At 40.7% G+C, this 479,727-nt stretch overlaps 62 protein-coding genes, 4 long non-coding RNA genes, 5 other non-coding genes and 3 pseudogenes across 107 annotated transcripts; 42 read left to right on the top strand and 32 right to left on the bottom strand.

Annotated features, from left to right (window-relative positions):
- The first annotated feature begins 20,484 nt into the window (after window positions 1-20,484).
- LOC135648893 (patatin-like protein 3) lies at window positions 20,485-25,909 on the top strand. The gene is made up of 3 exons (XM_065166898.1): window positions 20,485-21,476; window positions 21,682-21,744; window positions 22,393-25,909. The coding sequence occupies exons 1-3, from the start codon at window positions 20,568-20,570 to the stop codon at window positions 22,708-22,710; spliced, it is 1,290 nt and encodes a 429-aa protein (XP_065022970.1). The 5' UTR covers window positions 20,485-20,567; the 3' UTR covers window positions 22,711-25,909.
- A 3,440-nt stretch (window positions 25,910-29,349) lies between these two features.
- On the top strand, window positions 29,350-31,193 carry LOC103974540 (cocosin 1-like). The gene is made up of 4 exons (XM_065167254.1): window positions 29,350-29,698; window positions 29,799-30,067; window positions 30,152-30,616; window positions 30,706-31,193. The coding sequence occupies exons 1-4, from the start codon at window positions 29,359-29,361 to the stop codon at window positions 31,102-31,104; spliced, it is 1,473 nt and encodes a 490-aa protein (XP_065023326.1). The 5' UTR covers window positions 29,350-29,358; the 3' UTR covers window positions 31,105-31,193.
- A 1,524-nt stretch (window positions 31,194-32,717) lies between these two features.
- On the bottom strand, window positions 32,718-35,563 carry LOC135648374 (NAC domain-containing protein 21/22-like; annotated as a pseudogene).
- Window positions 35,564-37,145: 1,582 nt separating this feature from the next.
- On the bottom strand, window positions 37,146-38,712 carry LOC135648375 (uncharacterized). Its single transcript, XR_010500942.1, has 3 exons — window positions 38,196-38,712; window positions 38,054-38,124; window positions 37,146-37,523 (listed from the first exon to the last, which is right to left on the bottom strand). It is a non-coding gene; the product is annotated as an uncharacterized LOC135648375 (long non-coding RNA).
- A 116-nt stretch (window positions 38,713-38,828) lies between these two features.
- Window positions 38,829-57,749, top strand: LOC108952064 (histidinol dehydrogenase, chloroplastic-like; annotated as a pseudogene).
- Window positions 57,750-68,626: 10,877 nt separating this feature from the next.
- Window positions 68,627-70,560, top strand: LOC135650223 (patatin-like protein 3). 2 transcript variants are annotated; one of them, XM_065169465.1, is made up of 2 exons: window positions 68,627-69,624; window positions 69,789-70,560. In XM_065169465.1, exons 1-2 carry the CDS (start codon window positions 68,716-68,718, stop codon window positions 69,894-69,896), a joined length of 1,017 nt encoding a protein of 338 aa, XP_065025537.1. In that variant the 5' UTR covers window positions 68,627-68,715; the 3' UTR covers window positions 69,897-70,560. The 2 variants fall into 2 exon arrangements, with proteins under 2 accessions (XP_065025537.1, XP_065025538.1); XM_065169466.1 differs by having other exon boundaries at window positions 68,629-69,624; window positions 69,830-70,560.
- Window positions 70,561-72,477: 1,917 nt separating this feature from the next.
- LOC135650222 (patatin-like protein 3) lies at window positions 72,478-74,818 on the bottom strand. Of its 5 annotated transcripts, none has more exons than XM_065169460.1 (3): window positions 73,760-74,818; window positions 73,492-73,595; window positions 72,478-72,816 (listed from the first exon to the last, which is right to left on the bottom strand). In XM_065169460.1, the coding sequence occupies exons 1-3, from the start codon at window positions 74,666-74,668 to the stop codon at window positions 72,627-72,629; spliced, it is 1,203 nt and encodes a 400-aa protein (XP_065025532.1). In that variant the 5' UTR covers window positions 74,669-74,818; the 3' UTR covers window positions 72,478-72,626. The 5 variants fall into 5 exon arrangements, with proteins under 5 accessions (XP_065025532.1, XP_065025534.1, XP_065025531.1 ...); XM_065169462.1 differs by having other exon boundaries at window positions 72,478-72,807; XM_065169459.1 differs by having other exon boundaries at window positions 73,492-73,554.
- Window positions 74,819-85,292: 10,474 nt separating this feature from the next.
- Window positions 85,293-96,559, bottom strand: LOC135649671 (histidinol dehydrogenase, chloroplastic-like). Of its 2 annotated transcripts, none has more exons than XM_065168295.1 (16): window positions 96,403-96,559; window positions 91,566-91,703; window positions 91,191-91,312; window positions 91,060-91,112; window positions 90,873-90,945; window positions 90,193-90,294; window positions 90,002-90,103; window positions 89,817-89,888; window positions 89,689-89,751; window positions 89,564-89,605; window positions 88,909-88,968; window positions 87,578-87,688; window positions 86,874-87,044; window positions 86,357-86,447; window positions 85,864-86,152; window positions 85,293-85,748 (listed from the first exon to the last, which is right to left on the bottom strand). In XM_065168295.1, the coding sequence occupies exons 2-15, from the start codon at window positions 91,687-91,689 to the stop codon at window positions 85,878-85,880; spliced, it is 1,461 nt and encodes a 486-aa protein (XP_065024367.1). In that variant the 5' UTR covers window positions 91,690-91,703; window positions 96,403-96,559; the 3' UTR covers window positions 85,293-85,748; window positions 85,864-85,877. The 2 variants fall into 2 exon arrangements, with proteins under 2 accessions (XP_065024367.1, XP_065024368.1); XM_065168296.1 differs by having other exon boundaries at window positions 91,566-91,651; window positions 96,403-96,524.
- A 3,408-nt stretch (window positions 96,560-99,967) lies between these two features.
- On the bottom strand, window positions 99,968-100,748 carry LOC135648312 (cocosin 1-like). Its single transcript, XM_065165860.1, has 2 exons — window positions 100,615-100,748; window positions 99,968-100,528 (listed from the first exon to the last, which is right to left on the bottom strand). The coding sequence occupies exons 1-2, from the start codon at window positions 100,738-100,740 to the stop codon at window positions 100,130-100,132; spliced, it is 525 nt and encodes a 174-aa protein (XP_065021932.1). The 5' UTR covers window positions 100,741-100,748; the 3' UTR covers window positions 99,968-100,129.
- On the bottom strand, window positions 100,619-103,382 carry LOC135648310 (NAC domain-containing protein 21/22-like). 3 transcript variants are annotated; one of them, XM_065165857.1, is made up of 3 exons: window positions 102,796-103,382; window positions 101,734-102,005; window positions 100,619-101,012 (listed from the first exon to the last, which is right to left on the bottom strand). In XM_065165857.1, exons 1-3 carry the CDS (start codon window positions 103,142-103,144, stop codon window positions 100,776-100,778), a joined length of 858 nt encoding a protein of 285 aa, XP_065021929.1. In that variant the 5' UTR covers window positions 103,145-103,382; the 3' UTR covers window positions 100,619-100,775. The 3 variants fall into 3 exon arrangements, with proteins under 3 accessions (XP_065021929.1, XP_065021930.1, XP_065021931.1); XM_065165858.1 differs by having other exon boundaries at window positions 100,769-101,008; window positions 102,796-103,370; XM_065165859.1 differs by lacking the exon at window positions 100,619-101,012 and adding an exon at window positions 101,503-101,613 and having other exon boundaries at window positions 102,796-103,365.
- A 6,947-nt stretch (window positions 103,383-110,329) lies between these two features.
- Window positions 110,330-111,673, bottom strand: LOC135648825 (uncharacterized). The gene is made up of 2 exons (XR_010501103.1): window positions 111,365-111,673; window positions 110,330-110,794 (listed from the first exon to the last, which is right to left on the bottom strand). It is a non-coding gene; the product is annotated as an uncharacterized LOC135648825 (long non-coding RNA).
- Window positions 111,674-112,134: 461 nt separating this feature from the next.
- Window positions 112,135-123,672, top strand: LOC135649772 (histidinol dehydrogenase, chloroplastic-like). 2 transcript variants are annotated; one of them, XM_065168553.1, is made up of 16 exons: window positions 112,135-112,290; window positions 117,015-117,152; window positions 117,406-117,527; window positions 117,606-117,658; window positions 117,772-117,844; window positions 118,423-118,524; window positions 118,614-118,715; window positions 118,829-118,900; window positions 118,966-119,028; window positions 119,112-119,153; window positions 119,774-119,833; window positions 121,260-121,370; window positions 121,904-122,074; window positions 122,501-122,591; window positions 122,796-123,084; window positions 123,201-123,672. In XM_065168553.1, exons 2-15 carry the CDS (start codon window positions 117,029-117,031, stop codon window positions 123,068-123,070), a joined length of 1,461 nt encoding a protein of 486 aa, XP_065024625.1. In that variant the 5' UTR covers window positions 112,135-112,290; window positions 117,015-117,028; the 3' UTR covers window positions 123,071-123,084; window positions 123,201-123,672. The 2 variants fall into 2 exon arrangements, with proteins under 2 accessions (XP_065024625.1, XP_065024626.1); XM_065168554.1 differs by having other exon boundaries at window positions 112,157-112,290; window positions 117,067-117,152.
- Window positions 123,673-129,917: 6,245 nt separating this feature from the next.
- Window positions 129,918-131,802, top strand: LOC135649270 (patatin-like protein 3). 4 transcript variants are annotated; one of them, XM_065167478.1, is made up of 3 exons: window positions 129,918-130,927; window positions 131,092-131,195; window positions 131,274-131,802. In XM_065167478.1, the coding sequence occupies exons 1-3, from the start codon at window positions 130,019-130,021 to the stop codon at window positions 131,452-131,454; spliced, it is 1,194 nt and encodes a 397-aa protein (XP_065023550.1). In that variant the 5' UTR covers window positions 129,918-130,018; the 3' UTR covers window positions 131,455-131,802. The 4 variants fall into 4 exon arrangements, with proteins under 4 accessions (XP_065023550.1, XP_065023549.1, XP_065023548.1 ...); XM_065167477.1 differs by having other exon boundaries at window positions 131,265-131,802; XM_065167476.1 differs by having other exon boundaries at window positions 129,919-130,927; window positions 131,133-131,195.
- Window positions 131,803-135,538: 3,736 nt separating this feature from the next.
- On the bottom strand, window positions 135,539-140,314 carry LOC103974827 (actin-related protein 7). The gene is made up of 7 exons (XM_065166958.1): window positions 140,089-140,314; window positions 139,746-139,961; window positions 138,307-138,448; window positions 137,107-137,351; window positions 136,711-136,894; window positions 135,980-136,047; window positions 135,539-135,878 (listed from the first exon to the last, which is right to left on the bottom strand). The coding sequence occupies exons 1-7, from the start codon at window positions 140,164-140,166 to the stop codon at window positions 135,726-135,728; spliced, it is 1,086 nt and encodes a 361-aa protein (XP_065023030.1). The 5' UTR covers window positions 140,167-140,314; the 3' UTR covers window positions 135,539-135,725.
- Window positions 140,315-141,156: 842 nt separating this feature from the next.
- Window positions 141,157-144,877, top strand: LOC135648457 (protein LOL2-like). Of its 4 annotated transcripts, none has more exons than XM_065166171.1 (7): window positions 141,157-141,312; window positions 141,836-141,954; window positions 143,382-143,495; window positions 144,087-144,205; window positions 144,283-144,357; window positions 144,451-144,522; window positions 144,593-144,877. In XM_065166171.1, the coding sequence occupies exons 2-7, from the start codon at window positions 141,843-141,845 to the stop codon at window positions 144,632-144,634; spliced, it is 534 nt and encodes a 177-aa protein (XP_065022243.1). In that variant the 5' UTR covers window positions 141,157-141,312; window positions 141,836-141,842; the 3' UTR covers window positions 144,635-144,877. The 4 variants fall into 4 exon arrangements, with proteins under 4 accessions (XP_065022243.1, XP_065022241.1, XP_065022242.1 ...); XM_065166169.1 differs by having other exon boundaries at window positions 144,283-144,360; XM_065166170.1 differs by having other exon boundaries at window positions 141,830-141,954.
- Window positions 144,878-145,141: 264 nt separating this feature from the next.
- On the top strand, window positions 145,142-147,365 carry LOC135648995 (cocosin 1-like). The gene is made up of 4 exons (XM_065167066.1): window positions 145,142-145,858; window positions 145,972-146,240; window positions 146,325-146,789; window positions 146,879-147,365. Exons 1-4 carry the CDS (start codon window positions 145,525-145,527, stop codon window positions 147,275-147,277), a joined length of 1,467 nt encoding a protein of 488 aa, XP_065023138.1. The 5' UTR covers window positions 145,142-145,524; the 3' UTR covers window positions 147,278-147,365.
- A 2,661-nt stretch (window positions 147,366-150,026) lies between these two features.
- LOC135650308 (small nucleolar RNA snoR114) lies at window positions 150,027-150,119 on the bottom strand. The gene has a single exon (XR_010501506.1). It is a non-coding gene; the product is annotated as a small nucleolar RNA snoR114 (small nucleolar RNA).
- A 1,175-nt stretch (window positions 150,120-151,294) lies between these two features.
- On the top strand, window positions 151,295-153,109 carry LOC135650016 (cocosin 1-like). Its single transcript, XM_065169068.1, has 4 exons — window positions 151,295-151,634; window positions 151,735-152,003; window positions 152,088-152,552; window positions 152,639-153,109. Exons 1-4 carry the CDS (start codon window positions 151,295-151,297, stop codon window positions 153,035-153,037), a joined length of 1,473 nt encoding a protein of 490 aa, XP_065025140.1. The 3' UTR covers window positions 153,038-153,109.
- Window positions 153,110-157,106: 3,997 nt separating this feature from the next.
- Window positions 157,107-158,933, top strand: LOC135648934 (cocosin 1-like). Its single transcript, XM_065166960.1, has 4 exons — window positions 157,107-157,442; window positions 157,543-157,811; window positions 157,896-158,360; window positions 158,450-158,933. Exons 1-4 carry the CDS (start codon window positions 157,214-157,216, stop codon window positions 158,846-158,848), a joined length of 1,362 nt encoding a protein of 453 aa, XP_065023032.1. The 5' UTR covers window positions 157,107-157,213; the 3' UTR covers window positions 158,849-158,933.
- Window positions 158,934-160,402: 1,469 nt separating this feature from the next.
- Window positions 160,403-163,225, bottom strand: LOC135648731 (NAC domain-containing protein 21/22-like). 2 transcript variants are annotated; one of them, XM_065166643.1, is made up of 3 exons: window positions 162,784-163,225; window positions 161,721-161,992; window positions 160,403-161,011 (listed from the first exon to the last, which is right to left on the bottom strand). In XM_065166643.1, exons 1-3 carry the CDS (start codon window positions 162,971-162,973, stop codon window positions 160,577-160,579), a joined length of 897 nt encoding a protein of 298 aa, XP_065022715.1. In that variant the 5' UTR covers window positions 162,974-163,225; the 3' UTR covers window positions 160,403-160,576. The 2 variants fall into 2 exon arrangements, with proteins under 2 accessions (XP_065022715.1, XP_065022716.1); XM_065166644.1 differs by having other exon boundaries at window positions 160,403-161,002; window positions 162,784-163,201.
- A 1,573-nt stretch (window positions 163,226-164,798) lies between these two features.
- On the bottom strand, window positions 164,799-168,877 carry LOC135648443 (reticulon-like protein B8). Of its 5 annotated transcripts, none has more exons than XM_065166143.1 (7): window positions 168,611-168,872; window positions 167,589-167,669; window positions 166,866-167,054; window positions 166,592-166,772; window positions 166,378-166,519; window positions 165,748-165,817; window positions 164,799-165,176 (listed from the first exon to the last, which is right to left on the bottom strand). In XM_065166143.1, the coding sequence occupies exons 3-7, from the start codon at window positions 167,029-167,031 to the stop codon at window positions 165,007-165,009; spliced, it is 729 nt and encodes a 242-aa protein (XP_065022215.1). In that variant the 5' UTR covers window positions 167,032-167,054; window positions 167,589-167,669; window positions 168,611-168,872; the 3' UTR covers window positions 164,799-165,006. The 5 variants fall into 5 exon arrangements, with proteins under 5 accessions (XP_065022215.1, XP_065022216.1, XP_065022217.1 ...); XM_065166144.1 differs by having other exon boundaries at window positions 168,645-168,872; XM_065166145.1 differs by lacking the exon at window positions 167,589-167,669 and having other exon boundaries at window positions 168,645-168,872.
- A 786-nt stretch (window positions 168,878-169,663) lies between these two features.
- LOC135648729 (uncharacterized) lies at window positions 169,664-173,077 on the top strand. The gene is made up of 4 exons (XM_065166642.1): window positions 169,664-170,800; window positions 171,690-171,769; window positions 171,953-172,217; window positions 172,298-173,077. Exons 1-4 carry the CDS (start codon window positions 170,035-170,037, stop codon window positions 172,558-172,560), a joined length of 1,374 nt encoding a protein of 457 aa, XP_065022714.1. The 5' UTR covers window positions 169,664-170,034; the 3' UTR covers window positions 172,561-173,077.
- A 543-nt stretch (window positions 173,078-173,620) lies between these two features.
- LOC135648730 (uncharacterized) lies at window positions 173,621-176,052 on the top strand. The gene is made up of 2 exons (XR_010501050.1): window positions 173,621-173,759; window positions 175,844-176,052. It is a non-coding gene; the product is annotated as an uncharacterized LOC135648730 (long non-coding RNA).
- Window positions 176,053-178,178: 2,126 nt separating this feature from the next.
- On the top strand, window positions 178,179-194,034 carry LOC135586699 (uncharacterized). Its single transcript, XM_065167844.1, has 14 exons — window positions 178,179-178,619; window positions 181,497-181,939; window positions 184,904-185,103; window positions 185,302-185,463; window positions 188,156-188,470; window positions 191,539-191,697; window positions 191,781-191,930; window positions 192,058-192,255; window positions 192,433-192,615; window positions 192,731-192,919; window positions 193,013-193,111; window positions 193,301-193,438; window positions 193,534-193,569; window positions 193,660-194,034. Exons 1-14 carry the CDS (start codon window positions 178,286-178,288, stop codon window positions 193,961-193,963), a joined length of 2,910 nt encoding a protein of 969 aa, XP_065023916.1. The 5' UTR covers window positions 178,179-178,285; the 3' UTR covers window positions 193,964-194,034.
- Window positions 194,035-197,018: 2,984 nt separating this feature from the next.
- LOC103997312 (probable ribose-5-phosphate isomerase 4, chloroplastic) lies at window positions 197,019-200,783 on the top strand. 3 transcript variants are annotated; one of them, XM_009418483.3, is made up of 10 exons: window positions 197,019-197,271; window positions 197,347-197,474; window positions 198,262-198,331; window positions 198,519-198,623; window positions 198,784-198,879; window positions 198,966-199,022; window positions 199,244-199,361; window positions 199,967-200,033; window positions 200,359-200,441; window positions 200,523-200,783. In XM_009418483.3, the coding sequence occupies exons 1-9, from the start codon at window positions 197,065-197,067 to the stop codon at window positions 200,438-200,440; spliced, it is 930 nt and encodes a 309-aa protein (XP_009416758.1). In that variant the 5' UTR covers window positions 197,019-197,064; the 3' UTR covers window position 200,441; window positions 200,523-200,783. The 3 variants fall into 3 exon arrangements, 2 of the variants coding, with proteins under 2 accessions (XP_009416758.1, XP_065023194.1); XR_672647.3 differs by having other exon boundaries at window positions 197,025-197,271; window positions 199,244-199,374; XM_065167122.1 differs by having other exon boundaries at window positions 197,025-197,271; window positions 199,244-199,374; window positions 200,359-200,783.
- A 1,077-nt stretch (window positions 200,784-201,860) lies between these two features.
- Window positions 201,861-212,356, bottom strand: LOC135648794 (uncharacterized). Its single transcript, XM_065166748.1, has 10 exons — window positions 211,981-212,356; window positions 211,749-211,854; window positions 209,646-209,719; window positions 209,016-209,102; window positions 208,140-208,194; window positions 206,374-206,435; window positions 206,145-206,237; window positions 204,207-204,268; window positions 202,848-203,262; window positions 201,861-202,370 (listed from the first exon to the last, which is right to left on the bottom strand). Exons 1-10 carry the CDS (start codon window positions 212,143-212,145, stop codon window positions 202,221-202,223), a joined length of 1,269 nt encoding a protein of 422 aa, XP_065022820.1. The 5' UTR covers window positions 212,146-212,356; the 3' UTR covers window positions 201,861-202,220.
- A 263-nt stretch (window positions 212,357-212,619) lies between these two features.
- LOC135650015 (pentatricopeptide repeat-containing protein At4g13650-like) lies at window positions 212,620-214,656 on the top strand. Its single transcript, XM_065169066.1, has one exon. It carries the CDS (start codon window positions 212,620-212,622, stop codon window positions 214,654-214,656), a length of 2,037 nt encoding a protein of 678 aa, XP_065025138.1.
- A 1,848-nt stretch (window positions 214,657-216,504) lies between these two features.
- On the bottom strand, window positions 216,505-229,039 carry LOC135582739 (protein PAT1 homolog 1-like). 3 transcript variants are annotated; one of them, XM_009418485.3, is made up of 5 exons: window positions 227,832-229,039; window positions 227,498-227,655; window positions 225,821-225,877; window positions 224,612-224,681; window positions 216,505-218,858 (listed from the first exon to the last, which is right to left on the bottom strand). In XM_009418485.3, exons 1-5 carry the CDS (start codon window positions 227,986-227,988, stop codon window positions 216,790-216,792), a joined length of 2,511 nt encoding a protein of 836 aa, XP_009416760.1. In that variant the 5' UTR covers window positions 227,989-229,039; the 3' UTR covers window positions 216,505-216,789. The 3 variants fall into 3 exon arrangements, with proteins under 3 accessions (XP_009416760.1, XP_065024979.1, XP_065024980.1); XM_065168907.1 differs by having other exon boundaries at window positions 228,725-229,039; XM_065168908.1 differs by lacking the exon at window positions 227,498-227,655 and having other exon boundaries at window positions 228,725-229,039.
- Window positions 229,040-234,655: 5,616 nt separating this feature from the next.
- On the top strand, window positions 234,656-234,728 carry TRNAR-CCG (transfer RNA arginine (anticodon CCG)). Its single transcript has one exon. It is a non-coding gene; the product is annotated as a tRNA-Arg (tRNA).
- Window positions 234,729-234,876: 148 nt separating this feature from the next.
- TRNAA-AGC (transfer RNA alanine (anticodon AGC)) lies at window positions 234,877-234,949 on the top strand. The gene has a single exon. It is a non-coding gene; the product is annotated as a tRNA-Ala (tRNA).
- A 3,708-nt stretch (window positions 234,950-238,657) lies between these two features.
- On the top strand, window positions 238,658-240,036 carry LOC103997315 (photosystem I reaction center subunit III, chloroplastic-like). Its single transcript, XM_009418488.3, has 2 exons — window positions 238,658-239,466; window positions 239,859-240,036. Exon 1 carries the CDS (start codon window positions 238,755-238,757, stop codon window positions 239,451-239,453), a length of 699 nt encoding a protein of 232 aa, XP_009416763.2. The 5' UTR covers window positions 238,658-238,754; the 3' UTR covers window positions 239,454-239,466; window positions 239,859-240,036.
- Window positions 240,037-241,793: 1,757 nt separating this feature from the next.
- LOC135650014 (protein FAR1-RELATED SEQUENCE 5-like) lies at window positions 241,794-245,000 on the top strand. Its single transcript, XM_065169065.1, has 3 exons — window positions 241,794-242,075; window positions 242,303-242,313; window positions 243,713-245,000. Exons 1-3 carry the CDS (start codon window positions 241,794-241,796, stop codon window positions 244,998-245,000), a joined length of 1,581 nt encoding a protein of 526 aa, XP_065025137.1.
- LOC135648583 (protein FAR-RED IMPAIRED RESPONSE 1-like) lies at window positions 244,980-247,971 on the top strand. 2 transcript variants are annotated; one of them, XR_010501007.1, is made up of 6 exons: window positions 244,980-245,758; window positions 245,909-246,024; window positions 246,125-246,199; window positions 246,281-246,337; window positions 246,816-247,589; window positions 247,836-247,971. XR_010501007.1 is itself a non-coding variant. In XM_065166395.1 (5 exons), the coding sequence occupies exons 1-5, from the start codon at window positions 245,242-245,244 to the stop codon at window positions 246,888-246,890; spliced, it is 840 nt and encodes a 279-aa protein (XP_065022467.1). In that variant the 5' UTR covers window positions 244,980-245,241; the 3' UTR covers window positions 246,891-247,813. The 2 variants fall into 2 exon arrangements, 1 of the variants encoding a protein (XP_065022467.1); XM_065166395.1 differs by lacking the exon at window positions 247,836-247,971 and having other exon boundaries at window positions 246,816-247,813.
- LOC103997319 (phytoene synthase 2, chloroplastic) lies at window positions 247,860-250,332 on the bottom strand. Of its 2 annotated transcripts, none has more exons than XM_009418491.3 (6): window positions 249,695-250,332; window positions 249,315-249,365; window positions 248,822-248,994; window positions 248,507-248,742; window positions 248,223-248,415; window positions 247,860-248,125 (listed from the first exon to the last, which is right to left on the bottom strand). In XM_009418491.3, exons 1-6 carry the CDS (start codon window positions 250,059-250,061, stop codon window positions 247,952-247,954), a joined length of 1,194 nt encoding a protein of 397 aa, XP_009416766.3. In that variant the 5' UTR covers window positions 250,062-250,332; the 3' UTR covers window positions 247,860-247,951. The 2 variants fall into 2 exon arrangements, with proteins under 2 accessions (XP_009416766.3, XP_065022465.1); XM_065166393.1 differs by having other exon boundaries at window positions 249,729-250,240.
- Window positions 250,333-253,820: 3,488 nt separating this feature from the next.
- LOC135648667 (transcription factor JUNGBRUNNEN 1-like) lies at window positions 253,821-255,135 on the bottom strand. Its single transcript, XM_065166548.1, has 3 exons — window positions 254,813-255,135; window positions 254,428-254,720; window positions 253,821-254,350 (listed from the first exon to the last, which is right to left on the bottom strand). Exons 1-3 carry the CDS (start codon window positions 255,033-255,035, stop codon window positions 253,955-253,957), a joined length of 912 nt encoding a protein of 303 aa, XP_065022620.1. The 5' UTR covers window positions 255,036-255,135; the 3' UTR covers window positions 253,821-253,954.
- A 7,598-nt stretch (window positions 255,136-262,733) lies between these two features.
- TRNAE-UUC (transfer RNA glutamic acid (anticodon UUC)) lies at window positions 262,734-262,807 on the top strand. Its single transcript has one exon. It is a non-coding gene; the product is annotated as a tRNA-Glu (tRNA).
- A 1,409-nt stretch (window positions 262,808-264,216) lies between these two features.
- LOC135648709 (uncharacterized) lies at window positions 264,217-269,857 on the bottom strand. 3 transcript variants are annotated; one of them, XM_065166609.1, is made up of 10 exons: window positions 269,754-269,857; window positions 269,518-269,648; window positions 268,843-268,917; window positions 268,666-268,749; window positions 268,538-268,569; window positions 268,316-268,397; window positions 267,753-267,981; window positions 266,751-266,978; window positions 265,470-265,762; window positions 264,217-264,732 (listed from the first exon to the last, which is right to left on the bottom strand). In XM_065166609.1, the coding sequence occupies exons 1-10, from the start codon at window positions 269,775-269,777 to the stop codon at window positions 264,384-264,386; spliced, it is 1,527 nt and encodes a 508-aa protein (XP_065022681.1). In that variant the 5' UTR covers window positions 269,778-269,857; the 3' UTR covers window positions 264,217-264,383. The 3 variants fall into 3 exon arrangements, with proteins under 3 accessions (XP_065022681.1, XP_065022682.1, XP_065022684.1); XM_065166610.1 differs by having other exon boundaries at window positions 268,843-268,904; window positions 269,544-269,648; XM_065166612.1 differs by lacking the exon at window positions 269,754-269,857 and having other exon boundaries at window positions 269,544-269,648.
- Window positions 269,858-271,981: 2,124 nt separating this feature from the next.
- LOC103997324 (ras-related protein Rab5A) lies at window positions 271,982-276,881 on the top strand. The gene is made up of 7 exons (XM_009418500.3): window positions 271,982-272,131; window positions 272,710-272,787; window positions 272,895-273,062; window positions 274,173-274,221; window positions 275,063-275,136; window positions 276,057-276,150; window positions 276,564-276,881. Exons 1-7 carry the CDS (start codon window positions 272,090-272,092, stop codon window positions 276,665-276,667), a joined length of 609 nt encoding a protein of 202 aa, XP_009416775.2. The 5' UTR covers window positions 271,982-272,089; the 3' UTR covers window positions 276,668-276,881.
- A 33-nt stretch (window positions 276,882-276,914) lies between these two features.
- Window positions 276,915-285,462, bottom strand: LOC108951208 (L-type lectin-domain containing receptor kinase SIT2). The gene is made up of 2 exons (XM_018818050.2): window positions 283,357-285,462; window positions 276,915-278,749 (listed from the first exon to the last, which is right to left on the bottom strand). The coding sequence occupies exons 1-2, from the start codon at window positions 285,293-285,295 to the stop codon at window positions 277,062-277,064; spliced, it is 3,627 nt and encodes a 1,208-aa protein (XP_018673595.2). The 5' UTR covers window positions 285,296-285,462; the 3' UTR covers window positions 276,915-277,061.
- Window positions 285,463-285,958: 496 nt separating this feature from the next.
- LOC103997498 (L-type lectin-domain containing receptor kinase SIT2-like) lies at window positions 285,959-288,162 on the bottom strand. The gene has a single exon (XM_018818051.2). It carries the CDS (start codon window positions 288,077-288,079, stop codon window positions 286,058-286,060), a length of 2,022 nt encoding a protein of 673 aa, XP_018673596.2. The 5' UTR covers window positions 288,080-288,162; the 3' UTR covers window positions 285,959-286,057.
- Window positions 288,163-288,899: 737 nt separating this feature from the next.
- On the top strand, window positions 288,900-296,647 carry LOC103997325 (uncharacterized). Its single transcript, XM_065167438.1, has 3 exons — window positions 288,900-289,060; window positions 289,149-292,706; window positions 294,488-296,647. The coding sequence occupies exons 2-3, from the start codon at window positions 290,728-290,730 to the stop codon at window positions 296,496-296,498; spliced, it is 3,990 nt and encodes a 1,329-aa protein (XP_065023510.1). The 5' UTR covers window positions 288,900-289,060; window positions 289,149-290,727; the 3' UTR covers window positions 296,499-296,647.
- Window positions 289,212-290,008, bottom strand: LOC108951210 (L-type lectin-domain containing receptor kinase SIT2-like). Its single transcript, XM_065169064.1, has 2 exons — window positions 289,880-290,008; window positions 289,212-289,793 (listed from the first exon to the last, which is right to left on the bottom strand). The coding sequence occupies exons 1-2, from the start codon at window positions 290,006-290,008 to the stop codon at window positions 289,212-289,214; spliced, it is 711 nt and encodes a 236-aa protein (XP_065025136.1).
- Window positions 296,648-298,836: 2,189 nt separating the features above from the next.
- LOC135649238 (L-type lectin-domain containing receptor kinase SIT2-like) lies at window positions 298,837-300,803 on the bottom strand. The gene has a single exon (XM_065167437.1). The coding sequence runs from the start codon at window positions 300,717-300,719 to the stop codon at window positions 298,875-298,877; it is 1,845 nt and encodes a 614-aa protein (XP_065023509.1). The 5' UTR covers window positions 300,720-300,803; the 3' UTR covers window positions 298,837-298,874.
- An 886-nt stretch (window positions 300,804-301,689) lies between these two features.
- On the top strand, window positions 301,690-313,578 carry LOC103997500 (uncharacterized). Its single transcript, XM_065167436.1, has 2 exons — window positions 301,690-304,126; window positions 311,522-313,578. Exons 1-2 carry the CDS (start codon window positions 302,139-302,141, stop codon window positions 313,512-313,514), a joined length of 3,981 nt encoding a protein of 1,326 aa, XP_065023508.1. The 5' UTR covers window positions 301,690-302,138; the 3' UTR covers window positions 313,515-313,578.
- On the top strand, window positions 306,786-307,749 carry LOC135649236 (L-type lectin-domain containing receptor kinase SIT2-like; annotated as a pseudogene).
- Window positions 313,579-314,979: 1,401 nt separating the features above from the next.
- On the top strand, window positions 314,980-317,142 carry LOC108951209 (L-type lectin-domain containing receptor kinase SIT2). The gene has a single exon (XM_018818053.2). It carries the CDS (start codon window positions 315,031-315,033, stop codon window positions 317,029-317,031), a length of 2,001 nt encoding a protein of 666 aa, XP_018673598.2. The 5' UTR covers window positions 314,980-315,030; the 3' UTR covers window positions 317,032-317,142.
- Window positions 317,143-317,974: 832 nt separating this feature from the next.
- LOC135582706 (L-type lectin-domain containing receptor kinase SIT2-like) lies at window positions 317,975-320,389 on the top strand. Its single transcript, XM_065167433.1, has one exon. It carries the CDS (start codon window positions 318,117-318,119, stop codon window positions 320,121-320,123), a length of 2,007 nt encoding a protein of 668 aa, XP_065023505.1. The 5' UTR covers window positions 317,975-318,116; the 3' UTR covers window positions 320,124-320,389.
- A 7,724-nt stretch (window positions 320,390-328,113) lies between these two features.
- LOC135649235 (L-type lectin-domain containing receptor kinase SIT2-like) lies at window positions 328,114-333,262 on the top strand. The gene is made up of 2 exons (XM_065167434.1): window positions 328,114-330,223; window positions 331,376-333,262. The coding sequence occupies exons 1-2, from the start codon at window positions 328,247-328,249 to the stop codon at window positions 333,035-333,037; spliced, it is 3,639 nt and encodes a 1,212-aa protein (XP_065023506.1). The 5' UTR covers window positions 328,114-328,246; the 3' UTR covers window positions 333,038-333,262.
- A 4,563-nt stretch (window positions 333,263-337,825) lies between these two features.
- Window positions 337,826-343,775, top strand: LOC103997503 (L-type lectin-domain containing receptor kinase SIT2-like). Its single transcript, XM_065167435.1, has 2 exons — window positions 337,826-339,793; window positions 341,998-343,775. Exons 1-2 carry the CDS (start codon window positions 337,838-337,840, stop codon window positions 343,645-343,647), a joined length of 3,606 nt encoding a protein of 1,201 aa, XP_065023507.1. The 5' UTR covers window positions 337,826-337,837; the 3' UTR covers window positions 343,648-343,775.
- A 419-nt stretch (window positions 343,776-344,194) lies between these two features.
- On the bottom strand, window positions 344,195-347,856 carry LOC135649837 (receptor-like protein kinase 7). The gene is made up of 2 exons (XM_065168715.1): window positions 345,125-347,856; window positions 344,195-344,962 (listed from the first exon to the last, which is right to left on the bottom strand). Exons 1-2 carry the CDS (start codon window positions 347,781-347,783, stop codon window positions 344,541-344,543), a joined length of 3,081 nt encoding a protein of 1,026 aa, XP_065024787.1. The 5' UTR covers window positions 347,784-347,856; the 3' UTR covers window positions 344,195-344,540.
- A 2,288-nt stretch (window positions 347,857-350,144) lies between these two features.
- LOC135648535 (uncharacterized) lies at window positions 350,145-351,220 on the top strand. Its single transcript, XM_065166294.1, has one exon. The coding sequence runs from the start codon at window positions 350,251-350,253 to the stop codon at window positions 351,049-351,051; it is 801 nt and encodes a 266-aa protein (XP_065022366.1). The 5' UTR covers window positions 350,145-350,250; the 3' UTR covers window positions 351,052-351,220.
- Window positions 351,221-351,589: 369 nt separating this feature from the next.
- Window positions 351,590-352,362, bottom strand: LOC135649147 (uncharacterized). Its single transcript, XR_010501168.1, has 2 exons — window positions 352,168-352,362; window positions 351,590-352,058 (listed from the first exon to the last, which is right to left on the bottom strand). It is a non-coding gene; the product is annotated as an uncharacterized LOC135649147 (long non-coding RNA).
- A 4,765-nt stretch (window positions 352,363-357,127) lies between these two features.
- LOC103997331 (uncharacterized protein At1g01500) lies at window positions 357,128-360,894 on the top strand. Of its 4 annotated transcripts, none has more exons than XM_009418508.3 (3): window positions 357,128-357,266; window positions 357,760-358,532; window positions 360,429-360,894. In XM_009418508.3, exons 2-3 carry the CDS (start codon window positions 357,825-357,827, stop codon window positions 360,660-360,662), a joined length of 942 nt encoding a protein of 313 aa, XP_009416783.2. In that variant the 5' UTR covers window positions 357,128-357,266; window positions 357,760-357,824; the 3' UTR covers window positions 360,663-360,894. The 4 variants fall into 4 exon arrangements, with proteins under 4 accessions (XP_009416783.2, XP_065025581.1, XP_009416782.2 ...); XM_065169509.1 differs by having other exon boundaries at window positions 357,187-357,320; XM_009418507.3 differs by having other exon boundaries at window positions 357,190-357,391.
- A 233-nt stretch (window positions 360,895-361,127) lies between these two features.
- LOC135650246 (guanine nucleotide-binding protein subunit beta-like) lies at window positions 361,128-365,051 on the top strand. 2 transcript variants are annotated; one of them, XM_065169510.1, is made up of 6 exons: window positions 361,128-361,546; window positions 361,644-361,738; window positions 362,020-362,462; window positions 363,283-363,646; window positions 363,886-363,999; window positions 364,717-365,051. In XM_065169510.1, exons 1-6 carry the CDS (start codon window positions 361,441-361,443, stop codon window positions 364,750-364,752), a joined length of 1,158 nt encoding a protein of 385 aa, XP_065025582.1. In that variant the 5' UTR covers window positions 361,128-361,440; the 3' UTR covers window positions 364,753-365,051. The 2 variants fall into 2 exon arrangements, with proteins under 2 accessions (XP_065025582.1, XP_065025583.1); XM_065169511.1 differs by having other exon boundaries at window positions 361,129-361,546; window positions 362,038-362,462.
- Window positions 365,052-365,192: 141 nt separating this feature from the next.
- On the top strand, window positions 365,193-369,954 carry LOC135650249 (deoxyuridine 5'-triphosphate nucleotidohydrolase-like). Of its 3 annotated transcripts, none has more exons than XM_065169515.1 (4): window positions 365,193-366,060; window positions 366,142-366,233; window positions 366,332-366,568; window positions 369,920-369,954. In XM_065169515.1, the coding sequence occupies exons 1-4, from the start codon at window positions 365,732-365,734 to the stop codon at window positions 369,937-369,939; spliced, it is 678 nt and encodes a 225-aa protein (XP_065025587.1). In that variant the 5' UTR covers window positions 365,193-365,731; the 3' UTR covers window positions 369,940-369,954. The 3 variants fall into 3 exon arrangements, with proteins under 3 accessions (XP_065025587.1, XP_065025586.1, XP_065025588.1); XM_065169514.1 differs by lacking the exon at window positions 369,920-369,954 and adding an exon at window positions 368,473-368,519; XM_065169516.1 differs by lacking the exon at window positions 369,920-369,954 and having other exon boundaries at window positions 366,332-366,720.
- Window positions 369,955-370,609: 655 nt separating this feature from the next.
- On the bottom strand, window positions 370,610-371,827 carry LOC135650248 (probable BOI-related E3 ubiquitin-protein ligase 3). The gene is made up of 3 exons (XM_065169513.1): window positions 371,654-371,827; window positions 371,287-371,575; window positions 370,610-371,202 (listed from the first exon to the last, which is right to left on the bottom strand). Exons 1-3 carry the CDS (start codon window positions 371,707-371,709, stop codon window positions 370,660-370,662), a joined length of 888 nt encoding a protein of 295 aa, XP_065025585.1. The 5' UTR covers window positions 371,710-371,827; the 3' UTR covers window positions 370,610-370,659.
- A 4,577-nt stretch (window positions 371,828-376,404) lies between these two features.
- Window positions 376,405-377,894, top strand: LOC135648828 (aspartic proteinase nepenthesin-1-like). Its single transcript, XM_065166796.1, has one exon. It carries the CDS (start codon window positions 376,447-376,449, stop codon window positions 377,722-377,724), a length of 1,278 nt encoding a protein of 425 aa, XP_065022868.1. The 5' UTR covers window positions 376,405-376,446; the 3' UTR covers window positions 377,725-377,894.
- Window positions 377,895-380,168: 2,274 nt separating this feature from the next.
- On the top strand, window positions 380,169-382,942 carry LOC135648454 (endo-1,4-beta-xylanase 1-like). The gene is made up of 5 exons (XM_065166166.1): window positions 380,169-380,276; window positions 380,362-380,717; window positions 380,800-380,977; window positions 381,047-381,595; window positions 381,693-382,942. The coding sequence occupies exons 1-5, from the start codon at window positions 380,241-380,243 to the stop codon at window positions 382,809-382,811; spliced, it is 2,238 nt and encodes a 745-aa protein (XP_065022238.1). The 5' UTR covers window positions 380,169-380,240; the 3' UTR covers window positions 382,812-382,942.
- A 2,426-nt stretch (window positions 382,943-385,368) lies between these two features.
- LOC103997337 (homeobox-leucine zipper protein HOX19) lies at window positions 385,369-386,842 on the bottom strand. Its single transcript, XM_065166174.1, has 3 exons — window positions 386,313-386,842; window positions 386,147-386,226; window positions 385,369-386,073 (listed from the first exon to the last, which is right to left on the bottom strand). Exons 1-3 carry the CDS (start codon window positions 386,685-386,687, stop codon window positions 385,803-385,805), a joined length of 726 nt encoding a protein of 241 aa, XP_065022246.1. The 5' UTR covers window positions 386,688-386,842; the 3' UTR covers window positions 385,369-385,802.
- A 5,602-nt stretch (window positions 386,843-392,444) lies between these two features.
- Window positions 392,445-393,706, top strand: LOC103997338 (transcription repressor MYB6). The gene is made up of 3 exons (XM_009418518.3): window positions 392,445-392,616; window positions 392,704-392,833; window positions 392,914-393,706. The coding sequence occupies exons 1-3, from the start codon at window positions 392,481-392,483 to the stop codon at window positions 393,437-393,439; spliced, it is 792 nt and encodes a 263-aa protein (XP_009416793.2). The 5' UTR covers window positions 392,445-392,480; the 3' UTR covers window positions 393,440-393,706.
- A 2,536-nt stretch (window positions 393,707-396,242) lies between these two features.
- On the top strand, window positions 396,243-399,155 carry LOC135648412 (uncharacterized). Of its 2 annotated transcripts, none has more exons than XM_065166088.1 (9): window positions 396,243-396,474; window positions 396,615-396,676; window positions 396,762-396,823; window positions 396,905-397,795; window positions 397,913-397,964; window positions 398,041-398,127; window positions 398,210-398,302; window positions 398,562-398,650; window positions 398,727-399,155. In XM_065166088.1, exons 1-9 carry the CDS (start codon window positions 396,318-396,320, stop codon window positions 398,908-398,910), a joined length of 1,677 nt encoding a protein of 558 aa, XP_065022160.1. In that variant the 5' UTR covers window positions 396,243-396,317; the 3' UTR covers window positions 398,911-399,155. The 2 variants fall into 2 exon arrangements, with proteins under 2 accessions (XP_065022160.1, XP_065022159.1); XM_065166087.1 differs by having other exon boundaries at window positions 397,889-397,964.
- A 2,366-nt stretch (window positions 399,156-401,521) lies between these two features.
- On the bottom strand, window positions 401,522-404,444 carry LOC103997506 (transcription factor bHLH74-like). Its single transcript, XM_065166510.1, has 7 exons — window positions 403,097-404,444; window positions 402,775-403,008; window positions 402,631-402,696; window positions 402,472-402,540; window positions 402,280-402,351; window positions 401,955-402,098; window positions 401,522-401,877 (listed from the first exon to the last, which is right to left on the bottom strand). The coding sequence occupies exons 1-7, from the start codon at window positions 403,451-403,453 to the stop codon at window positions 401,797-401,799; spliced, it is 1,023 nt and encodes a 340-aa protein (XP_065022582.1). The 5' UTR covers window positions 403,454-404,444; the 3' UTR covers window positions 401,522-401,796.
- Window positions 404,445-407,815: 3,371 nt separating this feature from the next.
- Window positions 407,816-407,889, top strand: TRNAE-UUC (transfer RNA glutamic acid (anticodon UUC)). Its single transcript has one exon. It is a non-coding gene; the product is annotated as a tRNA-Glu (tRNA).
- Window positions 407,890-411,689: 3,800 nt separating this feature from the next.
- LOC135648792 (RING-H2 finger protein ATL65-like) lies at window positions 411,690-414,254 on the top strand. Its single transcript, XM_065166741.1, has one exon. It carries the CDS (start codon window positions 412,419-412,421, stop codon window positions 413,682-413,684), a length of 1,266 nt encoding a protein of 421 aa, XP_065022813.1. The 5' UTR covers window positions 411,690-412,418; the 3' UTR covers window positions 413,685-414,254.
- A 663-nt stretch (window positions 414,255-414,917) lies between these two features.
- On the bottom strand, window positions 414,918-418,820 carry LOC135648666 (cold-regulated 413 plasma membrane protein 2-like). Its single transcript, XM_065166547.1, has 4 exons — window positions 418,567-418,820; window positions 417,179-417,286; window positions 416,646-416,716; window positions 414,918-415,334 (listed from the first exon to the last, which is right to left on the bottom strand). Exons 1-4 carry the CDS (start codon window positions 418,749-418,751, stop codon window positions 415,081-415,083), a joined length of 618 nt encoding a protein of 205 aa, XP_065022619.1. The 5' UTR covers window positions 418,752-418,820; the 3' UTR covers window positions 414,918-415,080.
- Window positions 418,821-421,733: 2,913 nt separating this feature from the next.
- LOC103997342 (thioredoxin-like protein HCF164, chloroplastic) lies at window positions 421,734-425,590 on the top strand. Its single transcript, XM_009418523.3, has 5 exons — window positions 421,734-422,108; window positions 423,040-423,255; window positions 424,237-424,340; window positions 424,782-425,109; window positions 425,261-425,590. Exons 1-4 carry the CDS (start codon window positions 421,908-421,910, stop codon window positions 425,062-425,064), a joined length of 804 nt encoding a protein of 267 aa, XP_009416798.2. The 5' UTR covers window positions 421,734-421,907; the 3' UTR covers window positions 425,065-425,109; window positions 425,261-425,590.
- A 673-nt stretch (window positions 425,591-426,263) lies between these two features.
- Window positions 426,264-430,063, bottom strand: LOC135650203 (uncharacterized). The gene is made up of 8 exons (XM_065169428.1): window positions 429,903-430,063; window positions 429,625-429,790; window positions 428,998-429,056; window positions 427,617-427,735; window positions 427,276-427,513; window positions 427,067-427,190; window positions 426,737-426,835; window positions 426,264-426,545 (listed from the first exon to the last, which is right to left on the bottom strand). The coding sequence occupies exons 1-7, from the start codon at window positions 429,960-429,962 to the stop codon at window positions 426,756-426,758; spliced, it is 846 nt and encodes a 281-aa protein (XP_065025500.1). The 5' UTR covers window positions 429,963-430,063; the 3' UTR covers window positions 426,264-426,545; window positions 426,737-426,755.
- A 1,503-nt stretch (window positions 430,064-431,566) lies between these two features.
- LOC135650183 (protein JINGUBANG-like) lies at window positions 431,567-433,629 on the bottom strand. The gene has a single exon (XM_065169384.1). It carries the CDS (start codon window positions 433,194-433,196, stop codon window positions 431,694-431,696), a length of 1,503 nt encoding a protein of 500 aa, XP_065025456.1. The 5' UTR covers window positions 433,197-433,629; the 3' UTR covers window positions 431,567-431,693.
- Window positions 433,630-438,715: 5,086 nt separating this feature from the next.
- Window positions 438,716-440,113, top strand: LOC135650184 (dof zinc finger protein DOF3.7-like). Its single transcript, XM_065169385.1, has one exon. The coding sequence runs from the start codon at window positions 438,876-438,878 to the stop codon at window positions 439,956-439,958; it is 1,083 nt and encodes a 360-aa protein (XP_065025457.1). The 5' UTR covers window positions 438,716-438,875; the 3' UTR covers window positions 439,959-440,113.
- A 9,319-nt stretch (window positions 440,114-449,432) lies between these two features.
- LOC103997346 (myb family transcription factor EFM) lies at window positions 449,433-451,693 on the top strand. Of its 2 annotated transcripts, XM_065167708.1 has the most exons (6): window positions 449,433-449,822; window positions 449,923-450,143; window positions 450,236-450,364; window positions 450,524-450,620; window positions 450,925-451,001; window positions 451,115-451,693. In XM_065167708.1, exons 1-6 carry the CDS (start codon window positions 449,621-449,623, stop codon window positions 451,355-451,357), a joined length of 969 nt encoding a protein of 322 aa, XP_065023780.1. In that variant the 5' UTR covers window positions 449,433-449,620; the 3' UTR covers window positions 451,358-451,693. The 2 variants fall into 2 exon arrangements, with proteins under 2 accessions (XP_065023780.1, XP_009416801.2); XM_009418526.3 differs by having other exon boundaries at window positions 450,236-450,620.
- A 1,451-nt stretch (window positions 451,694-453,144) lies between these two features.
- On the bottom strand, window positions 453,145-459,995 carry LOC135649551 (uncharacterized). Its single transcript, XM_065168026.1, has 5 exons — window positions 458,801-459,995; window positions 457,437-457,901; window positions 456,209-457,288; window positions 454,634-454,802; window positions 453,145-454,388 (listed from the first exon to the last, which is right to left on the bottom strand). The coding sequence occupies exons 1-5, from the start codon at window positions 459,887-459,889 to the stop codon at window positions 453,427-453,429; spliced, it is 3,765 nt and encodes a 1,254-aa protein (XP_065024098.1). The 5' UTR covers window positions 459,890-459,995; the 3' UTR covers window positions 453,145-453,426.
- Window positions 459,996-460,324: 329 nt separating this feature from the next.
- LOC135649296 (transcription factor bHLH84-like) lies at window positions 460,325-461,769 on the bottom strand. The gene is made up of 5 exons (XM_065167509.1): window positions 461,177-461,769; window positions 460,882-461,097; window positions 460,738-460,803; window positions 460,560-460,625; window positions 460,325-460,474 (listed from the first exon to the last, which is right to left on the bottom strand). The coding sequence occupies exons 1-5, from the start codon at window positions 461,624-461,626 to the stop codon at window positions 460,358-460,360; spliced, it is 915 nt and encodes a 304-aa protein (XP_065023581.1). The 5' UTR covers window positions 461,627-461,769; the 3' UTR covers window positions 460,325-460,357.
- A 2,343-nt stretch (window positions 461,770-464,112) lies between these two features.
- On the bottom strand, window positions 464,113-472,168 carry LOC103997348 (casein kinase II subunit alpha-2). The gene is made up of 10 exons (XM_009418530.3): window positions 471,817-472,168; window positions 471,568-471,697; window positions 470,318-470,512; window positions 466,762-466,919; window positions 465,714-465,804; window positions 465,557-465,622; window positions 464,699-464,781; window positions 464,553-464,616; window positions 464,408-464,476; window positions 464,113-464,328 (listed from the first exon to the last, which is right to left on the bottom strand). Exons 1-10 carry the CDS (start codon window positions 472,149-472,151, stop codon window positions 464,269-464,271), a joined length of 1,251 nt encoding a protein of 416 aa, XP_009416805.2. The 5' UTR covers window positions 472,152-472,168; the 3' UTR covers window positions 464,113-464,268.
- Window positions 472,169-473,619: 1,451 nt separating this feature from the next.
- LOC135648294 (protein SNOWY COTYLEDON 3-like) lies at window positions 473,620-479,478 on the bottom strand. The gene is made up of 6 exons (XM_065165816.1): window positions 477,736-479,478; window positions 476,657-476,776; window positions 474,807-474,923; window positions 474,628-474,717; window positions 474,170-474,277; window positions 473,620-474,072 (listed from the first exon to the last, which is right to left on the bottom strand). Exons 1-6 carry the CDS (start codon window positions 479,185-479,187, stop codon window positions 474,007-474,009), a joined length of 1,953 nt encoding a protein of 650 aa, XP_065021888.1. The 5' UTR covers window positions 479,188-479,478; the 3' UTR covers window positions 473,620-474,006.
- Window positions 479,479-479,727: the final 249 nt, after the last annotated feature.

The following is a 479,727-nucleotide window of genomic DNA, read 5'->3' as shown; positions in this document are numbered from 1 at the left end:
TACTGGGGGTCGGACGCGATCGCATGGATCCCAGGACGGTGTCGGGGACGGACGAGACAGTGACAGCGGCGAATCAGGTTGCGCCACGCTTCACTTTTTTTTTTTATGGCCCGCGGGGATCAGAAAAAGGAAGAAAAATATAGAGGTAATACTGTCCATATCTTTTAATTACATGGCTTTAATAGTTACGTACAAAAGGGGATCAATTTATTAACTTGATAGGTCACATAAAGGTTTCACCTTTTTAACATAAAGGTTTCACCTTTTTACACTTTGTCCTTCATAAATTATTTTCGTGAATCGTATCCTTATTAACTAGATTACAAAGATGTTATGACACAAACACCATCCTGTTTATAAGAATCAGGTTTTTTAAAGACTAATTAACATTAATCAAATCAAAATATTAAAAAGAATTAAGAATTTGACGATTAAAAGAGTTATCCAATACTCTCATCTTTTGCAAGCCTGGATAAGTTTGATAATTTATTGGGTTAAAAATCAAATAAAATAGCACATGATTAATTGGTTAGATTAGTATATATGATCTAATTAATTCAGTTCCAAACCATAGCTAGTTTTGCTTTAAGTTATGCCTGTATATTTGTTTAGATGATCATTAGAAAATTTTACATAAATTACACTCTATTTACTTGTGGTCCGAATGTGTGCTTAAAGGGAATTTTGCAGCATGATGTATGTATCTGTCTGTAAAAACACGTACCTTGTTGGTATACGTTGTATCAAATTTTCCAATCTTGATCCCAATGTTTGGCATTAATCACGTAAGTTGGTGTTAGGTTTATTCTAATTAGATTGGAAGTTTCTGGGTGCTGGGTAAGTTTCACTTGTTGAGGGATTGACGAGGAGCAAGACAAGAATACGAGATCAATGATATATCTAATTTATCAAATCTTAACGTGGTATGCGTAGTCAAATGATGATTCCATATCATGACAAATCATCTGATTTTATCAACGAATAGTTTTTTCCTGTCTTCTTACCATGCATAAATACTAGGGATAGTTTGATATCAAATATCATGATTCGAGCTTGATGGACTAATTGATTTATCAATTTTGTTTCATCGAAATTGTTGATCAAAATATCTAAGCTTCATTTTTAAAAAGACTTCTTGTTTTATATTGCTTTGATATTGTCAATCAACTTTTTTCATGTGATTCGAGTGTTAGGTTTATGCTGATCAACTAAAGTATCGGAAGGCTCCTCTTGGAGTCCTTGTTTGATGAATGAAGGGTTGGTGCAAAGCATGGTGTAATACAAAAATGGGTACCAACCACTTTATTCCTCCTGGTTTGAAGGACTACTTGTCTTGGCAGCACACGGGGGCATGGACTTGTTATTTAATTCCACAAGATAATGCAGGTATGTTTGTCCTCATTACACGTTGGCCTCTTTATGTTATTGGCTTTTTCTTCCATTGGCTATTCAACCTCTCTTTCTTTGTTTCATAAAAAAGTGGTTTCGTTGTGTACATGTTGACATGAAACCGTGCTTCCTCTTTTGTTCATATATATCATGGTGAAGGGCAGATGTCATTTAAGGTTCTTCCCCGCATTCAATAAAAGCTTAGCTACTCTTTCACGCAAAGGTCGGTGTTGAGCATTACTAGTGTACTTCGATAAGGAAGGAAGTCTTACGACTTGCACTGATAGCAGCTGAGCCAGTAAAGTGATAGAAAGTAATGTTTAGTATTGAGTTGAGTGTATAATTAAATAAACTCATAATTATGAGGGGTTTATTTTGCAGCACTAAGTTAGGTTCTTTTTGAGGGGTAAGTATAAGCATTACTATATTGCTCAAGAGTGAGTGAGAAGAAAAAACAGAACTTTTCGTATGGTAAACTTTATAGGAACATAGATTGACAGTTGATAGTACAGATTAAGAGAGCGTAGGTTGATCCTCCTATATTCTGCACTGATCGGGATCTTATCTACTGGATTCCTCATAAGTTTTTAGTTGGTTTAAAATTTTATTATTATCGACTTATCAATTATCCAATTAGATGAAAATTAAGGAGGTTTGGGGCATGAGGGTTATATGTGGAGGTAAGCTGATATAAATTGTGTATAATTCTTGAGAAAAAAAGGGAAGCAAGTTCTAGTAATTAAGAATGCTTTATTACACTTATACTTTATCTCCACTTTCAACAACTCGTGCAATCTTGTTGAGATGCCATCTTTTCTTTCTTGACATGAAAGATTCAAGTATATAGTCCACAGAAACGACAAAAGGTACAAGAACAATTCGATTACTTTGTGCAACATAGTGATGAAAAAAATTACTTTCCAGTTGATCCCAGGTGTACCTTAATAGATGCCGATATTATTCTAAATTTTGTTACATCTTGTATTCTTAAAAGAGATAATTTTAATCATATTTTTTCTTATTAATGTATCTAATAATATTTTTTGTATGGATTGTGAAGTTTTTGATATATGAGGTAAATAAATACATGGATTTTTGTGTTTTTCTTTTCAATAAATAAAGTACAGTTTTCAGGCCTAGTATTTCTACACAGCTCCGTCGTGAGCGGGTCTTTGCTGGAAGGACTCCGGGATTGTTATCATATCCCGGAGGGCTATATCCTCTGTGCCCCCGAGTCGGGGCAACGGGCGTACGATCCCGTCCCGAAGGGCTTCGCCCTATCCCTTGACGCCCTGGAAGCGGGCTTGCGCTTTCCTCTCCATCCACTCATCGTATCTTGCCTGTCCTTTTGGCGGATCTCGCCATCTCAGGTGACGCCGAACTCTTGGCGTTACCTAGTGGCATTCCTAGGGGAATGTCATTATGCCGGCATCGCCCCTACCCTCGATCTCTTTCTCTCTTGTTACCGTCTTTGCAAGAGCTTGGGGGGCTACTTCCTGTCGGCTCGAACGGGCTTTCGCGTCGGGGGTGCCCCTTCCAACAACAAGGGATGGAAGGGGAGGTTTTTCTATATTAGCCGTGAGCAGGACTGGGGCTTCGGAGTCCGATGGTCCGCGCGAGCGATTGATAACACCACCCCCTGTTTGGGCGATGCGGAGCGCCAAGCTCTGGGGAGGCTGAGAGAGATCCTCCCTAAGTCGCAGGCCATTCGGACCATGACCGAACAGTGGCTGGTCGAGGCGGGCCTTAGCCCGGTGCCTCTGGGTACGTTTAATGGCGCTTGGATTGGGGTTTTGGCGTGGCTGATTCTTGGTACTAACCCGTTCCATCTTTTGCAGAAATGGTGAAGCTCCGATCGTTCCTGGAGGTTCAGGCGCCGCAACCTCCTTTCCCTACTCCGTCTGGCGACCCGGCACCTTCTCTCCCGACTCAGCCAGACGACCCGCAGCCCGGTACAGAGGCCGCCCCACTGGAGGTCGAGGCTGAGCGTCCTTCGAAGAGGGCGAAGACAACCCCGTCGAGGGGTCCTGAGGCGGGCCCCCGCCGCAGCGGGGTCGGATCTAGCCGACGGCCATCTGGGAAAGGCCCGCGCCCCGTCTCCGTGCGCGACCTGTGCCGACTCTCAACCGGAGACGGGGAGCCGTTCCTGACACGGCTGGCAAGCGAGATCCCGCTTGCTAGTCATAGGTGCCCAGCAAGCCAATCACGTGAGTGATGGCACGTGTGATTTGATACAGAATCTTTTTGCTTATTATATTTTGGCGTATATCACTTTATAACTATTGCATAAATGCATATATATATTGTGATGTCCTTGGATTTGTGCAATGGGAATCGGATCGTGATGAGATCACGATAATGAGATCGATTCACCTTTAAACACATATCCTAAATAATCCCGGTCATAGGTTACTCGAGAGGGACATCGTGATAACCGGATAGACTGGTGTGCTGTATACCCGTCCATATGATGGATGCAGCTGGTCTCATAGCTGCTCGTGTAGGGACACTAGGGATACAGTACATGTGCTCATTGGAGAATGAGTTCACTGATTGATCCGCTTACGGAATGCTGGATGGTTGATGATGCCTTATTGTCAGACAGCGATTCCGTAGTCCTAGTGGTGTATCTGGTTCTTAGACTTGAGACACCAAGGATGTCCTGTATGAGTGCTCCACTCTTTGATACCAGACTTATAGGTTTGGCTGTTCCCAGATCTAGTACAGCTGGTCATTGGGAGTGGTAGTCGACCTTACGAGGGCTATTGAGTGTCAATAGAGGATCATCCACTCTCGGCGTCATGAGAGGAATATCCTATGTGTTCTTGCTCAGACAAATCCCTGGCCAGGGTCATTCGGGTTGAGAGAGAAAGAGTTCTCCGGGAGAATCCGATTAGAGCGAGACTCGAGTAGAAACCGTATGGGTCTGACAGCACCATGCTCGATATACGGTCTCTGGGATATTAGATGGATGAGGGACTATAGGTACACGGTAACTGAGGACAGACAGGTCCAATGGATTGGATTCCCCTGTATCGTCTGGGGACTACGGCGTAGTGGCCTAGTACGTCCGTAGTCGATGAGTCGAGTGAATTATTACAGAGATAATAATTCACTGAGTTAGAAGGAGTTCTGACAGGTATGACTCACGGCCAGCTCGATATTGGGCCTAGAGGGTCACACACATATGGTAGGCATTGCGATGAGTAGAGGTTCAGATATGAGATATCTGATGGAGCCCTTGTCTTATTGGATGCAGATCCAATACCCATTAGGGGAGGACCCATTAGGGTTTGACACGGGACCTCTATAAATAGGAGGGATTCACAGCCTCATAGGCTAGAGTCTTTGCTTGCCTTTCCTATTCTCCTCTCCCTCTCCACCTCAGAGTAGGCCTGGAGTTTTGAGGAGCGTCGTCGCAACCCTGCTGTGTGGATCACCGCTAGAGAGGAGGACGCTTGACCTCCTTCACCCTCTCCTAAGGATCTGCAAGGAAACAGGGATATACGATCTCCCTAGGTAACACAATCTCTATACGCAGTTTTGTGTTTTGCGGATTTTTGTGCACCAATCTTCGCACGACGACGAACATCTTTTTGGGAATCGGGGATTTTTGTTTTCTTGTTCTTCCGCTGCGCATATGATGTCGCCCCCTATGATTTCCCAACAGTGGTATCAGAGCCAGGTTGTTCGTGCGAATGATTGGTTTTGAACTGCGTGTGTTGTGTTTAGCGAGAAAGGGCAGCAACAGTTGCTGCCCTCGATCTGCGTGCGTGCAGCGCAGCCGAAGGCAGGCAGCACAGCGCCGGCGCATGCGCAAGCGCTGTGCCTGCAGCAGCCGGCCAGCGGTCTGCTTGCAGCAGGCTTGCTGCCGGCGGGGCTGGCAGCCCACGGGCAGCGACGCCTGCCGCCGCAGGGCAGCGACGCCTGCCGCCGCTGCTCCCGTGGGCGAAACCCCCCCCACAGGGGCGGCCGCCCGGCGGGATAGCACCGCCTGCGGAGGCAACGGCGCCCGAAGGGGGCGCCCACCCGCAGCGACAGCGCCGCCAGCGGGCGTGCCGCCTGCAGGCGAGGGCAGTGCCCTCGCCCCGCCACACAGGCCGCCGCCGGCAGGGTGGCGGCGGCAGCAGCAGCGAAAAGAGGAAAGGGATTAGGGTTTTCTGGGAAAAAGACAGTTTTGCCCCTCGAAATTTGAGAAATTTCAGTTTCTGTCTTTTGTCTAAATTACGAAAATATCCTTAGGAATTGAGAAATTCCCTACATGTCCCTGATTTCAGAAAATATTAATTAATTAAAAGGTTTAGTTGATTATTATTTTTTTTATTATCTAGTAGTCCTACATGATGATGATTATTTATACATGTGATGTATGATGTGTGGACGGATGATCATGGACCGTGTGATGTGTGTACTTGTGATTATTATTATTGAGGTCTGCGAACCTCCATTATATTTCTCGTTTATTGTCGGGCCTGCGTGCCTATGATTAAGTTGTAATCACATGAAGAGGCGCAGCGGGAGCGTGGATGCGATAGCGGGACCCACGAGACGGACGATCGTGATGCATGGAGATGCATCAAGATGTCGACGAAACCGACGAGGACGAGATGGACGATCACAGGGCATGGAGATGCACCGTTGCACACATAGATCTTGATGTGAGTGATTAGGCCTACTGGCTCGGGCCTAATCATATTAGGTTGTGGTCCATGATCATCTGGTGTGATTGCTTATACACATACTAGATATGTATATATATTTGCATGCGATGTAGATATATATTAAATATGTATATGTGTGACATGTCATATTAGGAGACCAAATTAAAGAAACATCTCTCGATAATATTAAGTCGGTAAACGTGAGGCAATTAGATTGACCCACGTGGCCTTCCATCGTTATGAGTAGGAACCGAATCCCGGTGTAGGTTGAGTTGGTCGAGTCCCTCGAGACTCACCTATATCGCGATTCGTTATCTTGCTTACGACATAGAGATGTCACCGGTGACCTGAGGACATGGTATGCTTGGTCGAGTCCCTCGAGGGTATATCATCAAATCAGACTCATCTTGTAACGAAGGTGTTGACTTAACTGAGCATCATGGTTGGTCGAGTCCCTCGAGGCCATGGTGATTCGGAGGCCGAACAGGACGGGAATCACAAGGAGTTGTGATCGGCAAGAGTTGCCTACCTTTTAGGCTTAGTGTGATTGGTCAAGTCCCTCGAGGTTACACAAAGACGCTGATTGGATCCTGATCCCCACTAGAAGTCTGCCGGAGACTTCCGTTTCACGTGCTGAGGGTGTCGCGTGACTCGTTAGTAAAATAGTGGGAGCATATTAAGATAGAAGTCCATATCTTGATAGTTTATTTCTTGCAAAATCTGCATGTTATTCATTTCTGCTACATCTTTATTTTCAGAAAATGTCGCTTTCAAATCCCTTACGTGGCATACTTGATGTCAACCGCCTCACTGGTCCAAATTATACGGATTGGCTCCGTAACTTGAGAATTGTTCTCACAGCGGAGAAAATCGTGTACATCCTTGATACAGTGATGCCTACGCCCGAAGAAGGGGCAAGCGAGGATGAGATCGCTCGCTACGTGAAGTACATTGATGACTCCACTCTTGCTCAGTGCTATATGTTGGGCTCTATGACTCCAGAGTTACAGAGACAACATGAAAAGATGGATGCTAGATCCATTCTCCTACATGTCCGCAAATTGTTTGAGGAACAGGGAAGGACTCAACGATATGAGATATCCAAGAGCCTTTTCCACGCTAGGATGATTGAGGGGACACCGGTTCAGAACCATGTCCTAAAGATGATTGAGTGGATAGAGAAACTCACAAGTCTAGGAATGGTCCTAGAGGATAACTTGTGTGTGGACATTGTGCTTCAGTCCCTACCAGATTCCTTTTCACAGTTCATAATGAATTTTAATATGAACAAGCTTGAGGTGACTCTCCCAGAGCTCCTCAATATGTTGAGGGAGGCAGAGAGTACTATTAAGAAAGAGAAGCCAGTTCTCTACACTGGTGAGACCAGAAAGAAAAGGAAAGCAGAAAGGTCCCTTAAGAAGGGCAAGGGCAAACAAGGTAAAGCAAAGGTTGCTAAGAAAAACCCAGCAAAGGACAAAGGCCAGTGCTTCCACTATGGTAAAGATGGGCACTGGAAGAGAAACTACAAAGAGTACCTTGCAGAAAGGGCGAAACAAAAGCTTGATGAAGCTTCAGGTACATTCATGATCAGTCTCTATTTGTCAGACTCTTATGATAACATATGGGTATTGGATACCGGTAGTGCTTATCATATATGCAATTCGTTGCAGGTTCTGGCAAGGCTTAGGAGACTAGAGAGAGGCGAGATGGACCTCAAGATGGGTAATGGAGCAAAAGTTGCTGTATTAGCTGTTGGCGAGGTCGCCCTACATCTGCCTAGTGGAGCTTTTATTGCATTAGATGCATGTTATTTTGTTCCTTCTATTATCAAAAACATTATCTCCATTTCATGTTTAACAGTTAGTAGATATAAATTTGTTTTTGAGAACAATGGTTGTTCGATATTATTAGATGATAAGATCATCACGAAAGGAACATTGCATAATGGTTTATTTATGTTAGACACCACTCCACATATCATGAATGTAAATGTGTCCAAAAGGAAACGAGATGAGTTGAACAGTGCATACCTGTGGCATTGTAGGCTAAGTCACATCTATGAAAGAAGGATTCAAAAGTTGCTAAATGATGGATATCTAGATCCATTCGACTATATGTCTTATGCAACTTGTGAGCCTTGCATTCGTGGAAAATTGACCAACTCTCCATTTAGTGGAATTGGAGAGAGAGCCACTGAGTTGTTGGAACTCATACATAGTGATGTATGTGGACCCATGTCAACTCATGCCATTGGAGGTTACTCCTACTTCATTACATTTACTGATGATTTCTCAAGGTATGGATATATGTACTTAATGAAGTACAAGTCCGAGGCCTTTGAGAAATTCAGAAAGTATAAGAATGAGGTGGAGAACCAGACTGGAAAGAGTATCAAAACTCTTCGATCAGATCGAGGAGGTGAGTACTTAAGTACAAAGTTTACTCAGTTCCTCAAGGACCATGGGATATTATCCCAATGGACACCTCCTTACACACCTCAGCTCAATGGTGTCTCTGAAAAGAGAAATCGTACGTTATTAGATATGGTACGGTCCATGATGAGTTTCGCTGACCTACCCATCTCATTCTAGGGATATGCCCTAGAGACCGCAGCTTACCTTCTGAACAGAGTTCCAACTAAGTCGGTAGTGTCTACACCATATAAGATATGGAAAGGGAAGAAGCATGATCTTAAGGTTGTTAAGATTTGGGGCTGCCCAGCCCACGTTAAAAGACACAACCCTGATAAGTTAGAATCAAGGACAGAGCGATGCATATTTGTGGGATACCCCAAGGAAACTTGTGGGTATTACTTCTATCATCCCGAGGACAAAAAGGTCTTTGTAGCTAAGAGAGCAGTGTTCCTTGAGAAGGAACACATTCTTGACGGAGATAGTGGGAGAATGATAGAATTGAGCGAGGTTGGAGAACCAAGCTCAAGCACCACTCTACAGCCCGAGTCTGTTCAGGTACCTAATACACAAGTTTCAACTTTATGTAGGTCTGATAGAGTATCCCATCCTCCTGAGAGATATGTGGGACATATTAGAGCAGAGGATGTAGAGGATATTGATCCTCAGACCTACGAGGAGGCTATTATGAGTATAGACTCCGGGAAGTGGCAAGAAGCCATGAATTCTGAGATGGATTCTATGTACTCCAATAAGGTTTGGAACCTAGTTGATGCGCCCGAAGGTATTGTACCCATCGGTTGCAAGTGGATCTTTAAGAAAAAGATCGGAGTAGATGGAAAGGTAGAGACCTATAAAGCAAGGCTAATGGCTAAGGGGTATCGTCAAAGGCAAGGTGTTGACTACGACGAAACTTTCTCACCCGTAGCAATGCTAAAATCCATCAGAATTCTATTGGCTATTACAGCACACTATGATTATGAGATCTGGCAGATGGATGTGAAAACCGCATTCCTCAATGGGAACCTCAAGGAGGAGGTGTATATGATGCAACCTGAGGGATTCGTGTCCAAGAACTGCCCAGATAGGGTGTGTAGGTTGCTTAGATCCATTTATGGACTAAAGCAAGCTTCCCGAAGTTAGAACATAAGATTTGATGAGGCAATCAAATCTTATGACTTCGTTAAGAACGAAGATGAGCCTTGTGTGTACAGGAAGGTAAGTGGGAGCGCTATCACCTTTTTGGTGTTATATGTGGATGACATCCTCATCATTGGGAATGACGTAGGAATGCTATACACAGTAAAGGCTTGGTTATCTAGACATTTCTCCATGAAGGACTTAGGGGAAGCATCCTATATCTTGGGGATTAGAATCTATAGAGATAGATCCAAGAGGATGCTTGGCTTGTCCCAGTCCAAGTACATAGAAACCATTATCAAAATGTTTGACATTGAAAATTCTAAGAAAGGGCGAACATGAATATGATACCTTATGCCTCAGCAATATGGTATATCATGTATGCCATGCTATGTACTAGGCCTGATATAGCGCATGCTCTGAGTGTCACGAGCAAGTATCAGGCGCATCCAGGCTTGGAGCACTGGAAAGCAGTAAAATGTATCCTTAAGTACTTGAGAAGGACTAAGGATCTTTTACTAGTATATGGAGGTAATAGCCTTAAGGTTGAAGGCTTCACTGACTCAAGTTTTCAGTCTGATGTCGATGATAGCAAGTCGAATTCAGGGTATGTGTATACCTTGAATGGAGGAGCAGTGTGCTGGAAGAGTTCCAAGCAAGATACCACTGCTGACTCGACCACAGAGGCGGAGTACATTGCTGCATTAGATGCAGCAAAGGAGGGAGTCTGGGTGAAGAAGTTCATCACAGATTTGGGAGTCGATATAGATAGCGACAAGTCGACTTCCCTTAATGCGACAACTATGGGGTGATTACTCAAATAAGGGAACCCGGGTCTCATCAGAAGTGTTTTGATGAGGTTCCAGCTTATAAGAGAGATCGTAACCCGAGGAGATGTAGCAGTGGAAAGAGTTCCATCCGAACATAACATTGCAGATCCACTGACAAAGCCGTTGTCTCAGATTGTCTTTGAGCGTCACAGGGGTCTGATGGGGATCAAACACATAGGTGATTGGCTTTAGGTCAAGTAGGAGATTGCTAGTCATAGGTGCCCAGCAAGCCAATCACGTGAGTGATTGCACGTGTGACTTGATACAGAATCTTTTTTGCTTATTATATTTTGGCGTATATCACTTTATAACTATTGCATAAATGCATATATATATTGTGATGTCCTTGGATTTGTGCAATGGGAATCGGATCGTGATGAGATCACGATAATGAGATCGATTCACCTTTAAACACATATCCTAAATAATCCCGGTCATAGGTTACTCGAGAGGGACATCGTGATAACCGGATAGACTGGTGTGCTGTATACCCGTCCATATGATGGATGCAGCTGGTCTCATAGCTGCTCGTGTAGGGACACTAGGGATACAGTACAGGTGCTCATTGGAGAATGAGTTCACTGATTGATCCGCTTACGGAATGCTGGATGGTTGATGATGCCTTATTGTCAGACAGCGATTCCGTAGTCCTAGTGGTGTATCTGGTCCTTAGACTTGAGACACCAAGGATGTCCTGTATGAGTGCTCCACTCTTTGATACCAGACTTATAGGTTTGGCTGTTCCCAGATCTAGTACAGCTGGTCATTGGGAGTGGTAGTCGACCTTACGAGGGCTATTGAGTGTCAATAGAGGATCATCCACTCTCGGCGTCATGAGAGGAATATCCTATGTGTTCTTGCTCAGACAAATCCCTGGCCAGGGTCATTCGGGTTGAGAGAGAAAGAGTTCTCCGGGAGAATCCGATTAGAGCGAGACTCGAGTAGAAACCGTATGGGTCTGACAGCACCATGCTCGATATACGGTCTCTGGGATATTAGATGGATGAGGGATTATAGGTACACGGTAACTGAGGACAGACAGGTCCAATGGATTGGATTCCCCTGTATCATCTGGGGACTACGGCGTAGTGGCCTAGTACGTCCGTAGTCGATGAGTCGAGTGAATTATTACAGAGATAATAATTCACTGAGTTAGAAGGAGTTCTGACAGGTATGACTCACGGCCAGCTCGATATTGGGCCTAGAGGGTCACACGCATATGGTAGGCATTGCGATGAGTAGAGGTTCAGATATGAGATATCTGATGGAGCCCTTGTCTTATTGGATGCAGATCCAATACCCATTAGGGGAGGACCCATTAGGGTTTGACACGGGACCTCTATAAATAGGAGGGATTCACAGCCTCATAGGCTAGAGTCTTTGCTTGCCTTTCCTATTCTCCTCTCCCTCTCCACCTCAGAGTAGGCCTGGAGTTTTGAGGAGCGTCGTCGCAACCCTGCTGTGTGGATCACCGCTAGAGAGGAGGACGCTTGACCTCCTTCACCCTCTCCTAAGGATCTGCAAGGAAACAGGGATATACGATCTCCCTAGGTAACACAATCTCTATACGCAGTTTTGTGTTTTGCGGATTTTTGCGCACCAATCTTCGCACGACGACGAACATCTTTTTGGGAATCGGGGATTTTTGTTTTCTTGTTCTTCCGCTGCGCATATGATGTCGCCCCCAATGATTTCCCAACACCGCTTGCTGGGGCCGACGAACCCTTGGTGGCTCGTTGGGAAGGCCTGTCCCGAGGAGACAGGGTGTGGGCCGGGGGAGATCCCTCCGCAGCATTTCTCCGAGGGGCGCTTCATCCCGACATGGCTCGGGACCTGTACACCCTTTCTTCGGATGTGCTGCTCAATAAGTCCGCCCAGTCTTTGGTCTGGGTACGTTTCCGTTTTCAGGGCTTGTCTGTCCGACGCCGGCTTTCTTGACCCGATCTTCCTCGTGCAGGGGATCCATTATTCGACGGCCCTGATGGACAGGGTGCGCGACGCCGGCCGGGTCATTGGGAGCCTCGCCAACCGCAACGCCAAGCTCGTCCGCCAGGTCGAGGAGGTTCGATCCGGCTCTGGTCCGGAGGCTGTGGCGGCTGTCGAGCAGCGGGCGGCGGATCTGGAAGCGGAGGCGGCACGCCTCCGATCGGAGCTCGAGGCCTCCAAGAAGGCGAACGAGGGGCTCCAAAAGACAATAAGGGTGGAACGGACAGAGCTCCGCCTGGTGAAAACGGAGGCGAGTTCCCTCAGTAAGAAGCTGGAGGAGGCGAAGGCCGAAGCGAGGTCGGCCTCGGAGGCGCTGGAGGAGGCGAAGGCCGAAGCGAAGTCGGCCTCGGAGGCGCTGGAGGAGGAGGCCCGGCTTCGTCCTACGAAAGACAAGGAGCTCTTCGAGGCCTACAAGAAGTCGGAGGGGTTCGAGCTCGGGCTCATGCGGATGGGGCGGGTGTCCTTTGAGTACGGTTACCGTATCGCCACGTCCCGCTTCCGCGCTCGCCATCTCGGTATTGAGGTGGAGGAGAACCCCTTCGCCCCTCACCCCGAGGACCAGGGGGTGGATATGCCCGAGGAGGTTCCCTTCGATGATCGCCTGGAGGAGCCTGGGCAGTGAAGAAAAAGCGTCCTGTATTTTATTTTGTCAGTTGGTCGGTTTTTTGTAAGTTGGGTCCTGTATCTTGTCTTGGTTTAAAAAAAAGGCTTTTTCCCTTCCATTTTATCAACTCCCTTTTCCTTTCCTAGGCGAAAGCTTCCGTTTTTGGAAAAAACTTTTAAACGAAAAAGCTCTTCCTCTTTAAACGAAAAGGTTTCTTCGCCTTAGACGAAAAACTTCTTGAGGTTCCCGACGTTCCAGGTTCTTGGTACAGGAGAACCGTCCATCGATGTGAGTCGGTAAGTACCCGGCCGGACCACCTCTACGACCCGATAAGGTCCTTCCCATTTGGGAGCTAGTTTCCCCCTGGCTCGGGTTGGGTTGCTGACCTCGGTCCTTCGGAGGACCTGGTCGTCCAACTTTATCGGTCGAGGTCGTACCTTCCTGTTGTAGACCCTTGCGACGGCTCTCTGGTAAGAGAGGGCCTTCAGGTGTGCGTCCGCGCGTCGTTCCTCGAGCATGTCGAGGCTGGTGCGAAGTCCTTCGTTCGAAACTTCCTCGACGAAGTTCCTCGTCCGGAGGGTGGAGATGGTTACCTCGAGCGGAAGGACAGCCTCGGTCCCGAACGTCAGGCTGTACGGGGATTCCCCAGTTGCGATCTTGGGCGTGGTGCGTAGTGACCATAGGACGCTAGGGAGTTCATCGGTTCAGGTCGACCGGGCCGCGGACACCCTTCTTTTGAGTCCGTCCAGGATTGATCGATTGGTCACCTCTGCCAGTCCGTTTGTCTGAGGGTGTGCTACCGAGCTGAACCTTAGTTGGATGCCATGACTTGCGCAGAACTCCCTGAACCTTCTGCCCACGAACTGCGGTCCGTTATCCGTAATAATGGCCCTGGGCAGCCCGAACCGAGTCACTAAGTTTCTCCATACGAACTTCTCCATTTGGTGCTCCGTGATTGTCGCCAATGGCTCGGCCTCGACCCACTTTGTGAAGTAATCTACTCCCACGATTATATATTTCCACTGCCCCGAAGCCGGCGAGAAAGGGCCGAAGAGGTCTAACCCCCACTACGCGAACGGCCACGCGCACGTGACGGGGTTGAGAGGGACCGCGGGTTGTCGGGGTGCGCGGGCGTATTCTTGACATGCGCCGCAACGCTGCGCGTGAGCTTTTGCGTCCCGGCACATGCTCGGCCAGTAGTACCCCTGGCGAAGCAATTTGTGCGTCAAGGTTCGCCCTCCGCTGTGCTCTCCGCAGACCCCCTCGTGGACTTCGGCCAGGACCGTCTGGGCCTCATCCGACTCTAGGCATCGTAAAAGGGGATAGGTGAAGGTCCGCCTATAGAGTCGGCCACCTTCTTCGGCGTACCACGCGTGTGTACGGCGTAGTCGCCGAGCCGCTACCTCGTCGCGAGGAAGGGTCCCGTCCCGCTTGAAACGCAGCAGCTCCTGTACCCACGTGATCGGGGCGTTGCCGGGGGCCGTAATTGCTACTTCGATGGCGTGGGCAGGAAGTTCCTCGATCTCTGGGCGTGTTTTGCAGGCCGATTTCGATGCCAGCTTGGCTAATGCGCCGGCCCACTCGTTCTCCTCCCTTGGGACATTGGATAATGTGAAATAAGGGAACTTAGCAGTCAGGTCCCTTACCTGCGCCAGGTATTTCGCCATGGTTGGGTCCCGAGCCTCATACGCGCCGCTGAGCTGTTCGGCCACCAGCTGTGAGTCAGTGAGGACGTGTACAGCGGTCACCTGCATCTCGAGGGCCAGCCTGAGTCCTGCTAGGAGCGCTTCGTATTCCGCCTCGTTGTTGGTGGCCTTGAACCCGAAGCGGAGGGAGCGCTCGAACGAGCGGCCGTCGGGGGCGAGGAGGACCAGTCCCGCGCCGGCGCCCTTTGAGCTGGATGAACCGTCCACGTGTAGGGTCCAAGCTTCGGGAGGCTGGTCTAGATCCTCGCTTGTCACCTGGGTTAGCTCCGCGATGAAGTCGGCCACCGCCTGGGCTTTGATGGCGGTCCTGGGCGCGTATCTTATATCATGCTCGCCTAGCTCTACCGCCCACTTGAGGAGCCGACCTGCAACATCGAATTTAGATAAAACCTGCCGAAGGGGTTGGTCGGTGATGACCTCAACTGGGTGTGCCTGGAAGTAGGGGCGCAACTTCCGAGCCGATAGCACTAGGGCGAGCGCGAGTTTCTCTATTGGCGGGTAGCACCCCTCAGGTCCGCTTAGGATGTGGCTAACGTAGTAGATCGGAAGCTGTTCGCCCGAGCTTTCTTTAATCAGGACGGAACTGACTGCATGGGACGAGGCCGCCAGATAGAGGCCCAGCTTTTCACCGGGAGAAACAGAGGCGAGCCGGGGGAGGTTCGCCAGGCGTTGCTTTACCTGTTTGAAGGCTTCTTCACACTCCGTTGTCCACTGGAAGTTTTTCGGGTCCTTGAGCGCCCTGAAGAAAGGGAGGCAGTGATCCCCCAACCGGGCAAGGAAACGGGATATGGCAACAATCCTTCCGTTCAGTCGCTGCAGGTCTTTGATCGTCCGGGGTGACTGCATGTTGATGATCGCTTGGACTTTCTCCGGGTTGGCGTCAATTCCCCTTTCATGTATAATGAACCCGAGGAATTTCCCGGAGGTGACACCGAAGGCGCATTTTGTGGGGTTGAGCCGCATGCCGAACTTACGTAGTGTGTCGAACGCCTCGGCCAGGTCGGCGATATGTGCTTCGGTCTTTTGGCTTTTCACTATCATGTCGTCCACGTATACTTTCATGTTCCTTCCGATCTGATGGGCGAACATTTTGTTCACCGTCCTCTGGTACGTGGCCCCGGCGTTCTTCAACCCGAACGACATGACTTTATAGAAGTACACCCCCTGGTCGGTGAGGAAGGCCGTGTGTTCGCTATCCTCGGGTGTCATCCTGATCTGGTTGTATCCTGAATAGGCGTCCATGAAAGAGAGGCGCGCGTGTCCAGCTGTTGCGTCGACCAACTGATCGATTCTTGGGAGGGGGTAGCAATCTTTCGGGCATGCATTGTTGAGACTGGTGTAGTCAACGCACATCCTCCAGCTTCCATTGTGTTTTTTCACAAGGACTACATTGGACAGCCATTGAGGATATTTGGCTTCCTCTATGAAGCCTGCTGCTAAGAGACGGGTCACCTCCTCTCGTATAGCCTGTTGCCGATCAGGGGCCTGTCGTCTAGGTCTTTGCTTTACCGGGCGAGCGTCAGGTGGGATGTTAAGGTGGTGCTGTGCCACCCTTGGGTCGACGCCCGTCATATCAGACGGGGACCAGGCGAAGATGTCGGCGTTTTCCCGTAGGAGTCCGACGAGCTGCTCTCGTTCCTGTTCGGGTAGCTCCGAACCCACCCTGACCGTTTGGTCGGGTCGGGCTTCTTGTAATGGTACATCAATGGTGGGCCCCTTCGGCTCGGGATGAGGGGCCGGCCTTTTTGTCTCCCGTGGGTCCTCCAGCGGTGGCTCGACCCTGGTCCTCTTGTGTAGTGAAACGGCGGTTAGGTAGCACCGCCTGGACTCTCGGGGGCTTCCGATGACTTCTCCGACCCCTGCGTGAGTCGGGAACTTAATGGTTTGGTAGTAGGTCGAGACAACGGCTCTGATTTTATTGAGGGTCGGTCGTCCCAGTATGGCATTGTAGGTCGTAGGAAGGTCGACCACCAAAAAGGTGGTCATCACCGTTTTTGACCTTGGCGGGACGCCTAGGGTCAAGGGCAAAGTGATAGCCCCCAAAGGTGATATTGAATCTCCCATGAACCCGGTGAGCGCTGAACCGATCGGGCGCATGCTTTCCCTGGCTAAGCCGAGCTTCTGGAAGGCGTCAAAGTAAAGTATATCGGTCGAGCTTCCCGTGTCGACCATGATCTTTCTCACCTGCGCGTTGGCCATCCTGGCCGATATCACCAGGGCGTCGTCGTGGTCAGGTCGCTCGGCAGCTCCGGTTGGGAAGGTAATCTCGGGCTCGGGCTCGTGTCCCGAGGCTTCGTCGGGAGCGGCCCGGGCATACGCCTTTCTGCCCGACGCGGAGCCCCCCCTACTGCGGGGCCCCCGGCTATCACGTCGATATGTCGTTCGACGGGGCCTTCCGGGCGAGGTGACGGCTCCTTAACCGGCGGAAGGTAGTGGCTGAGATGCCCTCGGCGGATGAGCTCCTCGATCTGCCTTTTTAGCTCACGGCACTGCTCAGTGTCGTGCCCATGCTGCCGATGGAAACGGCAGTATTTCAAGCGGTCCGCGAGCTCTCGCGGGCTCCTCATCGGGTGGGGCTCCTTAAGTAATCCCTTCCCCTTCTCATGGAGAAGTATTTCCGTCTGCGAAGAACTCAAGACGGGGAGAGGAGACCTTGGGTTGGATCTATCCAACCTGCGACGGGAGGCGGAGGGCTGCTGCTGTCGGGGCGGCTCCGTCTTGACCTTCTTGTGTTCTTCCCGCTTCCCAGCCCTCCACGTCTCCGCGGCGATGAACTGGCCAGCACGCTGAATCATTTCGGGAACCGCGGCAGGGGGTCGCTCCACGAGGGACCAGAAGAACCGGGAAGGCCGCAGGCCTATCATGAATGCCTGCATCAGTAGAGAGGGGTGAGCATCCGATAGTCCGCGAATTTGTGTCGTGAAGCGGTTCACAAAATGGGAGAGGGGCTCGTCCTCCCTCTGGTTGAGTCCGAGGAGTAATGCTACGGACGGTTTCGGTCGAGCGTAAGCCAGGAAACTGAGCTCGAAGTCTCTAGCGAGTTGGTCGAAGGAGGCGATGGTCCCGGCCTTCAGACTGTTGTACCACGCGCGGGCCGGACCCCGTAGGGTTGTCGGGAACGCCCTGCACATCAAAGCGTCGGAAGTTCCGTATAGCGCCATCTGGGCGCGAAAGGTGGCCACGTGGTCCGCTGGGTCAGCGGCGCCGTCATATGCGTCCAACGAGGGGAGGCGGAAGTGTGACGGGATCGCCTGATCTTGAATCTCGGGGGTGAACGGGGATCCTTGCTGTCTGTCCACTCCGAGGTCTCCTTTGGACTTACGGACCTCCTGTTGTACCTCGTCGAGTCTTTGACTGACGAGGCGCAGCTGGGCTCGTAGGGCATTTGTAGAATCAGCGGACGGAACCTCGCGCTCGGGGCGACTCGCCGTATCTTCCGCCTCACGGCTCCCGGGGCAAGCCATCGGGTTCTGGGGTGAGCCAGGGAGCCCGAAGAGGGGCATGTGAGCTCGGACGAGGGTTTCCTGTTGCTGTGAAGGGTGAGCCGCGTGCGGAGGGGTTCGCTGCGAGATAATCGGGATGATGGTCTGCACCATGCTCGTCAGGGCTCGGACTTGGTGAGTGAGGTCGTGAAAGGCCTCTGGAGATACTGGCGACGGGTCGGTGGGGGCGCCGTCGGGAGGTGACAAACCTGGGTCATTGAACAATCGCCAGTAACGCTCTGACGCCGCTGCGGGGCGTTCATCGCGGGCTTCATCGAGCGGGGGGTGTACCCCCGAGGCGGGGAGCCCAACGGCTGGGTGCTCGCCAAAGTGGATTCGCTGATCGTTTGACATTCGGAGGCCCTCCTTCTAGCGCCAATCTGTTACGGTAAGTAACTTTTTTAGCCGTGACCTGGGGGTCGACGCGGCTGGTTCAAGGGTCCGAACGACTAGGATCAGGCGAGGCTGCAAGACTCAGGATCTCGGGGCGACCGATTACGGGGAATAAGGCTGGGATGCTCCGCGTCGTCGAGTTGGGTCGGCCTCAACCGAGTACCTGCACAAAGGTCGGGTCGGCGATTCGGCCCGACCCCTCCAACGGTCAAGTTAGTGGTGCGGAGGGGAGTTTTTGGGGAAAATCATGTGCTTGTCTGCCTACCTTGCCCGCTTGAAGCCCGAGGGTACTTATAGGTGAGTTCGATGTTACCTGACGCGCCATCCTGCCGGGGCAGGGCCGTGCACCTGACCCCGTCCGTTGTCATAGTGGGCGTTGCGTGGATGGCCGAGTCGCCACAGGGTATGGCGAGCCTTGGTCGACGCCTTCCCCTGGCTCGTCCGGACGTGCGTGGTCAGATGACGAGGTCGTCTGGGTACGGCGAGCGGGGGTGCACGTCACGCTGGCATTAATGTTCGTCTGTTGGGGCAGCGTGTCGTCCGGTCGTGGCTGACAGCGGGCGGTGTTATGTCAAATCCGGTATGTTGTGCCCTATTTGTTTTTACCCCTATCAATATGGAATCATCATTTGACTACGCGTACCACGTTAAGATTTGATATATTAGATATATCATTGATCTCGTATTCTTGTCTTGCTCCTCGTCAATCCCTCGACAAGTGAAACTTACCCAGCACCCAGAAACTTCCAATCTAATTAGAATAAACCTAACACCAACTTACGTGATTAATGCCAAACATTGGGATCAAGATTGGAAAATTTGATACAAAGTATACCAACAAGGTACGTGTTTTTACAGACAGATACATACATCATGCTGCAAAATTCCCTTTAAGCACACATTCGGACCACAAGTAAATAGAGTGTAATTTATGTAAAATTTTCTAATGATCATCTAAACAAATATACAGGCATAACTTAAAGCAAAACTAGCTATGGTTTGGAACTGAATTAATTAGATCATATATACTAATCTAACCAATTAATCATGTGCTATTTTATTTGATTTTTAACCCAATAAATTATCAAACTTATCCAGGCTTGCAAAAGATGAGAGTATTGGATAACTCTTTTAATCGTCAAATTCTTAATTCTTTTTAATATTTTGATTTGATTAATGTTAATTAGTCTTTAAAAAACCTGATTCTTATAAACAGGATGGTGTTTGTGTCATAACATCTTTGTAATCTAGTTAATAAGGATACGATTCACGAAAATAATTTATGAAGGACAAAGTGTAAAAAGGTGAAACCTTTATGTTAAAAAGGTGAAACCTTTATGTGACCTATCAAGTTAATAAATTGATCCCCTTTTGTAAGTAACTATTAAAGCCATGTAATTAAAAGATATGGACAGTATTACCTCTATATTTTTCTTCCTTTTTCTGATCCCCGCAGGCCATAAAAGAAAATTTGAAGCGTGGCGCAACCTGATTCGCCGCTGTCACTGTCTCGTCCGTCCCCGACACCGTCCTGGGATCCATGCGATCGTGTCCGATCCCCCAGTACCGAAGCCGTCGGTGACCGCACGCACCGAGGTCCTCTCACACGTGCAAGCCCATCTGAACTCCCCGCCGAGTACTCGCCGAATCACCCTCCACCGACCCGACGCGACCGACGCCCCATCACCCTTCGTCCCACTTTCCGCAGCGCATCTCCCCGCCTCCGATCTCGACCGTTTGCGGCTCATCCGACGGTTGCTGCGGCTCACGTACGGGTCAAGCCCACGTTCCGCTAACGTGCTCCGTGGTCGTGACCGTGACCTGCGCGCCTTTCCCCTTGGCTATTTAAGCTGGAAGAGCAGTTCGCCGCCTTCGAAGCTCGAGTCCTCCGTTCCGTTCCAGATAAATCCGGTTCGGTTCTTTTTCTCCGTGGGGCTCGACCGCTTCCATCACGCTCTCGGAAGGATGGCGTTCGTCGACGCCGACAAGCTCAGTTACGAGATCTTCTCCGTCCTCGAGAGCAAGTTCCTCTTCGGCCTCGACGACCCCAACAAGCTCTTCTTCCCCACTTCCTCCTACTCCTCAGCTGGCGCCTCCCCCCGGACCGCCGCAGGTGCCCGAGGAAGGATCCGGATCCTGTCCATCGACGGCGGCGGCAGCCCCTCCGATGCCCTCCTCGCCGCGGTCGCCCTCGCCCGGCTCGAGTCCTCCCTCCGTCACCGTTCCGGCGACCCATCCGCCCGCGTTGCCTACATGTTCGACGTCGCGGCCGGCTCCGGCGCCGGCGGCGTCCTCGTCGCGATGCTCTTTACCAGGGACCACGACGGTCGGCCCTTGTTCTCCGCAACCGACGCCCTGCACCTCCTCGTCTCCGAGAGCCGCCGCCGCGGGCGCGGCTTCTCCTCCGGGAGGGGCCTATTCCGTGGGATGTTCCGTCGACCCGGGAGTTTCTTCCGTCGGATCTTCGGCGACGCGACGCTGAGGGACACCGTCAAGCCGGTGCTCATCCCGTGCTACGACTTCGCCACGGGGGCGCCGTTCCTCTTCTCGCGGGCTGACGCGGTAGAGGCAGACGGGTACGACTTCCGGATGTGGGAAGTGTGCGCGGCCACGTGCGCCGACGCATCCACCGCGGCGGTCGATCTGCGGTCGGTGGACGGGCGGACGCGCGTCACCGCGGTGGGCGCCGGGGTGGCGATGGCCAACCCTGTGGCCGCGGCCATCACGCACGTCCTCCACAACAAGCCGGAGTTCCCGTTCGCGGCCGGGGTGGAAGACCTCATGGTGGTGTCTCTCGGCGCTTCCGCCCCCGCGCCAGCCGCACCGGGTGACGCTGAGCTCGTCAGGATCGCTGGCGAGGGCTTCGCCGACATGGTACGGATTCCGGACTCCCCCATCTCCTTTCTCCCGCCCGCTGCTTTCAGTTTCTTTTCCTCTTTCTTCGAGACATTTTCTAGCCCTAACCAATTGTCTGTAGAAACCGTATCCTGACCGTACATTCTCACAATCATCTATGATCAAATATTTTGACGGTTCAGATTAACTCATCAAAAGCAGTGGCTTTTGTGATCATCGTCAGGTGGATCAAGCGGTGGCGACGGCATTCGGACACCGTAGAGCAAGCAATTACCTGCGCATACAGGTAAACCTTCGACTTCCGTGAGCAAACTATACCTACTGTTGGGGTAAACAACTTTATGCCGTGGCCTCGGGACCAACGCGGCTTGTTCTGGGTCCGAATGGCGGGAATCCCCCGGGAGATTCCTCATAACAGTAGAGGTCGCCGACCCGCTGGTCAATTTGGCCGGGGAGAGGGGTCGTCATTTTCTCCGGAAAAGGACTCCCCGCCTGTACGTCCGGCGAGACACGACTCGTCTTCGTTCCTGCACACAGGTCGGGTCGGAAGCTCGGCCCGACCCCTCCGACGATCAAGTTAGTGATGTGGAGGAGAGTGCTCTCTCATTTTTTCCTTTTCTCCCGTATCTTAGAACGCGAGGGTATTTATAAGGGGTTTGAGTGTTACCGGATGCACCTGCCCACTGGGAGCAGGGTCGTACCCCTTGATGACGTCTGACATTGCTGTTGGCGTGTCGTGAGGAGGCGAGTCTAAGCGGTCGTTGATGGGCCTCGGTTGCTGTTCCAACCCATGCTGGTCAGGCGTTGTCAGCCCGTCAGAGGCGCTGGGCGTCAGCTGATGTCACGGGGGTCTTGTCATAATTATTGCCCTTATCACCTATGATAACGTGGTTATAGCCACAGTCAATGGATTGTTCATGGATAGCCTCTGCAGGACACCGCATTCATGTCGGGAAATTGCACGTCAAAGACGACGAGCTCGAAGAGCTCGGTGGAGGCAACAGAACGCGTTCTGTCACAGCGACACGTGGAGTCGCTGCTCTTCAGAGGGCGAGGAAAGATCTCGGAGCGGACCAACGGCGACGAGCTCGATCGATTCGCGGAGGAGCTCGTAAAGGAGGAGTGGAGGAAGAAGGGCCTGATCCCGACGGTGGTGCTAAAGCAAGTGATGACGCCGCGAACGTCGTCGACGACGACCGCGACTACGGTCACCGTTACCATGACTATTTCTACGAGCACGACATCGACATGATGGAGACGGTGGAGTCGAGATAGCTGCTTGTGCATAGACTGTTGTGGGCTCTAAAATGTGTGTTTTCCTTAGCGGAGGGTATGACATGGGAAATCAATTCAAGCTTGGAAATTGTTGGCTAAATTATTAATGCGGTAGAAATGTGAATTTGGATCTCTCATATTAATTGTGCTTGGAATTCAAGATGGACACTATTTTACCTTCGAACTTATGATTCCCAATTATATGTGATCATCTAAATGATTTTTGGAACATAATGGCTTTCTTTGGAAAAAATCAACATATGATAGCATTAAGAAGCAATCTAAAACCCAAGTATAATCGAGCGTTGGAGTCAAAATAGCACTCGTTTGACCAATGTGATGTAGTTGCATTATTGAAGGGTTTAACCTCTGAACTACAATGAGGCTGACTTCTCACTCGAGTTGATGATGAACACATCACTGAGAGTGAAGTGACAAGACTGGTGCAACTCTAGGTTTGGCAAGACGAGCCACGGCCCACTGCATGAGCGCCAAGGAGTTGCTGGCATCTGGAAAGTAGTAGTAACCTTATGCTAAAATAAAGATTCAGTCAGACAATGCTATTACTGTGGGTTAACCTCTTAAAAGAGGTGAAGACAGTGCTATTACTCCCATTGTTAACACAGCTCATGATATGTAATAAAGAATGATGCACATATAACAATGGGAGTTTGCTCAAGAACATTCTTGGTAATTACTTTCTTAACTATATATATATAATGATGTGCAGATGACAATGGGAGGTTGCTGAAGAACTTTCTTGGTAACTTACCTTGAGTCAACTCTGGTCTCTAAGATTCCACAGCTGATACCCACAAGAGTAAGACAAATCTATTTGTGTGATCCAATGCACAAGAAAGGATCTGTACCTCTACTTGTTGGTTTTGTTTCTTCCTATGCTGTGGTAGCATCTCTGGGGATTTGCACTATTGTCCTTAGATGTGTAGTTTAACAGCTTAAGATTTAGTGCCAAAGGCAGGGATAGGGATGAATGCAACCCTTGTCAGTCCCTTCCATAGTGGCTAATCAGAACACTAGTCATTGTTAGATTTTTGATGTTTTTTACATAATAAGTGTCATATTTTAGCAGTGTCTTGTACAATTGTCTTCTTTGTCTTCATATACAGACACATTTATTTATGACAAAAAAAATACTTTTAGTCTGTCCCTAGTCAATCTGGTGTCAAGATAGGGGTTAGAAGTTCAAGTCCTACCGTAAGAATCTAGCATGCATATTATATAATGTTTGAACGGAAGGAATAAATAAAAAAAAAATTATCAAGTTCATTTCTAATTTTCTTTAAGAACTTGTACATGGCAATGAGAATTCATAATACCCCAACTATTTGGAGGTCAAAAGCTTTATACAAAACAATACACCACTGATTTCTGCTTTAAAAAATAAGAGCATCAATGCATCATCCAAGAGTACAATAACGACAACAAAAATCATAAAGATCCATGTTCCATTGATTAACAGTAACCTAACACAACCCTTCATTTTTATATTTTTCAATACGATCTTGGGAATTAAATCAACAAGAATAAACAAGCCAACAAAAATGCATCATCCAACAGTATGCAGATTAAATCAACAAAAATCAATGTGCAAACATAATACCTAGTCCATGCTAAATATTTGAGCATGTAACCCATTCCGGGTGATTAGTAGAATGTTGTACACTCGTTCAGTCTCATAAGAGCAAGTCAAATCTTGAATGAGCTTTACCTTTTGGCACACACTCATTTCCCATAAGATATTTTACCTGAAAGGAGGAAATCTGCTAAGAGAATCAGATGCTTGTCTTTTACATCTTTGGATTCTACTAATTATCGTCAAATGTTGATTGTTGTGAATTTCTGTCTTAAATGAGGCCTGATTGTTTTTGGAGTATAGTCATGTTACTTTTTTGGATATATATTGGCAGTAAATATCTTAGGTGGTTTTCTGAGAAATTGGTGTCTATTACTTTCTGTACATTCAGAAAGTGTTCCTGGTATCATGTGTATCTTTATCTATGAGCACCAGTACTTTATCAATATGAATTACCTGAGAGACTCTTTTGAATAACTTAGTCTATAACTTGTCATGACAATCTTTGATTGTTAAAAATTCAAATGGCTTAAAAATGAGAAACAGAATAATTGTAAGTTTCACTTGGATGTTGTTGTTGCATTATTGGTGGTCACATGGGTTGTTTAAGTCGCCAGTGGAATTGAATTACTGATAGAGAATCCTTGTGCTTAGTCGGTGAACTAAGTCATTTTGAACATCACCTAGGTAACCAATAACGAAATGGATGCTTATCAAATATGGAGATTCAAGGATATTTCTTATTTTATTTGTATGGTAATTTTTTTTTCCTTTTTCTTTTTTGAAGTATTGAGATGGTTAGGCGGAAAACTCAGATTTTTGTCTTTCAATTTGAATATTTGCCTCTCATTTAAGATATGTAGGTTATTTGCGGGTTCTTGAAGTCAAGCGTGTGGTTACTTATACCACTTATTACCCACCTTTAACATGTGCATGTTAACCAAACTGCGTAGCTATTGCTGAGTTGGGACACCATGGACATGTTAACCAAACTACACAGGTAATGCTTGGTTGGGACATCATTGTTATTATTGACTACTGAGAACGGTCATTAATGTAGTTTCAACAAGTTTCAACTTGCTTAACTGGAAGAAGAAGCTTGCCAAATGGTCATTAATGTTAGTGTTAACAAGTTTCAACTTGCTTAACTGGAAGAAGAAGCTTGCCAAATCTAGACGATTGTCCACGACTTCCTAGGAAATGCAGACTCTGTGCATTGTTCTAGCATTAGAATGGAACTCTTTCTGGTTTGAATTTTGTCCGGCTAATGTGGTCCCAAGCTAAGAGGATTTCAATCTGTAACGGGGAAAATTGAAGTCATGTAAATTTTCTTCTCTGGATAGGGCTCAATTATATCTGCTTCTGTTGTTAGTCAGACAGGAACCTTTGGCCCTTTTCCTGTCTGATCAATTCCGAAGAGTTTCTTTGATGTGATGAAATATATTCCGATCTTTTAAGTCCATATATATGTACCTGTGATATGTTTTCCCTGGCTGCAATACAACCTACACAATCTTCTCTGGAACAAACATTTTTTCTCTAGAGGAATTGTTATTCCCTCCGACCTGGCCTTATTACATATTGTTGATTGCAACTATTAAGACATCACTGCATTCCATCAGAATATATATATATATATATATATATATATATATATATATATATATATATATATATATATATATATATATATATATATATATAAAGATTCACTAGAAAAGGATGGCAACAGAAGGCCGGGTTGGATCGTACGACGACGCACAGCCACACCCGCACACTGGAGCTGCTCATTGAACTGGTCAAAGTACTCTGTGAAGCCAGCTTCAGAGGGCACACGCCGGGTGGCCTCAAGGGCGCTAAGAGAGAAAGAGAGGACAATGGAGGTGGCCATGGCTTAGTGTTCTCCAGAAGGAACGGTGAGAGAGTCGTGAAGGGGAGTGCAGAAGTGGGAGGGCATTTATAATGGGTTCATTTAGAGGGTTGTGAGGAGTTTGGTTCTCGTGTCGCCGCATGCATACGACTGGTTTGAACGGGAAGCACAGATGCATGGGTTTGGTAGGAAGGGGACGATTTCGGTTGAGAGGCCAACTGCATGCTGCGAAGAAAATGTGCAGCAGAGATATCTTACTTGGTTTCCAAAATGTGGAAATGATTAGTGGAACCTTTCATTTAATCTATTTCTCATTAGTTTATCGCTTAGCTATTCAATATTAATGTTTGATCTGAGATCATAAATGCTGTCATTAAAGCCAGCAGCTCTGCCACAGCTCTCGAGCCCAGCTTGGCTTGGGCCAGCAAGGAATAGGGGAACCCGGCGTGTGAGCCAATGCCGAATGGAGAGTCTTAGCGCCCTTGAGGCCACCCGGCGTGTGCCCTCTGAAGCTTCACAGAATACTTTGACCAGTTCAATGAGCAGCTCCAGTGTGCGGGTGTGGCTGTGCGTCGTCGTACGATCCAACCCGGCCTTCTGTTGCCATCCTTTTCTAGTGAATCTTTATATATATATATATATATATATATATATATATATATATATATATATATATATATATATATATATATATATATATATATATATATTCTGATGGATATATATATATATATCCGTAACGTAACGGATGAAGTCCTGTAGCAGAATGCACATCAAGAAAACTTTAGGTCATTGTTCAACAAATTGTTAACAGTAAAAGACAGGCACATCTTTATTACAAATTACAAAACATATTTCTTGTTTTTCCTTCAACAACAAAATCCTGTTTATATTAAGTGGGTAAAAGAGCAGCATAAGCAAAGTGAACTCATAAATGAATTCACACATTGGAATAACATATATTCATAAGAAAGTTTGTACATGGCTATTCATCATCCAATTAGATCCCATCTATATTGTTCTGTTTTCTAGCTTTGCACTTACTGTCATGATTTAAAAACATAGTTCGTGTATTGATTTAAATGTTCCGACATACTTGGTCTAAAAACTGTTCCATACTGCAACAATAACAAACAACGCTGTACTGGTAACTCTAACCCGACCCAATCTAAAAAATTCATCAATGCAAACACAGTTCACAGGTTTGTTTCAGCTTTAGGAAATTTCCAACAGAACAGAACTAGTTCAATTATTATAATTTAAAACCGAACTGTACAAACCATATAAAAGAAACTGAAGCCAAAATAAGGTTGTTCAGTTTAGTTGGGTTTATTTTAGTCAGTCTACAATGTACCTTATATCTTTTAGATAATATGCTATATAAAACCATGATAGAAATGAATTATGTTGCACTCATTATTATAGAATATATATTCAGTACATCACACAATATACCTATTACATTTATGAAATTGGAATATACCACTTTTACCTATTTTATTCAATGTTATTTGTGCAGTTTGGTTCGGTTGAACCATTTTCTAAACCAAAAAAGAGAATCAAACCAACAACTTGTCAGTCTCGGCTAAGCAAAACAGATCAAGCCCATCACCAAAGAGCTACATAACAGAACCTTATCCGTGCATGGCCGCCGTTCACGGGGCCATGCACGGATCTTGATGCCACTCACTAACTTGCCCAAAACATGATGACGCCCAAGAAGCGCCGCCGACTGCTATTTATTGGTCGATGATGATGGCCAGAGAATGGGTCTCAAAGACAATGTATGATCAAACTTCTCTTACCCCATTCATGAAAATAAAACAACAAAGATATATCCGTGCCAAATATAATACATTTGAGTTTATCACAACCGTTTGATATCGATCAAATGACACGGATGCATCAGTGCCTTACTTTTTTGCCTAATGGTTCTTTCTACTCATAAATACTAGATGAGCTCAAATCTATCACACTTGGTGTATTATTTATCTTCATTGCTTTATTTTATTGAATGGGGTGACAAAAGCTCGAAATCTCAGGACCAAACATCAATTATGAGACCTATACGTTATGTAACTAAGCCACCATCCCATTATCGTACAATTAATATATTATTTTGCAATTAATTTTAATAACTAACTTAAGAAAATAATTAATTTAAAAATAAAAATAAAAGACAATTGGGTAGAAAAAATAATTCGTTAAAAACAAAAAAAAACAATTAATATATTAATATATTATTTTGTAGTTAAAGGATCACACATCAACTGTGAGACTTATGAGTAGAAAGAACCATTAGGCAAAAAAGTAAGGCACTGATGCATCCGTGTGATTTGATCGATATCAAACGGTTGTGATAAACTCAAATGTATTATTGTATTTGGCACGGATGTATCTTTGTGGTTTTATTTTCATGAATGGGGTAAGAGAAGTTTGATCATACATTGTCTTTGAGATCCATTCTCTGGACATCATCATCGACCAATAGCAGTCGGCGGCGCTTCTTGGGCGGCATCATGTTTTGGGCAAGTTAGTGAGTGGCATCAAGATCCGTGCATGGCCCCGTGAACGGCGGGATTTCCCTCCCTTTGCGCTGTGTTGAACACCCATTGTTCCGGAGAAAAAGCTAAGTTGGTTCTTTGTTGTTGCTGCTGAATGATGCAATTAGCAGCTCTGTTGATTGGAAATTCTATAGACTCTGTACGCATGTCCTCCTCATACACACACAGTATGTTAGTAGGTGTGGTAGCCTGTCTCACAGATGAGAAGCGACCTTATCATCATTTTGATTCATGGGAAAGCTGTGGAATTTCCTTCAATGATTGGTATCTTCTGCTATAAACTATTTCATGGTCAATCTTCTGGAAGAGATTTAGATGTTCGTTGTGGTGTTAGTAAGATATCTCTGCTGCACATTTTCTTCGCAGCATGCAGTTGGCCTCTCAACCGAAATCGTCCCCTTCCTACCAAACCCATGCATCTGTGCTTCCCTTTCAAACCAGTCGTATGCATGCGGCGACACGAGAACCCATGCGAAGCCTCGTGACCTCCCAACCAAACTCCACACAACCCTCTAAATGAACCCATTATAAATGCCCTCCCACTTCTGCACTCCCCTTCACGACTCTCTCACCGTTCCTTCTGGAGAACACTAAGCCATGGCCACCTCCACCTCCATTCTCCTCTCTTTCTCTCTTTGCTTGTTCCTCTTCTGCCACATCTCTCGAGCCCAGCTTGGCCTCGGCCAGCAGGGAGCCGGTGAACCATGGATGAATGTGCATCGCTACAGCCGCGTGAGCCAATGCAAAATCGAGAAGCTAAGCACCCTTGAGCTCACCCGACGTGTGCCCTCGGAAGCTGGCTACACAGAGTATTTTTACCAGTACAATGAGCAGCTCCAGTGTGTGGGCGTGGCTGCATGTCGTCATACCATCCAACCGAGAGGCCTTCTCCTGCCATCCTTTTCCAGTGCACCACGCCTCGTCTATATTGCGCAAGGCTCGTTCATGCATATACATCGTGCTCTTTGAATATGGCGATTTAATTCCATGTCATATATATTGTATTAAAGCTCGACGATGGTCCATGGTGGATGCAGGAAGGGGAATCCTTGGAACAGTGTTCCCTGGATGCCCAGAGACGTTCCAATCCTTCCAGCAAACCGAACAACAATGGGAGCAGACGGCAGGCGGATGTCAGAGGTTCCGAGACGAGCACCAGAGGATCCACTACTTCCGTGAGGGAGACATCATCGCGTTGCCCGCTGGAGTTTCTCATCGGTGCTACAACACTGGCGAAGTAGCTGTCGTCGCGATTACCACCTTCGACACAAGCAGCAGCGCCAATCAACTGGATCGCCAGCATAGGGTGAGCCTTAATGAATCCATCCATCTAATTATCTCACGCATCACAGTTTCCAAGGTAATTTAATTGAGAAACATACCATGATAGGAATTTCTACTTGCTGGGAGGGAGAGACTAGTCGAGCAAGGTTCCCAAATAGAAGTGAGATTACAGCAGATAAAGGGGAACAACCTGCTCAGCGGTTTTGAGCTCGATCCACTGGCAGAGGCACTCGGTGTCGATAGGGAATTGGTGAGAAAAATCCAGAATCCCGACGACAGGAGGGGTGAGATAGTCCTTGTCACGAGTGGGCTTCAGGTGCTACAAGCATCACGGAAGAGTGAGCAGCTGGTACGAGAAAGAGAGGTGAGACAAGAATGCCAAGAGGGAAGGGGATGTCAATCTAATATATTAGAGGCTTTCTGCACCATGAAGATAAGGCAGAACATTGGAGACCCCTTGCGTGCTGACTACTTCAATCCGCGCGCTGGAAGGATCACCACCCTCAACAGCCAGAAGCTCCCAATTCTGAGATTCGTTCAAATGAGTGCCGTGAGGGCACTTCTCCGCCCGGTATGATAAAACAGATATCTATGAGCATCGACCTTCCATCTATGATCTCGAAAATTTTGATTACATATGATGATTATGTGTGCTTGCAGAATGCCATAGTGTCGCCACATTGGAATGTCAATGCTCACAGCATAATGTACGCCTTGAGGGGATGCAGCCGGGTGCAGGTGGTGGGACACCGAGGCCAAACCGTATTCAATGGCGAGCTGCGTCAGGGTCAACTACTGGTAGTTCCGCAGTACTATGCGGTGACGATTCAGGCACAACGCGAGAGCTTCGAATGGGTCTCCATCAAGACCAACGACAATGCCATAGTCAACCATTTCGTGGGGAAGACATCGGCTTTCCGTGGCATGCCGGTGGAGGTGTTGATGAACTCATACCGCATCTCTAGAGAAGAGGCCATGCAGCTAAAGTTTAACCGTGGAAATGAACTGGCCCTCTTCGCTTCCAAGATCGAGAGGGAAGCGATCAGAACTTCGGTGTAACGTAATGAAGAGTGTGGCTAGAGGCGAATAACGTAATGACTAGTTTGAAGTGAATAAAAGTTGTGGGCAACAAGATGATGCATTAGATATGTGTCGTATCAGCTCACAACACAAATAAACAACGTTTCATGTTTGGAGCTTTCTTCTTTGCGTGTTTCTTTTTTCCACTATGAGACCAATGCGTTCGTTAGTCAATTACTCCATCACCCCATTATCGTATGATTATTATACTGCTATGGGTGTAATTAACTTTATTAAGTAGATATAATTGGGTGGAAAATTATTATTAGGAAAAAAATAAAACTCGAATGTGACTACGTCATATGATAGATTTCCCACCACCCATTATTACATGATTAGTATACTATTTCATAGTTAACTTTCATAGCTATGAGAAAATAATTATTTTAGAAATAAATATAAAGATAAAGGGACATTATGAAGTTGCCTTTCTCGATACAACAGAATGGCATAACAGGATTGGTCAGTTAAAGGGACCCATTCTCTGGCCATCATCATCGACCAATAGCAGTCGGCGCTTCTTTGGCGGCATCATGATTTGGACAGTTAGTGGCATTAAGATCCGTGCATGGCCCCGTGAACGGCGGGATTTTCCCTCCCTTTGCGCTGCGCTGAACACCCATCGTTCCGTAGAAAAAGCTAAGTTGGTTCTTCGTTGTTGCCGCTGAATGATACAATTAGCAGATCTGTTGCATCACAGTATGCCTTGTTTTGGTTGTAGCTGCTGACATGGAAACTCTGATGTCATCATACGCACAGAGTATATTAGTAGGCATGGTGGCGTGTCCCACGGAAGAGAAGCAACCTTATTATCATTTTGATTCAAGGGAGGGAAAGCTGTGGAATTTTCTTCAATGATTGGTACCTTCTTCATCATTGCTATAAACTATTTTATGGTCAATCTTCAGAAAAAAAGAGATTTAGATGTTAGTTGTGGTGTTTTTTATTGCCTACAGAAGAAGTTGGCCTGCAGCTGCTTTGAGTGATCTCAGTCCATTTAAAATGAGACAAGTAGGATGTGGGTGTCACCTGTTCAACATATCAACCTACAACATCTGAGCTTGTAGTTGATGGTTTAACTGTAAACAAATGGATTGATGAAGGAGGACCAGCTTATCTGTGGCTTTAATGTCAGCATTTCTGATCTCAGATCAAACATTAATATTGAATAGCTAAGCTATAAACTAATGAGAAATAGATTAAATGAAAGGTTCCACCAATCACTTCCACAATATACTTGATATGACTGGTACTATGAACTAGTCTGAAGATTAGAATCTACTAACTTGGCAATACTTGACACTGCCAATGGCACAAGCAATGACCAGATCCAGTTGTGTTTTCTGCAATAGCGAGGGGAATATTTAAGATGCACAGTTCTTGATGTGCAGTTTGAATTCTGCAATCAAGCATAATTGATCACACTAAATTTTACACGAGAAGACAACTTAAACAGATCTACAGAGCATGTGATGTAGAATCAAGAACAAGACAGCATCTGATCTTGGGTGCAGTTTCCATTACCCTCCAGATATTATCCTTCAACATTAGTCTTTTTCTGAAATGCCCATTAAACTTGTCCACCCAAAAAATAATAATAAAATCCCATAATAGGAGATAGAAGATTATGCAGTGCCTATGAATACAGTCAGTCACCAAACTATACATGTAGACAACTTTACTGAGTGACTACAAGTAGGTGGTATCTTCTGTTCTAGTTGCCCACCGACCTCACTAAGCCTCAAGGATTCCAAGTTGATGGCAGACGATTGTGTGTTAAGTAATCCTCAAAACCCCATTGTGACACCACCTTTCCCTTTGGATCACCCTCAAACTTGATGAGGTGGTTCAGAACTGTTCTCGAGTCCCTTCTGTCACCAGTGAGCTGGTTCAATCCAGAGTTCAACTCAGGCAAACCACCAGTTTGAGCTAAGCATTTTGTTAGGACAAAGTCTTGGCACTGGGATACATAGCTTGGAGATAGGCTGGAGAAGCAGGGCACCTGCTCAAAACCCTCTGAGTAGAAAGGGGTTTGGTCAAAGGTGATGCAGTTGTCCATTAGAGCTGAGAGGGACTGTGAACCTGAGTTTTCATGGCTTGACTCCATGCTTGGCATGGTGGAGATCCTTCTGTTGTTTCAGAAGACTCTACATAGGGCCCAGTCTGGCTGCATGCACAAAGAAATAAGTGTCACTGTCCTTGTGATGAGAGGATTAGCAGAAACATCAGGACAAGTACTTTGAATTAATTATTATTATGACAGTTGAGTGATTGAGATGACTACTTAGCATTCACACATTAGGTTAAAGATCACTGTATAGGAGTTGAGATATTTTTTATACATACAAAACCAATCAAATATATAGTCAAATAAGGATACAGCAATTGCTTGAAGAAGTTTTCTAGAGTCTATCTCATGGAAGGAAAATGACATATACATAAAAAAGAACTTTATCCAGGATATAGCCTGCTATAAATTGTCACGTATAAGCACTAGCTGTTCTTTAACTCCACTAATCTATCAAGATATCTTCTGTCTGCAGTTGAAGTGTTATCACTGTTCCTTTTCTGAATCATCCCACTTTTATCAGACCTCACTGTGTCCACAGTTAAACAAGTTTCATAAATAGTTCTATCTCTGGATAGAGATTTATGATTTAATCTAAATTAACAACTTTTACCATGTTGTCTTTAAATTTATGTACTTATGCATCTGGATTTATGTGGTCAAGAATTTAAGTTCCTTGCAGATCTTCCAACAAAGCTCTAATGTAAGCCTTAAACCTGCTCGTGGCTCTGTGATCCAATATAAGAAAAAAGGTAAGAAAAGATAGTGATAATAGAACAGAGTATGCAGCAAAAAAGATGATCTTCTTCTCAGTCTGTGATCTATGAGAATTGAGATCACAAGGCTACCTTGAAAGGCAACTTTGGAGCACCATCAGATCCTTCCATGCGGAATTCATGCATGACCCACTTTGTCTTCTTCCCCTTGGGAGCTCTTCCTTGATAGAACACCAAAGTCTTCCTCATCCCAACCAGCAATCCTTTTCGGGTCACTGGTTTATCCTTCCCTGTGGCCTTCCAGTAGCCTGACATGGTCGCCCGGTTGGTCCGCTGCCCGGTCGCGTACTTCAGATCTCGAAGGCTGAAGAGGTACCACTCGTTGCCCCCAACACATGCAGCAGCTGATCCACGGAAACAATCTACTTCAGTGGAAACTGAACGGTTCACTGGTTTCATAAGTTTATCATCAAATCTATCAGAATCTTGGTATTGTTTGGCAGAGAAAAATGATCTGACGGACTTTGATGCAAGATGAAGTTGTCTCAAGTTTGATGGAGATAGAGAGAGACAAGGCAAGCACTCCATGGCTTCTTTGGCATCGGAAATGAACCTAACTCCATGATAGAGATTGCTTAAAACCAGAGTGATGAACTCTTCAGCAACATGACATTAGAGAAGATGACAAGCAATAATCTTTGGCTTGAGGAGGCTAAAAAGTCCTCCTTCTGGATTTTGGTTCATTTCAGATAGACATGGGCAGCAGGAATACAATCCACGGAATTCTGGCAGTCAATCATGCAGGAACAGAACACATGAAGAGGTTAGAAAGTGGCCAAGTTTGGCAGAAGCATATTTTCCACTGTTGGGAAAGCCAGAAAGGGGAAGCATGGAGATTGAGCTGAAGAGATAAGAAAGACATAAACAAGAAATGTACCTTCTTCTGGGATTAGTAGAAGTAAAAACGAAAGGAAGCACACAAAAATTTCTGTATGTTCTCAGAAATCATACGAATTAAAGGATATGGCAGCCATGGCAGGGTGCAGCAAACTCAATATTGTCTACAGAATGCTTTTTGATGGATCAAACTGTGCGCTTTCAAGAACAAACACCAGCTGGTTCATGTGAAATCAAGCGGAAACAACACTATGCTACACCAGCAAATGATGTTATACGGGGGAAAGAAATCATACCAGGAAGATCCCATGGGTCACACTTGTTGAGATCAACATCCACCATCATCATGGAACTGCTCTCGGTGCTGCCTCCGGCGGCCTTCGCGGCGAGGTAGTCGCAGACGAGCTCGTCGTCCCTCGGGTGGAACCTGAAACCTGGAGGCAGCTTCGCCTCCACCATGCTCAACATGCTCATGGTGGCGTTCATGAGAGCCGCCAAGCCACAGATTGGAAGCAAGGATGGGATGGGATGTATTAAGGCTAGGGGGGGGCTTAGGTGTTGTATGAATAGGTTCGCCAAGTCAACTTTAAAGGGGAGCAATAGCATGGCATAGATTGGAGGTTGCAGGGAGAGGGGATGAATCATGCCACATTCTTTTTCCCGCTCCTATCATCCTTCCCACGTTGCTTGTTGACGTTGATGGCGACATGCAGATTTGTTCTCGAGTCATTCTTCTTGCTAAGTCGAGTAAGAAAGATTTATCTGCAAGGAAGTATGGCATCATGGTCACATCTCATCCACCAATCGAAGCAGATGAAGATGAACCTAAACAGTTTGCAGTCTTTGATGCTCAGTGTCGAGTTTCAGATCACTGCATTTATAACCAGTATCAATCTGGAAGACAGCAAGAACAGTGTCTACCTCATCAGGATCCACATACCGAGGGATAAGGTTTGAGGTGAAGAGGGTTCTCGTAGACAGTGTGAGTAATGTCTACAGCCACAGCCACAGCCACAGCCACAGCCGCCTGTCCTTTCTGCCATCAGTCTGAAAGCTCCGTTGTTGTCATGCACGAAGTCGAGATGGTAGTGTTGCCAATCCCACTCGGCCAAGAACGCCATGGAAACAGCGAAAGATAAGTCTGATGCATCTCGTCAGGCGAGCAACTCATGCCACACACAACTCAACATACGTCGAGAAAGGAGACGACAAGCCATCCGCCATTAGATGTCACGTCCCGTTGCGTAATGTACGGTGGTCGGTTACTTTCCTTTCGATTATTATTTTCGTCTCTATTGAGACATCCAAATTGATTAGTATAAATTATTTTTCAGACTAAAAGATGATTTAGGAATAGCCACACATTGCAAAAAATTGAAATGCACAGATGACAGATATAATTTAAATTTAAATAAGGGTTCAACTTCAAATTTTCACAAAGAAAACATAGTAGATGTGTTGAACATGGTACACAAGTCAAAGTTCAAAAGTACTTCAATGGATTAGATAGAATCTGGTCTTCAATATCATCCATTAGCTGTGAAGAAAAGTGATCGGTAACTGGACATAAGAGTCACTCTCATCAAACCCAAGTTGTGACTTTAAATAAGAACTCTATTGGGATCACAGTTTCCATTTAAAGAGAGACAAAGGCCTAGTCAATTGCTATGGATTTTTCATGGTGATGAACATTGACATCTACAGGTGCATTGAACTAATCATATTCACTCAGTTTATACTTTACTGACTTGATCCAGTCATTTATCTAATGCTGCAACAACAATCAAACAACCAGTTTCAAGTTTGAATGGAGGGTTGGAGCAGGTGGCCTGCCAAGTCTAGCAAGCAGATCTTTCAGAATTGCTACATCAAGAACTCTTTCACTTGAATGCAGCTCTGAAAATGGAGCAGAAAGCAATAATGACCGTAACATAGAAGATCTCCTTCCATGTTTCTTGCTATTTGCTTGTGTATAGAAAATTTGCTACTATCATCTGCATGTGTTCAAATCTTGGACTTGTGGGCTCTGGAGAATGCATGAACAGAGGAAACAGTCCATGCTAACTTTCACTATGCAGATTACCTGTGAAATTGGTTATATTCATTTGCCTGGCTGTGCCACTAAAATGCTTCAGCATGCTGAGAAGTTTTGGGAGAATCAATGCAGTGCAGCATTGTGTTTGTTAAGGCTTTTGTCAGATCACAGGCAAGCAGAGGGCAGTGCTGGTTTTTATGATAAAAAAGAGTATTAATTTAGAAACCAAAAACCTCCAAACTTTGATCATTGAGATTAAGCATCAACAAAGAATGCTCAAAGAAACATTTAGAATGCATCGGAATTGACCTAAAGAACATCATGCTCTGTTTGCATAATTGCTTGACAACCAGTTGGGATATCAGAAAACTGCATTCAGTGGCAAAAAGACTATGCACAGAATTGCTGCTGTTGTGTTCACAATAGTGGCGGAGGTTTTCATCTTTATTTGACAGCAATACAGCATGTCGATCACACAATAAAAGACAAGATGAACCAAAGAAGGATGGACTCTAGTCATTCTTCTTTGATCTGGGATTTCCCTTGGATAGTTTACTCAGCACACTCACATCCAGCTTGCTATAGTGATTCTGGAACTGCCCGAGGAGGTTATATAGAAAGTCATCAATTTGATCTTCATATTTCTCATACAGTATTGGCAGCGTCTGAGAGCAAACAAATCCTGCACCAATTAGACACTATATAGCATTAAGGATATAACAAGCTTTCTTCATTTAGTTAAATTGTTTCTGTTTAATCTGCTTCGGCAATTCTTGTGAACAATTTTGCTCATAGAATTACTCATTGTAGAACATCAATGGTTGTATATTTTCACTGTATTCCAATTTGTTTAGATAAATGATTTATTTATCATAGAAGACTGGTATAGTATCGGAACACAGGGATTATATCGACATCATATACTAGAAAGTTAGAAATCAATGGACATTTCTTCAAACCGGTAAACACCGATTGATACATACGGCTCAATCAGTATTTTAAGTCAATGATTTATTTTATATATTAAAAAACTGAAAATGAGTATCCTCACATATTATATGCAGTAGAAAACCAAAATTCATATGTTTCTTATTTTCCTTATTACTGAATAAGCATTTCCCTACATCATCATACATGAAATACAAAACCAGACAAAACAAATGAGACAAAATTAATGTCTTGAAGCAGTTAAAGAAAGGAATAGTTTCTCACCGACATAAACGACAGTGAGGAGATTGCACCACGTCCCTATAATAGCAGCAGCCCACAAGCTTAGCTACAACCTGACATGAAGGACTTGAGTTTCACATTATTTTGAAGTATTACTAGAAAGCAAACATAGAAAAAATCTTACAATATTCTGATCTTGGCAGAGAGCTACGACGGTTGGCATACTTGACTACTAAATCGTAATGAGAACAGAAATAGTATCACAAACACATTTCATGGCATAAAATTAATGAGGCGCTATGAGTTATGACCCATTCTTCATCATCTAGCTTGCCATCTACTCCTGTGTTGTCGACGGAACTGCACCTGTAATTATGTTATATGGCCAGTCTCAGCGTCCAATGCCACCATGCAAATTTATTTGTATTTCTGGTTGCAAGCTTGTGGTAATATATAATTACATATGTCCTTTAAAAGGACCATCATGTATGGCAAGAAAAGGAGCACGTTCTCAACAGAACCACCAAATCGACGACCATAGCAACTCAAAAAATTCACACGAAGGCCATGGTGTTATGTTATTCTAGCAATTCAAACATACATGGAATGCAAGTGGCAGACATAATATGGTATGACATACATACCAAAAATTTCCTCAGGAGGAAGAAAATACATCAACATCTTGAATGAATCCTAAGAACTGATTGATTTGGGCACCAAGAGAAACAGCAACATTAGCAAATAGGTCATCGGGTATAACAAGTCGAGGCACGTAGATGGGTCGGGCCCAATTCGAGCCATGACCCAATTGTTATCCTCGATTAGGGTTTCTGAAGCCGTGAGCTCCATAAATACCCGACGAAAGCCTCCCTCCTATTGTTCCGGAAAGCGCAGCGGCTCGAAGCGCGAAAGAGAGGGTTCGGAGATCGGAGAAGGTTCGAGAGCGTCACCTCGACAATGAGAGCGAAGGTGCAAATTTTCGTTCTGCACTTCAACCTTTCCTTTCTGCGTCAGTTCTTCCGCCTGATTCCTTTTTTCGCGTACAGTTTCCTGCTACCAACCTGCCGAATAACTGTAACAAAAGAGCGGCAGCCTTTTGGTGAAATCAAATTTTTGGATACTAGTTTTGTCACTAAATTTTACCTTTGTACTTCAATGCCGATCTTAACTGTCACAATAGCTCGAGTACAGAAATAATTAGATGCTCGCAATGTACCAATACCATACTGCAAACACGTAACTCGTCACACCAGTCTTTAGATGTATCAAAAAGTGCTAGCGAAAGTGAACAGGATTGCAATTCTCGATTGATCACGAGGAGAACAATTCATCACTTCTATTTTGTAGGTTAAAATGCAGATCAACACTAAATGTAACAATAGTATGTTAAAAGCAAACACATTCTGCAGTGATACTGAATGCCAACACTGATCAAACTGTGTAACAGGGAATACATAGGCTACTGTGATTCATAATTTAAGCTGAATCTTCATAAACATGCTTCAGTTACCTTCCGCACAAGCCATGATTCTGAATACATTGCAGCTAATTCATTTTATTGTGGCATGATCATCCACTGCTGATCTCCACAAGCATATCTCCAGCCTGTATAATTCAGATAGAAGATCAGTAAAAACCAGAATCATTACACTAACCAGATCATGCTGGTGTGTCCAATCAATTTATGGCTGGTAGATACGGAAAAACATATACAATCAAGGAGACCAATGTGTTTTTTAGAACATCTACATTAAACAGCCTAACATAGACATACTTAAAAGATCAGAGTTGGTGATCAAAGTTGTACCACCTGAAAACCCAATACTCCAAATATACTTTAAAGATTTCTAAAGGTTAAAATCCCCCACGTTTATATGCCAAATATTTTTAAGTGTGCTTGTCCTGCTCTAATACCACTGTCACAGACTTAGCTGGTTTTGCCTACGTCGTGCGACACCCTTGCGTGTTCGTCCGCCAATGGTCAACCTCCCCAAAACCTCCTATGGTCACTTAAGGGCCTATAAAAGAGAAGATGAGTTAGAGAAAATATTTTATTTAATATCCACAAGCAACCATTTCAACAAACACATGATAGCAAATACAAATTACGAATATAGGCTTCGCAAGCTCTGAACGGTCGCGCAACAAAAAGTCCAAGATGGTCCACTACAGACCAAACAAAATAAGGCTATCAAGCCTACTACAAGCCCTCTATATGCTGTGCAAAGCATGAACAAAAATCGAAAGACACGGACATATATGAGTATTACATCAAACACCTCATTTACAACTTTGTCCATGACACTCCAGTACTCATCCTCACACTCCTTCCTTTTTATTTTTTACTTTTTTGTTCTTCTCCTCCTCCTCACACCCTCACCCATCACACGTATGCCTGATCGGCTTTAAATTCTGTAGACTTTTGTTAGCCTGGAAATCGGCTTAACCCAACCTAAACTGCATGAATTGCCATCCTCACCAACTTATCATCAAGAAACTAATTGAAATGCTCTCCTAGTCCGATCATTACGTTTGGTGAACATTTCTTGATGTAATTTTGCTCATTTCCTCTTCGGAAATGATCAAATACTCAACAACAACCTTCTTGTTTCCCTAGTTGACGAAATTTAAACCAAGGTATGCAGTACCGAATGGTACCGCCCGGTACGGGCGGTATGTACCGGTCCGATGGCATACCGGTACGCGGACCGCCTCGTACCGCTACAGTGCTACAGTGCTATATTGTAGTAGTGCCACAGTAATGAAAATAAAATAAAATTGTTCGGTACACCAGGGTGTACCGCTCGGTACGTCCTGGTGTACCGATCGGTACACCGGTACCATACCGTACCGAGCTCGGGTCGAAACGTCGGTATGGTACGGTACGGCGAACCTTGATTTAAACCTCTTCTTCTTGACTTTTCTTATCAAGATTGCATATTTAGAAGATTAAGAGTTGTTTCAGTTTTATAATTGCATTAAGGAGTTGCTCTTGATCATCCTCGCAATATTATATCGTCACTTGTGTTTACCGATCAGATACTCTCTCTTAAAGATCATGTCACAAAATGCTCTCTTATTTGAAAGAATTTATATGGTGCCCTTTTATCACAAACATAGGAAATTTGTTTAACTCTCTACAATATTGATGCACTCCACAGGATTTGTATCAAGTGGATGTAAAAAAGTTGTAGTTTTCCTGCATTGGATTTGGATGTTTCAAGAGTATATAGTATGGAGTTAAACTTGTGCATCCACCCGAAGTACACTAATTATTTATATTCAAGTCTGACTGTCTACTTTCTAAAGAGTTCTAGTATGTCAATAATGGCAATTGCTCTATGATATACTGCTTTGGGTAAGAGAATGGCTATCATGACCGACATGTCCTCAAAGTTATGTCAGGGAAACCACTATCATAGATTTGTTTTTATATCATCAGAGTAGCTGGACCAACTCGAGTTAATTATTCTAGAAAGTCAATACGATGAGGCTTAAATGGATTTGATGCTGTATTTAATGGGTTCAACTATAAAGAATGAGTTTGTGTTCACAATGCACTTAACCTGTGAGCTATCCTCTTCCCTCCATTGTCCCAGATGCTTATCTACCCAAAATCCTAGCCCATATTCACATCTTCATGACCTCGAAGCATCATTGCTACCTTGGTTGTTAGATATGCCATCTTTTGCCACCTGCATGCTGTTTAGCACATGTTGGCGATTTCTGGTGAATGGCTGTTTCTGATCCGTCCATGGCAATTTCTCATCACAGCTAGGCCAAAGGCAAAAGGATGAGTCTTATAGAACTATCATAAACACTGCAAGTTTGTTGGCTGCTTTGTGGGCTCGATGGATACAATTTTTCATCGGTCATTTACGAACTACCAATCGCTCACTAAAAAGCATTTATCCCTTTTGATCTTTTTTTGTTTGCCACATTATCCCTCTCAAACTAGTCTACCAACTATTGTCACTTGCTAGATTTGTGGAAAACTGATAGTTTGTAGCTTGCAAATGATTAATGATAGAGCTAGTGACTTAAAAAGTGCTAGGTGCTAAAAGGCGTCAAGGTCTAAAAATGCTTGAGGCGCTAGGCGCTCTCCTAAACCCAAGCAAAGCAAGGGGCTCTAAAACATTAAAATATAAAAAAATAAATAATATAATTGACAAATATGATTATATAAATATAATTATGACATTAAATTGAAAGGATCCTTTAGATAATTATATTTCTAAGCAGGATCCTTTCTTGAATTTTTGATGAATATTTTGAATTGCTTTGTACACTTGTCATTAATCCTAAAACCCTAATAACAGTTCTAAATAAATAGAGATTAGTAGTGCTAAAATCTAAATAAGGACTATTATATGATAACAGTGCTTAACAATCTACTGTTAACAATATTTAATAAACTGTTAACAGTAGTTAAAGGAGAGAAAAGATACCGACGATGAAAAGTGGGAAAGGAGAGGATGGAGGTGATGGAGGAACTTTTGAATGACGGTGATGGCAGTGACGAAGGAAGCTATGGACGATGGCAGTGGATGTTGCAGACGGTGACGTCGTGGGCAGAGGAAGCTACGGTCCTCTCCCTCGACGATGGAAGGAGCTGCACATGAAAGCAGGGGCTGCGGAGGGAATTGCACATGAAAGCTAGGCCTTCGGATTTGTCCTTCGGCGATAGAGGAAGCATCGGTCCTGTGCAGCGGCGGAGGAGGTGGCGACTACGCACGAAGTAGGGTTTATGGCTCAAGGTTATGTGGGGGAGTGGGACAGGGGGGCGACGGATGGGGGTTTGCGTGCGTAAGTTTAGTAACATTATGTAGCTTAGTTTAATCGAACCAAGTAATTTACTGTTCAACTGAACCAGACATAATATTCTAATTCGGTTACTTTGTTTCAACCAGGCGCTTGCTTGAGGTGTCTGGTGCCTGGGTTCAAGCGAGTGCCTAGGCGGCGCTTCATTGAAGCGTGCTGCATGATCGAGGCTTGAGGCGCTCGGGCCTCACCTCACCCGAGTGCTCGGGCGCCTATTTAAACCCTTGGATAGAGCTGCAACAACATTTCTAATGACAATGAATTAGGACCTTTAATTGATGGTGAATTTCTAAGACCAAAGGCTCGAGTGACGTAAACTTTCCTTCTGCTCACTAGGGTAAGATGATCTTCTTGAGAACCTAAATTGGCAGGAGCTCTGTGCACTGAACCACACTATTAGAAGATGAACCTTAGTATCATGATAAGGTTGTTTCTTTGCAATTTAGATTTATATTGATCCTCCACAGTCCCTGTATTAGCCGGAGCCTTACGTATTGGGTTGCACATTTCATTTTTTTTATGCACTTAAGCTTCATCTGACATAGTTATGGATCCTTCGTGATTGCCCATGACGGACAGTGATCATAAGGGACTACCTTTAATTTGCTGATTCCATATTATCAGGTTCTAGATATGAAGGTGTGCTTAATATGCAGATATATTTAGTTAGTGTTCCCTTTTAGATTATTTGCAGATGGGCTCATCTTCTTGGTAGAGTAATTGCAATATGAGATTAATTTGAATATGACAGTTATGCTGTGTGCTTTTCTTTTATACTCTAGTTAAAGTAATTTTTTTTACCTGTTCTGTAAAACTAGGGCTATGGTTTTTGTAATTTGTTTTTCTATATTGTCATTTTACCATCATTTGCAGGATAAAGGTGTCTAATGGACAGTACAATTTTAACTTTTCCAAGGACTAACAGATTTGTTGGCACTCGTACCATTGACCATTCCCTGGGACTTTGTGCTCTTAATTTATCAAGATATAACATATGCTATTTGCCTAAAGGTACTTGTACCTCCTGTTTTTATGAATTCTCAGTTTCTATCAGTAGGAAAGTTTTTTGCTCGTGGTTACTGACATATTTCTTTGATTTGTTAAAACCTTTAAGAATAACTTGGATTTTTTAATATTTAAACAATTTCTGCATTTTAGTGAAATGAGGCTGTGAAGCAAGAATTTAAGTAAAATGATCACATTATGTACTTGTCCTTTATAAGTTATGCAGTGCCTCTGACATTGACAATTGGTGATCATACAGGATTGAAAGGTCGAATTGTTAGGAGTGCAATGAAATCTTATAAGCTTTCTGAGCTTACTCATACTGAGGTTGATTCTCTCAAGGCTCGCCCTCGTATTGATTTCTCATCCATTTTTAGTGTGGTAAGTTTGATAATGAATTTGTTGGACCTTTAAGTGGTAAAGCTACTATGACAATTATATTGCACTTTTTATGGGTAGGTAAACCCAATCGTGGATGATGTACGGTGCAGAGGAGATGCTGCAGCAATAGAGTCAGTGATTCCTACATATGCTTCTAAATATTGTATAGAATTTTTCATTTGAACAACTAATGAAGTTATCAGTTGTTCAGAAGTCCAAAATCTCTTTTTCTTTTCTTGACCCAGTTATACGGCAAAATTTGACAAAGTTGTACTTGACAAAGTAGTTGAGCTTGTTTCTGATCTTCCGGTTCCAGAGGTAGGCTGGTTTTAACAGTAATCCAATGAGACTTATAACATGCTGTGAATTCTTCTTTTTGAGCTGACTGTAGAATGATAAATTTTGTCTTCAAATTTAGTTGCTGTATTACTATTTTTGAACAAGTATGCATTTGACATTTTTGGTTGTGTCTATCACTTATCAACTTTAGGACAGGCGATCATTGCTACCAGGGTTTTTCTTTCAGGCTATTTCGAAATTGTTAAAAGTCTTTTCAATTCAAATATGTTTCATAACTGTTATGTTGCATTTTCTCAGTCACCTTTTATGATACATTCGGTCTAGACGTTATCAGTTCAAGGGCTTTAGCATAATCATTGTGGTTAGTTATCTGTTATTGTGCCATTAAGTTTCTTAAGAGATTTCAGGATCTTTTTTATTAGAGACCATGTCAATATCAGACTTTGTAAAAAGTTGTGGGAAATTGCTCTCATTAGCAATGTGGTTGTATTAGTCATATCTTTAGTTAAAGAAAACTTGTATTTTTGTTGTCATCTATTTGTACTTGCTTCAACCAATACATGTTAATGTTTGTGTATTGTTGTGTGATTGTTAAGCTTGATCCAGCTGTAAGGAAAGCATTTGATGTGGCATATGCCAATATTTATGCATTTCATGATGCTCAAAGGGTTCCTGAGAAGGATATTGAGAATATGACAGTAAGCAAATGACTTATAGTATTCTTTATTTTGTCACCAAGTTTTTCTTGCTCTCATTAACTGGTTTTGGATGTAATGATTATGCATAGGGAGTTCGGTGCAAAAGGATAGCAAGGTGCATCGGCGCTGTAGGGCTTTATGTTCCAGGGGGTACTGCAGTCTTACCCTCAACTGCTCTCATGCTTTCAGTGGTATGCTCATCTATTCCTAGGGATGGCTGTGGCGGTTCAGTCTGTTAGGATCGGAGCGGCACTAAGAGGGGGGGGGTGAATTAGTGCAGCGGATTAAAACTTCGATTTTAACAAGATCTTTCGTACGTTAAGAACGAAACTTGAGAAATTTAACTTGAAGGTGTATTCTTAAAATTGTGCAGCAAGAGTAATAAGGAACTAAAGCAGTAAGAAGATTTGCAGTAATGTAAATGACAATAATAAAAAGCAAACCAGAGATTACGCCGATTTTTAGAGTGGTTTGGTCAAATGACCTACTCCACTTGCGAGGCCCCTCTTCGATGAGGCTCCCACCTTCCACTAGCAAGTCTCTTGAAATGGAAGGGTAAACACCCCTCTTACAACCTTTTACAAGCAGCTCAACCTCTTACAAATTTTCAATAAGAAAGGAGGAGGAGAACTCTCTAGCAAATTAAAAACAAGACTTGCTAAGACTTTCTAAGACTTTTCTCTCAATCAAAATGCTTCTCAAAAGTTGTAACCTCAGCTGAGATTAGAGGGGTATTTATAGGCCTCAAGAGGATTCAAATTTTGGGCTCCAAAATTTGAATTTTCTTAGGGTTTCCGGTGCTGGAGGTGCCACCGCCCAACCAGGCGGTGCCACCGCCCAGCGCTCGGGTGCTGGGCGGTGCCACCGCCCAGCCAGGAGGTGTCACCGCCCAGCACTCGGGTGCTGGGCGGTGCCACCGCCCAGCTAGGCGGTGCCACCGCCTACAGTGTTTTCAGCCCAACTACAGTGTTTTCAGCCACTAGTTGGGCTTCAATCTTGGCTCTCTAGTTCGCTGGTTTAGCTTAATTTTTAGCCTAAACCAACTCTGACTTTGGGCCCAGTTGGCCCCTAACCAGGATATAGGATTATCTCTTAATCCTAATCCTAATTACAAGTGGACTACATAACCAAAACACATCCTAAGCAAATTTTCAACCGCGAACGTCGAGTCTTGTTCCGGCGAGCTTTCCGACGAACTTCTTTCGACGGACTCCCTGCAAGCTCCCAATCTTTGTGATGACTTTTAACGAGTAGCCGAGCCTTCTCGGTGATCTCCGCGAGCCTCCGACGATTTCTTCGGCGAACTTCCGACACGTTCCCGATTTTTTCTCGGATGGTTCCGGCAGCATCTCCGATGATTCTTCGGTCTCTTAAACGTCCATCGAGCTCGACTCCGGTATCCTTGCTTTATGTTTTCTGGTTATCGTAGTTAATCCTGCACACACAAGCAAACACTCTACTCCGATCTAGACAATTATTATAACGCAAATTGACATTCTGTTGCCCGGCACGTCATTGGTTGGCGCTTCGTCCGATTCTTCGGTGCATCGTCCTCACTTGCGGCTTGTTGCCCAATCGGCGGTTGACCTCCGCAACCCCGATATCCTTGGCGCAATTTCGCTCTCCTTGGCCCGATGCCCGACGCCCGAAGCCTTCTGCCATCCAATATCCTGACGTGATCTCCTCCGACGCAACGTCAATTCCTCCTGCGTTAATTGTCTAATCCTGATCGAGTAGACCTGCATCACTCAAAATACAGTTAAACATCTAAACACAATCAATTAGTTTCATCATCAAAATCTGAGATTCAACAATCTCCCCCTTTTTGATGATGACAACTAATTGATGACTAACGGAGTTAACCTTAACTCCCGGAGTTTAAACAAACTCCCCCTATCAATATGCCATATTGATAGAACCTTGAATTCAAATAGAATTCAAGTCATTGCAATATTCATCATGAATACGTGCAACACATCATCACGAACATATGCATAAAGCTTATGCATCATATGTCATGTCATCAACATACTTCTCCCCCTTTGTCATCAACAAAAAGGAGAAGTACCACAATCAAGTGTTTGTTATATGGGTTCAACTTATTGCATGAAAAACATAATATCAAGTTTTATCATCATGCAATCTAACGATTAAAGATGTGTAAGTTTAACATGCTTGGTCTTCTTGAGATAGCTATTGATTGCTTCTCTTTACACTACTAGCTAGCAGTTTTCACGATATGCAAGTTGCAAGCTAGCAAAATTTTTTTTTTTTTTTTTTTTTTTTTTGCAATGTGTAAGTTTTCAAATTTTACATCTTGAGCGAGCAATATTTCTCCCCCTTTGTCATTGTCAAAAAGAAAAGAAGAATACAGTTTTGTTGTTCTTTTTCCTTTTACAACGATTTCAAAATCATGACAAAGGATGAATAATCAAGTTATGAATGTCAAGACAATTTTTCATCATGAATATTTTATCATTGCATACATCATTATCATAAGTTGAAGTATTACATGCATATTTTCGAAAACCTTATATTTCATTCATGCACGATATTGAATAAATCGATCGACATTATGAGGATGTCATACATGATACTAAAATTTTTAACTATTTATCAATATTTTGATCATGGTACCAAACAATCATCATTTAGAGCATTCATGATACAAAACATCAACATTTATCATTTTAGCAACAACTCATAGCATTTTAAATCATGATTTACATCATATGCAATACATCATATGCAATACATAACATCAAAATTAGAAAGCACAAGAATTGCATGCATCATTGTAAATCATAAATGTTTCATGATGGTATAAATTGTCAAATTATATCCTACCATGCATGATCAAAACTTCTCCCCGTTTTATCATTGAAAACAAGAAAGAAGTAGGGAAGAGCATAACATTTGTGTAAAATATTTCAATCATTTCAAGGCATTTATATCATAGATATAAAGAAATCATATCATCAAAGATTAGACCATTTGAATACTAAAAGACATGATTCATTTTATCAAATCTCTTCCTTTTATAAATAACAAAAATTGTAGGTGTACAAAGAAGAGATTGTGATTAAAAAAGAATCTCAAGTAGTAAATCCAAGAAATCAAGATCATAATTTAAATACAACCTCATTCAAATTCAAATCATCAAATTCATCAAAATCTCAACATTACTTTCAAGAGATTCAAAATGGTATACATAGATTTATCATAATGATCATCAAGATCAATAAGATAGAGAAAATTAAATTTTCAAGGAAAAAATATTTTTCTCTTTTTAGTTGTTTCAATTCATATGATTTTATTTCATTTATGCCAAATAAAAACATGTATCATGTTTAAAACCGAAAGTGTAAGATTTATTACAACAAAGATCAATAAGGCACTTCCATTATAGTAAAAATCAATAATCCATAAATCGCAAGATTCATCATGTATAATTTTAAAATTTATTAAGCATGATCATTATGCATGACACTAAAACATGGTTTCAAAATGTTTAATATTTTCATTGCACAATTTAATCATTATGCATCATCATATTTTCAAATTCGAACATGCACAATTTCAAAACTATATCTTTTATTTTTCATGCATGAAACAAATAACTCAATCATCAATATCGGCATATCATACATGATATTCAAGCATTCATGATAAATCATTTTGGCAACATGATCATAGCTATTCAAATGATAGTATCTAAATGTCAAAATTCTTTACATCCTATCATGCATGATCATTAACTTCTTATTTGAATTTCATGCATTATTTTGTTTCATCACATAAGGAATATCAAGAAGAGTTATTGGGTGATGAGATAAATATTTCATGAGTACAAGGAATTGCATGAAAATCATATCATGAAAAGATAATAATAGAAGACACATTTTGTTTTGAAAAATCTCCTCTTAAATAATCAAGAAAAAATCTTAGGAGATCATGATATAGATAAAATTCATTCAATCTTAGAATAAGATATTAATTCAAGCATATAAAATTTCTCAATTCATTATGAATCATAAAAAGAATTGTGGTTCCGAAATATCACGATTCATTTAGAAAAATTTTCTCTTTAGTGCACGATAAAAAGAAATATAGCAATGATACCAATCATAATTCATTTGGATAATAGATGCTAAAAAGGAACATTGAGGATACAAGATCTTGATTTTTATAGAGTAAATCTCAAGTTATAAATCTCAAAAAATCAAGATAAAGCTCATTCAAATTAAAATCATCAAATCAAAATCATTTTCAAGATATTCATAAAAAGATGATAAAATAGATTCATCAAACCAAGAATTTTCAAGAAAAATACTTTTATCTATTTAGTTGTTTCATATAAGTATGCCTTTGTCCTTTTTATCTCCGAAGGTGACGTACCCTTCTTCTTTGCTAGTGAGCATAGAGAAATGAGATGGATCTCCAGTCATATGTCTTGAGCATCCACTATCGAGATACCATCTCTTGCTCCTAGCTTGTGGGTTTGTCTACAAAAGAGGATGATTTTTAGGTACCCATTTGATTTTGGGTGCCTCAAAAATTGACCCACTAACCTTGTTATTTATTTTTGAATCCTTTATAGTTCCTTTAGGAACCCATATTAATTTTTGTGAACTAATTTTCCTAAATGGACATTTGTAGGCAATATGTCCGGATTTGCAACAGAAGTTGCATTTCATATAAGAGGAAACATGTAATGTAGGTCCTTTTATGAAAGTGGTAGGATTTTGATGTAATCCTTTTACAAATCCAATTCCATTTCTATTTGCGATGTGACCCTTGTGTGCAAGGATCATATCTAATCCTTTGCTACCAACCTTAAACTTGTTTAAGGTTTCCTTAAGAAGCAAATTTTCATTTTTTATAGCTTCTAAATGCTCACACTTAGAGCATGGAGGAGTTTGAAGACTATCAAACTTATCTTGTAGCAAAGCATGCTCTTTCTTTAAGATACTTAACTTCTTGCTAATAGTTCTACATTCATCAAATAATTCATGAAAAGCGATAGAGAGTTCTTCAAGAGATAAATCTTCATTAAATAAATCACATACCTCTTCTCCTAAAGCCATTAGCGCGTAATGAGCAACTTGCTCGGTGTTGGACTCCTCTTTTTCGGAGGCGCTTGAATCATCCCACGTTGCCTTGAGCGTCTTCTTCTTTGATGTTCTCTTTTTGGCTTGAGGACAATCGTTCTTGTAGTGTCCCGATTTTTTGCATTCATAGCAGATCACTTGGTCCTTCTTTTGTTCAAATTTGTTTTTAAATTTGTTCTCTCTTAAGTATTTCTTAAATTTTTGAGTCAAAAGTGCAATGTCATTGTCACTGTCCTCATCACTTGATGTTCCTTTCAAGTGGTCTTCTTGTGATTTGAGTGCCATATCCTTCCTGTTCTTTGGAAGGGGGTTCTCGAGCTCGTCATGAGCTTGACATGTCATTTCGTAGGTCATTAGAGACCCAATGAGTTCTTCAAGAGGGAATGCTTTAAGGTCTTTGGCCTCTTGAATGGCCGTAACTTTTGGATCCCAACTTTTAGGGAGGGATCTTAAGATTTTAGTTACTAGTTCAAAGTTAGTAAAATCTTTACCAAGAGCTTTGAGTCCATTGATGACATCCGTAAACCGGGTGTACATGTCTCCGATGGACTCACTTGGTTTCATTCGGAAAAGTTCGTAAGAGTGCACAAGGATGTTGATTTTGGACTCTTTCACTCGGCTAGTGCCTTCATGAGTGACCTCAAGAGTTCTCCAAATATCAAAAGCCGAATCACACATTGAAACACGATTAAATTCGTTTTTGTCTAGTGCACAAAACAAGGCATTCATAGCCTTTGCATTTAAAGCAAAAACCTTCTTCTCCGATTCATCCCATTCGCTCATCGGAAGAGAAGATTTTTGAAATCCATTCTCGACAATAGACCAAAGCTCAAAGTCCATAGAAATGAGGAAGATTCTCATGCGAGTCTTCCAATATGTGTAATCCGACCCATTAAACAAAGGTGGTCGTGCAATAGAATGGCCCTCTTGCATGCCGGAGTAAGCCATCTCTCTTGGGTATTAAACCAAATATGAGAGATACCCTCGCTCTGATACCACTTGTTAGGATCGGAGCGGCACTAAGAGGGGGGGGGTGAATTAGTGCAGCGGATTAAAACTTCGATTTTAACAAGATCTTTCGTACGTTAAGAACGAAACTTGAGAAATTTAACTTGAAGGTGTATTCTTAAAATTGTGCAGCAAGAGTAATAAGGAACTAAAGCAGTAAGAAGATTTGCAGTAATGTAAATGACAATAATAAAAAGCAAACCAGAGATTACGCCGATTTTTAGAGTGGTTCGGTCAAATGACCTACTCCACTTGCGAGGCCCCTCTTCGATGAGGCTCCCACCTTCCACTAGCAAGTCTCTTGAAATGGAAGGGTAAACACCCCTCTTACAACCTTTTACAAGCAGCTCAACCTCTTACAAATTTTCAATAAGAAAGGAGGAGGAGAACTCTCTAGCAAATTAAAAACAAGACTTGCTAAGACTTTCTAAGACTTTTCTCTCAATCAAAATGCTTCTCAAAAGTTGTAACCTCAGCTGAGATTAGAGGGGTATTTATAGGCCTCAAGAGGATTCAAATTTTGGGCTCCAAAATTTGAATTTTCTTAGGGTTTCCGGTGCTGGAGGTGCCACCGCCCAACCAGGCGGTGCCACCGCCCAGCGCTCGGGTGCTGGGCGGTGCCACCGCCCAGCCAGGAGGTGTCACCGCCCAGCACTCGGGTGCTGGGCGGTGCCACCGCCTACAGTGTTTTCAGCCCAACTACAGTGTTTTCAGCCACTAGTTGGGCTTCAATCTTGGCTCTCTAGTTCGCTGGTTTAGCTTAATTTTTAGCCTAAACCAACTCTGACTTTGGGCCCAGTTGGCCCCTAACCAGGATATAGGATTATCTCTTAATCCTAATCCTAATTACAAGTGGACTACATAACCAAAACACATCCTAAGCAAATTTTCAACCGCGAACGTCGAGTCTTGTTCCGGCGAGCTTTCCGACGAACTTCTTTCGACGGACTCCCTGCAAGCTCCCAATCTTTGTGATGACTTTTAACGAGTAGCCGAGCCTTCTCGGTGATCTCCGCGAGCCTCCGACGATTTCTTCGGCGAACTTCCGACACGTTCCCGATTTTTTCTCGGATGGTTCCGGCAGCATCTCCGATGATTCTTCGGTCTCTTAAACGTCCATCGAGCTCGACTCCGGTATCCTTGCTTTATGTTTTCTGGTTATCGTAGTTAATCCTGCACACACAAGCAAACACTCTACTCCGATCTAGACAATTATTATAACGCAAATTGACATTCTGTTGCCCGGCACGTCATTGGTTGGCGCTTCGTCCGATTCTTCGGTGCATCGTCCTCACTTGCGGCTTGTTGCCCAATCGGCGGTTGACCTCCGCAACCCCGATATCCTTGGCGCAATTTCGCTCTCCTTGGCCCGATGCCCGACGCCCGAAGCCTTCTGCCATCCAATATCCTGACGTGATCTCCTCCGACGCAACGTCAATTCCTCCTGCGTTAATTGTCTAATCCTGATCGAGTAGACCTGCATCACTCAAAATACAGTTAAACATCTAAACACAATCAATTAGTTTCATCATCAAAATCTGAGATTCAACACAGTCATGGTTATGTTGAGTTTTGATGCATGATGGTGAACAGATATGGTTGACTTTTGATTTCTTCCGTGCACCAGCCCGCACATATTGCCGGGTGCAAAACTATTGTTCTTGCAACTCCGCCAAGTCGTGATGGTAGCATTTGCAAGGTAGCCTTCTACAAGAACCTTGGCCCCACATTGAGATGAAGTTGAATTCATTATTTTTGCTGCAGGAAGTACTTTATTGTGCCAAGAAAGCCGGTGTAACTCACATTCTAAAAGCTGGGGGAGCTCAGGTTCAAGGATTTTGAGCACCCTTTTATGCTCTGCAAATGGCTTTTCTTGTGCTTTGACTAATTTCTATCTGTTATATCTTCAGGCAGTCTCAGCAATGGCTTGGGGAACTCCATCTTGCCCAAAGGTACAAAATTCCAGTATGTAGTGGGGGTTACTTTATGAATTATTTTCTTTTATATGTTTGAGGAAAATATACCAAAAGCAGCTGGTTGTCTTGTAAAATTAGTGACTGTAAATTCTAGGATTACTGGGTTTATGTTATTGCAGCTTATCTTCTATTATTCTGAAATCTTCCATGTGAGTACTTTTTTGCATCAAAGAGCAAACACTTCTTGTTGCATTCTTTGTATTTGTTAGGTGCACAATGCATAAATATTTCTTAATGAGCTCATTTTCCAGTATCTCTTTCGGTCATTGTGAGCTTCTTTTCATTTTGAATAAAAACTTTGTTGTGGGACCTTCCATTATCTAACCATCATCTGCAATTACTCCAAATCCAAATGTCTGGTTTTGAATGAAACCAAAGACAGCCGTCAGTACTTATTCTACCATGCATAAATGATATCAAATGTGCTTAAATGTACGTCATCTTCTTTTGATGGTTTATAATCTCCCTGTTGATGGTGCCATAACTATCCATCAAAATCTCCTTATTTGACGTTGATCATCTGCTTCAACTCAATTTCAGTGTTGGTTACAATTGACTGGCCATATACTTAATATCTGAACCTTTAATGGTTTCTTGCAGGTTGAAAAAATTTTTGGCCCAGGAAATCAATGTTACTGCTGCGAAAATGATTCTCCAGGTATGATTATGATTCCTTAGCTTCCCTTATGCTTTAATTCTTTACTCTCTGTCCTTGGTTCCACATATTTTTCCTCTTTTAATTTTACAATCTTTAGGTTGTATTTGCTTGCACTATGATGACTCTGTCCAGAGATACACCACGGAGATCAGGGCCCAATTAGAATAAGTAGAGAACTAGTCTTGGTCAAATGGGAAGAAAAGCCTGCTATATGTTTAATTGTATCAGCAGAAAAAGTACCTTTTAGTAAAAAGCCGAGATAGAACAAGATTTAACTATGGAAAGAGAACCGAATATAGATGAGAAAGATGCGTAGGAACTAGGAACAACCATCATCTTTAGTATCATATGTACATGTCAAATGGAAAGAAAAGCCTGCTATATGGTTGCTCTCATTAGCAGAAAAAATAAATTTTAGGTAACAAGTCAAGATAGAATATATATATATATATATATATATATATATATATATATATATATATATATATATATATATACATATGTGTGTGTGTGTGTGTGTGTGTGTGTGTGTGTATGTGTGTGTGTGTGTGTGTGTACATATATATACACACACACTTATACATAGTTGCAGAAGTTAAGAAATAAAATGTGTGTGTGTGTGTGTGTGTGTGTACATATATATACACACACACTTATACATAGTTGCAGAAGTTAAGAAATAAAATGTGTGTGTGTGTGTGTGTGTGTGTGTATACATATATATACACACACACTTATACATAGTTGTAGACGTTAAGAAATAAAATCACCACTAGAAATCTTCATTGTTTTCTTCAGCTAGATCCTTTTTTTCAATATTTTGAATCCTTAAGGACTCTTTCTAACTGAGGGCTGACATTTTGTGGACAAAGAACCACTAGAACCATATTGTAACTTTTTGTCAACTGTAACAGAATTCTTATTACTACCCAACTTTTTCTCATTTTAGAAGTCCTATTGTAACACTAATGCTTGTCATCTACTTTTTATAGATTTGACATCATTTTGACTCCTGGATACAAGCAAAATATCGTCTATTAGTTGTATTTAACATGGATTTTAAATAAAACTATTTTTTTCTTAATCTAAATTGCTAAAACTAGCCCTGACTAAGAACCTGGCAGCATCATACTATCACTGCTAATGAAAGGATTTGATTATGGAACACGTAAGAATTGTTGTGTAATAGTCTTCGACTCCTGATTCTATCTTCAATCTATTTAGATAAACTTTTTTAAAATGTTGTAGCTTCTATTTTGATTTCCCAAGATATCGTGTTGTTTCTTCTCTTAAAATGGTTCTTTAGATTTGTGGTTGGACATATCCTCCTAATCATAAGAGCAGAGATTTGGTGCTACAATATTTCAGTTTCCGGTCGATCCGCAGAGCCTTCCAATTTGTTGGTCCGAGATTAACCTGCTTTTTGGTGTACTTCTCTTTTCCTGCAGAACAGTGAAGCAATGGTTTCCATTGATATGCCTGCTGGCCCTTCAGAGGTTCTGGTCATATTGCTGACAAGCATGCCAATCCTGTTCATGTAGCTGCAGATCTCCTCTCTCAGGTCTTTATTCTGTTTGCACTTGTATTGTTCAATTGATTAGCATGTGTTTGATGGAGAATATTCTTTTTATTTCTTGTTTTGTTGCTTTCTTATGCGAGCTATTTAGGTAGTGGGCATCTATTATCTGGAATAAGGCTCCAGAAAATCCCAAGTCAAAGACGTTGACATATGTAGTAAATTCTAAGACCAGCAAACCAAAAATATATTAAATTTATATGAATTCACTTTTCAAATTGATGCTCTGTAGGTCTTTAGTTGCAAGGTTTTAAGCATCAGTCAGATTAGCATATGCCGTCTAGTATTTTCCAATCTGACCAACTGCCGGTATCAAAACGCTTAGCTTGATACTAGGACATATGTTATTCATTTATCTATTATTTTATTTAATGATTCTGGGTTGTATAGGTCCGTAAATAGCCTGGTTTACTGGTACTGTATGGTCTAATATGTTTCCAAAATAGGTATCAAACTGGCATTTAAAACTTTCTTGGTTTGATGTTCTTATTTCTTTTTGTACTCTACTAAATTTACAGGCAGAACATGGTCCAGATAGTCAGGTGGTTCTTGTCGTTGCCGGAGATGGAGTGGATATTGATGCTATCCAGGCTGAAGTTAGCAACCAATGTGCTAGCCTTCCCAGAGGAGAGTATGCTTCAAAAGCACTGAGTCATAGCTTTGTTGTGTTTGCCAGAGACATGGTTGAGGTTGGTTCTGAATACCTGTCTTGTGCATGCCACATGGTTTCAACCAGACTAAAGGTTCTAAATCCATTACTTATGCGACGACATATATATACTAAATTAAGTTAACTAGTCTACTTCATAGTGCCTATGGGCTTATTTCTAGGTGCAGTTGAAGTTTCAAGGACATTGCTGAAGCTTTTGGTATTATATTGAAGCTAGTAGTATTGACCTTATCATCTGAAGTGATTGGAAATATGGGCCTGAGCATATTTAGCTCAATACCAAAGTCCTGGCTATCCGCTGGATCTGTATACAATATTGTGCTCTATGCTCTGGGCTGTGGTTTATTTACAGCAGAAGCATCAGTTTACACTGGATTGCTAAATCGTGTAGTTCTAGCTCCTTTTGTTTGCTTGTGAACGAACCAAAAAACATTGTATTTTGCAGGCAATTTCCTTCTCGAACTTGTATGCACCTGAGCATTTGATCATCAACGTCAAGGTCGCGGAAAGGTGGGAGGGTCTCATTGAGAATGCTGGTAATTTGCTATGGTTATAACCATTGTTTTCAACGTGTTAGAGAAAGAAGTTCTGTATTACTCTCTTTGGAGCATATTGGTATTATAACAGTCCTCCAATCAATTGAAACTCATCTGTTGGAAAGCATCATTTACAGTTAAAATTTGTTGAGGACAATAAATTCTTTGCTAAAATTGTCTAGTAACTTCTGTGGATCACTGCAGGCTCAGTATTTTTAGGACAATGGACGCCGGAGAGCGTTGGTGATTATGCTAGCGGCACCAACCATGTCCTTCACTAAACTCATTTCTCAAATACATAACTGTGCAGTCCTTAACCGAGGAAGGTCTCAAAAACATTGGACCGCATGTGGCAAAGATGGCAGAAGTTGAAGGGCTGGAGGCTCACAAGAGAGCTGTTACCCTTCGGCTGCAGGAAATCGAAGCTGCCCTACCTGCTTAGCTGACATAATGCAGGTCCAAAATGCTCTGGGAACTTATAATATCATAGGCTCCTCCATTTGAGTTTTTTGAGTTGGTACGTTGAAGCACCAACTTATCTCAGTCAATGTTTGGGTTTCTGAACTGAGCAGGTTGTTTCTTGAAGACCTTTGCCATTTTGCATCATTCATAATCTGCTAAAAGGTCAAGCTGTTGGGGGTCGTCTTTCTTCAGTGCCCACAAGCAGCTCAAAGTGGGGTGTGCATAAAACAGTCAGCTCATTTTTACGTGCAAAAACTACATCCTCAGATACATTCATCATCAGGTTTATGCTTGCAGAACCTAATTAAGTTGTGTTCTCACTGTTGTGCAACATTTTGAAGTTCACAATCGTTCTTCCCAACGAATAAATGGAAAGACTAGCCAATAACCAAATGGATAGGGTATTGCTGTTCGTATTCATATCATCTTATGTGGCAGTAGACATGCTGTTGAACTTGTCGCCACTGGTATTTGCTACGTAAGCCATCCTTTCATTTTACTGTTCTAATATGCAAGAAACTTTTTTCTGGTTGATATGCAACATTGTTGATTGTTTTGGTCTAAAGCAACATTTTAGTCTAAAGATTCGAGTCTATGGTTTGTTTATGGAGAAACATCATCGACCAAGAACTCATGTAGGAAAACCACAAAATTCTTGCTCTGGATATTGGATTTAATTGAGAAACATCATCGACCAAGAACTCATTTTAGTCTAAGCCATCCTTTCATTTTACTGTTCTAATATGCAAGAAACTCTTTTCTGGTTGATATGCAACATTGTTGATTGTTTTAGTCTAAAGTAATATTTGAACTTGTGCAGACCTCGAGTTTCTCATGAATTCATTGTTGTCCTGTACATCTTATTATATGTGTGATTTGTCACATGCTTAAGATTCGAGTCTATGGTTTGTTTATGGAGAAACATCGTCGACAAAGAACTCATGTAGGAAAACCACAAAATTCTTGCTCTGGATATTGGATTTAATTGAAATAGACATAACTAGTCAAATTTGGTTAGAGGGTTGTGCCCACAGCTAGTAGTTTTTAATTTGAGACGTTGGATAGCCAGATCCTCCACTTCTGAAGGCTGCCATGAATCTTTCAACAAGATCAAGAAAATTATTGGATGGGAAGAAAAAAAAAAAGATAAGAAAAAGTGGGACACAGCCAAAAAAGACAGCTGTTCATGGATTGGGAGCAGACATCGAGATCTCTTGGGGATATGATGATGACTAACAAGAAAACACAAAAAGTCTTGAATGAAAAAGGGTATCAGATTGAAGGTCAAACAACCCAATCAAAAAGAGTTACCACAGCAGCTTACTGTTCTCCATATTAGCTCGTGGCTCTGTGTAAAGTCATAGTAACACCACAAAGCTTTGTTTTATGGGATCATGTTGAGCTCTCCAGAGCAAGTCATTCTAATGTATTGTGTTGCCACGGATTGGAAGATGTATGATCAATTTAAAATACAAAAGCATATATATATATATATATATATATATATATATATATATATCACAAGATGTGCTAACCTTAGGAAAGCAGAGCAGTGGTAAGTGAAAGAAGTTTAATGTACCAGCACAAGTGCCAAAGGTCAGAGAGAAACTCTTCTGATGCTTTGAACTGGTGTTTACTGCAGGCATGGTGTACCTGAAATAATAACAGGTTACTTGTAAACCTTACACAAACATTCATAGAACACAGGGATGTAGAAAACATCAACGATAAGTATCCTCGCTGGAGGTTTATGAGGTACTTTTGGAAAACTTCAAATGCTAAACATCATGCAGGAAAGGACTACTCTTAATTTTTGGTTTTGTCTATTTCTATCAAACCCAACTAGGGATATGTAAAAGGAAATATGGCCAACTCAAAATTTATGGTCATTCATTATATATGGGGCATGTGTCATCTCTACAGCAATTCAGTATTCGAACAACCAGACGCATGGTGCTTCTGGATCTGTCCATACTAGATTCATAAGAGTATGCAATAAACACTGTCAAATGACTAGATTTGTTTATGCTTGTTATTAGTAGAGTGTCTAAATGGGAAGTTCCTCTCGATCAAAACAGAAAAATCTAGATCCTAGTCCTACACAATTAACATGCTCAAAGTGATAGATAACTCTATAGGTTCTGACCTTCATGCAACCCCCATAAAAATTTATAAGAAAACTTTGTCAAAGCAAGAGACAAGACATGTGAGATGGATTGCAAAGTAAGGGCGAAGGGCTAATCATGAATGATCTCACAGTAGTGTAGTTGTGGAATAGCAAGAAAGAGGAAACTGGAGTAGTAACTCCTGCTGCTATAAACAATCAAGCATGGTGTACTCAAGCTTGCAGTAACCTCACCTTTGCTTCTCGATCATATTGAATTGCTTGGCTGGACAGTGAAGTGACGCAATAACCGTACTGCTGCATGATCCTTGTCGTCTGATGCGGCATGATATGATCCACGCTGAACGTACTTTCTGCGAGAACTGTCGGTAGGAATTGACTAATCTTAGACTGATGTCATATAAATGCAACTTTCAATTTCCATGGCATTTGCATATATTCCTTCTCATAATATTTTCATCACATAATACAGTTATTATTGGTGACAAATAGAAATAGGATAGACATGTGATGGAACTTCCACTAGCAAAGTAAATGATGAAATTTTGGCAACAGATTAGAACAAGTTAGAGAGATAGGTCCAGGGGAAAAAGAAGCACTTTTATATTGCACTTGGAGCAGAAGACATAGGAAGAACAATAACTAGAGTTGGTGGTCCAGGATAAAGTGGTGTAGATATGATATCCTGAACACCCAACAATGACGTTAGGGGCAGAAAAGCCAGTTTCTGCACACACTAATGCTACAGATGATGATAACCATGATAATAACCCACCCACACTGATGCTTGCTCATGCAACAATTGTCATCAATTAGAAGAGATGTCACTTTTACTTCTTAATCAACTTAGAGTTGGGCATTCTCTACTTACTTTATGCAGAACAACAGAGCACTCTTCTTTGTATGCAAGCTAACATAGATCACTTTCAAAGAACATTTCTTCGGTATAAATAAATCACCAGAGGATGTCATGTTCATTGCATGCTTATGGTTGAAATCGAGTCAATAAAGTTCTCAAAGGCATTAATTTGAAGTATTTTTGATGAGGATAAGGTTAGACCATGCTGCACATGCATGCAACTTTCTATACTCTCTTTTGAATTAGCTAACATTTGCATGTTTTTATATATATATATATATAAGAGAAAGTTGGGTTGCTGCAATTGTCATTCAACTATGTTCAAGTATATTTCAAGCCAACCCACTAAAGTTGATATCAGCCAGAGCTACCTACTTGATCTGATCAAGCTTGAAGCTTTTGGTACAGTTCACATCATAGAGAATAATAAAAGAGTAATCAAGTCACCGGTGCAAGCTGGTAATTAAGCTGATAACATTTATAAATGATGCTGTAACATAGCCAGGAAAATGCCAACTAAAGAATGCTGTCATGCTCATGCCAACAATTATCATATTTGTGAAAGAAAAAAATTATCATATTTTTCCTAGAAATCCCATGCATTCACCTTAATATTTTCATCCCAACCACAATGTTTTTTTTTATGCATGTCATTTTAAACCACCTAACTCTTTGACCATATCTAGCCTAACAAATATCTTCCAAAATTTTACTTTTATTCTCAGGAGCACATGATGATCACATAAAAGCCTGGTGTCTCCCTCTATTTTAACTATCTACCTTTCATTTTATGAACAATATCTTCGTCAATGTCTCCTTATAAAAATAATATACCTAACATAGATAAAAAAAAATTATTTTATAGGAATTTATTTTTCATTCATCTTAATTATACTCAATTCATTTTTATCATACTATTACCTAAATTATATTTTATTTACTTTGGCCAACAAAAAATATCTATGTATGAAATGTGTAGAATTTTTCAAAAATTTGAAAATCTAACTAATTAGTAAATGAATCCAAGTCAAAGATTTACTTCCTTGGAGCTGTGTAGAAATACTAGGCCTGAAAACTGTACTTTATTTATTGAAAAGAAAAACACAAAAATCCATGTATTTATTTACCTCATATATCAAAAACTTCACAATCCATATAAAAAATATTATTAGATACATTAATAAGAAAAAATATGATTAAAATTATCTCTTTTAAGAATACAAGATGCAACAAAATTTAGAATAATATCGGCATCTATTAAGGTACACCTGGGATCAACTGGAAAGTAATTTTTTTCATCACTATGTTGCACAAAGTAATCGAATTGTTCTTGTACCTTTTGTCGTTTCTGTGGACTATATACTTGAATCTTTCATGTCAAGAAAGAAAAGATGGCATCTCAACGAGATTGCACGAGTTGTTGAAAGTGGAGATAAAGTATAAGTGTAATAAAGCATTCTTAATTACTAGAACTTGCTTCCCTTTTTTTCTCAAGAATTATACACAATTTATATCAGCTTACCTCCACATATAACCCTCATGCCCCAAACCTCCTTAATTTTCATCTAATCGGATAATTGATAAGTCGATAATAATAAAATTTTAAACCAACTAAAAACTTATGAGGAATCCAGTAGATAAGATCCCGATCAGTGCAGAATATAGGAGGATCAACCTACGCTCTCTTAATCTGTACTATCAACTGTCAATCTATGTTCCTATAAAGTTTACCATACGAAAAGTTCTGTTTTTTCTTCTCACTCACTCTTGAGCAATATAGTAATGCTTATACTTACCCCTCAAATAGAACCTAACTTAGTGCTGCAAAATAAACCCCTCATAATTATGAGTTTATTTAATTATACACTCAACTCAATACTAAACATTGCTTTCTATCACTTTACTGGCTCAGCTGCCATCAGTGCAAGTCGTAAGACTTCCTTCCTTATCGAAGTACACTAGTAATGCTCAACACCGACCTTTGCGTGAAAGAGTAGCTAAGCTTTTATTGAATGCGGGGAAGAACCTTAAATGACATCTGCCCTTCACCATGATATATATGAACAAAAGAGGAAGCAACATGTACACAACGAAAGCATTTTTTTATGAAACAAAGAAAGAGAGGTTGAATAGCCCATGGAAGAAAAAGCCAATAACATAAAGAGGCCAACGTGTAATGAAGACAAACACACCTGCATTATCTTGTGGAATTAAATAACAAGTCCATGCCCCCGTGTTGTCACGGACAAACTTCGAAACAGGATGTTGGATGCAATGCTCATGTATGTCCGTGTCTTTTGGTTTGTTCATGCTCTGCACAGCATGTAGAGGGACTGCCGAAGGCTAAGAGTCCCATTGTAGGCTTGTAAATAAAGGTTGTGTCATGTGAACACGCGTGAGAGATTCTCGGTCTGTAATGGACCATCTTTAACCTTTGTTGTGCAACTGTTCTGAGCTTGTAAAGTCTCTTTGTAATTTGCATTGTCCATGAAGTGTTTCCTGGATTGTTTGCTTGTGGATCCCGAGTGAGGCGTTTTTCTAACTCGTTTTCTCTTTTGTAGGTCCTAAAGGACCGTGAGAGGTTTCGGGGAGGCTGACCTTTGCAGACGGACACGCAAGGGTGCCGCATGACTTAGGCAAAACCAGCTAAGTCCGTGACAGATGGTATCAGAGCGGGACAAGCACTCATAGAAACACTTGACATGCAAACGTGGGGGACCTAGTGGGGCTGCGTTGAGGGCAGCTAGCACGCGCGACCGTTTTGGGGAAAACGGACATTGAGATGTAGGGAAAAGGAGTCGCTCAGAGGAGCGGGCATCTGAGATTGGCATTCAGAGGAATGGCCAACCCTTCGTGCCAAAGGCACCACGAGGACAAGCAAGCTGGGAAGAATGTGGAGCGCACAAATGTTGGGATGGCTGAGTTTGAGTTACGGCTCAACGTTGACAACAACACTTGATGGTGCTCAAAGCAAGCGAGGCGCTTGGCAAAAGTCGAGACCATGTAAGGTGGAATGGGTTGTTCGGCGACCGAAAGAGTTATTCAAAGCTCACAGAGGTGAGGGGAATTGCTAACTCAAAGAATTCGGTACTCATGCAAGGGCTTATATACGGACGACGGACTGTTCGTGGCCATCCCAAAGCGACCGGAGCTCGGCACCATGGAGCATTGGAACATTCTCTTCGGCATGCAAAGGATACGTCCGTAGGAGGCTGAAGTGTACAGCGAGTTCAGCATGTTGCTAGGCCTTGAGTGGTGCAGCGGTGGCTGTATTGACGTGGAGTCGCAATCTAGCAAATGCGTTTGCAGGAGGCAGAACAATGCACAGTTTGTTCGGCAAATCGGAGTAGTCCAAGGGGATGGTGGTCTCCGAATTGAAGAGAGATGTTGCTCCAACGGGATAGATATCCAGGAGGGATAAGTCCCGGCTCTCCAGAGGGAGAATCATGTGCAACGGACCGCACATGTTGAGGAGGAGTCCTTCAACAACTTCATGAAGCTCAACAGACTGAGCGAGCGGCGAGGAGTCGTCGCATGATCTCGCTTGAGAGAATGCATTGGTGGATGCATTGCGAGATCAAGTGGGGGAGCGACCAAAAGCAACACAAATGAAGGCACACTTGGAGTCGATATGGAGATCGGACTCAAGGGAGGGCTGACCCGTGGAATGGTGGGCGCGAGGGCCACCATCAACGCAATACAAAAACGAGGAGCGAAGCAACTTGGGTGTGACTTGGCGAAGTACCCAAGCCGTATGAAGTGAGTCGGCATAGAAGATGGAACATGGAGCGGAGGCACAGAGCTTTCCCTGGACAGAGGTCAAGGACATGAACTCTTGCAGAGGCAAGAGCAGAATCATGTTGTTCCATGGGTCCTTCTTTCTGTTGGAGTGGACTCACCTTGCATGGTGCCAAAGATGAAGGGAGCTTCTGGGCACATGCACCTTATCTCAGAGAAGCATTTGGCGAAGGAACTAAGGCGACTCAACTCGCAGAGGCGAACTTGGGTTCAGAAGGCCTTGGCACGGGGCAAGAGGACGCGAAGGCGGGTACTCTTGAAGAATATGCCACAGTGTTTCTATTCAAGTTGCTTGAAGGAAGCGGTGCGCAGCGGAGATTGTGTTGGTAGGGGCAGAGACCCAGGATCCAGACAATGGTGCACCATTTTCAGCGAAGTCGGTGGACTTCGGGAGCTACTAGGCGATGGACTGTCCTAGAGCGGTGCTTCATCTAAGTGTGACCCAAGAGTGGGTGGATGAAGGTCGATTGCCAAAGGAGCGAACAAAGTCGAAAGTGGAGGAGACCCTGCGATGTATTGGCAGAGGCCACACATGGAGGGTTCACAATTCGAGTTCACCCCACAAGGATCAGAATGCAATGGAGATGTCACTAGGAGGCAACATGGTGCAGTGGATCGTGGTGGAATAGTTCGCGGCAATACGATACACACAGCACCCCGTGAGGGACTTGATCATATGGAGGTATGATCGGGAGCTACTGGAAGCTCCACTTCGGTGAACAACACGACGGCAAGAAGGGCTATGGATTCAAGGAGTGAAGGCCATGGTACCGCAGAGGCGGGTCTTCCGTGCGTGCATCGAATTTTGCATCGGGTGAAAGCCTTGGTCATCAGCATATGGGGGCTGTGTTCCACCAAGGGAGAAGTTCGAATGTAAGGACCAGTGAGTCCCATGGGAGGGACTTGATCATGCAGAGTTATGATCGAAGCAGCTGGAGAGTTGGACTGCTCCAGAACTATATTCGCTTAAGGGAGCCCGACAAGTCAGAGGACAAGGTCGAGTAAGCGAACGTTGCTACCAAGGAAGCTAAGGAGAACAGAATCGGTGCAAATCCTACAACGTGATGGCAGAGGCCATGCATGGGGGTTGCAGTCTGTCTTTCCGTCGACCAAAGAGATCTGCTTGGAGAACCCAGAGGTGTTGAAGCAGGGGGTCGAAAAAGGGCGAGGAAGCGACGACGAGTCCAGAGGGACTTAGCTACCCAAAATCAAGCATCAGTTAGAATGGAGGTGGACTCGGAGGAGTGCCACAGAGACATATCTACTGATTGTGAAGAAAAAGGATGCAGATGCGAGGCGATGGATAGTAGGGCCATGGGCATGGCAGCGCCATGGTACCGCAGAGGCGGGACTTTCGTGAAAGTCATTGATCCCTTGCTCTCATGGAGGGAGAGCGCTTGGTCGTGAAAGGGGCCGAGGAGATGGAGTACGCAGAGGCAAACTCCATGTACTGAGACAAGGCTGAAGGGCGAGGCCAAGGAACTTCGTAAGACCGGTGTCAACAAGCTTCTCATCAAGATAGCCGAAAGAGAAGGACTTCGGGTCATGCAAGAGTGCACGACCAAGGAACGAAGCAGACAGTACGCGGTGCTGTACCTTTGCTACTCAGTGGAGTAGGCGGCAGGGTTGATGGAGAAGACGGTACATTCCCAGGGGCGACCAAATCTATCAGTGAACTACTCCAAGTTGGGGTGAAAACTTCCGGCATTCCAGAAGTTCAATGGCATTGAGAAGGTGAATCACAGTAACTAACTCAATGCAAGGAGTGCAAACACTTCAAGTGCTTCAGAAGTGTGAGCAAAGAGCAGGCGAAGGCTAGTAACCAGCTCGATGCATGGAGTACAACCTCGAGGAGGCGGGCGAAGTCAAGTAACCTTTGCCTTCTCAACTATTAAGAGAATGGGCAAAACCGAGTACCCCAATTCTCTTATCTATCCAGCAGAGGAGCTCTACACAAGTTCAAAGACCCTTCGAAGATAATGGAAGACAATAGTTGTCAAATCCTCACCAACGGTGATCAGTGCTACTGAGAGTAGATTGTCCGCTTCATTTCCCAACGAAATGCCAATCGAAAGCGGAAGTGTTGCGAACCTACTTGGAGGTGACAACTAAGCGAAAGAAGAGTCAATGGACAAATTTTGTGGAGGAAGGACCCAAAACTTCAGAAGTTTGCGAAAGGATGCTCGTTAAAGCTCCAACAAGCATCCACCCAATTCAAGCAGCATGTGGAATTTTGAGAGACTGGCGCAGTAAGGATGGTCTTTTCCTTCATTTGGAGGATCCGCAGGAACCAACAAGGATCAACACAACTCAACCAACCCCACACCAGAGTCAGAGTCATTGGTGAGTTGAAGCAGCATGGCGGATCAAAGGTTCGACTACTCAAAAACAACAGCGGAGAGCAGCTGGGAGCCAGGAGGTGCATTGCAGCTGGAGCAGGAGATTGAAGACTCAGCAAAGGCAAGGAGTTGCAGTGTCGGCAAAGGCTTCGACGAGGACGTCGAAGGAATAAGTGGGGGAGAATGTCACGGACAAACTTCGAAACAGGATGTTGGATGCAATGCTCATGTATGTCTGTGTCTTTTGGTTTGTTCATGCTCTGCACAGCATATAGAGGGACTGCCGAAGGCTAAGAGTCCCCTTGTAGGCTTGTAAATAAAGGTTGTGTTATGTGGACACACGTGAGAGATTCTCGGTCTGTAATGGATCATTTTTAACATTTGTTGTGCAACTGTTCTGAGCTTGTAAAGTCTCTTTGTAATTTGCATTGTCCATAAAGTGTTTCCTGGATTGTTTGCTTGTGGATCCCGAGTGAGGCGTTTTTCTAACCCGTTTTCTCTTTTGTAGGTCCTAAGGGACCGTGGGAGGTTTCGGGGAGGCTGACCTTTGCGGACGGACACGCAAGGGTGCCGCACGACTTTGGCAAAACCAGCTAAGTCCGTGACAGTGTGCTGCCAAGACAAGTAGTCCTTCAAACCAGGAGGAATAAAGTGGTTGGTACCCATTTTTGCATTACACCATGCTTTGCACCAACCCTTCATTCATCAAACAAGGACTCCAAGAGGAGCCTTCCGATACTTTAGTTGATCAGCATAAACCTAACACTCGAATCACATGAAAAAAGTTGATTGACAATATCAAAGCAAATATAAAACAAGAAGTCTTTTTGAATGTCTATGTCTGGTTACTCTCTCGTTAAAAATGAAGCTTAGATATTTTGATCAACAATTTCGATGAAACAAAATTGATAAATCAATTAGTCCATCAAGCTCGAATCATGATATTTGATATCAAACTATCCCTAGTATTTATGCATGGTAAGAAGATAGGAAAAAACTATTCGTTGATAAAATCAGATGATTTGTCATGATATGGAATCATCATTTGACTACGCGTACCACGTTAAGATTTGATATATTAGATATATCATTGATCTCGTATTCTTGTCTTGCTCCTCGTCAATCCCTCAACAAGTGAAACTTACCCCGCACCCAGAAACTTCCAATCTAATTAGAATAAACCTAACACCAACTTACGTGATTAATGCCAAACATTGGGATCAAGATTGGAAAATTTGATACAAAGTATACCAACAAGGTAAGTGTTTTTACAGACATACATACATCATGCTGCAAAATTCCCTTTAAGCACACATTCGGACCACAAGTAAATAGAGTGTAATTTATGTAAAATTTTCAAATGATCATCTAAACAAATATACAGGCATAACTTAAAGCAAAACTAGCTATGGTTTGGAACTGAATTAATTAGATCATATATACTAATCTAACCAATTAATCATTTGCTATTTTATTTGATTTTTAACCCAATAAATTATCAAACTTATCCAGGCTTGCAAAAGATGAGAGTATTGGATAACTCTTTTAATCGTCAAATTCTTAATTCTTTTTAATATTTTGATTTGATTAATGTTAATTAGTTTTTAAAAAACCTGATTCTTATAAACAGGATGGTGTTTGTGTCATAACATCTTTGTAATCTAGTTAATAAGGATACGATTCACGAAAATAATTTATGAAAGACAAAGTGTAAAAAGGTGAAACCTTTATGTTAAAAAGGTGAAACCTTTATGTGACCTATCAAGTTAATAAATTGATCCCCTTTTGTAAGTAACTATTAAAGCCATGTAATTAAAAGATATGGACAGTATTACCTCTATATTTTTCTTCCTTTTTCTGATCCCCGCGGGCCATAAAAAAAAAAAAGTGAAGCGTGGCGCAACCTGATTCGCCGCTGTCACTGTCTCGTCCGTCCCCGACAACGTCCTGGGATCCATGCGATCGCGTCCGATCCCCACTACCGAAGCCGTCGGTGACTGCACGCACCGAGGTCCTCCCACACGTGCAAGCCCATCTGAACTCCCCGCCGAGTCGTCGCCGAATCCCCCTCCACCGACCCGACGCAACCCACGCGTCACCCAGCCTTCGTCCCACTTTCCGCAGCGCGTCTCCCCGCCTCCGATCTCGACCGTTTGCGGCTCATCCGACGGTTGCTGCGGCTGACGTACGGGTCAGGCCCACGTTCCGCTAACGTGCTCCGTGGTCGTGACCCTGACCTGCGCGCCTTTCCCCTTGGCTATTTAAGCTGGAAGAGCAGTTCGCCGCCTTCCAAGCTCGAGTCCTCCGTTCCGTTCCAGATAAATCCGGTTCGGTTCTTTTTCTCCGTGCGGCTCGACCGCTTCCATCACGCTCTCGGAAGGATGGCGTTCGTCGACGCCGACAAGCTCAGTTACGAGATCTTCTCCGTCCTCGAGAGCAAGTTCCTCTTCGGCCTCGACGACCCCAACAAGCTCTTCTTCCCCACTTCCTCCTACTCCTCAGCTGGCGCCTCCCCCCGGACCGCCGCAGGTGCCCGAGGAAGGATCCGGATCCTGTCCATCGACGGCGGCGGCAGCCCCTCCGATGCCCTCCTCGCCGCGGTCGCCCTCGCCCGGCTCGGGTCCTCCCTCCGTCACCGTTCCGGCGACCCATCCGCCCGCGTTGCCTACATGTTCGACGTCGCGGCCGGCTCCGGCGCCGGCGGCGTCCTCGTCGCGATGCTCTTTACCAGGGACCACGACGGTCGGCCCTTGTTCTCCGCAACCGACGCCCTGCACCTCCTCCTCTCCGAGAGCCGCCGCCGCGGGCGCGGCTTCTCCTCCGGGAGGGGCCTATTCCGTGGGATGTTCCGTCGACCCGGGAGTTTCTTCCGTCGGATCTTCGGCGACGCGACGCTGAGGGACACCGTCAAGCCGGTGCTCATCCCGTGCTACGATCTCGCCACGGGGGCGCCGTTCCTCTTCTCGCGGGCTGACGCGGTAGAGGCAGACGGGTACGACTTCCGGATGTGGGAAGTGTGCGCGGCCACGTGCGCCGACGCATCCACCGCGGCGGTCGATCTGCGGTCGGTGGACGGGCGGACGCGCGTCACCGCGGTGGGCGCCGGGGTGGCGATGGCCAACCCTGTGGCCGCGGCCATCACGCACGTCCTCCACAACAAGCCGGAGTTCCCGTTCGCGGCCGGGGTGGAAGACCTCATGGTGGTGTCTCTCGGCGCTTCCGCCCCCGCGCCAGCCGCACCGGGTGCCGCTGAGCTCGTCAGGATCGCTGGCGAGGGCTTCGCCGACATGGTACGGATTCCGGACTCCCCCATCTCCTTTCTCCCGCCCGCTGCTTTCAGTTTCTTTTCCTCTTTCTTCGAGACATTTTCTAGCCCTAACCAATTGTCGGTAAAAAACGTATCCTGACCGTACATTCTCACAATCATCTATGATCAAATATTTTGACGGTTCAGATTAACTCATCAAAAGCCGTGGCTTTTGTGATCATCGTCAGGTGGATCAAGCGGTGGCGACGGCATTCGGACACCGTAGAGCAAGCAATTACCTGCGCATACAGATAAACCTTCGACTTCCGTGAGCAAACTATACCTACTGTTGGGGTAAACAACTTTATGCTATGGTCTCGGGACCGACGCGGCTTGTTCTGGGTCCGAATGACGGGAATCCCCCGGGAGATTCCTCGGAACAGTAGAGGTCGTCGACCCGCTGGTCAATTTGGCCGGGGAGAGGGGTCGTCGTTTTCTCCGGAAAAGGACTCCCCGCCTGTACGTCCGGCGAGACACGCCTCGTCTTCGTTCCTACACACAGGTCGGGTCGGAAGCTCGGCCCGACCCCGCCGACGATCAAGTTAATGATGTCCGACCCGACCCCTCTGACGATCAAGTTAGTGATGTGGAGAAGAGTGCTCTATCTTTTTTTCCTTTTCTCTCGTATCTTAGAACGCGACGGTATTTATAAGGGGTTTGAGTGTTACCGGATGCACCTGCCCACTGGGAGCAGGGTCGTATCCCCTGATGACGTCTGACATTGCTGTTGGCGTGTCGTGATGAGGCGAGTCTGAGCGATCGTTGATGGGCCTCGGTTGGCGTTCCAGCCCATGCTGGTCAGGCGTTGTCAACCCGTCAAAGGTGCGGGGCATCAGCTGATATCACGAGGGTCTTGTCATAATTATTGCCCTTATCACCTATAATAACGTGGTTATAGCCACAGCCGATGGATTGTTCATGGATAGCCTTGCAGGACACCGCATTCATGTCGGTAGAAAAATCATTCAACAAAGCAAAAAAAAAAGAATAAACCTTGAATGAACCAGTGTCCATTATTGTGTGATTAATATATTGTTTCGTAGTTAACTTTGATAACTTACTTGAGAAAATAATTACTTTAAAAATAAATATAAAACACAATTAGGTAAAAAAAACCAGTAGACAAAAAAAAGAAACTTGGATGCGTCGGAGTAATCTGATAGATATCAAACTACTATAATTGACCTAAATCTATCACATTTGGCACAAATATATTTTTATTACTTTACTTTATTAAATGGGGTGAGAGAGGGATCACTTATGTGCTGACCAACTGTGGCACCACCCCATTAGTATACAGTTAGTATCCTAATTCGTAGTAAACTTTCACACTGGACTTTGAGAAAAAATAATAATAAATTTAAAAATAAATATAACACACAATTGGGTAGAAAAAATCATTAGCAAATATAATCTGATAGATATCAAAGAGTTGATATACCTTTGTTGTTTTATTTTATTGAATGGGCTTTGAGAAGTTGGAACTCTCAATCTTAGCCAACTGCTTCATCACCTCATTATTATTATTATTATTATGTGATTAGTATCCTGTTTCAAAATTAACTTTAATAACGACCTTAAGAAAATAATTACTTTTAAAATAAATAATAGATATAATTAGATAGAAAAAATCAATAGGCAAATATAGAATAAAGTTTGGTTTGGATGCGTCGGAGTAATCTGATAGATATCAAACTACTATAATTGACCTAAATCTATCACATTTGGCACAAATATATTTTTATTACTTTACTTTATTAAATGGGGTGAGAGAGGGATCACTTATGTGCTGACCAACTGTGGCACCACCCCATTAGTATACAGTTAGTATCCTAATTCGTAGTAAACTTTCACACTGGACTTTGAGAAAAAATAATAATAAATTTAAAAATAAATATAACACACAATTGGGTAGAAAAAATCATTAGCAAATATAATCTGATACATATCAAAGTGTTGATATACCTTTGTTGTTTTATTTTATTGAATGGGCTTTGAGAAGTTGGAACTCTCAATCTTAGCCAACTGCTTCATCACCTCATTATTATTATTATTATGTGATTAGTATCCTGTTTCAAAATTAACTTTAATAACGACCTTAAGAAAATAATTACTTTTAAAATAAATAATAGATATAATTAGATAGAAAAAATCAATAGGCAAATATAGAATAAAGTTTGGTTTGGATGCGTCGGAGTAATCTGATAGATATCATACTACTATAATTGACCTAAATCTATCACATTTGGCACAAATACATTTTTATTACTTTACTTTATTAAATGGAGTGAGAGAGGGATCACTTATGTGCTGACCAACTGTGGCACCACCCCATTAGTATACAGTTAGTATCCTAATTCGTAGTAAACTTTCACACTGGACTTTGAGAAAAAATAATAATAAATTTAAAAATAAATATAACACACAATTGGGTAGAAAAAATCATTAGCAAATATAATCTGATAGATATCAAAGAGTTGATATACCTTTGTTGTTTTATTTTATTGAATGGGCTTTGAGAAGTTGGAACTCTCAATCTTAGCCAACTGCTTCATCACCTCATTATTATTATTATTATGTGATTAGTATCCTGTTTCAAAATTAACTTTAATAACGACCTTAAGAAAATAATTACTTTTAAAATAAATAATAGATATAATTAGATAGAAAAAATCAATAGGCAAATATAGAATAAAGTTTGGTTTGGATGCGTCGGAGTAATCTGATAGATATCATACTACTATAATTGACCTAAATCTATCACATTTGGCACAAATATATTTTTATTACTTTACTTTATTAAATGGGGTGAGAGAGGGATCATGCATAGACACCGTGCTCTTTCAATTATTATAATTTAAAATCGAACTGTACAAACCATATAAAAGAAACTGAAGCCAAAATAAGGTTGTTCAGTTTAGTTGGGTTTATTTTAGTCAGTCTACAATGTTGGGATCGAGCCCTTCTTCCTCCACTCCTCCTCCTTTACGAGCTCCTCCGCGAACCGGTCGAGCTCGTCGTCGTTGGTCCGCTCCGAGATCTTTCCTCGCCCTCTGAAGAGCAGCGACTCCACGTGTCGCTGTGACAGAACGCGTTCTGCTGCCTCCACCGAGCTCTTCGAGCTCGTCGTCTTTGGCGTGCAATTTCCCGACATGAATGCGGTGTCCTGCAGAGGCTATCCATGAACAATCCATCGGCTGTGGCTATAACCACGTTATTATAGGTGATAAGGGCAATAATTATGACAAGACCCTCGTGATATCAACTGACGCCCCGTGCCTCTGACGGGTTGACAACGCCTGACCAGCATGGGCTGGAACGCCAACCGAGGCCCATCAACGATCGCTCAGACTCGCCTCATCACGACACGCCAACAGCAATGTCAGACGTCATCAGGGGATACGACCCTGCTCCCAGTGGGCAGGTGCATCCGGTAACACTCAAACCCCTTATAAATAACGTCGCGTTCTAAGATACGAGAGAAAAGGAAAAAAAGATAGAGCACTCTTCTCCACATCACTAACTTGATCGTCAGAGGGGTCGGGTCGGACATCATTAACTTGATCGTCGGAGGGGTCGGGCCAAGCTTCCGACCCGACCTGTGTGTAGGAACGAAGACGAGGCGTGTCTCGCCGGACGTACAGGCGGGGAGTCCTTTTCCGGAGAAAACGACGACCCCTCTCCCCGGCCAAATTGACCAGCGGGTCGACGACCTCTACTGTTCCGAGGAATCTCCCGGGGGATTCCCGTCATTCGGACCCAGAACAAGCCGCGTCGGTCCCGAGACCATGGCATAAAGTTGTTTACCCCAACAGTAGGTATAGTTTGCTCACAGAAGTCGAAGGTTTACCTGTATGCGCAGGTAATTGCTTGCTCTACGGTGTCCGAATGCCGTCGCCACCGCTTGATCCACCTGACGATGATCACAAAAGCCACGGCTTTTGATGAGTTAATCTGAACCGTCAAAATATTTGATCATAGATGATTGTGAGAATGTACGGTCAGGATACGTTTTCTACCGACAATTGGTTAGGGCTAGAAAATGTCTCGAAGAAAGAGGAAAAGAAACTGAAAGCAGCGGGCGGGAGAAAGGAGATGGGGGAGTCCGGAATCCGTACCATGTCGGCGAAGCCCTCGCCAGCGATCCTGACGAGCTCAGCGGCACCCGGTGCGGCTGGCGCGGGGGCGGAAGCGCCGAGAGACACCACCATGAGGTCTTCCACCCCGGCCGCGAACGGGAACTCCGGCTTGTTGTGGAGGACGTGCGTGATGGCCGCGGCCACAGGGTTGGCCATCGCCACCCCGGCGCCCACCGCGGTGACGCGCGTCCGCCCGTCCACCGACCGCAGATCGACCGCCGCGGTGGATGCGTCGGCGCACGTGGCCGCGCACACTTCCCACATCCGGAAGTCGTACCCGTCTGCCTCTACCGCGTCAGCCCGCGAGAAGAGGAACGGCGCCCCCGTGGCGAGATCGTAGCACGGGATGAGCACCGGCTTGACGGTGTCCCTCAGCGTCGCGTCGCCGAAGATCCGACGGAAGAAACTCCCGGGTCGACGGAACATCCCACGGAATAGGCCCCTCCCGGAGGAGAAGCCGCGCCCGCGGCGGCGGCTCTCGGAGAGGAGGAGGTGCAGGGCGTCGGTTGCGGAGAACAAGGGCCGACCGTCGTGGTCCCTGGTAAAGAGCATCGCGACGAGGACGCCGCCGGCGCCGGAGCCGGCCGCGACGTCGAACATGTAGGCAACGCGGGCGGATGGGTCGCCGGAACGGTGACGGAGGGAGGACCCGAGCCGGGCGAGGGCGACCGCGGCGAGGAGGGCATCGGAGGGGCTGCCGCCGCCGTCGATGGACAGGATCCGGATCCTTCCTCGGGCACCTGCGGCGGTCCGGGGGGAGGCGCCAGCTGAGGAGTAGGAGGAAGTGGGGAAGAAGAGCTTGTTGGGGTCGTCGAGGCCGAAGAGGAACTTGCTCTCGAGGACGGAGAAGATCTCGTAACTGAGCTTGTCGGCGTCGACGAACGCCATCCTTCCGAGAGCGTGATGGAAGCGGTCGAGCCCCACGGAGAAAAAGAACCGAACCGGATTTATCTGGAACGGAACGGAGGACTCGAGCTTGGAAGGCGGCGAACTGCTCTTCCAGCTTAAATAGCCAAGGGGAAAGGCGCGCAGGTCAGGGTCACGACCACGGAGCACGTTAGCGGAACGTGGGCCTGACCCGTACGTCAGCCGCAGCAACCGTCGGATGAGCCGCAAACGGTCGAGATCGGAGGCGGGGAGATGCGCTGCGGAAAGTGGGACGAAGGCTGGGTGACGCGTGGGTTGCGTCGGATCGGTGGAGGGGGATTCGGCGACGACTCGGCGGGGAGTTCAGATGGGCTTGCACGTGTGGGAGGACCTCGGTGCGTGCGGTCACCGACGGCTTCGGTACTGGGGATCGGACGCGATCGCATGGATCCCAGGACGGTGTCGGGGACGGACGAGACAGTGACAGCGGCGAATCAGGTTGCGCCACGCTTCACTTTTTTTTTTTTTATGGCCCGCGGGGATCAGAAAAAGGAAGAAAAATATAGAGGTAATACTGTCCATATCTTTTAATTACATGGCTTTAATAGTTACTTACAAAAGGGGATCAATTTATTAACTTGATAGGTCACATAAAGGTTTCACCTTTTTAACATAAAGGTTTCACCTTTTTACACTTTGTCCTTCATAAATTATTTTCGTGAATCGTATCCTTATTAACTAGATTACAAAGATGTTATGACACAAACACCATCCTGTTTATAAGAATCAGGTTTTTTAAAAACTAATTAACATTAATCAAATCAAAATATTAAAAAGAATTAAGAATTTGACGATTAAAAGAGTTATCCAATACTCTCATCTTTTGCAAGCCTGGATAAGTTTGATAATTTATTGGGTTAAAAATCAAATAAAATAGCAAATGATTAATTGGTTAGATTAGTATATATGATCTAATTAATTCAGTTCCAAACCATAGCTAGTTTTGCTTTAAATTATGCCTGTATATTTGTTTAGATGATCATTAGAAAATTTTACATAAATTACACTCTATTTACTTGTGGTCCGAATGTGTGCTTAAATGGAATTTTGCAGCATGATGTATGTATCTGTCTGTAAAAACACTTACCTTGTTGGTATACTTTGTATCAAATTTTCCAATCTTGATCCCAATGTTTGGCATTAATCACGTAAGTTGGTGTTAGGTTTATTCTAATTAGATTGGAAGTTTCTGGGTGCGGGGTAAGTTTCACTTGTTGAGGGATTGACGAGGAGCAAGACAAGAATACGAGATCAATGATATATCTAATATATCAAATCTTAACGTGGTACGCGTAGTCAAATGATGATTCCATATCATGACAAATCATCTGATTTTATCAACGAATAGTTTTTTCCTGTCTTCTTACCATGCATAAATACTAGGGATAGTTTGATATCAAATATCATGATTCGAGCTTGATGGACTAATTGATTTTTCAATTTTGTTTCATCGAAATTGTTGATCAAAATATCTAAGCTTCATTTTTAACGAGAGAGTAACCAGACATAGACATTCAAAAAGACTTCTTGTTTTATATTTGCTTAGATATTGTCAATCAACTTTTTTCATGTGATTCGAGTGTTAGGTTTATGCTGATCAACTAAAGTATCGGAAGGCTCCTCTTGGAGTCCTTGTTTGATGAATGAAGGGTTGGTGCAAAGCATGGTGTAATACAAAAATGGGTACCAACCACTTTATTCCTCCTGGTTTGAAGGACTACTTGTCTTGGCAGCACACTGTCACGGACTTAGCTGGTTTTGCCAAAGTCGTGCGGCACCCTTGCGTGTCCGTCCGCAAAGGTCAGCCTCCCCGAAACCTCCCACGGTCCCTGAGGACCTACAAAAGAGAAAACGGGTTAAAAAAACGCCTCACTCGGGATCCACAAGCAAACAATCCAGGAAACACTTTATGGACAATGCAAATTACAAAGAGACTTTACAAGCTCAGAACAGTTGCACAACAAAGGTTAAAAATGATCCATTACAGACCGAGAATCTCTCACGTGTGTCCACATAACACAATCTTTATTTACAAGCCTACAAGGGGACTCTTAGCCTTCGGCAGTCCCTCTATATGCTGTGCAGAGCATGAACAAACCAAAAGACACGGACATACATGAGCATTGCATCCAACATCCTGTTTCGAAGTTTGTTCGTGACATTCTCCCCCACTTATTCCTTCGACGTCCTCGTCGAAGCCTTTGCCGACACTGCAACTCCTTGCCTTTGCTGAGCCTTCAATCTCCTGCTCCAGCTGCAATGCGCCTCCTGGCTCCCAGCTGCTCTCCGTTGTTGTTTTTGAGTAGTCGAACCTTTGATCCGCCATGCTGCTTCAACTCACCAATGACTCTGACTCTGGTGTGGGGTTGGTTGAGTTGTGTTGATCCTTGTTGGTTCCTACGGATCCTCCAAATGAAGGAAAAGACCATCCTTACTGCGCCAGTCTCTCAAAATTCCACATGCTGCTTGAACTGGGTGGATGCTTGTTGGAGCTTTAACGAGTATCCTTTCGCAAACTTCTGAAGTTTTGGGTCCTTCCTCTACAAAATTTGTCCATTGACTCTTCTTTCGCTTAGTTGTCACCTCCAAGTAGGTTCGCAACACTTCCGCTTTCGATTGGCATTTCGTTGGGAAATGAAGCGGACAATCTACTCTCAGTAGCACTGATCACCGTTGGTGAGGATTTGACAACTATTGTCTTCCATTATCTTCGAAGGGTCTTTGAACTTGTGCAGAGCTCCTCTGCTGGATAGATAAGAGAATTGGGGTACTCGGTTTTGCCCATTCTCTTAATAGTTGAGAAGGTAAAGGTTACTTGACTTCGCCCGCCTCCTCGAGGTTGTACTCCATGCATCGAGCTGGTTACTAGCCTTTGCCTGCTCTTTGCTCACACTTCTAAAGCACTTGAAGTGTTTGCACTCCTTGCATTGAGTTAGTTACTGTGATTCACCTTCTCAATGCCATTGAACTTCTGGAATGCCGGAAGTTTTCACCCCAACTTGGAGTAGTTCACTGATAGATTTGGTCGCCCCTGGGAATGTACCGTCTTCTCCATCAACCCTGCCGCCTACTCCACTGAGTAGCAAAGGTACAGCACCGCGTACTGTCTGCTTCGTTCCTTGGTCGTGCACTCTTGCATGACCCGAAGTCCTTCTCTTTCGGCTATCTTGATGAGAAGCTTGTTGACACCGGTCTTACGAAGTTCCTTGGCCTCGCCCTTCAGCCTTGTCTCAGTACATGGAGTTTGCCTCTGCGTACTCCACCTTCTCGGCCCCTTTCACGACCAAGCGCTCTCCCTCCATGAGAGCAAGGGATCAATGACTTTCACGGAAGTCCCGCCTCTGCGGTACCATGGCGCTGCCATGCCCATGGCCCTACTATCCGTCGCCTCGCATCTGCATCCCTTTTCTTCACAATCAGTAGATATGTCTCTGTGGCACTCCTCTGAGTCCACCTCCATTCTAACTGATGCTTGATTTTGGGTAGCTAAGTCCCTCTGGACTCGTCGTCGCTTCCTCGCCCTTTTTCGACCCCCTGCTTCAACACCTCTGGGTTCTCCAAGCAGATCTCTTTGGTCGACGGAAAGACAGACTGCAACCCCCATGCATGGCCTCTGCCATCACGTTGTAGGATTTGCATCGATTCTGTTCTCCTTAGCTTCCTTGGTAGCAACGTTCGCTTACTCGACCTTGTCCTCTGACTTGTCGGGCTCCCTTAAGCGAATATAGTTCTGGAGCAGTCCAACTCTCCAGCTGCTTCGATCATAACTCTGCATGATCAAGTCCCTCCCATGGGACTCACTGGTCCTTACATTCGAACTTCTCCCTTGGTGGAACACAGCCCCCATATGCTGATGACCAAAGCTTTCACCCGATGCAAAATTCGATGCACGCACGGAAGACCCGCCTCTGCGGTACCATGGCCTTCACTCCTTGAATCCATAGCCCTTCTTGCCGTCGTGTTGTTCACCGAAGTGGAGCTTCCAATAGCTCCCGATCATACCTCCATATGATCAAGTCCCTCACGGGGTGCTGTGTGTATCGCATTACCGCGAACTATTCCACCACGATCCGCTGCACCATGTCGCCTCCTGGTGACATCTCCATTGCATTCTGATCCTTGTGGGGTGAACTCGAATTGTGAACCCTCCATGTGTGGCCTCTGCCAATACATCGCAGGGTCTCCTCCACTTTCGACTTTGTTCGCTCCTTTGGCAATCGACCTTCATCCACCCACTCTTGGGTCACACTTAGATGAAGCACCGCTCTAGGACAGTCCATCGCCTAGTAGCTCCCGAAGTCCACCGACTTCGCTGAAAATGGTGCACCATTGTCTGGATCTTGGGTCTCTGCCCCTACCAACACAATCTCCGCTGCTCACCGCTTCCTTCAAGCAACTTGAATAGAAACACTGTGGCATATTCTTCAAGAGTACCCGCCTTTGCGTCCTCTTGCCCCGTGCCAAGGCCTTCTGAACCCAAGTTCGCCTCTGCGAGTTGAGTCGCCTTAGTTCCTTCGCCAAATGCTTCTCTGAGATAAGGTGCATGTGCCCAGAAGCTCCCTTCATCTTTGGCACCATGCAAGGTGAGTCCGCTCCAACAGAAAGAAGGACCCATGGAACAACATGATTTTGCTCTTGCCTCTGCAAGAGTTCATGTCCTTGACCTCTGTCCAGGGAAAGCTCTGTGCCTCCGCTCCATGTTCCATCTTCTATGCCGACTCACTTCATACGGCTTGGGTACTTCGCCAAGTCACACCCAAGTTGCTTCGCTCCTCGTTTTTGTATTGCGTTGATGGTGGCCCTCGCGCCCACCATTCCACGGGTCAGCCCTCCCTTGAGTCCGATCTCCATATCGACTCCAAGTGTGCCTTCATTTGTGTTGCTTTTGGTCGCTCCCCCACTTGATCTTGCAATGCATCCACCAATGCATTCTCTCAAGCGAGATCATGCGACGACTCCTCGCCGCTCGCTCAGTCTGTTGAGCTTCATGAAGTTGTTGAAGGACTCCTCCTCAACATGTGCGGTCCGTTGCACATGATTCTCCCTCTGGAGAGCCGGGACTTATCCCTCCTGGATATCTATCCCGTTGGAGCAACATCTCTCTTCAATTCGGAGACCACCATCCCCTTGGACTACTCCGATTTGCCGAACAAACTGTGCATTGTTCTGCCTCCTGCAAACGCATTTGCTAGATTGCGACTCCACGTCAATACAGCCACCGCTGCACCACTCAAGGCCTAGCAACATGCTGAACTCGCTGTACACTTCAGCCTCCTACGGACGTATCCTTTGCATGCCGAAGAGAATGTTCCAATGCTCCATGGTGCCGAGCTCCGGTCGCTTTGGGATGGCCACGAACAGTCCGTCGTCCGTATACAAGCCCTTGCATGAGTACCGAATTCTTTGAGTTAGCAATTCCCCTCACCTCTGTGAGCTTTGCATAACTCTTTCGGTCGCCGAACAACCCATTCCACCTTACATGGTCTCGACTTTTGCCAAGCGCCTCGCTTGCTTTGAGCACCATCAAGTGTTGTTGTCAACGTTGAGCCGTAACTCAAACTCAGCCATCCCAACATTTGTGCGCTCCACATTCTTCCCAGCTTGCTTGTCCTCGTGGTGCCTTTGGCACGAAGGGTTGGCCATTCCTCTGAATGCCAATCTCAGATGCCCGCTCCTCTGAGCGACTCCTTTTCCCTACATCTCAATGTCCGTTTTCCCCAAAACGGTCGCGCGTGCTAGCTGCCCTCAACGCAGCCCCACTAGGTCCCCCACGTTTGCATGTCAAGTGTTTCTATGAGTGCTTGTCCCGCTCTGATACCATCTGTCACGGACTTAGCTGGTTTTGCCTAAGTCATGCGGCACCCTTGCGTGTCCGTCTGCAAAGGTCAGCCTCCCCGAAACCTCTCACGGTCCCTTAGGACCTACAAAAGAGAAAACGAGTTAGAAAAACGCCTCACTCGGGATCCACAAGCAAACAATCCAGGAAACACTTCATGGACAATGCAAATTACAAAGAGACTTTACAAGCTCAGAACAGTTGCACAACAAAGGTTAAAGATGGTCCATTACAGACCGAGAATCTCTCACGCGTGTTCACATGACACAACCTTTATTTACAAGCCTACAATGGGACTCTTAGCCTTCGGCAGTCCCTCTACATGCTGTGCAGAGCATGAACAAACCAAAAGACACGGACATACATGAGCATTGCATCCAACATCCTGTTTCGAAGTTTGTCCGTGACAACACGGGGGCATGGACTTGTTATTTAATTCCACAAGATAATGCAGGTGTGTTTGTCTTCATTACACGTTGGCCTCTTTATGTTATTGGCTTTTTCTTCCATGGGCTATTCAACCTCTCTTTCTTTGTTTCATAAAAAAATGCTTTCGTTGTGTACATGTTGCTTCCTCTTTTGTTCATATATATCATGGTGAAGGGCAGATGTCATTTAAGGTTCTTCCCCGCATTCAATAAAAGCTTAGCTACTCTTTCACGCAAAGGTCGGTGTTGAGCATTACTAGTGTACTTCGATAAGGAAGGAAGTCTTACGACTTGCACTGATGGCAGCTGAGCCAGTAAAGTGATAGAAAGCAATGTTTAGTATTGAGTTGAGTGTATAATTAAATAAACTCATAATTATGAGGGGTTTATTTTGCAGCACTAAGTTAGGTTCTATTTGAGGGGTAAGTATAAGCATTACTATATTGCTCAAGAGTGAGTGAGAAGAAAAAACAGAACTTTTCGTATGGTAAACTTTATAGGAACATAGATTGACAGTTGATAGTACAGATTAAGAGAGCGTAGGTTGATCCTCCTATATTCTGCACTGATCGGGATCTTATCTACTGGATTCCTCATAAGTTTTTAGTTGGTTTAAAATTTTATTATTATCGACTTATCAATTATCCGATTAGATGAAAATTAAGGAGGTTTGGGGCATGAGGGTTATATGTGGAGGTAAGCTGATATAAATTGTGTATAATTCTTGAGAAAAAAAGGGAAGCAAGTTCTAGTAATTAAGAATGCTTTATTACACTTATACTTTATCTCCACTTTCAACAACTCGTGCAATCTCGTTGAGATGCCATCTTTTCTTTCTTGACATGAAAGATTCAAGTATATAGTCCACAGAAACGACAAAAGGTACAAGAACAATTCGATTACTTTGTGCAACATAGTGATGAAAAAAATTACTTTCCAGTTGATCCCAGGTGTACCTTAATAGATGCCGATATTATTCTAAATTTTGTTGCATCTTGTATTCTTAAAAGAGATAATTTTAATCATATTTTTTCTTATTAATGTATCTAATAATATTTTTTATATGGATTGTGAAGTTTTTGATATATGAGGTAAATAAATACATGGATTTTTGTGTTTTTCTTTTCAATAAATAAAGTACAGTTTTCAGGCCTAGTATTTCTACACAGCTCCAAGGAAGTAAATCTTTGACTTGGATTCATTTACTAATTAGTTAGATTTTCAAATTTTTGAAAAATTCTACACATTTCATACATAGATATTTTTTGTTGGCCAAAGTAAATAAAATATAATTTAGGTAATAGTATGATAAAAATGAATTGAGTATAATTAAGATGAATGAAAAATAAATTCCTATAAAATAATTTTTTTTTATCTATGTTAGGTATATTATTTTTATAAGGAGACATTGACGAAGATATTGTTCATAAAATGAAAGGTAGATAGTTAAAATAGAGGGAGACACCAGGCTTTTATGTGATCATCATGTGCTCCTGAGAATAAAAGTAAAATTTTGGAAGATATTTGTTAGGCTAGATATGGTCAAAGAGTTAGGTGGTTTAAAATGACATGCATAAAAAAAAACATTGTGGTTGGGATGAAAATATTAAGGTGAATGCATGGGATTTCTAGGAAAAATATGATAATTTTTTTCTTTCACAAATATGATAATTGTTGGCATGAGCATGACAGCATTCTTTAGTTGGCATTTTCCTGGCTATGTTACAGCATCATTTATAAATGTTATCAGCTTAATTACCAGCTTGCACCGGTGACTTGATTACTCTTTTATTATTCTCTATGATGTGAACTGTACCAAAAGCTTCAAGCTTGATCAGATCAAGTAGGTAGCTCTGGCTGATATCAACTTTAGTGGGTTGGCTTGAAATATACTTGAACATAGTTGAATGACAATTGCAGCAACCCAACTTTCTCTTATATATATATATATATAAAAACATGCAAATGTTAGCTAATTCAAAAGAGAGTATAGAAAGTTGCATGCATGTGCAGCATGGTCTAACCTTATCCTCATCAAAAATACTTCAAATTAATGCCATTGAGAACTTTATTGACTCGATTTCAACCATAAGCATGCAATGAACATGACATCCTCTGGTGATTTATTTATACCGAAGAAATGTTCTTTGAAAGTGATCTATGTTAGCTTGCATACAAAGAAGAGTGCTCTGTTGTTCTGCATAAAGTAAGTAGAGAATGCCCAACTCTAAGTTGATTAAGAAGTAAAAGTGACATCTCTTCTAATTGATGACAATTGTTGCATGAGCAAGCATCAGTGTGGGTGGGTTATTATCATGGTTATCATCATCTGTAGCATTAGTGTGTGCAGAAACTGGCTTTTCTGCCCCTAACGTCATTGTTGGGTGTTCAGGATATCATATCTACACCACTTTATCCTGGACCACCAACTCTAGTTTTTGTTCTTCCTATGTCTTCTGCTCCAAGTGCAATATAAAAGTGCTTCTTTTTCCCCTGGACCTATCTCTCTAACTTGTTCTAATCTGTTGCCAAAATTTCATCATTTACTTTGCTAGTGGAAGTTCCATCACATGTCTATCCTATTTCTATTTGTCACCAATAAGAACTGTATTTTGTGATGAAAATATTATGAGAAGGAATATATGCAAATGCCATGGGAATTGAAAGTTGCATTATATGACATCAGTCTAAGATTAGTCAATTCCTACCGACAGTTCTCGCAGAAAGTACGTTCAGCGTGGATTATATCATGTCGCATCAGACGACAAGGATCATGCAGCAGTACGGTTATTGCGTCACTTCACTGTCCAGCCAAGCAATTCAATATGATCGAGAAGCAAAGGTGAAGTTACTGCAAGCTCGAGTACACCATGCTTGATTGTTTATAGCAGCAGGAGTTACTACTCCAGTTTCCTCTTTCTTGCTATTCCACAACTATACGACTGTGAGATCATTCATGATTAGCCCTTCGCCCTTACTTTGCAATCCATCTCACATGTCTTGTCTCTTGCTTTGACAAAGTTTTCTTATAAATTTTTATGGGGGTTGCATGAAGGTCAGAACCTATAAAGTTATCTATCACTTTGAGCATGTTAATTGTGTAGGACTAGGATCTAGATTTTTCTGTTTTGATCGAGAGGAACTTCCCATTTAGACACTCTACTAACAAGCATAAACAGATCTAGTAATTTGACAATGTTTATTGCATACTCTCATGAATCTAGTATGGACAGATCCAGAAGCACCCATGCCTCTGGTTGTTTGAATACTGAATTGCTGTAGAGATGACACATGCCCCATATATAATGAATGACCATATAAAAATTGAGTTGGCCATATTTCCTTTTACATATCCCTAGTTGGGTTTGATAGAAATAGACAAAACCAAAAATTAAGAGTAGCCCTTTCCTGCATGATGTTTAGCATTTGAAGTTTTCCAAAAGTACCTCATAAACCTCCAGCGAGGATACTTATCGATGTTTTCTGCATCCCTCTGTTCTATGAATGTTTGTGTAAGGTTTACAAGTAACCTGTTATTATTTCAGGTACACCATGCATTTGTGCTGGTACATTAAACTTCTTTCACCTACCACTGCTCTACTTTCCTGAAAGTTAGCACATCTTGTGATATATATATATGCCTCAGCTCTTTTGTAGGCTTCTCCACTTTTGTATTTTAACTTGATCATACATCTTCCAATCCGTGGCAACACAATACATTAGAATGACTTGCTCTGAGAGCTCAACATGGTCTCATAAAACAAAGCTTTGTGGTGTTACCATGACCTTACACAGAGCCACGAGCTAAGATGGAGGACAGTAGGCTACTGTGGTAACTCTTTTAGATTGGGTTGTTTGACCTTCAATCTGATACCCTTTTTCATTCAAGACTTTTTGTGTTTTCTTGTTAGTCATCATCAAATCTCCAAGAGATCTCGATGTCTGCTCCCAATCCATGAACAGCTGTCTTATTTGGCTGTGTCCCACTTTTTCTTATCTTTTTTTTTCTTCTTCCCATCCAATAATTTTCTTGATCTTGTTGAAAGATTCATGGCAGCCTTCAGGAGTGGAGGATCTGGCTATCCAACATCTCAAATTAAAAACTACTAGCTGTGGGCACAACCCTCTAACCAAATTTGACTAATTATGTCTGTCACAATTAAATCCAATATCCAGAGCAAGAATTGTGGTTTTCCTACATGAGTTCTTGGTCGATGATGTTTCTCCATAAACAAACCATAGACTCGAATCTTAAGCATGTGACAAATCACACATATAAGATATACAGGACAACAAATGAATTCATGAGAAACTCGAGGTCTGCACAAGTTCAAATATTACTTTAGACTAAAACAATCAACAATGTTGCATATCAAACAGAAAAAAGTTTCTTGCATATTAGAACAGTAACGTGAAAGGATGGCTTACGTAGCAAATACCGGTGGCGACAAGTTCTACAGCATGTCTGCTGCCACAATACGAACAGCAATACCCTATCCATTCTGGTTATTGGCTTGTCTTTTCCATTTGTTCGTTGATTGTGAACTTCAAAATGTTGCACAACAGTGAGAACACAACTTAATTAGGTTCTGCAAGCATAAACCGGATGATGAATTGTATCTGAGGATGTAGTTATTGCACGTAAAAATGAGCTGACTGTTTTATGCACTCCCCACTTTGAGCTGCTTGTGGGCACTGAAGAAAGACCACCCCCAACAGCTTGGCCTTTTAGCAGATTATGAATGATGCAAAATGGCAAAGGTCTTCAAGAAACAACCTGCTCAGTTCAGAAACCCAAACATTGACCGAGATAAGTTGTGATTCAACGTACCAACTCAAAAAACTCAAATGGAGAAGCCTATGATATTATAAGTTCCCAGAGCATTTTGGACCTGCATTATGTCAGCTAAGCAGGTAGGCCAGCTTCGATTTCCTGCAGCCGAAGGGTAACAGCTCTCTTGTGAGCCTCCAGCCCTTCGACTTCTGCCATCTTTGCTACATGCGGTCCAATGTTTTTGAGACCTTCCTCGGTTAAGGACTGTACAGTTATGTATTTGAGAAATGAGTTTAGTGACACCCCACTGTACATTCTTGCATATCCGTATGTGGGAAGGACATGGTTGGTGCCGCTAGCATAATCACCAACGCTCTCCGGCGTCCATTGTCCTAAAAAGACTGAGCCTGCAGTGATCCACAGAAGTTACTAGACAATTTTAGCAAAGAATTTATTGTCCTCAACAAATTTTAACTGTAAATGATGCTTTCCAACAGATGAGTTTCAATTGATTGGAGACTGTGTGATAATAACGATACGCTCCAAAGAGAGTAAAACAGAACTTCTTTCTCTAACATGTTGAAACAATGGTTATAACCATAGCAAATTACCAGCATTCTCAATGAGACCCTCCCACCTTTCCGCATCCTTGACGTTGATGATCAAATGCTCAGGAGCATACAAGTTCGAGAAGGAAATTGCCTGCAAAATACAATGTTTTTTGGTTCTTTCACAAGCAAACAAAAGGAGCTAGAACTACACAATTTAGCAATCCAGTGTAAACTGATGCTTCTGCTGTAAATAAACCACAGCCCAGAGCATAGAGCACAATATTGTATACAGATCCAGCGGATTGCCAGGACTTTGGTATTAAGCTAAATATGCTCAGGCCCATATTTCCAATCACTTCAGATGATAAGGTCAATACTAATAGCTTCAATATAATACCAAAAACTTCAGCAATGTCCTTGAAACTTCAACTGCACCTAGAAATAAGCCCATAGGCACTTTGAAGTAGACTAGTTAACTTAATTTAGTATATATATGTCAGTTGCATTAGTAATGGATTTAGAACCTCTAGTCTGGTTGAAACCATGTGGCATGCACAAGCAGGTATTCAGAACCAACCTCAACCATGTCTCTGGCAAACACAACATAGCTATGACTCAGTGCTTTTGAAGCATATTCTCCTCTGGGAAGGCTAGCACATTGGTTGCTAACTTCAGCCTGGATAGCATCAATATCCACTCCATCTCCGGCAACGACAAGAACCACCTGACTATCTGGACCATGTTCTGCCTGTAAATTTAGTAGAGTACAAAAAGAAATAAGAACATCAAACCAAGAAAATTTTAAATGCCAGTTTGATACCTATTTTGGAAACATATTGGACCATACAGTACCAGTAAACCAGGCTATTTACGGACCTATACAACCCAGAATCATTAAATAAAATAATAGATAAATGAATAACATATGTACTAGTATCAAGCTAAGCGTTTTGATACCGGCAGTTGGTCAGGTTGGAAAATACTAGACAGCATATGCTAATCTGACTGATGCTTAAAACCTTGCAACTAAAGACCTACAGAGCATCAATTTGAAAAGTGAATTCATATAAATTTAATATATTTTTGGTTTGCTGGTCTTAGAATTGACTACATACGTCAACATCTTTGACTTGGGATTTTCTGGAGCCTTATTCCAGATAATAGATGCCCACTACCTAAATAGCTCGCATAAGAAAGTAACAACACAAGAAATAAAAAGAATATTCTCCATCAAACACATGCTAATCAATTGAACAATACAAGTGCAAACAGAATAAAGACCTGAGAGAGGAGATCTGCAGCTACATGAACAGGATTGGCATGCTTGTCAGCAATGACCAGAACCTCTGAAGGGCCAGCAGGCATGTCAATGGAAACCATTGCTTCACTGTTCTGCAGGAAAAGAGAAGTACACCAAAAAGCAGGTTAATCTCAGACCAACAAATTGGAAGGCTCTGCGGATCGACCGGAAATTGAAATATTGTAGCACCAAATCTCTGCTCTTATGATTAGGAGGATATGTCCAACCACAAATCTCAAGAACCATTTTAAGAGAAGAAACAACACGATATCTTGGGAAATCAAAATAGAAGCTACAACATTTTAAAAAAGTTGATCTAAATAGATTGAAGATAGAATCAGGAGTAGAAGACTATTACACAACAATTCTTACGTGTTCCATAATCAAATCCTTTCATTAACAGTGATAGTATGATGCTGCCAGGTTCTTAGTCAGGGCTAGTTTTAGCAATTTAGATTAAGAAAAAAATAGTTTTATTTAAAATCCATGTTAAATACAACTAATAGATGATATTTTGATTGTATCCAGGAGTCAAAATGATGTCAAATCTATAAAAAGTAGATGACAAGCATTAGTGTTACAATAGGGCTTCTAAAATGAGAAAAAGTTGGGTAGTAATAAGAATTCTGTTACAGTTGACAAAAAGTTACAATATGGTTCTAGTGGTTCTTTGTCCACAAAATGTCAGCCCTCAGTTAGAAAGAGTCCTTAAGGATTCAAAATATTGAAAAAAAGGATCTAGCTGAAGAAAACAATGAAGATTTCTAGTGGTGATTTTATTTCTTAACTTCTACAACTATGTATAAGTGTGTGTGTGTATATATATGTATACACACACACACACACACACACACACACATATATATATATATATATGTTCTATCTTGACTTGTTACCTAAAATTTATTTTTTCTGCTGATGAGATCAACCATATAGCAGGCTTTTCTTTCCATTTGACATGTACATATGATGCTTAAGATGATGGTTGTTCCTAGTTCCTACGCATCTTTCTCATCTATATTCTGTTCTCTTTCCATAGTTAAATCTTGTTCTATCTCGGCTTGTTACTAAAAGGTACTTTTTCTGCTGATACAATTAAACATATAGCAGGCTTTTCTTCCCATTTGACCAAGACTAGTTCTCTACTTATTCTAATTGGGCCCTGATCTCCGTGGTGTATCTCTGGACAGAGTCTTCATAGTGCAAGCAAATACAACCTAAAGATTGTAAAATTAAAAGAGGAAAAATGTGGAACCAAGGACAGAGAGTAAAGAATTAAAGCATAAGGGAAGCTAAGGAATCAGAACCATACCTGGAGAATCATTTTTGCAGCAGTAACATATTGATTTCCTGGGCCAAAAATTTTTTCGACCTGCAAGAAACCATTAAAGGTTCAGATATTAAGTATATGGCCAGTCAATTGTAACCAACACTGAAATTGAGTTGAAGCGATGGATAGTTATGGCACCATCAACAGGGAGATTATAAACCATCAAAAGAAGATGACGTACATTTAAGCACATTTGATATCATTTATGCATGGTAGAATAAGTACTGACGGCTGTCTTTGGTTTCATTCAAAACCAGACATTTGGATTTGGAGTAATTGCAGATGATGGTTAGATAATGGAAGGCCCCACAACAAAGTTTTTATTCAAAATGAAAAGAAGCTCACAATGACCGAAAGAGATACTGGAAAATGAGCTCATTAAGAAATATTTATGCATTGTGCACCTAACAAATACAAAGAATGCAACAAGAAGTGTTTGCTCTTTGATGCAAAAAAGTACTCACATGGAAGATTACAGAATAATAGAAGATAAGCTGCAATAACATAAGCCCAGTAATCCTAGAATTTACAGTCACTAATTTTACAAGACAACCAGCTGCTTTTAGTATATTTTCCTCAAACATATAAAAGAAAATAATTCATAAAGTAACCCCCACTACATACTGGAATTTTGTACCTTTGGGCAAGATGGAGTTCCCCAAGCCATTGCTGAGACTGCCTGAAGATATAACAGATAGAAATTAGTCAAAGCACAAGAAAAGCCATTTGCAGAACAAAAAAGGGTGCTCAAAATCCTTGAACCTGAGCTCCCCCAGCTTTTAGAATGTGAGTTACACTGGCTTTCTTGGCACAATAAAGTACTTCCTGCAGCAAAAATAACGAATTCAACTTCATCTCAATGTGGGGCCAAGGTTCTTGTAGAAGGCTACCTTGCAAATGCTACCATCACGACTTGGCGGAGTTGCAAGAACAATAGTTTTGCACCCGGCAATATGTGTGGGCTGGTGCACGGAAGAAATCAAAAGTCAACCATATCTGTTCACCATCATGCATCAAAACTCAACAATACCATGACTGAACCGCCACAGCCATCCCTAGGAATAGATTAGCATACCACTGAAAGCATGAGAGCAGTTGAGGGTAAAACTGCAGTACCCCCTGGAACATAAAGCCCTACAGCGCCGATGCACCTTGCTATCCTTTTGCACCGAACTCCCTATGCATAATCATTACATCCAAAACCAGTTAATGAGAGCAAGAAAAACTTGGTGACAAAATAAAGAATACTACAAGTCATTTGCTTACTGTCATATTCTCAATATCCTTCTCAGGAACCCTTTGAGCATCATGAAATGCATAAATATTGGCATATGCCACATCAAATGCTTTCCTTACAGCTGGATCAAGCTTAACAATCACACAACAATACACAAACATTAACATGTATTGGTTGAAGCAAGTACAAATAGATGACAACAAAAATACAAGTTTTCTTTAACTAAAGATATGACTAATACAACCACATTGCTAATGAGAGCAATTTCCCACAACGTTTTACAAAGTCTGATATTGGCATGGTCTCTAATAAAAAAGATCCTGAAATCTCTTAAGAAACTTAATGGCACAATAACAGATAACTAACCACAATGATTATGCTAAAGCCCTTGAACTGATAACATCTAGACCAAATGTATCATAAAAGGTAACTGAGAAAATGCAACATAACAGTTATGAAACATATTTGAATTGAAAAGACTTTTAACAATTTGGAAATAACCTGAAAGAAAAAGCCTGGTAGCAATGATCACCTGCCCTAAAGTTGATAAGTGATAGACACAACCAAAAATGTCAAATGCATACTTGTTCAAAAATAGCAATACAGCAACTAAATTTGAAGACAAAATTTATCATTCTACAGTCAGCTCAAAAAGAAGAATTCACAGCATGTTATAATTCTCATTGGATTACTGTTAAAACCAGCCTACCTCTGGAACCGGAAGATCAGAAACAAGCTCAACTACTTTGTCAAGTACAACTTTGTCAAATTTTGCCGTATAACTGGGTCAAGAAAAGAAAAAGAGATTTTGGACTTCTGAACAACTGATAACTTCATTAGTTGTTCAAATGAAAAATTCTATACAATATTTAGAAGCATATGTAGGAATCACTGACTCTATTACTGCAGCATCTCCTCTGCACTGTACATCATCCACGATTGGGTTTACCTACCCATAAAAAGTGCAATATAATTGTCATAGTAGATTTACCACTTAAAGGTCCAACAATTTCATTATCAAACTTACCACACTAAAAATGGATGAGAAATCAATACGAGGGCGAGCCTTGAGAGAATCAACCTCAGTATGAGTAAGCTCAGAAAGCTTATAAGATTTCATTGCACTCCTAACAATTCGACCTTTCAATCCTGTATGATCACCAATTGTCAATGTCAGAGGCACTGCATAACTTATAAAAGACAAGTACATAATGTGATCATTTTACTTAAATTCTTGCTTCACAGCCTCATTTCACTAAAATGCAGAAATTATTTAAATATTAAAAAATCCAAGTTATTCTTAAAGGTTTTAACAAATCAAAGAAATATGTCAGTAACCACGAGCAAAAAACTTTCCTACTGATAGAAAATGAGAATTCATAAAAACAGGAGGTACAAGTACCTTTAGGCAAATAGCATATGTTATATCTTGATAAATTAAGAGCACAAAGTCCCAGGGAATGGTCAATGGTACGAGTGCCAACAAATCTGTTAGTCCTTGGAAAAGATAAAATTGTACTGTCCATTAGACACCTTTATCCTGCAAATGATGGTAAAATGACAATATAGAAAAACAAATTACAAAAACCATAGCCCTAGTTTTACAGAACAGGTAAAAAAAATTACTTTAACTAGAGTATAAAAGAAAAGCACACAGCATAACTGTCATATTCAAATTAATCTCATATTGCAATTACTCTACCAAGAAGATGAGCCCATCTGCAAATAATCTAAAAGGGAACACTAACTAAATATATCTGCATATTAAGCCCACCTTCATATCTAGAACATGATAATATGGAATCAGCAAATTAAAGGTAGTCCCTTATGATCACTGTCCATCATAGGTAATCACGAAGGATCCATAACTATGTCAGATGAAGCTTAAGTGCATAAAAAAAATGAAATGTGCAACCCAATACGTAAGGCTCCGGCTAATACAGGGACTGTGGAGGATCAATATAAATCTAAATTGCAAAGAAACAACCTTATCATGATACTAAGGTTCATCTTCTAATAGTGTGGTTCAGTGCACAGAGCTCCTGCCAATTTAGGTTCTCAAGAAGATCATCTTACCCTAGTGAGCAGAAAGAAAGTTTACGTCACTCGAGCCTTTGGTCTTAGAAATTCACCATCAATTGAAGGTCCTAATTCATTGTCATTAGAAATGTTGTTGCAGCTCTATCCAAGGGTTTAAATAGGCGCCCGAGCGCTCGGGTGAGGTGAGGCCCGAGCGCCTCAAGCCTCGATCATGCAGCACGCTTCAATGAAGCGCCGCCTAGGCACTCGCTTGAACCCAGGCACCAAACACCTCAAGCAAGCGCCTGGTTGAAACAAAGTTACCGAATTAGAATATTATGTCTGGTTCAGTTGAACAGTAAATTACTTGGTTCGATTAAACTAAGCTACATAATGTTACTAAACTTATGCACGCAAACCCCCATCCGTTGCCCCCCTGTCCCACTCCCCCACATAACCTTGAGCCATAAACTAAGCTGCACAGGACCGATGCTTCCGTTATCGCCGAAGGACAAATCCGAAGGCCTAGCTTTCATGTGCAATTCCCTCCGCAGCCACTACTTTCATGTGCAGCTCCTTCCATCGTCGAGGGAGAGGACCGTAGCTTCCTCTGCCACCGCGAACACATCTGAAGCTTCCTCTGCCCACGACGTCACCGTCTGCAACATCCACTGCCATCGTCCATAGCTTCCTTCGTCACTGCCATCACCGTCATTCAAAAGTTCCTCCATCACCTCCATCCTCTCCTTTCCCACTTTTCATCGTCGGTATCTTTTCTCTCCTTTAACTACTGTTAACAGTTTATTAAATATTGTTAACAATAGATTGTTAAGCATTGTTATCATATAATAGTCCTTATTTAGATTTTAGCACTACTAATCTCTATTTATTTAGAACTGTTATTAGGGTTTTAGGATTAATGACAAGTGTACAAAGCAATTCAAAAGATTCATCAAAAATTCAAGAAAGGATCCTGCTTAGAAATATAATTATCTAAAGGATCCTTTCAATTTAATGTCATATTTATATTTATATAATCATATTTGTCAATAATATTATATATTTTTTATATTTTAATGTTTTAGTGCCCCTTGCTTTGCTTGGGTTTAGGAGAGCGCCTAGCGCCTCAAGCATTTTTAGACCCTGACGCCTTTTAGCACCTAGCACTTTTTAAGTCACTAGCTCTATCATTAATCATTTGCAAGCTACAAACTAACAGTTTTCCACAAATATAGCAAGTGACAATAGTTGGTAGACTAGTTTGAGAGGGATAATGTGGCAAACAAAAAAAGATCAAAAGGGATAAATGCTTTTTAGTGAGCGATTGGTAGTTCGTAAATGACCGATGAAAAATTGTATCCATCGAGCCCACAAAGCAGCCAACAAACTTGCAGTGTTTATGATAGTTCTATGAGACTCATCCTTTTGCCTTTAGCCTAGCTGTGATGAGAAATTGCCATGGACGGATCAGAAACAGCCATTCACCAGAAATCGCCAACATGTGCTAAACAGCATGCAGGTGGCAAAAGATGGCATATCTGACAACCAAGGTAGCAATGATGCTTCGAGGTCATGAAGATGTGAATATGGGCTAGGATTTTGGGTAGATAAGCATATGGGACAATGGAGGGAAGAGGATAGCTCACAGGTTAAGTGCATTGTGAACACAAACTCATTCTTTATAGTTGAACCCATTAAATACAGCATCAAATCCATTTAAGCCTCATCGGATTGACTTTCTAGAATAATTAACTCGAGTTGGTCCAGCTACTCTGATGATATAAAAACAAATCTATGATAGTGGTTTCCCTGACATAACTTTGAGGACATGTCAGTCATGATAGCCATTCTCTTACCCAAAGCAGTATATCATAGAGCAATTGCCATTATTGACATACTAGAACTCTTTAGAAAGTGGACAGTCAGACTTGAATATAAATAATTAGTGTACTTAGGGTGGATGCACAAGTTTAACTCCATACTATATACTCTTGAAACATCCAAATCCAATGCAGGAAAACTACAACTTTTTTACATCCACTTGATACAAATCCTGTGGAGTGCATCAATATTGTAGAGAGTTAAACAAATTTCCTATGTTTGTGATAAAAGGGCACCACATAAATTCTTTCAAATAAGAGAGCATTTTGTGACATGATCTTTAAGAGAGAGTATCTGATCGGTAAACACAAGTGACGATATAATATTGCGAGGATGATCAAGAGCAACTCCCTAATGCAATTATAAAACTGAAACAACTCTTAATCGTCTAAATATGCAATCTTGATAAGAAAAGTCAAGAAGAAGAGGTTTAAATCAAGGTTTGTCGTACCGTACCATACCGATGTTTCGATCCGAGCTTGGTACGGTATGGTACCGGTGTACCGAGCGGTACATCCTGATGTACCGAACAATTTTATTTTTTCATTACTGTAGCACTACTACAATATAGTACTGTAGCACTGTAGCGGTACGAGACAATCCATGTACCGGTATGTCATCGGACCGGTACGTACCGCCCATACCGGGCGGTACCATTCGGTACTGCATACCTTGGTTTAAATTTCGTCAACTAGGGAAACAAGAAGGCTGTTGTTGAGTATTTGATCATTTCCGAAGAGGAAATGAGCAAAATTACATCAAGAAATGTTCACCAAACGTAATGATCGGACTAGGAGAGCATTTCAATTAGTTTCTTGATGATAAGTTGGTGAGGATGGCAATTCATGCAGTTTAGGTTGGGTTAAGCCGGTTTCCAAGCTAACAAAAGTCTACAGAATTTAAAGTCGATCAGGCATACGTGTGATGGGTGAGGGTGTGAGGAGGAGGAGAAGAACAAAAAAGTAAAAAATAAAATGGAAGGAGTGTGAGGATGAGTACTGGACTGTCATGGACAAAGTTGTAAATGAGGTGTTTGATGTAATACTCATATATGTCCGTGTCTTTCGATTTTTGTTCATGCTTTGCACAGCATATAGAGGGCTTGTAGTAGGCTTGATAGCCTTATTTTGTTTGGTCTGTAGTGGACCATCTTGGACTTTTTGTTGCGCGACCGTTCAGAGCTTGCGAAGCCTATATTCGTAATTTGTATTTGCTATCATGTGTTTGTTGAAATGGTTGCTTGTGGATATTGAATAAAATATTTTCTCTAACTCATCTTCTCTTTTATAGGCCCTTAAGTGACCATAGGAGGTTTTGGGGAGGTTGACCATTGGCGGACGAACACGCAAGGGTGTCGAACGACGTAGGCAAAACCAGCTAAGTCTGTGACAGTGGTATTAGAGCAGGACAAGCACACTTAAAAATATTTGGCATATAAACGTGGGGGATTTTAACCTTTAGAAATCTTTAAAGTATATTTGGAGTATTGGGTTTTCAGGTGGTACAACTTTGATCACCAACTCTGATCTTTTAAGTGTGTCTATGTTAGGCTGTTTAATGTAGATGTTCTAAAAAACACATTGGTCTCCTTGATTGCATATGTTTTTCCGTATCTACCAGCCATAAATTGATTGGACACACCAGCATGATCTGGTTAGTGTAATGATTCTGGTTTTTACTGATCTTCTATCTGAATTATACAGGCTGGAGATATGCTTGTGGAGATCAGCAGGGGATGATCATGCCACAATAAAATGAATTAGCTGCAATGTATTCAGAATCATGGCTTGTGCGGAAGGTAACTGAAGCATGTTTATGAAGATTCAGCTTAAATTATGAATTACAGTAGCCTATGTATGCCCTGTTACACAGTTTGATCAGTGTTGGCATTTAGTATCACTGCAGAATGTGTTTGCTTTTAACATACTATTGTTACATTTAGTGTTGATTTGCATTTTAACCTACAAAATAGAAGTGATGAATTGTTCTCCTCGTGATCAATCGAGAATTGCAATCCTGTTCACTTTAACTAGCACTTTTTGATACATCTAAAGACTGGTGTGACGAGTTACGTGTTTGCAGTATGGTATTGGTACATTGTGAGCATCTAATTATTTCTGTACTCGAGCTATTGTGACAGTTAAGATCGGCATTGAAGTACAAAGGTAAAATTTAGTGACAAAACTAGTATCCAAAAATTTGATTTCACCAAAAGGCTACCGCTCTTTTGTTACAGTTATTCGGCGGGTTGGTAGCAGGAAACTGTACGCGAAAAAAGGAATCAGGCGGAAGAACTGACGCAGAAAGGAAAGGTTGAAGTGCAGAACGAAAATTCGCACCTTCGCTCTCATTGTCGAGGTGACGCTCTCGAACCTTCTCCGATCTCCGAACCCTCTCTCTCGCGCTTCGAGCCGCTGCGCTTTCCGGAACAATAGGAGCGAGGCTTTCGTCGGGTATTTATGGAGCTCACGGCTTCAGAAACCCTAATCGAGGATAACAATTGGGTCATGGCTCGAATTGGGCCCGATCCATCTACGTGCCTCGACTTGTTATACCCGATGACCTATTTGCTAATGTTGCTGTTTCTCTTGGTGCCCAAATCAATCAATTCTTAGGATTCATTCAAGATGTTGATGTATTTTCTTCCTCCTGAGGAAATTTTTGGTATGTATGTCATATCATATTATGTCTGCCACTTGCATTTCATGTATGTTTGAATTGCTAGAATAACATAACACCATGGCCTTCGTGTGAATTTTTTGAGTTGCTATGGTCGTCGATTTGGTGGTTCTGTTGAGAACGTGCTCCTTTTCTAGCCATACATGATGGTCCTTTTAAAGGACATATATAATAAATTATATATTACCACAAGCTTGCACCCAGAAATACAAATAAATTGCATGGTGGCATTGGACACTGAGACTGGCCATATAACATAATTACAAGTGCAGTTCCGTCGACGACACAGGAGTAGATGGCAAGCTAGATGATGAAGAATGGGTCATAACTCATAGCGCCTCATTAATTTTATGCTATGAAATGTGTTTGTGATACTATTTCTGTTCTCATTACAATTTTGTAGTCAAGTATGCCAACCGTAGCTCTCAGCCAAGATCAGAATATTGTAAGATTTTTTCTATGTTTGCTTTCAAGTAATACTTTAAAATAAAGTGAAACTCAAGTCCTTCATGTCAGGTTGTAGCAAGCTTGTGGGCTGCTGCTATTATAGGGACGTGGTGCAATCTCCTCACTGTCGTTTATGTCGGTGAGAAACTATTCCTTTCTTTAACTGCTTCAAGACATTAATTTTGTCTCATTTGTTTTGTCTGGTTATTTCATGTATGATGATGTAGGTAAATGCTTATTCAGTAACAAGGAAAATAAGAAACATATGAATTTTGGTTTTCTACTGCATATAATATGTGAGGATACTCATTTTCAATTTTTTAATATATAAAATAAATCATTGACTTAAAATACTGATTGAGCCGTATATATCAATCGGTGTTTACCGGTTTGACGAAATGTCCATACTGAATCATATCGTTCAATACCGAGACAATAACATTGATTTCTAATTTTCTAGTATATCATTCAATGATGTCGATATAATCCCTGTGTTCCGATATTATACCAGTCTTCTATGATAAGTAAATCATTTATCTAAACAAGTTGGAATACAGTGAAAATATACAACCATTGATGTTCTACAGTGAGTAATTCTATGAGCAAAATTGTTCACAAGAATTGCCGAAGCAGATTAAACAGAAACAATTTAACTAAATGAAGAAAGCTTGTTATATCCTTAATGCTATATATTGTCTAATTGGTGCAGGATTTGTTTGCTCTCAGACGCTGCCAATACTGTATGAGAAATATGAAGATCAAATTGATGACTTTCTGTATAACCTCCTCGGGCAGTTCCAGAATCACTATAGCAAGCTGGATGTGAGTGTGCTGAGTAAACTATCCAAAGGAAATCTCAGATCAAAGAAGAATGACTAGAGTCCATCCTTCTTTGGTTCATCTTGTCTTCTATTGTGCAATCGACATTCTGTATTGCTGTCAAATAAAGATGAAAGCCTCCACCACTATTGTGAACACAACAGCAGCAATTCTGTGCATAGTCTTTTTGCCACCGAATGCAGGTTTCTGATACCCCAACTGGTTGTCAAGCAATTATGCAAACAGAGCATGATGTTCTTTAGGTCAATTCCGATGCATTCTAAATGTTTCTTTGAGCATTCTTTGTTGATGCTTAATCTCAATGATCAAAGTTTGGAGGTTTTTGGTTTCTAAATTAATACTCTTTTTTATCATAAAAACCAGCACTGCTCTCTGCTTGCCTGTGATCTGACAAAAGCCTTAACAAACACAATGCTGCACTGCATTGATTCTCCCAAAACTTCTCAGCATGCTGAAGCATTTTAGTGGCACAGCCAGGCAAATGAATATAACCAATTTCACAGGTAATCTGCATAGTGAAAGTTAGCATGGACTGTTTCCTCTGTTCATGCATTCTCCAGAGCCCAGAAGTCCAAGATTTGAACACATGCAGATGATAGTAGCAAATTTTCTATACACAAGCAAATAGCCAGAAACATGGAAGGAGATCTTCTATGTTACGGTCATTATTGCTTTCTGCTCCATTTTCACAGCTGCATTCAAGTGAAAGAGTTCTTGATGTAGCAATTCTGAAAGATCTGCTTGCTAGACTTGGCAGGCCACCTGCTCCAACCCTCCATTCAAACTCGAAACTGGTTGTTTGATTGTTGTTGCAGCATTAGATAAATGACTGGATCAAGTCAGTAAAGTATAAACTGAGTGAATATGATTAGTTCAATGCACCTGTAGATGTCAATGTTCATCACCATGAAAAATCCATAGCAATTGACTAGGCCTTTGTCTCTCTTTAAATGGAAACTGTGATCCCAATAGAGTTCTTATTTAAAGTCACAACTTGGGTTTGATGAGAGTGACTCTTATGTCCAGTTACCGATCACTTTTCTTCACAGCTAATGGATGATATTGAAGACCAGATTCTATCTAATCCATTGAAGTACTTTTGAACTTTGACTTGTGTACCATGTTCAACACATCTACTATGTTTTCTTTGTGAAAATTTGAAGTTGAACCCTTATTTAAATTTAAATTATATCTGTCATCTGTGCATTTCAATTTTTTGCAATGTGTGGCTATTCCTAAATCATCTTTTAGTCTGAAAAATAATTTATACTAATCAATTTGGATGTCTCAATAGAGACGAAAATAATAATCGAAAGGAAAGTAACCGACCACCGTACATTACGCAACGGGACGTGACATCTAATGGCGGATGGCTTGTCGTCTCCTTTCTCGACGTATGTTGAGTTGTGTGTGGCATGAGTTGCTCGCCTGACGAGATGCATCAGACTTATCTTTCGCTGTTTCCATGGCGTTCTTGGCCGAGTGGGATTGGCAACACTACCATCTCGACTTCGTGCATGACAACAACGGAGCTTTCAGACTGATGGCAGAAAGGACAGGCGGCTGTGGCTGTGGCTGTGGCTGTGGCTGTGGACATTACTCACACTGTCTACGAGAACCCTCTTCACCTCAAACCTTATCCCTCGGTATGTGGATCCTGATGAGGTAGACACTGTTCTTGCTGTCTTCCAGATTGATACTGGTTATAAATGCAGTGATCTGAAACTCGACACTGAGCATCAAAGACTACATCGTAATATCTTTGGGATTATCATAATCGTTTGGTATCTATCGAATGATACAGGTGCATCCAAGTTTTTTTTTTTACATAATGAGTTTTTAATCTAATTATGCTTTATATTTATTTTAAAATTAATTATGTATTACCCTTTTGAGAAGGGCATTTATTTGAGTCAGTGGATTAAAGAAACAAAGAGGGAAGAAAGCTCCAAACATGGAACCTAATTTATTTGAGTTGAGAGCTGATGCTACAAACATCTTGTTGCCCACAACTTTTATTCACTTCAAACCAGTCATGCTCCAAGGTTTCTATCCATAAAACCCCAGCTTTATTCGCCTCTAGCCACACTCTCCATTACGTTACGCCGAAGTTCTGATCGCTTCCCTCTCGATCTTAGAAGTGAAGAGGGCCAATTCATTTCCACGGTTAAACTTTAGCCGCATGGCCTCCTCTCTAGAGATGCAATACGAGTTCATCAGCACCTCCACCGGCATGCCACGGAAAGCCGATGTCTTCCCCACCAAATGGTTGACCATGGCATTGTCGTTGGTCTTGATGGAGACCCATTCGAAGCTCTCGCGTTGCGCTTGGAACATCATAGCAAAGTACTGTGGAACGACTAGTAGTTGACCCTGACGGAGCTCTCCAACGAATACGGTCTGACCACGATGTCCCACCACTTGCACCCGACTGCATCCCCTCAAGGCGTACACGATGCTGTGAGCGTTGACATTCCAGTGCGGTGATCTGATGGCATTCTGCACGGAGACATCATCGCCATATTCAATTAAAATTTTCGAGATCATAAATGGAAAGTAGATCAGAGATAATGTTGTTGTCGTACCGGGCGGAGGAGTCCCCTTACAGCACTCATTTGGACGAATCTTAGAATGGGGAGCTTCTGGCTGTTGAGGGTGGTGATCCTTCCAGCGCGCGGATTGAAGTAGTCAGCACGCAAGTGGTGATCCATCCAGAGTTCAACTCAGGCAAACCACCAGTTTGAGCTCAACATTTTGTTAGGACAAAGTCTTGGCACTGGGATACATAGCTTGGAGATAGGCTGGAGAAGCAGGGCACCTGCTCAAACCCCTCTGAGTAGAAAGGGGTTTGGCCAAAGGTGATGCAGTTGTCCATTAGAGCTGAGAGGGACTGTGAACCCGAGTTTTCATGGCTTGCCTCCATGCTTGGCATGGTGGAGATCCTTCTGTTGTTGCAGAAGACTCTACATAGGGCCCAGTCTGGCTGCATGCACAAAGAAATAAGTGTCACTGTCCTTGTGATGAGAGGATTAGCAGAAACATCAGGACAAGTACTTTGAATTAATTATTATTATGACAGTTGAGTGATTGAGATGACTACTTAGCATTCACACATTAGGTTAAAGATCACTGTATAGGAGTTGAGATAATTTTTTTATACATAATACAGCAATTGCTTGAAGAAGTTTTCAAGAGTCTATCTCATGGAAGGAAAATGACATATACTTAAAAAAGAACTTTATCCAGGATATAATCTGCTATAAATTGTCATGTATAAGCACTACCTGTTCTTTAACTCCACTAATCTATCAAGATATCTTCTGTCTGCAGTTTTAAGTGTTATCACTGTTCCTTTTCTGAATCATCCCACTTTTATCAGACCTCACTGTGTCCACAGTTAAACAAGTTTCATAAATAGTTCTATCTCTGGATAGAGATTTATGATTTAATCTAAATCAACAACTTTTACCATGTTGTCTTTAAATTTATGTACTTATGCATCTGGATTTATGTGGTCAAGAATTTAAGTTCCTTGCAGATCTTCCAACAAAGCTCTAATGTAAGCCTTAAACCTGCTCGTGGCTCTGTGATCCAATATAAGAAAAAAGGTAAGAAAAGATAGTGATAATAGAACAGAGTATGCAGCAAAAAAGATGATCTTCTTCTCAGTCTGTGATCTATGAGAATTGAGATCACAAGGCTACCTTGAAAGGCAACTTTGGAGCACCATCAGATCCTTCCATGCGGAATTCATGCATGACCCACTTTGTCTTCTTCCCCTTGGGAGCTCTTCCTTGATAGAACACCAAAGTCTTCCTCATCCCAACCAGCAATCCTTTTCGGGTCACTGGTTTATCCTTCCCTGTGGCCTTCCAGTAGCCTGACATGGTCGCCCGGTTGGTCCGCTGCCCGGTCGCGTACTTCAGATCTCGAAGGCTGAAGAGGTACCACTCGTTGCTCCCAACACATGCGGCAGCTGATCCACGGAAACAATCTACTTCAGTGGAAACTGAACGGTTTACTGGTTTCATAAGTTTATCATCAAATCTATCAGAATCTTGGTATTGTTTGGCAGAGAAAAATAATCCGATGGACTTTGATGTAAGATGAATTTGTCTCAAGTTTGATGGAGATAGTGAGAGACAAGGCAAGCACTCCATGGCTTCTTTGGCATCAGCAATGAGCCTAACTCCATGATAGAGATTGCTTAAAACCAGAGTGATGAACTCTTCAGCAACATGACTACAGAGAAGATGACAGGCAATAATCTTTGGCTTGAGGAGGCTAAGAAGTTCTCCTTCTGGATTTTGGTTCATTTCAGATAGACATGGGCAGCAGGAATACAATCCACGGAATTCTGGCAGTCAATCATGCAGGAACAGAACACATGAAGAGGTTAGAAAGTGGCCAAGTTTGGCAGAAGCATATTTTCCTCTGTTGGGAAAGACAGAAAGGGGAAGCATGGAGTTTGAGCTGAAGAGATAAGATAGACATGAAAGAAGAAATGTACCTTCTTCCGGGATTAGTAGAAGGAAAAATGAAAGGAAGCACACAAAAATTTCTGTATGTTCTCAGAAATCATACGAATTAAAGAATATGGCAGCCATGGCAGGGCGCAGCAAACTCAATATTGTCTAAAGAATGCTTTTTGATGGATCAAACTGTTCGCTTTCAAGAACAAACACCAGCTGGTTCATGTGAAATTAAGCGGAAACAACACTCTGCTACACCAGCAAATAATGTTATACGGGGGAAAGAAATCATACCAGGGAGATCCCATGGCTCACACTTGTTGAGATCAACATCCACCATCATCATGGAACCGCTCTCGGTGCTGCCTCCGGCGGCCTTCGCGGCGAGGTAGTCGCAGACGAGCTCGTCGTCCCTCGGGTGGAACCTGAAACCTGGAGGCAGCTTCGCCTCCACCATGCTCAACATGCTCATGGTGGCGTTCATGAGAGCCGCCAAGCCACAGAATGGAAGCAATGATGGGATGGGATGTATTAAGGCTAGGGGGGGGCTTAGGTGTTGTATGAATAGGTTCGCCAAGTCAACTTTAAAGGGGAGCAATAGCATGGCATAGATTGGAGGTTGCAGGGAGAGGGGATGAATCATGCCACATTCTTTTTCCCGCTCCTATCATCCTTCCCACGTTGCTTGTTGACGTTGATGGCGACATGCAGATTTGTTCTCGAGTCATTCTTCTTGCTAAGTCGAGTAAGAAGGATTTATCTGCAAGGAAGTATGGCATCATGGTCACATCTCATCCACGAATCGAAGCAGATGAAGATGAACCTAAACAGTTTGCTGTCTTTGATGCTCAGTGTCGAGTTTCAGATCACTGCATTTATAACCAGTATCAATCTGGAAGACAGCAAGAACAGTGTCTACCTCATCAGGATCCACATACCGAGGGATAAGGTTTGAGGTGAAGAGGGTTCTCGTAGACTGTGTGAGTAATGTCCACAGCCACAGCCACAGCCACAGCCGCCTGTCCTTTCTGCCATCCGTCTGAAAGCTCCGTTGTGTTAAAATAAAGAGATAAATAAATTGTAGAAGAAGATGATGATTGTTATTGACATATCCACCGTCTTTATATACAGGTTAGAAGGAAGAAGTTTCCTCAACGGGTTAGAGGATTTTCCTCAACAGAGTAGAGAGATTTCCTCAAACAGTTAGGGAAATCTCATCTACTTATCATGCCCCCGCAAGATGGTGCTCCTATCAAGGAGGCCAATCTTGGACTGATGTAATGCAAACAGTTTACGAGCTAGAGGCTTCGTAAGTGAGTCGGCCAATTGATCAGCCGTATGAACATGAGAAACATGGAGTTGACGGCGGACAACTTGATCACATACAAAGTGAAAGTCGATGGCAATATGCTTCATACGGGAGTGGAATACCGGATTAGCGCACAGATAGGTAGCTCCAATATTATCACAATATATTGTAGGGGTGGAATCGATGTTGAGTTCCTGGAGAAGATTCGTGATCCAATTGAGTTCTGCAGTGGTAGTGGCAATGGCACGGTATTCAGCTTCAGTTGTAGACCGGGCGACTGTCTTTTGCTTCTTAGAACTCCAACTGATTGGATGAGCACCAAGGAAGATAATATACCCCGATGTGGATGTTCTATCATCAAGGTTACCCGCCCAATCAGCATCGGCAAAGGCATGAAGACGAAGTGGAGAGTGTTTACAAAAAAAGAGTCCATGATTTAGAGTCCCTTTAAGATATCGTAGAAGTCTCTTGACCGCAGACCAGTGTAGAGTAGATGGTTGCTGCATAAACTGTGATAATTTATTCACAGCAAATGAGATGTCTGGACGCGTGAGAGCTAAGTATTGTAAAGAGCCAACAACTTGGCGGTATTGAGTGGGGTCCGTAGCAGGACTTCCATCTGATAATTTGAGAGTACCACTAGTAGAGATGGGGGTTGTAACTGCATTTGCATCCTGCATGTTTGTCTTTAATAACAAATCTTGAATGTACTTGCGTTGTGATAAAAGGAGACCAGAAGATGTGAAGGTAGCTTCGACGCCCAGAAAGTAGCTCAAGGGTCCGAGATCCTTAAGCGAGAATCGAGCTGCCAGCTGTTTGATGAACGCTTGGATGCTGGTGGGATTATTGCCTGTGACAATAATATCATCCACATATACCAGAATATATATTGTGTTTCCATGATGATGTCGTAGAAACAACGAAGTGTCAGATTTGGAGTTAAGAAAGCCGACAGAAGTAAAAAATGAGCTAAGTTGAGTGTACCAAGCTCTCGGAGCCTGACAAAGTCCATAAATGGCTTTCCGAAGTTTGCAAACATGCTGTGGATACTGAGGATGAGTAAAACCGGGGGGTTGTTGCATAAAAACATCTTCGGATAGAGATCCCTATAGAAAGGCATTATTAACATCCAATTGTCGTAAATGCCAGCCTTTAGTGGTAGCCAGACTCAAGATAAGACGAATTGTAGTGGGTTTGACAACAGGACTAAACGTCTCAGTGAAATCAACTCCAGGTCGTTGATGGAACCCTTTGGCGACCAGGCGTGCCTTATATCGGGCAACAGAGCCATCTGGGTTCCGCTTAATTCTAAAGACCCACTTACACCCGATGATGTTTTGTGAAGGATGGAAAGGAATTAGATCCCATGTTGAATTATGGAGGAGGGCATTATATTCCTCACTCATGGCAGTGCGCCAATGCGGAGATTTTTGGGCTTGAGTGAAGGTGGTGGGTTCAATGTTGGGGGATGAGGAATTCATGACAGCTTGTAGGTTAAGTACTTGACGAGGTTTAAAAATACCATGCTTAGAGCGAGTGGTCATAGGATGATTGGAGATGACAGGATTGGGAGGTAATGTTGGGTGACGATCAGTGGCACAAGCCGGGTCAAGTGGAGACACGTCAGGGGCACTTGGGCGAGAAGGAGGTAAAGAGGATGGTTGTGTTTCGGAACATATTGCCCCATCAATTGGGGAAGAGTGAAGTGGAGTAGGAACAGAGGAAACGGGCAAGTGTTGAACTAGAGTGATATAGTGCGGATCAGGAGGGGAGGAAGTAGACGAAGACATGGGAGGCTCGTCCGATTGGTCCGAAGGTATACTCCAGTGAGATAGGGAAGTGGTCCGTATGGCAGGATATTGAAGGGTTTGGAAAGGAAAGTTAGACTCAATAAAGATAACGTGACGTGAGATGAAGATTTTGTGAGTGTGGAGATTATAGCAGCGGAAAGCATTATGTTCAAGTGAGTAACCAATAAAGACGCAAGGAGAAGATCGGGATGTTAACTTATGAGAGGCATAGGGACGTAACCAAGGATAATATAAACAACCGAACACGCGGAGTTTACGAAGGTTAGGGGGTTTGTGAAACAGTGTGTCAAAGGGGGACTGGTGTTGTAGAACTGGTGTAGGCATCCGATTAATTAGGTAGACAGCAGTTTGAAAGGCTGCTGTCCAGAAAGTTGAAGGCATGGAAGCCTGATGTAGAAGTGTGAGTCCAGTTTCTACTATATGCCGATGTTTGCGTTCGGCAGAACTAACTAGTTGAGGAGTATGTGGGGGAGACTTGAGGTGTTGAATGCCACAAGCTGAGAGATGAGATGCCAGGGCTTGATATTCACCGCCACCATCAGAGTAGACTGTTTTAATGGTAGACTGAAAATAATTTTCGACCAACTTCTGGAAAGTAGAAAAAATGCGAGAAACGTCAGATTTATGGGAAAGAGGATATATCCATGTGTACTTGGAGAAGTGATCTACAAAAATAACATAAAATCGGAACTTATCAAAAGATAAGATTGGAGCAGGACCCCAAACATCAGTATATATAATTTCAAAAGGTTTAGAGGAGGAAATTGAAGATGAACCAAAAGGCTGCCGATGACTCTTATTACTAAGACAAGCATCACAATGCAGCATAGAATTAGGAGACTTAGAAAGAGGAAGAGAGTGACGAGATAATAATTTCTACTGAATAAAGGATGAGGGATGACCAAGCCGACGATGCCACACATCAACTGGAGCCGCAACAGAAGAATGAACAGTGGGCTGGGTCATTTGAGAGGCTGACGGCCATTCATAAATGTTGTCTTTATTCGGGCCTTGGACCAATGATGCCCCCGTGCTCAAGTCCTTAACAAGAAATGAATCAGGAAAGAATTCAATGGAAGTATTGTTATGTTTGCAAAATTGAGAAACAGAAATGAGGTTGCGTTTAATATGAGGGGCGCATAAAACATCATCGAGAGTAAATGTATTGGAGTCAGAATTAAGCGTTGTGGAACCAGTATGAGTTATAGGAAGTCCTTTACCATCACCGATGATGATATCTTCATCGCCGCCATAGGGATTGTGAAGAGACAAATTCTGAAGATCAGCGGTGATGTGATGAGAGGCACCAGAGTCGACAATCCAGTTGGACTGGCTAGATGTCGGAGTAGTTAGGAGATTTGCTTGTGGCCAGTGTGACGGAGCAGGGAGGCGGGGACGAGACCGGCAAACTTTAGCGGAGTGGCCGACTTTGTCACACAGTTGGCAAACGACCCGTCTCTGATGGCTTGGTAGGGCAGGACGCCAAGACGGATGATGGATGGAGTCACCACTTTGCGAGAAGGGATGACTAGGAGGATAGGAGGGATGTTGCATGGAACTCACAGAATTAAGAGGCGCAGTAGCCAAACCTTGGGTGATGTTCGGTGAGTACCGAGTGCTTTTCCGTTTAGACTTGTGACTGACTTGAGCTGTGACAGTTGATCCAGGCAGTTTGTCTGCACGCTTTAAGTACATCTCGTAGTCAGTCAGCTTATCATAGAGATCTTCAAAAGAGATTGGCGAGTCGCGTGCCCGAATTGCAGCAGCCAATTCTTTGTAGTCGGTGTCGAGACCATTGAGGGTATGAATGACAACCTCTTCGTCACATAGGGAATGACCTATCAAGGCCAAGTCATCGATGATAACCTTGATAAGTTGTAAGTAATCAGAGATAGTACTTCCCTCTTGTTTTGTCACCATAAGCTTGGAGAGAAGACTGAGCTTGCGAGTACGCGAATGATTTGCCAGAGTGGTTTGCAGTTTAGACCATGCATCGGCAGCTGTCACACATGAAGATATCAAGGGAGCAACGGATCCAGCAACTGAAGCTTGAATGGCTTGGAGAATGAGACGATCTTGACGTAGCCACAGTTTGTGAGCTGGATTGGGTACTGGACTAGGATCGCCGGGGATGTTGAGCATGGCCGAAGGACAACTGAAAGAACCATCAACGTAACCTAGCAAATCATATCCAAATAAAAGATTAGAGAATTGAGCTCGCCAGGACGCATAGTTGCCACCCTTTGATAACTTAAAGGGGATCAGCGTGGCAGCATTGATGGAGATAAGCCCTGTAGAAGAACAAGAAGTAGGAGTCCCTACAGGAACTGAAACATCAGAGGAAGTGAACGAAGACATTTTTCTTCCCTCACTTTTTTTTTTTTTTTTTTTTTGTAGAAAGGCTTTTTTTTTTTTTTTTTGTTAGAAAGGCAGCGAACCTTGTGTGATACTCAGGTCACACAAGGTGGAGAATGAGGGAGGGGGCTGCTGCTATAGATTGCTTGCTTGCTGTAGCAGATTGGGCAATCTACAACAGTGCCAAAAGCTACCGACAGCTGCTGTGGATTGCTGCTTGCTGCTGCAGTTGTAGGGACTGCAGTTCGCCGGGAGATGGCCGCGAAAACTGCAGCGGTACTCAAGACTGCGGTTCGCTGCTGTGGATTGCTGCTTGTTGCAGCAGATTGTAGAGGCTGCAGTTCGCCGGAAGATGGCCGCGAAAACTGCAGCGGTACTCAAGACTGCGGTTCGTCGGAAATGGCCGCGAAAATCTGCAGCAGTACTCAAGGAAACTGCAGTGAGAGAAATCTGTAGCAATTAGGTGTATAGAGGAAAGCGGCAACGAAGTGGCTGCGGTAGAGGAAGGAAGATGCAGCGGTTGCGACTGCTGCTGGCCGGGAAGTGGCTGCGACAGCGAAGGAGGAAGACGCGGCAGCCGTGGTTAAGCAAGGAAGACTGAGCGAGAAAGACATCGCCGTTCGCCGTTCGTCGCTATTGAGGAGGAAGACACCGCCATTGAGGAGGCGCCGTTGTGTAGAGGGAAGCGGCAGCGAAAGCTGCTGTGGTAGAGGAAGATGCAGCAGTTGCGACTGCTACTGGTCGGGAAGCGAGGAAGACACCGCTGTTCGCCGTTCACTGCTATTGAGGAGGCAGTGAGAAAATGTTTTCCTCCTTGCGTGACGACGACGGAGAGTGTCTGCTGTAAGCAGCAAATAGGAGAGGGAGCAAGGCCGGCGAAGAATCCGTGTCTTGGTGCTTCTTCAGTGACTCCGCTTGAGGCAGCGTGCTACTGTGGCCGCTTGGCTAACACATGGCGACGCTGCTGTTGCCAAGAGGAGATGGCTCTGATACCATGTTAAAATAAAGAGATAAATAAATTGTAGAAGAAGATGATGATTGTTATTGACATATCCTCCGTCTTTATATACAGGTTAGAAGGAAGAAGTTTCCTCAACGGGTTAGAGGATTTCCCTCAACAGAGTAGAGAGATTTCCTCGAAATCTCATCTACTTATCACGTTGTTGTCATGCACGAAGTCGAGAAGGTAGTGTTGCCAATCCCACTCGGCCAAGAACGCCATGGAAACAACGAAAGATAAGTCTGATGCATCTCGTCAGGCGAGCAACTCATGCCACACACAACTCAACATACGTCGAGAAAGGAGACGACAAGCCATCCGCCATTAGATGTCACGTCCCATTGCGTAATGTACGGTGGTCGGTTACTTTCCTTTCGATTATTATTTTCGTCTCTATTGAGACATCCAAATTGATTAGTATAAATTATTTTTCAGACTAAAAGATGATTTAGGAATAGCCACACATTGCAAAAAATTGAAATGCACAGATGACAGATATAATTTAAATTTAAATAAGGGTTCAACTTCAAATTTTCACAAAGAAAACATAGTAGATGTGTTGAACATGGTACACAAGTCAAAGTTCAAAAGTACTTCAATGGATTAGATAGAATCTGGTCTTCAATATCATCCATTAGCTGTGAAGAAAAGTGATCGGTAACTGGACATAAGAGTCACTCTCATCAAACCCAAGTTGTGACTTTAAATAAGAACTCTATTGGGATCACAGTTTCCATTTAAAGAGAGACAAAGGCCTAGTCAATTGCTATGGATTTTTCATGGTGATGAACATTGACATCTACAGGTGCATTGAACTAATCATATTCACTCAGTTTATACTTTACTGACTTGATCCAGTCATTTATCTAATGCTGCAACAACAATCAAACAACCAGTTTCGAGTTTGAATGGAGGGTTGGAGCAGGTGGCCTGCCAAGTCTAGCAAGCAGATCTTTCAGAATTGCTACATCAAGAACTCTTTCACTTGAATGCAGCTGTGAAAATGGAGCAGAAAGCAATAATGACCGTAACATAGAAGATCTCCTTCCATGTTTCTGGCTATTTGCTTGTGTATAGAAAATTTGCTACTATCATCTGCATGTGTTCAAATCTTGGACTTCTGGGCTCTGGAGAATGCATGAACAGAGGAAACAGTCCATGCTAACTTTCACTATGCAGATTACCTGTGAAATTGGTTATATTCATTTGCCTGGCTGTGCCACTAAAATGCTTCAGCATGCTGAGAAGTTTTGGGAGAATCAATGCAGTGCAGCATTGTGTTTGTTAAGGCTTTTGTCAGATCACAGGCAAGCAGAGAGCAGTGCTGGTTTTTATGATAAAAAAGAGTATTAATTTAGAAACCAAAAACCTCCAAACTTTGATCATTGAGATTAAGCATCAACAAAGAATGCTCAAAGAAACATTTAGAATGCATCGGAATTGACCTAAAGAACATCATGCTCTGTTTGCATAATTGCTTGACAACCAGTTGGGGTATCAGAAACCTGCATTCGGTGGCAAAAAGACTATGCACAGAATTGCTGCTGTTGTGTTCACAATAGTGGTGGAGGCTTTCATCTTTATTTGACAGCAATACAGAATGTCGATTGCACAATAGAAGACAAGATGAACCAAAGAAGGATGGACTCTAGTCATTCTTCTTTGATCTGAGATTTCCTTTGGATAGTTTACTCAGCACACTCACATCCAGCTTGCTATAGTGATTCTGGAACTGCCCGAGGAGGTTATACAGAAAGTCATCAATTTGATCTTCATATTTCTCATACAGTATTGGCAGCGTCTGAGAGCAAACAAATCCTGCACCAATTAGACAATATATAGCATTAAGGATATAACAAGCTTTCTTCATTTAGTTAAATTGTTTCTGTTTAATCTGCTTCGGCAATTCTTGTGAACAATTTTGCTCATAGAATTACTCACTGTAGAACATCAATGGTTGTATATTTTCACTGTATTCCAACTTGTTTAGATAAATGATTTACTTATCATAGAAGACTGGTATAATATCGGAACACAGGGATTATATCGACATCATTGAATGATATACTAGAAAATTAGAAATCAATGTTATTGTCTCGGTATTGAACGATATGATTCAGTATGGACATTTCGTCAAACCGGTAAACACCGATTGATATATACGGCTCAATCAGTATTTTAAGTCAATGATTTATTTTATATATTAAAAAATTGAAAATGAGTATCCTCACATATTATATGCAGTAGAAAACCAAAATTCATATGTTTCTTATTTTCCTTGTTACTGAATAAGCATTTACCTACATCATCATACATGAAATAACCAGACAAAACAAATGAGACAAAATTAATGTCTTGAAGCAGTTAAAGAAAGGAATAGTTTCTCACCGACATAAACGACAGTGAGGAGATTGCACCACGTCCCTATAATAGCAGCAGCCCACAAGCTTGCTACAACCTGACATGAAGGACTTGAGTTTCACTTTATTTTAAAGTATTACTTGAAAGCAAACATAGAAAAAATCTTACAATATTCTGATCTTGGCTGAGAGCTACGGTTGGCATACTTGACTACAAAATTGTAATGAGAACAGAAATAGTATCACAAACACATTTCATAGCATAAAATTAATGAGGCGCTATGAGTTATGACCCATTCTTCATCATCTAGCTTGCCATCTACTCCTGTGTCGTCGACGGAACTGCACTTGTAATTATGTTATATGGCCAGTCTCAGTGTCCAATGCCACCATGCAATTTATTTGTATTTCTGGGTGCAAGCTTGTGGTAATATATAATTTATTATATATGTCCTTTAAAAGGACCATCATGTATGGCTAGAAAAGGAGCACGTTCTCAACAGAACCACCAAATCGACGACCATAGCAACTCAAAAAATTCACACGAAGGCCATGGTGTTATGTTATTCTAGCAATTCAAACATACATGAAATGCAAGTGGCAGACATAATATGATATGACATACATACCAAAAATTTCCTCAGGAGGAAGAAAATACATCAACATCTTGAATGAATCCTAAGAATTGATTGATTTGGGCACCAAGAGAAACAGCAACATTAGCAAATAGGTCATCGGGTATAACAAGTCGAGGCACGTAGATGGATCGGGCCCAATTCGAGCCATGACCCAATTGTTATCCTCGATTAGGGTTTCTGAAGCCGTGAGCTCCATAAATACCCGACGAAAGCCTCGCTCCTATTGTTCCGGAAAGCGCAGCGGCTCGAAGCGCGAGAGAGAGGGTTCGGAGATCGGAGAAGGTTCGAGAGCGTCACCTCGACAATGAGAGCGAAGGTGCGAATTTTCGTTCTGCACTTCAACCTTTCCTTTCTGCGTCAGTTCTTCCGCCTGATTCCTTTTTTCGCGTACAGTTTCCTGCTACCAACCCGCCGAATAACTGTAACAAAAGAGCGGTAGCCTTTTGGTGAAATCAAATTTTTGGATACTAGTTTTGTCACTAAATTTTACCTTTGTACTTCAATGCCGATCTTAACTGTCACAATAGCTCGAGTACAGAAATAATTAGATGCTCACAATGTACCAATACCATACTGCAAACACGTAACTCGTCACACCAGTCTTTAGATGTATCAAAAAGTGCTAGTTAAAGTGAACAGGATTGCAATTCTCGATTGATCACGAGGAGAACAATTCATCACTTCTATTTTGTAGGTTAAAATGCAAATCAACACTAAATGTAACAATAGTATGTTAAAAGCAAACACATTCTGCAGTGATACTAAATGCCAACACTGATCAAACTGTGTAACAGGGCATACATAGGCTACTGTAATTCATAATTTAAGCTGAATCTTCATAAACATGCTTCAGTTACCTTCCGCACAAGCCATGATTCTGAATACATTGCAGCTAATTCATTTTATTGTGGCATGATCATCCCCTGCTGATCTCCACAAGCATATCTCCAGCCTGTATAATTCAGATAGAAGATCAGTAAAAACCAGAATCATTACACTAACCAGATCATGCTGGTGTGTCCAATCAATTTATGGCTGGTAGATACGGAAAAACATATGCAATCAAGGAGACCAATGTGTTTTTTAGAACATCTACATTAAACAGCCTAACATAGACACACTTAAAAGATCAGAGTTGGTGATCAAAGTTGTACCACCTGAAAACCCAATACTCCAAATATACTTTAAAGATTTCTAAAGGTTAAAATCCCCCACGTTTATATGCCAAATATTTTTAAGTGTGCTTGTCCTGCTCTAATACCACTGTCACAGACTTAGCTGGTTTTGCCTACGTCGTTCGACACCCTTGCGTGTTCGTCCGCCAATGGTCAACCTCCCCAAAACCTCCTATGGTCACTTAAGGGCCTATAAAAGAGAAGATGAGTTAGAGAAAATATTTTATTCAATATCCACAAGCAACCATTTCAACAAACACATGATAGCAAATACAAATTACGAATATAGGCTTCGCAAGCTCTGAACGGTCGCGCAACAAAAAGTCCAAGATGGTCCACTACAGACCAAACAAAATAAGGCTATCAAGCCTACTACAAGCCCTCTATATGCTGTGCAAAGCATGAACAAAAATCGAAAGACACGGACATATATGAGTATTACATCAAACACCTCATTTACAACTTTGTCCATGACAGTCCAGTACTCATCCTCACACTCCTTCCATTTTATTTTTTACTTTTTTGTTCTTCTCCTCCTCCTCACACCCTCACCCATCACACGTATGCCTGATCGACTTTAAATTCTGTAGACTTTTGTTAGCTTGGAAACCGGCTTAACCCAACCTAAACTGCATGAATTGCCATCCTCACCAACTTATCATCAAGAAACTAATTGAAATGCTCTCCTAGTCCGATCATTACGTTTGGTGAACATTTCTTGATGTAATTTTGCTCATTTCCTCTTCGGAAATGATCAAATACTCAACAACAGCCTTCTTGTTTCCCTAGTTGACGAAATTTAAACCAAGGTATGCAGTACCGAATGGTACCGCCCGGTACGGGCGGTATGTACCGGTCCGATGGCATACCGATAAGCGGACCGCCTCGTACCGCTACAGTGCTACAGTGCTATATTGTAGTAGTGCCACAGTAATGAAAATAAAATAAAATTGTTCGGTACACCAGGGTGTACCGCTCGGTATGTCCTGGTGTACCGGTCGATACACCGGTACCATACCGTACCGAGCTCGGGTCGAAACGTCGGTACGGTACGGTACGGCGAACCTTGATTTAAACCTCTTCTTCTTGACTTTTCTTATCAAGATTGCATGTTTAGAAGATTAAGAGTTGTTTCAGTTTTATAATTGCATTAGGGAGTTGCTCTTGATCATCCTCGTAATATTATATCGTCACTTGTGTTTACCGATCAGATACTCTCTCTTAAAGATCATGTCACAAAATGCTCTCTTATTTGAAAGAATTTATGTGGTGCCCTTTTATCACAAACATAGGAAATTTGTTTAACTCTCTACAATATTGATGCACTCCACAGGATTTGTATCAAGTGGATGTAAAAAAGTTGTAGGTTTCCTGCATTGGATTTGGATGTTTCAAGAGTATATAGTATGGAGTTAAACTTGTGCATCCACCCTAAGTACACTAATTATTTATATTCAAGTCTGACTGTCTACTTTCTAAAGAGTTCTAGTATGTCAATAATGGCAATTGCTCTATGATATACTGCTTTGGGTAAGAGAATGGCTATCATGATCGACATGTCCTCAAAGTTATGTCAGGGAAACCACTATCATAGATTTGTTTTTATATCATCAGAGTAGCTGGACCAACTCGAGTTAATTATTCTAGAAAGTCAATACGATGAGGCTTAAATGGATTTGATGCTGTATTTAATGGGTTCAACTATAAAGAATGAGTTTGTGTTCACAATGCACTTAACCTGTGAGCTATCCTCTTCCCTCCATTGTCCCAGATGCTTATCTACCCAAAATCCTAGCCCATATTCACATCTTCATGACCTCGAAGCATCATTGCTACCTTGGTTGTTAGATATGCCATCTTTTGCCACCTGCATGCTGTTTAGCACATGTTGGCGATTTCTGGTGAATGGCTGTTTCTGATCCGTCCATGGCAATTTCTCATCACAGCTAGGCCAAAGGCAAAAGGATGAGTCTCATAGAACTATCATAAACACTGCAAGTTTGTTGGCTACTTTGTGGGCTCGATGGATACAATTTTTCATCGGTCATTTACGAACTACCAATCGCTCACTAAAAAGCATTTATCCCTTTTGATCTTTTTTTGTTTGCCACATTATCCCTCTCAAACTAGTCTACCAACTATTGTCACTTGCTAGATTTGTGGAAAACTGATAGTTTGTAGCTTGCAAATGATTAATGATAGAGTTAGTGACTTAAAAAGTGCTAGGTGCTAAAAGGCGTCAAGGTCTAAAAATGCTTGAGGCGCTAGGCGCTCTCCTAAACCCAAGCAAAGCAAGGGGCTCTAAAACATTAAAATATAAAAAAATAATAATATAATTGACAAATATGATTATATAAATATAAATATGACATTAAATTGAAAGGATCCTTTAGATAATTATATTTCTAAGCAGGATCCTTTCTTGAATTTTTGATGAATCTTTTGAATTGCTTTGTACACTTGTCATTAATCCTAAAACCCTAATAACAGTTCTAAATAAATAGAGATTAGTAGTGCTAAAATCTAAATAAGGACTATTATATGATAACAGTGCTTAACAATCTACTGTTAACAATATTTAATAAACTGTTAACAGTAGTTAAAGGAGAGAAAAGATACCGACGATGAAAAGTGGGAAAGGAGAGGATGGAGGTGATGGAGGAACTTTTGAATGACGGTGATGGCAGTGACGAAGGAAGCTATGGACGATGGCAGTGGATGTTGCAGACGGTGACGTCGTGGGCAGAGGAAGCTACGGTCCTCTCCCTCAACGATGGAAGGAGCTGCACATGAAAGCAGGGGCTGCGGAGGGAATTGCACATGAAAGCTAGGCCTTCGGATTTGTCCTTCGGCGATAGAGGAAGCATCGGTCCTGTGCAGCGGCGGAGGAGGTGGCGACTACGCACGAAGTAGGGTTTATGGCTCAAGGTTATGTGGGGGAGTGGGACAGGGGGGCGACGGATGGGGGTTTGCGTGCGTAAGTTTAGTAACATTATGTAGCTTAGTTTAATCGAACCAAGTAATTTACTGTTCAACTGAACCAGACATAATATTCTAATTCGGTTACTTTGTTTCAACCAGGCGCTTGCTTGAGGTGTCTGGTGCCTGGGTTCAAGCGAGTGCCTAGGCGGCGCTTCATTGAAGCGTGCTGCATGATCAAGGCTTGAGGCGCTCGGGCCTCACCTCACCCGAGTGCTCGGGCGCCTATTTAAACCCTTGGATAGAGCTGCAACAACATTTCTAATGACAATGAATTAGGACCTTTAATTGATGGTGAATTTCTAAGACCAAAGGCTCGAGTGACGTAAACTTTCTTTCTGCTCACTAGGGTATTATGATCTTCTTGAGAACCTAAATTGGCAGGAGCTCTGTGCACTGAACCACACTATTAGAAGATGAACCTTAGTATCATGATAAGGTTGTTTCTTTACAATTTAGATTTATATTGATCCTCCACAGTCCCTGTATTAGCCGGAGCCTTACGTATTGGATTGCACATTTCATTTTTTTTATGCACTTAAGCTTCATCTGACATAGTTATGGATCCTTCGTGATTGCCCATGACGGACAGTGATCATAAGGGACTACCTTTAATTTGCTGATTCCATATTATCAGGTTCTAGATATGAAGGTGTGCTTAATATGCAGATATATTTAGTTAGTGTTCCCTTTTAGATTATTTGCAGATGGGCTCATCTTCTTGGTAGAGTAATTGCAATATGAGATTAATTTGAATATGACAGTTATGCTGTGTACTTTTCTTTTATACTCTAGTTAAAGTAATTTTTTTTACCTGTTCTGTAAAACTAGGGCTATGGTTTTTGTAATTTGTTTTTCTATATTGTCATTTTACCATCATTTGCAGGATAAAGGTGTCTAATGGACAGTACAATTTTAACTTTTCCAAGGACTAACAGATTTGTTGGCACTCGTACCATTGACCATTCCCTGGGACTTTGTGCTCTTAATTTATCAAGATATAACATATGCTATTTGCCTAAAGGTACTTGTACCTCCTGTTTTTATGAATTCTCAGTTTCTATCAGTAGGAAAGTTTTTTGCTCGTGGTTACTGACATATTTCTTTGATTTGTTAAAACCTTTAAGAATAACTTGGATTTTTTAATATTTAAACAATTTCTGCATTTTAGTGAAATGAGGCTGTGAAGCAAGAATTTAAGTAAAATGATCACATTATGTACTTGTCTTTTATAAGTTATGCAGTGCCTCTGACATTGACAATTGGTGATCATACAGGATTGAAAGGTCGAATTGTTAGGAGTGCAATGAAATCTTATAAGCTTTCTGAGCTTACTCATACTGAGGTTGATTCTCTCAAGGCTCGCCCTCGTATTGATTTCTCATCCATTTTTAGTGTGGTAAGTTTGATAATGAATTTGTTGGACCTTTAAGTGGTAAAGCTACTATGACAATTATATTGCACTTTTTATGGGTAGGTAAACCCAATCGTGGATGATGTACGGTGCAGAGGAGATGTTGCAGTAATAGAGTCAGTGATTCCTACATATGCTTCTAAATATTGTATAGAATTTTTCATTTGAACAACTAACGAAGTTATCAGTTGTTCAGAAGTCCAAAATCTCTTTTTCTTTCTTGACCCAGTTATACGGCAAAATTTGACAAAGTTGTACTTGACAAAGTAGTTGAGCTTGTTTCTGATCTTCCGGTTCCAGAGGTAGGCTGGTTTTAACAGTAATCCAATGAGAATTATAACATGCTGTGAATTCTTCTTTTTGAGCTGACTGTAGAATGATAAATTTTGTCTTCAAATTTAGTTGCTGTATTACTATTTTTGAACAAGTATGCATTTGACATTTTTGGTTGTGTCTATCACTTATCAACTTTAGGGCAGGTGATCATTGATACCAGGGTTTTTCTTTTAGGTTATTTCCAAATTGTTAAAAGTCTTTTCAATTCAAATATGTTTCATAACTGTTATGTTGCATTTTCTCAGTTACCTTTTATGATACATTTGGTCTAGATGTTATCAGTTCAAGGGCTTTAACATAATCATTGTGGTTAGTTATCTGTTATTGTGCCATTAAGTTTCTTAAGAGATTTCAGGATCTTTTTTATTAGAGACCATGTCAATATCAGACTTTGTAAAACGTTGTGGGAAATTGCTCTCATTAGCAATGTGGTTGTATTAGTCATATCTTTAGTTAAAGAAAACTTGTATTTTTGTTGTCATCTATTTGTACTTGCTTCAACCAATACATGTTAATGTTTGTGTATTGTTGTGTGATTGTTAAGCTTGATCCAGCTGTAAGGAAAGCATTTGATGTGGCATATGCCAATATTTATGCATTTCATGATGCTCAAAGGGTTCCTGAGAAGGATATTGAGAATATGACAGTAAGCAAATGACTTGTAGTATTCTTTATTTTGTCACCAAGTTTTTCTTGCTCTCATTAACTGGTTTTGGATGTAATGATTATGCATAGGGAGTTCGGTGCAAAAGGATAGCAAGGTGCATCGGCGCTGTAGGGCTTTATGTTCCAGGGGGTACTGCAGTTTTACCCTCAACTGCTCTCATGCTTTCAGTGGTATGCTCATCTATTCCTAGGAATGGCTGTGGCGGTTCAGTCATGGTATTGTTGAGTTTTGATGCATGATGGTGAACAGATATGGTTGATTTTTTATTTCTTCCGTGCACCAGCCCGCACATATTGCCGGGTGCAAAACTATTGTTCTTGCAACTCCGCCAAGTCGTGATGGTAGCATTTGCAAGGTAGCCTTCTACAAGAACCTTGGCCCCACATTGAGATGAAGTTGAATTCGTTATTTTTGCTGCAGGAAGTACTTTATTGTGCCAAGAAAGCCGGTGTAACTCACATTCTAAAAGCTGGGGGAGCTCAGGTTCAAGGATTTTGAGCACCCTTTTTTGCTCTGCAAATGGCTTTTCTTGTGCGTTGACTAATTTCTATCTGTTATATCTTCAGGCAGTCTCAGCAATGGCTTGGGGAACTCCATCTTGCCCAAAGGTACAAAATTCCAGTATGTAGTGGGGGTTACTTTATGAATTATTTTCTTTTATATGTTTGAGGAAAATATACCAAAAGCAGCTGGTTGTCTTGTAAAATTAGTGACTGTAAATTCTAGGATTACTGGGCTTATGTTATTACAGCTTATCTTCTATTATTCTGTAATCTTCCATGTGAGTACTTTTTTGCATCAAAGAGCAAACACTTCTTGTTGCATTCTTTGTATTTGTTAGGTGCACAATGCATAAATATTTCTTAATGAGCTCAATTTCCAGTATCTCTTTCATTGTGAGCTTCTTTTCATTTTGAATAAAAACTTTGTTGTGGGGCCTTCCATTATCTAACCATCATCTGCAATTACTCCAAATCCAAATGTCTGGTTTTGAATGAAACCAAAGACAGCCATCAGTACTTATTCTACCATGCATAAATGATATCAAATGTGCTTAAATGTACGTCATCTTCTTTTGATGGTTTATAATCTCCCTGTTGATGGTGCCATAACTATCCATCAAAATCTCCTTATTTGACGTTGATCATCTGCTTCAACTCAATTTCAGTTTTGGTTACAATTGACTGGCCATATACTTAATATCTGAACCTTTAATGGTTTCTTGCAGGTTGAAAAAATTTTTGGCCCAGGAAATCAATATGTTACTGCTGCAAAAATGATTCTCCAGGTATGATTATGATTCCTTAGCTTCCCTTATGCTTTAATTCTTTACTCTCTGTCCTTGGTTCCACATATTTTTCCTCTTTTAATTTTACAATCTTTAGGTTGTATTTGCTTGCACTATGATGACTCTGTCCAGAGATACACCACGGAGATCAGGGCCCAATTAGAATAAGTAGAGAACTAGTCTTGGTCAAATGGGAAGAAAAGCCTGCTATATGTTTAATTGTATCAGCAGAAAAAGTACCTTTTAGTAAAAAGCCGAGATAGAACAAGATTTAACTATGGAAAGAGAACAGAATATAGATGAGAAAGATGCGTAGGAACTAGGAACAACCATCATCTTTAGTATCATATGTACATGTCAAATGGAAAGAAAAGCCTGCTATATGGTTGCTCTCATTAGCAGAAAAAATAAATTTTAGGTAACAAGTCAAGATAGAATATATATATATATATATATATATATATATATATATATATATATATATATATATATATATATATATATATATATATGTGTGTGTGTGTGTGTGTGTGTGTGTGTGTGTGTGTACATATATATACACACACACTTATACATAGTTGCAGAAGTTAAGAAATAAAATGTGTGTGTGTGTGTACATATATATACACACACACTTATACATAGTTGCAGAAGTTAAGAAATAAAATGTGTGTGTGTGTGTGTGTGTGTATACATATATATACACACACACTTATACATAGTTGTAGACGTTAAGAAATAAAATCACCACTAGAAATCTTCATTGTTTTCTTCAGCTAGATCCTTTTTTTCAATATTTTGAATCCTTAAGGACTCTTTCTAACTGAGGGCTGACATTTTGTGGACAAAGAACCACTAGAACCATTTTGTAACTTTTTGTCAACTGTAACAGAATTCTTATTACTACCCAACTTTTTCTCATTTTAGAAGTCCTATTGTAACACTAATGCTTGTCATCTACTTTTTATAGATTTGACATCATTTTGACTCCTGGATACAATCAAAATATCATCTATTAGTTGTATTTAACATGGATTTTAAATAAAACTATTTTTTTCTTAATCTAAATTTCTAAAACTAGCCCTGACTAAGAACCTGGCAGCATCATGCTATCACTGTTAATGAAAGGATTTGATTATGGAACACGTAAGAATTGTTGTGTAATAGTCTTCTTCTCCTGATTCTATTTTCAATCTATTTAGATAAACTTTTTTATAATGTTGTAGCTTCTATTTTGATTTCCCAAGATATCGTGTTGTTTCTTCTCTTAAAATGGTTCTTTAGATTTGTGGTTGGACATATCCTCCTAATCATAAGAGCAGAGATTTGGTGCTACAATATTTCAGTTTCCGGTCGATCCGCAGAGCCTTCCAATTTGTTGGTCCGAGATTAACCTGCTTTTTGGTGTACTTCTCTTTTCCTGCAGAACAGTGAAGCAATGGTTTCCATTGACATGCCTGCTGGCCCTTCAGAGGTTCTGGTCATTGCTGACAAGCATGCCAATCCTGTTCATGTAGCTGCAGATCTCCTATCTCAGGTCTTTATTCTGTTTGCACTTGTATTGTTCAATTGATTAGCATGTGTTTGATGGAGAATATTCTTTTTATTTCTTGTGTTGTTACTTTCTTATGCGAGCTAATTAGGTAGTGGGCATCTATTATCTGGAATAAGGCTCCAGAAAATCCCAAGTCAAAGACGTTGACGAATGTAGTCAATTCTAAGACCAGCAAACCAAAAATATATTAAATTTATATGAATTCACTTTTCAAATTGATGCTCTGTAGGTCTTTAGTTGCAAGGTTTTAAGCATCAGTCAGATTAGCATATGCCGTCTAGTATTTTCCAACCTGACCAACTGCCGGTATCAAAACGCTTAGGTTGATACTAGTACATATGTTATTCATTTATCTATTATTTTATTTAATGATTCTGGGTTGTATAGGTCCATAAATAGCCTGGTTTACTGGTACTGTATGGTCCAATATGTTTCCAAAATAGGTATCAAACTGGCATTTAAAACTTTCTTGGTTTGATGTTCTTATTTCTTTTTGTACTCTACTAAATTTACAGGCAGAACATGGTCCAGATAGTCAGGTGGTTCTTGTCGTTGCCGGAGATGGAGTGGATATTGATGCTATCCAGGCTGAAGTTAGCAACCAATGTGCTAGCCTTCCCAGAGGAGAGTATGCTTCAAAAGCACTGAGTCATAGCTTTGTTGTGTTTGCCAGAGACATGGTTGAGGTTGGTTCTGAATACCTGTCTTGTGCATGCCACATGGTTTCAACCAGACTAAAGATTCTAAATCCATTACTTATGCGACGACATATATATACTAAATCAAGTTAACTAGTCTACTTCATAGTGCCTATGGGCTTATTTCTAGGTGCAGTTGAAGTTTCAAGGGCATTGCTGAAGCTTTTGGTATTATATTGAAGCTAGTAGTATTGACCTTATCATCTGAAGTGATTGGAAATATGGGCCTGAGCATATTTAGCTTAATACCAAAGTCCTGGCTATCCGCTGGATCTGTATACAATATTGTGCTCTATGCTCTGGGCTGTGGTTTATTTACAGCAGAAGCATCAGTTTACACTGGATTGCTAAATCGTGTAGTTCTAGCTCCTTTTGTTTGCTTGTGAACGAACCAAAAAACATTGTATTTTGCAGGCAATTTCCTTCTCGAACTTGTATGCACCTGAGCATTTGATCATCAACGTCAAGGACGCGGAAAGGTGGGAGGGTCTCATTGAGAATGCTGGTAATTTGCTATGGTTATAACCATTGTTTTCAACATGTTAGAGAAAGAAGTTCTGTATTACTATCTTTGGAGCATATTGGTATTATAACAGTCCTCCAATCAATTGAAACTCATCTGTTGGAAAGCATCATTTACAGTTAAAATTTGTTGAGGACAATAAATTCTTTGCTAAAATTGTCTAGTAACTTCTGTGGATCACTGCAGGCTCAGTCTTTTTAGGACAATGGACGCCGGAGAGCGTTGGTGATTATGCTAGCGGCACCAACCATGTCCTTCCCACATACGGATATGCAAGAATGTACAGTGGGGTGTCACTAAACTCATTTCTCAAATACATAACTGTGCAGTCCTTAACCGAGGAAGGTCTCAAAAACATTGGACCGCATGTGGCAAAGATGGCAGAAGTCGAAGGGCTGGAGGCTCACAAGAGAGCTGTTACCCTTCGGCTGCAGGAAATCAAAGCTGCCCTACCTGCTTAGCTGACATAATGCAGGTCCAAAATGCTCTGGGAACTTATAATATCATAGGCTCCTCCATTTGAGTTTTTTGAGTTGGTACGTTGAAGCACCAACTTATCTCAGTCAATGTTTGGGTTTCTGAACTGAGCAGGTTGTTTCTTGAAGACCTTTGCCATTTTGCATCATTCATAATCTGCTAAAAGGTCAAGCTGTTGGGGGTCGTCTTTCTTCAGTGCCCACAAGCAGCTCAAAGTGGGGGGAGTGCATAAAACAGTCAGCTCATTTTTACGTGCAATAACTACATCCTCAGATACATTCATCATCAGGTTTATGCTTGCAGAACCTAATTAAGTTGTGTTCTCACTGTTGGTGCAACATTTTGAAGTTCACAATCGTTTATCCCAACGAACAAATGGAAAAGACTAGCCAATAACCAAATGGATAGGGTATTGCTGTTCGTATTCACATCATCTTATGTGGCAGTAGACATGCTGTTGAACTTGTGGTATTTGCTACGTAAGCCATCCTTTCATTTTACTGTTCTAATATGCAAGAAACTTTTTTCTGTTTGATATGCAACATTGTTGATTGTTTTAGTCTAAAGTAATATTTGAACTTGTGCAGACCTCGAGTTTCTCATGAAATCATTGTTGTCCTGTATATCTTATTATATGTGTGATTTGTCACATGCTTAAGATTCGAGTCTATGGTTTGTTTATGGAGAAACATCATCGACCAAGAACTCATGTAGGAAAACCACAAAATTCTTGCCCTGGATATTGGATTTAATTGAGAGATAGACATAATTAGTCAAATTTGGTTAGAGGGTTGTGCCCACAGCTAGTAGTTTTTAATTTGAGATGTTGGATAGCCAGATCCTCCACTCCTGAAGGCTGCCATGAATCTTTCAACAAGATCAAGAAAATTATTGGATGGGAAGAAGAAAAAAAAAGATAAGAAAAAGTGGGACACAGCCAAATAAGACAGCTGTTCATGGATTGGGAGCAGACATCGAGATCTCTTGGAGATTTGATGATGACTAACAAGAAAACACAAAAAGTCTTGAATGAAAAAGGGTCTCAGATTGAAGGTCAAACAACCCAATCTAAAAGAGTTATCACAGCAGCTTGCTGTTCTCCATATTAGCTCGTGGCTCTGTGTAAAGTCATAGTAACACCACAAAGCTTTGTTTTATGGGATCATGTTGAGCTCTCCAGAGCAAGTCATTCTAATGTATTGTGTAGCCACGGATTGGAAGATGTATGATCAATTTAAAATACAAAAGCATATATATATATATATATATATATATATATATATATATATATATATATATATATCACAAGATGTGCTAACCTTAGGAAAGCAGAGCAGTGGTAGGTGAAAGAAGTTTAATGTACCAGCACAAGTGCCAAAGGTCAGAGAGAAACTCTTCTGATGCTTTGAACTGGTGTTTACTGCAGGCATGGTGTACCTGAAATAATAACAGGTTACTTGTAAACCTTAAACATTCATAGAACACAGGGATGTAGAAAACATCAACGATAAGTATCCTCGCTGGAGGTTTATGAGGTACTTTTGGAAAACTTCAAATGCTAAACATCATGCAGGAAAGGACTACTCTTAATTTTTGGTTTTGTCTATTTCTATCAAACCCAACTAGGGATATGTAAAAGGAAATATGGCCAACTCAAAATTTATGGTCATTCATTATATATGGGGCATGTGTCATCTCTACAGCAATTCAGTATTCAAACAACCAGAGGCATGGGTGCTTCTGGATCTGTCCATACTAGATTCATGAGAGTATGCAATAAACATTGTCAAATGACTAGATCTGTTTATGCTTGTTAGTAGAGTGTCTAAATGGGAAGTTCCTCTCGATCAAAACAGAAAAATTTAGATCCTAGTCCTACACAATTAACATGCTCAAAGTGATAGATAACTTTATAGGTTCTGACCTTCATGCAACCCCCATAAAAAATTATAAGAAAACTTTGTCAAAGCAAGAGACAAGACATGTGAGATGGATTGCAAACTAAGGGCGAAGGGCTAATCATGAATGATCTCACAGTAGTGTAGTTGTGGAATAGCAAGAAAGAGGAAACTGGAGTAGTAACTCCTGCTGCTATAAACAATCAAGCATGGTGTACTCGAGCTTGCAGTAACTTCACCTTTGCTTCTCGATCATATTGAATTGCTTGGCTGGACAGTGAAGTGACGCAATAACCGTACTGCTGCATGATCCTTGTCGTCTGATGCGGCATGATATAATCCACGCTGAACGTACTTTCTGCGAGAACTGTCGGTAGGAATTGACTAATCTTAGACTGATGTCATATAATGCAACTTTCAATTTCCATGGCATTTGCATATATTCCTGCTCATAATATTTTCATCACATAATACAGTTATTATTGGTGACAAATAGAAATAGGATAGACATGTGATGGAACTTCCACTAGCAAAGTAAATGATGAAATTTTGGCAACAGATTAGAACAAGTTAGAGAGATAGGTCCAGGGGAAAAAGAAGCACTTTTATATTGCACTTGGAGCAGAAGACATAGGAAGAACAATAACTAGAGTTGGTGGTCCAGGATAAAGTGGTGTAGATATGATATCCTGAACACCCAACAACGACGTTAGGGGCACAAAAGCCAGTTTCTGCACACACTAATGCTACAGATGATGATAACCTTGATAATAACCCACCCACACTGATGCTTGCTCATGCAACAATTGTCATCAATTAGAAGAGATGTCACTTTTACTTCTTAATCAACTTAGAGTTGGGCATTCTCTACTTACTTTATGCAGAACAACAGAGCACTCTTCTTTGTATGCAAGCTAACATAGATCACTTTCAAAGAACATTTCTTCGGTATAAATAAATCACTAGAGGATGTCATGTTCATTGCATGCTTATGGTTGAAATTGAGTCAATAAAGTTCTCAATGGCATTAATTTGAAGTATTTTTGATGAGGATAAGGTTAGACCATGCTGCACATGCATGCAACTTTCTATACTCTCTTTTGAATTAGCTAACATTTGCATGTTTTTTTTATATATATAAAAGAGAAAGTTGGGTTGCTGCAATTGTTATTCAACTATGTTCAAGTATATTTCAAGCCAACCCACTAAAGTATATCAGCCAGAGCTACCTACTTGACCTGATCAAGCTTGAAGCTTTTGGTACAGTTCACATCATAGAGAATAATAAAAGAGTAATCAAGTCACCGGCACAAGCTGGTAATTAAGCTGATAACATTTATAAATGATGCTGTAACATAGCCAGGAAAATGCCAACTAAAGAATGCTGTCATGCTCATGCCAACAATTATCATATTTGTGTGAAAGAAAAAAATTATCATATTTTTCCTAGAAATCCCATGCATTCACCTTAATATTTTCATCCCAACCACAATGTTTTATTTTTTTATGCATGTCATTTTAAACCACCTAACTCTTTGACCATATCTAGCCTAACAAATATCTTCCAAAATTTTACTTTTATTCTCAGCGGCACATGATGATCAAATAAAAGTCTAGTGTCTCCCTCTATTTTAACTATCTAGCTTTCATTTTATGAACAATATCTTCGTCAATGTCTCCTTATAAAAAAATATGCCTAACATAGATAAAAAAATTTACTTTATAGGAATTTATTGTTCATTCATCTTAATTATACTCATTCATTTTTATCATACTATTACCTAAATTATATTTTATTTACTTTGGCCAACAAAAAAATATCTATGTATGAAATGTGTAGAATTTTTCAAAATTTTGAAAATCTAACTAATTAGTAAATGAATACAAGTCAAAGATTTACTTCTTTGGAGCTGTGTAGAAATACTAGGCCTGGAAACTGTACTTTATTTATTGAAAAGAAAAACACAAAAATCCATGTCTTTATTTACCTCATATATCAAAAACTTCACAATCCATACAAACAATATTATCAGATACATTAATAAGAAAAAATATGGTTAAAATTATCTCTTTTAAGATGTAACAATATATGATGAAAAGTAATTTTTTTCATCACAATGTTGCACAAAGTAATCAAATTGTTCTTGTACCTTTTGTCGTTTCTGTGGACTATATAGTTGAATCTTTCGTGTTAAGAAAGAAAAGATGACATCTCAACGAGATTGCACGAGTTGTTGAAAGTAGAGATACAGTAAAGTGTAATAAAGCATTCTTAATTACTACAACTTGCTTCCCTTTTTTTCTCAAGAATTATACACAATTTATATCTGCTTACCTCCACATATAATCCTCATGCCCCAAACTCCTTAATTTTCATCTAATCGGATCATTGATACGCGGAATAATAATAAAAACTTATGAGGAATCCAGTAGATAAGATCCCGATCAGTGCAGAATATGAGGATCAACCTACGCTCTCTTAATCTGTACTATCAATTGTCAATCTATGTTCCTATAAAGTTTACCACACGAAAAGTTCTGTTTTTTCTTCTCACTTACTCTTGAGCAATATAGTAATGCTTATACTTACACCTAAAAAAGAACCCAACTTTGTGCTGCAAAATAAGCCCCTCATAATTATGAGTTTATTTAATTCTACACTCAACTCAATACTAAACATTACTTTCTATCACTTTACTAGCTCAGCTGCCATCAGTGCAAGTCATCAGACTGACTTCCTTATCGAAGAACACTAGTAATGCTCAACACCGACCTTTGCGTGAAAGAGTAGCTAAGCTTTTATTGAATGCGGGGAAGAACCTTAAATGACATCTGCCCTTCACCATGATATATATGAACAAAAGAGGAAGCACAGTTTCATGTCAACATGTACACAACGAAAGCACTTTTTTATGAAAGAAAGAAAGAGAGGTTGAATAGCCCATGGAAGAAAAAGCCAATAACATAAAGAGGCCAACGTGTAATGAAGACAAACATACCTGCATTATCTTGTGGAATTAAATAACAAGTCCATGCCTCCGTGTGCTGCCAAGACAAGTAGTCCTTCAAACCAGGAGGAATAAAGTGGTTGGTACCCATTTTTGTATTACACCATGCTTTGCACCAACCCTTCATTCATCAAACAAGGACTCCACAAGAGTAGCCTTCCGAGACTTTAGTTGATCAGCATAAACCTAACACTCAGATGAAAAAAGTTGATTGACGGCATATAAAACAAGAAGTCTTTTTGAATAACTATGTCGGGTTAGTCTAACGTTAAAAATGAAGTTCAAATATTTTGATCAACGATTTCGATCAAACGAAATTAATAAATTAATTAGCACATTCGGATCATGATATTTGGTATCAAAATCATCCTGGTATTTAGGCATGGTGAAATTAAGGCTCGAGTAAGAAAGAACTATCCCGGATGAAATGAGATGATTTGTACCAAGTTACATGATTTGACTAAGTATACCAATATGTGTTTATATGCATATATCATACTGTAAAATTCTCTTTTAGTACACATTCGAACCACAAGTAAATAGAACCACAAATAAATAGAGTCTAAAAATTTCCTAATAGTCATCTGAATAAATATGATTTGGGACTGAATTAATTAATCTAACCAATTAATTATTTGTTATTTTATTTGATTTTTAATCCAATAAATTAACAAAGTTATCCAGGCTTGCAAAAGATGAGAGTATTAGTGCATTGTGATAAGGTATATTTTGGGTCCACGCCGCGTCACGAGCGACGCGAGACCGTATCAAGGCGTGGCTCGATACGTCCCATCCCGGAAAGCTCGGGACGGCGCCGCATGGCATCGTCCCGTGCATCCCGGAGCGATGGCCGCACAAAGGTATCACCTCATCTCCCGAGAATCGGTCGTTACGCCCGCGTACGATCGACCCTCATACAATAGTATAAAAGCACCTGATCGGTATCCGGCCAGTGGGGAAGAAAAAGAAACTCCAACCCGCCACTGACTTGATCGTCGGAGGGACCAAAGTCGGGAAACACTCGACGACGATCTTTTTTCCAGGAAAGTTGTCATCGCAGGCAAGAAGGCACTCGTCAAATCTCCGCTGCCGACACTGAAAGTGGTGTTCGATCGATCTTCAGCTCATCCGACTAGAGACTCCAGACATTGCCCAGTGGACAGGCCGTGCTGACTCTACCAACCACGGCATATCGATCCATCAACACATCAACACATTGGATAACTCTTTTAATCGTCAAATTTTTAATTCTTTTTAATATTTTGATTTTATTAATGTTAATTAGTCTTCAAAAAAGCTGATTCTTATAAACAGGATGGTGTTTGTAATCTAGTTAATAAGGATACGATTCACGAAAATAATTTATGAAGGACAAAGTGTAAAAAGGTAAAACCTTTATGTGACCTATCAAGTTAATAAATTGATCACCTTTTGTAAGTAACTATTAAAGCCATGTAATTAAAAGATATGGACAGTATTACCTCTATATTTTTTCTTCCTTTTTCTGATCCCCGCAGGCCATAAAAGAAAATTTGAAGCGTGGCGCAACCTGATTCGCCGCTGTCACTGTCTCGTCCGTCCCCGACACCGTCCTGGGATCCATGCGATCGTGTCCGATCCCCCAGTACCGAAGCCGTCGGTGACCGCACGCACCGAGGTCCTCTCACACGTGCAAGCCCATCTGAACTCCCCGCCGAGTACTCGCCGAATCACCCTCCACCGACCCGACGCGACCGACGCCCCATCAGCCTTCGTCCCACTTTCCGCAGCGCATCTCCCCGCCTCCGATCTCGACCGTTTGCGGCTCATCCGACGGTTGCTGCGGCTCACGTACGGGTTAGGCCCACGTTCTGCTAACGTGCTACGCGGTCGTGACCCTGACCTGCGCGCCTTTCCCCTTGGCTATTTAAGCTGGAAGAGCAGTTCGCCGCCTTCCAAGCTCGAGTCCTCCGTTCCGTTCCAGATAAATCCGTTTCGGTTCTTTTTCTCCGTGGGGTTCGACCGCTTCCACCACGCTCTCGGAAGGATGGCGTTCGTCGACGCCGACAAGCTCAGTTACGAGATCTTCTCCGTCCTCGAGAGCAAGTTCCTCTTCGGCCTCGACGACCCCAACAAGCTCTTCTTCCCCACTTCCTCCTACTCCTCAGCTGGCGCCTCCCCCCGGACCGCCGCAGGTGCCCGAGGAAGGATCCGGATCCTGTCCATCGACGGCGGCGGCAGCCCCTCCGATGCCCTCCTCGCCGCGGTCGCCCTCGCCCGGCTCGAGTCCTCCCTCCGTCACCTTTCCGGCGACCCATCCGCCCGCGTTGCCGACATGTTCGACGTCGCGGCCGGCTCCGGCGCCGGCGGCGTCCTCGTCGCGATGCTCTTTACCAGGGACCACGACGGTCGGCCCCTGTTCTCCGCAACCGACGCCCTGCACCTCCTCCTCTCCGAGAGCCGCCGCCGCGGGCGCGGCTTCTCCTCCGGGAGGGGCCTATTCCGTGGGATGTTCCGTCGACCCGGGAGTTTCTTCCGTCGGATCTTCGGCGACGCGACGCTGAGGGACACCGTCAAGCCGGTGCTCATCCCGTGCTACGACCTCGCCACGGGGGCGCCGTTCCTGTTCTCGCGGGCTGACGCGGTAGAGGCAGACGGGTACGACTTCCGGATGTGGGAAGTGTGCGCGGCCACGTGCGCCGACGCATCCAACGCGGCGGTCGACCTGCGGTCGGTCGACGGGCGGACGCGCGTCACCGCGGTGGGCGCCGCGGTGGCGATGGCCAACCCTGTGGCCGCGGCCATCACGCACGTCCTCCACAACAAGCCAGAGTTCCCCTTCGCGGCCGGGGTGCAAGACCTCATGGTGGTGTCTCTCGGCGCTTCCGCCCCCGCGCCAGCCGCACCGGGTGCCGCCGAGCTCGTCAGGATTGCTGGTGAGGGCTTCGCCGACATGGTACGGATTCCGGACTGCCCCGTCTCCTTTCTCCCGCCCGCTGCTTTCAGTTTCTTTGCCTCTTTCTTCGAGACATTTTCTAGCCCTAACTAATTGTCGGTAGAAAACGTATCCTGACCGTACATTCTCACAATCATCTATGATCAAATATTTTGACGGTTCAGATTAACTCATCAAAAGCCGTGGCTTTTGTGATCATCGTCAGGTGGATCAAGCGGTGGCGACGGCATTCGGACACCGCAGAGCAAGCAATTACCTACGCATACAGGTAAACCTCCAACTTCCGTGAGCAAACTGTACCTACAATGACGTAGTTATAGCCACGGCCGATGGATAGCCTCTGCAGGACACCGCACTCATGTCGGGGAATTGCACGCCAAAGACGACGAGCTCGAAGAGCACGGTGGAGGCAGCAGAACGCGTGCTGTCACAGCGACACGTGGAGTCGCTGCTCTTCAGAGGGCGAGGAAATATCTCGGAGCGGACCAACGGCGACGAGCTCGACCGGTTCGCGGAGGAGCTTGTGAAGGAGGAGGAGTGGAGGAAGAAGGGCCCGATCCCGACGGTGGTGCTAAAGCAAGTGATGATGCCGCGAACGTCGTCGGCGACGACCGCGACCACGGTCACCGTTACCACGACTATTTCTACGAGCACGACATCAACATGATGGAGACGATGGAGTCGAGATAGCGGCTTGTGCATAGACTGTTGTGGGGTTCTAAAATGTGCGTTTTCCCAAGTGGAGGATATGACGTGGGAAATCAATTCAAGCTTGGAAATTGTTCGATAAATTATTAACGCGGTAGAAATGTGAATTTGGATCTCTCATACTAATTGTGTTTCGAATTCAAGATGGACACTATTTTACCTTCGAACTTATGATTCCCAATTATATGTGATCATCTAAATGATTTTTGGAAGATAATGTCTTTCTTTCGAAAAAATCAAAGTCGTAAAATAAAAACATATGATAGCATTAAGAAGCAATCTAAAACCCAAGTATAATCGAGCGTTGGAGTCAAAATAGCACTCGTTTGACCAAAGTGATGTAGTTGCATTATTGAAGGGTTTAACCTCTGAACTATAATGAGGCTGGCTTGTCACTCGAGTTGATGATGAACACATCACGGAGAGTGAAGTGACAACACTGGTGCAACTCTAGGTTTGGACAGACAAGACACGGCCCACTGCATGAGCGCCAAGGAAACTTCTTCCAAGTTGCCTTTGCCTTTCGTCAACCCTGTGGTCGTCTCAGATCCCACAGCGAATACACCACAGGTGCAAATCCAACATGTAGAGAGGGGCATGAAACAAACAGTCCCAAGGAGAATCTGCATCTCTGTTGATACTCTAATTAACCTCCCACTGGATACGGAGCAACAGCTTATCGTGTGTTGGCTCAACTAAGAAGAGCCCAGTGTCCATGTTTAGTATGTCACCCACTTGGATGATACAGTCTCCGTGATTTACGGTTATGAAGATTACAGGTAATCAGTGCTCTAACAATGTCTTCTTTGACAAAATCTGCACGGGAGTTCATCATGCAGACAGATACTGTGAGCTCGTGCTGCATGCATGCAACGATAAATCAAAATGGTGTAGCATACTAATACTAGTTACTTATACATTTCCCAGTGGAGTTATTCTGAACATATGATGATTGCATTCATTTATCAGTGCTCATCAACTATATTTAAGCAAAAGAATAATAGTTCTTTTGCATATGGTCTCTTCTTGCACCGTTATGGCTGAATGATATGGCTGGTCATCAGGTCATGACCTTCTCCAAGAACAACACCCCATCTAAACTTCTAAACCATAAATCTGACTGTTTTTTTTTTTTTCCCCTTTTTTGAGATCAAATCAAGAAATCAGCTGAAACATGACAATTGAGTAGGTTATTGTTATCACCCATCAATAAAGAATGGGGGGAATAAGATGTGTGTGATACAAGGGTCCACTAAGACATGAAGCAAGAGACATGCAGCAATGAAATGTGTGTGATACAAGGGTCCACTAGCACATCTGACCTAAACAGGAGTCTTAGTTAAAATATGAAACAGATACCATGCACCATGAAAGTTTGGTGAATAGGACAAGGATGCATGGCTGCTCATCACATGGATAAATGTGTGTGAAACCTCTCAATCGTAATCAATGAACTTGTTGGTGGCACCAGGGAAATAGTAAATTTGAGCTAATACAAAAGATTTAGTCAAAAATATTGTATTACTTTAAGTCCACCTCCAAAAGGAGATTAACTGAATCTCTAAATATATACATATGAATGTGATTAATCCGAAATATGCTGTGTTAACAGCTCATGATGTGTTCTAAACAATGATGTGCAGATAGCAATGACAGGTTGCAGAATCTGGGAAGTAGTAACCATCTATCTACATATACTTACAAACAAACACACACAAATGTTATTAATCTGAAGTATGTTGTGTTAATAGCTCATGGTGTGTTCTCAAGAGTGATGCACAGACAAAAATGAGAGGTTGTTGAAGAACTTTCTTGGTAACTTACTTTAATTTCTTAACAGGTATTTGTTGCTGGCATCTGGAAAGTAGTAGTAACCTTAAGCTAAAATAAAGATTCAGTCAGACAATGCTATTACTGTGGGTTCACCTCTTAAAGGAGGTGAAGACAGTGCTATTACTCCCATTGTTAACACAGCTCATGATGTGTTCTAAAGAATGATGCACATATAACAATGGGAGTTTGCTCAAGAACTTTCTTGGTAATTACTTTCTTAACTGGTGGAAGTAGTAATCTTCAGCTAATATAAAGATTCAGTCACTATATATATATATATATATATATATATATATATATATATATATATATATATATATATATATATATATATATATATATATATATATATATAATGATGTGCAGATAGCAATGGGAGGTTGCTGAAGAACTTTCTTGGTAATTTACCTTGAGTCAACTCTGGTCTCTAAGATTCCACAGCTGATACCCACAAGAGTAAGACAAATCTATTTGTGTGATCCAATGCACAAGAAAGGATCTGTACCTCCACTTGTTGGTTTTGTTTCTTCCTATGCTTTGAGCCTGGTTGATGCTGTGGTAGCATCTCTGGGGATTTGCACTGTAGTCCTTGGAGCTTAAGATTTAGTGCCAAAGAAGGGTTAGGGATGAATGCAACCCTTGTCAGTCCCTTTCATAGTGGCTAATCAGAACACTAGTCATTGTTAGATTTTTGATGTTTTTTACATCATAAGTGATAAGGGTAAAAAACTGACTTGACATAACGCCCCGGATTTGACGTAATACACCCCCCACGTCGGACACCCGGTGCGGCACACTGCCCCAGAACGAGCATTAACGACGACACGACACGCACCCATACCCACTGTACCCGAACAACCCCCTCGGCTGACCCCTCGTGGCCGGCCGAGGCAGGCGAAGGCGCCGACTGACACCCCCCATACCCTGCGACAACTCGGCCTTCCACGCAACGCCCGCGACGACGACAGACGCCATTAGAGGTACGACCCTGCTCCGACAGGATAGCACATCAGGTAACATCAAACCCACTTATAAATACCCCCCGACTCCCAACGGACAAAGGGGGAAAAAAACACACACTCAAAACAAACTCCTCTCCGCATCACTAACTTGATCGTCGGAGGGGTCGGGCCGAGCAACCGACCCGACCTGAGTGCAGGTACTCGGCCGCTGCTGGACCCACTTGGTACCACGGAAGTTTCCAGCCAGATCCCTTGCATCAGCCACCACCACGTCCCGAGGGGATCCACGTCTGATCCGATCATTTGGAGCCCCGAACCAGCCGCGTCGACCCCGAGGTCACGGCTAAAAAGGTTACTTACCGTAACAATAAGTGTCATATTTTAGCATTGTCCTGTACAATTATGTCTTCTTTGTCTTCATATACATACACATTTATTTATGACAAAAAATACTTTTAGTCTGTCCCTAGTCAATCTGGGTGTCAAGATAAGGGTTAGAAGTTCAAGTCCTACTGTAAGAATCTAGCATGCATATTATATAATGTTTGAAAGGAAGGAAAAATTTAAAAAAAATAATCAAGTTCATTTCTAGTTTTCTTTAAGAACTTGTACATGCAGACCATTGAAATTATTCCCATATGATCAACGCACACAAAAACATAGAACTGGCCATCAATTTCTCCTAAAAGCAATGATAATTCATAATATCCCAACTATTTGGAGGTCAAAAGCTTTATACAATACAATACAACCACTTATTTCTGTTTTAAAAAATAAGAGAATCAATGCATCATCGAAAAGTACAACGACAACAAAAATCAAAAACATCCATGCTCATTAAATTTGACTGACATAATTTTCCATTGATTAACAGTAACCGAACACAACCCTTCATCTTTATCTTTTTCAATACGATCTTGGGAATTAAATCAACAAGAATAAACAAGCCAACAAAAATGCATCATCCAACAGTATGCAGATTAAATCAACAAAAACCAATGTGCAAACATAATACCTAGTCCATGATAAATATTTGAGCATGTAACCCATTCCGGGTGATTAGTAGAATGTCGTACACTCATTCAGTATTATAAGAGCAAGCCAAATCTTGAATGAGCTTTACCTTTTGGCACACAGTCATTTCCCATAAGATATTAAATGAATCAGATGCTTGTCTCTACTTTCTAGAATTGCCAAAGTAATTGCGAAAACATAAGTGCTACAAATAGAATAATCATGATTAGCACATATGCGGATTAGTAGATAGCAGCCTATACTATGCTGGCAATTTACAACTAGAAGCACTTCTTGTGAACAATTGCCGGTCCCGTCTCATCATAATCTCCCTTGGTGACATGCTGGTTTTGAGGGAAAACAACTTTAGCCAATATAGCACCACCCATCCAGGCTGAATTCTTGGATAAGTTCTCTGGCATGTATTCTGGTGGCTGAAAGAACAACAAAGGATTAGAAGAAGGTAGTCTGTCATGGAATTTTGAAATTTTGCCTCATTAAAGGTGGAAACAGAGAACAAAGGTGTAGCAGATACCTTAATAAGTGATGGTCGAATGGATGAAGAGCATAGATTAGCTTCCTTTTGGAACCGCTCTTCAAAACCTGAGGAAGTAAACATGTTAGCCTTTGTTCATTCTGAGGCAACTGGGCTTCATGATCACATGATAATTGGAGTATAAGTACCCTGACTCCAAGATAACACTCATAGGGCACTGCATGTTGCATTGGTAATGTTAGAGCTACAACTTCAGAATCAGTTCTCAAGTATAAAGAAAGGATGATGTAGAACATTTTAATTTATTTCTCACTTGAATAGATTACACTAGTTTAAGGGTTACTTTTTTTTATTTTTCTTTTCTTCTTATAATTGAGGAGTCTATAAAAAGAGGGAAAGAGATGGTAACGAAAATCATAGATAGATTGAATGAATTGAAGTTCTTTTCCCATATTATACATGTTGAGTCAAGCCACATTACTTTCACTGATGATATGATTAGGGTCACCCATGGACAAATAATTATTCTATTTGTAGTGCTTCTTGTGTCAAGACTAGAAGCACCGAAATTGTAAGAACAAAAAAGAAGGTTAAAAATGTTCTTCTAATTTTCATTCTTCAATTATGTAGAATCAAGCATTTTGCAAGAATGAACAAAGAGAAATTTTGCAAGAATGGACAAGTTATCTGAAGAGCTACTATTACACCAATACTAATATCATGAGAAAAAAATTCCGAAAATAGAACATCCATAGAGTACAAATTCATACCAGACATTGATGCTGTACCACCACAAAGCATTGTATTTTCAAGTAGTTGACGAAGGTTCTCAGAAGAAACGCTTGAGATGCTGCGAACCAGCTGCTCAACTATCCCATACTCCTCTAAGCCCAAAATTGATGGTTGAAATAGAGCTTCCCCAACAATATAGCCCTCCCGTCCAATAGTTATAGTCTGCAAATACCTTTGTGAAAAACAACTTTAATGGAGAGAGACATTTATAGACAGGAGTATATGTAACCGTGCACACCATGCAACACATGACAAACACTACATGTGAAAACATAATCCTAAGGTGGGACGGAGAGAAGGGGGAGATAGTGAAGAAGATGAAACTTAAGGTGCAGATTCATGACAGTAAGATTGGAGATCAGCTAACAACAAACCTGACCATCAGGAAGGGTGTGCGTCTCTTTAGGCCATGTTCTTTGCGTCTCTTCAAAGGCAACTTGATCTTCTGCACACCGTGCATATTGCTCCTTCAACTTCTCAACCTCAGAAATGTCGATGTTCATTAAGGGATTGGATTTGCGAAGTTCTTGTGTTAGTAAGTTAGTCAAATCAATTCCCCCAATTTGAAACCTTTTTGAGGCTATGTGCTGAACAGCACCTTCACAAACTGGTGCAATATCTGTCAAAATCAGATGGAACATGTCAAAATAACTTTTGACATATGTACAGTTCTGTATAAAGAATTAATCAACTCCAGTAGATAGGCAGTACTATAAGATCTTATGAGCACAAACCACCCACCAAGTCTAGCAAGAAGACTTAAGACCTTTAATATGTAAAAAAAACATATAAAGAGTTGCTGCATCAGCTTAAAAGTGAGGAATCTATAACAAGACCTCCAAACTCTACCCAGCCATTTAAGATGGCCTCACTACAAAAATACCTAATGTGTTTCAAGATTGAAAAGAAATAAAGAGAGAAAAACATTTCAGTCTTCTCCAGTTATCATTTCATGTGTATAGCGAAGTTAGTCCAAGATTGAAAAGACCACACCAATGCTGGATATGGGATGGGCAATATGCAGATTTATCCATGCAAAGCGAGAAGTTAGTTCCATGATCTAAATCATAACACGCATGTTGGAATGGAGTAGGCACAGCATTGAACAAATGTCCACTCTAACAGCCTCTAAAGTGTTATAAAGAAGGAAACATATCTTTCTATAAATTGTTACTTCAGATCAAGTTATCCCAGCAGAAAAGCCATGTCCAGTAATAGTTTGAGATCAACCTATATGATGATAAATTTTGGAACACTGGGTATTGAAACTTCTCCGCTAAGACAATTTAGTAAATACAAACATCAATTAGCTAGAATCATTTTTCAAGTAGATAAATTATAACTACATTAATAAATTCATTAGAAGGTTAATTTAAACCAGAAAAATCTCCTAAGAATGGCCAATGCATGGAAGGCTCACATGTTCCTATATCTGAAACACGTTGGAATGATTATCAAAAGAATGGTTTGAAGTAGAGCAATGGCTAAAAAATTATTTCCTCATTTCATTGTTCTGGCATCAGTTTTCTACACAATGAAGGTTAGTTATAATCTTATTGGCTAAAAAGGCATACCTATTTTCCCATGTCCAATGTCAACAGTGCATCCTGAGATACGTCCTACCGCATAGAGTGATAAAACTGCTTGTTCAGAGGCATAAAAGCCTGAAACATTGAACGTTTCAAACATTAGTTGCACTAGTTGTTCTCTTATAGCCTGCAAAATAGTAATACCAATAGGTACATGAGCAACAAACGTAGTGAAACCAAATAACCAGCCACTATATTTCGTAAGCCACATGTACATAACAGATGAAGTCCTGTAGCAGAATGCACATCAAGAAAACTTTAGATCATTGTTCAACAAATTGTGAACAGTAAAAGGCAGGCACATCTTTATTACAAATTACAAAACATATTTCTTGTTTTTCCTTCGACAACAAAATCCTGTTTATATTAAGTGGGTAAAAGAGCAGCATAAGCAAAGTGAACACATAAATGAATTCACATATTGGAATAACATATATTCATAAGAAAGTTTGTATATGGCTATTCATCATCCAATTAGATTCCATCTATATTGTTCTGTTTTCTAGCTTTGCACTTACTATCCTGATTTTAAAACATAGTTCGTGTATTGATTTAAATATTCCGACATACTTTGTCTAAAAACCGTTCCATACTGTAACAATAACAAACAACGCTGTACTGGTGACTCTAACCCGACCCAATCTAAAAAATTCATCAATGCAAACACAGTTCACAGGTTTGTTTCAGCTTTAGGAAATTTCCAACAGACCAGAACTAGTTCAATTATTATAATTTAAAATCGAACTGTACAAACCATATAAAAGAAACTGAAGCCAAAATAAGGTTGTTCAGTTTAGTTGGGTTTATTTTAGTCAGTCTCCAATGTACCTTATATCTTTTAGATAATATGCTATATAAAACCATGATAGAAATGAATTATGTTGCACTCATTATTATAGAATATATATTCAACACATCACACAATATACCTACCACATTGATGAAATTGGAATATACCACTTTTACCTATTTTATTCAATATTATTTGTGCAGTTTGGTTCAGTTTAACCATTTTCTAAACCAAAAAAGAGAATCAAACCAACAACTTGTCAGTCTCGGCTAAGCAAAACAGATCAAGCCCATCACCAAAGAGCTACCTAACAGAACCTTATGGGTCGATTCATTCGGGGTTTTTGGTTTGACTATTTCGTTTGCACTTCCTTTATTAGTTTTCTAATTGCATATATATACACCAAGAAAGATTGTTTTGGCAAAGCTGTCTCTTTTTTTTTTTAATTTGAAAGAGAGAAAATCTAAAATATTTGAATACAAAAATGAAAATGCATTATATGCAGAAGGGTTCAAACCAGTCAATTAAATCACCATGGCATTTGCCATTAGCTGCTCTATAATCAGCGAACAAGGATAGTGAAAAGCATCAGTTTTTCTTTCAAGGACGGCGCAGAATGATCGCACTCACGGACCTTCGGAGTGAAGAGTGGCTCGGCAAACAGAATCTGCCCTTCGTCGCCGACCTCCCATCCAAGGTCGGTGTAAAGAACATGGCGAAGCAAGTCTTCCATCGCATCCCAGTCTCTGATGAATCCCCTCACCACCGGATCCACTGTCACCTCCTCAATCATAGACGCGTCACCCCCGTCTCCATCCTCCACCACGCGCTTCATCTTGGTCGGCATTATCTGTTAAAATTCGCGAAGCAGAGGGTAAAACAAGCAACGATCCTCAAGAAAGACCTACTGAAAGCCGCTAACAAGAACGAATCAGAGTTCACGATAAAGAGGGTTTTCTCGTTCATTTTTCTGTTACCAAGGCGGGATCTTGATCGGGTGAAGCGAAGCCAGCTTTAAGGAGCTTCGATCCGGCGTCGACCACCACTGCCTCCATGGCTGGAGAAGAGGCGGAGCGCGGGAAATCCCAAACTCTGAGCCTGTTCGAAGCGTATCGATATCAGCAGCGAAACCCTAAAAGTCCTTAGCAGGGCTCCGACGTCTGTGAAACGCGCCCTCCCGGTGGCCGTGCGAGTGCGTTTCCCCTTGACGCTATATTACTTGGACGAACCATTTTATATATATATCCTTGACAAGTTAGCAAATGGCATCTTTACCCTGTCAAAGCATCTGATGCTATGATCATTAAGTGACTTGTGTTAACGCTAGGATCATCAATTGTTCGTCAGACAGCAAATTGTTCTTGCCAACGATGAGTTGATATCTTATCATCGTAGGTCAAAAGGTTCAGCTAAGAAATTGGTAAGACATGTCATTTGATTGCCTGCATGTCAAAAATCTCAATAAATTAACTTATGAAAATTTGTTATAATGCTAGGAATATCAAAGATAAAAAATTTATATATTTACATAGTTTTGTTTAATGATCAAATTCGAATAACAATAGGATAAGATTATATATATATATATATATATTTTATTTATTTATTTATTTTCTTGTAGTAATGAAAACGGAGCGTCAAATTTATTTATTTTTTATGTTTTCCAAATGTTACATTGTTGATGAATACGAATGTAATTGATATATTGAGAATAAATATAATATATACCACTATTAATGATACTTGCTAATAAATTTAAAAAATATATTAAAGTCTAATGCATCTAAAATATTATTTAATGCTTTCACAAAAAAATAAAAGATCAATAATAATTTATAAAATACATAAATATTTTTTTTAGAATTATAGTGTCATTTGAATTTTTGAGAGTTTCTTTTTGGTTTAGCATATATATATATATATATATATATATATATATATATATATAAGATGGGCTCTACTATATGGGCCGGATTGGCCCGGCCCAATGAATACCAAAACTGTCCGCTGTCGTCGGCTTTCCGTCTCCATCAACGCGTACGAAAACAGAGGAGAGATAAATCTGCGTCGACTCCGTCTCTCCCACGAAATCCTCCCCATTCCACGCGCGGAAGAATTCCTGGTGCGTTCTAAACCGATCAAAGAAGGCGACGCATTGATTTGCTGATTTTCCGGCGATCGCTTCTCTCCGTTGGGGCCAGGTGCTTCGATGATTCTTCTTCTTTGTTTTGGTTCGTGTTTTGTCATCCTGTCCTGCAAAGGATTTAGGGTTTTTCTTACGTTTAGTTACTCTGCGCTGCTTAAGCACGCGGAATCCGGTCGGATTTGATATTAATCCGCGAAATTCGGCAGATAATCTCAGCTTTATTCGTTTGGTTGTTTCAGGAAAAGGAAAAACAGATGTTTTTGCTTGTTTTTAGCTCGGAGGAAGATTTTCGCGTCTTTTTCTATTATGTTCTTCTAAAATTTGTGTTTTTTTTTGTTGCTACGAAACCTTTATTTTACGTATCATGTGGGAGAAAAGAAAAACCCTCTCTAGTCCAGATTTTATCCGCCAATGTATGTGATAAGATATTTGATGCTATGAAAAGTTTCTAATTTAGCATATTCTTATGATGATTTGTATTGGTAGAATTCTGTTAGCAAATTATTGTTTTTGGATGAATGACTTCCTTTTGCAATTGTATAATGTAACTGTATGTGATACTGTTGGATTAGATACAGTTCAGCTATGCAGAGTCAACTTGTTTGCAGCGGTTGCAGGAGCATTCTTCTTTACCCGAGGGGAGCCACCGACGTGCGTTGTGCAATATGCAGCACAATAACTGCAGCTGCCTCTCCAGGTACCTCTTTTACATCTTTTGATTCTACTAATTATCGTCAAATGTTGATTGGTGTGAATTTCTGTCTTAAATGAGGCCTGATTGTTTCTGGAGTATAGTCATGTTACTTTTTGGATATATATTGGCATTAAATATCTTAGGTGGTTTTCTGTGAAATTGGGTGTCTATTACTTTCTGTACATTCAGAAAGTGTTCCTGTTATCATGTGTATCTTTATCTATGAGCACCAGTACTTTATCAATATGAATTACCTGAGAGACTCTTTTGAATAACTTAGTCTATAACTTGTCATAACAATCTTTGATTGTTAAAAATTCAAATGGCTTATAAATGAGAAACGGAATAATTGTAAGTTTCACTTGGATGTTGTTGTTGCATTATTGGTGGTCACATGGGTTGTTTAAGTCACCAGTGGAATTGAATTACTGATAGAGAATCCTTGTGCTTAGTCGGTGAACCAAGTCATTTTGAACATCATCTAGGTAACCAATAACAAAATGGATGCTTATCAAATATGGAGATTCAAGGATATTTCTTATTTTATTTGTATGGTAATTTTTTTCCTTTTTCTTTTTTGAAGTATTGAGATGGTTACGCGGAAAACTCAGATTTTTGTCTTTCAATTTGCATATTTGCCTCTCATTTAAGATATGTAGGTTCTTTGCGGGTTATTGAAGTCAAACGTGTGGTTACTTATACCACTTATTACCCACCTTTAACATGTACATGTTAACCAAACTGCATAGCTATTGCTGAGTTGGGACACCATGGACATGTTAACCAAACTACACAGGTAATGCTTGGTTGGGACATCATTGTTATTATTGACTACTGAGAATGGTCATTAATGTAGTTTCAACAAGTTTCAACTTGCTTAACTGGAAGAAGAAGCTTGCTAAATCTAGATGATTGTCCACAACTTCCTAGGAAATGCAGACTCTGTGCATTGTTCTAGCATTAAAATGGAACTCTTTCTGGTTTGAATTTTGTCCAGCTAATGTGGTCCCAAGCTAAGAGGATTTTAATCTGTAAGGGGGGAAATTGAAGTCATGTAAATTTTCTTCTCTGGATAAGGCTCAATTATATCTGCTTCTGTTGTTAGTCAGACAGGAACCTTTGGCCCTTTTCCTGTCTGATCAATTCCAGAGAGTTTCTTTGACGTGATGAAATATATTCCGATCTTTTAAGTCCATATATATGTACCTGTGATATGTTTTCTCTGGCTGCAATACAACCTACACAATCTTCTCTGGAACCAACATTTTTTCTCTAGTGGAATTGTTATTCCCTCCAACCTGGCCTTATTACATATTGTTGATTGCAACAATTAAGACATCTGAGAACAATTATCATTCTTTTCTGACTTAAACAGATGTATTTTTTTAATTTCATTTGGCTATGGAAAGTTTGGATAATGAAATTTGCAGGAATGGAGATGGCTCAGCTTGTGTGTGGAGGTTGTCGAACATTGTTGATGTACTCTCGTGGTGCTACAAGCGTAAGGTGCTCCTGTTGTAACACAATCAATATCACAGGAGCAGGTATCCATTATTATTTTCTATAATTAATTGTTGCGAAAGTTCACTATGCAATTTGATACAGCTTAAAATAGTCACACAGTAGTTCTTTAGTGCTTGTGTTGTTTAACATGAGATGCAATGTGCTTCTAGTACATTTATTGCTTCATGCTGTTCATATCATCCATTCTTGCATCATAAGCTGAGAACAATTGACCGTCCATGTCAGTTGTTCTGCATCTTACATGGTGCAGGATAAACTGAGAAAAATGAGACTAAAATAGGGAGAAAATTTGATCAAAGAAAGGAACATGAAGGCGATAAGCTCATTGTCCCAAGTAAAACCAATATGTCATACATTGTATATATCACAGCTGTGTATTCTTCATTGATATACAAAAACATGGATTAAGTCTGATTGTATAATCCATGATATTTGTGCATTATCAGATGTGTTCTTATATTTCGTAGGTAAATGGACTATATTCTTACTGACAAAATTCTAGGATCATTCTAATACAAACCACAAATACGAAACTGTCAGTGTTAACATATAAAAAGAGACATTGCTGCTTTTTGATCTTGAATTAGTTCTTTTATTCTGATGGAATGCAGCGATGCCAGCGAATCAGGTTGCTCATGTGAACTGTGGCCAATGTCATACAAGGCTGATGTACCCTTATGGAGCACCATCTGTCAAATGTGCAATTTGCCAGTATATTACAAACATTGGGGTATAATACCGTTTTGTTTTTCTTTTGCTTTTAATTCACCTTCTTCTTGTAATGATTTACTTTACCTATTATCGAAGATGCTTAATACGAGAGTTCCAGGCCCTGCTGCACACAGGCCTAATGAGACTGCTCCTGTCCTGCCATCAACTTCGGTTGTATGCTCAAATTCCAAAGTCTTTTTTCGGTTGACCAAGTTTATTCATGTTGACATTTATGCCTTTTCTGTTCTCTTTTGGGTTATGTAGCACTCTTCTCAACCATCAAACATGACTGTAGTTGTTGAGAATCCGATGTCAGTGAATGAGAGCGGCAAACTGGTAAGCGTTGATGTTCCATTTTGTCTCTGAGTTCAGCTGTACTGAAATTTTTATAATGTTTATGATGTAGGTGAGCAATGTTGTGGTTGGAGTTAACAAAGGAAAGAAATGACATCAGGCCAGTTGCAGAGGTCACCTTGGTTGGTATGCAAGTCAAATGAGGATCAAGTCTCTCCTTCCTGGGGATCAGAGTTTTACTGGTGATCACACTATGCCAGGGAACTGCATTCTTTTTGTTTTGTGCATGTGCTGCGTCAAACTGCAAATTTGTGGCACTCTATACATATGCCAACCATGTACCTGGTGGCACCATAATTATTGCCCTATTACAATAATATATCTTGCTTATTTGTTATGCTGCTTGACATGCATGATAATGGAATTTTTTGTAGTTCCATTTTTCTTGGAATACCTACTATTTAATGTACATTTCTCATTGCAAGTTCATGTTAATGAAGCTTTAAAATGGATCTGGAAATGTGCTGGCCAGGTCAAAATTTAGGAATAAGTATCTTTTTACATTGATCTGGGAACCTTGTGATTTAACTGTAAACGAATGGATTGTTGAGGCTTCAATGACAGTATTTCTGATCTCAGATCAAACATTAATATTGAATAGCTAAGCAATAAACTAATGAGAAATAGATTAAACGAAAGGTTCCACTAATCATTTCCACATTTTAGTAGCTTAGAAAGGGCATAGCGTCATCAACAACACATTTCAGCATAGAAACCAAGTTACATATCTCTGCTGCACATTTTCTTCGCAGCATGCAGTTGCCTCTCAACCGAAATCGTCCCCTTCCTACCAAACCCATGCATCTGTGCTTCCCTTTACAAACCAGTCGTTTGCATGCGGCGACACGAGAACCCATGCGAAGCCTCGTGACCTCCCAACCAAACTACACACAACCCTCTATATGAACCCATTATAAATGCCCTCCCACATCTGCACTCCCCCTTCACCACTCTCTCCCCGTTCCTACTGCAGAACACTGAGGCATGGCCACCTCCACCTCCATTATCCTCTCTTTCTCTCTTTGCTTGCTCCTCCTCTGCCACAACTCTCGAGCGCAGCTTGGCTTGGGCCAGCAAGGAATAGGGGAATCGTGCGAACGCCCCCTCGGCTTTGTGAGCCAATGCCGAATCGAGAGGCTTAGCGCCCTTGAGGCCACCCGGCGTGTGTCCTCTGAAGCTGGCTTCACGGAGTACTTTGACCAGTACAATGAGCAGCTCCAGTGTGCGGGTGTGGCTGTGCATCGTCGTACCATCCAACCGAGAGGCCTTCTGTTGCCATCCTTTTCTAGTGCACCACGCCTCGTCTACATCATGCAAGGTTCGTTCATGCACGTTCATCGTGCTCTTGGAAGATATTGATTCCATTCCATGGCATTAGTTATAAGGATATATTTTGTGTAAAAGCTCCACGATGATCCATGGTGAATGCAGGAAGGGGTATCATTGGAACCGTGATCCCTGGCTGCCCAGAGACGTTCCAATCGTTCCAGCAAACCGAACAGCAGTGGGAGCAGGCGACAGGTGAATGCCAGAGGTTCCGTGATGAGCACCAGAGGATCCACTACTTCCGTGAGGGGGACATCATCGCGTTGCCCGCTGGCGTTTCTTATTGGGGCTACAACAATGGCGAAGTAGCTGTCGTCGCGATTACCACCTTCGACACAAGCAGCAGCGCCAATCAATTGGATCGCCAGCACAGGGTGAGCCTTAACGAATCCATCCATCTAATTTTCTGACGCAACACAGCTTTCAAGGTAATTTAATTGAGAAATATATGATGCTAGGAATTTCTACTTGCTGGGAGGGAGAGACTAGTCGAGCAAGGTTCCCAAATAGAAGTGAGATTACAGCAGATAAAGGGAAACAACCTGCTCAGCGGTTTTGAGCTCGATCCACTGGCAGAGGCACTCGGTGTCGACAGGGAATTAGCGAGAAAAATCCAGAATCCCGACGACAGGAGGGGTGAGATAGTCCTTGTCACGAGTGGGCTTCAGGTGCTACAAGCATCACGGCAGAGTGAGCAGCTGGTACGAGAAAGAGAGGTGAGACAAGAATGCCAAGAGGGAAGGGGATGTCAATCGAATGTATTAGAGGCTTTCTGCACCATGAAGATAAGGCAGAACATTGGAGACCCCTTGCGTGCTGACTACTTCAATCCGCGCGCTGGAAGGATCACCACCCTCAACAGCCAGAAGCTCCCAATTCTAAGATTCGTTCAGATGAGTGCCGTGAGGGCACTTCTCCGCCCGGTATGATAAAAGCATTATCTATGATCATCAACCGTCCATCTATGGTCTCAAAAATTTTGATCAAATATGATGATCATGTGTGCTTGCAGAATGCCATAGTGTCGCCACATTGGAATGTCAATGCTCACAGCATAATGTACGCCTTGAGAGGATGCAGCCGAGTGCAGGTGGTGGGACATCGAGGCCGAACCGTATTCAATGGCGAGCTCCGTCAGGGTCAACTACTGGTAGTTCCGCAGTACTACGCGGTGACGATTCAGGCACAACGTGAGAGCTTCGAATGGGTCTCTATCAAGACCAACGACAATGCTATAGTCAACCATTTCGCGGGGAAGACATCGGCTCTCCGTGGCACGCCGGTGGAGGTGTTGATGAACTCATACCGCATCTCCAGAGAAGAGGCCATGCAGCTAAAGTTTAACCGTGGAAATGAATTGGCCCTCTTCGCTTCCAAGATCGAGAGGGAAGCGATCAGAACTTCGGTGTAATGTAATGAAGAGTGTGGCTAGAGGCGAATAAGGCTGGGGTTCGATGGATAGAAACCTTGGAACATGACTGGTTTGAAGGGAATAAACGTTGTGGGCAACAAAGATGATGCATTAGATGTGTGTCGTATCAGCTCTCAACTCAAATAAATAACGTTCCATGTTTGGAGCTTTCTTCTTTGCGTGTTTCTTTGTTCCTTCTCAGTAGGGTAATTTGATTATATAGTTTTCCAAAAAATATATATATTTACGGTTAAAAAACTGTAAAATAAAATGGACCCTCTTACAACTCTAAACATCTTTTCCAAAAATGGATACTTTATATATATATATATATATATATATATATATATATATATATATATAGTAACAGGTAAAATGAGCTAAATACCCTCTAAAGAACTGCACTTCCCTGTTTGGCTGATGATTTTTGAGAAATTTTTACCATCATATTCTTTTTATTTTTATTTTTTTATATTCGCTCTCTACCGTTGTGGTGTTTTTTGAGAAATGTCTATATACACCTTTTATTATTTATTGTATAATATCTAGTTTCATGTCAAATAGAAGAGAGAAAGATCGAGGAAAAAAGTTTTTACATTTACCTACCGACAAACTTGTTGCTAAATCGATAAGCTTATCCAAGTGGAGAAGAAATAGAAAGCTAAACATTGATCGACTAGAGGATGACATGAACCGAAAGACGAAGACTTGTGAGTCATCCCAAGTCAAACATTGATCCACGAGTCATCCCAAGTCATATGGGTAAAGGCTTTGACATCGTGTTAGCAATTTAAGATGAATGAGTCTTATTGATTTAATAGCATCATGCGATCTCATTATATATGTAGATTTAATGGAATATGATAAGTTGATGGCTAGTTTATAGGACTATATAATCTGTGACTTTCTAGCTAACTATGCCCCATTATTTTATTATTAATATATTATTTCATAATTAACTTTATTAATTAACTTGACAAAAATGATTAATTTTAAAATAAATAATAGACACAATGGGATAGAAAAAATCATTAGACAAATAAAGCTTAGAGGGGCCCATATCAGATATATATCATCATTTGGTAATGATGGATATAAATCTGTCACTTTACTTTGGGCACAGATATATCTTCGTTACTTTACTTTGTTTTATTGAATGAGGTGGGAGAGGCTCAAACTCTTGACCTTAGGATCTTACCTCAGCTATAAACTAGCATTGACCTTAGGATCGTACAGTAATAGCAAACTATGCCATCACATCTGTTAGTGAATAAATGTACATATACCGTGGTGGCCGATGAGTTAGCACGGTTTGGTTCATGGGTCGATATAAGGAGCCTCTTGTTGAATGAGCAGGATGACGAGATGATCGTGCCCTCAGGAAGGGGTGCTTATCGTCGTCATTTGTCGACCTCCGGGTCGGTTGGTAGCTTGCCCTTGCACGCCGGACGAAAATCCTCGGGTTGGGACGCTCATAGCTCAGGTGGTCGTTCGCCTGCAAAAACGGCCCTCGTCGGGTGATCCCCGACTTTGGCCTCTCCGACGAGCAAGTCAGTAGTGGATTAAATTACTTTCTTTTTCTCTCCCCCTCTGGTCGGATGTCAACTAGGGACTTTTATACTATTGTGCAAGGGTCGGTTGTGCGTCGATTCGGTCGCTGACCCTCGAGGGATGGGACGACGCTTCTGACCAACCGTCGTCTCGGGGCATGCGAAGTGGCATCAGACGACATCGCCCTGAGCTCTCAGGACGGGACGTGTCGCACAACGTCTCGGTACGAATTCTAACTTGGTGTGTGATCTCGGATTCTGACTTGGTGTGTGACATTGGCTGTGACTTAGCGTGTGACATCGACTGTAACGCGTCTGGGGCCCAAAATACGCCTTATCAACACCAATATCATTTGATTGGTATGATGTTTCATAATTAACTATAATAACCAACTTAAAAAAATAATTAATTCAAAAAATAAATATAAACACATAATTGGATAGAGAAAACCATTATACCAAAAAAAAAAAAAAAGCTTGAACGTGCTCATGTCATCTGATAGGATAGTATATGCTAGCCAATTGTGTCACATCCCCATTATTATACTATTTTTATCATTAACATTAATAGTTAATTTGATAAAATAATTAATTTAAAATAAATAATAAACACAATTGGGTAGAAAAAAATCATTAGGCAAAAAAAAAAAAATTCAACTATACCCATGTCATGTGATAGACATGAAACGATTGTGATGATCTCAAATCTATCACATTTGGTACATATTTATCTTTTTATTTTATTTTTTTGAACGATAGATATCAAACGATTGTTATATTTTATTTATCTCATTTTATTTAGAATCACCAATCAACTATGAGACCTATGCATTAACCAACTACACCACCACCCCATTATTATATGATTTGTATAATATTTCATAATTAATTTTATTAACTAACTTGAAAAAATGATTAATATAAAAATAAATATACCACATAATTGGTTAACTATTATGCAAAAAAAAAAAAAAACTTGGATATACCCATTTCATGGGATGACAAGAGGCTCAAACTCTCGATCTCATGATCACCGATCAACTAAGAGACCTATGCGTTAACCAACTATGCCACCACCCCATTCTTATATGATTTATATACTGTTTTCTAATTAACTTTAATAACTTACTTGAAAAATAATTAATATAAAATAAATATAACACACAATTGGATTAAAAAAACTATTATGTAAAAAGAAAAAGCTCAAATGCATTCAAATCATCTTATAGATATCGTACGATTATGATGGACCCAAATACATCACATTTGGTGCATATTTATCTTCATTACCTTATTTTATTGGATAGACCCAAATCTATCGCATTTGGTGTATATTTATCTTCATTTCTTTATTTTATTGAATGGGATGACAAAAGGCTTAAACCCTCGATCTCATGCTCACCAATCAATTATGAGACCTACGCATTAACCAACTACACCACCACCCCATATACGATTTGTACACTGTTTCCTAATTAACTTTAATAACTTACTTGAGAAAATAATTAATATAAAAATAAATATAATACATAATTAGATAAAAATTATTATGTAAAAAAAAAAAAATCTCAGATGCTCCCATTGTTCCGTAGAAAAAGCTAAGTTGGTTCTTTGTTGTTGCTGCTGAATGGTACAATTAGCAGCTCTGTTGCATGGAAATTCTATAGACTCTGTACGCATGTCCTCCTCATACACACACAGTATGTTAGTAGGTGTGGTGGCCTGTCTCACATAAGAGAAGCAACCTTATCATCATTTTGATTCATGGGAAAGCTGTGGAATTTCCTTCAATGATTGGTATCTTCTGCTATAAACTATTTCATGGTCAATCTTCTGGAAGAGATTTAGATGTTCGTTGTGGTACTTTTCATTGCCTGCAGAAGGAGTCCACAGCTTATAAGTTGGCCTTCAGCTGCTTTGAGTGATCTCAGTGATGTGGGTGTCACCTGTTCGACATATCAACCTACATCTGAGCTTGTAGTAGATGGTTTAACTGTAAACGAATGGATTGTTGAAGGAGGACCAGCTTATGTGTGGCTTTAATGACAGCATTTCTGATCTCAGATCAAACATTAATATTGAATAGCTAAGCGATAAACTAATGAGAAATAGATTAAATGAAAGGTTCCACTAATCATTTCCACATTTTGGTAGCTTAGAGAGGGCGTAGCGTCATCAACAACACATTTCAGCATAGAAACCAAGTAAGATATCTCTGCTGCACATTTTCTTCGCAGCATGCAGTTGCCTCTCAACCGAAATCGTCTCCTTCCTACCAAACCCAAGCATCTGTGCTTCCCTTTCAAACCAGTCGTCTGCATGCGGCGACACGAGAACCCATGCGAAGCCTCGTGACCTCCCAACCAAACTCCACATAACCCTCTATATGAACCCATTATAAATGCCCTCCCACCTCTGCACTCCACTTCACCACTCTCTCACCGTTCCTTCTGCAGAACACTAAGCCATGGCCGCCTCCACCTCCATTCTCCTCTCTTTCTCTCTTTGCTTGCTCCTCTTCTGCCACATCTCTCGAGCCCAGCTTGGACTCGGCCAGCAGGGAGCAGGTGAACCATGGGTGAGTGCGCGTCGCTACAGCCGCGTGAGCCAATGCAGAATCGAGAAGCTAAGCACCCTTGAGCTCACCCGACGTGTGCCCTCGGAAGCTGGCTACACAGAGTACTTCGACCAGTACAATGAGCAGCTCCAGTGTGTGGGCGTGGCTGCATGTCGTCGTACCATCCAACCGAGAGGCCTTCTCCTGCCATCCTTTTCCAGTGCACCACGCCTCGTCTATATTGTGCAAGGCTCGTTCATGCATAGACACCGTGCTCTTTGAATATGGTGACTTAATTCCATGTCATATATATTGTATTAAAGCTCGACGATGGTCCATGGTGGATGCAGGAAGGGGAATCATCGGAACAGTGTTCCCTGGATGCCCAGAGACGTTCCAATCCTTCCAGCAAACCGAACAACAATGGGAGCAGACGGCAGGAGGATGTCAGAGGTTCCGAGACGAGCACCAGAGGATCCACTACGTCCGTGAGGGAGACATCATCGCGTTGCCCGCTGGAGTTTCTTATTGGGGTTACAACAATGGCGAAGTAGCTGTCGTCGCGATTACCACCTTCGACACAAGCAGCAGTGCCAATCAATTGGATCGCCAGCATAGGGTGAGCCTTAATGAATCCATCCATTTAATTTTCTAACGCAACACAGTTTTCAAGGTAATTTAATTGAGAAATATATGATGCTAGGAATTTCTACTTGCTGGGAGGGAGAGACTAGTCGAGCAAGGTTCCCAAATAGAAGTGAGATTACAGCAGATAAAGGGGAACAGCCTGCTCAGCGGTTTTGAGCTCGATCCACTGGCAGAGGCACTCGGTGTCGATAGGGAATTGGTGAGAAAAATCCAGAATCCCGACGACAGGAGGGGTGAGATAGTCCTTGTCACGAGTGGGCTTCAGGTGCTACGAGCATCACGGCAGAGTGAGCAGCTGGTACGAGAAAGAGAGGTGAGACAAGAATGCCAAGAGGGAAGGGGATGTCAATCTAATGTATTAGAGGCTTTCTGCACCATGAAGATAAGGCAGAACATTGGAGACCCCTTGCGTGCTGACTACTTCAATCCACGCGCCGGAAGGATCAGCACCCTCAACAGTCAGAAGCTCCCCATTCTAAGATTCGTCCAAATGAGTGCTGTAAGGGGACTCCTCCGCCCGGTACGACAACAACATTATCTCTGATCTACCTTCCATTTACGATCTCGAAAGTTTAAATTAAATATGATGATTATGTCTCCGTGCAGAATGCCATCAGATCACCGCACTGGAATGTCAATGCTCACAGCATCGTGTACGCCTTGAGGGGATACAGTCGGGTGCAAGTGGTGGGACATCGAGGTCAGACCGTATTCGTTGGAGAGTTCCGTCAGGGTCAACTACTAGTCGTTCCACAGTACTATGCTATGATGTTCCAAGCGCAACGCGAGAGCTTCGAATGGGTCTCCATCAAGACCAACGACAATGCCATGGTCAACCATTTCGTGGGGAAGACGTCGGCTCTCCGTGGCATGCCGGTGGAGGTGCTGATGAACTCGTACTGCATCTCTAGAGAGGAGGCCATGCAGCTGAAGTTTAACCGTGGAAATGAATTGGCCCTCTTCACTTCTAAGATCGAGAGGGAAGCGATCAGAACTTCGGCGTAATGTAATGGAGAGTGTGGCTCGAGGCGAATAAGGCTCGGGTTTCATGGATAGAAACCTTGGAGCATGACTAGTTTGAAGTGAACAAAGGTTGTGGGCAACAAGATGTGTGTAGCATCAGCTCTCAACTCAAATAAATGGAGCTTTCTTCCTTCTTTGTTTCTTTCTTTGATCCACTGACTCAAATAAATGCCCTTCTCAAAAGGGTAATACGTAATTAATTTTAAAATAAATATAAAACATAATTAGATAGAAAAGATCATTATGTATCATTTGATAGATACCAAACGACTGTGATGATCCCAAATATATTCAATTTGAAGTAGATGTATTTTTATTGTAATATTTTATTGAATGGGGTGAGGGAGACTCAAACTCTCGACCTGATGATCACACATCAATTGTGAGATATACGAGCCAATTAATTGCGCCACAACTCGATTAATTTTACTATTATTATACTATTTGGTAATTAACATTAATAATGAACTTAAGAAAAAAAATTAATTTAAAAATAGATAATAGACTCAATTAGGTAGAAAAAACTATTAGGCAAAAAAAAACTTGGATGCACCCCATTATTGTATGAGTAGTATACTTTTTCATCATTAATTTTAATAACTAATTTAAGAAAATAATTAATATAAAAATAAATATAACACTCACTTGGGTAGAAAAAATTATTATGCAAAAAAGAATAAATATAATATTAGACAATCGTGATGGACTCAAATCTATAATATTTGGTATAAATATAATATTAGACAATTATGATGGACTTAAATTTATAACATTTGGTATATATATATATATATATATATATATATATATATTAAATGGGGTGATATATATATATATATGTATATATATACATATGTATATATATATATATATATATATATATATATATATGTATATATATATATATATGTATATATATATACATATATTTATATTTATATTTATATATGGTTATGATGGATACTAATCTATTACATTTGGCTCAGATGTATCTTCATTGCTTTATTTTATTGTGAAAGAGACTCAAACTCTTGCCTTAGCAAACTGCATCACCTCATAATTATATGATTAGTATGATGTTTTATAATTAACTTTAACAACTAGCTTGATAAAATAGTTAATTCAAAAACTAAATATGACACATAATTGGGTAAAAAAAATCATTATGCAAAAAAAAACATAAAGCTGGCTCATGTCATCTAATAGATATCAGAAAATCTATTACATATATTGTGGTATTTCGTAATTAACTTTAATAACTAATTTGATAAAAAAAATAATTAAATTTAAAAATAAATAATAAACACAATTAGCAAAAAAAGAATAAAGATCAAATACACCCATATTATTTAATAGATATGGGATGATTGTGACGGACCAAATCTAACACATTTGAGGCAGATATATCTTCATTGCTTTTTTTTTATATATTAAATGACCTACCATCACTCTATTATTGTACGATTTGTATACTGGTTCATAATTAACTTTAATAACTAACTTGAGAAAATAATTAATATAAAAATAAATATAATACACAATTGGATAAAAAAACTATTATGCAAAAAACAATAAAGCTCGAATGCATCTATGTCATCTGATAGATATCAGACGGTTCTAATGAACCCAAATCTATCACATTTGATGCAAATATATCTTCATTATTTTATTTTATTGAATGGGGTGATAGAAGCTCAAACTCTCGATCTCAGGATCAGACATAACTTACGAGATCCATGCGCTCGCTAACATACTATTTTGTAATTAACTTTAATAACTAACTTGAGAAAATAATTAATTTAAAGATAAATAAAAGACATAATTAGGTAGAAAAAATAATTGGACAAAGAAAAAAAATAATTAATTTAAATATAAATAATAGACAAAATTAGATAGAATAAACCATTAGGCAAAAAAGAATGAACCCTTGAATCGGTGTCTATTATTGTGTGATTCAAGGTCTGTCATACCGAAACGTACCGCTCGGTACGGGCGGTACATACCGGTTCGACAGGTTATCGATACGCGGACCGTCCGGTATCACTACAGTGCTGCAATACTATACTGTAGCATCGTTACAATATGAAAAAAATAAAAAATTATTCGGTACACGATGGTGTATCGCTCAATACACCCTAATGTACCGCCCGGTACACCGATACCGTACCATACCGAGCTCAGGTCGAAACGTCGGTACGATACGGTACAACGAACCTTGGTGTGATTAATATATTATTTCGTAGTTAACTTTGATAAAAATAAATATAACACACAATTAGATAAAAAAAACCAGTAGACAGAAAAAAGAAGCTCGGATGCGTCGGAGTAATCTGATAGATATCAAACTACTATAATTGACCTAAATCTATCACATTTGGCACAAATATATTTTTATTACTTTACTTTATTAAATGGGGTGAGAGAGGGATCACTTATGTGCTGACCAACTATGGCACCACCCCATTAGTATATAGTTAGTATCCTAATTCGTAGTAAACTTTGACACTGGACTTTGAGAAAAAATTAATTAATTTAAAAATAAATATAACACACAATTGGGTAGAAAAAATCATTAGTAAAAAAAAGTAAGGCTCGGTAATCTGATAGATATCAAAGAGTTGTGATAAACCCAAATCTATTATATTTGGCATAGATTTACCTTTGTTGTTTTATTTTATTGAATGGGCTTTGAGGAGTTGGAACTCTCAATCTTAGCCAACTGTTTCATCACCTCATTATTATTATGTGATTAGTATCTCTGTTTCAAAATTAACTTTAATAACGACCTTAAGAAAATAATTACTTTTAAAATAAATAATAGATATAATTAGATAGAAAAAGCCAAAAAGGCAAAATATAATATAGTTTGGTTTGGATGCAATCAGAACAAATCCATCACATTTGAAATCGATACGCCGATCTCTCGACCACAGCATCACACATCAGACGGTACAAACCAACTGCGCCACAACCCCTTCTTTGATGGTTTCGCTTAAAGATAAATAGATATTATGAGGTTGCCTGTCTCAATAGAACAGAATGGCATAACAGGATTGGTCAGCTAAAGGGACCCATTCTCTGGTCATCATCATCGACCAATAGCAGTCGGCGTTTCTTGGGCGTCATCATGTTCCGTAGAAAAAGCTAAGTTGGTTCTTTGTTGTTGCTGCTGAATGATACAATTAGCAGCTCTGTTGCATCACAGTATGCCTTGTTTCGGATGTAGCTGCTGACATGGAAATTCTATAGACTCTGTACCCATGTCCTCATACACACACAGACAGTATACTAGTAGGTGTGGTGGCTTGTCTCACGGAAGAGAAGCAACCATATCATCATTTTGATTCAAGGGAAAGATGTGGAATTTCCTTCAATGATTCGTACTTTCTTCATCATTGCTATAAAATATTCTATGGTCAATCTTCTGAAAGAGATTTAGATGTTAGTTGTGGTGTTTTTTTATTGCCTACAGAAGAAGTTGGCCTTCAGCTGCTTTGAGTGATCTCAGTGATGTGGGTGTCACCCGTTCATCATATCAACCTACATCTGAGCTTCTGATGTGGATGGTTTAACTGTAAGCAAATGGATTGTTGAAGGAGGACCAGCTTATGTGCGGCTTTAATGACAGCATTTCTGATCTCGGATCAAACATTAATATTGAATAGCTAAGCGATAAACTAATGAGAAATAGATTAAATGAAAGGTTCCACTAATCATTTCCACATTTTGGTAGCTTAGTAAGGGCGTAGCGTCATCAACAACACATTTCAGCATAGAAACCAAGTAAGATATCTCTGCTGCACATTTTCTTCGCAGCATGCAGTTGGCCTCTCAACTGAAATCGTCCCCTTCCTACCAAACCTAAGCATCTGTGCTTCCCTTTCAAACCAGTCGTTTGCATGCGGCGACACGAGAACCCATGCGAAGCCTCGTGACCTCCCAACCAAACTCCATACAACCCTCTAAAGGAACCCATTATAAATGCCCTCCCACTTCTGCACTCCCCTTCACCACTCTCTCCCCGTTCCTTCTGCAGAACACTAAGCCATGGCCACCTCCACCTCCATTCTCCTCTCTTTCTCTCTTTGCTTGTTCCTCTTCTGCCACATCTCTCGAGCCCAGCTTGGCCTCGGCCAGCAGGGAGCCGGTGAACCATGGATGAATGTGCATCGCTACAGCCGCGTGAGCCAATGCAAAATCGAGAAGCTAAGCACCCTTGAGCTCACCCGACGTGTGCCCTCGGAAGCTGGCTACACAGAGTACTTTGACCAGTACAATGAGCAGCTCCAGTGTGTGGGCGTGTCTGCATGTCGTCATACCATCCAACCGAGAGGCCTTCTCCTGCCATCCTTTTCCAGTGCACCACGCCTCGTCTATATTGTGCAAGGCTCGTTCATGCATAGACACCGTGCTCTTTGAATATGGTGACTTAATTCCATGTCGTATATATTGTATTAAAGCTCGACGATGGTCCATGGTGGATGCAGGAAGGGGAATCATTGGAACAGTGTTCCCTGGTTGCCCAGAGACGTTCCAATCCTTCCAGCAAACCGAACAACAATGGGAGCAGGTGGCAGGCGGATGTCAGAGGTTCCGAGACGAGCACCAGAGGATCCACTACTTCCGTGAGGGAGACATCATCGCGTTGCCCGCTGGAGTTTCTTATTGGGGCTACAACAATGGCGAAGTAGCTGTCGTCGCGATTACCACCTTCGACACAATCAGCAGCGCCAATCAATTGGATCGCCAGCATAGGGTGAGCCTTAATGAATCCATCCATCTAATTTTCTGACGCAACACAGTTTTCAAGGTAATTTAATTGAGAAATATATGATGCTAGGAATTTCTACTTGCTGGGAGGGAGAGACTAGTCGAGCAAGGTTCCCAAATAGAAGTGAGATTACAGCAGATAAAGGGGAACAACCTGCTCAGCGGTTTCGAGCTTGATCCACTAGCAGAGGCACTCGGTGTCGATAGGGAATTGGTGAGAAAAATCCAGAATCCCGACGACAGGAGGGGTGAGATAGTCCTTGTCACGAGTGGGCTTCAGGTGCTACAAGCATCACGGCAGAGTGAGCAGCTGGTACGAGAAAGAGAGGTGAGACAAGAATGCCAAGAGGGAAGGGGATGTCAATCTAATGTATTAGAGGCTTTCTGCACCATGAAGGTAAGGCAGAACATTGGAGACCCCTTGCGTGCTGACTACTTCAATCCGCGCGCTGGAAGGATCACCACCCTCAACAGCCAGAAGCTCCCAATTCTAAGATTCGTTCAGATGAGTGCCGTGAGGGCACTTCTCCGCCCGGTATGATAAAAGCATTATCTATGATCATCAACCGTCCATCTATGGTCTCAAAAATTTTGATCAAATATGATGATCATGTGCGCTTGCAGAATGCCATAGTGTCGCCACATTGGAATGTCAATGCTCACAGCATCGTGTACGCCTTGAGGGGATGTAGCCGGGTGCAGGTGGTGGGTCACCGAGGCCAAACAGTATTCATCGGCGAACTCCGTCAGGGTCAACTACTGGTAGTTCCGCAGTACTACGCGGTGACGATTCAGGCACAACGTGAGAGCTTCGAATGGGTCTCCATCAAGACCAACGACAACGCCATAGTCAACCATTTCGTGGGGAAGACATCGGCTTTCCGTGGCATGCCGGTGGAGGTGTTGATGAACTCATACCGCATCTCTAGAGAAGAGGCCATGCAGCTAAAGTTTAACCGTGGAAATGAATTGGCCCTCTTCGCTTCCAAGATCGAGAGGGAAGCGATCAGGACTTCGGTGTAACGTAATGAAGAGTGTGGCTAGAGGCGAATAAGGTAATGACTAGTTTGAAGTGAATAAAAGTTGTGGGCAACGAGATGATGCATTAGATGTGTGTCGTATCAGCTCACAACACAAATAAACAACGTTCCATGTTTGGAGCTTTCTTCCTTGCGTGTTTCTTTTCTCCACTATGAAACCAATGCGTTAGTCATATGATTATTATGCTGCTATGTGTGAAATTAACTTTAGTAACTAGTTTGAGAAAATAAATTATTTAAAAATAAATAATAGACATAATTGGGTGGAAAAATATTATTAGGAAAAAAAAAAAACTCGAATGTGACGACGTCATATGATAGATTTCCCACCACCCATTATTACATGATTAGTATACTATTTCATAGTTAACTTTCATAGCTATGAGAAAATAATTATTTTAGAAATAAATATAAAGATAAAGGGACATTATGAAGTTGCCCTTCTCATTACAACCGAATGGCATAACAGGATTGGTCAGTTAAAGGGACCCATTCTTTGGCGGCATCATGTTTTGGACAGTTAGTGGCATTAAGATCCGTGCACGACCCCGTGAACGGCGGGATTCCCCTCCCTTTGCGCTGCGCTGAACACCCTAAGTTGGTTCTTTGTTGTTGCCGCTGAATGATACAATTAGCAGATCTGTTGCATCACAGTATGCCTTGTTTTGGTTGTAGCTGCTGACATGGAAACTCTATGTCCTCATGCACACACAGTATATTAGTAGGCATGGTGGCTTGTCCCACGGAAGAGAAGCAACCTTATCATCATTTTGATTCGAGGGAGGGAAAGCTGTGGAATTTTCTTCAATGATTGGTACCTTCTTCATCATTGCTATAAACTATTTTATGGTCAATCTTCAGAAAAAAGAGATTTAGATGTTAGTTGTGGTGTTTTTTATTGCCTACAGAAGAAGTTGGTCTGCAGCTGCTTTGAGTGATCTCAGACCATTTAAAATGAGACAAGTAGGATATGGGTGTCACCTGTTCAACATATCAACCTACAACATCTGAGCTTGTAGTTGATGGTTTAACTGTAAACAAATGGATTGTTGAAGGAGGACCAGCTTATCTGTGGCTTTAACGACTGCATTTCTGATCTCAGATCAAACATTAATATTGAATAGCTAAGCTATAAACTAATGAGAAATAGATTAAATGAAAGGTTCCACTGATCATTTCCACAATATACTTGATATGTGCTGGCAGCTATGTTCTTTGTTAGAAAGTATTTGTGCTGTAGAAGGTTGACTGGTACTATGAACTAGTCTGCAGATTAGAATCTAAAAACATAGCAATACTTGACACTGCCAATGGCACAAGCAATGACCAGATCCAGTAGTGTTTTCTGCAATAGTGAGGGGAATATTTAAGATGCACAGTTCTTGATGTGCAGTTTGAATTCTGCAATCAAGCATAATTGATCACACTAAATTTTACATGAGAAGACAAATTAAACAGATCTACAGAGCATGTGATATAGACCAGAGATTATCCTTCAACCTTAATCTTTTTCTGAAATGCCCATTAAACTTGTCCAGACAAAAAATAATAATAATAATAATAATAATAAAATCCCATAATAGGAGATAGAAGATTATGCAGTGCTTATGAATACAGTCAAGTCATCAAACTATACATGTCGACAACTTTAATGAGTGACTACAAGTAGGTGATATCTTCTGTTCTAGTTGCCCACCAACCTCACCAAGCCTCAAGGATTCCAAGTTGATGGCAGACGACTCTGTGTCAAGTAATCCTCAAAACCCCCTTGTGGCACCACCTTTCCCTTTGGATCACCCTCGAACTTGGTGAGGTGGTTCAGAACTGTTCTCGAGTCCCTTCTGTCACCAGTGAGCTGATTCAATCCAGAGTTCAGCTCAGGCAAACCACCAGTTTGAGCTAAGCATTTTGTTAGGACAAAGTCTTGGCACTGAGATACATAGTTTGGAGATAAGCTGGAGAAGCAGGGCACCTGCTCAAACCCCTCTGAGAAGAAAGGGGTTTGGCCAAAGGTGATGCAGTTGTCCATTAGAGCTGAGAGGGACTGTGAACCTGAGCTTTCATGGCTCGCCTCCATGCTTGGCATGGTGGAGATCCTTCTGTTGTTGCAGAAGACTCTACATAGGGCCCAGTCTGGCTGCATGCACTAAGAAATAAGTGTCACTGTCCTTGTGATGAGAGGATTAGCAGAAACATCAGGACAAGTACTTTGAATTAATTATTATTATGACAGTTGAGTGATTGAGATGACTACTTAGCATTCACACATTAGCTTAAAGATCACTGTATAGGAGTTGAGATATTTTTTTATACATACAATACCAATCAAATATATAGTCAAATAAGGATACAGCAATTGCTTGAAGAAGTTTTCAAGAGTCTATCTCGTGGAAGGAAAATGACATATACTTAACAAAGAACTTTATCCTGGATATAATCTGCTATAAATTGTCATGTATAAGCACTAGCTGTTCTTTAACTCTGCTAATCTATCAAGATATCTTCTGTCTGCAGTTATAAGTGTTATCAGACCTCACTGTGTCCACAGTTAAACATGTTTCATAAATAGTTCTATCTCTGCATAGAGATTTATGATTTAATCTAAATTAACAACTTTTACCATGTTGTCTTTAAATTTATGTACTTATGCATCTGGATTTATGTGGTCAAGAATTTAAGTTCCTTGCAGAACTTCCGACAAAGATCTAATATAAGCCTTAAATCTGCTCGTAGATCTGTGATCTAATATAAGAAAAAAGGTAAGAAAAGACAGTGATAATAGAACAGAGTATGCAGCAAAAAAGATGATCTTCTTCTCAGTCTGTGATCTATAAGAATTGAGATCACAAGGATACCTTGAAAGGCAACTTTGGAGCACCATCGGATCCTTCCATGCGGAATTCATGCATGACCCACTTTGTCTTCTTCCCCTTGGGAGCTCTTCCTTGATAGAACACCAAAGTCTTCCTCATCCCAACCAGCAATCCTTTTCGAGTCACTGGTTTATCCTTCCCTGTGGCCTTCCAGTAGCCTGACATGGTCGCCCGGTTGGTCCGCTGCCCGGTCGCGTACTTCAGATCTCGAAGGCTGAAGAGGTACCACTCGTTGCCCCCAACACATGCAGCAGCTGATCCACGGAAACAATATACTTCAGCGAAAACTGAACAGTTTTCATAAGTTTATCATCATTACCATCAGGTCTATCAGAATCTTGGTACTGTTTAGCAGAGAAAATGATCTGATGGACTTTGATGCGAGATGAATTTGTCTCGAGTTTGATGGAGATTGTGCGAGACAAGGCAAGCACTCCACGGCTTCTTTGGCATCAGCAATGAACCTAACTCCATGATAGAGATTGCTTAAAACCAGAGTGATGAACTCTTCAGCAACATGACTTTAGAGAAGATGACAAGCAATAATCTTTGGCTTGAGGAGGCTAAAAAGTTTTCCTTCTGGATTTTGGTTCATTTCAGATAGACATGGGCAGCAGGAATACAATCCACGGAATTCTGGCAGTCAATCGTGCAGGAACAGAACACATGAAGAGGTTAGAAAGTGGCCAAGTTTGGCAGAAGCATATTTTCCTCTGTTGGGAAAGCCAGAAAGGGGAAGCATGGAGATTGAGCTGAAGAGATAAGATAGACATAAAAGAAGAAATGTACCTTCTTCTGGGATTAGTAGAAGGAAAAATGAAAGGAAGCACACAAAAATTTCTGTATGTTCTCAGAAATCATACGAATTAAAGGATATGGCAGCCATGGCAGGGTGCAGCAAACTCAATATTGTCTACAGAATGCTTTTTGATGGATCAAACCGTGCGCTTTCAAGAAGAAACACCAGCTGGTTCATGTGAAATCAAGCGGAAACAACACTATGCTACACCAGCAAATGATGTTATACGGGGGAAAGAAATCATACCAGGGAGATCCCATGGCTCACACTTGTTGAGATCAACATCCACCATCATCATGGAACTGCTCTCGGTGCTGCCTCCGGCGGCCTTCGCGGCGAGGTAGTCGCAGACGAGCTCGTCGTCCCTCGGGTGGAACCTGAAACCTGGAGGCAGCTTCGCCTCCACCATGCTCAACATGCTCATGGTGGCGTTCATGAGAGCCGCCAAGCCACAGAATGGAAGCAAGGATGTGATGGGATGTATTAAGACTAGGGGGGGATTAGGTGTTGTATGAATAGGTTCGCCAAGTCAACTTTAAAGGGGAGCAAAAGCATGGGATAGATTGGAGGTTGAAGGGAGAGGGGATGAATCATGCCACATTCTTTTTCCCGCTCCTATCATCCTTCCCACGTTGCTTGTTGACGCTGATGGCGACATGCAGATTTGTTCTCGAGTCATTCTTCTTGCTAAGTCGAGTAAGAAGGATTTATCTGCAAGGAAGTATGGCATGGTCACATCTCATCCACCAATCGAAGCAGATGAAGATGAACCTAAACAGTTTGCAGTCTTTGATGCTCAGTGTCGAGTTTCAGATCACTGCATTTATAACCAGTATCAATCTGGAAGACAGCAAGAACAGTGTCTACCTCATCAGGATCCACATACCGAGGGATAAGGTTTGAGGTGAAGAGGGTTCTCGTAGACAGTGTGAGTAATGTCCACAGACACAGCCACAGCCATAGCCGCCTGTCCTTTCTGCCATCAGTCTGAAAGCTCCGTTGTTGTCATGCACGAAGTCGAGAAGGTAGTGTTGCCAATCCCACTCGGCCAAGAACGCCATGGAAACAGCGAAAGATCAAGTCTGATGCATCTCGTCAGGCGAGCAACTCATGCCACACACAACTCAACATTCGGCGAGAAAGGAGACGACAAGCCATCCGCCATTAGATGTCACGTCCCGTTGCATAGTGTACGATGGTCATTTACCTTCCTTTCGATTATTATTTTCGTCTCTACTGAGACATCCAAATCATCTTTTCAGACTAAAAGATGATTTAGGAATAGCCACACATTGCAAAAAATTGAAATGCACAGATGACAGATATTATTTGAATTTAAATAAGGGATCAACTTCAATTTTTCACAAAGAAAACATAGTAGATGCGTTGAATATGGTGTCAAAGTTCAAAAGTTCTTCAATGGATTAGATAGAATCTGGTCTTCAATGTCATCCATTAGCTGTGAAGAAAAGTGATCGGTAACTGGACATAGGAGTCACTCTCATCATACCCAAGTTGTGACTTTAAATAAGAGCTCTATTGGGATCACAGTTTCCATTTAAAGAGAGACAAAGGCCTAGTCAATTGCTGTGGATTGTTCATGGTGATGAACATTGAAATCTACAGGTGCATTGAACTAATCATATTCACTCAGTTTATACTTTACTGACTTAATCCAGTCATTTATCTAATGCTGCAACAACAATCAAACAACCAGTTTCAAGTTTGAATGGAGGGTTGGAGCAGGTGGCCTGCCAAGTCAAGCAAGCAGATCTTTCAGAATTGCTACTTCAAGAACTCTTTCACTTGAATGCAGTTGCCAAAATACAGCAGAAAGCAATACTGACCGTAACATAGAAGATCTCCTTCCATGTTTCTGGCTATTTGCTTGTGTGTAGAAAATTTGCTACTGTCATCTGCATGTGTTCAAATCTTGGACTTCTGGGCTCTGGAGAATGCATGAACAGAGGAAACAGTCCATGCTAACTTTCACTATGCAGATTACCTGTGAAATTGGTTGTATTCATTTGCCTGGCTGTGCCACTAAAATGCTTCAGCATGCTGAGAAGTTTTGGGAGAATCAATGCAGTGCAGCATTGTGTTTGTTAAGGCTTTTGTCAGATCACAGGTAAGCAGAGAGCAGTGCTGGTTTTTATGATAAAAAAGGGCATTAATTTAGAAACCAAAAACCTCCAAACTTTGATCATTGAGATTAAGCATCGACAAAGAATGCTCAATGAGACATTTAGAATGCATCGGAATTGACCTAAAGAACATCATGATTTGTTTGCATAATTGCTTGACAACCAGTTGGGATATCAGAAACCAGCATTCAGTGGCAAAAAGACTATGCACAGAATTGCTGCTGTTGTGTTCACAATAGTGGTGGAGGTTTTCATCTTTATTTGACAGCAATACAGCAAGTCGATCACACAATAAAAGACAAGATGAACCAAAGAAGGATGGACTCTAGTCATTCTTCTTTGATCTGAGATTTCCTTTGGATAGTTTACTCAGCACACTCACATCCAGCTTGCTATAGTGATTCTGGAACTGCCCGAGGAGGTTATATAGAAAGTCATCGATTTGATCTTCATATTTCTCATACACTATTGGCAGCGTATGAGCGCAAACAAATCCTGCACCAATTAAACAATATATAGCATTAAGGATATAACAAGCTTTCTTCATTTAGTTAAATTGTTTCTGTTTAATCTGCTTCGGCAATTATTGTGAACAATTTTGCTCATAAAATTACTCATTGTAGAACATCAATGGTTGTATATTTTTACTGTATTCCAACTTGTTTAGATAAATGATTTATTTATCACAGACTGGTATAGTATCGGTGCACAGGGATTATATCGACATAATTGAATAATATACTAGAAAGTTAGAAATCAATGTTATTGCCTCGGTGTTGAGCCATATGATTCAGTATGGACATTTCGTCAAACTGGTAAACACTAGTTGATACATATGGACCAATCAGTATTTTAAGTCAATGGTTTATTTTATATATTAAAAAATTGAAAATGAGTATCCTCACATATTATACGCAGTAGAAAATCAAAATTCATATGTTTCTTATTTTCCTTATTAATGAATAAGCATTTCCCTACATCGTCATATATGAAATGCAAAACCAGACAAAACAAATGAGACAAACTTAATGTCTTGAAGCAGTTAAAGAAAGGAATAGTTTCTCACCGACATAAACAACAGTGAGGAGATTGCACCACGTCCCTATAATAGCAGCAGCCCACAAGCTTGCTACAACCTGACATGAAGGACTTGAGTTTCACTTTATTTTGAAGTATTACTTGAAAACAAACATAGAAAAAATCTTATAATATTATGATTTTGTCAGAGAGTGAGGGTTGGCAAACTTGACTACTAAATTGTAATGAGAACAGAAATAGTATCACAAACACATTTCTTGGCATAAAATTAATGAAGCGCTATGAGTTATGACCCATTCTTCATCATCTAGCTTGCCATCTACTCTTGTGTTGTTGACGGAACTGCACCTGTAATTATGTTATATGACCAGTCTCAGCATCCAATGCCACCATGCAATTTATTTGTAATTCTGGTTGCAAGCTTGTGGTAATATATAATTATATATGTCCTTTGAAAGGACCATCATGTATGGCAAGAAAAGGAGCCCGTTCACAACAGAACCACCAAATCGACGACTACAGCAACTCAAAAAATTCACACGAAGGCCATGGTGTTATGTTATTCTAGCAATTCAAACATTCATGGAATGCAAGTGGCAGACATAATATGATATGACATACATACCAAAAATTTCCTCAGGAGGAAGAAAATACATACCACAAGAAATTGCTTCAAGTTTCTTTCACATGCAACATCTTGAATGAATCCCAAGAATTGATTGATTTGGGCACCAAGAGAAACAGCAACATTAGCAAATAGGTCATCGGGTATAACAAGTCGAGGCACTTGAGATGTCGATCTGTCAGAATCGATAGGTCAGCAATCAACTTTTAACATACATTTGGATAGAACATTTGAGCAGAACCGATACCTGTTTAGTACAACAGAGGCAGAAGACCAAGCAAACTGAATAAGCATTCCGAGAAAAAGTGCAAAGGCTAACAGAGTCAAGAAATGGTAATTAAGCCATTCAAAGAGAACCCAGATAACTGTTGCACATGTCAAGACACTAGAAGAGATTTTCTTGTTCCTCCATAGCAGCACATCAGCAGCTAAAAGGTCAAACAAAAAAAAATTATGCTTCATTTGTGCCAACAAAATATTCAAAAACAAGAAATATGAAAATGGATTAAAAAGAGGCATACATTGTCCACCACCCAAGATCTTATGAATGGTTTTCTGGCGTCCAAATAGTTTTCTCACCCGGGCAGAGGCTGTATTTTGTTCTTCAATCTCAGGATTATGCTGTTGGACACCATCAGCTATTGTTTCCATTATATTGTTGAGAATATTTCCAGCTGCATGCTCCATCTTTTCAGGCGTTTCTTTTTGTCCTGCGTCGATATGTTCATCAAAACTAACATAGGCAATTTATCACAAGCAATTTGCCCTTGAAAGCCAATTAGATTTTCAGGAAAAGCATCATATTACATAGTAAATAATGTTTCAGAACCAAATAATCACCTGATGTGATCTAACAAAGACCATTAACATTTGGCCATTCAAATCTTGTTTTGCCTATTACATTTAGCTCATAGCATTGTTGGTAGACAAGTCAGAAGTTATATGAGAGAACAAAATAATGGGGCAGACAGGAAACAAGCTAAAGGGAAATAACAATCTTACAACAATCATATTTTTCTGAGTGCATATGCATCATATGACATTTAAAGTGTACTTTTCTTTCAAGACAGGGTATATGGCTCGGTAGCATAGGCCATAAGACCTTGCAAGGTTATCCTACATCATGAGTAGATATGACTCGTGAAGTCTGTTCAAGCCCACAACATCATGGTGGAGAAAATGGACAGTTTGCATTAGATATGGATCAAACTCAAACCATTTGCTAAGGCAGATAGATGTTCTACCTTACAGAAAATGAGGGACGGTGGCTTGAAGTGTCTAAGTGAATCAGATGTTCTGAAAATAGAAGCTTCTCAGTAGCAAATCTGCATGCACTTTTCCAAGTAAGACTCCAGTGCAGGTACATGGATTTGGAAGTCATAGGGAAATCAAACAACAAATTGAGAAAAGAACCAATAATAACTATTTGAGTCGATATATCTTCGTCTATTGACTTGTGGAAGCTTAGAAAGTAGTAGTTCATAGAGCAAACTTAGAACTGAAAGTTCCAAGTGATTAGGATCATTCTTCTTTTGTCAACATTGCTCTTATGGTGATCTCATGAAGACACACCAAAATGAAGGTGACAAAAAAAGAGGCATCATGAGAACATCTATCATTATAGTCTCACAAGACCACAAACCAAACAAACAAGGTAAAAAAGTTCCAAGCAAGAAGGAAGCCATCAAAGAGTGATACTGAAGGCCAAAACAAACAAACAGAAATAATCAGTTCCAAGACAGTCTAAATCAAGAAGCTTCAAGTCTGACTCAGTGAAAAGATCATATTCAGTATAATGTTCTCGTTAAATCACTCCTGAAACAAAGAACCAAAAACAGAGACCAATAGAGAACTTAGATGTATAATCCACCATTCCCATATATGTTCCAAGCGATCAGAACCACTCCTATTCTCTCAACTTTGTTCTTATGTTGGTCCCAAAAAGAGACACCAAAATGAAGGGGAAAAAAGAGGCATCTTCAGAACAACCACTACTCGTAGCCTCACAAAATCACACACCAACCGAAGAAGAAACAAAGTCCCAAGCAAAAGAGAAAACCTTCACAAGAGTGATGCTACAGGCCAAAACAACTAAACAGAAACACATCCTCAGTTCCAAGACGGACTTAATCAAGAAATTCTATCTTATATAGTCTAAAATCCCACTGAAATCACTCCTGAAATAAGTGAACCAAGAAAAGAGAGACCAATCATATTGACAACAACAGTAAAGAAAGCCCAGAAGATGAAAGGAAGGAAGACTCACCAGAAGAAGAAGAAGAAGAAGGTGAGGAGCGAACCAGTGGAATATGGATTCAATGGTGTTGTTGAAGATGACGAAGCCTCAGCAGAGCACTGGTGGGTTGCTGCCCATCATCAATCATTAATGGGAAACGTGTGGTGGCATTTGGCCCTCCTTTCCAAAGATTTTTTTTCTCTTCATTCTTTACCCTTTTCTTCCTATTAAGCTCACAGGATGAAAAGGTGAGCACATGCTGCATTTAATAGTCTGCAACTTACCAAGATCTGCTGCAGTTGGGACTGCAATCTCCATGGATTCTCTCCTCATTTCAATCTGAAAACACACAACTGTTATGGATAACATGAAGACACTGACCCAACTTTTGTTCTTGTCCATGAGGTTCTCCATCAAAATCAATATAATACAGTGGCTGAATTCACCATCATGTCTTGAAGATAGTGACCCAAACTTGTTCTCTTTTACAAATGATAAATGATAATAAAACTAATATGTAAAATTAGATACAAGTCCTATCAAAAACAATATGTGACTGCATAGAATTAACTAAAAATATTCAATAAATGATGGTAATCAAATATTTAAATTGATAAATGTGGAATTAAAGTAAGAATAGTCACATCCAACTAAGGGATATAAAGAGTCAAATTATATTTTTGTTGGAATATTCAGACTGATTAATATATTTTTTATACAGATTTAACACTTGATAATATATGTTATTTAATTATATATATATATATATATATATAGTGTCAAATTATAAAATTTAAGATTGAATCACTTAATGAGATGATTAATTGGACTTGGACTCGAATATAATATATGCTATTTGATCAACATATATTATATTCACATACACCTTAATTGCGTATTATGTCATTTTAAAAATAAAAATAAAATATTATTTAAGCTTATTTGTCGGCACTTATTTTTTATTTTGTTAGAATTCATTTTTCCGTAAATTATAAAATTTATGTTGGTATTCATAGCATTTCTTTTTTTACTTGCTATTTAGATTGTATTTTTGGGGTTCGAGTGTCGAATGTGAAGCGGCGAGGAAGGTGCCGACTGTGTCGAGCGTTCGTACCTTCGTCTATTCTCTCCCTCTGCCACCCGTTTCTGCGCTTTGAACCCGTCTTGATCCGTGCAAAGACTAGGTCCTTCCGCCGTCTCTTACCACCGAACTCTTCATCCCACCTCGATTCCTTGGTTCTGGGTATTTGCCCATCCGGGGACCCTTCGAGGCTTGATACTTCCCGATCTGTCGTCTTTTGATGGAAAGCTGCAAACTTTTCTTCTAGAATTCGACTTGAATTTTGGTTTTCTTTTGAATCTTTTTGGGAAAGTTGGGATCTTTCAGTCGAACGTTGGATTCTTGCTCGAAGCCGAGAGCTTTTGGGGTGCTTGATTTGTTGGTCTTTCCTGTTATGGAACTGCTCTCTGATGATACGGCAGCAGAGGGAGAAGAGGAGGGGAGGGAACCCTCGGGCGAGCCGCTCGTCAGAGAGCCTCGACACTGTCGGGTCCATTTTCCCGGTGCCGTGCGGCAGAAAGCCTATCTTTTCGATGGATTGGGCAACTACTTCAACAAAGAATGGGATCTGAAGGAAGGCAGTGGAAAAGAATTCTGCTGGTATCATGCGGAGCTCCCAAAGGGAAACCAGAAGCTGGCATTGTCTGCTCAGTATCTCATCGATGTCCTGTGTCCCCCGCTTAAGCTTCAGGACATTCTCACTCTCGTCAGCAACGGCCCCTTTTGCGGGCATGTGGACGGCGCCCTCGTGTTCCGCGTGAACTCTCCGGGTCCTGCGGCAAGTAGTTTCACCCTGAGGCTGGCCGCGAGGGTGACTGAGAACTCGGTCATCACGGTGAGCCTCGGACGGATCCCAAGATTGGATTTTTCGCCCACAGGGCAGTCGCTTCTGTCGGAAATCCCAAGCATTGAGAGCACAGGTTTGGTGAGGGATGCAGAGGAGGAAGAAGAGGAGGGGGGACGTAGCGGCATTATCATTCGGGAACATGTTCTTGAATTTTTGCTTACGATGAACCACTCAGAGGAGGCAGATAATCCCGTGCCAGTAAAAGTTTCGAACCTTGTTGTGCACATTATCGACACGCATGTTGATCATGTTCAAGATATAGTGACTAAGCTTGAGATGGAATTGGATGCAGTAGAGCTGGAACTAGACAAAGGTAATCACATCTTACATCTTTGGCTTTGATAATCTATGATCACCAAACTGGGTGGATTATATAATCTTTTTGGTGTATGCGATTATCTTTCTTCGGAATGCACATAATTCTGCTATTAATCAATGAAGGTTTTGGTTGTGTGCTTATGTAATAAAGAGCATATCAGTATATTTATTGCCTATGAATCACTTATTCTGCGAGAAATGGTTGTGAGGTTTGAGATGGGATCAGGGAAAAATGAAGCTCTAGATGCATTCGTTTGTGTATCAACCTGTTGGATGGGGACATCTATACAGGACTGACTCCTACTCGAACCCCTCTTGCTCCAATTGAATGCCCTGCCTCAACACAGGTTGGGAATTGAATTCTTCCACTCCTATTTATGTAGTGGCAGAGGTTTGTTAACTGATTAGGACAAGCATGATATATGTTAGTTTAGATAGATGTGGAAGAGTCTCAGCCATTAGCCTTCTTTTCATTTGGGAACAGTCAGGAACTATTTTCAGGCAACGGGAAACACTAAACTACCTATTTCGTCAAAAAATGTGAAAGCCCACGAATCTTTTTAACCTCTTTTTGGTTATATTGCAAGTTACTCTTAGTTTAATAAGCATTGGCATCAGGTTTTTACCCTTCCATAATCTTTGAAGTGTTCTATATCATTCATGTGTTTCTTTTAATACAATCTCTCCTTGCCACAACATATTCCCATTGGTGTAGCAAACATGTTCTTTTTGGCAAAACTTTATGCAGCTAGTGTGGATGTCACGGTGTGGCACTTTTATTTTTATGGACAATTTACACTGATCTAACTGCAATTTTTTGCAAGGATGCTTGTGGATTAACTTATTATGTTATATTATATGCCACCTCCTTCTAATGATTGCAGGTGGTTCCACATTAAAGAAACAAATGCTGGATGACAGAAGATTTCCCAAACTGCATTTGAATTTGCAACGCCTGCTTCAAGTGAGTTCCTCATATATATTAGTTTGAGTTACACAAGGTTGGATGATTGATTTTTGTTTACAAGTGGCATCTTTTCTGCTCTGCCTATATGTAATCAATCAATTGTAGAAATGTTTGCAGTTATTGTAGAAGTTAAGCTCTTGTGTTGCTAGTTTATAGTTTTTTTCTTCCTGATCATGCCAGGTTGTTGCTCATGGCGAGCAAGTATTCCCACGTGTAAAGGAGAAATGTTCAGCCAAAAGTTGGTTTGCAAATGAAGATATCATTGCTCTTGAAGAACTAATAGGTCGCCTCAGGAGGCTAAAAGATAATTTGGGATTTATAGTAAACCGGGTTACTGCAATTCAAGCTGGTCTTCACAGCTGGCAGTCAGAGCAAATAAATAAGAAGCTTTATTATCTTTCTTTTCTCTCTTTGACATTCCTTCCTCTATCCATTGTTACAGGAAGTAAGTTCTCTTTTTAATTTTTTAAGGTCTGCTTTTCTGGAATTCTTGACAATAATTCTTCTTTTCGGTTCATTTAACAGTATTCGGAATGAATGTTGGTGGTGTGCCATGGACAGCACAAAAGGATCCTGCTCTGCAAGATGGTTTTCGCAATGTTATGGTTCTGTGTGCTATGATATTGTTTCTGCTTCTAGTTTCCTTCTCATTTCCTTCTCTCTATGCTCGGCTAACTTCTTGGCGTAGACGTTATGCTATGAGAAGGAGTTGGTCAATTAATAGAAAGTCTTTCTTGAGTAGAACCTTTCAGCGAGGTGGATTTCAGGGAGGTTACATGCGCATCTGAAAGTTTGTGGTGCATATCTCTTGGAACTAAATTTCACCATCATATGTTCTATGACTTCTGTTGGCACAAGATTCTCCTGAGAAATGCCTTCTCTTTTCTATCTTCCCCTGTATAGATTCTATTGTTACTGCCCTAATCATTTTAGGTCCTTTGCACCCCTTTTTGTGTCAGAGAACACAGATTTCTTTAGAAGGCTATTATTGGCATGGAGTATATTCTCTGTACCAACCATTTCATTCAACCTCTCTCACATTATAAGTTTGAAATCTGCTGACCTTCAATGTAGCAGTTGGAACTTGATGAATGTTTATTGGTATACCTTCAGTTTTGTCATTTCTTTCCACACACAGTCCTCTCTGCAATTTTGGTTACTAACAGTTGAAAGCATAGAGCTGGCCACAGATATGATTCAGCCTGTAATAACTCTTTGATGTATCTGTTGGGAAGAAAGAACTTTTCTATTGTGGGATTTCAATGTGTGATGAAGAATGAGATATATATTCTTGTTTTCCTGTAACATCTATAATGTCTCATTGTAGAATAAAATCAGTACAATGTGGCAGGCATTTTACATTTGTTTATGGCCTATCATTCACATAATTCCAGATTCATGCTATGAAAAGTAGCTAATTGGTTTATATGATTACTTGCTTATAGGTTGACTTGTTTCATCTTATAATTGTTTCTCTTGCCAAATTACCTTCTGCTAATGGGCTGCACTCACCAAAGTTGCATTTGTGGTGTCATCAATAAACATTTTTTTGGTCAAGAGAAGTTTCTGGCCATTTAAGTTTAGTTCTTATATTTGGGCATTTAAACTATAGTTACCATATAATATTTTTAGTAGAAGTCAATAGTTTGCAATCACACATCATTTATTTGAGTTAAAAATATATAAAAATATGAAATGCTTAAAATATTCTAATAATTATTGCATAATGACTTTGGACCCATCTGGTCCTAAATTTGGGCAAAGCCCAACTCACCGGCCCGCCCAATCACGTAGATGGGTCGGGCCCAATTCGAGCCATGACCCAATTGTTATCCTCGATTAGGGTTTCTGAAGCCATGAGCTCCGTAAATACCCGACGAAAGCGTCCCTCCTATTGTTCCGGAAAGCGCAGCGGCTCGAAGCGCGAGAGAGAGGGTTCGGAGATCGGAGAAGGCTCGAGAGCGTCACCTCGACAATGAGAGCGAAGGTGCGAATTTTCGTTCTGCACTTCAACCTTTCCTTTCTGCGTCAGTTCTTCCGCCTGATTCCTTTTTTCGCGTACCGTTGCTGGATCCGAATCGTTCCCCAAAACGGCCTCTTTTTGTTTTCTCATACGGAGTCATAGCATCAGAAATGGGTTATTGATGGTTATAGTTGATTCTGGCTTTTGAGATTCGGGTTGCTTAGGTCGATTTGAAATCTTTGGATATCTTCTTGACTAAACTGTTGAAATGTGTCTCCGTCTGGGTTATCTTACCTTGGGATCGAGGGGTTTCCGCGTTATTTGATTCCTTGTGTGTATATGATTTTTGCTTGTAGAAGTGGTTATCTTTCTGAATTCTTCATATTCCAAGTGTTATTTTGTGACAGTTGAAGGTTACGTCTTTTTTTGTGCGATGAATAGCACGTTAACAAATCATGATTGTATGATTACAGTGACAAATAAATGATGTTCTTGTGGTTTGACATGGGAATTTGTCGTGGTAATTGGCACTTTATCATGTTTGAATCATAAGTTGATATAACAGAAGAATGAAGAGCACTTCAGAATGAATCATTGGAGGATAGATATAGTGGACTAACAATAAACTGTTTCTGTAATTTCTGACAATGAGCTGGTGACTTCATACATATATACCTAGACATCTAACCCGAATATATATGAAGTATTAGTATATGGAACTTTAGAGCCAAATGCTGATGGAGAATAATATGCTGTTGGAAACAGAACAGTTAGGGTACCTGTGCTGAAGCAAGCAATTCTTCTTACATGTTAAAATAGCCAACCCAGTGCATGACATTTTCCAACTTCTGTGTATGTAGCCTCACCTCGATAAGTAGAGAGTGTTTTTAAGACTCAAACCTTGGTCACCCATGTTGTAGAGTAACCTTACTGGAGCACCTAAGCCTTTCCCTAATATTTCTAAAATATCAAACATATGAGTTAGCAACCAGACCTCTACTGGGTGCAAGAGGTGCACATAGATGTATTTTTTATGCTATTATTTTGGGAAAGATAGGGCTAGAGATAACGTATGACAATGACACCATGGATGGAGATGATTGAACCCTCAGGACTCGTATCAATACTCCAGTTCTCAGATTGACTCTTGTGACCTCTCGGACATCAAACTTCACCTTTCTTTTATTTGTGTCATGGCAATAAGGGGTTATTTCATGTGATTTTCCATCATTTCTTACCTCATTCTATGAGCTAGGATTATAGCTTTGCAGTTAGCAACATATTCATCGAGGCATATTACATTGGCGTCGGGTAGTGCAAAGTAGTCTGGAGTTTTCATATTGTTTTGGATTTCATGTGATTTTCCATCAGTGCTTACCTCATTCTATGAGCTAGGATTACAGCTTAGCAGTTAGCGACATATTAGTCAAGGCATATCACATCGGTGCTTGGGCAGTGCAAAGTAGGCAAGAGTTTTCATATTATTTTGGATCTATTCGAGCAAAGAAATTAAAAAATGATGGAAAGATTCAGTTGGTTTCTTGGATGATAGAAACACTTCCATGAAAGAGGTTAGAATTGGGAGATGTAATAAGTAGAAGAAGAATTAACGTTATTTGTTTATTGGAAACTAAGTGGTTAAGGGCGAAATTTAGAGAGATTGATAATACTGATTAAAATTTGGGACACTGGAAAATCTAGCCAAAAGCAAAAGGTTGCTTTGGTTTGGTTGATGTCTTGGTGAAGTTGACTTTCGGGTTTGTTTGGAAAATCTAGCCAAAAGCAAAATCTAGCCATAGTGAGGGTTTGTTTGGAAATTGCCTGCATTCTCCCCAAGTACTATATGGCGTGGTGACTGCTGTATCGTTTACAAGTTCATCTTTGTCTTGCTATTCGCAGCATTTTTTCTCTACTTAATAAGTCGTTTATTACTTCTGCCTTAAAACCATTGGAATGAAATTTAATCAAAAAGCTCACGCTGACTGAATTTGACATCATATTCAACTGTTACAACTTAAACTCAACCAGGTGACTCTTTTTGCTTGTCTAGAGCAATGGCTCTCTTGCTCAAATTATGGTTTTAACTATCATATGTCTACTTTGTCCAGTGGAAGAAGAAGCGAATGAGGCGACTCAAGAGGAAGCGCAGAAAGATGAGGCAGAGATCCAAGTAGCTGGACCAAAGCAAGTACCACCACCTCTGGAGTAGTAGTCGTAGTAATTTGAGTCTGCCATTAGTTCCTTTTAGTTTATCAGGATAATTGAGTTTGATAAAGACATTTTTGTCTTGCAATGCGAACCTTACATTTGGAACTTACACTGGTGTCTTTTATTTTGCCGAGCTATGTTTTGTTATTGCTAATACTCAGAGCTATGTTTTGTCAAACTCCTCAACAAGACGTACTGACGACATTAGCGCTGCCTTCACCGTTGTTGTCTGCTGGTTCTAGCAATAATAAGTGAATACTTGTGGAACAATGCCCCCTACAATGAAACCCTTTGTGGGGAGAGGGAGAGGGAGAGGGAGAGGGAGAGAAAGAGAGGAGAGCCTTTCAATTAAATATTTCTTATTTTTGTGACCAGAAGAAGAAGAAGATAAAATGTTAGTAGTCATATTTCTCTAATTGCTGAGGTTATCAGTCGTATTATTATAGATAATAAGGTTATATATGATTGCAGTTTTCCTGATTTCTATAGATCCCTTTGGATAGGGATGATCAAACTAAGAGAGTGATCACCTCTGGCTTATGGTTTACTTATCCAAGATCAATCCTATTCATAAAGATAATTTTATTAGACCCTTCACTATTAAGAAAATTAAAAAAATTAAAATTTACAAATAAGGTTAAAAGTCTGGTGTTGATGATTTTGAGTTTTGTAGAACTCACTGGCACATAATTGAATTGTTGACTCCTTCCTATTTGTTATGAAGAATTTTCATAATTTAATGTGTGAAAACAAATCTTTATTGTTTTTATCCTCAAATGTAAACTTTCTATAGAGAATAAGGTTTTTTTGGAGGATTTTGTTATGCAGTATTTGTTATAGAATTGAAGGTAAAGTCTTCGGTTGAACCTTTGCTTCAATCGATCATAACTTAAGAGAAATCAGCTTTTATTCTCAATAGAAACATTCATGAAAATTCTTTAGTGGTTCATGAAATTACCAATTTGATCTATAACTTCAAAAGTAAAATATCTTATATTATATTTAAGTTTTATAATTTTTCTTGCAAGTTCATTAATTTTTCCTGCTCTTTTGCATGTCTTATCATTCAAATTCTCTCCACTAAATTCAAATATTTTTTTTATTTTTATTTATAAGATGTTAGTTTAAAATCGGTCATATAATATATAGTGATAATACTATCTTTCGTTTGAAAGCTTCTCCTTGATCTTGTGCTAATGTGTTGAGAATCCTTCACAAACCTTACAAGTATTATCAATTTGAAAATTAACATTCATAAATTTGATATTTTCTTTTCTAAATTTACTAGTATAAATGTTAAAAAATATATATATAAATATTTAACTAGTCTTAATATTAAACTTCACAAATCTACTCATAAACCAATGCAAATCAAATTGAAAGTAAATTAGCCAATTGGAAAAGCTCTCTGCTTTGAATGCTTAATACATTTTAAACAAAATATCTTATTTTATTAAGAAATTGTTAGGGGACAAAGGCGATATTCATAAGTTGTTGCACCTACTTGTCAAAGACTTACATATTACCTAAAAATGCCTTGTCTTGCAAAATTAAAGCATTAAGAGCTTTTTGAACTATGAATATACTATTTAGAACAAGTCTGCTGGTGAGTTCAGTTCTCTTTGGAACATTCAATTTTCTAAAAGGGACAATTAGAGTTTGAATTTTTTCTTGAATGTTGTTGGACAACTTGGAAGGGCCTATCTATCTATATATGATGTTCATTGGGGATGGAAACTCTACTCATATATGGGAGGACAGTTGGTTTTTGACATCCCATTATTGTAAAAACAAACTTTCATCTATTATCTTGTCGATGGCATTTTCCTGGGGAGGGAAAAGATGGCATTTTTGGGGAGAATGACGATGCTTGTGGAGGAGGGATGCCACGAGGTTTCGAGACGGAACAAGTAGCATCGCTTGCCTGTGGTGGTGTTCCAGGGCTGAGATGTCGGGACGAAGCGACGATGACGCACACTGCCTCGCGGGTTCCTGTAGCTTTTTGTGGAAAACCGTCATGGGAGGGCTTCCGCGACAGGTGGCAGCGCTGGTGTGTTGCGTCAAGTCATGAGAGCGGGAATTAACGGCCCAATAGGGTCGGGTTCGATGAATCTGAACCCGGTTGGACCACGACAAGTCATATTCTTCTTATAAGCAATGCTCGATTCCCCCTCGTCGTTTCCCGTGGAATTCTTTTTAAGCGCCTCTCCTCCCTCGTAAATCGGCGCCTCGCCTTGCGCTCGTCGGCCGTACCATCGCTGCTCCTCCCCCGCGCACTCGTCCTCTTGAACCCTAACTTAAATTCCCCTCCCTTCGATCGCCTGCGAGCGGCCTCCTTACCGATGGCGTCCTCTTCCTCCTCTGGGAGCGACCGGGACGACGCCTTTGACGCGGACATGGAGGCACTGCGCAGGGCCTGCATGCTCACCGGCGCTGACCCCTCCAACGTAGGCGGTGCTGGATCCGATTCCGAATCAGAATCCGGACCGGAGAGCGGCGGGACCGACGATGCCGGCCTCCTCCGCCGCATGCGGGAGCGGTTCTCTTCGCCCTCCCCGGCTCTGAATTCCTTGCCTTTTAACAAGCCCTCGAGTACTCTCCCGCAGGAGTCTGATCGTGAGGATGATTTCGAAACCCTTCGTGCAGTCCAGAAGAGGTTTAAGCAGTTCGAGAGCGGTACGCTTCCTGCCCTTCTGATCGTTTGTGGCTGGATTGCTTGTGTTCTATCTTTGAAGTCTTGAATATTTGATACTTGAATGAATGCGTTGGTGCATAGCTGAGCTTTTTTTTAATCTGATTATTATAGTAGGGTTTTTTTAAAACAAATTTTACATGCGTTTGCCCGATGGCTCAATATAATATGTAGATTTTCTACGAGTAAGGACAAGTATTAAGGAGAACGGGGATTGGAATCCACCCCATCAAATGAATACTTTTAGTATGAGAACCAAATGAACTAATGACAATTATTCTTTTGTTAATTTCAGTACAACTCTGACCAATTAGACTAAACAAATGTATTATGATGAATTTTAAGATAGATGTATCTTTCAACTTTTTACACGATAGAATTATTCAAAGGAATGCTTACTTCCTGTTAGGGGTGTAAAATGATATGAAATGGGCCAAATTCAGCATTGATCTTTCTGATTGGTAATTGGATTTGCTGGATTGAAAATACAATTCCTAATTTTTTTTCTTGAGTCTTCATTTTGCTAGCTAATTGGTGCTATTCTCAGTTTTCATCCTCTCTTTAGAAGCCCAAATGTCTATTGTTGATCCTTAATAATTCTATTGCAATCATTGCTTCTTTATTGAAGTAGCTGCAATTTTTGTTCAATTTGAGCCAACATGGATGGGTCTTTTTATAATTCTGGAGTAACTAGATTCAAGAAGATCCATCTTCTTTCATCTATCGACCCTTTGTGACACCCTAAGGTTTAGTCCCACATCGGAAGCAAGTGCTTAATCGGTCTACTATCGTTAATTTGGGTTTAGGTATTTTGGACCAGTAATTCGGTCTCAACAGGTTAATGGGTCAGAACCTATCTGATCAGGACTTAACAAATGGTATTAGAGGTGACTTAGCATTTAGTATAGTGAGGGCCCCAAGTAGGAAAGTCCTATCCATAGACAAGGTTAGAGGATATTTTATAATGCGGAGCCACCAAATTTAGTTCCACATCTTAAGTTGATGAAGAATTGGATAGACTTATTGTGGGTTTCATTTGATTATGGACAGCTGGTCCTCGAGAATAGATTGGAATGCCCCCAATTTAATCCCACATCTTAAGTTGATGAATTGAATGGATTAATAAGGGTTTGATTCTGGGCTTGTAATGCGCTAATTTAGTCCCACATCTTAAGTTGATGAAGAATTGAATGGACTTATATGGGTTTTATTTGATTACTAACAGCTGGTCCTCGATGAGGATGGATTGTAATGCCCCAATTTAATCCCATATTAAGTTGATGAAGAATTGAATGGATTTATAAGGGTTTGATTCTGAACTTGTAATGCCCTAATTTAGTCCCACATCTTAAGTGGGTGAAGAATTGAATGGATCTATAAGGGTTTAATAAATGTACTGACACCCTTGATCATATACCTTCCAGGGTACTAGATAGGTAGGCCTTATTGTTTTCTACTCTCTTCTAGGTGTTTATGATTTATTTAGATTTGTTAATGCCTGGCTCATTAAAATGAAAAAAAGAGCTTGATGAAAAATAAACCTTGTTTTGAATGAAATGATTCTCTTGAGCTGTTTGGACACTGACCTAGCAGACACTTGGCTATAAACTCTGCAACTTAGACCATCAATTAAAAAAAAAAACTTCAATCTGATTCAACATAATTCAGGAGGATATCAGTTAGTGCAAACTCTGATAAATTAGAAGCATCTGACACTGGACATGTTCCGCATCTGACACTCGATGAGGATGGATTGTAATGCCCCAATTTAATCCCATATTAAGTTGATGAAGAATTGAATGGATTTATAAGGGTTTGATTCTGAACTTGTAATGCCCTAATTTAGTCCCACATCTTAAGTGGGTGAAGAATTGAATGGATCTATAAGGGTTTAATAAATGTACTGACACCCTTGATCATATACCTTCCAGGGTACTAGATAGGTAGGCCTTATTGTTTTCTACTCTCTTCTAGGTGTTTATGATTTATTTAGATTTGTTAATGCCTGGTTCATTAAAATGAAAAAAAGAGCTTGATGAAAAATAAACCTTGTTTTGAATGAAATGATTCTCTTGAGCTGTTTGGACACTGACCTAGCAGACACTTGGCTGTAAACTCTGCAACTTAGACCATCAATTAAAAAAAAAAAAACTTCAATCTGATTCAACATAATTCAGGAGGATATCAGTTAGTGCAAACTCTGATAAATTAGAAGCATCTGACACTGGACATGTTCCGCATATGACACTACATGATGCGGCACATATGTTTGGCATCATATTGTCAAAACTTTAATCCCTCTGGTAACAAACTGTTTCTCATTATCAAGAAAATAACTCATTGCCAACTGTCTTGAGGACAAGAGATGCCAACTGTCTTGAGGACAAGAGATGGGAAATTAACTATTTGGTTATTAGCTTATGATTGTGGTCTCTTTGAAAATTCCTGGTGTCACCAATCAGTTCCGCTCGTACTTATATAAGATTTAGTTACATCGAACAAATAAAATAATGTTGGTTATGAGGCAGTCATTTCCGAGCTACTATTAAAGAACAAGTTTTGTTAGATTGATTACAAAACAGGTGGCTCGAACTCCACCTGAAGTGGAAAACTTTCTTATTGATCCTTCTTATTGTTTTTTTTTCTAATTTTCTTCTGTTATGTTCTTCTTTTCTTGTCTCTCTTGGCTTGATAATCAATTTTCCACTTTATGGTTGTTAGCGTTGATAGTTTTTTTTTTCGTTCTTGTTAGACATGTCATTAATTCTTCGTTTAGATCTTTCCAGGCTTCCATACAATATGTTAAGAGATCTTTACATGTTTTATACTGGAGTCACTGTTATTTTTATTTGTTCTTGCAGATTCTCTGAGGAAGAAGCCTGGAAAACTTCTAGAAGAACCTGAGATAGCTGTTGGTATTGATGTGTGTGGGCCTGAAACTCCTAATAGATCCACAGAATTGAGCAAAGAGCTTGGCTACAGTTATAATGAATCACACACCCTAGAGCACGAAGAATGCAATTCAATTGTTAGGGATTTGATGCATCCTAAGTTCCCAAAGTCTGCTCAGAATTTTGTTGATGCTCTCAAGAAGAACAGGTCATGTCAGAAACTTATTAGGAGGAAGCTGATAGAAATTGAAGCAAAGATTGAAAAAAATAAAGAACTGAAAGAACGTATCAAATGTCTTATGAACTTTCAGGTTGCCTGCAAAAGGAAAGTGATGAATGTTTTATGTCAAAGGAAGGACCCTCGTGTTAAGTTAATATCTGTGAAGAAACCTACATCTGAAAATTCTTCAAAGGTATAGAGATTCTTATATTTGATACTTCAACTCTCTGTTTTGACACAAATTGAAAATTACTTAGACTTGTGTACATATATGTACATGTTTGGTTTATATATTCCTCGTGTATTATATCTATAACATGTGCCTATGTACACTCTTAGATTTTATATGGGACCTTACAGTGCACATCTGCATATACAGAGTTATGCCTATCTGTTTAGGGTCATTCAAAAAGCTCTGTTTTCATGAAGAGTTTGTATTCAAGCTCAGGCCCAGCTCAGGCCCAGCTCAGGCCCAGCTCAGGCTAGGCCCATTGAAAAGATTAAAGAGGCAAATTTGAACGAGAATTATATATTTGTATGGTTAACGAGCCAATTTACACAAGCCCATGATTACTCGGTCTCACTCAAGTTGGCCTTGATCCAACAATATTTGTATCTCATGTATATGGGATCTAACTATGGCTGCTTCTTAGGGCTCATGACTTAGTTCTACTTCAATTTTGCTTGATGAGTTTGATTCAATGATTAGAATTTCCCCTCAGACCAGTATAAAATGAACTTTAAGACATTTGCTGTCTTCTATTTCTGAGGAGTGCTTGTGGTGGCTCTAATGCCTCTCTTCTTCCAATGTGGGAGAGTAAGTTGGCTTATTGTGCACTCCACCAGTAAGACCTCTTGACCATCATCTTCAAGCCCCCTTCCTTGGACACTGGTATAATTGTAGCTCTAACCTCGATTGCAATGTCATTCTGACCTTAAAACAACATTGTCACCATGGATGATTGGTCCTTCCTTCCCTCCTTTTGCTATCCTGATCCTTGCTTTCTTGATCTAAGTTTTGGTCCTCTTTAAATGAAAGCTGCTCTGTTCCTTTGCAACGGTGCTTGCCAATGAAAGGAAAGCTGTTTAATATACTTTCTCTATTTTTCTTTCATCATGCTAAGAAGGATATGTGTGTTTCTGCATGAAGGATTACTGTTGAGTACATCTTGAACTTGAGTTGTGAATCTTTGATGATTTTGGTTGATCATAATTATCTGTGATATATATTTGGATTATGCTTTACTTTGCTCATTGTTTGGCTCGTTTACACCCTATTTGTTCATGTACAAGCACATGGAAACACACTTTTATTTTTCAGATTTATCTCTCCTTTTTAAGCATTACATAACATGCACACTAGACTCTTACAATGGGACTTGAACCCCTGATCTATTGAACTGTGCAAACGCTTTGAACACTTGGATGTCTCCTCACTGACAGTGAAACATTTATAGGCCCGAATTCCAATGTATGCACATTAAAACCAAAGTAATCATGCAAAGCAGAGATCTAATCTACTATTGGCTGTTTTAGTGTGATAGGAATGAACAAGCACACTTCATGTTCATTTGCAATATTTATGGTTATTTGCTTAATGCTTCACAAAGAAGTTATATGGTGGTTATAACCGATGTACATGCAAGGCAGAGATCTAATCTACTATTGGCTGTTTTAATGAGATAGGAGTGAACAAGCATACTTCATGTTCATTTGCAATATTTATGGTTATTTGCTTCACAAAGAAGTTATATGGTGGGTATAACTGATGTACATATCCGTAAAAAACCTCAATATATATAATTCAGTTGAGTGAAAGACATGATCATCAGTGTGAAATTCTAATATGTATGAGTTGGTAAATGTTAGAGTTAAATATAGAGTCTTTTGTTATAGAGCTTCATAAATATTTTGGCATAATTGCATGTATCTTCTTCTTTTGTACCAGTTCAAGTTCTGGTGCGTGCATGTTCACGAGGTTGTGTTAACTAGCTGACAGCATAAGCTTTGCCATATCTTTTATGAAAATGGATCTCTTCTGATTTTGGCTAAATCATCATTCAGAATGTGAGGTATCTTCATCCATATTTCTGAAAATCAATGTAATTTATGCTTAGAAGGTCAACAACAAAAGCTTATATATATTTTATTTCACAGAAAGGGAATATATTGAGATATAGAGAGGAGGACCTGCACATGTTTTTCTGACTAACACATGAAATCTTCAAAATGTTTGTTACATAGTTCAAGGAGATTTGCGTTTTTTAGTACCCAAAGCCATTTGTTGGTTTACAGTTTTATATGTGGGCTGCCATTGGCATTGTTGGTTATGTAGATTGTTAAAAAGTTGACCAGTGCATTATAAGTTTGTGATTTCAATTTTAGATGACTGTTTCTTACTTCCTTATGCTGTCTGTTTAAATCTGCGTAGGTGCAGAATTTGCATAATAGGAGAAGTATGATAAAAACATTGCTTAGAATAGTTACTGGTAGGTATTTAAGTACCAGCTGGACTGGTATGCCTTGAATGGTAGTCACCAGTCCAACTAAGTATCTATATTGAAATATATATCAATCTGAAATCTATGTTTAAATTCTTGGTTACTGGTAACTTATATATATGAGTGCATTTCTATGATTATTTTTGGGACCTCTTCCATTAAGATTAAAATGATGTATCCTTTTTTTTTTTTTATGAAATGAAAAGTGTCCTTTCAGAAATTAATAAGCATTTTCTTTTTGTAAATAAAAAAATTTCTGGGGAACACTATGGTTATGATTATTGCTTTTTGTGTGCTGTCACAAATGAATGAAAAAAAAATGCTTGAAACCTTAAGCAGAGATTAGACAGAACTGGACTGTATTGTCATTAATTATCCTGCATATATCTTGTTTTATCTTATATTGATTTCTTATTTATAAAACATAAATTACCACAACTTCCATGAAGTTGTGGTATAGGTGCTACCGTAATAAATTTCTGATGTACTGGTTTATGCACCATTGTGTTTTATCCATGTGAATGTTTATTTGGTCAATCTTCATGCAGTCAGTTCTTTCTCTGGTTACTAGTCTTTTCTTTTACATCATTATTGGTTTTGTAGAATTTAATAGAACCCAATGCCCATTAGCTAAGAGAGCATTTGGCTATTTGCAGACTACTTTGAAGAAGCTTCCCGCCTTACATTTTGGTCCAGGTGAAAACTCTCATATTTTAAGATGTAGAATGGTACTTGAAAGATTCCCTGTCTCACTATGTAAGCAACCATGGTCAAAGACTGAGAAAGAAAATCTTGCAAAGGGAATAAAGCAACAGTACCAAGAGATGTTGATTTTGAACTCGATGAATATGGAAAGGTATGTATTTGCTTTGTGGAAGTCTTTCTTCCTATTTTCGTTATATGCTTTATGCTTTGGTGATTTCCAAGCTACAAGAAGGCTTTTAACCAAAGTATTATGCTGGTTAAAAGTTTACTGATAAATTTTCATCTGAATAACTTTATTTTTTAAGGCTTATTTTACCTGATTTTTTTTTTATTCTTATGCCACATGCAGTGATGAAGAGGGTATTACAGACTCAAGCATAATGTCTGCAACAACATTAAGTGATCTTGAGTTCACGCCTGAAAAAATTCGATCTTTCATGCCTTTGGTAAATTGGAATCGGCTGGCTTCCATGTATGTCATGGGCCGTTCTGGTACAGAATGTGAGGCAAGGTAAAGTTTTATTTAAATGTGTTTTATAATATCACTTATACATATTAATTTTTATCCTTTTGTTATGCCAATCATAATTTACCTTTCTGTTGATTAGTGTTTCTGCGTCCTTCTAGGTTATTTGTTTGTTACTTGTACAATTTGCTAATCTTATTTAGACAACTTAATAGCTTCAAACTATGGAATCAAATTTTGATTGTATCAGTTGGTGCAGACCAATATTTTCTGGTTCACTTAAGAACAGGACCAGACCGGACATGAATAGCACAGCTTAGGATACCATCCATTATATTGGTATCATATCAGCCAGTTCTTGATAAAGGTTGCACTCCTTGCTTTGAACATTGTTTTTCTTCACACTGCATAGGGCAGTCTGACTTGAAAATATTTACCATAGTTGATTTTTCCATTCTATTTCATTCCCTTGCCTCAACACATTCCACTATCAAACTCAAGTAGAAATATGACTGACAACTACCTGCATTAATTTACTTAAAGTTGTAATTCCTTTACATCTACTTATTGATGGTATTTAACCACCAAGACTGTATCGATAAGCTTCTTGTATTAATTTATTTGGTAGCTGACATGATTTTTTCGGAAACAGGTAAAGAAAACTAAGGTCAATATTTAAAAATTGAACATATATATAAGAATTGTTGTACCATCCAAAATGGTGTGAAATGGGCAGTACGTAGCGGTCCGGGCTTGGGCTGGTATACAGACCACCCCCATTTTTGACAATATTGTCCAATTCAACAAAAATAAAAAATTGAAAATAGCAGTGGGGCTCGTCCAACTCGATATTAAGAAAAGGAAAAACCTAAAATAGGAATCACAAGCTCTCTTCTCACGGTTAAGCTGCTGTCACCATTGCTATCACTATTTCATGGCGTCGTTGCTGCCGCTGCTATTTCTCAATGCTGTTGCTTCATGATGCCGATGCCGATGCCACCGCCATTGCTTCGCGATGCCGTGATCACAGTGTTCCTCCTTCCTAGGTACACTCCCACCTCTGCTGCTCCTCTTCTATCTTTTTCTTCCTTTGCCTCCTCCACTGCTTCTTCCTTCTTCTTCCTCCTCCACCGCTTCCTCCTCTTCCTCGACTCACCCTTCCTCCTCTCCTTTTTCTTCCTCTTCAAAATGTCAATACATACTGGTGTACTAACTACTAACACACGATATGCCGATACTAATCAGTATACTAGTCGACATATCACCGAAACGAGTCCGATACATGAAACGGTGATCCTTGTATATATATATATATAATGTGGCATTCACAATTATGGTTTTATGATTAAGGTGCCAAAGAGAAGTATGAGTATGAAAATGGAAATATCATAGTTCAAAAAATGGAAATGAAATGAATATGTGGAAATATTTTTATTATAAGTTGCATGATCATGTTCATTTAAGTTTTAACGAAAGAAATTAATAACTAAAATGTATAATTATGTGCACTTGTATGTATACAATCACTAATATGTATACCTTAAAGATCGCAAGCTTTAGCTTGTATATGTAGCCCGAGGCGAGGGGAAGGTGGCATGGACAACAAATGCTGGTATGATCACAGTGCAAATGAGCAACAACCTCGTAGCTCCCCTTCCTCCTTCAATCTTTCCACCTCATTTTATTCTCCTTCTCTGAATTGGCTCATGGCTACAATTCCATCAATATTGATGGATAAAATTAGATTTCAGAATTGGATGGAATCAACTTTGAATCATCAGAATGGGCTGATTTTTTCCTCAAAAATTGGCTAATGCCTGCAAATTCTGATTAACTCCAACCATTTTTCAGTGATTTGGTATTATACTGAGAATTAGGATTCTTTGACTTGGTGTAGCTTATCCCAGTCCAATTGGCTTAGTCTGGATTGAAATTGATTTGCTTTGTAATTTATTGGAAAGCTTGAACATCTAAGTTGGCGGAGAAGGTTAATCGCCATCCTTGAGTTCATTTCCTATTTGTGCTCTTTCTTCCGTATGCATGTCTAACTTAAGACAGTCTTAAGTGTTATGCAATGAAGTACAACACTGGCCTGAACTTGAAATTAGATGAAGGTCTGATACATGAATAATTATTTTCCCCGTGTAACATTGTTCAATGGATTGTTATGACAGTAGATTAGTCTTTCTTTTTTCAAAGAATTTTACTTGCAGCAATCCTTATTACTTGTTACAAAAATTTATCCACTAAATGGTATTGACATTTTGTTGAATATTGATTTATGTGATGTTGGTTTTGGATCATGACGACATTGTTCACTAGTATATCAAGTTAGTTTAATTACAATTAGTGAAGGGCCAATCTTTGTAAAAGTCAGATGCATGTGTATCAATTTGGCCCTCATGACATTGTAAATAAGGTGGACTTGGGTTCCATAGCCGGGAATTGACACTATAAATTTTGAGACAGATTCATTATTGCTATGATTTTGGATTAGTGGATTGTAATGGTTGCTAAATGAAGCTAAGTAGAGCCAAGAATTCTTTTACCGGACTTCATTGTACATCATGTTTGAATCTGAAACTCTTTGATCTGTAGCTGATCGACCATTCCAATTCATAGTTTTTTATGGTGACGTCTTTATTTTTGGGTGCCTGTTTTATTTCTCAGAATTGCCTTGTCATTCTCAAGAGTGAAGGCACTTTAATCTTTCTCATTCATTTTATCTTTTCCTTAGGTGGTTAAACTGTGAAGATCCGATGATTAATCACAGTCCTTGGACAGTAATGGAGGATAAGAAGCTTTTGTTTATTGTTCAACAAAGGGGCATTTACAATTGGATAGATATTTCAATTCTATTGGGCACACACAGAACACCATTTCAATGTTTATTACGTTATCAACGGAGTCTAAATCCTCATATTCTGAAAAAGGAGTGGACAGAAGAAGATGATGTGAAGCTTTCTGCGGCTGTCGAGAACTATGGTGATAATAAGTGGCAGTTCATAGCTTCTTGTCTAGAAGGCCGTACAGGTCCTCAGTGTTCTAATAGGTAAAGTCAAAATTTTCATTTAAAATTTTTCTAAATCTCTTATTCTTTTTTAGTTTTGCTTATAGGAGAACCATAAACTACTATTTGATCATTCTTAAACTTGTTTTTTTATGTATTATTTATTATGCACCAGATTTTTTTAGCAATTTGTCCTAAGTTTTTGGGTTTAATTGATGCTCTTTTGTTGATTATTTGGATAGCTAGTTAACTTGTTAGAGAAACAATGTCTTGTAGACCGTTAACAAATGACATTTACAAACTTGTTGATCCAAAAACATTAGCCTAGGAGCCTAAGACGATAAATGAAATATTATATTCTCAAAGTATTTTAATATATGCATATAGAGGAAACATTAAGAAATATTAATGGCATAGGTATGCTGTATTTGATCAGTAATATAAAGCTATCAAAGCAGGTGAACTTTTTGTATATTAATCTAATATCATCTGTTTCAAGTTTCACCCATTTAATGACTAGTGAAGTCGTTTAGTTTGTACTTTCATGTATCAATGCTTTTTATACTGTTATTTTGTGTTAATTTGGTGGACACACAAAATATATCTGAATATTTTTTATTTAACATAGTAGATCATATATTATTGAGTTGATCACTAGTTTGGAGCCTCTGTGAATGATTTTTATATGGTAGGATTGAGACCTCAATTCTCCCGATAGTACTCCAGATTAATTCTATAATATAACATAAGTTGAATAAATTCTGATAATCTGATGTTAAATATGATCTACTATGTATTAGTTGAGCGGAAGATCTTTAAGATAAGTATACACAATATCAGCATAAACAAGGTAATAGTATCTGTCAGTCCGGCAATTCCATCTTATGATTCATACCTTGCATATGCAATGACAAAGTTGTTTTTTTTCTTTTTTTTTTCTTGCAGTTGCTGATACTTGATAGCATACTAACAGCTTGTATTATAAGAATGCTGCTTCCTGTAAGAGGATGGTATATGCATTAAATACTTATTTACTGGATTGCTGCAACAGCTCCTATATCCACTAGGAGGGTTACTAGCATGGTTCACCTTATCAGTCTGTATCGGTGTACCAATCAGCTGTCAGTACGGTACGTACCGAGCTATACCAAGCCATATTGAGTGTACCAACATATAGTACATGAGGGTGTACTGATGTACTACCCATACCAGTCTCCTGTTGGATTAGTGTATACCACCTGTACCAAGTGGTATGTCGCAGTACGGTGAACCTTGGTTACTAGTGCTTTGAGCATACTCTTGGTAGTTACAATAATAACAACAACAAAGTCATAAGTCCCAACTATTTGGGGTTGACTATATGGATATTTTGCCTTGGTAGTTATGAAAATTGTTGTTGATCTAGATGGTTGACGTGGTTAGGTTAGGCACACTAAGTGCTTTTTTCTGTGCTGTTTGGCACTAATGCTTTTATTGGGGGCTGGTGATGATACAACTGGAATATGATTTTCCAGCAAGTGCAGTAGTGACAGAGTGGGTACCAAGAGTTTATAAGGATGCAACTATTGATAGAACAGTATGATATATGATTTAATTACCTGAATTTAACTTCTGTTTTGAATAGCATTAAAAGGAAAATGAATCAAATTGCAAATTTTACTGGAGTCTGCTGAAAGAACCTCATATAAATGTATTGTTGTTTAAATAAAAACTGTGATAAAAAATCAAAATTTTTATTCATCATTCTGGAAATGTATGTTGTTTGGTTTTGGTAGAGTTCTTGTTATTAGTCTATTACTCAATCACTTTTACATGATAATTTTCTTTCATGATGCCTCATAACATATGGGCTTGATTTTTTTAGAAAGAATAACCAGGTCAATCAAGCCTCCTTACTAAATCCTAGTGGTAATAGGTGTAGATTTTTTTTTATTTCTTTATTTCTATTTTTGGATTGATCATAATTAGACAGTCCCATTAATCTGAACTTCAAAGAATTGACAAAACCACATACCAGCAGTTGGTTAATCCTGTACATTCTCTCCCTTTATTTGTTCCTCTTTTTAGATAGCAACATTTGATAACTCAGTTTTTGGAGCACGAGCAAATGAGGCTGTTGTGCCCACCACATCAACATTTTTGTCTTTGGTGTTTGAAGATAAACATGGAAAGCTGTGCATGACAGCTTTCTACTCTTCTTGAGGTTCAAGATTGATTTCATGGGGGCCAATGTGTTTGTTGTTGACAAGTTATGAATGATGAATCCTATCATGATGATTTATTTTCCTACAATGACATCAGCATCTTTCCCCAAAATGTTCAAAAGGAAAGGTGTAGCAAAGTTAAAGAACATGAGTGAGGCAACATGGTCTGTGGCCACCTTGGAGACAACTTGGACTAGAGGGGTGTAAAAATGGAGCAACTGGAGCTTGCTTAACCCAGTCCTAATCAAGTTCAAAAGGAAGAGGGCAAATCAAGCTTCTTTACTTTAAATGGTCACTATTTTTGGTTGATCATTTGGGAAGTCTTGGGAGTCCAGTTTTGTCTATGTATTTCCTAATATGATTGTGATATAGGTTAGAAAAGATTTTTAAGAAGTCATATTAGGAGAGTCATAGAGGTCTCTTTTATTGATGGGATTTTGGAAGACACAAGTTTATCGTAAAAGGCAAGTTCCCCACAAGTTATCTAGCAGTTGTAAGCTCTTGAAGCATGCTTGAGAACTTAATCAATATGCAATTAAAATAAGATCCATTTGAAGTATTTAACCTTTTCTTTATTATTTAACTTAATCTATTATTGATTTGGGAGATCTTTTCTCCTTGTATTATAGAGTAAACTACATGCATTATTTTTAGTCACTGAAAGAGAGATTTTTTACTAGATCTTATTAAGAGGATTTCACTATTTGACTCAAGGGTTGGTGTTGTTTTCCTTTTCTTTATGATAACACCACTTTTCCATCTCAGCCACATTAACTTTTTGTAAAGGTTATAATTGTTGTATACTTGTATACTCATCTGCAGTCTTCAAATGGTTGAACACTACAGATTGTAGTTGGTGTCTTATTTTCATCTGTTTAAACAAAATTTATGATCACACTGTTGCAGGTGGAAAAAAACCCTTAACCCTGAGAGGAAGAAAGTAGGTAGGTGGTCTGTGGACGAGGATAAACAGCTAAAAGTAGCAGTTATGCTCTTTGGGGCCAAGAACTGGAACAAGATAGCTTGGTTTGCACCTGGTCGGACACAAGTCCAATGTCGAGAAAGGTAGCAGTGTTGTTGTTTTTACCTGCAGATAAGTATAATTTATTATGTCAAGGTGATTCCAAGTAGCTTTATTCTGGTGGCAGGTGGCTTAACTGTTTAGATCCAGCTTTAAATTTAAATCCATGGACTGCAGAAGAGGATGCCAAGTTGTTGGATGCAATAGCAGTTCATGGAAATTGTTGGTCTAAAATTGCTGCTTGCATACCTCCACGCACTGATAACCAATGCAGGAGGTATTGTCACCATCATTTATTGCTTAAAAGAGTTTTTATGTTTGGGCAGCCCATGGCTGTGATGTGTATCTTTAGTAATTAATTTACTTCTGAGTTTAAGATAATACTTCAAACTGTGGGTGTACAGGAGATGGAAGATTCTGCTTCCAGAAGAAGTGAAATTGCTTCAAGCTGCGGCACAGATAAAGAAGACTGCACTTATATCCAACTTTGTAGACCGAGAAAGTGAGCGACCAGCAATTGGTCCAAATGACTTTACATCAATCGTTAATTCTACTATATCTGAAAAAACTGATTATGTGGAAGCTAGGAAGAAAAAGCTAAGGTACTATTCTTTAGATATACATAAGTATTCTTTGAATTTTGTCGCCATTCCTTTGTGCTTAGTTCTTGATCATATATTATTAAGCCTTGATGATTTTGGGTAAATTCACCTTGAAGATCTTATTATCTGACTGAGTTCTCATTTTTAACCTTTTTTTTCTAATGCCCACCTTGACAGTGATCATCAGCCAAAGAAGTCCAAAGCTAAGTCCAGAAGAGTCATTAAAGAAAATTCAATGGAGGATCAGGATATAAATAATTTTACTGATACTGTTCCTGCTGACTTGGCTCATCTACCAAGCACAGAATCTAATTCCACTGAGCATCTTGGTATCTGCAGATCAGGGAATAAAAGATCAAGGTATTATCAATTAAGACACTGGACTCTATGGTCACAATTTGTATATGATTCCGTTTGTACTTATATATTATTCTAGATCCTCATCCTGTATTTATCTTTTGTTTATTTTATCAAGGTCTAGTGATAAAAGACCAAGAAAATCAAGAGTTAAATCCGGAAGTCATCTTAAAGAAAATTCAACAAAGGATTGCATGATAAATACTTCATCCGATATAGCTCCAGCCGGCATGTCACTTACAACTGCTGTAAACTCGGCTTCTACAGAAGGTGTGTGCATTGGCAGGACAACGGATATAACATTGAGGTTTGTGGATCAAAATACTGAACATCAGGTGGTGGAGTCAAATTATCATCCTTTAAGTTGTGGAATTTATATGTTACATTGTCCTTTTTACAGTGAAAATCAACAAAGTACTGACAGACATTTAGTACCGGATACAAGTGCTGACAATTCTGCTACAGAGAGCATCAGTTGCTGGAGTAAAAGAGCCAAAAGGTGACGAGGATAAAATATTTAGCAATAATTTCTGATGTAGCATCTTGTATAGTTTTAACTACATTAATTTTCCAAAAAAGGTCTCTGGCATAACTGAGTATTGCTCAACATCTTGAATGCTCTAGTATTAATGAAAAAGGGGTTCATTTCTGATTTTGAGTCATTTTGTTTTCAATGACTTGCAAAAAGGAAGCACGAACAATTAAAAAGTGGGGCATTAGAAACTACTGCTGGTGGAACTGTTGGTGACAGTCTACTGGTTTCTGAGACAGATTATTCTGCCATCATTACTAATCACAGTCAGAGGGCAAGAAATACCAAATCAAGGTAGTTTTCTCTAAGCATTCCTAGCTTTCTGTTTTTCATTGATAAATATTAAATTTAGCTTATCATCTTCTCGGCTATAACCTCCTAAAATGCAGAGGACCTGGAGCAAATGATCAAAGGGGGAATTCTTGGTAAGTAATCCTCAAATATCATTTTCTTCTCGGAAGATTGTTGTTAGATTGCCACTCAAATCTTTTTGGTGCATCAATTGTCTTGTCCAGTGAAAACGTAAGCAGAAAAAATAAGATGCAGTGCAAAGGAACTCCCAGAACTATGTATGTTGGTGATGTTGATGATTCATCTCTTCTCATGGCATTTAATAAGAAAGAAAAAAGAAAAGGAGAAAATATGGTGTTTGAAGAGAACACACAAGCTGCTGAGGATCCATTTAAGACGATAGCTATATGTTGTGGTGGTGGTGATGATGATGATGATGATTCATCTCTTCTTGCCACATTTTATAAGAAAGCAAAAAGAAAACAGAAATGTATAGTTACCAAAGAGAACACACAGGCTGCCAAATAAATTGCAGCAACCAAGTGAAAACACAGAGATGTTAGGACATTTTGAAAGAGATGAATGCAAGTATTCATTCAGCTGTGCATCCATTAATTGCTTAATAATATTTTATGGTCAGCTGAGGCAGCTTTGGTGAAGCCTGCTAGTCTTTGATAAGAGGAGTGTTTCTGTTTATAAATGAAATGGATAAGATGGCATTGGATGAAGTGCTAACTTTTTGCTGATGAGAATTGGTCCTAGATTATCTGCAATTTTGTACTGACATGATACCAGGATTAAATGATCTCGGCTACTTGACGATCATGCCCACCGTAGCAGAATCTTATTCAGTATCATCACAGAAATGACCAAGATTATTCTTTTCTGTGCCCTCTCAGGTATGGCAAACCTTAAGCCTTCTCTTTTGGCCCTTTGCATATAAATGATGCAAAGCTTCAGCCTAATCCATGTCATTGCAGGTCTACTGATATTAGTTGTGCTGTCTTAAACAAATGGGAAACCAGGTGGGAATTTCCCACTTGCCAGTTGACATTGTCTAATCGGCTTTGGGCTTTGGATAGAAGATGATGCTTCCGTGAGTTTTATCTTCATTGGCTTCACGTTTATGAAGTGTATGCACCTCAAACAGGTAATTGTCGTGAGTTTCATGCAGCCAGGAACGTGACCCGCTGTGCATTGTCCTCAATTTGCTATTGTAGAATACATTGGCGCAATGGAGATCAACTCAGAGAACGTTTGATCTCAAATTTTTTGTTCTACTAAGGATTTTTGTTTTCTGACTTTCTTTAACCAATATTTATGTATGAAAAGCAAAACGAAGTTGTTTGCATTAATTTTTTTCTGATTCTTTGTTGTACATTCGGTCATAATTGTCACTTCACAGTTAAGTTTTTAACTTTTTATTTGGTCTTTTGCGAAAGTTGTTCCTTTTACCCATTTTTTTTTTATTACAGTGGTGTTTGTATGGGCATCTCAAGATTTTTTTCACATATTAGATTTACAGCTTATGGTTGCAAGTAGGAATTGAGTGGGATCAAAAGCTAAGAATTGGTCCAGTTACAAGTATAAAATACTGTTTGATTATTTTTAAATAATGTGTTACAAAAAGTAAGACTGATTCTAAGAATTGGTCCAGTTACAAGCATTTACTTGGAAACCGATTGAAACTATAATAAAATGAAATGGTTACTCTATTATAACTCTTAAAACAACTCTAGCTATATATATATATATATATATATACACTTACCGTGGGACAATTTTATACATCAAGTAATTTTATGCGGCTGCTTCGTTAGTGCTCTAAGCTTTACACGTGCAGGATTCGGCATAGCGAATCACTCTCGCTTCGCGTTAAGACTTGTGACGGGGAATCAGGGGCTAATTTTATGCTTGTAGTTAGATTATCTTAATTTTTAGATTTTAAAAAAATTATATTAAGATCCTAGATATTTATCTTTATTTATTCAAATATCGTCGACTTTATCGACGAAAGAAATAGCACATCCATAAATAACACAAAAATTATATGTAAAAAATAATTTTAATATTAGTGACAAAAGTAAAAAAGTAATTTTAATGTTGGTGACAAACGGTGATGATGTGGGTAGCTATTGTAGTGATGGTCAGTGATAACAATATGATGGTCAATCTTACCAATGTCCATTCGAACAACAACAATGAGGAGAAAGATGAGGTAGTGGTGAGACATCTGCGTCGATGCTAGAAGAGGAAGAGGGGGGAGGCGAGGCATCTACGTCGATGTCGTATCGCTCTGCCTCCTCTTCCTCTTCCAGTGTCGCTCTGCATTTACGTTGGTGCCAGAGGAGGAAGAGAAAGTAGGTGAGGTCACCACCACGGTATCACGCTCAAATCCTCGGATGGTCACTTCGTCCAATTGCGTGGTGAATTTGAGGAAGAGGCGATGGGCGACAAGGAGTGAGAGGTTGCGAGCGAGCTCGACGAAGAGGTGCACTTGCTTCGAGCTCTTGAGCTTTAGTTGGTACGCAAACAATGCATATACCCCAACCACAATGGCATGGTCCCCATCCTGCTTCGAGATCAGTTCCATATGCAATCGAAGGGGATTCAATCAAATGGAAAGGATTGATCACCACACAAAACGGAGGCCCAAAGAATACAACAAGCGGGAAGGAGGATGAGGGTTTTTTTTTTCTCTCTTATTGTCGGATCTATACACTTCGAGTGTCCATTTTGTGTGGTGATTAGTTCTCGTCGTCCGATCAGATCCCCTCTGGTTGTGAGCGGAGTTGATTTATAAGTAGGTCAACCACCACGTTGTTATGGCCAGGGCATACGCATCATTCATGCATCGACTAATACTCAAAAGCTCAAAACAAGTGTGCCTCTTCACCGAGCTCCTTGCAACCTCTCCCTCATTCTTGTCACCCATCATCCTTCCCTCGAATCCATCGCATGTCTGAACGAAGCAACCATCTAAGGATTTGAGCATGTCATCATGGTGATAGCCTCACCTACCTCCTCTTCCTCTTCTAGTATCGACGTAGATATAGAACGATATCGAAGGAGGAAGAGGAGACAGAATGATGCAGCACTGACACAGATGCCTCACCTCCCTCTTCCTCCTCCGGAACCAACATAGATGTCTTATCACTCTATCTTTTTTTTCTCATTGTCATCAATGCTCGAATCGATATTGATAAGATTGACCACTGCATTGTTATTATCGACCACCATCACAATAATCACATATGGCGTCACCGTTTGTTAGTACCATTAAAATTATCTTTTTATTCATCATTTTCATATTATTTATGCATATGCTATTATGTACTGTAAAATCGATAACGTTATGACAAATAGTATTAAATATTCATTTTCGATAAGGATTTAAATGTAAAATTTTTAAGTCTGATATGAAAAGAGATCTAACTAGCAATAATATGTAATTTTTAAGTCCTAACATTGAGTTGCGAACGGGTTGGTGGATCACCGAGTCCGCTTTCGAGCCCGAATCCAAAGAAGACGGCCCCACCTTTTTCTCCACCCGACCCGCCCAATGGGCCGAGGGAGGGAAAGAGGGGAAGGGGATAAGAAAAGATAATACCATTGCGACGGCAACGCAAATGGCTCGCGCCATCACAAGCGCTTCCTTCTCCGCCTCGCCTCCCGGCGCTCCACACCTCGCCCTCCGCCACCCCTGGATCACCCGGTCGGTTTCCGCCAGCCTCCATTCGTCTCCGATCGGGCTCGCGCGAAGCCCCAGACTGCTCGCGCGTGCGACGGCTCCCGTGGCCTGCGCCCCCGACCTCCTCCAGGCTGCAAAAGTTACGGTGAGGCGGCAAAAGTTGTAGAAATGCCCTTGCTTGTTTTGATCGACCACGGGGGCTGATGCGATCGATGGGCAGGTGGATGAGTATGTGAGAAACGGCATGGTGGTTGGGTTGGGTTCGGGACGCGCCTCCGGCTTGGCTATAAAGTATCTGGGCCAGCGGCTGCGCGAGGGAGCTCTCAAGGGCATTGTAGGAGTCCCCACGTGAGACATTCTGCTCCTCCTTTCTTCACCTTCATTTAATGGCGTGTTAGGTTTCATGCGATTCAAGTTGCTACAACACCACGGTCAAGGGAATTAGGTAGGGATATCCAAGATGCTATTACGGCTTTCTAATGTTTCACGACTTAATCTTAATTCCATAAAGAATAAACCTTTGGAATACATAATATGAGATGTTGCTTGATGGATGGTCGGAATGTTCCAAAAAGTAGATGTCATACACAACGTATGTGGGATACAAACTGGGTCTCTGATCCTTCATGCATAAGGATGGGTGATGGGGTCTTGCTCACCAACAACAGAAAAGAAATGAAGAAATTGTGGAAAAAAGCAAGACAACAAGAAAAAGATCAAATGCCTTTCTAGATGAAAGATACTGTAAAATAGTGAGTCCTGTTGACATTTATTTTTAAACCTTAGGCTATACAAAAGATAGGGTCACAATGCATTATAACCCAATTTATTCATAATACAGGAAAAATTATTATATAAAGGATAACATGTTTGTTTCTTGTCCAGCTTAGAACTTTTTAATATCTAATAAATATAAAAACCTGAGAAACATTATGGTTCCACACAAATAATTTCTGATGGCCTTGATGACTCTTATATATTCAGTGATACTCACATAGTTTCATCAGTAATGATCTGATATTAGTCTGTACCTTATCATTACTCAATTTTATCTATAAATATAATCATAATTCCTTTGTCCCATCTGTTTGAATTGCTGCTGCTCATCTTGTATTATGGTGCCTTCATTCTGCAGTTCTGTTTCCAGTGCAAGCGAAGCAGCAAAAGCAGGAATTCCACTGAACAACTACCAGGAGAATCTTCAAGTGTGCATACATTCTTATTGTCAAATATGTTGGTTGCTTTTGTGTTGGTTGTAGTGAGTATTTTCATGTTTTAGATTATTCTCTAATGGACCATTAGAACTTCCTCTCATATTTCTTTACTATGGTCTAAAATTCCATACTAGTGAAGTAGATTGAAAAAGCTGATAATCTTCTAGCTTTTATGCAGATTGATTTTGCATTTGATGATGCTGATTTGATTGAAGAGAGAACACTAATCGCTATAATTGGACGGAGAAAATTTGAGGGTGGGGAGTCCATAATTGAAGAAAAGGTACGTTGTCTCTTTGCATTTCAAGGCACCTTCCACCATGATAATGAATCATGTGGCCTCAGCTGGTAATTCATACATCTGCAAGCATTTTATAGGAGTCTTTAAACTTGTGTTCATGATATTGATATTTGTGGTGATGTTGTTGTGCTTCATTATGCAGTCAATTGTGAAAACAGCTAGTGGACTTGCTTTCATTGTTGCTGAGAATCAATACACAAGTGATCTTGATGGATCTATTCCAGTCTTGGTTAATAGTGTATGTTATCCTTCAGTTCATTGGCAAAGATGCACTATATCTGTGCACTATCAGTTTTACCAACAAGATTTAGTGTTTGTTGTCAGGGTAATTGGCTGGAGACTGCTGAAGAAATAGATGATTTGTTTCTTGGAGATGCTGAGGTTTGCTTCCGTGCACTTCTTTAAAAAACTAAAAGAAATGGAAAGAACAATAGGGGTTATCTTATGATGACTGCCTTAAAATACAAAAATGGCATAACCTGCTTGCTATTTCCTATCCATCAACCTTCTTGATGTTTTTTTCTGCATTGGTAGTCAAAATATCTTTTGAACATGTACTCTTGATGTAAGATTTGTTCTTATCTTCTGGGGTTATTGTAAAGGTATGGAGAAGACCATCATCTGGCGATGCAGGTCCACTGGGGGGTGACTTCCCATTGGTTACTAGAGAAGGACACCATGTTCTTGATGTCATTTTCACATCTCCTATACTTGATCTAGGTAAAGAATCAACGTAAGCAAGCCTCACTTTTTTTCTTAATTAATTTTCTTATAATCAGTGTTGTTAAGTTTGTGTACATCTAAAAATTTATTATGGTTTTGAATTTTATATTTCAATAGTGGGAACTGTTAACTAACATGAAATTGCAATCATTGGGATCATATAACTATATACTACTGCTGGGAGTAAGGAAAGTATGATATATTTGTTATAGTCCTCTATAGGTGGATAGTATGGTAAAAAAAATAAAGTTGCAACAGCTATAACATCTTTATTTTATATGTAAAGTACATGAGAAACAATTAATCAAGGTCCGGTTGTGGAATTTCATAGGTGAGCTTAGAGAAATAACTAAGAATCAGATAATAGAAGTACATGCATCGAAGCACCGAGCTTGCTACATTTGCCATTCCATAAAACTAAATGGATAGGTTTCGGAAACTGATTGCTGTGTTTGTTTAGAAAAATATAAATAATCTGATTTGTTGATGGTAACTTTATCATCTATGTTTCCCCATGTCATGATTGTTATCGTAACTAATTAGAATATGCAGAGAATTTTATGATGTCTGCCCATCTTGACTTTTAGTTCCATTGTTTACAGGACAAGTAGCAGAAAGCCTGGACCAAATTGACGGTGTTGTGGACCATGGAATAATATGTGGCATTCCGTTAGTTCTCTTTGATCCTTATGAATTATAAGATTTATGGTCTTGATAGTTCTCTTTTTCCCAACTCAAATACAAGTTGATACATATATATTGTTATTAGACACTAGAAGATTAACTTCCTGCAGAATATAAACTAAGATTGACAAACAAAGTATTAGCGCATTAAGTTCAGTATAAGTTACAAATTACAATTATTAAACTTAGGCAAGTCAATGATTCAGTAATGAATTCTAATGCTTCTTTTCTAATACCTTCAAGATTATTAATCAGTATCTGTCTATATTATCTGGAGAGGCAAGGATAATACCTTTTGTCTACTCTGCAGATGCACTGTGATAATTGCCTCAAATGACGGAGTAGAAGTTGTCGATAACTTGTCGAAGGACCGAGTAATTGACAGCTTATGAAGTACTCTGCTAAGAAACTGGAAATTTTATTTTATGCACATCAATAGTTCAATAAGCTGAAATCACTTTGGATGTATTGCAGGTCCAAAGATTAATCTAGGATGCACGTACCATGGAAGAGGCATCATTTAATTCATCTGATTGTGCTGTCCAGGCCTAAATTGTTTTGACTTCATCATTGAGATGATAAATACCAAATGTTTTTTTTGTTTTTGGAGGTGGTTTGCATACCCACAGTCACTTCTGATGGGGAGTGATGTAAATGGCTATAGAAAACCATCAACCCATATGTCTCTGTGCACATAACAAGCTACGTATGAATGCATTAGTCGTAATTGCTGGAGTCTCCAGGTTTTATGCATCGCGGCAATATCATATGAATGGCATTACCACAGAGTCAAATATTGAGATGAAAAGAGAACAGAACAGGACAACTTGCTTAAGCATGATAAGTATACCTAGAATGGGTTAATTATAAATTATCTCATATAATTAGTTATCTTTAACATCGGGATCTTTATAATTAAAAAAATTATATTAATATTTTTATAGTTACGAAAGTAAAATATTTAGGTTGATTTATCTTAACATCATTAAATTTACTAACAAAAATATAAAAATAAAAGATAAAAGGATAATTTTAATATTCTAGTTGGTAGTGTCGGTGGTGGCGGATGACGACGTCGTTGGAGGTTGTGAGAGACTATTGTGGATGAAGAGAGATACGAGCTAAGCAACGAAAAAATCACTCTACATTTATATCAACATTGATGCAAATGTAGAGCGACTTCTCTCTGCATTTACATTAACGCCGATGCAAGTATCAAGCAATTGGCATCGAACATCGACGTAGTTGCTAAGCAACGAAAGAACCACTTGACATTTATATCAACATTGATGTAGATGTACAGCGACGTCACTCTACATTTACATTAACGTCGATACAATTATCGAACAATTGGCGTCGATATAAATGCAAAACTACTATCATCTATCTATTCTCATCTACAATAACCACCCACAACCTCTAACAATATCGTCATCCGCCATCACCAATGTCCATTATCATCAATTAAAATATTAAAATTATCTTTTTATTTTTTTTATTTTTATGTAATAAAACCAATAAAATTAGGATAAATAAACCTAGATATTTCATAGTAAAGATAACTAACTATAATTAGCCCACCAAACATTAGAAATAAGCACTTAATTAGAAGTTGGAGGTGATGTGTTACAAATTCCAATACTGAGTGCTAATTCAACTCAACAGAATCAACCACAAAGCTAACATTTCAACCCTTGTTGCCTGCAACCTATCAAGAAGAGTCTCATTAACCAAATCTGTGCAAATGCATGCTCGTTTGTTAAATTTGATTCACAGAAAAATGTGCCCTGGTAGTAACATTTGAATTGCAGCTGCATCAAAATAAACTCGTTACCGAATGCAAACAAAGAGTTGATATACAATCTGAATTTTCTGCATATCTCTGTAACTTCTCTCTGTAGCTCTGTTTCGTATAGAACTGTTTACAAACAAGATCGTGTGAAAGAATCGTACAAAGACAAATTAACCGAAGGGTAAAAAAAATTATAGTGATCATATAACATGCTCGAACACTTGGATACTCCAAGCAGTCAAACAAATGCGTAGCACAATGACTTCCAAATTCTGTTCACCACTCTACCCCAAGTCAACAACACTATCAGAGGGAAGTTTAGCTAGTTTCAACTCCCCCAAATTGTATCACCCAGCTTGTGGGACACAATCACTCAGAATTTACTCGGGTTCAGGTTCTGATATCAAATACATATTTGATGTATCTCTTCCATTGTCAATGTATGAAAAGCAAATAAAAATAGCTGTTGCAACAAAGAACAATCCAGAAAAGGCAATAAACTGCGAGAATATTGAAAGACCAGATAGTTCCTGCATTAGAACAATTTTCAAGTCATCTATAAATGAAAAGTAATCAATGTATTAATACACCAACTTAGTTCTCATATATTTATTGAATCAACAAAAAAATGTTGAACAATCACGAGCTTTTTGCTCGGCTGCTTTTCCGGACAATTCTTCAAAAATAATGTAATGTGAAATTGATCAAGATCTACATTATTCATGACTATTTAAAGAACAGATTATAAGCTACAAGCTAGTGATGCTGTGTGTTTTTTATATAGAGGACATATTTGTAGTATTTATTCAAATTTCCACTTCCACTCAATACAAAGACATCTACATAGAATGTAAGATTGTATACGAAACATCATACACTTGTGCCACTATATATTCATCTGTGTAACTCGTCTTTCTGATACTTCTGAAACTCTCACCAATTTTAAGTGTTCAAACAAAGCAGGTCAACATTTCATTAGAAAGAAAAGATAAACTGTCTATACTTACAACTGCCGCTTGAAGTAATGTCTCGATTAAAAGCCCCGCAAAATTATTAATTGAGAATAGGAGGATAAATTGTCCATTTTGTAGGAGACGTCCACATTGCACACTCACAAGGCAAGCAAAAGTTCGGTAGATTGCACAAATTGTCACATAAAAAACATATGCTCCCCAAATATTGGCATAAACTCCCATGCTAATGCAAAGAATACCCATAAATGCTGATCCGAGTAGATAAATTAATTGGCGTGATCTATCTGCAAACTTATCAATATAAATGGCATAATAAGAACCAAGACTTCCTGCTGCTTCAGATACTGCAAGAATATGGCCATTAAATTTGGATTGTGGATCAATAGCATCAAAGAGATTTGTTCCATAATTTTGTACCAACGATATCCCAGCAAATGCAACTGCCCACCTGGAAAGCAAAAAAGGAGCCATGTGAAACAAGAATGATCAGTGCATATAACAAACATCTAGCTGTTTCATTAAAGAGTATTTCGGGCATGGACAAGTTATTCTGACGATTTTGTCACACATTTCCATCAACAACCTATAAACTCTGAAGTTAGACAAATGAATTTATTAGATCAAGTCATTATTATGCATTACCACCTAATGAATTTTGTTTTCCATTGTAGAAAACTAAACACTGAAACCTCTCAGCAAGCACAATATTATTGTTCTTCTCTATGTTTTTCACTATCGAATTGTTTCATCTTCCTTCAAATCAGCTTCACTAGTCTTGAACTCCATTCATGTATGATAGACATCAGCCAATCAACAAAAAACTATCAACATATTGGGAATGCTTACTTATAAAAGGTTTTTCAAATTTCCGAATCTTTGTATAAAGAAAAAACAAAAGCCAATTTCCCTAAGCTTTTCATTGAGCCTACAATCACCACTTTTGTTGCCACCACCACCACCAACACCAACACCAACATCATGATGACACCATTGACAATGCTGCTACCACTATGGTTGCCATCATTCCTAACATCAGTGAAGAGTAGTTGAGGGACAGAAAGAAAGAGAGGTATGAAAATGACTTCATATATTTTTCTGTGAAGAAATCAGCTGAAAAACAAATTTTAAAAATGGAAAGAAATTAGAAATTAGTTTTCTGATAGTAATCATGGCCTTCACGGCCTATGGTTCCTTATGTGCAAAATCTTGTCATGGTTTCGGCTAGGAATCAATTAAGTGTGAAATAAATACTTGCATAATTTTGTCTCTTTAACATCTTTCAGGGATGCAAACTGGTTTGCTTATTGCCTCATGGTCAAGTCAAGTTGTTTTCCTTTAAAATTCGTTTAGACCTATAAGTATCTATTAGGCTGCAAATACAGAAGTACTGACCACAGAGACAGAATCTTCAAACTCTGACCATTCCATGTTTCCTTCAGTTTAGCATTCCATCCCTGTTTACGAATTCCAAAAAGGTCATCCATGTCAGCGAAAAAAAATTGTTTGGTAAAAAAGGATTTAATAGGAAGTCCAATACAGAATCACCGATTTAGACTATTCTGCAATACAACTGATCCTGAAGACACTTCCGTTACAATTAAGCTTTTTTTTAATAGAATGACTCAGTTAAGAGTTGATTATAAGGCAGTATTAAACTCAAAAGGACAGATAAAGGGAATATTATGTAATACAAGTATACAACTATGTACAGATATCTCAATCAAGAGCTGATCATATGCCATGATATCTTTTATCACCTTTACAAGAGTAATGTTGAACTCATAAACAGAGAAAATAGTTGTACTTAATGCAACACCACTGAGACATCATTTTTGGCACCCAACTAACATAAATGCTTTCTAAATGAATATCTTGCAAGTGACTAAAATCTGATATATTAATCCCTATTTTGCTTATTGTTCAACATTTGAGTTCTCCTGGAAAAAGATATTGCAAATAGAATTTTCACAAAAGATATTTAAAAGGAGGCCAAGTGCATGAGACTCCAGCCAATCTATATCCTATGGAGAAACATATCTGCATAATCTTATCACTACATGCAAAGAGATTACTTTTGGGATTCCTTGGAACCTAAGTCATGATGGGGCAACATTGCCATAGCAAGCAAGCAATGTTCTTTCAAGCTTAAACAGAAATTATTGCCTTTAACAATTATGTAATCCTCAGAATAAATTGTTTAACATGCAAACATTATGTAATGAAATGAATGATCAACTAAAAGGAATGGGTGAATGGATGTCCCACTTAGCATAGAAAAACACCTCCTAGTACCCTTCATGATTTACCGATAAACAGTAGACCTGAATGATGCAGTATTACTTCGCAAAGCAAGTTGTAGAAATTGGATAACGGCATCTTTCACTTTTTTCTTGTTTTGAGCATGTAAAGCTCTCCCACCAGTTTAGGGAGGCTAATACATGCACAAATTGGATCGTTAGATTTGTGAGACTGTCAAGGTCTAATTTTGTTTGGAGAGGAAAGTTTCCTCCTCTTCATCATTTTTTGAGTGCTGATCTTCAAAGCACAGGCTGTACTCGTTCCCAATTAGCATAGAAAACACCTCCTAGTACCCTTCAGGATGTACCAATAAATGGCTACCTGTAGAGACCTAAATGATGCAGTATATCTTGGCAAAGCAAGTTGGAGAAATAATGATAGTGTACACGTCATAAAAAAATTTGTAATCATATTATCATGTGTAAAAACTAGGGTAGGTACCCTAACTCTTAAAGGGCCATGCTTTTCACAGTAATGCTTAACAGAAGAAATTTTAAAACCCAGTAAATTGAAATAGGCTTTAGTTCAACACATTACTTTTCGGTTAGCAGAAGTTTCAGAAAATATTACTTAAGACCATGGTTTGCAATACCGTACCATACTGCTCGGTATGGGCGGTATGTACCGGTCCGATAAAGGACCGGTATGGATAGTACATCGGTATACCTTAGTGTATCATATGTTGGTACGTTCGGTATAGTCGATACGTATCGTACCGATAGTTGATTGGTACACCGGTACGGTATGGTATTCAGAACCTTGCTTAAGACCATATTTATTCATGTTTCCTAATTCCTACGACCTACAACTTGAACAAATATGTGTAACAAGTCTAGGCTCATGGGCACGCTCAATGTATGTAGCCTTCTTTCTAAATAGACTTTTTCAAGTAATACAAACACTAGTTTCATAGGTCACAGAGGTGCAACCTAGAGAATTCGCATCATCAAAATAATTAAAATTTTTTATTGCACTAGAAATCATATATTAAAAGGATAAAGACAAAATGATGAAAAAATCCACAACATTTACCTCACTTGGATGCCAAAGTATAGCCAGAGAAGGCAAAGAGCTCAAAGAATGATCCTTGGGCAAAAGGAATGTTGAGGTGCAACAAACACCTAGCTACAGCCATAGAAAGAAAAGTTACTGATGGTGGGAATAAAGGAAATATGCAAAGAATAAGGAGAAAATAAGCAGAGTTACATGATTCATAATTACTTCTATAGCCTAAATGGTCAGAACAACCATGCATACATACCGCAGTGAGCGAGATAATAAAGAATATCTCGTACGCAGCTTCTTTAAGGGCAAGAAACTGACCTATCATAATAAACGAAAAAAAAAAGAAACTTTCAGTACATCAGCTTCCAACCTCGATTGAGCAAACACTGCTCAAATTTTCTGACATTAGAAACTTAAATAGATACAGTAACAATATTTACATATGAAAACAACAGAACAGTTTTGTCCAATCAATCTCAGGCTCAGACACTCAGCTAAACAATATATGTAATAAATCCTAATTTAATAATGCTTGAAAAGCCACCCAGTTCCTGCATAAGACTGTGTATAGAACAGATGGTAGACATGCTTTTATATGCAAAATATAGTATGGAACTGAAACTGGTAGAGATGAGCTGGGAAAAATCATCCAGAATAAGGAGAATAAGAATGAACAGAAGAAAATAGAAGAGAAAATGAAAGATAAAAAATAACAAAATTCTTAGGTCAATAACCCATTATTAAAATAAAAAAATTTATAGAGACAATCCTACAAATCCAGAGTTAGATACCTAATTTCCTTTTTTTCTCTTTAAATATGCTTGCAAGGACCCTAACCATGTGATGGTAGGAAAGCTGTATGTTTTTTATATTTTAAAAATAAAGAAGGATCCACTTTTACTGGCTAATAGCCTGTCTAATATGTAAATTATTTGCCGACTAATTGAACAACTTAAAAAGAAAAGAAAGGTCTTTGACTACAACAATCCTTCAACTATATCAAGCTAAATTGAAGGCACCGGAATCTTGAGAACTTCAAATAAGCTCCCTAATCAAGAGAATTACTGAATTAAGATTGACAACAAATCAAAATCCACTACTTGATATTATACCATATCCAAGTTTGTACCAGGAAGTGCAATTTCCTTGATTATCAATGTAAGGATGTTGTAAAATCTTGCTATCATCCTCAAGAGCCTAAAATAATATAGGTTCCTTTTTTTTCAACACTTGTTAGTAATTCAATGGCTTTTTTGGCATGAAAGGTTCCATTTATCTTGGCACGATAAAAGAAAATTTAAGAACCATATTTTGCCTCTCAGCAGCTGCACATATCAAATTTTGATTAAACCACATGCCAGCTCTTTGAGACAGATCAGTGTGCTACAGACCAATAGCTTTCTCGCATGGGCCATGCCAGAAGTCTTAATCGGCATGGCTGACATCAAATGTAAGTTATGGAGGGAAATAATCCCAAATTTCTATAATAGGTGTAATTCAAGATAATTAAGCTATCTCCTGGTAGAATATACGAGATATACACTAACTGATGTATATCAAACCAAGGTTCGCAATACCGTACCGTACCGGTGTTTCGACTTGGGCTCAGTACCGGTACGATCCGGTATACCGAGCGGTATACTTAGGTGTGCCGAGTACTGTAGCACTGCTACAGTGCTACAGTGCACTCGGACCGATAACAGACGGTCCGCATACCGGCAACCTGTCGGATCGGTACGTACCGCCCATACCGGGCGGTACAGTTCGGTACTGCAGACCCTGTATCGAATAGATATATAAGGTTTTCAAGGATGCTGATATAATCAATGCAAGGTTTATTATTTTCGAGAGAACTGCAACGACATGCACAATGTGCAACCATTATCAACTAAAACTTTTAAAAAATGAACAAAATAAAGTTGATTCCCAAACACATGATGACTATGAGTTATAAGAAAATTAATACTAGATATCCAATATTTTCTGGAGTACATTATCCAATATATAGCCACACTAGCATACCCAATTCAGAAGCCAAAACGAAGGACAAAAGTGAAACTGTTTGAGTTAAACTGGTCTGCAACATAAAAAAAAGAAAATAAGTGCAATTAGCCGCCAATAAACAAGATCCATAATTCACAATGAACCACAATTAATAAGATAAGATAAACAACATATGCAATAACAAAGAACAAATTAAGAGCCATAATTTCATATAAGTAAGAAAACAAAGTTAAGCAAAGAGCCACAGCAAACCTACTAGACTATTGGGTAAATGTTACTTAAGCATAAAAGCCACTAGTGATACATATAACTGCCATTTATACAATTAATTGTAAACTACTATTGATTTTTTATTATTTTTCCTTCGCATTAATGGACTTCTCTCAGGTGCTTGTCACATGATCTCAAGTTGGCTTCAGTTGTAAAAGCCTATTACTAATGTCCTCATCCAAGACATGACCCATTTGGGTTTATAGTCAATATTGAAATAACTTCAGAACAAAACCAACTGTTACCTATTGTAAAACCTTTTTTATCAGCTTGAGGATCAAAAACAGATCTTAATCTGATTAAATATATACAGATAGAAGAAAAAAATATCCTAAGTTTTGTGGTTTTTTTAACCAGATTTGAGGACAAAAGGCCAAATAGGAAAGGAGAGTTACCCTATAAAGATAGTCAAGTGGTACCAACCTTTAGGTGGTGAGATCTAAATACTACAATTATGTAGCTAGCAAAAGAAAATTGTACATATAGCATCAATGTAGCAATTTCAAGATATATAGCAATAATAAAGCAATTTTAAGACTGTTGTATGGAGTAATCTTTTTCCTTGTTTACAAACTGGAAAAGCTGGCAGGGAATAGCAAATGCACAATAAGCAGACAACTCTACCATTGTTTGATATTCTTCTTCTGCTACAAGAAGAAAAATATATGAGGAGAAGACCAAACGTGCTGATGTCCCAAATCCATATATGACCTAGCAGCAAGGAGATTAAAAAATCAGTGAAATGCAAAGTCTATCAGGTAAACGAATGCATTTGTGATCACAAACTTTGCTGGGCCCATTTACATGAAGCTATGACATGGTAAAATTATTACAACATTTCAACAAACTATAATTCTACCAAAATCATCAGTAGAATTTTTGACATCAGTAGAACATGTTCATGTCAAACACCCCCTGGCACAGGATGTGCAGTGTGACTAGAATTATTGTTTGACTTTTATAAGGACAAAAAGGATTTTAAACATGCAACCTTCTCATCAGAATAGATTCCTAGAAAAGAGAGAGTACGTCATATAGGCACTAGTTGAAGTCACCAACATGTCAAACCCTGCTGATAGGATCAAGATCAATCAAAAAACCATAAACAGATAAATTTTGGTTTCCAGATTTGTGAGTTGCGTAACAGATTGTTTAGCCAATTACGAGCAAACTTCTTATATGTACCTGACTTGGAAGAATGTTACAATTTACATCGAATGTTAATGTCATGCTGAACTAGTTAAATGGATTTACCTGCATAATTTGCATTGCTATAAGTGACTGCCCATACCATGCCATCAAATACGTTAAAAATAGTCCAAAAGCCCCTAAAATTGTAGCATCTCGATCAGCAGGGTTTAGACAGAGATAAAAAAGAAAAAAAGTGACATGTTTTTGACATTAAGAGAGTAAAATAGTCACTGAGATATTTGATTTCATTGACTTAATTAATGTTGACAGGATAAGGTATTAATTTGTCAACTGTCATTTACATAACTTCAAGAAACAAAAAAGGATACAAAGAACAAATGAACAAAGAGGATAGTTGACAAAAATGTCTGAAAATGATATTTGGTTTTATTGACTTGGATAATATTGATAAATTATCCCAATAAAAAGAATGTCATCATCATAGAGAATTTAGGAAATTCAAAGAGACAATCGGTTACATGACTTAATACTGACATGATAAAAATGTTAATATGTTACTCAGAATTTATATGAGCTCAAGAAAGCATAAGTAAACTATGAGCACAATTAACAGATTGTTCAATAAATGGTCACATTGTCTGTCCTCATAATAAGCATGAAATTTTGAAAATAAAGCTGATTGCTACAAGGTATGATTAAAACCAGAGTTCGTCATTTCAGATACCAAACTCATCTCAGAGATTTGTCAGATCGGTACATACTGATCTATACCAGTGTACCAACACATGGTACACATCGGTCTATACACGTGTACTGACACACGGTATGTTGGGGCATGCCAACAGGGACTCGGGCAATCCGCATCTCAGTCCCCCATACCGTACCAACTTGGGTAGTACAGCAACCATGGACTAAAACAATTGAACATGTCTGTGTCACTACTCAATTTGACTACTTTGTATCTTGTAAATGTAAATTTTAGTGTAACAAAAAAATCAAGAAGTAATACATCCAATTTCTCACATTAATCGAATACTCAAGTAATTCCCCTTGTTTAGGATACACAAATCAAGTTATTGGCATGCACACATGCATGTACACACTGACACACGCATACACGCACACTGATGACCACAAATGCAAAAAGGTAAAAGCAAGACGAAGTGATAGAAGGGAAAAAAGATAATGCATCATATTGCAAGGACTAAGTGTAGTATCTCAATCTCAAATGTGGGCTTTGGCTTTCATTATTATATAAGTTGTTACCCACCACCAAAAAACATTTTTGAGTATTCCTTTATGGGAGCTTGAGCCATGTGACAATTGAGCTTGTGTCATGGTAAATATGATATTAAAACAACAATCATTTGTGGTGCTGGACCAAGAATTTAAATCACAATCCAGTTCTGATTTTGGTAACCTATTGAACCGGTGTGGAACTAATATACTAGGACATACCAACTTGGACCACCATGTATCATTGAATAAAATAATAAAAAATGATATTGTTCCAATATCAAGTTATATGTTTTGATATCTATACTTAGTCGCTAATATCAACCCGTACCAATTGGTACAATTGAGATTCGAAACCTAGGTGTGAACCATACTGGGACCCATTGTGCATCCTGATGAAGAGTAGATCCAGCAAAAAACAAGCACCAAAGTGAAGACAACATAGTCCGACAAAGCACATTAAAACCCACATCACCTGGAAGAGATCCATTGTGTTTGACATTTGATGTGTGTGACTTGACAAGGATGTTAAGGATTTAAATGGAGAAGATTGTACACTCCAATCCAATTAGTTCCACAATCGTTTTGGGATCTAACTTTGACTAGTATATGAGTTGGCACCCGCCCTCAAAAAGCATTTTGTAAGCACTTTTTGGGAGCCTGGCCCTCTTGGCCATCAGATTTTTCACTGACAGTTTTCCTCACAAATGGCATGTATCACTAACATTCTCTTTTTCTCAGTTAACTAAAATACAGACAAGCCTAGAACAGATCTGATGTCGCTGAGCATGCATAGTTCTTATGACATAATTTGTTATAATGTTTAGAAAATTCTTATCTTAAAACATACTTACTCTATTGTTCATAATATTATCTTACAAAGTAAATATGACAGTTATTCAATTGACAAAATCCAAAACTTCTTCGTTTAAATAAAGCATACTAAAATGATACACTGTCTAATCTTACCTAAAGTTATCACAAGTTTGTGAGAAAGGTAATAGCACGCTGGCGCCATGATCAATGTAAATATAAGTTGAGCATAGACACTTACAGGAAATATGCTATTTGCGACCTGCAAATACAAAAGAAAAACCACATCACACAGATAGAATCTTGCCAAAACTCAACCGACGCAACAAACAACCCTAATCCCAAGCGAAATAAGACGATATTATGAGAGCAACGGATGCAGCAATACCTGGTAATTGGTGAAATTCTTGACGGAGGTGAGGTAGGGGACGAGGTAGGGCTCGATCGGGAGGAACTGCGACGTGAAGGAGTACAAGAGGAGAACCACGAGCAAGGTCCTGGGGATCGAATTGCTCTGGGGAACGAGGGATATCAACCACCCATACCGATCCATTCGTCACGGAAGAGGGCGGAACAAGAAGCCCACCCACCCGGCCGTCCTCCGGTGGAAGAGGACGGGGGTTTCTGGTCGTACGATCGGCCCTTTTCGCCTTCCTTCTGCCACGAACAGCTTATTGTTGGGCTCGACCACGCAGGGTTGAGATCGACAAGCAGGCTTTTCTAAGAGTTTATCTCAGCGTGGCAAGTTCAGTTCGATACATAGATTAAATATATCAGGCGACGAATACTTTCTTACGATGAATGTCGATAGAGATGTCATCTCAATATCCAAAATAACGATGTCTCTTTTAAGAAAAAATAATTTTTAAATTTTATCAGAAAAATTATGATATGATAATTAATAAATTGATATATATATATATATATTATTTTTAATTAAAAAAATTCCTTCTTGTAGGACTGTTCTCAGCAGTGGCCATGGCATCCGTTCCACAGAGGCGGTAAGCTAATGGAATCCATAGCACCGATGAGCCTGCCAGATAAGCTGTTTTGGTATCTCAGGTGCCGGGCAAGTATAGACCCAAGAGCAGTTCATGGCCTCTCTTGCAAGCTTGGTTGCCTGTGCTCCACCTTCTTCTGCAACGGCCTTCTCCATGCCTACACTTGGCTATCAAGTTCAGTGCCTGCTGATGCTCGCAAGTTGCTCGACGAAATCCCTCAACCAAATGTCGCCACTTGGTCGACCGTGATCTCTTGCTACGCCCGAGCCGGCGATCTAAGACATGCTGTGTCTTTGCTTAGAGAACTCCTGCAGGGAAGCATTGGTGGATGCGAGGGTGACAACTTTCTTCTTCCTCACGCAAGCAATCTTGGTAACGTAATTGCAGGCTGTGCTCGTGCCAAGGACCTAAAAGTCGGGCTGCAAATGCATTGCACTGCGATCAAACTTGGAGTTGAAAACGATACGTTTGTAGCAGGCACATTGATCGACATGTATGGCAAGTGTGGGAAGGTTGATGAATCATTGAGAATCTTCAATCAGATGTCTGATGGGGATGCAGTTACTTGGACCTCCATCGTCACTTGTTTGGCTAATAGCGGTGAGCTCAGGTTGTGGGAAACTGCACTTGGGATCTTCAAGGACATGATATGCAAGGGAATATGGCCTGTCAACATGACATTTGTTAGCCTGGTCAAGATTCTTGACGAACCCAAAAGGCTTTGCCAAGCTAAGCAGGTGCATGGCTGCATGGTAAAGCTTGGGATCAAGATCGATGATCTGTTGGGAAGTGCTCTGATTGCAATGTATGGAAGGTGTGGTGGTTTGGATGAAGTGGTCAGACTTTCCGATAGGGTGAACATGGATGTGGTGTCATGGACTTCATTGCTCGTTGCCTACATGCAAAATGGATGTAACTTGGATGCTGTCAATGTCTTCCGCAAAATGATAGAGGAAAAGGTAGCGGTTGACTCCTTTACGATTGCAAGCGTAATTGGAGCTTGTTCAGCCATGGAAGAACTGGAAGCAGGAGAAGAGATACATTGTTATGCTCTAAGACATGATTTTTTGTCTGATGTATCACTTTGCAATGCTCTGATTACACTCTATGGAAGATGCAATCAGATCACAGAGGCAGAGATAGTGTTTCAGCTGATGAGAGACAAAGATATCATATCTTGGACTGCACTGTTGACTTGCTATGGCCAGAACGGTTGTGGAGGACCAGCCATACTCCTATTCCGAGAAATGCTTCAAGATGGAATTAAACCCCCTATATACTGTGTATCCGGTGCCATTCGGGCATGTTCTGTAATTGCAAGTCTTTCCATGGGTGAGCAGATACATTGCAGGACTGTAAAGACCGGGATTGATGATGACCTCTCTGTTGAGAACTCTCTTATAACAATGTATGCAAAGTGTGGTCATATAGAACTTGCGTTGAGATTCTTTGATTCTATGACTAATAGAAATGTTGTCTCTTGGAACGCCTTGATCACAGGATTTTCACAGCACGGTCATGAGAGAGCAGCTTTAGAACTATTTGGTCAGATGCAGAAAGAAGGCATCCAACCGGATGACTACACTTTCAGTGGTGTCCTAGTTTCTTGCAGCCGATTGGGTCTAGTCGAACAGGGCTGCCAATATTTCAGAGTCATGAGCGCAGAATATGGCCTCAAGCCAAAGTTGGAGCATTATGCTTGCATGGTTGATTTATTTGGTCGTGCCGGTAAGCTTTACGAAGCCATGGAATTCATAAACATAATGCCATTTGAGCCAGACCAGTTAATTTGGGAAGCATTGCTTGCATCATGCAAGATCCATGGAAATATAGAGTTAGTGAAATTTGTGGCAAAGAAAATAATGCAGATGAGACCAGGGGACCCTTCCCCTTATATTACCTTATCGACTATGTATGCTTCCATGAGTATGTGGGACAGAAAGGCCTCTGTTCAAGCGATAATGAAGGATGGAGGAATGCAGAAGGAACCTGGAAGAAGTTGGATTGAAGGCCAGGACTTACCTAAAGATACAATTTATACATTGCAAGTGGGAGGAGCTTGAGAAGACATGAATATAACTTCTGAGTTTGTCACAAAGAATGTTCAAGAAAAAAGCCATACAGTTTTGGAGATCGACGGTGAAGCAAGGCTGTGCATACTGTTCATCCCCAACAACAGTTTGGATATTGTGACAATTCATTATCCACAATGGATAGGATTTGAAGACACTCAGAATCTGTGTCTATATATGAGAAACATGCTAATACCAGGTGATGGTAAACCATTGAAGTGACGAAAAAGGCCACAGGATTTGCCTCAGATAACATGGTATTTCTAAGTTGTGTAAGAACTAGAGAAGCCGACCAAGATTTGTCAGTGAATGAGTTCTTTGCAGAATCATTGGGGCTTACTCGATCAATTCATCCCAAGTTTATGCATCCATTCCATTTTCTCATCAGCTTATCATGCAGCTCATCAAAGGAACAAGTGCCGGCAAACATGGAGCCTCTTGGCATTCGGAGAAAGTCCTTATATTGTCCAATGCAATGACTTGGGAAGTTACCATTATAACACAATTAACCATACTGAGTCATATCTTCCCAATTTCTTTTGGTTCTGAAGTCAAAGAAATATATTCAAGTAATGCAGAAAGTGTTCATCCTGAATAATCTGAGTCTCAGGTATGCATCCAACCAACTTTTTTGTATATGAATCTCTCAGTAAAATCCATTATGCTCCTGGTCACCATTTGAATGCATTGTTCAAATATATGATACATGTAACGCACAAGCCACGGATCTGACTTCCATAACTTAGGTCGCTGTAAGAGTTATTGTCATGCTCGATTAGGATGTAACTAATGAAGAAGCGTAAGACATGTACCTAATGTCATGCTAGATTAATTGGAAGCATCGGACATGTTAACTTCATTATGATGCACGTAAAGCAGTAATGGAAAGCTTTTGGTAGTGTTCACTTACCGTTGAGGAGCTTTAGTTAAGTGCAGGAGTTGGTGATCTCTGTTCATTGTTTGTGCAGGAGTTTGGAGGAGTGTACACCTGCCATTGTGGTCTATCTTGCTACTTATTAATGGGGTAATATTGCCCACCTTTACATCAACAAATTTAAACTTCATTGTGACATCAACCATAAGCTTCTTTTTCTCCAAAGAAAAGGAAAAAAAACTAATTATCATGTAATCAAGAGAGTACAGTAAGAACTTCTGACATCAGTGGACAAAACTAATTATCTTGCCAAAAAGATAATTGGTAGAGATCAATCATAATTAGATATGGTTGATGTTTTGGTAGACATCAACCATAAGCCACCAATCATACTGCAACTGCATAAAGCAACCATCACAAGAAGCAGAAACTGCATCAGCTAAAAGAACAAATTGGACTTGGACATCATCAGCGAAGAATTGTTGTTCAATTGGCCACTATTATCCTTGATTCCACCAGCACAGAAAAGAATCAGCCACAGAGGGACAGTTTACCAATGTACCAGAGAGATATAAAACAGTTCTGCATTCAACATTATGAACAAAGACTAATTGTTCAATGCTAAGAGGGGCCATTGCAAGTATATATAAGTAGACACTGTTGCTCCTGTACGAATATGAAGTTGTGAATCCGCAAGGCATCTAGAGGCCATATTCACAACAAGATGAACTGTCGAAAAAACTAGAAAGGAAAAGATGAACAGGCAAAAGATTAGAGAACCTTGCAGCTTCTTGTGTGCCAGGAAGCCGAAGAACACTAGGGCAATTATATAGTAGGCACCTCCCAGATCCTTTGAGCTGAAGAAAAACGATGCCCGTAATGGAACCTGCACAACTGTTATCTCCGCAGCATTTTATGGAGAACTAAAACAGAGCATCAAAAATTAGCTCCCTCGAAGAAAACAGTGAGTCCAACGAATGTTGTATTCCAATTGCAATTTGATCAACCTTTCATGTATATGCTGAAATTATTCTGCTTCCTAAACAGAAGATAAAATGACAACATAAAAAGAGACACAGAGAGACAGAGATTATCAGAAATCTACATTTGTCATGATCGACCGGTTACCACATGCCACCAACATGTTTCAGGTAAGCAAGGAGCGCGTATATGTTTTCACACAGAAAAATAATGTACAGAAACAAAATCACTAAGTGCTACTTGAAGACACTTAATTTAACTTAGGTGCATCAACCAGGAACTGATTCGGAACTTTCGGCCCTGCTAAGAACTCCATGAGTACTAAAATGAACAACAGGCATGGATCTCTGAGTAAAATCAAGTAACACCTTACGCTGGTTCTCATTTGTGTGAGGAAGACTCGCATGTAACAATTCAATGGGCATCTCCCTGCTTATAGCTCTTGTGGCCTCGGATCCAGTAATTGCAGTACTTGGTGCTTGCATTAGCAACGTCTGCATTGTACTGTCATATTTACTCAGACAGTACTTAGTAAGAAGCCCAAAGAAAGCATCAAATGATGCCTGCCATAGAGTTCGGCTGGACACACTGTAGTTGCTTGCAGCATAAGGGTCTGTTAGAAGATCTGTTGCTCGATCAAGCACAGACTTCACAATTATGCTGGCTCCATCGCCAGCTGAACTTCCAACAGGGCGAAGGGGTGGTTGCTCAGATGAACATACCACTGCAGCCAGGCAAGCACTGAGTGCGCTTAATTCCATATTGCATACGCATAAAGACACAGACTTGGCCAGATTGATGGTTGTTTCTGCTGCAATGGAATCTGAAGGTAGTCCGCCGAATAAAAACCTAAGGTGGCGGAAAACAGCCATGCAGATTACTCGAGTAACATGATTTCCAGGGATCAGAAGGTGAAGATAGCGATGTACGAGCTTACGGCCCTTGGGAAGAGAAATAATGCGTAGGAAAACAAGGTCATCATTTGGGGCAAAACCTACTGAATGATCAGCTGTACCAGGGCCAAGGGGATCGACAAGCTGCAGTAATGCAGCAATCACTTCAACAAGAACTTGTCTTCTCCGCTTCAGATGCAACCCACGGTCTTGTGGTTGGTTAACCTGTAACACCCGATCAATATCATCTATATCTAGAAGAAGACTATTACAATCTTCAATTGTGATTCTAGCAGCCAACATAGGCTCTTGTTCAAGAGGCTTCATAGAATGATCATCACCTGATGCGGATGGCATATTAACCTCAAGGAGAGGATGAAGCCTAGGTATTGAAGATAATTGAACCCTCCCAAGTGCATCAACCTGACAATTTGCATGTGATTCATTATTAGCACGTGATCGTGATGGAGGATCCTTTATCACTGTCGGACAAAAGTTATGATTCAGTCTTGAACTAGCTGACTTTTTTGCAAGACAAGCTTGATGATAGTAGTCATCTATGTAAGGATCAGTGATATGAGTTGCCGCATGCTGCATCCGCAAAATGCTTTCTATCTCTTCAGCTGACATGTACTTTGATCTAAGTTGAAAGCCACTGTTGCTCTTCAGGATGCCAGTTTCAGAAGCCCGTTGAGATAGCCGCATATTATGTCTTCCCCTATGAGATGTTTTAGATCGATGGTCTCTTGAACTAGACATACCAGTAGCTGCCTCAAACTTGTTTATTTTTCGTAGGGGCTGGTTATGAAGGTTCAAATTATTAGGCTGCAAGTGTGAGAAATGGGTGAGAGACTGCTGGACCAGCTGTAATCTCTGCTGTTGCTGCTGTGACAATAGGTGTGAAGGAAGTGAACCATTTGGTAGTAGTAGCTGTTTCTGCAACAAGTTAGGCAACATGCTGGAATGTTCCCGTGAAAACAGGCTTGTCTGATTCAGCCAATAGTTCACTGGAATGCAGGTTGATGAAATACCATGAGGTGTAAACTGTGCATTTGCACCGTAGTGAAGCCCATGTGGTAATCCTTCCAACTGATGCTGAGAACTAGAGTATGGAAAAGGAATAGGTATTTGCAATGCAGCAGTGACAGATGGCAAACTCAAATGACGTGTGAGGTTTAATGAAGGATGGCATTGTCCACCAGGTGGAGGGTAGGAGGTAAAAGATGACTTGGGCCCATGGATCAGTTCACTGGAGTGTTGTTGCTGCTGTTGTTCAGGATATGAGGATGTTCTGTATAATGGATTTAGTTCATTGAGCTGAGACCAAGTGGCATCTGGTTGTGACCACCACCTTTTGCCTTCCTCGGCATCTTCAGCATCAAATATTTCTTGATCAATCCAGCTTGGAAAGTCAGCCTCCTGTGTCCATTCTGCAGCAGAAGAACCTGAGAACATGATATAATAAAATTTTCATATTAGTTTAAGTTGAAAAAAAAAATAAAAAGTTTTTTTGTCAACATAAGATGTTAATGGTCAACAAGGAATGAATAAAATGTCCGTTTTCAGCAAATAAGGCCCTACCTCACATAAATATCAGATCACATTCAGGAAGTCATAAGGTCCCAATATTAGAAGATAATATATTAAAATGTAAAATTTAAATATGAATTGATGGCAAGGCCAAGAATCAGTTCCCACTATAATCTTGTGATCAGTTTTAAGAACTAGAACAATCTACTCATAGAGGAATCTTTAAAGCAATAACAGGAAGAAGGCCTTACGATGATTGCTGCTAACTAGCTCACACAATGGCAGTCCAAGAACATCAACATATCAAATTACTGATTCAGGCAAATGGATGGAACTAATTTAGAATGCATGAAAAAGTAAGATAACTAGTGGATCACATAAAGAAGACTAAAGATATTCATTAAAATCCACATATGTATCTCAACAAGGCAGCCAAAACATACATGTATGCACAAATACATGTAAACTTAATTGCAAGAAAAAAAGAACAGAAACCGTCTTGGTGTTGATGCATAATTAATATGTTACTCTTAACAATTGTACAGCAGCAGTAATTACATAACTCAAGTTTGCTGCAGCAATAACCAATGCTGCTCTACGATAGGCCAAGGTGTAAACTAAAGCTAGTCCACAAAGTAAAGATCAAGCTCTAGGCAGAGTACTCCAGCTAAGTAACAGATTGATTGTCGGATGTGGCCAACTTTTAGATTCTCACAAACGAAAACAAGACAAGCATTTTAAGTCAGCTTCCTTTAATTAATATGTTACTCTTAACAATTGTACAGCAGCAGTAATTACATAACTCAAGTTTGCTGCAGCAATAACCAATGCTGCTCTACGATAGGCCAAGGTGTAAACTAAAGCTAGTCCACAAAGTAAAGATCAAGCTCTAGGCAGAGTACTCCAGCTAAGTAACAGATTGATTGTAGGATGTGGCCAACTTTTAGATTCTCACAAACGAAAACAAGACAAGCATTTTAAGTCAGCTTCCTTTGCTTGTTTACTTTAAGTTGTCTCTGTGCTAGAAAGAACTCTCTCATGACATGGGTTGACCACAGACATGTGCTAGAGAGAGTAAAGGAATTCTCATATATAAGGTACATAATAGTCCAAGAAAGTCTAGTTTGGGATTTCATCTCTTTACTCCTATGTGAGTCCCAACATTGCCAATGCTGGTCCCAAACCCAAATGAAAAAGATGGAGGGTTACGTTAGATAACTGACAATTAGCGTAAGACTATGTCAGATCTCATGAACATGGATCTTAATTGATTTCAATATAGAGCTAGGTCATTACCCGGAAGTGACGCGAGGCACCTTCACCACCTAGGTGTCCCGAATTACAAACGGTGGGTTAGGAGATCGCCCGTAAGTGGCCCATTACATCAATTCCTGGATGCGGTGCCAGGTAGGCAAGAGTTCTCTCATTGTTTTTTATCAATGGGAGTAAAGAAGTTAATTCAAGAACAAAGAGTTATGTTAGAAACTTAGAATATAGAAACACTTTAAGGAAAAGGACTAGATTTGGTAGACACTATGATCAGAAAAAAATAAACATTATGTGTTTACAAGAGAGTAGGGGGGTTAGAGAAAAAATCTAAAGATATTAACAATACTGGATTTAAAATTTAGTATACTGAAAAAAAATTAAACACAAAAATGGTGTAGGAGTTGTTGTTGATAAGGATCTTAAGAACAATGTTTTAGAGTAAAAAGATTTAAAATTTGTGAAAGAAAAAGATATTTTGAATGTCATTAGTGCTTATGCCCTTCAAGTTGGATTGGATGATCAAACCAAAAGAGGATTTTGAGAAAGCTTAGATGATATTATTCAAGGAATGCCTATAACCAAAAAACTTATAATTGAAGGAGATTTAAATAGTCATGCAAAGAAAACAAATGGTGAATATAAAGAGGTGCATGGGGGCTTTGGTTCTAGGTAGAGAAATAAAGATGGTAGTATGATTTTAGATTTTGCAACTTTGTATGATCTTATAATTGTAGATGCTCACTTTACGAAGAGAGATGAACATTTAATTACTTATAAGAATGATTACAACTATAGTCAAATAGATTTCTTTCTCACTAGAAAGATAGATAAAGTTATTTGTAAGAATTATAAAGTTATACTTGACGAAAGTTTAACGAATCAACATAGGTTGATGGTATTAGATATTTAATTACTTATAAGAGTGATTACAATTGTGGTCAAATAGACTTTTTTCTCACTAGAAAGGTAAATAAAATTGTTTATAAGAATTGTAAAGTTATATTTGATGAAAGTTTAACGAATCAACATAGGTTGATGGTATTAGATATTTACTATAGTAAATGGAATAAGAAAAAGATAGAAGAAAAAATTACTAGGACTAGATGGTGAAATTTTAAAGATGATAATGCAAGCACTTTTAAAAATAAGATGGAAAGGAATGTGACTTTGAACATAGATTAGGATAATATTAATATTATTTAAACTAGGATTAGAAACTCAACAAAGGAGATTCTTGGTGAAACTAAAGGTAAAGGTGTTAACCTTAAGAGGAAGTTGGTGGTGGTGCAAAGAAGTTCAAAAAATAATTTTTACTAAAAGATCATATTTTAAAGAATAATAAAATTATAAAAATGAGAAAAAAAATAAAAGATATTAAGAACTAAAAAAAACGATCAATATGATAAGATATAAAGCTTATAATAATTTTTATAATAAATTAGGTATTAAAGATGGTAAAAAAGATTATATATCGAATTTCTAAAGTTAAGGAAAGAAAGTGTAAGAATTTAGGTAATATTAGATGCATTAAAGATGAAGATCAAAAAATACTTGTTGATGATAATGAGATTAAGAAAAATGATAATATTATTTTATAAATTATTTAATGAATATTCCACAGAGGACTCAGATTTAACGATAAATAATAGTTATAGATTTAATAATCATAGATTTATCCGTAAAATTAGAGCTAATGAAGTAAAAGACGCATTAAAGAAGATGAAAAAAGCTAATAGTATGGGGTCTAGTAGTATCCCTGTTGAGGTCTAAAAAAGTTTAAGGGACAAGAAAGTAGTTTGATTAACTAGCTTATTTAATAAAATCATGAGATTCAGAAGGATGCCTAATGAACGGAGAAAGAGTTTTTTAGTGTCAATTTTTTTTACAAAAAGGGTGACATATAAAATTGTTCAAATTAGAGGAATCAAAATCATGAGTCATGCTATGAAACTTTGGGAAAGAATTGCCGAAAGTAGGATAAGACTTGAAACAAATATATCTAAAAATTAATTTGGTTTTATGCTTAGAAGACCAACCATAAAAGCTATTTATTTATTAAGACAATTAATAAAAAAGTATAGAGAAAAAAAGAAAGATTTGCATATAATTTTTTATTAACTTAGAGAAAGCCTACGATAGGGTTCTTAGAGATTTATGATGGGTTTTAAAAAAGAAAGGTGTATCCACTAATTATATTAATGTTATTAAAGATATGTATGATAATATAGCTACTAGTGTTAGAATATAGGAAGTGTGTTTGGTGAGTTTCCTATTAGCATAAGATTACACCAAAAATCCATATTAAGTCCCTATCAGTTCACATTGATAGAGATTTAATATTGAGATAAATGTGTGAAGTTACTAAGAAACATTGAAAAAGAAATATTTTTAATCATGAACAACTAGGTTTCACCTTAATAAAGGACAAAATGAGAGAAGATCATTTAAGATGGTATAGGTATATGCTGAAGAGGCCTCCAAATGCGGTAGTCAAAAAAGATGAAATAATTAATGTTAATGGTACGAGAAAGGATAGAGGAAGACCTAAAAAGACCTTAATAGAAACTATAAATAAATATTTAAGTACTCTGAATGTAACTAAACATATGATTTTTTATACATCTTAATGGTGACAAAAGATCCATGTAGCCGACCCAAAATAGTTCGCTTACGGCTTTGTTGTTGTTGTTGTTGTTGTTACTCTTATGGAGTCCCCATCCGTCACTAGGTATGTCCAATGACAATCTCTTTCTTTCTTCACCAAACTCCGTTAGCTTTTGTTGTTAACATGTCACCAAATTTACATGACACTAGAGTCAAATTATGAGAACTTACTATGACATCATTGTTTTGCAGAAGCTACGTTTCAGTGTGGCAAATACCAGGTTAGACAATTGGCACACTAAAATAGTTAATTGACCACATTCTTTGGTGAAAAGGAATAGATTAAATGTACATTATGGGTAGTTAATAAGCTGCTCAAACGAATCTAACATACTTGAGTAAGAGAAGGCCAAGAGGACTCGAGCACTCTAAATATTGCCTTCTCTTGGCTCTTCCTTTGACTATAATACCACAACAAGTCCCATAGCTTAGATCAAGCTAACTTCCAATTTGAATCCACAGCTTAGTTAGATCAAGCTAAGTTCCAACTGAATCAATGAGGAATTTAGCTTTACTTATTAGATCTAAGTCATACAGTTTGGTAGGATGTTTGCAATAATCCTACGGGGTGCAATCAGCTCGAACTCAAATTCAAGCCTAATTTTTTTATAACTCTATTCTCTTTTCACAAGATCACCTAACTATTGATGAGTCTGAAATAATGATAATGATTCCACATCTCACTGGTCAAATTGATGATCAACAATAAGCCAACACAGCTCCATATGATTGCATCTAATTAGGATTGAGCTACTGATTAAGACATGCTTGTTCTTATAAGCAGCAACAATATGCAAGTTCATAATAGAGCAACAAAAGTACTTTTAAAATTTTATTTGCACAAGCACTATGGTGTTGTACATTAGATCATGAGGAATGACAAAATGACCAATTGATAACCTAAAAATATTTAAGGACAAGATTGCTACAATGGCACTTACTACTTTATGCCCTTTTGCTCTCCCCATTGTTCTACTTGATTCCATGACATAAAGGATGCTGTGTCTTTGATCTTAAAGATGCAGTAGCACTGAACCCTTGAGATCATGTTTATATCTCTGAAATTAGCCACCCACTTTCGCTAGGGCTTTAAAATGTGGTGGCTCCACCAATTCTAATTTTTCTCAGGTTCCTCGCCTATTTATCTTATATTGATAATTATGAAACCTAAAAGTTGTCCTTACCATAGTTTAACACTTCAAATTACACCTTGTCTCGCTCTATTACCATTGCTTGTTACCAGGAAAGCATTTTTCAAATTTACACAACAAATAAAATGCCCATATTTCAGTGTGATTATTTGTCCATTGAACACTGTAATTCCTTTGTCTCTAGGCTGTTCTAGTGAATGCCCATGTCTAAAATGTTAAGGTGTCACTGTAGGCATAAGAGGAAAAAATTTCGCAATGTAGATAGTAAAAATCTCACAACCAATGGAACTTAGAAAGCAAGATTTTTCATTGGACATAGGCGTAACATCTCTCTTTCTTCTCATTAAAGGGTCAGTGGCTATTGTAATATTTTTCTTCTAAATGACTCATTTCATCTTTTTTAGAAAAAAAACAATTAACAAAGACAAGTCATCATAAAATGTAAGGTTCCTCTAAAAGTCAATCCATAAGAAGGATACATAAAAGAACAAATAACTAAAGGATGTCATCAGCAAGATTTTGAAAACTGTGCTGAGATAGCATTGACATCTAAAGACTATATGAGTGCAACGAGTATCACTCACTTTCTCTAGAAAAAGATCCTCTATCACCAATAATACCCACGCTCCTTGGTTCACTGACAACTCTGTTCAGCTGAGAATATAAAAAGAGCTAGTCAAGCCAGACCAATAGCATGGATGAAGTCCATAAAAACGAACAATAATGATTTGTCATGGTAATATGGAAACCTAAAATCAGCAGATGTGACATTTATTAAAAAGAAATAATAACAAAAGCTTTTCATTGCCAGGATCATAATGAGTTAGTTTTTGATAGGAATAAACTGTCTGTTGAAGTCTGCATAATCCATTAGTCTCGCATCCACTCTCTTATCTGGTTTTCAACAAGTATCAATCCTTAGGAAATGCTAGACAAGTTTCATTTCCAAAGACAACTCTATCATTTTGGCAGATTCAAGTTCTCCACCCTCACCGAGACTCCTTACCAAACTTTTGCCTCTGTATCATTACAAGGTTCCAGCTGATTTCTAGCAGTATGACAGAAATCACCAGTTCAGGTTCTGCCAATCCAATGCACTACACTTTGTGTGTGTCGTTCCTTGAGTTTTCTTTGTTCCCAAATAGAATGAGAGAAACTACATCCTTGTTTATCATAATAAGTTGCAAACAGAAGTAGCTTGCTCCCGTCTTCACCATTACCAGAACAACATTAAAAAATTGTCTCCAATGATAACAGGCATGAAGGCTAATTCATATTATAACCATTTCCTCTGAATCAAACCTAGACCATTTATGATCAAGAACTAAGGACTGTGCGGTGACTTTCATGCAAAAAGAAACTTTAGCGGACTTTATCGTATAAATTCAATATCTGATACTAGATCTAGAACCGGATAAATAAGAATAAACAACAAGACATAATGTTCCAACCAATCAGGGTCAGCTACATGGAACTTTTTAGGCCATTGAGCTCTTGTAAGGAATATCTTTAGTTAAAACAAGAGTATTTAATCTTTTTATTGTTTCTGGTAAAGTTTTATGCAATTATTTTGTACTTTATTCAACAATAACTTTAGTGCTTATTGCAAAGAAAATAAGCAATACATTTAACCCAATTGTTTGAAACCTTTGCCCTTACAATATTTTTTGCACTTAATATGTGCATCGTATGTAATTGGTAAATATAAACAAGGATATTCATTTCAATCATGAGATGACAAAAGCAATTGCATCAGAGAGTAAATACTAAAATAGAAATAGCTGGAGATATACCTTCCTAAAGGTGCTCTCAAGGTCATCAATCTCAGATAAGGATGCAAAACCTTCAAACTGCAAATATGACAAAAACAATCCCAATTTTAGCTATCAGAGTTTCTAGGCTATTGTCATGATGTAAAGGTAAATCAATTATATTTTACGACAAAAAAATCAGCAGAAAACAAATTTAAAAGACAGTTGGAAAAGAATTTACACCAAAGTTATATTTAGGCAACAAGCAAAATGATAGAGCAAGCAGATACAAGGTCCTTACTTCAAGTACTAGTACACGAGTACATAATTAAAAGAAATCAATATCTCTATAATAAAAATAAGAGAAGACGAAACTAAAAGAGTGAAGATGATAGTACAACAAAAAGTTTAACTGAGAAGATTTTATATATCAGATGAACATGATTTTTTTTTTTAAAAAGGCATGGTATCTTCTTTACCCTGTATTTGGTGAACAGTGAAGCATCTAATATTTTAGATTCAGTCCACTGACAATTTCCAAACTAAATCCATATTAAAGAACTCCCTTTAACCATTAGAACATGTTCACACAGTAAGTGAATTCTCATTAATTTGCTAACCACCTCACTTAAAATATAAAAAAGACAATTATAACAATTGATACTTGTCCAGAAAGTGTAAAGATACTAACAAGAAAAACAGAAAGTTAACTACTTATTCAATAACCACTTCTGCTCCTCTTATAGAAAGTTTCAAAAAATTATGAGAACAAACTATAGCCTCTATACAATGAGTCAATGACAACAACAACAAGCCTTAATGTCCCAAGTATTTGGGGTTATATACATGTATCTTCTCCCGCTATTAAGTTGTGCAGCGCAATGTCTTTTATTGTTTTTCATAAAGTCTTCATGTGTCTCTTTCTACCCCACATGCACCATGAATCTAATTAAATCACCTCATTTATACCAGAAAATCCATAGATCAAAGGCCAATCCAGAAGATTAAACTATTAAAGATTGGCCATATCGGTGGTTGACTACGTGAGAGGTCTATGGCATCACAAGTCTACCTATAAGATGGCAGCCCATTGGATGTTGGCCTATTCATAATCAACCATGTGAGCAACCAGACCATGAGAACTCAACAACATCAAAGATTAGTATAACATTCTAGCTTGCATACCATGATGTCATTAAAAAGGGCCATTTCAATATTCAAAAGTGGTAAAGCATGAAGCAAGTTGGCTCCTATCACCCAATTCAAGGATGACAAAAATGACATCATTAATTTCTTGTAATTTTATTATGTTATTTCTTCTCCTAATCATCAGCTCTTATCTAAGTTGGTAATCCAATCTTATAGTCTTGAAATAATTTCTTTACTCGCATTAATCTTGAATAATACAATAACTCCTAAATTTGCATCACCTTTGGTTGTCGATGTGATATGTCGCTTCTAGGTGACCTCCTAATCCACCCTTTGCATTTAGGAGCACCCAGATAATATAGATGCTTTGCATCACTTCAAGAAGAAGACCTAGAACTAAAATGAAATTGTGTATGATCCATGAACATGAAATTTAATAAAGTTTTATGCAAGTTGTCACCAACAACCTTCCTTCTTTATCCAGACTTGGAATTTGCGTGGAAAAAATATATTGAACTAGTCTCAATCAAGGTATGTCTGACTATTATTTGGGTAAAAAAGAAAAGTCACCTCTTTATCACCAATAGAAGAAAACGTGTGTTTCTCATCATTAAGATCAACAAAACCATCAGTATCACCATCCTTATCTTCCAGACCCCCTAACTCAACTTCCTCCATGACATCCTTACCAAAGAATGCATATCGTGAGGCATCAAACAGAGCATTATCTGCAGAGAGCAGAAGGCCAAGTAACAAGTCTTAAGTGGCATTAATCAAATTAGATTCTTGCAAATGCATGGAAAAGACAACTAATGATAGTGACATAAACCTTCAGAAGATTAGGTAACAAGAAATGAGCAAAACAAAATGCACTGAGTTTAGTGATCAGGGACGAATTAGTTACCAGGGTCAATTTTGCAAATGGGAAGAATCGTTGACAAACCTCTGGTGTAAACTGAACTCAGGCAACAACTGATAAAGTGCATGACCAAGAATATACATATGCATGTAAAAATAAATCGACACAGGAACTTAAGCACAACGAAAGATTCATGTATCATGAAGCAGCATTCAGAATGATCCGCATAAACTAGAACAGAAGTTCAAGCACGGAATGTCACGCACACCAGCAATAAAAACGCTCTAGGAGGAGGAATTAAACAAGCTCATCGTTAATGTACACATCCGTAAGTAAGACTATTCTCACCCATGAAACATCTAAATTTCCGGTCACATGTGAAACCATTCCAAACCCTCAAGAAACAACTAAAAGAGTGTATCTTTTCCTAAACCCAGACAACAAAGCACCACCATAACAGATCGACGTCCACATAACCACAGCATACATGTGAAGGCATTCCAAACCGTCAAGAAACAGGTAAAAGATCGAACCTTTTTCAACACCCAGAGCAAATAGAAACAGCTGCCAAGTTTACCAAAAAACTGTAGCACCATCACTGATCAAGTTCAACCATAACCACAGCAGTTACACGTGAAGCGATTCCAAACCCTCAAAGAAAACAACTAGAAGATCGACTCTTCGCCTAAAACGCAACTAAACGAAACAGCTGCCAAGTTCACCAAAATTGTAGCACCATCACAGATCGAGGTTCGCCATAACCACAGCAGATACATGTGAAGCCCTTCCAAACCCTCAACAAACAACTAAAAGATCGAATCCTTTCCAAAGCCCAACCAAAAAGAAAGAGCAACCACGTTCACCAAAATCGTAGCACCATAGCAGATCGAGGACCTCCACCACACCCACACCAAAAATGAAGAAACAAAAGAACTAACCTGCGCTACCATCTCCCAATTCCCTAACACCATCGTTGGGGTAGGGGTTTCTCTCCGTGTCGATTCTGCTCATGGCGTCCTGCAGACAGAAGCTAACGCCCAAAAGACTGATCTAAGGCGGAACCGATCGAGAGAAGCATACTCGCAGCCCCCTCCTTCGAATCCGATTCCAGGTTTAGCATTCCCGGGAGCCGAGATCTGGGAGCAAAACTTGGTCGGCCGAGGGAGGAGTGGCACTTCGCCTCATAAATAAAAGCAGCGACGAATAAGAGAGCGAAGAAATAAGCATCGAAGTGTGCGTAGGAAGAGAACGCAATTAAATGGAAGAGAATAGTCGGTTCTGAAGTGGGTTGGCTTCTTTAATACTCTCTTAAATTTGCCTCTTTCTTACGTAGTAGTAGGGGCATTATGAGAATAGGAAGCAGTTCTTTCGATTTTGACTTTTATTTTGACTTTAATTCTCTTAAATGTTCTCTATCTAGATTTTGCCTAAAGCATTTTTTTTCTAATCTTAATTTTATCCTTGTATTTCAATTAATTTTTTTCTAAATTTTTAAATCAATTCATATCAAGAAACTGATTCAAGTCATTTTAAAGTGATTAAGTATATAATATATATATATATAATTCAAAGACTAACAATTAAAAACATACTAAGACTTAATATGATTATATAATGCTCGTAATAATAAAAGAATTAATTTTTTTATTATGTGAGTTATCTTAACTTACACAATCTCTCTTTATACTGAACTTCTAAAAATTTATATATTTTATTCTCTCTGTGTAAATCATATAAAGCATATTCTTTAGACTTTATAAAGAGAAACCTAAAAAATACTTAAAAGCATTCATCACTTTTTTTTTTCTTTATCAAAACCTAAAAATACACATGATATTTACAAAACAGTTAAGACTTCTTTCTTTTACAACTCATTCTGGTACTATAATTCCTATATACTCAAATTTATAGTGATAATACAAAATCATTTTGGAAGAAATATATGTGCAATTTTGTCTTCTTTTTCTTAGACTTTTTATTTTTGGCTTTTAGTTTTTTTTCCCCCTAAAGTGAACAAAGCAACTCTGTAGTGATCTAACAATATAATTGGAGGGGTATAATTATTTATATTCATCATATTTTTCTACAAGAGCAATGCTATTGACATGACTAATGGAGTCATGATAAACTAATGGATCAGTTATAGGTCTAATGTAGGAGTTCTTTCAAGGTTGGATATATGAGTGAGATTAATAGGTAATTGATTCATTATATTACTCTTTTCTATATATGTTGGATTAGGTGAGGTAGAAGATGAAACTTTTTCTTTGAATAAGAATATCATTTTGGGTTCAATGGCAATAAAGAAGTGAAGCTCTTTTTTTTACTGAAGATTAAAAAACATTCTTTATGTAGCGTTTGAGGATAGGAATGATCACTTTTGGTATGGTTGTAGCTGATGAGACATATTTTATGTAGCATTTGGTGATAGGGCTGCTAAATTGGGTTTTGTCATATTCAATCAATCTTTCAGCAAATAGATTGGTTGTGACTAAGAATTCAGAACTTGGAAAAGAAAAAAACAAAAAACAAAAGATGTTTTTTGAACTTCACAAAAAAAAGGTCAATAATTTTGGATAAATGTGTAAATGATAATTATTTATAAAGCCAAAAGGCTGATCCATTGTCAGTCTTGTCAAAACTAAAAGCAGTTAGGTATCACATTGATTGGAGAGTCCTTTTTGTCTCTAGTACTGTTTGAAACTATTAAGCAAAGTGGGGGGTGGGGGGGGGGGAATAAAAGCCAGTTCTTCACTTGTACTTTGGACATGCCACCCTTCTCATCTCCATCACACCAAAGAGGGTAATCTATTTGCTAATTCAGAAGATCTTCTATTTTCCTTTTTATCTGTACAAAATATTTTGAATGATGCATCTTTTAGGTGGTGATATATCATTAAAAATTATAGCATTGAAGCTCACAAGTAGGATCATCAACACCTTTTTTTTTTTTGTTGAATAAATGATTGTGGTTGAAGATATAAAATAAAAAGATCACTGGCTGAACCAGCATGATCAATTATTAGATAGGAGATTTAACAATTTATTTTAGAAAATTAAATATGTTGTGTAAAATATATAGTATATGATATTTAAGGTATTTTCATAATAAAATGAGTAAGAGAAAATTAGTGAACAAGTAACTAATAATTAGTTTTTTTATGTTTTATAAATAAAAATACTTAAATGTAATTGAAAAAATAACTTTAGTAGTAAATAAAGTATCAATAAATATTCAAACTTTCTAATTAGTAAACCAAAATGGTTGAAGATTTATAGCAATGATTGATGCATTGGATGTGGTAATAATGTGGGCAAATATTATATAGTAATCATATGGTCACCAATCTTGAGATAAAGTATAATATCAATCAAATAATAAAACCACAAAACTATTGAGATTATAAATGCCTAAACTTGGTCATTCTATAAAAAAAAATATACATTTTAAGTTCATTTTAACCAACTTAGTGTACAATAGATTAAAAGAAAATGCATAACAAGAATCAAGAAGTTAATGATCATCTTCCAACTTGCATTTAAATATTTGCATTTTGAGACTAACACAGGCTCACAAGTAGGGCACAAGATAGATTAGACCTGTCCAAACTCATAGAACAGGTGCAAGAACAGTCCAACACAGCTCATGTTTCATGTAGCTAGTGATCTTTAAATCAAAGTGGAGTGAGTGCTTTGTCTAGTGATCAGATCATCCTTGATATGACATGACATGTTGTGAGTATATTAAGAGAAGGCAGAGGAACCCAATTCACCAAACCATGGCTTGCAAAATCCTGTACACAGACTCTATTCATTGGATCATTAAATTCTCCTTCACCTAACATGTTGAACTAATAGTTCCATCTTCAATAAACACAGCCAAATCTCCCTTATTTTTACCTACATAATAAATAATTGGCAAATTTGCATATACATATTCATATATATATTTTATATTTTATCCCTGTAAAACATAATGACTTATTGTCATTGTAGTTAAGTCTCCATCAAATGACCAACTTCACTATGTTGATACTCAAATTGACATTAACAAATACTCATTAGAAACATTGAGAAATAGGAGGAGCCAATTAATTGATGGAAATAAATAGAAGTCAATTTGACTCTTTTTGGACAAATGTTAAATCATAATTATAGATTTAGAGGGATGTATATGTCAAATCCTAAAATTTGGAGGTATATATATATACCTCCAAATAATTGCATAATCATAGGGATGTTAGTTGTTTGCAAATGGCACATTCTAATTATTATTTTTTTGTAAATTATACATACACAGAACAAGTTATTTCCCTTTGTATGGGAAGTCCTATATGAACAAACTTTTCTGGCTTTTTCTTGTGTTTTATGTTTGGAAAAATCTATAGATTAGTGCATAATCATTGGAGGGGGAGGAGAAGCAGAATACAAAGTACAAAAAAATCAGTGAGTATCATTGCGAAATATAGGAGAAGTTACTATCGTTGCATTTGTCATTTGTGGGAAGCCATCACATTTATCATCTGCCACCACTGTCATGATGTTTGCCATCACTACTGAAAAAGAGAGGAATGAATGGAGGAAAAGGATAGGGGGTGATAGAGAGTTGCCCTTAACCTTTGAGGACACAAGAATGCATTATGGAGAAAAGATATTTCATGATATTTAAATTAATTGCAAAAGATCATTTTCTTGCCATTGCATTAACCAACATTTGTGTGGAGACCAGAGAAGTCCTAAAGCTACAGAGAGGTCATCACTATTGTCAAAGCTGCAAGAGAATTAAGTTTTGTATCTTTTATATGACATATATGCAATATGTATTTACCATAATGATTTCTTTATAAAACATGTGACTATTTGGAGTCAGCTTGTCTTTTTTCTCCGCTTTTGTATGATAAAAAAATTTATTATGCGATGTGATTAAATATCTATTGTAAATAATTATCTTTTCTCTAGACCTTATTAAATATAGCCTAGGAGAGTTTTTGTAAGCCCTTATGATTAGGTATTTGTTTAGGGCATACTTCACATAGTTGAACAAATATTGCCTAATCTCAATTGTGAAAGGGCAGGATGTCATATCTTAAAATATTTTTGCAACACTCAAAGTGGCCCGTATGTTTTAATTGCAATAGTAATGTTAGGATGATGGTAGTTTTATGCAAGTGTTGGTGCATTTTATTGGTGATAAAATCATTTAGTCCCAAGTTAGTTAATTTAGGAGTATGAGATCTAAGAGCTTATAAGTTCGTCGGGTTTTCTTTACTCTCAAATGCGTGTTTTTGAAGCTTGCATGTTCCGAATGGATAAAATCGTGCGAGTACGCTCATCGTCAAAAACGAACAATTTCGCACAAGCTTACGGGCCGCACCAATGGTCGACCGACCAAATTGTCCCTTATTAGATTGACACTAGAAGGAGGGCCCGAGCCATGCACCTTGGTTATGAGCCCTTAGTTGTCTTACGAGAGGGAGCACTGATAAGACCATTTAGTATCACATTAGTTGAGAAGTATGGGAACCAACGACTCATAAGTCTATCTGGTCTCTCTTACCCTTAAAAAGGCTCTATTTAGAATTCACATTTTTGAAGGGATAAAATTGTGTGGATAGGTTCAAAAATAATAATTTTGAGAAAAGATCCGCCACATATTCACTTTATTGATTTATGGATCCTAACCATTTTGATAGTTTGGTTTAATATGCTTTAAACTTCATTTTATAAACGATGACATGCGTCTAATTAACCATATTTCAATAAACAATACCCAAAAAATGGACATGACAATTTAATAGTGAAGTTAAATTGGTCATAATTTAACTTTTGCGGATGTTGGATAGTTCATAATTTAACTTTTTGTTCACAATTTAATAAGGGATAATTTGGTCGATCGCTCGTTGGTGTGGCATGTAGATTCACGAGGAATTATTCGCTTTGGGTGATGGGTGTACCAGTACAGTTTTATCCTTTTCGAAACATGTGAACTCCAAAATGTACCTCTAAAGATAAGAAAGACCTGACGAACTTATGAGCCTTTGGTTCCCATACTCTTCAATCAATGTTGGACTAAAAGACCTGATTAGTGTAGCATAATTATCACAATGTCTCTTATTGCTTCAATGATGATTTAGGAGGAAAAAAAAAAAAAAACCTATGCTGAATTACGATTACATATTATTGCACTGAAAAGTTACCTAAGTCTCATCAGTTAATGAAAACCATCTCTTTGCAGGTACTGGCGTGACTGCTTGCGTACTTGCGTTGGTAAATTGCTCCACTTGAATTCTAAATTGGCGTTTAGCGGAATATATATGATCTTGGCATAGTGAACAGAGATGGCCATTGCATGATTTTAAGGTCCGCATCGGATCGGAAAAACTGATGTAGCAGTTTACGATCGGGTCTTGGACGGAGTGGGGATTGAAACCCGATGCTACTGTCACCACTGCATAATTCTTAGATCTTGGTGGAGAGCTCAGAAGTTTGGAGGGAGGTTGCGGTATACTACACCAGCAGTTGTGAAACTTGGGAACTCACTTAACCGGAACTGAAGAGCTCGAAAGGATAATTCCATAGAGTGCTTGTGATTGACAAATGACAGATGAACTAATAAATTATTTGTCTCTCTCAGCCAAAGCTTCGCAAAGCTAAACTGGAGATGTGAAAGGGCAAAACAGATGTCACTATTTCTTCTAATTAATCTGTGCTATTGGTTCATATTTTTTGTATTTGGAAGCCCGCATTTCTATTGTCTGCTTCTAACGTGCTGATGTTTAATTGTTGGGACGTGTTAATCTTTTGGTTTCGTTGTGCTACTATTTATTTTATAAACGTTATATACGATAATTACGGAAAACTTACAACATGATCGCGTGGCCTAATGGATAAGGCGCTCGCCTCCGGAGCGGGAGATTGTGGGTTCGAGTCCCATCGCGATCGTTTTTGTTGCCCATCTCTAATATATTATAAATTGATATGGAGAACTTCGAGTAATCGATTATGGCCAACGGATGATCATAATCAACTCTCCTCATCATTTCTTGTGTATAACTATAAATATTTCTGAGGTGAATTCTTCATTCAAATCGGAGATGTAGCTCAGATGGTAGAACGCTCGCTTAGCATGCGAGAGGTACGGGGTTCGATACCCCGCATCTCCAATATTATTTTATCTTTTTTTTATGAAAAAGATATATTTGTCTTAAAATTACTTAATTATGAGCCTAAATGTGCAAGCAATAATCTTAATTGAATTCATGAGTGAATAGATATGTTATATAATACGAGCTGAGAGATCCACACATATAAATAATCGAAATTTTTTGGGAGAATAATGTAAGAGACCTTTTTATATTTTGTGACACATTCATTTCATGAAGGATGATCTGTTATCGTGGTCCTCTACTTATGATGGTTACAGGAGGCAGATGTTTTCCATGTTTCGTCCTTGTCACCGACCATTCCATTTCTTTCCTGTGAAACAAGGCATCAAAGAAGCCCCACACTTCCTCTTGGTATGTAACGTTGACTAATCGCTAAGCTTTCGAGGAAAGCTGTGAACTTTGATCACTTGGCCACAATGTTTACAAGTAGTTTATTAACATATGAGTCGATCAAACTTCGTAATTTGGGTCTAACGCTTTTAAGTGGATTGATAGAGGTTACCAATTAAGGCATCAACGTGAAAAATCATCCTGTGACATTAATGGCTTTCATGGACGGTTTCCACATTAAGAGCTCTCTTTGCAGTCCCACAATAAAGAAGACCTCGTCATCACAGAGAGAGAGAGAGAGAGAGAGAGAGATAAGCATGTAGGAGATGGGAAGAAATCATGGGAAGAAATCAAGCAACCCTTCATTGCATTCTAATTTCTGCAATCACCTCAAGCACACGACGAAACTGTTGGGCGTCACAGGGTATCCGAAGAACGCCCTTCTGCTTGTACCCAAACTCCTGAGATGCCATCTCCAGCAAACCAGAAAAAGATGGGTGCTTGAAGGCCTTGACAGGCACCAAAAACCTCTCCGACCCGGAGTTCCCACTTCCGACCAGCACCGGCACGTATCCCTTGGGCGCTCGGAGTTCTCCGCTTCCGGCGCTGTTCGAGCTGCTGCACATCATCGCCACCTCGACCTTCACGCAGTCCTGCGAGCTCAAGAAAGCATGCGGCTCCTTCTCTCTATGAATCAACTCCTTGGAAATTGAAGGGAATCAGCATGCATGCATGTCTTCTTCTACTCCTCCAAGGAACGCGTGCAGCACGAGAGAAATGTGGGGAACTTTGTGGCCATGTCTCACGTGTTCTTATCTGTTGGAGAACATGTGGCTACTTGTTGGTCAGAAGTCTGTGTCTTCATTTTCTTCCTTGCGTTGGAAGTTCTCCACTTTATACTATTCCCTTCGAATCATCAGTTGGATTACCTGTGCTCCATAAGCAACACTTCACTTTAATCAGTTCATATGAGGATAACATGAAAGTGTTTCACATGAGGATCGTCCTTTCTGTCCTTTTCTTTTTCTTTTCTTCTTTGAAGGATCAGATCACCTTCCTCATTGATTACTTGTTTGCTAGGGGAAGCTTGGAATCATATTCTTTTGCTCGATGGGACCAGAGATCGATGCCTCAAGTCTTGCCTGATAAGAAATATTTAAGAAGCAGTAAGTAATGATCCAAGAAGGATTGCACCATTATTTTTTTAATATCACATGTATCGACAAGGATTGTAATGGTTAAAAGGTCCTAAAAATTTACGGACCCGGATTCGGATCCGAGTGGATTTGATCCGATAATCTCCTAATGGCCACAACAGTTGGCAGTCGGTCAGAGTGGAGTCGCGACTCCAGTTGTGATCCGTTTCGTTCTGGACTATGGCGGTTTGGAAACTATCAGGTGCACAGCACGTGATGACCTCTGCCTATAAATCCCGCCCCTCTGGTGTTGTGGTTTTGAGTTCTTTTTCCGTCAAAATCGCATGAGGCGGTAAGACGAACGCAGGGATGGATGGAGCGGTCTTCTTCTTCCTCCTCGATCAGGTGAAAAGAACTTCTCGATCATTCGCTGATCTCTTTCGATCTTTCTTTTCCCATTCTTTTGAGATCTGTCCTTGTTCATTTGTTTTCTTAGATCGGAGTCGATCTTTCCTCTCCCATTCTGTTGAGATTTGTGCTTCGTTTGTTTTCTTGGATTAGACCAGCGATGGCGCTTAAGTTCTCTGTGAGTAGAACTTCTCGATTTCCTCTCGTTTGATGATTTTTTAGGGTTTTGAGTTCTATTTCCATCAAAATCCCATGAGGCGGTAAAACGAACGCGAGGAGGGATGGAGAGGTCTTCTTTTACCTCCTCGATCAGATGGTAAAACTTCTCGATTCTCTCTCGATCCACTCCTCCCATTCTTTGGAGATATGTCATTGTTCACTTGTTTTCTTGGATCGGACTCGATCTTTCTCCTCCCATTCTATTGAGATTTGTGCTTCACTTGTTTTCTTGGATCAGACCAGCGATGCTGCTCAAGTCCTCTGTGAGTACAACTTTTCGATTCTCTCTGTTTTGATGTTTTTGAGGGTTTTGAGTACTATTTCGCGGTAAAACAAATGTGACGAGGGATGGAGCGGTCTCCTTTATCACCAAAAGAAGAAAACGTGTGTTTCTCATCATTAACAGATCGTAATAGAAAAGTCAAAAAAGAAAGAGATCAAGAACACCACAGATTACCTACCGATCTAACGACGGAAAGTAAGCCCGATCTGGATCCAACAAAGCCCAGCGCCTTGAGCTCCGCAACAGGAACCTCCCGAAAGCCTGCGGTGTGGCGATGAACTCAAATGGGAAGTTCAAAAGGCGCCTGTCGTCGGAAGATGGTAAAACTAATAACTCTATGAATTCAAGATTCAACATCACAAACGAAAAATTGAGAGGAGAACTTCAAGATCCAATATCGTAATAGAAAACTCTTACGACGGAACGATTCGGACCCAACAAAGTACAGCGCCTTGAGCTTCCCAACGGGACGCTCCTGGAAGACTACGGCCGCAACGGACTCGGAAGGGAAGTTCGAAAGCAGCCTACCGTCGGAAGAGGGCAGACGAAGAGGGGAGGAGATGTGAGGAGCAGAAGAAGGGAATGAGGAGGAGGGAGGGGATGAAATGAAAGACGCAGAACAAGAAGAAGGCAGAGGAGGAGGTGGGAGGGAGAGAAGTATCCCAACTGGAGAATGAAATGATCGCGGGAGGAAGTTAGTTTTGCCGTCGTGTCTCACTGTTTATAGTATGGGCACGACTTATGGGGCTCGGTGATGCACGAATCATGAAGTATGTCCAAAGTGCATGTCTTTTGTATTCTCTCGCTCACGGTTTGCATAGTTAATCACTCCTGTTGCGAAAAGGAAAAAGTATTACAACAGCATATCTTCTTACATTTATGTCTCCGTAAAATTTAGAAATAATGGATTTATCTCCAAAAAAGAAATTGTGACACTTAGAAAGCTCTCGCTAGTTGTGCATAATCGTAACGACAGGTCTAATTATATGTAATTTATCTTTTATTTTAATGAATTTTATTAGTTTAGGAGGTATTTTGTATGGGAAGATATTTGTTATAATTTCATAAAAAATTATCATACAATTTTGCTCATCTTCACAGATTGCAGCACATTCAGCAAATGAATCGTATTATGGGACATATATTTCGAGAACACCAAGCAACATGATCTTAAATGGTCTCACCACAACCACAAGGTTTCAAGGAAATCTGAGCAACTCCCCAAACTGCACTCCCTCCCCCAATCCCTTTCCGCCAACTCACCCTATTATTCCCCACCTTATCCCCTCCCCATATCCTTCTCCTTATCTCTCCTCTCTCTCCTCCTCGACGCAGGAGAAGTAGTGGTGTTGAAGCGGAGCAAGGAGAGCAGTTCAGTGATCAAAAGGAAGAGGAGGAGGAGAAAGTAGGAGAAGAGAACACAACAATGGCTTCATTGTGCTCCATCCCCACCCTCTCCAAACCCCTCTCCCCAAAGCCCAAAGCTGCTGCTACCTTTAGGCCTCGCTTCTCCATCTCCTGCTCTGCTTCTTTACCCCAACAACAACAGCCACAACAAGGAGATGACTCCGTCTCTTCATCTCTCAAGACCTTCTCCGCCGCCTTGGCGCTCTCCTCCCTCCTCCTCTCCTCCGCCGCCGCCCCTCCCCCCGCTGTCGCCGACATCGCCGGCCTCACGCCGTGCAAGGAGTCCAAGGCCTTCGCGAAGCGGGAGAAGCAGTCCATCAAGAAGCTGGAAGCCTCGCTGAACAAGTACGCGCCCGACTCCGCGCCGGCTCTCGCCATCAAGGCCTCCATCGAGAAGACCAAGCGCCGGTTCGAGAACTATGGCAAGTTCGGCCTCCTGTGCGGCTCCGACGGGCTGCCCCATCTCATCGTCAACGGCGACCAGCGGCACTGGGGCGAGTTCGTCACCCCCGGCCTGCTCTTCCTCTACATCGCTGGTTGGATCGGGTGGGTCGGGCGGAGCTACCTGATCGCCATCCGGGACGACAAGAAACCCACCATGAAGGAGATCATCATCGACGTGCCGCTCGCCACCAGGCTGCTCTGGAGGGGCTTCATCTGGCCAGTGGCCGCGTACAGGGAGCTGGTCAACGGGGAGCTCATCGCCAAAGACGTGTGATCCGCAGGTGAAGGTGAGCTGAAACGCCCACATCGCCATAACAAAGATGGTTCCTTTTTCTTGTGTTGCTACGAATAATACTGTTGCTTTTACACTGTGATAACACATGCTATTAAAGTTTGTTCTTTAATTTAGATTGACTGTAACTGATGCTTTAGTTTGCTCGTTCTTAGTGCATTGTTACTCATCCTATTTCTTATTCTAAGCTTGGAATCAATTCCAAGTTTGTTCTTTTGGTTTGACTTGTGCTTATGAAGCCGAGTTCATCTTGGGCATATGTCTCTTATTCTAAGGTTGGAATCTGTTCTCTAAGTTTTCCAAGTTGATATTTGCAAATTGCATCTGAATAAGATACATAAAAATGTCACTTAATCATATTGTTTGTTTCCTGATTGCGTATTGCAGATAGGTGCAGAAAGAAAGGGAAGGTGCTCAATCTGTGTTCATAACACAAAGTCTATGCTTGGTGTGGTGTACTTAAGATTTGGATATCTACTTGTAATTCATGTTTGGACTTGTCATCTTTCAGAAGCCAACTGATCTATGTTTCAGACCTTAATCTCAAGCTGCTCTTCTCAGAATCTGTACTGGAGTCTTATGCACTGATCTATGTGTTCATAACACATCGTTTGACATGGGAGTAGCAGCTAAAATCTTAATGTTGTATGATTTTGTAGGAAATTAGCAGGAGTATATTTTTCATTACTACAGATAACCAACTTTCTATGGCAAACGGTGAGAGTTCAAAAGACAATTCTAAGTATGTCAATTATCTTAGTTGGTAACGAGTGGAATTACTTCCCGTCTTCATCATTTATCTTTTATAGAGTAAAAATATATATATTTATAATAAATTTTTTACATAAATTAACATATATATATATAAAGATATTGATGTGTAAAATAAAGATTAAGATAAAAAAAAAAAAATTATAGTAGTAATATAAAAAAAAGTTGAATGCATATAGTAACTCTATTTCACTCTGACTCAAAATCCTCACAGAAGCAGTATCTAATAAAAGATAGAAAATTGAAGAGTAGTCTCTCTCTCTCTCTCTCGATAAAGGATGGATAAAGTATAAAGGAAAAATATTATTTTCTATCAACCATTGGAATTTTAAGCTTCCGCTTTGGACGCCAACATTGACATCAGCACCAAGATCGACTCTCGGACGCGTGCTTATCGTTGATTCGACTAAAACCCAGAACCCACCTGCTTTGGGCCCACAAGGAATTCCCAGTGTACCTTCTCATCTAGATCATCGAAATGTTTCCGCAGCAAATCCCACTGCTTCTCATGTCGCCTTCCGCAGCCGACCAAGATTCAAGATGGAGCACGGCAGCGATCCCATCCCCTACTTCTTCCATTTCATGGAAGATCTTAAAACGGGGCGAGGGGAGAACAATAGATGCACGGAGGCGAATCGGAGAGTGAATTCGGAAATTGGACGTCCATTTCCATTACCGCTTCCCAAAAGAGGGAGGAAAAAGCAACGGTAGGGTTTCGATTCTCCTCATGAATTCACTACCTTGGGTTGGGGCTTCGGATTGTGTTAAAGATTGAACCTTTTTTGCCCTAGGGTTGCAATTCTGAGAAAAAACGTAGAGATGGCCCTCGTTTCGGAGATTGCGGACGAGGCCCCTGACGAGGAGGAAGGGTCGACGGCGATGGTGGAGCCCAAAGAGGAGCCGCGTGGTGAGAGTTCACAAGGGCCGCCGGTGGAGGAGCCGTCGAAAATGGGACCGTCGTCGGGGGGGCGGGGGCAGACGCTTTATAAGGAGTGCGCGCTCCGCGTGGCCTCCGTCATGCGGAGCTACCTCCTAATGCGGCAGGTCGGCACCCCAGGCCACGGCCAGCCTCCAGCTCCGCCGCCGCGGGAGGGCAGGTGCAAGGCGATGATGGAGGTGGTGCGGAAGGAGCATTGCAGTTGGATGGTTTCGAAGTTTGTCGCTGAGCCCAACCACGGGCTTCTGCCAGGTCATGTGCTGGCTGGTGGAGGTCAGGGCGTGGTTTTGGCGCCGGCGGTAGGCACGGAATTTGAGTCCGTGGAGGCCGCGAAGACCTTCTATTACGGCTACGGTGAGATATTGGGGTTCAAGGCTCAGACGGGCTCTAACCGTAGGTCGGCAGGCAGCAGAGCGCTCATCATGCAGAGGTTCTTGTGTTGGCAGGGCAATTATCTGATATACAGGAGGAGTTCCATTTCTAGTGTTGGGAAACGGAAGCGAGAGCTCACAGGCTTGTGCAGAAGGTGTCAAGAGCTAAGAAAGATCAGGATGCTGCAGAGGTTTTTTAAGTTGAGAGCTCAACTGAGAAGGTAGCACCGGCTGGAGAGGATCATGGTCAAGAGGTTCAGAGTGGCAGTCTTAGAAAAGTTTGTCACATCTTTGGAGAAAGATGTGAGGCCAAAACCAATTTCTTCAGCTGGTTTGGCAACCACATCAAAGGCTAGAGTGAAGGATGGTGGTAAGACAAACCCTGCAGCCAATGCTAGTCAATCTCAGCTATTGAGAGCACTTGGTGTGAGAGTGTATAGGTACACAAAGGAAGAAAGGAGAGATATAATTCTTATGTACTTGATGAAACGAACAAATAGAGCAGGCATAAAAAGGCCTACCAAGGTATGCTTATGAATTCTTCTAGTTGCAGAATTCCCCATTACATTGGATCATGAAGAATTTTTTAGTAGAACCAGACGTTAGTGATAGCTGCGACATACGGAGGGCTACAATTATTGATCATATTGTTGGAGTACTCACACTTTCTGGCCACATGGATTGAGTTTTTCGATCAGGCAGTTTGGTTGTTCACGTTTTGTTGAATGGCCACTGGTTCCTGCACTTTGTAGGTTCCTTCAAGGTAAGCTTTGGCTGGAAGGCATCAGCGGGGTATTGGAGGATGATTTCTTAGCAGAGATGAATTACAGTTAGAAGATATTCTTATAGACTCTTAGGCTAAGCTCTTGAGTATTTCTTGGTGTCAGTAAGTCATTTATCAAGATGACTAGCATCGTCTAGCCATATTTTGCTTATAGAATCATTTGTCTTTTTGGACATTTAATAAGTACAGGATCTGCCGTATTGGCATCTTTCAATAGATCTTGTCAATGTTTAGTTTATTCTTTCTAGCTATTTTTGGATTATCTAAAGATAACCTCGTCAGATTAGGAGAAAATATTTAATAGTTGACTTTATGGATAAACAAGGAGCATCAGTGATAAAATGTATGATGAAAACCTTATACTAGTGATTGAGTATTCTTTATATGAAGCATGTTATGATCACGAATAAAATTACTTTTTGTCACACATCAAGATAGCATTTGTGTGACCTTGTCTTTCATCCTATATAAGAGAGAAGAAAGAAATATCTTGGTGCTACCATTCATGTAAGTTAATTGTGTTGGAATCTTAATAATGATCGATTCAACAGGAATATATGAGTAGGATCTCTGGATTTTGGCATTCCGGTTTTCTTGCTGAGAAGAATCATTAGAAAGCACGATGCTGATGAACCATGCAACTCCATCTGAGAAGGGTTTACCTACAGCTTGCATATAGCATCACAATATATTTCTTAAAGGTTTAGTACTAATAATGGTGTGTACTTACTGTACACAAAACAAATTTAATTTGCCTTTCTGTTTCTTTGAAGATGCATGAAGTGAAGCTGTCGTTTTCTGTTGCCTTCATCCATGCTTGTTTTCTTATTGAGAAATTTGTAACAAGTGAGCAAATATTACACACAATGTCTGTGCCAGATTTGGCATCAAAGAAGAGTGAACAGCTACTAAGAGTGTAGATTATGTAGGTTTTATTGCTTGTCGTTCTAGTGCTTCTTGGGATTGTGAACAGACCGCAAGTTGGTGAAAGCAATTAATGCATCCAATAAAACCAAAGTTGACTTCATGGTTTGAATCAATGTGTATGGTCAGGGACTTAGTGCTTAAGGATGATATTGCACCTACAAATTATGGTGTAGATTTGCAATTTGTCCTCAGTTTCTTGGCAAAGAAATATACAGTTTGTTGCTTTGTTGAATTTCATGATGCAAGTCTTTCCAACTGAATAGTGTATGTAAATTGATGCTGTGGTTTTAGAAGTTTATCATCCGTGAGCAGATATAGAAGTGATTCATTGTTCCAATATGCATCTATTACGTCTTTGACTTGTATGTTCCTCCTATCGCTTCATGCTTTTGTGAACACCTCTTGAGCTAGTATTTTTAGAATAACTGATTTTCCTTTACCCCCTTGTTAGATTCCAAGAAGACAAGGAAATTACAGAAGTGGTATCACATGCTCCCACAGATGATGCATTAAATGCAGGTGGAGAGCCAAAAGTTGGAATGGTTTTCTCAAATGAAGTTAAGGCATATGAGTTTTACATTAGGTATGCTGGAACTGTTGGTTTCAGTGTTCGGAAAGGTTGGTGGGATAAATCTGCTAGGAATGTTACTAGATCTATAGTTTATGTGTGCTCAAGAGAAGGGTATCGTCCAACCAACATAACAAATGAGGCCAAGAAAACAGGATCAGAAACAAGAACTGGTTGCCCTGCACGTTTGGCAATCAAAATTACACCTGACGGCAAATATTGTGTGATTGAATTTGTAGCTGACCATAACCATCAGCTCACAGCTCCCTTAGATATTCAAATGTTGAGGTCACAAAGGCTGTTAGCTAAGTTTCAGACTGGAGGCCGACAAGGTGCCAGTCAAATTCCTGCTAGTTGCAAAAATTATCTCAGATCAAAGCGTATGAAGAACATGCAGAGTGGTGATGCAGGTGCTTTGATGGAGTATTTGCAAAAGATGAAAGGGGATAACCCATCTTTCTTTTATGCCGTACAAGTTGATGAAGCCGAGCAACTGACAAATGTTTTCTGGGCAGATCCAAAATCCATCATGGATTACCATTACTTTGGTGACATAATATGTTTTGACACAGCCTATCAAATAAATGATTATGACCGACCCTTGGTGCTGTTCACTGGTGTTAATCATCATAAACAAATAATTATTTTTGGTTCTGCATTCCTGTATGATGTAAGTTTAGAATCCTTTAAATGGTTGTTGGAGACTTTCAAGAACACAACGGGTGGAAAACAGCCAAAGACAATTTTAACAGATCAGTTTTCAGCAATCAGTGATGCAATTGCTGCTGCATGGCTTGGCACAACTCACCGTCTTTGTGCATGGCACATATATCAGAATGCCAAAAGGTACCTTCGTCATGCTTTCCAAGGCTATGAAACTTTTGCAGATGATTTTGGCAGATGCATGTATGACTTTGAGGAGGAGCAGGAATTCCTTTCTGCATGGGAGGTAATGCTGGAAAAGTATGATCTAAGAGACAATGAATGGTTAGGTCAGTTGTATGGAAAAAAGAAGTGGGCGTTGGTCTATGGACGTCAAGTTTTTTCTGCAGACTTAACAAATACACTACGGAATGAGAACTTGCACAGTGTTATGAATGAATTCTTGACACCAGAGATTGATCTTTTGCCATTTTTAAGGCAGTATGAAAAGTTATTAGAAGAGCAATGATATGCAGAACGACAAGTTGATTATCTTGCAAACCAAGGGACGAACAGAATACCTCCTCTGCAGATGCTTTGGCAAGCTGCAAATGCATATGCCCCTGCAATCTTTGAGATGTTTAGATTAGAGTTTGAGCTGTTCAGGAATTGTGTGCTTTATTCCTGCTGTGAGGTTGGAACTGTAGCAAAGTATGAGGTTAATACCGATGAGAAAACAAAAGCACACTTTGTTACTTTTGACTTGTTAGATGGTACAGGCTTATGTAGCTGCAAAAAGTTTTGAGTTTGTTGGGGTCCAGTGTTGCCATGCCTTGAAAGTACTCGACTTAAGAAACATCAAGGATCTCCCACCACACTACATTTTGAAAAGATGGAGGAAAGATGCTAAAGCACATTTCATAACACATAATCATAACTTTGTTCTTGATGGCAATCACAAATCATCTCTAGCAGGACGTTGTCGCTCATTGTGCCACATATTGTATCAAATTGCAGTGAAGGCTGCAGAGAATGCAGAAACATATGCTTTCATGGAAAGCCAATCAGATCAGCTTCTGGAACAGGTTGAAAGCATTTTATACACCAAACTACTTGAGAAGACTGCCTCAACCACTGCCTCAAAGGGTCAACTGCAGAATCTGGTTCAGAATGGAAGTAACAGTGGTGGATCGCACGGGTTAAGTGGTAAAAGGAAGAAGAATGTGGACCCCCATCCTAGCCTTCTAAATGTGCTGGGCTCAAATAAACGACAAAAGGGATCACGAGGTCTGTATGGAACTTCATTCGAGCATTGTCTTTTTTTTCTCACTTTTTCTTTACATGCTTATGTTGTCATCTTCTCTTTATGTTTTTTGGATTTCAGAAAGCGATATTCTCTACACTGTAGCATGTAGTTATCTATTCTACTTAACGTAGGAGCATCTGATGAGGCAGAAGTTCCAGTGGGCATTGCTGAAGGACCCTTATCAACTGATGTTACTTCTAATGGTTGGAATCCTCCACAGTTTTTTGTTCCAACTCAGTTCATACAGGTACCTCCTTCATTATGCAAATGCACACTGTTATTAGTGCTGTTATTTTTTGTATGATTCACTTGCAGTTGCATTTATGCTCTTGATCAATGTTACGCAGGGGTCTTTTGTATCTGCTCATCAATTTGGACTTAATGGTGTACAAGGTTTCCATGGAATTGCACAATTTAATCAGGTATGTAATATAAACTGCATGCTTCAAACTTTGAATTCTTTTGTTTGCTTATATTAACTTATTAATATTTAATTGATGCAGGAATCCTCAGCTACTACACTACAACAACCATTTCATAATAGCTCTCAGTTGAGCCAGGTAATCATGTACTTGCAAGAAACTTACTGTTTCAATTTTGCTCTTATCTTTTTGGTGCTGCCGTTGTTTGATCTGTTTTAAAATGTACAAAATGCTGCTTATATGCACCACATGATGGTAGACCAATTAAGTCATAGACAAGTAATATATTTCATGAACTAATTTTACAGAATGATGTGCAGACTTTCCCAGTCTCAGATGTAAATGCCTTACAATTTACCATACCAGTATGGGATTTTCTATAAACGTTAGTTTCCTTGTGAATGGAATTCTGTTTTACTTGGTCGATTAGCTGTGTCCGTTTAGGGATGCTTTAGCCACCCATATTTTGGGCAGATTCTACAACTTGAAACATGCCTATTTTGCAATTTTGTGTTCATTAATGAATAAGAATTTGGATTCTTGACCACAAAGAAACTCCGTTAGATCTTCTAGTATATGATAATTATTAATCCTGCATCTGGCTCTCCATCGACAGGTCTTATTTACTTCCCAGTTCAATGGTGAAGAACTGCAGTTAGATAACAAGAAAAGTTATGCCTCATGGGATTGAATACAGATTGCAAATTCAGATGTATATCAAGAAAGAAAATGAGCTGTCAACCTTCACAGTGCAGATATGGTCTGATTACGCCCATTCCTTTGATGGTTCAATAGCTCGTCATGCTCCCTTCAGCTACATTTTTACGGTTATCTCAAGTATTTTCTGGCTTGGAAAGTCTTCAGCCCCATTTGCGTTTTTTTCTGTTCTCATGTTCTACAAGTATAATTGGTTTGTCAGCATTGGTTATTTTCTGGCTAAGATTGTGGTTCGTTAATCAGAATGGTAGGTGGAAGTTTTGTTGGGAAATGCATTAGAAAATGGTTACTATTGTGGGAAAGAGGTTTGAAGGACAAGTGAAACAAACAGCAGCTAGTTTCAGCTGGGAAATGCATTAGAAAAAGGCTACAACCATGGTAAAGAGATACAGAAGGATTGAAAATGAAACAACTGCAGATGCCAACATGAATTCTCTTGTCGAGTATGGTAGATGTATTTGTCCGAGTGGATCAAGTGTAGCAGAAATGCATTTTTGTGATATGCCATTGCTAGAGACCTGATTTGAAATATTTGCTGCGTCAACGGCCATACGAAGAGCATTATGTATCAGAGGTTTCAGGCAAAATCATGGACACTATTGGCTAAGCTTTGATGCTAATTGTTGCTGCAGGCAAGGGGAAAACAGTAAGCTCCATCACTAGTGTCTCTCATGTGAGTTCTCTATTCATCCATTGGAAGTTTGGGCAAACCTCCATTCATGAGAAGCTTGTCATATCTGATACTAAATTACTAGATAGCATCATGTAGAATAACATTGAATTCTTGTAGACTCTGAGTACTGGACGAACTGCTGCAGCCTTTCTCTTTTTGTATTTTCTCATCCGATATACTTTTTATATTTACAAGTGCAATAATTTATATATTTGAAGTAAAAACTATTTATATACATTTTAACAGGTATGTATTTGTAACAAATGATAGTACCAGAAATATAAGCTGCTGAGGTGAGAAGAACGAGTCAACTTAGAATTTACATTTGGTGATTGCAATGAGAAAGCAAATGAAGATTATACTTATAGTGTTCCTACAAATCTTGAAGGGCCTACAATTACTGCCTTGGCATATGCTATGGGTAATGAAGCCAGTTTCTTTGCTTTCCCTACGTATGCACGCTTGGTGAAGTTGTTGTAGTCGTTTGCTTCAATGGCATCCAGAATCTGCCGATACAGCAGCAACGAAGCCAAAACCTGAAAGATACAGAAGAGGAACAAATAGGAGAGTGTTTGCGGGAAGAGGAAAGGAGTGTCGCATGGGGTTTCTGTCATGCTTAAATTGATATCATACCGGCCATCTGCTGGCTGAGTTCAGCTCATATATGCCCTTCTCGGCCTCGTCGAAGAACATCCTGGCTCGCGTAATTTGACCCTTCATGAAGGTCCGCCATTTGTCTGTCACCCTCCCTTCGAAGACGTCATCATCTGACAGACCAGCGTGGGCCAGTTCATCTTGAGGAAGGTACACTCTCCCCCTCCTGGAGCTGAATGGAAGCAGAGCGGAGTTCAAGCAATGTGATCCGACACAGGATCGATCTCTACAGTGGAACGGATGCTGATGCAAGAGAAACTTACTCCTCTCCGACATCCCTGAGTATGTTGGTGAGTTGATTCGCGATGCCAAGAGCTAATGCTGCGCTGTAGACGCTCTCGGCTGAGGCCTTCGAGTGTGGGGCAATTCCCATCACCGGCACACTCATGAGCCCCACCGTGCCGGCGACATAGTAGCAGTAGAGATAGAGTTCGTCGAAATTCTTGTACCTCGATTTCCGCAGGTCCATTCTCATTCCTTCTATCATGTCCTTGAATGGCTGCACGCGGAGGAAGATGTAAGACCGCCACTTCAAGCATCACCACAACTACATACCTACATACTCGGAGAATCTTTACCTGCATGTCTACCGGGAAATTGGATACGGTGTCGGATAGAGCTGCATCATACATGTCATATGGACGGCCTGCAAACAGATCTTCCAACCTGTTCGACCAGCGATCCAGCGCAGTGGGTGTTATATGGGAAGCGTTAGGGCCGTCCACGAGTTCATCGGTTCTTCTGCACCACACTGAACATCGAAGCAGAAAAGTCAACTCTGTGAGTGTTCAGTAACCACATGATGAAACGGAAAGAGCTTGCTATATGTTCTTGCTGGTGATGCGGATCTTTCGATCCTGATTGTCATGATTTATGCGAGGCAATTTTGCATAGATTCTGAATCTAAGCAACTTAGAGTGAGCTAGTCTCGGAAGAGAGTATATGTTTCTTGGCTCTTGTGCGCTGGTTATCATCTGCTACAAGAAATCCTTCAGGTCCTTTCGGTTTGGCAAGGCTAAAGAGAGGTGGACGTACTTGCAGAAGATTCACATGAGCAGAAAAGTGACATACCATAGATTGCCCAAATGGCTCTCCTCCTCTCAGGAGTCATAAGCATTGTTCCTGAAAATAATTGAATTGCATCAAATGAAACAGTGATCATTTGAACTAAATCTGTTTAAAAGGAAGACATCATGCGTTCCCTAGAAAGAGGAAAAGGAAGGAGGAGGAGGAGGAGGAACCCCTGTATCTGGATTTTGGCTGATGAAACAACACGACATGGAACAGAAGCATATAAAGCAGAAGAAAAGGTCCAGATTTTGGCTGGAATCAGACAAATGCCTCGAGATTATGTGAAGTTTTGTTGACTTCTGATCAAAGCAAAGGCAACACAAGGATATGAATGAACTGCAGCAGCCAAGCGAGCTGCAGATCCAAGGTCTCATAATTACCCAAGTAGAAAGTCTTGGCATACTCGGCGCACACCTCGCCGCACCGCTCGTACGCCGCGTCGAGTAGGTCCCCTCGCAGCGGCGCCGGCGGGGCTTCCACCGCGTCCACCGCCCTCTTCCTCCTCGCCTCGCCGACCAGCGCCGCCTGCCGGAGGACCACGTCGTAGACCAACGCCTCGGAGGATCTCGGCGGTGTGACGACCAAGCTGGCCGAGACCGAGCGGCGGGCGGTCGACGCCGACCGGGCGCAGCTCCACCCCGCACTGCTGCTCCTCCACCATCTCCTCTTCACCCCCGCGAACTGGCTGAACCCAGAGCTCCTGCTGGTCTCCTTGGGTGACACAACCCAAACAACAGAGCCAGACATCAGCCTTGCTACATGTACCGATCGAACGCTGCTTAGTTTCGTCTTCCGATCTCTTTTCTCTTTCTGAAGGTGACGAGGAGCACTGGAATGTGTGTGTGGGAGGGGAAGAAGCACAAGGGTCGTCGATTGGTTATCGGAGAGGCCGAGACAGGCATCCACTTGGTTGCTTGGCGCCGCTGTCCGTCTTAAATGCTGCAGGCCGTAGCCATTGGTTGTTGGCCGACGACGTGGAGATCCCGAGGCCGCTAAAGACCTTGCGCACCTCGCTGCTTTCAGCCACATGCTCTTGCCTTCTGTTCCCAGAACAATTTGAGGTGAAACCCATCAGCATCTGTCTCTCTCTCTCTCTCTCTCTCTCTCTCTCTCTCTCTCTCTCTCTCTATATATATATATATATGTGTGTGTGTGTGTGTGTGTGTGTGTGTGAGAGAGAGAGAGAGAGAGATCTGCATAAACACAAACATATCATTCAAATTTTACGTGTGCATGAATAGAAAGATTGGATGTTCTCTGTATGAAAACAAGCATTTTCATCAAACAAATTTACATGTCAGTCTTGGAGGTTACTCTGTTGGCCGCCATTCAAAGCATATGTTCACACATTCTTCCAATTTTACTACCCATGTTTTGAAGTTGGGTAAGATGTCATATAGCCATTTTGATTTGGTAGCTAAGTGTTGGGATTGGGATTTATCGGTCAACAAATCGAAGTATTTAATCGTACAAACAATTGTTGTATCTGACAGAGATCAAACTGTCGGCCTTTTTATTGAGGTTTAACGAGTAGGTGTGTTGGTCTTACAGATGCATGAATAGGAAGATTGGATAGCTATCTACATGTATTAAGATTTTATGAGTCAGCATATTAATGTGCGATAATATAAATATTAATGATACCTGGAACAAGCTGATTTGATTTAGATTTGTGTAAGTAGTCCGATGTGATTGAGTGGAAGCTTGAACACTTGCTTGGGGCCTAATGTAGACTCGATTGTACACTCTTACATGAAGATTAAGGTCGAATAGAATTTTCGACATAATCTATCCGATGCTATAGTTGACAAGGATGAAATAATTTTAGTAAATAATAATTAACCTTGTTTATCGTGTTCCAAGTGACTTTTTCTATCAGATTAATGAGGGAGAATATTATATGGTACGAACAAAATATTCTCCGTCCTATCGTCTATAAGGTACGAGCGAAATATTTTACGAATTGATGTCTTTATCACTCGAGTTTTACTAATAGTGCGTGTCAAATTATGGTTGGTGGAAAATATTTTTCCTATTAATGTGACTTCAAGATATAATAATTATTAAGAAATATTCAACTCACAGAGAGTGGAGATCGATCGGATCAGTCGATAGAACTAAACTATATCTATCCTCGAAGGATAAGATGGGATGTGATTGGCCAAATCTACATAATCAAACAACAAAAGTCCCGCCCAAAGAAGACAAATTGGAGGCTGGCCATTATTTGTCTGATATAGCTGAGTATATCCAAGTATTGCACCAAAGAATCAATTTAGGTCCAACATCACATCTAAGGGAATGCTCATGTTTGTCATAATCTTTGGGTGGGGATTGATTCTTTCAGTGAGATTTCGTTCAGGAGGAAGAAATTAGGATCCTCTCCTGCTTGTAGGGGAGAACTGGATCTCCTCAATCATTTTTGAGCTTAACATCTCAAGATTTCATATGAGATCAACTGTTGGTTAAGGAAAAAGAATCGAGACATGCAAAGAATCTTAATCTGTCAAGATCCTTGCTGAGACATAGTTTAAGGCTTCGCTGCAAGCTTCCATTAAAACAATTGCTGCTGCAGCAAACAAGAAATGGTTGGATGAAGCAATTCTCCTTGGTCTTCACGTTAGCCATCATGTGCAGTTCATGATCTATGCATACAACCCTCTCTCTCTCTCTCTCTCTCTGGACCTTGGGGTTCTTGCAGTGTGGTCCATTCTTCTCGATTGGCTTTTTCATATATGTATGCATGTGAGTCTGCAGACTGAGGCATTGTAGAGATGTCGTTTGCATGCAAGTGCTTCTCTTTCTTGCTGCCACAGGTAAGGATACATATTTTTTGGGATATGAGTTAGTGAAATCAATGAAGTACTGATGGTTGAATGAGGACAAAGCAATGCTGCACGCATGAAATGATCAACACGAGTACGGACCAGCAAAGTAGAAGTGATCATTAAAGCTAGTCTTGGAAGTATGACATGTTCCAACTCTTAACTACATGCCAGAATCTTCGAGTAAAGATGCTTGCTATCATGCTTTGTCTCTGTATATATCATCACCCTGTCATTATTGCGTTGAATACCATTCTCCCACTTTGGAAGCTTGTTTGCTCTTATTGGATCCTCCGCGAACCTTAATTTTGGAAGGCATAAGGTGGCTGCTGCCGTACGCAGGAGATTGCATGCACAACAACATCGAAGGCATCTCAACCTCGCACAAGTGAAAGCAAATGTTGGGTCGGTCCAATTGGCACGATCCGGCCCACGTTTCTGAACTGCTGGTTGTCGGTAACCTCAATGCATCTTAGCGTTACTATGTATTGTAGAATTCTTCTTTGTAAAAGGCATTCGAGTCTTGAATCGTGACGTAAGACATGACTAAGATAAGACACTATCCTTACGAACGATGCGCGCCATTGCTGTGGTCGTGACTTAAGTCGTTCTAAGAATAAGACGACGTATATACCTGCTTGTCATATGTTCAGAAAAGCAAGCATTTTCAAATATTTCTCTATGATTTAAAAAAATATATTTTCTCATGTATGATCAATTTTAATATCGGTGCCACCTATCTATACGTCTAAGTTGTCAAATATATTACTATAGATTTTCATTTTGTTAGAGATCAAATTATCAAATATTAACACTATATTTTCCATGTACATACTTTTGATTAATTAACATACTCCCTCACAAAACCTTTCAATAATAAGACATTTTAATTATATCGGTTCAAGCTCAATTTTATGAGAGCATAATGAAATATTATGATAGCGACGCACAAGGAATAACTATTTTTTATATCCTTAATCAATTTGAGAATCAATAATAGATTAAATTGTTGGTCGAGAAAAATCTTTTCCTTATAAATATTCATCACCTAATAAAAACCATCATTATTACAGTATATTCCTGAATTCTACACCAATTAATTGCCTGTCATTTCAGCTCATCAAAGTCGAGTCAACATAAGTATTTATGGAAGATGTGCTCCATTTTTCTCTAAGTCAACAAACCATATGGGCTCCAATTTTTCTCTAAGTCAACAAACCATATAAGCTTCTTCCATGGAAGACTGGATGTGGCAAGTAGCCACTTGGTGTTTCTTAGATTTCCACAGGCCACCTGTTTACGCACAGTGTCAACTATTGATGGAACAATGTGTCTTGAGGTAGAACAAACAAAACATCCTTCCGAAAAAGATATAGCAGCTGATCTCACCCTGTAACCCCTATTAAACATCTATCATTTTCACTCATGTAATGCAAGTTGAATCATTCAAAGCAAGTGGATGAAACAAGCAATCATACAGGGATGGTTTGTGAGATTTCTCTTTCATACATCATTCATACGGGAGAAAACTTTGCCTCAATATCATCACTGCAAGGAAATGTTCTGCAAGCATATTCTTTTTACTGAAAGCAGTACATTGTACAAGGATTGCAGGAAGTGGTCAAGTTAGAAGAACTTCCATGACAAATTAGCAATATTTCCCCATAGTGGTAGAATTAACTCACACAAATCTTCCGTGCTTTTGGAACTCAGTAATTAACATCGCATAGAATCCGACACACAGACGTCGACGTTGCATGTACTCATCGTCTTCCTCATCTTCTTGTTGCCACCTGCACATGCGACCAAAGAAGTCTAGGGGTATTGGCAACAGGAGGCCACACTTTGGTCTGTCATGAAGCCCACGATCCTTCCAAGCTCGTCCCAGTTGCCGTCTCTGAAGAAGTCGTTCACACTAGGAGTAGTCGATACTACGTCGGAGTGCAACGTTGGCGTGGGAGCTTGCGCCATGGAGTTCCACTGGCTCCCATAGATCTGCTCGTTCTCCCCAAAGCAATTGCCGACGTACTTCATTTCTTCCTCGTTAAGGTAGCTGGAGGAGGCGAGGAACTTGAATTCGTTTCCGCCGTCGTCGGACTCGAAGCTGCTACTTTTGGAGCTCGAATCAGTTGGGAGTTTCACGTTGTTCGATTGCTTCCAGCTCTTTTTGAAGGTGTTCCTCTTGAAGATTCGACATATCGTCCAGATTTCCTGTACATAGGAAGGAGAATGTTCTGGAAATATGATTACGGAATATGCAGCACATCGAGAAGGGGAAGGAGGCTTACAGCTTCGTGTATGCTGGGGGTGGCGGTGTCGGAGTTCTTGCAAGGAAGCCGGTACTCGTGCATCATCCAGTCCGTCTTGGTGCCTTTTCCTGCACTTCCTCGGTAGTAGACGAGGGATTTCTTCAGGCCGATGCATTCGCCGCCGGGGTCTTTCGCAGAATATATCGGCCTGTCGATGCCGGTGGCCTTCCAGAATCCGGATCCGGTGACCCTGTTAGGCCTGATGCTGTTCCTGTACTTCCTACCCCTCAAGCAAAAGAAGTACCATTCCTTCTCTCTAGCGGACACAACTTCTACGGATGAACCACAAGCAAACATGAACACTATCACCATCTTGCTTCAGGGCTAAGGATCATAAATGAGGTGGACAGGGAATTCAACTTACTTGGGAGATCCCACGGATCATGCTTGTAGATGTCAATCTCTCTGATGATCTCTATGCTGAAGCACTTTTTCTCCACCTTCCTCCTCAGATAGAAACCCACGAGCTCTTCATCCGTGGGATGAAACCGGAACCCCGGAAGCACCGGATCATCCTCCGCCGCCTCCTCCTCCTCCTCTACTACCCTCACTTGCTGCTCTCCACTCTTCTCCCTCCTCTCCTCCATGATTATTCTTCCTTTCTTCTACTCCCCCTTCTTATCCTTGTCTACGATTGGCTCTTTGTTCATGTAGCAAAGTTTCAGGTGTTTGCAAGCAAAGAGACTCTTACCAGAACCCTCTTCGTTAGCGTATAAATGTGAAGCCGAAGATATATAGAACCAGCGGGAGTCACCAAAGGTGGCAGTCAGTAGCCTCAGTCAAGTCATCACCTTTGACCTCTCTCTCTCTCTCTCTCTCTACATTTCTTTCTGTTTGACTTCTTCGACATCGGATCTGCACTGTCATGTATGTCAAATATATCACCATCAAGCTTGGTCTTTGTCTTCAGATGATAAGAATCCAACCATCTGATCTATGACAAAGTCCGTCCTCGGGCGTCGAGTGTCTGTGGCTATTGACAGGATGACGAGTGTAAACTTGCATGCAGCGGAAGCTCCAGCCATTGATCTACTAGTCATTTCACCCTCTTCTTTTTGTTTAACGTGCGTGGAATCGTTCCAGGTGACATAGGAATGCAGGAACAATACAAAGAGTTCCAACCCATGCTTTCCTCAAAGTCTGCTGGGAATCTGTTCCTTTCCCATGAGGTGGGCTGATGAAAGATGAAGAGACGATCGAGTGAGCGAATGGCAAGGTTCATGGCAGATCAACACGCATGCACGCCAGTTCTTTCCATCACTTCTGCAAGGGTGAGCATGCCATGAACAATCTACTACAAGTGGGAGAAAGAAATCAATACAAATATATAGTGTCATACTGCATGATATCAAACATTTTTCCCTATTCTCGATTCCAATCTCTTATAGCAATCCCAGCACAGCGGCTCGTTCTGAATTATCTACTGCTATTATTTTCTTGAGGGAAAATGTTATTACTAAACTATATATCATTATAATTTTACTTGCATTAAAGAAATGGGAGTGCCAAAAATGGATCTTCGACCACTTGCGAAGACTAAAGTGCGTTGCGACGTTGTTCATGCCTGTGAATCATATGTGTACTCACTTGAAGGTACCTATTGCCTGAAATAAATGGGAATGAATGGCCAACTCTATCTAATTTCGTTCATGCCTGTGAATCTTGTGTCTTCATCATCCTTATAGGTTTTAGCAAAGGATGGACACCGCATCTAAGTGTGGTCAAAGATTGGAGTCAAGAACATTCCAATGTTGTTCATGCGTATCATACACGTCCTATTATAGCTTAGAAAATTAAGGTACGTTTTGTCTCGAATAAAGGGGATCAAATATTCGATTCTAAGGAAGACTATTCATCCTTGTCGATGTAAATGTGTCTTTGCATCAAAGAAATAAGAGGAGCATACGGAACTTCGTCATCAAGAATGGACCGTGCATGGCCATTAAGGTGCATTCCATCGTTCTTCAACTTAGTAGGATGTCTGTCTTGCCTTGAGCAAGAAGAGTTGAAAGTTCAGCTCGACTTAAGACTATTCTTCGTTGCTAGACTTTTTAGATTCCTTGAAGGTTACAAGTGGTTTTTTGTGTGCATTATATGCTTCGGAAAAAATATGGACCAAGCTTCTACTTAACCTAAAATGTTCTTATGATGTCCAATTGCATCGAAGAAATTAGTGGCAGGACCACATGACGACTAAAGATGATTCCATCGTCATTCGTGGTGATTGAGTGACTCATGGAGAAATCTTTTGTTTTTTTCCTTATTAAGTCAATATTGGTGCTCGGATAGTTTTACGGGGTTTAGAAAATATATTTAGTCTTACATCTAGATGGAGTAACTCTTAAGTTGACTTATAAATGCACTATCGTTAATTCGAGAGTAATTATTTTTCGACTAATGATCTCGAAAAAATTAATAAATTAGTTATCTCATCCGATCGGATCATGATAAATATACTAAAAGAATATGATCGTAGACTAAAGTGACTTTTTGAGAGAATTTATCGTTAAAACGATAACGATAATAAGAAATTATTATTATTTAGGTCATGAAATTGATTACAATTGTTCGCAACTAATTATTTAATCACCTAAGAAAAGATTTTGTTTAACTCACATAAGGAGAAGATACACTTTGGAAAATGGTCTTCCTACAAAAAGAAAAACTCCATGTAAATAATGCAACAATTAAGATTTTATTGGTGATTTGTCTTCCTTTTCCACCACCATGAGGTTTGGAAACTAGGCATATCCAAATCAAACAATATTGAATTGTTATTACAGCCAGCCTAGGGTTCATGCTCCAACATTATTTTAATTATCTAAGGAATATGTCATCCTTCCTAAGTAAACCATCAAGAACAGAAGTGCCAAAATCTTGCTATGCTAAACAACAATAAATAACCTAACCTACCTTTAGAAAACATGATTCTGCCTTTTCTATGATAGCCGCTCTGATTTGTGTTTGTGTGTGTATATGATGCCTTACTATCAACTATGACATTATCATCATAGACTAGATTAAAAGGACACATAAAAATATGTTATAATATTAATAAGATAGTGATCATTGTCAACGGAAGAATATAGCCTATGTATGCATGACATATATGTCTAGATTGAAAAGGTGTGCAGTATTCAAGACTTAGTGGACAAAGCTCCATTATAGAGCATAAATTCCAGCCAACAAAAGCTTGACCTATAAATGAAGATCTTAAACCATAAGCAAACATTCAGCAATAGCAATATTGTTTACACTTTCTCTTTGCTTCCAAAACTAAGCTCTCATTAATTTGAAGGACACTTAAGGTGCCCTCCTTTGGTCTTCCATAGATAATTATTGACTGATACCATGAAAATAAAAATGATATGCAAAAAATGAAAAGAAAATTAATGTTATATACATATATATAATTAATGTCCCTCCATAAAAACCCTATATAATGGACAAAAGTGTAGGGTTTTAGGGGCAGAAAAAAATTGTAGTAGACCATATGTTTTGCTCAGTGAAGTTACTAAATTTCCATGACTGAGTCAAAACGGTAATTGTCAAGTGCTTTCAAGTATATTTGGACAGGGAAGCAATGGTAGATTTCCCTGGAAGAAAAACTATGTGTGAGGTAAGAAGAAAGACCACAAGTTGTCCTCTTGGATTGGCATCCTTTCAATGTCACCATCAATCTCCATCATCATGCTTTTGCAGAGGTGTTGGCCTGGCATCAGCCAGACAGTCTGCCTGAATTGTCACTGCTCAGCTCCAACATCAAACATCAGGTGAAAATGTAAATTGCTTACTGTATATAAATATCAGTGTAGGATGAGTATCATTGATGAGCAAGAATATGATATAATACTGCTGTTTCTGAATGATAATGACAAGGAGGTCATGCACACATTCCTTAGCATTCATTTTCTTCCTTGAACCAAAGTAATTATAGCTCTCACCTTTGGACATGATTGTATCCTCAATCAATGCATAAACGAAGACAATTACTGAGTGCAATTATTGTTTTGGTTTCATTCTCTGTCTATTTAATGTTCATTGCATTCAATTCTCTGGAGTCAAATTCTTCAGATTTTATCCTCTTTTTCCCCCACAAAATGGAAAAGAAATAGAAGACCAATGAATTAATGATCTTACTGTCACTAGTAACTGCTTTTAGAAACTTCTTGTGGTTGAGAAATTTGAAGTGGTATTGAAAGAATGCTAATTGATGGAATGGGAGCCCATTAATCTAACAAACAGGTTGACTTTCAAAAGTCTCGACTGGAATTAAGCAATACCATCATTTAAGATCTCATCATGAAAATGCTTCCATTTATTCTGAAAAGTGCAGGATGAATTGCCACTAGTGAAGTGTTGCATGGTCCCTCTAAGAGAAGGGAACCTTTCATTTAAGAATCCCACAGTCCATTGGCAGGCTATCTGATGCTAATATCTTCAATCTTTGAAGCTGATAGAAATCTGTCTTCAGCTTTAGAGATATTTGGGAAGTGTTTGAAATCTATGCTTTAGTTTTTTATGGTGGGGTAGACTAGTCTTCAGCCGAATCTTCTTGAGCACAGCCATCATTTTCAGGAGCTACCAAGAATTGTCTACTGAAAAGGTGGATCTTGTTTGAATCCCAGCCATATGCCCACTATTTTCTCCTGTTCTCTTGCTAACTTCTCTCGAAGGCAAAAGGTGGAAAGCGATGTGATATGCTTGAACTTTGTCTCACTCTTCTCCTAGGGGTTCGATTAGTCTTGGTTGCTGCTTGGACTGAAGGGTTCTCGAAGCTTTGGCAAGCTTTGTCAAACTAGAGCTTGGTGATAAGTTCAAAAAGGTCAGAATCATGCTATGCCATTTGGGAACCTTCACATCTATTTCAGATGACCTTTCTCCTGCCACCTCCCAAGTGTCAGGATTTAGCTGATTACCTTGAATTGGCCTGGTCCATGAAACTTATGCAAGCAAGGAGAAAAGGCAGAGATAAAATGTGGAAGAAGTAATGGAGGATGGAAGGTGGAAAATTTGGGGGTTTTGATGAAGTCCAACCTTCTAGTCTCATGCTGTGGAAACAGGAAGAAGGCAAAAACGTCTGAAGGAACTCCCTGTTCCACTCTGATAACAATTCGGAAGGCTTGTCTTGCTATATAGCCTGTGAGAAGTCAAGCAGCCTAAAGGATACTGTAACCTGAATACAAGTCAACGACTGTGGTCTTTTTGACTTCAGTGCTAAGTTTGATTCCTGTTTTGGACAGGCTTTTGTTGCCACCAAGTCAGCCAAGTCATCCCATTAGACAGTGGTAGATTTTAGACAAAAGTCAGACTCCTGTGAGTTGTTTGTGTTGGCTTAATGCTAATTAGCAGTGATTAATCTGCAAAGATTAATGAAACTACCAAAAGTGTTCAACAATCATAGTTATTAAGAGGACTCATGTCAATGACTAATTACAGTGTCCTCTAAATGCCATATAAAAGACAATAAATGTTGCATGAGGAACAATCACTGATCTCCATGGTCAAGGATACATAAATGAAAAATGCATACTTGCAAACACTGCAGTGAACTGCAATTTTTTTTGCATCCAACATGAAGGATAAAGATGACTAGTAAATTCTAAAAAGAACCAAATCATCAGTGAATTCAATTGAATTGCACTGTGAATTAGCTTCATATAGATTACAAACCAAAAATTTCAGAGTCAGAGACAATAATTCTATTTTATAAAATCAGAGAACGAGAACTTAAAAATTATGTGTATATCCGAGTATCTTCTTTCGAGTATCATCCAAGAATTGGTCATCAAAGTATCAATTGTGGCTGCAATCAAAACATGGATGAACCGCCTCTCAGTTTACCAACAAACACATCCTTTGCCTCGTTGATCTTAGAAGCAAGGTAATGACTTCCTCCACTGTCGGGGTGATTTGCTACCATCGCTCTCCTGTGAGCCTCCTTGATCTTATCAAGTGGAGCATGCTCTCTAAAACAGACAAAATGATGATCGGATATCACAAAATGACACCATCTTAAATTTGATTCAGCAATTGGGCAAGAGCTTATGACACAAATTTTACCTAACACCAAGGATCAATGCGGCTTCTCTTCTTGTCATCTGCTGCTCGAAACCACCAGGGTAAAACCTACGAACACGAGGAACAACAGGGCGAGCCTTAAATGCCTGCCATGCCTGAATCAAATATCTACCTCCCATTGCGGCTGCAGCCACAGATAGACTTGCAACAAGAGGAGTTGCCTGTAATAGTAAAATCATAGAAAAACAAGTAAAAGATCCATCTCAGGATCATGTTGCTAAATAGTTTATGGTAATTATGAAACCTGATCACAAACCAGATCCTCTCTCTACAAATCATAGGACAGTATAAATATAAACTAGCTTACTTCGAATTTGGAAAGAATCAATCAGGAATAATTTAAATGTGCACGATATTCTTTAATGCTCAAGACAAGCTTCTCCAATAGAGCTAATTAAAAGAATTCCTGTTTGGAGTTCTCAGAATTCAACAGAGGTATTGGCCTATGCATGGAGGTTGTTAGATTGTTTTGTTCCCAGTGACAAGATGGTTCCAACTATAAAAGTTTGGGGGTATCTTTGGCACCCAACCGTGGTTAATGTGTCTAACTCTAATTTATTTCAGGAGATTGCTTCTGAACTTTGAAACCATTTTAGAGAAATCTTTGATTTTCCACTATACCAAACCATTTAGTTTTTTGAAGGCTATACCATTAATTGCCTTTAAAATTTATTTCAGGAGATGTTGCATCTAAACTTTGAAGCCATTTCAGAAACATCCAGATTTTCAGGTATAGCAAAATCATTAAGCTATACAAGACTATTAAATTGGTTATCTTATAAACAAAAAAGCATCTGACCAATGTCTACTTAATGGTGTTTTGCAGGAAGAGAAACTGAAAGACTAAAGAAGACATGCTGCAGATGGCATTGGTTCTCTTAGTTCTCCATAAGGATATCGTAAAAAAATGCATAATTCAAACTTCTCAAACAGTTGAAATGAACAGCAGAAAAGTGTTGTCTATATATTTTTGGGGCATTAAAGAGTAAACCAATAGTTGAATGCCAAGCTCTCGTTGATGAATGAGGTGTTCAGCTTTACTAACGACAAGTAGTAAGAAAAAAAATCAAACTCAATCACTAATTGTTAATGCCTTTTTGAAGCTTGATGCTATCAATAATCAAGATTGCAGTAATGGAGATGATTGTGGATGACAAGTCAGTCAACGCATGCTTCAACAATGTTAGAAGACAAAATTCTCGAGCAATTTTCGATATCATTCCAACACTTACAGGCTGTATTTTAGAGCGATAAATCTAAAACTTCCCAGTTATGAAATGAATTAGTCTTGGTTGTTATATCATTTCCGCATATTCTTATTGGAGATAGTTTCTAATGCATTTTCATGGGAGGATAGAGCCATATCTATCATCTCTATTTTAATTAAAAAAAGGAAGCATTTGAAAGGAAACTTAAACAAATACCCCTTGAAAATCAAGCAAAAGGGATTATTTAGCATGCCACAGCAAAAAGATTTTATTTTTTTAGGGTTTTGCACAATAACAGTATTGTCTACACCTACGTCATTCAGATGAATCATACCACATAAATTCTCAAACAAGTACAAGGCTGTTTAGTATACTATGTTCTTCATATGGCCGGGCCTTAAATCATCAATGCAATACTGTACAATGTAGCAAAGATAGTTACAGTTATCACAGCCAAAGCTTTCTCCAACTACACGTAATAGCAGTGACTTGAAAAGCAATTAATTTGTAGAATCGAACAAAGAAGAGATCACATTGTTTACCATTGAGCTCTAACTATTCAGAAACGCAACCAACCAAAGACCAAGCAGTTCCCTAGCTGCACGCCCCAAACACCAGGAAAAAAAAGGAATAAAAGGAGGATTAGGTCATGTCAGGTCGGATCGAAAACTAAAACCTTTAAAGAAAAAAAGGGACCGAAGAGAGATATCTGGAAATTCACCGAATCTCAGACCGAGTTAGAGATCAGAAGAGGGTGGAGTATGATTACCTGAGACGATTTCGGAAGAAAAGATTTCTATTGCTTGGAGTGCAAGTCGACGAGGCAGATAAGAGGGCGGAAGAGGAAGGAGGAGGGGGCGGCCTTTTAGGGAGGTTACGTGGCTTGTCCTTCAAGAAAGGGGGCACGAGGAAGCAGACAGTGGCGGTGATAATTGTTGTGGCTTCCTACGTAATTAAAGAGTTCATATATTAGATATGTTACCTTCAAACAACAAATCCATTGTCGTCTAGTCCGGTTAGGATACCTGGCTTTCACCCAGGCGACCCGGGTTCAAATCCCGGCAATGGAACGTTGTTTTTTCTGCGTTTTTTGTATTTTTAATTGCCTCTTCGTTTAATAAAAATTTTAATGTAATCTTAGGATTTAAATTGTTTTTCTAATCCTCTTTTTTTTTTTTTTTTTTGCCTCTTCCTCATTGTGGCTGCTCTTAAAATAAGTGTGTTATGATATATAAGGATTACAATTATTATTGATATCTAAAGTGGAAATTTTTTTTTATTTTTATTTTAATTTTGAATTGCATCTTCCTTTAATAAAATTTTTAATTCAACATTAGGATTTAAATTTCTTTTCTATTACTATTATTTTTAGTTTGCCTCTTCCTTGTTTTGAATGTTCTTAAAATAAAAGCACATTATGATATCTAAATATAACAATTATTATTGGTATATAAAATGGATTTTATTTATTTTTTATTTTTGAATTGCACCTTCCTTTAATGAAAAAAAAAACTTTTGATTTAATCTTAAGATTTTAATTATTTTTGGGTGAATTCTGAGAAATTGTAGCACTCGTATTTTGAAATTTTTTAAAATATTTTTTGAAACATTTTACTTTTATCAGCCTCTATTCGTTGCTTGGTCGCTCCTCTTTCCCCCTTCATCATGAACAATCACTTGCAACTCTCATCATTGTCGCTCGTGAATTTGCCCTCTCTTCTCTCTCATAGTCCTCGCTATCAATAGGAGGAAGGAAAAGGGTGCACCGTTAACCATGGGCGAGAAAGGAGAGAGGATAACCGTAAGCTCTTCGTCGTCGACCGACGATGGGTTTTATGCCATTACCCATAGGCTTCTCTTGTCCTACTAACCACAGGTGAGAAAGAAGAGAGGGCAACTTGTACACTCTTACTATTGGCCATAAGAGAGAAAGGAGAAGGGAGACATAGGCCTTCACCATTGTCACCTTATTCAAGGGTCGCAAGGGAGGTGTGGAACAATTGGGCCAACAAGGTCCACGATGGGTTCAACGAAAGAAGAGACAAATAATCTTTTCACATGATCAAATATATTATTTTAAAAATTTTCAAAGTAAAAGTGCTAAGTCAAAAATTTTTTAAAGTAAAAGTTTTTACAAAAATTTACACATTATTTTTTCTATTATTTTTAGTTTGCTGTTTTCTTATCGTGGTTGTTCCTAAAATAAAAGTACATTTTGACATATAAGGATTATAATTGTTATTGATTTCATTTTCTTTAATATTATTTTGACTTCCTGTTTCTTTAACATTATTTTTGAACCACTAGTTGATAAACATTTATAAATTTCTCTTTTAAATAGCTACAGTAAGCCAACTCACTAAACTTAACTATATATGATGTACCTGTCAACTATTAAACAAAGCGTCATTAACAAAGCAAAACGACACCAGCTTCATTGCCCTTATACTTCAACAAAAATTTGAACACCACTAGAAAGTTCACCAAATGATCCATCTATACAAACTATATCAGCATATATCTTCATTACAATAACCAAAGCAAGTTTTGAAAAATTGCCCTCGATCTCATTACAATGCCACATTCACTAGTAGACATTGATAACATTCTTGAAGCTGGAATTATCTCGAATTCTAGGCAAATGCATCATGGCTGGAGTGAGCGCCCCCCATGTTGATGATCATCAATTGGGGTGCCAACAACAGGAATATCCAAGCTGCTTTCTTCTGATTCGAGGGAGATCTCTCGCACATCAGCTATTCTTGCGGCTGTGGACTGGAAATTACCCCACTCAGCATCACCAATAGAACAGATCTCTACTCCATCGACTCCCAGTTGGACTTCAGTGTCAGCAGAATCTAGAAGTACTCTTGGATCACTTAAGCAAGCTTTATCTACATCATCTTCTGATAGGTCAACATGCTTTGTCGTGACGTCAGTGGTTGACCGTGCCTCAGATCTCTCTTCGCATACCTGCTTTGTGTTGCTCTGTTGTCTGTAAAGGAGAAAATTTATTCAACAATCTCCTAATTATGTTAGCATATATTGCAAGAATGTTCGAACAAAAGAACCATAAAATCATATTACTTATGAAGCAAATAAAAATCAATAATTAGTAAACAGATAACACTGACCTTCTATCATTAAAATATAGAGCCAAGTTTCAGTGCTTGTTCAACACATATAGTTCAAGAAAAGGATTGCATTATATCTTCTGAGATGCTGATTAATTATTCTACATTTACATATTAAGGAAAAAAACATATTTGGCATATTCATCTATTTGTTCCCCATGGCAAAAATAGCAAAGATATTTATAATCATTGTGAATATACAAGTGTAGTTTGCATACACATATATGCATATGGATGCATGACAGTTGATACGACCATGTCATCTTCGTGTTGCACTTGGAAGAAGTGGAACTGCGGTTTATAGGGTCGAAGAGAGGAAGATTGATATAGCATAAGAGAAAAGGTAAGAAAATTTTGATGAAAAACTCTAGATGATATTAACCCTTGTCTTAAACATTACTTCATGACACTCCAGAGCTGATAAATGTATATATATGTTGAATTACTAAAAAAATTCAGACTGATGATTAGATTACTGGATCACGCTCTGCGTTTTCGATCCTGCCGAGAACATTTTTTCCATTCGAACATGACAGAAAGAATTGCAGATAAATCTACACATACTGCAGTATAAGGCAAAAGGAGTCGTGAACCATACCTCTGAACTTGTGTTTGCAAAACATTCACAAGTGCTAAAAGATCTTCTTTTTCCTTTGCTGCAGTCAATGCTTTTTCTACAGCATCATTTACTCTAGCCCCAGCATCTACTTCTAATGCTCTGGCCCTTTCTTCAGCTCTGAAAACAGCTGCTTCTAATATCACAGCATGTTCTCTAGCTTTTGCAAGCTCAGAACGCCACTGATGTGCCTCCTGAAAAGCAGAATCCCTCTGTTTTAGCAACAGCTCTCGTTCTGTAGCTAAGGCCATCACCTTTTCTTCATATTCTCTCAACTGAAAAAATCACAATTTATTTGTAACTGCCAAAAAGGAGAGACAAACAGAAGAAAAAAGCATACAAAATGTAGCAACATACTTAAATAAAAACACTATACCTTAAAATCACAAACTGATGAGATGAAAGGCAATCACTCCTGTAGTTGCCCAGTCAAATTTTCCTGCCTAATTATTGCTCTAAAGAAGCAGCTGACTCTTTACTCTCTTTCAGGTCATTTCACACATCAAATCTTATCATTTATATCTTTTCAGGCTTTGAAAGTAAGCCTTTGCTCGACTGGCAGTTTGCTCTACAAAGAACTTATGGGGAGTATTTAAACTACAAAATATGGTATTTTCACATGCCAGGACAAGGCTCTCCATATATGACCCTACCAGGACCTAAACCCCACATCAGCAGGAGCATCATGCCTGGACTGCTAAATTTATAAAACCGAGAAGCATTTAGTTTCGTTCTCATGCATGTGAAGTGACCGTGAAGAATGGCAGTTATATGCTAGTCATTTGATTGATAAAAGGTCTCTGTAACTTATATTTTTCACAGTCAGATCATTGGAAGGGGACATAATTCTAGATATCGAAGATCAATTTCATATGCTCAAGGTAGATGCAATCAGTATCGATGTCACATTTCAGCATATATTCCCACGATACATTTGTCTGATTATAGTTGCAATAAAGCCATAAGAAAAATATTATTAGCACTATATCACATTGGACAAAAATATTGGAGTATCCTAATATGTTTGACTATAGAAAGAATTTGCACGTAAACACAATCATAGGATTAAAGCTATGCACACAAAGAATGTAGTAATCAAGTGTTCTTAACAAAAACAGAATTAAGAATTTCATAACTCATAGTCGGGCTGAAGAGATGTTCCATAAGTTAATTGTAAATATGCTTATCATTCAATTTGTCATCCTTAAGTACATGAAAAAAATGCTAAAATTTGATGCTAAATAATGAAGAGCTAGGAATCACCTTAAGCTGGGCAGTTTCTAGTTGCTTCTGTGCATCATATGTTAGGTGCTCAATTTCCAAGCAGGCAATTCTTCTCTCCCCATCTATTGCATGAGCTGCAGAAGCAGCAGCTTCAGCAGCCTCAGCTGTCTCCATCAGCTTATCAGCTATGTCTTTTATGGTGGAATCACGAGCACAAATATCCTTAGCCAGCTGCTGTAGTTCCTCATCTTTAACTCTAATAGTTTCCTGCACCATAAGCATTAGATAACATAATTTAATAACAAACAGAACGAAAAAATACCATGAAATTCACTTCAATGCAGAAAAAATCAACACGTAGATTCTGAGAACAAGATAAACAACTAAATACATCCTGAGAAGCACTACATCTTGATTGTTAGATAAGAAAAAGAAAATTTTCTCTAATTTCATATGGAAAGAATAATTATAAGAATAATTGTGCTGGAGTGAGAAACACAAAAAGTTATGTATCACTGTACCATAATCAGCATCCAGGATCTAAGAGTGTCAGGACAACCAAAAGTAGGTGCGTAATAATTATCGATTAAAGTACGAATACATTTCAAAGAGATTAAACTCAGATAACTTCTTGTCACCTCCATTACCACTATCATATTGGTGCAACGTTTTCATGATTTAGATGTCCAAGCCGAAAACAGATTAGTCTACGACTCTCCTAAAAGAACACTCTCTTAGTCTGCACATATTGCAATGTGAAAGATTAATCACACAATGATGCTTTTTAGCGTAGAGGAATACAGAAACCTTTTTATTAGCTAGATATAGAGCTCCAATTCACTATGCCAGAAAATAATGTGATTCTCATAACTTTTGGTGGGATTAAAAAGAAAACATAAAATAGAAGCACCAGACCTAAACACAAATAATCAAGCATATATCAGAATGATCACTAGATCATTTCCACATAAACAAAAACAATGTATTCAGATAACTAAAAAACCTTTGCATGATCTGATCATCGATGATCTCTTTAAATACCTTCATAATGGTCAAATCATCTAATTGACCTTCATTTGCCTTATTAGTCAACAAGCCCAAAGCAGCTTTCATGGAGATTCTCATTGCTGCTTCAATTTCCTTTGAGGCTTCCATTGCAGTTGAGTTAGCAGTTGCAACCACAGTGGCAATTGTTCCCAATTTCACAGAACCACTCCCACTCAAATTAGTAACTGCTTCCTTATGAGCATGCAGTACCAACTGAGTTGCACTGTTATTGGACAAGAAAAAACTGAATGAGAATATTAATTCAGACAGCCAATTAAAATATTCTTAACATTAAATGTTAAAACGTAGATTTATGAGAAGCACCAGCTACAAATAACAATGAGGTAAGGCCAAGATTTCAACCAGTGGTCACATAGTTATATTCAGCTGCTGAATGCAAAGGCAACAAATAAATTTGGATTTATCAATTGACTTTGATGCTTACATAACACTAGCTTTGTGTCCACATAAAAGCATAACTGACAGATGAAAACCATACACCTAATAGGATGCTGCTTAGTTTATTGAAAGATTTAATGAAAAGTCCACATGCTTACTGTAAGGTGGCTACCCAAGCTTTTGCAGCACCAGGAGTTTCTGCAGAGAGGAAATATTCCTTTTTCTGTGGAGTTCCAATATCTTGCGTAGTCATTGAGGAACTGAAAAGGCTTCATTACATGCACTCCGAAAGAACTTGCGATATTGTCTCAAGTCTTAAGATAAATGGAAAAAAATATCCTAAATACTCAACAGAGATCAAAGTATATGAATATGGATACAAAAACAGCAACCATCATACTTTTGCAGTCCACTGCAGCAAGAAAAAGGGTGTCAGATGCTTTTAAAAGCACTGTCAAGCAATGATGAAACTGAGTATAAAACATAACTGCACACATGACAATCTTACTGGAGGTTTATGGGGGAGATAGTGATTATGCTGTTTGAATCAAATATGATTGCTCCCTTTATAATTGTATCATTTCTCCGAAGCCTATGCCAGGTTAAACATGAAATATGACAACTCTATCATAGTCAAGAAGTTTAAATTCACAACTTTATATTGAAGGAAGCCATGATATAATACTTGTATTCCATTTTTCCCGTAGTTGGATCTAGGATCACCCAACGTTCATTCCATTTCCGCAGCTGTTCAATAAAACTGATGAAAGGTTGTTACAAAATTTCCTAACATAAATAACTCCGAAAAGAGACCGTGTAACTGCAGTTCCAATAACATTCAAGAGGGATATGTAAACAGCCGGAAAGGGGCAAAGGTAAGAGGAAGTACTCTCCAAAAGAGCAAGCTGTGAGGAATATGAATCTAAGCAAATTCAACACATACAACCCATTGTACTTCTTGACAGATTCTGAACCAAAATAGTAACAAATTGTGAACATGATGCTGTTAGAAAGACCTGGAAAGGGCTCCCTCCATCAAATGCATGATTAATAACAAAATAAACTTTGGTTAATCTAAAGAGATTGCAAACAAGAAAACTCCCTCCTTTAGCTTCTCTTTTATGTAAGTAAAGCCATGAATTGTTGCATTGCCTTCACAATGTTTATTTCGTGTGCAGTACATCCCACCCAGTTCTCCAAAAAATTAACTTCTAATTTGATGTCACTGAACCAAACAACATGACATTCCACGAAGCCTTAAAAAGTCGTGGAAGTATCAAAAGCAAGAAAGGAATAAAAAATTGAACTTTCCATATCGTAAGAATATCTTAAATGGGAAGAATTGGACCCTAATTCCTACAAAGAACGCGAGATCAAAGGCCACACCGTCTCCGATCGCTTGAGAAGCGGGCCCTGCAGCAGATACTTCCCCGACCCTGACATCAGCTGCCGCTTAATTTTCTCCAAACTGCTTTCTACATCCCCCGTCCTCTGAGAAAATCAAAGAAGCCTCAAAAGACATCATTTTGGATAAGACCAGATGGAGAAAAGGCCAAATTGGAGAAGGAAAAACCTAGGATCCAAACAGGAACTCACCGCGGCACTCCCATTGGAAGCCATTTGGGAGAACAGGAGCCGGCCGGAAGCGAGAGCGAGACGGGGTTTTGGTGTGCCGCTGCGAACGAATCGAGAAGAGGGGTTTTGTCGGTTCTATTTACTTAATCATTTGCAATAACGCCCTTCTAATAGTGAGGAATAACTAAACACCGGCCCTTTTTCTAGAATTAGGTAAGAAGATTACTATTTACAATTCACTCCTTATTATTTATAATTATATTTTTAAAATTTTAATAACGATGCACAAGTGGGTTTTCAAAAATTATTTTGATCTATAAAAAAAGAATGATAAAGATAGATTTTGATCGTAGAATCTTAAGTTAGTGTTGAAGATAAAAAGATATTAGCCTCTTCACAAAAATGTTGAAGATAAAAGGAATGATGTGCATGATCCAAAGTGACTTCTGAGATTAAAATATTATGCTCGTTGAAATGTCATCTGCATGAAGACTAAGACGAGGGGGTTTTCGGACCAAATCACTTTAATGCTTAAGTTAACAAAAAAAACTTTCTAATATGTGTTAAAGTAGTCTTCAAGGAATTATCTCTCTTCTTATTTAGGATAATTTTTATATTTTTATGATCATCTTTTCTTATCATAAAAGAGGAAAATAAAATTTATAATTACTTTTCTTATCGTAAAAGGAGAAAAAAGAGTTTACGTTTCTCTTCCTCATCATGACGAAAGAGGAGGAAGTATGTTTTATATTTCGAATGCAAATGAAGGATAATGTAGGATAATATAGATCTTATGTGACTATTATATCTCAATTATTAATAAATTCTCTATCAGCTAACATCTTCAAAAACCCAATACCCTCAAGTATTTCTAAGATGATTATTCATTACTTTGCCTCCTAATCCTGTTGATGATATTAGAGGTTCATCGACCTTCAACAATTTTAACAATATATATATATATATAATATTATCTTGCTTGAGTATCAAAGAGAAGCGACATCAGATCCATTCATTCATATCTAATTTGTCTTTTAATAAATGAAAATTCCATGTCATAAGATACTGAGAGGATCAATCTTTGATTCCAGCAAGGTGTTGATGTGAGCACAAAAAGGCCGGACCGAATCCAGCATCCCATGTCAACAATATGGTCGAAGTGGGTTCGATCGTATTCATTTTTTCGTGGGCTATACTCAAAAGTTTTGTGCAATTGATGGTCAATACTTAAAAAGACGAGAAACATCATTTGGATGGTTTAAATTATGAATAAATTGATTATAATTATTGAAATATTTAAATCTAAATTCCAATTCGAATAAGATTTTGATTCTTAAACACATCAAAAAAATTTGAAGATTCAATAAAGATATGTTATTGTAAAAACTATATAAAAGACATGCTCAATAAAAATTCATACCATACGATGTTTAAGTTAATAAAATAATTAAAGAATTCAGAAAATAAATATATATCGTGTCGAAAGAATCTAAGAAATATATATATGGAAACTTTCCTATAACCATATAGGAGCTCGAATAATCATTAAAATTAAATTATGAGTTAATCCATAGGTCAATTATGTGAAATCGTTAGTCATTCCTTAATTATGGAATATAGACTTTTGTCAAGTTAGTATTAATACCTATGATATCAACTCAATACATCATATTAATGATCATATCGATCGATATAATAAGACGTCGTAGTGTCTAACCATATGATTTTTTTATCGAATACTTATTTTTTATATTAATATACTTTAAACTAAATTCAACCACTTTGGACGTACAATAAGATTTTGGTGACTTTTTTTTTACTATAAAAATCTCCTTTCAGTAGAATGATTTTTGTTTTCTAAAATATATTTTAATTCTAATAAAGAAGAATATTTTAATCCCACATAAACTGGGATTTAAATTGGGTAGCGCACACTAGGTGACGTGGGTATCGCGCCGACCACAGGAGGACCACAAGCTTTTGTGTCGGGCTTGACTTCAGCGTTGCGAAACCATGATCATCGTTGTGGGCTCCAAATACATTCCCAATTGCATGACCGGTAGGTGAGTGGGTTAGGTGATGAAGTCAGCAAACTAAAATCTTACTCTGCGATATGATGCCTTAACCAGTCCCCACGAGATCTGCGCGCTGCCCAGAAGAAAGCCTCCACGAAGCCAACGGCCTAACGTAGACGATAGAGGAGCGGTACACGAGAAGCTTTTCTGTGCCGCAGGAATATTATAACCTAAGTTATATGATATATTCTCCTAAAACCTGTTGGGTTTACGTCTTCTCCTACGCGATCGATTCCCCCGTCCACGAGAAGTCGCCAGTTGTGCTTCGAATTCGTGGGGACGATGGCGGCTGCTGGAAGCAATAAGATCAAGAACGCGAAATTGGTAAATATGTTTTGCGTGCGCCCGATCCTTGGATTTGTGTTGTTAGTAATTGTGGTGTCATCTCAAAATCCCTTCTTTTATGTTAATTCCAATGTTAATGAATTTTATCCCTATGGTCTTTGTTCTTTTCGTTGAAATGAATATTTTTCGCAATTTATTGAACCCAATTTAGCAGTTTCTCTGGTGTTTTAGCTTACTTTTTAGGTATATGGTTTTATTTTGATGTGAGTTATGAAATTTGGAAATTTTTTTCCTTCCCTCTGGTAGTTGAATCAAACCGCTGATGTATCTTGGAGATTTCGTTTTCTTGTTATTGTTAATTTGGGGTAAAATGATTGACCTAATAATCTTTGTCAGAATGGGAATTTTGCCTGTAACTAGGTTCATGTTAGGTTTGGCTGTTTGATTTGCTGCTTACAGACATTCCTTAAACACCTTTACTTCTGTTTATTGTTACCATTCGAAGTAAAGTTTGGTTCCCTTTTCTCTTCTCAGATTAAAGTTTGTTCGTTATTTTCTTCATAGGTATTTCATGTTTCATGTGTTATAAATATTTAACTTATTGAGTTGTTTATTAGGTTCTTCTCGGAGATGTGGGGACTGGAAAGTCTAGCCTGGTATTGCGTTACGTAAAAGGCCAGTTTGTTGAATTCCAGGTTGGTGTTGAGTTCCAGAACAGTCCACTTTCACGTCATGGAATTCGGAGTTTAAAGAATCACATAGACCTGACCTTGTGAGTTGTGACTCGTGTTTGATTTTACAGGAATCAACAATTGGCGCTGCATTCTTCTCACAGGCAGTCGCAGTCAATGATGAGACAGTGAAGTTTGAGATTTGGGACACGGCTGGGCAAGAGAGGTACCACAGCTTGGCTCCTATGTATTACAGAGGAGCTGCAGCTGCTGTGATTGTTTATGACATAACCAATCTGGTTAGTGAAATAGGATCGTTGGATTCCCATGGTGCCATTGTTTATACATATCTTATATATAACATCTGAATACAACCTTCTACACCTGGACCTGATATTTTTCCTCATTCCTCAAATAGCATAGTTGAAGAAATTTCTTCATTCAAAAATAATTTATCTGAACTTGACAATTCTAGTAGTGGCACTAATGGCCTTCTGAAATTATTTTTAAATTTTTTGGGTATCACATATCTAATGGTAAAACAACAGTGTAGATAATTGGAAAAGAAAATTGCTGAGGTGGATAATAGAAACTATTTTATCCAATGCAATGTTAGATATCTGTATAGAAATTAAAATGTAATAATGTTAGTCTATACTGGGAAAAATTGACATTTATATTTACTTATTCATATGGTTTTGATAGGTTTGCAAATAAAAGTTGGTGCCAATACCATAACTGTTCAAAAATTAGTTGGCCTTTGTATTTGAGCACCATACTAATGTTGAAATAAGGAGCTAGGAAGTGGGTAAAATGGAAGGTAAAATTTGTTGATAACAACCTTGTATTATTACCTGTATATGCATTAAAAGAAAAAAATTCTAAGTGGTATACGCATTTTCAACAAACACTCATTTTCTTTCATAGACTTGAAATTTACTCATGGGAGTACATTGGTGTTTCTGATTAGGACCTTAATGTTGTGTAAGATACATATTCTTGGGAGTGTAAGCTGGAGGGAGATGCCATCCTTATTTCCTGATGAATATTTTTTCTTTCCTCACATTAGTTGGTTATGTTCTCTTTCATAAACTGACAAATTTTGCTAATAGGAATATTTGTGGTTATGTAACAGTAGCTTCTGTTCTACTTATATAACTCATCAATCATGATGAGTTGAAGAAAATAGTGAGTCAAAGTTTAGCTGGAAAATCATGGTCGGTTGTGTTATTATAATCTCAATGAATTTTGGAAGAATTGCAGAATTTTTTATAATGCATTATTACTAGGTGAATTCTTTGGAACATAATCTATTAACACATGTCTGCTTTATTTTTTTGGTAGTCAAAGACCATGCAAAAGCATAAGTTTTGTGTATTATCTGACAGATCCCTTTAATTATTATTCAGGCTACATTTGCTAGAGCAAAGAAGTGGGTTCAAGAACTTCAAGCTCAAGGTAGCACCTAAACTCTTTTAGTTTGGATAATTGGTATGTTTAGACTTCCAATTCATATTGGATATTTGATAAATTTAGATTTCCAATTCATCGTTGCATGTATGTTGTCTGAAATCTGAATAGCTTTAGTATATGTGCTTTCATTCTGTCTTTTGAATCCATGAGATTGATCTTCCTCGAGGACATTAAAGTGTATTAAATTGTTTTCGATTGACTACCCATAATCCTTTTTCATGTCTAGATGCACTTATGTTTTGAATAGTCAGTAAATCCAGATTTCCAATTTATCATTGGGTGTTACATTGCCTGAAATTTGAGTAGCTTTAAAAATATTGTTTTATGCTATCTCTTGCATTTATGAGATTGACCTTCCTGGAGGATGTTAAAGGGTATCTAATCATTTATGTTTGACTATTCATACTCCATGGCCACTTAATGAACTTATGTTCCTATGAAGTACCTTGTTTTTTCATTAGTATTAAAAGAACTAGAAAGAACTTATGTGCAAGCTTGTGAAAGTGCACACTTATGTAAATCTTGGTCAGCTAGGTAGTTGGTTTGCAGGCTCTTGGGTTTTTTTGTTAGGGTATTCATGGAATCCTTCAAGTTAATATCTTTCTTCTCTTCTATATGAGAGCTTTGATTCTCGATCTTTTGGCTTCATCATGAGAATCTTTTGTCTTCCTATTCAAGATAGATAAACTATATTTGCAGTATAATCGTTGTAGTGTATCACACGAAAAATCAAAGTTCATGTAGCTCTTAATAGTACTGAAATTTCCACTTTGTTGAATCCATATATATGCTGTTTCTTATTCCTAGAAATTTGATCGTGTTTCAGGTAGCCCAAACACTATAATGGCTCTTGCTGGTAATAAAGCTGATTTGTTAGAGGCTAGACAGGTTTCTGCTCAGGTGAGTTCTCCTATTTGTGCCTTCTGATTCTTAGACATACGAATTTAGACTATTCATTAAGACATCTTTTTGACAGATCGAGCATAGATAACATGTACATGCGTTCAAGATCATTTTTATAGTTTATTTTGGGTTCAATAAACTCCACCGATCCGCGCAGGCTAGATTCATTGGAGTTTCTTTATCTCCCTTGGATGGGGATGGATCAAGTGATCCTTTCCTGTCTCAGTTGTCTTACATTATCTTATAGTAATTAGGCCTATTCCAGTATAGAAAGAAACAAACAAATGTATGAATGTTGCATCTTTAAAAGTAAATAAAAATGGATAAATAATAAAAATGCGTTTATCTGCTCATGATGGCAGTTATGCTAATTTTTATGACCGACAAATCTTAAGGTACTTAGGAGACCAAAAACTGAGAGATGGGTTATCTATGCATGAATGGCAAAGTTAAATTAACAACTTTGTCAACTTGCGACTGTAATCTTTCTTAAACAGGCTAGATTCATTTTTTTTTCCTTTTTCTAGAAGCATATTTGATGCTGAAAGAGAAGTGTTTCTATATGGTGAAATTAAATTAATCAAAACCGAAAGGTCTACACTTTCCAGATTAGTCTGTTAAATTATTAACCATTGTCGACTCATCTAAAAGCCAGATGAGATTTATTAATATTCTAATATTCCTTGTCCCATGTGTAAGCCCAACACACGATGTAACTATCAAGAAATGTTACCTTTACCATGTCCCTACTTTCCACGATCGTTTTCCCGAAATGCCACCCACGGGAGCATGTACTTTATATAGTCACAAAAGCACTGATCTGATATTTGATGTGGCATTGTTCTTTTCCTTCACTTGTGACCTTGAAAATTTCCCTTAAACATCTATTTGTAACAAATATGGTGCTTTGATTGCAGGAAGCCCAAACCTATGCTAATGAGAACGGTCTCTTCTTCATGGAAACTTCTGCTAAAACAGCAATCAATGTTAATGATATATTCTATGAAATTGGTATGTTCCTTTCTGGTTAGATTCTACTAAAACTCACCTTGGTCATTGGATCGCACTATCACAAACATTTCATGCACACAAGTTTATCCAAGTTACGATGCAACTCTAGTACATTTTGATGCTTGCACACAATGGTCTGAAATTTACCTTGGGACTTGGTACCATGAGATCTTTCAGATTATTCTTCACGTTTGAAATATACAAGATTCATATCCTTGGGAATTTTGCTTATATATATTCACAGTTCTGAAATGTGTACATCATTGTTCTAACAATGCTTTGATTAAGGGATTATTGAGATAAAATATTACTGCAAAATTCTCAACCTTTATGATATCATAGCGTCAGATGTCACACAGATTTTTCGGATCGCTATATTATCAAAGTAATGTGTTTTATGGTTTTTGTTTCAGCAAAAAGACTAATCCAAGCTCAGCCAGTACAGAACCCTCAAGGAATGATTCTAGCTGGTAGGCCAAGCGAGAGACCATCCACTGCTGGTTCTTGCTGCTCTTAGTGATTTGCTGGTTTTCACTGCCACCCAATGCTTATCTATTAAATGAAATGAAACTGCTTCTTGGTGGCAGATGCTTGGTTTATGATTCCAGAAAAGTGCAGGAGAGGTTCTGATTACCCATTTATTGCAAATGTAAATGGTTGATGTCCTCTTTGTCATATGCAACTTTATTTGCTAGTTATCTGGAACTAATCCCAATTCCATATTTTTCTTCTGCTCGAGTTTCTACATTTGAATGAATTGGATCTGATTCAAGATTCAGCTGCCTCTCTGATTACATCAAAGGAAATCCACAACAAATGAAGCAGGGAAGAAAATAAGATGATGCGATAAAGCTATGACAAAATGAACAAAAGAGACGGAAGCCCTCAGCACATCATTTACAATCTCTCTGTCATCGACCTCCGGAAATTCCAGAAACAACTGAGGCAGTGGCCACCGACGACGAAGGGTACGACACAATATGATCATCGAAACCTTCATTGTGAGGCAGCCCAAGAACGCTGAAGCTGAGGTACGTGGGCGACAGTTCCGGAAGCGGCGCGTCGCCCTCCAAGAACCGCACCACTTGCCGCATGCTCGGCCGGGCTGCGGGCAGCGGATGCGAGCACAGCAACCCAAGCTTCAGAGCCAGCTCCACCTCCTCCGCCACGTACTCCTCTCCCAGCCTTGCATCCCTCGTGTCCAGTATCGATCCCTTCCGCCAGTTCTCCACCACCCAGTCCAACAGCACGAACTGCTCCTCGTCCGCCATCGTCTCCACCGGCCTCCTCCCGCAAGCGACCTCGAGAACGAATGCCCCGAACGCAAACACGTCGGTGACGGTGGTCGCCTTGCCGTTTCGGGCGAGCTCGGGAGCAAGATAACCCGTGGTTCCGACCACATGGGTGGTCAGTGGATCAGTTCCATGATCGTATAGTCTTGCTAGGCCGAAGTCACCCAGTCTTCCGTTCCATTCATGGTCGAGCAGCACATTGCTCGCCTTGATGTCTCTGTGGATCACGACTTGCTCCCAGTCCTCGTGTAGATACAGAAGGCCCGATGCCACCCCTTTGATGATCCGAAACCGTGTCGCCCAATCCAGAGTAGGCTTGTCTTGGTCATACAGAAAGTTGTCGAGGCTGCCATTGGGCATGTAATCGTACACCAACAGCAGCTCCCCTTTGCGCCGGCAGTAGCCCAACAACTGGACAAGGTTCCTGTGGCGGAGGCGGCCGATGCTGACTATCTCCGCTATGAACTCTCTCATACCCTGTCTCGATCCATGGGACACTCTTTTCACCGCAATCTCCGATCTAGAAGACGGTAGCACGCCCCTGTAGACTCTCCCGAACCCGCCGATCCCGAGCAACTCCTTATCGTGGAAGCCCTTGGTAGCGTTGAACAAATCTCTGTAGGAGAACCGGTGAGGTCCGTACTCGACCTCCCAGTCTTCCAGTAGCTCGGCATACTTGATCCTCCATCTCACGTATAACACGATGATCCCTACAACGATCGCAACAAGTGCAGCTGACGCCAAGGGCAGCCCGATACGCAAAGCCTTCGATCTGCGATCTGACTTCGTGCGAGGGAGTGAAGGCAGCAGCGAGTAGTCGAGAGCTCGAGCTACTCCATTCATCTTAAAGCTCCAACCGAGAACGTAATGAGATGTTAGGAAAGGACCTGTGGATGAGGAGAATCCGACGTACATGGTGTCCGAGAACACGCTTGAGAGATCAACGGGAGCAGACAGGAGAGGTTTACGGGGTTTGGCCACTGGGACTGGAGCCAAGGTAACATCGAGCAGCATCTTTCCGCTGTCATAGTCTACCCAAAGTTGCATGGCTCGGCCGCTACTGAGGCTTAGATTTTGGAACGAATCAGTGTCATTGGGATAATAACCAGCAGTGTAGGACTGATTAGATGTCAAGCTGTTGATATCGATGCCGACATGATTGTTATCGATGTCATGGAATTCGGGGTTACGGATCGTGTCGAGCTCGATGGCAAGGACATGGTTGGTGGAGTTGCCATTGTTGCTCATATTGAAGAGGCCTAAATACTGGCTACCTAAGGCTTGGGAGAAGTTCTTGGTGCGAGAAACTATGAAGGTGATTCCATGGCCACTGAGATTGGTGTAGTCTGAAAGGAAGCCAAAGACAAACGTGGTGGAGAAGGAGAAGGCCGTACCATTAGCGACGTCTCTGAACCGAAGCGGAGATGGTTGGAAGGCATGGCCCTTGATCTCCATCGTTTTGTCGGTGAGCATCAGAAGACCGTCGGAAGTGATCGCTGCGATCCCGTCGAGGGTAAAGTTGGCTCCTCTGAATCCATTGAAGAGGAAATCATCATTTCCGCTGCTGGCAGAGGCTGCAAGACTTTGGTGGAGGAGGAGGAGGAGGAGGCAGATCAAAATCTTGGGAGACATTAGTGGCAAAACTCCGTTGCAGGATTGCGTGGGTGGTGAGGGAATAAGCTTCTTCTTTTACAAGCTTATCCCCACTCAGATCGAGCCAGCAGACTATATTTGGGACTAATGGGTGGAGAGAGAGAGAGAGAGAGAGAGAGAGAGAGAGAGAGAGAGAGAGGAGAGGGCTGTTGGCTGGCGGCTTTGGCGTTTCAGACATGTCTTTGACTCTGTGGGCTCTATGTGTAATGCCATGATTGGAGCTTAGAGCCTTTTTTATCACCATTATTCCATTGAGGTATTAAGAGCACCAGTTGACCCTTCTCTCTCCTAACCTGCTTCATTTAACTTGATGATTTATTTATATTTTTATTTTTTACTGGAAACAAAATGCATTGTTAAGTAAAAAAAGAAGGGTCAATTTTCTCATTAAAAAATGGTTAGATTTAGAATATCTACATGGTTACTCCGTTATTTTCACAAAAAATATAAAGACAGAAAATTTATTTTTGAAAACAATCGAGTTAAATTTGAAAGAAAATAAACTATAAAGAAGTCGGTGGAAGTGTTCACATAGAATTTCAATCCCTTTATAAGTTATATTTCACCTGTTAGGAAAAAAATATTATTAACATCTTTAGTCAACTTGATAAGATCTAGATCCGTATATGAAAGATCATCTGAGGTATTTTTTTAGGTGTAAACGTCGAGTTTCTCTAGTGTCATTTGCACTAAGATGAGATCAAAAGAGATTTCACGACCTAGTTCCTCCGACGCTAAGTGTAGATGAGAGTAATAATTTTTTTTCTTTTTTTAATTTAAAATGAGCTTTTATATCAATCTTTAAAGGTATGAAAGAAGTTTAAGATTGTCTCTCTTGCTATAAATGATGAGAAAAAATCTTATGATTGTCGTCATAAATAATGAAAAGAAAGTTTACGATTATCTTTCTAATTCGAGATGGAAGTTTTATCTTTTTGTCCTCTTTAGGTGCTACTCGGTGATGATGTATTGGATGATTAGTCAAATATAGTTTTCCTATCACGACAATAGTAATCTTTGAATTATATTTTTTTTTTGAGAAATACATGATTTGTAATTTTTTTTCCCGTTAAAAGAGATAAAATTTAAGATAGATTTATAAGAATTTGATAGATATATTATTATTAATTTACATGTTAGGGTCGTATCCACTTGATGAGGACATCAAATGGATAAAAATTAAAATAAATGTATAAATATTAGATAAATATATTATTATTAATTTGAAGTTAAATATTTTATTACCCTATCAACAACGTAAAGATTCTGAATACCATTGATCAGATTAAAACTTAGCCGACTGGATAGAAAAATAGAGGCCATGGTTGTGTCCCACCCAAGTCAACGAGGTGACTTAAGGTACTAAGTCACAGGGACCTGTTTTTATGGACTCCGATCTTTTGATTTGATAGGTTACACTTGCTGTTCATATTTAAAACAAAAGGCTTGGCTGTGGATTCTCCATCTTTCTTCCTTTTCTCATCAAGTCTTTTGGGTTCCTTCATCACGAGGGCAGGAGATGTGGCATTGGATGTATTGACTTGGAACAATTCCCTCTAGATAATATCTCCACAGGGAATTCAGCCAAAAACTCAATTTGTATTCAGTAGGTGAGATGACAAATCAAGTAACAAATACAATTTATTATTATTATTTTCTTGGTTTGACTTCTTCTCTATGTATAATAATTCTCTCCCTGTCATTGATCCTTTTTCTCTAAGATTGCCTTGAGGCTGTCAAGTTTGACCAATTATCTTAGTCATTTGAAATGGTTATGTTTGTCTCATGCTGATGCATTTGCCTTAGTTAGATTCTAACTTTTATCCATTTGACATCACATAATGGAGAGATATACAATGGGGCAGGTGATGTGTGGATTGGACTATGTGGTGGAGGATCTGATCAGGGACTCATGGTTGATATATATAGAGGTCTGTTTTGTTTGAAATTGACACCAATGAGACATGATATCCAACAAATACAAATCATTCTCCTATTATATCATCCATCATATGATCCATCTTTATTTAGTTCACACCATCTCTACTGAGACTTCTCCTAGTTTCCTTAGAACAAGGAAGTCAAGCCAAATTATTTGCTAGAGTGAACGATTTGTCAGTTTGTGTCTTCTAGACCCACTAAATTGTAGCTTTCATAGCTTGCAAGATAGTGGGGTCAGCATTCCTCTCCTTCAACCAAATGTTCTTCACTATTGACTCCTCCAAGCAAAAGCAAAATTGATGGCCAATTTAGACTCATGGATATCCCACAATCTAGTTGAGAAAGCTGATTGGAAGAACAAAAGTGTTCAATGGACTCAGGACATAATACCCAATTTCTTCCTCCTGTCAGCAGTCATTTCAACAAAAAAAGCTTGAATTTTTGAGCCAAAGGAAGCTTCTATACCACCAATCCTCACCCCCCAAGTCCATATATTACATTCTCCTCATGTTGTTATCTGATGTAATTTCTTCCAGCATAAAAAATGTTCTACTTACTGAGAAGTGTTTCTAACTAGTGTAAATATCACTGGTACATTTAATTTCACTTGATGAAGTTATTAAGATTATGGATATTGGAAATGACTGGGAGTAATACCATGATGTTACCCACTAAATGGTGATGGAGATGATCCAAAAACACTTCCAGCTTCAATTTAACAATTACAAGGAAAGTTAATGCAGGAAGTGAAGAGATGGATCTTTCTTCTGGATGAACCAAACATATTCTATGATTCTTTGACTGGGCAAAAGTTCTCTGCAGAGAACAAACACTTTGTGAGTGTAATCAGAGCAATGTGAAGCCATTACTATAGTGCTAAGACAGTTTCACAAGAATACAAGAACATGTCTTAGTTTGCATCGATCTCTTCTTCCCAAAAGTCTGTGACATGGGGGTCATACCATGCAGAGTTTTGTCTGCAGAGGACCATTGGAAAGAGGACCCAAAAAACAAAAGATAAAGATCTTTCACACCTAAAACCTATAAATCTATCAATGACAAGACAAGGCATGAGCCACCAACAGCGTCCTGACATGGAACACATGATAATGACCACCTCCTTGTTCATCACTCAATTGTAAGGAGCTAATTCTTAGCCTCTCACATAAAGGTTTCCGATACCATTAGCCATGGTAAAACTTAGCCAGCAAGGTGAGAAAACAGAGGCCATGGTTGTGTCCCACCCAAGTCAACGAGGAGACTTAAGGTACAAGTCACATGAACCATTGTTTTGGATTCATGTCATTCGATCTGATGGATGACACTTTCTGTTCATATTGAGAACAACAGGCTTGACATAGGATTCATCATCTTTCCTTTTCTTACCGAACCTTTTGAGTTCCCTCATCACGAGGGTAGGATACTTGGAATAGGACGTGTTGACTTTAAACAGGTTTCTAGATTACAGCAAATGGATGACAAGTTTATTCAGAGGGTGAACCTGAAGAAAAAATGAAGTGGATGACAAGTTTAACTGCTACAAGCACAAATCTATCCTTCTCTTAGTGTCTTATATCATGTCATATTTTCCTCTATGTATCATAATCCTCTCCTTGTCATTGATTGTGTTTTCTGAGATTGATTTGTCTCTGTGTGCTCAGGAGAAATAGCTGATGTTAGGTTCCACTAAATGTCTTAATCATTTGAAGAAGTTGTGTGTGTCCCAGGCTTCTGCAGTTGCCTTCAATTGTATTCTAACTTTGATCCAATGCACATCACATGAGAGTGAGGTGTGGATTGGATGGACTTATGTGGTGGAGTATCTGATCAGGTTGATTTGGAGGTCTGTTTTGCTATGTTCCATGATTGCAGATTCTCTATATTTGTCCAGAAAATAAGAACATGTCTTGATCTGCATCATTCAGTTCTTGAGCAGTGTTCGTCCGTAACTAAGAGCAGGCAACTCTCACAGGTATATTTTTCCTACTACAGGATGCAAAATATTGTGGAGTGGAAGAACAGCAAGCAATGCAGAGAGTTACAATTCAGTGAGCCAAAAATGGGTGCTCCAGAAGAATTTAACACAGAAAATGAACCCATCATGTATACTTTGGATCAAAATATCATGTTAATCAAGTTTATCTGACTCCTGGTAGATTCGTATCGATGCAAAGAGAACAGTCGCTATGTGGAAAGGAAGGAACAGAAGAGAGGGAGACGTCTCATAAAGCGATGCTTCCCATCTGCTTCTGAAAACCTCCGGAAATAGAAGTTGCAGTGGCCACCGACGAAGGATAGGACATGATGTAGTCGTCGAAGCCTTCGTTGTGAAGCATCGCAAGAACGCTGAAGCTGAGGTACGTCGGCGACAACTCTGGGAGTGGCGCATTGCCCTCCAAGTACTCCACAACTTGGCGCATGCTCGGCCTGCCCGCCGGCAGCGGATGCGAGCACAGCAATCCAAGCTTCAAAACCAGCTCCATCTCCTCCACCACGAATTCTTCTCCCAGCCTCGGATCACTCGTCTCCTGTATGCATCCCTTCCGCCAATTCTCCAGCACCCAATCCAACAAAATGAGCTCCTCCCCGAAGGTGATCGGGTCCACCGGCCGCCTTCCGCAAGCAACCTCCAAGACGAAGATCCCGAACGCAAACACGTCGGTGATGGTGGTGGCCTTGCCGGTTCGAGCCAGCTCGGGAGCAAGATAACCCATGGTTCCGACGACACGAGTGGTCTTGGGAGCAGTTCCGTGATCATACAACCTTGCTAGGCCAAAGTCGCCCAGCCTTCCGTTCAGTTCATGGTCGAGCAGCACATTGCTTGCCTTGACGTCTCTGTGGATGACGACTTGCTCCCAGTCTTCGTGTAGATAGAGAAGGCCTGATGCCACGCCTTTGATGATCCGGAAGCGCGTCGGCCAGTCCAGAGTAGGCTTGGCTTCGTCATACAGGAACTTGTCGAGGCTCCCATTTTGCATGTAGTCGTACACCAACAGGAGCTCCCCTTTGCGCCGGCAATAGCCCAGCAACTGGACAAGGTTCCGGTGGCGGAGGCGACCGATGCTGACAACCTCTGCTATGAACTCTCTCATGCCCTGTCTCGATTCATGAGACACTCTCTTCACCGCAACTTCCACCTTAGAAGTCTGCAGCACCCCCTTGTAGACCCTTCCGAACCCGCCCATTCCGAGCAGCTCCTTGTCTCTGAAACCCTTGGTAGCTTCGAACAGATCTTTGTAGGAGAACCGATGAGGACCGTACTCAAGCTCCCAATCCTCGAGGAGCTCTGCATACTTAATCCTCCGTCTCACGAGAAGCACAATGATCCCTACGGTGATTAGAACGAGTCCAGCCGACGCCAACGGCAGCACAATGACCAAAACGTCTGATTTACCCTTAGATCTGGGACAAGGAAGCACAGGCAGCAGGGAGTCGTCAAGGTCCGGAGCTACTCCATTCATCTTGAAGCTCCATCCGAGAACGTAGTGAGACGTCAGGAAAGGACCAGTGGAAGAGGAGAAGCCGACAAACATGGGATCTAATAACACGCTTGAAAGATCAATGGTGTCAGACAACAGAGGTTTGTGTGGCTTGGCCATTGGGACGGGAGCCAAGGTAACGTTGATGAGCTTCGTTTGGCCGTCGTAGTCTACCCAAACCTGCACGGCTTCACAATTTCTAAGACTTAAAGTATTGAGCAGACCAGAATCATCAGCATAGTAACCAGCAGACTGGGACTTGTTGGATTTCAAGCCATTTATGTCGATCCCGACATGGTTGTCATTCATATCTGCGAATTCGGGGTTAAAGATCGAGTCAAGCTCAATCGCAAGCACATGATTGGTCGAGTTACCATTGTTGCTCTGATTGAAGAGGCCTAAGTACTGACTACCCAAGGCTTTGGAGAAGTCCATGGTGGGAGAAACAAGGAAAGCCATGCCGTTCCCACTAAGATTGGTGAATTCCGAGACGAAGCCGAAGACAAAAGTGGTGGAGAAGGAGAAGATTGTACCATTTGATGGATTCCTGAAGTGAAGAGGGGATGGATGGAAGGCATGGCCCTTTATCTGCGTCGTCTTGTTGGTGACTACAAGAAGACCATCGGATGAGATGGCTGCCACCCCATCGAGGGTAAGATTGGCTCCCCTGAATCCACTGTAGGTGAAGCTATCTCCTCCGTTTGCTGAGGCGGCAAGCTTTCGGTGGAGGAAGAGGAGGAGGACAAGGCAGACGGAGGACCTGAGAAGCACCGCTGACATGTCTGTCTTCAAGAATCTGGAACAGATTCTAGTTTTTGATGGGCAGAGGAGGAGAGAGTTGCAGGCTTTGGTGTCTCACAGTCCGCACATGTGAAAGCGTGTGGGCAATCCACTGATCACAGCCATTCCTTATCCATTGATGTCTAAGCACAGAGATGGAAGGTTCATAAACCCAACAAGCATAAATAGCATCATCATCTTCTATTTCATTAAATGTGAGACAAAGAGTTAGGCAGGATTGGAGTATAATAGACAAGTCTAAGATCAACAGTAGGGGTCAATTTCGCAGCGGGTATTCCGCAGAGAGGACATGGAATGGTGCAGATGGGACCCCATTGGTAGTGGAGACGACGACCAAGGGAAGGAAGACCACGCAACAAATTGAAACCCTGATGCCACAAGTTTGAAGAAGAGTCCTCTTTCCGACACGCAAACTGCTTTTGCGTCAGCTCGGTTGACTACGCTGAAGAACAGCGACAGGAGGCGAAGGCAGCACCCACTGGTCAATGGCATGGCAAGAATAGAAGCGGCGTTCGCATGGGATTCCAACCTATCAACGAAATTGATGGATGCTTTCTTATTCTCATACTGTATTCTTATTTTTTTGCTGCATTCGAAACTATCCATATGCTCCTTCTTTATAGGTTGACGGTGGTCCAAATGGGCCCAAACCAACTATTGATATTGTATTTACACATTACGTGCTTACGATTCCAATATCATTACATCAATTACAATTCCAATCTGTTCATGGACACTCGGTCATCGACCTCCAGAAAGCATAGATGCAGTAGCCACCGAGGAGGAAGGACACGACATGATATGGTCATCGAAACCTTCCTTGCGAAGCAGCGCGAGAAGGCTGAAGCTCAGGTTCGCGGGCGACAGCTCCGGGAGTGGCGCATGGCCTTCCAAGTACCGCACGACTTGGCGCATGCTGGGCCGCGCTGTGGGCAGCGGATGCGAGCACAGCAGTCCAAGCTTCAGAACAAGCTCCACCTCCTCCACCGCGTACTCTTCTCCCAGCCTCGGATCCCTCGTCTCCAGTATCGATCCCTTCCGCCATATATCCACCACCCAATCCTGTAGAACCAGCTGCTCCTCGTGCGCCGTCGGGTCCACCGGCCTCCTGCCGCAAGCAACCTCCAGAAGGAATGCCCCGAACGCAAACACGTCGGTGACGGCAGTCGCCTTGCCGGTTCGAGCAAGCTCGGGAGCAAGATAACCCATGGTTCCCACGACATGAGTGGTCTGTGGATCCGTTCCATGATCGTACAACCTTGCTAAGCCAAAGTCACCCAACCTTCCATTCAATTCATTATCGAGCAACACATTACTCGCCTTAATGTCTCTGTGGATGACGACTTGCTCCCAGTCTTCGTGAAGATATAATAGACCTGAAGCCACGCCTTTGATGATCCGAAATCGGGTCGCCCAATCCAGAGTAGGCTTAGCTTGATCATGTAGGAACTTTTCGAGGCTGCCATTGGGCATATAATCATACACCAACAGAAGCTCTCCTTGGCGTCGGCAATAGCCCAGCAATTGGACGAGGTTTCGGTGGCGGAGGCGACCGAGGCTGACGATTTCTGCAACGAACTCTCTCATACCCTGTCTTGATCCATGGGACACTCTTTTAATTGCAACCTCCGATCTAGAAGACGGTAGCACACCCTTGTACACTCTCCCGAACCCGCCTCTTCCGAGAAGCTCCGTGTCCCTGAAACCCTTGGCAGCCTTGAACAAATCCTTGTAGGAGAACCGATGAGGCCCGTACTCGAGCTCCCAGTCTTCCAGGAGCTCTGAATACTTGGTCCTCCGTCTCAGGATGAACACGACGATCCCCACGATGATTAAAACAAGTGTAGCTGAGGCCAAGGGTAGCCCGATGCGCAAAACCTTTAACTTGTGATTTGATTTCGCACGAGGAAGAGAAGGCAGCAGGGAGAGGCCGAGAGCTTGGGCTACGCCATTCATCTTAAAGCTCCAACCAAGGACGTAATGAGATGTTAGCCAAGGACCAGTGGAGGAGGAGAATCCAACATACATGAGATCCAATAACACGCTTTTAAGATCGATGACCGCAGATAAGAGAGGCCTATGGGGTTTGGCCATCGGGATTGGAGCTAAGGTAACATTAAGTAGCATATCTCGAGCATGGTAGTCTATCCAAACTTGCATGGCTTGGCCACTTTTAAGGCTTAATCTTTCGAACGAACCAGTGTGGTCATCATAGTAACCAGCGGTGTGGGACTTGTTGGATATCAAGGTGTTGATATCGATCCCGACATGATTGTTGTCGATGTCTTGGAAATCGGGACTAAGGATTGTGTCAAGCTCAATCGCAAGGACATGATTGCTTGAGCTGTAAGCCTTGCTGCTCTGGTTGAAAAGGCCTAAGAACTGACTTCCTAAGGCTTTGGAGAAGTCCTTGGTGTGTGCAATCACGAAGGCCATGCCATGGCCACTAAGACCTGGGTAGTCTGAGATGAATCCGAAAGCAAAGGTGGTGGAGAAGGAGATGACTGTACCATTAGACATGTCTCTGAAGCGAAGTGGGGATGGGTGGAAGGCGTGGCCTTTCGTCTCCATTGACGCGTCGGTGACCATCAGAAGACCAGTGGAAGTGATCGATGCGACCCCGTCGAGAGTAAGATTAGCTCCTCCGAATCCATTGAAGATGAAATCATCACCATCATCACTTCCACTGGAAGAGGCTGCAAGACTCGATCTCCTGTGGAGGAGGAGGAAGAGGAGAAGGCAGACCAAAGCCTTGAGGAACATTGCAGTCTTGCAGGATTCAGAACAATTTCACAGGATAAAGTAGATTTCGACTCTGTTGCACTCCAGTGAGTGATATATTTTTAATGAACAGAGAAGAGCGAAGAGAGATGTTGGCTTTGGTGTCTGTGGTTTGCATATATAGCAGCATGCAGCAATTCAAGATCAATACTTTGGGGTGCTTATTACCTGTTATCACAATTTCTCATCACCACAACTTCTTGACATCGATAGATTCAAGGTTACATTTCCAGCTTGACTAATCTCTCCTCCTGTGTAACTCTCGAACCTTTCATATCACATCGATTAGTGTTAGAATTGATCATTCATCTATGTCACCGGGTTCATTTGATCTGCCTCACTTCCTGAAGGTATCCGATGAAGTCACTTCGAGTTCAAGTTAGTAAGAGGTTTATTCTGCGAGGTGAAAGTACAGTTTTTGATCTCGAACTATACCTAAGAGCCTTGTTTATTTGTTTAGAATGTTCATTTTTTTTTGCATCCAGGACTTAATAAGTCGGGCAATGTCTTCTATTACCATTACTCTGACACAGACAAAATTGACTGGTTTGACTAATATCATACCATGTGTTTCTTCTTTCACCAAAAGTGTGACAAACGGGCAAGATTTATTATTAGAAACAACAAGAGGTTCATATTCTTCCTAAATACTTTTCTTACCTTTGAGTTCCTTCATGGAAAGGGCAAGAGACTTGGAATTGAATGCGATGACTTTAAGTGTTTCTTGATAAACCCTCCACGGGGAACACATCAGAGAAAAAAGATCAGAAAAATGACATGATAAAACAAATAACTTGTCGCACTCTCTCCTTAACTTTCTCAAGCCATTGATGAGAAGATAGAGGGAAGTCTTGAGAGATGTGGAACCTGTCTTTGATTAATTTATGGATAGCAGACGAACCTCGTTTGCAGATTGTCGTCTTTCAAATCGAGTTCTATATGAAGTCAGGCGTATCAACAGCTGTGAGTTCCATGCCTTTCCATTAAATACATGACTCGATTGAGGTTTTCGTTTTGTTCTACACTAAGTTACAAATTGCATGAATCATAGATCACGACAACAACACCTCTAAGATGAGCCAAGTCGGATTCCAACTCCAGTTTCTGCAGGAGGTTAGACATGAGAAGAATCTACAGGCACGGCACAGCATTTGCAATCTACACACACACAGCCATGTCCTCCTCTGTCATCGACCCCGGAGATAACCGATGCAGAAGCCACCGACGAAGTATACGACGTGATATGGTCATCGGCACCTTCGTTGTGAACCTGCACAAAAGCGCTGAAGCTGAGGTACGTGGGCGAGAGTTCGGCGAGCGGTGCATGGCCCTCCAAGTAGCGCACGACTTGGCGCATGCTCGGCCTTGCTGTGGGAAGTGGATGCGAGCACAGTAATCCAAGCTTCAACACCAGCTCCACCTCCTCCACCGCGTAGTCTTCCCCCAGCCTTGGATCCCTCGTCGCCAGTATCGTCCCCTCCCTCCAGTTCTCCAACACCCAATCCGATAGAACCAACTGCTCCGCCGCCATCCGCTCCACCGGCCTCCTGCCGCAAGCAACCTCCAGAAGGAATGCCCCGAACGCAAACACGTCGGTGATGGTGGTCGCCTTGCCGGTTCGAGCGAGCTCGGGAGCAAGATAACCGATGGTTCCGACGACGCGGGTGGTCTTTGGATCGGTTCCATGGTCATAAGCCTTGCTAGGCCGAAGTCACGCAGTCTTCCATTCAATTCGCTGTCGAGCAACACATTGCTCGCCTTGATGTCTCTGTGGACTATAACCTGCTCCCAGTCTTCATGTAGATACAGAACGCCTGATGCCACGCCTTTGATGACCCGAAACCGTGTCGCCCAATCCAGAGGAGGCTTCTCTTGGTCGTACAGAAACTTATCGAGACTGCCATTGGGCATGTAATCGTACACCAGCAGCAGCTCCTCCTTGCGTCAGCAATAGCCGAGCAGTTGAACAAGATTCCGGTGGCGGATACGACCGATATGCTGAAAACTTGGACCCGAAGCAGCTTAAGCATCGGGTCACGCAAGTTCAATTTAATATCGCCATCCTAAATCGAAATCCCTATTATAACTCCATTCCGAAAGCTCTATTCGAACCCTATGCGTCTAACAGTGATGATCGTGGACTTTTTACTTGAACAACTGTAACTTATTGATAGAGTGGAAGTGTATGCAAATAGTTCCTTTATTACTATTGTTCATTGCAGATAGCTGTGTCGGGTGAGAAAGTTCAAATATGTTCAGATAGCTTCTTCACGCAGATCATCACCCACCATTCAAAGCTTTGCCTGCAGATGACCAAGTGAAAGAAGACCCAAATATTTATTTGACTTCTGCAATAGAAATGAGATTTATGATCAGAATTGAGTGAATTAAATGAGATTTATAAGTTGAATGATGTAGGTTTACCAGCTTTAATCAATGTGATGAAATAGAAGATGATTTTAAGTATGTTTTTTTGCTGGGTATTTCACAGAGTACCTAAATCTAGTCATCTTGGACTGGTTGAAACCTTCAACCTCTTTGCGCCTATATATCAGTGGGGGATATTATCTGTTCTTCTGTGAGACACCAAAGCCAGCAGCTCACTCCTCCTCTGTCAATCCAAAACTAGCATGAAGAAGCTCTGTAACTTGTCGGCGGTGTTTCTTAGGACTTTGGTCTGCCTCCTCCTCCTCTTCCACCTAAAGCTTCCAGCCTCTAGCAGTGGAAATGATAGCTTCACCTTCAACGGATTCGGATGCCTCAATCTTACCTTCGATGGGGTGGCCAACGTCACCTCCGATGGTCTGCTGATGCTCACCAACATGTCAACGCAGTCGAAGGGCCACGCCTTCTACCCAACCCCGCTTCGTTTCCGGAACCTGACGAACGGTACAATCTTCTCCTTCTCCACCACTTTTGTCTTCGGCTTCATCTCAGCATACACCAACCTTAGCGGGAACGGGATGGCTTTCTTCGTTTCTCCCACCGAGGACTTCTCTGGAGCCTTTGGTAGTCAGTACTTGGGCCTCTTCAACCAAAGCAGCGTCGGTAACTCGAACAATCATGTCCTCGCGATTGAGATCGACACGATCTATAACCCCGAGTTTCTGGATATTGATGACAACCATGTCGGGATCGATATCAACAGCCTGATATCCAACGCATCCCACGCTGCTGGTTATTACTCTAACGACACTGGATCGTTCACAGATCTAAGCCTTAGAAGTGAAAAAGCTATGCAAGTTTGGATAGACTATGACGGCCATGAGATGCTGCTTAACGTGACCATGGCTCCAATCCCAATGGCCAAGCCGCATAAACCTCTGTTGTCTGCCACCATTGATCTCTCAAGCGTGTTGTTATCATATCCCATGTATATTGGATTTGCCTCCTCCTCTGGTTCTTTCAAAACATCTCATTATGTTCTTGGTTGGAGCTTTAGGATGAATGGGGTAGCTGAACCTCTCGACTACTCCTTGCTGCCATCGCTTCCTCTGGCAAAGTCAAATGGCAAGTCAAAGGTTTTGGACATCGTGCTGCCCTTGGCGTCGGCTGGACTTGCTGTGATCATCGCAGGGATCATCGTGTTCATGGTGAGGTGGAGGATCGAGTATGCAGAAGTGCTCGAGGATTGGGAGCTTGAGTATGGGCCTCATCGGTTCTCCTACAGAGATCTGTTCATCGCTACCAAGGGTTTTAAAGATAAGGAGCTGCTAGGAATAGGCGGATTCGGAAAGGTCTACAAGGGGGTGCTACAGACTTCTAAATCAGAGATTGCGGTGAAGAAAGTGTCTCACGAATCAAGACAGGGCATGAGGGAGTTCATAGCAGAGATCGTCAGCCTCGGTCGCCTCCGCCACCGCAACCTTGTTCAGTTGTTGGGCTATTGCCGGCGCAAAGTGGAGCTGCTGTTGGTGTATGATTACATGCCCAATGGGAGCCTCGATAAGTTCTTGTATGACAAAGAGAAGCCTACTCTGGATTGGGCAACGCGGTTTGGTATCGTCAAAGGCGTGGCATCAGGCCTTCTGTATTTACATGAGGACTGGGAGCAAGTCGTAGTTCACAGAGATATCAAGGCGAGCAATGTGCTGCTCGACCATGAAATGAACGGAAGGTTGGGTGACTTTGGGCTGGCAAGGTTATATGATCATGGAACCGATCCACACACCACCCACATCGTCGGAACCATGGGTTATCTTGCTCCCGAGCTTGTTCGAACAGGCAAGGCGACCACCATCACCGACGTCTTTGCGTTCGGGGTCTTCCTCTTGGAGGTTGCTTGCGGGAGGCGACCGGTGGACTCGGTCGCGTCCGGGGAAGAGCAGATTTTGTTGGATTGGGTGGTGGAGAATTGGCGGAAGGGATCGATTCTTGCGACGAGAGATCCGAGGCTGGGAGATGAGTGCGTGGTGGAGGAGGTGGAGTTGGTTTTGAAGCTTGGCTTGCTGTGCTCGCATCCGCTGCCGGCAGGCAGGCCGAGCATGCGGCAAGTGGTGGAGTTCTTGGAGGGCGAAGCAGCACTTCCGGAACTGTCGCCGACGTACCTCAGCTTCAGCGTTCTTGCAATGCTTCACAATGAAGGCTTCGATGATGACATCATGTCGTATCCTTCGTCGATGGCCACTTCGTCGGCGGCCATTTCTGGAGCTTGGTAATTGCAGATGGGAAGCATTACACGATGACAGTCGTCTCCATCTCTTCCGTTCCTTTTGTTAGTCGACGCAATTATCGACTTTAGATTAATATTAGCATCATAGTAAAGTGATATCTTATAGATGATATTTGTTTAGCCAATTTATTTTGTGTGCTTCAATTTTCTGGAGTGTCCATTTCTGACTTCTTAATTGAATTTTTTTCATTTTTTTGTTATATATATATATATATATATATATATATATATTATGACTCGAACATGTGTAACTTATTGAGCCAGTGTATGCAAATGGATCTTTTCTGCTAGGCCATGATTGATGGGTCTTGTTTTATCGGATTCTTGCTATTGTTCATTGTAGAGAGCAGTGTAGGTTGAGAAAGTTCAAATATAGATATTAATAATATTTTTTTCTAACACCAAGGGTCAAGTAAATCTGTCATGATCGAGCAGGTTGATTAGCACTTGTGCAGGGCATATGGACTGAACGCTTGAATGAAAGCACCCATTGACTAATTACGTACGACGATCTTCGATTATAGGTATAAAATTAAGTTTCAAAAGAGTCAGAGTCGAAAAATCTACTCTCGATCTTGACTTGTGTGTAGGAGCCTGGAGATCGGCGCGAAAGGACATGACACTGCAAAATGCACCTCAACCTGATCTCTCTCGAATCGACCCAACTTGCTCTAGTCGAAAAGTCACGTTTGACGACCTAGCTTACACACCCTGGACAAAACTGTGTTGACTCTTTGACCACGAAGCTACATGATAAAGACAGTCTTTGACAATTTTTCCATGATACTATTAAAAAAGTAATGAACCACACTGATGTTCCACACTTCGCTCTGTCTTCTCATCAGTGACTCGAGAAAGTTAAGGAGAGAGTGCGACAAGTTATTTGTTTTATCATGTCATTTTTCTGATCTTTTTTCTCTGATGTGTTCCCCGTGGAGGGTTTATCAAGAAACACTTAAAGTCATCGCATTCAATTCCAAGTCCCTTGCCCTTTCCATGAAGGAACTCAAAGGTAAGAAAAGTATTTAGGAAGAATATGAACCTCTTGTTTCTAATAATAAATCTTGCCCCTGTGTCAGACTTTTGGTGAAAGAAGAAACACATGGTATGATATTTGTCAAACCAGTCAATTTTGTCTGTGTCAGAGTAATGGTAATAGAAGACATTGCCCGACTTTTTAAGTCCTGGATGCAAAAAAAAATGAACATTCTAAACAAATAAACAAGGCTGTTAGGTATAGTTCGAGATCAAAAACTGTACTTTCACATCGTTGAATAAACCTCTTACTAACTTGAACTCGAAGTGACTTCATCGGATACCTTCGGTACTAGTCTAGACGTAATGACTTTCAGGAAGTGAGGCAGATCAAATGAACTCGGTGACATAGATCAATTCTAACACTAATCGATGTGATATGAAAGGTTCGAGAGTTACAGAGGAGAGATTAGTCAAGCTGGAAATGTAACCTTGAATCTCTCGATGTCAAGAATTTGTGGTGATGAGAAATTGTGATAACAGGTAATAAGCACCCCAAAGTATTGATCTTGAATTGCTGCATGCTTCTATATATGCAAACCACAGACACCAAAGCCAACATCTCTCTTCGCTCTTCTCTGTTCATTAAAAATATATCACTTACTGGAGTGCAACAGAGTCGAAATCTACTTTATCCTGTGAAATTGTTCTGAATCCTGCAAGACTGCAATGTTCCTCAAGGCTTTGGTCTGCCTTCTCCTCCTCCTCCTCCTCCTCCACCGGAGATTGAGTCTTGCAGCCTCTTCCAGTGGACGTGATGATGGTGATGATTTCATCTTCAATGGATTTGGAGGAGCTAATCTTACTCTCGACGGGGTCGCATCGATCACTTCCAATGGTCTTCTGATGATCACCGACGAGACATTGGACACGAAGGGCCACGCCTTCCACGCATCCCCACTTCGCTTCAGAGACCTGTCTAATGGTACAGTCGTCTCCTTCTCCACCACTTTTGCTTTCGGATTCATCTCAGACTACACAGATCTCAGTGGCAATGGCATGGCCTTCGTGATTTCACACACCAAGGACTTCTCCAAAGCCTTAGGAAGTCAGTTCTTAGGCCTCTTCAACCAGAGCAGCAATGCTTATAACTCGAGCAATCATGTCTTTGCGATTGAGCTTGACACAATCCTTAGTCCTCAATTCCAAGACATCGATGACAATCATGTCGGGATCGATGTCAACAGCTTGATATCTAACAAGTCCCACACCGCTGGTTACTATGATGACTACACTGGTTCGTTCGAAAGATTAAGCCTTGGAAGTGGCCAAGCCATGCAAGTTTGGATAGACTACCATGCTCCAGATATGCTACTTAATGTTACCTTAGCTCCAATCCCGATGGCTAAACCCCATAGGCCTCTCTTATCTGCGGTCATCAATCTTTCAAGCGTGTTATTGGATCTCATGTATGTTGGATTCTCCTCCTCCACTGGTTCTTTCCTAACATCTCACTACGTCCTTGGTTGGAGCTTTAAGATGAATGGCGTAGCCCAAGCGCTCGACCCTTCCCTGCTGCCTTCTCTTCCTCGTGCGAAATCAAATCACAAGTTTAAGGTTTCGCGCATCGGGCTGCCCATGGCGTCAGCTACGCTTGTTTTAACCGTCGTAGGGATTGTCGTGTTCATCCTGAGACGGAGGACCAAGTATTCAGAGCTCCTGGATGACTGGGAGCTTGAGTACGGGCCTCATCGGTTCTCCTACAAGGATTTGTTCAAGGCTGCCAAGGGTTTCAGGGACACAGAGCTTCTCGGAAGGGGCGGGTTCGGGAGAGTGTACAAGGGTGTGCTACCGTCTTCTAGATCGGAGGTTGCAATTAAAAGAGTGTCCCATGGATCAAGACAGGGTATGAGAGAGTTCATTGCGGAGATCGTCAGCCTCGGTCGCCTCCGCCACCGAAACCTCGTCCAATTGCTGGGCTACTGCCGACGCCAAGGAGAGCTTCTGTTGGTGTATGATTATATGCCCAATGGCAGCCTCGAAAAGTTCCTACATGATCAAGCTAAGCCTACTCTGGATTGGGCGACCCGATTTCGGATCATCAAAGGCGTGGCTTCAGGTCTATTATATCTTCACGAAGACTGGGAGCAAGTCGTCATCCACAGAGACATTAAGGCGAGTAATGTGTTGCTCGATAATGAATTGAATGGAAGGTTGGGCGACTTTGGCCTAGCAAGGTTGTACGATCATGGAACGGATCCACAGACCACTCATGTCGTGGGAACCATGGGTTATCTTGCTCCCGAGCTTGCTCGAACCGGCAAGGCGACCACCATCACCGACGTGTTTGCGTTCGGGACATTCCTTCTGGAGGTTGCTTGCGGCAGGAGGCCGGTGGACCCGACGGCGCACGAGGAGCAGCTGGTTCTACTGGATTGGGTGGTGGAGAAATGGCGGAAGGGATCGATACTGGAGACGAGGGATCCAAGGCTGGGGGAAGAGTACGCGGTGGAGGAGGTGGAGCTGGTTCTGAAGCTTGGACTGCTGTGCTCGCATCCTCTGCCCACAGCGCGGCCCAGCATGCGCCAAGTCGTGCGGTACTTGGAAGGCCATGCGCCACTCCCGGAGCTGTCGCCCGCGTACCTCAACTTCAGCCTTCTCGCGCTGCTTCACAAGGAAGGTTTCGATGACCATATCATGTCGTGTCCTTCCTCCTCGGTGGCTACTGCATCTGTGCTTTCTGGAGGTCGATGACCGAGTGTCCATGAACAGATTGGAATGGATGCAAAGATGGTTTCAAGATTGTAATTGATGTAATGATATTGGAATCGTAAGCACATGATGTGTAAATGCAATATCAATAGTCGGTTTGGGCCCATTTGGACCACCGTCAACCTATAAAGAAGGAGCATATAGTTAGTTTTGAATGCAGTAAAAAGATAATAATACAGGATGAGAATAACAAGACATCCATCGATTTCGTTGATAGGTTGGAATCCCATGCGAACGTCGCTTCTATTCTTGCCATGCCATTGACCAGTGGGTGCTGCCTTCGCCTGCCGTCGCTATTCTTCAGCGTAGTCTGCCGAGCTGAGGCAAAAGCAGTTTGCGTGTCTGAAAGAAATCCCTCGAGTGACTTCGGACACTCAATCACCCATAAGTCCATACACTTCCGGTGTTATGCAGGCGATCACCTCTCTCCTTCCTTGATGCAGCAGACAGCCCTGGCATTACGGCCAGCAATCTGACCCTCGCTCGCCCCTCGCCTCTAAGGGTGTCCCCGATGAGATCCTCGTGCCCCCAGAATGCCTTTGCCAAACTGAGGTGGCTCGCCAAGGACAAATATCCTCAACGATGAAACTCAACACCCCATCGTGTCGCAGGGTGATAATGCCCAAGTCGGGGATGCAGTTAGCTGACTTCATGGAGGATTCACTCAAAATGTAATTCTAGACCGTGAGCCAATGCCTGAACGATGTACAGAGAGAATTTTTGCACTCGACCGCCCCTCAGCATTGGAGATCTTTAATGTCAACTCCGATCCAACGAAACACACCGCAGACTTCGTTCAAATTGTAACACCCCTGATTAGTCCCACATCGGAAGTGGGCAAGATTAAGATTGACTTATAAGAGTCTGATGAGTGTAATACAAACAACTTCAGCTTAAACATTTTGATCAGTGATTTAGATTAAACGAAGTTGATAGACCAGTTAACCAATCAGACCCGAATCATACAAATATTTGAGAGTGGTATGACCACTTGAAACCCCTCTTGATCACCGGACCTCCGTCCCTCGTTAGTGACCCAGACATTCATGATAGGCGTGAGGTCCACCCGCTTGTTCTGATCGCTGGTGGAAAAACAGCCGGAACCATGTCCGAAATGCTGCAAAGGGTCGAATAGAATGTGGCCGCTGAGGACATGATCTGCTGTCGGCGCAAGACGTGGAACGTGTCTTTGATTAATTTATGGATAGCAGACGAACCTCGTTTGTAGATTGTCGTCTTTCAAGTCGAGTTCTATATGAAGTCAGGCTTATCAATAACTGTGAGTTCCGTGCCTTTCCATTAAATACATGACTCGATTGAGGTTTTCGTTTTGTTCTACACTAAGTTACAAATTGCATGAATCATAGATCACGACAACAACACCTCTGATAGAAGATAAGATTTTTCCACTATATGAGGAAATATTATCTATTCTGTGAGGAAAATCCTCTATTCTGTTGAGGAAAATCCTCCCTCTTAATCCTATAAATAGGATAGGAACATGTTAATGTATTCAAGCTAAAGTTTATCTACTTCAATAAAGCTTCTTATATTATATTGTTCTTATCTTCTATTATTTCTATCATGGTATCAGAGCCGCTTGCCTAGAGCAAGCTCTCTTCTCGCTGCCAATTCATCATTGGTGTTGGCGCTGTCTCGCTGCCAATTCATCATTGGTGTTGTCGCTCAGCGCCAACGTCCGTTCCCTTCCGCTACGGCATCTCTAGTGCTGCTCATCAGCACTGCCCCACCTTTCTTCGTCGTTGTAGCTATTTTCCTTCCTCTTCTGCTACAGTTTCCTCTTCTACTACAGCTTCCTCCTCTGTTGCAGTTTCCTCCTTTGCTGTAGTAGCATCACTGCAACATTGTTGTAGATTTCTTCTCTACCGTCGCAGCCGTCGTAATCGCAACCACGACCAACGTCGTTGAGAAAAGTGAAGCTTCACCCTTCGGCCAGCGACGCCGTGTATTCCTAAGAGGCTCCGTGGTCAATCTTCATCTTCCTCACCGCGGTAGTCTTCGTTGATCTGTCAACATTCGGTAGATAAGATTTTTCCACTATATGAGGAAATCTTATCTATTCTGTGAGGAAAATCCTCTATTCTGTTGAGGAAAATCCTCCCTCTTAATCCTATAAATAGGATAGGAACATGTTAATGTATTCAAGCTAAAGTTTATCTACTTCAATAAAGCTTCTTATATTATATTGTTCTTATCTTCTATTATTTCTATCAACCTCTAAGATGAGCCAAGTCGGATTCCAACTCCAGTTTCTGCAGGAGGTTAGACATGAGAGGAATCTACAGGCACGGCACAGCATTTGCAATCTATACACACACACAGCCATGTCCTCCTCTGTCATCGACCTCCGGAGATAACCGATGCAGAAGCCACCGACGAAGTATACGACGTGATATGGTCATCGGCACCTTCGTTGTGAACCTGCACAAAAGCGCTGAAGCTGAGGTACGTGGGCGAGAGTTCGGCGAGCGGTGCATGGCCCTCCAAGTAGCGCACGACTTGGCGCATGCTCGGCCTTGCTGTGGGAAGTGGATGCGAGCACAGTAATCCAAGCTTCAACACCAGCTCCACCTCCTCCACCGCGTAGTCATCCCCCAGCCTTGGATCCATCGTTGCCAGTATCGTCCCCTTCCTCCAGTTATCCAACACCCAATCCGATAGAACCAACTGCTCCTCCGCCGCCATCCGCTCCACCGGCCTCCTCCCGCAAGCAACCTCGAGGAGGAAGACGCCGAACGCAAACACGTCGGTGACGGTGGTCGCCTTGCCGGTTCGAGCGAGCTCGGGAGCAAGATAACCGATGGTTCCGACGACGCGGGTGGTCTTTGGATCGGTTCCATGGTCGTATAACCTTGCTAGGCCGAAGTCACCCAGTCTTCCATTCAATTCGCTGTCGAGCAACACATTGCTCGCCTTGATGTCTCTGTGGACTATAACCTGCTCCCAGTCGTCATGTAGATACAGAACGCCTGATGCCATGCCTTTGATGACCCGAAACCGTGTCGCCCAATCCAGCGGAGGCTTCTCTTGGTCGTACAGAAATTTATCGAGACTGCCATTGGGCATGTAATCGTACACCAGCAGCAGCTCCTCCTTGCGTCGGCAATAGCCGAGCAGCTGAACAAGATTCCGGTGGCGGATACGACCGATGCTGACGACCTCTGCTATGAACTCTGTTATACCCTGTTTTGATTCGTGAGACACTCTTTTCACCGCGACCTCTGATCCAGAATACGGAAGCACCCCCTTGTAGACCCTTCCGAACCCACCCCTTCCGAGCAGCTCCTCGTCCATGAAACCTTTCGTGGCTCCGAACAAATCTTTGTACGAGAACCGATAAGGTCCGTACTCGAGCTCCCAGTCTTCCAGGAGCTCTGCATACTTGATCTTCCATCTCACGATGAAAACGACAATTACTACAATCACAGAAACAAGTGTGATGGACGCTAAGGGCAGCCCGATGTGCAATACTTTTGATCTAACATTTGATTTCGTACGAGGAAGCGAAGGCAGCAAGGAGTAGTCGAGAGCTCGAGCTACTGCTCCATTCAACGTAAAGCTCCAACCAAGAACGTAATGAGATGTTAAGGCAGGACCTGTGGATGAGGCGAATCCGACATACATGGATTCCGATAACAAGCTCGAGAGGTCGATGGCAGTGGATAAGAGGGGTTTATGGGGTTTGGCCATCGGGATCGGAGACAAGGAAACGTTCAGGAGCATCTCTTGACCGTCGTAATCTATCCAAACTTGCATGGCTTGGCCACTGCTAAACCTCAAGCTTTTGAATAGGCCGGTGTCATCAGCATAATAACCAGCGGTGTGGGAGTCCATGGATGTCAAGCTGTTGATATCGATGCCGACATGATTGTCATCGATATCTTGGAATTCGGGGTTGTTGATTGTATCGAGCTCAATCGCCAATACATGATTGCTTGAATTGCCATCATTGCTTCGATTGAAGAGGCCCAGGTATTGGCTCCCTAAGGCTCTGGAGAAGTCCTTGGTGGGAGAAACTACGAAGGCGACTCCATGGCTGCTAAAATCGGCGTACTCTGAGATGAAGGCAGTGACAAAAGTGGTGGAGAAGGAGAAGACTGAACCATTAGGCAGATCTCGGAAGCGCAGTGGGGATGGGTAGAAGGCATGACCCATCTTCTCCTTGGTGTTGTTGGTGAGCATCAAGAGACCACCGGAAGTGATCGATGCGACACCACCGAGGGTGAGATTGGATCCCCCAAATCCATTGAAGACGAAGTCGTGGTTTCCACCTGCAAGACGGCAGCATTGCTGGCATCTCAATCATGCAGAACAATTCCACCAGTAACGAGCGAAGTCTTTTTATCGCAAGAGATCGGAGGATGCATGGATTTAGGCGTGGAACGTTTCTCTCTTCTGACCCGCTTCATTCAACGCGTTGAATTTTAGCAGCGGTCAACTGAAATATCCTTGACATTCGAATGAGATATACCAGCTGGATTTATCAGCGTTTTAATTGACCAAAGGAGCTTCCTTAGACTCATCTCCGTGGTGTTTATAAGATTAGATCAGCTATTTTTTCTTTATTTGAGGTGATTTGCCAACTTTGTGGGACTAAGTCAGATAGAATGGGGACAAATTGTGATGAGATATTAGCCAGACTATTTCATAAGATTTAACAGAGTTGCATAAGATGCCAGCTTGACTAAATGTCTTGCAGCTCAGCTCAATTGTCCTGTCAACATCAACTTTAGAACAGTACAATTCATATTACTCCTCTCTTGACAATAGCACTCAAGGAAACTATTTTTTGTTTTTTCTTTTCAAATCCTTACATCTCCATTCAATGAAATAGAAATTTTTATGCCGGATTCATTGTGGATGTATCAGCTAGAAAGTTGAAGAATCTACGGATGAGATCATTAGATGTTGACAACTAATATGCTGAAAACTTGGACCCGAAGCAGCTTAAGCATCGGGTCACGCAAATTCAATTTAATATCGTCATCCTAAATCGAAATCCCTATTATAACTCCATTCCGGAAAGCTCTGTTCGAACCCTATGCGTCTAACAGTGATGATTCTAGATTTTTGACTTGAACAACTGTAACTTATTGATAGAGTGGAAGTGTATGCAAATAGTTCCTTTATTGCTATTGTTCGTTGCAGATAGCTGTGAAGGGTGAGAAAGTTCAAATACGTTCAGATAGCTTCGTCATGTAGATCATCACCACAATTCAAAGCTTTGTCTGCAGGTGACCAAGTGAAAGAAGACCCAAATGAGATTTTAGACACTGGATTTTAGACTCGGTCCTTCATGATCCGGTTCTCTCTCATCACAATTGAGTCGAATTAAATGAGATTTATAGGTTGGATGGTGTAGGTTTACCAGCTTTAATCAATTTGATGAAATAGAAGATGATTTTAAGTATACGTTTTTGCTGGGTATTTCACAGAGCAGCTAAATCTAGTCATCTGAGACTGGTTGGAACCTTCAACCTCTTTGCGCTTATATATCAGTGGGTGATATTATCTGTTCTTCTGATTGATTACTTTCGTATGTGGTGACTATGAGACACCAAAGCCAACAGCTCTCTCCTCCTCTGTCAATCCAGAACTAGCATGGAGAAGCTCTGGAACATGTCGGCAGTGTTTCTTAGGACTTTGGTCCGCCTCCTCCTCCTCCTCTTTCACCTAAAGCATGCAGCCTCTAGCGGTGGAAACGATAGCTTCACCTTCAACGGATTCGGACGCCTCAATCTTACCTTCGATGGGGTAGCCAACGTCACCTCCGATGGTCTGCTGATGCTCACCGACATGTCAACGCAGGCGAAGGGCCATGCCTTCTACCCTACTCCGCTTCGTTTCCGGAACCGGACGAACGGTACAATCTTCTCCTTCTCCACCACTTTTGTCTTCGGCTTCATCTCAGCATACACCAACCTTAGCGGGAACGGGATGGCTTTCTTCGTTTCTCCCACCGAGGACTTCTCTGCAGCCTTAGGAAGTCAGTACTTGGGTCTCTTCAACCAAAGCAGCGACGGTAACTCGAACAATCATGTCCTTGCGATTGAGATTGACACGATCTATAACCCCGATGTTCTGGATATTGATGACAACCATGTCGGGATCGATATCAACAGTGTGAAATCCAGCACATCCCACGCTGCTGGTTATTACGCTGACGACAATGGATCGTTCACAGATCTAAGCCTTAGAAGTGAAAAAGCTATGCAAGTTTGGATAGACTATGACGGCCATGAGATGCTGCTTAACGTGACCATGGCTCCAATCCCAATGGCCAAGCCGCATAAACCTCTATTGTCTGCCACCATTGATCTCTCAAGCGTGCTGTTATCAGATCCCATGTATGTTGGATTCTCCTCCTCCACTGGTTCTTTCAAAACATCTCATTATGTTCTTGGTTGGAGCTTTAGGATGAATGGGGTAGCTGAACCTCTCGACTGCTCTTTGCTGCCATCGCTTCCTCTGGCAAAGTCAAATGGCAAGTCAAAGGTTTTGGACATCGTGCTGCCCTTGGCGTCGGCTGGACTTGCTGTGATCATCGCAGGGATCATCGTGTTCATTGTGAGGTGGAGGATCAAGTATGCAGAAGTGCTCGAGGATTGGGAGCTTGAGTATGGGCCTCATCGGTTCTCCTACAGAGATCTGTTCATCGCTACCAAGGGTTTTAAAGATAAGGAGCTGCTCGGAATAGGCGGATTCGGAAAGGTCTACAAGGGGGTGCTACAGACTTCTAAATCAGAGATTGCGGTGAAGAGAGTGTCTCACGAATCAAGACAGGGCATGAGGGAGTTCATAGCAGAGATCGTCAGCATCGGCCGCCTCCGCCACCGCAACCTTGTTCGGTTGTTGGGCTATTGCCGACGCAAAGGGGAGCTGCTGTTGGTGTATGATTACATGCCCAATGGCAGCCTCGATAGGTTCTTGTATGACCAAGAGAAGCCTACTCTGGATTGGGCGACGCGGTTCCGGATCATCAAAGGCGTGGCATCAGGGCTTCTGTATCTTCACGAAGATTGGGAGCAAGTCGTCATCCACAGAGACATCAAGGCGAGCAATGTGCTGCTGGACAATGAATTGAATGGAAGGTTGGGCGACTTTGGCCTAGCAAGGTTATATGATCATGGAACCGATCCACACACCACACACATCGTCGGAACCATGGGTTATCTTGCTCCCGAGCTTGTTCGAACAGGCAAGGCGACCACCGTCACCGACGTCTTTGCGTTCGGGGTCTTCCTCTTGGAGGTTGCTTGCGGGAGGCGGCCGGTGGACTCGGTCGCGTACGGGGAGGAACTGATTTTGTTGGATTGGGTGGTGGAGAATTGGCGGAAGGGATCGATACTTGCGACGAGAGATCGGAGGCTGGGAAATGAGTACGTAATGGAGGAGGTGGAGCTGGTTCTGAAGCTTGGATTGCTGTGCTCGCATCCGCTGCCAACAGGCAGGCCGAGCATGCGGCAAGTGGTGGAGTACTTGGAGGGCGAAGCAGCACTTCCGGAACTGTCGCCGACTTACCTCGGCTTCAGCGTTCTTGCGTTGCTTCACAATGAAGGCTTCGATGATTACATTATGTCGTATCCTTCGTCGATGGCCACTTCGTCGGCGGCCATTTCTGGAGCTTGGTAATTGCGGATGGGAAGCATTACATGATGACAGTCGTCTCCATCTCTTCCGTTCCTTTTGTTAGTCGACACAATTATTGATTGACTTTAGATGATATTTGTTTAGGTGATTTATTTTGTGTGCTTCAATTTTCTGGAGTACCCATTTGTGGCTACTTAATCGAATTTTTTTTCAGTTTTGTCAAAATTCTCTAATAGTATTTTTTATTTATTTCTAAAATACTTTGATTTGACGGTCAGTTAATTTCTTTTCCTTCCTTGGACTGGTCCACTAGTCTAATTATAATATTTTCAACTATAGCATGTTATAAAAGTACTATAGGCTATAGTATTTTTTGCTGTGTTATAATATTTTCTGATATTACTCAAAATATCATAAGTGGATCGATTCATGATATGAACCAATTCATACGAAAAAGAACCTGTGTTTGAAGGTATTCCCAGCATTAGTCATAAAAAGAGTGACGTTATTAAAAAATTATAAAATGAAAGATAATTTATGAGAAAAAACCAAAAAACTTTTCTATATATATATATATATATATATATATATATATATATATATATATATATATATATATATATATATATATATATATATATATATATATATATATACATACATATATATATATATATATATATATATATATATATATATATATATACATACATATATATATATACATATATATATATACATATATATATATACATACATATATATATATACATATATATATATACATATATATATATACATATATATATATATATACATATAAATATATATATATATATACATATATATATATATATACATATATATATATATATACATATATATATATACATATATATATATATATACATATATATATATATACATATATATATATATACATATATATATACATATATACATATATATACATATATACGTATATATACATATATATATATACATATATATATATATACATATATATATATACATATATATATATATATACATATATATATATATACATATATATATATATATATATACATATATATATATATATATACATATATATATATATATACATATATATATATATATACATATATATATATATATACATATATATACATATATATATATATATATACATATATATATATATATATATATATATATATATATATATATATATATATATATATATATATATATATATATATACACATATATATAACTCCGTCTTAAATAATTCACAAGTCTTTATCATGACATTTCATATGGATGAGATTTGACTTGTCAGTATGGTTAACTTGTAACTTTTTATATCAATGTAAAATTGACCATATTTCAGCATATGAATCATGTAATCATGGATTTGGAAAGATATGCTAATATTTCTAAACACATAATGACTCTCTAATCATGGGGAATGATCCTATCTCATTCGTATACAACGCTGACAGGACATACACCTCAGTGTCAACACAGGAGTATATTATCAAATAATTTCACTATCTACTCAAATTCAATATATCATTTGACTTTTCTTTCCACTGGATACGGTCCAAATATAATTTCACGAGTCAAACATAGCAGCATCAAATTAAATGATTAAGAGGTTTGTTCAAACTTGCCAGTCATTGCATTTAATGGAAACAAATACTTCAAAATATCATGAAAAAAGAATGAACGACCAGAGAATTGTGGTGGTCGATGGACCAGCCACGTACGTTCTATTTCAAAGCCATGAAAACTCAATCTCTGATGTACCTCAGTTTCTAAATCTACTATCGTTACTGAGAACTCGATCCAAATTTTGCAAGATTCATATGTCAGCGATGTTTCTCAAGACTTTGCTCTTCCTGTTCCTCCTCCACCGAGCAGTTGTAGACTCTTGTGGTGGTAATGATGGGTTCACCTTCGATGGATTCCGTTGCCACAATATTGCTCCCGACGGGATCGCGTCGATCACCTCCGACGGGCTTCTCGTGGTCACCAACAACACAGTCCAGTCGAAGGGCCACGCCTTCTACCGAAACCCACTTCGCTTCAGAGATTCTCCTAATGGTACCGTCTCCTTCTCCACCACTTTTGTCTTTGCCTTCATCTCGAACTCGCGGACCTTGGTGGGGATGGGATGGCCTTCTTAGTTTCCCCCACCAAGGACTTCTCCGGAGCCTTAGGTAGTCAGTTTTTAGGCCTCTTCAATTCAAGCAGCCTCGGTAACTCGACCAACCATGTCCTTGCGATCGAGCTTGACACAGTCCGTAACCCCGAATTCCAAGATACTGATGATAACCATGTCGGGATCAATATCAACGACATGAAATCTGATGAGCCCCACACTGCTGGTTATTATCTGAATGACACTGGTTCGTTCCAAAATCTAAGCCTCGGTAGCGGCCAAACCATGCAAGTTTGGGTAGACTATGATAGCCATGAGATGCTACTTAACGTGACCTTAGCTTCAATCCCAATGGCCAAACCCCAAAAACCTCTCTTATCTGCGACCATCGATCTATCAAGAGTGCTAACGGATCCCATGTATGTTGGATTTTCCTCATCCACTGGTTCAATCCTGACGTCTCATTACATTCTGGGTTGGAGCTTTAACATGAATGGAGTAGCTCAAGCTCTCGACTATTCCCTACTGCCCTCGCTCCCTCGAGTGAGACCCGAGCCAGGATCAAAGGCGTTGGCAATTTCACTGCCTCTAGCATCAGCTGGACTAGTTCTAATCGTCGTAGGAGCCCTGGTGTTCGAGGTAAGATCAAGGGGGCGCTGCAGACTTCGAAATCGGAGATTGCTTAGAAGAGAGTATCTCATGAATCAAGACAGGGCATGAGGGAGTTTATAGCTGAGATAGTTAGCATCGGTCGCCTCCGCCACCGCAACCTTGTTCAGTTGTCGGGCTATTACCGACGCAAAGGTGAGCTCTTGTTGGTGTATGATTACATGTCCAATGGCAGCCTGGACAAGTTTCTGCATGGCCAAGACAAGCCTACTCTGGATTGGGCGACGCGGTTCCGGATCATCAAAGGCGTGGCATCAGGACTTCTGTATCTACACGAAGATTGGGAGCAAGTCGTCATCCACCGAGACATCAAGGCGAGCAATGTGCTGCTCGACCACGAATTGACTGGTAGGTTGAGTGACTTCGGCCTAGCAAAGTTATACGATCGTGGAACGGATCCACAGACCACCGGTATCGCGGGAACCATGGGTTACCTTGCTCCCGAGCTCCCTCGAACCGGCAAGGCGACCACCATGACCGATGTGTTTGCCTTTGGAACCGAAGTGAGTGCATATGTGTGAAATCATAAGGTATGGAACCGTGTGACTATTACTCGCCACACTCGAATGAAACCTTGTTGACATGCAAATTTATTAACGTATCATATTTACATCATAACATGATGGCGAATTCGATCCTAAATTCCGATTCTTTGAATTGCTTTGAAATGCGTATGGATGATGAAAAGGTTATAAGGCTATGTTCAATTTTGAGCAATTGACCTTTTTGAATTAATTATTTGTATAATAGCTTACATAGTGAATATTAGATGTTTTAACTGCACGCTTTGTCTACAACATCATTTTATTCATTGATTAATTGTGCACATCTTGCGATCATGGATATGAACACACACACACACAAAAATCAATTATATTTATTTTTCTACAAAATTCGATGCGGACGCGAAATGGTTAAGAGTTGCATCAAAATGATTGATCGTAAACATTTGATTCATAAATATCATGGGATGTAGATCATTTAAGTCACATGAGTTATATTTATCTCCAATCCATATAGTTTGGACTAGTGAGACGATTGACATCTAGTATATCATATAAGAAATTTATAAACGATATGTTTCTAAAAAATAAAGATGCAACAAAAAATAAATAACATATAGATTTTGGATTTTATAAAAAAATAATTAAAACATGGACTTTTATCTTAATCTACTCTCGCTATTTTCTCATGAAACATACGACACCCTCCGACATGTGAATTGAAAATCTCCAATGAATTCTTAGTGAGGATCGGGATCTAATTGACCTCTTAGTATGACCTCGGGAGACTCAGCCAATCATACTAAACCTAAAATGATAGGCAACTCTTGTCAATCATAATCTCTTGTGATTCTTGTCCTATTCAGCCTCCAAACCATCGTGGTCTCGAGGAACTCAATCAACCATGATGTTCGATTAAGTTAGCACAATCATGACAAGATAAGTCTGATTCGATGATACACCCTCAAGAGACTCGACTAAGTATACCATGTCTTTAGGTCACCGATGACATCTCTATGTCATAGGCAAGATCTCAAATCCTAATATAGGTGAGCCTCAAGGGACTCAACCAACTTAGCCCATATCGAAAATTGATTTCCCTCTATAATGATGGAAAGTTGCATGGGTTAATCTAATTATCAAATATTTATTGACTTAATATTATTATTGGAGGAATTTTTAATTTTGGTTCGAACTCATAGTTAAATATATCACGTCATACATATATATTTAACATATATTTACATCGCATAAATATATATATATACCTAATAGGTATAAAAATATATATTACATATATAAACATACATCCACATCGAATGATCATGGACTATAACCCATAGTGATCAGGCTTGAGCCAAAATGCATGATCACATACATAAAGATCTATGTGTGTCTCGGTGTATTTCCATGTCCGATGATCGTTCATCTCATCCCATCGGTCTCATCGACACCTCGGTGCATCTCCATGCTTGACGAACATTTGTCTCATCCTCATGGGTTCCGCTAGTGCCTCCACGGTCCCACCGTACTATCTTATGCAATTATAAATTAATTACAAGTACACAGACCCAAAAAAGGTACATATTTTATAAATGAGAAAATTTGATCTTATCAAGTGGAGGTACAACATTGAGGGAGATAGAATTACATGTTATATATAATGAGGGAGAGTAGGACGCTTACAAGTCTCAATAATAATCACATACATACATATACATCATTACACATGACCTATGACCATTTGTCCATATCATACATCATAAGCAATATGCATATGTAGGACTAACTAGATAATAATTAATTAAACTACTTAATTAATACTTGAATTAACCCTTAATTAAATTTGGGAGACTCTACAGTTTTAGGGTGCCCCATGTGGCCCATGTGGCCAAGAAACCCTAATCGTGAGGGCTGGCTGTGGCCTGACAGTCCTCAACCAGGGCTACAAGTAGCTAATGCTGCTCTCGGCTAGGGCTACAAGTAGCCTCATGTGGCCAAGAAACGCTAATTGTGAGGGCTGGCTATGGCCTAACAGTCCTCAACCAGGGCTATAAGTAGCTAATACTGCTCTCGGCTAGGGCTACAAGTAGCCCTTAGCCAAATTTGCAAGGCAGCAACCTTTGCTACCCTCCTTCCCTTTCAAAACTAATCTCCAGAAGTTTTTAGGTAATAAAATAGTTCATACGCCAAAAACTACGCTGATCTATTCTCAAATCGACAAAAACACAACTTTAAGCAAAAACTAATTCTACGTGATTCAACACAACACGTAGTTAATGACCGATCTCTGCACGAGCAACCTAGTTCTGATACTACTATTGGAAACTATAGAGAACATCACATACGCAGTAGAAAATAAAAATAAAAACTAGTTCGAAAAACTCAAAAACAATAAAATCGTATAACTTAATAAAGTGATTGAGACGTTCTTGGGAGATCATATATCTCCTACTATGTATATCCTAGTCCATGGATTAAAAATTTTTTATAAACTCGTCTCTAGCGGTGATCCACATAGCGGATGCGATGATGATACACTTCATCGTGCAATATATTTTTTGCTCGTATTCTCGCACCATCGTACTGCAGCAATCAAAGAGGGATCTATAAGTTGGATTCTACGGGCACCGCACAGCACATCATTTAAAATCTACGCACACAGCCATGTCACTCTCGATGCGACACCACCGAAAATGACATTGGATCCCCCAAATCCATTGAAGTCGAAGTCGTGGTTTCCACCTGCTAACAGTTCGGTGGAGGAGAAGCAGGCAGACCACCCAAGCGTTGAGCAGCGGTCACCATATATATCCTCGATATTCGAATGAGATATACCCGTTTAATTGACCAAAGGAGCAACCTTAGACTCATCTCCTAATGTATTTATAAGATTAGATAAGCTATTTTTTGTTTATTTGAGGTGATTTGCCAACTTTGTGGGACTCGGTATTAGTCAGCAATAATCTCGTTAGACGAAGTCTGATAGAATGGGATATTAACCAGACTACTTCATAAGATTTAAAAGAGTTGCATAAGATGCCAACTTGACTAATTGAATTGCAGCTCAGCTCAATTGTCATGTCATCATCATCTTTAGAACAGTACAATTCATATCAAAATTTGATGTTCTTAACTATTCCTCCCTTGACAACAGCACTCAACGACACTATTGTCTTGTTTTTTCCTTCCATATATTTACATCTCCATCCAACGAAATAGGAATTTTTATGCTGGATTTCGAAACTTTCAAGTCAATGGATCCAAGTCAACTGCACTCTACAAGATGGAATTAAAGGAAAGATGAAGAATCTATGGATGAGATCATTAGACATCACAAAATGATGTTGACAACCGATATGCCGAAAACTTGGACCTGAAGCAGCTCAAGCATCGGGTCACGCAAGTTCAATTTAATTCCGGAAAGCTCTACTCGAACCCTATTCGTCAAACAGTGATGATCGTAGATTTTTGGCTTGAACAAGTGTAACTTACTGATAGTGTGGAAGTGTATGCAAATAGTTCCGTTCTTGCTATTGTTCGATGCAGATAGCTGTGTAGGTCAAATATGTTCAGATAGCTCCGTCATGTAGATCATCACCACCATTCAAAGCTTTAGCTGCAGATGACCAAGTCAAAGAAGAACCAAAGATTTATATTTGACCTTTGGCAATAGAACTGGATTTTAGACTCGGTCCTTTATGATCCGGTTCTCTCTCATCACGATTGAGTCGAATTAAATGAGATTTACAAGTTGGATGGTGTAGGTTTACAAGCTTTAATCAATTTGATGAAATAGAAGATGATTGAGTCGAAGTATATGTTTTTGCTGGGTATTTCACAGAGCACCTAAATCTAGTCATCTGAGACTGGTTGGAACCTTCAACCTCTTTGCGCTTATATATATCAGTGGGTGATATTATCTGTTCTTCTGAGTGCTTACTTTCGTATGTGGTGACTATGAGACACCAAAGCCAACAGCACTCTCCTACTATCTGTCAATCCAAAACTAGCGTGAAGAAGCTCTGTAACATGTCGACAGTGTTTCTTAGGACTTTGGTCTGCCTCCTCCTCCTCCTCTTCCACCTAAAGCTTGCAGCCTCTAGCGGTGGTAATGAAAGCTTCACCTTCAACGGATTCGGACGCCTCAATCTTACCTTCGATGGGGTGGCCAACGTCACCTCCGATGGTCTGCTGAAGCTCACCAACATGTCAAAGCAGTCGAAGGGCCATGCCTTCTACCCAACCCCGCTTCGTTTCCGGAACCAGACGAACGGTACAATCTTCTCCTTCTCCACCACTTTTGTCTTCGGCTTCATCTCAGCATACACCAACCTTAGCGGGAACGGGATGGGTTTCTTCGTGTCTCCCACCGAGGACTTCTCTGCAGCCTTAGGAAGTCAGTTCTTGGGCCTCTTTAACCAAAGTAGCGACGGTAACTCGAACAATCATGTCCTCGCGATTGAGATTGACACGAATTATAACCCCGATGTTCTGGATATTGATGACAACCATGTTGGGATCGATATCAACGGCGTGATATCCAACGCATCCCACGCTGCTGGTTATTACGCTAACGACAATGGATCGTTCACATATCTAAGCCTTAGAAGTGAAAAAGCTATGCAAGTTTGGATAGACTATGACGGCCATGAGATGCTGCTTAACGTGACCATGGCTCCAATCCGAATGGCCAAGCCGCATAAACCTCTGTTGTCCGCCACCATTGATCTCTCAAGCGTGTTGTTATCAGATCCCATGTATGTTGGATTCTCCTCCTCCACTGGTTCTTTCAAAACATCTCATTATGTTCTTGGTTGGAGCTTTAGGATGAATGGGATAGCTGAACCTCTCGACTACTCCTTGCTGCCATCGCTTCCTCGGGCAAAGTCAAATGGCAAGTCAAAGGTTTTGGACATCGTACTGCCCTTGGCGTCGGCTGGACTTGCTGTGATCATCGCAGGAATCATCGTGTTCATGGTGAGGTGGATGATCAAGTATGCAGAAGTGCTCGAGGATTGGGAGCTTGAGTATGGGCCTCGTCGGTTCTCCTACAGAGATCTGTTCATTGCTACCAAGGGTTTTAAAGATAAGGAGCTGCTCGGAATAGGCGGATTCGGAAAGGTCTACAAGGGGGTGCTACAGACTTCTAAATCAGAGATTGCGGTGAAGAGAGTGTCTCACGAATCAAGACAGGGCATGAGGGAGTTCATAGCAGAGATCGTCAGCATTGGCCGCCTCCGCCACCGCAACCTTGTTCAGTTGTTGGGCTATTGCCGGCGCAAAGGGGAGCTGCTGTTGGTGTATGATTACATGCCCAATGGCAGCCTGGACAAGTTTCTGTATGGCCAAGACAAGCCTACTCTGGATTGGGCGACGCGGTTCCGGATCATCAAAGACGTGGCATCAGGGCTTCTGTATCTACATGAGGGCTGGGAGCAAGTCGTCATCCACAGAGACATCAAGGCGAGCAATGTGCTGCTGGACAATGAATTGAACGGAAGGTTGGGTGACTTTGGCCTGGCAAGGTTATATGATCATGGAACCGATCCACACACCACCCACATCGTCGGAACCATGGGTTATCTTGCTCCCGAGCTTGTTCGAACCGGAAAGGCGGCCACCATCACCGACGTGTTTGCATTCGGGATCTTCCTCTTGGAGGTTACTTGTGGAAGGCGGCCGGTGGACTCGATCGCGTCCGGGGAGGAGCTGATTTTGTTGGATTGGGTGGTGGAGAATTGGCGGCAGGGATCGATCCTTGCGACGAGGGATCCGAGGCTGGGAGAAGAGTACGTGGTGGAGGAGATGGAGCTGGTTCTGAAGCTTGGATTGCTGTGCTCGCATCCTTTGCCGGCAGGCAGGCCGAGCATGCGGCAAGTGGTGGAGTACTTGGAGGGCGAAGCAGCACTTCCGGAACTGTCGCCGGCGTACCTCAGCTTCAGCGTTCTTGCGATGCTTCACAATGAAGGCTTCGATGATTACATCATGTCGTATCCTTCGTCGGTGGCGATTTCTGGAGCATTACATGATGACAGTTGTTGACAGTTGTTGTCTCCATCTCTTATGTTTCTATTGTTAGTCAATACAATTATTGACTTTAGATTAATATTAGCATTATAGTAGAGTGATATCTTATACATGATATTTGTTTAGTCGATTTTTTTTACTTTTTGTTATATATATATATATATATACTAATTCTTAGAAAAAAACTATTCTTTAGCTTTTTCTCATGAAGTGCCCGATTTTCAAAATTCTCTAATAGTATTTTTTATTTATTTCTGAAATACTTTGATTTGACGGTCAATCAATTTTTTTTCCTTCCTTGGACTGATCCACTAGTCTAATTATAATATTTTCAACCATAACGCGGTATTAAAGTACTATGCTATAGTGTTTTTCACTGTGTTATAGTATTTATCTGATATTATTGAGAGTATTCCTAACATTAGTCATAAATAATTATAACTCCGTCTTTTATATATATATATATATATATATATATATATATATATATATATATATATATATATATATATATATATATATATATATATATATATATATAACTCTGTCTTTAATAATTCACAAGTCTTTATCGTGACATTTCATATGGATGAGATTTGACTTGTCAGTATAGTTAACTTGTGACTTTTATGCTAATGTTGTGGAAATAACTTTGAGCCGTGGCCTCGGTGCTGACGTAGCTCGATTCGGGTCCGGACGACGGGGATCTCCCTGGGGCGTTCCTCGAGCCCGCTGAGGCGGTTGGGTGCGGTGTCCGATCGGGATGGTGTAGCCGTCTCACTTTGTGTTGGCGTGGCGTGAAGAATTGAGCTTTGGTATGATGTTAATGCGTCTCGGTCGACGTTTCGATCTGCATTGACCAGGTGATGTTGCGTGAGGCGTCATCTGACATTAGCCGAGTCTTATCATAATTACTATCCTCATCAGCTAATATTTCTAAAAACATAATGAGTCTCTATATGGGGAATGATCCTATCTCATTGATGTACAAAGCTGACAGAACATACACCTCAGTGTCAACAGAGGAGTATCTTATCAAATAATTTCACTATCTACTCAAATTCAATATATCACTTGACTTTTCTTTCCACTGGATACGGTCCAAATATAATTTCACGAGTCAAACATAGCAGCATCAAATTGAATGATTAAGAGGTTCGTTCAAACTTGCTAGTCATTGCATTTAATGGAAACAAATACTTCAAAATATCATGAAAAAAGAACGAACGACCAGAGAATTGAGGTGCCTTGAGAATCAATCTGATCACACATTCTAAAAAATACCCGACAATAAAATATTCAGACAATGATAGAATTGCAATGGTCATCGTGTCACCGATGTTATCAGAGCCAGCCTTCCAGTTGACTTCGGAGTCTAGCAAGGATATTGGCATTGGGAAAAAAAGTGGTAGATGGACCAGCCACGTACGTGCTATTTCCAACATCTTCTGTGAATTTTCATAGTGCTGACCATTCAAAACCATGAACTCGATCGTTAATGTGAACTCGATCCAAATTTTGCAAGATTGATATGTCAGCGATGTTTCTCAAGACTTTGCTCTTCCTGTTCCTCCTCCACCGAGAAGTTGCAGACTCTTGCGGTGGGACTGATGGGTTCACCTTCAATGGATTCCGTTGCCGCAATATTGATCCCGACGGGATCGCGTCGATCACCTCCAACGGGCTTCTCGTGGTCACCAACAACACATTCGAGTCGAGGGGCCACGCCTTCTACCCAATCCCACTTCGCTTCAAAGAGTCTCCTAATGGTACCGTCTTCTCCTTCTCCACCACTTTTATCTTTGCCTTCATCTCAGAACTGCCGGACCTTAGCGGGGATGGGATGGCCTTCTTAGTTTCCCCCAACAAGGACTTCTCCCGAGCCTTAGGTAATCAGTATTTAGGCCTCTTCAATTCAAGCAACCTCGGTAACTCGACCAACCATGTCCTTGCGATCGAGCTTGACACAATCCGTAACCCCGAATTCCAAGATATTGATGATAACCATGTCGGGATCAATATCAACGACATGAAATCTGATGAGTCCCAAACTGCTGGTTATTGTCTGAATGACACTGGTTCGTTCCAAAATCTAAGCCTCAGTAGCGGCCAAACCATGCAAGTTTGGGTAGACTATGATAGCCATGAGATGCTACTTAACGTGACCCTAGCTTCATTCCCCATGGCCAAACCCCATAGACCTCTCTTATCTGCGGTCGTCAATCTTACAAGCGTGTTGTTAGAAACGATGTATGTTGGATTCTCCGCCTCCGCTGGTCCTTTCCTAACATCTCATTACGTCCTTGGTTGGAGCTTTAAGATGAATGGCGTAGCCCAAGCTCTCAACTCCTCCCTGCTGCCTTCTCTTCCACGTGCGAAATCAAATCACAAGTTTAAGGTTTCGCGCATCGGGCTGCCCATGGCGTCAGCTACGCTTGTTTTAACCGTCGTAGGGATTGTCGTGTTCATCCTGAGACGGAGGACCAAGTATTCAGAGCTCCTGGATGACTGGGAGCTTGAGTACGGGCCTCATCGGTTCTCCTACAAGGATTTGTTCAAGGCTGCCAAGGGTTTCAGGGACACAGAGCTTCTCGGAAGGGGCGGGTTCGGGAGAGTGTACAAGGGTGTGCTACGGTCTTCTAGATCGGAGGTTGCAATTAAAAGAGTGTCCCATGGATCAAGACAGGGTATGAGAGAGTTTATTGCGGAGATCGTCAGCCTCGGTCGCCTTCGCCACCGAAACCTCGTCCAATTGCTGGGCTACTGCCGACGCCAAGGAGAGCTTCTGTTGGTGTACGATTACATGCCCAATGGCAGTCTCGAAAAGTTCCTACACGATCAAGCTATGCCTACTCTGGATTGGGCGACGCGGTTCCGGATCATCAAAGGCGTGGCATCAGGGCTTCTGTATCTACACGAAGATTGGGAGCAAGTCGTCATCCACAGAGACATTAAGGCGAGCAACGTGTTACTCGACAATGAATTGATTGGAAGGTTGGGTGACTTTGGCCTAGCAAGGTTGTACGATCATGGAACGGATCCACAGACCACCCATGTGGTGGGAACCATGGGTTATCTTGCTCCCGAGCTTGCTCGAACCGGCAAGGCGACCACCATCACCGACGTGTTTGCGTTCGGCGTCTTCCTCCTTGAGGTTGCTTGCGGGAGGACGCCGGTGGACCCGACGGCGGACGAGGAGAAGCTTATTCTGTCGGACTGGGTGTTGAAGAATTGGCAGAAGGGATCGATACTGGAGACGACGGATCCAAGGCTCGAAGAAGAGTACGATGTGGAGGAGGTGGAGCTGGTGTTGCAGCTTGGACTGTTGTGCTCGCATCCACTGCCCACGGAAAGGCCGAGCATGCGCCAAGTGGTGCGCTACTTGGAGGGCCATGCACCGCTTCCCGAGCTGTCGCCCACGTACCTCAGCTTCAGCGCTTTTGTGCGGCTTCGCAACGACGGTGTCGATGACCGTTTCATGTCGAATACTTCGCCGGAGGCTACTGCATCGGTTCTCTCCGGAGGTCGTTGACGGAGTCCGACAATCATATGTGTCGTCTCCCGTGATTTGTCCCTTTGTCATACAGTGTATTGTTAGCTTTGAAGCACTAAAAGGCTATCTACCAGTTGTGGTGTAGTAATACCCTGTGATTGTTATCATGCCATACTAAAATGTTAATTTAGTCTACAACTAAACCAAAACTCAAAGTGAGTGCCTACGTATGAAATCACATGCCATGGAACCGTGACCATCACTCACCACATTTGAACGAAACCTTGCGAACTTGCAAATTTACTAGCGTATGATATTGTTGATGGCATGCCTCGTTTACAACATCATTTGATTCATTTGTTCATTGTGTCCATCTTAAAATATATAGATCCTCGAGGAATTGTCACAAAAGAGTTTCATGATTCATGGTAAAAGGATAGAAGACGTCAATGCTTGTTCTTGGTCAACATTGCATAAATTCCTCTGCAGATTCTTCATTTGATAATAACTCCGAAGACTTTGAAGATTCTAGAGAACGACTTTTTGCTTGTTCTTCTAATGAATCCGATGTGGCTGGAACAAGGTGAAGATTTATATTGAACAAAGAGAATATATATATATATATATATATATATATATATATATATATATATATATATATATATATATATATATATATTGAAGAATAAAAATGAGAGGAGAAAAAACAAAAACATCCTTTTTGGTCTGTCAGTTTCATTCAAGTCCGGTGTTTGCTTTCACCGTTGCTGTCACTGAGCAAAAAAGTCTACCGGCGTGCAAGACTTTCTTTTTTTCCCATAACATCAAGTGTTCAATTATTGCTTTGGGTCGTCTAAATTATCATCAACTGGCCATTTGCATCATAGACTTGTATGCATCTGTATTAACAGGGAAAAGAAGACCAAAATGAAAATTGACTCCTTGGCAATGTAGAATTGATCTCATACCATCAACTTTTACGATTTGATGAAATACAAGATGATCACAGTGCATCTGTTCGTTGGTGTTAAATCATATTCTAGTTATGACCGTAAACCCGACTTTAATTCCAATTTGGGAATTATTTGGTCCTCTGAACGTGTTGTAGATTTTGCACGATAGATATGGCAGCCATGTTTCTCAAGACTTTCGTCGGCCTCCTCCTCCTCTTCTTCCACAAAAAGCTTGCAGCCTCCGGCAGCGAAAGCCACGAATTCATCTTCAATGGATTCAGAGGCGCCAATCTTACGCTCGACGGGGTGGCATCCATCACCTCCAGTGGTCTGCTGAGGATCACCAACGCGACAACGCAGGTGAAGGGCCACGCCTTCCGTCCATCCCCACTTCGTTTCAGAGATCAAACTACTGGTAAAATCTTCTCCTTCTCCACCACTTTCGTCTTCGGCTTCATCCCAGAACTCGCCAATCTTAGCGGCCATGGAATCGTCTTCTTGATTTCTCCCACCAAGGACTTCTCCAGAGCCTTCGGTAGTCGGTTCTTAGGCCTCTTCAACCCGAGCAACAATGGGAACTCGAGCGATCATATTCTTGGCATCGAGCTTGACACAATCTATGACCCTGAATTTCAGGATATTGATGACAATCATGTCGGAATCGACATTAACAGCCTGACATCTAACTCTTCCCACACCGCTGGTTATTATGCTGATGACTCTGGCTTGTTCAAAGCTTTAAGCCTTATAAATGGTGAAGCCCTGCAAGTTTGGATAGATTACGACGCCCAAGAGATGCTGCTTAATGTTACCTTAGCTTCAATCCAAATGACCAAACCCCAAAAACCTCTTTTATCCGCGATCATCGATCTATCAAGCGTGCTGACAGGTCCCATGTATGTTGGCTTCTCCTCATCCACTGGTTCTCTCCTGACGTCTCATTACATTCTGGGTTGGAGCTTTAAGATGAATGGAGTAGCTCAAGCTCTCGACTATTCCCTACTACCCTCGCTCCCTCGTGTGAGACCCAAGCGAGGATCAAAGGCGTTGACCATTTCACTGCCTCTAGCATCAGCTGGACTAGTTCTAATCGTCGTAGGAGTCGTGGCTTTCATCGTAAGATGGAGGATCAAGTACGCAGAGGTCCGCGAGGACTGGGAGCTTGAGTACGGCCCTCATCGGTTCTCCTACAAAGACTTGTACGAAGCTACCAAGGGTTTCGAGGACGAAGATTTGCTCGGAATAGGCGGATTCGGAAAGGTCTACAAGGGGGTGCTACAGACTTCTAAATCGGAGATTGCGGTGAAGAGAGTATCTCATGAATCAAGACAGGGCATGAGGGAGTTTGTCGCTGAGATAGTTAGCATCGGTCGCCTCCGCCACCGCAACCTTGTTCAGTTGTTGGGCTATTGCCGACGCAAAGGTGAGCTCCTGTTGGTGTATGATTACATGCCCAATGGCAGCCTGGACAAGTTTCTGTATGGCCAAGACAAGCCTACTCTGGATTGGGCGACACGGTTCCGGATCATCAAAGGCGTGGCATCAGGGCTTCTGTATCTACACGAAGATTGGGAGCAAGTCGTCATCCACCGAGACATCAAGGCGAGCAATGTACTGCTCGACCACGAATTGAATGGTAGGTTGAGTGACTTTGGCCTAGCAAAGTTATACGATCGTGGAACGGATCCACAGACCACCGGTATCGCGGGAACCATGGGTTACCTTGCTCCCGAGCTCCCTCGAACCGGCAAGGCGACCACCATGACCGATTTGTTTGCCTTTGGGGTTTTCATTCTCGAGGTTGCTTGCGGAAGGAGGCCGGTGGACTCGATGGCGGACGAGCAGCACCTTGTTCTGTTGGATTGGGTGGTAGACAATTGGCGGAAGGGATCCATACTCGAGACGAGGGATCCAAGACTTGGGGAAGAGCTTGTGGTGGAGGAGGTGGAGCTGGTGTTGAATCTCGGACTGCTGTGCTCGCATCCACTGCCCGCAGCCCGGCCGAGCATGCGCCAAGTGGTACGCTACTTGGAGGGTCATGCACCGCTGCCGGAACTGTCGCCGACGTACCTCAGCTTCGGCGGTCTTGCTTTGCTTCGCAATGATGGCTTGGATTTACATTGCATGTCGTATCCTTCGTCGGTGGCTACTGCATCGACTATTTCGGGAGGCCGATGACGGAGTAGATGACTAGTCATCATATGTGTCGCCCCCCCTCTCCCCTAATGTTCCTTTGTCCTACTAGACTGCCGACCAGTCGTAGTATCGCAATACCCTGTTATTGTTATCATGCAATACTACATTGTTAATTTAGCCACTAAAACTCCAAGTGAGTGCATATGTGTGAAATCATAAGGTATGGAACCGTGTGACTATTACTCGCCACACGCGAATGAAATCTTGTTGACATGCAAATTTATTAACGTGTCATATTTACATCATAACATGATGGCGAATTCGATCCTAAATTCCGGTTCTTTGAATTGCTTTGAAATGCGTATGGATGATGAAAAGGTTATAAGGCTATGTTCAATTTTGAGCAATTGACCTTTTTTGAATTAATTATTTGGATAATAGCTTACATAGTGAATATTAGATGTTTTAACTGCACGCTATGTCTACAACATCATTTTATTCATTGATTAATTGTGCACATCTTGCGATCATAGATATGATCCCAAAAAAAAAAAAAAATCAATGATATTTGTTTTTCTACAAAATTCGATGCGGATGGGTCAATTGACACCCAGAAATATTGAAGAGTTGCATCAAAATGATTGCTCGTAAACATTTGATTCGTAAATATCATGGGATGTAGATCATTTAAGTCACATGAATTATATTTATCCCCAATCAAGATTCTAATATGTGATGATCCAATCAGTAAAACTGAGCCCCTCAATCAACAATCATGTCACATATATATATTTTTTAAACATAAAATATCTAAAAAATATTAATTTTATATCATAAAATATTCTTTTTGATTGGGTTAATCATAGAAAGTCCATCGAGTCACAATAATCAAGGGGAGATATAGTTTACCCTCATCTTCTTTTATGTTCCATTACTAATTTAAATGTGATAATTGATCATGTCGAAAATTTCTCTTCCAAACTCAGTTTTTTTTAAGTCAACACTTGATTGAACATTGGAGACCTCTTTGATTGAATATCAAAGGATTCTTACATACATAAATCTGAACCAACTTGAATCGATCAAGCTGTCACCCTATGTGATGGATAGGTAATTAAAAAATAAGCAAACAAATAAACTAAATATAGCAATAATTATTTTAGTTATGGTAATAGAATCCACCGAGCAATTATAAAGGCGAGAGAAACATCAAATGAAAATAGAAATGAAGCATGCATGTAGTATCCCTAATTTTTCTGAGAACGTAATTGTAAATACTGAAATATCAGGGACTAAATTATAAAAAGTGCAAACAAGAAAAGAAAAAGGAGAGAGAGAGAGAGAGAGAGAGAGAGAGAGAGAGAGAGAGTGAAGGGAGAGGAGAGGGAAGGAAAGAGAGAAGATAGGGAGTTCTCGCTGTGCGAACAGACGTCAGAAGAAAGAAAACAAGAAAGAAGTGAAGAGAGATAGGTTCTCCCATGGAAAAAAGAAAAAGAGAGAAAAAGGACAGAGGAAAAAATAAGAAAAATAAAATAGAAGAAAAATAAAGAGAAAAATTATTGAGGATTCATCTTGATATTAAATGGATTCAGTTCAAACTTTGAAAAATTATGTTGGTTTGGTTTTGACTTCCTTTGCTTCATAATTAATTAGATTAGTGTGTGATCATAGATTGATTAATTTTGAAATACTTAACTAATTTAATATTTGGCCAAGGAAGAAAATAAAGAAAAAAATAGTCATTTTGGGAAAAATGAAAAAAAGCATCTGTATCGAGGACATGCAATTATGGTAACTATCTAATGTTCTTGTCTACTCTATTTTTTAAATTATTAATATATTTAAAATTTATAATTGATTAGTGATATTTCATTGAAATGTTCAACAATAGAAAAATCTTTTTATATTTTAGGTATATAAATTTTCTTATCAAGAAAGTTTTGTTGTTAATCATTTTTCTTTCATAAAAACCTTTCAGTAAAAATATGGTGAAAGACACTATCATTGAGTCATTTTCGAATAAACCTGACTATTTTTTTAATTTAATCTCTTTCATTCATCATCTGTCATAATTATGAGCTTTGCACTATCCCTTTGCAAAGGTCTATATAAATATTTATAATATAGGATATCTTTCATTCTTGGTTTCATATCATCTAATTATTTCCGATCAAACTAATCATGTGAGAAACACTATTTACCTTCATATTCGAATATAAAAATTAAAACATCAAAACCTTGCTTTGATACTAGTTGATGGGATAAAAAAAAAGTTATATGTGAACAAATATAAGTAGGTCATAAAACACAATAGAATTAAATTGAAATCACAATAAAATATGACACCAAGATTTATATGAAAAATCCTTCCAACGTGAAGGGTAAAAATCACATAACAAACCAAAGAAAATTCACTATAAAATAATAAATATACAAATCTCAGAATCTCTTACCCAAAATCCAAGTAATAATCACAAGAGAATAACTAGGATACAAGGATCACATCACTATGCACAATATCCAAAATCTTCCTAAGCAATCATAGTAAGAATTCACTATAAATCTGATCTAACTTAAGGTGATAACATTGCTTAGATGATTGAGAATAGCCTCTATATTGTTTTTGTTTTCTTTCCTTCTCTTCTCTTATTTGTCTATCCTCAACTACTATTGTTGTTTCTCTCTTTTCACAATGATGATTGTCTTTTTTTTTTTTTTTTTTTGTCCTAGCTATCACACTTTTTGGTTAAAAAAATTAAAGATTTAGGTTAAATAAGAAGAGAATTAAGGCTAAAGTAGGCTATGAATAATTAAAGCCCACTTTAGCTTAGATTTGCTATGTATTTAGGGGAAAAAGAAGGTACCCATCAATTTCATTGACAGGTTGGAATCGATAGCAGCTAAGATTGGAATTGATTACAATTAAGATTTCCCCCACTGTACGAGGAAATCTTGTTGTTCTTTTAAGGAAAATTCTTCCTCTTAGACTATATAAATAAAGAGTATATATCAAACAAAATACATATCTTTTTCATGATTTATTCTTTTATAGTATCAGAGCGCAAGACTCCCCGCTCTTTGTCTCAACGATCTTTTCATGCTTCTTCCTTTCCCCGGCAACCAACCATCTAATCTTTTGTCTTCCTCGAGAGCGCAAGTGACACCACTGATCTTCGCTAAGACCAGTTCATCTTCCTCATCGACTACCACATTCGCTTGGACGCTCTCGTTGACTTTGAATTTGACCACCGGACACATCTTGTCGATACCTTTTCGATCACCAAACTTAGTTGAACACTCTGATCTGCCCCAATTGCAGCTGACCCTCCTCCTCACTAGCAATAATCAAGTACTTGTAGCCTCTTATCACCCTCCTATAGCTAAAGACTCCTACCTTACTCCCTCATATTTGTATATATCCTTAATATATCTTCATCATCTACATTTGATGCTCAAGTTATTGTGCCCATAGGGAATCATAGCACTCCTCAACATGCAGGCCTTATTTCTATCAATGCTATAACTCTCATGCTCTTCAAGTTATCCAAAGATGGCTACTATGCATCTTGGTGTGCATAATTTTCTAATATCCTATTTGGTTATGATTTACTAAGCTACGTTGATAGCTCTCTCTGTTGTCCACCAGCGATGCTCAACATCCTAGGAGCACCCAGTCCAGTTCCAAATTCGAACCACAAACTATGGTTACTCTAAGATTGTCTTATCCTCCAAGCAATTCAAGTCTCAATCGTTGAATCCCTCACACTATCATAACTTCGTGTGACACCATTGTCGAAGCATGGTGCAAGCTGCAAACCACATTAGCAAATCGTCCACGTACTCGTATGCTTAGTCTCCTATCCAGTCTCATGAAAATAAAAGAAGAGGAAAGTATTATTGTCGATTATCTATAGAATATAAAGGTTATCATCAATAACTTGACCTAATAGGTCATTCCCTCAGTAATGAAGAAGGCATTGTCCATATCCTTAACGGCCTAGGAGACAAGTATAAGGAACTGGCAGCAACAATACGAGCATGCGACTCACTGATGTTATTTGAAGAACTATATGACAAGTTGACTAACTATGAGATTTATCTCAAGTGCGATGACAAATTACCAGGACCATCAATCATAGCTCCAATCAATCAAAAATTCAAAAAGAGGGATAACCAGTATAACAAGACTATCAATAAAGGTTTGGCCAGAATACCTCCTGAACTTGTCAGCTTCAAACAAACCTCCCCTCCTCCACATCATCAACATTTCAATCACAATTATCAAGGCAATTACTTTAATTATCCTTAGCCCTAGCATCTTGGTCGCATAAATCAATAAGGAGTTGTCTGCCAGCTTTATGACAAAGTTGGCCACTCTGCAAAAATCTATCGATCTCGACCTAGACTTCCTCCTCCATTACATTGACCTCAAGTAAATCTCACTGACTACTCCGTATACTAGTTAACACAATTGGATTATAGACTCTAACGCATCTTATCAAATCATCTTTGATCTACAGAACTTGTCCATCCATAATAATTATGGTGAAAATGAAGATATCATCATCGGTGATGGTAAAGGAATCCTTATTACTCATATTGATTCCATAATGCTTAATCCACGTGGCATAACGTTTACACTCAATGATGTTCCGTGTGCACCTTATATTAAACAAAATCTCATTTTTATTTTTTAATTTTATAAATAAAAATAATATCTTAATTAAATTCCTTTCTTAACTATTTTCTTATCAATGATTTGAGCACGGGGGCATCCTTGGTCTGAGACTAGAGTAAGGATAATATTTATGAATAGTCGTTCATTCCACGAATCACCTAGCCCACTATTTACTTTTCAATTATAGCTTCAATTAATGTATGGTATCATCGTCTTGGTCATCCCTCATCCTCTATTCAATAACAATTACTTTCTCGTTATTCTCTTCCTACTCTTAAAACCAGTAGCATTATAACTCACTGTGATGCTTATTTCAGTAATAAAAGTCATACTCCCTTTTGGAATATCATATATATCTTGCTCTAAACCGTTTAAAGCCCTGCCCTGATCATTTCTTTTGACACGTTTAGATTTTATGTCATTTTCATATACTATTTCACCAAGTACATATGGTTATACCTTCTCCACCATAAATCTGAAATTTTAATAATCTTTGCCAACTTTAGAAAGTTGGGCAAGAATTTTTTTCTATCTATAATTAAAACTGTTTACTCTTATGGTAGAGTTGAATATCATACCCCCATCAAACGAGCATTTATTCTAATGCATCTTTCAGTTTACTTTGATTTTAAGCCTCAATGCTAACAACCTTTTGGTCTGTAATATTTCAAACTATCATCTATCTCATTAATCTTATGCTCACTCTAGTCATCCAGTACCAATCACAATTTGAAAAATTATTCTATAAATCCCCTAACCTTTAAAAACTTAAAATATTTATCTATTTATATTATCCATTGCTATGTCTTTATACCTCACATAAGATAACATCAAGATCTAAGTCTTGTATTTTGATAGGATACTCTTTTAAACATAATGTTTTTCGATGCTATAACCTCGAACTCAAAAAGTCTTTATATCATGCCATATTATTTTCGTGAAGTTTACCTTTCCTCTTTAAAACCATAAGTCTTTTGCTGTGTGACATACTCCAATAAATATATATCACTAGAGTATGTCATCGATCTCATCAAACGAGCCTCCTACAATACCTTCCAATCGTTTTCCTTAAGATTCGCACTCTCTTGTTCTCTCGGTTTAGTAGCTTCTCACTCCCTTCATTACTTCTTATCTCCTTTCTTTATAAGTTGTACCTATTGCTGAAGTAATGCCCTTGGAATTACTCTCTTTTGGACCCAATAACAATAAAGTACCTCAGCCTACCCTAACATATGTTAGTGCTTCTCCGTCGCCTATACCAATAATACAACCTATAGCCCTTGGACATCCAATGATAATATGCTCCGAAAGTGGTATCTTCAAACTATGTCAAGTCCTTGACCTATATGTTATCATAAAATTCTCTCTTGAGATGAACCTACCATAATTTCTCAAGCCCAAAAATTATCATATGACGTAAAGCCATATGTAAAGAATATGATGCCCTCATCCATTACTCTACATGAACACTTGTACCCTTTCATCTCATATAAAATATCATTAGGCGTAATTGAGTCTTTCAAATTAAGCGAAACTCAAATAAATCCGTTGATAGATATAAAGTACGTCTAGTGGTCAAAGGGTTTCATCAACGTCCTGGTGTTGACTTTATAGAAACATTTAGTCTCATTGTTAAACCCACAATAATCCAACTTATCCTAATTTTGGCCATCTCAAAAGGCTGACATTTATGATAATTGATGTTAACAATGTCATTTTACAAGGGGCCCTAACTGAAGATATCTTCATGCAGCAATCTCCTAGCTTCATCCATCCTTAGTATCTAAGACATGTTTATAAACTTTAAAAAACTATTTATGGACTTCGTCAAGCTCCAAGAGCCTGGTATACCAAACTTGACTTATTTTTTACATCAATTGACTTCATCAACTCAAAGTTTGATACTTCACTATTTCTCTATCAACAAACTGATAATACAATATATCTTCTGGTATATATGGATGACATCATTGTTATGAGCAATAATCCTATGAAGATCAAGGTGTTCCTCACGCATTTAGCTGATCAATTTTTCCTCAAAGATTTATAAATCTTAAGCTACTTTCTGAGAGTAGAAGCAACATATACATCTTCAAGACTCTTCCTATCATTAAAAAAAGTATATTCGGGATTTGTTATCAAAGATGAACATGTAAAACGCAAAAATGGCTACAACTCTTCTATCTACTGGTGAATCATTCAAATTATGTGATGAAAGCCCTACTATGAACCCCACTCAATATCGTCAAATACTTGGCTCTTTATGGTACTAAGCTCTCACCTATCCAGATATCTCATTTGTGATCAATAAATTATCACAATCATGCATCGGTCATCTATTATGTATTGGTCTATAGTTAAATAGATCTTACGATATCTTAACGGGACCCTCAATCATGGTCTCTTTTTTCACAAACATTCTTCACTTTAGCTTCATGCCTTTATCGATGCTGATAGGGCAAGAAACTTTGATGATAGAACATCTACGTCAGGGTATATTATATTCCTTGGAGCTAATCCAATCAGTTGGAGCTCTAAAAGATAGTTGCACGATCTACAACCGAAACTAAATACCATGTCATTGCTACCGCTGTTACAGAACTCAATTGAGTTATGAATATGCTCAAAGAACTTGACATCAACTCTACCTCTACTCCTATGATATATTATAATAATGTCTAAGCTACTTATATGTGCATCAATCCAGTGTTCCACTCATGCATGAAATACATTGTCATCAACTTTCACTTCATGTAAGATCAAGTTGTCAGACATCAATTACGTATTTCTCACATACATACAACTGATAAACTAACAGACTCACTCACGAAGTCTTTTACCATAAACTATTTTCAATGTATCAATTCAAGATTGATATCATCGGCAGAAGCACCATCTTACGGGGGCATAATAGCAACTAAAATTTTTTCAATTGCTCTATTAAAAAAAATCCTTCCTCCTATATAAACAGAAAACACATCAAACAAAATATGTTTCTTTCTTCCTGATTTATTCTTTGAGGAATCTCATGCGAACGCCGCTTCTATTCTTGCCGTCCCATTGACCAGCGAGTGCCGCCTTCGCCTGCTGTTGCTACTCTTCAGCGTAGTCAGCCGAGCTGAGGCAAAAGAAAACTCCTTCAAACTTAACGGCTTCAGGGTATCAATTTCTTGTGTGGTCTTCCTTCCCTTAGTCGTCGTCTCCGCTACCAGTGGGGTCCCTTCTGCATCATTCCTGGTCGTCTATTAACTTCCAATCCTGCCTAACTCTGTCTCACATTTAATGAAATTGAAGATGATGATGCTATTTATGCTTGTTGGGTTTCTGAACCTTTCATCTCTGTGCTTAGACATCAGTGGATAAGGAATGGCTGTGATCAGTGGATTGGCCACACGCATTCATATGTGCTGACTGTGAGACACTAAATTCAAGTCTCTCCTCTGCCCATCCAAGACTAGAATCTGTTCCATGATTCTTGAAGGCAAATATGTCAACGGGACTTCTCAGGGCCTCCGTCTGCCTTCTCCTCCTCCTCTTCCTCCACCAAAAGCTTGCCGCCTGTGCAGACGGAGCAGATAGCTTCACCTACAGTGGGTTCAGAGGAGCCAATCTTACCCTCGATGGGGTGGCAGCGATCTCATCCGGCGGTCTTCTCGTGGTCACCGACAACACAATCCAGTCGAAGGGCCACGCCTTCTACCGAACCCCACTTCGATTCAAAGAGTCTCCTAATGGTACCGTCTTCTCCTTCTCCACCACTTTTGTCTTTGCCTTCATCTCAGAACCCGCGGACCTTAACGGGGATGGGATGGCCTTCTTAGTCTCCCCCACGAAGGACTTCTCCCGAGCCTTAGGTAATCAGTATTTAGGCCTCTTCAATCTAAGCAGCGTCGGTAATTCGACCAACCATGTCCTTGCGATCGAGCTTGACACAACCCGTAACCCCGAATTCCAAGATATTGATAATAACCATGTCGGCATCGATATCAACAACTTGAAATCTGATGAGTCCCACACTGCTGGTTATTATCTGAATGACACTGGTTCGTTCCAAAATCTAAGTCTCAGGAGCGGCCAAACCATGCAAGTTTGGGTAGACTATGATAGCCATGAGATGCTACTTAACGTGACCTTAGCTCCAATCGCAATGGCCAAACCCCGTAGACGTCTCTTATCGGCGGTCGTCAATCTTTCAAGCGTGTTGTTGGAAACTATGTATGTTGGATTCTCCGCCTCCAATGGTCCTTTCCTAACATCTCATTACGTCCTTGGTTGGAGCTTTAAGATGAATGGCGTAGCCCAAGCTCTCGACTCCTCTCTGCTGCCTTCTGTTCCTCGTGCGAAATCAAATCACAAGTTAAAGGTTTTGCGCATCGGGCTGCCTTTGGCGTCATCTACGCTTGTTTTAATCATCGTAGGGACTGTCGTGTTCATCCTGAGACGGAGGGGCAGGTATTCAGAGCTCCTGGAAGACTGGGAGCTTGAGTACGGGCCTCATCGGTTCTCCTACAAGGATTTGTTCAGGGCTGCCAAGGGTTTCAGGGACACGGAGCTTCTCGGAATGGGCGCGTTCGGGAGAGTGTACAAGGGTGTGCTACCGTCTTCTGGATCGGAGGTTGCAATTAAAAGAGTGTCCCATGGATCAAGACAGGGTATGAGAGAGTTCATTGCGGAGATCGTCAGCCTCGGTCGCCTCCGCCACCGAAACCTCGTCCAATTGCTGGGCTATTGCCGACGCCAAGGAGAGCTTCTGTTGGTGTATGATTATATGCCCAATGGCAGCCTCGAAAGGTTCCTACATGATCAAGCTAAGCCTGCTCTGGATTGGGCGACCCGGTTTCGGATCATCAAAGGCGTGGCTTCAGGTCTATTATATCTTCACGAAGACTGGGAGCAAGTCGTCATCCACAGAGACATTAAGGCGAGTAATGTGTTGCTCGATAATGAATTGAATGGAAGGTTGGGCGACTTTGGCCTAGCAAGGTTGTACGATCATGGATCGGATCCACAGACCACTCATGTCGTGGGAACCATGGGTTATCTTGCTCCCGAGCTTGCTCGAACCGGCAAGGCGACCACCATCACCGACGTGTTTGCGTTCGGGGCATTCCTTCTGGAGGTTGCTTGCGGCAGGAGGCCGGTGGACCCGACGGCGCACGAGGAGCAGCTGGTTCTACAGGATTGGGTGGTGGAGAAATGGCGGAAGGGATCGATACTGGAGACGAGGGATCCGACGCTGGGAGAAGAGTACGCGGTGGAGGAGGTGGAGCTGGTTCTGAAGCTTGGACTGCTGTGCTCGCATCCGCTGCCCACAAAGCGACCCAGCATGCGCCAAGTCGTGCGGTACTTGGAAGGCCATGCGCCGCTCCCGGAGCTGTCGCCCGCGAACCTGAGCTTCAGCCTTCTCGCGCTGCTTCGCAAGGAAGGTTTCGATGACCAAATCATGTCGTGTCCTTCCTCCTCGGTGGCTACTGCATCTGTGCTTTCTGGAGGTCGATGACCGAGTCCGACGATCGTATGTGGAGTCTCCCCTCATTTGTCCCTTTGTCATAGTGTATTGTTTGCTTTAGAGCAATAATAGACAATCTACCAGCTATGGAGTAGTACTAAATACCCTATGATTGTTATCATGCTATACTAAAATGTTAATTTAGTCTACAACTCAACCAAAACTAAAAGTGAGTGCCTACGTATGAAATCACATGCCATGGAACCGTGACCATCGCTCACCACATTTGAACGAAACCTTGCAAACATGCAAATTTACTAGCGTATGATATTGTTGATGGCATGCCTCGTTTACAACATCATTTGATTCATTTATTGATTGTGCCCATCTTAATATATATAGAGACTCGAGGAATTATCACAAAAGAGTTTCATGATTCATGGTAATAGACTAGAAAACGTCAACATGCTAGGTAGAGAACGATTTTTTGCAGGTTCTTCTAGTGAATCCGACGCGCATAGAAAAGGTGAAGATTTATATTGAACGAGGAGAAAAATATATTGGAGGACATATTAATTACACTTTGGGAACTATTTGGTCCTCTGAAAGTGTTGCAGACTTTGCAAGATGCATATGGCTGCCGTGTTTCTCAAGTATCCTATAGAACTTTTTATAGCCGAGGATACCCGATAAAAGCATATTTAAGTTAGTGTATCGGTGCTGACTGCGAGGCGCTGAAGACCACGACTCTCTCCTCCTCCTCCGAACTATATTAACTGTCTGGTCCTCTGATCGTGTTGCAGATTTTGCACGACACATATGGCCGCCATGTTTCTCCAGACTTTGGTCAGCCTCCTCCTCCTCCTCTTCTTCCACGAAAAGCTTGCAGCCTCCGGCAGCGAAAACCATGAATTCATCTTCAATGGATTCAGTGGAGCCAATCTTACGCTCGACGGGGTGGCATCCATCACCTCCAGTGGTCTGCTGAGGATCACCAACGCGACAACGCAGGTGAAGGGCCACGCCTTCCGTCCATCCCCACTTCGTTTCAGAGATCAAACTACTGGTAAAATCTTCTCCTTCTCCACCACTTTCGTCTTCGGCTTCATCCCAGAATTCGCCAATCTTAGCGGCCATGGAGTCGTCTTCTTGATTTCTCCCACCAAGGACTTCTCCGGAGCCTTAGGAAGTCAGTTCTTAGGCGTCTTCAACCAGAGCAACAATGGGAACTCGAGCGATCATATTCTTGGCATCGAGCTTGACACAATCTATGACCCTGAATTTCAGGATATTGATGACAATCATGTCGGAATCGACATTAACAGCCTGACATCTAACTCTTCCCACACCGCTGGTTATTATGCTGATGACTCTGGTTTGTTCAAAGCTTTAAGCCTTAGAAATGGTGAAGCCCTGCAAGTTTGGATAGATTACGACGCCCAAGAGATGATGCTTAATGTTACCTTAGCTTCAATCCAAATGGCCAAACCCCAAAAACCTCTTTTATCCGCGATCATCGATCTATCAAGCGTGCTGACAGGTCCCATGTATGTTGGCTTCTCCTCATCCACTGGTTCTCTCCTGACGTCTCATTACATTCTGGGTTGGAGCTTTAACATGAATGGAGCAGCTCAAGTTCTCAACTATTCCCTACTGCCCTCTCTCCCTCGTGTGAGACCCAAGCGAGGATCAAAGGCGTTGACCATTTCACTGCCTCTAGCATCAGCTGGACTAGTTCTAATCGTCGCAGGAGTCGTGGCTTTCATCGTAAGATGGAGGATCAAGTACGCAGAGGTCCTCGAGGACTGGGAGCTTCAGTACGGCCCTCATCGGTACTCCTACAAAGACTTGTACGAAGCTACCAAGGGTTTCGAGGACGAAGATTTGCTCGGAATAGGCGGATTCGGAAACGTCTACAAGGGGGTGCTACAGACTTCTAAATCGGAGATTGCGGTGAAGAGAGTATCTCATGAATCAAGACAGGGCATGAGGGAGTTTGTCGCTGAGATAGTTAGCATCGGTCGCCTCCGCCACCGCAACCTTGTTCAGTTGTTGGGCTATTGCCGACGCAAAGGTGAGCTCCTGTTGGTGTATGAATACATGCCCAATGGCAGCCTGGACAAGTTTCTGTATGGCCAAGACAAGCCTACTCTGGATTGGGCGACACGGTTCCGGATCATCAAAGGCGTGGCATCAGGGCTTCTGTATCTACACGAAGATTGGGAGCAAGTCGTCATCCACAGAGACATCAAGGCGAGCAATGTGCTGCTCGACCATGAACTGAATGGAAGGTTGGGTGACTTCGGCCTAGCAAGATTATACGATCATGGGACTGTTCCCCTGACCACCCGTGTCGTGGGAACCATGGGTTATCTTGCTCCCGAGCTTGTTCGAACCGGCAAGGCGGCAACCATCACCGACGTGTTTGCATTCGGAATCTTCCTCTTGGAGGTTGCTTGCGGAAGGAGGCCCGTGGACCCGACGGCGGACGAGGAGAAGCTTATTCTGTCGGACTGGGTGTTGAAGAATTGGCAGAAGGGATCGATACTGGAGACGACGGATCCAAGGCTCGGAGAAGCGTACGCGGTGGAGGAGGTGGAGCTGGTGTTGAAGCTTGGACTGTTGTGCTCGCATCCACAGCCCACGGAAAGGCCGAGCATGCGCCAAGTGGTGCGCTACTTGGAGGGCCATGCACCGCTTCCCGAGCTGTCGCCCACGTACCTCAGCTTCGGCGATTTTGTGCAGCGTCGCAACGACGGTGTCGATGGCCGTATCATGTCGAATACTGTGCCGGTGGCTACTACATCGGTTCTCTCCGGAGGTCGTTGACGGAGTCCGACAATCATGTGTGTCGTCTCCCCTGATTTGTCCCTTTGTCATACAGTGTATTGTTAGCTTTGAAGCACTAAAAGACTATCTACCAGTTGTGGTGTAGTAATACCCTGTGATTGTTATCATGACATACTAAAATGTTAATTTAGTCTACAACTCAACCAAAACTCAACGTGGGTGCCTACGTATGAAATCACATGTCATGGAACCTTGACCATCACTCCCCACATTTGAATGAAACCTTGTTGACATGCAAATTTATTAGCGTATGATAGATATTGTTGATGGCATACCTCGTTGACAACATCATTTGATTCATTTGTTAATTGTGCCATCTTATAATATCTAGATACTCGAGGAACTATCAAGAGTTTCATGATTCATGGTAAAAGGATAGAAGATGTCAATACTTATACTATTCAATATTGCTTAAATTTCTCTGCAGATTCTTCACTTGATAATAACTCCGAAAAGTGCCCATGCATTTTTGTGATAATTTATTAACTATTACAGGACTCATTTTACTACATACCAATACATAGTAAAGGATCAATACATGAATTATGATAATTTATTAACTACAAATAAAATGTCTGAATGTGTTTTATATTTGGCAAGAGATCCATTTGGGTTTTGTTTAATTTGAAAGATCCACTTACACCCGATGATATTTTTTGTGTAATGAAATGATACAAAGGTCCATGTGACATTGTGAAGTAGAGCATTGTATTCTTCACATAGGATTTTGCGTCAATGTGGAGATTTTTGGGCTGGGTAATGATTGTGAATTCAATAGATTCAGGTAGATAGTTTATGATAGCATAAAGGTCAAGGATTTGATGTAACTTAAATATATTACTTTTTGAGCATGTTGTCATGTGATATTCAAGCGCAATGATATTATTGGGTTACGTTAAAGGTATAGAAATTATTTAAGGGTTGTTGATACGTACCTTATTAGGCTGATGCATTTCGGTATCACTTGGTCGAGGAGAGGACAAAGACATCAATTGTGGTGTGAGGGTGTTACTTCATCAGGTATTGCAGGATAAATTTGTAGAGAAATAGGTGGGGAAATTGTATACGGGGTGAGATGCTGCTCAACTATAGTGATAAGAGAGTGTATGTCTTAAAGAGAACTACTAATTAGTAAGGTGAGAGGTGTGTTTGAGAGGGTCGGAGATGTACTCATATGAATCCAGTGATGTATGATTGTTGGAGTAGCTCACATTATTGATAGCCCATGGTTTTAAAAGAGAAAAGTAGTCTCGACAAAAATAACATGATATGATAGAAAAACTTTTTGGTTTGAGGATTATAGCATCGAAAAGCATTGTGTTCAAAAGAATACCCTATGAAAATGCAAGGGTTGGATCTTGGTATTAATTTATGTGAAGCATACAAACGTAACTAGAGATAATATAAACAGCCAAATACTTTGAGTTTTTGAAGGTTTGAGATTTTATAAAATAGCTTTACAAATGATGGCTGATGTTGTAGGACTCGGGTGAGCATGTGGTTAATAAGGCAAACTATAATTTAAAAGGTTGGTGGTATGAAGGCTTGGTGTAAAATAGTTAAGTAGTTTCGACTATATAATGTTTTCATTTAGTAGAGTCAACTAGTTGAGGAGTGTGTGGTAGTTACTTAAGATGTTGTATGTCACAGGATGAGAGGTAGGTTTTAAGATTTGATATTCATCTCCTCCGTTAGAGTAAATTATTTTAATGGTAGACCGGAAGAAGTTCTCAACTAATTTTTTAAAGTAGTTAAAGACTATGGTGACTTCATATTTATGTTTGAGTAGGTATAATCATGTATATTTAATAAAGTAATCTATGAAAATAATATAAAATATAAAATTATCAAAAAAATAGTTGGGACAGGGCTTTAGACATTGGTGTAGATAATTTCAAATAGTTTAGAGTAGGTTCTAGAAAATTTCATAAAAGGTAGCCTGTGACTTTTATTATTAAGGCAAGTATTATAATAAGTTATAATTCTACTTGATTTAAAAATTAAAAAAAAGTAATGAGAAAGTAGGTATTGTTAAATGGAGGATGATAGATGAGTAAGATGATAATGTCACACAATAATTAATGCATCAATTAAAGTAAGAGCGGTTGACTAAGTGATTTATGAAACTGACAACTACTCGTAGATGTTGTATTTATTTTTTCTCTAAAATAATGATGCTCTTATGCTCAAATCCTTTACAAGAAATGAGTTAAGAAAGAACTTAATAGAGATATTATTTTATTTACAGAATTAAAAAAAAATAAAAAAAAAATATTTCTTTTAATATGAGAAATACACATAGCATCATTGAGTATAAAAATATTAGTGTTTGAATTAAGTATTATGGACTAGTGTAACTAATGGAGATTCTATTACCGTTACCAATGATGATGTCTTTATTGCCTCTATAGTCATTGTGAATGAATAGGTTCTGTCGATCAGAAGTAATATGATAAGAATCACTAGAGTCAACAATCCAATTGTTTGGTTGAGAAGTTAAAGTAGTCATAATGTTTGCATAAGGTCAATTGAGTATAGTAGTAGGCTTGGGTCGAGATCAATAAACTTTTGTTGTGTGTTCGATGCAAACGACTTTTTGTTGGTTGTTATTGTTGGAACGTCAAAGTTGCTAATAGTTATAATGTAAGTTATTTCCTGAGTAATTTGGATTAAAGTTGTCACCATAATTGAAAGGTTGATAATTCTATGTGTTACTCATATGTCCAAGAGGCATCTTATTTGTTTCTTTGTTGAAGTTCCTGTTGCTTTGGATGCTCTTTCTTTTCGATCTTTTACTGACTTTTGAGCTATGATAGTTGATCCTGTCATTTTTTCTTATCTTTTTAAGTATGATTCATAATCAATCAACTTTTCATATAGTTCCTCAAATGACATCAACAAGTCATGTGCCCGAACTTCTACCGCTAATTCCTTATAGTCATCTCCTAAATCATTGAGAGTATGCACAATAACTTCTTCATCACTCAAGGGATGACCTATTAAAACCAGCTAATTCCTTATAGTCATCTCCTAAATCATTGAGAGTATGCACAATAACTTCTTCATCACTCAAGGGATGACCTATTAAAACCAAGTCATCTATAATAACTTTTATATTTTGCATATAATTCCTCTTGTATTATTTTCATCAAAGTATATAAGAGACTTAGCATACGAGTCCAAGAGTGATTGGCGAGAATGATTTATAATTTTGATCATGCTTCTACTATAGTGGTGCATGAAGATATTAGTAATATTATGGATTCAATGACTGGGGTTTGAATTACTTATAGAATAAGACAATGTTATCATAATCATAACTTGTGATCAAGATTTATTATTGGGTTAGGTTCTTCTGGTATTTGATCTTTTTTGGTGGATAATTGAAAGAGTTATTGATTTAGCCTAATAGATCATATCCAAATAGAATATTAGAGAATTGTGCACACATAATTACTACCATTGGATAATTTAAAAGAAATCAGAGTTAATAGATATAAGTTTTGTATGTTGAGAAAAATTATTGTTTCCTATACGAGCAATAATTGGAGTGTCAATAATATACAAAAAAGAAGTATGAATCGATCTGATGAATCTATTTATCGGTAAATGAATAGGCTTGAGAGAGGGTGGAGAGGCAACCACAGTGGGGGGTCTGTCGGCAAAGTAGCAGCAGCGATGTTGTACACCCTCAAGGACGAGGAGCCCGAGAGGAGGCAATGGGCACTCAGCTTATTGTGGTGCAACTGTCGAGAGGTGGTTGTTTGGAAGCAAGCTATCGAAGCTGGTGGTCGCAGAGAAAGTCACTGGCTCTAAGAGGAGAAGAGGTTGTTGGTGTAGGGAGGCCTCATTATTTCTATGACAACAAAAAGGAAGATGGGAAGATGACTACAACAAGGCATATGAGGGGCGAGTACTCGGTGGCAAAGGGAGCTTTATTGAGGACGAAGCAACGCTCAGTACAAAGGTGTGTCATGCTTCTTCCTGGGGCACTATTACTACAAGGAGAGGCAGCACAACGACCATAGTGACTTGAAGTCTATTGACCGGTGATAAATTAGCAAGGGAGGATTCTTGTTGTCACCGACAAATCAATGGTAGAGTGTTATCATTAGACGACGAGGAAGAGTGAAAAGCTTTGCTTAAGGTAGGAGGGGCTCTGCTATCATATAGAAACAAGAAATAGGTTGCGAAAGAGATGATTTTGTTCATTGACGTAAAGAATATTTATATAGATTTAATCTGAGGGAGAAATTTTTCTCAATCAATTACTCAAATCAGGTAGTCAAATAAGTTATTCAAATTTATGATTGATTCTCAAATATTGATTTGCTCTATTATGATCTTCTGTCACAATCTTCTATCACATATCGCCATCAAATTTACTGCAAACAAAGACTTCAAAATATCTATGAACAAAAAGAAACGACAGAAGAATTGCAATGGTCATCGTGTCACATGTTATCAGAGTCTTCGTGGTGACTTCGTAGTCTAGCAAGGATAAGAAACATGATGTATATATATATATATATATATATATATATATATATATATATATATATATATTCCATCTCGTGTTTAGAAAATTAGATGGACCGGTCTTGGCATTCGGACAAAAAATGGTAGATGGACCGGTCACGTACGCGCTATTTCGAACATCTTCTGTGCAATTTCATACTGTTGACTATTCAAAGCCATGAAAAATCAATCTCTGATGTACCTCAGTTTCTAAATCTACGATCGTTACTGAGAACTCGATCCAAATTTTGCAAGACTCATATGTCAGCGATGTTTCTCAAGACTTTGCTCTTCCTGTTCCTCCTCCACCGAGCAGTTGCAGACTCTTGTGGTGGTAATGATGGGTTCACCTTCAATGGATTCCGTTGCCACAATATTGCTCCCGACGGGATCGCGTCGATCACCTCCGACGGGCTTCTCGTGGTCACCAACAATACAATCCAGTCGATGGGCCACGCCTTCTACCGAACCCCACTTCGCTTCAGAGATTCTCCTAATGGTACCGTCTTCTCCTTCTCCACCACTTTTGTGTTTGCCTTCATCTCAGAACTCGCGGATCTTGGCGGGGATGGGATGACCTTCTTAGTTTCCCCCACCAAGGACTTCTCCGGAGCCTTAGGTAATCAGTATTTAGGCCTCTTCAATTCAAGCAGCCGCGGTAACTCGACCAACCATGTCCTTGCGATCGAGCTTGACACAATCGGTAACCCCGAATTCCAAGATATCGATGATAACCATGTCGGGATCAATATCAACGACATGAAATCTAATGAGTCCCGCACTGCTGGTTATTATCTGAATGACACTGGTTCGATCGAAAATCTAAGCCTCAGTAGCGGCCAAACCATGCAAGTTTGGGTAGACTATGATAGCCATGAGATGCTACTTAACGTGACCTTAGCTTCAATCCCAATGGCCAAACCCCATAGACCTCTCTTATCTGCGGTCGTCAATCTTTCAAGCGTGTTGTTGGAAACGATGTATGTTGGATTTTCCTCCTCCACTGGTCCTTGGCTAACATCTCATTACGTCCTTGGTTGGAGTTTTAAGATGAATGGCGTAGCCCAAGCTCTCGACTTCTCCCTGCTGCCTTCTCTTCCTCGTGCGAAATCAAATCACAAGTTAAAGGTTTTGCTCATCGGGCTGCCCCTGGCGTCGGCTGGACTTGCTGTGATCATCGTGTCCATAGTGAGGTGGAGGATCAAGCATGCAGAAGTGCTCGAGGATTGGGAGCTTGAGTATGGGCCTCATCGGTTCTCCTACAGAGATCTGTTCGTCGCTACAAAGGGTTTTAAAGATAAGGAGCTGCTCGGAATAGGCGGATTCGGAAAGGTCTACAAGGGGGCCCTACAGACTTCTAAATCAGAGATTGCGGTGAAGAGAGTGTCTCATGAATCAAGTCAGGGCATGAGGGAGTTCATAGCAGAGATCGTCAGCCTCGGCCGCCTCCGCCACCGCAACCTTGTTCAGTTGTTGGGCTATTGCCGGCGCAAAGGGGAGCTGCTGTTGGTGTATGATTACATGCCCAATGGCAGCCTGGACAAGTTTCTGTATGGCCAAGACAAGCCTACTCTGGATTGGGCGACGCGCTTCCGGATCATCAAAGGCGTGGCATCAGGGCTTCTGTATCTACATGAGGACTGGGAGCAAGTCGTCATCCACAGAGACATCAAGGCGAGCAACGTGCTGCTCGACCATGAACTGAACGGAAGGTTGGGTGACTTTGGCCTGGCAAGGTTATATGATCATGGAACCGATCCACACACCACCCGCATCGTCGGAACCATGGGTTATCTTGCTCCCGAGCTTGTTCGAACAGGCAAGGCGACCACCATCACCGACGTGTTTGCGTTCGGGGTCTTCCTCTTGGAGGTTGCTTGCGGGAGGCGGCCGGTGGACTCGGTCGCGTCCGGGGAGGAGCTGATTTTGTTGGATTGGGTGGTGGAGAATTGGCGGCAGGGATCGATACTTGCGACGAGGGATCCGAGGCTGGGACAAGAGTACGTGGTGGAGGAGATGGAGCTGGTTCTGAAGCTTGGATTTCTGTGCACCCATCCTTTGCCGGCAGGCAGGCCGAGCATGCGGCAAGTGGTGGAGTATTTGGAGGGGGAGGCAGCACTTTCGGAATTGTCGCCCACCTACCTCAGTTTCAGCGTTCTGGCGATGCTTAACAATGAAGGCTTCGATGATTACATCATGTCGTATCCTTCGTCGGGAGCCCCTTCATCCGCCATTTCTCAAGCTCGGTGAGATCATGCGGTAGCTCACCATGTCACTCGCGCTATCTATCTTTCCTTCCAGTCTTAAAGATTTAGCCTTTGTTTTTTTCACTTGAAAGGAAGTGATTGTTTTTTTACGTGTTTTCATTGCATTTTACAATCACGAGATCGAACAAAACTGAAATTGTCGATCCTGCAAAGATGGCAAGGAAGGGGTGAGAAAGAAAAGAAATAAGATAATATACTTCTGGATTTTTGATGATTTAAAGTAAATATACTGATAGATGTCTTTGGAATATGTTATTGCCATCCATTACGACATCAAATGTTTTATGTATGGAGTCGATCGTAAAAAGGATCGAAGAAGTCGTCCTCCTTCTCTGCGGTGGAACTGAGAGGCACGAGGAGCTTTCACCTCTATTGATACGCGATCTAGTAGAAAGAGAGGAAGAATAGCTTTTGCCTGGATCATCCATGCTCGACTTGGGCATCATCACAATTAAACTTTGACTCATCTAAAAATAAATTTAATTCCACCAATAATGGGTCCACATTTCTCAATATTTTTTTCTCAAATATGATAGGATTAAAAGTGTGAGTTGTAATTAGTATTTTAAAAAAAAATCAATATGTCGTTTATGTATCAAAAACACTAGTACAATTAGGAATATTCATTAAGGAGTGTTCAAATCAATTCGATTTGAACTGAACCATTAGAATCACATTTTCAATTTGATTTAGTTAAAATAAGATAGTTTGAATCGAAACCGATTTGGATCTATCTAATCAAATTGATCTAAAATCAATTAATCCCATTTGATTAACTAGTTATCTAATTTATAATTTTAAATATTTTTAAAAATATATTTTTAATGAATCAATTCAATCGATTGAACCAAATCAGAATCTTAGTCCCATTAAACAACATTTATGAAATTGAGCTCAAGTCATTTATCAAATTAGACCTTTGTGTCGTTCGATCGCATTCCATCCATTTCTGAATTGGACCGTGACATTTCGGGACGTAGACTATTGTACTACTTTGAGATGTGTGCATCATGTCCGTTGTGAATACTTAGTTTGGTCCGACATGTCTGTCAACTATCGCTATGTGTGATACCAAAATATTCTCTATCAGATAAACGGAGAAAAATATATTGAAGAATAAAAATAAGGTGAGAAAAAAAAAAGAAAAAAAACCTTTTTGGTCTGTGAGGGTCCATTCACGTCCTGTGTTTGCTTCACCGTTGGCGTTGCTGTCACTGAGCAAAAAAATCTACATGCGTACGTGACTTTCTTTGTTTTCCATAACATCAAGTGTCCAATTTTTTCTTTGGGTCGTCTGTGTTATCATCGATTGGCCATTTACATCATAGATTTGTATGCATATGTATTAACAGGGAAAACAAGGCAAAATTAAAATGGACTCCTTGGCAGTGTAGAGTTGATCTCATATTTTGAACTTATGTGCTGACTGTGAGACACTGAAGACTACGACTCTCTCCGACGACGGCGATAAACGGGTTCCGAAACATATTAACTACACTTTGGGAACTATTTGGTCCTCCGAACGAGTTGCAGACTTTGCACGACAAATATGGCTGCCGTGTTTCTCAAGTAACCTATAAAACTAAGCCGATGATACCCGATGAAAGCAGACTTAAGTTAGTAGAACAGCAAAAATAATATCAAATTCAAGTTGAATTAGTGTACGTGGGGCCGTGTGGGCCAGGATCCATATGGGGTGACTGCGAGACGCTGAAGTCCACGACTCTCTCCGACGACGATCAACCAACTCCGAAATATATGAACTGTCTGGTCCTCTGATCGTGTTGCAGATTTTGCACGACACATATGGCCGCCATGTTTCTCCAGACTTTGGTCAGCCTCCTCCTCCTCCTCTTCTTCCACAAAAAGCTTGCAGCCTCCGGCAGCGAAAGCCATGAATTCATCTTCAATGGATTCGGTGGCGCCAATCTTACGCTCGACGGGGTGGCATCCATCACCTCCAGTGGTCTGCTGAGGATCACCAACGCGACAACGCAGGTGAAGGGCCACGCCTTCCGTCCATCCCCACTTCGTTTCAGCGATCAAACTACTGGTAAAATCTTCTCCTTCTCCACCACTTTCGTCTTCGGCTTCATCCCAGAATTCGCCAATCTTAGCGGCCATGGAGTCGTCTTCTTGATTTCTCCCACCAAGGACTTGTCCGGTGCCTTAGGAAGTCAGTTCTTAGGCGTCTTCAACCAGAGCAACAATGGGAACTCGAGCGATCATATTCTTGGCATCGAGCTTGACACAATCTATGACCCTGAATTTCAGGATATTGATGACAATCATGTCGGAATCGACATTAACAGCCTGACATCTAACTCTTCCCACACCGCTGGTTATTATGCTGATGACTCTGGTTTGTTCAAAGCTTTAAGCCTTAGAAATGGTGAAGCCCTGCAAGTTTGGATAGATTACGACGCCCAAGAGATGATGCTTAATGTTACCCTAGCTTCAATCCAAATGGCCAAACCCCAAAAACCTCTCTTATCCGCGATCATCGATCTATCAAGCGTGCTAACAGATCCCATGTATGTTGGCTTCTCCTCATCCACTGGTTCTCTCTTGACGTCTCATTACATTCTGGGTTGGAGCTTTAAGATGAATGGAGTAGCTCAAGCTCTCGACTATTCCCTACTACCCTCGCTCCCTCGTGTGAGACCCAAGCGAGGATCAAAGGCGTTGACCATTTCACTGCCTCTAGCATCAGCTGGACTAGTTCTAATCGTCGTAGGAGTCGTGGCTTTCATCGTAAGATGGAGGATCAAGTACGCAGAGGTCCGCGAGGACTGGGAGCTTGAGTACGGCCCTCATCGGTTCTCCTACAAAGACTTGTACGAAGCTACCAAGGGTTTCAAGGACAAAGATTTGCTCGGAATAGGCGGATTCGGAAAGGTCTACAAGGGGGTGCTACAGGCTTCTAAATCGGAGATTGCGGTGAAGAGAGTATCTCATGAATCAAGACAGGGCATGAGGGAGTTTGTCGCTGAGATAGTTAGCATCGGTCGCCTCCGCCACCGCAACCTTGTTCAGTTGTTGGGCTATTGCCGACGCAAAGGTGAGCTCCTGTTGGTGTATGAATACATGCCCAATGGCAGCCTGGACAAGTTTCTGTATGGCCAAGACAAGACAACTCTGGATTGGGCGACGCGGTTCCGGATCATCAAAGGCGTGGCATCAGGGCTTCTGTATCTACACGAAGATTGGGAGCAAGTCGTCATCCACAGAGACATCAAGGCGAGCAATGTGCTGCTCGACCATGAATTGAATGGAAGGTTGGGTGACTTCGGCCTAGCAAGACTATACGATCATGGGACTGTTCCCCTGACCACCCATGTCGTGGGAACCATGGGTTATCTTGCTCCCGAGCTTGTTCGAACCGGCAAGGCGGCCACCATCACCGACGTGTTTGCATTCGGAATCTTCCTCTTGGAGGTTGCTTGTGGAAGGCGGCCGGTGGACTCGATCGCGTCCGGGGAGGAGCTGATTTTGTTGGATTGGGTGGTGGAGAATTGGCGGCAGGGATCGATACTTGCGACGAGAGATCCGAAGCTGGGAGATGAGTACGTGGTGGAGGAGGTGGAGTTGGTTTTGAAGCTTGGATTGCTGTGCTCGCATCCGCTGCCGGCAGGCAGGCCGAGCATGCGACAAGTGGTGGAGTACTTGGAGGGCGAAGCAGCACTTCCGGAACTGTCACCGACGTACCTCAGCTTCAGCGTTCTGGCGATGCTTCACAATGAAGGCTTCGATGATTACATCATGTCGTATCCTTCGTCGGTGGCCATTTCTGGAGCTTGGTAATTGCAGATGGGAAGCATTACATTATGACAGTTGTTGTCTCCCATCTCCTGTTCCTTTTGTTAGTCGATACAATTATTGACTTCAGATTAACATTGGCAGTATAGTAGAGTGAGCTCTTATTGATGACATTTGCTCAGGCGATTTATTTTGTGTGCTTAATTTGATTTAAATCGATTAATATAAAAAAAAGATATTCTCAAACTAGAATTAATTATAACCTTCAAAATTAAATTATTAATGAACCGGTTGAGATCAAATTAATTTTAAATTGATTCGATTTAAAATTTTAATTTGATTTGAACGCCATATTAATCCTTCCTTTGAGCCAAATCCCTCTCCACCAACTAGAGAAGTTGGCAATATGACACCCATAATGCCCATAACTAGAATCCAACCTTAACATGCAATCGACATCATCCAAGACATCCATAGTATCCTTGCACATCGAACAGACCCGACCACTGCAAATTCCTAAACCTCTAATCTAATGATTGCAAGGAGATAGACAACGTAGCAATTTCCACCATAAAGAGTTTGATTCCCGGTATGTTCGAAAGCTTTTAAATTAAATGTCACTCCTCACTTACACCCATAGATAGGGCTTAGAGTACCCTCAAAATATATATGGACTACCTCTGCTACAACACACTATCTTGGTGACCCGAGACGACCGGTGTCGACTACCTCTGCTACACACTATCTTGACTCATGACTCGTTGCGCAACTCTTTCACTGTAACCTCCGATCTAGAAGACGGTGGCACGGCCTTGAAGAACTCCCTTGTCCATGAGCATCTGATCGTCTTCCTCGCCCAACTCTGTGATCTGATATATCAATCAGGTCCTCTCAGGAAACCTTAATGTACATCGGAAACCTGTTTTGAGGCCAATCACCTACAGCAGCAGGCTTATGGTTTGAGCTTTGCCTTCCTTCCCTCCAGCCACATACCCACCATTCTCCACCTTCTCGTCCTTGCCGCTCCCGATCGCTACGAACTCTCGGCCGCTCCCCGCCTCCTGCAGCATTTGCACCACCGTCCTCATCGACGGCCGCATCGTCGGCAGCCTCGCCGTGCACAGCACCGCGACGCGCAGCACCTTGACGGCTTCCTCTCTCGCCCACTCCGGGATTCTCCCGTCCACCAGAGCCATCACGCTCTCCCTGCTGATCATCCTCCCCGCCACCCAGCAGACGATGTCTTTGTTCTCCCCGTACTCCGCCTCTATCGGCTGTCTCCCCGTCACCAGCTCCATCAGCACCACCCCGAAGCTGTACACGTCGCTCTTCTCGTTTACCTTCCATGTGTACGCGTACTCTGCACATCCAGGGCGAAACATATCAGCGGCAGGAACAGAGTTTGCGATGCTCGGAGACCTCTATGAAGAAGCTTCGAAATCGATGAGTAAAAGAAAGCACAAAAGCAGCGGCGATCGAAACCAATTAGCTGACTACTGATACAGCGCAGAGGATCATCTACCTGGGGCGATGTAGCCGTGGGTACCGGCGATGACATGAGCAGCGGAGGCCTCCCCTGCTCCTCCTCCTGCAGGAGCGGACTGCAGGATTTTGGCGAGGCCGAAGTCTGCGATGCGCGGCTTGAGGCAGTCGTCCAGGAGAATGTTGCTGGACTTGACGTCCCGGTGCAGGATGGGACGGTCCCACCCGTGGTGCAGGTACTCCAGCCCCCGTGCCGCCCCCACCGCGATCTCGTACCTCTCCTCCCACCCCAACTCCTCCTCCTTCCCCGCCGCTGCCGCCGACACTGGCCCGTGCAGCCGGTCCCAGAGGCTTCCGTTGGGGAGGTGCTCGTACACCAGCAGGCTCCACTCCTCGCTCGTGATGCTGCAGTACAGCTTAACCACGTTGACGTGCCGCACCGCGCTCAGCGTCCCTACCTCCGCCTCGAACTCCCTCGCGGCTGATCTCCTTCTTACCCGCCTCCGCGCTGCCAGCATCGCCGCCGTGCTCCACTCCTTCGTGCCCCCCGCCGCGTCGCGCCATATCTGCTTCACCGCCACAACCTCCCCGCTACCCAACTCGACTCGGTACACCTCTCCGGACCCGCCCTTTCCGATGAAGTTGTCCGGCTTGATCCCGTCGACGATCTCCTGCTCGTCGAACGTCAGGATCCGGAACGACTTCATGTCCCACGATGGATCCTTAACGACGGCCCGTCCGCAGCCGCGTGCGTCGGCTCGGCGCTTCTTTAGGACGATGTAGAAGCCGAGGCAGGCGAGGAGTACGGCGGCACCGGCGAGGAAGCATGTGAGGATGATGCGAAGCTCATCCGAGGAAGCCCTCCGGACGGAGGAGCAGCGCCTGAGCGAGCTGAGGCTGTTGGCGCCGCTGCCATCGATGCAGAGGCCGGGGTTCCCAGCGAAGCTACTGCTGTATGCGGGGATGGCGAGCCCCGCGGGCACGGCGCCTGTGAGGCTGTTGTTGGAGAGGTCAAGGGCGGACAGCTTCAGCGTGGTAAGGGTCGCTGGGATCTCGCCGGAGAGCTGGTTGTTGCTCAAGTCCAGCGAATTGAGCCTCGTCAGTGCGCCGAGGCTCGCGGGGATCGGCCCGGAGAGCTTGTTCTTGGCGAGGCTGACGGAGTTTAACGAGACGCACGAGCCGATCGCATCTGGGATCGCTCCTGAGAAGCTGTTGCTTTCCAAATAAAGATATGACAGGTTCTTTAACCCTCCAATGCTCGCCGGAATCTCACCGGAGAATTCGTTGTTCGACAAGTATATTTTCACAATCGACTCCATATCTCCGATCTCCGACGGCAGTTGGCCGGAGAACCGGTTGTTGTCGAGAGACAGCTGGTATAAAGACTTTGCTTTGCCGATCCCGGCGCCGATTGGGCCTTCGAACTGGTTGATGGAGAGGTCGATTAACTGCAGATTGGGCAGGCTCCAGAGCCCGGCGGGAACGTTGCCGGAGAGCGAATTGTTGTTTACCCTGAACCGAATCAAAGACGAGCAGTTGGTGTAGCTCGCCGGGATCGCCCCGGTGAATTTATTCTCCAGCATGAGAAGCTTCTTCATCGTCCCCTTCCTGCACATATCCGGTGGGATGCCGCCCGTGAAGAAGTTGGTCGACACGTCGATGAAGATGAACTCCGTCCAGCTCCCGAGCTTCGCCGGCAGCGACCCGTTGAGCCGGTTCGAGTAGAGTGAGAGGTTTACGAGGTGCCGGAACTCCCCGAACTCCGGCGGGACCTGGCCGGAGAGGTCGTTCATAAACAGCTGTAGCGACACGAGGTTCGTCAAGTTCCGGAGCTCAGAGAGGCCGCCTTCCAGTTGGTTCATGGACGCGTCGAAGAAGGCCAGCTCTGAGAGGTTCCCGAACCCGGCCGGGATCCTCCCGGTTAGCGAATTATTATAGAGCTCCAGTTGCCAGAGTTTAGAGAGTCTTGTGATCTCCGAAGGGATCCCGCCGGTGAGGAAATTGTCGGCGAGCTCGAGGTCGACGAGCTCGGCCAAGTTTCCAATTGATGCCGGGATCTCACCGTGGATATTGGAGTCCGAGAGGAAGAGCCAGTTGAGCTTGGTCAAGCTCACAACCACCTCCGGGAAGGGATTGGGATCGAACGGGTTATCCCCGAGACTCAGCTGTTCCAACTCGGTGAGGCCACCAAGCGAACTCCACGGGAAGACGCCGGTGAAGGCGTTATCGGAAAGGTTCAAGACTTGGAGCTTGTTGAGCGGCGCCAGGTCGGGGACGGCCCCGCCGAGGTAGTTGAAGGCGAGGTCGAGGTGGCGGAGGCCAGTGCAGTTGCGGACGTCGGTGGAGACGGAGCCCGTGAGGCTGTTGGAGCCAAGGGAGAGGGCGGAGAGCGAGGGGAGACGGCAGAGGGAATCGAACGCGATCTCGCCCGAAATGCCGGTTTCTGTGAGGTCAATCTCCGACACGGAGCCCTTGGAATCACACTTGATTCCGGTGAAGCTGCAAGCGGAGCTACCTGCATCCCAAGATTGGAAGACAATGGCATTGGTGGAGGCCTTTAGGGATGCTTTGAATTGTAAGAGGATTTGGAGCTCTTCATCGGGAGTTGACGTGCCTCCGGGGAGGAGGCACAGGAAGAGGAGGGAGAGGAGGGGGAGGAGGAACAGGTAGTGGTGGTGGCGGTGGCGAAGGTGCAGCATCTTTTGGGAGGAGATGGTGGTGGTGGAGTCTGGTTTTGCTACGTTTTAATCAATATAACAATTGGAGACGAAGCCTCGGCAGGAAGTAGAGAACTGATGTCAGCCCACGAGGCAGTCGATCGGCCTAATCTTTTCCGGCTTTTGTCGTTTGGTGACGTGGGCGTGCATGAATTCCTCGTGGCCGCCGAGTTGGACTTCTATGTTGCTCAGTCGGTCAACCTCACAGCTGAACGTCGACAGCTAGTTTCTGCTACCACTATATCATACACTCGGATATAACTGAATCCTGATTGGAGAAGTAAACAACGGCCCCACCGCAGGCGTGACGGTGTGGGACAAACACGCAAGAGACGTTCCCATCCGATTACCCCATGCACGAATCTTAAGGTAGAGATCTGATGATCCTAAAACAAAACGTTGAGTAATGTAGTGGGATTCCCCCCTCCAATGATTGGGCACGGTGATGCGTTTCTCTTCGTCAACAGCACAAGGGAACAGTACGTCCGTGGAATTCATGTTTCTGTCTACCCACAAGATAATTTTCTGAAATGCCTATAGAGATCCCAATTACCCTATTCTGTGCATGGATATGAGATGAAGCTTCATTATAAGCTTCCAGTGCAGAAAGATAGAATCACAGTAGTCTCATTTCATGATATCAGAGATCAGATCAGAACCGAAGCCATACGGTCAACTAATGAACAGTACCAGTCGTCTGGGTATTAAAAAGGTGTTTCCTTTTTGTGTCCGTTCTCATAGAAAGACGATGAAGCTCTCGAAGTTTGGCCACACAATTTGTAGCCATGAATGATGCAGACACCTTATGAACACCATCAGTTCTTTTCAGCCCGCAATCTTTTGGATCCATATGTCACTGTTGGAAAGGGGATTGCACAAAGACCATCTAGAAGGCCTTTCTTTATCTTCTAGAATTACCACCACCTTTGGGCCCACTACTGTAAACAAGTTCACTAGTTGGTGGTGTCAAAGTTGTGATGGATTATATAGATAGGGAAGATAAGGGAAATGAGTGAGGGACAATTTATATATTGTTAGGAAAAGAACTGATTGAATGAGATAATATTATTAACAAGGAAATATGATCAAGAAGTGGTTGTCAATCCCAATCATGGATTAGTCAAAAGGAAGCTTCCTTTCTCTGAGCCTTGATCAGTGTAGTGATTGAGTCCCCTCATGACTCAATGTGCACAAGTCCAACTACTTTTGGTGCTCCTTCCCATAATTCATCCCACCACTCTGTTTCTGCCAAACTGATTTATATTTCAATCACTTAAAATGCTCATATCCAGACTGTCATGGTTCAGTGTCCATTTAGTACATATCATGGTCTCAAAAAGTCAAAAGATTCATTGGCCTTTCTCTTGTAGTCTTCCTTCTAAGTGCCTCTCTCTCTCTCTCTCTCTCTCTCTCTCTCTCTCTCTCTCTACTGTTGTTCTGCCATAATATTTCAGCAACAGAGTTGAACAACAAATCTACTTTGTTGATCAAAACAGCATCTCCAAAGTTACTATTCTCTTCTCCCAATTCAGTGTCCATTTAGTACATATCATGGTCTGAAAAAGTCAGAAGAGTTCATTGGCCTTTCTCTTGGTAGGCTTCTAAGTGCTCTCTCTCTCTCTCTACTGTTGTTCTGCCATAATATTTCAGCGACAGAGTTGAACAACTATCTACTTTGTTGATCAGAGACAGCATCTCCAAAGGTTCTATTCACTTCTCCCTATTCAATGGAAGGTTGTCAATATCTATCCATGACAATGATTTCATCTAGAAATGTAGGACAAAATTTATTTGATTGTGTTCTGGAAACATTACCATACTCCAAAGGAATTTTTAGTGGCCAATAGTGTTGCCTTTTGGTGTCTCTGAAAGGTCAGATTAACTCTGTTTCTAAGAGGAGGAAATCAGGCTTTGAAAGTTCCCATGAACCTCAGCAAATAGATAGCATTGGACTAATGTTTTGATTATCTAACCTCTGAAAGATTGCCATGCTATGGCAACAAAAAGATCTAAAGATCAAACACCTCTTATGATGTCTTCAATTTCATAGAAGGAATGTTGTCATTGCTTTCTTTGAAGTTATGTTTTATCACCATAAGTTTGATACATCTAAGAATTATCTATAATTTAGTGCATTATCACAATAGCATTTTAATTTGAAGCCCCAATTATACACACCTATAAGAGCCCATAGTCTAAGGGGAGCACCCAACCCAATCCATACGCAATTGTCACCCTCAAGAGAGAGGTTAATTGGGTCCAATCGAATGAGAAATGTCCGAATTACGAGCCCAATCCAACTCTAAATGTGCCACCATCATAGTTAGGTCGAACCAACGGCGTAAAAGCGGCACTACGGCAAACCTGAAAGAAAAGCTCATCGATTCTTCACCGCTAAACCCTAGCCTTTGCCCTGGTCCGTCGCGGCCGCCGCTTCGTAGGCAGAGAGATGACAACCGAAGACAAGCCCGAGGTCGACCTGCGTCTCCTCTCCAGCCTTCTTGACGAAGAAGAAGAAGAAGGAAAGGAAGAAGTAGAGAAGGGATTACCAACAGATGACGAGGCTGCAATGTTAGATGTTGCCGAGGGCGGCGAGAATGGGGATCAGCGGTACTACCTGACCTCCATCCAATCCACGGTGGTCATCCGCCAGATCCGATCGCAGGGTCTCTCCTTCCAGCTCTGGCCCGCCGCCTCCTCCCTCGTCTCCCTCCTTGACAGCCGTCCCTCCGCCCTCCTCCTGCCGGCTACCTCCCAGATCCGGATCCTCGAGCTCGGCTCCGGCACAGGCCTCGTCGGCATCGCCGCCGCCGCCATCCTCGGCGCCAGCGTAACCCTAACCGACCTCCCCCACGTCCTCCCCAACCTCCGGTTCAACGCCGAGTCCAACGCCGCCGCCGTGGCCTCCCGCGGCGGCTCCCTCGACGTTCGCCAGCTGCGGTGGGGGGAGGACGAGGACGCCGCGGCCCTGGTCGATGGCGAACCAGCATTCGACGTCGTCGTGGCGTCGGATGTGGTTTACTATGAACACCTGATCGACCCGCTGCTGCGGACGCTGCGGGTGTTCGTGACGAGCGAGGCGGCCTTCGTGATGGCGCATCTGAGGAGGTGGAAGAAGAGGGACTCCGTGTTCTTCCGCAAGGCGAGGAAGCTGTTCGACGTGGCCGTGGTGCACACCGACCCGCCATTGCCCGGAAAACGACTCGGGGTGGCTGTATACCGCTTCACAGCGAAAAGAAAGCTCTTATGATAGGATCAGCAACGAGATTAAAACTGTTGCTTGATTCCTTCGGTGGCTCAATCAAAGCTTTGAACCTCTCTGAAGAAGATTCATAATCTCAAAACTAGTCACCATGATAGATTGGTTTCTACCAAATCTTGCTTTAATCTCTATATTGTGTTTCTTGGTTATGTCCATACATTCATGCTTTGCATTTAAATCTGGAATATATACCAAATAACACAACAAATACATTTGTATCAAACACTTTGGATTTAGCATGTGATAATATGGGGGCTGCTCTTGTCATGTAGCAGAAAGATCATATTCAGCTCGTTATGGGGTAGCAGAAAGATGTCTTGGATTTCATATAACTGTCTTAAGAAGAACTTGTGTCAACCATTCAAGTCAACTCAACATACTACAACGATTGGTTGCCATCTAAGCTACCGTAATCAAAGCCATTGTTCTTCAACAATCTAAAAGAACTACCTTGTCCAAACAAGCTAAAATCCACAATTTATAGTGCAAGAGCAAGATGAAAAGAAGAACAACAAGAAGAACGAGGTAAAGGAAGAGTTGCATGGATTCACCCAAATAGAAGACAGAACAAAGTTATGGAAACTGGCAGAAGATGGAAGACGACATGTAGTGAGTAAGTGGGTTCAAGAGCTCCTTCGAGGCTGTCGACTCTTTCTCTTTCTTCTCTCTGGTTCATCTTCTTGTCGATGTTGGTTTTGATCTGCAGTGAGTTCTTCCTTCTTGGCAGAAGGTGAGGAGGATGCTTCGGGTTCCTTCTGCTCCCCTTCATCTCCTACGCTCCTTGCTTGCTCCTTGGATTCTTCCTCCTCCTCCCTAAGCTCCTCTTCTTCTGTCTCGTCGTCTGCTGCCACTTTGCGAGGCCTGCCTCTCTTTCTTCCACCATGTTGTGGAGCTGTGGCTTGAACTGATGATTCCACACCAGAAATTTCTGAGGTCGATTTCTTCTTGGCTCTCTTCTTGCCCATCTCCGACATCCGATCACAATCCGATCTTTCCTGTTCCTCCTCGAATCACAAAGCAAAACAAGCTTGTGTTAGATATCTACATAGCTCTTCGAGAACTGTGCTATCTATCATCAGTGGATATGAACTATATGTTCTCGACCTTATAAACACACCACGAAAAACCTTGTTTGGAAAAGCCTAAATAAGCCCATGAAATATATTCTTCTTTCCCTTTCTCGTCACCTGTCTATATAGAACTGCACCTGATCCTCTTGTAATATGATCAACACAGTACTCCCTCTCACACCCGAGTGCGCGGAAAAAACAACGAAACGAGAAAAGGGACGCTCGTGCAGTGGGGACTCGACACAGTACGAGATCCAAATCGCAGATCTCAGTGCCATGTTTCAGGTAGCCAGTTCAACAGCGTGTGATCGCGGGCACAGTACAGACCAAGTTTGAAAGCAACAGTACTGACACTGCAGAATAATAATGCATGGACAGTGCTCTCCTAATACTATCAATCATATCATATATCATGGATTGAGTACTATGAAAAGAAGTGTGAATACTATGGATTTAACTATGAATGATAACAAGAAGAATCCATATGATCCATCCCACGACACTACACTTGGTAGTTCATCGTTGATCTATGCAGTCTCATTTCTTCTAATCCTCATCGAAATATATGAATCAATCTCCATAAGGGTTGGCCATACAGAGAGAGGAAAGAAAACAACTTAGTTGCTACATATATGAGTGAGAAGAGATGGTAAAACCTTAATCATCATCTTGATACATATATGAGTGTTGTATGGTTATGAGGTAATGACTCGCCTTGACCAACTATCGTCTCAGCCGAATGAACTACCATGTTGTCACGAAGTCAACATCCTTGTTGATGCTGCATTGACGACCACTGTCGGCAATACGATCTCTTGTGAATTGGAAAAGAATTCTTTGGGACACAAAGCAGTCGTGCAGCTTCCTGCATGCAGTCGAGCCGGCGATTCCGTCCGCTAGTTTAGCAGCCAAAGAGTACGAGAGGAGGGACAGTCAATGCGTTTAGGGATGCCATGCATGCACGACATCAAACCCAAGGGGGATGTGGGCGAGGAAGACGATGCGATGGATCTTGTCCCTCTCCCTCTTCATGTCCTCACCTTGTGTTCATGTCCCCTACGTCGAATTCTCCTGTGGATGCGAGAGTCATCAAATTCCAATTTTTTTGTCAACGATATCAGAGTGGAGAATATTGTGAATTGGAATCATGAAACAGTCACCCACTACAGACCGATCACGAACGTGAGGTCTGATGTGGATAGAACCATTTCAGGCCAAGAAAGCAAATTGGTGGCTCAGTATTCCTTGGACCATTACGAAGCTGTACCGAGCTCTGATGAAGATGGAGACCATGTGCTGTTGGTTTGCTCTTGTACAGAACTGTGATGGAAGATTCAGCTGGTCCTCCAAGAAGAAGAAGAAGAAGAAGAATAGCAAAACAATGGTCCTCAAGGATTGATAGCGTTTGCAGGACGTGACTCATCATGCGACACACACATCTTCTTTTGGTGCTTTCGGTGTTCAATGCTTTGGTAGATTATCATTATCTTTGACTACTGTTTTCGAATTAATGATTCTTATTTGAAATGTGATGAAAAGAATAAAAGATAAAGAATAATTATTGAAGAAGCTTTATTGAAAAGCTTTATTGAAGTAGCTTTAGCTTAGTTTGAATGCATTAACATGTCCCTCTCCTATTTATACAGATTAAGAGGGAAAATAGAAAAAGTTGGAATAGAGGTACAGCAGAGGAGGAAGCAAGTTGTAGCGATGCTACAATAGAGAAGAAAGCTGCAACAGAGGAGGAAAGGTGGGGCAGTGCTGGTGAGCGTAGCACTAGAGACGCCACAGCGGAAGGGAACGGACGTTGGCGCAAAGTGATAATGGAGAAGATAGTTTTATTCAAGTAACAAGAAGAGAGCTTGCTCTAGGTAAGCAGAAAGTTACAGTAGAGGAGGAAAGGTGGGGCAGTGCTGGTGAGCGTAGCATTAGAGACGCCACAACGGAAGGGAACGGATGTTGGTGCAGAGTGACAATGGAGAAGACAGTTTTATTCAAGCAACGAGAAGAGAGCTTGCTCTAGGCAAGCGGTCTGATACCATGATGGAAATAATAAAAGATAAGAATAATTATTGAAGAAGATTTATTAAAAAGTTTTATTGAAGTAGCTTTAGCTTAGTTTGAATGCATTAACATGTCCCTCTCCTATTTATACAGATTAGGAGGGAAGATTTTCCTCATATAGTTAAGGAAATCTTATCTACTATCAAAACTAATCTCAATGTTTACTCTTTTTCTAACTTTTATGGTCTCTCGTCACTCGATTAAATTGGCAAAACCATATCAAAGTCTCATATTTGTCACTCCTTTTTAATGTTTTACTAAAAATATTCATGCATTACGAATTGCACAATACACTCAGATTTCGTTCGATGTTTTATTTTTTAATCCACTCGTTCAATCTTTAACAACTTAGGCTTTTGGAATTTGTTTTCATCATATTTTAGTATCTTTGGGCAACAACAATAATATACTACAAAATAGATATTCCAATTAGCTTATTTCATCAGATCCCATATTCATTATTTATCTTTTAGAAATAAATAACTATAACAATAGGAAGAAAAATGTGGGGGGGTGCAAGATAAAATAAATTAAGCAAGAAAATGAGAAATAGAAATTATATCACCATAAAGAACTTCACACATACATGTTTAGATTTTCAAATCCATTTGTTTTCCAAGTGATGACTACTAACATTCTAATCTGTTTCTACTTCTTTGCTCTAATCTTTTTATTAACTTCAAAAAACAAATCCAATAATAACTATTTATTTATATACATATGTTTTAATCTTAATTAATGGAGTTGGCGTGAATACCCAAAGAACATAGAATAATAGATTTGAGTCGTCGTCATTTGCGGACTAAGAAATTTCGTCGAGAGTTGGAGAAGAAGCGAAAGAAATCGTTTGCATGTGAGACAAGACATATCCTATCCAACCGTGATAAAAGAATTGTATGTTTCCTCTGACTCAAATAAATCCATGTCGCCTTTACAAGTCTTCGTTCTCGTCAGAACAAAGTTTCTTCCATACTTAAGCAACAAGACTTGTAGATTTAATATTGGATCGTCACGCCACACAACGAAGAGGACAAGTGATTAGATTATCAACCGCGTGGATAAGGATCTGCCTCCGCACGTCTCGATTACATCTCGTTTGGTCACCACCAGTTTGTTTTTGTCTTTCGATGAGAGTTAGGAAGTGGTAGATTCGCGTACTTCTCCCATTTGAAATGGACTCTTTCTCGTCCATCTAAACACCATCTTTTTCTTTTTCTCTCAGTGAAGAATCATGTTATGTCGTTCTTTCTGTCTCTTAACTTAAGTTGTGTTATGAAATGAGAGTTAGGAAGTGGTAGATTTGCTCAAGTGGAATGATGACAATTGTTTGGATTTCGAACTTTGCTTGACAAGTTTTAGCTGAATTCAGATACTATTAAATTGGCTTCGGATGGATTTGAGTAAGAAAATAGGTAAACTAGTGAAATTTAGGTTTTATATAGAAGTTTACTCTCCACAACCCCCTCTTTCCTATTGATAATTCTTTTATTATCACCAATATTTCTTTTTTTAATAATAATAAAGTATTATTTTACTATTTATTGTCTTAATATTATCGATTTTATTTTCTTCCTCCAGTACCCTTTATTTTCATTTTCATCAATGTCACTCGACCTTTCAAGAGCAAAAAGAAGAGGAGGAGAAAGAAGAAAAGGATAATGAAAAAGGTATTTACGTCTATTTGTAAATAAGTGATATGAAAATATTAAAAAAATTAAAATAAGATTATAAATGATAAAAAATGAATTGAAAATAGTAAACTATTTTATGTATCCTTTCCATTTTTGTTCCTAATATATACCTAAACTACTTAAACTTGATTTGTGTAGGTTTTGAAATGTGTTTAGATAAAAAGTGAGTTACATGAGTTGGATTTAAATTAAATGGGAATTTAGATTACTAATTTATGGGTATTAATTATATACATTATAAATAAGAATAACAACGTGATAATAAAATCATCTTCATTAAAATATTTTTATATCTTCTTCTTTCTATCTCTCGTGTAAGAACAACAAAATCATAAGTTCTAATTATTTAAAGTTTGTTACTCTTGACATTAAAGATATGATGTTGCTTTATCTCTCTCTCCTCATATTACATATATTAATAATTTCACTTTTCTAATTATAACATATGTTGGTCAACGAGTAGATATTTATATCATCTTAAATTATTTGATTTTATTTTATTTTCTATCCATTATTTACAAATGAAAATATTTTTTATATTTTCCTAAATAATTCCACATAGATCTACTTTAGCATTCTCTATAATTAGTTGTATATATATATCACATGTAGCTTTGATGAAGTTTGTCATATTTATTGTGAGTGAAATGCAATTATAGACAATATAATTACTTACATTAGGTTAAAACCTTTTAGCATTATATATTCTCTCTTTTGTGATTATAATTTTTTATGTGATTATAGGATTCTTCAATTCTTAATCGATGTCGGATTATGCGATGTGGTTAACCTCTCAAATTCAATGAAAGGCAATTATCGAAATCAAACCGGTGGGACCCCCAAAAATAATGGTGTGGATCCCAGAGGTTTGGAGCCAATAACCAATCGCCAAACGCACATCGTACAACCCTGTTCTCGACACGACACGGTGGGACACCCACTCCCTTACCAATCTAACATTGTCGAACCAAGCTTTTGGGACCCGCAGAATATGGTGTGGACCCATCGTCATAGCCAATTGGCAAACGTTCATCACGTTACAATCCCTGTCACGCACGAGAAGCTCTGCCACCCACGAAATTACCAAGTCAAACTGGTGGGACCCGCAAAAAAAGGCGCTGTGGATCCCATCGTCATAGCCAATTGCCAAACGCGCATCGTGTTGCAACCCCTTTGCGTACGTCACGAGATGCCACCCACGCGGGTACCCATTTGTCTCCCGGTCGTTCGGAGGTCGGCGTCCGCCGATCCTTTTTGTCCGCTTGTTAGCTCAAGACGATATTTCTCTACGATCGACATCCAAATCGGCACTTCCCATGCGACGGAGCTACGGATGCGAAAGCGAAGGTGGTGGCCGCCGTCTCCTCGATCCGCTTCGGTCGGTGGCCGTCGCTGTTGTCTTTTCTCTTCTCCTCGTGAGAAAGATTTTGCGGTGTGCTTTCCGATTTCTTCTACACCATAGAAACCACAATCGACGAACTCGTGTCGAAGCGGGATTAAAAGGCCAGATTGGTCACCGATATAAATTTCCTTCTCCTCCTATCATAAGTGATCAGCGAGATAAAGTCGCGCTCTTGATAACTTTTTCCCTAATTTGCAAGATTCTGCGTTCTGTAGTTTAATGATTACATGCAATTGGTACTGGGAGTTATCTTTAGGAATATTTTAGAACAGAATTATTAGGGGTTTCTTGTTTTGTCGCTAATAATATTCGGGGTTCTTAGCTCCAAATGGTTTTCTACTACTAATTCTGCGTTCCTTGTGAAGTTTAGCCTTGTCTGGCTGAGTTTGTATAATTCTGCTTCTTGAATTTAGTTATGTTCTTGGTTGTTCGAAGTTCTTGTTTAATTCCTCAGTTTTGGGGTTTTCAGATGAAGGAGCTTTGAAGGTGGTGAGTAAATTAGAAGAATCTGCCAGGAAAGCTGACTTCTTGAATATGGATTGTGGCTACAATTCGCCAAATTTCCGTGGAGACGACGACTCGTCATGCGATTCTGGTAGGAAGATCATCGTCCATCCTCTTTACCTTCCCAAGTCGTCTCCTTGGCTCGACCTGAAGGTCGTTTATGTGAGGTTGAGCAATTATGAGTTCAATGAATCAATTCCTGAGCATCTCACTATTAAGCACATCTCCCTGACTGCGGATACTATCCTGGAAGTTAATGGAAGAAGAAGTGGCATATCCTCTGCCAGTGTCTCTTGCTTGCTTAGAAGAGATAGGATCGATAAGAAGTCAGAAGAAGTCACTTTTGTCAGCACGGATTGTGTAAGGATGACGGGAAGTGTGAGATTTGATGTTTGTGATGGAGATGATATGTTGCTTAGTGGAGTGTTGGAGTTAAGCAATCACAACGGTTTAGATGTAGAACCAAAAAAACATAAAGGGAAATGGAGTATGAGATGCCAAACTGTTGCAACAGCTGCCTATCACTTTTATGATGGAAAGATCAAGGGTTCAGAAGTTCCTTCGCCCATAATTGAGGTATATGTTGCTGGGTGTTCCTCAGGGACTCCCATTATCTTGACTAAGACCATTCAGCTTCGTTGCCAGAAGAAGCATTGCAGGAAGCTGGCGCAGAATTCTTTCCTGGAAGATGAATCCATGAAGTTGAAGAAAGAATTTCCAATGGAGGATGTTCTGAAGGTAAAATCCTACAATAAGGCCGATATGACCATCTTTGAGGTTTCTAAGTGCTGGAACATAGTATTTCGTTCCCTCGACTGAGCTTGTTCTATGAATATTATCTTGTCTTATTTATTCATTGTTCACAGTTTGGTTTTTTTGGGATGCATTTGCAAATGTACTTTTGAGTGCAAGGCATACACATCAATAGTTAAAGATTGTTTTGCTCTATTTTAGTGATTTGTGTAGAACATTTTGTTCTCTTTTTAGGTTCTTATGGCAGTCAGGTAAGAAGAGATATAAACTGGGGGTGGTGGGAGTGGATTATATCAAGATCATGAGCTGGGAACGTATTATGATTTTGAAAATTTCAGATGAGCTGGTGTTTGTTGATAATGTTGACATGAATTTTGAAGTTGCTTTTTCCATGACTATAAGAATACTGTAGGACTAATGCAATCAAATAGTGGTGTTTTGTGTAAGTTCTTTATCCAAATTCAGAATTTGGTCTTGCAAGCTTAATTACACTAGTAGCATATATTTATGACTTTTGTTTGACTTTTCAAGTAAACCCTGGTTATTTATTGAAGTATTCTCTTATTGAGTTTTGGTTTTCCCAAGACATTTGCCATTGTTTTGCAAATATGAAGAATAGCTTGCTTGCATGATTTTTCTTGTCTGCATAGATGTATTTTACTTGCAATTGCAACTCAAAACACTATATATGAAATTCTATATTGGTACTATGTAAGCAAGCCTCTCAAGGTAACTGGTAACTTGTTTGTATAGGTAGGTCAGGCATGTTGAGATGAATTTTATTAGTCTATATGGTTGTATTATTCCTTTTCCCCAATATCGTCTACAAATGCTCATGATGAATGAATATAGACTCATCTTGTCAAACCAAAATATTATGTTCATGAATAGCTTTTGTATGAAACAAAGGTTTTTAATTTCAGTTACTTGATCCATACTCGTCTTGGCCTGGACTGGTATGGGTCTGAGCCTTACCAGCATACCATGTGTTAGTACGCCAGTGCTTATCAAGTTTCAAGAAAAACCTGAAAATGTTGAATAATAAAAAAAAAATACCACCCGATATAAATCCTGCATCAAGTGGTATGAAGCCCTATACCAAACATACTGTGCAGTAGAAGCCCTATATCGAGTCTTCTCTATTAACTGTTTCCTCTTGGTACCATAAATGTGGTGTTGCCAAAGAATCCTTATGATTTGTATTTGCTTGTCAACCTATATATACAGAATTTTTCCAATAAATTCTGTTATACAAATGTTCATACCATCTCAAACAATTTCTTCTGGTCTTTCTACAGTGAAAAGAAAACTGAAATTTGTCTAAAAAGGAATTTCAGAAGGGGTTTCTGTGCCTTTATACATAAATTAAGTTAAATTGGGTTGAGAGGAACTCTTGCATTTTAAACAGGTAAGGATCAGATCCTTAGGAAGAGATGCAGAGATACTACTTTAAAACAAGGTAACTAGATTTTTGTGTTAATTTTTCTTTTATTATGAAATAGATAAGATATTTGCAACAACAAGATGATTTTATTGATGTCTAGCCAACATTGTGTGAAACCTAGCTTAAACCGATGCTTGAGCTTAAAATTTCCACAAACTTGTTGATACTTTGTAGTTTGTATGCACTCTTACCGAACCTTGAAATCTGTTGCTCATGTCAAGTAAAGCTTCAGAAGAGATGAAGGATATTACACTCGAGCAAAATCATTTGATTTTTGTGATAGAATTTAAGGAGCTTTTTTATAGTGCTTGAAACTCTTAAATTAATCCATGAGTCTCAATTTCCATACATTTGCCTATATCCATATGTATCTTTCGTTCTTCCTTCTCACATCAATTAATGACTGACCAAATTCATATGGTCTTTTCTTCACGCAGGTATCAGGGTATGAAGAACAAATATCGGAGAAAGATGCTGATATAGACTATTACAGTTTGCATTCCGGTGCTGCCTATATAGAAGAGGATGGCGAACTCTCATGGTTCAATGCCGGTGTCAAGGTCGGAGTGGGGATCAGTGTGGGTGTCTGTCTTGGCATTGGAATTGGTGTTGGTTTGCTGGTCCGCACTTACCAAGCTACGAGGCGAAACATCAAAAGACGACTTCTGTAATCCAGTCTTCTACTTCCTCTCATGGAACATCTTATTCTTTCGATGCCATTCAGAAGACATGTTAAGCTTTTATTGGATCTTCCTTCCAAGCTTGTTCATGCTGTGGAGTGTCGAGTTCCAGTCAGGACAAAAAGCTAGTTACTGGTTCATCAGCTGATGGTTTGAAAGAGTTCAGGTTTTTGTGTATGCCACAATTTTTACAGACATGAATAATTTCGATCAAATTAATCTAGTTTTGTGTTGTAGACATAAAATTTAGAGCTGGATTTGTCCTCGCAAAACTCGAAATATTATATTGGGCTAACTCCCACATAAGGCTCTGTTTCATGCTATAAATAACGAAGTTGCCACACCCAAGTCTCTGGGTGGGCCATACTTGACTAATATATTCGCTTGCCAAATCATCATCATCATCATATATATATATATATAGCCAAATCACCGATTTGACTAATGTATTATTGGGCATTTGTGTCGACAAGCCTCGCACCGAGCTAACCGTGCGGCATTGCGCATAGGTCTTCAGCGCGTCCACACCTACATCGGCTTATCAGTATCGTTCTTCCGTCGCCTGTGGTTCTCCTCTTTTCTCCCGGGAATCGTCAGTCTAATTCCCGCGCTCGATCGATTTCTGGTCAATTTTTGCTCTAAGGTACGCATTCGTGGTCTGGAAATGACGGATCAGGGCGCCAATGGAGCTCAGACGATGTTGGTCATGGCTGGAGAGGGTTGATTCATTTGTCTTGGATTTGGTGGAGCTTGGGTTAGGGGTACGTCGATGTCGGTTGCGGAGCTGAAGGAGCGGCACATAGCCGCGACGGCTACGGTTAATTCTCTGAGGGAGCGGTTGAAGCAAAGGCAGCTGCTGCTTGTTGATACTGATGGTGGAGTTTCTCTCTTCTTGGGGGTTTCTAATTATCTTAGTCTTGTCAGATTAAACCCTTTTCTTTTTTGAGGTTTATGTTTTGTTTGATATCGTAGTGGCTGCATATGGTAGGAGCCAAGGGAGATCGGCTATTAGTTTTGGGTCCACGGATCTGGTTTGCTGCAGGACTTTACAGGGTCATACTGGCAAGGTAGGTTAATTGTTCTAGGTTATGTTTACTAAAGATGGAATTTTTCGGTGTTAGTTTCTCTTCGTTCCTTATTAGATTCATTGGGTTTTGTGGATTATTTGTAACTTTAACTAGCATGCCATGCATGATGCTCCGGAAGTATTGTCTCCCAGTGGATTGGCTGTTAGCTTATTGAAATGGAATAGTATGAAAAGATGTACAAGGGTGATTAATGGTCTTTGTTCAATCTTCTTAAATTATGTTTCCTATTGTGACCTCAGATTAGGGACTGATGAGTATAGTTTCAAGATATCTGTCAGGTTTATTCATTGGACTGGACGCCTGAAAGGAACAGGATAGTTAGTGCTTCTCAGGACGGGAGATTAATTGTGTGGAATGCTTTAACAAGTCAGAAAACACATGCTATAAAGCTTCAGTGCCCCTGGGTCGTGACCTGTGCTTTTGCACCAAATGGCCAATCTGTTGCATGTGGAGGTCTCAACAGTGCCTGCTCTATTTTCAATCTCAATTCTCAAGTTGACATAGATGGCAATATTCCTGTTTCGCAGATACTTACTGGGCACAAGGGCTATGTGTATTCATGTCAGTATGTTCCAGATCAAGAAACTCGCTTGATTACGAGTTCAGGCGATCAAACATGCATTCTGTGGGATGTCACCACTGGCCAAAGGATCTCTGTTTTTGGTGGTGAATTTCCTTCAGGGCACACAGCTGATGTTTTGAGGTAATAGCTTCTTGTAAACATACAATTTAATTAAGTTGGGTAACATTCTATATAATTACAATTGAATTAAGTGCCAAAGCTTCAATATTTAATATCTGGCCATAGTTATTTTTTTCCTGAATGTGGCTTAGCAGTTGAAATTTTCAGTACTCAGCTTGGATTTTTTTTTTTCCTTTTTTGTACTTTGCAGCTCTTGTTGATTGACCATATATGTCCTGGCTTTGTTAATACATGTGTTTTCTGACTCATTTAGCTTCCTCCACGCAGCCTAAGAGCCACTTTCTTTTAGTTAGTCATTAAATTACCAAAATCTTTAATACCTTTGTGATACAATGTTATGTGGTTTTTGGTTGGAAGTCCAAAATGGTGTGGCTAAAACCCTAGTCCCCTAGGTTGCAGAAGAGCATCCTTTGGAACCAAGGCTCACCCTCTAAAAGAAAAATTATTCATACATCCCACAAATGGTATAGATCTCCATGCTTAGCTGTATTAATGAACAAATGCAGTAGTAGATGTCATCTGAGAAAACTTAATTTTACTAATGTACATTACCACTTACAGGAGTTATTGGCTACCATGTGAACTTATTTCTCACACCATTTTTTTATAAGTTCAATCGTTGCTGTGCATAATTTGACATTAATCAAATTTAATGTTTTAGAAACTTGCATGTTTCTGAAATCATGCTCAAAAAGGCAATGCTTGTTCATGTTTCATATTCCCCTCTCACGCAGTCTGATAAAGGTCAAAGAGCAATAATGAAAGAAAATGGTCCAACATTTATATTTTACAAATTCAACCCCTTTGTTTCTTTCTACAGCGTCTCGATCAACAGTTCAAACTCAAACATGTTTGTTTCTGGTTCCTGTGATACAACTGCTCGACTATGGGACACTCGAATTGCTAGTCGGGCAGTTCGAACATATCACGGTCACCAGGGAGATGTAAACACCGTCAAGTTTTTCCCTGATGGACAAAGATTTGGGACTGGCTCCAATGACAGCACATGCAGGCTATATGATATGAGAACTGGGCATCAGCTTCAAGTATACAGTCAACAGCATGACGGTGTTGACAATGATATCCCAACTGTCACATCTATTGCCTTCTCTATATCAGGAAGACTGCTCTTTGCTGGATACTCCAGTGGTGCTTGTTATGTGTGGGATACACTGTTGGCTGAGGTATACCTTCCTCTTGTCATTCGGAAAAAGCACTATCGTCTGCAAGCTTAAGCTTAAAAGAAACTCAAATTTAAATATTCTTTTCCCCTCCAGAAATAAAAAAAGAGTAAGGAAAGGATATACAGATATCATGCACATATAAACATTCACCTTCAATGATTATGTGCCTGTTAGTTAATTGATCAGATTCTATTGTGTGCAAGTTTGATTTTGGTTTGCCTATGTCCGTGCCCTTGTAGGTGGTTCTGAACCTGGGAGAACTTCAGAATTCTCATGAGGGATGCATAAGCTGCTTAGGTTTGTCTTCTGATGGTAGTGCTTTATGCACAGGTAGCTGGGACAAGAAGCTAAAGGTGAATTTTCCATATTCAGCTCTATAATCAAGTTTAGGCATATTACAAGCATCTAAAATGCTTGATGATATTAAATTATGTTCACTGTACAGCTTCCTGATGATGTTCATTTTCTTCATCAGATACCTTTCTAGCTTAGTTCTCATAATTGCTTTTGGAAATGTTGAGGCCATATAGGTTTTTTTTTAATGCCCATTTGACCATTGAAGTATTTTCGCTACCTGATGTGAATTAAATTTGACCTCTTCGTTTCAAGATACATGACATATTTAACTTTAGCAAATTTTTGCATAATGAATCTGATTATGGCTCAAAGGTTGAAGGTCAGCAAGGTTAAGTTCTGATTCAAGAACACTAATGATTTTCTTGTTGGCCTTATCCTGTCCAACACTCTATAAGGACAGTAAGGAGAAACATTTTCTTTCTGGCTGTACTAACTCTTTCTGTTCCTCCTTATCTTCTGTGCTACAGTTTCTCCTTTTTTTCTCCTTTGGCACTTGAAAGAGCCAGACCAGAAGTGTTTAATTTCATGGTCATAATTTTGGTTGACAATTTAAATACCTGTTTGTTGAAGTTCCAAAAACCTTCAAGCTTCAGTTTTATGTAAAATTTATTCAAGTAATCTAATTATCTCTTTCTCTCTAATCTGCCTTACAAAGACAAATCAAGTTTGATGTTGGTTCAGTTCTGAACTCTTCCATCTTATTGTGCTGGTAGATTTGGGCATTTGGAGGACAGAGGAGGGTTATCTGAATCACGTTATTGGTTGATGGTGCCTGCGATCTCAATTTGAGGCTGAGGGTCAGCTTGCAAAAATCAAGTCTGTTATATCCTTTTCTCAAATGGGAAGTTCTATGAAGTTTATTGCTCTCTCAAATGTGATGCTAGCAACCGGATGGAAGAGGAGACTGATAACCATCAAGATTGCCTCCCTCATCAACTCAGCCTACTATGATTTGTACCCTTAAGTTTCTGCATCCTAACTATATTTTCTGCTTGCTTAGTTACATTCTATTGATATTTATTAGAAGAAGATCATGGTTTAGACTCAAGTTCTTCCTGATGGTAACGACTTCTGGGCGCTATATATATGTCATTACTTGATCAACTTGCATTGCTTGGATTTATGTTCATCTAGGTGTTGACTTCACTTGTTATATGGTATGCAAGTAGAACAAGCTCAGTCAACATGAATTTGGGGCTAAATAAAGTAGAAATTACATGAAGCATTCTATCAGATGTGACTTATTTTTGTTGATGTTATTGATTATAGTCAAACATTCATTAGTGTAGGATTTATCACAACTATTAGTCGTCTACATGCTTCTTGCTTTGTATAGGTCATTTTGGTTTCAATATAAATATAGCCATGTAACAAGAAAGATCAAGAGATCGATTTGATCTCTGTTGTGATTATTGCCATTACCATTTTGTTAATCTTATTTATTTTCAGTTGTTATCAATAATAAATCTAATTTAACTCCAATATAGCACTAAATGCATCTAATTGAACCTTTTAATGAATAGATCCCATTAACATGGAATATAGAATTTAAAAGTATTAATTAGAAAATTAAATCTCTTGCGATGATTTTTAATTCTTTTATTAAATCTTACTCGTTCTCAATTGTTGTTATTTGTTATTTATGTACGTGCAATAAAAACACTTGGAGAGGGCTGAGAAGATCGCGCACAGCAAATAGGTGGGAAGCCACAGCCAGCCAATACAAACATGGGAAACGCCGTGGCGGGAGGTATTGCCGCCAAAAGTTTCCCGAGGCTTTATACCTCGAAGCCCTACCGCCGCTCCTCCATTGCGCCATATCCATCCTTCGTTATCCTTCCTCCGCCTCTATCCCGAGCCAGAATGGCCTCCAGCGACGCTGTCAATGGCGGCAGCCCGGGCGTCCAGGAGCCGTCTCCAAAGGTCCCAAAGCTCTCTCAGAACGGTGGCCTCCACGGGGAGATCCGGCTCCCTCTTATTCGCGTCAAGAAGCTATCGCAAAATGCCATCTTGCCTTCTAGGGCTTCCCCTCTTTCCGCCGGCTACGATCTCTCAAGGTATCGCGAAGTTTGTAATCTTTCGCTCTTGTTCATTTGGATCAAAACAGGCGTCAGACCACTTCTCGTCCTTTGATTCAGCGCCGCGGGAGTGCTAGTGCCTGCTCGAGGCAAAGCCCTCGTTCCTACCGACCTCAGCATCGCCATTCCGGATGACACTTATGCCCGCATTGGTAATGCTTTCCTCTAACTGTTCGATGAAATGCCGATGTGGAAGTGTCTTTGTGAACCCAAATGTCTTGATACTTGATTGGAACCGGTGGTCTTGTAGCCCCGAGATCGGGCCTGGCATGGAAGCACTCGATCGATGTGGGAGCCGGCGTGATCGATGCTGACTACCGTGGGCCTATTGGTGTCATTCTGTTCAACCACTCGGATGTGGACTTTGAGGTGAAGCCTGGGGATCGGATAGCTCAGGTGATAATTGAAAGGATCATGACCCCAGAAGTCGTGGAGGTTCTTGATTTGGATTCCACTGTCAGGGGCGATGGAGGGTTTGGATCCACAGGTGTGTGATGTGACTACATCGTATATTTCTCTGCTGATTTTGGAGGATTGTGCTCTTATACTTCTACTATAATGTGATGGTTGTTCATGAACGCTAGAAAACAATCCAGTGTTTGGTTAAACTTTTGATCGTATGCTAACTCGTTTTGATCACTGATGTGTTTTTTAATATGATTCAAGTAGCAGCATCACCATATTGCATACTTTCTTCAATAGTCTCTCAATTTATTCTTGCTACATGCATGTTAAATTTTTTCCATGGTATTAAATCTTAGGTTGAAGGAATAATAAACTAGTTGATAGTGAGAATACAGTAACAAATACATTATCATATATCACTTCAATGATCTTTAGGTTATTGATGATTTGGTGTCCCATTTCTTCCTCAAGATCCAGCTCAACGAACAATTGGCCAAATAGAAAAAAAGATCACTGGTGGTGGTGAACAGACAGATTTGTCAACTTGTTCTCAGAAGAACAAGTTTTTCTTTTGTTTAGTCATTGTCACTCAAGAGAACTGAAATGCTAAAAAGATTGGTAAATTGTATGATGCCCTAATGTTTAAAACCACTCACCTTCTTTGGCTTTAGATGGGCGTTAGGACTTGTACAAGGTATGTTTGTTGTGGAATGACTAAGAATATATTAAATGTCCCTCAATTGCATGCTTTTCTATGTTCAGCATTCTAACATACTCGGATAATCCAATTCAATGTGTTGCAGTCGTGATGTATGCTTGCTTTCTCTTGCATAATTGATCAGTCACATGTAATGTCTTAAATTGCGAGGTTCAATTGGCAACCTACTTGCATATTTTCTTGTTAGTAATATTCTATAAAATTAACTTTTCTAGCTTCAAATTCTTGAAGTATGTCAATTGTGCGTGCATCAATGTATTTTAACAGGCTGGAAAGATCAGCTGACTAGAAGTTATATCAATCTCACCTAATTAACCTACCTCATCAGCACCTGATCCTATCTAGAAAAACAAAAAACTTATTTAAGTAGGTTGTGAATCCAAAATAAAGACCATTATGTTTTTAGGATTGTTACTAAATCATGGTTATGTGCATTGTTGTGGGATTGTTGCTAAATCATGGTCTTTACACTTATAAATTTGAGCCTAGTGGAATTAAATTACTCATCTAATTTCTTTATTTGCTCTATGAATTATGTTTATATTGCAATACTTTCTTGCTGCCATATATAAAGCAAAGCTGTCTGGCATTCTTGCATCAATACTTACCAATTCATTTCGAGTGAACTGAACTCAGCATTTGATTATTCTGGTACTTGCAATGTTTAAACTATATTAGTTCTTTCATTTGTTTGTTTTGAGTTGTTAACCTACTTGAGACACAACCATAGAATATGATAAGGGAAGAAGTTTACACCTGTGTAGCAAGAAGGGTAGAGTTGTTTGATTGAGAAGCCTGTTATCATAAACTAAAATGGGTTACAAATGAAATCAAGTTCACTTCTTTAGTTAATGGGAACAATTATTCTGTAGTTCTTGCTTGTAGGTTCCTGTCATCGTTCCTCTAACTTGCATACGATAAGCGTCTTGAATGTTTTTGAGTATTGAAGGATGAGGAGAAAAAGGATGTGGTTTACAGTGTCTTTCTTTGTTTTTGGAGCCCCAGAGAACTGCGACCCACAATAGCAATACAATTCTTCCTCCCATCAGATAGGGGGAGGAGGTTTTTTATTTTAGACCTCCTTTTGCTGCACATCCACATGGATGTGAATTGGCAATCTTTATTGTCTGAGTTTGTATCAGCAGTGGAGGCTATGTTTGCACCCACTTGTCCAACCTTAATGAGTGGTCTCTTTCTCATTGCCATCTTTATTGCTTTGTTGATTCGCCAATGCATTAAATAATACATCAAAAGGGATGACATTGCAGACTCAGAGGCAGTCACCACATTGAGGGATTGACTTGGACCACCAAAACCAATTGCAGGTGAGAAGAGGTATGTGTTGTCTTTTGGGATTGGGCATTGAAGTCCCATCTCCAAATAAATTGGACTGGAAGAGTATCTGCTCTAAGGCATCATATCTATGCTCCCACTTTTGAGGATTTGGTGAAGCTAGTCTTTCCCTTGACCCCTTCCATGGTCTGTAGACTACCCATGTTGAGTGTCAAGTGAAATCCTCTCGCCCCACTACAAGTGATGGGCAAATGAAATGTCACATGAATGCTTGGTTCACTCCCAAGGAAGAATCAAAATAAGGTCTTTAAAGAACTGTACCTATCTATTCATCCTCAAAGCAAAGACTATCTTCTCACCAACCTGATATATTTGTTTCATTCCTTGTTCTTGTTCCCATGGCCTCACAGGATACCACCCGAGTGCAATGAACATGTCCATCTCCCAAAATTGTTTCACGCACCTTTCCATCTCTCAGTTGGCAGTAGCACTGCAATCACCATCACAATAAAAGCATAGGCATGGCACCAAGTAGATTGGAGGATGCTTGGCACATACTTCCACTGTAGGATCGCTTACATGACCCTTTGTTTGGTCACTCAATCTCACATTAGTTGTAAGTTGATGCGGAAAACTATTTTCCAAACCTATGGACTTTTTAATATATAATCATGTTCTGGACAAGGAATATTGGACAATTTTTAGAGCATGACTGGCATTCAAGAAACAAGAAATAGTACCATGCACTTGTTATGGGCAGGGCTTCTATATGGTAGACTCAGAAACAAGAAAGACTTTACTTTTTCCTCTTTTTATCTCCAGTAAAGGGAGGGAGAGACATGGAGCAAGATTTATTGGCAATTCACTCTAGGAAGATAGCTTTTTGTAGTCTTGACAAGATCTGCACTCAGAAAGAGCTTTCATGTTCATAGCACCACCCACCTACTCACACTTGCAAGGCAAGTGCACTTCACCAGGAAAACCCTATGCCACCAATGTGTTCTTTTATTCGTTCTACATCAAAGGTGTGTGCAAAGGTTGGAAGACCATATCAGAATCATGATGCATTATTAACTTTTCTTATGGTATTTGATTATGGAATCATAACATCTTTCTCATGGGTTGTTCTCATTCAAATGTCAACATTGGTACACCATACATCTCTCTCTCTCTCTCTCTCTCTCTCTCTCTCACATATCTTCAGTTCTTTAGCTACCTTTCCAATCTGCAATTTGCCGAACATTCTAGTGCTGGAGGATTGAACTAGTCACTATTAGTTAACAGTATCTCTTTGCACAATGACAACATACATCGACATCTTCCTGCATGACCTGAGTGGTTATCACTATTCATCATCATCATCACAATGGCTTCCAACTCTTATGATGCCTTAGCAGCTAACTCGAATTGCATTCCCTGCAGTTAGTGCTGACAACATGTGAGCCTCACAAGGCTATAAAAAGACAGGAGAAAGAATATGTGCTTACTGTCCTGATAAGAATAAATCAAAGATCTGAATGAAGCTGGCTCTTTCCACAAGCAATAATGACTTGACTTTTGCAGTCGCGTTTAAGCCATTAAACTGACTGCAATTTTCAATGTGGACGACATCACCCATCAAGTACTTGGAGCCCACTTCCCTGGCATCTTTCCACAAGCAAGGCCATCATGGGCCACACACCGAGGAGTTTGTCCGTTGTGTGATGGTTTCTAATACAAAATTCTCAAGGAAAATACGTACAAGAAAGAGACAAGTTTTATTCGTTTCGGGTGCTTATAATGTTGGGTGGGGAATTTACTTTGGCATGGCCAGTGCGCAGGGGGAAGAGGGGGCCGTTTCTCTCGTTGAACCAACGGGCCACGTGTGACGGTGCCCATGGACAGTACACGTGGCACGTGGAGCTGTTGCTCCCTGTTCCATCCCATGGGCCTCGGAAATTGTGCTTTAAGGAAAACGTAAAACCGACTCCTTTGATTCTCTCTTGTGACATATTCAAACATCGTAATTTAATCTGAGGTCTTATTCATCCAAAATTAGCGTAAATAAAACATCCATAAATTTCATCCGTGTATATCATGATATCTGAGAAGAATTAGAGAAGAAGATAAGGCTGTATGTAAAGCTTCTTTGTTTCTTGTTTCTTCACGAAAGCTGCTTGAGTTCAAGACATGTTCACAATGACAGTCCCATTCGTGCTGCAGTTACAGATGGGACAGGCGACGACCGCGGGCCCGCAGGCCGCGCACACGCAGAGATGCCGGCACGGTAGCAGCAGCACCGACGGCTCCCGTTCTTGGCAGAATCTGCACAGCCTACTCCACTGCAACTTCTTCCCCTTCACCGCCGCAGATCCCTTGTTCTCGTCCTCCGCATTGTCGCCGCAGCAGCAGGAGTCGGCGTCATCGACGGCGATCGCTGCCGCGTCCTTCTCGGCTTTGACCTGCGCGGCCGCGAGAGCCTGTTCCAGGTTGCTCCGCAGCACCTGGGCGGCCGCCTCGTTGCTCCGCGCCAAGTCCCGCCACATCTGGTTCTCGACGCAGAGGCTCTTGATGCGCTCCTCCAGTGCCCAGTTCAGCTTGCTCATTCTCTCGATCTCCTCTTCTTTGGCCTTCAGCCGCTTCGACAGGCCTTCTTCCACCGACGCGATGATTCGCCTCAAGAACCGCTTCAGCCGCTCCATCAGCTCCACTCTCACCTTCTCAGCCTGCCATATGTCACCACCATTAATTAAACCGCAGGAAACTAAAGCTCGCGATGCGTATATAAAAGCACTGGAGCAGGAGAATACGTGATGAACGATGAGGCGATCAACGTCGAGCATCTGCTGCTGAAAGTGGGATGACATATCCTCACCGAGGAAAGAAAGCGCGCCATCGGCGTCTCGCGGCCGCTTTCTCGAAGCCATGGCTACGGGGTGGTTGTGGAAGGTAAGGCCGCTGTCGGAGGTGGCGGTCATCACTGCAGAAGAGTTGCAGAGGGGGAGAAAAGAACCGGCGTTGAAGCCGGAAGCCGTCGGGACGAATCCCAATTGCATGTCGTAGATGTCTGATGGCACCTCTACACCATTAATGTCGTCCCTGCAAAATAACAGCAGTAAGTGAGTCTTCGATACATGCATGCAATAGAAGAGAGGGTGGTGAGGTGGTGGCACGCACCTGTTCCTTAGGATTTGGGAAGAGGCGAGGTGGAGATGGTGGGTTTCGACTGCCATGAGAGACGCTTATATGTTCCGGACTCGTTCGAGGGGGTGAGAGATGAGAGAGAGAGAGAGGAGGAAAGAGGGATGAGATGGTGCATGCAATGGAAATGGGTAGGGGGAGGGCTGAGGTTTATTAGGGGTTTGGTCTAGAGAGAGAATCTGGGCAAACCAAAGAACATGAAAAAGGTAGGAAAAAGAAAAGTAAAAGACAAGACGAGATAGAGAAAGGATTGGGTATGCCGCTTTAGTTTCGTATCACCTTTGGATGCAACCTTTGAGTGTGGCGACATCTCTTTCTTTCACTTGATTGATAGGCCTACTCGGCGCTCCACGATCTTAAGAGAGAGAAAAAAAAGAATGATGTGAGGCGAAGGCGTCACTCAATTAGGGTGGGGGAGGTCATAACCGACATTCGCCGCCAAAGGGACGCGTGGCGCTCGTCGGTCACAAGGTGACACCTCACGCGGGACCCTCTCGTGACACGTGTCACCCACGTCAGGTTGGGCCCCACACCACCACCGCCATCGAACAGCGTCGTCGTCTCCTGCCACCGGAGTCATCAGATGCGTCCTTTTATCGTCGTCGTCTTCTCCTTCTTCTTCTTCGTTGTCTTCGGTGCTTACAGGCTAACTACGCATGCACGTGATTCTCTAGATTATACCATTAGATGATTCCATTGTTGCTTCCATCAGCCACATTACTACCGCCCGCTTTGCTTAGTGACAGGCTGATGTTTATTCGAGTGGAAGGTAGAGGAGAAGATGACGTGTGTTGGTGCTTCCTCCTCTTGGCAGCAACCGGAAGCACCTTGTCGTTGTGGCCACACCCTTCTCCTTTTCCCCACCTTCCCCATTTGGTGAGAGTCCCACTCACCCTTCTCTCTCCTTCTCACTTGCCTTTCTCCCTTTCTCCTTTGTGCTTGCCCTTCACGTTGGCTAGCTTTGTGCAGCTAAAAGCAAGCTTCCCTCTCAATCCGAGGGTTGGTTGTGAGGCAACTGCCATGCCACCAACACTGCTGCGAGGTTTTGGGCTCCCACCTTCATCATTATTTCGTGAGGAGGAAACATGCTTTGCTTGCGCACTTGTGCCCATGAGGGGGGCCTTCCTCGGAGCTTTGCTTGGAAACCATGCACTCTTATATATCCTTCAGCGGGTGCCAAAGTAAAGAAGAAAGGAAAAGAAAGAAAGCAGATGCAGCATCGAGTTCATAGAAATCTTGTTGACCCAAGTTTCCTTTGAGATCTCAAACCCCAATCTAACAAACAACAAACGATAAGCTGAAGCAAGTCAAAACAACTTGCACAATGAGTGATCAATGTTGATGGATTCACAGTCATTAAGATCCAAGAAATGGTTAGGAACAAAACGAGAGGCAAGAGACGAAACCTGGAGAATTAGAGGCAATGGTAAGAGAAGGTAAAAATGCAGGCCCGCATGTTCCCCGGTCTCCATCGCGAGCTGCCATTTACAGGGACATGATGCAGAACAGAGGCATGTGTGCGAGCACAGTCTAGATTTTTAGGGTTTAACCCTGTGCACTGCTCGGTCAGAGTAATGCCATTAGGTGTGAGCCTTTGTTGGGTGGCCAGAAACAGCCCCATTCCACCAGCAATGCTAAGTGATAGCTGATGTTTAGTTAGGTTCGGCAGATCTAACAAGTGTATCATGTCTTATTCTTCTCCGAATATGATGCTGGGCATCAAGTAATTTTGCTTGCTAGAAAAGGATTAGGTTAGGCATCGGTAGATTCAGCACAGGAGAATGCCACTTTAGGATGTAAGCCAACTCAACTAATGATGCACATTCAAGCATATATTATTGTTCTTATAGAAACACTCACTGATGTGACAAATTCCAAATTCGATCACCATGACAAGCTAATCCTTTCAAGCAAAATTAACCCAGCCTTGTAATGTCTACGTAATCCGAAGGAAAAGTGGGTTCAAGAGCTTTGAGATCAATGGCAAATGATACAAGGATCTCCTCCTGTTGGCATCCTGTTCGGATATATATAGATATAATAGATACAGAGCATGAAAGGCAAAAGAAAAAAGTAAGATCATCCTGCGCAGGTCAAGTTCAGAGATCTGTGTCAGTGCCTTCCACCCCAAAGAGTGCTTTAAATTGCAAAAGAACAGAGACACGACATGAGGAAGCATCAGAAACAAAGTCATGGAATGGAATCCAACCATCAACCATCAGTCACTGTTGTCAACTTTAACTTCAAACATGAGTGTCTCACACCATTAGCAGAAAGCTCAACCAATCACTTTGAATAATCTCCTTTACTATCTTAGACACCAACCACATCTACATGTATTCCCCACTCTTCTTCCATGAGTCTTGTGTAAGAGGTAGCAGCAGTGACCCACACCTTCGTCATATGACATGATTAATATTTAAAGAAGAAGAAATTTTCATTAAGTGACATACGAGATAGGATATCTAACAAAGACGTAAGTTCGTGTTGAGATTACCGAAACTTGCTTTCGTCTCATTCCATCATATGGCGTGATTAACGTTCGAGCTCATCCTGTGTTGGTGTTGGGTGAAGGGATGCCTGTGATGGTTGGCCACATCTATTGTACGAGCTATCATGCTCAAGTAAATATTGAACTACTACTGGATTGGGCCAAAGACAGAAATATGCAGAACCAGCATCACTGTCGATATCGGCATCGGTCCATATAGGCGACATTAGTGGAGGACATGGGAAAGAAGGCCTAAAGAAGAATCGATTCCTTGGAGGACATGCAATATGATTGGAAAAAGGGAACCTTTTGGCCCCCCATATCAGCTATCTATACCAAAAATATATTCTCCATAAATCGCCACCAGTGACTTGACATGGAATATATTGTAATTAGCTTGGAAGATATTCACTTACAATCGTAATCTTCGCGTTGTGCGATTTCACTTTTAAGGAGTCGAGAGATTTGCAAGCCTTCCACATCCATCGTTTATATAGGTGGATTAGTTCGGTTGATTTGATATCTAATGACATAGTCTTTATGAATGGACTTAGCAAAGTTTTGAGTTATTCTAAGATTTAACATATACGATATTAGATATTGATTCAATTTTAAAAATTAAACTTATTAAGCAATAGGTCGACTCCAATATATGTCATTAAAATATACAATGTTTATATTTTTAAATTGATGATAAATCTAGTCTTGAGATTTTGAATATTTAGCATTTGATAAATATTTTAGTGATAGAAAATACGTAATCATCATCTGACACATAATCATCATGTGGAGTCAAGATCACATTTCATCCGTCTATATAAGATACAAAGTAGACAATTACAAGAAAGGCAATTTAAAACTTTCTTCTTATCATTTATGTCCAAAAAGATAATCACAAACTTCCTTCTTATTCTTTATAATCAAAAAGACAATCGCAAGCTTCCTTCACAATCACAAGCTTCCCCTTACCTTTTATGATCAGGTATAAAAGCTTTCACCTGCTCATCTCTACTGAGGTGTTCTTCAATCTCACCCAACAGGTGCAAATGCTTATGTGTATAATGTAAATTGTTGCTCCGCTCTTGCCTCATCTAGCCTAACAAGCGACACCACTATCTCACAATTAGTAGCTCAACCAACCACGATGGAGGCACAAAACAAAATGTGCTCAAGATGCATATGTCGAGAAAACCCAACCTGTGTAAGAAGGAACTTATCATGGCAAAAAGCACAATATAAAATGTGCCCGAGATATGTGAGTTGGAAAAACTTGACTCACATAAGGAGATCTGCCATGGTGGATGCACAAAGCAAAATATATCTGAGACACGTGAGTCAGGAAGCTCGACCCGCGTAAGGGGATCTGCCACAAGAGAGGCACAAAGCAAATATGCTCGAGACGAGTGAGTTGAAAACCCAACCCATATAAAGAGATCTACCACGATAAAAGAATAAAGCAAAATGTATCTAAGATGCATGAGTCGGGAAAACCCAACCCATAAGAGGAGATCCTGAATGCTCTCGTGTCGAATGAACTAAATGCCACACTTCAAACCCCTCTTGCAAGAGCCTCAAAATATGCCTTCTGGGATATAAATGATAGGGAATACACTATTGACATATAACCACTATATAGAGTCTATGTCACCTTTCATCCGCATGCCACGTGGATGAAGTTCCAAGTTAGGCAATCACATGGTTCCTTTTTGTCCTTTATGACCAGAAAAGCAATCATAATTTTTTTTCTTCTTGTCTTCTATAACTAGAAATGTATTTATATTCTTCTTCTTGCTCTTTACGATGAGAAAGATTCCTTCTTATTCCTTATGACTAAATATAAAAGTTCACATTTAATATAGAGGAATTATTTTTTTTAGACTATCCGCGTCCGTACTCATATACGTCATGTTACTAACTTGGGCATCGGAGGGATCAAGTCGTGAAACCTCTTCTGACCTTAGTCTTCATGGACTCATGTTTCTACCTTGAAGACATCTTAGACAAGCCTGCATATACGAGTCCGGACGACGTCGAGCTAATCAAGAAATCAATAATATATTTTTTAATATTTAAATATAAACTTATGTTATGAGATGTATAACTTTCAACTTTTGATAAACGAGAAATTTATCATACATTGGAGATGATTGACTGCCTCAATTTGACATCGTTAACCGAGGACATAAGATGGGAGTGTTCCAATGTGCAGGGACGAAGGGATACTTTTGCTAATTACTCTTCTCTTGCATGAGCCCCTCTCAAAACCTATCACAAGATCATGGCAACCAGCGAGCTACTTTTGCTAATTGCTCTTCTCTTGCATGAGCCCCTTGCCTCGGTTGCGTCCCCGGGGTTTCGAGTCGGCCTCACCCATGTCGATTCAGCTCGACCGTTCGCTTTCACCGAGCGCTTCCACCGCGCCGTCCGGCGGAGCTGGCACCGGAGGGAGGTCCTGGACGCCAAGATGAGTAGCTCCCGGAGCGGCATCGCTGCCTCCGTCGAGTGGGGAGACGGAGAGTACCTGATCGACCTTGCCATCGGCACCCCGATGCTCCCCATCACCGCCGTCCTCGACACCGGCAGCGATCTCACTTGGACGCAGTGCGGGCCGTGCTTCGAGTGCTTGCCGCAGCCCAGCCCCTACTACGATCCCTCCGACTCCTCCACCTTCGCCGTGCTCCCGTGCCCCTGCCCCTCCTGCACCGGGATCCCAACCAGGTGCACCCTGCGGCGGTGCCATTACAACGTGACCTACGAGGACGGAACCATCAGCCTAGGCTTCCTCGCGACCGAGGCGCTCACCTTCGGTCGCAACACGTCGGTCGCCGGCTTCACTTTCGGGTGCAGTACAAGAAACACCGGCTCGCTGTCGAACTCCACCGGCATCGTCGGCATGGGGCGAGGGCCGCTGTCGCTGCCATCTCAGCTGCACCCCAGCAAGTTCTCTTATTGCCTCACTCCTTTCAACAGTTCCACCACCGGCCATCTCTTCCTTGGTTCCATGGCCGACCTGGGAGGTGGCTTCGTTCACAGCACACCTATAGTGTTAAGCCCTAACAATTACTCCTCCAGCTCTTTCTACTACCTCTCCTTACAGGGGATATCGGTCGGCCACACCCTCCTTCCCATCCCAAACACAACGTTTCAGCTAAAAGCGGATGGGTCCGGCGGTCTCATCGTCGATTCAGGCACCCTCGTAACTTTTTTGGAGGAGGCCGGGTATGACATCCTCAGGAAAGAGCTCATCCCGCTAGTGCATCTACCCGTGGCGAATCAGACATCCACGGGCCTTGATCTCTGCTTCTGGTTGCCGCCGGGATCGAGCTCCCCTCCTGCCATGCCGGACATGATATTCCACTTCGACGGTGCTGATATGACTATTCCTCCATCAAACTACATGTATTCCGACTTCGAGCAGGGATTGTTTTGCTTGGTGATCACACGCACGACTGGGATGTCGGTCCTGGGCAACTACCAGCAGCAGAACCTGCACGTCCTCTTTGATCTTGACGCCGACGTGCTGTCCTTCGTTCCGGCGATGTGCGATGGACTCTGAAATGAAACCTCGACATATATGGCTGCACCGACGTGCTATCCTTCGTTCCGGCGATGTGTGATGGACTCTGAAATTAAACCTTGACATATATGACTGCTTTACTTAATATGAGAATAAGTAGTACTACGTGTACCAGAATAAATGAAACCTTAGCCTCGTGCTAAAAATTAGTACGCTCGGATGTTATTTAGATGCGTGTTCTATGGCGCTTTACGACAACCATTTCTGGATCGAGTTGGTCGGGTTATGAGTCTACCATTCTGACCAGTTCAGTCAACTATGGTGACGTCATCTCATGACATCATATATTTTTTTTTTTCTAAAAATACAAATATAAAATAAAAAATGAAATGCTTTCTTCTTTTCTTTTAATCTTAAACATCTATCTGACTCATAAACAAAGTCTATCATAATCAGACTAAATATATTATAAATATGATCGATCTGATGAGATAATTGACATGTGAACTAAGATTTAATAATGATAAACTACCATAAAAGTCATAGGTAAATTTTAATTTTATCAACTTAGGAGGTGAGTTTAATACGAGTATTATAATTTTAATATAAAGAATGATGTGATTGACCGCAACATCTCACGGATTATTTTTGAAGGATTAATTTTCTTGCAAGAGCAAATGAAATTTGCTTTTTATTCATGGATTATGCATATTGACTATTTGCTCTACATCTCTGTCATTTCCTTGAAACAGGTAGTAAAATAGATGAGTTGCTCTTCGATAGCAGAGCAAGAACTCTCCTTCGAAGCTTCCAATGGCTTGCAGGGCTTGTAGAGGCAGCAAAACCAGAGAGAGGATGATGAGTATTGATTCTTTTGGCATCTTATGATTAAGTATCATGTCTCCGCACTTGCGTTTCCAGTTCATCGACTTGTAGTTGGAGCTGTAGTCGATCCCGGAAGCGGTTGATCTGAAGCATTCCCTGGTCTCGGTCCTGTTTACTGGAACTATAGGCACCCGAACTGCTTCACAATGGCCACATTTGGTGCACTTCATCTCGCACTTTGCTGGCTTTGATCCCAGCAAACCTTTCGCCTTCACCATCTCCTTCTCTTTATCCTGAGCACAGCAGATTCATGATTCAGTAGGGTTTTGCCAGATCAATAAATATGGCCCAATTACTATTGAACTCTTCACTAAAGCATCTCACCTTTATAATCTTCTGTGGATTAACTAATGATCTACCTGCATTCAGATACTCCAAATTATTATGCTTGATGATATGGAACAACTCAGAAAAACTGTAGAGAAGTCTGATAGCTCACCTTCAACTGAATATTGAACTTGGATGGAGCCTCCAGAGGAGAAGAACTGAGAGAAGAAGACAGGATGTTTTATTCATGTCAGTGCTGTGTAGAGGAGCTCCCATCGCTTGAAGTGACAGGATGGATGGAATAATAGGCTAATAGATCAAACGGAATGAGGTAAGGATAAATAGATGAAGATGGACGATGATCTGATATTTACTGTGGAGACAGATTGAGTGCATTCATAGTCATAACATCAGAGCACTGCAAGACAAGAGTAGCACTGAAAGGACAACAGGTTGTGCAGAGCCAATGGGGGATACAGAGGGGAAGGAAACTGCCTCTGTTGCATTCAAGTCTGAGCTGCCAAGAGAAGTTGCACAGAAATGGTTTCAGATACGTAGTACATCATATGGCAAGCAGAAGGCACAGAGAAGCTGGATAAGAATAAGCTAAAATTTTGGGTAAGGAAAAGAAAGAGAGTAAAGACACATGCTCTAATGGAGAAAAGAGCCTACAAGACACAGAGGAGGGGATAAGATGTGGGGATTCCTCCCCATGAGCAGACATTAGATCACAGCTGTGTGCTTTCCTTCTTACCATCTCGTCTATCACCAAGGCAGATGCCACTGTTTCTGTGTTCTGCTTCTGCATGGTTGTAATGGCTGTTGTGCAGGTTTATGCGTTCTTTTCCTTTGCCTCGAGTGACATCAAGGATGCAGGACTGTAATTGGCACTCGTTCTTATGGTCCCTTGACTTTCAAGTCTTACTTGGGGACAATACCCTTCTGGCTCAGAAGTCTCATGACAGAGTGAGACACTGCTTCAAGAAATGATCACCTTCTATTGCAGTGCAAGAATGGGATCAAGCTGGAGAAAGGGCCCTTCAAGACGCAAAGACAAAGCTAAAGTAACCTATCACTTTACGAAAACGGATCTTCTTGACCATTACACTCATTTTAAACCTTAGATCCTTGTTATCGAATCAAAAATAATCTTAGAACACCATGTCCAATACACACTCCAACGCAAACCAATGCTTTTTTGGCTTGCAATCCCAGGTAGAGTTGGGTTGGTTGGTCGGTCCCTCTATGGAGTTCTTTCCAATCTAGAGATTGGGACCGGCAATTTCTGAGCTTCATATGTATATATAAAGGATGTGGCTCCAAACTTAGGAGGCAGAGTGAGTACCCGTTTCCTATCGTTTCTACACCAAGCTCCTTGGTGCTTACAGGATCTTTGAGCTCTCATGGCCGATTGCGCTATTCACCAGTCTCTTTCTGAGGTGCGTTGCGTTGTGTTCTTGTTTAGTGATAGAAATGCTCATCATTTGTTCAGCTCATGCTGCTGCTGTTTGATTACTTGTGCAGGTGTCGGGTGTAAGATTGCATGATGGAGACGAGAACATCATACTTAACCCTAACTTCGACGATGGGCTCGACAACTGGTCCGGCAGGGGAGGATGCAAAATCCTACTTCATGAATCGATGGACGACGGGAAGATACTTCCACTCGACGGCGGGAAGTACTTCGCTTCCGCAACGGAACGCACTCAGAGCTGGAATGGGATTCAGCAGGATATCACCGGCAGGGTGCAGAGGAAGCTCGCTTATGAGGTCACTGCCACTGTTAGGATCTTCGGCAAAGCTACGACGACCGCCGAAGTCAGGGCAACTCTCTATGTTCAAACACCGAATGGTCGTGACCAATACATCGGTATCGGCAAGTGAGTTCGTCTTCCATCTTTGTCGAGAGTACAATTCATGACAAGCGAGCTTTTACTGATTGAAGATCATGTATGGTTTCAGGTTGCAGGCTTCCGATAAGGATTGGGTGCAATTGCAAGGCAAGTTTCTCATAAATGGTGTGGCTTCCAAGGCTGTCATATTCATTGAAGGGCCGCCCGTGGACACCGATATCCTTCTGAACAGCTTGGTAGTCAAACATGCAGAGAAGAGCTCTCCATCGACTCCTCCAGATTTCGAGGTCGGTATAAGTACTGATTTGGTCTGCAGTTCTTTGAAGCTTTTAGCTGCTAACTCTATGTTGGTGCAGAACGTTCTTTACGGAGTCAACGTAATCCAGAACAGCAATCTTGTCGACGATTCTGATGGCTTAAGTGGGTGGTTTCCTCTCGGCCCCTGTAAGCTGAGCGTCGCCAACAACGGCGCGCCTCGCGTGCTGCCGTCCATGGCGAGTGACTCACTCGGGACGCACGAACCTTTAAATGGCCGCTACATTCTCGTCACCGACCGCACGCAGACATGGATGGGTCCTGCTCAGACGATCACCGACAAGCTTCGGTTGCATGTGACGTATCAGGTATCTGCTTGGGTTCGCCTCGGCCCTCAGAGGAATGGCCCTCAAAACGTCAACGTCGCTCTCGGCGTAGATAGCCAGTGGGTAAACGGAGGTCAGGTCGAGGTTAATGATCAGAGATGGTACGAGATTGGAGGATCATTCAGGATCGAGACGCAGCCATCGAGAGTCATGGTTTACGTTCAAGGCCCTTCTTCTGGAGTTGATCTCATGGTCGCTGGGCTTCAGATTTTTCCTGTCGACAGGAAAGCAAGATTCAAGCATCTCAAGAAACTTACTGACAAGGTAATGCATACTGCTCGTTCTTATTCCATTCGTTTGGCGTCAGCTGTACTGATACTGTTACGAGTTTCTGATAAGAACTGCATGCATGGCATCACAGGTACGAAAACGAGACGTGGTTCTCAAGATTTCAGGTTCGGATGGTGATAGCACTCCGCTTGGGTCGTTCGTGAAGGTTCGGCAGATGAAGAACAGCTTCCCCTTCGGCTCATGCGTCATGCGCACAAACATAGACAACGAAGACTTCGTGGACTTCTTCGTCAAGAACTTCAACTGGGCAGTGTTCGGGAACGAGCTGAAGTGGTACTGGACGGAGCCGCAGCAAGGGACCTTGAACTATGCCGACGCCGACGAGCTCTTGGATCTGTGTAAGAAGAACGGTATGGAGGCAAGAGGACACTGCATCTTCTGGGAAGTGGAAAACGCTGTGCAGAGCTGGGTTCGATCCCTGAACACGAACGACCTGACGACGGCGGTGCAGAATCGTCTCAATGGTCTTCTCACAAGGTATAAAGATCAGTTCAGCCACTACGACGTCAACAACGAGATGCTCCATGGTTCCTTCTATCAAGATAGGCTGGGAAAGGACATAAGAGCCTCCATGTTCAAGACTGCCAACCAGTTGGATCCCGCTGCTGCACTGTTCGTGAATGACTACAATGTGGAGAGCGCCGCTGATATCCGAGCAACTCCTGACACGTACATCGAGCAAATACTTGGCCTGCAAGACCAAGGTGCACCGGTTGGAGGAATTGGACTCCAAGGACATGTGAGCACCCCAGTAGGGCCTGTGATATCCTCTGCACTCGATAAGCTGGGCATTCTTGGCCTTCCCATCTGGTTCACCGAGGTAGATGTGTCGGCGGCCAACGAGTACGTTCGAGCTGACGACTTGGAGGTGATGCTCCGGGAAGCGTACGCCCACCCGGCGGTGGAGGGCATCATGCTATGGGGTTTCTGGGAGCTGTTCATGAGCCGAGACAATGCGCACTTGGTGAACGCTGAAGGTGACCTTAATGAAGCAGGACGGAGGTACCTGAAACTTATGCAGGAGTGGCTGTCGCATGGTCATGGGAAACTTGATGAACAAGGTGAGTTCAAGTTCAGAGGCTTTCATGGCACTTACAGCGTTGAGATCATTACTCTCACGAAGAAGATCTCTCAGACCTTCACTGTTGAAAAGGGTGATTCTCCACTCGTCGTCAACATAAGTTTATAGAAAGAGACTCCATGGTGTTCTTTGAGAAGAAAGAAAAGATAAAAGAGAGAGAACCCACAGTCAATGGTATGTTACACAAATAAGAGACTGCATCTTAATCATCACTCTGTGATTCTACGCATGAGATTGATCACTGTAATGGATATGTAATGTGGCATTCAATTAATTGTGATATTCCCCCAAAAAATATAAATCTAAAGCTGTCAACAGTTTGATCTCTTCATGCAATATGCAAGCCTTTTATCTCCTAGTGGGCTTTGGATGTCCTCCATAGGACCTTGTTAACACTGTTTTATAAGAGGATTGATTGGGTTCTATACCCATATGTCTGATCTAGGAAGACTCTGTGATTTGGTGTGGCTGAGAACAGTACCTGTTCTTCATGAAAGCTTTGGTAAGCATGCATTTTCCTATTTGGAAGTGTAGAATTGATTCGTCAACAAGCAGAGAACCATAGTTTGGTAAAAGGGTGACTGCCCCTTCTGCATCCAAACAAAATGCAATCAGGCCTCTTCTCCACCCCACCTTGCTTGTCCCCCTGTCGGCACACAGTAATCCGAGGTACCAATCACATATAATCACAGTTAAGACAACTTGGAATCCTTAATTCACTGCTGTGAAGTACTCTAATATTTGGTGTTGTTACCAGTTTGTGTTATACAGAACATATTTTTCATGCAATTTGAATTGGATCTCTTTAATCTTTTAATACATTCACCCCTACCAAACAGGATTGCACAACAAAAAACAAAATAAAAATAAAAAGAGAGAGAGAGAGAGAGAGAGATAATATGTTGGAAATCATTGTCAGTTCAGTACCATCTGGTGGAAGGCCAGAATCAGGCACAGAAGAATCATGATTGAGATCAGTCGGCAGATAGAGATAGCTAATCTGTCTTAGTATTACTTTATGAATGATTGATCTTGTCCTTCCTCATGAAGAAAAAAAAGGAAACCTTCTGAGCCCACTGCAATCTCTGGTTATTTTCTTGGCTAATGATTTTTGTTTTGCTTCTTGACAAGTTGTCCAACTCTGAGTGTGCCCTCTTCAACCTTTGTAAGATCACATGTTGACCATTCTTTTGTTCTTCATCTCAATTCTGACCCTACTCTAATCTTTTTTTGCATTTCCTATGCTCATTCATCTTTTCTCTTCTGATTTTTTGAGCTGTTTTGGGCTTTTAATGTTGGCATTCCTGCAAACACAGGTACTGAAGCTGCAAAGAAGTGCTATCTCTATCTCGAAGACAGATTAGATGTGAACTCGAACATGAGATCTATTAATTTATGTAATAATGTACTAACTAATTTGTGTTGACAAACAGGATTAGAAATGCTTTCTCTATCTCTACTTCCTTTTACTGGTTGTCAACAGGCAAATCATTGTCATGTGATGTTCATAAAAATCATAGACCTATTAATTATGTAATAATACATTAATCAATTTTTGTTCCCTGTTTTTATAGGGTTAGGAATGCTTTCTCAATCTCTTCTTCCTTTTACTGCTTGTCAATAGGCAAATCATTAGAAGTGGTATGCAAACGGGTCTTCCAAACATACAGGACTCGTACACCATGGAAGCAGAGCAAGGCAGGAATCCAGCGGTCCAAACATCATGGTAAGGACGGAGACAAAGCAGTGATTGCCTCAGATCGCAACTCAAAGCGAAGACTCATCATGTAGTAGGGACGCTTGTGGAGTAGACATCAAGTTGGGCTTTCAGCGGCACCACATGTCTGTGTGACCCACCGTCGGTCTCCTCCCAAGTATGCTTCTTGTGCTCAGGCTATTCCATGCTCATCGTTGTCATTCTTTCCTTACCTCATACGCTTGCCTCTCTATCTCTCTCTTCCTTTTAATCATGGAAGACATCTCCACTCCTACCTCCCATTTACGAGACACACTTATGGTGTATACATTCTCCCTTGCTCTTGTCATGATGAAGTCCTACCGAGCTGTATGTTCACGCATATCTGCTAGAAATATTCTCTTGGATAAAGATAAGAAAAGAAAAGGTTGGAGATATATACCAAAACCTGCAAGCGAGTACAGCAGTTGTGCTCAACCTTAGTTTTCTCGGTGTGATGTGATCATCACGTTAATGGATGAGAATTGGTCGAAGGATTAGAGTAATAGTTCACTTTTGGCGAGGGTTAAATGATTGGAGAAAAGTGAGGAGCTTACTTGCAAGCAGGCCAATCATGAGGATCCATGAAAAGAGACAGATTGGAAAGAAAGGAAGGAAAGAACAGAAAAAGTATTCATCTACCTTGGGATGGATAGAACAGACAAGCATGTTAATTTAGAGCCGCCCAACCACTCATTGGATTCATGTCGTTGGTGTACTCGAAGGTTGTAGATTCAGCAGACACTAGTAAAGGTTGCAGTCTTGCATTCATGAGGGGGTAATCCACTCGCCATTCTTCCATCCACTTGGCCTCCATAATCCTCAACATGTTGTGCTCCGCATGAAAACGACACACGGCGGATGAGGGACGCATCATCGACGACGCTGGAAAGATCGTCTATAGATATGCCTTCTTCTATATTTTTCTTCTCGCTTTCCTGTTCTCTTCTCACTTTCTTTAGTAGTCATTTCAGTTCCCATGAAATGAATACTCAAAAAATGACAATTGCAACTTATTTTCTATCATCAAAAAATGTGAAGAAGGGAATAGGGATCGATCTTACCATTTCAACAAAAAGAAGTCTGAGTTATACGATGGCATGATTTCCATCATTCTGCTCTAAAAAGGAGTACAATTAAAGCTAGTTTTCTTCAGGCAATATTCATTATTGAGATCTCTGTACATCGATTGACTAACATACAAAATTTAACAAGTATTGATTTGTGTTTGTGTTCTTCATAGGGAATATGGAATCAAACCAAGAGAAATATGAGACATTGTCTATGACGGAACTCACGGCAAGTATCAGACATACATCTCGCCCGAACCCTAAGTAAAGGAAGAAGGCTATTATGCCTCCCGATCAGTACGCTGCCGAGTGGGCGAAGGGGTTGAAGAAGCGAGTCTTCGGGGCCACCGCAGGAGATCCGCCTTCGTCTCTGTTCTTGCACGATGGGCACGTCTGGAAGGTACCGGCGGCGGCGCCCCCGGGGGGATGCATGTATCGGGGCGCTTGAAAGTCGAGCGACTTGAGCTCCTGTATCTCCTGCAGCAGCCTCCTGTTCTCTTCTCTCAGCGTCTCGCAGCACTTTCGCAGGAACTCGCACTCGACTTCGGTTTTCTTGAGCTTTGTCCTGCAACGAGACGCAGTCGAGTTGAGTAACAGAAGCGAGAGGTATATGTATAGGGTTTGCATGACACACCAACCTGGCTCTCCTGTTCTGGAACCATACTTCGACCTGCCGAGGACGAAGGTTCAATTGCCTGGCCAAAGCTTGTTTTTGCTTCTGATCGTAGAACAGAGGATAAACGCAAACTAGATTAGTAATCTATGCGTAGTTTAATGGTGAAGATTTCATGAGAGAAGGCAGACCGGATTGAGAGTAGCATGCTCCTTGAACTTGTCTTCCAAAAGGGCAGACTGCTCCTTGGTGAGCCTGAGCTTCTTCCTAGCTGCACCGTCTTCCTCCTCATCGCTGATCCTGCCATCGTTCTCCCTCTTAACCTTAGAGGGACGACCACCGGAAATCGATGATATCACACTATGAGAAGAAGGCATCCGGCCGACGACTCCACTCACCGAACAGGCCATGCTTGGGAGGACAAGGGTCAGAGAGGGCTCAACAGGGGTAGCAGCCTGTGGCCGGGGATGATCGCCGGTCGAGAGATGACTACTTCCGCCATCATAATTGAGTCGAAGAGAAAGCGCAGTCTCCTGCACGTCGTCTCTATCGTCATTCACTTCCATGGCCAAGAAGGGTTGTCCTTCTATGAGAGGAGACAAAGGGAGCGGTGTCTATGCTTGTCAGCCAAGTAATGAAGCAAGGGAAAGCATGGGAGGGTGTCATGGGATGTGACACGCACGCTGACATCGGTTGGCAAATAGGATTCCGGAAGCTGAAGCGAGAAGAAAGGGTGCATACGGTAACTACGTGGATTCACATGCGAAACCCCAAATGCCTATTCCATGCGTTCACTGCCGCTACTAATTCTCTCTTTCTCTTGCTATTATTGCCTGTCTGCTTTCATCCCTTTCCACTTCAAACATTGGCACCAAGCAGCTAACTATGCTTCATGCCTGCCATATAGTAACTCTTACCAGCTAATCTACAAGATTAATGGACACGACATGCCCTCCATTAACACGTCTTGGTTGTCCACCTCTCTTGCATTGTATGCATAATCTACAAGATTAGCCAGCTAATTCATCTGCTATATAGAGCTGATGCAACCTTAGGATAAGTTCTTTGTATAATTAGTCAAATATTGTGATTTCTTCGCTGCTTAAATCACATTATAAAGTATAGATCATGAAAAATCTCAAAGAGCTGATTTTGATAGGAAGTAGTAATGTCTGATGCCACCAATTATTGCTTTTGATCTATTTTTATTGTGAGTAATTAATTTATTACTATAAAATTATTCAACTAATTATATATATTATCTTATGTAATTAGTTTACCTTTAGTATCTTGATTTTTATACTTTAAAAAAAAAAGTGAAATATTTAACCTCATTACTCCAATAATTTTTTTTATTTTTAATCTTATAAAATTATCTTTTTAACCCTGTATAAGGATATAAATGTTTTATTTAAATATAGGGATCCTAATATAATTCTTGAAAGTATAGGAACCGAGATGTTAAAGTAATATATAATTAGTCTGAAATATATAATTACAAAAAGTAATGTAACTAATTAAAAAAGGAATATATAATTATTCTGCCTCATTTGAACTTATCTAATCAATGTTGGTTGAGTGGTGCTTGTTAGGTAATTCAACTATCACAAGTTGATCTATTCTTCTTTTCAATGGAATAATTGCACCAATTAATTGCTTTCAAGAAGGTAAGGAGTGAGTCAAAAGGACAGGGAGAATTGGCACTGCAACAATACATCACAGGATGTGGAATTGGTTGGACAATCTTGTTTTCTATCCCTTGCTTTCATGCAAATGGTTGATTTGCTTATGTATTGATAGTTTTAACATCCTTGTCATCAATCATATATAATTCCAGTGTTAAAAGCCTAAGTGTGAAAGAATTTTTAAGGATGGGATTAGGATAGGACTTATGAATGCATCACTCAATGTTGTTGATTGAGTACTCAATCAAGAAGATGAATCCAAATGCCACATCTTTTGCTTGGCTTCCTCTAAGAACAATGCCTATATGTTCTCTTTGCTAGTTTGATCTTAGAACCTTTTAAGCAAGTAGATAACATTCCAACAGTCTTGAAGAACACTAAGAATAATTTGTGATTAGTATGACAAGACTGCCATAATCTTTGTTTAGGTATGTGGAGTTGCAGATTGACTTTGGCACACTCCCACTAAGCAGTGTCCAGACAACATGAATAGAGAATAACTTCTCAATCAACATGGAAAAGCCAGAAAAGTGTACTAAAAAAGGATCAAATGAGTCAAACAACTCCATGCTAGAGGCTAGTGGAGGTTCCATTACCATTACCACTTTCCTTCGAATAGGGGAAACTAAAACCTCAAGATAAAATAGTATGCATATTTGATTCTCGAGTATGGTAGAAACTATAAAGCTTATCTCGCAAGAAAAAATAACATAATTGAAAGAGAACATTTGCGATGAGATCAGATCTCTTTAAACTTAAATTTAGACGGATAAATTCGAGACTCGATCTTGTCGAAAACATTATTTTGCCTAATTTTCGTCATACTTCCAAACCTGTCCAAGGAAATCTCCATCAGTCATATCAGTAGAGAGTAAAATAATACGATATAGTAAGTTGTTAAAGTAGCATATGTGCATTTCATTGCATTCTTTAAGGCACCGACTCTCTTAAAGCATGAGAAAGAAGACCCCACTTCTTTAGGTAGTGACATTACATAATGTGAGGCTTGCTCGAATCATTGTGAAGCTCCATCACTGCATGTGTTCATAGGTAACTTTCTCCAACATCTCCTAATGAGTCCTTCGATGCAGATAGCTAGGCATTAGATTGCTCATGTTATCATTATTGTTGTTGTAGAATCTCAAATACAATCAGGTTTTTAGAGGAGTTGAATTAGAAGTGAAGATTAATTATCGACATGGATCGGAGTTATAGAATATTTATGAAAGACTTGATTGATGGATGAACCTATAATTATGATGAGATTATGTGGTGTTGATAAGGGATCTAATTATCGTATACAAGTGAGTTTAGAATATTTGTTGCTTGTAACCATGGATTAATCTCTCCCAAGCGACTTAATCAACAGTGTATGCCATTGAGTGATCCATGTGTAATTCATATATAAAAAAAAACATTTCTAAGGCAATGAGTAGAGAACAGCTAAAGTCAACACCTCTTTGATGAGGGAAAACTAAAGGTCAAAACCATATTAGTGTAGAAAAATTAATGTCAAAACCTTGCCTTCCAACATTGGTTCTTGTTATGCAATTAAATGATTTTAATAGTTTTCAAATAAAAATCTATGGTTACTTCTCATGTCTTGATTTTGATGTGATATGATTAATGATTTAAATACTTCCTCATGAGAGCCATATGAACAATCAATCGGCAATGATCATATAAAATACATGAAGAATAGAGATGTATTACGACCTAAAATAAAATAATGATGTATTATTTATTGCTTTCAAACCAAGATCGACTTTATTAATGCAAAATACGTTCATTTTCAACACTAAATATTCTTGTTTTCATTCATCACAGGAAATCAGCAGTAAGCCAATTTTGCATTGATTGCTATACTTAGACATTGTATTAGAAATACGTTATAATCATGAATAATTAGTGGTCATCGTTTCTAATTATGAGTTAAGATGTTGTTCAAAGCGACGGTCAACGAAACCATTACATGGAAATGTCTTCGCCCCGATGCCTTTTGATCAAGAAGAACTTGGCCAATTGAGGATATTGATGTGGCCAAATGGGCTCAGCTCAATCTGATTGGGCTCCAAATATTGCCTGTAATCCTTCAAATTTCAATTTAAGTACAGATTTTAATATCTTTTTATGCATAATTAACAAGTTAGAATGTATACAAATATTAATATAGCACATATGTTCCTTCAAATATAAAATTCCTCTTTATGTACTCACTATATATATATATATATATATATATATATATATATATATATATATATATATATATATATGTATGTATATATATATGTATATATATATATATGTATGTATATATATATGTATATATATATATGTATATATATATGTATATATATATATACACATATATGTATATATGTATATATATACTAAAAATCATTTTAAAAACTAAGAAATATAAAAATAAAATAAAATAAAGAGGGGTTGGTGAACTTCTCATGTCTCACTGAAGAATCAAAGATTCTACGTATTTGTTGCAAGTATGATTAGCTTAAGGATTGATTTTAGGTTTCTCTCTCTCGCTCACTCTCTCTCTCTCTTCTGATAGGGCTGATGGCGCTCTCTCTCTCTCTCTCTCTCTCTCTCTTTCTCTCTGTGTGATGAAAGGACTGATGGTGTTGCAAGGTTTGACTTCCGCCACGACCTTGATTGGCCGCATGCAACCATCAATGCGTGTTCTCTCTCTACCTTGTGATAGGACTGGTGTTCTGTCGCTCTTCTCTCTTCTGATAGGACTGGTGGCGTTGCAAGGGTGACTTCGGCCACGACCTCGTTTGGCAGCAGGCAACCATCAATGTGTGTTTCACTCGGAAAACTCATGTCACATTAGGGTTTGTCCACTTCTTGCACCTGTAACCAGGAGCAGCAGACACGGCATTATCTGAAGCCACACGAATGAGAAGGCCAATAGTTGGCACCTAATCGTGCATAGTTTTGGACGAACAAAACCCCAAATTTTTTCTACTGTTTTTTCTTCCTCTTTTTCATCGTTCTCGTCGCGCATTAGAGCCCCCTGTCATCCATCATCAAGATGAGAAGAAACATAACCGGACATTATCTGTCTAGGTTTTCAAATCCGATGAAGAGCAATTGGTGTTTCAAAACCTTATTAATTATAGAACACTACTCCTAAGTCAATATATCTATTCATGAAAGAGAAAAAGTTCAAAAACTCTGTCTCCAATCATTGCTCAGACGTAAGTATTTATCATTGCAAAGATCAGAAATTATATACATAGGACCGTCTCATAAAAGAGCTTCTGGAATAACTTATTCTTCGTGTGTTTCTGACTTGTCTGCCACCGGTTTTGTTGATGGGGAACAAACAGTGGGAGAAGACAACGCCTTGGATTGCGTGTGAGGATGACTACTGCTGCAGGTTGGTGTCGAGTAGGTTAAACAAGACGCCCATGTCAACCTCATTAAGCGCGGCATACAGTGTTTGCTAGCTGCTGCACTGCACTGCACTCGCTAAAGACGACGACGATGACATTCATGTCTCGTGTCATTGTTCATAATATTAGTATCAACAAGAAGAACAACATTCATACGATTACTAATAATTATTACACCAACACTGACTCTAACCTCTGAATGCTCTTTATTTATACGATTCTACCTTCAAAAGAAGAACAACTCCTTCCGATCCTCATCTTCCATCGTTTTAGCACTCACAAATCGAAGTTCTATACATGTTTTTGGACTCACAGTGTTGAGTTCTTATACTTCGCCGCCTGAGAAAGGGTTTCATGAAGTCGGACGTCAATAGCGGCTTATCGCCAAGAAGATTAGACGGGACGCGTCTCCCTTTATCTCCAAAAACAAATATATAAGTGTAAATACTTGTATACACAATATATAAATACATACATCCATGTAAAATGCACAAATCGGCCTGATATCGATATGACGATTGTAATAAGAGTCACAGAAGAGGTTATATCGATCTCTTCAAACCTCAATCATCTTTCATGCGCTAATTAACCATGCAGCTTTCGGTACATCATGGGGTGTGCATTCACTAAATTCCTAGAGCATGTGATTTCCATTGCTGACGAATCGAGTCCTTAGCAGCCCATATGGTAAATGCTTAGTTCCCAAGTGTTCACTGGAAGCAACTACACCGTGTCTTAATTTTCTACGAGCTCGTGCAGTATACAACGTAAACTGTACGCTACATGCCGTACTGCAGACAGCAGAAGAGGATGATGGCTGCACCAGAAAAAGGAATTAAGATTCTAACCCAAGAAGGACGAGCAGGGTTTCTTGTTGTCAGGAAAATATATCAGCATCAAAATCCAAGAAATACCAAACGTTTTAATTTTCTTTTCTTGTTGTGTAAATTAATCTGTATGTATTTGAATCAAATGGTAAAATATTCTAATATAATAACATATAGATTTACATTCATTAAGTAGAGAAAGTAATTTTCTCTACGTATTTGTCTTATTAATTATTTTTAAATTTATAATGAATTTTTCTTTATTTTTTGGATTAGAATTTTTATTTCTTTATTTATTTATACCAATTGGTCCCACCACTTTGGCGCATGAGCGGGGCCTACACAACGCTTACTTAATTCACTGCGTATGGACAAGCCATCATCTCGGGCCTGAGGACGAGGAGGCGGAGAAAGCCACAGCGGCCACCATGGGACGAGCCCCATGCTGTGACAAGGCCAACGTGAAGAAAGGACCATGGTCTCCCGACGAGGACGCCTTGCTCAGGTCCTACGTCGAGAAGCACGGCACCGGCGGCAACTGGATCACCCTCCCCCAAAAGATCGGTACGGTCTTGTCTCGATACCTTTTGCGGTTCCACATCGAACTCCTCGCTCCTACTCTTGACTTTTGTTCTGTGCCGCGAAAGGTAGGCCTCAAACGCTGCGGCAAGAGCTGCCGCCTCCGGTGGCTGAACTACCTCCGACCCGACATAAAGCACGGAGGGTTCTCCGAAGACGAGGATAACCTGATCTGCAGCCTCTACATCAGCATCGGTAGCAGGTCATGACCGCGAGTCTTTTGATCTTTAGATCATCATATATAATTAGCGTCCTGATTATAGTTTTCTTGTGGAATCGCAGGTGGTCGATCATTGCTGCACATTTGCCTGGACGGACCGACAACGATATCAAGAACTACTGGAACACGAAGCTGAAGAAGAAGCTTTTCGGCAAGCAGCGCACCGACCGTCGGCAGTGCCGAAGCATCGGTAGCGCGAAGCAAGAATCCGACAGATTCGACTACGGAGGCCTTGGCATCGTCATCGATGGTGTGGGCCAGAATGATTTCTGGACTTCGACAAGCATCAGAGAGCTGCACGGCGAGGTTGGAGAGAGGTCTTCTAGCGATGGAGTGAGCTACCAGAGTCCTCTTGTTGCTCCTTCATCGCCGCTCCCGCAGCCTCTCCGTGAGGACTCTGCTTCGTTGGCGTCCTCCTCGCTGCCGGGCGTTTCAACTGATCTCGACGAACTGTTCCAGTTCGATTTGGTCAAGCTCGAAGGATTGGATTTCTTCAATGGATTTGAAGGCTTGAAGAACTCGAATGAGGTGAGCCCTTTGGTGTGCCCGAGTGTAGTCCAGGCTCACAATGAAGTGCTACAGTGGTAGCCATTGGAAGAACCAGTGCAACCGGGCGTGTGGTGATGGTTTATGTACCTTCCTTGTACGACTTCTGTAGATCTGAAGCATCTGTGGAGGTGTTGAACATTCTTGTAGGAACCCTAAATAAACTTACTCCGAGAGAGAGAGAGAGAGAGAGAGAGAGAGAGAGATCGTTGCTTTCTTTGTGATTTCCCAAACTTATTGGTTTGTCATTTATCCCCTCTTTGGATTCTGTGTTTTTGGATTGTGAGAAATGAATGCATGATTTGTTTACACTTTCTGCAACTCTCACACCAATAATTCTCTAATCATTTTTGTTCAGAGTATCAATTGCATTCCTCTCCTTCTCGATGCATGTTGTTGTCAGAACAAAACATGTTTCGTGTTTTAACCATGTATGGATGGAAGTTATATCATGTGATAGAAGGGATTAGGATCAAATCCTATTAGATGAGGTGGGCAATTCATAGAAACATGGTGACAAGGCCTTGTCCTAAAGTTCTTTATTGCTCTGCTTCCAAGTCACCAAATTAGATTAGGATCTTTGGACTTTGGCATAACCAGTACATCACCACACTGACTTCCTTCTATTCATCAACATTGTACTTGCAATGTGGCCAATCATGCCAAAGAAGTTTCAAAACTGCAGGCTAAAATTTCGGCAACCAAACAACTAATGCATAGAATTTTCAGCTGTAGGCTTATCTATTTGAGAAAACAAAACAATCCCTTTGTCCAAATAATTTTCTTTTGCCATCACATAAACAGTCTGTGAGCTAAGAGGAGCTGCCAATGTGTATCAGTTGTACTTCAGCTTGAATTTATTAGCTATTTCCTGCTAAAAAAAAGTGTTTCTTCCTCAGGACAAACTGTAACTCTGATAGCTCTACTGTAACTTTTGTCATATAAAGCTTGTAGATGTTTTATAATGGTCAAATTACTAGGTTCTATAAAATAATTGAATTCAGAATACTATTATTCTACATTAATGAAACTGATGTGAAAAAAAGGAAAGGACATGAATAGGCTGTCAGATGAAAATAAGGTTAATCCACTGATAAGAAATTTGGTGAGACTATTGATGCTTTAATCTGGCAGTTGTTTGGTTAATAGATGCCTAATTGTTGAAATGCTTGGACACAGTTTAGACTGGCACACATGTTTCAGCATCTTCCTGCAAATGATCAGAACATCTTAAGAGTTGGATGACCTGTTATCCTCTATTAGGTTCAGTCACATCTCAATTAAGAACCAACTACTCTGCATCTAACTCTTTCCAACCATGGACACAGCTCAACAACCTACACTTCTACAACATTTGAGTCAAATCCTTTTGTCACTAATAATGAATGCATATGTTCCACAGTTCTTTGGAAAGTCATGGCTTCCATCAAATGCTGGCTAATGCATTATTGTCATGAAAAGATATAATGCACAAGGAAGACAGACTATTTTTTTTTCTTTCTGGAGGAATATTATATGATTCACCTATGAGTCACTGGCTATTAGTTATGTTTATGCATATGCTGAAAGTACATTTTGATTAGTAAAAACTGAGATGAATACTTTGGGAATTTATTTCAAGAGTAGTGAAATGAGATTTCAAGATGAAACCTGACAACATATGCCCATTGATATGCTTTGTCTTAGTTCACAAGGCAAGTCTGCTATCCCCTAAAGAGAACAATAATGGCAGAGGGAATTATTCCAACACAGTGAGCAAGTCATTTTCTGAATCTGGTTGGTCCAAAATCACATCTTGTTTTCGAAGACAGCTATGCTAGATTGATATGTTAAAGGGAAAGGGTTCAGGAGAACCCTGTTCTCAAAAGTTCAGAAAAGAAAACCTAATTGCAAAGGTCTTATTCAGTAGAAAATATCATTGTGTCATCAGTGACACCACCCAAAGTGAGAAGGTGTTGACTTGCTTGATCATCTTTTCCATACCACTCCATTTATCAAATGCCTAGGATCCATGCCTATGATTGAGAAACATAGTTGAGCTTATCCTTAAGCCACTTGCTACCATTTCAATTTAGTGAATCAAAAACCATTGGAGTTGCATATGACAGACAATAAACTGCATCTCTCCTGTTAAAATGTAAATAATCATTATATTAATAATACATCATGTGATCTCCATTTGTTGCATACCACAAGAATTCTGACAGAGATATGTTGTAAGTTTCATGACTTGCTTGAAAGCCCAGAGATGGAAGTTCTGCAAACATGAATCTCTCTCTATATATGAAGTCATATGGACAGCTTTTTGTTTTTAGTACTTCTTGGATATTCTTGAATTGCATTTATATTATGTAATTATTCACCATCAGTGGATGACCAAACAAGTGAGATCAATATTATCCTTATATAATAACTGTAATAAATTCTTTCAAACAAAAAAAGATCTTTTTTTTTTTTGTCACCGTATAAAAAATTTGATAGATTCCAAAAGATGTTTCTCTGTTTATATCAACTAAGTTGAAGATGATATATTTAGGATCATCATAGTCTTTCTATCTGTGTATGAAGTTCCTATGGTAGATTTAAGTTTTGTTCAAATATTAATACACCATCTATTTTCTATGCATTAATTCCATTTATTAAGGGCACCAAATAAACAACCGTCCGATCTGTTCGGAAGACATCATCTTTTAGATCCAACGTCTCTAAAGGGTCCGCACAACAGTTATACGCGGAACTCCGTTCCTTGTTTACTTTAGCGCCGCTCCAACGGCTAGTTTCGAAGGAAGGGAGATTTAAAATGAAGACCCAATTGCAGTTCATCTCAACCCAAAAAGCCCGTCACGAATCGACGCATCTCGTCCTCTCTTCCAACGATCCCTTTGTCTCGCGTCTTCATCTTGTTCTTGCGAGATTGGAGATGGAGAAGCTCCGGTTGGATCTGATGAAGGAAGCAGAAGCCGTCTGCACTGAGGACGACGAACTGTACGAGGAGATCGAGGCCCCCAAGTTCGTCGATTTCACCGTCCCCGACCGATTCCGGCCGGACGACCGCTCCTGGTTCTGCACCCGCGTCGGTGAGCGCTTTCTTGCTCTTTTGCAGTCTGCAAAGCTTCAATCTTTGGTTGATTTTGGATGCTGCTACGCTTCCATTCCCGAATCAGATTTCGTTGTAGAAGGAATTCGACTCGAGTGAGTGTGATGGTTTATGTTTCAGGTTGTGATCAGACTCACGAGGAAGTTGATCCTGAAGCTCTGTACAGAACCTTTCTGCTTCGGGTTTGTGATTCTTGTTTGCGTTCCTTGTCTTCCCCTTTTATTGCTTTGTGGTTCTTCTTTTAGACCATTTCGACGAATGAAGCAGGTCATGGCGGCAAGAAGCCCCAATGTGCGACATCGAAAAGCATTAGGTCGACCAGCTTCAAGGTATGGATACGTCCATCTCATTGTGTGTGTGTGTTTCTCATGCTTCTTTGAACGGAAGTCTATGAGGTAATTCTCTTTCAGTTTAATCCCGAGATGTCCTCAATCTGCTCCCGCAAAGTCCTCCAAGAGTAGGATTACGAGATTGAGCACTATGATTGCAGTCCCAGAAAGCACGGCAAAGTCAAAACTGAAGGACCATCCAATCTCGAGCTTGAGATCAACCCCAAGCCGAGACAAGGCAAAACCGCAGCATTGCCCGATGAAGGAGGCATTAACAGAGCCAAGAAGGCAAAGGTGTCTCACCAACCGAGAGGGATTTCGGAGCGTGAGGCATCAAAAGGAACCAGTTCCTGTGGTGAAGAATAAGGCCGTGGTGAGGTCTCTATTTGACGATACAACCAAGGAAAGGCCTCTGAGGACGACTACTCCATCCAAGTCCACTGCTCCCCCTGTATCAGAGGATCGTCCCGAGACGAGAAAGCTTAAAGTAGGCAGTCGTATGAAGAACGTGCCCAGCAGGTATCTCTGCATACCGAAAACTCCAATGAGTTCTAAGAGAGCTGAAGATTCTGCAAAGAGTTTGAATAGAGCTAAAGAAACTAAAGTTAGTACAAAGTTGAAAACCGAGCCCTCTTCGAAGATATGTGATCCGTCAGAGCATCAAGAAATCAGCCGTGACGGCTCAAGTGACATGGAAACTGATGGAAAATTGAGCAACCTCTGTGTCGCAGCAACTAATGTTGAAGAGCCTCTTCCATCTCTGGTTGCGGGATTAGAGTCTCTGCAATTAGCTAAAGCGGACTCCACAAGCTTGCATAGCTCAACAATGGAGAATTGCGAGAAAGTTACAGAGAATGAGGTTCCTCTGCCTCATGCTTCCAGCAAAAGATCAGCTAGCGAGGCAGGAAATGAAGAAAATTCTACTGAGTTGGATGATAATAAGGAAAATGCTTCAGACACCAACAAAGGAAGGTATTGGCAAATCTATTTGATTTATTTACCTTTCGATGCTACTCTTTTTACTGGAAAGATTTTACTTGTACTTTTACTGGCAAACGATGATAGAGTTCTGAATTCAAATGCCAAAAGGGATGCGAGCGAGGACTTTAAGTCTGCAGCTAGTGAGAATGTTCCCCCAAAGGCATGTTATGATTGAGCATAACTATCCGAATTAATTTTTCATCATGATCACAAATAAGGGTTGTTCATTTATACAGGTACTTCGACCTCAAATCAACTCCTCTGATAGAGTAGGAAAGCATAAGAGAACGACAAACCCGAAGCCTTTTAGACTTAGAATTGATGTGAGTTTGTCATGCATCTCGAGCTTTATTTACAGTCAGATATGTATACAATTTACTTGAGTGTGCCTGTTTGCTGCACCAGGAAAGGGGAATTCTTAAGGAAGCAAATCAGGAGAGAAGGCTTCGGATTGAAGCTCAAGCTCAGAAGCAAGCTGAATCGACTCTCAGAACGAAGGTTGGTAGCATTTCTTGTTTGTGCATTTTGCCTTCCCATAGAAAAACCAGTACAATCAGAAGCTCAGCTGATCATTTACATAGGCAGCACCTAAATGACAACCCACTTTATTGGAACAAAGTAGTGTTGAATCATATTTCATGGATCCTGCGACCTTCATGCTAAGTTGATATTTGCAATCCATCATATTTTTAAGGCCAAACAAAGTTCAAGAACATGAAGTTCACTTCTAATAAGTAGTGTGTTTCAACCAATGCAGGCATTAGTTGGCAAAGAGAAAATAGCCGAAAAACCTCAGAGCAGGCTTCTCAAGGTGGCATCATCGAAGCAAACACTCGAGGATGGAAGGTTCTAACCATCTCTTCTAAATAGGGACTCTTACATGTCTACAATGTGAACTCTTACCCTTCTTTCCTGCATGTAGTGTGACAGCACTGAGGAAAGCACCAGTTTCACAAACAGGAAGAGAAAACTGCAAGACCACAAGTCCTGCAGTCACGACGTTGAAGGGGAAAAGGCCAGCAGCAACAGTCGCAAGAGAGCCAAACTTCCACAGGATCCATCTACCAAAGGGTTGCTCCAAAAGGGTAGAGGTACAGCAGAGCTGATGAACTCGGTTCCACCTTCATTCCTTTATTGAATGAATTTTTCATCTGTGCCTAAAGCTCCCAGCATGTTTCGTTCAATTGTTCCATTGAATTCTTTAGTGTGTAAAATGTGAAAGGTCCACTGGAATTTCCATTTCTTTTTTGTTTCAAGCATCCATCCAAATAGGACCCAAATCTAATTTGACATGAAGGATTTATGGCCTTCTCCTTCCAAGAACAGCATTTCTTAATGGAATAAAGGGATCAAACAGCATCGGACTAATCTGCTTGTCTATAATGCAGATTTATTGCCCACTTAATTTCATATATTATTGCTGTTATTGTTATTAGAATTTTAACGTTGGCAGTAAAAAGGGAATCTTACCGTTGGATGGGAAAGGTGCGGATCTCAAATGCATCTGTCCGACTTCGCACGCATCTAAAAGCAAGGAGGTGGCCGTTATATTGTTTCTTCCACAGAATAGACAGCAGCGGCGCGTTCATTACAGTGTCCCAAAAGCTAACGGCTAGTTTTCCTACCATTTTAAGTACTAAATAGAGGACTCCATTTCACCAAAATCATACACGGTATATATGTTTCTATTTGTCACGATAAATTAAAATTTAATATACTTATATGATAAGTCTATTTGCCATTGGTACTAAATTGTAGACTTACGAGGAATTGTCTGCTTTAGATGGTGGGCATACCTGTATAATTTTGTCCATTCGAAATTCGTAAACTTCAAAAGACATCTCTAAGGATAAGAATAATCTAACGAACTTATAAATTCTTGGTTCTCTTACTTCTCTAAGATTAAATGTTTTTATCAGTGCTTTCTCTCTAAGAGAGTTAAGAGCTCAGAACCTTCCTTCTAGCATCAGTTTGATCGATCATTCGTGTGATGGACTTATGAGAAATTATCTGCTTTGGGTGGTGAGCGTACCCCATACGATTTTATCCTCTTAAAACTCGTGAATTTTAAAATATATATATTTTAAAATTATATATTTTGTAAATATAATCTTTACAAAATTAGACTTAAAATACATATTTATCATTTTAATTAATTGATTAGCAATATTGACATTAAAACTCTACTACGAGTCAATTATTAAGATATTTAAATGGTTAAATTAACCATAGACGTTGCAAAGTTGGAGTCTGAGCCAAACAAAGGAATCCGAGAGAGAGCATCGGACTTGCATTCCCTCTTATGTAAACTGCTTCAGGCATAAGCTTGTCCTCATCTCAATGGTATCTATGTGTACTTTTCTACTTCCTCCTCTTTTAGGGGCATCTCATTCCTCTTGGTGGGTCTCTCAACCTTGTCGGCGAGCAGATACGAGTCACAAGATATGGAGAATGTACAATGACAATGTCATCATATGATCTTTACGTCAGGTTGATGTCCTTCCCAAAGTGCTCTATGTGGAAGTGCATATAGTTCCACTCGGAGCTTGTTATGGGATTTCAATTACAGTTCAATATTGTTTTTCAGGTCAGTAATAATTACTAAGTATGTTTTGTAATTAATTATTCTTAATAATTTGATCCATATATTTTTAAAAATTATATTATGATTTATATATTTATGAAAGCGAAATATTTAATCTTATTTCTTCTCACGTTATCAACTCTGCTAACGAAAATATTACATATATTATCACGTATAAAAGTTGACGTTAAAAGTAGATTAAAAAATAATTTCGTAGTATTATTCTCATCGTCCAAAAGAAAAAAATCAAGAGAGAAAGAGAGAAATTTTGTTGGGAAACAAAGTGAAACAGTGTTATTTAATTGCTCTACATTTTCTCTTTTTATTTTTGGAGGTTTTGTTGGAAAATAAAACAATGGGTGGAAAAGATTTTTTTCTCTTTGTCCTCTCATCTCATCCTCGACTTTTATAGAACCGTTGATTTCTTGACTATTGCTTTCACATAAGTTACATAAGAAAAAATTAATATCAATGAGAATAGCATTATGAAATTATCTTTTTAATCTTATTTTAATGTTATTTTTTTATGTGATAGCACATATGGTATTGACGACGGTAGAGCCGTCGATGACATGAGAAGAAACAAGATTAAATATTTCATTTTTATAAGTATAGAAATTTGATTGTAACTTTTAAAAGTATAAGGATCAGAATATTATATATAGATAACTACAAGAGATAATTTATAATTATTTTTTTTTTTAATATCGGCTCTCTAAAACTAGCCACCATCATTGTATTATTACCTCAGAAGCTTTTGTGTCCCGAAAGAACTACCAGCACAAACTATGAGATTCAAACATCACAGACCAGTGAAGAAACCAGAATCTTTGCTTTCTGTTTTGTAAATATGACTCATATGTTAAGTTTCCAGGTTCTGAGACTGGCTTTAATCACATTTATTTGGTGCTGGGTAAATAAATTGTGATGAACTTTCACTGTGGAGAGATTTTGGCACCAAATTTTAGTACTGGTGGAAGAGCCAAATGAAATGGTGCAGCCACCAGCAAAGACCTTTCCCTGTCATAAATGAACCAGGCATGCTAACAAAGCACCCAAGTGAGCAGAAGATACCAATCATGAAAGCATATAGCCATAGTCATGTTTAAAGATTATGTAATAATTCAGTCCTCTATTCTTGAAACAATAATTCATTAAAAACCAATAAACAGTTTCTGCAAAATCCAACACAATTTCCTTTTTCACATACCAAACAACAAATACATCACCAGAGACTTGCTTTCCTCAGCCCAGCAACTATCTAACTCTGACTATACATGAAGCAAGTGTCATGTTTTCTGTAAGAATTCCTGATACCAGTAGACATACCCATATAAAAAGCAGAAAAGCATCTTATTACTTTCTTCCATGAATCATTCAGCACTCTGTCTGGATGCACTCCATTTATCTATTGGGTTCTGGATGGGGGATCTGAATTGAAGTGCATATGGAGAACATTGTGGAGCTCAGCATCCCACAGAATTGATGCCTTTCCATGGAGAAAGTGTATCAGAAGAGCTAATTGAAGAGGCGTAATTGACGATGCCGAACAAGGTTCCAACTTACCTGAGCCATGGAGGGAATCTGAGAGATGCTAGTCCCTGAATTGTGTGCAAGTGGGTAGATCATTCCTGTCGGTGTGCTTCCCCATCCATTAGACTGGTAGGTGCTTAATCTTGAACAGTACCCAGGAGCAGCTGGACTTCCACACTTTCGAGTGAAGTACCAATTGATGTAAGCAATGAAACAAGCAGGTGATCATGTTCCCCGAGCAATAAACAACACCAAGTGCAGGTGAAAGAACAGAAACAAATTATATGTTCTGCTGAAGTTGGGGACAAAAAGGTCACCAGAAAACAAAACCATTACCATCAGAGTACAGTAGTCTTACATCTTTCAGAAGACTCTGCTCCACATTCAAATTAATTTCTGGATGAACCGCTGCAAGCTTCATCGACAGGAACTATGACAACAAGCGCGGTCGAACAATCATGAATATGTAAAAGAGCTTACGTAAAGGAGCTTTTGCACAAGAATCATCGTTGGCGACGATTCAAGATTGGAAGATCGTTTGAATGCATACCTCAACTTGCTGTTGGAGTGACTTGACATAGTTGATAATTTCATCAAGCATTACTGCTTTACCAGTAATCTACAACAGTATTCGAGCACTGAAGCCACTCAAAAAGAATTCATGGCAACCAAATATGGAGTTAATAAAGCATTAAAAGACGGTTGTTACCTTACCGCACCCTGGAACAAGATTTTGAAGAAACCTCATCCTTTCACTAATCCTTTCCCTACGAACCTGCAAGTTACTGAAGTAAATTTAGATACAGAGTGTCAAAGAGTGCATGGAAATATGTTTATTTCGATCGATGCTAACTCTTTCTGCAAGACTGTGACTATTTGTGGCTTGACCCCGCTTGGCTCGAGAGCGAACATGATCTTCTTTGGTCACACCAACAATCTGGTGGGACTCCTCGGCAAGTTTAGCATCGAGATTATAGGAGTTGGCATCTACATTTTGCTCATAGTCATATTCCTTGCTCTCATCTTTCTTAGTTGCACTATTTACAATGTCAACTGGAACATCTTTGTGCCATTCAGTATTGGCATTCTGAATAGAAATCATGGAAAACTATTAGCTGATATAGCATCAGATGAGCTAAGAAAGGTAACAGTGAAAATAAAAGGTTTTATCTTACTTGAGTTGCATCAAATGAGGATTGTGGACTTAGAGCAAACCAATCCGACATCTCCTTCCTTCTCTTCTGTGTACACCTGCTCCTGGTTTGATGCTCACTGCTTGCAGCAGATGGAGTCCGGATGGAACCAAGCATGTCAGGGAGCTTCTCAGTGCCAAAGGATGAACACCTTGCAATTTGCTCAGTCCCATCATGAGAAGCACCGATCTCTGTGGTCTCTGGGACACCTCCATGAGAGAAAACACCAGCTGTCTCTTTCAGCCATACATTTTGATCCAGTGATGAAAAGGGACCCCAGTCAGTATCAAGAAAATCTTCAGCAGCATTTTCCAGTGCAGAAGCTTCGTTTCTGTACATCTTCAATCGCTCACCACCTCCTTCTCCTCCTCCTCAGACTGCTGGGCTGAACCAGAGCATACCACGACCTCTCATTACTCGGATATAGAGAATTGCCGGAGAAGCATAGACGGAGATAACCCAAGCGACCGAGAGGATCTTTACTAAAGAGAAAACTGAGGAGTTTGACCGGTCATTTCTTGCAGGAGTTAACAAGGAACAAATGAACTGGGCAGCCTTGTACCAACCAAGTTAAAAGCAAAAGGTGAACTCTGCAGCAGCAGCAGCAGCATCCTATACACAGACAAAGAGAAAAGAGAAGAACCATGTTGAGGCATATTATCAAACACCCAACAGCTGGAGATCTTTAGAGCCATGAAGGATTACATCCATTATTCTACCACAAAGTGCCCAAGAGACAACAAAGTTGGACCTTTCACCAGAACATAAAGGGGACAAAGAAGGAACGAATCCAATCAGTTTACAGCTAAGGCTTGCCAGTAAAAAAACCAAAGCCGATTCCTTTGCAGTGTTACTGCACCATCACTTTCTCTCATTCACCAAACCAAGCGTCAATCCCTTTGATGGTCATGGATAAACCAAAGGTTGAGGATTGAAGAGAAGAGCCTATCGTGTGAGTTCTGATCTCTGGAAAGCTCGGAGGATGAAAGAATCATATTTCTCCATGTTAAGACTACGGAAGATCACATCGATGAAATGGACCACAAATGAGAAGACTTTGTAGCCAAAAAAGATGGGTGACAAGATTACCTCTCTGGATCCTGTCTGAAAAGAGTCTATATGTTGAAATGCTTAAAGCATCATCAAGCTTTCCCAGATAGCAACAGAAATGGACAGTGCAAACTGGCTTGTGGTCCTATTGCAATTTGGAAACCATGAGAAAATTTCTGCAGACCTGCAGAAGCAAGTGCAAACAGTCTGAAGCAGAATCCCTCAGACAATGTGTATCACGTTGGATCTTAAATGCAGCACATTTCTCGAAGATGATTGTTGCAGATATATTAGATCCCGTCAGAACTAAGTCGATTAGATTTTCTTCGTAGCTGACTTAGTCAACCCGATCGTCACGAAGCCGCCGCAAGCTTCCGTCGGTACCAACGAGGAAAGCCCACCACTCGTTCGAGGAAATGCAAAGCACAGTTTATGACACTTCAATTTAGACCCCCTCAAACCCTACCCATGTCTCACCAATTCCAATAAGTGCTTCCCTGTTCTCCCTCTCCTTCGAGTTGTTGCGGAGTGCAGCACCATGTCCAAATGGATCACCTTTGTGTTCATTGCTTTCCTCCTGTACTTGTGTCTTTGTGCCATGGAGGGAGGCCAGAGCCGGTGGATCCGAAGGAGACCAGCCTTCAGGTACTGTTTTGGAAGGAGGAGATGAAGCTTAGCTTTTGGTGCCTTTGGTTTGACATGTTCTGTTTCTTGGCTGATGCAGGGTGTGGAGGAGGAGATGGCAGACAAGGTGGAAGGATGTGAAGCGAAGGGGTCGGCCGGGGGGGACGAATGCTTGATGAGGAGGGCCCTGGCCGCCCACGCCGACTACATCTACACCCAGGAAGCACCATCACGAGGGGATGACACCCTTCTGCTGCATGCCTTGGAATGTTATCGCGTGCATGTAAACATCAATCTTATAACGACCGATCCATCTTAAAATAGTAAATTCTGTATTTATCTCTCTAAATTAAAGTTTAAGAAACAAAATTATGAGTAACATTTATGTCTACATAAGTCTTTAATACAATTAGGACAATAAACTCGTAAAGTTTCAACTAATTATTTGGAATTTTGTTATATATATATAGTTATGTGTTTAATTAAGTTAAAAATATTTTTTTTAATTAAAGACTTTATACGTCTTCCTCTTACTCTTCATAATAACCATTTCACATCTTCTAATTATTACAGATCTTTTGAATATATGTTCATATTATATTAGATTATTTTTTTTAAATTTTATAATTATACTTAATTATTCATAAATAAATTTTTTCATATTTCTTAGGAATTTCACACATTTATTGTAACATTTTCATCTAAAATAATATAATTTTTTTCTCTATGTTATTCCTTAATCGTTCGATGCTTATATTGATAAAAAAAATATAAATTTAAAAAATATTTTATAAAATTTATTTCTAATCTTAAAGATACTCGGTTATCATATAAGACTCGTATCTTGTCATTTTATTCATCATGTTTTTATTCCGTTAATGATATCTATACTGATCTCTTTATCTTATTTAATAATTGATCAAAAATAACTAAAATTTTTTTACTTAATGAATTTTTTTGCTAATCCAACTTAATCATCTCCTTCTGTCTATAAATTTGTAATACTTTTCAAATTTGTTCATTGGACGTATGCTAATGGAAGTCTTGTAGAACTATTTAAATACAAAGCAACAATACAACCAACATGTTTGATTTGTTTGGTTTGTGGTTACAAGGTCAAAACATATGACTCATGCGACACAGACTAAGGCTTTAAAAGTACCAACATGTTTAGGAATTGCCAGTGCATTTCTATCTATTTGCACCACAATATGACTTCACGGGGTTTATCAAGTTTTCTAGATATCACTACGAAGATTAAAGTCAAATGATGTTTATCGATATAGTCCCTCCGTCGTTCAAACTAATAATCCGTAAGTGTAGACATGAATTATAAAAAAAATGATTCTTTTTCATTGTATTAAAGATAAGCTTTTATACTTAAACGTAAAAAAATAAAATATTATATAAAATATTTTACGAAAACATAATCTCTAATCCACCTCAATAATATCCTCATATAGTTTCTTGTGAGCAATGAGAGGGGGCAGCTCATCATATGACGACGTATCAGATGAATATTGACTAACAATATACTCTCGATCACCGGGCATCTCGATACGCTTCAGCTTGCTGCCGTGTCGGTCGTTCAGAATAACGTCGAAGGTTTCGCTTATGGAATCTTGGTAATCCATCCACTGATATCAATCTAACTTTTTGGATCCAAGTGTACCTCAGCTGCTGCTTCTTCTTCTTCTTCTTCCTTGAATGCTCTGCAGTTGGGCATGGGGAGTGATTTGGAGACACTCTGTGGCCAAGCCGTGGGTGCCGGGCAACTACACATACTAGGAATCTACATGCAGAGATCATGGATCATCACCTTAGTGACAGCCACGGCTCTGACACCCCTCTATGTGTTCACAGCGCCGATCTTGAAGCTGCTGCACCAGCCCGATGACACATCAGATGTCGCAGGCAGATTCCGCATCTGAGTGATCCCACAGCTATTTGCTTACGCTGTGAACTTCCCCCTGCAGAAGTTTTCTGAGTCCCAGAGAAGGGTGTGGGTGATGACTGTGATCGCTGGGGTGAACCTGGGCGTTCACATCCTCCTGAACTGGATCTTTGTGGTCGAGCTTGGTCATGGAGTGATAGCAGCAGCCATGGTTTCTCCCTGTAGGCATTCCAAAACCTTTCTGCCTCCGTGAAACTCTCAATTGCATCAGCTATAATGAATGCTATGGTTGGGTACTCTGCTAAAGGTCGAGGTTTAAGACTTGTCCAGGATCAACTCGGTTGCTTCGATCACAGCTTGGAGCTCCGGTACTACACTGCAGTGATCATTCTAGCGGGCTACTTGAGAAACCCAGATACGGAGATCGCTGCCATTTCTATCCGGTTTGCGGTTCTTCCTTGTCGCCTAAAATTGTTGAGATCTATTCAGGGACACCATCGAATTGTTTTGCCTTTTCTCTTCTTTTATATACTCAGTAGCTCTTCTATGTTCTAACGACAAAAATATGCTCATCGATCTTATCATCATCAATGTCACCATAGAGATTCAAAGGGATGTTAGTTGGAACATTGGTGCAAACTGTTGGGTGTTGATGCCGATTACAATCAGAACTAAATGGCAGAAAGAGGTATCTCTACATCATTGTCTTCACTGAGAGAGACTTCAAATGTCATTTGTGCAGGCTTGCAAAAGCAGAAGAGCCCGTCCTTCAAGAGCATGGCAAGAAAGAAGCAAGCCACAATCTTTAATTTAAATGCATGCATCGTTGGTGGTTATCCCCGCCATCCTTCAGGTGCTGATTAGCCACAAAAAGGGACTAACAAGAGATACCTGGAAATTCACCGAATCTCAGACCGAGTTAGAGATCAGAAGAGGGTGAAGTATGATTACCCGAGACGATTTCTATTGCTTGGAGTGCAAGTCGACGAGGATGATAAGAGGAAGGCGGAGGGGGACGGCCTTTTAGGGGGTTTACGTGGCTTGCCCTTCAAGAAAGGGGGCACGAGGAAGCAGTCAGTCGCAATGATAATTAAATAGTTCATATAGCAGATATGTTATCTTCAAACAACAAATCCATTGTCGTCTAGTCCGGTTAGGATACCTGGCTTTCACCCAGGCGACCCGGGTTCAAATCCCGGCAATGGAACATTTTCTTTTGCTAGCATTGACGTTTCTCGATATTTTATTTTATTTTCATACACCCCATTTAAATATGTGAAAAGAAAGAGATAATATTTTTATTAGATATCAATCAAAGATTTTGAGTATATGTTGTGTTTAATTTCTTGGCCGACATAAAAAGTTGGATGCGTAGTCGAACTTAAAAAGTCTGATCCGTTCGTGAATTATGGCACTCTTGAGATCGAACGATGAGCATAGAATTATTCTCTAATTTTGAGGGGCAGTGCGGGGGTGCCATCAAAGTGGAGGAGAATTATTCTCGAGCATCTATTTGACCGGAAAGCAGCAATGTGACTGAAACTATCACATACAGATAGAAGAATAAGGTTGTAGACTGTATATTAAAATGCTCGACATCATAGATCAACACATAGGTCTCGAGAATTTGTAGAACTAAGTTAAACGAGCATTCAAGTACATTAAGAAGAGATCCGGAAATTGCAGATAAATCTTTCCACATGGTTGCAAAGATTACCAAAGGAAAAGCAACCCTCCTCTCCATGAAATCCTCCAACTCTCCCACGAGTAACTGAAGCAAATTTAAGACAAAAAGGAAAATATTAGACCACGTAAAACAAGTGAACTATTGAGCATATCTTCTCTCCCAAAAACTTTATCAAGTAAGAAATGAACAAGGATACATGCTTCGAAATGCACATCGGTTAATTGTTATGCATTATTGAGCCAGCAAGATGATTAAGGTCTTAGTCACCAAAGGGTTTTCTCTACTTGCTGAGATAAAATTGTATGGATCCCACATTGATGGGAGTTTGGCGCACTGGATCATATATGTATATATTAAATGCATTGCAGCATCTCAACATGTAGATCGTCTTGTTAATTTAATTGATCCCATAACTCATATAAGCTTCAAGGTTAGATATAGATATGAATACATCATTTTAAACAGCACTCCTTCAAATACAGAGACAACACAACTAGATATACAAGCAATTTGTTTATGAAAATGTCAAAGATGCCCGTCTTGAGGCAAGGCAGGTCATGGATCGAATCCTCTAATTCTTTCTTCCCCTGCGTTGAAGATAAGGAAGCACAGATTCAAACACCAGTTAGTAATATGCATAACAAATGGAATTTCGAGGTTCGACCATACAAAGAGATCATATGTTACAGTGCAGTACCAATTGGTATATCATTTTTAGTGATACCAGATGGTATGCTTCGGTATGTAATGACCTCAGTAAACTCTGACAGTGGAATTTTTGGTCAAGAAGATAAGACATGGAGTTTATTTTCTTTCAAAGAACAATTATTCTGGACTCTTATGAACATAGGGTTGAAAAGTATGGAAAAGTACGAGAATTCCACTAGTGCTTTCTTAGTTACCAGATTCATCTTCTATCAGTCTTTATAGCATTCAACCATGTATCGATCGAAGACAACTTATATCTTCAAAAGATTAAAAATAAAAGATATTGCCAATCCCCTCGACACAATGATTGTAGAGCCTTGTTGGCTTTGAATTAGTGTTGTAACACATGCATAACCATGTCTTGAAAGAAGATTTGCCATGGTTACATTGCAAAGAGATCATACGTATATTATTTTTAGTGATACCAGATGGTAATGCTTCGGTATGTAATGACCTACAGTAAAATCTGACAGTGGAATGTTTGGTCAAGAAGATACAACATGGAGTTTATTTTCTTTCAAAGAGCAATTATTCTGGACTCTTATGAACATAGAGTTGAAAAGTATGGAAAAGTACCAGAATTCCACTAGTGCTTTCTTAGTTACCAGATTCATCTTCCTCTATCAGTCTTTATAGCATTCAACCATGTCTCGATCGAAGACAACTTATATCTTCAAAAGATTAAAAATAAAAGATATTGCCAATCCCCTCGACACAATGATTGTAGAGCCTTTTGGCTTTGAATTAGTGTCGTTACACATGCATAGCCATGTCTTGAAAGAAGATTTGCCATGGTTACATACGAAAAGCACAATTAGAAGAGCACATGTTATTTTCTAATGTATATACAACAAATAAAGACAAACGAGGAAAGTCAGCCCAAAGATAATGTGCAATAGTGCAGACAGAGGAGTGCAATTCTGCTCAACCCATTTTGTACCATTCGGAATTTCCCGGTTATAGTGTGAACCAGTTAATTTTCGACAATCCATATGCAGCACAGGACTTACTGCCCGGTAAGTCCTATGAGCCAGGCTTATCATCCCGGGGCACCCAAAATTACAATCCCTGGTGCAGAAGATCCAGCCCTTTTGTAAAGGCCGATTGCACTTCAAGTATAAAAGTGGTATAGATAAGGTCAATGCTTTCAGGGGTAGCAACAACAAATTCATGGACATCCTTGATCATGAAACAAACCTTCATGAAGCAACTAAGTGATAAAAGATGCCAGCAGCACACAAACAAGATGTAACAAGATGCAACTAAGTGAGAAAGAGGGAGGAATGAGATGTGGCAAAGAGATAGATATCAATCTCTGTCTATAGAACATATAAAATCGACTATTATGTAACAAAGATTTTCCCAGTTCAAAGAGGAGAAACGCTTACATGGATTTTAGACCTACATGATGGAGAAAAGCTCATCTTGTCAAACACAAATTCTTATTAAGACCTCAGAACTCTTTAGATGGGAATCCGAATAGCTATACAGCTTAGCAACCTATATATAATCAGATCAAGTCTTGTAAACACCAAATAGTGTTAAAGATGCCTCAAACACTCTCTATGGAGCTACTAAAATAACTACAAGAACAATCTAAAAAATACAAGCAGTTTGAAAAGTCTATCCTGTTCAAGTTTGTGATGGGGTAAGGATCCGAATAATAATATTGCCATGTGCTGGAATTGGACAATCTCCCTTTCTTAGTCCAAAGGGACTTTGTATGAGCCTAAAAGGGACCTCTACACACTGGACCGATGCTGGGCTCTTTCTTGCTGGAAAAGACGAATCATGATGCACACGGGCTATCCAAATCTGTACCTTGTTGAATCAACACGTATATGGTTCCATTTGATGTTCCAAGGCTTGATACAGCAGAATAAGCCTTGGCAAAGTTCAAGGCTGATGGAAGAGGTTCAAGGATCTGCAAGAGTGTGGCAAGGCCACATATTTATAGATTGACAATCTCGGAACTGATGGCCAAAAGGGTTAGTGTGTTTCTTGGCAAAGAATGATAAGGTATAGAATATTATACTTGTAATCACATCGAAAATGGGTAAGATTAAAATTGTGAGTATTCTACTATTAATTTTAGCTTAAGTAATTTGACCAATGATTTAAATAAGAATTAATAGGAATGATGAGGTAGCTCGAGTAAGCCCGGGTACTATGTTACGGCTAACTGATCATGCCATTCATAGATCACGGACAACAACATTAGCATATTGAAATCCAAAAAAAAAAATCCATTATAAAGCGATTAGAAGGGATCAAATCAAGACCACCAATCTCTCTGCCGATTCAAGAATGAAAAATCTTCAAACCAATTACGTTCCACTACGATTCATGATAGACGGGACCAAGAAGGGAAGAACCTGATGCGAGGGAAGAGAGGCCTTCAAAGTTCGAGCTGGAGCTCCTCCTTCTCCCGGGAAAGGTAATGGAGTACGTACGGAGTGACGCGGATGACGGCGATCCACGCGCCCATGATGGTGAGATGGGTCTTCAGCTTCTTGTACGCCGTGGCCTTGTCCGGCCGCCGGGGAAAACCTCCCAAGAACATCCTTTTCTTCTCTCCCTCCCTCGCCGCTCTCTCTCACTCACTCTCGAAAAACCCTAGCCGTCGATCTGAAGCCTCGCCGCTACTGTTGATGGGTAAATTGCGGAGACGGTTTATATAGGGCGCGACCAAGTCGCTAATGGGCTTGTTTGGGCCAAATATGAATGATGTATAACTCTACGTTGAAGAGAAGACTAATTAATACTGAAAGAATGTTAATAATAGGTGGATTATTTCTTTTATTTCTGCTATGTGTTTTAATTATTCTTTGAATTTTAGCAAATGAAGCACTTTGTTTTAGACTGGTAATTAATACTTTCGCCGCTAATGTTGAACTTAAAATACAAAGAAATTAGATCAAATTGTGTTACAAGATAAAGACGACAATAATATTGGGAAAAGCATTTATTGTTCAAATTAATAATAGATTTTTTTATCAGGGTAAAAAATGGTTATCGCGGGTTATACATACCAGTCACGTGCAGACCTCGTGATCGCTCGCAAGTATCTGAAGCCGCTTACGGAGGGAGGGCTACTGCTACTACGAAGCCGCCTTCGTCGAACCAAAGACTCGCGATACACGTCCGGTGTCCCTCGGGAACAACTACACCGTGCTCTCCGCATTAAATACGAACTCGAATTATGGTTCGATTCACCACATGTGATTACCCGTTACCCAGGACCAGGTTAAGTTATAAGACTCGTGCAGAAACATTTTCAATTAGAAACAGTGGCCAACCCACGCCTACGGTGGAAAATAAAGTTGAAGCGAGCCTCCGCGATGGCCTTCTTCCGCTGCTTTGTTCCGCTTCCTCCCACCGCCGAGATGACAACGATGGCGGCGCCGCCCATCGCACCGTCTGCGGCATACGAGTTCGCGTGGGGGCCGTCCCCAGTCACCACCGGCGGCAGCGAGCCAAACCTGCCACGGATCACTCCCGACTTCAGCCCACCGCTCATCGCGATGGTGGCCGTCGTCGGCACCGCCTTCCTCATCGTCCTCTACGCCCGGATCCTCTCTCGACAGTTCCGCCTCCTCCGCCGTCGCTGGCGCCGATGGCGCCGGCGACGGCGGCTTCTTCAGTCCACGGCCGCAGCGTCCGACCTGGAGTCCCCTCCGCCCTTCGGCGGCGCCGCGTCCTTCGGTTCATCCTCGGACTTGTTCCTCTCACCCTACGGCCTCGACGACGCGGCCATTAAGGCCCTGCCCGTGTCCCTCTTCTCACGGGCCAAGGCCAAGCAGCTGGCCGTCACGAACCGCGAGTGCGCGGTGTGCTTGTTGGAGTTCGAGGACGACGACACGCTCCGCACGCTGCCCCTGTGCGCACACGCCTTCCACATGGACTGCATCGACGTGTGGCTCCGCTCCCACGCTACCTGCCCCCTCTGTCGCGCCGCCGTGCTCCGCCACGAGGCTATTTTCGCCCCTATGCGCGCCGCCCGGATCCGCCCCAGTCTCGACGACATCCTCCTCGTGGACCCACCGCCGGACCCCGGCGGCGTGGCGATACTTCCGGACCCCGACCCGGACCCGGAGATTACACCTGCGGCAGCGTCCCCGCTTCACACCGAGGACCACTTCGGCCCGCGGGACTTCCTCCTTAAGCGCTCCTACTCGTTCGGCTTCGAGCGGAGCCTGGCCGCGGAGCGCATGGTGCTGGAAGCGTCGACGGCGTCGCCATGGCGGTACCGCCAGCACCGGGGGGGCTTCTGGAGCAAGCGCTGGCCATCGCCGTTCGGGGGATCCTACTCCGCGTCGCGAGCACCGCGCGTCTTCTCCTTCCGCTCCTACCGCGGCGCCGCAGCCGCCGCAACCCTGGCCAAGTCCCCGGCCTTCTTCAAGCGTCGCGGTTTCTTCCCACTCTCGTCGGAGCCGAGCGGGCGGCTGAGCACCGGCGCTGGACCATCATCTCGCCGGAGCCGATCGATGACGAGTCCATCCTCCCTCCTCCTGCGCCCGACGGCGTCATCCTCCCTGGCTTTCTCCTCGAGCCGGATCCGGTGCGGGGACCCGGAGGCGCTGTTGTCCCCGGACCGGTTGAAGTAATCGACGGTAGTCGGTGGTGGCGGTGACGGACAGAGAGAGAGAGAGAGAGAGGTGCTGGGATGAGGTGGAGCTCCTTAATGGCGGGTCGCATGCCTCAATTAAATGACCTGCCTGCCCGCTTTAATGACGAGTAAAAGAGTGAGAGAGAGAGAGAGAGAGAGAGAGAGTCTTTTCTTCCTTTCGAATATATATCCCCTCCCCCCTCTCTCTCTCTCTCTCTCTCTCTCTCTCCTCCGTGTCTGCTGTTCTCGCTGCGCGGCGGTTGGTTGGAAGCATTAATGTGGCTATTTCATCGAAGCAGTCGATGGAGGAGGAAGGGGGTGGTGGTGGATGGAAATGAAGTACCGGGAAAGGCGGAAGCGGAGACGTGGGGGAGGACGTGGCTGGCACGTTCCATTCGGCCCATGTAGAACAGGGTAGGCCTTCGCCTCACCCGTCTCTCTCACCCGCCCTGCGACTCCATGACACGCCGTGAGTTATCCATCGTTCCTCCTCTTGTAGTTTCTGTTTCTGGGTGTTGTGCTGTTGCGACAGTTGGACATAAAATAAATAGTTGGAATTTAATTTCAAGGATAGCTGCTACGCATCCTTTTCCTTCATTTCTACATCACACTTAATTTGGCCGAAAAGATGGGAGGACGTAAAACATAATAAAATATAATATCTTAATTAAATGTCCTTTTGAGTCCAAATCGCTCGGAGGTTTATGCCATTTTCTTTCCTTACCAATTTGACAGGAAAAAATAAATGTTATGTTAATTTAAGAACCAATTCCTTAATTATAACTAAATACATAAAATAAAATTATTATCTGTGGTTTAATTAAAAGAAAGTGATTACTGAAAATTTTGTATTATTTTTTTTCTTGGATTCTTGTTTTAATTCTCTTAAATTTGTTTTTTTATTTATTGACAAAGAATAAGAAGGCATTTCTATAAATATATTAATATTTTCATCAAGCAGTTGGTGGTATGATTCGTGGAATAACGAAGAATTATTAGTCTGAAATATGGGGACCAATAATACTTAAACTAAAATTATAGTCTGAGAAAAATAAAACTAAATTTATAGACGGTAAGATGTGGAATGTGACGAAACAGGACCTTCAAATCATAGAAAGTACACATGATCACATAGCCATGTCCATGTTTCAGAGGTGACACTCGAACAGCTTCTTTGAAGTTGACCTTAATGCAACCAGTCATCATAATTTTAGATAAGTTTTCACCAATATATCTAAGTAAGAGGCTTTCACATTAATAGTTGCTCACAAATTTACACAGCAAAGCCTTACCTTTCAAATGAGAACAGCACTTCACAAACAGAATTCACATCTGGTAATACACTCTCATAGCCAGACAACAACGTTTTTGGAGCCCTAATGGCGACGGGTGCCCTACAGAAAATGCAGGACCAAGCGCCAGATAGGGTAAACCAAAAGGAGAATGATGCCAATGCTGTTTGAGACGCCATGGCTCTTTGTGAATGAGTTTCTAAAGCCACCCGACGCCCGGATGTGCTCCTGAAGGAGGTAACAGCCAATGGCCAGACATATGAAGACGCCGACGACGCCATCTCTTATTGTGTAAGCGAAAAATCCAGGAGAAACCACCAGGAGGAGGATCAATGCTCCAGGCATTTCCAACCAGTCTGCAGAGCCAAATGTATCAAATGAAGAAGAATAGTTTCAAATTCGCCTCATATCATGGTAAAATGCAATACTCTATGATATGCTCTCGGACAATAATATCTATCAGAACATGAAAGAATATTGATTCAGGACAACAACACTTTGCTTTCTGAATCCTCCAAAAAAAAAAGAGTAAATATGAGAACTCCAGCGAAAAGCAAAGCATGAGTGAAAAAAAAAAAAGAAGGGCCTGTATTTATAAGATAAACTTGAAAAACGATCGGCCTATGAAAATTAATGTGTGCCTTACTTATAATTGATAAGTTATCGCAGAAACTTCCATACATAGGACTAACTTCAATGTAAAAATGCTAGAATCCACAATTATCTTGTTGGAAACAATTATATACTCTTCCTGCTTCTTTAAGTTTTGGCAAAACTACCAAGTCAACCCACATTTGAAGGGAAAAAGCTTTACGAACAATATGTTATTGATGAAATTACTCATGCTCAAAATCGAACAATTTATAACCAGGAGAAAATGATGGAAGCCCAGTGAAAGCAAGGCCTGTCTTTAACAGACATTTGATTTGAGGGAGATCATTCCCCGAAAAAGTGTATTGTGAGAATTAATATAACAATACATAATGCAAAGTTATCTTTTCGATAAATACTCCTGATCATATATCCTTGATTTTGATTGATAACCTCGTTGGAACTTCTTAAGTGGAAAAGAAGATTAAGGTAGCTGGCAACATTCCATCTCCAACTAAACCATAATAATGGACTACAGATTGAGTTGATTAGAGTATTGTCATAGATTTCCAGAACTTAGAATCAGAGAAAATATCCTATACATATGTCCAAATAGATCTGCTTATTTCAAAATGGATCTAATTTGGACATGTTCAGTGGAGGAATTTTGCTCGTGATTCTCTATACAGAAGATCTGATTATTTCCTGGTAGATATGTGCGGAAATCGAGCAGGTCAATTTTGCCAATATGAAAAAGAAAGTGGAATCTATTTAGCAGCGCAAAAATATAGGATAAACAGTGCAGAAATATGAATCGCTATGCGATATATCTGCTTAATTACAGGTAGGTAAATGAGGAAGTAAAATATAGAGCAATATGAAATCGAAAGCGGAAACTATCTAGCAATGCAAATATGTAGGATAATTCTGGCACCAATCGCAACTTAATAAATATCAATCATTATGTATGGAGCATATGCATTTGAGCACATATGCCAAACATACTTGCCATGCTAGATCACACAAGTAAGATTAAGGATATGATGAAGCAAGCTAGACTATATTGGGTTCACTACCTGGGAAATGCCGAGGGAAGAAAAGGCGCAGGACAACAGCAATAAACGCAATCCATTTTCCAAATTCCCCTCTGCAAGTTAATAGAAGGATGATGAAATATATATCACAGAAAAGAGAAACTATAAATAATCATAGGATAACTAAAAACGTGATCTGCTGTCTAGGTAAGATATGAGTGTCTACAACATCTTTCTCATCCAAATAAAAGAAAGAAACAATGTCCATATGACCATGTCACATAAATTAATATTTTTTTAGAAAACCGTTGATAGGCTATGCTTATTACTGACTCTATCTCGTACATTCTGCCTAAGGGTTCAGTCTGGACTGTTAAACCTGCTGATCATTTAGAACCTTCGAACAACCTCACAATCCTTGGTGATAACCAAGACCTTGGAGCGATAAACCATTATGTATTGTTGGTAGAAGGATACCAATCTGCGTAACATGATTGATGCAACTAATATTTACCTTCATTCTATGGTGCTTCCAAACAAATTTCCAAATGAAAAAAAAGGAACAAAGTGATCACCTCAGTAAAGAAAATAGTACAGATGGCAGGCTCAAGAAGATATATGGAATTAAAAGTGAAGTCAACATGTTTGTCCTCCAGTTAGTTCGATCAAGGATCAACAGATATCTGCAGAAGAAGAAACAAAAAGTGAGAATTTTATGTAATTGGAGAGCAAAGCTCTCGTTTTATAGACAACTATGGTTATTATGTCAAGATGTCAAGATGTTGTTAGTTGTACTGAAAAGTCATATTATCTACTAGTTTGTGATTACAGAGGCAATTACATAAAAGCATGGAAGTTATAGATAAAATTGGTGGTGAAATTGCATAATTCGTCAACATATGCTACATGATCAGATTAACTATGTATCCAAGTTTACATCCAACATATTAGAGATCACAAGAACAATTGGAACCGGCTATATCGTAGATTAGACCCAATAAATAAGAAGTATACCAAAAAAATTTGGACTTATTCCTAAAAGTTACCCAAAATAAATCTCATCTGAGCACACGATGTAAATGCTTCGATGCCCTGGAGATCATTGAATAGTTCACCAATGCATTTATCTTCAACATATCTGCTGCTACGCTGATTACCGACCAATCCTCGTGTTATCACTTCTCTAATCCAACATTTACAGAATATTGCACATTCAAGGTTTGCAATTGATCTATCATTTTTTAGCTTGCTACAATATGTTAACCATAACACATCTATTTTTTTCATCTAAGTTATAAAAAACTAAATTGAATTAAGAAAGAAACTTAATCTTTTTTTTTAAATAATAATTTAACTAAAAAACAATGTGCCAAAAAAACATCATGATATTCTTTGTTATCATCTTATTTCCATTCGTATGTTTCAGAGAACATGTAATCTCTGTGGCTACAAAGAATGGATCCATCTTTTCGCCCGATAGGATGCAATCCGGTATCCACATGAAGAAACCTTACCCCACAAAGGAAGGTTATTTACTACAACCATTAAACGTATGGATGTCTGTCATTTTCAAGAATAAGTGAAATCATCACGATTTTCTTTAAAAAATAATACACAAGATTGTTTCAGCTCTTTCAACAGTAAATCTACATATCAAGAAGACAACCTCATACATAAATTACGACTTACAATCATGCGATTCTAAAAGATGAGTAGGGCACAATTCAGCACTCGGTCAAAAACCTAACAATTTCTTTGTCCTATGTCGAGAAAAAGAAGAAAACCCCGAGATCAGAACCCACAGGACACGTTAGATCGCTAGTTCTCTAATTCTGATTACCACGAAAGCAACTGCAAATCCGCGGAATGCGAAAAGGCCAAAGGAAAGAAAAGACACCCGAGGGAAAGGACAAAAAGAGGAGGCGTAAGAGAAAGGAAACAAACGAAATCGAGGAAAACCGACATGGCGGCGAAGGAAGCGAGGAACTTGAAAAAGGTGGTGCCGACGCCTAGCCCGCCGCCGACCATGAGGGCGTGGTTGGCGAGTTTCCTGGCGGCGACCCCAAGCTCCTTCAGATCCGATTGGATCAGGTCGTCCCCGCCGACGGGAGCGTAGTCCGTCTTCATCCTCAGGTATTCGTTCGTCATCTCCCTCCCTCCCTCTCTCTCTCTCTCTCTCTCTCTCTCTCTCGCCGGCTCTGTTCTTCGAGGAAGTCTCGGACGAACTCCGGAGAGATTTAAAGCCAGCGAGGGAGGACACGTGGACGGATCACGTCTTACTCGTTCGGTCTCTCGTTGGCTCCGTTTACGGTAATGGTTTGCTTGCCCATTAGTCGTTAACCCGTCTTCTAGCTGCTTCGCAACTGGATAAATATAAGCAGCAAAACTGTGGGACCCACAAAGAACATCCAATAATAGCACAGGTAATTCAACGGGCAACTTTTGTAGGTAGGCAAAAGTACTTTTGCGCGTTTTACTCGTTCGTCCGCTTTCTTCAAATCGTCACGTGGTCGTACGAAGTGACCCATGACCTTACGTGCTAGCCAATTGGTGAAAGAAAGCGATAATAAAGTAGACCCCACTTAAATCCGCCTCTTTATCCAATGGTTGTGCAGGTATCTAGTCGATCAGCGTGTGTCTGTACCAAAGTCGGTACACGCAGTTTTGTCGGCATACAAGAGCTGGAAATTTCTCGGCTAGCATAGCCGTTGAGCTGATTCCTCCGATCCCTATTCACATCACACATATATTATAATCCATTCAAAGAAAACTCGAATTCTCTCTCTAAGTGGCTTTGACATGCATAGATCTCCAAAAGTAATCCGCTATTAAATAATCCGGTGTAGCTACTAAAATAAATATAAATAAAAAAACTAATCAAGTTTTTAGGTGTATTAATGCACATTCAACCCGATTATGATTCTTATTCATCAGATTTGAGATAAATACCTCAATATATAATCTCCACCTAATTAACACATTAGTCTCGATTACTCATTGTTACTATTGTCATTGTGTCGAGATTGACGATTCAACGAAAATTTGATAAAATTGATCGTTACCTTAAATCCATAGGTTTTGACATTATATGATCAAGTTTTTTGATCGAATAAAGCACATAATTATTTACGTAATTCTTGTATCGAACATAATCATTTACATAATTTAAACAAAACATATAATTTTAACAATGACCTTAAATATAAAGATCTTATATCACATTATAGAAAAAATCTCTAAGGTACATCAAATCTATTTTATCACAATCACATTTATATAGATTCGACAATCGAATCCTCCAACAAGGTCAACTATTAAGCATCGAAATAATTTTTTCAAACATATTTATAATATAATCTTATAATTTCTTAACTTAGTCTCATGATTAATACGAAAAAGGATATCGTTCAATCTGAATCAACATGGACGTTGAACAATTAGAATTTCACTTAAAATTATCAATTTATTTTTAAAAAAAAGCTAATTGATTTTTTTTTTGTCCTATTGTCGTTCTTCTCATGCCAACTGTAATGGTGTTAAGTCAACTCCGCTCTTTTTTTTGGTAGTGTCGTTCTTCTCATGCCCACTGTAGGGTGGTTATTAAGTCAACTACCAATAGAAAGGATAGTATATTACGTAAATTTGACTGTAATAGCATGCATGGCCTCTACCAAATGAGTGGGCATTAGGACACCCTCCTCATCTAAATGAATACGTGTCATCAAGATGGTGGATGCATGTATACATTACATCTATACACCTGATCGAAACATGTGGACATGTCATGAGTATAAAGAAATGTGGAGTTGATGCTGTCGATGTCGCACAATAGTTACAAGATTGCGATCGCAGGATGAGGATGGATTAGCTTTGGATTCTTGCATCAGAGATTGACCAAAGCGTTGGAGAATTTGAGTACGGAATCCACGTCCAGATGAGGGTGAGAAAGGTAGCTTCTTCTTGTTGCTCGCTTGTGTATATAATATACTACATCCTTCTACTTGCTTACTGCTCTTAGAGAGAGAGAGAAAGAGAGAAGAATAATTAATGTTAATGTCAGATAAGGTCGGCAACATAGATACCGATGGGATAATGTTGACAAGGAAGTTAACTTAATAATGTTGTTATTCTTTAATCATAAGCCTAATGATTCAATGCGATGACTTATTGATGATCGAATACATTTATTAAAGATGTTTTGATTGCTTTTTACGTCCGATACGTCTCTAACATAATTTATAAGATCTCCATCAACTCCCTATAACTCAAACTCAGAAGTTAATCTTAGTTGACTTTGAGTCTAACTTGACAACTCTATGCCATTGGTGTTGCTAAGAGTTATCGCTTTATGTTATATAAACTATAATATCTATTGGAAAGAGGGAGAGCCAAAGTGGTAAATCTTATTATCTGAGTTGAGTCCAAGTTTGTCATTAGTAAATAATTTCAGGATAATATTTAATCACAAACAACAAGAAGAATGGCAAACTACAACTTTCACTTATTTTAGGAGAACAAAGAAAATATAAGGTGATATGTAATCCTCTGAGTCTTTTAATCAATACAAGAAAATTTCATCTGATATATTTATATATTTAAAATATTAATATAATTATGATACATAAATTATTTTAAAAATATTTAAAAATTTAAAATCTTATCCGATGTATTTCACATCTTAAACATTGATATGATAGTAATGCACCAAATCAACTTATCTGAGGGTTTGAATTCTATCTTCGCCACTTATCTATTATATTATAATAATAATAATAATAATTATCATATATTTTTTTTAAAATAATGGATAAAAAATCAACTATTAGTTAAAATTTTAATTAATATGGATATCTTTTAAATCGACCCATATGATGATCAAAATATTAGGGTTTTTTAATGTATATTTATATTAAAGAAGGAATAATAAATTCAGGGAGGACTAATAAAATTGTATGATATTTCAAACCAGATTTAAAAACTCCAAATAAAAAAGAAAAAGAAACACACAAAAAATGATCCATGAGATTTTTATTTTTATTTTTGAAATTGGTGGGTTATTCACACACGCGACAGTGATGAATATTTGGCAAAAACAAATTTATCCCAACCTCTCAAACAACCAAACAAATCGTAACCAAACAAGTCGTCCGCCGGTTGAAGGCTGCTCGCTCCAGCGGCATCTACTTGGGCCGTGCCACACCACAGGAGGAGGAGACGGCGGCGGCGGGCACCCTAAAACCCGGCGGCCATCAAATTCCCTCCCCCCCCCCCCCCCCCCTGCTCCCCTCCGATCTAAAGCCGGCAATGGCCCGCGTCGCGTCGAGCCACTTCGGCCTCCTCCGCGAGCTCCCTCCACCTCGCCTCGACCCTTCGGATCTCCCTCGCCGCCTGCGCCAGGCGACCGTCCTCCGCCTCCGGTCGACAAGACCCCTCCGCCTCCCCAAGATGGCCTGCCTGGCCGAGTCTAAGCCGGTGGAGCCTCCCCCGATCGAATCCCCTCCCGAGGTGAACCCCAACATCTTCTTCCTCTCCCGACTAAATGTATCTGTTCTGTCCTTGAAAGGGCGTAATCACTTTCGCCGGGCAGATCGAACTAACCCGTCGATTCTTGACCAATTCTTTCGTTTAAGATCGATTCAGTAGTTACTGGAATCGTAAGATAGATTGCTAAGTTGTGGCTTGCCGTTCTTGAATTGCTATTTCTGGGATACAAGGCCACCTGCTATTGTCAAAGAAGATCCGTGAATTCCCCCCTCCATCTCCTCCTCCTCTTTTCTGCCTTGTACGAAGAGTTCAGCCGGAGGAGGTCAAGGAAGAGTCGGCAGAGGTGGAGGGTTAGGTCCAGAGATAGATGAGCGGGAAGTCGAGATGGTGGCAAAGGACTGATCCAGAGGTGGAGGGGAAAGAGGAGGTGAATAAGGAGATGAGGCTAACATGGCTAGTTTATTTGCATTTTGCCATGTCAACAGTACTCAGATTGATGGTTCAGTTCTACCATGTAGGTTAACCTAACTGAGATCGGATCAACAGTGCTAATATTTCAACATCCAGGGATTAGATGGACCATAAAATTATACAAGGCTTAAAGTGAAGATGACACTATAATACATATGTCAATAATGCAATCTCTCCTAAACATAAAATGATGTACAAAGTGTTTGATCAGAGATTATTTTCTACAATAGCCAATACTTTCTCAAGTTGATTCTTGTGGAGGTCCTAATCCACAACTTTATGGATCATAATTCAGGTACTTTTATTGTTAATGTGATCAAGATATCTTTTCCTGGTAATTTCATTATGTTTGGTCAATACATTTATATTTTCTATCTCAGGCTTGGGAAATAACTAATATCTTCTTTGTGAAAGAAAGTTATATTTTGTTGCCTTCACTATTATTTTCTGCTAAAGATGTTTAATTCAACATTTGTTACAGGATGAAAACACTGCACAACCTGATGCAGTCAAAGAGGGCAGCCAAGATGCTAGTGTTTCCCAAAGTGCTAACTTTGTAGAATTTCCAAATAAAGATATAAATAGACGAGTAGCTTTGGCTTCTACCCTTGCTGCAGTGGGGCTTTTCATATCAGCACGACTAGATTTTGGTGTTTCTTTGAAAGATCTCTCTGCTGCTGCCATACCTTATGAAGAGGTCGGTTCGTCTTGTTTTCTTATGTTTTGAGCTTCATGTCCTTGCTTGATCACCTTCTTAAGTCCAATGAAGTGTTAGAGATAAAACTTGCATGAGCTCCATCACTTCAATTGCAGTTATTTCTTATGTTGTTTCACAATTTTGACTGTGGTAATCTTCGACACTGGCAAAAGGAGACTTGTCGTGTTCTCGATTTGGTCAATTTTATTCATCTTGCATTCTTGCTGTCTTTGGATAGTGTACACAAGTCATTTCGATTAATGCAACTTCAGGAATGTGTTATTTTTCCTTTTTTTGTTGATAATTGGGTTATCAACCATTTCAGTGGCATACATAAACAATTGGAGGGGCACGTATCCAATTGTGCCTATGGAGATCTCTTAACTAGCAGCTTCAGAGAAGTGGCTCCATCATATATGGATTAAGATTTCAGATGGCTAACTAATGCTGAAACACCAGACATAAGCTTGCTTATTATTCCGCAAAAGGTTTTAAGCATGCATGGTATTTTTTTCTTGGAGGTATGAGGAGTCAATTAGAGGAGAGCACCTGAAGTATTGGTAAGTCATGTAATGTCTGGATGACCTAGCGAACTGATACCAAGATGGATCAATTGTTGTATCAGGAAATTACTTGAAATATATATATATATATATATATATATATATATATATATTATATCCTTTTCTTGAATGACAGATCTTCTCTGATAGCGAGATTAAGGGTTTTGATACTTGAAGATGTCTTCTTGATTCCTCTCAGTCAAGAAGCATAACATAAAGCACTTCTCCTATACCGCAACCTAGTAATGATCTTGTTTGTCAACAGATTGAATTGAACTGAGTTAAAATAGCTGTCATAAGTTACTCTTGTCAATGATGGATGGTAGAGAGCAAGGTCCATATTAAATTAAACGTGCTATCTTAAAAGCCTTCTATATGTACATGGTTCTCACCAAATGGTGTATTGCTGTTGTTTCAGGCTCTTGCCAATGGAAAACCCACCGTTGTCGAGTTTTATGCAGATTGGTGTGAAGTTTGTCGGGAGTTAGCTCCACAGATCTTTCAGGTAGAGCAGCAGTTCAGGTAAGATCTTGATTTCTGTATAATGTAAATTAAATATAAATAAACTAAATGCAGTTTCATCAAATATGTGAAAGAAATTTCATCTCCTGTGAAGTATGGACACAGGATCTTATATCATCTATGTAAGATTTCAAGATACTACAATTGCAAAACCCTGCCTGGTGAGTGAGCTTCCCATGTGCTGCATTGGTCCCCTATGTTATGCTTATTGACAGAGTATCTCCTTTTCTCTGCAATTCACTGCTAATTACCTGCTTGTATGATCTTAGACCTTAATTATACCTTCCTGGTCATTGTTTCCTCTTGTGTGTGACAGATTTCTGACATCACAACTAATGGATAAGATACTAACATTGTAATTCAAAATTCTCAACTAATTAAAGATTTAAAGACATTTTTCTGTCCCTATTTAGAGATTTTTACCAGAGTGGCTTCTGTCAGGAATCAAGTGAATTTCGTGATGTTGAATGTTGATAACACAAAGTGGGAGCAGGAGCTTGATGAGTTTGGAGTGGAAGGCATCCCCCATTTTGCTTTCTTGGATAAAGATGGGAACGAGGAGGGAAATGTTGTGGGCAGACTACCAAAGCAGTATTTTCTTGAAAATGTTGCTGCTCTTGTTAACGGTGAGCCAACAATACCCCACGCCCGAGTTGTGGGTCAGTTCTCGAGTGCCGAAGCCAGGAAGGTGCATCAAGTTGTTGATCCCAGAAGCCATGGTTAACCATGTACCTTTCCTGCTCATAGCTGCTCCCACCCAGCAAAATAAGTATGTTCTTTCTGTATCATCTTTGGTAGATGAAAACATCGGCAATTAGCCTATGACTCCTTAAATATATATTCTTTATCTAAGACTCAAAATCTGATTTTTGTTGAGGTTATGAAACTTAAAGCTGATGTTTTTTGTTGTTGTTTTTCAGGCATCTTTGACCTGTGCTGCTGATTGGATCCCAAGTTGTGGAAAGCTTTGCTGTGCAAATCTTTGATAATTGTTATTCTAGATTTCTTATGTGTTCTTCAGTTGATCTATGCCACCTTTGTAGTAACAACTTGTGATGTGGCCAATCAATAGGGAAAAGTCTTAGGCCGAGATGGTCAGGTATCCCAAAAAGAGGTGTGTTAGATTGCTGTTTTGATCAGCAGCACCAAGACATTATTTTATACTCCATCTTGCAGCCTAAGCAATATGAAGATGGAGTTTAAAGAGGAATCTCTTGCAATAAAACAAAGATACCCATCTTGAACGCCCATACCAAATAGCTAAAAGAGTCAAAAGCAGATCGTTGTTCTATTTCTCTGTCCAGGGAACCTTTCACTAAATTCTTCATGGAATGCTTGGAAGATAACCATCACTTACTTCCTCTTAATTTTTTTTTCCCCTTTTTTGATGATAAATCCATCACTCTACAACCAAAAGAAACATTTTATTCTTAGCAGTAGAAGACTTGGCAACACAATCCTAGATTTGGTCTACAGCCTAGGCTGTCAGAAAAGCTTGAAGGTTAGAGGTTGCAACCACCGTGTTCTCGTGTATTCTTCACCGCGTCTTGTACTCGAAACTAATAACATTCTTTGGTAAAACGGAGTCCATCTTAGTGGATTGAGTTTATATAGGGGAGCTACTAATTGTGTTATCAATCCGAAGCAAAAGGTATCAAATACAACAAACAAATATAAGTAATTATAATTTTTTAAATTTCCACATTATGCTCTCAATGAACAACTAAACTACCTTCCTTCACGGAGAGAAGTAACGAAGGGACAACAAGCATTTCCTTTTTTTTTTTTTTGTCATGACTAGATCACCCGACAATTAATATGAAATATAATGTGGAGTAGACATTTTAAGAGATCATCCTCTAATCAGATCACAAAATTCCTTCAAAATAAGGAGTAATCCTCAACCAAGGTAAGAGACCTAGATAAACAAATAATTAGATGTATATGAATAGATGAAGTTAAGCGGCCAGAGGAGTATCATCTTTTCAGAAAAATGCTCAAAATATGGATGGCTTTATAAAAAAAAAAAGCGGATATGAGAAACATGAAATCTAGGGTCCGAAGAAACATCATGCATTACCATATCATAGTTGCCATTCTGTCCATTTAAAAGGTTAACAAGCAGTCTGCCATCTCTATCAGCCCTTGGTTCCTAACGATTGCTAGTACATGCCACAAAAAGACAACTTGATTTGTTCCCAATACCTGAAAATTCAAAAAAAAAAAAAAGATTTAATCATTCTTCATGACTTGCAGCATAAAGCACGAATTGCAATAAATATGATGAACGTTGGCAATTTCACTCAGAAAATCACAAATTTCCTTGTTCAGATAGCAGAAACCATTATACAAAATAAATTCAAATTGGGTTTCATTTGGTCAAAGATGTTTTTTACCATGATAGATGAAAGCAGATCAGAAAAGTGACATATCAGGTGGTGGCCCATAAACTGATTGCCATGATAGTGGTATATTCCACCCACCCTCTGCATGCCCTGAAATGGCCAGTCATACAAGTGTAAGAATTCATGAAAAAAGCTCACACTTATTAAAATATTTGAAACAAAGAAAGGGCACTGCAATTATAAAAACATTGATGCAACTGAAAAACTTGTAAAACTCCTGACAGAGTTTCAGTGAAACCTGCTCTAATTGACGAAACATGCAGGCCATTAGATTAAAAAGATAAAGACATCATAATCATAGATCTATTTCTTTGAACTCACCAGATAACTTATCTGGGGTCAGCCTCAACAGTTTGCAGGCTGCATCAGCCAATTGAAAGGAATCTGCAATGTTGTCCCCCTCGGAACAATAGCATAACAAACAAGTAACTTTCAGACCTTTTGCCTACATTCAATATTCCAAACAAGTTATTTGCAACAGTTCTGAGTTACGGGAAAAGCATTCTTTAATGAAGTACCAAAAGGAGTACCTTGCAACAAGAGAACAGAGCAGCAAATGGTAAGCCGGGATAATAGTCATCATGAACCAATTCATCTTCAAAACTGGGCTCATCTTCCCGATCAGTTTTCCCTTCAGCTAGCTCATTAAGATATTTCCATCGTCTCTGAGCTGGATCATATTCCTCAAGCCTCTTAAATCCTAACCTCTCACAATCACTATCGTTTCCATCATTGTTGGTGCTTGAGACATAGTAAACCTGCATATCACTGAATGGCAACCCTATGTTTAATCTCACAAAAGCAGGAACCAGAAAGGAAAACATGAAAAAATACTTTTTTTTAAAAAACTACAAAGGTAAAGCTCATGTACCTGGATGCGACAATTTTTTTCATTCTACCAGAATCTAGACTTGAAAGAATAATAACATGTTTCTTTCCAATGCTTGACACAAAATCTGCCAAATTCTTTGCAAACTCAACCATCATTCCCTGATATTGAATGGTAATATTAATCTCAAGATAAGAAAGTCAAATATCATAATATGAAAACAGATAATGCAACAACGGATGTCACGATGTGCACCAGGTGCATCTCAGCTTCTGTAGTTATAGAAATAAATTTTCACTAATGCAACTCTGAGAAATGTTGGACCTGTTGTGCAGATTAAAGTTACGATAAAATCAGATACCAATTCGAACTTATAATGAAGTATACATTATCTTTTCAGCTTTAATGTGTAAAAACTACCACAGGATCTTCTATCTATTACATTATTGTTAGATACCAGAACTTGGTCTTGCAAATTGCTATTGTTGACCATATAAGGGCAGCTACCAGAAAATAGTGAATAAGATACACAGAAAATGAACTTGAAGGTGATTGAAAGAGCTTAACATGATACCAACAGGCATGTGTGCTGGTTGAACTTGCGCACTCAAACATTGGTCAAATACAGGAGCAAAAAATTCTCACATACTGGAAGTAGCATAGCAAAGATTGCTCATAGAACGGGCAGCACAGAAAAACTTCAAGATCCAATTACGTTGTGTACAATTCACAAGAACTACAAATAACAAGTAACATATATTTATATATAATTCAAAAAGCCCTTCCTCCAACCTATTGACAATCTTTTTCCTGTAAGTACTTCATAAACGAAACAAGATAAAAAATAAAGTTCCTATCCGATAATTTTTCTTATAGAAAAAAGGTGAAAGACAAACTTGTGATGAAAACTTCCTGGAAGCACTTTACTACAGGCCCAGATCAGTTAATGCTTGATATGCTTATACCGAAAGCTTCTCCCTACTACTAATGCTTAGTATGTTCCTTTGTTTTTCTAAAAAGAGATTTCATGTGCATCAGTTTAGGGCTGCTACTTCTTGAAAATGGATATCACACAATATGCACATTATTGATTCCAAAAGGATGACATCTACAAACTAAGTCTTCTCTGTGAACAACCCTTGAATGGTTCTATGTCCGAGGTACTTACTTTGAATGCATTATTGTACTTTTAAGTGTCATATAATCTGAGATTACACTTCACCTGAGATCATATCTAATCCTTCGTTGACCATTAAGATATTATTTTAAGGAAAATAAGCTAACTGATACTCAGATTGATTGTGCAAGAACAGTTTGATCCACTGGTATGTATATTTTCATGAATGACCAGAAAATTGACTAATTGTCATGCACATTAATGGAGTGCAATTGCAATGAAGATTGAAAAATAAGCCAGGCTCACCTTGATAACTGGAGACCTTTGCTGGATAAGAGTTAATGCATGTGGAGGAGATTCGTAAGCTGCAATTGCAAACACCTTAAAATGATTATTATTACACAGCTTGAACAAATAATTAAAGAAAGTATATCAGCATGAGCTACAAACTAAGAGGGCACTGACTGTCAGTGATGACAATTTTAATCTAACCAAAACACTAATACATGTCTATTGTGACATCATATATTTGGTATAAACTTTAGGAAACGATGTTACCCAACTATCACCTTAATGGTTCCTTCAGACCAAACCTAGCGATATACGGGCACATTGTCGTCGAACATATCTGTGACTGACTTTCTTTCTGGCTAGTGGTAAAACTACCAGCTGACATGCAAAAACAAAAAAGAAAAAAAGGGAAGGCCAGAGCAACCATTTAACTCTACCATAAGACGAGTAGACAGCATCTAGAGCTTCAGAATGTATAAATATAGATAGGCAAAGCTTCACAGTTAATACAATGTAAAAGAGTATGCCAGTGCCTCAACCATTAAATGAGCGCAATGCATAATGCATTTCCACAAACACCTAGCCGACAACATAAAAGAAGACTTGATGGCAAAAATACGAAGCTGGGAGCAAGAAAATTACCCTCGAGGGGCAGCGCAAGGACGCCCTCAGGCTCCGGACCGTAAGCATCATTTCCGACGCAAGGGAGCAGGGAAGGCTCATCCAAAAACCCAACTCTTTTGGCCCCGGTCGACGAGATCAGGAGATCGACCGCCAACTGCCCGACGTTGCCGATCGACAGCCCTGGCTACCGAATCACAGCACGATCCAACATAAATTGAGGCAATGAAGCCCAAAAGACAACAACGAAGAAGAATGAAACAAAGAGGAAGAGGAGGAGGGCGGTTTATGATGCGAACCAGAAGAATCGAAGGGCAGTCGGCGGACAGGTTTCGGCCTTCCTCAAGGGTGAACTCCATGGAGGGAGGAAGGATGATGGAGGAGGGAGGAGGACGCACTCGCTCTCGATCGGGTGCTTCGATGCTTTCCGCTCTCTGTTTCTTGCGTGCGTGACAAGGAGGTTGTAACCGCTTTTATACAACGTTTGCAAGAAAATTGTGCTGCAAGCAAGAAAATAAATATACATATCACAAAATTGATATGAACTATTCATTAATAAAATTAATTACATATTTTTAAATAAGAAAATATTATCTATTTAGTAATTTAATTAAATAAAATTAATTAACTTCTTCAACACTCCCGACATCTTCGTGCAATGACTAATGACATCATACGCTTCTTTCGTAATATAAACATGATTACTTTTGAACATATCGACGTAACTATGAATAATATTATACATAATTTTGTTGTAATATGTATGTATGTATGTATAAAATATTATAAAAAGAGTAATAACCTAATCATTAGAAGACTAACAAGGTTTTTGGTTGATAGTGGTTGCAGCTACTCTATGGAGGTTGATGTTCATTTAATGTCAAGAAAGCAATCTCCTTGCCGGTGATGTAAATGGACAAAATGTCTTTGAAGAGATCGATCATAAAGTCAGAAGTCTCCTAATAACTTGTTTCATAAAACATGACCTTTAACAAAAATAGAGAGTTGCATGTGGCATAGGAAAGGCCATGTCTCATCATGGACAATAAATATATAGTGGATTTTGCATTAAAGCAACTGCTCCACACCCTATTTGGTCGCACATTAATTTGCTAATAACCTCTTAGCAATCATTTTATATTCAGGTTGCTGCATTTTGTTGATAATCCCTATTATATATCCCAGAGAATTCCCAAACATCAAAAAGTACTCGATAGAATTCAAATGTTATAATTACATTTCACAGTGTGTAGCCCAATGGGTACAGTAATTACTCCACAAAACAGTACTCCCAACAAATATGAGGTCACTGTACCTTTGATTGGAGGAGCCAACAGCGTTGAATGGTCTATCAACTGCTGAATGGATTAACATCGAGACTCATGAATGAACAGTGATATCAACAGCTCCAATCGAATCGCTTTGTACCACTAACTCTAATCATCCGTAGACGGTATCCGATTGGAGCTGCGTCTGATAAGTACTGGGGGGGAATCAGACGTTGACATGACCAACTCATATTTCGTTGACACCGGCACTCGATTTAACTGTTGAAGACGACGTGTGCTCGCCATTTTGTCTCCGCTGCCAAAAATAATCTCCTTGAAGGAGCGTTCATGGCGGCCCCGTGATTCCACGTCTTATCAATCCACGTCAGCCATCGATTGCGTTGGGTCGGCGTCCTCATTAAATACCTGCTGATTCATATGGGTCCCACCTCCAACCCAACGCTTTTCATGTTGACATACATATGTTCAGATTTTTTGTATTTTTAATCAGGTGTATATTAACATGGAATTCATATATATATATATATATATACATACATATATATATATATATACATACATATATATATATATATATATGAATGCAAACAAATAAGCTCCTTTTTCTTAACAAAAGGATGCTTACCATAAAACAATCACCTTATACTGCTCTCCTTACCATATCTTATCTCCAACAATATGCACACTGATGTATAAAAAAGAAGAAAAGAAACAGAGAAAAACGTGTTCTTTTGCTTTGCCTTGTGGAGGACGGGCTCAGTTAGGATGTACAAACCAAGCAGGCTAAATCTTTACGTGTGCTCACGCGGCAGCCCGCGTGCTCGAAGCCGCGCCATCGCTCGTGGGCGCCCCGGCTCCGCCACCCCCGGCACGCAGAGGCGACCGTCCCAGCTTTCCGTCGCGGGTCTCCGCCTCCGCCAGTCCACGCACCGGCGTCGCCCCCGCCGTGGCCTCCCGCTCCAACACCCGCCACACCTTGACCGACTTGTCCAGGCTCCCGCTGTACACCACGTACCGCGGTCCCCCGGGAGCAGCGATGACCGCCCCGCCCTGGCTGTCGTCCTCCTCCTCCACCGCCAGACACTTGATGGGCCCCTGGTGCCCCGCGAGCACCGCCAGCTTCGTGTGGTCCCAGCCGTCGCCGCCCGTCGCCTCCCTTCGCCAGACGCACAGGGTCTTGTCCGCGGACCCGCTGACCACAAGTCTCCCGGCCGCCGCGAGGCACAGCACCGCCATCCGGTGCCCGCGGAGCTTCCCGCCGTGCTCCAGCTGCCGCCACCATCCTTGCCAGCGCCAGTAGTTCACCGTCCCGTCCGACGAACCACAGTACACCACTCCGGCCGCCTCCGACACTGCCACCGACGTAACCGCGCTCTCCTGCCGCAGCAGCATCTGCACTAGGACGTGCCTGGTGGCGCCTCCTTTCCCCGCCGCTTCCCTCCGCCACACCTTCGCCGTCCCGTCCGCCGATCCCGTGAACAGCAACCCGCCGAACCCGGTCGCCACCGCGTTGACAGCGTCGTCGTGCGCCTTGATGGATTCGAGACACTTGGAGTCCGATATCCTCCACACCTTCACCGTCTTATCCCAAGATCCGGAGTACAGTATCCCGGCTTCTTCGTCGAGGCTGAGACAAGAAACCGCATCGAAATGCCGAAGCCACACGACGTTGCGGTGACGTCGCACCTCGACATAGTTGGACGGGTTGATGGAGCTCTTCAGCAAGTCCTTGAGCCTAGGGAGCGTCCCCACTCGCCTGTGGACGGCCGGATTCTTCGAGGAGGTCTTCCAGATGCGAATCTTGCCGTCCTGGTGGCCGGTGAAGATCCTGTCTCCGGCGACGACGATAGCCTTGACGAGGCCGCTGCTGGACTTGAACCCGGACAACTCGCGGCGGCCCTTCCAGACGCGGATGTTCCTGCTGTCGGAGCCGGTGTAGAGGATGTCCCCGGCGGAAGCGAGGGAGTAGACGTGCCCCTCCTCGCGAACGAGCGACCCGACCAGACCGGTAGCGGAGGGGTCGGCGGCCTCGTCGGAGAGGAGGGGGAGGTAAGCCCAGGGGGACTTGGCCAAGGGCGAGACAGCCACGGGGTTCCAGGGAGACAGAAAATAAGGGGAAGCCCCGGTGCTGGTCGGATTGCGATCGGAGTAATAGCCAGGGCTAGCGGTGGTGGAGAGGGCAATGCTGCCGCTGTCGGTGGGGAGCTCGTCCTCGGACTGGATCATGGTGTCGGTGTGGAAGAAGAGATCGAACAGTTTGGAACCGCGCGGCGGGCTTCCCGTGCTTACCTTCCGATCTCTCATGCTCGACACAATGTATGAACTCCAAAGACTGTCGTTGTTGTCTGGGATAAAAGAAGAGGAAGTTTCGGTGCGAAGAAAGCCGAAAGTTTTCGAGCCACAGAAGGAAAGAGATCGGAGCGAGGCAACTAAAGCTCGATGGCGGTGGCCAGGCCGCGTATAAATACGAAAAGAGAAGCCACGAGGCCACGCCACGTGGACGAAGAAGACTTCGACCGCACGTAAGGCGTTCGACCGCAGTGTGGAGCGGAACCGGTTATTGGACGGCTATCGCGGCGATAGTCGTCAACCGCAGCAGGGGATCTCATGTCATGTGCAAGGCACGAAACACATACTCTCTCTATAAACTAGGAGGACACGTACTATATTGGTAGCTTGCCCACCAAGTGTATAATGTGAACGCCTGTTGTTCCCTGTCCTCTTTCAGACAGCCGGGACGCGTCCACAGCCCTTTGACCGGTTAGAGAAAACGTGTTAGGCTTCTATGGGTTTGACGGCTTTAAGGGTCCGACGACAGGTGTTTAGATCACAAGGCTTAGCGTTTGCTGATTTGGTCATAAAGCAAAAGAAACAAATAGAGATCAAAGTAGCATTTTGGAAGAGGATATTGACACGGATTAACCTATTGACTACATACGTGTGCATCCATCTCCAGTATAGTCTCTCCAACCAGATGCAAGATGAGCATGAGTTGAGAAATGGAGACTAATTGCAATTGACATGCAGCGCGAATGGAGGAGGTGCAATAGTGGGGCTGCTACGGCACTTGTCCCCATCTTGGGGCCCACTGTCTCATCTGTTTCAAGACAGACACCAAAGATAATTCACAGCCAATTTATTTCCACGGAAAAATGGGCACAACAAATACAATGAGTGAACACCGAATACATGATTGTGATTGAGATATGGAATCGTATCCGTATATTTCTATGCCTCACGGTGTGCATGTGGTAGGTTTCTGTGGAGCCAGTGAGCCGCCACGTAACGTAATATGTACTGCATACTGCTATATACAATTTGCATTGCAGCGCCACGTACTGGCTTGGTAGGTCGTAACAGTTCCTCCTGAACGTGACACTGATGCATGGCCCGATCGCTGCGCTAATAGCTACGTGATGCTGATGCTTTGTCTTCGAATGTTGGGATCGAATTGGAGTGCATGAAAGCTACATTTACCTCCCTTTTATGATTAGATATGACTTCCTTCTAACGTGCATGTACCTTTCGTTTTTCTAATATGAAATCATAAGACGTTCTTACTCCCATTTAAGTTTACGACATAAGGTTTTGAAGTATGCTAATACATTCTCGATTAATGCGATCTCAATCTACCCAATTCTTGGTTCTTACAATTGCAGGTTTGAGAGGGAACATCATGGCCGAGACATATATGATTTATATTTCCAAAAGTCTTCTGTGATATTATTGTGTGGACTTTGGGATGATTGTGTGGGTGTTAATTATATAATATGTAGTGGTGGAAGACCTAACTTTTGTGGACACTTGTTTTAAATGCATATGAAATCATCTGAGAGCTCTTACTTTCTTAGTTGGCTAAGTTTACACGCATAGATTGAAGGAGTGTAAACATGAGATGATGATTCAAACAAATGAGGTGGAAAGGTGTGGTTAGGACAGCAGGTATATATCAGATTCCATAAGCAAACTCTTGTGCACACGAGAGGAGAGGCTTCGATATTTGACCTAATTGCCTGTTGCTTATCCATGATCCACATCAGGCTTACCGTTTGATGATGTCCATCGAAAGTCTCTATGTTTCTCTTCTTGGATGGAGTGTGGAAATGGCGTTTGTGTGGTTGTCATGGCAACGAGAAAAATTTCTTGTGCATATGAACATGCTCGCGAGAGAATATCTAGACCTGCTGAGGAGAGGTCAAGAACAAACATATATAGTCATTGTTAGTGAATTTTTTAATTTAATATCTGTGAATACAGAAGAATTATCATATTTTTTTTTTCTAATGATATACGATGAGAAAGCAATCGATGTCTTAGTATCATATGATCGAACCTTAGCATCATGTGAACGACACTTTAATATTGTGTGACCGACATCATAATGTCACTTGGCTAATACTTTAATATCATGTGATCGATACCTCAGTGTTATGCGATTAACATCATAATACTACGTGGTTGATACCTCAATACTATGTGACTGATACCTTAGTATAATGTGATCGTGGGTGGCACCTGAGCATCAAATTGAATTGATCAATCGCTAACATATCTCGAATATGACGTAATCGTGATCATGATTAAATCTAAAGAAATACATAACCCTCTCCATAATCGACATCGATCATGAGAGTAATGATACTGAATATCGAAGAGGTATTGTTAATCGGAACACTCCTGATACAGTTTCATAGGATCGGTCAAGTATGATCTCGATTGAAAGTGACTTGAGATTAATATGTAAGAGGATTAATTGAAATTGACTTGAGATTAGAACGAAAGAGGAACCTTGATTGATTCCAAATCAGTATTCGGTTTGAACAACATCAACACCTATAAAGAGAGATTGTTTTTTTAGATCCCAACGTTGGAAGCCACTTAATTTAAACTTGGATGAAAAACCAGGCAAGAAATTGGCATCTTCTTCGGTCTACTTTAAACTCTTTCTTTCCATTTAGCTCACAATTGAATGGTCTACATAATTATAGAACAAAGCGAATCTACATGGATTCGACCAAAGCAATACACACTTAGCTCAGCTGGGAGCAAAGCGATCCATGAGCACTATCATGCACACCGTAGCTTCGGAGAGGCTCATGCTCTTCTTCTCCCTCAATTTGACCTCTGCCTTCATCTTGGTTAGCTGTTCTTCTACCTCCACTCCTCCCTCTTTTCTGCTGCACTCATGGCTGCTCGACTCGCCCTCGTCGCCGGCTGCACTCCGATGCCTTCCACCGAGTCTCCAGAACCCAGTCATCCATACTCCAACAAAGCCAGACATCTCTCTATTTCTCTCTCTCTCTCTCTCTCTCTCTCTCTCTCTCTCTCTCTCACAGCTGGTTTCTCCTTCTTGAATAGCACAGGGCTAAATATATACTCACACTGGTTGGGAGGTCACAGGAAGTTTCCATGGAAGCATTGCAATGGAGTCCTCTCGTTAGTATTTGTCCTGAAGTGAGGAAGCTGCACGTACCATAGGATTTGCCCAAGAATATGCTGTTTGGAGAAGCTTCTACTTCTCATGTTCTCTTGTGCTGGAATAATTGTAACCATGGAATCGTACAGCATATTCTTTGGATCTCAAAAATAAATTCTGGAATTCCTTTCCTTCTCTTTTGAATTTTCCTCACAATCTCTTTGCATTGCTAAGTCTCTAAATTCTATGAGCAATTCAATGTATTCACGCTATTCATTTTGTTACCATTATTAACACATGCATTTTGGGATCAATACGGCCAAATGTATAGGTTACTATGCATGTATGTGTCAGAACCATGAAATAAGAGAACTTACATAAGAAAGTGAATGTTAATACACACATTGCTGGTGATCTGATCTAAGCAAAGAATACTTCAACCAAGCATCAAACCATGTAATCCTTCTAGTTTGGAAATCAGTTTTACTACTTCGTCTCTCTTCATCTGTAGCTTTGTGGTTTTCTGAAGTGATGAAGGATCAAACCACCAGCTCAAAACTCATGAACACCAAAGTCCATGTACAAGCTACTAAAACATGGCTAGATATACATGAAGAGACAGGCACTGATATATATGCATGACCACATTAGGCTGCACCAGTGTCGGTGAGACAAGAACTGCAGCCGTTCCATTACTGAACCATGAGCGGGCAACTAGAACTGAGAGAATCTATCCTTCTGTCTCCCTGCCTCTTCCTTTCTTCAGATCACAGCATGCGATTCTGAGTGACCGAGATGGATGTCAGAACAGAGCGAACGACAGGGGACAAGAAACGCAGGTCTCGAGGATTCATACATGCTCTCGTTCCTCGCTTTGCTCGTCTGTTCTCTCTTTTTGACGGCGACCGGGATGGCCTGAGGCGAGGAAGAAGGCTGCCTTCTCCGTCGAAACTACTGCAGCAAAGTACGGCCACGGCCATGGAACTGGTGAGGCGTGGTGAGGCTGAGCTGACGAGTCGTTCGTTTCATCCTCGCCTCCTTACGCACAGCAGACGTGATCAGTGCAGATTTCACTGTCGCACAGGCGCACCGACTGCTTTGGGAATGGAGTAGAATCTAACAGAGCTGAAACAGTGGGTCCGAGAAGGAGGTGTGGGACCAGCATCTACTTGCTAGTGTTTTGCAAGTGTGTTGGTAGGTGAATCTGGACAAAACCTTCGGATCGAGTCATGACATCAAACAGTCGTGAAGAATAGCTTCATTCCTCAGCTTCCGAGAGTTCCAAGAGAAGACAATTGCTGCTATGCTAAACCCGTGTTCTTTTCCCAGCCATTTGTATTCTACCAAGTCATTAGATGAATGCTGCATGGTGTTGGAGTTGAATCCTTGGAAACACACTATACAGCCAAGTCTTTTTCTAGTTTCACGAGACTGATGAGTGATGATAGCTTTAAGTACAAAATCTGCATCCCAATGGAATTGCAGTATCGATCTTTGGTCATAGAGTCAGAATGGATACCAAATTTATCTTAAGCATAGAGTACAGATCATCATAGAGTTATCCTAAACAGATGATCATTAGTCAGAACAGAATAGCCATCGAGAAACAGCTGCCATCTCCTCTTTTGATCATATTAATGGCACTGTGAGAGTCCAATCATGGTGAGCATGACAAGATACCCACTGTCCCCAGCTTTTACCTCCAATATCTAACCCTCATATGTGTTCAAAATTCCTCCGTTGGTGTAGGCTTATAGGCATCATTGTTTCCTTGTTAGCTTTGATTAAGACCTCCACACAGTATATATATAGTAAGCTTCTGCAAAGATGCGGTATGTGCGTTTGTTTCATAGTCCACAGATGTGGAAATCACAGAATGCTAGTCTCATTTCTACAGTACAATGGATATAAATCTATATAAACTCACGAGCACAGCAGTGCACCGATCAACCAAAAATTATAGATTAATATTAGCTTAATTAATTGAATCTGGCAGTCAGTCAATGGGTCACCTCAGAAATGACTCAAGAGGACAACTCCCTGCATCGAGTTAGTGTTGACTGCCCGAGTTAGAATCCATTTCTTGGCCTTTCGATGAGTCGAAAACAAGCATTTGTTAGAAGCTGGCGTTGCATCCAAAACACACCTGACGAAATATTTTTGGCTGAGAGTTATAGATGATGCAGTCCATTGACTGCATGATTGAATTCAAAGAAATATAGACAAAGAAGTCGGCGTGCATTATGCTTCCTTGATGTTGAAGTAAGTGATTAATGGACGACGCAACGCCATCACAATTCCTTCTGAGGGATCCATCAATATAATTAGAGGCCCTTAGGCTGTTCCCCTGGTCATATATATCATATATTATCACAGTAGACAAGTGCAGACATATGACAGCTTCTTTATCCCTTCCTTTTTCCCTATATAATATCCCCTGCTGCTGTACTCCCTTCCTTTCATTCTTCATATGATAACTCTTCAAAGGCCAACTTCTCAAACCATTCTGTTCGTTTGCTTTGTCTCCCCTTCTCCTCCTCTGCCAGGTTTGCCTGCAAGGAGTAAAGATGATCCAAGAATTGTTGGGAGGGGTGATGGAGGAAAGGAAGAACTCTTATCCAGGAGGCCTTCTGATTGATCCCTCGCCCTCTTCTCCCACCTCTCCCGTATCTTCCAAGTCGCGGTCCTCATCGTCACCGTCTCTGTCATCGATCACCGCAGACCACCACCAGCAGCAGCAGCAGCAGCAGAAGAACCTGCGGTGCCCGCGTTGTGACTCCACCAACACCAAGTTCTGCTACTACAACAACTACAACCTGACCCAGCCACGCCACTTCTGCAAGACCTGCCGCCGGTACTGGACCAAGGGTGGCGCCCTCCGCAACGTCCCCATCGGCGGTGGCTGCCGCAAGACCAGGGCTGTGGCTGCCATTGCTGCTCCCGGGCTTTGTGCCAAGTCTGCAGGCGCCACCAAGACGAGGCCGGCGTCGCCCGACCTCGTCCTCAGGTCGGGTCTAGTCGGTGGACTGGAGAACGAGTTGTCGTCGACCCTGTGGCCTTCGCCACATCCATCCCACCTCATCTCCCTCTTGAGGTCCAGCAGTCTCCAAAACCCTAACACCTTCCTTCATTCTACGCCCAGCCTTCATCTTAACTCTGCTATAATTGACGATGATAAGACTCTGCTTGGTTCACACACGGTGGCCGATCCAGGAGGCACGCCGAATTCACACAGCCCAAGCTTGGAAGCCCTGAGTCAGCTTGCTTTAGGTGCTTCACCATGGAGAAACAACAACAACAACTACTCTAGCTCATACCACCACCACCACCACCATCACCAGCAGTCACAGCCACAAAATGATGACATGTTGTTGGGTGTCACTCCAAGCTCAGAGATCCAAGACCTGTACCAAAAGTTCAAGTCCTCGGCTAATTACCATAACGAGCAGCTGCAGACGGTAATGAGCAACGTCGGTAGCTTTGGTTCTTCTTGTTCCCCCACAGCTTCGTTGATGACCATGGCTGGTACACTTACTAATGCTACGGCTCCTATCATGGATCACATCCCACTCTCTGCTGGTGAATTTGGCAACTGGAATCCGGGTTTGGCATGGTCTGATCTACCCACTCTTAACGGTGCATTCCACTAGGAGGCCTCTCTTCTAGTATACGGATGTAATGTTCTTCTGTTAAAGCTTTTGTGCCGCTGTGGTGTGTTTCAGTGGTGTTTAAGATGTCTTTATTTTGTGCCTTTGCGGGCTGTATTGATCATCGAGATCAATGAAGGATTAGATGTCGTTATCTTTGTTCTGTGTCCTTTTATATATACTGTGACGAAAAAAACCTAAAACACTGCACATTGTGTTCATATCGATAACACAGCTAATGTATAGAGAGGAAGAGTGGTGCATTTTAGGCTGGAGTTGTGTTGGTCTCAAGTGGGAAAAAGAAGGAAGAGAGATGATGGGATGGTGCTTGGAGATTCCTTCCCGTTGTCGTGCAGTGGGAAAGCGGAGGGCTCAAAGAGGAAGATGGCAGCCTTTGGACGGGCTGTGGCCTTAATATATACAGCAGACGAATTAGATTCTCCTCCCACCCAACACTGCATGCAGCCTTATCTTATGGGAAGAGAGAGAGAAAGAGAGAGAGAGAGAGAGAGAGAGAGAGATTGCGTGACAAATGCAACGATTTAGGTGAAGACAAGGCAACGCGACTGAGGGAGGAAGACGACAGCAGCGGAATGAATGATGGGCGAAGTTTCGGAAAAAAATGGTTACTTTCTGTTTATTCGACATAGGGTAGAATAATTATTTTTTTAAAAAAATTATTATGCGAGAATTTTCGAAATTGGCACTGTTTAGGAAAAAAAATTAAAAGTTAGAGATTTTTTTTAAATTCGCATACGTATAAATTGGAAGCCTAAAACCAAATTGGAAGGAAACGGACGGCGATGGCGCCATTGGAAACAGAGATCACGGTGCGGCTACCCGGTGACGTCGTTCATCCGACCTCTCGCAGACCAGTACCGACGCCCTTTTCAGAAAAGCTCAACGAGGTGAAGGCATCCATAGGAGAGCCGGTCGATTTCGTCCTCCATGGCGAGGTTAAAGACGAAGCGGACGACGACGGATGAGGAACAGACGTAGGAGGATGTAGGAGGCGAGGGCTTCCGAGATCGCGAGGAGGATGAGTGGTGTGTTGGTGGGAGCAGCAGAAGGAAAAGGGTGACAACTTCTGTCCTTTGTTTCTTCATCACAATAGGTTTTGATAGAGCAAATTGTTATGATCACGGTTAATGAGGGTTTCGAAGCCGTCTCCGGAGTAAATAAATGTGGCACTTTTGGTTCACATATTAAGATCGCATCTCTCGAGTATCTTTCCAGTTATAATCGTATCTGAGAAGTGATTACTTAAACAATGTATCTTTTTTCATGGTAAGTGGGTGTTATCAGAGAGCACGGTGGAAATTTCTGTATTTATGGTCGAATATTGATTGCAGAAATATTTACCGGGGAGGAGAGTAGGGAATGTCATGTGTAAATTTGATGTAGTTTTTTGAAAGTGGCTACTCATAGTGTCAAGTTTACCATATTTTGTTGACAACAGCATAACTGAGAAATATATCATCTTTTATTGTTCAGGAGTTTAGGTGATGTTGTTGCCCATCCAATAAGATTGCTGGAACCTAGACGGTAGAGGTTTAGTTTCTGAACTAAGCTCCTATTTAACTTGAGGCATTCTTGACCAGTATCTTCATTCTTGGTATTGTGTGAGGAATGAAGTAGATGCTGAAGTTTAGTCGGCCTGTGCAAAACAGAAGAAATAGTCAAGGCACTTAAACAATGCATGTGCATACATCGTACTATGGCTGACCAATCTGTGACAATGATATCAATGTTGGTGAAACATTCATTTGTTGCCCAATAAATCTTGTAAAGGTTTGATCACGGTTTCTTGTAGGTTCTTGAAACTGATACTGAATCTAGTTCAAATGTCATGCACTCAGTCATACATTTTTCTGATTGTATCCATTATATCACACAACATCCATTGTATCCATAGTAAGCTGTTGCCATTTTTTCGAGCTAGCTAAAGTTCTTATTTGTGATCAGTAACATATGCCTTTCATTGCTTCCCTGATTTTTGTATTATTGAATGCAAGGTATTCATACTTATGTAAAAACCTTTTGTCTGGGCTATTTCAGTATATCTTACAAAGTTCCTTTTCTTTGTTGTACATGATTATTATTTGACATGCAATATTGCAATTGCTGTGCACATTTATTATTGAATTATGCCTGAAGAAGCTAGGATCATGAGTAAGCCTTAGCAATCACATGATGCAAAGAAAGATAATCCCTTTTGTGAGGAAAACAATGATTGCATTTTTTTTCTCCCTCCACCATATGCAATTATCTGTGACATTTTTGAATGCATTTATGTTAAGCATGTTTGGCCCAATAAATAAAGTTTAGTCACTTCATTGCATTTATTTTAAAATTTAACTTTTTCTCCTTCCTCCAACTTTCTCCTCAATAATGAGGGAATGAAGTTCCTCCTGGAGATCCAAGTTCACGCTAACGATCTATTCATGCCACTTTATGATCTTAAGTAAGACTATTAGCATTATAATTCGTTTTTTTGTCATGGGTAATGATAGCATCCATCTGGCCCAAACTAATTTAGTAGTTTTCCATCTACTAACCTTTTCTTGTTGACAATTTTCCATTTTGTAAACATTACTTCTTTTTTCTTGCCACTCGAGGACGTATGCAAAGGGACATAATCTAAAAGAAGTAATAGCTCTCATGTAAGCAAGAAGGCAACTTTTGTTGAAAGGAGAAATGATGAAATTTTTTTGCAGGCCTCTCCTTTGCTGGTAGAGGTGCAATGCTTCAGTTGATGTATGATGCACTACTTCTGATTCAAAGTCTTGGATAGTTGTCTGTAATGAAATATTGTGTTGTAGATTGGAAATCAGAATGCTCTCCATGTCTTTGTCTGCTTTCATACTGCCTGTCTGGATCCTAAGTGCTGTGGATTACTCAAGAAAGTCTTTCTTGACAATTAGCTGATTAATTGGTTTTATGAAGAGGAAGTGTTTGTTTGTGCCTTTCCTTTTATATTTATGATGCAAAATGTTATGACCTGTTATAAGGTTCGTCTAGATTAAATGTTTACCTTCTGTCTGCTAGAAATTCCTTTGTAATATTGATTGTGACCATATATAAGGATCTGTTGGATTGTCCTTAATTTTTTGATTGGTGCAGGAATTCATGTCGAGCATGCTTGAATGGATTTGCATACATAAAAAAGAACATGTTGCAAACAGGTAACATGCTTCTGCTTTTATTGTACTCTTTTAATTTCGAATCTGGCTGGCGTTCATGCATGTAGTGCTAGTATTTGTTAAGTTGTCAATGCTGACACAATTGTCAAAACATTGTCTAGGAAATTTATATAAGTTCTGCAACTTTGTTTTAACTTTCCCATTCAGAAACTAAAGGGGATGAAAGACCTCCATTGCAACCTTAATGTTGAACACTGTTGTCATCGTTTTGGGCTCGTATCACTTCTGGCTTTCCAGCACTGGATATGATTCTACCATCTATGCTCATCAAACCTTCAAGAAGTTGATTAAGCTTAATGCCAAATTCTCCTCACATTTTATCATGTGGTATCTCCAGTCTCCACCAACTCTTTTGACAATCCAATTGAAATCTCTCTAGACGTTCAGCGATAAAGGTATCTGATACTTACGTGATTCAAATAGCATATGGTTCTTTACATCTTATCTATAGATTCTCACTGACTTTGGTGATCGGGCCATTTGTTTATGATCACATGATAGTGCCAGACCATGAAATGTATCTTTTGCCCCTGAACTTAACCTGGGGTAAAATTATTGTTGCCACTATTTATATCCTTTCATTTGAAATGAAATTAATCTTAGTTCACACTGACCAAGTTGCCGATGTTGCATTTAATTGATTCTTGCAGCTTGATAATGGAATGGTTTGACAGGGAAGGGGACATGCAGATTCCATTCCATGTGAAGTGGGTCCTGGGTGGAATCAGCAAGTGTTTGATTAAGATGGATGAGTCCCAAATCCTTAGGTATGACTCACGTGTCTAGACTCAAAACAGGGTTCAACAAGAATCTCATCACTGCTAATCCCTTGTTAACTCCATATGTGAGGAAAATTTCAAACCCTTATACCAATCAAGAAAGGTGTGGTGTGCCTCACAGCAAACATAAGGACATGAGTGCTGTTTCGGTTGGATTCATGAGCATGAGTGTTGGGGTTGATCCATTGCCCCATGTGAATCCTACGATATATTATGGACAGAAGATTGATCTCAGATATCATACATCCAACTTATATGTGCTAAATAGCCTCCAAAAGAGACAGATAGGTCTGTACTATATAGGAATAGCTTCTCAAGGATCCTATCAAGTTTCACTAGCTGCCGTGTATCACTCTGCTGCGTATTTCTTGTAATCAGAATTCCATATTATGATTATACCCATCCAGTTACATGTAAATCCAATGATTTGATGTGATTTTTGTCAACCACCAAGTATGAATGTGGAGAAGCTCGTTTTTACTTTCACATGAGAGATTAGCTTTTTCCATAATAATTCCGCTCTTCATCTTGTGATTTTGTTTCCGATAATATTTTTAAATGATTTGTTCAGAATAATGTAACATATAGCCAGTTTGATTAATCTTTATATACTTATACACCAGGGTAAACAAAAGAACTAGTCGGAGAACATGATAATGATAAAGACAGAAATTATAGAAAAAGAAAAGACACTTATCATGGGCAATGATCAGGTTGAGATGGAGCATGGGAAGATGCTGAGAACCACCAAGGAGTCAAAAGAAGTGCTGCACTGTGGATAAGGTTGAGTCTCTGGGTCCTCTCACAACTGATTGCACTTTGGCTTTCTCCAAAAGCCAAACAACGCTTCAAAAGTCATACACTAACTCCACTGTCATATAGGTTATCTTTGTTATGCAGGAATCAAGTGCAGGAGCCAGGTTTGGCCCCCTCTTTCCTATAGTTTGACATCTCACACAGGCTACTGAATGTTGACTAGTATATGAGTGTCTATTATTTGTTTTAATGAGAATAATAGACTCTTTTTTGTCAGTCCTCTGGTATGTGTATCTAAACTGTACTAATGCATTTTATTAGGCCAGTTGGTTCTAACATGGCAATCTACCAACCGGAGCCAGGCATTGGGCTGGTGGTTGATTCCCCTTCTTCCCTATAGGAAGACCTGAGTAATACTTTTGCTTGAGACTGCATATAGGACTGCTTGGTTAGGTGATAAAGATGACAGAGATATGCACAACAAATGCATAAGAAGTGTCCACATAAAGTGCTATCTGTTATTTTCCATGATTTTGAAGTGGAAAGTATGCTTTTCTGTAGTTGAGTTAATATGCCATTTTTCTTCCATACAAGTGTCAAAAACCCAATGAAGAATGGGACTGTTTCTTAGTGCATTTCCATGAGCATATATTCTATGTTTATCCATCATTATTGTGCTTAGCAAATTAACTTTTGAACCTGGAACTACTGCACTTTGTTCAAGAATGAGTTTATTTCCTGAATAACAATGGAAAGTCTTCAATTTACTGATTGATCATCCTCAGTCATCTTTGGTTGGTTACAGAAGGATGCTGATGAATGAATTTGTCGGAAGCGATGTTACTGCTGAGAACTATGGACAGAGGTGGTAAACAGTGGAAGAGGATAAATATGCCTGTGGCACTAATAGATCTGTGGCTGACCAAGAGTGATGTTGACCATGGAGGAAAGTGATCCCGAGCTTGGTCTCAACATGTCCATTAACATGACAAAGGTGCATTCACAATGTTTTCTAACTTGTTATGTTTCTTGTTCTTTTTCCTTTTGTTAATTTTCCAGACAGGAATAAATAAAAGCAAACTTTCCATTTGTATCTGCCTCTTTTTGTGGATCAAAGAAGTCTTAAAGTTCCAAAGGTAGATTACTAAGCTATGATAGCCTCGGATGTTCTGCTCCTTTAGTAAGTTTCCTTTTCTAGTATTAATATAGCAGTAATGTTATTATTCTGCATTAACATTTTACTCAATCTTACAATGAAAGGAAACACTTTTTATTATAATGTACATACATACAATTCATAAAGTCCTTGTGCTGATATCCAATTCATAAAGCTAGGATATACTTTTGACAGTAGCCTGTGGACAAAGGTGGAGGCCCTTCTTCGTTTAGTGTTGGCATAGTAGGATGGTTAGATTCCTTAACCTACATCTGAGTCCCTTGCTTGCCTTAGAATCTAATGGTCTCAACAATGATTAAAATGTCCTTAATGCTATGGAATTCCTCTGGTTGGAAGACAGCCACCTCATACTCAACTAGACCACACTTTAAGCATGTCCTTATCTTCTTGGGCAGCTTTAATATTCTCCTTTAGATGAGGGGAACCACAACAGAGAATCCAGGCAATTGATGGAATGACACAACCTTTCCTTCAACCATCATCTATATCCTGTAGATGAGGAGACAAGTGAAATGGAAACCTCTCCTCTCTGTCACATCATGGACCTTGTAACAGTTCTTCTTGTGTTTATTCAGTCACCAGAAATACTATGATTCACCCAAAATAAGGGAAGCTAGAGAAATATCATTTCTGTCCATCTTTCTCAAGCGTGGGTTTGTTTTTTATTCTTAGGGTCACAACAATTTCATCTACTTGAATCAAAATGTGTTCATCACTTAATAGTTTTAGTTGGGTGTCAAGGGAATAAGATAATGGAGGCAAGAAGTTACACAATAACATCCAAAATGTGCAAATAATTTGTTAATACACATTTTATTTTTTTTGGCATTGTACACGTGGTTAATCTAAACTAAATACTTGTAATAGATATAGCTTCTGTTAAAATTCATATATGGTTCATGCATTAAAATTATGAGAACACGAGCGATTATATCTTGTTGTCATCTCGCTCTTGTTGTCATCACAAATTTTGATTGTTATCAAGGTTCTAAAGGTCATCTAACATTTAATATAATTTTCTTTTCGTGTGTAAGTTGTCATCTCCTACAAATATGAAATTGATACGAAAAATCATAAGAACATATTTTTAGTTGTTGATCCAATGGATGTTACCAATGAACACAACCAACATATTCTTTTTTGTGATTTCTACAAATAGTGATGTCACTAAATGAACCTTTTGTATTTTCTTTTTCTTTTTGTGTCTAACAAAATGACTTGTTATGTTGTCACATTACTATGACATATTTTGTTTAGAATTTATTGGTACAAATGAACTCATGCACTTGTTATGTTGTCTCCCACCCTTTCAAACATGTAATGATTCTTATCCTTGACATGACTCATCTCATAGTCATGTTTCAACGGCTTCACATCCATTAGGAATCTACACCATATCAAGTGTTTCTTTCTGAGTCAAATTTCTTTACCTGACAAGGAGGGTGTTCATTCAAGCTATCATCCTTAAAGTTTATAGCCAAATTATGTAAGAGTTGTATTGATTAGTTTCCTTTTAAATTCTTTTCTTGCACTTAGGGAGGAAATAACACCGATTACTTTTCATGATTCATGATATCTGTATCTTTGTACAACGACAGGTGGTCACTCATTCATGTCTCCTACTTCACTAAAAAAGATGGAAGCACTTGCTTGCAGACTAATGGTGTGGAAATGGAGAAGATGAGGGGAGAGGCTGAGCTGTTCTTGGACAGCACAATGTCCACTCTCTCCTGTTCATGTGGAATCTGGATCCAACCTATCAATCAAAGTCAGATGAAAGATATTGTGGTCGCAAGCAAAGATAAAATGGTGGTCCAAATCAAAAGACTTCTTCTACCATCCATGCACAGCTTGGGCTTTGTTAGGGGTTGACCACAAGTACCAACAGAAGAAGATAAGTCTTCACAGCATGTGCATGCACATACTATTAATGATGTTACCAAGAATTGAAGTAAAATGCAACTAATAATGTTACTAAAGATTTTGATTGGATGATCATTTGGAAAAAAAAAATTCATGATATTTATAAGCATAACATTATCTTTCATGTGCAAATCGGATTAGATACAGACTGATAATTTATTGGATTTTGATTGGATAACTACAAATATCATAGACTTAAATACTTGGAAGTTTAGATTGGCTCAATTGATTTCTGTCTACTTGAGACTATGATATTATATGGTGAAGGGATTCGATTCCAGGGGATTAGATTCTTGACTTCATTAAAGTCAGACTCGGTCCTCCACCATAGTGGAAGTCAACCGAAGTCACCGTGGAAAGTAAGAAGGAAGTGTGTGTGTGTGTCTCCCACCACTTCCGATGGAAGAGAGGCCCCTTCCGAGGACCAAAGGACACCAATCACTTGTACGAACATGTACATGGTAAGTAGTTCAGCAATAGACACCTTCTTCCTGAATCTAATTGAAATTATTGCCTTCCGTTCCTCACAAAAAGGGAAAAGAAAATGCTTCAAGTCTTCTGTTCCCTCTTGCGATGTTATATTTCTACTCTTCTGACTCATTTGACCTCAGAAAAAACCACAATTAATAATGATCAATAACAGATCCAACTAATACATTAGTTTGAATGATAGATGTCTAAAAAAGAAAACAAAATATTTAATTCAATCGTGACGATAAAATCTCGATTAATGATTTAGTCACGTATACATCACCTTAAGGGAATATTTTATCCTTTTTCTATTGAATCCATTATAAAAAGTTTGTCGGATCATAATTATTGAGATCATGATTGTTTCACTCAAAGTTATCACTTGAGTAATGGAGGGATCATATCCAAAATTCAATTCGATACAGGTTGACACAAGGTAAGTTGTTTAGGACTCCCTTGGCTACACCCAAATAACTCTTTTTGTAGGTCGGTGCTAGGTCGAACGATTGAGACTCCCTCCGATTACATTCATATCGCTTGAACATAGTCGAGCTGATCTAGTCATCCATCACTGATATTTTCCATAACAAAAAGGTATTATTCTTTCTCTTACAACAAAATATTATTAAATAATATGTAATAACTGTGAATTTTTTTTTCTTGCAAAGAATAAACAAATAAAAAAGAGATTTTATGATCGACCATCAATATCTCAGCAAACTGAATTGTGTGAGGTTTTGAGTAGATTTAATGCCAGTTAAATCAAGTAATTGAGGATTTGAAGGCAACTGAATTGCTACATCGTTATTGGATTAATTATTTATGTATGACATTTTTTAAATAAATTACACATTCCATATCAACCTTTATTCATAATACCATCTTAATTAATTTATTTTAAAAAACCCACATAAAAATAATTAAAACAAACAACCTATTTCGCCGATTTCTGAACCAAAATTTTTCTTTAAATAAATAAGCAAATAAAAAAATTACCAATAAATTATAGTGGATTAAGGAATTAAAATAAGAAAGAATCCAACTCGGCGAGTCGGACCGCCACGTGAAGAAGCGGCACCTCGACTCGGTGAATCGGTTTCGGTTCGCCCCCATAAATCTCGCTCGAACGCGTACGCGACGATTCGGGTCCGATCCTTGTCCGGTCTGTTTTCGCCCTCCCTCTCCCGTGAACCGGACCACTCTCCTCTTCCTCCGCCTCTCCTCTCCTCTCCTGTGTTGTGCTGTATAAAACGGACGTCCCCCTCGCTTTCTCTGGACTATGTTCTCGTTGGCAGCCAGGCGACAGAGCGGTAGAGAGTGAGGGAAGGAGAGGGTGGGGCGCAAACGGTATCGGCGATGGCGGGGATCGGTCTGGAACTGAGGCTCTGCGCCTCGAGAACCGTCGGCGGCTTCGTCAAGCAGGCGGCGGCCGTTGTCGAGACCACCGACCGCGGAGTGGCGAAGTTGGAGGAGTCCGTCAGGAGCTTGGAGGAGGAGAGGAGAAAGATCGATGCTTTCAAGCGCGAGCTCCCTCTCTGCATGCTCCTCCTCACGGACGGTACCCATCTTTCATCCGTTCTTGAGATTTTAAATGTATTTGGTGGTGAGATTTGAGGTGATTTTAATGATTTTGATGCGACATTTTTCTCGGGTTGCAGTGATCGAAGGGTTGAAGAAGGAGCTTGAGCGCTGCCGAGGCCAGAAGTTGGCGAATGCCTTCGAAGAATTCATGCCCATTAGGAGAAAGTGCGAGGAGGAGGCTGGGGTGAAGCTGGAAGCGGATTACGAGGACAAGAAGAACTGGATGAGTTCTGCTCAGCTGTGGAGCGTTAATTCTAGCGAAAACAACGATGAGGATGACAAGAGCATCACGGACGAGGTATAAAGGAGGAATTTTGAATGTTGTTTTCCTGGATTGTAATGGCTTTGATGAATTCTTTCCCTTTAATCGAACATTTGGTACGGTTGCAGAGAAATGGAAGACCGGATTGCGATGCGGAGAAGGAAAGCTTGAACTTAGAATCCAAGAATCTGAGTGCCGGGGGCGCATTCGTGCAGTTTAAGGGCATATCAGCCCTCGCGATGAAACCAAAGGAAGAGGTAAAGCCACTGCCTGATCTCTCCCTGCGGTCACCTGCGGTCAAGAGCAACTCTTGCCCTGTTTCTGCCGTCACCGAGCACCAGGCTGGTGGTGGCTCGGGCTCTAAAGGCGTTGTTAGAGCGCCGCCGGCGATGACCGGTGCCCACCTTAGCTTGCAGGTGCTGCAGCAGGCACCGAGGAAAGCGAGGAGGTGCTGGTCGCCAGAGCTGCACCGCCGGTTTGTCCTCGCTCTCCATCAGCTGGGTGGTGTTCGAGGTTAGCTTGGTTTCACATGTTTCTCGTACATGTTCGATAACATAGAGAAAAAAAGCTTCCTTTTCTTGATCAGCAATGGACTCTTCGAAGTTTTTGGTTTGCCTGTCGTAGGTGGAGGAGACAAATGGAAACAGAAATCTGAGATAGATTATGTATTTGTATTGTGATATAGTGATACTTCTATCTGAACAAAGCTTTTCTTTTTGGTAAACTGCGGTGGTTTCAGAAATCTCTTGTAATTCTCTTTGAACTGCACTTGTTCTTCGTGCGATGGATAGTCTGATTGTAATTGATGTTGATGCAGTGGCTACTCCAAAGCAGATCAGAGAACTGATGAAGGTGGATGGTCTTACCAATGATGAAGTCAAAAGCCATCTGCAGGTGGCTTCTAAATTCCACATCCATGGCCTCTCATGGCTTAAGAATTCTCAATTCTTTACCACTTCATCCCTGGTTGGACTGCATTGACATTGTGTTCTTGTTCTCTCTTCCAGAAATATCGGTTGCACTCTCGAAAGTTGCCGAATGCTTCAGCTTCTTTTAGTCGACCTCCTATGGTTTTAGGAGGCTTGTGGGTTCCTCCAGAGAACCATACAGTTTCACCACAACAGAGTGATTCCCAGTCTGGCTCTCCTCAGAGTTCTCTTCGATTAGCTGGTTGCGACGGCACAATCTCTGCCGCTGCTGGGGATAGCTGTGAGGAAGAAGGGAAGTCGGAGAGCTGCAACGGGAGATGAGGAACATTTGCTGCTGAACATAGTTAACAAGTATATGAAGAGAGATCCTTGGGAGTATTGTGAAGAGACTGATATATTACTTCCAATGCATAGAGATAAGGAGAGCTTTGTGGATACAATGCCTGGCATGACCGAGCCTGAGCGTGTAGCATAAGAGGGGTTGCTTTTGCTGAGTAGAGAAGTGATAGATCTCCTCACATGAGATTTTAGGCAGCATTCAAGTTCCCCACCATTAGTCGTCAATTTTCCTTGAGTTTTGGTGTTTGGATAAACTGACGCTTGCTTTCGACAATGTTGCATTTTCCCTGGAATAATAAGTTGTGCCGGTTTTCGACATGATTGGTCTTGAATTTGTTTGCCAAGGTTTCTGTGGGTGTAATCTTATTTGTTGCTTGCATATGTGTTTGCTTCATAATATCCTTTTCGGCGCTCGGTTTTTAATCGGATTTCATAGCCTAGCATGAGATTAGTAGTTAGTTCTCAGGTAGAAATCCAAAAGTTTGTGTATGAAGTGCTCTTATTCTTGTTTCTAAGCACTCCTGTGCCCAATCCCAGTTCTGAAGTCCTTTTGCTTTCTAATAATATCTTTCTGTGTTCTTGCTTCTCAGTGATATCAGATTATTTGTACCATCTCTTTGTTGTCTTCTTTTATTGTCTTGATTTCTTGATCACTTGGAATGAGCTTTTCTCCACAATCATTGATGCAGCAGTTAGCAGAGCAAAGGCATCGTTTCAGTGGTTCTATTAGTCTCAATGAATCCATATGAACTCAGATGACACCTTCGATCCAATCCCTCGTCTGGCATATGATCTGCTGCACCTTCTTGCTTTGTGTGCTGGAAGCAGCAAAATGGCTGCATCTTGTCAGCAGCACCAGCAATCCAACCTTTTTCTCTGACAAGTCTAACATTTTGCTGGCTGCTTTTGATTTCAAGGTAATTCCTGCTTTGCTATGTCCATTAGTAGGGCCATCTGTTGCATCAAGGCTTGCATGCGGCAGGCAACTGCCTGCCTGGGAAATGGATTCTACTCGCTGCTTCCTGGTAGAATGCCCGCCCACTGTAGCACGATGTCCCTCTTGAGACTCTTCCACATTGCTTCGTTGAGCCTTTGTCTACCACTCGTAAACAACCCCTGTAGGCATCTCTTTGGGAGTTATTATTATTATTATAACCTTGTTTACATTAACCCATGTCACATTCCCTATGTCAAAGGACATTAATAGGACAAAAATGTACATCTCACTGAGGACATATAAAGATTCGAATCACTTGTCTTCGATTTGGTGACCCCACAACAATAGTATAATCCCTAGATATGAGCTGTTAGATATAATCATAAGAATCTCTAGTGTTTGTTCTTGGATCATATTTATCACCTCTATGATTGATGGGCCTACTTCAGATATGATCTCCACAAGTATGGTTAAATTAGGATCAAACAGTTGTTTTATCGAGTATTTATCCAATAATATTTTGATTCCATGATGGATGTGACTATGTCCTCATTCAGAAGCCATTATATAAAAATATTGCTATAGAACATGATTTCAGTGTCCAGTTAAAGGATCTATGTTATGCGAGTCATCGATCACACGTTTTAGATAACAATTCATAGAATTGTTCTCTCAAAATAATGACTCTTAGAGCTAAGATCATTACTGCTGTTGGTTATAGATTCTCTTATTTTCTGATGGATCAACACACTAAATTTACAATCAGATCATGTTTCAGACCATGCCACCCACCAATTCGATGCAAGAATATTAATCATGAACAAGTGAAACAAGCATATTTACATGTACAATCAAACTAAAGTTGCAAGCGTCAAACACACAACTCATCCTTGCCTCATCTCATTGCAGCTATACAAACACTATATCAGATACAAGTGATTTAAGAGTGCTGCCTCATCTCATTGCAGCTATAGAAACACTATATCAGATACAAGTGATTTAAGAGTGCCAAGAGTCGCAAGACTTTTCTTTATCTTGCTTTGCCTTGTAGAACAAGAATCTTGGTTTTTCAACTCTAGTTGTAGTTTGGAACGATGAAATGCAAGCGGTTGAATCACAAAAGAGATTGAATTAGTGAGTGAGCACTTTCTAACTGGTGCCTTCCATCTTTGTTGATGTGATGGTCTCTGAGATGCTGCTCTATCCACTGGTAGATCTTCTGCAAGGAACAAGACGTTAGTTCAAGTTCTTCCAAGGGAGCAGATTCATTTCCTAACATTTTCATGCATGTAAAATGGACCAGGCCGAAAACCAAGCTGAAGTCTGCCCTTTTTAATGCAACCTCCAGACCTGCCAATATGACAACACCGACAGCGTCCAATATTCTTGGGCTTCCCTTATTTAGCAGGATGAGTAGCATCTCTATAAGATTTTCAAAAGCAGAAGTTGGCAGTTTGGGGGTTTGATTGTCATCATATTGGCTGAGATCACCATCTCTGTGTAACTCAATCTTGCCCAGAACAGAAAGCCACACTGGAAATTTAGCCTCAACGAGATCAGCTAACTCCAAATTGCTCTCTTTCTCTGACATCATCAATTGGTTGCAGCCCAACCCCAATATGAGAGTAGGCAACCATGACTTGGCAACAGAGACTACATTCGAAGCATGTCGACTACCAACATACATTTCAACAGAGGTAATTAGATCTAGAAGATCATTTGCAAGATAGAAGGCTTCCGGCGATGGTGCTGAAGACTCATTAGAGCACTTCAGGACCAAATGCAGTAGCTTGGCTGCGTATGAAAATGAACTTTTCAAGTATGTGATGATATCCTTAAAACTTTCATCCTGCTTATCCTTCAAAACCTCTTCCTGGTTAGATGACTTTTGGTGTTGATGTCTTTTTAAAACTGAGACTATATGTCGAATGTGATCTGATGCAAACTTTAGGTACCTTCTATGGTTTTGGTTGGTATGTCGTATTGTTTCAGCATCAACAACAAATTTCATAATTGCCATGTTCAACTTCACCATATTCTCTATCCTTTTGACTTCAAAAGAAGCCACTTGATCACCTGAAAATAAAAACAAGGTTATATGACTTAATTGTACAAATAAAATGTCTACAGTAGCATTCAGGTAGCTCTTATGAATGACTCAGTGATCATTATATTAATGACGAGTTTAAAAAGTGAGTTTGCAGGACTTGGTCAGTCAATAGCCATATTGTTATCTGCTTAAAGGAACAAAGCAATATGACCAGTTTTAGGTAATGTTAATCTTATTTGCCAAAATGATTTGCAGATTCAATTCTAACTACCTTCAGTTGAATTTGGGATGCCTTCCTGAACCTCTTTACGCTTGGATTTCCGACGCTGTGAAGTCTCAACTCCATACTCAGAATTTTGATTAGGTTTTCCAGAAGCATGTTCTGAGAAGATTTTATCAGCACAATTGACTATGTGATCCAATGCATGATCTAGAGTTTCCTGTTTACAAATAAAATCAATATGAAACATAACGGTAAGTAAACTAACTACTAATTTCTGATTGCGAATGTGTCGCTTTAAAGTTTAAAGTAAAACATTATACTCCATAAGTGTTTCAGAACCTTCAAAAAATGTAGAAGCCTTCCAAAAATGTCCCTTTTTGCAGCTAATGTTGGATCAGATATTGGACATGGTCATAGTTGACTTCCTATCATGAAAAGGGAGGTCATTTGAGGCAACCTAGATGATTTAGAAGCACATATGCCAAGTTTAAATCTCTATATATGTTATCTCCTACTGGTCATCGTTAGCAATTTTGGATCAATAAATCATTTCATGAAGGCTGCTTAACTTTCATGATATACATCATAGCTATACAACTACTCAATTACCACCACATTGTATTGAATAAAACCATGGATTCGATTACATAAACAATACAAAAACCTCAATATCAGAGTCACAATTCTGTAGACCCAAATCCACATTCTGAATTTCCTGCACAAAATATTCCATCAACACCAACCTCTCTACATAAACCTCAAACCTTATTCCAACATGTGCCATCAAGTAATCCAGCACAATTTTCAAAAGAAAATGAAAAAAAAAAAAACAGAGAGAAGTGCAAACTTTTTCATTAGAACCAGCATCAAAAACTAAGAGGACCAGAAATGGCCATTTCTGCATCTTCATAGCCAGACCATCCATGGATATGAAGAAATCATGCATCTTTAAAGGAAGAGTATTTACTCAATTTTTGAAGATACTAGTGCAACTGATCTAACAAACTGTAACACCTTTAAGAATTCTTGTAGGTAATATCAAACCACATTTAAATTTGCACCTACATCATTTGTTACAAGTTTTTCTGCAGAACTGAATATTATTTACAGATAAAGTTCAGATAGGCTGTTTGTTCAATCTGAATGCAATAACAGAACCCAAACACAATTCAGTTATGGATATTAACCTAGCAAAATGAAAGAATGGCTTAAAATAGTATTTGCTAACTAATTTATGTAACTTAGCTACAAATTATTGCCTATCAACCTCTTCATATACAAAAATTAAGGTAAATTTTGATGTCGCCTTTTTTCATACTTTGGTGACTGTTTATAGATGAATAATCATCTATTGTGCCCATAATTTACCACCAGAAGGAAGAGAATCATGAAATGCCTAGTACACTCTTTAAGGCAATATATATAGATCATAACTGTGAAAATTTTTCACATATTTTCACATGAAAAAATTATAGAATGGTAACTGTGTGGTCAAGTCAAATTTAAGCTATAAAATAGGTCCCTATAACAATTCTCAATTGAAAGTTTCAACAATTCATGCAAAAGTATAACTCATTTTTGTAACACATCAAAAGAGGAAAGCTGAGAAAAGAAGCTACCTACCTCTACAGATGACCTTTTTTGATGAAAATCATTGTCCTTGACACCGCCAACATCATTAGTTGTAGTTGAGCCAACATTCTGAGAAGACATGGATATGGCAAATGTTGTGTAGGCCATGAGAGGTTCCATGTCCAACTGTTTCAGCTCCATACACTGTTGAATACACAACTCAGAAATAACACCTAGTGCAGAAAATGCCATTTCTGAAATAGAAGATTTTAGTACAGCATTTCTAGTTGTTTCTGATGCAAGCAGACTTTTTACTTGCCATGCTGCTGCTGTTGCAACGGCAAAATCCTTATCATCACTGGATGTGCCAGGATCTTGTGATCTTTTTCCAGTCACTTGATCTGTTGATGAAATTTTCATGGGTAACCTAGCTTTTTTCTTTTTCGAAGTTTGCAAGATCTGCTGTGTTGATCCTAAACCAAATCTGACTCGAAAATTAGAAGCAGTATCCTGTAAGATATTTGCTAATTCTTCGAACATCTCATCAAACCAACCACATGAAAAAATCAACTTTTGTGCTGCCTTTACAACTCCTTGTCTTTCAACATTATCAGATAGCCCAGTTGAGTTTCTTATGATAACCATACAGCTATCGTAAATGCCACCTAAGTTTTCTGTAGGTACAACAGAAGCGATGCTCAAGATAGCTGTCTGGGCACGCTCAGAAGTTGCTGCAGTAAGCAAATGTTTCAATTTCTTAGCCGACAGCAACTCACTAAGAGCTCGTTTAACAGACAACTCACTCGACAAGCACTGGCATATATTGGATGAAGCAACAACCAAGCCATCAATCTGCTCCACACCTAGGCCCTTAGGTGAAAGAGCCAAAGTGACACAAACCCTGGCAAGTTCCATGAGAGACCTTGGAGAAGACCCCTCTGAGAGAGCAAATTCACAAAACCTTGCCCCAGCATCAGGAGACCGTCTAATAAGGGCAACACAGCGGCTACATGCCTCTTTAATAGCCAATTTTGATGGAAAGTAAGAAGGAATGAGCAGCTTTGTAATTTTGCTAGCAACTCGTGGATGATCATTTGCCAAGGAGGACAACAAGTCATTCAAGCCAACCACCTGATAAATGAAAAAAATATTCATGGAAAGAGCTAACTTGAACATACAACTTCCAGGAACGCATTCAAACTTGAGACGAATCAAATTAAAAGTGATAGTTGATTTTGGAAGGGAAAAAAAAAAAGACAGCCACACTTTATGTACATACCTTATTAAATTGGATAGTACGTAGATCTCGAACAGCTAGGAGAAGATCAACAACAGCAACTCGAACTGAAAGCACAGGATCAGAAAACAGGGAACCCAATCTTGGTAGGAGAACTTTCATTACCTCATGACTTTGTGGATTTTGAAGCAAATAAATGATGCCATTAATGGATGACATCCTAACTTCATAGCATATGTCAATCGACATGCTATCAACAATTTTAGCTAAAAATTTTGTTATGGTTGAAGAAGGAATAATTTCCCAAAATAAATGAAGAATGCGACAAGAACCTTCAACAGCAACTGACCTTACTTCAGGACAGTCATCTAAAAGCAATTTCTCTAATAAGAAGAACTGTTTATTTAGCAAACTGTCTTTGACTTCATTTGTCGCATCTGGATCTTCAAGTGGGAATACATCCAACAGTAGATGCAATGCATTTTGGCGAACATTGGAGTTGGCAACCTGACAGATTATATACTAGTAGTAAGGAAAGAAAAAAATGTTGCATAACATGAACAAATTTATAATTTACCAAAAAAACTGTATATTAATATAATTTATAATAATCCATTATGTAATCTACCCTTATCAGATAAAGGTTAAACATCATCATCAAATAGGGTAATCAAGGCTAAATAGTTCCAAGCACTTCTGAATTAGATCTGCTTCATCTTTAGATATGCTTGATCACTCGTGTAAGAATCTCCTCTACCAAACAAAAGAGAAGTAGGATTATTTAGCAGAACAAATGACATTTTTCTCTAAACATCTAATCTGTGACAATTGCTTGGAACAGGATCATACTAAGCATGATGCTGCAAGCGACAATTTTTTTCATTCATGTTTGTTATTCCCCAAATTACTGTTGTTCTATAGTTTTGGAAAAAAATAGAAAAATAAAATGCAGAGTTTTGGAAAGGAAAACAACAATAGACTTTATGCATGGTTTTTTGATACAGGCAAAAATCTAGTGTTTTTTAAATTGCTCATATTTCAAATATGTGAAACTGATGAAGCATCTATTGAAAATGCATCAAGAACTATCATTAACATCCATCAGAGAAAAGGCTGAGTATAGAAAAATCTATATCAGTCATCTTCATATATTAGTCATGAAAACCAAGATATTCATATGAATAAGAAGACATCCAGAATCATAGTTCCTTTGTAATTCAGTATATCCGTGATGCAAAATCCCATGTGTTCAATGATTTAGCAGTGACATGCCGGTCATAGTGAGTTCAATGACATAGACCTGCATGTGTTCAATGACTAAGCAGAACAAAGGACATAGTGAGTGGCATTGCACTACATGGACAATAATACTGAATTCAATAAGAACAATAGAGTAATGCAAGCACCTGCAACGACCGGAAAAGTACTGGTTCCACGAGTCGGAGGAGGAGCTTCTCAACACCAACAGTCATCCTCTGTTCGATAAACCCACCTAAGACTCTCCTTACAGAGGCAGCAAGCAGTTTGGAGCTGGCATGAATTGCTCCTTCTATCAGTCCTTGCAAGAAGCCATCCTCGATTTCTTCCCTTAAAGATCCCTTCCAAGATCTGAAAAGGATATCTGCATATGCCTCAAGCACTGACTTCCTCCCAAAAGGGATCTGAGATTTCATCAGCACCAGAGATTCCTTCATAAGCTGTCCATTCAACCCCAGCATGAAAGCTACGAACTTCCTTCCTTCGTCCATCTTCAGATACACTGGCGTGATGACGCAGCGAACAAGAAGCGTCTTCATGTCCTCGATGCTCTCATCCACATAATCAAACAACAAGAACGCCTCCCTGAGCGCGTAGACCCTTCGGACGTCGGCCTTCTTGCCCTCGGTTAACGAACTCGAGAGCAAGAACGGCAATGACTGGGAGACCAAGTTTTCCCTCCCCGGCAGATTCGCCTTCCACCATTCCTCGCAGAGGCTGGCAACCTGGGAAAGGAGCGCCGGGTCCCACTCGTACAACACGAGACCGTCGTGCAGAGATCGAACAGACGGCAGGAGGACGGAGGGGGCGAACAGGTTATTAGGGTGGGAGACGCAGAGGTGGGCCACAAAGGCGTAAGCTTTAAGGTTCCTGAGGTGATCTAAGGTTTCAGGAGAAATGGGATTGTCAGATCCTTCAGCACCAGCGGCTTCCGGAGTCTGGGCTCTCGAGGACTGCCTGGACCGCTTCGTGGGAGGGGAACGGGAGGAACGACCAAGGGCAGCGGCCGAGGCGGAGCTGCAAGCACGGAGGGAGTTCTTGAAGGCATCGAGGGACCGGGAAATGGATAGATGGAGGGCGGGGGGGAGGGAGGCGACGAGGTCCGAGGAGGCGGGGAGGGAGAAGATGAGGGATCTGAGAGAGGACTTTCCGGTCTTGGTGGAGGCGAGGGAAACCGCGGAGGAGAGGATTTCGTCGGCGGAGGACGAGGTGGTCGAGGTGCGCAGCCTCTTCTCCATTGTATGGAATCGAATGGAGGAGAGTCAGAGAGAGAGAGAGAGAGGGGAGAAGAAGCGGAGCGGGAAACCGACGAATTCAAAATCTTTATCGGAAGGGTTTGGGGATTTCGGCCGGTGGCGACCGCCTTTCATAGAACTAAACAAATAGATAAATAAGAAAATATACCGTATATATATATATATATATATATATATATATATATTAAAAATAAAAATACCCTATTAAATTGTCTTAAATGCCCTAAAAAATTACCCCTTCAAAGAAAAGACGTGCGTTGACGGATCGGATCAAAGGGCGAGCAAGTAATTTTGATCATAATTTGCAACTCATCACTGCAACACGACACAAGGGAAAGATACTAAGTTGACTTCAGTCTTCTGGTGTGTGAGACTTCATGTACAACAAGCTCATCAAAAGGACAGCGATGTTGCTTATTAACCAGAGTTAAAATTATTTACTGCATTGACTCAGAACCACTCATTACAAGTATTTGCAGACACAAATATCTCTGAGTTGACTCGGCCATCAATCATCCCACTGTGGACAACAGGAGCGTACATCCACAGCTCATCCGAGCTCAAAAGCTGCACATTCTCAGCACAAAGAGGAGAAGATCTCTAAGTAATCTTTCATGACAGAATTGGACTTGGAAGTCGTTCAGAGTCTCACCTTTATCTGCAGCTGCAAGAACTTGACGTAACGAACAGCTTCTTCGAGCATTGTGCTAATGTCAACCTGCAAGCAGAATCAATGTGGTTCTTCATTTTGTCACAGAGAAGGGTTTCAGAAGAAGAAGAAGAAGAAGACAGGACATTATAAGTCGGAAGGCACTCATCTGAAGACTTACTTTAGTTCCATTAGGCACCAGGTTCTGCAATGTCCTCAATCTAGCATTGATTCTTTCCCTTCTTTGCTGCGTTCAACAGGCTTCGAGATTATATTCTGATCCAATTCTGGAGTTTATCGGATGATTGATAGATGAATATATTACCCTTGCATAGAGGCTTTGAGGATCCGTGGCCGGCCATCGATTCGATCGTGTTTTCGCATTAAGATCAGCCTGGAAAGCTTGTGAGTCTTCCTCAGAGCTGTGGCTGCAGCAACTCCGGCCACTGCTCCTAGCATTGTTCTCTTCCTCGTCACCACACACAATGCTCTTCTGGTTCCTCCCAGGTCGTGCCTTCTTCACGCTCTTCAGAGCCTGCACCTGAATCAGCTAGTTCTTCGGATCAATATGGGCATGATTTGATCCCCAACCATCATAGAGATGCTCATCAAACACTTACATTCGTCGGAGCCTGAAGCTTTTTCTTAGAACTTTGACGACGGAAATCATCTTCAGAAGCATGAGACTCTCTCTTGCGCTTTGGCATCTCTGCATGAGCAGCAGTAGGTTCGTGCATGCTCAAAGTTTGATTCACAGCGACTTGATCTCCCACCAAGCAATGGTTCGTGAAGACCGGCACAGTGCCGATTGCATGTGCTCCATCGGATTCATCTCCACTCTGAGACCAGTAGCACAAACTGGGGTTGCTGTTCTCATTTGCTGACCAACAGCAACATGAATCAGCTGCATGAGAAGAACAACAAGACGATGGCGGGAGTTCACAGCATCCAACATCTCGATCTTGCTCGCCAAAACACTGGTAGTTGCTGAGCAATTGTGCGATCATTCGGGACTCCTCCTCAGCAAGCATTGTAGCATCAAACGAGCTCCAAGTTGACTCCTGAGACATTGCAACCTGCAGCCTCCACGGCAAAGTCCGAAATCTATTTATGCTGATGCTGAAAGCCTAGAATTGCTTCCGACTCTCTTTCAGCATCACTTGCAAATAATTAATTCATGATACAACTCAGAGAGAGGTGTAAACATGGTGGCTCATCCAAGACCCCGGTTAGGAAGCCACACACCCGGTGGATTGGATCAAGCAATTATTAGCATGGCTCGACAAACATTGCAGAGGAAAACAAAATGGTTTTTTCGGCTCGACGAAAGTCCATGATCAGGAAACCAGAGAACGTGGGAGTTCTCGAGGGAATTTAATGAACTCAGCGAAAAATTATTCTGATGGATATAAAGAAAGGATGCAAGGGAGAGGTATGAGCATTGTTTAGTGGTCAGCTCACAGTTCTTGTTCCCCAAATTGGGATTGTTACCTACCCACTGTTCCATTGCTCACAGCTTCATCATGTTCTCAGTGTTCCTAACAGGAAACAGTAAGCATCAGAGCTCTGATATGACATTGGGGATGTGTGATGCAGAGATTGTTTGAGAGGTTAAATGAGCATTTGCTTGTATGAACTCAGACATAATTAGAGTTAAGTATCATTCAAGACCAGATTGCAAAGATTGTGATTCCTGATAACAACCTTAGTGAATCATATTCTTTATGACCTATGAGATCCACAGCTCAAAGGCTCTGTTATACCAAAACAATCAACCATGGCATGATGCTTGACACATGACCTATTCATATGGTATTATGAATAGGAGAAGATTGAGTGCATCAAAGGAAATATAACATCAAATATGGATGAGCATTGCTTGTTCTTCAACAGCTAGAGTTGCAATGTGAAGATATAGAAACTGGAGAAGATTGACTGCATCACAAGAAATATGGCATCAACTTTAGGGCTGTTCTTTAACAACCGGAGGTAAAAGAGGAAGAAGATAAACCAACTAGGAAAAAAAGAGGATAATTATAATGAAGATTTGTCTAACCTTAGGCATTAAATGCACATGCATATGGTATCATAAACAGGAGAATATTGACTATATCACAAAAAAGAATATGACATCGAGTTTATGTAAGGATTGCTTGTTCTTTAGAACCAAAGGTACAATGTGAACAAATAGACAAGGAAGTAAGAATAAGAAAGAGAAAGATAAAAATATGTGTGTAACCTATAACTATAATGAAGGGTTTAGAGGATGAAGATGTGTCCACCCTAATGATCAAACTTTTAAGATAGAAAATAATAAGATCGACGTCGATAACGTTAACAAATGCACAAAACAAATAGCTTGTGAGACTCACTTTGAGATTATAATGAAGTTTATTTGAGATGCATGCATGCTACAAATCATTGGGACGTCGAATGTAGTTGCAATCTGTGGATGGAAGTAAAAAAGAACACATGAGTTGAGGCTTCAAACTAATATATGGACCAAATTCCAGCTCTCAAATGTCACCTAACTTTTCTTCAATGTGCTTCTCCAGATCGTGCGAGAGAAAACAAATGAAATGAAAGAAGAGCACTGAATCTGAAAGAAAAAGAAACGATGTGTACCAGTAGAAGGAAGCACAGACAATAAAATACCTTCTATTTCCTGAAACTAAAGGTCAGCAAGAGAGAGAGAGAGAGAGAGAGAGAGAGAACTGAACATATTATAGCATTGAGGGGTGGATTGATAATGTTTTAGTACATCTGCTGGAGAAAGTGATGTCGAAAGATATAGAGCCAAACTCTGCATTCATATGCTGCTGTATGCAGTAAAATAAAATTGCAACTCAACCTTCTTGCTTTAAATTTTTTTTTATTTTTAGATTTACACTATTTCAGTACATTTACAGTGCTTGACTGAGAATATCATGAGATATTAGGTAATTTAGTGGACCATTCAAGTGGTTTAAATGGAGCAATATATATTAACTCACAAATGAAGCATATATATATATATATATATATATATATATATATATATATATATATATATATATATATATATATGTGTGTGTGTGTGTATATATATATACATACATATATATATATACACACACTAATGCATTGAAATGCATAACATGCATAACACACACACACATACATATATACATACATAATAATAGTTCACCATGAATAATAATAGTTCTAAGCTTAAAGAGAATGAGTCAAAGATGTACAAGTTGAAATCCAAAATTTTAAAGACTACTTTATGCTTCTGTATTTAATTATACTAAAGCTTTTGCAAAATCAAGCAGTAGCATTGGCCTAATAAAACTTCATTGAAATGCATAACAATAAGAAAATGGGCAATATTCTTATTAATTTATAGTTTTACACATTTTGAAATGAATAAAAATATTGCCAATAAACAAAGAACTTCAATATTTTTCCTCTGAATTGCATGCTCTCTTCTATTACTTCATATTCAGATTTATATTCTATCAATTCAAAATTGTAATTGCCATGCAGAAAAGGCATTTCGAATCACTCGAGCATATGGCTAAAATTCTCAAGCTGAACTGTTGCTGTCTTCATGTCAAACAATATTCCAACAGTTTCACCTAATACACACAAACACACACAAATGCATAACACAATCGATGTGGCAAGGAAAGAAACAGAAACAGGACTTGGGGATTCATCACATGGAACTTCAAGTACGAGCCCTGCTGCTGCTTTCTGCATTTCTCACAGGAATGAAGTAAGCATGGGCCTGAAGAGTCAACCAGCAATCTTATTAGCAGCAGTATCTCATAAATATGGCACGAAAAATTTATGAGATGAGCACTTACCATGGCTTCTTTTGCTGTTGGCCTGTCCTGGTGATCGTACTGAAGCAGCTTGTCGACAAAGTCAACAGCCTATGAAACAGAGAAGTAAGTAAAACCCGGGGAGATACCCATCGAAATCTAGTTAAAAAAAGAAAACACAAATCACCTCCGGAACTGCCAGATGCTGGTTATCACCATTTATAAATCTTGTCCACGGCTTCCTGCTATGCCTGTGACAATGATGAGTTGACTTAGAAGAAATGTTTTCAAATGCAAAACCAGATTTGTCATTTACAAAATGCATTTCAGAACCTTCCAACAAGTGCTTCGAGTTGTGGATCAAGCTCCAGTCGATATTTGTTGAGATAAGTGTTCAACCCATCTGTACCAAGCACCTAAACAAGAACCCAAACGCCTAGTGTTATACAAGCAGAGCAACAAAATTGACTAAAGGGTGGAAGTCGAACATACTATTTTATCCAGATCATTTACCCGAAGAAAACATTATGATAGAAGTCATGAAACATCTACTATACAGAAGCACATCGCACTTGAACCTAGTGGAAGGTCATTGATCTCCCAAGTGTCGATCATACGTGTACATGTATTAAGAGTTTTTTTCCTCTTTCTATTTCTTTTGAGTCTAGAGCTGTGTGGCATACACCACTTTTACCCAGTGGATGCTGTGTGAAATCCTGGATCTCACCAGTAGTTTTTTTTTCTTTGTGTAATTTCAGGTTTATGGGATTTTGCAGTTTTGTTGTTGTTATTGTAGTAATTTCAGGTTTACACAAAGTATGGGACAAGCTATAATTTAAAACCAACAAAATGGCATGGAACTCAAAAATCAAAGTGCTGGCATGAGCAATTCTAGTCAGAAATTTATAGGTCAAACATAAATAACACCACCCAGTCTGCAAGAAGTCCATATGTTCCTATAAAAGTGAAATGGACACAAAAGACAACCTTCATCTAACAAGCACTATCAAGAAAGATAAATAAACAAACCTAAAAGATTAAATTGATAGTATATTCTCTGGTCTGCACTTTCCACACGTTGACTTTATCGTTAGTTAACAAAAAATGTAACAAGCACTATCAAGAAATGTAAGAGAACGACCAACAAAAAATCTAATTAACTTTTATCCTTAGTTAAAGGATACTTCATACCTTTGCTATTTTGACCAATTGATCATAGTTATCATGTCCATAAAAAAAAGGCTCCTTTCGGAATATCTGTCGATCAAAAGAACATGTGATTTCAGGAAATAAAACATGCCAGTGGAATATGTATATATGTACACACACACACACACACATCACATACCATCCCAGCAAACATACAACCAAGGCTCCACATATCTAGCGAATAATCATAATCTTGCAAGTCAACTAGGAGCTCTGGGCCTTTAAAGTACCTGCAGAAGATATCAACATTATTCCACAGAAACCAAAGAGGTCTTTTGAACATCACTAAGTGGTAGTGGCAAGATATAACCAACAAATAACAGAACTAAACACCAACATGTGATTTCTTGTCTTCATCCAAGAGAAGATATGGTTCAGGGAATAAGCAAATAAGCAGATTGCATTTTCGCTCATCATTTTATTACTCAATGCAACCCACTTGAAGTACAGGAAGATTACAAATTGAGCAACAAAGACAAACAGTTGAAAGTAAATATGTAAGCACAAACTTATATTGCACCTGTCATCAATCATAAAAGCTGTAACAGTTGAAGCCATAATCTATTTTGATAACGTTCATATTCTGTCCCCCAAATTTCTGACATACTTGAGCAACTTGGTTCGACTAAGAGAAAAGAATTAGGTTCGGATACCACAAGGAAAGTCAGAAGCACTCGTCAAATTTGGACAGACAGGTAAAATTTACTTATATATATATAAGCTAGTGATAACTTTCTTCCTAACTTTCAACCATGAGGAAGTGATCAAATCTGACAAATAGGTGCTTCTTGTCCTAAAAATGACCAATTGTTAAGAAAACCTGTGTTAGATGGTCAAATAAATCTAAAAGCTTTCTATGGCTGACAAAGTACCTTATATTTCATATAAAAGCAACTTCATTTGTGTTACTACATATCAGAAATTTCAGATTTACCCATCAAAGATAATGTGATATCCCTCTAAAATTCAGAAGTGATTGTGGAGAATCTAATACCCAATAATGTTATGATATATAGCCCTGAAAAGGATATTTATCTTACTATCTAAATTTTAAAAGGATATCATAAATCAAATGTTGCCTTCCAAAAAGTAAAATGTTCACACATTGAAATAACTTTTCAAGAGAACAAGAAAGAAGATGATGCATCAACATATCTAAAGAATGATTGAAATTCTGGACATTGTACCTCGAGGCAACTCTAACATTGTATTCTTTTCCTGGATGATAAAACTCAGCCAGACCCCAGTCAATAAGTCGAAGCTTGCGATGTTGATGATCTATCATAACATTGTGCGGTTTCACATCTCGATGCATGATGCCTTGAGAGTGGCAATAATCTAGTGCCTACACAAGAACCTGGAGAAGTTAAAAGCCAATCAAACTTGATGAAATCTAGCTACACAACCAAGACATATGAAATCCAAATACATGTATATGAGCACATACAAGATGTGCACACGCAAACACATATAGTTCAACAATCATTGAATCAAATACTGGTCAGACCAGATAGGTACCACTAGGTATAGCAGGATTGACCAGGAATTGTCAGTAGTACGTGTGTTGGTACATAATATTCATTTTCTTATTATTTTTCTAATGTTATTAGATGGTTTAGGTTGCCAAGATGAGAATGTTGAGATGGATGTGTTGAGATTTATACGAAAAGTTTATGTTGCTGAGATGAAAATGTTGAGATGGATGTGTGGTGTTACTAGGAAGGATAAGAAAATAAGTATTTTTATTCGTGAACAAGTAGGTATCGCTTCGATAAAGAATAAGATAGGAGAAATCGTTTAAAATGATACGGGCATGTGCTTAGTAGACTTTCGGATGCGATAGTCAAAAGATATATTTAGTTAAGTACTCTGAACTTAACTAAATATATGACTTTTTATAGATCTCGATGGTGACAAAAAATCCATGTAGTCGACCTTAAATAGTTGGGACTTACTATTTTGTTGTTGTTGTTGTTGTTATTGAATGGTTTAGGTCAATATACCATGGTACCATTTCAATCTAATGTCAAAATTTACATTAAAACCTTAAAACCAACATATAAATAGGCATTTTAGGCAAAGCATTAGAAAATATGCATAAAAAATGTCAATCTTAGAAATATCTTCAACTATAGACCAATAAAAACATTCAGCAAGTCTTTGAACTGGATATATAACAAAATGTAGGGTTTCACTGCAATTTTATTATAATAATCTTCTTAACTATGGAATTCTTGTCATGTATACACCAAGAAAGATGTCAGGTATTGTCAATCATGCACCAAATGCAAGATGGGAGTTTTGTCAATCATGCATCAAATGCAGATGTAGTTTTCGACATCAAGTGGTGATGATTAAATGGGTCTCAATGTTTTTCATCGTATCACTTTAGAATTAAAGGATTCAAAACATAGGAGTCTGTATCACCACATGCAACCACTGATTCAACGAAGTGGCTTAGGCAGCCAGACATGCAGCCACATTTGCTGATGAGCCACAAGACCACGATGCACAATCCATATCTAGTAGCGATATATACTTCAACTGCATGTATTTGATGCATGCAGCCACACAAGCAACAGATGCAATGCATATACAGACAAATGCAAACTCAAAACCCAAGTTTGAACTTGAAACCCATATAAGCCCAACATCCTCAATTAGTCATTCAATCTTAAAGATATAGGTCCATGATTTTCTTTTTCAGGCCCTTGATTTTCTTCCTACAAATAGAATATGACTATATGAGATGGTAATGCTACACAATCTGTAAAAACATCCCAGATTCAAATCTATATTTTGATGTGTCATTTTACTCTTTGTTTCCTTTACCTCTATTTTTTATTTTTTGCCTTTGGTACCAATAACAAGTGTACAGTAGTGAGAAAACCTAAAGCCCCATGCATGGTTAGCCTTAGAGAACTTTCTCTTTTCTCTATTATTTCAATTGGTTGTTGAATTTTTTTTTTATTTGGCACCTCTATCTTGATCTATCACTGGACATACTTTCATCCTGTTTATGTGGGTCCAAAAATCACCCTCAATGATCATGAGAGATATAGTCGAGCAATCTAATGTGATAATTTTGTACCTGAGAGTTTATTTTGGTATTCAATGCCTAAAATATCAATGTTTTTCTTTGCCAACTTGGACTAATTATTTAATACAGCTCCTACCACCCATCATATTCTATCAACTATAATTAATTAGACTACCTAAAATATATCTCGTTAGCTAAATTTATACTTTGTATACAACCATATATCACATATGCACTATGTACTATGTAGTAACCTAAAACCCTGCAGACTACTTCCATATTTTAAAACCTTCTTTAAAAAAATTACATGCTGTGAGATTGAGGAAGGCTGAGAGGATTCTGACAACAGGCTAAGACAATGATCTTTAGAGAGAAAAACATCATTTTTCTAAAGATTCTTCCATCTATCAAATGTTGGGTAAAGGTTCCATCAACATAGGTGTAGGATTGGTCGTGCAAATGCACACACACGCTCGCCCGCACATGTCTGCCCCGCCTCTTAACGTATTCATCCTAGAAAAAATATAAAATAATAATAAATCCAAACTATATTTTAATAGTTCCATTAATGAAACAGTTTCAGATCAAGAAGTCTCAATTTGACAAACCGCATTTTAGTACATGCAAGAGAGAAACTAGATTCAAGAATTAAAAAAACGATGAAGATGGAGGTAATGCACATAAAGCCAAAAAGCAACTAATGTTCCTTTAACTGGGTTGAGAATGCATTATGATGTGATGACCATCATTTTAAAAGCTTATATGCTACATTAAATACGGATGGATCTTTTCCCAATAGTGATTGTGGGGGGATTGGTTTTGATAAGGAATGGCGTTGGGATTTGCTTATGTGCATGTGGGGATTGCATTTATAGCAAGGATATACACCTGTTTGAATTGATGGCCATCAAGATGGGGCTCCAACAAGCGCTGCAACGCAACATCTCAAGTATCCATATTGAGTCCGATGATGTAACCACGGTTGACATCCTCTTGAGGAAGAGCGATCCTCCACGGTCGCTCATTAATATCACTAGAAGTATCTTTGATTTACTCAGATCTTTTTATAACTTTAGGATTTCTCACATTTTTCGTGAGGGAAATCAATGTGCTGATTGGTTGGCAAAATATGCTTTTTCAACCAAAACTGTTGTTTTGTGGACGGATCACTGGCCTGATCCTCTGCAATCTTTTTTGAGTGCCAATCTTATTAGTACCGGTTGTATTAGGCTTATCACTTAATAAAAGCTTACTTTTTTTGAATAAAAAATATATCAAACAAATTGGTATCCATATTGATTTAGATTTCTAAGAAACAAATTTAAGCAAACCATGTAACTCAGCATTTTATAAGCATACTAAAATAATTAAAATAAAGAAGTTAATGCAAAAAAATTTCAGTTCTTAATACAATAAAAAATCTTCTGAAAAAAAAATGTACCATAGTGATAAATAACTGATCAAAAAATAGAAAACTTAACATTTAGAGAGCAATAGAAGTTAGAAATCAAGGTTATCACTCAAAATGGCAAATTATACGATTCCAACACTATGACAGCTTGATCTGAATTCTTAAAGCGAGTAAGAAATGTAAGCAGGTTAAAATGATAACAGCATAGCTAAAGCACCATGGTCATCATAGCCATCAGAAATATTATCTAGCAAGTCTATTTAATTCAATGAAAATGTATGGATGGCCTTGCCTTTAATAGTTCGTAAATGTAGTATCGAATGTCGTAGTCCGAAAAAGTTGGATAAAGAACTTTAAAGTCAGTATTGTTGACATATTCAAAAATCAGACTAGGAGTCTTTGATTGCTGATCTCTGACAATATCAAGTAATTTGATAATGTTGGGTCCACCACAAAGGTTTTGCAGTATCTTTATTTCTCTCTTAATCTGCATTGCAAGAAAAAAAACAAATAATAAAGATGATATAGAAAGTAGTTGCCCTTTAAATGGAGACCAACAGCATGAGATCAAGAAAACCTTATATTTAAATCAAGAAGAGAAGCCATCACCAAGTTCTAGTGAAATTAGAGCATCAATGAAAGACATGGCATAGGCATGAAACATACATATGATCAACATTGTTGAGATAACCAATGTTATAAAAAGGATGTTATATATATATATATATATATATATATATATATATATATATATATATATATATATATATATATATATATATATATATATATATATATATATATATATATATATATATATATATAACTGTACGACTCTGTTGTCAAACTTTGTTTATCAAACAGGATCTGTTGAACCCATGTCATCCACCATGTTGGATGACTTCATGAACTATCTAACAGTTAGATCAAATATGCAACTGCTGGGTTATTTAGCTCTTCGACAGCCAATTCTACTGCTGGTTGTTGAGAAGCCAAATGAAAAAAATATTCAACTGCCCATATTAACCAGTGGGTCAAACAGGTACCCAAGCGATCAGACCTGGGCCGAAAAGAGGATATGTCACAAGGTGCCAGTTTCCCATTAAAAATGAACAACAAATCCAACATTGCACAATTCAGCATGTTTTGCAACTATGGTTCAAGACCAATCTAGCTTGGATTTCCTCAAATATAAGTCATGAACAATATGCGCAGACCCATATGGAAGTCCAAAAGGCTCTAGGGAACAATCAAAATCAAATCCTCGTCACAAAATGAATTGCAAAGGACTCAACAAGCAAGGTAGGGCTATCCAGCCCATATTCTATTAGGAACAGTGGTATGCAAAATTCAAGAGCGATAAATTAAAAGCAGCTAAGTAAACATGTCAAACCATCCAACAAAACAAGGAGAACCTAGAAAATTAATTAAATTTATATTTCATTGCAGCAAGTCATTAAAAGAGGCTCTTTTCAATATAAAGAAACTAGCTAATTCTCATGTATAGAATGAAGTTCAGATTGAACAGGATAAATCTTGCACCTTTTTCTTCTTTACTGGCTTTAGAATCTTAATAATGCACTTCTCGTTGTTTGTGGCATGCACTCCCTCGAAAACCTCGCTGTACTTTCCCCTTCCAACCTTCCGAACAACCTCATAATCATCTTGTTCCCTGCAAGCAATTAACAAATCATCGAATCCCTTCGTCATGAATCCTCGGTTTTGAAACAAAAGCCCATAAGTAAATTTCGGCGGTGTAGGAAGGGGGAGAAAGATCACGTATGCCCTTACCCCCATTGGACGGTGAGGGATTCGTAATCCCAGTAATCTTTGGGGCGGTGGACGTTGATGTCGGCGTAGACCCGGGCCCGGGACGGGGCACCGGGGCGGCGTACGGCCTTTCCGATCTTCTGCGCCAGGGCTCCGGCGACGGCTGCAACTGCGGAGGGACGGAGGCGAGAGGGGGCGCTCCCCTGACCGGCGGCGCCGGATATCCAATGGAGGCCGGCGAGGCAGTAGGTGGCGAGGTGGTGGGGGCTGGGCGGGGAGGGGAGGCGTAGGAGAGGGGCGAGGGATTGTAGGTGACGGGAGAGAAGGGAGAGGGAGCCGAGAGGCCCAAAGGCCATAGAAATAGGAACCGAGAAGGGGCATCACCAAAGGCGGCGGAGACATTAATATAAATTACCAAATTTACATATATACCCTCTAACGTAAGTAGTTTTAATATTTATTCCTACATATTCTAATTATTATATTCTCTGTTTATCCAAATATTAGGCCCTTTCTATTTTAATATTTTTATTTCGAAATAATTTAACGAGAGAGAGAGAGAGATATATGCACAAAAAAATTATAGGGATAAATATGTTATTATGAACTGCACGAGGATAGATTTGTAAAATCACATGTGAATTTGTCTGTCACCAAGGAATAAAATAGAAAGGAAAAAAAAGGCATTCAATAGTTCTCATCTTTTCCTTTTCTTTATACCCTGTGTTTTACCTTTGGACTCTTTTGCTTTCTCTCTCTCTCGCTTCTCTCTCTCTCTCTTTTCTTCTGCTGTGATGGTGAATCGAGTGTTATCTCCTCCTTTCAGCTTTAGCGGTTGGTGTGATCAAGATATTAGAGGATCATCGGCCAATTTCAGGCTATGTGTTCCATGGCAGAGCATCTCCTCGAGATTTAGGGTTTAATCTTCACCCTACAAAATAGATGATCCCCTCTCTACTTTCTCCTGTGGGTTTGAGGAGGGGCTTTGCGAAGTAAAATTGCTTTGAACAGGTCTTCGTAGGCTTTCTATGGATTCCTTGATGGGTTTCATGGATTAAAATTAATTTGAATTGGTCTTTGTAGGCTTTTTAATGGGTTCCTTTATGGGATTTATGGGAAGGATTTCTTCTGATCTCTTGATCGGTTCTTGGGATACTCTTAAATCACAAGTGTTTTGCCATGACACCATTTGTGTCGTGTGGGACACTCGAGCGACAGTGTTCTTACTCCTGTAGTTTGTAATCATTGATTTACTGCAATAAAAATCTCTCATTTATTGGAAATTGCATACCTCCCCTTATCCACAAGAAAAGTCAACCATGGCTTTTCTCACATTGTCAATGATTTCAAGCTGATAATTACATGATTTTTACCTTGTGTGGCTTGACCTCACTTTGGGTTGACATACCTCAGACACAAATCACTCAATATATTTTCTCATCTCTCTCTCTCTCTCTCACTGAGATCTAAAAAATATATGAATATTTATAAAATAACCAAACCTAATTTTAAAGAATTTTTTCTTAGCAATGAAATTAATTTTATAATAGAATTTTTTATCCTCCAAGAACATGGAATCCAAGCTGATAGAGCAAGTACTCTCACCTAACAAAAAGAGTGACTTTCTATGAAGAGCAGGTTTGTTTCTAAACTAGCAAGTTCTCATATATGAGCAAAAGTTGTCCCAACACATACAGGATTCTCAAGGACCTGATGACATTTTTTTAGTTTGAATCATCATGCATCAAGGCCATGGGGAGAAAAGAGAATGAAAAAGGAGTTTTGAGGTCTTATACACCGCTTACAAGCTTAACAACACAGAATGACAGCATTAGCTGATACCGGATACGTCGAAACAGGAAGATAGACTAGATTACAAGATTAACACATGAGAGGTGCATAGCAGTCTGGCAAAAAGCTGGTATTAACAAGAACTGCAAGTGAGAAACATACAAATTTTCTGCCACATTATGAACCAAAACACTGCGGCGAAACAAGACAACCCCACATAACTACAACAGCTAAAATCGTTGAAGACAAACAGTTGATGTCGTGGTATTTCCATGCCAACAAACGCAGACGTTGAACCTCATAAAATCAGTTGAGAACTCGAGCTAAACATGACGAGCTTCCTTCTTTGTCCCTGAGTCTCCAGTTAGAAAAAGAACGGCTGCTGTGATGTTAGTAGTTAGATGTAATCAACGATTCCTCCTATAGTTGAATCAGGCTTGGTCTGCTCATCTGTATTACATGGCCAAACAAGCTACATTGTTTGACCTGATACAGGATATGTCAGTAAACATGGATTAAATGATGCAAGTACGTCGAAAAACTGATTTTGTCAACAAAGCAGTAGAGTAGGTGTAATACTCACGTGCATGGCCGATACCATGGATAAAAGATCTTTGCACTGATCCATCAAGGCTTGTTCTTTTGTTGCAAGTTCAGCAAGTTCAGACATAATGGAACTTCTTCCTTCTACCTGGCGCAAATAAAGAATTTAAAATGATAAGGTGAAGCCGCTTAGGAGTGGAAGAAGAAGATTTCAGGTTTCCTGATCAAGATTTCCAAATGGCTCCTAGTGGCTATATAAAAAATGCATAGGAGCAGAAGCAGATAATTTTGATATTCCATGCTGTTTTTAGGTCAGTCATGCATCTCATTAGTAACTTGGTCAAGTTCAAAAGTGATGCAGGTGAATGTATCAATCATAAACAAAGTGCTGTGACAGAATGGTTATTTCACTTCCGCTAAAGATTGAAATTCTCTAACATGCATGCAAGAAGCCAACATAATGAATGAAGGGTAAAGAAGAAAAACAAAGTCAGCAACCTTTGCCAATAGAGTATAGATTGAGGTTCCTATCGCCTGCATTACATCTATGGCTGAACCAACAGCATTTCTCACTTCTTGAAAATCCACCTGTTAAATACAGAGAAACTCTATCAATTGGAATTTAGGATGATATTAAAAGGAGTACCTGTTGTTACTAAAATCTGGGAGGTAAAAACCTTTGCTCCATTAACCACTGGAAGGCGGATAGTACTGGTCTTTAGTGCTCCAAGGGTTCCCGATAAAGCAATTGAATGGTCATGGTCTATGAGAGACCATTCTTCTAGATTGGACATCTACATTCATCAAATACAGAGCAGGTTCAGATGCTATTATCCAGAGCACTACATCAAGTCAACAAGGCAAAACTTTATTGCATATATCCAATTTATATCAGTGCATCTATACATGTGAGAATACCAACCACTACATACCATTATTTATTAATAACTCCATAAAATTTTGTGGTATAACCACTAAGTTTAAATCAAAGAAAGATATTTAGAATAATGCTAAAGAAAGTTAATCATATCAAAAGGTGCATGTCCACGATCAGAATGAAGATAATCTCTTATGTCTGTCAAGCAGACTCCATAACCAATTGAATTTTCTAGTGACAGCTGGAAAAGCAGTATGAATTTTTCACTCATCAGGTTTGACCAGTCTCATACCTCAGAATTTTGATTTCCTGTTCCGGTCCATCCTGGAATAAATTTTATGGCTAAAAACAAGAAAAGAAGAAGCAATTCTCCAATAGTCACAAATGATGCCACCACAGCTAGACATCTAATCCATCATAGCGGTGAGTAATCTATTAAAAGCATCCAAAACATAATACCTGGTGCTACTATATCAAGAAGAATGTCATACATTGGTAGGAAACACATATTGGCACAGTATGAGGCGAATGGGCATTGGCTTAGCAGGTATACAATTATCGGGATGTCATTCTCATGCTTTATATGAAATCATGAAAACAAATTTTGGTTGCAGCAATATTCATCGGTCTGTAGAACGGGCAAACCCACCAGGTGATCTGGTACAAAACCACTCAGTAAGATAATTATACCAGGCTTACTAAACCTTAAGCAGACTGATACCAAGTTGTGTCAGGTAGTAAGCTTATTGCAGAGTGCTAATGCAAAAAAAATTTCAACTATCATTTATTTTTATTTTTTCCTTCTCCCTTTATGGTAGACTCTCTCTCTCTCTCCTCCTATCATTTTACTCATCAGTAACAACTCCTCCACCTCACAGCCTCCTCTTCCTCCTCCCACGAAGACAATGTCAGTGATTTTCCCTCCTTTTCCCCTACCTCCTCCTCCTCCCCTCTTCTTTCTCTTTTCTATATGGTATGACCAATATTGACCGCTACCAAGTGTTGATACATGGAGTTGTATTAGTCCAATCACTGGCCATTATTGATAGAGGATCAAGATTTTAATCCATGTTAGAAATAGTGTGAATTATATATATATATATATATATCATGTAGATTAATTAATATTTTCAAGTCTTGCAAAACGTTAAGCATGTCTCACCCAAAGAAGTAGATGGGAAACCTATGTATCATGTAGCACCCTATGAGATTATCAATTTTATCAATAATCATTCTAGACTTGTTAATAGCATTGTAGAATATGAGGGTTTTTTTACCACTCATACAAAAAACCTAGTTGATTGATTGACAAAGAGTTGATCTTAGCTCAAAAGCTGGTCCTACAATTGAAATAGCTGTTGACTGTTCTGTTGAATAAGAAGCCTTTTGCACAAAGGAAAGGTTGCTGGTTTTATAAATAGAACCATCAAGGGTAAAAAATAGGTTTAATCTGAACACTTTAAGGGAATTTAGTAATCATTAATCATCACTTCACATAGAAAGAAAAAAACTTAAATAAGTGATTATTTAAATAAAGATAATAATTATATGACCATGAAACATGATACTTTGGTATATAGAAATGAAAATAAACAGAATCTCCAATTTTCAGAATATAAAACGAAACACAAATTAGCACAAAAGTCTTACATGTGCTTTAAGAATTGATCTGAGCTTCACATGTTGTCTGTCTGTTTGTACCTTGAGCTTTTTAATTGCTATAGGCTCATGCATTTTGGTGGTAATCATCCAGACATTAGACAGATATTTCTGGACAAAGATCAAAAGAAATGCATAATTTGTCTCGAGGGCAAAAATCCAATCAGAAATATACAAAACATACAGAGAATTCAAGACAATCAAATTATACCAGCAAATAGAGTGAAAAAGAATAATATGTTTGGGCCCACAATGAGCAAGACAACAGCAGCATCCGCTACCGAAAGATCTCCACATAGTGGTCACAAGATCGAAACAATTTTACCATTATTTTTAAGGAAATTAGAAGCCCTAAATTGAGAGATGATTTTTTTTCAAATAAACTGATGGCCTAGAACAGTTAACATAGTCAAACAAATGGAACATTTTAATGAGGAATGTTGATCATATTTGTAGCTTAATATTGCTGAAAATACCTCCTGCAAACATATCAAGAAACGGAAGCTGAGAGTTCCCTCACAGGTAATTCACACTCTGCATAAGTTATGAATTACAAGTAAAGGTCTGTCTTTTTAACCACACCTCTATTCTTAGTGCCACACTAACTAGTTTTTATATATCCATCAAGAATTAATTGGTTGCAATAACTGAATGACTAGTCCATCTTTTTTCCTTATTTTTGATGGAAAATTTTGCCAAGATAACATGACAAAGAAATGAGTCAACTTGAGCATGACTAGAAGATATCAAAAGATTAAAGATCGATAGGCATCACTATGTTTGAGGCTTTCTTGCATTTACATAACTAAAATGCTTAGAATGCTAGAACAAATATATGGTGTAAAGTGCAACAGATAAAATCTATGCAAGAATAACACATGCCAAGACTACTATAAAGACTAGTGAATGAACCAATTAATTATAGAGCTGATGAATCCTAACTTAACTAACAATAGTTGTGGATTGTGAGAACCTTGTAAACACTCCTCTTAGAAATTAATTACTAGTGGCAAACACAATTCGATAATTCATACCAAGATCTAACTTTAAATCTGGAACCCAAACTGTACCTCAGCAGTCAGTTTTTGAACAAGAAAGGTGTCGTGCATTTGTGCATTAACCCATCGCCACTGCAAGTATCGGTTATACAATAGCCTTAACTGGTGTGCATCTTCGATCCGGCTCTCCCCATTCTTTCCTCTCTTGATGTCAGAAGCAAAACTAAAGATTGATGGGGCATTGCCAGGTAGCAAAACGGTGGAAGAGCTCTTTGCTGGGCTAGTTGGCACCCGTTGTACACCGGGCATGCCCCCTGGTGATGTAGCTGACAGCTTACCTGGAGATGAAGGCCTGACAGAACCATGATGAGAATAAGCAGCGATAAAAGGAGATGACAGCAAGCCATTCACCAGTGATTTCTTTGCGGGAACAAACTTGGAAGAGCCTACACTCTTCAGGTTTGGTGATGGTTGCTGGGTGCCTGGATCAGGCAACCTATGCAACCGGTGGCCTTTTTCCGGCAAAAGCCTCGAAGGAGCAACAGTTCCATGAGGTGTCACCCGCCCCCTTGGCGGAAGATTAATGGACTCGTGCGTCCCCGAATTGCTACCAGAAGACAAGCTGTCGGTGTCAACGGACAGAGAAAAATCGCCACCATCAAAAGAGGCTCTCCTTGCACCCTCATTGAGCGTCATTGACTGCCTCAATGACCGGACAGCTGCCAAAAACGAGTCTTTCTCGCCGACGGAGCAGTCCAAGCTCCTCGTCAACGAATTGAACTGCTGACTTGTGGCTGCAGGCCAGCGGTGGTGGCTGTCCAAAGGTATAGAGTTCTCCAACTTAAAACAGCTCCTCGAGGGAGTGGCAGCGGGAGCAGTAGGCCCCCTCCGCTCCGGGGTGGGCTTCCTGTTCTTGGAGGAAGGGGATGTCGGCCCGATCTTGCTACTCTGGTAGGAGAAAGACTCGCCTTGGAAGGAAACTGAAAGGCTACGGGTGGTGGTTCGGAGAGCCCTGGCCACGGAGGAGAGCGCGGCGGGATTGTGAGCCGCTCGGGGCGTGGCTGTACTGCCAGGTCGAGCCCGGTCGACGGATTTGGATCGGTTGGGCATGCAAGTCTTGGGCAATGCAGCCGGGGTGGAGGGGCGAGAAGCGGGGAGTGGCGAGCGGAAGCGCCGAGGAGAGGAAGTAGCAGTGGAAGAAGAAGACGAGGAGGAAGCAGTCGAAGCGGAACAAGAGGAAGAAGAAAAGGAAGCACCTTTGGAGGAAGAAGAGGCAGGAGAAGAGGAAAAGGAACCACCTTTAGCAGCGGAAGCAGAAGAGGAAGAGAAGGCCAAGTAGCGGGAGTTAATCTCCTTGGCGCGGGGGCGCTTGGGGCCGGCGGCATTGTCCTTCTCGGAAGGGGACAACGGCGGCCGGGTGGAGCTGGTGGGATCACGGCGGCGAAGGGAGGGAAAAGGGTTTGGGGCCTTCTTCTGAGTTCGAGGGCAGGAAGTCGTGGCGGCGGCAGCGGCGACGACAACCATTCTAGGGAAGCTCGCTTCCCGACAAGCTCTTGAGGCCCTTCTTCACCTCGGGACGAGCTGGTTTCGCAGGGTGGGGGTGAGGTTACCGAGCGGAACAGCAGACTCGGCGTTATCTTGGGCTCCTCGTGAAGCCCGGAGGAGAGGCGAGCAAGAAGAATAAGTAGAGAGAAGGCATGCGATAAGACTCATAGTGAACAAAGAGTTATGGAGAGTAAAGGAGAAGGAATCGGAAAGGAAAGACGCAAAAGAAGAGAGACAGAGAGAAGGAGAGAGAGAGAGAAGCAACGGAAGCGGGTTTGCGGCGGAGATGGGAACGCTCAAGAAAGGAGAGATGCTTAGTTAAGGGGCCAGTGATGCGTGTTTCCGTTGTGTGATGTTAGATACGGAGGTTAGATTTTAGTGACGGGTGGTGTCGGAACCCAAAACCTTAATGCTGGCTGGCCAGGGCAAAGTGTGGGTCCGGCCGGGTGAACTACCGGTTCGCGTATGAGAAACAGCCACGTAGGAGGAGAAACTATTAGGGGAGAAAAGATGGGGACA

The sequence above is a fragment of the Musa acuminata genome, chromosome BXJ3-9, assembly GCF_036884655.1.
Source record: "Musa acuminata AAA Group cultivar baxijiao chromosome BXJ3-9, Cavendish_Baxijiao_AAA, whole genome shotgun sequence".
Classification (NCBI taxonomy): Eukaryota; Viridiplantae; Streptophyta; class Magnoliopsida; order Zingiberales; family Musaceae; genus Musa; species Musa acuminata.
Note: the sequence above shows the minus strand (reverse complement) of the source record. Positions and strands in the feature narration are given on the sequence as shown.

What these genes read in the sequence shown, in the direction of transcription:
- LOC135648457 (XM_065166169.1), top strand. Translation starts at nt 141,843, where the DNA reads ATGCAGAGTCAACTTGTTTGCAGCGGTTGCAGGAGCATTCTTCTTTAC. An exon ending in AATCAATATCACAGGAGCAG is followed by an intron (nt 143,496 to 144,086) that starts GTATCCATTATT and finishes GATGGAATGCAG; the next exon opens with CGATGCCAGCGAATCAGGTT. An exon ending in TCCTGCCATCAACTTCGGTT is followed by an intron (nt 144,361 to 144,450) that starts GTATGCTCAAAT and finishes TGGGTTATGTAG; the next exon opens with CACTCTTCTCAACCATCAAA.
- LOC135650246 (XM_065169510.1), top strand. Translation starts at nt 361,441, where the DNA reads ATGTCGGTTGCGGAGCTGAAGGAGCGGCACATAGCCGCGACGGCTACG. An exon ending in CACACAGCTGATGTTTTGAG is followed by an intron (nt 362,463 to 363,282) that starts GTAATAGCTTCT and finishes TTCTTTCTACAG; the next exon opens with CGTCTCGATCAACAGTTCAA. An exon ending in GGGATACACTGTTGGCTGAG is followed by an intron (nt 363,647 to 363,885) that starts GTATACCTTCCT and finishes GTGCCCTTGTAG; the next exon opens with GTGGTTCTGAACCTGGGAGA.
- LOC135648666 (XM_065166547.1), bottom strand. Translation starts at nt 418,751, where the DNA reads ATGACGAACGAATACCTGAGGATGAAGACGGACTACGCTCCCGTCGGC. An exon ending in CTCGCTTCCTTCGCCGCCAT is followed by an intron (nt 417,287 to 418,566) that starts GTCGGTTTTCCT and finishes CTTCTTCTGCAG; the next exon opens with ATATCTGTTGATCCTTGATC. An exon ending in CTTCCCTCGGCATTTCCCAG is followed by an intron (nt 415,335 to 416,645) that starts GTAGTGAACCCA and finishes TTGGCTCTGCAG; the next exon opens with ACTGGTTGGAAATGCCTGGA.
- LOC103997331 (XM_009418507.3), top strand. Translation starts at nt 357,205, where the DNA reads ATGCGACGGAGCTACGGATGCGAAAGCGAAGGTGGTGGCCGCCGTCTC. An exon ending in TGTCGAAGCGGGATTAAAAG is followed by an intron (nt 357,392 to 357,759) that starts GCCAGATTGGTC and finishes TGGGGTTTTCAG; the next exon opens with ATGAAGGAGCTTTGAAGGTG. An exon ending in CAATGGAGGATGTTCTGAAG is followed by an intron (nt 358,533 to 360,428) that starts GTAAAATCCTAC and finishes TTCTTCACGCAG; the next exon opens with GTATCAGGGTATGAAGAACA.
- LOC135649238 (XM_065167437.1), bottom strand. Translation starts at nt 300,719, where the DNA reads ATGCTCACCAACAACACCAAGGAGAAGATGGGTCATGCCTTCTACCCA.
- LOC103997348 (XM_009418530.3), bottom strand. Translation starts at nt 472,151, where the DNA reads ATGGCCTTTGGGCCTCTCGGCTCCCTCTCCCTTCTCTCCCGTCACCTA. An exon ending in GTTGTATGTTTGCTGGGATG is followed by an intron (nt 465,623 to 465,713) that starts GTATGTGATGTG and finishes TTTGATCGACAG; the next exon opens with ATATTCCGAAAGGAGCCTTT. An exon ending in CAACAGCAAAAGAAGCCATG is followed by an intron (nt 464,329 to 464,407) that starts GTAAGTGCTCAT and finishes TTGACTCTTCAG; the next exon opens with GCCCATGCTTACTTCATTCC.
- LOC135650248 (XM_065169513.1), bottom strand. Translation starts at nt 371,709, where the DNA reads ATGGCAGTCGAAACCCACCATCTCCACCTCGCCTCTTCCCAAATCCTA. An exon ending in TCCCAAATCCTAAGGAACAG is followed by an intron (nt 371,576 to 371,653) that starts GTGCGTGCCACC and finishes GTTATTTTGCAG; the next exon opens with GGACGACATTAATGGTGTAG. An exon ending in ATCGCCTCATCGTTCATCAC is followed by an intron (nt 371,203 to 371,286) that starts GTATTCTCCTGC and finishes GACATATGGCAG; the next exon opens with GCTGAGAAGGTGAGAGTGGA.
- LOC135648294 (XM_065165816.1), bottom strand. Translation starts at nt 479,187, where the DNA reads ATGGTTGTCGTCGCCGCTGCCGCCGCCACGACTTCCTGCCCTCGAACT. An exon ending in CAGTGGTTAATGGAGCAAAG is followed by an intron (nt 474,718 to 474,806) that starts GTTTTTACCTCC and finishes TGTATTTAACAG; the next exon opens with GTGGATTTTCAAGAAGTGAG. An exon ending in TCTATACTCTATTGGCAAAG is followed by an intron (nt 474,278 to 474,627) that starts GTTGCTGACTTT and finishes TATTTGCGCCAG; the next exon opens with GTAGAAGGAAGAAGTTCCAT.
- LOC108951209 (XM_018818053.2), top strand. Translation starts at nt 315,031, where the DNA reads ATGTCAGCGATGTTTCTCAAGACTTTGCTCTTCCTGTTCCTCCTCCAC.
- LOC103974827 (XM_065166958.1), bottom strand. Translation starts at nt 140,166, where the DNA reads ATGGAGGCAGTGGTGGTCGACGCCGGATCGAAGCTCCTTAAAGCTGGC. An exon ending in CCGATCAAGATCCCGCCTTG is followed by an intron (nt 139,962 to 140,088) that starts GTAACAGAAAAA and finishes GAATTTTAACAG; the next exon opens with ATAATGCCGACCAAGATGAA. An exon ending in AGCCACTCTTCACTCCGAAG is followed by an intron (nt 138,449 to 139,745) that starts GTCCGTGAGTGC and finishes ACTATTTTGCAG; the next exon opens with GCTATAAGAGAACAACTAGT.
- LOC135650014 (XM_065169065.1), top strand. Translation starts at nt 241,794, where the DNA reads ATGGTCAAGAGGTTCAGAGTGGCAGTCTTAGAAAAGTTTGTCACATCT.
- LOC135648828 (XM_065166796.1), top strand. Translation starts at nt 376,447, where the DNA reads ATGGCAACCAGCGAGCTACTTTTGCTAATTGCTCTTCTCTTGCATGAG.
- LOC103997337 (XM_065166174.1), bottom strand. Translation starts at nt 386,687, where the DNA reads ATGGAAGTGAATGACGATAGAGACGACGTGCAGGAGACTGCGCTTTCT. An exon ending in AGCATGCTACTCTCAATCCG is followed by an intron (nt 386,227 to 386,312) that starts GTCTGCCTTCTC and finishes TTCTACGATCAG; the next exon opens with AAGCAAAAACAAGCTTTGGC. An exon ending in TTCCAGAACAGGAGAGCCAG is followed by an intron (nt 386,074 to 386,146) that starts GTTGGTGTGTCA and finishes GTCTCGTTGCAG; the next exon opens with GACAAAGCTCAAGAAAACCG.
- LOC135650184 (XM_065169385.1), top strand. Translation starts at nt 438,876, where the DNA reads ATGATCCAAGAATTGTTGGGAGGGGTGATGGAGGAAAGGAAGAACTCT.
- LOC135648893 (XM_065166898.1), top strand. Translation starts at nt 20,568, where the DNA reads ATGGCGTTCGTCGACGCCGACAAGCTCAGTTACGAGATCTTCTCCGTC. An exon ending in GCGAGGGCTTCGCCGACATG is followed by an intron (nt 21,477 to 21,681) that starts GTACGGATTCCG and finishes GATCATCGTCAG; the next exon opens with GTGGATCAAGCGGTGGCGAC. An exon ending in GCAATTACCTGCGCATACAG is followed by an intron (nt 21,745 to 22,392) that starts GTAAACCTTCGA and finishes TAGCCTCTGCAG; the next exon opens with GACACCGCATTCATGTCGGG.
- LOC135650222 (XM_065169459.1), bottom strand. Translation starts at nt 74,668, where the DNA reads ATGGCGTTCGTCGACGCCGACAAGCTCAGTTACGAGATCTTCTCCGTC. An exon ending in GCGAGGGCTTCGCCGACATG is followed by an intron (nt 73,555 to 73,759) that starts GTACGGATTCCG and finishes GATCATCGTCAG; the next exon opens with GTGGATCAAGCGGTGGCGAC. An exon ending in GCAATTACCTGCGCATACAG is followed by an intron (nt 72,817 to 73,491) that starts GTAAACCTTCGA and finishes GTTCATGGATAG; the next exon opens with CCTCTGCAGGACACCGCATT.
- LOC135650016 (XM_065169068.1), top strand. Translation starts at nt 151,295, where the DNA reads ATGGCCGCCTCCACCTCCATTCTCCTCTCTTTCTCTCTTTGCTTGCTC. An exon ending in AATTGGATCGCCAGCATAGG is followed by an intron (nt 152,004 to 152,087) that starts GTGAGCCTTAAT and finishes ATATGATGCTAG; the next exon opens with GAATTTCTACTTGCTGGGAG. An exon ending in TAAGGGGACTCCTCCGCCCG is followed by an intron (nt 152,553 to 152,638) that starts GTACGACAACAA and finishes GTCTCCGTGCAG; the next exon opens with AATGCCATCAGATCACCGCA.
- LOC135648731 (XM_065166643.1), bottom strand. Translation starts at nt 162,973, where the DNA reads ATGAACGCCACCATGAGCATGTTGAGCATGGTGGAGGCGAAGCTGCCT. An exon ending in TGAGCCATGGGATCTCCCTG is followed by an intron (nt 161,993 to 162,783) that starts GTATGATTTCTT and finishes TCCGTGGATCAG; the next exon opens with CTGCTGCATGTGTTGGGGGC. An exon ending in CTCCAAAGTTGCCTTTCAAG is followed by an intron (nt 161,012 to 161,720) that starts GTATCCTTGTGA and finishes CTTATTTCTTAG; the next exon opens with TGCATGCAGCCAGACTGGGC.
- LOC103997498 (XM_018818051.2), bottom strand. Translation starts at nt 288,079, where the DNA reads ATGTTCCTCAAGGCTTTGGTCTGCCTTCTCCTCTTCCTCCTCCTCCAC.
- LOC135649837 (XM_065168715.1), bottom strand. Translation starts at nt 347,783, where the DNA reads ATGCTGCACCTTCGCCACCGCCACCACCACTACCTGTTCCTCCTCCCC. An exon ending in CCACGGCTACATCGCCCCAG is followed by an intron (nt 344,963 to 345,124) that starts GTAGATGATCCT and finishes CTGGATGTGCAG; the next exon opens with AGTACGCGTACACATGGAAG.
- LOC135648312 (XM_065165860.1), bottom strand. Translation starts at nt 100,740, where the DNA reads ATGGATCACCACTTGCGTGCTGACTACTTCAATCCGCGCGCTGGAAGG. An exon ending in TAAGGGGACTCCTCCGCCCG is followed by an intron (nt 100,529 to 100,614) that starts GTACGACAACAA and finishes GTCTCCGTGCAG; the next exon opens with AATGCCATCAGATCACCGCA.
- LOC103997342 (XM_009418523.3), top strand. Translation starts at nt 421,908, where the DNA reads ATGGCCCGCGTCGCGTCGAGCCACTTCGGCCTCCTCCGCGAGCTCCCT. An exon ending in CTGCCATACCTTATGAAGAG is followed by an intron (nt 423,256 to 424,236) that starts GTCGGTTCGTCT and finishes CTGTTGTTTCAG; the next exon opens with GCTCTTGCCAATGGAAAACC. An exon ending in CAGGTAGAGCAGCAGTTCAG is followed by an intron (nt 424,341 to 424,781) that starts GTAAGATCTTGA and finishes GGCTTCTGTCAG; the next exon opens with GAATCAAGTGAATTTCGTGA.
- LOC135648709 (XM_065166609.1), bottom strand. Translation starts at nt 269,777, where the DNA reads ATGGCTTCCAATGGGAGTGCCGCG. An exon ending in ATGATTTGACCATTATGAAG is followed by an intron (nt 266,979 to 267,752) that starts GTATTTAAAGAG and finishes CTTATGGTGCAG; the next exon opens with GAAACTATTAGAGTTAAAGA. An exon ending in TTGCAAACACAAGTTCAGAG is followed by an intron (nt 264,733 to 265,469) that starts GTATGGTTCACG and finishes TCTCCTTTACAG; the next exon opens with ACAACAGAGCAACACAAAGC.
- LOC103997338 (XM_009418518.3), top strand. Translation starts at nt 392,481, where the DNA reads ATGGGACGAGCCCCATGCTGTGACAAGGCCAACGTGAAGAAAGGACCA. An exon ending in CACCCTCCCCCAAAAGATCG is followed by an intron (nt 392,617 to 392,703) that starts GTACGGTCTTGT and finishes CGCGAAAGGTAG; the next exon opens with GCCTCAAACGCTGCGGCAAG. An exon ending in TACATCAGCATCGGTAGCAG is followed by an intron (nt 392,834 to 392,913) that starts GTCATGACCGCG and finishes GTGGAATCGCAG; the next exon opens with GTGGTCGATCATTGCTGCAC.
- LOC135649671 (XM_065168295.1), bottom strand. Translation starts at nt 91,689, where the DNA reads ATGGACAGTACAATTTTATCTTTTCCAAGGACTAACAGATTTGTTGGC. An exon ending in GTGATGGTAGCATTTGCAAG is followed by an intron (nt 89,752 to 89,816) that starts GTAGCCTTCTAC and finishes TTTTTGCTGCAG; the next exon opens with GAAGTACTTTATTGTGCCAA. An exon ending in GAACTCCATCTTGCCCAAAG is followed by an intron (nt 88,969 to 89,563) that starts GTACAAAATTCC and finishes GGTTTCTTGCAG; the next exon opens with GTCGAAAAAATTTTTGGCCC.
- LOC103974540 (XM_065167254.1), top strand. Translation starts at nt 29,359, where the DNA reads ATGGCCACCTCCACCTCCATTCTCCTCTCTTTCTCTCTTTGCTTGTTC. An exon ending in CCTCGTCTATATTGCGCAAG is followed by an intron (nt 29,699 to 29,798) that starts GCTCGTTCATGC and finishes TGGTGGATGCAG; the next exon opens with GAAGGGGAATCCTTGGAACA. An exon ending in AACTGGATCGCCAGCATAGG is followed by an intron (nt 30,068 to 30,151) that starts GTGAGCCTTAAT and finishes ATACCATGATAG; the next exon opens with GAATTTCTACTTGCTGGGAG.
- LOC135648454 (XM_065166166.1), top strand. Translation starts at nt 380,241, where the DNA reads ATGGCCGATTGCGCTATTCACCAGTCTCTTTCTGAG. An exon ending in TTCACCAGTCTCTTTCTGAG is followed by an intron (nt 380,277 to 380,361) that starts GTGCGTTGCGTT and finishes TTACTTGTGCAG; the next exon opens with GTGTCGGGTGTAAGATTGCA. An exon ending in TCAAGAAACTTACTGACAAG is followed by an intron (nt 381,596 to 381,692) that starts GTAATGCATACT and finishes ATGGCATCACAG; the next exon opens with GTACGAAAACGAGACGTGGT.
- LOC135650203 (XM_065169428.1), bottom strand. Translation starts at nt 429,962, where the DNA reads ATGGAGTTCACCCTTGAGGAAGGCCGAAACCTGTCCGCCGACTGCCCT. An exon ending in CCTTGCGCTGCCCCTCGAGG is followed by an intron (nt 429,057 to 429,624) that starts GTAATTTTCTTG and finishes TTGCAATTGCAG; the next exon opens with CTTACGAATCTCCTCCACAT. An exon ending in AAAAAAATTGTCGCATCCAG is followed by an intron (nt 427,514 to 427,616) that starts GTACATGAGCTT and finishes GTTGCCATTCAG; the next exon opens with TGATATGCAGGTTTACTATG.
- LOC103997315 (XM_009418488.3), top strand. Translation starts at nt 238,755, where the DNA reads ATGGCTTCATTGTGCTCCATCCCCACCCTCTCCAAACCCCTCTCCCCA.
- LOC108951210 (XM_065169064.1), bottom strand. Translation starts at nt 290,008, where the DNA reads ATGCCCAATGGCAGTCTCGATAAGTTTCTGTACGACCAAGAGAAGCCT. An exon ending in TACATGAAGACTGGGAGCAG is followed by an intron (nt 289,794 to 289,879) that starts GTTATAGTCCAC and finishes CGGCCTAGCAAG; the next exon opens with GCTTATGACCATGGAACCGA.
- LOC135649270 (XM_065167475.1), top strand. Translation starts at nt 130,019, where the DNA reads ATGGCGTTCGTCGACGCCGACAAGCTCAGTTACGAGATCTTCTCCGTC. An exon ending in GTGAGGGCTTCGCCGACATG is followed by an intron (nt 130,928 to 131,132) that starts GTACGGATTCCG and finishes GATCATCGTCAG; the next exon opens with GTGGATCAAGCGGTGGCGAC. An exon ending in GCAATTACCTACGCATACAG is followed by an intron (nt 131,196 to 131,264) that starts GTAAACCTCCAA and finishes GCCGATGGATAG; the next exon opens with CCTCTGCAGGACACCGCACT.
- LOC135648794 (XM_065166748.1), bottom strand. Translation starts at nt 212,145, where the DNA reads ATGGATCGGTATGGGTGGTTGATATCCCTCGTTCCCCAGAGCAATTCG. An exon ending in TTATTATCTCGCTCACTGCG is followed by an intron (nt 206,238 to 206,373) that starts GTATGTATGCAT and finishes CTATGGCTGTAG; the next exon opens with CTAGGTGTTTGTTGCACCTC. An exon ending in TACTTTGGCATCCAAGTGAG is followed by an intron (nt 204,269 to 206,144) that starts GTAAATGTTGTG and finishes ATTCGTAAACAG; the next exon opens with GGATGGAATGCTAAACTGAA.
- LOC135650249 (XM_065169514.1), top strand. Translation starts at nt 365,732, where the DNA reads ATGGGAAACGCCGTGGCGGGAGGTATTGCCGCCAAAAGTTTCCCGAGG. An exon ending in GCCGGCTACGATCTCTCAAG is followed by an intron (nt 366,061 to 366,141) that starts GTATCGCGAAGT and finishes CCTTTGATTCAG; the next exon opens with CGCCGCGGGAGTGCTAGTGC. An exon ending in TGGAGGGTTTGGATCCACAG is followed by an intron (nt 366,569 to 368,472) that starts GTGTGTGATGTG and finishes ATGACATTGCAG; the next exon opens with ACTCAGAGGCAGTCACCACA.
- LOC135650015 (XM_065169066.1), top strand. Translation starts at nt 212,620, where the DNA reads ATGAGCCTGCCAGATAAGCTGTTTTGGTATCTCAGGTGCCGGGCAAGT.
- LOC135650223 (XM_065169465.1), top strand. Translation starts at nt 68,716, where the DNA reads ATGGCGTTCGTCGACGCCGACAAGCTCAGTTACGAGATCTTCTCCGTC. An exon ending in GCGAGGGCTTCGCCGACATG is followed by an intron (nt 69,625 to 69,788) that starts GTACGGATTCCG and finishes TTGACGGTTCAG; the next exon opens with ATTAACTCATCAAAAGCCGT.
- LOC135648535 (XM_065166294.1), top strand. Translation starts at nt 350,251, where the DNA reads ATGACAACCGAAGACAAGCCCGAGGTCGACCTGCGTCTCCTCTCCAGC.
- LOC103997325 (XM_065167438.1), top strand. Translation starts at nt 290,728, where the DNA reads ATGAAGAAGCTCTGTAACTTGTCGGCGGTGTTTCTTAGGACTTTGGTC. An exon ending in GATGATGACATCATGTCGTA is followed by an intron (nt 292,707 to 294,487) that starts TCCTTCGTCGAT and finishes GTTCCTCAAGGC; the next exon opens with TTTGGTCTGCCTTCTCCTCC.
- LOC135648583 (XM_065166395.1), top strand. Translation starts at nt 245,242, where the DNA reads ATGGTACAGGCTTATGTAGCTGCAAAAAGTTTTGAGTTTGTTGGGGTC. An exon ending in ACGACAAAAGGGATCACGAG is followed by an intron (nt 245,759 to 245,908) that starts GTCTGTATGGAA and finishes TACTTAACGTAG; the next exon opens with GAGCATCTGATGAGGCAGAA. An exon ending in GAATTGCACAATTTAATCAG is followed by an intron (nt 246,200 to 246,280) that starts GTATGTAATATA and finishes TAATTGATGCAG; the next exon opens with GAATCCTCAGCTACTACACT.
- LOC135582739 (XM_009418485.3), bottom strand. Translation starts at nt 227,988, where the DNA reads ATGATACATGAATCTTTCGTTGTGCTTAAGTTCCTGTGTCGATTTATT. An exon ending in TTGAGAGCACCTTTAGGAAG is followed by an intron (nt 224,682 to 225,820) that starts GTATATCTCCAG and finishes TTATATTCTCAG; the next exon opens with CTGAACAGAGTTGTCAGTGA. An exon ending in AGGATCTTTTTCTAGAGAAA is followed by an intron (nt 218,859 to 224,611) that starts GTGAGTGATACT and finishes TCATGTTCTCAG; the next exon opens with GTTCTTCTGCTGCAGAATGG.
- LOC103997312 (XM_009418483.3), top strand. Translation starts at nt 197,065, where the DNA reads ATGGCTCGCGCCATCACAAGCGCTTCCTTCTCCGCCTCGCCTCCCGGC. An exon ending in TCCAGGCTGCAAAAGTTACG is followed by an intron (nt 197,272 to 197,346) that starts GTGAGGCGGCAA and finishes ATCGATGGGCAG; the next exon opens with GTGGATGAGTATGTGAGAAA. An exon ending in TTCCAGTCTTGGTTAATAGT is followed by an intron (nt 198,880 to 198,965) that starts GTATGTTATCCT and finishes GTTTGTTGTCAG; the next exon opens with GGTAATTGGCTGGAGACTGC.
- LOC135648995 (XM_065167066.1), top strand. Translation starts at nt 145,525, where the DNA reads ATGGCCACCTCCACCTCCATTATCCTCTCTTTCTCTCTTTGCTTGCTC. An exon ending in CCTCGTCTACATCATGCAAG is followed by an intron (nt 145,859 to 145,971) that starts GTTCGTTCATGC and finishes TGGTGAATGCAG; the next exon opens with GAAGGGGTATCATTGGAACC. An exon ending in AATTGGATCGCCAGCACAGG is followed by an intron (nt 146,241 to 146,324) that starts GTGAGCCTTAAC and finishes ATATGATGCTAG; the next exon opens with GAATTTCTACTTGCTGGGAG.
- LOC135648729 (XM_065166642.1), top strand. Translation starts at nt 170,035, where the DNA reads ATGGAACTGCTCTCTGATGATACGGCAGCAGAGGGAGAAGAGGAGGGG. An exon ending in AGAGCTGGAACTAGACAAAG is followed by an intron (nt 170,801 to 171,689) that starts GTAATCACATCT and finishes TAATGATTGCAG; the next exon opens with GTGGTTCCACATTAAAGAAA. An exon ending in ATTTGCAACGCCTGCTTCAA is followed by an intron (nt 171,770 to 171,952) that starts GTGAGTTCCTCA and finishes TGATCATGCCAG; the next exon opens with GTTGTTGCTCATGGCGAGCA.
- LOC103997506 (XM_065166510.1), bottom strand. Translation starts at nt 403,453, where the DNA reads ATGTACAGAAACGAAGCTTCTGCACTGGAAAATGCTGCTGAAGATTTT. An exon ending in CCTCATTTGATGCAACTCAA is followed by an intron (nt 403,009 to 403,096) that starts GTAAGATAAAAC and finishes ATTTCTATTCAG; the next exon opens with AATGCCAATACTGAATGGCA. An exon ending in GTCACAGTCTTGCAGAAAGA is followed by an intron (nt 402,697 to 402,774) that starts GTTAGCATCGAT and finishes AGTAACTTGCAG; the next exon opens with GTTCGTAGGGAAAGGATTAG.
- LOC135586699 (XM_065167844.1), top strand. Translation starts at nt 178,286, where the DNA reads ATGGCGTCCTCTTCCTCCTCTGGGAGCGACCGGGACGACGCCTTTGAC. An exon ending in GTTTAAGCAGTTCGAGAGCG is followed by an intron (nt 178,620 to 181,496) that starts GTACGCTTCCTG and finishes TTGTTCTTGCAG; the next exon opens with ATTCTCTGAGGAAGAAGCCT. An exon ending in CAAGTCCAATGTCGAGAAAG is followed by an intron (nt 191,698 to 191,780) that starts GTAGCAGTGTTG and finishes TTCTGGTGGCAG; the next exon opens with GTGGCTTAACTGTTTAGATC.
- LOC103997346 (XM_009418526.3), top strand. Translation starts at nt 449,621, where the DNA reads ATGGCGGGGATCGGTCTGGAACTGAGGCTCTGCGCCTCGAGAACCGTC. An exon ending in TCAGCTGGGTGGTGTTCGAG is followed by an intron (nt 450,621 to 450,924) that starts GTTAGCTTGGTT and finishes ATGTTGATGCAG; the next exon opens with TGGCTACTCCAAAGCAGATC. An exon ending in AAGTCAAAAGCCATCTGCAG is followed by an intron (nt 451,002 to 451,114) that starts GTGGCTTCTAAA and finishes TCTCTCTTCCAG; the next exon opens with AAATATCGGTTGCACTCTCG.
- LOC103997319 (XM_009418491.3), bottom strand. Translation starts at nt 250,061, where the DNA reads ATGTCTGGCTCTGTTGTTTGGGTTGTGTCACCCAAGGAGACCAGCAGG. An exon ending in AGCCATTTGGGCAATCTATG is followed by an intron (nt 248,995 to 249,314) that starts GTATGTCACTTT and finishes TTCGATGTTCAG; the next exon opens with TGTGGTGCAGAAGAACCGAT. An exon ending in CTCAGGGATGTCGGAGAGGA is followed by an intron (nt 248,416 to 248,506) that starts GTAAGTTTCTCT and finishes GCTTCCATTCAG; the next exon opens with CTCCAGGAGGGGGAGAGTGT.
- LOC135648412 (XM_065166087.1), top strand. Translation starts at nt 396,318, where the DNA reads ATGGAGAAGCTCCGGTTGGATCTGATGAAGGAAGCAGAAGCCGTCTGC. An exon ending in AATCGACTCTCAGAACGAAG is followed by an intron (nt 398,303 to 398,561) that starts GTTGGTAGCATT and finishes CAACCAATGCAG; the next exon opens with GCATTAGTTGGCAAAGAGAA. An exon ending in CAAACACTCGAGGATGGAAG is followed by an intron (nt 398,651 to 398,726) that starts GTTCTAACCATC and finishes TCCTGCATGTAG; the next exon opens with TGTGACAGCACTGAGGAAAG.
- LOC135582706 (XM_065167433.1), top strand. Translation starts at nt 318,117, where the DNA reads ATGGCAGCCATGTTTCTCAAGACTTTCGTCGGCCTCCTCCTCCTCTTC.
- LOC103997500 (XM_065167436.1), top strand. Translation starts at nt 302,139, where the DNA reads ATGGAGAAGCTCTGGAACATGTCGGCAGTGTTTCTTAGGACTTTGGTC. An exon ending in TACATTATGTCGTATCCTTC is followed by an intron (nt 304,127 to 311,521) that starts GTCGATGGCCAC and finishes AGTGTTTCTTAG; the next exon opens with GACTTTGGTCTGCCTCCTCC.
- LOC135650183 (XM_065169384.1), bottom strand. Translation starts at nt 433,196, where the DNA reads ATGAGAGATCGGAAGGTAAGCACGGGAAGCCCGCCGCGCGGTTCCAAA.
- LOC103997503 (XM_065167435.1), top strand. Translation starts at nt 337,838, where the DNA reads ATGTCAGCGATGTTTCTCAAGACTTTGCTCTTCCTGTTCCTCCTCCAC. An exon ending in TGTCGTATCCTTCGTCGGGA is followed by an intron (nt 339,794 to 341,997) that starts GCCCCTTCATCC and finishes TCTCCCACCAAG; the next exon opens with GACTTGTCCGGTGCCTTAGG.
- LOC135649772 (XM_065168553.1), top strand. Translation starts at nt 117,029, where the DNA reads ATGGACAGTACAATTTTAACTTTTCCAAGGACTAACAGATTTGTTGGC. An exon ending in CATATGCTATTTGCCTAAAG is followed by an intron (nt 117,153 to 117,405) that starts GTACTTGTACCT and finishes GTGATCATACAG; the next exon opens with GATTGAAAGGTCGAATTGTT. An exon ending in CTGCAAAAATGATTCTCCAG is followed by an intron (nt 119,834 to 121,259) that starts GTATGATTATGA and finishes CTTTTCCTGCAG; the next exon opens with AACAGTGAAGCAATGGTTTC.
- LOC135648310 (XM_065165857.1), bottom strand. Translation starts at nt 103,144, where the DNA reads ATGATTCATCCCCTCTCCCTGCAACCTCCAATCTATGCCATGCTATTG. An exon ending in TGAGCCATGGGATCTCCCTG is followed by an intron (nt 102,006 to 102,795) that starts GTATGATTTCTT and finishes TCCGTGGATCAG; the next exon opens with CTGCCGCATGTGTTGGGAGC. An exon ending in CTCCAAAGTTGCCTTTCAAG is followed by an intron (nt 101,013 to 101,733) that starts GTAGCCTTGTGA and finishes TTGTGCATGCAG; the next exon opens with CCAGACTGGGCCCTATGTAG.
- LOC135648792 (XM_065166741.1), top strand. Translation starts at nt 412,419, where the DNA reads ATGGCCTTCTTCCGCTGCTTTGTTCCGCTTCCTCCCACCGCCGAGATG.
- LOC135649235 (XM_065167434.1), top strand. Translation starts at nt 328,247, where the DNA reads ATGTCAACGGGACTTCTCAGGGCCTCCGTCTGCCTTCTCCTCCTCCTC. An exon ending in TGTCGTGTCCTTCCTCCTCG is followed by an intron (nt 330,224 to 331,375) that starts GTGGCTACTGCA and finishes TCTCCCACCAAG; the next exon opens with GACTTCTCCGGAGCCTTAGG.
- LOC135648667 (XM_065166548.1), bottom strand. Translation starts at nt 255,035, where the DNA reads ATGGAGGAGAGGAGGGAGAAGAGTGGAGAGCAGCAAGTGAGGGTAGTA. An exon ending in TGATCCGTGGGATCTCCCAA is followed by an intron (nt 254,721 to 254,812) that starts GTAAGTTGAATT and finishes GTTCATCCGTAG; the next exon opens with AAGTTGTGTCCGCTAGAGAG. An exon ending in CCCCCAGCATACACGAAGCT is followed by an intron (nt 254,351 to 254,427) that starts GTAAGCCTCCTT and finishes TCCTATGTACAG; the next exon opens with GAAATCTGGACGATATGTCG.
- LOC103997324 (XM_009418500.3), top strand. Translation starts at nt 272,090, where the DNA reads ATGGCGGCTGCTGGAAGCAATAAGATCAAGAACGCGAAATTG. An exon ending in AGATCAAGAACGCGAAATTG is followed by an intron (nt 272,132 to 272,709) that starts GTAAATATGTTT and finishes GTTGTTTATTAG; the next exon opens with GTTCTTCTCGGAGATGTGGG. An exon ending in TGATATATTCTATGAAATTG is followed by an intron (nt 276,151 to 276,563) that starts GTATGTTCCTTT and finishes TTTTTGTTTCAG; the next exon opens with CAAAAAGACTAATCCAAGCT.
- LOC108951208 (XM_018818050.2), bottom strand. Translation starts at nt 285,295, where the DNA reads ATGTCAGCGGTGCTTCTCAGGTCCTCCGTCTGCCTTGTCCTCCTCCTC. An exon ending in TGCGATGCTTCACAACGAAG is followed by an intron (nt 278,750 to 283,356) that starts GCTTCGACGACT and finishes TCACCTTCATAG; the next exon opens with TTTCTCGCACCAAGAACTTC.
- LOC135649296 (XM_065167509.1), bottom strand. Translation starts at nt 461,626, where the DNA reads ATGTCTCAGGAGTCAACTTGGAGCTCGTTTGATGCTACAATGCTTGCT. An exon ending in AGCTTCAGGCTCCGACGAAT is followed by an intron (nt 461,098 to 461,176) that starts GTAAGTGTTTGA and finishes TAGCTGATTCAG; the next exon opens with GTGCAGGCTCTGAAGAGCGT. An exon ending in TGGTGCCTAATGGAACTAAA is followed by an intron (nt 460,626 to 460,737) that starts GTAAGTCTTCAG and finishes TTCTGCTTGCAG; the next exon opens with GTTGACATTAGCACAATGCT.
- LOC135649551 (XM_065168026.1), bottom strand. Translation starts at nt 459,889, where the DNA reads ATGGAGAAGAGGCTGCGCACCTCGACCACCTCGTCCTCCGCCGACGAA. An exon ending in TACTTTTCCGGTCGTTGCAG is followed by an intron (nt 457,902 to 458,800) that starts GTGCTTGCATTA and finishes ATAATCTGTCAG; the next exon opens with GTTGCCAACTCCAATGTTCG. An exon ending in AAAAAAGGTCATCTGTAGAG is followed by an intron (nt 454,803 to 456,208) that starts GTAGGTAGCTTC and finishes ATTTGTAAACAG; the next exon opens with GAAACTCTAGATCATGCATT.
- LOC135648443 (XM_065166143.1), bottom strand. Translation starts at nt 167,031, where the DNA reads ATGGAGCATGCAGCTGGAAATATTCTCAACAATATAATGGAAACAATA. An exon ending in GATCTTGGGTGGTGGACAAT is followed by an intron (nt 166,773 to 166,865) that starts GTATGCCTCTTT and finishes TTGACCTTTTAG; the next exon opens with CTGCTGATGTGCTGCTATGG. An exon ending in CCTCACTGTTGTTTATGTCG is followed by an intron (nt 165,177 to 165,747) that starts GTGAGAAACTAT and finishes TAATTGGTGCAG; the next exon opens with GATTTGTTTGCGCTCATACG.
- LOC135648934 (XM_065166960.1), top strand. Translation starts at nt 157,214, where the DNA reads ATGAATGTGCATCGCTACAGCCGCGTGAGCCAATGCAAAATCGAGAAG. An exon ending in AATTGGATCGCCAGCATAGG is followed by an intron (nt 157,812 to 157,895) that starts GTGAGCCTTAAT and finishes ATATGATGCTAG; the next exon opens with GAATTTCTACTTGCTGGGAG. An exon ending in TGAGGGCACTTCTCCGCCCG is followed by an intron (nt 158,361 to 158,449) that starts GTATGATAAAAG and finishes GTGCGCTTGCAG; the next exon opens with AATGCCATAGTGTCGCCACA.